Genomic DNA, 576,716 nt, shown 5'->3' on the forward strand with positions numbered 1-576,716 from the left:
TTCAGGTAAGTGAAGTAATATCGACTGTATAAAATATAGATAGCAAAAATATCGATTTTTTAATAATATATAATATTTTATAGTGTATTTTTATGTAATAATATGTGTGAATAGTGTGTATTAATGTTATAAAATATTTTATTAAATGAATTTTGTTTTTATAATAATTGCGTAATGTAATTCTGTAGCGGGTTGTGGGTTTATAGGGGAATAGGGTGGGAAGTAATTTAATAATAATTAATTAATTAATATATGTGTGTTAATATTTTTAATTAATAATTAATTGATAATTAATTAATATTAATTAGTTAATTAATTAATATAATTTTGAACATATTTTGTATTAGTAAATAATTGTTAATTAATTAATTGTAATTAGTTAATTACATTAATTAGAGTACATTTTTAATATATATAATTTTGTGTTATTTTTAAGTAATTAATTTGGAAAAAATAATATTAATTATTAAAATAATTACAGCTAATGTTCTAATATATTTACTTTATTGTTATTGTTAATTAATAATTAATTGGTAATTAAATAATATTGATAAATTTTGGGTAAAGGAGCATTTTTAGGGTTCAGGGTCAGTTTTCAGTTCATGGGTAAAGGGGTATTTTTAGGGTTCAGGGTCAGTTTTCAGTTCATGGGTAAAGGGGTATTTTTAGGGTTCAGGGTCAGTTTTCAGTTCATGGGTAAAGGGGTATTTTTAGGGTTCAGGGTCAGTTTTCAGTTCATGGGTAAAGGGGTTTTTTTAGGGTTCAGGGTCAGTTTTCAGTTCATGGGTAAAGGGGTATTTTTAGGGTTCAGGGTCAGTTTTCAGTTCATGGGTAAAGGGGTATTTTTAGGGTTCAGGGTCAGTTTTCAGTTTTTGGGTAAAGGGGCATTTTTAGGGTTCAGGGTCAGTTTTCAGTTTTTGGGTAAAGGGGTATTTTTAGGGTTCAGGGTCAGTTTTGGGTTTTTGGGTAAAGGGGTATTTTTAGGGTTCAGGGTCAGTTTTGGGTTTTTGGGTAAAGGGGTATTTTTAGGGTTCAGGGTCAACAAATAAGATTGTAAAAAATTATTTTTATTGTTTTCATTTATTATTTAATTATTATAATTTAATTTAAGTCGTTTTAAGTATATTTTAGTAATTAAAATGTAATATTAATTTAATTTAACACTGTTTTTAATAAAGTCGATATTTTTTACATCTATATTATTGTTAACGATATTTTGTACTCGATATTTTTGTACTTACCTGTTTGTAGATACAAACTCGATATTTTGACTGTCGATATTTTGTCCACGATATTTTGGCAAGTCGATATTTTGTCCCTCGATATTATTTCAGTGATCCAGACAAGATGTGTCCTGTCGTGCCCCAAAATGTAAACCGGTGAGGTAAGTTCTATGCAGAACTTTTAGTTGTACCAGCAGGAAGCAAAGTGAAATGGCTGCCTCCCTCGGTGACATCAGCGCAGTTTGCCAATCGTCTTCGTCAATGTCATCACTGTCGGTTTACCACTGGCTGCCAAGACTTAGGGAAAGGGTGAGGTAGGTTATTACACAGCTTGCGGTATGTTAGGGAAATTGCTTTGTCAGGGAGTGATTCAGAGAATAGCTGATCCTCAAGAGGAGACGATTCCGGGATGTTACCCATGTCTGGGAGAGCAGCTGTTAGGGCATGACGAATCTGCAGGTATCGAAACGCCTCCCCCTGGGCCATTTTGTATTTCTCCTGCAGTTCCGGGAACGACAGGTAGGGTTTTCCAGTGGGTGACATCTTTCCTGAGTCTATCTAGAGGGGCAGCTAAGTTCTTGTCATAGGAGAGGCGAGGGTTGGAGGTGATAAAGATCCCTAAATAACGAAAGCCGTCAAAGGCCACCTCCAGGTCGCAACCTGGGGGCAATCGAGGGTCTGGCCGTAAAGAACGTTTACTATTGATTTCGTCCAGTTAATAGCGTAGCCTGAGTACTTGCAGCAGTTGGTAAAAATATGTAGGAGGCTGTTTGGGGACACGCGAGGAGACGCCAAGTACACCAGAATATCATCGGACAATATTCTGTCTTCATGATTGTCACTCCATTTCAGACATCTCTTTGCACCCAGAAGCCCAGCGGCTCCCGAATCAAAAAAAGATAAGATGGGATATCGGGCAGCCCTGCCGGGTGCCTCTGTCCAGCATAAACATTCGCAATACTCAGTTGTTAACCTTGACCTGGACCTGCAGGTCCGTATATAACAATTTAATCCAACCCAGGAATTTTGGGCCAAACCCGAGACGCTCCAGCACCTGAAAAAGGTAGGGTCATTCTATGGAATCAAATGCCATAGAAGCATCCAAAGAGAGCACCACCGCATCCTCCTGTATGTATCGCTGTCGACCCAAGACATTGTGGAGATGGCAAATATTCCAAGCTGTATTCTGCCCTGGCATAAAGCCAGACTGGTTGGCGTGAACTAAGAATGAAAGCAGTGGGATAAGACGGTTAGCCAGGAGCTTGGCCAGGACTTTGGCTTCGACATTGATCAAAGAGATCGGGCGATAGGAACTGCAGCTATCTGCCGGTTTCCCAGGCTTTCGGATGACCACTAGCAAGTCGCTGATCGTCCAGGAGGATACCCTTATCAAAGCTTTCAGGGGACATATTTTTAAGGTGGGGGGACGACCCGTGGGGCCACCGTCCTAAGGGATTCAATTGGAACGCCCCATTGCTTTCCCAGAGTGAATATTAGTTATGGCCCGGCAAATTTCGTCCTCTGTGAGGTCCTCTTCCAACCTCTCCCTATCAGCATCAGATAAGGTAGGCAATGTCATGTCAGCTAGAAATTGATGAGAATCCTCTGCTGCATATATAGTGGAGGAGTTGTAAACCCTCTCTAAGTGATTGGCAAAGGCTTCCGCAATACCCTGTTGGTCCGTAATTGGCCCTGTTGCAGGCAAGGTCAGCTTGGATACCCAGCACTCTCCCTGTTCCCGTCTCTCTAGCCATGCCAGCATCTTCCCCGCCCATTCTCCCATCTCATAAACCATTTGTTGGGTGTGTAACAATTTGGCCCGAGTTTTGTCCCTGGCTAGAGGTCTGTATTCCAGCTGCTTAATGGCCAATTAGTGGGTGGTGGCTTCACAGGGTGAGCGCACGTTTTGGTCTTCCAGCTGTCGAAGCTCCGTCTCTAGGTCGAGCAATTGTTGATTCTGTTTGCAAATCTAGCCCACTTTCAATGGTAATGCCTGCCCCTTTGGGGTACCATTCTTAACGGGGACATGTGGGAACTAAATGTGATAGGAAATTTCTGGCTCTCCGCAAGTGAGGAAATGGAGTGTAATAGATGGTGTGGTAGTGCAACCTCACTGTAAGACACTTACGAACCCCTTTAGGACCTTCGAGTTTCATCTGTCAAAACCTCAGCTCAGTCCTGGGTAGGTGTGGCACTGAGCAGCAAGAGTTACACATAGGAACAAGTATTTTACATAGCACCAAAACAATTAAAGAAGAAAGCGGCACAACACTCAAGAAATCCGAAACCAATGTATAAAACAAGACTGTATTTTTGTAAGAGTTTAGACACTCGAATGAAAAAGATACACCGAAGAGTTCCAAAGATTTAACAAGCAATGATAACTCAATGCAATTTCACTGAACTGTGAGCAAGCCTTGGCAAAATCAACAAATTGGACACAGAAACTTTTTCAAGGAAAATGTAGGTAAGTGTCACTGCTGTCGGTTAGAAGTACTTGGGGCGACCAGCTCTGACAGGTTGCTAGTCAAGGGGACCAGCAAGGTCCTCAAGAACAGTTACATTAATAGGTAAAGCAGTCGTTCAGCAGATCCAGGCACTTGATGAAATGGATGAAGGATGCTGAAGATGCTCTAAGGATGCTGTGGATGTGACAAGGTCGATTTGGGTTTTCCTGCAGGGATTCCTTGGTCCACGAAGAAGGTGAGGGAACCTGGCGGCAGGGTCGATGTCCCACTAAGTATCCTGCGGTCTGGCCAAGGTCCAGTCGCCAATTGTCACGGTCACAGGCCAATCCTTCCTGGGTTGGTAACTTTCCTTCTGATAGTTCCAGCAACTTTCTGACAACACACTCAGGTTCAGTGAACTTACTTGTAACTCTGTACATCAGGTCTTGGTCCTCATGCTGCATGGAGGCTGTGGCAGCAGCTTTAAGACTTTGGGCTACCAATCTTCCCCAGCAGACTTCTTCAGCTGTTGCGTCCCTATGCTGCAAACAGGAGGCCAATCAGCTGGCCATTGGAGTCCTCTTGGTTTACCTGGGCTCTTGAAATGGCTTCTCCTTACGCAGGGTATGGCAGGCACAGTCCTTCTGTTCGCTAGCCACCAGGTGCAGCAGGTACAATCCTCATCAGTGCAGCCTTTTTTGCTGGTCCCCCAGTGCAGCAGGACAGTCCTTCTTTGGTCTTTCTGAATCGGTCGAGAACCGAGGCCTGGATGCCAAAGGTGCCCCCTTCATGCTCTGAAAGTGCCCTCTGGGCATGATGCAGTTAATAGACAATGGGCCACCAGGTTCCCTTCCATCTTATGACCACTTCCTGTGTAGTGTGCCATCTGGCTACCCCAGGATGCACCATTCTGGCCACTCACAAGATAGCGAGACCTCTCTCCTGGTGTACAGACCTTCCTTACCCACCCCTGGTGTGTGGCTATCTCAGGGCTAAACGCCCCTGAGGAAAACACAATTTGGCAACTGGTTTTGTCTCCCGTATTAGCCTATCTACTTCAACAATGGGGCAGTACTCCACCCTGGTGCTACAAATCTGTCCTTCAAATGTGGCTACACCTTTGAAGCCTGTCTTTTGGGGCTAATACCAAAGTGGATTCTTGCAGGAGGGAGGTGACACCTCTCTGGCCTGCAATGCCTTATTGTTATCCTTTCTGAGAGTTTTTAACATGTCTCTCCAGGAGGGCAGAAAGCTGGCTTATGGAGCAAGCTCTGTGTGTGCTCAGGAAGGCACAGGAGTTTTAAAGGTTTAAAGGCAACAAAGTGGTAGCCTAATAAGCTGCACACTGCAACAAGCTACATTAATTTCAACTTGAGATACAAGTCGGACTTAATGTAACAAGTTTGATATCTTGGAGTGCTCACTTAGGTTGCACTGTTCAGGAGTTAGCACAGCTGAGGGGATCAATATGTAATCCTGTACTCGCCAATTGGGCGACTAAGTGTCTCCACAATAAAAACGGTTGTTTTGCTTGTTTTACTGTCACTTCATATGTAAAGTACATGCCCTATCCGTGTCATATGTTGCACCCTGCCTTTAGGGCTCGATAGGCCTGCCAGAGGTGTGACATACACACATGTCCAGGGGAAATGATGACCTTGCCATTATTCTCAATGGCAAAGTCAGGCTAGCAGTGCACTACTTCTATACCAGTCCTCAGTGGTGGACTGTGGAACATGTTATACTTTTTGGGGCCTCCATGGTGGCACATCCGGTGCTACATGCCCTGGGGTGCCCCTCTAACTTACTTGTCCTGGGTACCAGGTTACCATTTACTAGGGACTTACAGGTAAGCCTGACATTTCCAATTCAACATGCAGTTTAGTGTCAGGGCACTTGGACTAAGATCTGGTTAGCAGGCCTCAGTGCACACTCAGAGTCGAAAAACCAGCAGCATCAGTTAAAAAACCTGGGGGTAACCATACAAAAAGAGGCTGTTGGAAAGTGGATTGGTAGTAGTGGTAAATATTTATCTACCACTGGCAATAAGGCCACTAACACAATATGGGGCTCAGATTATGTCTCAGAAAATTATTCCCATGCTCAACCCTAGGTAGCTTTGCTGCGATCAGGTAGGCTTAACTTCAGAGATGGGTATGTAAAGCATTTAAAAACAACAATTCAGTAAATAATTAAACACAACACACAGTAAAAAATCTGAAACCAATTTATAAAAATAGGAAATAATTGTATCTTTAAAATGACACAAAAATGAAAAATATCCAATGTAGGGAGCTGGAGATATTAACTCATAGAACATAGAAACCTATAGCGCCTATTGGGACATCTGGTCGCTCTAGACCGGGACAAAATCAAAGTTTCAGGCTGACCACGATGGAGCCCTGCACGTCTACCCATCGTAGTAGACCTCGGTCAAAGTTTTTACCTTCTGACTTAGAAATATTCTTGGAGCTTTTTTTCCTAGGGTCCCTCGTAGTTATCCACCAGTCCTGAATAAGTGAGGGTTCGCCAGCTTGCCTTGCGACAAGCTCCCTGTCAAACCTATGAAAATCAGACCTCCAGAGCTTTCCAGCTGGACGAACCAAGGATTCAGGCCAGTTCGCAGTTGAAGGTGGGTGGTTTTGCTCTCGCGGTTGATCCCGATCACCTCTTCTACGTTCAGACTTAAAAATGTTTATGGAGCTTTTTCTTGCGAGGTCTCTCGATGCCCTTTGCCAGGCCAGGTTTGGTGAGGCTTCGCTGGCTTGGGTTTCGACTACCTCCTGGTCAAACTCTGGAAGTCGGACCTCTGGAGCGTTTCAGCGGGATGGACCTCGAGGACAGGCAGGTTTATGGTTGAGGGTCGCCGGCTTGGTTGGCCAGTTCGAGTTGGTCCACTTATAAAGCTTTTTTATTCAAAGTTGCTCCAATGTTCTCCAAACTTATGGAACTTATTCTTGGAGTTCCTTTGAAGGTCCCCAAGCGTCCAAAACTTCCTCCAAGGATCTGGAAGCTCCAAGGTGATCTTTGAAAGTTTGGGATTTCAAATCCCACAATCTATTTATACAAAACCCTTACAAATCAACTGGAGCCACTCCAGGCTGGTATTCTTGGTGGTGAAGGTCCAGGCGAGCTCTGTTATCCTGTAGCTTGCAGGTAGTCTGCTCTTTAGTCCTCTTGAAGCAGGTTTGATCCAAAGGACTGTAGTTCCAGATTGTTCAGCATGCATAGTCAGTCAGAGTGCAGTACCTGTTGGGGCAAATCAAACTTCTAGCATGGACCCTTCTTCTTCTGTAGTTTCAAGCAGCAGACCTGAAAGGCACTGCCCCTTTCAGGTATGTATTCGGTGCTCTCTGGGGTCACAATAGGGCACTCCTGTCCAATGAGGTGCAGAGCAACACCCCAGAGCATGACCATTTCCTCCAAAGTGAGGCCCAATGGTCTCCTAGAAAGCACTATTTCTCCATAATTCAATACGGCTCAGCTTACAGGCAAGAACTGGCTAAACCAACCACCAGGGTGGCTCCTCTCCATAGTCTCCCTCCCCGTGCATCTGCTCATTCTTTCCTTAAGCCTGCCATCTGGCTGGGTTCAAAGGGGGTTTGCATAGATGGACCTAGCTTTCTCTGCCTGTCCCACTGGCCCTTTAAAGCTCATGGTTTATGTCCCCTCCCCGTTGCTCTGTCATTCCTATGCAGCAGAACCCTCTCCACCCTGAACGGATCTTCACCCCAGGTGCCACTTATCATTTTATCAAAGCAGGCTTGCTACTTCACTTTACTCTGATCAACCAGTGCAGACCACTAGAAGGCTGAATTATGACTTACAGACAAGAAAGTCTTATAACTTCTTTGCTGAACATTTTAGGGTAAATTCAACAACAGCACGTTGTTGGATATATCAATACCTTTCTCCAGAGTCTCTGACTGAAATTTTTCCGCAAAGCCTAGCGTTAGTTATTAATTAATTAATAACTCAATGCCATGTTAACCTATGTGGCTGAGAATCTGCAATAGGGAAATTGAACTGAGCAATTACTCCAACACCAGGGCTTATAAAACATATTTTATAAGGACCCTGCCTATACCTATAAGACCCCCATCCCTGGAACACCTAGGAGAGATTTTAGGGGTTCTGAATATGTAAATATATTACAGATCCTCAACCCACAGTATTAATAGCACAAAAGTCGATTTTGGGAAGCCCTTTACTACAATGAGGGAAGTGAAATGTACAATTTCACTATCCCCGGGGCATATAAAACCTATTTTCTAAGGGTCCTCCATATAAGTTTCTGACCCCCACCCCTGGGACACCTAGGGGGGACCCTAGGAGTGCTGACTATGCCAAAATGTTGTAGTTTATTAATTTTTAAGTACCCCAAACACCAAAGTCGAGTTTGGGCACAATTTACATTCAGTAGCATTCTGCCTTGCTTGCGGGTGAGGGCAGGCGCGAGGGGTCACGGGGTGTTGCGGGGGACCGCAGGGAAATTAAAATAAAGAAATAATTTAAAAGTACCTTTCAGCCAGGTCCCGCGTCTTCTCGGCTCCTGCTCCTGCTCTCCTGCCTCTGACAGAACAGGAAGCAGGCAACCAGGCTCCCTCCCCTAAGCCAATCACAAGGCTGCAAGCAGCATTGTAATTGGTTGTGACGCCGCCCAGCCAGGGGCTAATGGGGTGGCCATGTGCAGCCTGCATGGTTTGGGCGGCTCGAGAGAGCAGACCAAACAGTCTTTGCGAACTCAGGAGTGGGCAAACCACTTCTACCCGGCTCAAAGCGCAAAGCAGCCCTGCCCGCCCATCCACAATGCGCAAAGGAAACATAAAATGGTAATAACTTTTACTTATTACCATTTTATGTTTTGGCTTTCTTGTACTGCGAGAAAGCAGTGGGGCCATGCTCATCCGCCCTAGAGGAGGAGTGCCCCTGTTTAAAATTTTTTAAAAGCAGTCCTGCAACAGTCCTACTACTGCAAAATAGCAGTGATCAGGAAAACTGGATGTCGGCCCTAGGTAGCGACGGATAGAGCAATGCCTCACGCCCTGAGTTGTTACCAGGAGCTTTGAGCAGTCCGCCTGAATGCTTACGGGTGTCCACATACATCCCTGTAGTGTATACCAATAAGTATTACACAGGTGAAAGTTTGGTTGTATCGCTCTATTTAATTATTGTATTTTCTGTGAATTTTTCACTCATACACATTCTATTTTGCAGTAGTAGTAACAAGTAGGTCCTGAGGAAGTTCATGATCAATACATGATCACGATTGGCTGAAACATGTAGACCCTCCACTTCTTTGACCAGGGCGCTCGTAAATCTTATCAGACCGCACCTACACTGTGTTTTAACCTTTGACACCACAAGATATTTAATACATTTGTTTTCTCTTGGTAGTCAATTTTACTTTTCACGTCACACACTGCATTACGTTTTTTCACCCACAATGTCTTCATGCTCCATTGATCTTAAGAGATCTAGCAACTGGACCACACTGAAACATCCGCGAGCTCCTCCTAACACGTGCAAGGAGTTTTAGCTCCTTGGTTGCACTAGGTATGTAGCCAAGAGGAGATCCCAAATGATGAAGCATGCCACTTCGGTGGGTGATGGGATTCCGTCCTCTTAAATAGGACTTCCTTATTTTGTTTTTCTGTTGTCTGTTGTCGTGCTTTGTCTGTACCTTTAATTGAGACCCGCGGATCTTGTGTTTTTGACATATATAGAGTGGGGATTTATCCGTGCAGGTCCTTAAAAACTTCCCTTAGACCCCTTCTTTCACCTGGTTGTGTATTGAACTGTATAATAACTAGTTAACAAACCATCCATTTCCCAACCAAAAACTGGGTTAAACTCAGGGTAGTGTCTCTATCGCTCACATCCTTCATGTCTAGTTTGCGCCCTGTTAGTATCCTTCGGTCATTTAATACAGATTGTAGTGAGGTACCTATAGACTCCCCTGTCAAAAGGGTTGTACAGGTTTCACAAAGCCACACTTTTTCTGTCCGGCCCCCATATTAGGTCAGTGAGAACACTTGCTAAAGTACAAAAAACAAATTGAGCAGGATGACTGGAAGTGCTGAACAATAATATAATAGCCACGGTAGTATCAATATTTTAGTAATGGCCACCCTACCCATCGGAGAGAGGGGCATGATCGACCAGAAGGTCAGCAATTGACGTATATTAGGGAGTGCCAACCCCAGATAGCAGTATGCTGTCTTTGTCTAAATGATAGTCACTGATCCCCAAATAGCAAAAAGTTGTAGGTCACCACTGGATCCCCACATTGGTTAGTATGCTTCCTCCGCTTCTGTCATCCTCCGAAGTAGGAAGAGGCATGCCTTCGACTAATCCAACTTCAAGCCTGAATATGTTCCAAACTGGTCTAGCATTATCCACCCTGCCCAGTTCTACTCTTTTTTAAAAAAAACATTTTTATTTGCTTTTCCATAACACATACACATAATGAGCATATCAGCAGTAATCATCACATCCCACCCCTCCGCCCCCCTCCCTCCATATATCGACAATAGAAACAATGTATTCTCTGTTGCACCATCAAGCCCGAGTTGATCTACTCCCTGGACCCCTTTTTGAATTTCACAGATTCTTGCCATTACCTCTCTCTCGACCCAATGAGGAAACATCCCTTCCTCTATCAGCTCACAGTCCCCCATCCAGGACGTGGTACCTATGCCATTTGCCCCACACTCTTCCAAACTTTTTAGGGCATCCCCGTGCTTTGTATGTGACTCTTTCGGCTGCCATGTATAGATCCATGCCTCTTCTCCATTCCTCTACCTGCGGTAACGTGGCAGACCCCCATTTCCTAGCCACATGTCTCTTGGCCACCACAAGCGCCAGAACTAGAAAGATTATCAGTGGGCGGGGGAGCTCTATGTCATTAATCATTCCTAAAAACACCAGTTTTTGATCTAGAGGTATCGTAGTTTCTAGGACCTCCCCTAACTCTCTCAGGATCTCACCCCAGAAGACTTGAATTTCAGGGCAAGACCAAATGATATGGAAAAAATCACCACTCTTCCTACTACAGCGCAGGCAACTCGGGTCACCAGCCCTTTCCATTTTATGCAGGCAGACCCGGTCAAAGTAGGTCCTATGTAGGATATTATACTGGGTTAGTCTTAAGCGGGATTTAACGGCCACCTCCCTTGGGAGCATCAGGACAGTGTCCCAATCCACCGTGTCCATGTCTCCTACGTCGGTCTCCCAAGTTTCTTTAAGCTTTACCAGCCCATCCGGTAAGTTATTCATCACAGATCTGTACGTCAGAGAGACTGCCTTAGCGGGGATGTGCTCCTGCAATGGGCGGCCCTCCAGTGGAGCATACTCTGGGAGTGTGCCTCTCAAAGACCCCTCCGCCCTCCAGGGATACTTCAACTGTGCATACTTGAAATATTGCTTGCGGTCCAGTCCGTATTCTGTCCTGAAGGTCTGGAAGGATTTCAACGTTCCACTTTGCATTACATCCCCTTTTGTCTATATTCCTATATCATCCCATCTCTGGAATCCCTTTAGTTTACTTAATTCCCTCAGCCAACTACATTGCCACAGCGGCGTCTGCCTTGTTGGCTTCCGCTGCCAGTCCGTACATCTTGTCGCCTGTTCCCAGACGTCTACGGTAACTCTGGTGGCTGGCAGCAACCTACTCTTCCCTGAGCCCCCATATAGATAGTGGAGGTATGTACGCTTTGCCATGACGTGCCTCTCTAGTGCATAAGTAGGGTGTGTGGCTGGGGCATGTATCCAATCATTAATGGGCGCTAAATGTTCCGCCCAGTAATAGCCCTCTATGTTGGGTAATGAAATCCCCCCACTATACTGGTTCCTCTGTAGGGTCGTCAATGCCACCCGTGGATGTTTACCCAACCACAAGAAGGCCCTCAGTTCCGCATTTATCTCTCGGAATACCCTTCTCGCGATGGGGAAGTATTCGTTCTGGAGCGCATAAAGATACCTGGGGAGCGTCATCATCTTGAATAGGGCTGTGCGGCCCAGAATCGTGCGGGGGAGGAGCCTCCATCTAGCGACATCTTCCGCAAAGTTATCTGAGATTCTTTTAATGTTTTTTTCATAGGAGAGAGCCCTATCCAGTGTCACATATACTCCCAAATATACAAACCCCACTCCTGTCATTTCCAGCCTTCCCGGCAGGCCCGCCCGGTCCTCTCGACCCCAGGATCATACAGAATCGACTTATGCCAGGGTGTGTTATATACAGGAGGACATTGTCCGCGTACAGCGATATCTTCTCCTCTACCGTGTCCGCCTGCCCTATTCGGAACCCTCTGATGTCCCCATTTTGTCTAACCGCGCCTGCCAAGACCTCAATTGTGAGGGCAAAGAGCAGGGGAGAGAGGGACATCCCTGCCTGGTTCCCCGCCTCACCGGAAAATCACTTGATAGTATCCCATTGACCTTAACTCGTGCCCTGGGGTCAGTGTACAGCAATTTTACCAATTCCGAAAATTGGAGCTAAAGCCAAAGCGCAGCAAGACCCCATCTAGGAACGGCCAATGGACAGCGTCAAACGCTTTTTAGGGGTTTAATGACAAGAACAAATGTAGGTCTGTCCTCGAGCTCACCTCATGCAGCCAGTTTTGGGTCCTACGGAGATTCAGTCTCGTGGCCCTATCGGGAAGAAACCCCATTTGGTCAAGGTGCACCAGGCCCGGTATCACCTTCCGGAGTCGGAGTGCAAGCATCGTCGCAAGGAGTTTCACCTCTACATTTAAGAGTGAAATGGGACGATGCGACGCACAGTTGTGTACCGGCTTACCCTCTTTATATATCAGTATTATGGTCGTCGCCATAAGGAGGCAGTCCTACTCTTTTTGACTCTCTTATCAGCTCCATCTTGTTCCTGAGATGTGTCCAGGCCCCTTTCTTGTGACATCTCACTGGATCAAAGAGCACCCTTTGAAGTGTAAAGGTGAGGTCTGGTCCTCACCTCCCCAGTGCATGTCCCACCCAGCTTTCAGGAATGCAGCAATATACAAATCTGTCAGGGGGATTTCTTTACCTCCACTCCATGTTTCACCATGCAGCCCTAGATCTCCCAAAGTGGAATCCAGGACCCTACATGTATTGTGCCATCCACAGGCACGCATACACCCAGTGCATATATGCAGCCTACATACATGCACAGTACTGTACCCTTCATGTACTATATTATTCAGAGGCACACATACATCCAGCACGTACATTTAACATGCGGGCACTGCGCAACACTATATCCTTTATGTACTGAACCACTCACAGGCACAAATACACACAGCACATGCACTTATCCTGCATGCACTGGACACTTTATGCATTGTAACAATCAGAGGTGCACATACACTCAGCGCATGCATTTATCCCGCATGTACTGCACATCACTACATCCTTCCGGTACTAAACCACTCTCAGGCACATGCACCTCCAGCACATGCATGCACCATGCACGCACTACTCAGTAGTGCATTGTCCCTGCATAGCACTCTCCCCAGACACACATGCACCCAGGGCAGATACACCATGTCTGCGCTGTATACCACTTGGCACCGTTCTGAAGTACTATCACAAGTATGACCCAGACCAACAAGGCACCTACAAACTAATTATTTTCATGCTGTCCCATACGTTGCAAAGGTTTTGCAACTAACTCCTCTATTTTAATTAATGAGGTAGGAGTTACATCCATATTGTGCCATCTTTAAAAATTGCCCAATCCCTTTGTATAAAACAACAGTTGTGAGACGACCAATAACACACACCTTTGTGTCGCACTCAGACAAACAGAAAAACGTGTGTGAGAGCGAGATGGCGCCCCAAGGGCGCACCACCAACGGGAACCTGGCAGGTACTCACCAGGATTGCCCTGATCTCATCATTGGCACCACCAAGCTCAAAAGAAAAATGTGTCCAATAACAAACAAGACAGTGTGTTTGTGAAAATGTGCAGTGTAAATAAACTACGAACAACACATATAGTGTCAAAACAACATATAACCCACAAACAACACGAATATATGCTTTTATTCTGTCTCTTTCGTGTTGGTTGTGGAATCTAAAAAAGTGGGTATGGTTACTCCTTATCCAACCATACTCTACTTGCCGACATGTTTCATTGCCATTCACATTTTTGACAATTTCTTCAGGGAGTCACACATTTTTAAGCCACTGCATTGGACATACGTAGTCTTCACAACTGTAAAAGACATAAAAAACACATAAATGTAGACCTGCCTTATAGAAAGCCTCAAAGAAAACCTTAGAAAGAAGTGATCCCAAATGCACACAATTCCATAGTATTTACCCTCGATCGGCCACCTGGGCTCATACCAGCCGAGAGGACGAAACCCTCATGTGTTTCTAGATTACTCCAGATGTGAGTCACCTTTTGCTCCCTTTGATAATTTTCACTGCAGGGGATAAACCATACATAAAACTTTATTATACTGCCTCCTTAAAGTGTGATAGGCACTTAATGTACTTTTATGCAGCTTAGATTGTACACTCTCTATCTATGGAAATTCTATTTCTTATAGCTTCAAGCCAGCGTTCCTTTGTCACCTGCCTGCTTTTCTTACACCTCGAGCGTTGTAAGATCAATGAACCGCACTCCGAACGGCTTTTTGAAAAGGCAGTAAAAGTTACTAAAAATCACCAAAGTAGCCAAGGGTGCAATAAGCACCCAGCAGCGAAACTTCAAAAGTGAGTGAGCCTGTAGGCCCCACTCCAGTGACACCGGTTAAAAAAGACCTGTTCACCCCTACTGATCACTACACAGTAAGCTGCCAGCACCACACTGGTGCTGCTTAACTCCTGATGAAGGAAGTAGCCTTCCACCACTCTGAGGGTAGTGTTTTGGGCGCCTCTGCCAGTCAAAGGAGACCATAATCTGTGAAACAGGCATATGTCATGCTGCACACACATTTTCAGTATTTGCCTATGACAACAAAAATCAGCATAACAGATCCAGACATCAGTACAGTTGGGCACTCAGGTACTTCAAGTGATAACAAATATAAATAATACTTAACAAAATATATACAGCTCTGCTAACAAGATGAACAAAAGTAATGATTCCATAATCACCATGATTAGCCATACATCTTGTAGTGAAGTTCCTTTTGGTTAACAATTCATTTTGTTTCTCAACATATTTGATGTGAGGATTCTAACTGGGATAGAAGATATGACCCCTACTATATCATAGGCTAAGTTGTTCAGAACAACAACCATTCAGAAGGTCATGATATCACCTATCAACGCTACAGAGGAATGTCTTAACCCAATCTCTAGAAACAGGTGGGCAATAGTCCATGGAGAAGTTACAAGTTTGTAACAAAGCAGAACTAGTCATCAAACACTTTTATCTGTTTTTTTTCGGGGAGGGGGTGGGGTTATATAGCGCAAACTAGACCTGAAGCTATCAAAGCGCTTTACATGATCACCAGTTACGTTACAGACGGAGTAAGCTCCAGGGGCCCCCTCAGCACAGCACTTCGGCCAGAGAGCTACTGATAGATTCCGGAGGGGGCCCCTCCACGTAACTTGCAGGAGGGCCCCCTCTATTGTAACGCCAATGAGACGGACACATTCATTTTTGTAACCTGAGTCATAAAATGTAATAGCATATACTTGCCAATGTGATATTGTCAAAATATCAACTGCAAAAAAGCAGATGGTATATTCACAAATGTGTCTAGATTTATCAGAACTGCTAATCTTATTCCAAACGTTGCGCTGGGCTTGGATCGCCTATTTAAGGCGGATTCACGTTTCCTGCAGCCTTGACAGGTACTGGCACTGCTGCGCACGCGCTGCTGCTGGCGCTTTTGCATTTTAACTCGCCCTGATTTTGTATTTCATTTATTCATATTTTTCACTTTTTCCCCTGCTTTTAAGCGGGATTAGGCTGGGCTTCGCTCCCTCCCTCTTACCGCATTTAAAAGGTCAAAATCACCGCCTCTTTGGCGGGTCCGGGTCCCGGGGGTGGTCCTGTGTAGGCGCCATCTTGCTTTGGGCTCCTAATTCCATCGACGGGCGCCATCTTGGAGCGTCCTCGCGCTCGCGCTGGGCTTGGAACGCCGATTTAAAGCTTTCCTCTCCCGCGCAGGTGGGGCGCCCTCGCTTAGCCTGAGTCGTGCCAGAGTCCTGCCCGTCTGCGCCCGTCAGCGACGAGGAAGCGTGAGACGTGGTAGGGCTCTGATCACTAGTTGCTATTTTCATCATACACGCTTTACCAATGCTCACCTACACTCGGGCGGATTTGCTATCTATTGGGAATAGGGCTGCGGTCTGCTCATGTGACCCTGTGGACCCCCTATCGGGCCCATATGTCTGCGTTTGTAAGGGTTGGTCTCTAGATAGCCCGACTAAGATCCGCTCTTTGGAAGATATCACCCCGATCAAGCGCAATTTCACCGCGGACCGGGGGCTTCGGATCTGGAGTTTGAATGTGAGGTCACTGGTTAAACATCACCAGTTCATACATGACCTCATTGAAAAAGACGACCCTGATCTTTTTCTCCTTACCGAAACCTGGCTTCAGGATTCAGATGTTGCTATCTTGAATCTTACTTTCCCATCGGAATACACGATCTTTACTTTGAATCGGACCACGAGAGGAGGTGGCATTGCAATGGCAGTAAAATCCTGCTTCCCTGCAGAATGGAAAGCTCTTGGGCTGCCTGCTTGTGAAAGCGCCCTCTTCAAAGTGGCTTTTAGCCATCATTTTACGTTCAGCGGCATTCTCATCTACCGCCCACCTGGCAATGATACAGTCTTCAAGTCCGCTCTTGCCGATATGGTAAGCTCTTTAGCGCCCGGCTGTGCGAACTTTAACATCATAGGTGACCTCAACATTCATTTTGACAACAGGTCGTCCACAGCCATTAACACCTTGCTCGCGGATCTTGAAGCACTTCAACTGGTCCAGCTAGTTACACTTCCCACTCATACTGGAGGACATATTCTCGATCCCTTTTTTCCACTCTTGAGAGGGCGAAGGTGTCTGACCCGGTGTCGGTGGGATGGACTGATCATCTGCTGGTGGAAGTCTTCTGTCCTATTCACAATAAGCCATTTAAACCTGTGGATAGGCTAATTCTTAAAAGACATTGGCATAAGCTCAAACTTGAGGAGTTTTATAGACTACTGGAGCAGAAACCCCTGAGCGCTTTTTTGAATGTGAATCATGGTTACCAACTGTTTTGCACATGGATTTCAGACGCTCTTGATTCCCTTATACCCATGCGCTGGTCGAAAGGTCATTCGAAGGTACCCAGCCCGTGGTATAATGACTCCCTTGCCGAGCTTAAAAAAACTTGCCGGAAAGCGGAAAGGGACTGGAGAAGATCTTACGATCCCGTCTTGAAAACCTTGTACTTTGCCAAACTCAAGTCCTATCACAGGGCAATTTGCAGAACTCGGGCCGCATTCTATGCTCAGGAATTTCAAGCCAGCACCAACCCCTCCAAATTAATATTCAAGGTCTTGAAAGACCTTATGAATAAAAGAGCTACTTCGGCAGAGATCTGCACCGACTCCCACTGCGAAAACCTGGCAGCCTTTTTTCTGGAGAAAGTGCAGAATATATGCCGAGGATTTGACCTGTGTCGACCGGATCCAGAGTTAGTTGACCCTAATTCCTTGGGTTACGAGATTTTGACCTTCTTACCTGATCTGTCCACTGAGGCTTTTGACAAACTTAGCCTCAGCGTTAAATCAGGCTCTCCTCTGGACCCGCTGAAGCCAGCTCTTATCAGTACGCTTTCTCCGCTGTGTCGAGTTCCAATACTCACTCTAATCAACCTGTCGCTGTCAACTGGGACGGTCCCTTCCTCATGGAAGCAGGCGGTAGTTACCCCAATCTTGAAGAAGGCAAATTCAGACCCCCTCTTGCCTGAGAACTACCGCCCCATATCTCTTCTGCCTTGGACTGCTAAAGTTACCGAAGCCCATGTTAATTCGATCTTGTCTGATCACCTTGCCCGTAATCAGATATTGGACTCTAGCCAAAATGGCTTCCGGCCAGGACACAGTACTGAGACCGCTTTGCTCCATATTATCGAGCATCTACGCCTGGTGCTTGACTCCGGACGTACGGCAGCGCTCCTGCTATTAGATCTGAGCGCTGCTTTCGATACTGTGTCCCACTGTATACTGATTCAGCGCCTCGAGGAAGCTGGAGTAGCAGGAACCGCCTTTCCTTTCAGATCGAACCTTTAAAGTGGCTATACCACCCTGCCAATCCACTACTCATCCCTTGGACCTGGGGGTCCCACAGGGCTCCACGTTGAGCCCCACTCTGTTCAACCTCTATGTGAAACCGGTAGCTGCAGTCGTCAAACAGTGGGGTTTGACGATGACCTCATATGCTGACGATACGCAGCTGGCGGTGACACTGAGTGGAGATCCTGAAGTGGAGGCCCCCAGATTCCGAGCCGGACTTGTGGCAGTAGCTAGTTGGTTACGCACCAATTGCTTACAACTGAATGCCACTAAAACTGAAGTGTTGGTCTTGGGGAAACATGTTGAGCTATGGGGAGACCAGTGGTGGCCTCCAGAGCTGGGCATTACTCCCATCCCAGCTTCCGAAGTGAAAAACTTAGGGATCTGGCTGGATCCTGCGCTCACCTTCACAGGTCACACGAAGAAGGTTGCAGCCACCTGTTACGGTATCTTGCGAGGCATAAGGCCGGTTCTTAAATACTTCGACCCTCCCACCCGGCAGCTCGTGGTCCAAGCCTCGGTTTTATCCCGGTTGGACTACGGAAGTGCGCTGATGTTAGGGGTAAAAAAGGCTGAGGCATCCAGACTTCAAAGGGTACAAAACGCAGTGGCGCGGGCCATTGTTGGTCTTCCCAGACATTGTTCTGTTTCGGGCACCATCTCTGCCCTTCATTGGTTACCGGTCAGACAGAGGATTAAGTTTAAAGCGCTCTGTCTGGCCTTTAAAATCATGAAACTTTCCTCGCCGCCGGCTCTTGTTAACTTGCTCATCCCCTACATCCCTCCGAGATCTTTAAGATCAGAGGCTCTTCATCTGGCGGTCTGCCCCCGTTTCAAACTCAGTAGAATGGGTGGCCGCTCTTACCGGGTGCTTGCCGCCGGGCTGTGGAACTCGCTCCCGGTGCACATCCGAGCTCTGAATGACTTGTCCGCCTTCAGGCGCGCTATTAAAACTTTTTTGTTTCCTGTCTCTGAGTAGCCGCTCCCTCCATTTTTTTCTCTTTCTGTGTGTTATGTTATAGTACCTGTCTAAGCGCCAGGACGCCCCTTTGCTGGGGCAGCTGTGCGCTATAAAAATAATATTAACATAACATAACATAACATTAGAATTCAAAATCTATTTGTCCACATCCTCCCTTTAAGTAAGACAGCCACTTAGGAAATAGGCATGCTTTTTTGTCCCCAAAGAAATTTATAATAATTAAGTTTAAGTGATCCACAAAAGAATGATACAGATAGCATAGGATTGATTTGCAGATGTAGAGAAATTAAGTAAAATATACATATTTATTATGTTTATACGTCCAAGGGGCCATGAAGTCAGATTTGACCGGAACGTAAGCCTCTTGGTCTGGTCTTGTAGCTATAAACTCACATAATTTATTGCAAATCGGATATTCATGAAGAAAACTCAATACTGAGATAGCTTAGTATTATATCCTAATATAATCCAGTGTTTAATTCATAATAATGGAAGATCTTGTACCCGAAGAGGGAGACAGGCTTTACCTTCTGTGCCACTGCTGCCTGAAGCCACTGACCATCTCTACAAGCGGCCAGCCCATCAGTTGCACAGTCAGCCTGGTGATAGAGCAGCATGCTTGCACCGGCCAAGAAAAACATGCATTAGTCCTCCATATTAATTCCGTTCAGATTCATGGAAATAGAAAAAGGGCTGACAATATAATGAAATGGCAACGTGTTAACTGTCCTTCTATTTCTATGCCCATTGGAAATAATGGAAGGGCTTATCCACTGTCTCCTGGTGCTCAGATGTAGACCATGACAGAGTAGGAGGTGACAAAGACCCAGTACGGAGGGGTGTGGCTAAGCGAGGTGCGTGAACGTATAGCGGGCTGGGCTGGACGGAAAGGGAAGGGTAAAAGCACCCCCTGAGCCCTTTTTAATTGATGGTTTCCACATCACTCACTTTCACTAGTACTCTAGAGCACTGGGTTTTCCTCACTTCCCCTTCCTCGAAACTGTCAGCACTGAAAGCATCTATCCTGATACTTCCCTCTCTTGTCTTTCCCCAACGGCGGAGACGGGGTCACAACGGAGCCCGACAAAGGAACCCAGAGAAGGAGTTCAACGAGGAGAAGGGAGGAAGGGGTGCTACGAAAGAGTCGCCTGGAGAGGAGCCGATCCCCACGGAGAGCAGTTCCCAGGAAAACCTGTACCGACCTACTTTTCCACCAAAGAAAACTTGGTAGTACTTTGACAAAAACACGTCTCCTGCCTTTCCCTGCCCCGCAAGTTACAGTTAGATATTTATTTAGTTTTAGGCTACAGCTTGTTTGCAGAATGTTAAGGCCGGAGCATATAATAAAAGTGCAGGTACTCTCTCTGACTGTAACAGAGTACCTGCTTGCTTCTGAGAAGTGCCGGCACTTTCCAATTAAAAGTCTGAATGAAGCTTAGGTTTTCAGCGCACTACAGCCAGCCCACGTTTGTCTGGGATTGTTGATTATTCTAAGGAGGTTGTCAGGCTTAAATTGCATTTATATAGCGCCTACTACCTCTGACGCGGTGTCAGAAGCTTGCTAAAGCCCGCCTATCATCCATCTCTTCCACATAAGGTGTTCACTGCGAGTCTGCCCCTCGAATCAGCTCGGCTGACCCTGTTCTAGGCGCTTCAAACGGAGATTCCGAGCTACCTTTCCCATGCGACTGCAGATGCCTTTCCAAAGAGTTTCCTTCTACTTCACGGTATATGCTAAAGCGCTCCTATTCCCTGATACTAGGAGGCGCTATATAAAAACTGTAAACAAATAAATACATTTAAAACCATCACCGCCTCTCCCCTACCTCCTCCACCGCCGAGGAATGCGCAGGAATGACTGCAAAAATGCACAAAAAAATAGCCGGAAACGCGATAATGAATCCCGCCCCTCCCAGACTGGTGACCTGACTCATGGTTGCCATGGCGATATTTTAGAAAAGTCGCGTTACGGGAATCGCACGGGTGAGGACATGCAATAGCCTGATTTATGCTTATCAACTTATCATGGTTGTTAACTTTACTTTTGCCAATACACCAGTTTGCCTTCGAGTGTTCGTTGACTAGAACCTGACATTAACTAACTTGCTTCTACTGATGACATAATTGTGTAGCTAGCGTACGAGCTGGGTCGCACCTGACCATTGCGATTGTTGCCCTGAACCGGAAGATTGTCTTATTTGTACAACCCTACTTTTATTTCTCACCGTGTTACTATTACATTGGATACTAAGCTTCTTTCCTACAATATCGGCCCATTCTGCTTATATATGATGCCCAACATACATCTCAGTTTGTTCTGTTTATGCCTTGAAAAAGTCCTTGTGTAGGACGAAACACGTGTTGGTGATTGCTAATATCTGCTGGGAATATCTGTTTTATGGAATGAAAAGAATAAAGATTGAAGAAAACTAAAATAAGTGGACTATATCTTGAACCTTTTTTGGACAATTTTGATTGAATGCTACCTTGTCATGTGTTTCTTTTTACTCTATAATTAGTAGAGTCGGATATACTGAGGGTTCATAACTTATGCCCTCTTTGTTATAAATACTAGCCTACAGGAGTGCTGTCAAAAGTCTCTCAATTTTGTTTAAATTTATGTGACACACTCTATAGTGTGTACCAACGGCACCTCTAGGTGGTAGGTGCCCTGAGTTTCTATAGCACCCTATTGACTATTACTTTCTTGGAAGAAATAAGACTATTTTTCGATGTGTACTAAATTTAGAAATAATAAATTTGCTTTGTAAAGTGTGTGCGGACGTTTCCCTTTGGGAACACTACCACCCATCTCTTTTTCAACTGTGTCCCAAGCCCTTCTATGCACATGTGGCCTGTGACGTTGATGACAGATAGAGCCACAGTCAGGGTGGCAGCCGTTCGTTTCCGTAGGTAGGAGAAGGTGGGTCTGGTTGGATTGTTGAACACCTGCATTTCAATTCGTTCTTTAACAGGGATGTCCATGTGGATAGAGTTGTTGGAGGTCTGCGGACAGAAGTGAGTCTTGGTTTTGTTTCGCCAGACCTCGTGGAAGAAATGCGTTATGGTTTTGCTGGAGGTGGCATTGTCCTTATAGCTTTCTTGCAGGAGGATCAGCCAAGCAAGGCAGGAGCCGTGAATTGAGAAGGGCGAAGGGATGAAAGGTATGGAATGTCCAGTGGCGTGGGGTAGCAACCCGCAGATCCAACAGTTGGTGGCATTGGTGGCAAGATTGTGCTGGTGCAGCAGCTGTACAAAGGAGTTATTCCAAAACTCTTTTCGTCTCTCTCTGAGTTGAGGAGAGAGCGAAATCAGATAATGTTCCTTCATGGTGGTAGGCTGAGCAGTGGTCAGGAATGTTTCATGAGCAGGTGCATTTTCTTCCACAATCCAGAGTGTGGTCATGAGGAGAAAGCAGAAAAGGATTGTGATGAAAAGTGCAATTGTCTTTGAGCTGTGGAGTCTGTCTGTTTTTGGGTTTCTGTAGTGGGTATTTCCTGTTGCTTCCATCATCTTCTTATTTGGCGCTTCCATCATCTTCTTATCTGGCGCTTCCATCATCTTCAAGGTGCTCGGTAGCGGGCAGAACCACAGACTTCGTGTAGCTTCTCTCCGGGTGACCCTTGGTGGTGTTGAGGTCACCGTTCTGAGATTTAACTTAGTCCGTGGTCTGCTTAGCCGAAGCTCCCTCCTTTCGACGCAGGAAATACCCTTCTCTGGATGGCACAGTGGGATCAGTGAATTTTGTAAGTTCAAGTGCCTCGGTATCAGGATAGCAGGTTAGTGACGGTCGGTCCTTGTTCAGGAGCTCTTCTTGGTTGTCGATGCTTTCTGTTGTGGCCAAGGTCGAGGAGACCTTTTTGCAGGGGTGTGCGTGCAGCCAGTGCCGTTTCCCCTCCACTCGAAGAGCCGTCCGGGTGGTGATCAATACTTGCCTGGGGCCCGTCCACCGGGGTTCCAGACTCTTCGCCCGCTGAAAATTCCGGATCAGCACATAATCCCTGGGTTGGATGTTGTGACCCGGACCCCTGAAAGCATCGGGGATGGCCTGCTGCACCTGCTGATGAATGACAGACAGAGTTTCAGTCAATTTATACAGATAATCGGACATTAGGACGTCCGGGACGTCATGAATGGAAGTTGGTTTCGGTGCAGACCAGACACTCATGGGTCGACCGAAAACGACCTCGTAAGGTGTCAAGTGATGTTTGGTGGGGGTGGAACGCATCGATAGTAATGCCAGTGGGAGGGCATCTGGCCATTTCAGACCCGTGGTAGCCACTATCTTGGCCAGCTTAAGCTTTAGTGTGGCATTGTGTCGTTCAACAAGTCCAGCAGACTGGGGGTGGAAGACTGCGTGGAACTTCTGCTTGATGCCCAGCCCCTTTAAGATGAGCTGGATGACTTCGGCTATGAAGTGGGGGCCATTGTCGCTCCATAAAATTCGACAAAGGCCGTAGCGAGGGAAGAATTCCTTTAACAGTACTTTTGCAGTGGCCATAGCAGTGTTGTCACGGGTTGGGTATGCCTCCACCCACTTGCTAAATGCACACACTACAACAAGTACCGTATTTTCCGGCGTATAAGACGACCCGGCGTATAAGACGACCCCCTACTTTGCCAGAAAAATTTTAGGTTTTGTGCTATACTCGCCGTATAAGACGACCCCCCACTTCCAGCGCAGCATAGCCATTCCGAGAATGTACCGGTATTTTGAACTTACCGTATTAGTCTAGTCCTCCTCCCTGTGGGTGAGCAGTAAGGCTTTATCAGTGGGCAGTGGGTACCTATAAGCGTTTATTTTACAAACTCAAAGACTGAACGCAAACAAATTGGTTGTATAAACAATCTTGCTTTACTCAGAATATTTTTATTTAAAACCATATCAAAAACTGTCACTTCTGAATATACCGGTACGGTACGGCAAACATAAATTAGTGCATGAAACAGTGCAAGTGGATTAAACGTTCCATAACTTCCCATAAATCCAAGCGATTTCTACAGGATTTACAACGTTCCCTTTAAAAGCCTTCAAAATCCTCCTCTTCGTCATCTGATCTCATAAGTAAGTCAATGAGATCTTGTGGTACATCTGTAAGGCAGTCATCGTATGGATCTTGTACCAATTCCGTATCAGATGATGTGGTCTCTTCTTCGGCATCCTCTTCACCTTCCCACAGATAGTCGTCCTCCATACCATCTAATGAATTTGATATGCCACACTTCTTGAAAGACTTTATTACAGTCTCTGCATCGATGTCGTTCCAGGCCTTTATAACAAAGGTGCACAAAACATCCAACTGTGGAGCACGCATGTTTGCTCCTTTTGTGAATGTTTTTTCACCGCTAACCATCCACTCATTCCACTGTTCTCGGATGCGATCTTTAAATGGCTTGTTTAGGCACACATCCAGTGGCTGCACCAACGATGTCAGTCCTCCAGGTATAACTGCAGCATCCGTTTTTAGTCTTGCCAGCCTTTGCTTGGTGCTGGGAGTTAAATGAGCCCTGAACATATCCCACACCAGTAGACTACGCCTTTGTAGAAGTCCACCTGGTCGCCTGCTCCATACGTTATCAAGCCATAGCTTTACCCCTTCTTCATCCATCCATCCTTTCTCATTCACATGCACAAAACAACCAACAGGAAACTTGAGTTTCGGCATTGTTTTTCTTTTAAAAATAACCATTGGTCTCAGTTTGCCACCATCAGCTGTGCATGCAAGTACCACTGTGAAACAGGACTTCTCATGTCCTGTTGTTTTTATTAAAATTGTCTTTTCGCCTTTTTGATGGACAGTTTTGTTGGCAATCATATCAAAATTCATTGGAGTTTCATCCATGTTTCCGATGCTACTTAGCGCATAGACATGTTCATTGCGCAGCCTAATAACGTAGCGATGGAAGCTATGCATTTTGGCATCAAGATCCGCAGGTAATTTCTGGGCAATTTTTGTCTTTTGCCGCAATACCAGATTATGCCTTCCCAAGAATCTGGTACACCAGGATACAGTGGCCTTAAATCTGTGGCTGAGATCTGGATTAGATTTGGCCCACTGAAGTGCAACCAATCGGATTTTATTTCGGGTCACGACATACCCGCTTTGCCGATGCTCGGCCACCATGTCTGCTACATGCTTTTCCAGTTCTGGCCAATGTGGGGTGCCTCTTCTTAGTGCACACTTGCCCCTTGGCATACTCCGTAATGCTTGCTCATTTGCTCTCCAGGCCCGAACCATCTTTTCTGTCACTCCATATTGTCTAGCAGCAGCACAGTTATTATGTTCCGTGGCAAAAGCCACAACTTTAAGTTTGTAACTGGCTTCATATTTCCTTCTTCTTGCCACTGCTGGAGCCTTGCTGAGTTCTTGACTGCCAGCCATTTGCACTGGATGCGCTGCTGGAGCCTTGCCGGGTTCTTCGCTGCCTGCCATTTGCACGGAATGTGCTGCAGGAGCCTTGCCGGGTTCTTCGCTGTCTGCCATTTGCATGGAATGTGGTGCTGGAGCCTTGCCGGGTTCTTGACTGTCAGCCATTTGCACTTGATGTACTGGTGCTGTACAGTATGAACAGGTGCAGAGACTGTCTTCAACACCACACGTACGGTACGGCAAATACGCTATCTGGTCACGAGACTGCCTTTCCTCTTCGCAACAACCAGCCAATCACGGCAAGTGCTCTACTGCCTTCGGTAACATTCGGGAACATTCTACAGTCCCCTTTCTATGCCACGCCCATGTCAAGGGGAGAGGTGCGCGTGCCAAAACGTGCCAAACGTGCCAAACGTGTCAACACACTGGGCGCTGCCATCTTCGGCGCTGGCTGCCCATTACCATGTACCGTGTTTCGGACGTCCTGCTGCCTCGTCCTGCTGCCTCGTCTGCCTGGGGATGTGCAAGCGGTTGGAGGCGCGTGTACAGCGGCAGCGGCAGTCGAGGTAAGACTCATGGCGCCATTTGCTCGCTTGTGAAGCGGTTTGACACCTTCGAGTGAAGTCCTTGCTATGAAAAAAACGCTCGCTTTCGATACTTCATGGCGCGGGGCCTGGGTGTGGACGTTGCCAGGGTCGGTGGCTGTATTTTTTGACATAAGGTGTGTTGTTTCTTGTTATTTCCTATTGTGAAGCGGTCTGACACCTTCGAGTGAAGTCCTCGCTATGACAAAAAAACGCTCGCTTTCGATACTTGCACAATTCATGGCGCGGGGCCTGGGTGTGGACGTTGCCAGGGTCGGTGGCTGTATTTTTTGACATAAGGTGTGTTGTTTCTTGTTATTTCCTATTGTGAAGCGGTCTGACACCTTCGAGTGAAGTCCTCGCTATGACAAAAAAACGCTCGCTTTCGATACTTGCACAATTCATGGCGCGGGGCCTGGGTGTGGACGTTGCCAGGGTCGGTGGCTGTATTTTTTAACATAAGGTGTGTTGTTTCTTGTTATTTCGTATTGTGAAGCGGTCTGACACCTTCGAGTGAAGTCCTCGCTATGAAAAAGCGCATGAAAACATACCATAAAATTTTGTACCCGGCGTATAAGACGACCCCCGACTTTCCAGAAAATTTTAAGGGGTTAAAAAGTCGTCTTATACGCCGGAAAATACGGTACGTATTTCAGGCCTTGGCATCTGTCTAACTGGATGTAGTCCATCTGCAGGACTTCAAACAGGTGATTTGGGACCCCAAACCCTCCCCGGGGTACTACAGTTCCTTTCCCGGGGTTGTGTTGCAGGCATATCAAGCATTGTTGGACCAGACGTTTGGCGGAGTCTGTGATTTTATCATTGTGCCAAACTCTGGAGACAAGTTCAATCATGGGGGCTGATCCTATGTGGGCAGGGGAGTGTGCCATAGTCAGTATGGGAATCAGGTATGAGTCAGGTAACAACCATTTGTTTGTGTCTTTTGTCCACCAGCAGCCTTCGTCGTCTTTTAATCCCACCCGTGCCCATTCAGTCAATTTGTGTTGTGTGCTAGCCATTTGAATGTCTCTAATAGTGTCCCTAGCGTCAGTCCATTTTTCTGCTTGTGACCTGGTCACGTACATACGTGTTGTCGTCCTATTTTCAGCTGTCGTTCGAGCAGTGATGTCGGCTAGTGCATTTCCCTGTCCAATAATGTCTGTCACTTTCTTGTGTGCCTGGCATTTGATGACCGCAAGCCTTTTGGGGAGAAGGACAGCTTCGATCAAGGCGGAGACTAGATCTCCATGCAAGATGGGGGTGCCGTGTGAGGTCAAGAATCCCCTTTCCCTCCAAAGGAGCCCAAAATGGTGAACCACCCCGAAGGCGTACTGGCTGTCGGTGTAAATGTTCGCTGTGGTTCCTGCTGCTAGAATGCGGGCTCGTGTCAGGGCAATCAGTTCCGCTGCCTGGGCAGATCGTTGCGTGATGCGGGCTGTCTCGACTACAGTTTGAGCCGCGGTGACTGCATAGGCAGCTGGAGTGGTGCCATCGGGGAGTTTGACGCAAGAGCCGTCCACCCACAGTTCTCCGTCGGGGTCAGGAAAAGCTGTGTCTCTAAGGTCAATTCTACTTCTGGTCTGTTCGTCCGTAAGGGTCACACAGTCATGCACAGGGGGCGCATCGGGATCGTTCTCTGGTAGGGGTAACAGAGTTGCTGGGTTCAGGGTGGTGCATCGTTTCAGGGTGATATGGGGAGCAAGCAGAGTCAACTCGTATCCAGTCAGTCGTGCACTCGTCAGGTGTTGGGTCTTGGTCTGGTTCAGAAGGGTGTCAACTGCATGGGGTACTAGTACCGTGAGGTAATTCGAGAGTACGATCCCCTCACTCTGTCGGATAGAGATAGCAGCGGCAGCTACAGCTCGAAGGCAGGCAGGTAAGGCTCTGGCTACAGGGTCAAGAGTGGCAGAGAAGTAACCGCACGGTCGTTGCTTTGGGCCAATGGACTGGGTCAGGACAGATAAAGCGCACCCCTCCCTTTCGTGAGTGTAAAGGGAGAAGGGCTTTGTGTAATCAGGGGTACCTAGGACAGGGGCCGAACAAAGGGCATCTCGTAATTCCGTGAAGGAGGATTGGCATTCAGTAGTCCAAGGGAGGGGGGAAGGGACATCTCTGGCTAGCAGAGAAAGCAGCGGTTTTACAATATGACTGAAGTTTGGCAACCACTGTCGACAGAAGGAGGTGAGGCCCAGTAGGGAGCGAACCTGTTTCTGAGTCTTAGGGACAGGAGTGTCGAGAATGGTTTGGATCCGGTCGAGAGTGAGTTTCCTTCCGTCTTTGGACAAAAGGTGGCCTAAGTAAGTGACGTGGGGTTGGCAGAATTGCAACTTCTTCTTGGAGACCTTGTGGCCATTTTCCGCAAGGAAGTGCAGGAGTTGAATGGTGGCTGTGACTGCTAATGGAGTGGTGTCGGCTGCTAAAAGGATGTCATCGACGTATTGCACTAACACCACTCCATCGGGTAACTGGACTTGATCTAGCTGTCTCTTGAGGGCCTGGCTGTAGATGCTAGGGCTTTCCGTGTAGCCCTGGGGTGCTCGGCAGAACCTATATGAGCGGGCTTTTAGGGTGAAGCCGAAGAGATATCGGCTGTCTGGGTGGATGGGGATAGAGAAAAATGCATTTTTGAGGTCAATGACAGTGAAGGTGGTGGCAGTAGAAGGAATCAAAGTCAGGATGGTGGTGATGTCTGAGACCACGGGGTACTGGGGTACAACCACTTTGTTGATCTCACTGAAGGTCAATGATAAAGCGGTATGCTTTCTCATCTCCTTCTCCTTGTTTCTTGATGATGGGCAAGATAGGACTGTTGCAAACGTTGCTAACCACTTCCTCTACCACTCCTGCGTCTATCAGTGACTGAATAATCTTTACCAATGCCTTCTCGCCCTCGGGCGATATCCGATATTGTGGAAGTTTTGGGAGTATCCCGTCCGGTCGGACAGTAATGTGTACTGGGTCAATCATCATGCGCCCTACGTCCGAATCTGTCTTGGCCCACAGATACGGAGGCAGAGTGTCAAGCAGGGATGTGTCAGCGTCAGTGATGGAAAACATGCGTCGGGGAGGGCAATGTCTAAGCAGAACGGGGTTGTCGTAAAGGAAAACTCGAACTCCGTCTTGAGAACATCTAATTGTCGCTCGGAAGTGTTTCAATAAGTCAAGTCCCATAATGGCGTCAGGGCTATTGGAGGAAAGCAGAAACGTGGTGTCAGTGGTGTTGTTTTCTAAGTCGAAGAGGATCGGAGCGGACAAAGGGTTAGTGGAGGGCGTTCCATCGAAACCTGTCGATGTTATAAGTGAGCCAGACAAGGGTGCCCTTGGAATCAGTAGTTTAGATAACGCACTACGTGTTGCGCCAGTGTCTACCAGAAATGGAGACTTTGTACCCAAGACCTTAGCAGTGACATAAGGGCCTTGCTGGTCAACATAGAGCTCGACTGGATCCCTCCCTTGCCCTTGGCAGTCCTATGCAAAGTCGTGGGCGTCATCGTAGTCAGATTGCTGGCACTGGTTCTGTCTGGGTCGATCAAATGTATTTGGTCTGCTTAATCTATCGTTAGTCGTGTCATTTGTGGGCCCTCGCTGCTGTCCCCTATTTCTCGGTCCACTTGCTATGTCCTTGGGGTCTTTATTTCTGATTATTTCCAAAAGAACCGGGCACTGGGATTTCCAATGGCCGGTTCCTTTACAGAAAGCACACTGGTCCTCTCTAATGTCTGTACGTCCAATGTGGGGAGTCGAAGTGCGGTCCTTGGGAGGTGCAGTCCTATGGACGTTCGTCTGATAGTTTCCCTTGTATTGGTCACGTCCTATAGTCACCCCTTGCAGTTGTGCAATCATCACCCTCTCTTTCAAGTCTTTCTTCTTTTTCTCTGTTGCTCTATCGTTTTAATTTTTCTGATGTTCGTAATATTGGGCCATCTGGAGGATAGCCGCAGGTTTGGAGGCTGCCCAACTACTCTCGCTGGCCTGCAGTTTCTGGGAGACCTCTGGTGACAAACCCTTAACATAATTCTGGACAAACAGATGGTGTCCGGTTGCAGTGGTCATGTCCTGGCCGCTGTAATCGGAGAACACCGTTTCAAACCGGGAGAAGTAGTCCGATACATCCTCCTGGGGTTTCTGGCGACAGGCCGTTACTATCGACCAGTCCACTTTCTTTTCTGGAATCAGGGTTTTCAATTTCTGTACAATCTTGTCTGGGAGGTCTAAAATGGATTTCAAAGGCTTCTGTCCAGGTTCCCGTTGTTTATCAATGCCATCGAGTTGTGACCAGGTATGTCCGAACAGCTCAAGGTGGTCGACTTTCCGGATTTGCTTCCACACATCAGCTGGTAGACATAACCCGAAAAACAAGTCGATGTCAGCCAGGGTCATAATTGTTGAACCTAGGGCTGTACCTAATTCAGTATAGAAGGCAGTGGGGTTTTTACGTAGATCAGGCAGAGATTTCCGGAACGTCAGAATCTCTTGCCGGTCCCATGGTTGGTAGACCCAGTTGTACACTACCCTCCCTTTTGCATCTTTGTGGTTTACATCATCGTTATTTCCTTCACCTCGTGGAGGAACCCAGTAAGGGGCAGCCTCTCGTATCGGCATCATGGCGTTAGATCGCTCAGTTTGTGGTTCGGTCGCTACGGATGTCGTGGGTTTAGCTCCCGATTCTTGTTCAGTGAGGTGGCGGAAAACCTCAAGCGTACGCATAAGGAGGTCCGTCACATCACACTCACCCTCATCCCCGATATCGACCTTCCGGTACAGAGTCGTTAGGCTCTCGGGACCTTTGTCTCGATATCGGTCCTCGTATGCGTTCAAGATATGATAACACAGTCGTACGGTAAAATGTCGTCTGTGACTCCCTGTATACGAGTTGAACATATCAGTGATGTATTCTTCATCTTCCTTTCTTTCTACCAATGTCCTTGCTATCTTGTCAATCCCTGCTCGCTCATCTTTGCTTAATCTGTTTGTTCTTGCAGAACCAGCCCTTCGGGTCTCAGGGTCGCCTAACGTTGTCGTTTGTGTAGTATCTAATACAAGGAGTTCGGCCGGCACAGAGGCCATGGGGGCCGAAGCTGTGGCGCTACTCTCGTTTGTGCCTGGGGGTAGTGGGTGCTGTGCTAAGGGTTGGGAAGGGGCGTATGGAGGGGGCATATAGATGATCGGAGGTCCTAACAAAAGATCATTGTTGGCTCGTTGTTTCAAGGGCAATTCAGGATAGAGCGTAGGGGGCGTTCTAACCGGACACTGGTTTGATGTTTCTATCTCTGGTTTCTGGTTGGCTTCCTCTCTTTCCTTAATCTCTTCTTCTAGTTTCTTAGCAGCTAGGTGGGCTGCCTTTCGCAGCTCTTTTCCCAACCTACTCTCATTTCTCTTGTTACGCTGTTCGGTTTCTTTGCGCCACATGCCGAAACTATCAAGCATAGTGGGCGTTGTCTTGTGTTTCCCAAGGGCTGTTTCTAGCGCGCTTATTTTATCATCATCGAAGGATCCTATGAGTGGCCACTGACTTTCTCGATCCTTTTTCGTATATTTATGCCACAGCTTGCTATATGCTATAGCGGTCAATCCATGCTTTATGAACATGTCCTTATTAGGGGTGCCTTCCGGTGGAGCCGGATGGTTCATCTCTAATAAGCGGTCCGGGCTAAACAGGCTACCAATCAGTGGGGAGAAGACAGGCATGACAGATTACAATAGGGACAAAAAGTCTGCACTACCTATCTTATCACTGCGTGCAAAGACTAGACAGAATATTTCTATTCTTCGTTGTTTGCAGGCAGTGAATACCTCAAGAACCAATATCGAACAGTCAATGTTCGGTCAATCAAACAATCAATGGGGAGAATAAGTAGGCACGACGGGTTACAACGGGGACAAAGGTCTGCGTTACCTACCCTTTCACTACCTGCAAAGAGAGAACCTGTTCTTTCCTGTTTGCAGACAGAGAATCTCCAGAAAACAATCCGCGAACAGTAGTTCGGGTTCAAACAATCAATCAGTGGGGGAGAAAAGATAGGCACGATGGATTACAATGGGGACAAAAGTCTGCGTTACCTATCCTTCGCTACTTGCAAAGGGAGAGCCTGTTGTTTCTCCGTTTGCAGACAGCGAATCTCCAAACAAATCAATCAAAAGAGTAATACTAGTATTTTCAAAACAAATCAAACAATCATTTCGCAATTCGTCGTGTTTACACGACCTTACCCGGACCGCATGGACAGTTTCTTGTCTTCCGAATCCAGCGCCCGATCGTCCTCTATTCTTTGTAGTCCTCGCGGCACTCCTGATGGTTCCCAGTCAGGACCGTAGATCACTCGAGAGAGGTCTGTTCGGAACCAGTGAAGTTCGGATGATCGGCTGTCAGACGAGGGTCTATCGGACAGGAGCTCTCCCGATCGTTGCAGTTGTTCACTCTGTCGTCGGGACCTCTCCCACTGGATCCACGAGTCGCTGATGGGCCCCACGTTTGGGACGCCAATTGTGGAAAAAGGTAGGGCCGGTGACCTTTTTCTGAGTTGACCGGCGTTAACCGCCTCTATACCCACTCAAGTTACCAAACAAAGAGGCAGGCGCTGAAGACTGGAAGGCAGGAAACAGAAGTTTTTATTCCGACGGAGCATAACACATCAAATCGGACAACAGGGTATCTTCTCGAGGTGCTCTAACCGCATCTCCGAGGCCTGGCCTCTTATACACGAGTTTATTGCTTTATTACGTTAAACACATCTCTGTCATTACTTTGATGTAAGGAAAGACATCCTCGGAATCTCCGCTTCAGTCTCCACCCCGGTCACAACAGGTGATGATTATCGCGCAGCTGGACATTCCGCCGATTCACGGAATGTGCGAGGTTGATCGGATCTCATGGGGTGGGGGCTTTGATCAACTCTTGGATCCTTTGATGGGGGAAGTTTCCTACTGTACAGGGGGGGGGCAATAACAGTATCCGCAGGGCCAGGTGGCGGCCTGGGAACGAGGAAGACAAACGGGTACAGAGGAAAGGGGGTTTTATCAAAGGATCCGGGACCATGAAAGGAATGGAGGGAGGTGTCGCGCTGGGAACAGGATGGGGTTCCGAGGCAGAGCTGCGTGGAAGAGGGGTTTATGACCCAAGGCATATGAGAGCGGGGGGCTGTCAGCGTGCGGGGGATGCTTTGCGAGGTCAGGAGAGAGAGAGAGAGACGCGCTGGCTATCAACGATGGGCAGTGAGGCCATGGTACTCAAAATGGCTGCCGCTTACGCGCATGAATGGGCTCGAAAAGGGGGCAAGATGGCGCCGATAATGTTGATGTTGTAGCCTAGGTTTTAACAGTATGGGTCTTTGTAAGCGAGGAAAATAGCTAATGAGAATGACAAATGAGGAGTTTCACTCCATTTCTGTGTTACATAAACTCAGCAGCATATGAGATAAGCAGGGACTACCAACTAACGGCCTACCAATGGCCTACTGCGATTTGATCACCAATATGACGGTTTTACAAATGTACTGCTAGAATGGATATTCAGGGAGAAGGTTATATCATAGATTCTGTTTCGAGCAGAATTCCTAGCTCTGTTTAATTCAGCTAATTTTAATCTTTATGAAGGGAAATGTTTGGGAAAAATGTCACAACCTTCTTCAGAGTTGTATGGTGCAGGCAGCTATGGGTAGAAGCCGGCATGCAGTCTTGGGGGTTATGGTTCTCATTCATCTCCTGTGATAACTTTACTCTGAACCCGCAAATATGTTCTCCGTGTCTGAAACCGAGTATGCAAAACGTGGTAATTGTTTTAAAACACACTGGATATCAATAAACATATAATGTCATTTTTAAAAGTCTAATACAATATAGGGAATGTTTCATTTCCGTTAACCATATAACTTTATTTTCTCAAATATCGTAATTAAAGTAGGAAAGAGCATATTACAGAACATCTTTAAATGAAAGACAAGGCGTACCTTTAAACTAAGGATCAATGATTTTACTAGAATATTGCTGAAGAAGATGAAAATAATTTGAATAGGCCGTTGGTATTTAAAAGTGTTGGTATAATGCAATACATTCAGAAGTGTGGTCTTTACAGGAAAGTGTCCAAACGTTTTCAAAACCCAGCACATATGCCAATGGAGAACTCGAGTTATCCCAGTTTCTGTATACGTAGATCATCAACTGTTGTTTTCTTCTTTCAAGGTGTTTATTTCTAATTTAAAAAAGCAAAATTAACAAACAACAAAGGCAATCCAGAACTGGGAAAGCTACTCACATATATCAACGTTGAAGATAATAAATGTCTTCTTAATGTACGGTTTTGCTTAAAGCATATATTTAGGTGCTAGATGTGGCTGCTGACATGAACCTCCTTCTTCCTATGCTGTAACGTTGGTCATTTTACTCACTGTGCTACTGATCTGCTGTTGTCTTGGACTGGCATGTATATGCATGCAGTTTAAAGAGGGGGCTTCAGAGGAGCCGACAGTTCTTATATAATTGATTACATGGTCTGCAACTATGCAACGTTTAATCTTTTGTCTGAAGTCTAGGTAATGCAGTACACATTAAGTAATCATTCTACTCTGTCAATTAGCTTAAAATGGCCCTCAGTAAAGGATACAATTTGGTATCTGTGAGAAATCATGTTGTTGGCTGACTGCGGCGTGAACCCTGGTCAAGCAGCAAATACAATTCCTGTCAGGGTAAGGCACATGAGAACACCAAATTAATCTGCGCTCACCCGCTGGTAGATTGGCACAGAGCAGTCAAGCTTAACTTAGAGGCAATGTGTAAAATATTAGTGCAACACTTCAGACAGAAATAAAGTTAAAACACCATACAAAATGATCCCACACGCCTTTATGATGTCACATCTAAGGGGAATGCTGCCAGTTGGTCAATACCATTGATGGAAAATGACGCTCCGGTATTGTATAATTACTCTGCCTTCTGTGATGCAATGAGAACACTCTTTGATAGACGGTCCCATCTGCTTACCTTAGACAGAGAATTGATCACCCTGAACAAGAAACTCAAGATCTCTTGACCTATATCACCACCTTCAACCGTTTGGTGACTGAGACAGGCTGTCCACCTGAGAAAAGGAACTCGTTTTATCAGGGTTTGCGGACAGAGCTGAACGACGTACTAGCCCAAGTGGTTCACATGCCCGACTCCTGTGAGGAGTTCATCGCTCTCACAGTACAACTTGATCACTGTCTTTTGGAATGAAAAGGTGACAAAGGTAGAACAAAGCCACTGTATTATCTACCCCGACACAGACCAGTAGTAGAGGAAGCCGCACTCGCTACAGATGGTACTGGACCCATGTAAATAAATGGAATTCGTGGACCCTTTACCTCGGATGAGAAAGAAAGGAGACGTAAACAGTGTTTTTGTCTATACTGTGAAAAGGGAGATCACTTCCTCAGACAGTGTAAGGTAGGGTTCGTACATTGGCTTCAGAAAAAGGAGCAGTGACAAAAACACAAGCGGTCCTTCAGCAAGACTGGAACGAGTGGGAGACGTTGGAAAACTGAGGTGCACGGGCAAGACTGGGATCCCTTGTTTGAGCAATGTATATCCTGCGATCTCTCCTTTTGTGGCCAATACCGGCCAAACATCTGTGTCTCATATTAACTTGGTTCTCACCTTATGGCTAAATCAGGAGCTATGCCAAAGAATGCCTGCTTTACTCGATTCTGGAGCTAAAGGCAATTTCATGGACCAAACCCATGCTCAGCAGTTAGGCATCCCCAGTGTGATGAAAAACACCCCGGAACCAGTGAAGCCGGTTGATGGGACAGCCTTGACATCAGGACTGGTGAAATATCACACACAACCCCTTATTATGGAATTTGGGACGAACATTATGAAAATATCCAGTTCGACTTAATTGATGCCCCCACTTCCGCCTAATTCTGGGTATGCCGTGGTTGACCTTGCACGATCCCTACATGCAATGGTCTGCTCATTCAGTGACTATGAACTCTTCGTTGTGCTGTATGAGTAAAGAAGACTGCTTACAGAAGGTCCAAGCCACACAATTAAGCTACTTGACATCCGGATGTAGTATACCTTTGATTTGTTACGTTGCATCAGTTCCGTTGGAGTACACACAATATCATGCAGTGTTCGACAGACATTAAGCAAGTCAGTAACCCCCTCACCGGGAATATGATTGTAGGATAGACCTATTCCCTGGAGCCACTATTCCTTGCAGCCGAGTGTACGCACTCACAGAGCCTGAAACACAACACCTGAAGGCGTACATAGAGGAGATTTTCCAATCAGGGTTTAATCGACCTTCCTTCTCACCTGCCTCCTCGCCTCTTTTTTTATTCCAAAGAAGGAAGGGGACCTCAGAACCTGTATTGATTAAAGGTCAATCAACTGGGTCACAGTTAAAACCGCTACCTGCTACTCTCATAACCATCTTGCAGGATCAAATAAAGGGAGCACAGATGTTTACCAAATTGGACCTCCGTGGCGCATATCACCTGGTAAGAGTCAGATGAGGAGATGAATGGAAGACGGCCTTCTGGACCAAATTCAGACTGTATGAATACCAAGTGATGCCTTTTGGGCTTTGAAACGCCCCCCACCGCCTTCCAGTATTTTATGGATGAGGTGTTGAGAGGGTATCTAGAGGTCTTTTGCATCATTTACATTGACAATATTCTTATCTACTCCACCAATATGGAGGACCATGTTGACCATGTGAGAGCAGTGCTAGCCCGCTTATGTAAGAATTCCCTCTATGCCAAATTGGAGAAATGCCTGTTCCATGTACCAGAGATCAAGTTCTTAGGATATGTCATCAACGAGAACGGGTTGAGAATGGACGACAAGAAAGTGAGGGCCATTACCGAATGGAAAACTCCCATGACTGTGAATCTCCGACAAGACGTTAAACAGTACATTAAGAGCTGTGATGTATGCACTCAAGGGAAACCCAGTTACAATAAGCCTGCCGGACTGCCCCAGCCTCTTTCTGTTCCCCCTTCTCCCTGGCACACATTTTTAATGGAGTTTATTTTGCAGATGCCTTCCAGCAGGGGATATATTGTGATTTTGGTGGTTGTGGACCATCTGACCAATACGGGTCATTTCATTCCTCTGAAGAAAGTACCTACATCCTCTGAACTAGCAAACAACTTCCTGCAGAACGTGGTATGGTTTCATAGGATACCCATTGTGCATTTAACTGACCGGGATCACAGTTTACTTCACGTTTTTGGAAAGCCTTGTGCGCAGCAATGAAGATCGATGTCCGGCTAACTACCAGCTTCCATCCTCAAACCAATGGCAAAACTGAGAGGTTAAATCAAATCCTTGAACAATATCTGCGGTGCTTCACACTCTAGCACTAAGAAGAATGGGGCTTCTTACTTTGGATGGCGGAGTTTGCATACAATAACGCCAAACATTCCTCGTTGGGTTGTTCTCCTTTCTATTGCCTGAATGGGTGTGTTCCTAACGTGCTACCATTCAAATGGCCCATCACCTCGAATCTTCCCTCGGTGCGCGAACACCATGCACTTCTGTGAGCGGTGCACAGAGATGCAAAGACTCATCTTACCAAGGCTCAGTTGGATGACAAACACTACACTGACATGAGACACTCCTGAGTATTGTGTAGGGGATGGAGGTGGGGTTGGCAACTAAACATATGCGATTGAAGGGGGTCAATAAGCTCAAGCCCAAATACATAGGGCCCTATTCCATCAGTAAAATCATTAACCCTGTGGCGATGTGTTTTAGCCTGCTGTCTTCTTCTTGTCTGATTCACCCTGTCTTCCATGTCTCTCTTCTTTACCCCTGTTTGCCTCAGACCCGTTTGCCTGTCAGACCAATCCCTGTTGATGTAGATGGTTCTGAAGAATACGAGGCACAGAGTATTTTGGCCTCAAAGTTAGTGAGGGGGCAGGTTCTCTACCTGGTCAAATGGACGGCTATGGGCCGCAGGAGCGTTCTTGGGAGCCTGTCCGTAATCTTAACTGTCCTCACCTGTTGCGGTGCTTTCATGGGCATTACCTGTCGAAACCTGGGAGGCCGCTGGGTCGGCGACCTTTGCAGGGGGTACTTTTATGATTGTGTCCAGGGTTCTGCAGCAAGGTAGGAGCAGGCACAAGAACCCCTTTTACTGGTATTGCGAAATGACTAGGAGATGAGTGCTGAGGAGACTACATTTTCCTACATTTTCCAGCATCCATGGGGGCAAGTATAGGAAGAGGCGACGGAAATCAGCTGTTGTGAGTAGGTGGTACTTAGCCTGATTGACTCCGCTGCTCTGTCCTTGTTGTTCCTGCTAGGATGTACCTGACCTGTCGCCCTGTGATTCCTGCATCTTGCATTCCCGCTGAGGAGAGCTTCTTGCCTTATTTCTGTTGTGTGCTCTTACACGCTCACGCCCTCGCTTCGACTCCGTATTGCATGGGAGTCCTTTCCTTCTCCACACCGGCGGCTTTGAGGAAGGAGCCATTCTGTTGTACTGTGCCCTGAACCACGTGGGAAGAGAATGTTTCCTGAGCCTTTTGTTCTTTTTCTGTTCTCCGCTCCTATGATGAAATAAGGAGCAAGTTGTTTACTTTTACCAGAGCTGGAGTGGGAATATATTGTTTTCAAGTTGTCTGCCACAACGTGCATCAGCCTGTGTAGGACGGAGCTCCTCTACAAACTATCCGATAAGTGTTTGGGGGTGTGCATGTGCCTGGGCTCATTTATTCTTGTGGATTACGCATTTTGCTTGCTGCTGCTTGCCCACTTCCTCTGGCTTTCTAATTGGACCAGTTACTTTTGACTTTGATATTAGAACAGCACAGGTCTGCTGTTCCTCCTGTGTCTACAGCCAAGTGCAGGAAATTAGACACTGTGTTCTGCTGGCTGCCCTGGTGGATGCTGGTGGATGTGAGTATTGCTGGATATTAAGTTGGAGTGCATTATAATAGGAAAGGATTGTGCATATGTTTATTCCCTCTTTTCTCTCTCCACTCTTGCATACAGGGTACTTCACATTACTGTTTGTAGATGTTGTGAGTGACGCCTCCTCCACCCAGCTTCATTTATTGTTTTCTCCCATTCCCTTTTACCTGTAACGCTTCTCATGAGGCAGTAAGATACTTACCTTTGCTCTCTGTGTTGCAATGTGAAAGGGAGGCAGGAAATTATCTGCTTTCCATCATCCCCGCTGGGCATTCTCAACTGGACAGTGGCAACACTGTCTTCGAGATCCGACAGCCGAGGTTAGACTCTCCAAAGTAGGATTAATCACCACTCTGTACACCAAATCCACAGATAAAATTAACGCCTTAAAATATAAAGGTTTTCACCCCAGGAATCTAAAAGACAACTTGCCATATGGGCAATTTCTGCGAACTAGGTGCAATTGCACTTGCAAATAAGATTATGAGCTACATGGCCACACATTGAAAGAAAAATTGAAGGAGAGGGGCTACCCTTACAACTGGCAGACCGCCTGCAGAGTCCCCCAGAATTCGACGCTGTCCCCCCTACTCTTTAACATCTATCTTCTGCCACTTGTGGAATATCTGGCCCGTATGGACTGCCAGGTGTTCAACTACGCAGATGACACACAATTAATCCTCCTGATTGACAACTCCTCCCATGCTCATGTGTGCGTGCAAAATATACTTAGGTACACAGTCAACTGGATGACAGCCAAATCGCTTAAAATCAATCCCGAAAAAACAGAGGTCTTAGCCATTACCACCGGAAGCAATCCTTGGACTGACCTCTTTTGGCCATAAGAGCTGGGTACCACCCTACGCCAATCCCTGTCGTAAAGAGCCTAGGCATCAAAATAGTGCCAAGCTCAGCATGTCAAACCAAGTGTCCACCGTGGTCGAGACCTGCGTGGGCTTATTGAGACAACTGCGGAAACTGGCACCCCTCCTCTCATTTGCCACGCTGCAGATGGTTGTGGCGGCAATGATTGTGTCATATCTGGACTACGGCAAAGCCCTGCATATTGGACTTCCTGAGAAGCTGCTAAGTAAACTACAAGCGGCCATGAACGATGCAGATAGACTGATCTTCAGGCTCCCAAGACGTGCACATGAAACACCTTTACTGCAGCAGTTGCACTGGCTCCCCATTAAACAGAGAGCCAAGTTCAAGGGCCTCTACATCGCCCACAAAGACCTCCATGGTGGAGCCCCAGTATACATTAAGAAGCGCCTAGGGAGCTATGTGCCAGAGAGTACCCTCCGGTCGTCCGAGGCAGGCCTAGTGGCCTGTCCACGGTTCAAAACAACCTCAAAAGGTGGCAGAGCCTTCTCAGTACAGATCCCTCAATTTGGAATAAGCTAACATAGAGCCTACGTAAAGAACCTATCCTTCTCCCATTCAGGAATAGACTAAAGACTCTTTTATTTAGAGAGGCTTGGGCACATCATAGGCTCTGACCTGGAGTATGTACACAGCGCTAAGAGACCTGTCGGTGACTATGCGCTCTATAAATCCCAGTTAACATTAACATTGTTGAAGCACTCTATGAAGAGGGAATGGTACCCACCAAGAGAGCATTTACTGACAAAGAAGCCAACACCACCAACAGACAGATTGATGAGTGTGTGTGTCAACATATGGGCCTCAAACTAATGCCTTCATGAAGATCATATGGAATCATTGGCACCTCATTAGAGGCATGGAATGCGGTTTTGACTTGCCTTTATTTGCCTTGAAGAAGAACATTAGCATTGGACAACAACTAATCAGACCCAGTGATGCTCAACAAAGAAGATCGGAGAACTTATGGTCTCTCATGAACTTGAAACCCGGCCAAGGTCATCACAAATGCGGCAATTGTACGGTTTGCAGTTCCACAAATGAAGGGCCCATTTATACTGATGGTCAAGTACAATGGGGACATAACGAATTCTCCAACTGCAAAACAAAGAAGTGGTGCACGCAATAATCTGCCCCTGCCCAAAAATCTATACTGGCAAAAACGAACCAGGAAGTCAAACAAAGGGTTGTCCAACAGTGTTCAAGATTAAAAAATAAAATCACAGCGGCACCCATGGTCAACCATTTCAGGGATATGGGTCACACAGAAAGATTTTAGGGGGACTGTCCTACGCGTCATTAAGCCAAACCGCAGGGGTGGTGACCCTGGAACTCTAGTAACAAGAAAAGAAGCCTATTTGATTATGAAGTTTAATACAGCTACACGTGGATTAAATGAGATGACTTAGATTAACAAATTATAAAGCAGGGAGGAGAATGCTGCCCGTGGAATGCATACGTTTATTTGTTGTCACATCAATTTATGATAAAACGACAAGACCCAGTATGCAATTCCATACGTTTCATCAAGCTACAGTGGACTACACAGACTGACACGCAATGACCCAAAACTTGTTAAACCTGATCTGTTTACCGCCAAAAAGATAATCGACGTCAGTTTACTCACAGAGCAGAGTCAGACAGCTAACCGTGGAGACTGGATATGAACTACGTTCAACCCGGAAGGCAAGTAAAATAGACGGGTGTCGACATGAATCAATGTTGTTAAAAAGAGACATGACTGTAGCCTTGATTTAGCAAGAAAGTTTCAAAGATTAAATGTGTCCCTTCTTCCACAGGCATGCTCGTACAGAACACAATTAGCAGACTGCTCGTTGAAGAAAAGAAACAAAAGCAACCCGTTCAATCTAGACCCGGTAGGCAAGTTATTTGACTGCTTGACAGCGCCGTTTTCACAACGGTCGCGCGCACTTCGCCTACAAGGTACACATTAGAATCACATTTAGACAATGTTAAGGCGAGTCGCAAATGCATTAAAATTGCCAGCGATAACAGCATATAACGGCCTGAGCAAATACGCAATCATAACATTTCTTGTCAGAGTCACATCAAATGCGGGTTTCACTAGGGTTAAACATATTAAATGGGCTGAAGGTTTTAACCACCAACTACAAAACATATATTTTTAATACCAAGATTCATCAATGCTTTCATAGGTATGCCCTCATGAAGCAGTTGGCAAACAAACTTGCCGGTGGTCCCAATCGAGTCTACAACAGAATCGGCTTTGGCCTTCGATTAAGCACAAGGAGAATTTGAGGTATTTCATACCATTGGAGTCCAATCTGGATACAAAAGAGACGTGTGGTTTATTTTTAGACTACTAACACATTGTCCGGTATTTCCATTTGCAGAACTGACCAAGTCCCGGTTCTGAGGAGAACCCCATAATTGCAGGGGGTTCGAAACCCGTTGGCCTGGCGCCTGGAAATAAATATCCACCAGAAACCATCCTGGTTGGAAAAAATTGGAAGATTGCCTATTCCACTAGTGCAAACATTTATAGTTAGCAGCCCCCAGCAGCCTATACCGCCAGGAAAGACTTTGTCAAAAATAAGAAAAGTTCATTTGAATGAAGGACTGGTCTATAAATGATAACTTTCACTACTCATTGAATTGAAAGAAATAACTGTTATGTTTTAGTCATTACATGTTTATGTATTTTTTGTTATGTTGATTGTCTGATATTTGAACTCTTCTCAAACAAAAGTTTGGCCTTCAACAGACACGTGATAAGCTGTCCTAAATGTTACTGAGTGAACTCTGGAGAAATGTGAAATAAATCACAAGGACTAATGATAATTAGATTATTGGTCCTTTCAATATAATAACAATAGGCAACTAAATATTCAGTTTGATTTTACAACTTTCTTAAAGTGGCATTTTCAAATTGCAATTTAAAATGAAACTTCACCATAAGTGAGGATGTTAATTTGTGATTATAAAGATCCAAACATGAACTGGTTATCTCTTCCAATTTGGAAACTACACTTAAACTCGACACATACACTATTCCACACATGCCCCTGCTCAGCCCAACTCTTAGGGAGAAGTGTGCTGAGCAGGGGCATGTGTGGAATAGACTGGTCTTCTTTAGGTCAGCCATTTTGGTGGGGCCATCAGTTATTTTCTGTTAGTGGTCTAGTTATCAGCCACTAGTACGCTCACTAGTACTACACCATGCCAATATCTTTGATTTTATTCAAAATGATACTCTCTACTTTGACACCCAAGTCAGATCACTAGAAGGTACCTGCTTCAGTCTTATGAGAGGACTTCAACCTATTTTTGTTTTTTTTGACCCTCCAATCCAGCAGACAATGATTCAATAGCTAATCTTGTCTTGCCTGGATTACTGAAATGTATTGTATTTGGGTACCAATAAATCAGTTATAAAAAGGCTTCAGGTTGCCCAAAATGCGACAGCCAGACTGATTTTCTCTCTTCCCAAATTCTGTAAAGCATCTGGGCTCCTCCATAAACTCCACTGGTTACCCATGGAGAAATGTGTACAGTTTAAAACCATGTGCATAGCACATAAGATCATGTGTGCACAAGGAGCTGTCATTCTCTCTGTACTCTTTCTACCATACTCTCCAACAAGGTCGCTCTATTTGGCTGATCTCAATCTATCTTTTGTTCTTCTGATCAAAAGAAAGAAATTAGGAGGACGCTCCTTTCGAGACATGGCCTTATGGAATGAACTGCCCTTCTATCTAAGGAAACCACGGAACCAGCTTAGTTTCAGAAAACTTTATTAAAACCGGGCGATTTACAGTTTAGATTGCTTCACTTTTTTAGGTAATGTGACTCCCCCTTGTGGTTATACTGTGTGGTGAATTACATGTTTATGGCTTAGCGCTGAGAAGCTAAGTTGCTGGGCCAGCTACGCGGTTTACAAGTCTCTTTAACATATAATAACATAATGAGGTAACTCTAATGTTATCCTATGAGAGAGAAAGGTCATGCAGTAGTGAAAAAGGAGGAATTTAAGAGTTTTTTTTACCACCAGGACATGTAAAACTTAATAGTACATGTCCTACTTTTTAAAAACATTGCACCATGCTCTTTGGGCTGTCCAGGGCCTACCCTAGGGTATGTATAACATTTTCCTTTTTGCAGTTGAGAACCTGCTGCTAGCATTCCATGATGAGATTTGGCAAGCTATCAATAAGACAACGACTGAAATGTTGGTGTATTGGCTTTTATTAATAGTTTCCGTAGTATCTTACTATGGAAAATCAACTCCCAAAATATGGGGAAAAACATGATAAATGTGTGACTATTCTGTGCATATTTTCACGGTATAGCTGCATTACATGACACATAAACAATTTTGTTCTCCCTGTCCATTAAGGGCTATTAAAATAACATAGCTAAGTTGACAACGAAATAAGGCCAAACTAAGACACAAGCAACTACAAGCAGATCTTTTATTGCAGGATTTATCTAAAGCTGCAGGTGAAAATGATTAAAGAAAAAAAAAAAAATTTCTGTAAAAATCATAGCAAAACCATGTTATTCAAGAGTAAAATCTTCAGCTATTGCTGTACTGCAAGAAGAACTGCGATTGTATCTGGTTAGCTCATAAGTGTAATTTGAAATGTAGCACAACATTTGTTAGTTTATCCTCATGATTAGAAAGTGCTGAAGTTGATTTTTTCATTGACAATGAAACAGACTGAAAACTATATTTGCTCTTCAGGGTAGTCTGGAGAGATGGGTCCTGCTCAGATCCCTGGCTGGGTATTGACGTAAAATCTGAAAGAAAGGCTTGGCCAACATTTTAGCACCAGAGTTTACGTATTATTACCAATCAGGTAATATACCTATATCAATGATAGGGAGCAATAATTTCCTTGGTATAAAAAGGTAAACAAAATAATTACCAAAGCAATAGGCAGATTACTCTGCTGGATGCGGTGGGTGAGTCATTGCAAAGATTATTCATTAAAACCTTTTAGATTGAGCTGAAGGGTTTTACCTTGTGAACAATCCGGCGTTAGGACTAATCACTTGACAACTGAGAACATAGCTGTCCTGTCCAATCAATTCTCAACAAATATGTGAAACTGGAGAATCAACCCATTTGGAGGGGTTTTATTAGTTTTTCAACAGCCTGTGACTATGTGGATCGTCCTTTACTTTGGGGGAAAAAACTTACATGATCGGGAGCTCTACGTTTGCTTCCGAAAATTAAGTTGCTCTGCATTCTTCAAGTTGGTGTAAAGTACTTTTGGGTGGGGCTAGAGGGATTTCTGATACAAATATGGGTGAAGATGGACACCATCAAGGTTGTTGTAATTAGCTCCTATATGTTCTCTTTTTCAAGCGATGTGACTGACCAGTTTTGTTCAATTAATAATTTCCCTACAAAATTAGGACACTTTAAATGTTATTCCCTTTTATATGCCTATGATTTAATTGTATTGGATTTTACTTCCATTGCTTTACAAAGAAATGTAAATGTTTTATATGACTAATCTGGGAAATACTTCAGCAAACTTAATGTTGGTGAATTCACATTGCCTCTGTAAGATTTTCCATTCTGACAAAATTTTGTGCCCTAAGGACCTAACCCCTAACTGTGCAGATATTTTATGCAAGTTTGAACTAAGTTTACTTTTCACTGGTACCTTTTCTTATTTTACGATGAATGTATAAATATGTACTGTATTCTTTTATGATTGTTTTAACCGAAACAAAGAAATAAAGAAAGAAAGTATAATGTCGGTGAAAAGTAAATTGTAGTGTTTGTTGGTAATAATTTATTTTTAAGGTATTGCTGTAATTTGGGAGATGACCCAATGAATTGTGAGAAAGTTTATCTCTATGTACATAGGATCCTCTCCCAAAACCTACATTCAAAATCCCATATCGCACACATAAGTTTGGAGTCCTTAAGTCATGGTGAAGTGATAAATTCACTCTATAAAGCGGTTAGTAAAAGGAAATTTAAGCAGCTCATAAAGATGTATATCATAAATATTCCATCCACTTTGTCTTATGGGATATATTATATCCCCCATAAAGTATCGCCATTACTTGAAAAATACAAAGGGGGAAAATGTATGGTAATTTCTTAAAGTAGAATCCAGCATACCGGTTCAGGCACTTCGACCACAGTTGGAATTCGAGTGCTAACGTTTTGTTTTGTGAAGCAGTAGTGCTTTACAATCGAGACAAGGCATGTTTCGATGGTACCTAAAGAAAGAACTGCTTTAAGTCAAATGTTTTAAATAAAATCTGAAGTAGGCACTAACTGGTCTGGAAATTCCATTTAAATATGTATTAGATTTTATACACAGCCGTTTGAGACTTGCTTTAGAAAATAGTTCTTTCTACTAGTTTTGGGCTTGATAAATTGAACGGAGACCGCGCTCTTGGAGGTGTCAGAAGCCATTAAAGGGGTACTGGACTCCGGGGACAAAGCCATGCTGGTCATGTTAGATCTGTCGGCGGCCTTCGACACCGTCCCCCATGAGGGCCTTCTCGCTAGACTCTATGAGGTCGGCCTACGGGGGACGGTGCTTAGCTGGTTTACATCTTTCTTAGCTGGCCGCCGACAAACGGTCTGGGCCTCCCCGGACTCTGCCGTGATGCCGCCATTGGGAGTCGAGGTTCCGCAGGGCTCTGTGTTGGGCCCGACTCTTTTTAACATCTTTATGACCCCTTTGGCGGCGTTGGTGGAGTCTTTCGGGGCCCAGATCGTATCTTATGCCGACGACACCCAGCTCCTCTTTTCATGTAAGAAGGGAGGAGACTTCGATGGAGAGAGTATCCGGGATTGCCTTGGGGCTGTTTTTAAATGGTTCCAGCTGAACAGCCTCAAGTGCAACTCAGATAAGTCTGAGGTACTCTTCTTCGGGTGTGCATCGGATCCGGACTGGCAGGCTTGGTGGCCCATTAACATGTTCCCCCCGTCTTGCCCATCCCAATTAGCCAAGAACTTGGGGGTCAAGATGGACAAGGGTCTGACGCTGAGGTCCCAGATCCTAGGTGTGACGGGTACATGTTTCGGCCTCCTCAAGATGCTCCGGAAGTTTCTGCCTCTTCTTTCTGAGGAACACAGGAAGCTGACTGTGCAGGCTCTGATCGGCTCAAGACTGGATTACTCCAACGTCCTCTACTTGGGCCTGCCAGAGTATCTGCTGCAGCGGCTTCAAGTTGTGCAGAATGCGGCCGCTAGGGCCATTTATGGCCTAAACAGGCGTGCCAGCGCTGCTGGCCTTTTGCAGTCCCTACATTGGCTGCCTATCCGAAAACGGATTGCCTTCAAGGCGTTAACTTTGGCCTACACAGCTCTTCATGCTGTGGGAGCTAAGTATCTTCAAAGGAGACTCGCCTTCTACCATCCGGCCCGTTCTCTCAGATCAGAATCTCTGTTTCTGGCGGTTGTGCCGCGAGTAAAAAGAGCTCGCATTGGAGGCCGCTCCTTTGGATTGCTGGCGCCACAGTTGTGGAACACTCTGCCGCTGACACTTCGCGGAGCTACTAATTTACTTGCTTTCAGGAAGGGCCTTAAAACCTGGCTGTTTGCCCTTCAGGCTTTTTTTTCTGTTCTGTCTTCCATTATGTTGTTTTATCACTGTGTTGTGTTATTCTGCTATAGGTCTCATTACCAAAAAAAAGCGCCGGGACACTCTTTTTGAGTAGCTGTGCGCTATATAAGAATAAATATAACATAACATAACATAACATAACTGTGTTTCTTTTAAAAGTTATGTTATCGCAAATTCGATTATAGGCAAAATGCAACAGTACCTATTAATGACCATTTTACATAATATCAGAAGAACTCTATTCATGCTAAGACCTAATAGATTGATTATTGCAGCAGACTTAGGGGCTTGGAGAGGCATCTCTTATGAACAGTGCATTTGTCCTCTGTGTAACAACGGGTAACAGGATTTGGATCATATCTTTTTAAGTATTTGGAGCTTGTACAATAGTAAGCTAGATTTTTAGATCTTTCTACTACCAATTTGAAATTATATAATGAAAGAGATATTTTGACTTTTACTATCAATGTATAATGAATGAATGAATGAGAGGGACTAGTTGAGTGTGTGGCGGCTCCGAGGAGTGTCTGCACTGATAGGCAGAGCTGCGGTACACAGCCTTTAAACAGAGATCTTACTGCACCCCCACCCCCAGCCCGCTAGTCTTTTCGTTTTTTCCAGAAAGTGAGCTCAAAAGAGATCAAACGCAATTCCAGAGGAAGCTCATTCCACACCTTGGCTGCAAGGAAGGAAAAGGCTTTACCGCCCCTTCAGGCACTCCTAAAGTTTGGGATTGCCAGCAGTGAGAAAGAAGCACAACGAGAGCTCTATAGGGAATATACTGGGCGAATCTTTCAGCCAAGTAACCAGGAATGGAAAGATGCATTGCCCTGTGAACCAAAGATAAGGCTGTAAACAAAATCCGTTTAATAAAATGGGCAGCCAGTGCAGAGCTTTTAGAGCAGCTGTGGTCGAAGAACTCCAGGGCAGACGACAAAGTTGGCTGGCTGACGCCTTTTGAACCACCTGCAAACTATTCATCTGAGCTTCTGCTGCTCCTAAATACAGGTCATTAGCGTAATCCAAACACAAACTGATCAGGGCCTGGATCACTATTACCATAGAGTACATACATATATAAACACACACAACTGTAATAGTGCACTCTTTCTTTGCTGTTCCGAAGCCATTAAAGCGCTCTTCCATTATTTCTCTGATATGCATGATTGCAAAGGTTACTTTATGCTATTGTACTTACATTGTCTTGATCGGCTCTATCTTTGCGTGAGTTGAACGCGCCTTGCGTTTGGGGACATAGCGGCGTTTCCGCGCGACCTGAGCTCTTCAACCTGGTCATTCGAGCGCTGTGTTTTCCCGCTCCTGGCACTTTAGTGTTGTTTATTTATCCTACATTTGGGCTTGTGTGCAGCGATCGCGCGATCCAGGAGCGCTCTGCCTCCAGACAGGGAGCTACGCGCCTGTGATTCTTCTAAGTGGAGAAGGAGAGGGGAGCGAGGACGTGCGTCTATTTAGACACAACTGATCCATGTGGCGACCATTTTAGAACCCTTCAGTGCTCCTATAATTCAAAGGAATGCAGGAGCAGCGTTTTGAGCTCTGGTGCACGTTTACTCATGTCTGCTCCCTGTGAAGCCCTGTGTGCTTGATTTCAGAGCTGTACGATTATCTACATAAGCTCTGCCTAGAGTGGTCTCTGGAAAGCCATCCCTCCACCTCATAACCTGATAACAGCTACTTGGCTTGCCTGGGGTGGTCCCACTCCCCCTGAATAATTGCTCCTGAGCTGGGGTGTGTTGCCGATGACACTATCCTTGTGGTATGTCTTTAGGCCCAATCCAAAGGAGCGACGAGAATTTCCCCACACTCCTAAAGCCTGCCCATGGGTGAGAGGAATCAGAGTAATCACACCCCCCAGACTGACCCTTGGAGATGTTGGGATCAGAAACCTGGATAAGATGTTTCAAATCCCGCAGCGGATTCCCTCAGAATGACCAAAGAAGAGGTGAACCTACAGAGGAGACAAGAAAAGTAACATCAAGATAAAACCTCCCCCTCAAATACTCTTACAGAGATCTTAAAACACTTAAGTGCAAGCTTTATGAAGAAACACACGATCCCTTACCAGCTGGACATCTCCGGGTGTAAAAAAAAGAACATCAGAATGACCAGCAGAGCAGTAACAGTTTTCTGATGAGATTGGTCAAAGTAGGCAGAAAGGCTTAATCACACCCAGGAATTACCATCCAAATAAAATGAGGAAGATAAACTCTGTATTCAACCCTCAAACAGAGTTATCAAATTAGCACTTTGTTGAAGTCTACCAGGAGAAGGGTTCAAGGAGTCAAGAGCATTTTTATGCCCACAAGTCTGTAACTAGCTCGTCAGGCAAATAGGCAGCAATTAGTCTAACTTCAACACACAACGCGGTAAAAAGAAAAGGCACTGCTATACTAGAAAGAAAAAGAGAAACGCGCACCGCGCGTATAACTCTCTCGATATATTTTCACCTGAAGAGAGCTACTCGCAAGCACTCACGTAGCCTGGGGAAGAGACGCAATAGCGTCTAATACTAAACAAGCATTAGAAATACAATCAGGCTCGGATTTATTTGAGTTTGAGTTAATGGCATTGTGCATGTGGTGTGTAGTGGAATTATGTGGGTTGGATTGTAATTTTAGCAATGGTGGCATGCTGTGCTTTAGATGAATATGTTTAAAAGTAAAGTGTCGAACTTCACTGTAAAGGGAGACCGGATGCATCCGGTCTCCCTTTACAGTGAAGTTCGACACATATGCCCTACACCTGGATAGCACCCAAAGATGAAGAAAATGAAAAATAATTAACTGTTGCACAAAGTACGAGCCAGCACGCTTGAAACAACAATGTGGTTCACTAATGACAACGTTGGAGGCCCCTAAAGAGTTCACGTTTTAATGAAAATGACACTGAATGGTTTTACACTCATGATGTGTTCGCATTGCGCGATGTATTATTGATTGACACTCGTTTATATCATTGGAAAATGCGCCGGTGGTTTTAATTGACTTTGAACTGGATGATGGGAGATGTAGTCATGAAGAATAAATACCTAAAATGTAATGCAGCAAGGGCGGGAGGTTTGACATATGGAGCCTAATTGGTTAGAACCAGGGGTTAAATAGGAGAGGGAGGACGGGGGGGAGCTTGATGGGAATCAAGATGGCAGAAGGAAGGATTGTTTTTATCATCAGATGGCAGGTACGTGTGGAGTAGTATGCAGTGAAAGGGCCCGGTTTATTGTTTGAACGACCGGACGGGGAGGGGTGTGTACAGAGGGAAGAGGGATTGTGAAAGAAATAATGATGTTTTTGAGCATGAAGGAAGGAATAGAAACAGAGGTTAAGGGTCACTGCGGCGTTCGCGCTGCTTGCCGCTCGGGGAAGGAAGCTTGTAGTTTTATGGGCAAATGGAAGGATTAGAAAGTGAATTCAAGCAATAATTCGAAGACTGCAGACACATAGGGAAGTTGCTTTAGAAACTCGCACGTATAGTACAGGGTGAGGGATTGGTTCTAAAGTTCCAAAACATTTTTGCATATTACGCATATAAGAATACAAACTAAGGAGGAATGTATTAGTTAGGCTGACTGTCATGTAGGTATTTTTAACGCATCCAGTTATTGCACAAAGTTTTAAAGTGGTAAAAACTGTTTATTGACATCGTGCGACATATTTATAATTGAGTTAAACTGGAAATGTCATACTTAAATGAAGAACATAATTAGTGATTGTGATTATTTGTTATTTATTCACAGTGACCCCCGAAGAAGGGCGTTGAGCCCAAAATGCATTGGGTATATTTTTTAAATAAACGCTGTCTGAAATGAATTTATGCGTCAGTCCTGTTCATACTGAAGGTCCGGATAGACATGGTTGGAGCAGTAAAAAATCGAAAATGGCATATACACTGAGCGTGCGCACTCGCATTTAAGTTGGTGAAAAAATATGAGAAATAGACAAGATTATGGAATACATGGATGAATGTTGTACAAAATAACATACAATTACGCAATTGGCACATTTAGCAGTGCGATTGTCTGGGGCGAGACGTAGCCCCATTACAGTGATGTATAAAAGTAAAGTGTACCATACTGCGATTGCTAAAATAGTTAATTGTGGATGCGTTAACAATTGATGCGTGCACTGTTGGCTGGTGGTGTGTGCTTGGCGGAAGAGTGCACTGGCGGCTGGAGGTGTGTGTGCCTGGTGGAAGGGTGCACTGACGGTTGGTGGGTGTGTGCTTTGGTAAAAGCGTGCACAGATGGCTGATGGTGTGTGTGTTTGGTGAAAGCATGCACTGACGGTTGCTGGTGAGTGCGCCTTGTAAAAGCATGCACTGACGGCTGGCTGGTGTTGTACGCCTGATGGTGTTTGTGCTTGGTGAAAGAGTGCATTGATGGCTGGTGGTGTTTGGCCCTGGTGAAAGCGTGCACTGACGGCTGGTGTTGTGTTGTTGTGTGTGTGGTTGTGTTTGTAGTGGTGAGTGTGTGGTGGTGAGTCTGTGGGGGTGAGTCTGTGGGGGTGAGTCTGTGGGGGTGAGTGTGTGGTAGTGAGAGGGTTGTGGTGAATGGTGATGAGTGTGTGGTGGTGAGAGTGGTGTGTGTGTGGTGTGTGTGTGTGGTATGTGTGTGTCGTATGTGTGTGTGCTGTGTATATGGTGTGTGTGTGGTGTGTGTGTGTGGTATGTGTGTGTGGTGTATGTGTGTGTATGGTGTGTGTGTGGTCTTATGTGTGTGGTGTTATGTAAGTGTGTGGTGGACTTAGTTTGAGTGTTTGTTTCCTGCACACTCACACACTGCCCCTACACATTCACACACTGCTCACACTGCACACTCACACTGTTCACCCTGCATAGTCACACACTGTTCATCCTGCACACTCATCTTGCACACTCAAACAATGTGCACACTTACACACTGTTCACCCTGCACACTCACACACTGCAGTCACTGTCACTCTGCAGTCACTGTTACTCTGCAGTCACACTCACTCTGCACTCACTGTCACTCTGCACTCACTCTGCACTCACTGTCTCTGCACTCACTCTTCACTCACTGTCACTCTGCACTCACTGTCACTCTGCACTCACTCTGCACTCACTGTCACTCTGCACTCACTCTGCACTCACTGTCACTCTGTACTCACTCTGCACTCACTGTCACTCTGCACTCACTCTGCACTCACTCTCACTCTGCAGTCACTTTGCACTCAGTGTCTCTGCACTCACTCTGTACTCACTGTCACTCTGCACTCACTGTCACTCTGCACTCACTCTGCACTCCCTGTCTCTGCACTCACTCTGAACTCACTGTCACTCTGCACTCACTCTGCACTCACTGTCACTCTGCACTCACTCTGCACTCACTGTCTCTGCACTCACTCTGCACTCACTGTCACTCTGCACTCACTCTGAACTCACTGTCACTCTGCACTCACTCTGCACTCACTGTCTCTGCACTCACTCTGCACTCACTGTCACTCTGCACTCACTCTGCACTCACTGTCACTCTGCACTCACTCTGAACTCACTGTCACTCAGCACTCACTCTGCACTCACTGTCACTCTGCACTCACTCTGCACTCACTGTCGCTCTGCGCTGACTCTGCACTCACTGTCACTCTGCACTCACTCTTCACTCACTGTCACTCTGCACTCACTGTCACTCTGCAATCACTGTCACTCTGCACTCACTGTCACTCTGCACTCACTGTCACTCTGCACTCACTGTCACTCTGCAGTCACTCTGCACTCACTCTCACTCTGCAGTCACTCTGCACTCAGTGTCTCTGCACTCACTCTGTACTCACTGTCACTCTGCACTCACTCTGCACTCACTGTCTCTGCACTCACTCTGCACTCACTCTCACTCTCCTTCTTCGTCTGCTACTCCTACGCCTATCTATAATACTCCTTCTGTTCCGACTTTTGATTCTTCTACTATACTTCCCCCAGAATTTCCACACAAAGCTCTCCACGATCTTCGGGCTTGGACCGCTACCGCTGAAGTCGCCCCACGTTGGGCGCCAACTGAAGAACCGGGTTTTAGAACCCAGCAGCGCCAGGGATAACGCTCGATGTCTTCGGATTCCCCTGCCTCAGCAAACAGAGACACGGGACACTTCTTGATGACGTCAAAGACCAAAGTTTATTGGCTGCAACCAGGAACAGAGGTCTACGAAGCACAACACGGGTGGTTTGCTAGAGACTGCACAAATTCAATGAGCGGAGCATGGTCTTTTATGCCAAAAATCAAATTCCAAAGTAGCATCGATTACGCACAAACTAACCAAAGGAAACATGACATTTCAAAAGTATTGCATAGCGACACACCCACTTTCCGTTGTCCAGGCCACCAGAAATGACCAAGCACATTTCAACTTTCCTGTTCGATCAGGCCGGACAAACCCATAATAAAAACCTCAACCCAAATCAATGATTATGTCGTAAAGGAAGGAGCAGAAATAGATTGGGAGCAAGATAGAAAGGTGGGTGCAGTGTACTGTAAACTTCGGCATGTCGTGCTCTTTGATCTTTATCTGACCAGCTGCTTAACAAGGAACTGGCTCAGCGAGGTCAGCCCCGGGCGAGGGAGTCAGTTCGGCCAGGTCATTCAGAAGTCAGCTAAGGTGTACGTGTCCCACGGACTCGCTTGGCCGTAGTCATCGGCCTATGTGAGGGCAACACACAAAATGGCTGCAGTACAAAAAATGGAACCCAAAGGCTCAAACGAAATCCCTGAATACGTAGTGTTCTCATTGATCGATTAATGCGAAAACACTCGTACACACCGCACTCGTGATTTGCGGTCCGCTGACACCAAGATCGTCTATTTCCGACGGCCTTTATTGAACGAGTTCGGAACCACCGAATCTCAGACCCTTAAACTACGGAACTACAGGTGTTAATTTACAATGGGGGATATGTTTTTTACAAAGAAAATGTTATGCCAAAGCCTTGAAGCATAAAAACGTTTCCAATGTTGGTTACATTTTGTTTATCTCGATGTTTACAGATCAAGACACAATCTCCATACATCGATGCACTATACTCGTTTGATAGACTTGCTACATTATGTTAAAGTGAAAGATAAAAATTGTACCTCAATCAACAAAAAGGTCGCTTGTTTTACTTTAAAATTCAGCCACCATTGGAGGATTTCTAGAAAAATATTAATGTAAAGGTACTGGGTTAGATACATAGTATCGCAATGAGTCACCCAAGATATATTGTAGCAAGTTTGCCAATACGTACCGAATTTCAAAGTACCTCGCCAAACAAAGCGTCGTCTTCTTTAGCCAAAGCTTAAGACGAATAGTGTATGCGGTCAAGTTTTAAACTGTCGTTTGGAGCGCGAGATAGGACTATGGAAAATGGGTGTCACATGATTAAAGTGTTTTTTGGTGGCGGCCATCTTTGAAAGGCTTTTTTGGATGTTTAGTATAATTTAGACTTTAGTGTAGCCGTAGAATATAATAACTAACCTCTAATTTCATTTTTGAATTTTTTTAGAAATTACAAATCTTTTACGAATCCTGCAGCTATTGAGGATTACAGGGGAAATATGTAAATTAATAAAACCTGCATAAGTCTAATATCATTATGTCATCTTGGGGCAACAGTTGTCTTCTACGTTAGATGAATTTCTGATTGAAACAGTGGTAGTTTAATTATAATATATATCGGAATAAAGTCCAGCGCTATAGTCATGAAATTAAATCACAAACTAAAATTCATAACAATATTAGTCACAGGTTTACAGCTGAAGCTTCGTTTCGAATACATGATATCAGGTTCCTATAGTTACATTGAATGTACAAATCGATACGTATAAATGCAAATAAAATCACAAACTAAAATTCATAACAATATTGGTCACAGGTTTACAGCTGAAGCTTCGTTTCAAATACATGATATCAGGTTCCTCTAGTTACATTGAATGTACAAATCAAAACGTATGTATACAAATGGAAAGACTTTCACTTTAGTGCAAAACGGAGTGTTACTCTAAATTCGGATAGGTATATATATAAGGATATAGTGAAATATACATATATATAACAATTATCCACGATTAGAGAGAGTTATTTTCTTTCATGCATATACAAACATAATGTTGCAATTTCTATATCATGAAACAATCAAAGAGATATTATCAGGTGGGTAAAAATGTCTAAATATCTACATCAATATTAGGGCATAGGGCAATGCATCTCCAGATTAGAGTTGGTATACATGTTAAAAAAAATACATATTTATACACAGTACAGATAGGGACAGAGTTGCAAAAGCTCAATCACAGACAGGCAAGAGAGTGCCATTCAATGGCGGAGTTTAAACCTCGATTGATGGTATCGGCAATACAGATTATTTAAACTTCTCTCAGGGTTAAAATTCTGTCAATGTTATTCTGTCTTTTGGTTGGTTTAATTACATCAATGACCCACCATACCATTTGATTTTCATTGTGGCCAGAACGCTGAAAATGTTATACTAGCGGAGCATTTTCTTTTTTGCATCTGATGCAGGATAAGCGTAAAATTAACATCATTGATTGTACAGGATTTTACTGTTTTTGTGGTATTACAAGCCATACACATATTACATTTGTGGTGGCCTCTAATTGGGAGTAGTTGTCTGATGTTGTCAACTACATTTTTTTCTGAAATGTTTTCATATGCATGAACTAATCGATCTTGTAAGTTGGTCCCTCTTAAAAGCAAACATCGGTTTCTGTTTCAACTCAGGAATTACTTTAAGTAGGTTCCATTGTTTTAGGATCGTTTTTTTGATTGCATTGGTGTGGGTTCCAAAAGTGGAAACGCAAACCACGTTGGATTTCTTAGGGCGATCTTTCACCGTAAGGAGAGCTTCACGGTCATTGGACCATACCCGTTTTAGGGATCTTTTTAGTAGTTTAGTAGGGTATCCTCTGATTTTCAATTTGTCTTTTAACTTCCTAGCTTCTGCTAAATAGTCCTCTTTAAAGGTACAATTTCTGCGCAAGCGCAAAAATTGACCAAAGGGTAACCCATCTTTCAGGGCTTGCGGATGGTGGCTTTGGTAGTTTAGTAGGGTGTTCTAGACTTGGGTTTAGTATATAATGTAGTATATAGGTGGTTGAGTCATTCTTGATTGTAATGTCTAGAAAGTTCATTTCTTCAGTACTATATTCCATTGTGAATTGTAGATGTTGACTCATTGTATTAATCCAACTATGGAAAGCAGTTCAGATTGTGTACCCCGCCAAATGAAGAAAACGTTGTCAATATATCTAAGCCATCTACGTATGTTATGATAGAATGGATTAGACATATTGAGGACACATCGATTTTCAAAGCATGACATTAACATGGTAGATTTTTTTTTGATGAGGAGTACTTTGATGAGGAACCCTAAGGGTCCTAGGACCAGGAGTTGGTCAATGCGCTAGATGCATGGGTGCAACACTCCGTGAATAAGGCCCTGGTGCAGGCTACAGAGCCTTTGAAATGCCACCTCTGTGGCTACGCCCAGCAGCAAGGCTGGCTCCCTGCCCTTAGTATATGACCCAAGGCCTTTGGGCCCGGTCCCAAAACCCTCATGCGGCGTATTTAGCCAAATTGCCCAAGACCATGTCTGATGAACATGACTACACCACCTTTCTTCCTGAGGCAGACCGACTGAATCACTGTATGAGAACGAGGATGATTTATCCTCATGTAATGCGTCGGACAAAGAAGAAGCCTCGAGATCAGCAAACACTCAAAAAAGAAGTGGCATTTGGAGCATCCATCACAGCCCAAATTGCTCACCTTCGAACTGGCAGAGATAGTGCACCCAAACTCTACTGCGTGGCTGCCTCCTCAAGAGGTAACAGACTACATTCAATCTAACCTCAGACAGGCATTTGATAAAGACGTCAGAGCGTGGTTGCACTCAGAGTGTCCGAGACTGGATTTGCCGGGCAAGGTGGCCGAGACACCAGAGGTGAATCCCTATATGGTGACGTACTTAAAAAGGTATTCTAAGGATCCCAAAAAGGGCATAGATAGGGCATGGAGAACATGCCAGGATATGCTCCTAGACATGGCTGGACCCCTCACAAAGATCCTGGAGTTAGGCTTTAAAGCTAAAGAGTGAGCCATGACTATTGACTAGGAAGAATGGATTGGCTGGGCTCAACGGGCTATATGCCAACTCGGTAACGCAAATTGCCCATGTCAAGCGAAAGGCAACGCTCCATTCTTTTAAAATTGGAACCAAAACTGGAAGAGCTTTCCACTTCGGAGTCTGGTCCCTTGGCTCAGGGACTTCTTTTTGGACACCAGTTTTGCAAAGAACTTACCAAGTTTGTGGCTACTTTTAGCAGACTTGAGAAGGCGCAGGGGTCCCTAAGATGTTTTTGACAGGGCCGGATGATATCGAGGATGATCGTTCAGCCGCTGCTACAATCAGGGTGCCCCCGTGGCCAATACCCCCAACAACACGAGACTACCTAGACCCCAACAACGGCCCCTCCTTCTATTCGACTAGATGGTCCAGAAACGGCTTTAAGAAAGCGGACATGGTGGAAATCAGGGTGGAAACCAAGACACCTGAAACACAGGTGAGACTGCTTTTGTGTTCAGAGGTGAGGTTGGGGGGCATGATCCAGTTTTTTCAGCAACAACGGCAGGAAGTCCCTCAGGGTGCTTGGATCCTGGGGAAGGGGCAAGAATACAAGTTAGAATTCTACAGTTCCCCCTCCCAGACGTCCTTACCCCCTCATATGTATTTTTTCCAACAAAATCAAGACTTCATTTCCGCTGAAATATAATCTTGAGTAGAGCAGGGACCCATAGTCCCCACAGATCCTCACCCCAGGGAGTTCTTCAACAGCATTTTCTTAGTCAAGAAGAAAAGGGGTGAATCCAGACTTGTTTTTATAACACTTTTTATTAGAGACAAAAACAGCAGCAGTAAAGACATTACATTGGCAGTTCAGTTGTAGATACATGCATTCTAGTGCGAGTAAAGTGTGCATTAACCTTCCGGAGTATCACCAATAACATGGAGCAATAGATTAGTCAGTAAAGAGGACAAGAATTATTTAGTCAGGTCTGAGAATCAACACTTCTGCTCACTTTTGTCGGCACAGGGATTTATGTTGTCACGTCTGTGCCAGCCCCCTCCAATATTGCGCTTCTCTCCCGTCACAGTTCTACCGTGGGAGAGATACAGATTTCGCCCCTTTATTTATTCCAACTCCCCCACTTTTGAGTCCACTTTCAAGGGCAGCCTCTAACTTTATATACAGTCTTCTCCGCAACTATAGCATGGTCCATGTCCCTAGCCCAATCCCTCAATTGTGGTAAAGTACCCACCCCCCACTTCTGGGCAATATTTCTCTTCGCTATGCTCCACCCCATGGTGGCCCACTGTTGTTCAGTTTGAAGGAGGTCCGTCGCCTCTCAGATATTGAGGAGGCATAGGCGGGGAGATGAGTGTATGGGTTTATCACAGGCTCTAGTCATTTTCCGGGTAACGTCTATGCAGTATCGGTGTATGTGGGGGCATTCCCATATGATGTGTACAAATGTGCCTAATTGGTTGCAGTGTCGAAGACAATTTGTAGATCCAGACTAGTTTTGAATCTCGAAGAGGAGTTCAATGGTTGGGTGGTCTATCTGAACTTCAAGATAGAGGCGATCCATCTTCTTCATGACCTTCTCCAAGAAGGAGACTAGATGGTCCATTTGAACAGAAGGACGCATATCTGTTCGTTCCCATTTTTGCGACACATCAGCGTTTTTTGCATTTCCGCTGGCAAGGAGTTTCCTACGAGTACAAAGTTCTTCTTTTCGGTCTCTCATCGGCATCTCGGTGCTTCACAAATCTCCTTCGTCCAGTGTTAGAATTATTGAGGGCCCAAGGGGTAGGGCTTATCATCTATTTGGTCAACATAATAATCATGGCACCCTGTCCACAACTGGTGGTAGCCCATCTAGGCTTGGTGATCAAGCTCCTAAAAAGCTTAGGTTTCATTGTGAACTCTCAGAAATTGGTCCTGACACCGACTCAGTCCATAGAATTTCCAGGATTTCAGACCGATTCCTATCTATGCCAGCTACTCCTCCCAACAAAGAAGGTCAGGTCAATCATGGGAGAATTGAGATTGATACTGAACAAGCAGATTGTACAGTTGAGGTCAGTAGCCCGGGTGGTGAGTCTGCTGGCCTCTTCGATACAAGCATTCTTCCCAGGCCCCCTCCACTACCGAGCACTCCTGAGACTAAAGATTGAGCATCTCCAGAAAGGCCTCGGATACGCAGACCAGATTCCCCTCTCAGAGGAGGCGAGGTTGGAGATGTTGTGTTGGCTGGACCACATGGAGGCTTGGAACAGCAGAGCCATTTTTGGCTCTGCGCCAGAGGTAGTGATTGAGCCAGATGCCAGCCGTTGGAGTTGGGGAGCCTCTTCTGGACAGATCTCCATGGGGGGTCGTTGGTCCCAAGACGAACTAGCCTTACACACAATCTGCCTCAAAATCCTAGCGGTATAATTTGCGGTCCACAGTCTCTCCCCATGGAAGACGGACTGTTGTATCTTGCTCCGCATGGACAATGTGTCAACAGTACAATATGAGAATAAACTGGAAGGGATGAGGTCCTCAGTGTTAGCGGAGCTTGCCAAGGATTTTTGGTACTTCTGTCTACAACACCGGATTTCGGTGGTGGCGGAATATCGCCCAGGCTGCAACAACACAGTAGCGGATTGGCAGTTCTGATATCTACAGGACTTCCCCGACTGGAGACTCCATCCTCTGATTTTTCGGGCACTGAATCTCCATTGGGGACCCTGGTATGTAGACCTGTTTGTGTCACGTCTCAAAAGACAAGTACCAGCATTTTACAGTTGGCGTACAGACCCAGAGGCACAGGCCACGGACGCTTTTCTCCAGATTTGGCCAACCACATTATGTTACGCGTTTCCTCTCTTCATGATGATCCCCAGAGTATTGGAGCAGACCCACCTACAAGGAGCGGAATTGATATTGGTCAATCCTCTATGGAGAGCACAAGCATGGTTCCCGGTCCTTCTGGAAATGTCGTATGCTCCCTCGATCCTTCCACCACATCAGTGGAATCTGTTGTTGGACCCTGAAGGGATCTCCGCATCCATTGATAGAGTCGGGTCAACTATCTCTGATAGTGTGGTGGGTTTCTGTCCCGGGCGTTTCAAGAGACGCTCACAGGTTTATCAATGAGGAATGGTCAGCCAATACCCACAAGCAATACTCTTCAGCTTGGAATCGATAGTGTGGCTGGTGAAGTGAATGGGAGGTTGATCCCATTAACGCACATTTTTCTCTAATTGTCAACTTTCTATCCTCCATCGCCTCTTCTGGAATGGCATATAGGACGGTGAATAATTTCAGGTCAGCTATTTCGGCAGGTCATGGGCAAGTAGATGGTAAACCCGTGGATGAACATCCCTTAGTATACAAACTTCTTAGAGGTGTCCGAATGGGTAGACCCCCTTCTCCTAAATACTCAGTCTTATGGAAAGTATCCATTGTTTTAAGATTTTTGGAATCTTGGCCTTCCAATATGTATCTGTCTAGGAAACAATTATCTGCCAAACTGACCATGTTGCTGTGTCTGGTCTCTTGTAAACGAGAATCTGATTTCGGTGCGCTTGACCTAGCGGGACACAGTTACTCCCCAGAGGGTGTTAGTTTTTCCATTACAGAACAAACCAAATGCAATACCTTGTCGGTATCATACCTAGCTTTTCCAGATAACCCTAAGCTATGTGTTGTACAATGTTTGAAAGTGTATCAGGTAAGTACTGCTCAGTTTTGTTCTGACATGGGAGGTCAATTGTTGATTGCACTGTAAAAGCCCTTTTACCCGGTGACCCCAGCCACCCTATTGAGATGGGTGCGTTGGCTCATGAGCGAGGCAGGCACTGATGTGTCTAAATTTGGAGCCTACTCGGTTCGTGGGGCTATGGCATCAAAACCTTTCAACTTGGGAATCAGCCTCTGGCAGATATAATGAGGGCGACTGATTAGTCTACAGAGGCCACTTTTAAAGCGTTTTATTACAAACCTATTGTTGATGTGGCTTCTGTAGTGGTGGCTAAACTTTAAACAAGCATAATCAGAGCCTCCGATCTGGACATAGAATTAAAAATTTGCAAACATTTGTAACAATAATTTTAAATTCTATTAACGACACTGAGGCGAGGATTATCCCACCCAGTTAAATGTCTTTGCATTGTATGATTTTTTGTGTATGATTCTATTTTCTCCCTACCAAAATATTATCCTTATTGTCAATACATTTTGACATGAGTCTTGAGACCAGAATTACGGTCTTTTCTCCTTTGCAATTTCAGGTGTGGATAGCAAATAAAGCATGCCAAATCAGAGCTTCGGCGTAAGCATTCAGCAAATGATTGTGGTGGACTTCTTCGCACTTACAAGTCCATTACCAGACTGCATTTGGTCTAATCAAGAGATCGAGTGTTGAGCCCCGTTGGGCACCAAGTTGACTTTTTCTGGAAGAGGTCCTGTCGGATCAATGGTTCTACATGATCAAGTCATATTTGCTGATCGGACTTAACTGTTGGATGGATATTCAAAGAAAGAGGACTCTATTACTGTGGTGTGCATTTATATATGGATATACTCTGTGGTTGATCAGGTGGCTCATGGGTACTCATGGGTAATGTAGTGTTTATGAAAAATGAGAAAGCATAATCCTCGCCTAATTGTCCTTAATAGAATTGAAAATTCTTGTCACAAATGTTTGCAAATTTTTCTTTACTCCTCTGCCTACTGATGAGTGACTAGAGTGCTGATTCACGAAAAAAAAGGATGCCTCTTGTCTGCTCCATAGGAATAATGGCCTTAAAAACCCTGTATTTCGACACTGGACCTCAAATAGCTGCAAACAGTGCACCCAACAAGATAAGCGTAGGATTCTAGAATTTATTTAAAAACAGATTAAAAACAAACAACATGTAGAATGAGGGGCGTTCCAACCATAAATCGTGCTGCGGTGCTTCTTAAATTCACCTCAGCATCAGTTCCCGCCTGCCTACTGAAGAGAGACTATCACACTGCCTCACCAAAAATGGTGCCTCTAGTTGATTCCATATAAGAAATGGCTGCAAAAAACCTGTATTTCAGTTCCGGAACCCATATACCAGCAAAAGAGTGCCCCCCCCCAACAAGAGAAGTGTAGAATTATAGATTTATTTTTAAAACACTATAAATACAGCATTAAAACCAAACACTTTGTAGAACGAGGAGCGCACTATAATGTTATTATATTTTTAAATGTTTAAAATATTCATAAATATTTTCTAGCTTACCTAGTATTGTATTTGTAACGAGGATGGAGAATTACATTTTTGAACGTGATGCTTTGTGTTGTGATTATATTGTTGTTCCCTATCTGGGACTTATTCAGTTAATAAAGATACAAAGACGGTACAAAGTATATATTTCTTGATTATTTAAAAACACAATACATGTGACAAAGAAGAAAGTAAGCTGGTACCTGACGCAAGACATCATGAGAGTTCTTACTGTGACTTGTCAATTTTTCTCAATTTAAAAGTGATTAGCTTATCCAGTGATTTTTTTCTCTCCATTGCATTCTGATAATTCTAGATTTAATATGAGCACACTAAATATTACATGACCGTGAAGGCAAATGAAAAACAGTACTAAAATTCTTAGTAGGCCACAATTTATCTATCTGTTTTTAATAAAGCATCGTTCAACCTGGATTCACATCAGAGAAGTGCAGTGAATACATAGAAATGTCACACATGCCCTCACTAACTACTTGGCATCTATGCTGCGCCAACTAACTTACTGGCTGATACTGGACACTGCTGTGCACTTTTGCAGCCCCAAACATGGTAACACAGACACCTTTTAATAGGCGCTGTTTTAGCAGCCCACATACTGCAACAGGAGTTTCTGCTGTGACCACTGAAATAAGCCAGTCAGCCGTCTTGTTCACTGCAGGCAATTTTATATCTGATGGAGATTTCTAACTACAGATTCCTTACCATAGAATATTCCCGAGGCGTCAGATTGGATCTGGACTTTTTGCAATCAGTACTCCTGCACGCCGGTAGGTGGTATCATTTGGCTCTGTGTCGGCAGCGCCTGCACCGGAAAAGGCATGCACGATAACTATAGAGGCATCAACCCAGCGCACTGGCATCAGCTCTTTTATTTCTAAGCCAGATTGTGCTGATCTGTGAAAAGCTATCCTCAGTTGTTTCTTGACTGTCTTTTTCTATACTTTTTGTAAACTGTTGTTGTTATTGTAATACTGAGCGCTACGAGACCTGACGGTGATTTAGTGCTATATAAATACCAATTAACAATAACACCGAATGTGGGAGGCCGTTGTACAGATAAGGCAAGCTAATGCCCAGAGTTGCTGAGTGTGCGTGATCCCTGGTTAGAGTAGGCACCGAGGCGAGAGTTATCGAGTCCGCTGACCCTGGTCCACGACCCTGCTGCGTCGGGAATTGAACCCTGGTCCCGGGCCGTTCTCTGCTTCCGGGTCTGCCGCCTCTAACCAGTGAGCCACACCACTCCATCATCTTGTTTGTTTTGCTGTTCACCCTATGTGGGAAGGGTATGCCCAGACGTGGGTCCCGTGCTCACTGCGCCACTGGAGTCAAGCTATCCTGGCTGAAGACCGCTGATAGCCAGAAACTGGTCCTAGGATGCTTGATTCCGGTCCAGGGAATACATGGCTTGGCAGTTCGGGCTAGACTGTTCCCATGAGGCACAGTGTCAAGACTGATTTGCATATGGCCATGTCTGAACTGGGGTTGCTTGGTGAGCAAAATAACGATGGATTGAACCCAGATCTGTGACTGGGGGTGAATGTTTTGCCATTGTGCAACATTCCGTCCATCATCTTGTTTGTTTTGCTGTTCACCCTATGTGGGAAGGGTATGCCCAGAAGTGGGTCCCGTGCTCACTGCGTCACTGGAATCAAGCTATCCTGGCTGAAGACGGCTGATAGCCAGAAACCGGTCCTAGGATGCTTGATTCCGGTCCAGGGAAGACATGGCTTGGCAGTTTGGGCTGGACTGTTCCCATGAGGCACAGTGTCAAGACTGTGCATATGGCCATGTCTGAACTGGGGTGGCTTGGTGAGCAAAATAACGATGGATTAAACCCAGATCTGTGACTGGGGGTGAATGTTTTGCCATTGTGCAACATTCCGTCCATCATCTTGTTTGTTTTGCTGTTCACCCTATGTGGGAAGGGTATGCCCAGACATGGGTCCCGTGCTCACTGCACCACTGGTGTCAAGCTATCCTGGCTGAAGATGGCTGATAGCCAGAAACCAGTCCTAGGATGCTTGATTCCGGTCCAGGGAAGACATGGCTTGGCAGTTCAGGCTGGTCTGTTCCCATGAGGCACAGTGTCAAGAATGATTTGCATATGGCCATGTCTGAACTGGGGTGGCTTGGTGAGAAAAATAACGATGGATTAAACCCAGATCTGTGACTGGGGGTGAATGTTTTGCCATTGTGCAACATTCCGTCCATCATCTTGTTTGTTTTGCTGTTCACCCTATGTGGGAAGGGTATGCCCAGACATGGGTCCCGTACTCACTGCGCCACTGGAGTCAACCTATCCTGGCTGAAGACGGCTGATAGCCAAAAACCGGTCCTAGGATGCTTGATTCCGGTCCAGGGAAGACATGGCTTGGCAGTTCGGGCTGGACTGTTCCCATGAGGCACAGTGTCAAGCAGGGCCGGACTGGCGATGCCGGGCACCGGGCAATCCCCCGGTAGGCCGGAACAGGGGGGGCCGGTTTTCTCAAAGGGGGCCGGTTTTGTTACTGGGGGCCGATTTTTATCAAAATTGGATTCGGCCCCCAGTAACAACATCAGAATAAATCAGAATGCCACTAGTCCGTGACAGTCAGTCTTTTTGCACTCTGACCTCTCTGCGCTGTTAGACTGCGAGTGTTGAATTTGATTTAACTTAGTACTAAGTTAAACCAACACTCGCAGTCCAACAGCGCACAGAGGTCAGAGTGCAAAAAGAATGACTGTATAGTGCATGTGCACAGGGTGCGAGCCGAGTACACTTTTGGCGCAACCCACCACACTTGTGACCCTTCATGTGACGCAAGTATACGGCACAGCAGTGTGAGCAGCCAGGCGGGTGAACTTGGGGAGGGGGCGCATATCATTGGACCATGATCTGCCCCCGCCCCCGCCCCCGCCCCCTCCCCAAGTTCGCCGCTGTCGTCGCAGCATAGTAGTGTGCACGTTGTCCTCTCCTTTCCAAAATGCAGCGCGAGCAATCTGATGTTGGTGCACAGCACAGGCCCGAGACAGCGGCCTCCGCCTTCAGGCCAGAAGGAAAAGTTGCAGCGGGGACTCTGGTTCTTCAACTTCGAGCAAGGGTGACTCTTGTGTCCCTGGTTACTTCTCAGTGAGGTAAACTTTCTGGAGCCCCGCTCTTTTCTTTGCAGTGACTTTTGGGTGAGGGTCTGAATCCCTTATTTTTAGAATTACTTTGAAGGTTCACCATCAACCCATGTATTCCTCGAAAGTCTGAAAGGTGATAAAGTGCACAGAGCGAAATTAAGAGAGAAATGGTCAGAGTCCGATTTGGAGGTGTAGGAAAGTGGGTCCCGGTCCCACTCCCGGATGGGGCACGACAGCCAAGTGCAGAAGAGAAGCGGGCGAGACAGATCATGTGAGTGGAGGGCCTAAAAGAAGCTGATGGGTGCTGGTAGGGGGTGAGGGGGCATGGATACGAAAGCTAGGCCGAAAGATGTACATAGCTCAAAGCCTAACTACGAAAATGTTAAACAAAAAAAAAACATTTAATTTATAGTGTCCTAATCTTCCAGATTATAACAGGCTGGGCATTTTCATTTGTTTTTCAAGACCTTCAGCAATTTTGGATAAGTGTTCAAACTGTTTCGACATTTTATATTTATGAGAAAAGCCTTTGGTAAATCTGTTCCTTGTCTGTAGTCAGTTCAGTCAATGGCGTAGCTATCAAATGTGCAGCAGATGCAGTGACATTGAGCCCACCTGATTGAAGGGTGCCTCTGTATGCCTCCAGTACGCTCTCTCGCGCTCTCTTCTCCGCCCACCCCACCCTCCCCTCTGCTAGGGAGTCTTGTGCTACACCTTCTGAGGAGCTCTTCTTTTCGAATACCACTTCAGTGCTCAGCAGTGCGCTATGAAACTTTTACTATCTATGAACAAAACTGGAGCCCTCGAAAAGGCAGGTGGTCTCTTTCCAGGGCTGGATTTGCCTTATAGAACTGAAAACCTTGTCAGTCTGAGGCCCAGGGTCTGCTTCTAGGAGTGATGGATGGAGAGATCACCCGCTATCCAAGCTGGGAAACAGCCCACATGTAATGTAGACAATTGTCTTACCTCATCCCTCAAATACTACCTTACACGGTCAACCTCACTGGCTACACTCACTTGGTACAACATAGACTGACACAGACACATTTTTCAGGGATGCTTTACCTCCTCTCCGGAATTTTTAATAACTAGGGGGCTTAATTTCAAATTATATTTTGTAATACTTGAACAAATACTGCAGTAATACTATACACCTACTGCAAAATGCTAGACGCTAACGAAGGGCAACAACTTCTGCCTTTCCTATATTTTCTGTGCAGAGGTCTTTGCCAAGGTGTAAAGATCTCTGCACTCTTAAGTCTACATTTTAGTACGAAATGTGGCAGGGGCAGGGGGGAGGGACTAGAAGATGGGTAATATTTACCACAATGTAGGGAAAAGTAAAGAAGAGGGGTTTAGGAAGGGGCAGTCTACTGTAAAGGCCTGCTCATAAAAGAGTAAGCCCATTGCCCAAACTGTACTTCTAAAGTTACTATAGCCCTAAAGGTTACAAAACAGTTAAACATGTACACCAGCCCAGCCCTGAGTGCTTCCATCCTAATGTGATTGACTGGAAGCACTCAGGCTCACAGTCCAGGATTTACCTAAATGCTCCAAAGCCAGTAAATGTCGAGTGAGTTGGAGGGTGCCCCAGGCAGCTCAAAATTTACACACACACACACACACCACTCACCCATTCCTGCACTACCGGCCACAATGAGGCAATTCGGGGAGCACGCCATCACCAACAAGAGTTGAGTGAGGTATGTGCGTTGCCCAAGAGAGGTCCTGGTTCCTGCACTCTCCCCACTCATTACACCAGCAGTCCACACCACATTCATGGTTAAGAGATTATACCAATCACAGCAAAAACAGAGTGAGGAAGAAAGAGGTGGCTCCTCCGCTGAGGCGGAGCAGAATCGCCCCACTGCTTTTAGCAGTGGATATGAAGGTAAAATGAAATGATAATAACTGGACGTTATTATCATTTCATTTCATAAAGCTTTATTCGGAACATTTAAAAAACATGTCCATAAAAGCACATACAGTTACAAATACAAACAATTCATTAAACATTACATATTTCATTAAAGAAAACACATAATACAAAATATCCAGAGGGGGATGGAATAAATATTTAAAATATTTAAATATTTTAAAAACACATACTTTTCCTGGCGCTAATAGCTTTAAGCAGGAATGTAGCAGTAAAAAAGCAAATGTCCGGATGATTCAAATTAAAAAGCAGTCTCATAGCATCTGTAGTAGTTCTCACTCCAAATCTGTTTAACATAGGCTTCAGGTAGAATTTCCGTAATTCCCTATACAATTCGCATGTTAATAAAAAGTGCTTAGTGCTCTGTTCCGTTTTGTTATCACATTCACATGGGCCAATAGGGCGCATTTTAATGTTAGGGCACGCAACAAGATAATGTACTATTCCCATCCTCATTCTGGTTAGTACAAACTGGTTCGAAACTCTGGTTACTTGTGACAAATACGGACTAAATCCAATAAATTCATTCATGCTATTGTACAGTACACATGTGGATAACTTAGAATCCTCCAAAAAATGCCTTTCATTACAATAATTCAGAAAAATTGTTTTCATATTTGATTTGGAGATATCCGAGACACTGTAAGGATCATTAATCACATTGGTCCCGAAAATCTTTTGAGAACATTCGATAATGTATTTAATCCAAGTGATCTTTAAGTGCTGGTCTAATGAAAGGCAGTCCTCGATAATTGCTCTATTCAATGAGGTACCGTCGCTAAGCCAAATTGAGCGCCACAGTAATAGGGGCCTTAGCATGATCATATCAGTTAGGGCTTGAATCCCTGTTTCCTTATGGACCAAGGAGTTGGAGGTAGACTTGGGCAAACACAGGAGCCTTTTCAGGAAGATATTCTCCTCTACCTGAAGGCTCCTCACAGGTGACACACCCCAGACGCCAGCCCCGTAAAGGGCCGCAGAAAGACATCTAGATTGGTAAATTTTTAACATGTCTTTAATACGTCTATTCCCCAGCTTCTTGGCAAATAAAAAGACCCCGTTGGCACTCCTGATCATCTTTGTTCTGATAACTTTATGTTCAGTGGCCCAGCTCCCATTATTGGAAAAAGTAATTCCCAAATAGCAAAAATTTTCAACTTTTTTAACCAATTCACCATCAATTAAATAGTGGGTTTTACCTTTAATTTTGTTTTTTCCCGGCCCACACTCCATTACATATGTTTTAGACTTATTGATCACCAGTTTCCTACTTTTGATGAATCGCACAAAACGGTCCATCAAACGTTGAAGACCCAAGGGAGTCTTAGACAGTAACACTGCGTCATCCGCATAGAGTAGTACAGGTATATTAAGATTATTAACTCTAGGGGCATCCGCAGCGACTGTCTGCAGGACAGAATCAACCTCATTTATGAAGAGAGTAAAAAGCAGGGATGCTAAAACGCACCCCTGTCTAATACCTCTTCCTATCCCAAACTTGGTCGTACATTCCCCATTAGGTCCATAACGGACACTGGTGCGGAGCTTTTCGTACAGGCGGGCAAGGAAATATATTATGCCTTCAGGTGCCCCCATTTCTAATAATTTGACCCATAATATAGCGTGGTCTACCAAATCAAAAGCGCTACTTAGGTCAGCGAAACATAAATATAGCGACCCTTTTTTGGCCTGGGTGTATTTCCCGACCAGGAGCTCTAAAGTCAGGCACTGTTCAATGGTACCACGGCCTTTTCTAAAACCAAACTGGCAATTACTTAAGATCTCGTTGGTTTCTGCCCACTCCTCTAGTCTTACTAGGAGGACCCTACTCATGATTTTAACAGATGAGTCCAGTAAGGATATATATATATATATAGTGAAGTAGTGTGGCTCACTGGTTAGAGGCGGCAGACCCGAGAGCAGAGGACGGCCCGGGACCAGGGTTCGATTCCCGGCGCGGCAGGTTTCTGGACCAGGGTCAGCGGACTCGATAATTCTCTCGCCTCGGTGCCCACTCTGATCAGCGATCACACTCGGCAACTCTGGGCATTAGCTTGCCTCATCTTCACTAACGGCCCCACCAGACCGCCGGGGATGCCTGGTCTCACCCTGGAGATACCCATTAAGGGACCATCTCTCAGGGAAGCCAGGAAGGGTTTCGCAGCGGTCGAAGCGCCTTGGGACCCTACGGGTAAGTAGTGCGCTATATAAATGCCAATACATTTACATTTACATACACACACAAGGATATTGGTCGGTAATTTTTAGCATCCCCCCATCACCTTTCTTATAAATGGGGATGATTATTGACTCTTCCCAGGTAGACGGTATTTTACAACAAATGGCTGCGTTAAAGATTTTGGTCAACAATGGGCCCCAAATCTCCGGTGCGATCTTATACACGTCTATGGGGACGCCATCCGGACCCTGGGCCTTTCCTCCTTTACTGGTTCTTATACTAGCCATGACTTCTTCTGTAGTAATATCTAAGGCTAAGATGGGCCAGCCTTCTTCATGGGAAACTGTTATATTACTTGAATCAAAGATATTGGAAAAATGTTGGATCCAAGATTCCATGCTCACATTAGATGTGAGTTCTGGCGCCTTATCATCTTTTAGGAATGGACTATTCACCTTGGACCAGAACAGGGTACAGTTATTCGTATCCGCTGCTTGGCTAAGGTTATCCCACGCTTCCTGCTGTAACTCAGCTTTTCTACGTTTAAGGGTCATATTATATCCCTGTCTAAGTTGAACCACCAGGTTCTTATCCCTTGGTTTAGCTGCTAAAGCCTCTTTAAGATCAGTCCGGGCAGTAGAGCAAGCATGATCAAACCAACCCCTTTTACACCTATTCTTGGGCCCAGCCTCTTTAGTAAACTTCTTGTTAATGGTTGAATTGATTCTGTTAAAGTGGTCAATACTGTCAGTCGAGGTGACATCCTGTTCTAATATTGCCGTGATCTCCATCAGACAACTAGAAATGATGGAATCAGATGTTATATCCGCTTTTTCTCCCTTCCACCTCAATCTATACCCATTCTGTCTATGAGGTTCAATATTAACAATATTACCCTGTTCACAAACATAGACATTGTTCCAGAAAGTTAATTCGGTAATCAAACAGTTGTGATCACTTAACACAATATCAATCACCTTAGGCGTGGGGCATAACGGAGCAAGGGTTGAGGACATGCAAATAAAATCAATAATGGTGTTAGCGCCCCTTCCTTTAAAAGTTGGAATATTTTCACCCACATCATTTTTAGCATTGTCCATAATTTCCATGTCATACTGTATCAGAAAATTATTCAAGGTTTCCCCATAGGTGTGATGAGGAAAATGGACATCAGCTTCCCCCAGACGGTTATACACACCGCAAACCTTCTGAGAAGATAGTGGGCACACAGAAACATTAAAATCCCCCACAAAAATAAATTCAAATACACCATTAAAATTATTCACGAGATTGTTCAATGTCATATCTAATTCATTAATTGCAACATGTCTAGTGCCATCAAATGTGTTATTATAGAAATTAATCAGAAGTATATTTCTGCCAGCTTCTTGTGTAAGCCATAGAATTTGTGAATGAGCTCCCACATTAACAAACTTTTTCACTGAGATTGGTAATTTAACTGAAATCAACACCAGCAACCCTCCTTTAGCTCTACCGTGGGTTGAAGGCAATGCTGGAAGCTCATAGGATACAAAACCATCGATGCCTTTAAAGTTTTTGCACCAGGTTTCCTGAAGGCAAAGAATATTAAATAAATGCACAAAGTCCTTCCATCCTAACGTATCCTCCTTAGCCGCTAATCCAGCAATATTCCAGCTGACAATGTGACAAATTACCTTCTCTCTCTCTTGACTTACAGTAGGCTGTTCAACACTAGATATGGACATGTTATTCCCTATGTTAAAAGGCTCTATGTTAGGTATTAAATTTGAGACATCACCCCCTATCGGCGTACAGTCTAAGCACACATCATTGCCCAATTCATCTATAGACAAAATTACTTCTTCATTGAAAGTGCTATTTACAGCATCCCGTAACGAGTCAATCTCATGTCAATCATTTTGGTCTAAGTAGCTCAGGGACTGAAACCTGTTCTGAGTTGGGACCTGGTAGACCATTCCACTATCAAACAAGGGAGTACTACCAAAAGATACAAATGGGTTGGGGGTATGTATTAAAGAATTATTCCCCCCTGACATAGGATTCACCATATGCATGGGTGGGGTGAATAAGCCATTTTGTAAACCAGGGCAGAAGTTGGGTATCGCAGGTCTGTTTACCAAAGATGGATAGGTAAAATTACTCGTTACCCTCTCCTTACAATTGACGGGAGGTTGCCTGCTTAGATGATTATAAAAGTAGCCCAGTGGTCTAGCGACTACTTCTGTCTCTGACTGTGTGATTGCGGCTGCTCTAAGCAAGACAGTCGCAACATGTTGCGAGTGCTTAAAATTAATGATCACACAATCCCCCCCACAGGCTTTTTTGGTGTTACCGATCCAGTTGACTCTTCTGATAGAGAGGATTTGGTCAGAGTAGCCGACTGGGTAACCACAATGACGATTTAACCAGGAGATTGTTTTATTCCTCAAAGAATCCGCCGTCTCGTGATCATTTGGGGGCTGGGTTAGGATCGGGACGTTAGTTAAAACCACAACGTAAGGTACACAATCGGGTGGAAGATCAACTGGACACCTACATATCCGTATGGGTACCCCATTGGATCCCCCTGTGGCATCTGGTGGAGCTGATACCACTGGTGCCGGTGCTGTCTTAGGAGCTGGGAATGTAGGTCTATCATTCTGTGTAGTACCCGACATAGTGCTTGTCGCCCCAACATGTGATTGCTTTGAAGATCTACCTGCCTCCTGGGTCATAGTAGGTAACAATACAGGTGGCTCTTTAGATGGATGTTTCCTGGTATTAATGGGGGGGGCACTAGTTGTAGTTAGTGGCTGCACCCTATCTTTTGTAGAGACAGTAGCTATGCATGCTGGCTTTTTAATATCTAATATCTAATATAGACTTTTCCAATTTATCAGCATGCTGGTCCACCACGCCCCTTAATCTAGCTACTTCCGCCTGTAGATCTCCTATTTTATTTAACAAAGGCTCTACCACCATATTAAATTTACTGTAGATAGTACTCAATAATAAGTCAATTTGGTCAGGCTTAATGGAAACAAATTTATCTTGTCCCGAAGATCTTATTTCCTCGGTATTCTCCATATGAGTGGTATCTTTTTTATTCTTTCTAGTGATGTGGCTACCTCGCTTGGGAGCCGTTTTCCTACAGGCTCGTATAAACTTGGTAGCCCTACCAGATTGCTGAGGAGTTCCCCCAGAATTATCACATGGGTCATTGTCCCCCCTTATCGAATTGTCTGGGACCATAGTTAGATCAACATTGATACTATTATTGTCAGGCTCCGCTACAGAGTCCGTCTCATTATCAATATTATCTGAGTTATTACAGTTGTTAACATCTGCAGACTGGATCAGTGGGGGGTCTGAAACAGTACTTTTCCCCAGTGATTTCCTTCTGTCACTGTTGATTCTGGAGACCACTTTCAATAAATAGTTATCTGGAAGGGTACTTTGGACTGACATTTTTGGGGATACTCAAAAGGTCTCAAAGGATTAGTTCTTAAAACAAGTGGGGGAAAACGAACTTTCCACAATACCTCTCCTGCAGGTACTCACAGTTCGAACCAAGGGGGGTGGCCCTGCCCGGCCTCTTCTGGCCCCTGACGGCCACAGACGGCCCCGCCCTTGTCCCGGGCTTCTCCCGGTCGCTCCCGTGCGCGACTCGCGGGGCGAGAGGGGGTGTCAGCCTTTTGCAGGCGCCTCAGGGCGCTCTCGGCGCGTCACGAGCGTGCTTCCGCCCCACAGGCTGCTGGGGATTGTAGTGCCCCGGTGTCCGGTCCGGCGTCTATCTGTTCGCCTCCGCCGTTCACCTCACGGCTGCGCCCGTTGGCGAGTGGCCAGGCAAGTCTCTGGTGTTCCCCCCTGGGCTCCCGGGGGGTCAGCCTTTTGCAGGCGCCTCCGGGCGCTCTCGGCGCGTCACGAGCACGCTTCCGCCCCACAGGCTGCTGGGGATTGTAGTGCCCCGGTGTCCGGTCCGGCGTCTATCTGTTCGCCCCCGCCGTTCCCCTCACGGCTGTGCCCGTTGGCTTAGTGACCAGGCAAGTCTCTGGTGTTCCCCCCTGGGCTTCTGGGGGGTCAGCCTTTTGCAGGCGCCTCCGGGCGCTCTCGGCGCGTCACGAGCGCGCTTCCGCCCCACAGGCTGCTTGGGATTGTAGTGCCCCGGTGTCCGGTCCGGCGTCTATCTGTTCGCCTCCGCCGTTCCCCTCACGGCTGCGCCCGTTGGCGAGTGACCAGGCAAGTCTCTGGTGTTCCCCGACATTATTATCATTTTATGTCTTCCGGGATCTTTGTGGAGCAGTGGGCTGCCCTGATCTCAGCAGGGAAAGGAGTGGTGCCACTCTGTGAAGTGCGCATGAATGTTTGACCGGCCCTCTCGGGCCGGCCAAACAGTCATGAGCACTTTGCTTGTTCTCCATGCAGGCTGCATTACAGCCTGCATCGGGAACATGCCCAGGCCCCCATTCCCATCTGAGCGCCGGACCACAGCACTCAGACCAATCACAACGCTGCGTTGCAGCGTTGTGATTGGCTGGGGGAGCCTGATCGTGCTTCCTGCTTCAAGCAGGAACAGAAGAGGAAGATGGGAGACAAGGCCATGGTCTGAGAGCAAGGTAAGTTATTTTTTAAGTTAATTTTCCCATCCCACCCCGCCATACCGGGATACCTGGTAGCAGCCTCCACTGGGGGAAGAGGGTGCTCAACATAAGTTCAGGTTTCCACACAATCCACTCAGCCATACTAGCACTCCAGGCCACAATCAATGATTTGGGGAAGTGTCCTAATGTTGAGGGTGCCCAACACAGGGCCAGGTTCCTGCGCAGACTGCATTTACCCATACCAACATTGCAGGCCATAATCAAATACTAGATCTAAAAGGCATCAAAATGGAATGAGGTGAAGTGTGCTCAACAAAGGTACAGGTTTCAGCACACATTCCACCCATTCATATAAACACTCTGGGCCAGAGTCGGGGATTTGGGAGCGAGCACCAACACCAGCAAAAGTGGAGTAAGACAGAGGGTACCCAATGGATGTGCATGGGGATGTGAACTCACCCATTCTAGCACTATGGGTAACAGTCAGGCATTTGGAGGAGCGTCCTAATGCCATCAAAAGTGGAGTGAGGTGGAGAGTGCCCAACTCAGGTCCATGGTTCCCCACACTCAACTCCCCCATATCAGCATTGTGGGCCACAATCAGGGATTGGGGAGCACTCAAACACCAGCAAAAATAGAGTGAGGCAGAGGGTGCCTGGCAAAGGTCCAGGTTAATATGCACACCCCCCTTTCCCACACCAGCACTTTGGACCATAATCAGAGAATTGGGGGAGGGTTTCAGTACCAGACAAATTGGGCATAGGTGGGGGATGCTGATCGCAGGTCCAGGTTTCTATGCTTACACCCCATTCACCCATACCAGTAATCTGGGCCATAATCAGGGATTTGGGGATGTGCCCCAAAAAGCAGTAAATATGGAGAGAGACAGGAACCCAACGCCGCCTACACCCCCCTCGTACAAGCAAGCACCCTGGTTCACAGCCAGAGATTTTTAATGAGGGCCCAGAAGCAACAGAGTGAAATCGAGGGTATCCCATGCAGGTCCATCTGTCTGCAAACACCTGGCCCACCCATACCTGCCCTCAGGGCCACAATGGAGAGAGGCAGATGATGTCCTACACAGGCCCTGGTTGCCCACATACTACACGGACCCATGGTAACACTCTTGGCCATAATCAGAGACTTGAGGGATCACTCCAATGCCAGCAAGAGTGGAATGAGGTTGAGCAAGTCCCACTCATGTCTAGGTACACACATACACCCTAGTCACCCCTATTCGCCCTCCGTCCATTAATCTTTTGATTTGGGGGAGCGCCCCAATGGCAGTAAAAGTGGATCAAGGTGGAGGGTGCCCAATGCAGGTCCATGTTTATGCGCACACCCCAGTCACCAATATCAGCACACTGGACCACACTCAGTGTTTGGGAGTGCCACAAGGGCAGCAATGGTGCGGTGAGGTGGAGAGATCCCCAAGCAGGTCCAAGTTTATTCACTTACCCATTCCAGCTTTCCTGGCCACATTCAGGAATTAGAGTAGCATCCCAATGCCAGGAAAAGTGGGTGAGATGGAGGGTACCCAGCACATGCCCAGGACAGGAGGTTGTCACGCAACAAGCCACTAGCCTGCGCAAGCAGCGCACGCACACCACACACACAGCACTTGCTGCCAGCCACTCCAGTCTGCTTTAAAAGTACTAGGCAGCGAAGGCAGTGCTAACTGCTTGACAGCCAGGCGCTATATCTATAATGCGTGACAATGCATTTCAGTGCGGTGAAGCTGAGCACCACACTGAAATGTGTTAGACTAATGCCTGAAGCGTGATACTTGGCAGGACTGATATAAGGGTGAGGGTCTCCCTGTTTCTACTTTCTGGACAGGCATCGAGCAAGTAGACGGCTCCCTTCTGTAAATGGTTGACCTCAGTGGAGGCGAGCCTAGAAAATCTAACAGCAAAGTGAAAATAGCAGCAGTTGTTTTGCCCCAGGCAGAAAACCCAGTGTTCCATTAATCGGTACAGAAGAAAAAAGCTAATGCCTTTTGCAATATTTGTAGCCCTGTTGCACAGCAGCGTGACTTCTGTGCATCGGATTCATGGCTGAAAATTGAGAAGGAATAAAGCTATATCGATGTAGCCTGCTTGTGAGAGAGCAGGGAGGGAGACGTCTCAGAGGGAGGGAAGGAGTGCAGCATGGAGGGCATAATGACTTCCATCCCTGACCCCATATCCCCACCATCAAACTTAAAATGTTATTTGCGGCCGGCATGGCTGCCCACGCTCACTCCACTGTGCAGCACAGAACCGGGATGAATCAACCAGGGCTGACTGTAGTCTGTGGAGAGATGTTCCCATAACAGGAATCATTTTCACAGGCAGGAACAGACCGGAGCTGTGGATAAATGTTCCCAGAGCATTCATGATCATTTCCACAGGCAGGAACAGGCAGGGCTGAGATCTGGTGGTAAAGGTGTGGCTGTGGTACACTCTGGGTGTGTTAGATGTTGTTGTGACAGTGGTGTCTTCGGCAGCAAGAGGAGTGTACATGCCACAGATGTGTGTTTTGCTGTGATGTGATCTCTGCTGCATCCCTGTTCTGTGTGGTGTCCATCACTGCCCGTGCTGCACGTCATGACTTATGTGCTTTGTATCACTATGCGCCTGCCCTGTACTGTGTGTGACTGTTTTCTGTGCTATGTGTCATTGTGCTTTTGATCTGTGTTTCACTATGTCGTGTATGTATTGTGTGACACTGTGTCTTTGCTGTATGTCACTTTGGTTCCGTGCTGTTTGTACATCTGATTGACAGCATGTGTTTGACTTGTCTACTTGTGTCTATTTTTGGTGCTCTCTGAAAGAATGTTTATGGGTACATATGACTGGGTGGGTAACCTGGTACTCTGTAAGGTCCTCATCTATTATGTACTGTGCTTTGAAAGTTGATGCAATTGAATTTGCAATGAGAAATGTACTGTAAAATTCTCCATTTTGGTCTGTCGTTTTCTAAAATTTTCTTGGGGGGGACAAATCCCCCTAATAGGGGTCGGGCGCGCTCGCTGCGCTCGTCCGCCGGACGGGGGCTGGTCTGGCAAAATTTGCCAGGGCTGCTTTCAGTTCCCAGTCCGGCCCTGGTGTCAAGACTGATTTGCATATGGCCATGTCTGAACTGGGGTGGCTTGGTGAGCAAAATAACAATGGACAATATTCCGTCCATCATCTTGTTTGTTTTGCTGTACAGAAGTCTGCAGCATGCTGAAAAGTTACAGTACAGAAATGTCTGAAGCATTTTTGTTACCTTATATATGACCATTATGTATAACTGAACGACCATATTAAAAAAGTATTCACAATAAATAATGTCTTGAGTTTTTTTTGCTCTTTCAATATTGGCAACTTCTATCTGCCTGTCCCAATGGTTGCTTGTTATGTTTTTTTGTTTTGTTATGGGGGCACAAATAACAGGAGGGTGAAGGTTGGGAAATAGTACCTGTATAACAGTCAGTGAGAGAGTCAGTCAGTGAGAGAATCAGTTAGATAGTCAGAGAGTCAGCGAGAGAGTGAGTCAGTCAGTTAGTCAGTCAGTGAGAGAGTGAGTCAGTCAGTCAATGAGAGAAAGTGAGAGAGTCAGTAAGTCAGTGAAAGAGAGTCAGTCAGTCATTCAGTAAGAGTCAGTCAGTGAGAGGGAGAGAGTCAGTCAGTCATTCAGTGAGAGTCAGTAAGTGAGAGAATTAGTCAGTGAGAGAGAATCAATCAGTGAGAGAGTCAGTCAGTGAGAGAGAGTCAGTCAGTGAGAGAGTCAGTCAGTCAGTGTGAGAGAGAGTCAATCAGTGAGAGTCAGTGAGAGAATCAGACAGTGAGAGAGTCAGTCAGTGAGTTGGTGAGAGTGTCAGTCAGTCAGTGAGAGAGTGAGAGTCAGTCAGTGAGAGAGTCAGTCAGCCAGTAAGAGAGTGAGAGTGAGAGTCAGTCATTCAGTGAGAGAGTGAGTCAGTGAGTGAGAGAGAGTTAGAGGGTCAGTCAGTTAGAGAGTCAGTAGGAGTCAGTCAGTGAGAGAGTCAGTGAGAGAGAGTCAGTCAGTGAGAGAGTCAGTCAGTTAGGGAGAGAGTCAGTCAGTTAGTGAGAGAGAGTTAGAGAGTCAGTCAGTCAGAGAGTCAGTGAGAGCCAGTCAGTGAGAGAGTCAGTCAGTGAGAGTCAGTCAGTTAGCCAGTCAGTCAGTTAGGGAGAGAGTGAGAGTCAGTCAGTGAGAGAGTCAGTAAGCCAGTGAGAGAGTCAGTCAGTGAGCGAGCGAGAGAGTGACTCAGTGAGAGAGAGTCAGCCAGTAAGAGAGAGTTAGAGAGTCAGTCAGTCAGAGAGTCAGTCAGTGAGAGAGTCAGACAGTGAGAGAGTCAGTCAGAGTGAGAGAGTCAGTCAGAGTGAGAGAGAGTCAGTAAGTGAGTCAGTCAGTCAGTCAGTGAGAGAGTCAGTCAGTCAGTGAGAGATCAGTCAGTCAGTGAGAGTCAGTGAGTGAGAGAGAGAGTCAGTCAGTGAGAGAGAGTCAGTCAGTCAGTGAGAAAGTCAGTCAGTCAGTGAGAAAGTCAGTTAGTCGGTCAGTCAGTGAGAGTGTCAGTCAGTTAGTCAGTCAGTGAGAGTCAGTCAGTCATTCAGAGTCAGACAGTGGGAGAGTGAGTGAATCAGTCAGTCAGTGAGAAAGTCAGTCAGTGAGAAAGCCAGTTAGTCGGTCAGTCAGTGAGAGTGTCAGTCAGTTAGTCAGTCAGTGAGAGTCAGTCAGTCATTCAGAGTCAGTCAGTGGGAGAGTGAGTGAATCAGTCAGTGAGAGAGAGTGAGAGAGTCGGTCAGTGAGAGAGAGTGAGAGTCATTCATTCAGTGAGAGACAATGAGAGAGTCAATCAGTGAGAGAGTCAGTCAGTCAGTGAGAGAGTATGTCAGTCAGTCAGAGAGAGAGTGAGCGAGTCAGTCAGTGAGAGAGTGTCAGTCAGTGAGAGAGAGGGAGAGAGTCAGTCAGTCAGTGATTGAGAGAGAGAGAGTCAGTCAGTCAGAGAGAGAGAGTCAGTCAGTCAGTCAGAGAGTCAGTGAGAGAGATTGAGAGAGTGAGTCAGTCAGTGAGAGAGAGTGAGAGAGTCAGTCAGTAAGTGAGACAGAGTGAGAGAGTCAGTCAGTGAGAGTGAGAGTCAGTCAGTCAGAGTGTCAGTCGATGAGAGAGTGAGTCATTCAGTCAACCGGAGAGTCAGTGAGAGAGATTGAGAGAGTGAGTCAGTGAGAGAGAGTGAGAGAATCAGTCAGTAAGTGAGACTGAGTGAGAGAGTCAGTCAGTCAGTAAGTGAGACAGAGTGAGAATCAGTCAGTGAGTGAGAGTCAGTCAGTGAGAGAGAGTGAGTCAGTCAGTCAGAGGGAGATTGAGAGTGAGTGAGTCAGTCAGTCAGTGAGAGAGAGAGAGAGAATCAGTCAGTCAGTAAGTGAGACAGAGTGAGAGAGTCAGTCAGTGAGAGAGAGTCAGTCAGTGCGTCTGTCAGTCAGAGAGTCAGTCAGTCAGAGGGAGATTGAGAGTGAGTGAGTCGGTCAGTCAGTGAAAGAGTTAGTCAGTCATTGAGACAGAGTGAGAGTCAGTCAGTGAGAGAGTTAGTCAGTGAGAGAGAGTCAGAGTTAGTCAGTAGTGAGAGAGAGTCTGACAGTCAGTCAGTGAGAGAGTAAGTCAGTGAGAGAGTCAGTCAGTGAGTCAGACAGTGAGCAAGTCAGTCAGTGAGAGAGTGTCAGTCAGAGAGAGAGAGGGGGAGTGTCAGTCAGCGAGTCAGTGAGAGAGTCAGTCAGTCAGTGAGGGAGTGAGAGAGTCAGTCAGTCAGTGAGAGAGAGATTGAGAGAGTGTCAGTCAGTCAGTCAGTGAGAAAGAGTGAGAGAGTCAGTCAGTGAGAGAGAGAGAGCGTCAGTCAGTGAGCGAGTCAGAGTCAGTGAGAGAGAGTCAGTCAGTCAGTGAGACAGAGTGAGAGTCAATGACAGAGAGTCAGTCATTGAGAGAGAGTGAGAGTCAGTGAGTGAGAGAGTCAGTCAGTGAGAGTCAGTCAGTCGAAGAGAGAGAGTGAGAGTAGTCAGTGAGAGAGAGATTGAGAGAGTGAGTGAGTGAGTCAGTCAGTCAGTCAGTGAGAGTCAGTCAGTCAGTGAGACAGAGTGAGAGGGTGAGCTGGGAGAGAGCATTAGTCAGTGAGAGAGAGAGTCAGTCAAGGAGAGTCAGTCAGTGAGAGTCAGCGAGTCAGTCAGTGAGAGAGAGAGTCAGACAGTAAGAGAGTGAGAGTCAGTCGGTGAGAGAGAGTCAGTCAGTCAGTGTTGTGATTCTCACCTGTGTTTCCGCAGGAACATCATGGAACTGAAGACTGGTCCACAACTTCTCATTATCACCTATTCCGTCAGACCTTGTCTAGACAACAGAGGTAACATGGGGAAGAAGGGGGACAAAACAAGGAAAAAAGGAAGAAATTCTTCAACAGGTTCAGCATTCGGAGGACTTCATCAAGCAACGCAAAAGCTGTCATCAGGGACTAACTTAAAGCTGTAGGGAAAAGGGAATATTATTTAGAATTCAACCAATTCTACTGGGATTCTAATGTCTCTGTAAACACCTTCAGTACCTTAAAAACTACATTTTTCTTCTATGAGGAATTAGGAATTATTTATTCAGGCAGTATGAATTGTAGGTCTGAAAGGTAAAGGAAAAATTCTTAAAACAAAGTGTGATTGAGAATATTTTGCTTAACATAGGAATGTAGTTGTGAGAAAGATCTTGTCGGAACACCTGATAGGGTTGGACTACGAAGCCCAGACGCCCCTGCACGAACAAGGCTGCATCACGTCTCACCAGAACCACGGAAGAAGACCTATGTCTCTCCTCTCTTTCCACAGCGTGAGGCAACGGCTAGAGGAGGTGCTACAGAAAATGGACGAATAAAAACGGACGCCACACAGGAAGCGAGGTCGCAGAACGTCGAGGAGGCGGGACCTGAGACGGACCACGAGGAGGACGCCGAATCTCGGAGCCGGGAGCCGGAGCTGAACGCCGAGAGTCAAGACAGCGTTGCTGAGCGTGGAGAAGAGGGGGGGGGGAAATCGAAGACCGCTGGACGGAGGAGTGGTGGTGTCCCCCGGAGGAGGCTGGAGAGCGTGCCGTGACTCAGGAGAGTTACGGCGGGGCCGGTGAGTGACATTGAACCGAAGCCCGTTTGGGGGAATTGTTTGTTGCTGTGGGAGGTGGGTGGTGGAGTGTAAACCTGTGGGTGGTGGGTGGAATTGACTAAAGGGAACAAGCATTGGAAATGCAATAGGTCTCGCACCATTAGAGTTAGTGCTTTTAGAATTGTTTATGGGTTTTTTTTGTAAATGTTTAGCATTTTTGTTTCCTGTAGCCAATGCTAAAGAATTACAAATAAAAAAAGCCATAAACATTTCTTAAAGCTCTAACTGAAATGGTCTGAGACCTATTGCACTGTGTGAGGGTGAGGGGTTGAGGGTGAGTGAGGGTGAGGGTGAGGGTGAGGGTGGGTGAGGGTGAGTGAGGGTGAGGGGTTGAGGGTGAGTGAGGGTGAGTGAGGGTGAGGGGTTGAGGGTGAGGGGTTGAGGGTGAGTGAGGGTGAGGGGTTGAGGGTGAGTGAGAGTGAGGGTGAGTGAGGGTGAGGGTGAGTGAGGGTGAGGGTGATGAAGGGTGAGGGGTTGAGGTTGAGGGTGAGGTGTTGAGGGTGAGGGTGAGTGAGGTGTTGAGGGTGAGTGAGGGTGAGGGTGAGTTAGGGTGAGGGGTTGAGGGTGAGTGAGAGTAGTTGAGGCTGAGTGAGGCCCATTTCTATTTCACCAACATTGCTAAGCAACCAGATTCTGCAGCTGCAGGGAGGGAGCGTTTCCGCAATCCGAGAGCTGAGCACAGTCCTGGTGGGGGTGCGCCCCCCCTGAGGAGTACCGTACCCTCAAACCAGAGTTGAGTTTTCCTCTTGAAAATTAATTTTAACACATACAGATCTATTTGTGTACGAGATCGAGCTGTTTTCATGTATTTGACGTCATTGTTCGCTTCAGGTGAAACTGGCACAGCAGGCATGTTTTCTTTGCTGAGTGTGCAGTTGCATGCAGACTGTGCATCAAACGTACCAGTCGAGTGCGCAGAGAGATATTACACACAAAATACTCAAAGTTCTCAAATTAACTCCAAACTCGAGAAAAATACATGCTCTCAAAAGAGTAATTGAAATGCCAGTGCGCCGAGAAGAGCAGAGAGAGTTTAAGCGTTTGCTTGCAAGGTCAGGTGCCCTTGGTGAGCCCGCACCGCGGCCGCCCCGTGAACTGCATCCTACGTTAAAATCAGCCACGGCCCCGTTCAGCAGATATAAATGTTAACTGGGATTTAAAGGACATTAAAGTCGTCGTGACTGTGCACGGAGGCAGGAGCCTGGTAGCAGAGTTTTGATGGTACTTCGCGTGCAGGAATTTCTTGCACGCTGTGTACGTTAGCAGACGCTTCCGGTGGCGGCTGATGGAACTGCACTGACATTTTACATTTAAACAACGTGGCTGGCATTGCAATTTTGACACGATTCGTAGGAAATACTGAGTGTTGCCCTGTTGGGCTTCTCAAGATAGCATCTCTCTTATAAAGCAGACACACCACCTTTTGTGCGTGTGGGAAACGGAAGTTAATGGATCTGAAAACCACAGGCGGAGTCGGAAACTTACAACTAAAACTACAGGTGGTGATTTATATATTTGCCGAGAGAGAGTAAGAGGCAACGAGTAACGGCTTGAGGAGGTGAGGGAAGGGCTAAAGGCAACAATGTCACCGGGTAAAAAAAAGCGAAAGAGAAAGCAGGGTAACCTGACCCAGGAGGGGGGAGGAGGGAGGAGAAATGCGTCTCGGCCGGAGCAGGGGGCGGAGCAGGGAGAGCGGGCTTTGAAATGTACTTCACACGGCCGGCCGGTCGTGAAACTGAAAGCATGGCCGGCCGGCCGTGAAAGCCTTTGATGCGGCAGGGGGTGGAGCGGCACCAGCTGGGAGAGTAGGCAAGGCAGGCGGCTGGGGGCATGTGCACGCGCTTTTAAGCTCAATGCGCATGCGCATTGAGCTTAAATTTCTCGTGCACTGCAAGGAATCGCCACGATTCCTTGCAAGTTGGATAAAGAGTGGATAAGCCACCATAGTCTCGCTTGCTCGATGCGCATGCGCATCGACAGGCGAGACCTAAAAAAACCTAAACATTCACCTATGAGAAAACAGTACCCGACAGTATCACTTGGTTGTTTATCTTGGGGTTAGTTGTGTCTGGTTTATGACTATTCCTCCGCTAAATTCTTATCCTCGTCTCGTACATATTCACTACCTACCCCTTTATCTGCCACATCCAATACCTTTATGCACAACCCTTCACCGTCCCCATTTTCGTGCACTACCTTCCGGTGTAGGAGCAAGGGTTTTGAAATAACAGTCCCACTGACGGCCCTTTCTCTTTTTCCCTCTCGGTACCTCCGGTAAAACAACACCACGGAGACCCTATCGTCCCAGGAACAACATCAACTGGAAGAAGAGGGAGGAACATCGAGTACCACGGCTAATCCTTTTAATACTGGAGAACTTGGTGCCGCGGGAGGAAGTGCGGAACCCGTTGTGAAACCTAAAACCTTGTTTCCTGATAATAAAAGTGCTGTTCGCCAATACATTCAGCCTCCGCGTCTGTATATCCGACCTGCCCTCCCACAAGTGGTGTCAGAAGTGGGATCTGACGGAGACATGGAGGCGGCACTTACGAAAATGGCTGAACACCAAGAACATTTGGGCAAAGTAATGGAAAAGTTCCTACATGTTGTAGAAGAAGATCGGGAGAAAACACAAAAGGTCCTTACAGGACAGAGTCAAACACATGGAGCTGCCATGGACAAGTTAGCTGAAATACTCGGGAATCAAAAAGGACCTACTACACTCCCATCAATGGTCATGCAGAAATACGTTAGTGGAGAGGATCCTGATTTCTTTTTTACAAACTTTGAGCGTATAGCCACTGCTGCCGCATGGCCCGCCGATAAGTGGGGTCAGTATTTGGGACCTCTTCTATCAGGGGATTTACAGGCAGCATACCAAGCAGCCACCATACAAGGAACGGTGCCTTATGCAGATATTAAACGCTGTATAATGGAAAGGTTGGGGGTGGATGATGAGTCCTACAGGATAAAGTTACGCCAGATAAAAGAGGGACCACAAGAAACACCCCGAGCCTTGTACTTTAGGGTAAAAGACATGACCGACCGCTGGTTGAAGCCTGCCACCACGGACAAGGACGGTATCATGTCGAAAATTTACTTAGAAGAGTACCTGGCCTCCCTCCACCCACCCATACAGAGGTGGGTTAGACAACAACCATGTGTGTCTCTAGAAACTGCGGTGGAGATCGCAAGTGCTTATAACAGGGCCCAGGAACTCCAGAAGGGCAGAGAAGATACACAGTGGAGAACTCCCGGACCAGGACATCACAGGCCATCTCGCGTTTCTGTCCCTAAAAAACCATATCCCGTGGCTCTCTTACCTGGACCTATGATACCCACCCCGGTGTTCAGACCGCCGAATCCTGGACCCCAGTGTTTTCATTGCGGAGGACTGGGGCATATTGCTAAATTTTGTCTCCAAAAAGAGGAACATATGGAGATAGGGATAGCCAGGAACTACTATTGTTCTACATCACGAGAACCCTTACCCCCATATCACTGTGCCGTAAAGGTCAATGGACAGTCCACTTTGGCTTTGGCAGACACGGGGTGTCGACAGAGTGTAGTTCGTCCCCAAGATTTTCAACCAAGGGTAGTACCAAGTGAAGAGATGGTGGCCATCCGATGCGTGCACGGGGATGTTAAACAATACCCAACTTCACAGGTCACAATTCAACATATCAATGGTCCGGGGACCTCCCTAAAAGTGGGTCTTATACCGAATCTGCCTGAGAAAGTCATTCTGGGTAACGATTATCCCCAACTTTCACAGATGCTAGCTTATGATAGTCAAAAAGGAGAGGACTGGTGGGCTGAAGCTCCTTTTTCTAAAGCAGACGAACATGAGTGGCCTTTATCAAAACCACGGAAGAGTAGGAAACAGAGGAGGATAGAAAAAGGGAAGCCACCTAATGTATTGCCAGTTATACCTTAAGAGAACCCCTGGGAAACAGACAGAAGTTTTCGTGCTACACAGAGAGAGGATCCGGTTCTACTGGAGGCCTGGAAGAATGCGCTAGAACAGGAAGATCCACTTCATGTAGGTCCCTATTTCTTTAAGAAAAATGGGTTATTTTATAGGAAAGGAAATCTTACACAAACCCCCCAGCTGATAGTACCTACACCCTTTCGAGAGAAGGTTATGTTCCTAGCCCATAGCCATCTGCTAGGAGGTCATTTTGGACCGGAAAAAACAGAAAAACAGATACTAGAGAGATTTTATTGGCCTGGCATTTACCAACAGGTTAAAAAGTATTGCAGAGAATGTCCCATCTGTCAGAGACACAGCAGGTACATACCCCCTTGTGCACCATTGCGTCCACTACCTGTGATAGAAGAGCCCTTTAATAGAGTAGGCATGGACATTATAGGCCCCTTGTTACCGTCAAGGAGTGGCTGTAGATATGTGCTGGTGTTGGTGGATTACGCCACCCGTTTTCCTGAGGCTATAGCCTTACGGCGGCCGGATGCTATCAATATCGCCAAAGCGATGATAACAGTGTTTTCCAGGGTAGGGTTTCCAAAAGAAATCCTGACTGATCAGGGAACCCCGTTTATATCCAAAGTCATGAAGCAAGTGTGTACCCAATTAGGCATACATCAAATCCGAACGGCAGCTTATCACCCCCAGACAGACGGGTTGGTCGAAAGGTACAATGCTACACTTAAGACAACCCTTAAAAAACTGTTGGAGCTAGAGACAAGGAAATGGGAGGATATGTTACCGTTGGCGCTGTTTGCCATACAGTGCACAATACAAAAAAGCACTGGATATTCTCCTTTTGAATTGTTATATGGCCATCAACCCCGTACATTTTTAGACATGGCTCAAGAAAAATGGGAGAATGAACCTGACAATACTAAACCTTTAGTTGATTACGTGTCCACACTGAAAACACATCTTGGTCAGATTCGGACTATTGTTCGTAATAATCTGGAAGAAGCACAGGCTGCTCAGAAAACGCAGTACGACAAAAAAGCAAAGGAAAGAAAGTTCGAGGTGGGAGACCTCGTTCCATTGATGATGGCCTCCTCTGACCACAAATTGCTTGGCCAATGGCAAGGTCCTTATAAGGTCACTGAGAAATTCACCCCTGTGACCTATAGAATAGAGTTAGACGCAACCAGGGGTACTTCACAAATCTATCATATCAATTTGTTAAAGAAATGGGAAGGACCTTTGCCTATTCTAAGTGTCCAAACAGAGAACGAGACCCCTTTATTTACCCAATGCATTGATGCAAGTCTTCCGAACACTTTAAAAGAGAAGTTAACCCAAAACCTCGCTCCCCTTGGAGGAGTGTTTTCCCTAACTCCTGGGAGGACCACCTTGGTACAACATGCCATCAGGACACCTGTAGGTAAAAGGGTGCGACTTCGGCCCTATCGGATACCCGAGGCACGTCGTCAAACCATACGAGAGGAAGTCCAAAAGATGCTAGAAATGGACATTATTGAACACTCCTCTAGCGAGTGGAACTCACCGATTGTCTTGGTTCCAAAACCGGATGGTTCGGTCAGATTTTGCATCGACTTCAGAGAAGTAAATAAGTTATCTGAATTCGATACATATCCACTACCAAGAGTGGATGAAATGGTAGAGAAAATAGGGAGAGCCAAATATATCAGTACGTTGGACCTGTGTAAAGTGTATTGGCAAATTCCTTTACGTCCACAAGACAAAGAGAAAACAGCTTTTTCTACACCTGACGGATTATACCATTTTAAGGTTATGCCATTTGGTTTACATGGGGCACCAGCCACTTTTCAGAGGGCAATGAATTGTATCCTACGTCCCCACGAGAGGTATGCCGGTGCATACATCGATGACATTGTCATCTTTAGTGATACATGGGACCAACACGTACATCACCTGAAGCAAGTCATTGTAACCTTAGGAGAAAATGGTTTAAAAATCAATCCCTCGAAAAGTCACTTAGCTGCCCAAACAGTAAAATATCTGGGATACCTATTAGGCGAGGAAATGATTAGACCACAAGATTCCAAATTGACAGCCATATCTCAAATTCCTCTTCCTAAGACTAAAAAAGATCTACGGGCCTTTTTGGGCCTCTTGGGGTATTACAGAAGATTTATTCCCAACTTTTCACAAATCGCCTCTCCTCTCACTAATCTATTGCAAAAAGCATCCAATACAGAAGAACGCTTTAAGGCATCCCACTCCCGACATTCTAAGAGCCTTTCATACCCTGAAGGGTTCGCTTACGTCCGAAACAGTGCTAGCCAGTCCTGACTATTCTTTACCGTTTGTTCTACAGACGGATGCATCGGATCAGGGGTTGGGGGCGGTGCTCTCACAAGTATCACGACGGGGACAAGAACAGCCAATATTATACATCAGTAGGAAATTATTTCCTAGAGAACAAAACTATGCAGTCATTGAAAAAGAGGCCTTGGCAGTGAAGTGGGCCTTAGAAACACTGAGATACTATTTGGAAGGAAGAGAATTTACCATATTCACTGACCATGCCCCTTTGGAATGGTTATCCCGCAACAAAGGAAACAACGATCGGGTGTTAAGGTGGTTCTTGGCATTACAACCCTATAGGTTTCGCACTCAACATCGGAAGGGGTCAGAGCAAGGGAATGTAGATTTCCTGTCCCGATATCCACAGGACAGAAACCCTAGTAACAGGACACCAAGGGAAAGGGGATGTGAGAAAGATATTGTCGGAACACCTGATAGGGTTGGACTACGAAGCCCAGACACCCCTGCACGAACAAGGCTGCATCACGTCTCACCAGAACCACGGACGAAGACCTATGTCTCTCCTCTCTTTCCACAGCGTGAGGCAACGGCTAGAGGAGGTGCTACAGAAAATGGACGAATAAAAACGGACGCCACACAGGAAGCGAGGTCGCAGAACGTCGAGGAGGCGGGACCTGAGACGGACCACGAGGAGGACGCCGAATCCCGGAGCTGAACGCCGAGAGTCAAGACAGCGTTGCTGAGCGTGGAGAAGAGGGGGGGGAAATCGAAGACCGCTGGACGGAGGAGTGGTGGTGTCCCCCGGAGGAGGCTGGAGAGCGTGCCGTGACTCAGGAGAGTTACGGCGGGGCCGGTGAGTGACATTGAACCGAAGCCCGTTTGGGGGAATTGTTTGTTGTTGTGGGAGGTGGGTGGTGGAGTGTACACCTGTGGGTGGTGGGTGGAATTGACTAAAGGGAAAAACCTAAACGTTCACCTATGAGAAAACAGTACCCGACAGTATCACTTGGTTGTTTATCTTGGGGTTAGTTGTGTCTGGTTTATGACTATTCCTCCGCTAAATTCTTATCCTCGTCTCGTACATATTCACTACCTACCCCTTTATCTGCCACATCCAATACCTTTATGCACAACCCTTCACCGTCCCCATTTTCGTGCACTACCTTCCGGTGTAGGAGCAAGGGTTTTGAAACAACTGACGGCCCTTTCCCTTTTTCCCTCTCGGTACCTCCGGTAAAACAACACCACGGAGACCCTATCGTCCCAGGAACAACATCAACTGGAAGAAGAGGGAGGAACATCGAGTACCACGGCTAATCCTTTCAATACTGGAGAACTTGGTGCCGTGGGAGGAAGTGCGGAACCCGTTGTGAAACCTAAAACCTTGTTTCCTGATAATAAAAGTGCTGTTCGCCAATACATTCAGCCTCCGCGTCTGTATATCCGACCTGCCCTCCCACAGTAGTGTAGTGTAGTTCCTATATTCCCAATAGGCTCTGCGCATTGGAATAACATAAACGGTAGTTTAGACGTAGGACTGAGGTCGACTAGGTCTCTACTGAATAATTTAGACTTAATTAGGTATGCCAGCTAGCTCAGAGGTCACTAGAAACGTTCTCAAATGAACAGGGAGGAGTTAACTTCCCTGATTAGACAAGAAGGGATTAGCTTCTGACAACCGCATAAACATGACAACTTTGCTCCCTCCAGAATAAGGAGTATATCTCCAGAGTCATGTGAAAACAATAGATAGCTATTTCAGTCAGTCAATCGTGCATACTTAGTTTCACCAGAGTGCAGAGAAATAGAGAGACAGGCGTTTTCAATAAAAGGTGTTATTTATTGAGCAGTCTTCTTTTTCATGCAAGAGAAGTTAATTGTCACAATTGCAATACTTATCATAAAGTAAAGTGTGTACAGTAAAAGAAGTATTATGAAATAGTACTGTAAAAGCATTGATATGGTTTGAGCCATATGATACTTAAAACGGATAAAATATATACAATTACATACAATGATGAAAGTTGACTAAACGTACTCAACTGGTGCTTCTAAATTATGCCTACCCCAGTGTACCTAACCTAAGCCTAGTACGTGGGAAGGAGTAAGGGAGTTGTAGTTTAAGTTAAGTTAGTTTTGCCAAGAATTTGAATCAAGAATTCTCTAAGGATCTAATCAGCTCTGTACCTTGGTTTTAGAATGAAGGACTTTCTCAGGACTCGATCTCCCAGTGACCCGCAAGGGTGACTGGAAACACTGGAGCTGGATTTTCTCGGCAGGAGAAAAGACAGCGTCTTTCTCAGTCTGTCAAATGGGAGTGACGGCTTCCTTCGGCACTCGCATCAGCTGGGCTTCGGGTAAGTAGATAGCCGCTCTGCTCCAAACCACCGTGTGTTGCTTATGGCTAAATGCTGCTACCATTCAGAGATCATATGTTGTAATCTTAGCGCCAAGACGCCCACGGGCAATCGTATGCGCTCTATAAATTGTATTAATAAATAAATAATAAATAAATTAATTAATTAATTAAGGCAACTGCTGGTGTATTTATATCTGGAAGGTGCTGTGTTTGACGTAAGGTTGGACATAAGACGTCAATAAGAACTGTCATTAAGAACTGGCAGTTCTTTCAGGACTCACAGGAGTTCTAGGACAAATCAAAACAAAGGCAGGGGGAATTCCCGGGTTGCTGTAGCTTTGGTTTGTTTAAAGAACTCGTTGTACTTTCTAGGAGTCTAAGGAAGTAGCCTTGCCGTATTTGGACTGTATTGGCTATTACTAAATATGGATATGATTCTTATGCCTTTATAAGGATATGATTTGTTATAACCACATAAGGGCATAAATCGGGAATATTTAAATAGGGTCCTAGATACGTTTACAACAATAGTACATGCCTACCTATACAATTCTTGAAATGCACATAACTTTGTGAGAAGGCGAATAAGCAAATGTAACAAATTCTTCTTTCTCTATTGAAAGTCCTCTGAAGGTAGTCTTCGCAATGTTGAAGGAGAGGACTAAAACAAAACCCCAAGTGCCTTCTCTACTTCAGATAATTTCATAGCCATTAATGAATAAACATAAATGTGCAGCGGAGGAGCGCTTAGCACCGTATCCGCGGTATCAATCAATATAAATTATAACTGAAGGCAGTTCCAGATACTGAGTCCAAATAAACTGTCTTTCTACGGCAGCTGGAAGGCACAAAGCACGGAGGTGCAGGCACAGGAGATGAGTTGCCGAAGATCAGGACGCCAAAGATCAGGACGCCAAAGAAAAGAGAAAACAGCCAACGCGGGAGTGAGGGGGCGCGACGGACTGGGGAAGGCGAGTGAGCGGAAACTAGAAGGCGAAGCTTCTTCGTGTGCAGGGGGCCGGTCTTTCAATCGCCTGACTTCCTCCTGCACAGGCGCATCTGTGAGCGGCGGCAGCCATCTTGGTAGTTCCTTCTCTCTCCGCTGGCGCTGCAATCCTGACAGTCAGTGAGAGAGTGAGTGAGAGAGTCAATCAGTGAGAGAGAGAGAGACAGTTAGAGACTGAAAGACCAGGGCTGGACTCTCTGGGTCATAGAACGTGGTCCCTAAAGTGAACCGGACCGCGTTTCAAAGAACAAACAAAGAAGAGTGGGAGGGATGCAAACATGGAGCGCAGGCTGCTAATTATTAACCTGATCCACGATGAGAGAGGAATGCAGCTGCAAGCCTGTGCGACGCTGCTCTCTCCCGAAAGCAAAACGCCGTGGGAGTGAACAGTTGAAGAAGAGGTGGGATATGCACCAGTCTTTGGCCATTTGCGTGCTTTCATTATTAAAAGACACATACAAAGGCCAATCAGACGTGTGGGAGGAGTCCGACCTACACAGCGAAGCCTCCCATAGGGCAGCGAATGCGCGCTGCACTACTGTCCCAGGGGGGGTTGCTCAGCTTGTACCTGCCCTTCAGCTTTGACCAAACTCGGGGTAAACACAAAGGTTGGATCTTTAAGTAAGGATTTTAACGAGGGTTTTATTGGTATATAAGTCTTCTTCTGCATAACAAGTAAAGAGTTCGGGGAGAGAGAGTTCAGTCTCTTTTAAAGGGAACGAAAACAAAGTTCAGTAAATGGGTGTTCCGGATACTTCCGTCGGTACCATACGTGGTTCCCGCTGTCTCTGAGGAGGGTTTCCGATCTTGGCTGTTCCGCCGGTAGCTGAGGTCTTCCTCGTCGGGACCGTAGGCACCCAGAAAGCAAAAAGGGAGAAAACTAATGGTTACTGGGACGTCCAGTACAAACAGTGGAGGGGAAGGGGAGTGAAGGGAACCAAGTGACAGTGAACTTTACAAACGTCACGTAGTGCTCTCAGTGCTCGTGAAGGAAAGGGCACATGGGACGCTAAGTACAGTCGGCAGCGGTTATCACTCGGTAGGGAGGCTACTCCGTCCCACCTACCCCGCTACTCGGCCCCGTACCTTGTTAAGCCACGTTCCTCCCTCGGGACCGTGGCGGGGCGATGCACCGAAACGTTGGCCTCCAGGCTTGATGATATCAGCTGGGCTCGTCTGCGCTCCGTCCTCCTCCGGATACACACTCGCGTTGTTCCTTCTTCTCTCCACACCGTCTTCCTCCAGGGAAACGCCGTCCGTCGATGTTAAGACGCTTCCGCATTTTGACGTCGCTCCGTAGAAGGGGGGCGGGACTGCGGCAACCTCGTCGTTCCAGTTAAAGGCACCAAGTCCCGTTTCAGGTGGTGTCCAGCATTCGTCCTGTTTCTCTTTCCACTCGTTCTCTGGCAGCTGTGGGGACAATGGGCAAGGTGAGAGGGGAGCGGCGGACCACCACTCCGGGTCATTTCGGGGTTCTCCTAGCACCCCGTCACATACCTCCCCCCCTGGCTTCTCCCGATCGGGGAGAGGAAAGACCCGGGACAGAAAGTCTGCGTCCCCATTGTCTTTGCCTTTGCGATGCTGCACAACAAATGAGTAGGGTTGCAGCGATAGAAACCACCGAAGCACTCTAGGGTTCTGGCTACTGTTCTCGTGGATCCATCTCAAAGGAGCATGATCCGTATGGAGGACAAATTGGGTGCCTTCTAAATAATACTTTAATTTATCGATGGCCCACTTGATGGCCAGGGCCTCCTTCTCGATAGTAGAGTAGTGGCACTCTTGTGGAAACAGTTTCCGGCTTACATACAGTACCGGGTGTTCAGTCCCGTCCTCTCCAACCTGGGACAATACAGCACCTATCCCCACATTAGAGGCGTCTGTAGCGGATGTATGACGTTACAACGCATACATTTACGACGACCTACCATTACAACGCAACTTTTACAACGCAAAAACTTTTACAACGCATGTATTTACAACGCATTTTTTTACAACGCAGGTACCTTTACAACGCATACCATTACAACGTAAGTATTGGTAAGTATAGATTAATTTTATAATCGTAAATTAATTGAAAAAAATATAATTTAATGTAATTTAATTTAATTCCATTTAATTAATTTAATTTAAATTTAATTTTAATTTATTTTTACCCTGTACCCCAGTACACCAAAAACCCAAAACTGACCCTGAACCCCAAAAATACCCCTTTACCCAAAAACTAAAAACTGACCCTGAACCCCAAAAATACCCCTTTACCCCAAAACTAAAAAGTGACCCTGAACCACAAAAATACCCCTTTACCCCAAAACTAAAAACTGACCCTGAACCCCAAAAATACCCCTTTACCCAAAAACTAAAAACTGACTCTGAACCCCAAAAATACCCCTTTACCCAAAAACTAAAAACTGACCCTGAACCCCAAAAATACCCCTTTACCCAAAAACTAAAAACTGACCCTGAAACCTAAAAATACCCCTTTACCCAAAAACTAAAAACTGACCCTGAACCCTAAAAATACCCCTTTACCCAAAAACTAAAAACTGACCCTGAACCCTAAAAATACCCCTTTACCCCAAAACTAAAGACTGACCCTGAACCCCAAAAATACCCCTTTACCCCAAAACTAAAAACTGACCCTGAACCCCAAAAATACCCCTTTACCCAAAAACTAAAAACTGACCCTGAACCCCAAAAATACCCCTTTACCCAAAAACTAAAAACTGACCCTGAACCCTAAAAATACCCCTTTACCCAAAAACTAAAAACTGACCCTGAACCCTAAAAATACCCCTTTACCCCAAACATATAACATTTAAAATATAATTATATACTTACCAATACTTACGTTGTAATGGTATGCGTTGTAAAGGTACCTGCGTTGTAAAAAAATGCGTTGTAAATACATGCGTTGTAAAAGTTTTTGCGTTGTAAAAGTTGCGTTGTAATGGTAGGTCGTCGTAAAAGTTGCGTTGTAAAGGTTGTATACCGTCTGTAGCCAGTATAAAGGATTTTGTGTAGTCAGGAGATAGCAATAACGGGGCTGTAGTCAGAGACCTCTTTAAAGACTGGAAGGCTTCTACAGACTCCTGGGAAGGATTTGTGAACCGTTTGAGCGGGACTTCTTTTCGTAGGAGATCTTTTAAGGGGGGCAGCTGTCTCTGCAAATTTAGGAATGAACCTACGGTAGTACCCCACCAGCCCTAGAAATGCCCTCATGTCTCTTTTAGTGGCGGAGAAGGGCACCTTCTCTATTGCTCTGATCTTTTCGTTTTGGGGAGCAATGGCCCCGTCACCCAAAACATATCCCAGGTAGTTGACCTTAGTGAAGGCTGCTCTTGACTTTTTCACGTTAATATGTAGACCAGCTTTCCGTAAGGCTGAGAGAATGGTCTGCAAGTGTCTCATGTGTTCATTCCAATTGTTGCTGTATATAACGATGTCATCCAAGTAAGCTGAGCTGAATGTGGTATATGGCCGCAGTACTTGGTTCATGAGCCGCTGAAAAGTCGCTGAAGCCCCATGAAGGCCAAATGGGAGGACAGTGAATTCATACGAGCCTTCGTCCGTAACAAATGCGGTCTTCTTCTTGTCTTCCTCACGAAGAGGCACTTGCCAATACCCCTTCGTGAGGTCAATGGTGGTGATATAACGGGCGTCTCCTATCTTCTCCACCAACTCATCTACCCGGGGAATTGGGTAGGTATCGAAGTGGGACACTGCATTTAGCGCTCTGAAATCCATGCAGAATCTCTTCGACCCATCTAGTTTGGGGATCATAACGATCGGAGATGACCAGGGACTCTGGGAGGGACGTATCACACCCAACTGGAGCATCTCGGAGACTTCTTTCCTTACGGCTTCACGGCGAGCTGCCGGAATTCTATAGGGCCGCTGTTTCACTATCTTTCCCGGTAAAGTGTCAATCCAGTGTTCTACCAGAGTGGTTCTCCCAGGAGTATCAGAAAACACATCAGAGAAGGGGGCCAGTATCTCCTGTAACTCTTGTTTCTGTTCGATGGTTAATACATCATTCACCACAAGCTGCTGTAAGGACGACTGAGAAGCCGCTGACGGTACGACCATGTGGTTGTCTTTAGGAGGGGGCCCCAACCACTCCTTAAGTAGGTTGATGTGGTAGGTTTGTGTTTTCTTGGCAGTTATCCTTAACCGGTACGTGGTTTGCCCTATGGCTTCAATTACTTGATAGGGGCCTTGCCATTCACTCTTGGAACTGTTGCTGATGGAGGGTAGAAGAACAAGAGCCCACTTTCCTACAGCAATCTTGCGCAGCTTCTTCCCCTTGTCATAGTTCTTTTTGTTTCTCTCTTGTTGACGGTCCAGTGAGGAGTGAGCTAACTCCCTGAGTTTCCCCAGCTTATTTCTCAGCTGTGTCGTATACTCCAGCATTCCTTTCTTGTCTTGTTCTTCCTCTGTCTCCCACATTTCTTTGGTCATTTCTAACAGTGACCTGGGAAGGCGGCCATACAATAATTCAAATGAAGAACAGCCTAGGCTGCTCTGTTTTTGGGAGCGGATCACAAAAAGGGCCAGGGGTAGCAACCTGTCCCAGGAGGGCCCTTCTGCGCTCAACATCTTTTTCAAGGTCAGTTTTAGGGTCTGATTGTACCTTTCGACGAGACCATCCGTCTGAGGGTGGTATACGGAGGTCTTCAGATGTTTGATGTTTAGAAGTTTGCATACTTCTTTCATTAACTTGGAGGTGAAGGGGGTTCCCTGGTCGGTCAGGACCTCTTTCGGAAAACCCACCCTAGAGAACAATTCCACAAATTTTTCTGAAATGGCTGAAGTCGTGGTGGTACGTAAAGGAAAGGCTTCCACGAACCTGGTGGCGTAATCGACAACAACCAATGCGTACAGATGACCTCGGGGAGTCTTCGGTAGAGGGCCTATGAGGTCCATGCCGACCCTTTCAAAGGGCGTTCCTATTATCGGCATCCGCTGGAGAGGGGCGGCCGTTGGTCTTTGCGAGTTTCTCTTTTGGCATATCTCGCATTTGGCACAATAGTCCTGCACATCCTTATATATTCCGGGCCAAAAGAAATGTCGGAGAACGACATCTGTGGTTTTCTCCTTGCCTGTATGCCCGGCCGTTAGATGTGCATGGGCAAAGAATAAGACCTGCTCTCTAAAGGACTTTGGAACCAACAATTGAAGATCCCCATCCCTCTGTGCTTGTCGGTACAGCAAGTCTTTCTTGATCAAGAACCTGGGATATGTCGGGCTGGTGGTACCTTCGCTAGCGTGGGCGCTTTCCCAGGCATTATATAATGTCCGGTCTTCAGCCTGCGCAAAGCGGAAACTCTTGTCTATAACCCACGGTTCGGGAGAGAGGTAGGTGGCTTTGGGAGAGGGAGACGGGGTCAAGGTTTCCCTAAAAAGTGAAAGGAATTCAGGGTTATCTGTCCCTAGAATCATGTCCTCTGGTAGGGAGTCCACCACCCCCACCCTGACCTGGCAAGGGTCTCTCTGGGGCAAGTACAGGGTTAGTTCAGCTACCGGATATGGTTTTACATCGCCATGTACGCAGCGTATGTAAACTGTGGCCGGGTTAGAGAGCTGTTCAGGTTTAACGAAGCGTTCCTGGACCACCGACTGTCGGCATCCAGAATCTAGTAGAGCTTTTACCATGAGTCCGTTAAGCTTCATACTCACATAAAATGCGCTACCTAGTTCTGCCGAATACATCACGGTCCTTGGGAGGTAGCCAACTTCCATGGGCTCTACTGGCGTTTTTTTCCTAGGGCACAACCTGGCTATGTGGCCCCACTCCCCACATTCGAAACATTGAGGCCCCCGGTTCATGGGGGAGATCATTCCCGCTGGACGGGATCGTAATGCTTCAGTCATTACTTTGGGTTTCTTGTCCGGCTTCCCCGGGACTATCGATTTCTGAGATTTATCTGTTTTGTCGGCATCCCATACTATCGTCCGGGGCTGGGCTCTGGCGAAATGAGACGCCATCTCAATGGCTTGGTTAACGTCCAGACTGGCATGTTGACGTAGCCAACGCTGGGTTGCATAAGGCAGGGTCTCCATAAACTGCTCCAAGTATACTTTGTTTAGTATTTCCTCCTTGGTGCACACATCGGGTCGTAACCACTTGTCGGCGGCCATCCTTAGTCTGAAAAAGAGGGTCTTCGGGTTCTATCCTGGGGCTCCCCACTCTTTTCTGAATTTCACTCGATAGGCCTCCTGATCTAGGCCTAAATGGTCAAGGATGACTTCCTTAATTGTCTTATAGGCGGTGTTCCCTAAGGGGTTCGCGGCTTGGTAGGCCGACTGGGCCTCACCAGTGAGAAGAGGAGCCAAGAAAAATGGCCACTTTTCTTCAGGCCATCCCATGGCCCGGGCTTCCCTCTCAAAATTGAGGAGGAAAGCGTCAGGATCCTCTCCGGATATATATTTTTGTAGGGCCACACCTGCGTGATGAGGGGAGACTTGGCGTACTTCTCCCGTGATGACTTGTGTGGGAGGCGGTACATTCTTAAGGCCTTCGAGTTGGGCGGTAACGGTGGATTTAATTAGATCCCTGTCTGCTTGGGCGGACTGTATTTGTTGTTGTACTGCCCATTCGAGTTTTTCCTGGCCTTTAATGATGTGGTCAATAAGGGCTTCCATCTCGTTTTGGCAGATGGTTGGTGTTTCTGATCCCACTTCTGACACCAGTTGTCCCAGGGGGGGTTGCTCAGCTTGTACCTGCCCTTCAGCTTTGACCGAACTCGGGGTAAACACAAAGGTTGGATCTTTAAGTAAGGATTTTAACAAGTGTTTTATTGGTATATAAGTCTTCTTCTGCATAACAAGTAAAGAGTTCGGGGAGAGAGAGTTCAGTCTCTTTTAAAGGGAACGAAAACAAAGTTCAGTAAATGGGTGTTCCGGATACTTCCGTCGGTACCACACGTGGTTTCCGCTGTCTCTGAGGAGGGTTTCCGATCTTGGCTGTTCCGCCGGTAGCTGAGGTCTTCCTCGTCGGGACCGTAGGCACCCAGAAAGCAAAAAGGGAGAAAACTAACGGTTACTGGGACGTCCAGTACAAACAGTGGAGGGGAAGGGGAGTGAAGGGAACCAAGTGACAGTGAACTTTACAAACGTCACGTAGTGCTCTCAGTGCTCGTGAAGGAAAGGGCACATGGGACGCTAAGTACAGTCGGCAGCGGTTATCACTCGGTAGGGACGCTACTCCGTCCCACCCACCCCGCTACTCGGTCCCGTACCTTGTTAAGCCACGTTCCTCCCTCGGGACCGTGGCGGGGCGATGCACCGAAACGTTGGCCTCCAGGCTTGATGATATCAGCTGGGCTCGTCTGCGCTCCGTCCTCCTCCGGATACACACTCGCGTTGTTCCTTCTTCTCTCCACACCGTCTTCCTCCAGGGAAACGCCGTCCGTCGATGTTAAGACGCTTCCGCATTTTGACGTCGCTCCGTAGAAGGGGGGCGGGACTGCGGCAACCTCGTCGTTCCAGTTAAAGGCACCAGGTCCCGTTTCAGGTGGTGTCCAGCATTCGTCCTGTTTCTCTTTCCACTCGTTCTCTGGCAGCTGTGGGGACAATGGGCAAGGTGAGAGGGGAGCGGCGGACCACCACTCCGGGTCATTTCGGGGTTCTCCTAGCACCCCGTCACAACTACGCTCGACCTAATGACAAAAGATGTTAGTGATTGCCGGTTACAGAGCTGCTTACCGATGCTCATCTTTTTTCCACTGAAAACAAAACACTGTTATCAGCATAATGCTTATTTTGGCAAGAGCCTCGTGTACCCCCCAGGGATCACTTGAAGCCCCATTGGTCCTACCCCTCCAGTTTGAAGCCCCTATGTTAGAGTCATAAAGTACTAACCGCGACTACCTGGTTGCGTTGGACCGCGTCAAATTTGGAATGTCAAGCTGACTGCGAAGGACCGCCGGTCGGATCCAGAAGCCAATCACGCCCTACTGAAAACAGTACCTTTCTGGGGGATGCTTCGCAGTTGGGTCCTATGGGGTCACGAAACCCTTACGATGGAGAAGCCTCTCCGTGCCAAGCAATTTAAAACAAACATGAGACTGTCCAAGCTGATCCGGAAAGATAAAATGAAAGGAATACGTAAAACACAACATTAACACATATTGCATAAGAACATACACCATGTTGACCTCCACAATACAATGATTGTGCATATGCTATAAAATATAGTGCTAATATAAAAATCCACAAATATAAATTATAAACTGTAAACTAAACATGATGTGTAATGATAATACACAGTGAGTTGTTCACAGCGAACGTGCTTTTATTGGAATGTTGACTTCGACCAAAGGGTTGATGAACTTTGAGAGCCTCAGAATTCCCAAAAGGTAGGAAGTTGGCATTTTACTTATCTTATTGACCCTTCAGTTCCAGGTGCAGATGAACAGTAGAAAACATTGTAAAAGCAAAAGATAGAATGCACACGGTGTCTTATTAAATCAATGATAATGAAGGAGGCCCATAGGCAGAATTTTGGCGTGCCGACTTGTCTTGTGCTCTGCCCCTATAGTACAGAGTCAATTCCCAAACTGTCTGGCGTGCCGTCGCGCACCAGACTGGAGCTGCCCAGCCCTACAGTCAAAAACCATAAGAATCGAGCAACGAAAGTTACATTTTTAACTAGGTAGTCCATTTTAATCACATGATTAATCCAATTTTATTATCAATAGTGTCTAAGTTGCCTCCAGAAACAACATGAATTCCAAACTTTAGATGCTCAAGAAACGCCCATCCAGAGTTTTTTCAACAGCATGTTGGAATTCATATTTTATCATGGGTATCCATTTAGATATTGACCCAATGCATCTCAGGAAAGTAGCCCTTTGTCAGGGGTAGCTGTGGCACACAATTTTGTTGGTTTTATTGGTGTTACAGAAAGCAGCAAAGCTGCTGGCTGCGATACATTGAAGATCTTGATTACAGAGATTGAGCACTGCGTGTTCATTTGATTTTTCGAGTTTGGTTCATGACTGTTTTTGCTCTATTAGTTTATGAACAATTGTTAGGTTCCGCATGGCTCATATTGCTTTCATGGCATAAATGCAAGAATAATTTAGCATTGAACATTTTATTTAGTTTCATACAGTTCTTAGGTTGTTCCAGAACGCACGTGGGCCTTTAAGATGCAACTAGTCATAGCATGGTGGTTTCTGTGAATTCACTTACAAATACTTTATTTTCTTTCAAGCACTGCATTTTGCGATCTTAAAGGCGGACTCGTGTTTGTTTTGTCTAAGATAATCTATAGCTGCTGATGGGCTTTTTCTATACTACAGTTACCGCAGACAAAGGGCTACTTGGCCGATATGCACAAGGTGAATGAATATCTAAATGGATACACAGTGTAAAATGGGAATTCTAATGTGCTTTTGAAAAAATCCTGGATGGGCATTTCTTGAACATCTAAAGTTTGGAAATCACGTTGCCTCTGTGTGAACTCAGAAACACGGAATAAAATGTATCTGGTTAAAAATTGTACTCTTGTTGCTTGATTCTTATGGCTTCTGCCTGTAGAGGTACGCAACAGCGCACCAGTCAGTTTGGGAAATGGGTTAACTTGCCAGGTCAAAATGGCAGTTTAAAACTGCACACACAGGCTCTGCAGCAGTAGGTCTGAAATATGTTTAAAAGGAACTGCAATTGGTGGCACAATCAGTGCTGCAGGTTAACTAGTGGTGGTGTGGAGTGCACAAAAACTATGGTTTTAGGCCCAGATCTTTGTACTGGGGTGAATGTAAGACATTGTTCTGCATTCTGTCCATCAACTGTGTTTTTTCAATTTTCAACCCGAGTGGGCTGGGTATGCTCAGACGTGAGTCCCAGGCTCTCCACATCACTGGAGTCAAGCTATCCAGGCTATAGAAGGCTGATAGCCAGAAACCGGTCCTTGGATGCTGGATTCCGGTCTAGGAAAGACATGGCTTGGTAGTTCGGGCTGGACTGTTCCCATGAGGCACAGGGTCAAGGCTGATTTGCATATAGCCATTGTCTGACCTAGGGTGGTGTGGAGTGCAAAAAAACGATGGTTTTAGGCCCAGATCTTTGTACTGGGGTGAATGTAAGACATTGTTCTGCATTCTGTCCATTAACTGTGTTTTTTTCAATTTTCAACCCGAGTGGGCTGGGTATGCTCAGACGTGAGTCCCAGGCTCTCCACATCACTGGAGTCAAGCTATCCAGGCTGAAGAAGGCTGATAGCCAGAAACCGGTCCTTGGATGCTTGATTCCGGTCTAGGAAAGACATGGCTTGGTAGTTCGGGCTGGACTGTTCCCATGAGGCACAGGGTCAAGGCTGATTTGCATATAGCCATTGTCTGGCCTAGGGTGGTGTGGAGTGCAAAAAAACGAGGGTTTTAGGCCCAGATCTTTGTACTGGGGTGAATGTAAGACATTGTTCTGCATTCTGTCCATCAACTGTGTTTTTTTCAATTTTCAACCCGAGTGGGCTGGGTATGCTCAGACGTGAGTCCCAGGCTCTCCACATCACTGGAGTCAAGCTATCCAGGCTGAAGAAGGCTGATAGCCAGAAACCGGTCCTTGGATGCTGGATTCCGGTTTAGGAAAGACATGGCTTGGCAGTTCGGGCTGGACTGTTCCCATGAGGCACAGGGTCAAGGCTGATTTGCATATAGCCATTGTCTGACCTAGGGTGGTGTGGAGTGCAAACAAAACGATGGTTTTAGGCCCAGATCTTTGTACTGGGGTGAATGTAAGACATTGTTCTGCATTCTGTCCATCAACTGTGTTTTTTTCAATTTTCAACCCGAGTGGGCTGGGTATGCTCAGACGTGAGTCCCAGGCTCTCCACATCACTGGAGTCAAGCTATCCAGGCTGAAGAAGGCTAATAGCCAGAAACCGGTCCTTGGATGCTTGATTCCGGTCTAGGAAAGACATGGCTTGGTAGTTCGGACTGGAGTGTTCCCATGAGGCACAGGGTCAAGGCTGATTTGCATATAGCCATTGTCTGACCTAGGGTGGTGTGGAGTGCAAAAAAACGAGGGTTTTAGGCCCAGATCTTTGTACTGGTGTGAATGTAAGACATTGTTCTGCATTCTGTCCATCAACTGTGTTTTTTTCAATTTTCAACCCGAGTGGGCTGGGTATGCTCAGACGTGAGTCCCAGGCTCTCCACATCACTGGAGTCAAGCTATCCAGGCTGAAGAAGGCTGATAGCCAGAAACCGGTCCTTGGATGCTTGATTCCGGTCTAGGAAAGACTTGGCTTGGTTGTTCGGGCTGGACTGTTCCCATGAGCACAGGGTCAAGGCTGATTTGCATATAGCCATTGTCTGACCTAGGGTGGTGTGGAGTGCAAAAAAACGATGGTTTTAGGCCCAGATCTTTGTACTGGGGTGAATGTAAGACATTGTTCTGCATTCTGTCCATCAACTGTGTTTTTTTCAATTTTCAACCCGAGTGGGCTGGGTATGCTCAGACGTGAGTCCCAGGCTCTTAAAATCACTGGAGTCAAGCTATCCAGGCTGAAGAAGGCTGATAGCCAGAAACCGGTCCTTGGATGCTTGATTCCGGTCTAGGAAAGACATGGCTTGGTAGTTCGGGCTGGACTGTTCCCATGAGGCACAGGGTCAAGGCTGATTTGCATATAGCCATTGTCTAACCTATGGTGGTGTGGAGTGCAAAAAAAACAATGGTTTTAGGCCCAGATATTTGTACTGGGGTGAATGTAAGACATTGTTCTGCATTCTGTCCATCAACTGTGTTTTTTTTGCAGGTTAACTAGTAGCATTTATTTTACAGGTACTGTGCAGGTGGTGCACTTTTCTAGGGACATATTAGTAAATTAAATATGCCAGTTGTGGATACGGGAATGTTACCATGTTTTAGGGCCTGTACTTTAGCACTGGTCAGCTGAAGTAAAGTCTCCAGAATTGTGAAGACAGCAAAACAGGAGGTCAGAGGGCAAAGGATTGAGAAACCAGGCCAAGGATGCCAGTGTCAACGCTGCTTTTGCAACCAATTGTGCCGGAACAAATTTACTGTGATGTTTCTCCTAGGTACCATTTTTTTTTTTACAGTTGTAAAAAAAAAATGTATAAGTTGACAGACTGCTATTTATGTTTACACCAACTTGACCTCCAATTTGTGGGTTCCCAGTGTAAGGTTTTTCCAATTCCAGAAAGGTGGCAACCCAGAAAGCAGGAGGACGGTCCAGGCATACTTAGTTCCTGTCCGAAACAAACCAAACACCCCGAAGTTGTTATCGACTACTCCCGAGAGCTCAGGCTGTAGTGTTTCCTCTTTATCGACAGAGGAAATGTCCCCCTCGTGTACCAGACACCAAGTGCTCCACGAGTAAACCTTCCTAGTGTTCACACGCCCCCTCCAGGAACAAGCAGCTACGTGGACGGCTCGCGTGCGGCTGGACCATGTCTTCCGGGGCAGAGTTGCGGGCTTTTCCGGTGAAGCAATGTTTCTTCGGGACTGAGTGGGCTGTCTTTATTAGGGTGGGTCGGTATTTCTAACCAATCGCATGGCTTACGCGGAAGAACAGCGACAAAGCGCCGCCCTGTCTTGCTCCTTACTATGTTATTCTCTTTAAAACTGTTTTGTGAGGCCTCCACTCGTTTTCCAGTATTGAAGTTGGTTTTAGCCTGAAGTAAGCAAGATGAATTGAGATGTTTAATATCGTCTGTCGTGGGACGGGAGGCAAGGCTCAGGTTGCAGAACCCCCCGCTTGGAAGGGACAGCATATAGGAGTAGGCGTTTCCTCCTCCCACAGTAGGCGCAGCCTGTCTGTATTATGGGCGTGGTCTCTCCTGACGTCATTACTAGCAGGAGGGGTCGGGTCGTAGCAGTACCTGGGCTCTCAGTTTGCTGAGCGCGCCCATACTAGGCAGAGGCGCAGGCAGATCATGGTGGCGGCCCGCGGCCCTCCGTGCCAGCAGCAGCTCCTCTTTGCCCTTTTGCTACTGCTGCCCGGGCCTGGCAGGACGTCCCCGACCCCGGACACTACTGCACCCCCTGCTGTGAACCCAGGAGATCCAGACCCAAATCCTTTCAATCCAGGGGCCCTTGACCCACCATCCTTGATCCCCGAGGTTTCTGTACTTCCCTCTGCAAACACTGGGGCACCTGCTGAGGTTTCGGGAGCATCATCGCCCCCGACAGGAGCCCTAGATCACATTGCTGTAGCAACAGGGATCACTGGTATCCAGTCACTGGATCAGAAGCCCACTAATCTTCACCGTCCAGCATCAGGAGCCCATTACCTGAAGTTTTTATCCAGAAGGCCGAATGACCTCCATACTTTTGTCCCCGCAGCCTCTGACCCCGATCTTTTGGACCCAGGTTCATCATCCCTACGTGCTCCTACCCACCATACCAGGTCAATTCGGGCTCTTGAACCTTCTGCAAACACCCCCTACATCCTTGGAATGCGGTTGGATGGCAGTGATAAACCAGCAACTGTACTGGATGGTGGGCTGATGCAGGTGATGGAAGGAAGCCACTTTCAACTGCGCCTCTATGGCCTCCACCTGGGGCCAGACAGTTGGCGTCTAGTCCTCTTTGTTGAAGAAGAGGATGCAGTGGAATCCAATAACACATGCTCTGGCATCGCTGCCACCAAAGATCTGGTGCTCACGCCTGGCCTGAATATGAGTGCTGATGGCACATCAGGTGTGCTGCAGCTGGAGGCCAAACCACTGCGCAAGAGTGAGGTATCCAAGGATTATGTGCTCTGTAGCCAGGCCTGGGCTGGTACCTGGAGGGCTCATACAGGCTCAGAAGGCCGGCTCCGGGTGGTTGAGGAGAAGAAGTCTTTGCTGCCGCTTTGGTTCCAGATCCTATTGATCCTGGTACTGCTCGCCTTATCAGGTATGTTCAGCGGGCTGAACCTAGGTCTAATGGCACTTGATCCCATGGAACTGCGCATTGTGCAGAACTGTGGCACAGAACGTGAGAAGCGATATGCACGCAAGATTGAACCAATCCGCCGCAAGGGCAACTATCTGCTCTGCTCTTTGCTGTTGGGCAACGTGTTGGTCAACACAACACTCACAATCCTGCTGGATGACCTAATTGGCTCAGGGCTGGGTGCTGTTGTAGCCTCCACTATTGGCATTGTCATCTTCGGTGAGATAGTTCCACAGGCGCTATGTTCCCGTCATGGACTGGCAGTTGGTGCCAACACCATCGTACTGACCAAGTTCTTTATGTTGGTCACATTCCCCCTTTCATTCCCCATCAGCAAGCTGCTGGACTGCATCCTGGGTCAGGAGATTGGCACTGTGTACAACAGGGAGAAGCTGGTGGAGATGCTGAAAGTAACAGAGCCCTACAACGACCTGGTGAAGGAGGAGCTGAACATGATCCAGGGAGCACTGGAGCTCCGCACTAAGACTGTGGAGGGGGTCATGACACACATCAGTGATTGTTACATGATTGCCAGCGATGCTGTCCTTGACTTTAACACCATGTCGGAGATCATGGAGAGTGGCTACACCCGCATCCCAGTGTATGAAGAAGATCGTTCAAACATTGTAGATATTCTCTATGTGAAGGATCTGGCCTTTGTTGACCCTGACGATTGCACCACACTGAAGACCATCACCAAGTTCTATAACCATCCCGTGCACTTCGTCTTCCACGACACTAAACTGGATGCCATGCTGGAGGAGTTTAAGAAAGGTATGACTTTGAGACTGGGGCTTGCACTGTTGCTCATCCCTCCCGATGTTTTTTTAGTTCTCCCAAGTTCTTTTTGTCATTATCGGCGATTGTTTTGTGGTGTGAAGCTTTACAGTTTTACTTATTAGTGTGGTCCACACTCATCAGACGTCATAGGTTGCATTGGTTAGTTCTGAGCCAGCTTCTGAGGTTACCGAACCGTATGCACATTGGTTTGTCCCCATGCCCCTTATGCCATTTAATTGGTTTGTGAGTAAGTATTCTATGGAGGTATACTCAATATGAATAGCCTGGGAAGCAACAGTATAGTTTTAAGGCCACACCTAAAAAATGTAGTACAGACCACAATAGCGTAATCTTCTGTGTGTTTGAAGAACAGGTGCATCAGAGACAGCACTGCCAGTTTTATTTTTTCCTCTAACAGGTAAAGCATGTGCAGCAGTGGTACATGCATTCTCTGATATGACCCTTGTTAGCACACTTCTCTTGCATACTTCATTCTGCCCATGCATCACAAGCGGATTTCCATCTTCGATAAAGAATGCTCAGCAGTGAAATAATGTTCTCACACATCGACATACCACGACATGCTTCAGTACTAGCACCCCTCACACAGTCTGAAACACTAGGTATGTTTGGAGTAGCAATGCAAACTGATTTAACACTTCTAACCAGCGCAGGGTGCATGCTTCATTTAGTTTTGGTATTTGTATTTATAGGGTTCGTTCTATTCCCTTGCGGGGTCTTTCGTACATGTCAGTGGTATAACTCTGGGTACACCGGTATAGGACGCTGCAGCATAGGCCTTCCTCAAAGTTGAAGGAGCAGGCTGTGTAAACTTCCTTTTCACACAAGACGAGTATTGCATAGAGAGCAGCAGTGAATGATACTTTACAGGTAGTTGTTCCAGTGATGGAATCTTATGTGAGGGAGTCGATGAGTGGCTACCCTTTTCTAACGGTATCACCTATGTAAAATATGGGCCCTGGGTTTAAGAATGTCAGGAGGTCACGGTCAGAGGATCTCTAGGACGAGAGGCGCAATACAGGGATATTCTTTATTTATATTTATTGAATTTATAAGGATCCGTTTAGCCTAAAGGCAGCAGTGCCCTGTACAGATAATTGTAAATATGACAAAGGAAACATGTATAGCATTTAAATGCAGCAACGAAAAAGAACAAAAACAAACGCCAACAAAACGATGCATATATTTTGGCGACTAGACTTGACAAAAGAATCAGCTTAGATTGGGGTAGCATTGCATTTAGAGAAACAGTCTTTAGACTTTCTGAAAAGCTAGAAAGTAGGGCATAGTTTGATGCTAGAGCGGGAGGAAGTTTTCTGTGTGAGGTGAAGGGACAGAAAGCCAGCATAAAGGATTTAGCATGTCAGAATTTGGCAATGTACAGGCACAGTAGCATCTTGCTCCTAGTTACTTTCAAGACCACCCCTATTTTCCCTGAGGTTTGCAGCATATTTGACAAATAGGATGGCTGTCCCAAGATAAATGTGTTTCAAGTCCTGTAGCATATATTAAGGATAGTCATTTAAAAAAGTATTGGCAAAGCCAATAGGTATCAGCAAAGAAATCTACCGACTTTGCCAGTGCTTTTATTTGTAAAATAGCTACCACGGATGTGCGACAGTCTGTTTCTCCTATCTTTGAATAGGTTTGTTAAAAAACATTACAAATACATTCAGTGATGTTTGCCTTGTATGCATGCACATCTACTGTATTGCTTATATTTTAACCCATTCAGAGATTGGTGCAATGAATGTTCTAGCATCTGCTGTGGCCATCTTTGAATGCATCTGTCCTATCTGACCACACACAATCCGAGATAGCCAATGTGGATGTGCACGTTTCCACTGCAGCCATCTCTGAATGGGTTTGTTCAAATACTCCAAACCCTTTGGTTTGATCCAACTGCGCATGTGTGTGCATTTGCAGCAGGCCATGTTGATATGGGTGAAACACATTTCGAGGAGGACTACCTCTGATAACACTAAGCGCAAAACAATATTAACAAGCATTGGCATAGCCAATAGGTCTCGCTTTTGGGACCTTATAAGTATTTAGTTATACAGCACAATATCCTTTGTGCAACAACATCAACTGTTGCATAGCTAAACACTTATAAGGTCCCGAATGCAAGACCTATTGTCTATGCCAATTCTTGTTATTTCATTCGGTGGGTAAAATATAACCAACTACTCAACCAATCTCTTCCTGTATGACTGAAATGCAGTGATAACACTATAGTAACCAGGTTCACCAAGGTCATACCTTTCAGCCTTTTGAGTCTCGAAGAAGGGTAAAGTCTGTAGGGTCGAGATGGGTCAGAAAATTGGCCCGGGCACTGAAATAATAGTGACCCCAATTTGTGTTTTAGATAGCTAAAACAGTGGCATGTTTGCAAATTGGGGCAAAGTCGGAACGGAAAACGGAAACTCATCAGGCGCTATTGGTTGCAATAGTGGGCACAGACAAGATTCCACATACAGCAGGCATCATTCACGTCTTAGGTAGGGTTGCAACAATGCCCAAAAATAACCACTATCAATTTGGAACATAGATACACGGTTAACATTTATGGGTTCAGTGCCCCTGCCACCAAGGTAATTTTAAGTGACTTCCCACGGTCATGGCTTCAAACATAGGCTTTAACGATATCGGGGGTCTATTTTCTCCAATTTTCAACTGAAAACACACATTAAACATTAAAGTCTTTTACATTTTGCAATACATAAACAAAGTAAGAGCCTCTAGTTTAGCTACGGGCCGCACATATAACTTCTACATGCTCACAAGCGATTAGATGGAAAATCCTACTCCAGGGAATTACTGAGAAGCAAAATCTTGTTGGTTTGTAAGTGGTTTGGTTTTGCCTCATCCAACAGCTGCGGGACAACAGACAGCGGGAGCGGGGCGGGAACAAAAGGAATGCGGACAATGGGAGGGGGGTGGGAACAGGAAAGAATTACGGAGCAACCAAGGGTTCTTTTCTGGTGCACACCAGCAGACGGGGTAACATTTCAACTCTAACAACAAAGTAAGAGCCTCTAGTTTAGTAGGGGGCTGCACATATAACTTCTAGATGGCTCACAAGTGATTAGATGGAAAATCCTTCTCCAGGGAATTACTGAGCAGCAAAATCTCTGCGTTTTGGAAGTGGTTTGCTTTTGCCTCATCCAACAGCTGCGAGACAACGGAGAGCGGAAGGGGGGGCAGAAACAAAAGGAACACGGACAACAGGAGAGGGGTGGGAACAGGAAAGACGTCCGGAGCAACCAAGGGTTCTTTTCCGGTGCACCCAAGAGATAGCCGATGCGGTAACATTTCAGCTCTAACAATATTACGCGCTTCACTCCAAAAAAAAAATAGCATGTCTACGTGCCTGGGAACAAAGTCAACAGAAACTGAAACATTGCCTCATGCAAAACTAAAACGCGCTTGCCTCGAAGTAAAAAAAACAAGCATTGGCTGCGCAGGAAAGTAAAAATGATCACGACGAGGAGGGAGTGGGAGAATGGAGGGGGTCGGGGAGGGGATTCACACGTGCGCTGTAAGGCTTAATGAGCCATTACAGAAAGCCAGATGGCAGCTGTGCTCGTCCGCGCGCTTGTGCGCATAACAGTAAGCTTGTGGCCTGCAAAAGCCTGCGGGTAGCACTTTTAAAACCCAGTTACTAAATGTCTTGCCAGAACTGCGCATGCGCTGGCTCAGGCAAGACCTAAAAGTGGCCGGAAAGCTTCTAAGAAGGGTCAATAAATGGAAGAGGTGGGAAAATAGCAGAGTGGCAGGTGAGCATATATCTTTTTTTTCCAATGAGCGGGATGGGGAGATGCAGGGATGCAATGGGCTAGCTAGGGGAGAGGAAGCAATAGGGAGGGATAAAGAGGAATGGGGCTGAAGGAAGCAGCATGTGGGGAGACATCTAGAAAACACATGCACTCCTATGAAGTGCATCAACAAAAAGAAAAAAGTAGTTCCCTGCATACAAGCCATGTCTGAAGTTATTTGTTACAATTTAACAAATCCGAGGTCTGAGAACGAAATGCTTATGTGCGAGAAATACACTTATATGGGGAGGAAAGCCATTGAATCAAGAGTAGACAACTGAGATATACAATACTGCCATCCAATCATAAGCAAGGGGCTGTCCCAAGGCCCGCTCTGTGTATTGCAAACAGTAGGTCTGGCCAACAGAGAGCTGAAGTTGTCTTTAGCTGAGACTTAAAAAGGAGATATATGACACAGGAAAACGGAGAGGACCCTATTACCACCATCCCGTCTTGCAAGAACAAGAGCATGGATAGTGGAGTAGAAGTGAGAAGGAGGTAGAAGACTTTTTAAATTCTCATTAGAAATAGAAGCTGAAATGAGCATACTGAAGCAAATTTGCTGATGTGTAGTGTGAAGTTCGTGGAAAAGTCAAGAGTGAAACCCAGAAATGTAACCCAAAAGGATGGGTTTGGAGTTGTACCAAGGGTGGCTAAGCAAGGGAATCCGGAAGATCCAGACGAGACATGGTGATCAAGCGATAAGAAGAAATTCCGTTTCTGGGGGCTTGAGCATCAAAATGTGCAAAACATCGAATCTTTAATGGTAGCTATTCTCCCATATGATGAATGTCTGTGAGAGAAGACACCTGCAAATATAATGCATTGCGATGCTGAGTACCTAAAAAGCTGAGTACCAAAAAGTAACCAAGATATCGAGTAGCACGAGCCGGCAGACACATCCCTCTTTCTGTGTATGTATGGGGATGTTTTTTATCCACTGTAGTGGACTCCACTATATCAAGGACTGTCACCTGATTGGGAGTTCTGGAGAATAGTATAGGATGAAAGATGGCTTTCTAGCTCAACCTCTACATAGTTATTAAGAAAACTAGCAAAGGCAGGTTGATTAACAAGTACATGTTAAAAACTGGCCGTTTTGAGCAGGTATAACTTCACTGGATTTCACAGGAATTAGGGTAGCTACCCTGAACAAAGTATACTTTTGCCCATCAGTGCAGGATGCGCATAATCTGTGTGGAAAAGCTTGTTATCAATTGCACTGGGAATGTGGTCGTGGTAGTAAGTGGTAGATTTCATTTTGGCTAAAATTGCAGTGAGGAGGGTTGCCGTACTTCGTTCTGTTTCAGTGGGGGACTGCAGACTCAGAGTGCACATGGCCCCAGGAGGTGGCTCTGTCAACTACTCTCACTGGATTCTGTCAAAGCGTTATTAAAGTGCATCTCCCTGTCCAACAGCACGAGACATGCCCGTCAGAGCTCGGAGGAGGCTGGGCTCTGTATCTTGGCCCGGGCACTCCAAAATATTAGGGCCACAGCTTGGAACCCGGTGAGACTATCCATATACTGCTAAGCATTCAACAGGTACTCGGTGGGAAAATGGGAAAGTGGGAGGGAGGTCATGATTCAGCCTGCGTGAAAAAGGTGAATTTGGTTACTAATACCAACTCCATCACAAATTATCTGTCATGGAGGCCGTTGAAACAGACATTGTTTATGTGGAAGTCTGTCTGGACTCTACCCTAAAGAAAACTGATGCCCGAGAGCATAGTCAATCTGACGCTAAATCCATTGTTGTGGATCCAACTGACTCTAACCTAAAGGCGTCTTCTAACCTAATATTCCCCCAGTCATCCTAAATTCCGAGGTTCCACCCAACTATAATGACGCTTATGTTGCACTTGGCATGCCAAACCAATGTGTCATCCAAGATCCTAAAGCTCTGGCTAAGCTTGATTTTAATATCTGACCCTCCAAGAGAAGCAGGCAAGATGCTTCTAAAATAGTATCTATCAAAACCTCTCAGATCTAAGGCCACTTTCGCGACTCAGGGAAAGCAAATACCAAGTGGCAAGAGTAGTTGGGGGAAGAAATCTTCTAAAAAGGCTACCACCCCTAAAATTTATGTAAATAAGTGTGTTTCCGATTGTTCAGCTAGAATACACTAGATGGAGAATTACCTTAACATTTTTCATTTTTGTTCCTGCGCTACATCGAAACTAAGTACTTAGGAAGGGAAGTTTGGCACCATTATATCCACCCAAGAAAAAATCATTGCCTATTTTGCTTCCCTGGAGAGATTTGAAAAAAGCTTTTGGCCGTATAAATGTATAACCGGACCTGGTGCAGGTATCTAATCATGTAACCCAACCCTCCCCGCTCAGAAGGGTGTGGAAACTATGAATCCCGCATATGTTGGCCGCTAAATCTGCTTTCCCTAGTTCACTCGCACATAGGGAAAGATTAGCTCCCGAGCTGCGAGGTCTTGATAGCAGGGGCCTCCCGATTACCCATGGCTCCTGCAGTATAAATCGGGATGAGGCCCTCTGTCTGACCCCATATTCCACCAGAGTGTATACCCTACATAATTGTGCTGGAAAGTCACACATATGAAATCTTCGCTTTTTGAATCCCATATTCTTTACCGAATAAGGTCGCACATTGGCTGAGGGAGCATTCTAGTTGGTCTGGAGACCTGTCAAAAGATATAAGCACTACTAGGAGAGTATTATGAGGTGGCCCGCTGGAGAAAACTTCCAATAATCTTTTGCCTAGAGACTTCTGCTAGATTCTCCCCATTTAAATATTTATGCCAACCATCATGTTTCAGCAATTGCCTTGAAATCTGTCCGGGCCAAAGGTGGTTTGGTCTCTTTTATATCCGTGACATTTGCAGACTCAATCAAAAGAAGTTATCACAACATAGCATTTTCACATACTTTTAATCACCTTGCAGAAACCCTATGATTTAGTGTCGGTAAATTTTTATCATAACATATTTGCTTCTGCTGTGACCAAGGTGGTAAATGGGCTAGAGAAAGCCTTACCTAAAGTGTATACTAAGCATAAGAAGGAAGTGTTAATAATCTGGGTGGGCGATTATGGTTTAATGTAGTACTAGTGATGAGTCAGATCAACCTCTCACACATTGTAGGCACCTGCTGTATGGGGATTTGTTGAACAGATTGCTATTTGCAAACATTTTGCCCAGGATCTTGAGAATGTAGACTCCTGGCAGATTCCAACATTTGTGGGGTGGGGTGCAAACTACTATAGATCGCTTGCTAATCTCTGAGGAACTGACTCCGGCACTTATAATGGATGTAATGTTTTGTCTAGCTGCATAAGCAATAACAATCCCCTAATCATGAAATTCCATGTGGACCTTGGTAAAAACACCCAGGATTCTCTGCAACTTGCAGTAGAATTTAGTAAGAACAACAAGTAAACATCCAATGGGAGAAAATCGATAAAGATACCTTTTTGCTGATTTCTTTTTTTTTTTTACCAATAATCACCCAGAAATTGCTATGGTCTTGCGGGATGATGCAAATCCAGCAGATGTCATACAAGCCCAGTCCATCCTAAATAGCTATATGGTAGCTAGGTTAACCAAAAGTGCAGCTAAGGTTAGTCCTAGTCCTAGATGGTCCAATTATGCTTGCTCTAAAGCCCATAAGTTACTTAAGCTAGCACTTGCCAAACTTCCACGAGATAAGGCAAGTGAAGCCTTAGCCAGAAAATCGTATAAAAAAATAATCGCCACAAGGAAGGCCGAAATAAGGGAGATGGCATTGTAAGATCTTAGGGCGGCAAGTACACTGAAAGACTCTCGAGCTTTTTTGGCAGGTTGTTGTTAACTTGCCAAGTTTGTTGGGAGATGGACTGTCTAAAGTAGAGATGTTAATACCAGCCCAATGGTGTGTCAATGAATTCCATAGCCCCCTGTGATTTTTACGCCACTATTACCTGTAGTAGACAATCAATGTGTCAGATGTTACGTTAGCTATCGAGAGCAGTCCCCCGGCCAAAGCAGTAGGACCAGGTAGAATCCCCCAGATGTTTATAAATCATTATTGCAGATCTGGGCACAATTTAATCCGAATGTTGTTAGAAATGCTACTGTGGGACCCTTAGTTAAGAACTTGCAGGAAGCCATTATTGTCCCCACCTTTAAAAGGGGAACAAGAGCCAGCCCTATTGTTATTGCCCAATTGTTAGTACTGTAAAGTTTTTGGGCAGGGTAATCTTAGCCAAGCTGGAATATTGGGATCCGGAGTCTTGGGGACTTTTGGATGTCCAATTCGGGTTCCGCCCCAGCTTAGGAACCTTGGAGCAATCCCTGAATTTATCCCTTACTGTCCAAAAATACCCAAAGTAAAAAATAGGCTGTGTCCATCTTGCCTTTAAGGACTTAACATGTGCCTTTGAAACAGTAGATCGATCTAAACTATGGTCAATCATGGCTGATTTTGGGATTGACAGTGCAATAATCAATCTGCTCTGTTGGCACATGCGAATACTACGGCTATGGACCGGTATAGCAGGGGTTGGCTTTTAACTGATGAATTCCCCTCTTTAGGTGGGGTAAGGCATGGTTGTGTCTTGGCCCCTTACCTTTTCCTAATTTACATAAATGTCCTTGAGGAACACCAGTGCAGTGTGGGGAAAGATATGCGGAAGCTTGGCTCCCGCAGAGTCCCTCTTTTACTTTATACAGATAATGTGGTTCTTATATCTAGATGGTCTATGGCCTCCAACTTTTAATTGATGCTTTTAACTGCTTTATGGCTAATTTGGGACATAGGACAAAACACACTAACAGCTAGATTCATCAAAGAGACGTTTTGCGAGTCCTTAATAGCGATTATTAAGGAATCGCTATTAAGGACTTGCAAAACGGGATTCATGTAGGAATCGCTAAATAAATTGCGATTCCTACACATTCCTTATTTGCGATTAGCAAATTGCTAATCGCAAATAAGGAATACTCCCCATTCATTCCTATGGGCCTCTATTTACCACGAAGTCAGACTTCGTGGTAAATAGCGACCAAATATTGCGAATTCGCAAATTAAAATTGGTTAATGAATTGCATTTAAGGAATCTCTAATAGAGATTCCTTAAATGCAATTCCTCGCAAATATGCGATTTCGCAAATAGCGATTTTTGCATTTGGGATGATTAATTCCAAATGCAAAAATGGCGCTCGCAAAGGGCCAGATTCTCAGAATCTGGCCCTTTGCGAGCGCAATTTCCTTACATGAATCTAGCTGTAAATCTTTTATAATGAAATACTGCCCAAAGTTAGCCAAAACGAGGACCTTTTTATTTAGGGGTGCAGACATTTTAAAAACTCCTCATTTTACATACTTAGGAGTTCCCGTTGAAGTTAATTTCAATTGGAAGTTCTTGCTGAATATCAGAGCCCTTCAATGTCAAAGGTCAATCAATGCAGTTTTTAGGTTCTCCAAAAGAATAGGGCGCAAACCAACGGAAGAACTGGTCTGTCTCTTTAAAAGCAAGTGCTTATCAATTGCCTCTTTTGGTGCTGGTGTTTCGGGTTATGCCGGCAGCAACTCTCTTCAAATAATAGAGAATACATTTTTAAGCAGGCCTTTGGCTGTGCCACAATCTACTCCTGCCTTGTTTTGTTATGAAGAAGTTGGCCTGTTCAACTTGAAAGACCACTTAAAATTACAGCACCTGCTACTTTGGCTCAAAATCTGGAAAAATTCTGAGACCCATTTCTGTAGATTAGTTCTGAGCGATTGCCTGGCCCTGGGTTATTTCTTGGGTATTGTTTGGCTAAAGTTTCTTAATCTCAATTTTACAAAATTAAGCGTCTAACCCTGAATGTCTTGAGAGTGTTTCATCAGTTCGAGTTAAATACATTTTCAATAAACATGTTAAATTGGCGCACATGATGAATAGAACCACCAAGCTGATAGTTTCTTCGACCTGTACATGCTGGGACAGCACTTAACTTGCATATTATCTCAAAAGAAAGGCATACATTTTTGTTGACCAGTTTTTGCCTTCAAACTTTACATTTCTTGGCAGCCTTTCGAGATCAGGTATCTGATTTTCTTCACTTTCTCCTTGTCCCTGCAATGATTTCGCACAACAATGCACTAAGCTCTTTATTTTATTTTGCACTCTTTACACTACACAAGGGAAAACAGTTCCGCAATCCTTTGTTGCAAGCATTGGAGACTAGTCCTCGCAAACGGGTTTTGGGGTATTTGTATGATCTGGAAGTCATATATTCTGTGTTGAACTACATTTTAAGTGCCCCAAAGATGCGTAGCAAGTATTGATTTCATTTCTGCATTTTTTATCTATGGTTTTTAACATGGTTTAATTTTTAATCTGTGGTATTTTAATTATGACTGGATTGAATGGTGTATATATGCTTTTGATGCAGCTTTTATGGCTCGACAGAGCCGAATAAAGTATTTAAACGAACGAAACAGTTAAAATTGCAGTGAGATCAACTTTAATTATTGGAGAGGTGGTCAACGCCTCATCAGGAATAGTAAGCGCTATATAAATGCAGCTGCAAGGCATACAAACTGGCCAAGAGAGACTGCACGATTACTCCTTTGGTAGATGTAATTGTTTGGGCTCGATGTTGCCCTAATGATGTGCAATTTATTTTGGCGACTATTTCTAAAACAAAATCGGAACAACGAAGACACGCGAAGGGTTGGGACAGTATCGGGTCCATTGAAAAAACTCATGTTAACAATTGCGAGCTGAGTTTATATATGTGATAAAGTTTTAAACTTGACCTGGAAAGCGTTGCTTTCAGCTGCAATGTTAGAGTGGCTAGCCGAACTTAAGAGTAGGGTCCTTTGATTTCCGTCGTAGTTTCACAAACCTGATTTCAGTGGTGTACCGTGAAAGGGAAGATTTGGAGATGTGTTTTTTAAGAGGTGTTTTTAAGAGGTGTGGGATGATCTGCTAATGCAGTAGGTCGGTGAGGAGCTGCACCTTTACACCTCTGTAATGGTCTTCCTTTTGACTTCAGGTGGGTACAGAAATTGCTTTCACTATTAGGGACTTGTCTTTCTCTTTTTGGTGCATGCCACGCTTCTAAGCTAACAATTTTTCGTACAGCACACTGCTGTTCGTCCCTAAATTCATGCAGTGAATAATGCACGCCCCCTATTTTTTCCACAGGCGTTTTTTAGGTCTCGCCTAGCGATGCAGTGCTTGCGCTGTTCGCCTTAGCGAGATCTATTGTTGTAGACTTGATTTGGAAGGGGTACAGGACATGTGCACGCATACAAAGGACAGCAGTTGTGAACGCGTAAAACAGCGTTAGATTAATTTGCAGGACAGGTGATGTGTGGGTGTACGGCTGGTGCCACGTTTACGTGCCACCTGCTTCCTTGTTCAACAACTCCCAGGAGAGGAAATGGGCGCGCGTCTGACTGGCGCCGTGTTAATACGTTTTTTGCTTCATTGTTGTACTGAGAGGATTTCGCATGTGCATGGGACAGCCTATATGGCGTTGCAGGTGTGGGCTTCTTCGCTAAACAAAGACAGGAGATATGCACCCGCTAGCTTACACCGTGCGTCGTTAGCTCAACTTGCAGGACAGGAGATGTGCATGTGTACGGCTGGTGCAGCGTTTACGCGCCTCCTTCCTTGTTCAACAACTCCCAGGAGAGGAAATGGGCATGCCTACGTGCATACAAACATAGCGATATGCACACGTATGGCGTCTTCAACTAAACTACAAAATAAGAAATGTGCACAAGTACGGGTGGCGGCATATTAATGCCTGTTCCTTGCTTGCTTCCACACGCACTGCCAATCACCCCCAAATACTCCTATTCGTTCACAAACCATAAAAAAAAGCGTATCACATATTACATTTTCCTTTGCAAACCACAAGCAATTTTGTTTTTACATGCACCAAATTTTTAAACCGCCCACATACGCCACCTGTTACTAACAACCAAAACCCGCCAAACTCTTAGCCAGCCCGTTAACTACTAACAAGCTGTTCCTGCATTGCGCCTAACTTTACTCATCCATACAATACGCTGCCTACCACCAGTCACTCTTTTACAACTGTACAAATTAGCCAGGCGTGACAAACATGTACGATGCAATACTTAGTTAAAACGCATATCACACATTTCATATCTTTTATTATTGCCTCTAATTTTCAATCCGCTGGTAAACTTAGCCGCAATACATAAATTACTATGTTTCCAGTTCACAAACTTTAAACTCGCTAATACAGTTCACACCGTTGCTATAGCGAATGCCACTATAAACTCAACTCCACATTACCACGTTTGAAACCGCCCATGAAAAAAAGCTGCAAATGAATATCAGTTAAAAGCCTTTCCATAATACAAACCACACACTTATACATTATTGTTAAACAAACTGACGTTTTTTGTACCATTGAATCCTCCTCCTCCGAAGCTGCTTGGCTTCCCACAACACTCACAACATATCTCCATGCGTACAAGACAACATTGTGCACACGTATGGTGTCATTAGCAAAACACCATGAACAGAAATGTGCCCGAGCACGGCTGCTGACGTATTAGCACGTTTGTTAATTTTTTTCCTAACACGAATACAGCACTGTTCATACATCTTAAACAGCACTCAAAAATACACATTTCTTGCAATTCTTTTTTTAGGAACGTATACAAATGTCCCGCGCATAGCAGGCTTGCATAATATGAGGTAATATACATACCGCTTTATTTGCAACAAATTACTTCCAGATTAAAAAAAACAAAATAACAAGGATAGCTTGTACTTTATTGTATATTTTCATATACAACTAACATGTTATTATGTTTTATATGAATAAACTACCTATATTGTTAAATATGGCTTTAATAAAAAATTAAACATATTATTGCATTATTATTCAGAACACAAAAAACTCAAACTTTTCCAAAGGCAAGACCTATCTCATTGCAAATGCTTGTCTCTTGTCCCTAATAATTGCTCTACCCTGTAGTCATGCCCATTAAACCCAGAAGTTAAGTACGAACAACTCTGATTAACTGATCGATCACTTTACTTTCACTTTCAGGTCTCAGTACAAGGCATTATGGATTTTAGTAGTGCTTATTTCTCCTTTTAATATCTCTTTTTTTCTCACACAATTTGTCTAGAGCAGTCTTCGTCTGAGAACCAGGATTGCACTGTAAAGGACTTGAAAAAGACAATTCCCTATAACGTTTTGCTTAACATGTACCATGAAAATAGAGTAAGAGCTCTACCCAACAACAGTATAGATTAAATAAGCTTTGTTTAGCTTTAATGGTCCACTGCATCACTGTGTAGACCATGGGTACTCGCAAACATTTTTCCAGGGGCCTAAAAGTTTGGTCTTGGATGCGACCGAGTTGGGTGTATGGAAGTGAAGCATATACATCTAGGGCCCGATGTAGGTGGCCTTTACCGGTCGGTAACGGCCGATTTCGGCCGTTACCGACCGGTAAATGGGTCAATGAGATGTAGGGGGACCTTGTTTACCGATTCGGTATATTTACCGAATCGGTAAAGTTACCGAATCTGTAAAATACCGAATCGGTATTCATACCGATTCGGTATTTTACATATGTAGGTGGGACTCTTCTGAGTCCCAGAGGCCTTACAGAATCGGTATTTTACCATGAAATAAAACCTCATGGTAAAATACCGATTCCGGTGTGCATGCACATGTGTGCATGCACACCTATGCCATGTGACAGGCAGACCTGCCCTTAGGGCATGTATGCCTGCCACATGGCACCCACGCCTGTTTAGAGGGTGCCAGGGGGTGTCAAAGTGACACCCCCTGCACCCTTGTGAAATTCGGTATTTACCGATTCGGTAAATACCGAATCGGTAAAGCCTATTGATTCCTATGGGCTTTGAAGCCCATAGGAATCAATAGGCTTAACCGATTCGGTATTTACCGAATCGGTAAATACCGAATTTTACCGATTCGGTAAAAGGGAACATCTGGATTCCCTACATACCAACCCCTCACATTTACCGAATCTTGATTACCGAATCGGTAAAATTCGGTAATTTTCGGTAATTAAGATTCGGTAAATGTTACTTACCTACATCTGGCCCCTAGTGGCTAACTTGCCCAATGTGAAACCAGAAAATCTGGGATTACCCCGGCTTTTCCACTTAACCAAACTGTGTGATCCTAGGCAATTTTTTTAATGTCAACTTCCCTCATTTTCCTTCTTTATCACATATAAGAGTACCTCGAGATACATGAATTCAGGATCTGCACTGTAAAAAACCTTCACCTGTATTTGATTAATTAAACTATCTTGTTGTTCAAGTATAATAGGAACTCGGGCCACCCAAAGAATGCACATAACAACCAACATGATGGTTTTAAAAGAGGAAGGTGATCCTAAGGTTATGGGGTGTAGGACACCCTAGTTACTTCCTTTCTTTACCTTTAATTAACTTTTCAACACACGCTTGCCTGTTAATTAACATTTTTAAGTAATAGTGCTGAGACAAGTAAACAAGGGAGTAGCCAGAAAATAAAAATACTCCCCACTTTGAACCAAACCTCTGATAGAACCAAGATAGCGAAGCAAGTAAGCATGGCCCTACCTAGTAGAGCTCCCATGTTGTTTCAAAGTCAAGCATCTATCCATGTTGTCTGTGTTGTGTCCTCCCACCGCCCTTCCTCCGTTGTCTGTTGTGCCCCCGCCTGCCTTTCCTCAGTTTTTTGTGTTGTTCCCCCACCCGCCCGTTCTTCAGTTGTCTGTGTTGTGCCTTCACCTGCCTGCCCTTCCTCCGTTGTCTGTTGTGCCCCCCACCTGCCTGCCCTTCCTCGGTTGTCTGTTGTGCCCCCCCACCTGCCCGCCCTTCCTCTGTTGTGCCCCCCAACTGCCCGCCCTTCCTCCGTTGTCTGCGTTGTGCCCCCCACCCGCCTGCCCTTCCACCTGCCCCCCCCCTTCCTCCGTTGCCTGGGTTGTCCCACCCTCCCGCTCTTCCTCCGTTATCAGTGTTGTTCCACCCACCCGCCCTTCCTCCAATGTCTGTGTTGTCCACCTGCCCGTCCTTTTTCCGTTGTCTGTGTTGATCCTTCCGTTGTCTGTGTTGTCCCACCTGCTCGCCCTTCCTACGTTGTCTGTGTTGTCCCGCCCTCCGTTGTCTGTGTTATACCACACGCCGGCCGGCCGTCCGTTGTCGGTGTTATCCTGCCCATCCTTCGTTGTCTGTGATGATTCGTTGACTGTGATAACAACCGACCCACCCTTGGTTGACTGTGATGACCCTCTCGCCCATTCGTGGGGCATGGCCACCCTCCCTCTGTTATCCCTGTGATGCCCCACCCGCCCATCCTTTGTTATCTGTGTTGTTCCACCTGCCCTCCCCTTATCTGTGATTCTCCTCCCGCCCTCCCTTTATCTGTGATTCCCCACCCGCCCTCCCATTGTTATCTGTGATGCATCACCTGCCCTCCCTTTATCTTTATGCTCTGCCCGCCCCCCCTCCCTTCGTTATCTGTGATGCCCCTCCACTCCACCTGCCCTCCCTTCGTTATCTGTGATGCTCTGCCTACCTGCCCTCCGATGTTTCTATAATGCCTCAATAACCACTCTTCCTCTGGTGTCTGTGATGCTCTGCTCATCCTTCCTCCACTATCTGTGTGGTCCCACTGTTGTAGGAGGCCACCCACCTATCCTCTTGTCTGGGTTGCCCGGCCCACCCTCTGTTGTCTGGGTTGCCCGGCCCACCCTCTGTTGTCTGGGTTGCCCGGCCCACCCTCTGTTGTCAGGGTTGCCCCGCCCACCCTCTGTTGTCAGGGTTGCCCCGCCCACCCTCTGTTGTCAGGGTTGCCCCGCTCTCCCTCTGTTGTCTGGGTTGCCCCTCTCTACCTCTGTTGCATTGGTTGCCCCGCCTACCCACCCTCTATTGTCAGGGTTGCCTTGCCCACCCGCCCTCTATTGTCAGGGTTGCCTTGCCCACCCGCCCTCTATTGTCAGGGTTGCCTTGCCCACCCGCCCTCTATTGTCAGGGTTGCCTTGCCCGCCCACCCTCTATTGTCGTGGTGCCCCGCCCACCCTCTATTGTCGTGGTGCCCCGCCCACCCTCTATTGTCGTGGTGCCCCGCCCACCCTATGCTGTCAGGGTTTTACTGCCCACCCACCCTCTGTTGTCTGGATTGCCTGCCCTCCCTCTGTTGTCTTGGTTGATCAGCCACCCTTCGTTGTCTGGGTTGAGACCTTCTGTTGTCTGGGTTACACTCCCTCCCACCTGCCTAAGATTCTAAGAGGCATAGTCACATCTTCTGTGGTTTCAAGTGTAATATGTTCTATTATGGCTTTAAGGTAGATTATTCATTTAGTTGTGGAGAACTGTGTGCAACTCGCGGTACACTGGTTTTGAACTGGTAGGCAGGACTTACCCTTTCATTCTTTCAAGATCAATGCGCTCCTAATAATTTAGTTGGGTAACAAGAGCCCTTGTCAATTACGGTGCTGTAAATACCCAAGATTGTGGCAACATTTCGTATAGATAATGTTTTAGAAGCACTAAGATAACCTACTGTTACAGTTTTTTTTAGTTTTTATACCAACTCGTTATTCTTTTGTTCGATATTGAGAAGTGCCCAAACTCCCTAGTCACCGAGTGAAACTAGATGGGGCTAGCTAAGCTTTAAAGACTTCTAATAATAAAAATATTAATTTTTTTGTGTGTTCTATGGACATATTTATTTGCAAGGATACACAAAAGGGTTATTTTAGTCTGAAGTATATAAAGAGAATTTTTTTGTTATTATAATGCTGCCTTTATTTATTAGATAGATTATGGAATGCAGGTTGGTTGAGTTACGATTGTTTTCTAATGGTGAGGTCTGTCTTTGGTATCCTTTAATATCAAAAGATATCTTTGTGGGTGGGGTAAATGTTTGAGGTACCACATACCTGGTTACTTAATTAAAAGCATGCTGTATGCTAGAATGATTGAAGAATCCTTGCCAGGTTTGCCTTTAAATAGGCATAATATACTCATTCGAATTTTGATAATGTTTGAGCTCTTCCAACTATAACTTCAAAAGCAACTCTTAAATTCACTTTATCACTAGCCATAAAACCTATCAGATATATATTGCCTGACAAAATATACAGACGACAATGTAGCTCTGCCTCCGCAGGATACATTTCATAGACACCACTATTCACTTATGTAGACACCACTATTCACTTATGTAGACACCACTATTCACTTATGTAGACACCGCTATTCACTTATGTAGACACCACTATTCACTTATGTAGACACCACTATTCACTTATGCTCTTGTCCAGTTTTTGAAATCCATGAAAAAATGCCTTAAGCCATCTTTGCAGTACATTTCTGACAGAGGCAGAAGATAAGGTGCTTTGTTCACAAAGCTTCTTCTGTGCATCATTCTGTGTTACTCTTGCACTTGGTGTAATGTGCTGCTGCTTTTCGGGAGTTAGAACACTTTTTTAAATCCAGTCCTCATATCTCCATCCAATCAAATGTGTTAGCTAGTTAACGGTTTTCTCTTCCTGCAGCAACACATTATCAGATGGGGACAGTGGCAAAAATGGATTAATACGTCTGGGAAGTAGATGGCTAGAGAGTGCCTCTGAGTGTTTATTGTAAAACTGTTATCGTGCTGTATGTAATGCCATAAGGAGATATTATTAATGTATTTTAACTTAGAGATATTATGCAAATGATGTTGCTTTTTAAGATGTAAGCTAAATATTTTTTATTTGACGTATAATATACCATTGACTGATTTAGAATATCTAAGTAAACAAATTGTGTTAAAAAGTTTTTTCAATAGTTAATTTTCCACATAATTGTAGCTGTTTCTTTGTTTGCTCATCTTTAATAGATATGTGCTGTTCAATCAATCAATCAATCAATCAATGACATTTATAAAGCGCACTACATACCCGTAGGGTCTCAAGGCGCTGGGGGTGGGGGGGGGGGGGGGGGGTGCTGCTACTGCTCGAACAGCCAGGTCTTCAGCTTCTTCCTGAAGGAGAGGTGGTCTTGGGTCAGGCGCAGGTCGGTCGGGAGGGAGTTCCAGGTCTTGGCGGCCAGGTAGGAGAAGGACCTTCCTCCTGTTGTGAAATTGGAAGTTGGAAATCTGATCGTTGTATATTTTTGGTACTAAACAATGAAGTTAATTTCCTCTGTTATTTATTAAGTTTGTGATAAAATATTAGTTATTCAAAAATGTATTTTGCAACATGTCAATAAAAGTGGTAATAGCATAACAAGAGATGACCAGTCTACATTGAAGTGAAAAAAGTTAGTATTTAAGCATTGTAGCTACTAGCTGTCTAACCTACAGAATGTGATAGCGTCCTTTACTTATAGGACAACTCCAAGGGAAGGAATATATCTTTGTAAGGGTTGCGAAACATCCTACCAACCACAGAATTAGAATCCTCCTTCTGTCTGTGTAACAGCCAATCTGTCCACCATTCTCCCTCTTTTGGAGCTGCTCCTCGATAGTTAAGTATAGTTTGTCTGTAGAAGGAAGGTAATTGAGGGGGTTTTGAGTGGCAAAACAAGTTAAGTTGGTAACGAAAGGATGTGAGTTACTGCTTCTAATTTTTGGGAGCGTTAGCCGGAACATAAGATGGTTATTTTAGTAATGGTGTTTATCTTAGTATTAACATATATTCTTTAATTTGATTTAATGTTATGAATTTCAAACCTGGATGGCTATGCAAGCACAAGTAAGGCGTTTTGAATAACTATTATGATGACTAAACAAAGCAAAGTATGTAGGTAGTTCGTCAGTGTGAATATTTACTTGCATTTGAAAATAGCCAGATATTCAGGAGAGAGCATGTGAGCATTGGATTACTGGGTGTCCGCAGGGCATGCGATTAAGCATTTCAGTGGTTAGGCCAGCTTGGTGACATGTATGCGCCATGACGTTTTACAAGGTATCGTCGGTATCTTCAGACTCATTCATGTTTCTGTCAAATACAGTTGCGCGAGAAGTACTAAGGGCAGCAGAAATATCGGCTGTGAAAAGAGAAATAGTACTGAGAGAGAGGAGTCCTATTTTGAGCCATGCAGAGTGAAGTATGTAGAGAATGAGTTAGAAACAACAAAGATGTAACTAGTACTTTGATACACAATAATTTATTACGAGCATTTGCAATGCAATAGGACTCATTACTGATAGTTTGTGGTATTGGCGTTGCAGATAATAATGCAAAGCCAATAGCTCATACTTTCAGTAATGCGCGAAGTAGTGCATTGCAAACGCTTGCGTAGTGAGCCAGGAACCAGAATTGTATGTCTCACTGCAGTACCGCAATCTGCTCCTGGAGGTCCCTAGTGAGCAAGGCACCAGCACTGCATATCTTGGTGCAGTACCGCAAGCTGCTCCTAGAGTTCCCTAATGAGCAAGGCCCCAGCATTGCATGTCTTGGTGCAGTCCGCAAGCTGCTCCTAGAGGTCCCTAGTGAGCAAGGCACCAGCACTGCATATCTACAAAGTTGGAGTTATTAGCATTAAAAATGACAATGTTTTTTACCTAGCCATTGTGCAGAGTGCAGTACCATATGTGGCCAAAAGGGGGCCTCTTTTGGACACGCATGATACTGCACCCTGTAGAAGATATTGTAAATCCACCCTACCCATAATGCATTGCATGCAAGACGGTACTTTCAATACATTCAAATAGCTAAGTCCATATATACAATTAGTAGCTTTGAAATGTGACAAAATAATTATTGCATTAATTTCGGATTAGGTTGCACTCAGTGTGGAGCTGATGAAGGGAAATTTATAGACGGGCTCATATAAATGTGAGATGTTTTAGTGCTTGAAGTAACCGCTGGTAGCCTAGCTTAGGATCAAGTGTGTGCCCTGCCTGAAGCTTTTTAAGAAAGTAGTGCCCTGAGGCTGTAATTAAAACCTAGGGAGTAACAACACATGTAACCAGAGAAGAGTGTAGGTGGTACTATGGAGGGACTACAAAGCCTATTGACCAATGAAAAGCCACCATTTACAAAGGACAGGTACAGGAGCCAATTTAAAAGATGGGCAGAGCCTATTGCTCATATCCTGAATACAGCTGTCTAGGTGAGACCTAAAAATTACTTTTAGAAACAGAGGAAAATATTTAAATGAATCAGTTGAAGTGTCTTGGGTAAAATGAGAAGAGAGAATGCCTCAGATGAGGAATGTTGATCAGTTTTGGAGGAAAAGGAGTGTCATTTTAAAGAATAGTAGAGGTGGAAAGTGTCTAATGAAAGAAAGTATTACAAGTAATTAAATAAGGAGAAGACATGTTGCAGAATAGTGACAGAAGACTGCCACTACATTATTGAATGAAAGGATGTTGTTAGCGGTGCAAAGGCGTTTACACAGCATAGTGAAAAAATTGACAATTTTGATATGTTTTGTAACTAGAGGTAGGGTGATCAAAATGGTGATGAATGCATATTAGATTTATAAGAAAATTATGAAAATGAGGAATTAAAAGGCGAAGAAAAGAAGGTAAGTGTTAAGGGTGTGTTGAAGGATCCCCAGGGGTAAAATAGGTTTAGTCTGAATTCGGTAAGACCTTTTTTTTTCTTCATATCTTTTTATGAGCAATAAAGATACATAAAAAAGATAACGGTGCACTGTAAAATTTATTGACCTCTTTATTCTAATCGCATCACACCACTACGTTTCCAGACATCCCTCATCTCTCAGCACAATCCCCAGCATGGTCTTTGGCGACTGATCGCCCATATTTTCAGGGGCTGGGCCGTCACATATGTTACTTCTATATTCATTCCAATATTCCCAAAGTTATGACCATTTGTGGGCGCAACCTCAGCCTTCATACACAACTTTCTCAGCTAACCTACACCAGTCCATATCGTAGTCTCCCAATTGTGGTACCTGATCCGCACCCCACAACTTGGCCATATTCCTTTTCGACACCACCAACCCCAGGCTGATGCATATTTGTTCCATGCAGAGCAAGTCTTTTACTCCCAGGCATTTAAGAAATACCATTTCACCTCGCTCAAGCAGGCAGTGACTGCCACCCAGAAGACATGTAGTGCTGTGCAGTCCCAAATCATATGATAAAAGGTACTGATCTGGCCACAGCCTCTTTGGCAAGCAGCAGTCAGCGCACTGCAAATTTTAACCAGTGTGGTCTGTGCATAATAGGAGTTATGGAAGATCCTCAATTGGACTCGCCCATTTGTCATTTTTTAGGTCTCCCAAGTCTTTAACCAAGCCTCTTTCAATTGTGTCAGTCCGGTGTATTATTAAGCAATGTCTGGTACGTCAGTGATGTGGCTTTACGTGGCATTTGTTCATTTAATAATCTGTCCTCTAGGGGTGAAGACTCAGGGAACACTGTTCCCTTTGGCAGTGCCGCCCTCAGGGCGTGGTGACCTGTATGTACCTATATGTTTTGGTGGGCACCGGTTGATAGTCACGCTGGAGGTCTGTGAGGGGGATAACATGTCCCGGGCTCCTCAAGCTGCCCACGCGGGAGAGGCCAATCAAGTCCTATTCATCAAAGCCTGGCAGTCATCTTAGCGTACCCAACACTGCTGTGTCCTATAGGAGTTAGCCTGTGTGATCCTCCCCTTCCTGCCCAAGGCCCGTGTGGCTGTGTACTAGAGGTTTACCACCATTGCAGTTGGGCCTTAAAGGTGAAGGTGCTGAGGGGTACCATAGAGAACCCCAAGATGTCCCCCCGGCTGCATCATCTGCCTATCCCCCTAGAAGGCTGGTTCCTCTGTGAAGTGAAAGACCCAGCCATTAATAGTAGTCGACTAAGCTGCCCAATAATATTTCTGAATGTCAGGTAGCGCCACTCCCTTGCCATTCCAACCCCCTGGCATTTTGTGTTTTGCTATTTGCGCATCAGGTATGGTGAGTTTTGCAAGACATACACAAACCTGGGCAGAGACATAATTTTTAAAAGTGCAGCTCTGCCCAGAAGCGATAGCGGGAGAAACCTCCAGTGTTTGATGTCTTGCTTCACCCTCTCTAGGGGTGGCGACAGGTTGTTGTGGAAGAATGAGTTTGGGTCAGTGGTCACATAAAGCCCGAGATCGAGGAGGCCCTCAGTGACTATTTCCGCTGCATAGCCGCAGGGCTATTTCTGCAGTTGTCCCTGAAGATTATATATTTGAGATTTACGCCAGTTTATCTTATATCCTGAATAGTGGCCAAAGATGGTACGTCTCTGCATTATTCTTCCTAAAGTGTTCTCAGGATCCATCTCATAAAGTAGGATATCATCTATGTATAAGAAGATCTTATCTTATCTTGCATACCACACACAAGTGGATCCTGTCTGATGTAGGGCTCCAGTACTTCAGCAAGACATTCTTGAGCCATAGACTGGTGGCACATGGTGCATGTTGGGGACTACATAAGACTTGATCTGCAACCCTTTAAACTAGCTTGTAAGGACAGAGTGCTGAGACCTGACATTGATGACAAAATGGATATTACACCCAATGCGGATCCTGGTTTGAGTAGTATTTTGTTTAGATTTTGCTGAGACCCACAAAAATGATCAGAAAGATAATGGAAATTTTCAGGAGAAGTTCTTGGCTGTTTCGGATCCACTGGCATGGATTATGGACAGTGCAGAAGATGCCCTGAGGAAAGGGATGATCGTGATTGTCACTCTTCTTAGAGGATGGAGCCAGAGGTTGAAATGTTTTGTAAGAAACTACAACTATGCTTTGTTTGCAGGAATTTGCAAGGCAGTTCTGATAAAAAAAAAATACCCCAGAAGTTAAGTGATTAACCAACAAGTAATCCTGTTTAGAAACAAAAAGATTCCTATTTGCTCAAGGGTTGGTTAAAAAGTGTAGGACATTTTTGCACACCTTTACAGCTTTGGATAAAGCTCAAAACTAATTGAGGAGAGTATTTGAAGATAGCGGTGATTTCATACAGGCCTGTAGAAAAGTCCCTTTTCCAGTTTTGTAATAGAGGCTCCTTCTATGGGTTTCAGGCAGCAACATAATTTTTTCCTCAAATGGGAAAAAGCATTAAGGGCAGGAGCTCATGTTGAGGTAAATGCTAAGCAATACCCAAGGTCAGCATGGGGACAACATTTGTCTTTACAGTTAGCAACAGCAGATTAAATACGCTTTTGAAGAATTGGCAGAAAATCACAACCAATCCTTGGGGTTTCGAAACTATGTTGGATTACAAAATAGGGTTTTTAGAAAAAAAAATTATCTGCTAAAGGAACAAATATAGTTGATGTTTTTAGAAGGATCAACTTGAGTTAGTTAAAAATAGACCCTCACAAGTTGCTCCGAGTGGTATTTCCAATGTGGGGAATACCATTCTGGGCAATTACAAGTATTCCAAATTCACAGAGGCCATTATCCACACCTTAAACTCCCGACCCAATAATTCTGGTTCAGAAACCTCTAAAGAGCCTCGAGGGCTGCAGGCTGCTGCTGCCAGTCTGCCCGAGTCCTTCTGCTGGGGGAGCAGAAACTTCTTCCTCCACAGCTGAAGTGAAAGGATCTGCCCTCCCACTACCCCAACTCTAAGATCACCCCGCAATGCTGATTAAAAAAAAAAGCCCCCACACCATCTACCACTTGCTTCAAGGAGGTGGTATTCGTTTGCAGATTTGAACTTTTTTATTTCCCCAGAAGGTATAAAAATTTGGGGCTAGATGTAGGTAGAATAGATTTACCGAATTTTAATTACCGAATTTTGCAGATTCGGTAATTAAAAATCGGTAAATCTAAGGGGTGGATATGTAGGTATTTCCAGATGTGGAAATACCGAATCTGTAACATTTGGTATTTACCGATTCTGTAAATACAGAATCGGTATTTCCCATTGATTCCTACGGGCTTTGAAGCCCACAGGAATCCATGGGAAATACTGATTCTGTATTTACAGAATCGGTAAATACCGAATTTTGCAAGGGTGCAGGGGGTGTCACTTTGACACCCTCTGGCACCCCACAAATAGGCATGTGCGCCATGTGGCACACAGACATGCCCTAAGGGCATGTCTGTCTGTCACATGGCTAGGTGTGCATGCACACATGTGCATGCACACCTGAATTCGGTATTTTACCACACAATAGGATTGTGTGGTAAAATGCCGATTTTGTAGGGCCTTTGGGACTCCAGAAGAGTCCCACCTACATCTGAGATTTACCGAATCGGTAAAAATACTGATTCGGTATTTTACAGAATCAGTAAATTTACAGATTCTGTAAAATTGTGCCCCTACATGCCAATTCTTGAATACCGGTCGGTAACGGCCGAAAATACCGATTTTCGGCCGTTACCGACCGACCTACATCTGGCCCTTGGAGTTAGACTATGTTTTACCGGGTCCTTGTGTTATTCTACATTCTGGGTGGTGGTTAGGAGGGAGGGGACGTTATAATCCCTGTTATGGCATGGGAGATGAAGGCTGATATTGTTAAATCCAGCCCAGGTATCTATCTCCCTACGGAGGTAACTGGGAACTCAGAATGTAGCCCTTGGAGGTGTTGCAGTTGTTGGAAAAGGAGTCCAATATGAAGACAAAGACATGGTTTACATAAGTGAAGCTTTTTGGGGGAGAAAAGACAAAGGCTGTAATCCTGTGATACATTTCAGAAGTTTGAGCAGATTCTAGACTATAGACAATTTAGGGTGGAAGAAAGATTGTACAAGAGAGATCTTTGGAACACTGTTCCCTTTGGCAGTGCCGCCCTCAGGGCGTGGTGACCTGTATGTCCCTATGGCCAGATGTAGGCAATTCCTATTTACCGACTCTTAAATGCTGAATTTTACCGATTCGGTATTTAAGAGTCTGTAAATATGAAGGGGGGAGATGTAGGTAATTCGAATTCAAGAATTACCGAATCGGTAGGATTCGGTATTTACCGATTCTGTAAATACCGAATCGGTATTGCCCATTGATTCCTATGGGCCTTGAAGCCCATAGGAATCAATGGGCAATACCGATTCGGTATTTACCGAATCGGTAAGTACCGAATCCTGCAAGGGTGCAGGGGGTGTCACTTTGACACCCTCTAGCACCCCAATTCCGGACGTCTGTGCCCTGTGGCACACAGACATGCCCTAAGGGCATGCCTGTGTGTCACATTGCACAGGTGTGCATGCACAGATGTGCATGCACACCTGAATTCAGTATTTTACCACACAATCCTATTGTGTAAATACCGACTCTTAAGGGCCTTAGGAGTGCCACCTACATGTGGATTTACCGATTCGGTATCTTACCGATTCTGTAAATTTACCGATTCAATAAATTTACAGAATCGGTAAAATATAGGCCCCCTACATCTGAAAACCCTAATACCGGTTGGTAACGGCCGAATTCGGCCGTTACCGACCGGTATTAGGGCTCCTACATCTGGCCCTATATGTTTTGGTGGGCACCGGTTGATAGTCACGCTGGAGGTCTGTGAGGGGGATAACATGTATAACTCAGTATAACTTAGGACAGCCAGGTATAGCTACAGCCCAGAGGGAAAGAATAATGCTACCCGTTTGTAAGTATGCGTTTTGGCCTCTCTTTAGCACTGTGGTGTCTTAGGAAGATCTTTTATCTCTTATTTGAGAGATAGGGGAATTGGAAAAATAGTTTCTAAAATAGTTTATTATGAATGACATTTGTATAATGTGGCAAGACAAAATGTGGAGAAATTAGTTATAGCCCTATGCCCAGATTTTGAGTTTTTAGGTTTTCAGTTGTGTACAGTTGATTTGAAGCTGCTGGCCAGGAAGCTGAAATTAATAAGATTAGAAAGCTTTTCAGTGTTGACAAAGGATGTGATAAGTCAAATAGCATTGATTAGAGCTTTTGGCCTTCAAGGTTCATTGATTCAGCTTGTATTCTCTGGCCCATAATACCACAGGAAACCTAATTGGTTGAACACAAAACCATTGAGGGGGATTATGGTAGGAAGACAAAATGAGGTTAACAGAAGGGGCAAAATAGGAGTTAGGTTGGTGGTTGGATAATGCGGACACTAGGAGTGGTTGAGGGATTTTAGTAGAATTCTGAATTTTATTTTCAAATCAGTTATGGTTGATAGGGACTGTGTAGGACCTCAAGAGACAGTTTGAAAAGGGACAGTAGAGGCGAGAACTCGGCATATGAATTGTTTGAACATGAAAAATCATTTGATTACGTTGAGAATTTTTCTAGGCCATGTGGAGAATAAAATATATATATACATTAGCAGATTAGGGAAAAGCAGATCTCCGAATATGACAGAATTTGAGGAGATATGGTATTGTTTTCAACACTAGGTAGATTTCAGAGAAGAGTAGCTACCTGATCTAGACAATATAGTGACATATTGGAATTCAAGAAATTTGACAGACTACAGTGATTGGATGTTAAAGGAGTATTTCAGGAAAATTCTGGCTGATTGGTATGCATTAGAGGAGGGTGCATTTGCATTCAGATTAATAGCTCAATTACAGAATTGTTGGAGGTGGAGGTTGGATCAAGGGGTATCTGGAGGGATTGGAGGAAAAGAGTATCTGTTTATAGTGAAGTACTAAACCACTTCAGTGAGGGATATTGGTAGATCTAGACCATCTTAAGGCCTTTCAGATGAGCTACTGCTCTGCACCAGCATTATTGAGCTTCAGGAACAAGATGGAGACATGAGGGACAATGAGTGCCTGGGTACGTTAGTGCACAGAAATGAATGTGTATGCCTTGGAAGCTGCTTACACAATTGATTTGAATAAGAATTAAGTTACAGAACAGTTAACTGATACAGTTGAGCAGTAACAGGAGGTACGTATTTAACTCAGAAAATGTAAATTTGAAGGAGTTAATTGCTGTATAAGTCTATGAAAGGAAGAGATTGCAAATTATAGTTCTGTCTTACCTAAGCAGGATTTTTAGCTTATTTGCGGTATAGTCAGTTAATAAATGTTTATGCTTAAGACAGTTGAGTTGGAAGTTGGTATCTTTGTTTTATTTGATTTCTTTCTGAATGGTCTCAGATTCCATGCTGTGATATTAGGTAGTAGGTATTCTTCTCCTGATGGAGTGTGGGCTGAATAACAAAAAAGATGAGTTACAAAATATATTTATGGATGGAGGAGTTTCAAATGTGTGTTGCTTAGATGTATTCATGAGTATTAGAATGAAATATTGGGGTTCGGCCAGATCGAGGGTCTGTTGTGAGACCGAATAGAGGGGTGTTGTAATTGACATTAACTAGTTAGATGAGAGCACCATTGCTAATTAGGTGTTTTCTTCAAGAGGCAAAATGAAGGACATTTTAGGAGTAGCTGATTGGTTGAATGTAGGCTTTTTTTGTTGCAAAGTTGAATTACAGACCAGTGGAGCATGTTGCACCTGTCCTATTGAGGGACTTTGAACCTGCATAATGCTAGCCTCCAGTCTTGCCATTACAGGGTGATTCTCCATTGTTTAGTGTCCGGAGAATTTAGATGTTATTATAGACCATGCTCTTCTCCCATACTGGTTAATAAAAATTATAAAGAAGTAAAGAAAAAAATATAGAGCTATTTAAAAAGAAAAAAGTTGAGACATATTTCGTTTGGGTTATTATTTTTTTGTTCGTTCACTTATGTGCCCCAATGGAAAGTAGGTGCGATGGAGGGGTACAGAAAGAAGGTGAAGGAGTTCAAAACCAGATCAGGGGCAAAACAGAAGATGGAGTAAGGATGAAGGAAGAGGATTGAAGCCTTCGAGCATTCAAAGAGGGATAATGTTGGACAGCAGAATTGTTATAAAGTCAGAAGGAGGACTTTAATTCTGTGATTGCTAAGATGCTATGTTGTGTTCTTTAAAGTGCTCCTATACAGAGAAGAACCAATAAAGAGATATGCATAACGCTAGCCTCCATGTCTTTAATAAAAATCTAAATTGTTCTGTCAGTAAACAGTGGAGAATGAAAAATGTTCTATCTATCGTAACAGAAAGTTTCAATTTTATTAAGGGCTCAGAGGCAAGGATTATGCTTTCCCTACTCCCAGACCTGAAAGCAACCTATAGGGGGTACCTTTGGATTAGTATTATGCTTTTCCTTCCTCCACTTTGAGTAGCAGCCCTTTGACCCTTTCACCAGGCAGGCCGCTCCCCTCACCGCCACGCAGCCCCCTGTGTGAGCCGTGAGCCCCGCCTGCATTGCTGCTAAGTCCTGTTCAGTTGTTATCTCTTTTGTCCATCCTGATTTCTGTGCCCGTTTTGCCCCTGTTGTTGTTGTTTTCTGCCCATCTTGCATTTTGCTCACCTGTGCCCGTATTGCCCCGGCACCCCTTTTCTTTCTGCTCTCTCGCTCCTCGCCTTCCGTGTCCCCCGCTTCCGTTTTCGCACCGCTGCGTCCCTGCGGCCCGCCCCCTTGCCTCCCATTGGCCGCCCCACTCCCACCTCCCAGCTGCTCCTCCCTCCCTCTGCTTCTCTTATGGAGGCCGCGTGCAGTAGGCGCGCCGCTAGCGCGCCAAAGGCAAGCCCGTCTGCGCCCGTCTGTGCCTGGACCGCGCCCAGCGCCAGAACCCCTGGATCCCGCACCCCCCGCAACACCAGACTGCACTACGACTCCAGCACCCTCCACGCACTCAACACCGGACAAAATCACCCCTGCTACCGGGCCATCCCGAAGCCCACCCAAGGGCCTTTCACCTGCCGGAACTGCAGATTCACCAGCATCCAGCCCACCAAACCACCAACCAGAGAACCAAACTACCTCCGCTGCATCCTCCTCAACACCCGCTCCGCCCGCAAGCATGCCATCGAACTGTGGGACCTCCTAGACTCTACCGCCCCCGACGTCGCCTTCTTAACGGAGACCTGGCTGAACGCCACCTCAGCACCAGACATCGCCATAGCCATCCCACAGGGCTACAAGATCTCCCGCAGAGACCGCACCAACAGAGTTGGAGGGGGAATCGCCATCATCCACAAGGACACCCTCAGAGTCTCGACCAACACCGACGACACCCTCACCACTGCTGAGCACATGCACTTCCAGATCCACACTGACCCCCAACACGACCCTCAGAGGAACACTCATCTACAGACCACCCGGACCACGACCACAGTTCAGCGACCCCATCGCCGACCTAGTCAGCACCCACGCCCTCGCCTCCACGGACTACATCCTCCTCGGGGACCTGAACTTCCACCTCGAACAACAACGCCTACTCCACAGCCCTGATCGACAACCTCGCCAACCTCTGACTCAAACAGCTCGTGACAACACCCACCCACGCCGCTGGACACACGCAAGGCCCCATCTTCTCCGCAAGCCCCCACGTCTCCTTCAACCACACCACCGAACCCCACTGGACTGACCACAAATGCGTCCATTTCACCTTCAGGAAACCCACCACACACCACCGCACCCAACAGCTGCCACGTCGCTGCTGGGGCAAGGTCACCAAGGACCAACTGGCTACCACCCTCGCCCTGAGACCACCCGCCGACCCCCATCAACCCCGACACCGCCGCCACCAACCTCAAACAGTGGATCAACAACTGTGCCAACACCCTCGCCCCTCTCAAGATCCCCACAACCAACCACACCAACAAGAAAGCCGCCTGGTTCACTGAAGACCTCCGGACCTCCAAGCACACCTGCCGGAAGCTGGAGAATAAATGGCTCTGCGACCGCTCACCAGACAGCCACACAGCCCACAAGAATGCCACCCGCAGACACCACCAACTCATCAGGACCGCCAAGAGGACGGCTTTCAAGGATCGCCTAGACAACAACGCACACAACACCAAAGAGCTCTTCAGCATCGTGAAAGAACTCTCCAACCCCAGCTCCAACACCAACGACATTCCACCATCACAAGACCTTTGCGACTCCCTGGCCACCTTCTTTCACCGCAAGATCACCGGCATCCACGACCGCTTCACCCCCGCACCCACAACCAAGACCACCACCCCTGCGACCTCCACCCGCACCAGCCTGGTCCAACATCAGCGACGAAGACACCATCAAAACCATGAACTCCAACCACTCCGGATCCCCATCGGACCCCTGCCCTCACCACGTTTTCAACAAAGCCGGCACAACTATCGCGCCCCACCTCCGGGAAACAATCAACATCTCCTTCGAGACAGCAACCTTCCCGGAATGCTGGAAGCACGCCACGGTCAACACCCTACTGAAGAAACTCAAGGCAGACCCCAAGGACCTCAAGAACTTCCGGCCCATCTCCCTGCTTCCGTTCCCGGCAAAAGTAACAGAGAAGATTGTCAACAAACAGCTAACCCGCTACCTCGAAAACAACAACATCCTGGACCCTTCCCAATCCCGTTCCCGCAGCAACCACAGCATTGAGACCGCCCTCATCGCCGCTACTGACGAAATCAGGATCCTGATGGACAAAGGAGAAACAGAAGCCCTCATCCTCCTGGACCTATAAGCAGCCTTCGACACAGTCTGCCACCGCACCCTATCAGCACGCCTCCAGGACGCCGGAATCCAAGAGAAGGCCCTGGCCTGGACCACATCCTTCCTCTCCGGCAGAACTCAGAGCGTCCGCCTCCCACCCTTCCGCTCAAAACCCACTGAGATCATCTGCGGCGTCCCACAGGGATCCTCCCTCAGCCCGAAGCTGTTCAATATCTACATGGCACCGCTCGCCCACGTCGCGCGACAACATAACCTCAACATTCTCTCCTATGCCGACGACACCCAGCTGATCATATCCCTCACCGAAGACCCCCACACCGCCAAAGCCAACCTCCACAGAGGAATGAAGGCCGTCGCCGACTGGATGAAGGACCGCAGACTGAAGCTGAATTCAGACAAGACGGAGGTCCTCATCCTCGGACCCACCCCATCAGCCTGGGACGACTCCTGGTGGCCCACATCGCTGGGCACAGTCCCGGAACACACCAACCACGCACGCAACCTGGGGTTCATCCTTGACTCCGCCCTCTCCATGACCAAACAAGTCAACGCCGTCTCCGCTTCCTGCTTCAACACCCTCCGAATGCTCCGTAAGATCTTCAAATGGATCCCTCCCGACACAAGAAAAACCGTCACCTATGCCCTCATCACCAGCAGACTCGACTACGGGAACGTCCTCTACTCAGGAACAACAACCAAGCTCCTGAGACGACTACAACTAATCCAGAACGCCTCGGCACGACTGATCCTCAACATTCCCCGATGCAGCCACATCACACCCCACCTGCGAGGCCTACACTGGCTCCCCGTCAACAAGAGGATCACCTTCAAACTCCTCATCCACGCACACAAAGCACTACACAACACCGGACCCACATACCTCAACGACCGACTCAGATTCCACACCCCCACCCGCAGCCTCTGCTCTGCCGCCCTCGCCACAGTTCCTCGTATCCGGAAACCACCGCCAGCGGCAGATCCTTCTCCTACCTCGCCCCCAAGACCTGGAACGCTCTCCCTACGAGCCTACGACAGACCCAGGACCTGCTGACCTTCAGAAGACTTCTCAAGAACTGGCTCTTCAAGCAGTAGCAGCCCCCCGCTCCCCCCCCCCCCCTGCAGCGCCTTGAGACCCTCACGGGTATGTAGCGCGCTTTACAAATACAGTGATTGATTGATTAATCAAACAGAACTACATTTCCCATAGAACATTCAGAATGATAAAAACAAATGATGTCCAACAGTCCCACAATTCAACAGGTGACCAACATCCCTAACATAGTCCTCTGTCACTAACTCCTCGATCGTCACGCGAGTTACGCCACAGCTCTGTTTCTAAGAATCCGACTTTCCATTCACCGCCTTTGAGAACAAGAGCTACAATATCAGTCGACAAAACCATTGATAGATCCAGAAGACTATTAGCATGTTAAGTACTATCTGCAGATGTAACAATACACATGGTATGCACCAGCACTCTCTGCAGGGTCTTCAAAACTGTATTCTTTGTACAAAAGAGTCCAAATCTTTACTTACGAGTCACAGGGAGGGTTGTCCGGGTGAATAATCTACTGGTGGGATAATCCTCTCCTTCGAGTCCTTAATAAATTGAAACTTTCCTTTATGATAGCTAGGACATTTTTCATTCTATGTCAGGACAGTATTCTAAGATTCTAGTTTGAAGCTTACTTGCCACTAGCTGAGCCATATTCAACACTGCCTTAAAGTAGAACCATTTAAAGGTAGAATCAGAGGGCCAATCAGGCGCTTTCATAATATCTTCCAACCAGGCTCCCATAGAGAAAGCTTTAGATGCCATCTCACCACGGGTGGAATGTGCACCAAAGATGCAAGATCTATCTGCGCTTTCTCCTTCCCCCAACATACCCAACAGGCTATGGTCGGGGAGGACACTTATGTGGCTTTCTGAGAGCAATTAGGAATTGTCGCTCACGCGGAGGCCGGAAGTCCTCAGATCTGCTCCTAGGCCTTGAGACACTGCACTACACACAACTTGGGAGAGTCCAGGAATGCTGGGTAATCCATAACCCTGGCCCAAATGTGAAATTATTAGTCTTTGTATGCCTGGCTAGCATGACACTCCAGAGGGAGAGAAGGATCTTTCCTTAATTTCGAGGGTTCGAACGTCTGAAACTTTCCTGCATGACACCTTGCAGCGCAACATCACCAGTTTTGCCGATAACACCTTTCTTAAAAGGTTACCAGGATAGAAAAAGGTTTAAAACTCTGTTAACATTCCAAAGAGCAGAATAACGTGGCTCCGGAGGCAAGGAGACCCTGACCCCACATAGAAGTCTACACACAAACTGGTGTACCTCCTCAGAGGACCCCTTTACCAATACGTGACCTGCCAAGATGGCTGAGTGGGAGGTGTTAATTGACCGGTATGCCATGCCTTTTGTTTGCCAGGGCAGCCAAAAAAAATTAAATTTGCACTATCTTAATACCCACGAGATTGCAATTCTGTTGCACACACAAACTATAGCTTCTATTCCAAGCCGATCAATATCGCTTCATGGTGTCGTCTGGCCATGGCTTGGACAGGAGGTCTTCAGCCTGTGCCATAAGACCTGAGAGGGACCATCATCCCCTGTAGTCCTCCACGCCATGAGGGAGAGTGATCCTGCTAACACCATCTGATGAGGATTCCGATCTGGGTTGAGGAGGAGAGTCAAAAAGGGGGACAAAGGGATTGGAAAATCCCAAGAAAGTTTCCGAAGAACCGGAAACAAAACTTGAGTTTTCCAGATCCAGGTGATGAGCACCACCTCTGCACATTGGATGCCTGATCTGGGCCAAAGCTCTGGTGGCGTAGCCCTTCTCTACCTGCTAATACTGAATAAAGGCATCTGTGGCAGTAGCCAGGGAATCCGGCCAACAACTGAAGAACCTGGGCAATTAATGATCCCATCTGGAGGCAAAAAGGTCCACTGAAAACAGACCCAAGCGATCCTGAAGAATGGCAATAATCTCTGGATGGAGTTTCCAAAGACTAGAGTCCCTGAAGTGTCGTCGGGATTACTAGTCCGCCACTGTGTTCTCCTGTTCCAGAAGATACTTGGCTGTGACCGATATCTGATGGACTAGTCAGAACTGACAAAAGTTGGCCGATAGATCAGAGAGGATGTTGGACTGGGTGCCCCCCAGGTGGTTAATGTACCTGACAGCTGAGATATTGTCCATCTTTAATAGGACACAGGACTGGATTCTGTCTTGCGTCCAACACAGGACTGCGAAGGACCCTGCCAGGTGTTCCAGGCAATTGATAGGTAGCTCCTGTTTCTGAGGGGACCAAGACCCTTCTGTAGACTCTATTATGAGACCTGGGTTAGAGCTGAAAATCACTCTGCCGTTCCACGCTTCCATGAGTGAAAGCCACCAGCTGATCTCTTTGCATGCATCCTCTGAAAGTACCACCAACTGGGAATAAGAGAGTCCCTTCTTCCGGTGCTTCGCCTTTAGGGGTTGAAGAGCTCGGTAGTGTAGAGGTCTCGGAAAGATCGCCTGGATGGACTGGGTGAGGACTCCCACCAGCCAGGCGATCTGCTTCAAAGACGCACTGTGCCTGGTCAGCATTCGCTGCAACTCGTGCCTGATTTTCGCCACTTTCCTCGAGGGAAGACTCAATGTAGCCTCAATGGAATCTATAACGAAACACAAGAAAACTGCTTTTTGCACCAGAACCTGGAGGGACTTCCTCTTATTTATAACGAAGCCAAGGCTTTCTAGCAGGGTGACTTCCCCCTGTAGCTGGGACGTCAACTGGTGAGGATCTTGCCCCAAGAGGAGCATGTCTAGACAGACAATTCAGCGAGTACCCTGGGCCCCCGAGATGCTCCACGACCAGTCTGAGGACCTTCGTGAAACACCATTGGGTTAGGAAGAGGCCGAAAGGAAGGGTTGTTAACTGAAACACTTGCAGTCATCATAGGAACTGGAGGAACCGCCTGTGTGGTGTAAAAATCGAGATAGATAGATGGGCATCCTTCAGGACCAGTCGGACCATCCGATTCCCGGAGCATAACACAGCATGAAGGAGGTGGATCCCCTGCATTTTGATATGGCGATAGACTAGCCACATGTTGAATTCACTAAAGTTGATAACTGGTCTCTGCCCCTCATCTACCTTGTCTATCAAAAAAAGGTTGCTGATGAATTCCCGTGGGTGAGGGATAGCTGGGAAAATAGCTCCTTTTCCGAGCATTGAGTAGATCTCTGCATCGACCAAATCTGCCTCTTGGTGTGAGAACGGCAGTGGCCTGGGTCGCAAACCCTCTTGGGGGGAATCACAAAACTATATGTGAAACACCTGAATTGATTGCCGGATCCACGGATCGCTTGTAATGGACTGCCAATTGTGTCCAAAAAATCACCAGGCAACCCCCTACTCATATATATTTAACAAGGTAGGAGAGTTAAGGGATTATATCCACTGCTGTGGATGGAAGGGTACTCCCAGTCCCCTAGACAGGTAGCTATATAACAATACGAAGGAGTACCACCAAAGATCAGGCTGAAACAGCCAATATTGGTGGGATGAGACACTAGTGTAAAAGAAGAAGTCCTCCTTTGTTTTTAAGGAACCCCTCACTCACCGACCTGGTCGGTGACATGCTTCATCATCGGGGCCACCTTGACAGCCGAGTGCCGCCAAGGTGTGCTACAACACCTGAATACAGTGGAGCGGGTATGTGAGTGATGAATGTGAAAAATGAAAAAAAGTCAGTGAGTTAAAAATTGTCCTGGTATAACTTTGACCAAATATAATTTATTCTCAAGCTACTGGACAATATTAAAAACAGTGATGATACAATAAAGGCTTTAATGAGACCTAGTGTATCTGTGATATGTGCTGGGTCTACATGTTTCAAACCATATGGGATTTACCGGTTTTTCATCAGGACCAAAATGATGTAAAGGAGTTGGGTGGTCAGGGTACACTAACACCCTGCCATACCTGCAACCCTTTCAGACCCAAATATAGCGATTTTCTAAATGGGTAAAAATAATAGTAACCCAGAAGTGGTTACATACAAAAGAACAAACCTGTAAAAGAGAGAAAATTATCACTTATAAAGGTTAATTACGTGCCTGTAACGTAGTGAAGTGACGTAGTCCGTTCTGTCTGTGACTCATTCCACATTCAGTGATGCGAATAAACCATGGTGCGGTGTGTCAGCATAGTTTTCTATATTTAGAACCAAGTGTTCCTTGGTAGGGCACACCTATCAATATGGGTGTGAATGAGCACGCATGCGTAGTTCTATATTTTAAACCACTTCTGTCACAAACTTGATTGTGCGTGCCCCAGTCATAATTCTAACTCTTTTGTGTCAGGAATTACCGACGTGTAAAAATGCCAACTTGATCCAGAACCACAAATAACATATAACAAAACACCACAATACACACATACTGTTAGAAAAAATAACACTTACTCCTCAATGGAGGAAGGTTTGCCTCACGGGGATTTGAGGGGAAGTTACAGAGTTCAAAACGTATTCTGCGTGAGAAAGATAAGGGAACATGGAGAGGGGTTCAAAGGAGAGTATCCAGTACCGTTTTTATCTCCTCGGTAGTTAAAAAGAGGTTCGGAATCCGAGGTATTCCTTTTAGGGCAGATTCTACTTACAGTTCCTCTGGTCGGAAATTGGCCGATAACCTACTTCTCTCCCTCCGTGCACCCGCACTGGAGAAAGAATCGGCGTCTGTAGTTAAAGGGAGCCGCCATTGTGGGCGGGGAGGGCGTGGCCGGTCCAGTAGCGCGCGATGACGTCACATGCGTACGTGATCGTCATACGCGCGTCTGGTTGCCAGGGCGACAGGGCGAAAACAACAATCTCCGTGATCGGAGACAGGGAGAGTCTCCGTGATCGGAGACAGTTGATGTTAACACACGCAGCGTAATGCTTGAACTCCGTGTGTGGGGAAGGGGAAGGGCATGCATAATTTGGGCACATTCGAGAAAGTCGATTGGGCACTAAGTAGATGGCTAAGTGGGGTCTTAACCTAGCGCGCTACTCGCTCTCCATGCATGCAGTCTAATCTGGTCAAGACTGGTGATTCAGCATACTCGGGCAAGTATTTTGAGCAGGTAACCATAGGGGATATTAAACATAACGCGCTATTCGCTGCAAGTATGGAATAAACTATATATGGAAGTGCGTTACCCCTGGTTTGAAATTTATACTCAGAACTCTATGTTTTGGAGTCTGAATAATCCATTGCTGGGGATAAAAAGAGAGGCATACATGTGACCGTCAGGTATTTCGGCATACTCATTGGAAGATGTAATCACGAGGAGTATTGCCCATCAGTACCTCAGCTTGGCAGATGGCACAGGGTTACAGCAAAATGGGATGTTTGCTGTGGATGTTAAAAGACCAGGTGTCTATGAGAGGACAGAGGCCCAGGGGATATTATCATTAAGGCCATTTTTGTTTGTAGATAGCCTGTACACCCATCTTTGTTCTTTTTCGTACAAGCGTTTTTGTATGTTTGGTCCTGGGGATACCTGCTCCTTTGAACCCCTCTCCATGTTCCCTTATCTTTCTCACGCAGAATACGTTTTGAACTCTGTAACTTCCCCTCAAATCCCCGTGAGGCAAACCTTCCTCCATTGAGGAGTAAGTGTTATTTTTTCTAACAGTATGTGTGTATTGTGGTGTTTTGTTATATGTTATTTGTGGTTCTGGATCAAGTTGGCATTTTTACACGTCGGTAATTCCTGACACAAAAAGAATTATGACTGGGGCACGCACAATCAAGTTTGTGACAGAAGTGGTTTAAAATATAGAACTACGCATGCGTGCTCACTCACACCCATATTGATAGGTGTGCCCTACCAAGGAACACTTGGTTCTAAATATAGAAAACTATGCTGACACACCGCACCATGGTTTATTCGCATCACTGAATGTGGAATGAGTCACAGACAGAACGGACTACGTCACTTCACTACGTTACAGGCACGTAATTAACCTTTATAAGTGATAATTTTCTCTCTTTTACAGGTTTGTTCTTTTGTATGTAACCACTTCTGGGTTACTATTATTTTTACCCATTTAGCAAATCGCTATATTTGGGTCTGAAAGGGTTGCAGGTATGGCAGGGTGTTAGTGTACCCTGACCACCCAACTCCTTTACATCATTTTGGTCCTGATGAAAAACCGGTAAATCCCATATGGTTTGAAACATGTAGACCCAGCACATATCACAGATACACTAGGTCTCATTAAAGCCTTTATTGTATCATCACTGTTTTTAATATTGTCCAGTAGCTTGAGAATAAATTATATTTGGTCAAAGTTATACCAGGACAATTTTTAACTCACTGACTTTTTTTCATTTTTCACATTCATCACTCACATACCCGCTCCACTGTATTCAGGTGTTGTAGCACACCTTGGCGGCACTCGGCTGTCAAGGTGGCCCCGATGATGAAGCAGGTCACCGACCAGGTCGGTGAGTGAGGGGTTCCTTAAAAACAAAGGAGGACTTCTTCTTTTACACTAGTGTCTCATCCCACCAATATTGGCTGTTTCAGCCTGATCTTTGGTGGTACTCCTTCGTATTGTTATATAACCCCCTACTCATACCAGGGAAGAAGACACTGGCAGTGGAGGCAGCATCGAACCCGTTGTACCCTCTGGCTCTGAAGCGCCGTCCATGGGTCTGGTAAAAGCTGCCAAAGCAGGTTTGGTTTTGATACTGCCCGTGCCTGAAGCCTTGCCCTCTAGAAGCATTTTTGGAATAGGAGTGGCCAGCCAAGCTGCCCCTGCCTAGGCAGGATCCACGAAAAAACCATGCAGGGTAAGACCCTCTTGATGGAGGATTGGGCCTTACAAGGAAAGTAAAGGTACTGACAAATTTTCCTTGAGCCTTATTAAGTTGTTCACCAAAAAGGCCTCCATGAGCCACTGCCCTACTTCAGAATCTGCATGGTCCCCCAACTTAGGATCCGCTTTAATGAGGAAAGAGTGATTCCACTCTGTGAATGGAGCGCAATTTGCTTTGCCCACGAAGGCCAACGCCCGTGGCACCCACGAGAGAAGGCCTGCGGGGATGTGAGATCTCCTGAAACCTTGGCATCTTCTGCCATGTCCAGGATCCTGGTTAAGGGGCACACAGCATCCATGAGTTTAATAAACATCGCCAAAAAAGTGGCCATTCTGGGATCTAACTCAGGTGTAGGGCTACTTTCCCCTTTAAGGATGGATGAAGCCTTTTTGCTTTACGGCAATTGTGGGTGTTTTTCCCTTACGGGGTTCTGATCCGCACTGCCACATAGTTTGCCACCTTAGAAGAGGGTGTCCATTCGGCGGAACAAGGAGGTGTGAGCTCTTCAAGATCTAACATTTCTGTAACCTCGTCTTGATGGAGGGGGCTCCATGGCTGGAGGTGAAGGGGTAGGACGCAACTGGCATGGCAGACCGGACTCTTCATACGTGTCCCTGTGGGCATCATTGTCTGGGGGCGGGGAAGATATTGAGTCTGCTAACCCTCGTGTTGAATCCCCGGGAACAGGGGTAGATGGACCCTGGTTAAGGAATGCCTCCCTGAGACGCAAAAGGTGCTGTGATCAACCCCTTCCTCATGGAATGTTTGGCCTGCAGGGCGCCCTCTTCGCTGGGTTAGCATGGGGGGAGTGCAGGGGCTACAGCGCCTTGAGCCTGAGCACCTTTACCTCATTTGTGCGCCTTCTACTGTGACAAACGCTGTTCCATGGGAGCCATGGCTTTGTCCACAGTGCGATAAATGGAGTAGTCAACAGGGTCATAATATTCATCATCCCATGGGAGGGCAGCTAAAGGATCCTCATCGGATTGAGCGTCACCCTCTTGATCATTGGCCAGTGACTAATGGAGAACAAGCATTTGCAATGCAATAGGTCTCGCATTAGGAAAGTTTGAGCTATTGGTATTGCAAATGACACATTTTTTATTTATGTGTTGGTTTTGAAAATCGCGAAAATAATAGCTTTGTCATTTACAATGCCAATAGTTATAACTTTCGGAAATGTGACACCTATAGCATTTGTAATGCAATATGTGTTGTATTTACGTGACTTAGATGTATTGATATTACAAATATTTTTTATTAATAATTAATACTTAAATAAAAGTTATTGTAATTTATAATGGCAATAGCTTAAACTTTTGTAAATAACTTTTGTGAAGATTATGTTCAGTGTATTTTATTGTGACGAAAATCCAAGAGCAGAAGTGAAATATTAACATCTTTTTGTGACATTTGTAATAAAGCTTGAAACATTGAGAGAACATATTTGAACCAGTTGTTGTTGAATGGTTGCACTGATTGATGCTGTGGTGGCGCTGAGTGATGCTGTGGTAGCGCATAGTGATGTGTTGCCCCTGAGTGATCCTGTGATGGTGTGAGTGATGCTGCTGTGATGTGATAGATAGAGGGAGGGCGATAGATAGCTAGATTGATAGTGAGGGGCGATAGATAGATAGAGTGTAGTTATGTGGCGTGTAATTAAGTAGCACTGAGTGGCATTTGGAGTGTATGTTGTGTTAAGCACATTGTAATTATGTAGCATATAATTATGTGGCACTGAGTGGTATTATGAGGAGTGTATGTTGTATTCAGTAGAGTGTAATTGTGTGGCGTGTAATTATGTGGCACTGAGTGGTATTGTTTGGAGTGTATGTTGCATTGTAATTATGTAGCATATAATTATGTGGCACTGAGTGGTATTGTGTGTAGTGTATTGCATTCAGTAGATTGTAATTATGTGGCACTGAGAGGTATTGTTTGGAGTGTATGTTGCATTGTAATTATGTAGCATATAATTATGTGGCACTGAGTGGTATTGTGTGGAGTGTGTTGCATTCAGTAGAGAGTAATTATGTGTTGTGTAATTATGTGGCACTGAGTGGTATTTGGAGTGTATGTTGCGTTGAGCGCAGTGTAATTATGTAGCATATAATTATGTGGCACAGAGTGGTATTGTGTGTAGTGTATTGCATTCAGTAGATTGTAATTATGTGGCACTGAGAGGTATTTGGAGTGTATGTTGCATTGAGAGCAGTGTAATTATGGGCGTGTAACTATGTGGCACTGAGTGGTATTTGGAGTGTATGTTGCATTGAGTAGAGTGTAATTATGTAGCACTGAGTGGTATTATGAGGAGTGTATGTTGTACTCAGTAGAGTGTAATTGTGTGGCGTGTAATTATGTGGCACTGAGTGGTATTGTTTGGAGTGTATGTTGCATTGAGTGCATTGTAATTATGTAGCATATAATTATGTGGCACTGAGTGGTATTGTGTGGAGTGTGTGTTGCATTCAGTAGAGTGTAATTATGTGGTGTGTAATTATGTGGCACTGAGTGGTATTTGGAGTGTATGTTGCATTGAGTGCAGTGTAATTATGTTGAATATAACTATGTGGTACTGAGTGGTATTTGGAGTGTATGTTGCATTGAGTGCAGTGTAATTATGTGGTATGCAATTATGTGGTACTGAGTGGTATTTGGAGTGTATGTTGCATTGAGTGGTGTAATTATGTGGCGTGTAATTATGTGGCACTGAGTGGTATTTGGGGTGTATGTTGCGTTGAGCGCAGTGTAATTCTGTAGCATATAATTATGTGGCACAGGTAAGCAATATCCGTCAGTAAGGCCGCCAAAGGCGTGTGCCAATAGGATTTCCTGAAACCCATGACACTTAAAAGTAATTTAAAAAATCACTTACGGATAGGGTGCAACAGCTTAAATGTACAAGATGAAACCCGGAAGAAAAATGTGTAAAGGAAGAGCCATGGAAACTGCAAAAGAGATTATATGGTTGTGTTTGAGGGATGCTCTCTCTGAAGGATGGCTCAGTGAGGCAAACATCGATGCAGTGCTATGAAGACCACAGTTCGAATCCTGAAAAGGTCAGCTCAACCGACCCCCCCCCCCCCTTCTGAGGGCGGTGAACTGAATACACATTACTAGAGTGACAGTAACATGCGTTATTTACAGCACGTAGAAAAACAGTAGTTGTTACACAGAATGCCTAATTGATCCTTGCTGATATTTATACGTCCTGGTACTTGCCAAATCGGGTACTTTCGAGCCGCCTACATAAAGAGCATCGTCCTAGAAGAATCTCACACACAACTGTATGTTGTGTCCTATCATTTTAAGAACATTCAAGCATTTAATTGCCCGTTTTTAATTGATACGCAAAGACTTGATTCAGTTAAGAACAACAAACGAGAGGAAGCCAGCACTCAACACACAGGAGAGACCCCATTTGTAGATAGCATACGATACACAGCCTTGAAAAAATCAAGGTGGCAAAACAAACACACGAGGCTGATTCAATTTACAGTATGGGAACAGAGAACTGTAGTAACTGCGAACACAGCAAGAACTGTCCTCGATCGCAGCCCTCATCCGGCCTATTTAGCTGCCGCTTGGAACGTATCAGAACACAGCCGGAAATAACGCCGTTGTTTATTTCCATCACTGGAAGCAACTTTTGGACACCTGGCGGCAAAAGCGCTTATGTCCCATCCTGCTCCCAAACATACACCCGACACTGCAGGATACTTTAAATCTGTCGGACCCAGCTTTGTCTTTAAGAGGAGTGTTTTAATAACTTATAAATTCCCTATATGTCTTTGGTAATGTATTATACTTTGATGGGAGGGAGAGGCTTATAAGAGGTACAATGTGTAAATAATTACAGCTAATCACTAATTGGTGGCAGGGCCAGTGCTGCATTAAGGCGAGTGCAGACAACCGCATTACTGCACCATTACAAATCGCCACAAGAGAGCGCCAAATTGCAACAAATGGCACCAAGAGGCCTTGCTTCCAAGCAAGATACCACTCGAATGGCAAAAGGTAATTTAATCCGGTGCTTAAGATCCTTCCACTGGAGCAGGGTTGCAGGTCTAAGACAGTAGTGGTGTATTAAGAGTCTTGTCTGGGTGAGCTTTCCCGCAGTAGCAGCAGTGTCACGCAGTAAAGTTTGCATTGTGAAAATGAAAGTGCGCATTGCGCGCTGCAAATGCAGACTAAAAACAATAGGTCTCGCATTTACGTGCGTTTGAGCTATTGACATTGCAAATGACAATGCCTTTTATTTTTGTTTTTAAAAACATAAATAAAAGGCATTGTCATTTACGATACCAATAGCTTAAACTCCTGTAAGTGCGAGAACTATTGCATTGCAAAGTGCTTGTTTGTTGCTGAAACCGTAATCCTGCCTTCCTGTCCCAGCTTAGAGGGAAGCTAAGGAATGAGCATCCCAGATATAAGCAACTGATTTATGAGGTCTTTGAGCTCCGCGTGAATGCCCCTTGATGTTTACAATCCCTTATGTTTGCATTGAAAGAGGGGTTTTATGGCCTTCACAGTCGCCTGCTAGAAGCTTCTTAGATGCTAGCTGTGCACTGGCAGAGCTGTGGAGGTGTTTATCCAAGTACTAGAATATCTGTGAATACAGCCGATCAGGAGAGAGGTACACTGCCAGAGCTGCGGAGGTGTTTTTCCTGGTACTAGAATGTGTGTACAGCCGAGCAGGAGAGGTGCTCTTACAGAGCTGTGGAGGTGTTTGTCCGGGTACTAGAATGTGTGTACAGCCGATCAGAAGGGAGGTGCACTGGCAGAGCTGGGGAGGTGCTTATCCAAGTACTAGAATATCTGTGTATACAGCCGATCAGGAGAGAGGTGCACTGGCAGAGCTGGGGAGGTGCTTATCCGAGTACTAGAATATCTGTGTATACAGCCGATCAGGAAAGAGGTGCACTGGCAGAGCTATGAACCTGTTTATCTGAGTACTAGAATATCTGTATGTGCCGCTGATCAGGAGAGAGGTGCACTGGCAGAGCTCCGCAGGGGGCGGGGCGGTCCGGATCCGAGCGATTATAAGCCGTTAGGGCAATGACGTATTGTGACCTGAAGTTTGAGGGTGGGAGGGGTAGTTTTGGAGAATGCGGCAGTGTAGAGCAGGGAAGAAATGAGGCTGTAGCAGATAAAAGATAAATACACGGGCATGCGAGCAAATTCCAGGAGAATGGCGGAGAAGTGGGAGGATGTGGTGGGAGATGAGGAAGAAGGAAGTGAGGGAGGCGTGGAGGAGGCAGATGGCGAGAGGCGAGTACAGGCACAGCTAGAGACGAAAGTCGCCCCCTGAGGGCGAGATGGCGCACAAACGCGAGTGGTGAGGTTTCTAGACTGCACGAGTCCTTGGATGTAATCTGACAGCCGGTGGGTTCTGGGAGCTGTAATGATCATTTCTTTAAGGGCACCAAGTGGACTACAGCGCATCATGACAATCTTTTCCAACAGGATGAAGTCGGGACTTAAATGCCAGGCCCCCAGTGCCTTGAGACTCTTATGGGTGATTAGTTTGCACTTTACAAATACCGGGCTTATGTAGAAGAAGGTGGCACCCGCAGGGTGGGATTGCTGCACGATGAGGCAAGGGGGGCTGCGGTTCACTTTAGGGGCTTGTTTGGGGTAGTAAGCACTATGCATGCATTCTGTACAACCATGAGGGAAGTGGGTCGAAGGTGACGGTGAGAAAGAGATTGAAGTGGGGGGTTGACAGTCGTGCAATTGGCGAGCTGACTGTGGGGGACTGGTCGGGTGGGAGAGAGACTATCAGAAGTCGAAAGTGAGGGGTCGAACTTGCAGGGTGATTAGAAAGAAGGGGGGCGGACGGAGATGATGAGACCAAATGGGACTGGGAAGCGAAGATTGTGATTCTGGACAGATGGAAATAGGGTGAGGGGCAAGAGAATAGGACGTGCACAGACGCGCTGATGGGGTGGGTGGCAGATGAGGCCTAGAGCTAGAAAGTGATGTGGTGTATTGAACGTGGATAGCAGGCAATTGGGAGGACAGAGGCGTGAGACGGAGGGGAGGCGAGAAGGGTGTGGGGCAGCAGGCGGCGAGACGGGGCCAGGTAGAGAGTCACTCGGGGAGAAGGCGAGATAAGAGGATGGAACAATGGGGGCAGAGAGCCAGGTAGAGGGGGGAGAAGGAGAAAAAGAGAAAACTCCCGCTTGGATATCAGTTAAAAGGAGAGGAATGAGTGGGAGAGAGTGAGCTAAGGGGACGGAAGAAATGTCTGCAGGGGAACAGAGACAGGAGAGAGCTGCACAGAGACAAAGGAGATGAGAGGAAAGTGCGAACGGGGAGCCAGAATCGGACGTGGGAAGAGAAGCAACAGAGAGCGGGGGACATGGGTGGGACATTCAAGAGAGAAAGGTGAGACTAAAAGCAAAAGGCAGAGAAGTAGCGTAGGAGAGAAACCGAGGGAGTGACAGGAGAGAGCTGGTGTGTGTGATGGACAGAAGAACACACGGTGATGGAAAGAGGCAGAAAAATGGGTAGAACATGAGAGCGAAAGCAGAAAAGAAGGTGGGTAGCAACGATGATGAGTAGAAACAAGCTCTCGGCATTGCTGTGGTGGGGGCAGGGGAGCGGGAGTGCATTCCTTTGAAGTCTGATGGGGGGGAGGGGGAGCGGCTTGAGAGCAGATTCCTTCGAAGTCTGATGCCGAGGCTCAGACAAATGATGGTGTGCGAGCGGCTTCCTTTGAAGTCTGATGCCGAGGCATGGTGTGGGATGTGGCTGGCGATGATGTGCATGTGCCTGCCTCACACGAACTGTACGCGATCCGCAGTTTGGTAGACTTTTATTAACCGCTTACTATAATCTCGCCTATTCAATCCCTAATGGGATAGAATAGGCGAGACCTAAAAACAATGAGAGACAGTGGTAGCGGATTTTCTGCACAGCGTCTTTTGGAGCAACTAGATTTTGAGCTCCGCGGTCCTGACATAGTATCATCATTTTGTCTGCTGAAATTCACTCAATGGGATATGCTGAGGTTTCACAGGACAAATGTTCTTGTGAAATTTTATGAGAAAATGATAGAATTGTGTACTGAAATTGTTCAACTTTAAAACATGTTTTGGTGAGACACGGTTTTCAGTGCGTAACACATTACAAAATATAACTAAATTGTATGATGTTTTATGAAGAGAACAACATTCAGAATGCTTCCCCTCGCTTCACTGTTTTCTCACAGGTTACATTAATTTATTAGTAGTGGCAAAACCAAAATTAAGTACGTAAATTGATTGTGCGTGTCTGATCGTGACTGCTGTATTTATTTTTTAATATTCACTTTTTATATCTCTGTATGAGCTAGTGCAATATGATTGTCCATCTTCATGTCGTATTTATATTTTACTCTTTTTGTTTGACTTCCTAAAAAAAGTTCAGAGTGTGGAGCCTGGGCTTGATTTGGAATCCTGACCTTGGTGTAAATCTATAAATGTGCACGATGATTGTTTTGAATTCCTATGAATCGACGCCTTGGCATATTGCTTGGAGTGGAGGATAAGTTTTCCTGCTTCTTTTGTCCACCAGTACATTCAGGAAATACAGTGAGTTGGAAGCTCAGCTCGCACAGATAAAGATTTACATACAAAATGTACACGTGTTGGCAGAAGAAATCGGTTTGTGGCTGTTTAGGATTGCTCCCTCTGATCTGCTTGAATATATTAAAATGCATGAATAGGAACTAAATCAACAATGGGGATGCTTTTTTTTTTTCCAGAACAGATTTTTATTTTGGTGTTGACAAATTGCATAACAAGCACAGCACCCCGGGAATCGGAGGAGCTGTGAGCATCATAATAGCAATCACAGTAAAGCAATACGGTCAACAGTTCAAGAAAAAGAAATGCAACCAAATCCCCCCCTTCCTCCACCCTCCCACATCCCCAGCCCAGAACCCCCCCCAACCCCTATCACAGCGTCGAAACAACATTCAAGTACAGAGACAAGAAGAAGCGTATTGTGTGTGTGTCTTACGGCCCGGGCCCAGCATCCAAGAGTTCCTCCACAGGCCGATCAGGTGGCGGCGGCTCCAGCCACAGTCCACGATAATCCGCCCATCGCTTCCAGATTTTATAATGTTTCCTGCGGCAGCCCCTAGCTGCGAAGATCGGGCGTTCCAGGCCCATGTAGAAGTCCAATCCCCTTTTCCCCACTCCCACCAGAGGGGCTCTAGGATCCTTCCAGGCACGGGCAACGTCCCTCTTGGCCACAATAAGGCCCAGCAATAGCAGATGCCTTTTATAAATGTTTCCCCCTACCTGTTCCATAACATGAAGAAGACCCAGTTGAGGTGAGCGGGGGAGCTCCCAACCCAGAACCTCAGACAGGCAGTCCCACACACCAGACCAAAACCTCTGCAGCCCAGCACATGCCCATACAGTATGGGGAAAGGTGCCTACTTCTCTGCCACATCTCAAGCAATCAGGGGATCCAATCAGGCCCGCCCTCCACACCATTTCCCTCGTGTAGTAAGCCCTGTGAAGGTACTTGAACTGAATGAACCGTAGACGTACCGCGATGGCAGCTCCTCTCGGGGCCTCAAGTGCTTCCCTCCAGTCCTCCTCCTCAAGTGGACCAACATCCCTTTCCCATTTATCTCGTAGACCATCTAGGGAGGTCGAGCAATGCGTCACCAGTGTTTGATATATAGTGGATATTTGTTTTACTGTCCAGCTCCCCCATGAATACCTTGGCCTCCAGTGGGCTGAATTCCGGTAAGGAGTCCAAGCTCCTCCGGGTGGGTGTGATGGCGTGTCTAAGTTGTAGGTAAAAACTGGGTCTGGGGCATATCATATTCCTCACGTAGTTCCTGGAACGACTTTAGGGCAGTGCCCCTGACAACGTGTCCCAGGGCCGATATTCCAATTGCATCCCAGTCCCTAAACCCCGGGAGGGACGCCAATGAGGGTAAGAGCCCATTTCGCCAAAGAGGAGTCTCACTTGTGAGTTTGTTCCACCACCCCATACGGCGAAGGGCATCACGCCATACACGATATACCGTCTGTGTGACCACTGGGAGGCTTCGTCGCCTAGGCGCTGAGAAGAGTATGGTATGTAACGTGTCTGGGTCCATCAGGTGCCTCTCCAGGGCATAGGCTGGATCGCTTCGGTCCCCATACCACCACTCATTTAAGATCAGAAGATGGGAGGCCTGGTAATAGTACTGGATATCAGACGTCGCCAGGCCGCCACAGTATGTGGAGAGGAAACATGTGCTCAGCGCCACTCTCACCACTCCCCAGGACCAAAGAAACTGACTAAGTGTCGAGTTGACCTGTCTGAACCACTGCGGGGAAACAGGATATGGGTGGTTTTGTAGCTGGTACAACAGGCGCGGGAGGGCCACCATCTTGAAAATGGCTGAGCGGCCATATACGTTAAGAGGCATGCGGGACCAGGTGGACATGTCCGAGCGTACACATTCCCACACTGGCACGACATTACGCGACCAGGAGACACCGCCCAGATCAGTCAAAAACACACCCAGATATCGAAGGCCACCCGTCGCTGCCTGTAGTGTCTTCGCCCAGGGTCCTAGGCCACCACGCTCCCCCAACACCCACAGCACAGATTTCCGTTGGTTCAGATGGAGGCCCGATACCTCACCAAATATCCGCATTATGTCCAGGACTCGCGGCCCGACCTGTTCAGGTCCGTAAGGAAGAATAGGACATCGTCCGCATAAAGTGCAATTCTATCGGAGGGACCCGCCTGCCACTCGACACCCCGCATCTGAGCGTCAATTCTCACCCATGCTGCCAACAGCTCCATGGCCAGGGCAAATAAGTAGGGCGACAGGGGGCAGCCCTGTCTGGTGCCCCGTCCTATAGGGAAGGGGGCGGATACCGCTCCAGCCACCCTCACAGACGCAGTCAAGTCAGTATACAGTAAGTATAGGTATGATAGAAAGCGGGGCCCGAGGTTTAGACGGGACAGAAGTGCGCGAAGATAGACCCAGCTCACCGAATCAAAGGCTTTATCTATGTCGGCCAGTAAGAGTGCCGCAGGAATACCCGCCGCACGGGCCGCCTCCACCACCACCTGGGCGCGCCTGATGTTATGCCGCGTTGCTCTATGTGGCATAAAGCCAGCTTGATCGGGGTGTACAAGGTCGGTTATGTACGGGAGAAGACGATTGGCCAGCGCCTTCGCTAAAATCTTTGTCTCGGTGTTTAAAAGCGATATAGGTCTATAGGATTCAGGCAGGTCAGGAGGCCTACCGGGCTTGCAAAATACCACTATCTCCGCATGCCGCCAGTCCCTCGGGAGCTGGCCATTCTCCCTGGCCACCTCCAGAGCCCTACCGTAATGTGTACCTAGTTGAAGATGAAACCTCTTAAAAAATTCACTGGGAAACCCGTTTGGTCCAGGGGCCTTGCCCGTATTCAATTCCCCGAGGGCTGTTCCCAGCTCCTCAGCCGACAACGGGAGGTCGAGACTATCACGCGCCTCGTCCGAAACCGCTCGCGGCGGAAGGTCAGCAAGAAATTTATCTACGTCCTCCTCTCGAAGAAGTTCCCGGGGAGCATATTGGGCCGCGTAATACTGTGCGAACCTGGCCGCCAGAGCCGCCGGGGCTGTCACGGGTGTACCCTCTTCGTCCCGTAGGCATGGCAGGGACTGAGGGTGAAACGTGCTCTGGGAAAGTCTATACAGCATAGAGCTGGATTTTTCGCCCCAATGGTAGATCCTACTTTGAGCGGCCAGCCACAACTGCCTGGCTTCATCCAGCTGTAGGGAGGCGTATGATAGCTGCAATAGCAGTAGTTGACCAACATCCTCCTCTCTCCCATCTTCATGGCAGCGTGCCTCCTGGGCACGGACCCGGTCAGCCGCCTGCGCTAAATCCTCCCCGCGTGCCCTACGGGCAGCCGCACACCACGCAATATCCACCCCTCGAAGTGTAGGCTTCAGGGCTTCCCAGAGAGTCATGGCATCTACGTCGGGGTTATCATTTTCATTCCAGTAGCGCGCAATCGCTTCCCTCATGTGCAGTTGATAGGGTTCCTACTGCAAATGCCACGTGGAGAGACGCCACCTGAACGGCTGTCTCCGCCTATCCAGGAGTAGGTCCATTGCAACCGGGGAGTGGTCCGACAGACCTCGGGGCAAGATAGATGTGGAGCCCACCCTCCCAACCCAAGCATGAGGAACAAACAGGTAATCGATCCTAGAAAAGGACTTATGTACTGCCGAGACATACGTGTATTCACAACTTTGAGCGTGCTGGTGGCGCCACACGTCCACCCACCCCATTCCCCTCACCATGCCGTTGAGTTTAGTGGGCGTGTCCGAGAACTGCTCGCCTCTTAGCCTGTGTCTATCCATCCGCACATCCATCACATTGTTCCAGTCACCACCAACCACAGACATGATATCAGGCGTCCCGGCCCACACACCGGACAGCCTTTCGATAAGGGCTCCTTGCAGCGGAGGCGGGGCATAAACACTCCCAAAGAGTACTGATTCAGAGCCGATCTTACCCTGAATGAATGCCTATCTGCCCTGTGTATCAAGCCATTGAGTTTCATGAATGTAGGACACCCTACGGTGTACCAAAACAGCTACTCCCCGAGACCCCCTCGCAAAACCAGCATGATACACCTGCTGAAAGCCATATCGCTGCAGGCTAAGGGCCTTAGTGCCCATGAGGTGAGTTTCTTGCAGCAACAAGACATCCGCCCCAACTTTCTTCCCCTGTTTGAGGATCGTCCCTCTTTTAATGCTGTCCAGCATCCCCCTCACATTCCAGCTCACAACATGCAATGAAGCCCTTTGCAGGCCATATTCAGGGGTAGTAACCGCCATCTAAGGACTGGAAAATAAACAGTTGGAGCATCCAAAGCCACACACACACATCCCGCCTCAATAGTACAAGAAAGAACACTGTGCAATTTAACTCCTCCTGCCAACCCACCCTCCTCAACCGCCAACCCTCAACAAACCCCCTAAACCCCACCCCCTCCCAAGTCTCACCCACAACTACCCCACTGCCCCCCACCCCATACCTCAAAAACGTTGAAGTACCTGTCGCGGTATAGGTCAACTCCTGCCCCCAATGGGAGGCAGGAGATCTACTATTCCAATGGATCCCCATGAACTCCCAACCCCCCCCCCCCCCTTAACAAACACCTCTAATATAAGGGTTGACCGCCTTATAGTCCATCTCCCCCCAACCAACCCGCATCCCGCGACTATAAAAGCCACTCGTATTTGCCAGTGTTATTGTTACCATAAGCGTAGATCATCGCCATTCAGGCCTGCAATCGCCGCAGCGCAGCCTGTACCATAGTCGATCAGTCAAATAGGCACCCCTCGCCACTGCATTCCTCACGGATCCACTATCGGAGAGTCTGGGGGCCTAGACTCGTCTACAGCTCCTGTCTTGGCTGGCGAGCGTTTCTTGGAGCGTGATCGCCAGTTACTTCTGCTGCGTGAGCGCCGGGGCGTCCGCAGGGGCGCCGCCGAAGATGACGAGTCCGAGTCCCTAGCAGGCGGCGTGTGAGGTCTGACACGCACAGTCTCATCCGTCTAGGCAAAGACTTCTTCAGGGGAATTAAAGAAGAGAGTACGGGATTGAAAGACCACTCGTAGCCGAGCCGGATAAAGCAGAGCATATTGGATCTTGAGGCCCCGCAGGCGGGCCTTCGCGGCCACGAAGGACTGTCTTTGCTGCTGCACCAACCGCGTGTAGTCAGGGAAGATCATGATCCGCTAATTGTTCCACAGGAGGGGCTCTTTCAGCCGGGCCTGCTTCAGGATCGTGTCCTGATCATGATAGTTGAGTAGCTTGGCTATCACCGGCCGTGGACGTTCACCAACTGGTGGCTTCTGAGCGAGTGCCCTATGAGCCCGCTCAATGATGAAGCAGCGGGAAAGGGACTCCGACGGGATCCAGCCCTCCAGCCACTCTGTAAGGAAGGCCTCCATGTTTCCCTTTTCACAGTCTTCCGGAAAGCCGACAAAGCGCAGGTTGTTGCGTCGAGCTCGTCCTTCGGCATCCTCGGCTCGCAGAGCTAGGCCCTTTTGTATGCCCTCCATGTTGGCCATTCTTTTCTTCAAGGCCGCCATTTCACCTTCCACACCAGTGATCCGGGTTTCTGCTTCCGTGATCCGGGCCACTGCGTTGCGCAGATCCTTCCGCAGCAGGGTCACATCGGCGCCAACAGCTCCAATCTTAGCGTCCAACGTGTCCCGGGACTGGGTGATCGCTGCCAGCAGGGTAGCGTTGTCTGGCCCAGTGGTCGACTGTCCACCCGAAGCTCCGGAGTTTCCACTCGGCCCCGTGAATTTATCAATTGTCCCTTGCTTCGAGGACCCACCACCGCTCCCGCCTCGGGTCATGGTGGACGACAGAGAGGGCAGCCCTTTGGTCGCACCCGCAGCCTCTCCACGGATCTCACCAACAGGCAGCAGGGGGTCCGGGCCACGGCCGCTGCGCACGGTTTCCAAAACTGTCTGTGACGCCTTATCGCCGTCCGCACCAGGGCCATCCAAATCCAGAAAAATGTAGAACGGGCGCAGGCCACCCCTGGTTCGCCAAGTCTTCCTAGGCCGTCGCCGCCCAGCCCCGCGCCTTGCAAAGTGTCCACCTCAGGGGCCCAATTCGCTGCCAGGTGAGGCCCGTACGCCGATCTGTTGCTCCCGGCCTGCTGCGACTGCCAGTATAGCAGACCTCGCAGGGCGGACGCCAGGTATCTGCACCCACCTCAAGGCCAGCGCACACACCCTCTGACAGTGGGGGCCGGTGCGGTCCGATCTGACCGCCGAATCTCTGCAGGTTCCCCGCCACTCAGCAGCTCCTCGGGGCCACTGCCATGCACCCCAGTTCACCCCCACCTCAGGGGCCTCCTCACTGGGCGTAGGACTTCTGTCTGGGTCAGTGCTCCAACCCCCGGGCGGCCTGCCAATGTCCCGTCGGCGATCGCCGTCTATCAATATGCGGGGCCCCCAGGCGCCGTACCTCCGCCAACACAGGATGTCCACAGTATGCAGCCTCCAGTCGCCACCCCTCAGGAGGGCCGGGCCCCGGCTCCGCTCCGCTCCGCAGTCCGCCGTCCAACGGCGCTCACCCCGGGCTCCCTCCAAAATCGAGGTCCCGGCTTCACCACGAGGGATAGGCCGCTCCGCCTCCGGGGCTGAATGCACCCACGCCGAGTCACCGGAGCGGCCGAAATTTACGCCGGACTCCCTCCACCACTCTGCCCTGTCGCGGGATGGGTGTCAGCAGGGGGGAAGGCAGGATAATCGATCAGTAGATGAAGCGGCGGGACGGAGCTATTCTAGGCAACGTCCGCCATGTTCGCCGCCTTGGCCACGCCCCAATGGGGATGCTTTTTAATATAATATGTACCAAAATATTTTCAATTTGGAAAAATAAAACGGCCGTATCTAGGTTATCGAACAAAAGTCATTGGCAGTTTTGCTAAACCTTTGTACACTTTTAAGACCACTTTAAATACCTTTTATCCAAGGCTTTGTTAATAAAATCTGTTTGATGCATGCCAGCATTCTAAAAGCTTGATAATAGAAAGCATGCGAAGGAAATGATTACGGACCTCTATAGACAACAAGTAAGAAAAAAATAAGGACCCCATTTTTCAAGAACATCTAAAAAATGCAGCCACTGTTCCACGACCTGGCATTAGTGCCGAATTATAAAGTATAGGAGTTTGCAAGAGTTTACTGAAGTAGGCCTGGTAACCAAACTTTTGTCATGACATTTTGACTCTGGCAAAACCTCGAAGAGTATATCGCGTTTTAAAAAGTAAACCAGCCATTGATATAGCACTTGGTGGATGCTCACAGTTCTGGCAAGCAAGCGAAATAAGGTGCAGTAAGATGAAATGATTTGCCCTAAAATGTAAAATTCCCTATCAACTGTGATGGAAAGTCTCGATTTTGTAAAGGACACAAAGGTCACTCTATTTATTCCTAACTCTAGGAGCATAACTAGCTCCAAAACGAATACCAATGATGATGGGTAATAAAACGGGCATTACATGTAAGAACTCCAAGCCCCAGAGGTAGGGCAACTCCAATCCTCTCCACCAATCAGGAATCGCCATCCTCCATAACCGGATTGATTTCTGCCGAGAGGAACTCTTCTCTTCTTGCTCTGGCAGCAGATGAATAACTCTTGACAGATTTTGGTGGGCTTTAACACAGTTGTCTCCTCTTGAAAGTTAGACTTTATTATTGCTAACACCCTAACCTTTTCATCTTCCGAGTTGCAGGTCTTCCCATGTGGCAGCGCCATTTGTACATCTGAGGTGGGAGGTCGCAAAAATAAAAACAGTTTTTGTTTAGTACTTCTTGCGTCCGGTATTTGCTGCTTAGAGCGCAGATGGGTCAGACGAATGCTCCAGTCAAGACTTTCCTGTTAAATGATTGTGGCTCCAAGCCTTCTTCTGTGTCCTGTTTTTTAGTAGACACTCCGAATATAGTGTTCACGTAGCGAGCTTTCTACAAGCTCCTTCTACTACTGGTCTGTAGTTCTGTTGTCTCGGCATAGGCAGTCAGTTGTATTTGTGTCAGGGTGCTTGCTTCAGCAGCACATATACTAAATAGGAACGATACAGAGATGCTTGCACCTTAATTCCTTTAACTCCTTTGCTCCTTTGTGCTGGGCATGAACACTATGGCCGAGCTTTTGAAGAAGACCTCTATAGTTACGATGGACAACCTCCTTCTATCCCTACAGTGCCCTCTCAGATTGCATTGCCTCCTTGGTCAAGAGAGCAATACCTGAGGCACAAGAGCCCCTGGTCAGGCAATTGGTGTTCATCAGCTTATCACCCTCAAACTTACCCAGTGAGGAGGCGCCTCCTCTGTTTCTTTGGAACGCAGAACTCCACTAAGTTGGGAGGAGGCTATTTAGAGATCACAGAAAGGTCAAATCGACGTCTACATGAGCAGAGGATGACCACAAAGCCTTTGAGCATCTATGGGATGTCTTTCGCAAGCATGCTCACACTGAAGGTGTTTATCCTTTATTCTGCTGGTTGTTTCTTGGGGGGTCGGTGGGGGTCTTCCTCAGCCCTGCTGGAAGTGAACCCTAAAGTTGACATGAGTTCAGAGAGTGGGGGTTTTAAATGAGCAATTCTGTCCCAGCTGCTCTTGGCAGCCATTTCTTCTCCATAAGCATGCAAAATCTTTGAACCTCGCTCCAAATCCCTTTAAGGAATCCTACATGTTGGAGCCAGATAACCTATATCATCCCATGTCCTCTGGGCTGATAAGCTTGCCCAATATAGTGGACCTAGGCTGTAGAAATCTCTAGGTAAGATCAGGGTCTTATTAAGGGCATAATGCTCCTGCACTTCGCGGTAGGGCAAGGTGATGGCCATGTCTAAACCTGATGGCAAGATGACCACTTTCCTCTCCTGGTTTTAAAGGACAATAAGAAGAGGACTGACAGGTCTTTGCGGACCTGTCAAGGGAAATTGCTTGATGTGTTGCGGTCCCTTATTAAGATATTGGGACTTGGCTGGCCAGGCCATGGTGACTGGAGATCTGAATTCACCGCACATCCTATCGGGTTGGGTTCAGAGGCCGAATTGCTTTCTTGGCAATGTTCTAGAATTACACAGGGTGCTCAAATAAAGAAGGTCGAACTGAATGGCACCAATGCTCCTCAGTTGGCAACCTAGGCATATTCTGAACTCCGCTATAATCGGTACTTCAGCATAACAAAAGACCTGGCATATTCAAAGCCTTGCTGTGATCAAAAAGTTAGTTCTTCAGAAGTGGAATTCTGGTTTGTTTAGTATTTACTATATTCAGAAAAGTGACATAATCATAGCCTCGCAACAATAATAACCCTCACTTAACATGAGCCCTTGTGCAATGGGAAAGGAAATTATCAGAGCTCTGATGCAATGATGCTGGAATAATTTCTCGACTTGCAGATTGGAATCAAAAATGACAATTGGATTTTTTTTTGCAGGGCATGTAGATTTCTGAATCATTCCGTCCCTTCAAAGTAGATAGTTTATAAAAATTCCACACCTCTCCATTGGGCCCTTCTTTTCTGTCATCTGACAATCATAAGGTGGGGGTGGGGTTCTTAGTAAACACTAGATTGTGTTATTGTAACAACCTTTACCAGAGGCTCGGCGAGTCACATCGTTTCCAACAGGTCCATAATGCAGCTGTTAGGGTACTGTTTGGCCTTACAAAATGTAACCCAGTCTCAGACATTCACTAATTCCTCCATTGACTTCAAGTAAATTGAAAGATAACCTTTAATTCGGACTACAGTGTTCTGATGTCTCCATGGTCTGGGTGCGCATGTTATCTGACAGATAAAACTGGTATGATACTGACCAAGTCCTGTGCTCTTGACTAGTGCTCAGTAGTGGTCCTACAAACATACGGTGAAACCCCTGAGGTAGAATATGTATCGATTTTGGTCCAATTGCATAGCATTTTTTTCAAATTCACTTTTGTAAAGATTTTTTTTTATTCTTTCAGGAAAACTGTAAAAATATGATTGCCTTGTTGATACTGTTAGTACCTACGGTTGTCAGTGCTCCTCTTGTGTGGCGTGAAGATGCAGTAAAGTCTGCACTGTGTGAGATACAAATTTGTAAAATGTAATCAGAGTACTAGAGAAAGTGTTTATAGGTCTAGTGGTAGCCAAGGCCTTTTGATTTTACTAAAATATGTATAATATAATTACATGTAGGGGCTTTCAGCCACCTCTCTTCATCCATTGGTCTGTTGTTGTGTCATTCAAATTTTGCTTCTGCCCATTACAGCATATACCATGGGGAAGTGGGTCAGCCTACTTAAGCCGTGGATGAACTTCATTTTGAGTGACTGCGTTTTACTTTCTCACAAGCAGTAAATCTGCGCACAAGCTAGTTCCTTTCAGTGCCATTGTTTTTGTTGTTATGAGTACTTTAGTGTTGCCTTTGTGGTTAGAGCCTGATGTGATACCAGGATTTTTCTGATGCACATCTCATTTTTATCAGATCCCATTTCCTGCCAATGCTGTTGTTGATGCAATTTGCAGTGTTTTGCTGTTCTGATTGCTGCGATTTCACACCATACCAGAACAAATAGTGTCCATTTGAAACTGTTTTGTATTAAGTTATCCACAGTTTTTTTCTCCGTCTTTCTTTCTTATTTTCTTTTTTAACTTTCTTCTCTTTACTTCTTTTTCTTTCTTTGTTTCGTTTTTCGTTAATTCTTTCCTTCTCTTCCCGTCTATTTTTCTGTTACTTTCCTCTTTCTTTTCTCTTCCTTTCCTTCTTTCTCTTTCCTTCTCTCCTGTTTTCTTTCCTCCCTTTATTTCTTTCTCTCTTCCCTTCTTTGCTTCTCTTTTGCCTTCTTTATTGTCTTTTCTTGTTATTTTATGAGGATTTTTATAGCACACTTATCACCCGAGGGGGTATCCAGATGCCAGAGCAAATCTGTAGGCTGATCAGAGCTCGTAGTTGAACAGCCAGGTTTTCAGTTTCTTGCGGAACTCCTGCTTTATTGTCTTTTCTTGCCCACTTTCTTGTCTTTGTCTGCCTTTCTTCTTGCCTGCCTTCCTTCTCTCTTTTTTAAGGGCAAGAGACTTGCAGCCTACGCCAGACTTATTGATTTTTGTAGGTCTGTGTTAGGGGAGACATTTTGATTTAACAAATAATGTGTATAACATAGTTACTTTTATAGCAGTGGTTCCCAAACTTTTTCGACCCATGGCTCCCTTTATCTATCGACTGTTGTCCGCGGCTCCCCATCATGTTACTTTTTTTTTCCGGTGAGGAGGATGTAAGCCCAACCTCTGGAGTACTCCCATTTTTCTTCTCTTTTGGCTGGTTGCTTACCACGAAATCCAGTGAATGTTCAAAAAACACAGGGACATTCCACATTACAGACGGGCTGTGCTAAAGTGGCAGGGATCACCGACCGACCCCTGCCCTCACCACGTCTTCAACAAGGCTGACGCCGTCATCGCACCCCACCTACGAGACATCATCAACACATCCTTCGACATCGCCACCTTCCCTGAGAGCTGGAAGCACGCCGAACTCAGCGCTCTACTCAAGAAACCCACAGCGGACCCCACCGAACTCAAGAATTACCGCCCCATCTCGCTCCTCCCGTTTCCAGCCAAAGTCATCGAGAAGACCGTCAACAAGCAGATGGCCGCCTTCCTCGAGTCAAATGGATCCCTCGACCCCTCACAGTCCGGCTTCCGAGCCAATCACAGCACCGAGACCGCCCTCATCGCCGCCACCGATGACATCCGAGCCCTGATGGACAACGGAGAAACAGCGGCCCTCATCCTCCTAGACCTCTCCGCGGCATTCGACACTGTCTGCCACCGCACCCTAGTACAGCGCCTCAGCAACGTCGGAATCCATGACAAGGCGCTGGAATGGGTCATCTCCTTCCTCGACGGAAGAACACAGAGAGTCCGCCTACCACCGTACAAGTCAGAAGCCACCGAAGTCATCTGCGGCGTCCCTCAAGGATCCTCTCCGAGCCCCACCCTCTTCAACGTCTACATGAGCCCCCTCGCGGCCATCGCACGCCAACACAACCTCAACATAATCTCCTACGCCGACGACACCCAGCTGATCCTCTCCCTGACCAACGACCCCGCCACCGCCAGAGCCAACCTGCACGAAGGGATGAAAGAGGTAGCCGAGTGGATGACGACCAGCCGCCTGAAACTGAACTCGGACAAGACGGAGGTCCTCATCCTGGGCCCCTCACCCTCCGCCTGGGACGACTCCTGGTGGCCTCCCGCCCTGGGCACCGCACCCAAACCGACAGACCATGCACGCAACCTGGGCTTCATCCTGGACTCCTCCCTCTCCATGACCAGGCAAGTCAACGCCGTCTCCTCGTCATGCTTCAACATCCTGCGCATGCTACGGAAGATCTTCTGGTGGATCCCCACGGAGACCAGGAAGACCGTCACCCAGGCCCTCGTCACCAGCCGACTGGACTACGGCAACGCCCTCTACGCCGGAACCACCGCCAAGCTCCAGAAGAGACTCCAGCGGATCCAGAACGCCTCAGCCAGACTCATCCTCGACATCCCACGAACCAGCCACATCTCCGGACACCTGAGAGACCTTCACTGGCTCCCCGTCAACAAAAGAATCACCTTCCGCCTCCTCACCCATGCACACAAAGCCCTACACGACCAAGGCCCGAGCTACCTCAACAGCCGAATCAACTTCTACGCTCCCAAACGCCACCTCCGATCAGCCAACCACGCCCTCGCCGCCGTCCCCCGCATCCGAAGAGCGACTACAGGAGGAAGGTCCTTCTCCTACCTGGCCGCCACGACCTGGAACTCCCTCCCGACCGACCTGCGCCTGACCCAAGACCACCTCTCCTTCAGGAAGAAGCTGAAGACCTGGCTGTTCGAGCAGTAGCGGCACCCCCCCTACCCCCAGCGCCTTGAGACCCTACGGGTATGTAGTGCGCTTTATAAATGTCAGTGATTGATTGATTGAGTTACACAAAAACCCAAACAGTAAATAAATAAATGAGCCAGTTAGAGTTGCCACCTGACCGGTTTTAGCACCACCAGTTTTTTGATGTCCCAGCTGGTCCAAAGATAAATTTTGAATAGCTGTTATGATCTGTATATATTTCAAACGCCATATATAAATTAAGATCACTTTTAAATGTATTCTAGAGCTGTGTTAGTGGTCTGTGACTAATAACGGAAGTAAGCACCATCATGCAGTGCTGCTACCTGTTGAGCCCTGTAGCTGACACAGGAGCAGGCCTTGTTCATGAACATTCCCACTGTGAACAGTCAAACCATCAGCGCTGTGCGCTCACCTTCGAAGGGACTCATGCGGATTCATGAGTCACACATGTAAGCCAATTTTATTATAGATGAGTCAGGTTTATGCACACACCTGTGCCATCACATTCCAAAACTTTTACAGGGTGGTGAATATTTGAAGGAATGAGGGAGCAAGGTTGGAGTCTTAATTTTTTAAGATAAGCCAACTGACAAGGTAGTAAGTTTTTTGTATAGGCAGAAAAGATTTCAATTTATGCAACATAGTTCTCCAGTAATTCCAAACACCCTCCAAACCTCCACGAACACTCACAGCTGAAAATGATATGATTCCAACAGTTTGTTAAAAAAACATCTCTCATTTCTCAGTCATGCCAGCTGAAGGCTTCTCGGAGCGCTCTTAGTTTCCAAGTGAAACAGAGAAGTAGCTGCAAGGGCTTGGAAGTGTTACCCAGATAGCTCAAATTATGAGAATTATAATGGTTTTCATGAGAATATAAAAAAAGAATGTACAGCACACACGTGATGTACCTCCCCATTTGCTAAGCACCACCATCATTTTAGTTTACATTTTTGTTGAGCTGATTATTGTAACAAGGCGATAGAAAATGGGCATTATCCTTCTGCTGTTATCAAAGCAGGGAGTGATTTCATATTTGTGTATTTCTTTCAGGGATTGAAATTAGTTGGTCCGGTGCTCGGTTTCAAGGGAAGGACTACATGCCGTAAACCTGAGCGAACGGCACGGCGCTCACTCAGAGATTTGCAAATTAGCACAGTACATGATTAGGGTATTATTGTGATATGTATTCAGAGGAATGTTTAATTAAAATAAGCAGCTGCGCCCAGGGCTTTAAGTGGGATGAAAAAACTGGGGGGTCTTTCAAAGGGGCGTGGCCAGTGTAAATAGGGGCGTGGCTTTAAATCACTTACGCAAAAAATCTGTGCTTAGCATAGTGTGCCGCCCGACTTGTATTTTGCTGCTCTCGTCATTGCATCCAGATATTTGATACAAGTAATATCATACCTACAATAAGTAAGGACTATTGGCTTTGTCAATGGTTATTACTTGCAGAAGATTAATAAGCTGCAACTATAACTTGTATATAATATTGACAAAGCTTCCAATTAAATCCTTGGTGACCCTACCACAATGTTGCTGCTCCTGAGTTTCAGAAAGAGAAGGGAAATCCAGAAAGAAAATGACTCTAAAAGGATTTCCCTTCCCCCACAACGCTCCCCTGGCATGACGTCATGCTGTAACTTCTCTTCTACTGAGAAGTGAGCAGTGTGAGCAGCGCACATCCATGTGCCTGGTGCTGTCTCGAAACGGGTCTCTATCAGGCTTTGTTTTGGCCCTGGCACTTTTTTCCAGACTGCAGTGACATCAAACAGCGATCATTGCAGTGCGGTAAAAAAAACGGGCTGCCTGTGTCAGGGCTCAAGACAGAGCCCGATAGCGACCCGTTTCGAGGCCCCCTGAAAAAAACTGCCGGTGCTCAGACCCCTTGAGACCCGGCCCACTTAAAGCCCTGGCTGCGCCCCTCTTCCAAGGCCTATCTCTCCGTCGCATCCGACATTATTTATACACTTGAGTCACCTTCATTCACTGCATGTCTTAAGATACCCATGAAGAACCCGTTGTGGGAATGAAGGGGTGAAGAAGTCATTTGCTGTTCTGGAAATGCACAAGAACTTTTAAAAAACTATTTCACGTTTATAATGATTCCCCGATTTTTTTGGTAGAAGCCATTGCTACAATCACTGCAGAAAACAGGCCGAAATAACGCTCGGCATTCCTGTCCTGATTGTTTGTGCCTGGCCCTGCAACACCTCACACGGTGGTCCAGACCCATTCATGGCGCTGACAAGAGAGGCTTTCAAAACTCCCTCGCAAGACATTCCCACTCAGCACATGCCTTTACTGGGGCACGCAAAGGCACATTTCAAACGTGCAAATACTATGTTTTAGAACTGAGGCGCACTGATAGAACCTGCTACCAGTACCCTTCCTACATTCTCGAGAAGTGCGCGGCGCCCCAGGCGAGTTCTGGCGGCGCACCAGGGCGCCGCGGCGCACAGTTTGGGAACCACTGTTTTATAGGGATTTCAACCAGACTTCATCCATTTGTATGTGTTTGGTGTTATTCAGATTTTTCTTCCACCCACTCCAGCATGCATTAAGGGGCAATGTATTGGCCCTCTTCAGCCATTAGTTGACTTCACTACAAGTTGCGGCATGCCGCCTTTTTATAATGAACATATCCACAGACAAAGTAGTTCCTATTGGCTTTGCCTGTTCCTATTGCCAATGGTTGTTTCTCTTGTCAATTTCAAGTATCTTACTCCTTTTAATACAAGAGCAGGACTACTTGTTATGGAGGTTTTGGTTGGAGTTTTTATATCACTGATAGCAAGCCTCAAAATAATCCTCAAATTACAAAAGTCATCTCTGTAAACCCTGAGTTACTTTGTGTGTTCTTCGAGTTACAAGCTATGGTTACATCGATCCCAGTAAGGCTTGAGAGTGCAGGCTACTTCTCTTGTTATACATGTCTCAGTAACAGCAAAGCAGTGTTTTCCTTTAGATTGCACAGCTCTTGGTTAAGTGTGTGACAGCAGAGCTGGCCTTCATATTACACAGCTCTCTGTAGAGCCTACATCTGGAGCTATTCATTGGGTTACATAGCTGAGACATCAGAGCATTTCTATTGGTTACAGACCTCCCAGAAAAGACAACCATTCCTAGAGTTACACAGCTCTCAGTTACAACGAACAGAAAGCATAACCCTTGCATTCCACAGCTTTCACCAAAACCAGAGACATCAGTGCTATCCTTCAAGGTACACTGCTGTTAGGACATACTGTGTCAGAAGAAATCAGTCAACTTACAGAACTGAGTATTACCAGATACAGCTGCATCCCTCTATTTTTACGTTCCTTATTAATGCATGTGGCAGGATAGCTATCTCTCTAGTTCCTCAGCTCTTAGTGAGGACTTACGTGATACTATGCTCTTAATAACGACAGACGTAAAGAGTAGAGTTATTCTTTTAATTACACTGTTCTCTGTAATTCCTGAGACAGAGCTGTAACTTGGATTACACAGCAGTCTGTTAGATTGCTTGAACCACCGCCATGTGTAGCATGGGTGTTTTTTCACTACAAAGTTTTCGTCAAGGCCTTAGGCAGCGCAAAACTATGCCTCAGATTAGACATTGCCCAGTAGGGAAATATCATCGGTTATGTAGATTTCAGCAGCGCCTAAGATAGTATAGCTACATCTTGATTTACACAACGTTGGTTATAGGTTTGACAGCAGAGTAGTATTCCCTCACTTCAGTAACACCTGCAGTAGCATACATTTCCATTCTATTATTGCGTTCTTAGAAAGACCTTGTACAGAATAGGTAATGCTTAGGGTATACACCTGTAACCCAAAGCAATTTTTGTATGCAACGCTTTAGCATATGTTCCAGCATCTACAAAGCCTTAAAGTGGGAGGCAGTAGATGTATCTCTTATTCTACAAAGCTGTCCGCAATGTTCTGAGATACAATAACTTTAACCAGGTTGGCACAGCTATTGGTAATGCTTTAAAATCTTTCGTCTTACTTTGCAATGTCATCATCTGAAAGATCAACTTGACATTTTTCAAATGCAGCCCAAAGCTAGACCTGTTGACTTCATCAGTGCATGTATTGAGATGTTTCTGTTTTGTTAATTAATTTACTATGGGATTTTGTTTTTCCAATTAGTCTCTTCTCGGTTGATATAAACATTTAGGTCCAGGTGAAACGGAGTTCATGTACTGAGATCAACATTGTGTTGCATAGATTCTGCAAGAAGGTGTGGCTAGTCGGTGTCCTGTACATACATCTAAGACTAATGTGTGGCTTGTCAGTGCGGGGATGCTGCTTGTCAGTGCGGGGATGCAGCCCGTCAGTGCTGGGGTGCTGCTCATTTGCATCTAGGAGCTGAGCGTCAGTGTTGGCTGCATCAGGAAGCGTTGCACTTTAGGACCACCTCTGATCTGCTCTAATCTCTACTCTCCTTGCCCTGAATACACAGACCGTGAAGTGAAAAGGATGGTGCTGAAGATTATCTCCACGGGGTATTCAATGTCACTAAACATTTAATCCCCCGGGCCCTTGAGATTGTGATCTGTGCATTGCTGGATCATAAATAGACCGGTTAATTCCATCCCTGCGGACGCAAGAGACTGAACGGGCAGGCGGAGAGCTTTGTTCTGCGAGGTATGTTTGCTAGTACAGGTCGCTGCAGTATAGGATGGCGGGACATTGGAAGAGCCGTGTTTAGCCACAGTCCTTGAATTGCATCAGTGTTTGGGGGTTCAGGACTGCAGGGCAGTGACAGAGCTGTGCTGGTGTGAGTATTTGTACATTGAGGGTGGCGCATGACCGGAGTAGAGCAGATTGGAAAACTGTTCAGATCTTAGTTCTGGAGTCGCGTAGGCTCAGTGTGCTCATTTAGGTGCAGTGGCAGAACTGTCTTTGGGGTGACACTGACAGTACTCAAATAGTGAAGCGTGAATGGGAACTCTGCCTGTGTTTGAACAGCACAGCTGTCAACCCTTTTGATTACAAAATATTTAGACTGAGCTTTGGGTCCACCCCTTTCAACCATTTACTTTCACTTAGCGTTTAATAAAAAAATATTTTTTGAAAAAGCTCTGCCTACTCCCTGTGGGCCTGCCGGACGATTCCCAAAGGGGCATGGTGTAAAAAATGGACCATTCTCCCCACTCGAAATCCGTTACCTCCCGCCTTGGGAGTTTGTACCTTAGCAATGGCTGGCGACAGATCAACGGTGTGTGGTACCAAATCACAATTCTGAAGAGATGCCCAAAACACTCTCCTTTAAAATTGCGATTCGATAACGTTTTCTAAACCCATTTTAGGAGTCGGTTACATTTCACTTACTCCTAAAGGTACGTGAAAATTAACTCTTTAGACGTTACAAACCCATTGATTTAGTAAAGAGGGGATACTGCAACGCTACAAAATGTGGTACATCTGGCCCAGGCGGCCTTAGCACAAGTCGTGCGCGTCCTCATTTCTCTCACTAGGCCATAGACGACCTCTGTGTCCTGTAATCTAACCATGAAACTCGCTGACTGGGCTACTTTACCTTTAAAAAGAAAGGAAGCAATACTTCCCCTTTTTGGAAAAAACATTTTGCACAGTAGCTGGTATTCTGTGTTTTTTTTTTTTTTTACTAACGAGATAGTGTCATAGAGGTGTCTGTAGGGTTTGTTTTTTTAGGCTCCTTAGGTGTCGTGCCATCTCTTAAATTGCATTAATCGTACAATTGAAGGGTTCCTTGCTGGCTAAGCAGACCGAATCGGTTGGTTTTATTTGTGCGTTATGTCATGCTTAAGAGGATTTCCTATACCCTATCTAGCATAATGCTAGTTTTTTCTGCTTAAACTTTAGCAGGTGTAAGTGGAATCCTAGTCTCATGGTTCTGTGCATGGCTACGGTGAAGATTGTCTTTTCTTGTTTTTTCTGCCCTGCGCCAAGCTGTAGTGAGCAATGTATTTTTCCGGTTGTCATTGCTTTGGTGCCAGGCTGAATTGAGGGAGGTTTCTTTCTGTATTGTATACCTGTCGTTGTGACTCCCTGTTTCTGTGCTTTGATGGACAGTAGAATGTCTCTTCTGGATCGCCGTCGAGTGCCTCACTCCACGTTACTGCATAGAGTACATATGTGTATATTCCAATCTCAGTACACTGTCTGGAATGATTGGTTTCTAGACCTGTTATATTGCCTGTGCTGGTCAGCCATGCAGGATGTTTTCGCCTGCCTCGTTGGCTTTAAGTCTCCTTGTCTAATGGATGTATACAGGCTGGTGTTCTTGCCCTGGGTCAGGCTGGAGTAAAGGTGGTCTGTATACTGGTGTCCTTGCCGTTTACTAGGCTGGTGTGAGAAATTGATCTATTTATAGCTCATTTTCCTTCACTAGTCTGGAAGTTAACTAGTCTCCTTGCACGTCCCTTTGCCAGGCTCATGTGAGAGGTGTATAATCTTTTGGTACTACTCGTGCTGGGTATATGAGCCATGTCTTTAGTATCTTTGCACTGCCTCATGCAAGTGTGGTGAGAGCAATGCCTCTGTTCTTGGGAAATATAGGAATGTCTCCACCTTCATTCATGTGACTAAGTCTGGCAAGAGTGAGGGATAACTTTAAGCTCTATGTTGGGAGACTGCCCAGCAGAAAAGTCACACAAGCACTGCAAAATGCACCTAATTATTTGCTTACCGGGTTTAGGCTTCCTGACACCACCAAGCGATTTCACCTTCAGGCTTTTCCCCGATAGCAAGATGATAATTGTGTAACTAATGGGATTTGATTTGTTTCAAACAGTGTAGTCTCCATGACAAAGTGGTAGGAACTTAATAGCCATGTTGACAAATTCATACTTATCTATGAACATACATGCTATAATCCATGTTTATCAAGCTGGGAGCAGCATGTTTACAACAGATCAGCCAATGATGAGTGCATTTCCAACTAAAGCTCAACCCAGGGAAAACCGAATTGGTTCTGCCTGGGAAGAGTCTCACTAGTTGGGGACCACACTTCTGGCCGGCTGCCTTAGGTCCCCCCCTGCCCCCCGTCCCTATCAGTGAAAAGCCTTGGAGTAACAATAGACTCCGAGCTTTCCTTGAAGGGCCATGTGGGCACGGTTATCTCCTCTTCTTTGTTCCAACTTCGAAAGATAAGAAAGATCTCCCGTCTGTTATCTCACCAAGCCTTGATTCAGGTGGTGATTGCGCTGGTACTCTCCCGCCTTGATTTCTCCAACTCTCTTTATACTGGCCTTCCTCTTGGTCTGATAAATCACCTACAAATAATCCAAAACCAAGCGACAAGATTGATTTATAAGCAGCCAAGATGGCAGTCTGCCAGGATGTTGCTGCGCACTTTACACTGGCTACCTATGGCGCAACGCTCTGCTTTCAAATCAGGCTGTATAATCTTTAAGGCTTTACATTGCACTAGTCCCAGATTTCTCAACGACCTAATCTCGAAATATGCCCCTACTCTCAATCTTCGTTCCACCCATCTTCATCTTCTGTCCACTATGTCGATCAAATTAAGACGTCTAGGTGGGCGTAGGTTTGCCTACTTGGCCCCCAGACTCTGGAACTCATTTCCTCTATCAGTCAGGAATTGTGATAGCCTTTTAGTATTTAGGAAAGTGTTAAAAACCTGGCTTTTCGGACAAACTGTTTATTCCGGCCCCGCAGCAGCTCATGTAGGAACAGCGCCAAGAGACCTATGGTGTAAGTGCGCTTTACAAATCCCCTAACATAGATCATTTCAAGTGTAACTGGAGTAGTTCAGCATCTTTGTAATGGTTTTACAGTGGTCTGATCTGGCTGGGAAATAGGGAAAGATCTGCCAAAGCATTAAGAGTAGTTGTACTTTGGTCCAACTAAAAAAACACAATTGGCTACTGCTTTGAATTTTGTGCAATTCCCCACTGTTCAGGAATGGGGACCGGCGCATTGTAGCAAAGAAAGTCAAGTTGCACTCTGTTATTGCAACACTTATGACTGCTGCTCTTCTTCTGATTTCAGCGTAGGATCATAGCCACTATTTCCTCTGTACTTTCCGGCCCAGCTGTATGGTACATCTTAATTTCAAGTATGTGTTTTTTAGGTCTTGGCTAGACAGCACAAGCGCTGGCTCTTCTAGACATGTTGTTTACAGCTAGTGGGCTTGGAGGCTGCCCATTTTTTACCATTAGTTGGCGTCATCGCCCATCTTAATTGCTTGCATCCTGTTGGTCAGCTCTGCCATCGGCACATTCCTCTTCTTGCCTTTGACACTCCCCTGGAGAGTGGCTCAAGTACTTGTGTCCTGACACTGCTCATACTTTTGGGAGCTATTTTTTCTTCTGTTTGACGCACTCAACACAGTGAATCTTTTGGAGTTGACTCTGCCCTGTTCGTCTGCTCCCTTCCTCCCTCCAATTGTAACGTTTGCTTCTTTCTTCCCACCCATTTTCCATGTTGCCCATCACTCCTGTTTTTGTGTTGGCTCCCCACCCCACATAATGCAAAAAGCTGGGCATAGTGCTTTTTTACTTCTCGCATTCTTGCCTTCTAATGACAGGCTGTGGCTGATCCGCAACTCCCAGCCAGCAGCTGCCCTGAGCCTCCAGCTTTGGCTGGTGTTGAAGTTCAAACAGCGAAGTAATGTGGAGCTGTCCTGAAAGCAGTAGCTGCACCAAAAGCCACCATCTCCCTGCCCTCTTCCCTTGGCCAGTCTTCACCTTCCTCCAGGAGCTCCTTTTCCAGTCCTAATTCACTCCCCTCCCAGGTTCCCAATGGAGAGTAGCACCGAAAGAAGACTGCCGGACTGCGCTCTAATGAACAATCCAGCAGCTGCTGCCCTCAGGATGCATCTAAAGGCAAAATATTAGTAATGTTGAGCAGTGGCTATTCATCAGTGATCAAGGATTAGATTGACTGAAGGAACAAACTTGTCATAGTTGTCCCTATGTTAGCCTACCTGTGCACGACACAGGCCGCCTTAGCTTTGCACACGTTACTACATAATCATGTTTGAGTTTGTGCCAAATTATATTTTCATACAGAACCTGCAGTTGTTTTCTAGTTCTGTTCTTTCCGGATATTCAGTCTAAACAGCAGACAAGGTCAAACAACAATTCCCCTAATTATTATGTTCTGGTCAGGCATTCGCACCTAGACACAACACAGAAATGCAGCATTTGTTTATGAACATGTGAACCTTGTCATACAGGTATGCACACCACTGTAACACACATAGAGAATTGATTGTTCCTGAGAGAAGATCACAGTTGTATCTGAGATGTAATACATTCATCTGTATATGCTAAGGTACGGGGTACGCTGCTAAACCCAGAGATCTTTGCTCTATAATCAGTTTTGCTTCTGTAGAAGGGGAGGAGTTTTAGGCTATACTGTCTTATTATCTGACAGGTCTTTTCATAATATACACTTTATTGGCAATGCTGATGGTATTTTTGCTAGGCAATTGTTTTCTAATTGTGGCATGCATACTGCATTTCAGAGAACAATTGTTTAAATAAACATTTCAAACTTCCTTCATATCTTAATGAGGACAAGTATGTGAGCGAAAGGGAGTCCCTTGTCACCGCGATCCCTTAGAAGGTCAGGACTGTTATGTTCTGGGGTGTCAATTCCCTTGTTCCTCTGTGTTAGACCTGACATCATTGGCATGAGTCTCCCTTCTATTTTTGATGGATCACCTCCTCTGTTTTGATATGTTTTGCAGGATTAATGCTTTGGGCACTGTGCGCATGTTGTCCATCAATGACTGGATGGAGAGCAACCACCTACTACTCAACGCAAGCTAGACTGAAATCTTGCTCTTTGGCAACGCTCAGAAAATATGGACAGATGTCTGGTGGCCGCCGTCTCTGGGACCCTGCCCTCCACCCAAATCCATAGCACGAAACCTGGGCATAACAATAGATGATAAACTTTCTATGGCGGACCACATAAACAATGTGGTATGCACCGGCTACGGTCTAATGCGAACCTGGAGAAAAATATTTAAGTGGATTCTCCTATCGTCCCGCATGCCCCTAGTACAGGGACTAATCATTCGCCGTTTAGATTACGGAAATGCACTACTGGCCTCCAATAATGAGGAACAGTTGTCATAACTTCAGGTCCTACAAAATACTGCGGCCAGATTGGTCCTAAACCTCACTCCCTGCACCCCTTCTGCGCCCAGCCTGTAGACCCTCCACTGGCTCCCCATAAAAAAGAGGATCAACTTAAAAATATGCTGCCTGGTCCACAAGACACTGAAATGCAAAGGGCCAAAATGTCTAGGCAAAAAAAGGAATAAAATACCAACCAGCTAGAATCCTGCGCTCCATCAGTAAACAATTCCTAGCAGTACCTAAAATGCGCACAGTAAGGAACAGAGGCATCGCTTATTCCAAAATTGGCCCCGAAACCTGGAACTCCCTACCTCTTAATCTCCGATTGGAACAAGATCATAAGAGGTTCGCAAAACTCTTAAAACCTGGCTTTTCCAGCTCTGATAAAGACATCTACCACGGTTCTTTTAGTATCCGCTGGTGCTGCGAGACCTACGGTGATACATGCGCCTAACAAATAAATACCAAATACAAAAATGATTCCTACTTCTGCAGTAGCATGATTTTCTTTATGGAAGAAAGCGATACAGAGCGTAACAGCAACTTTTGTTGGTAAAAGGAACTATTAGTCACAAACCCAACCTAGTACTTGTACAATGGTCAATATTTAAACATAAGATTATTTGTATTACTAAAACACAGATTGTTCTTGGTTGTATTACTATTTTAGCTGTACAACATCACTGAAGGAAGGGCGCTAGAGAGCATTAGGTTAGGCAACATTTACAGAGGATGTTTGAGGCACAAGAGTAGCACTCCTGCTTTGTTTGCTTGGATCCTCTGTTTAATATAAGGCTACTCTTATGTACCCAAGTTTCCGAGACACTGGCATAGTGGGGATCTGATTCTGATAACCTAAATTTTCCCAGGCAAGCTTACATGTCATCTGAGTTGGATCAAAATTACACTTCGTGATCTTGGAGCAGGTCTGCTAGAGTTTTCACCTAGGTTTGAAAGAGTGAAGAGAGAAATGCATAGACTCCACAGCGAATCATTGATAAAGGATAAAAACAGTCACTAGGTTCACCCACTGTTCTTTGTTCAATGGGATTAAGAAGAACCAATTCCGAATCTACCTTTAGAAGAAGACCATTAACTCCCGACATTATGCATGGCTCCCATTGTATACTGTATGAAAGTTGTAAAATGATGACATGGAAAGGGGAACGGTAAAGTCTACTGTTTCAAAAGTGGCAGAAACGATGAAAAGGAGGAGCATGTAGCAAAAGAGACAGAATTATAAATGGATACATTTGATCCATACCAGGATTAGCCACCCAACAATGATGAGGTTATCACCCAGGCATTTGTGTTAAAGGGTGACGGCCATGAGTAAGTGAGATACTTGGAGGACACCGTACAGTAGTAATCCACAAGTTGTTTTGTTGGCCCATTCAAATAACCACATACAATTTCACTTTAAAAAACACTTAATACTTACCTTCCTCTTGTGCTGTTCCCTAATACCACAGCTGCTCCATGCACTCCTAGCACTTATTCTGCATTCTTTCCATGCAGTGCATATGGTTTGAAAGGCATTTTCATGTTTTGTTTACATAAGGCCATAACTTGAGCTGACAATTGTTTTACCGTTGAGATTTAAAGCTACCCATGCACCATAAGTAGCGCTTATGTATCCAGTATCAATGTGCAGTTATCTCGGCTGTCCTTCAGTTTTGAAACATGAATGCTTAGTCTTCATTGGGATAAAAGAAAGCACCCACGTGCCCATAAGTAGACCAGTACTTTTTCTATTTTATTCAAAACGTTATTGCAGTTATCATCCTAATTTGTGATTCTTCATTGTACCAATATCTTCAACTTGTTTTTTAGCTGTTTTCCTTTATCCAGCACATAACACCAGACTCCCGTCTAAACCCTCACTATGGAGTGATCTGTTATTGCTACCCCTTCCCTCTTGTGCTATTAACATGCTGATTATCCTACCTCTGCATTACCCCTTTGGGTCACGCTAAGCTTCCTTACAGGAACGTTCAATGTCGAACCAAAGGGAAGATTCCCCCTTTCGCCCACTATAATAAAATAAGTATTGCACATGGGTCCTAGACACATTTGCTCCCTTTCTTGTTGTATTAGTGCATCTACCTACATGGTCCGTCAAACGTTTGGCTAATTGCATTTAGTCCACAAAGGGAAGGAAAATTACCTGTATACCGTCATGTTGACCTATTGATTGGATTACAGCATTTCCAGAATGCCACTGCGCCTATCATCTTTGACTTCAGCAAAGTTAGCCTATCCCTTTTCACCTCCGAAAGCCTCACTGGGCCCTTGGGTGACCCAGAGTCAACTCTAAGGTTATCTGCACATTCAAAATCCCTGGCACATCTAGCTTCAGGAAAAGGTTAAACACTGCCAGTCCTCCCTGTGGTTGGCACTTGGGTATCTTCTAGAGCGACCTGGAACAAGAGCAAAGGCAGAGCGGACAAACTATTTTCCTGAGTTCTTCCCTGTCTCTCAAAATTCTTCCTGAAACTCCTACCCCCCTGCATTTGCGCCAACTCTGCTGCCTGACATCCAGGGTCAGTTTGAAAACTCTTCTCTTTTAAGTCTATCTTCTGGACTAGATGGTTCAGGCATAAAATGACCCGTTCTAGACGGGTCTCTTTTGTAAGCTCTACCGGAGCAGGTCAGTATCATGTATGCTTGCCCTAAACAACATCCTACAATTTTCAAAGTGGATTAGTAAAAAGTATTTGCAGTATATGTATCCTCTGTATCCATGAAGTAACTACCATGAGCTGTCACTACACATCACTCTGCCTTAGTGGCGTAGTGCCAAGAAACAGTTGCATGCAGCAGTGAGCTTTTTTTGTAATGATAAATAGATTTGAGCCGGTAGTATGTGATGTACTCGTTGCCTCTGTGTACTTATACTATATTATTGACAGTAACAGGATATCTTAAACTTACTGGACATATTAGGGTCTCCTGAGGGTCCTTTTTAGGTCGAACCTGCAGGTGGCACGCTTGCGCTGTGGCTTAGCAATGACCAATTGCATCTAAACATTTTTTGAAAAGACCTCTAAAAAGGAGCTTTAAGCTTGCCCATTATTTACCATTCGTTGGCATCCGGATCACTCCTCTTTGCTTCTAATCCGGCAGCACTTGCAAGGCATCACTTACTTCGCAATTTCTTGGGTTTGTGTGGAGCATGGATGAAGTGCAGATTGATTTAACTTAATTAGTGTCCATCTGCTGCTGCCGCTGTAAATTGAGGTGCTATTTTTTTTTCTCAATATTTTTTATAGCGTGAACTTGACCTGAATGGAAAGTGTTGGACTCTTTACATAAGCACCAGTTACATTACACAAGTTTACATTCATTTCTTTATGCCAGGAGATTAAGTGATTTCCCCAGAATTACAGGATGCTACGGCGACGCCACTTGTTTTTTCAGCCGAAGACCTCCATTGTTGCAGTGGTTGAGCCATTAATGCACCACTGTGGGTGGGCTTCAGGCAGTGCTGTTTTCAGTCAGCAGTAGTAAACATGCTACCTTTGTACTTTCACTGTTCCCATGTACTTTCACTGTTCCCATTACAAATCCTGTCATGGAGACTCCATTGTATTGGCTGAAAAATAACTGGGTTGCTGGCAGGCACCCTGTCGATAGGACCAGCTGCTTCTATGTGACTTGGTCATTTCATACAGCCAAAACTCTTCTAACAAGCATTTGCAATGCAATAGGTCTTGCATTAGGAAAGTTTGAGCTATTGGTATTGTAAATGACACATTTTTTATTTATGTTTTGTTTTTGAAAATAGCGAAATTAATAGCTTTGTCATTTACAATGCCAATAGTTATAACTTTCGCAAATGTGACGCCTATAGCATTTGTAATGCAATATGTGTTGTATTTACGTAACTTACATGTATTGATATTACAAATAGCAACAATGGCTTTTAATTTTTTTCCAATAATTAATACTTAAATAAAAGTTATTGTAATTTATAATGGGAATAGCTTAAAGTTTTGTAAATAACTTTTGTGAAGATTATGTTCAGTGTATTTTATTGTGATGAAAATCCAAGAACAGATGTGGAATATTAACATCTTTTTGTTACATTTGTAATAAAGCTTGAAACATTGAGAGAACATATTTGAACCAGGTGTTGTTGAATGGTTGCACAGATTGATATTGTTGTGGCGAACGAGTGATGCAGTGATGTCGAACGAGTGATGCAGTGATGTCGAACGAGTGATGCAGTGATGTCGAACGAGTGATGCTGTGATGGCGGACGAGTGATGCTGTGGCGTTCAGTGATGCTGTGGTAGCACATAGTGATGTTGTGGTGCCCCTGAGTGATGCTGTTGTGGTGCGGAGTGATGCTGTATGCTATGCTATGTTTTGTTTTGCTATCCTATGTTTTGTTTTGTTATCCTATGCTTTGATTTGCTATCCTATGCTTTGATTTGTTATGTTATGCTATGCTGTGTTTTGTTATGCTATGCTATGCTATGTTTTGCTATGCTATGCTATGTTTTGCTATGCTATGCTGTGTTTTGTTATGCTATGCTATGTTTTGTTATGTTTTATTATGCTATGCTATGTTTTGTTGTGTTTGTTATGCTATGTTTTCTTATGCTATTATGTTTTATTTTGCTATGCTATGTTTTGTTGTGTTTTGTTAAGCTATGCTATGTTTTCTTATGCTATTATGTTTTATTTTGCTATGCTATGTTTTGTTGTGTTTTGTTAAGCTATGCTATGTTTTGTTGTGTTTTGCTATGTTTTCTATGCTATGTGTTGTTTTGTTATGCTATGTTTTGTTATGCTGTGCTATGTTTTGTTTTGCTATCCTATGCTTTGTTTTGTTATGCTATGCTTTGTTATGCTAAGCTTTGTTTTGTTATGCTATGCTGTGTTTTGTTATGCTATGTTTTGTTGTGTTTTGTTATGCTATGCTATGTTATGCTATGCTTTGCAATGCTATGTTTTGTTATGTATGCTATGTTTTTGTGTGTTTTGTTATGCTATGCTTTGTTTTGTTGTTATGCTATGTTTTGTTATGTTATGCTATGTTTTGTTCTGCTATGTTTTGTTGTTATGTTATGCTATGCTATGTTTTCTTATACTATGCTATGTTTTGTTTTAGTATGCTTTGTTATGCTATGCTTTGTTTTGTTATGCTATGTTTTGTTATGCTATGCTATGTTTTGTTGTGTTTTGTTATGCTATGCTATGTTTTGCTATCCTATGCTTTTTTGCTATGCCTTGCTGTGTTTTGTTATGCTATGCTATGTTTTGTTATGCTATGCTATGTTTTGTTATGCTATGCTGGTGGGAGTGTGTGTGAGGGTGTGTGGGGGGTGTGAGGGTGTGTGAGGGTGAGGGGGTGTGAGGGTGAATTGCTATTGATGAAAATAATTGGATCCAATTCTTTTCCAAGGTCTATAGCAAGGAGAAAAATGGTGTTGTAAGCCATTCTGGGAATTGGGAGGCAGAAGCATGTAAACTGGCACAATCACCGATCGCAATTGAGTTCGCCCATGAGGAAGTATTATTGGCAATCAATCAAAGTAAAGGAAATAAGGCTCCAGGTTCAGATGGGATTCCAATTGATTTATTTAAGACGACCACTGATCTTTGGGCCCCATTTCTGACTCGAGTTTTGGAGGCTTGTTTTTCAGAAGAGTTTATAAAATCTTGGTCCGAATCAGTGATCGTACCCATCTACAAAAAAGAGGACAGTGAAAACCCTTCTAGTTACAGGCCAATATCGCTTTTGGATTCTCTAATGAAAGTCGCAGGAAGGGTGGTATTAAATAAACTCCAAATTTGGGCTGAAGAAAATAATATTTCAAGCCCCGTTAAATATGAGTTTAGGGAAGGGATGGGCACGGTAGAGCAGGTTTTAAACTTTACACTGTTCCAAGGGAAGTACACCCAAGCAAAGACCGGGCGCCTGTATGTAATATTCGCAGACCTTACGGCTGCCTTTGATTGTGTTGAGCACAACAAGCTATGGAGCACTCTTGAGGACATACGGGTTGAGCCAGCTATTGTGCAATTTTTAAGACAATTGTACTCAGGAGCTTCAGCCAAAGTGAGATATGGCCTCAAGGGAGAATGCACCAAATCAGCGTGGAGAGGGGAGTTAAACAAGGCTGCGTTTTGGCCCCTTTCCTCTTTTCCATGTATACTAACGCTTTGGAGGAGGGATTGAGGGCCAATGTAATAGACTCTCCTAGACACAACAAGAAACAGGTCGTCTCCATTCTCTACGCGGATGACGCAGTTCTAATGGCCAGAACTAAGATTGGCATCCGGAGAGCACTTTCCACTTATATTAAGTTTATGGGCAGTAGGGGCCAAAAACTCAACGCTAAAAAAACATTTGTGATGATGTGAGGGAAAGGACTAAATAAGGCCAGGAACCTAACAGTGGGTGATGTTAATATTGAATATACTAAAACCTTTTCATATCTAGGTGTACTCCTAGAGGGAGCAGGCTCCCGGGGTCCAGCAGTTAGGAGCAGGACACTCTTATTCAGAAGATCAACCGCGGCACTGATTAACTTTGCACAAAAATTAGGAAAAAGACCACCTGAGATCCTAATAAAAAATATATATAGCAAAGTGCAGGAGCATAGCAATGTACCGGGTGATATCTGGCGTTTTCGTAACGTGGCGTCCATTCAAATTGTTGAAAACATCTTTTTAAGATATATTCTTGCGGTCCCACAGAGTACATCTGTTTTTAATTGCCATGCAGAACAGGGCATTGAGTTCATTACAGATCTCATTAAATTGCAACCAATTTTACTATGGCATAGAGTCTGGTCTACACCAACATTGGGATTAAATAGAGAAATTATTAGGGATGTAATGGTCCTGGATCAGGCAAGACACATTCCATGGCTATCTTACGTTAGAAAGCTGTTTTTGATTTAAATAGACCGGAGTACTATGACAATCCTGAGGAGGTATGTGCAATATCCAAAAAGGGATTGAAACAATTGTGCAAGAGCCACTTTGAACTGTTAAGATTAACTGTGGAAACTAATAAAAAATCTGTCCTCCAACATCAGATGACCCTGGCTTGTTATAGGATTCAACCCTATTTGTTTTAATTGCCTGAGGCGTTTTGATAGATATATCCTAACAAGGTTTAGATTTGAATCTTTTTATCGCCTAGTGACGTTTCCAAATAAAAATGACTTTTCTAGGGATTTGGCACTCTGCCCTTGTGACAATGTCTCCCAGCAAACGACAATCCACGTGATATTATTTTGTAAGTACTACATTCAAGATCGTGTGAGGAGGATTAAGCAATACTTGAAACAGGGTGCATGGCGGCAATATCGGCCAGCTTATTTATCTTTGCAACAATTGGATAATGAATATTGCACTGTAATTATGACTGGTCTTTAAAGGAGCATATTGAAGAAGCGGAATGTAATAACTTGTTAGCCATAGCATGGAAAGAAATAAGTGCCATTTTGTATGGCATATTCTTTTATATATTACAGATGTACAGTTTTTATTTATTGTTTGTATAGAATGATGTATTTTTAAGGCGGACACTGCATTAATTTGATTATTATTTTATTATTTTAATGGCTGCTTTCATGAGTTTGTATTTCTGCTAAAATCGAATAAAGCATCATTTGACTATGCTATGCTATGTTTTGTTTTGCTATCCTATGCTTTGTTTTGCTATCCTATGCTTTGTTTTGTTATGCTGTGCTATGTTTAATTTTGCTATCCTATGCTTTGTTGTGTTATGCTATGCTATGTTTTGTTGTGTTTTGTTATGCTATGCTATGTTTTGTTATGCTATGCTAAGCTTTGTTTTGTTATGCTATGCTATTTTGTGTTTTGTTATGCTATGTTTTGTTGTGTTTTGTTATACTATGCTATCTTTTGTTGTTTTGTTATGCTATGTTTTGTTTTGATATGCTTTGTTATGTTATGCTATGCTTTGTCTTGTTGTTCTATGCTTTGTTTTGCTATGCTATGTTTTGTTATGCTATGCTTTGTTGTGTTTTGTTATGCTATGCTTTGTTGTGTTTTGCTATGCTATGTTTTGTTTTGTTATGCTATCCTAGGCTTTGTTTTGTTATGCTATGCTATGCTTTTTTTGTTATGCTATGCTGGTGAGGGTGAGGGGGTGAGGGTGAGGGGGTGAGGGGTGTGAGGGTGAGGGTGTGTGAGGGAGAGGGGGTGTGAGTGAGGGTGTGTGAGGGGGTGTGAGGGTGAGTGAGTGTGTGTGAGGATGAGAGGGGGTTGAGGGGGAATGAGGGTGTGTAAGGGTGAGCGTGTGTGAGGGTGTGTGAGGGTGAGCATGTGTGAGGGTGAGCGTGTGTGAGGGTGAGCGTGTGAGGGTGAGCTTGTGTGAGAGGGTGAGGAGGTGTGAGGGTGAGGGTGTGTGTGAGGGTGATGGGTGCAGGGGTGGTGAGGGTGTGGGGTTATGAGGGGGTGTGAGCGTGAGGGTGACAGGGGTGAGGCTCCTGAGGGGGTGTGAGGGTGAAGGGGCGAGGGGTTGTGTGGGTGAGGGGTTGTGAGGGTGAGGGGTTGTGAGGGGGTGTGAGTTTGAGGGTGTGTGAGGGTGAGAGGGGGTGTGAGGGTGTGAGGGTGAGGGGGTGAGAGGGGTGTGAGGGTGAGAGGGTTTTGAGGGTGAGAGGGTTGTGAGGGTGTGAGAGTGAGTGAGGGCGAGAGGGTGTGAGGGTGTGTGAGGGTCCGAAGTAAATGGTGGCAGGGCAGACATCATAAGACAGAGAGAAGAGACTGCGTGGTGACTGCGTTGGTCAGTTTCAGAATCAGGTGGGGCAGAGTCAGCACAGTCTGCGAGGGATCAACGTGTTTAGAGGCAAAGCATAGCGGATTTAGCATTGCATCTAGCAAGTCGAGTGTTTTCAAGCTGAGTGTCCCTAGAGAGATGGCAACACAGCAACAGTATTTGAGGAGCAAGGCTACTGTAAACAAGCACGGTAGACTTTCACTTTCGTTCAGGAAAAAAAACCGAGAAAGGTGCAGAGAACGCCGAACAAAACACGGCTTTCCCGCGAAATAGATGCAAAAAAACCCCTAAGCTCTCAGCATTGTTGTGGCGGGGGCGGGAGCGCATTACTTTGAAGTCTCACGGGGGCGGCTTGGGAGCGGATTCTTTTGAAGACTGATGCGGAGGCTCAGACAAATGGTGGTGTGCGAGCGGCTTCCTTTGAAGTCTGATGCCGAGGCCGATTGTGTTTGATGTCCCCCCTGCCTGCCTCACACGCCTGCCTCACATGAACTGTACGCGATCCGCAGGCTAGGTAGACTTTTCGAACTGCTTACTATAATCTTGCCTATTCAATACCTAACGGGATAGAATAGTCGAAACCTAACAATTTCTAACAGGATAGAATAGTCGAGACCTAAAAATGTGTCCCAGTTGCATGTTCCATGATGACCGCTGCTGCTTTGTAATCTACCCCACTCCAGTCTACCCCAACCCACCTCACTCTACCTCATTTTACCTCAACCAGTGTACCTCACTCCAACCTACCCTAATCTACCCTGCTCCCAGGGCCGGACTGGCTACTGGGAATTTCTTTTTTAAGTAAACAATGCAAAACCAGATGGTTTTAAAGTATGCTTTAAAACCATTTGTTTTGCCTTCTTTATTTAAACGTACATATGGGTCCTCGCCCACAAAATCAGCCCCCACCGCAGTGAAATCGGCCCCAGCTTCGCAGCCCACTAAAACCCCCGGTAGCCAGCCCAGCCCTGCCCGCTCCACCCAACTCCACTCTGTACCAATTTTTCCACACTGCCGTCTACCCCACTCCACTACAATCTACCCGATTCCACTCTATTTGACCCCATTCCATCCATCCCCTCTTTCCCACTCTACCTCACTCTCCAACTCCCCCCAAACTACCACATTTTACTCTACACCAATTTAACCCATTGCACTCTATCCCAATCAACCCCTCTCAAGTCCATCTCAACCTACCCCACTCCATCCTACCGCACTCCAATTTACCCCAATCCACCCCATTCTACCCCTCGCCAATAAACCCCCTCCACTCCAATCAACCCCACTCCAATCTGGGCCACTCTACCCCATTCTACGCCACCCTGCCCCATTCCAATCTACCTTGCCCTACCCCACTCTCCCCAATCTCCCCCACTCCACCCCAATCTACCCCACTCCACCCCAATCTACCCCACTGGTTTGCATAAACATTTAAACACTACAGTGCAAAAAGATAATATGAAAGTAATAATCAAAAGAAGCATTATAAAAAGATAGACTACTTTTTAGAGAAGGCTAGTGGTAAAAACCTAGCATTATTACAAATGTCTTTGGTTTGTCCTGCTTTTAAATACAAACATTGTCAAATTCAACAGGTCTTGCTTGCATGTTGTGCCCTGACTAAACGAATTAAAGTTAACTGCAGTAAAATAAAATAGTTTTCTGCATTCATTGCATTGATGACATATAGAATGTAATGTGTGGTAATGTAGAATACTTTTGAATGGTTAAATACTCGGTCGGTAAAGTAAGGTACAAGCACCTCACTAGGAGGTTGAATAATGCACCAAACGACCAATAGCCTGAGGTAGGCGAGAAATACTCTTCTGGGTGAAAGATAAAGCCCGCTCATTTTAAATTTTGAAGAAATGTTAACAACTATATTTTAAAGAATGGGTTTCAACAGGTAAGCAAACAATTTGTACTTTCAAACAAGACCTAAATATGAGGTCACGAGTTTCGTGGGCTTTCTTGGTTAGACTACAGCTTTTCTGGTGATTTGTCATACACTGCCAGAAGCTCAACAGATACCCGAGCAGGAGGTTATTCACATATAGGTTTATGAAAAGCCCCCTTAATGCATGATCAGTTGACAAGGTTCAGTAAAGTGGATGTCCGTGAAACTATTTTAAGAGTACAAAGTCGGAAAAATATAAAACCGTAAAGAAGACACCATGTCTTCCGGAATAGAAGTACGACAAACACATTTTTTAAACTAAAATCCTCTAAAAAATAAGTTTTAGTAATTGAGCAATTACCCACAACGTGCTGCAACTCCATCTAACTTGCATTATTGGCGCCGCCAATACGGGAAGCTTTAGTGTAAAAAAGATTTGTGAGTAAATTGTTTTCCTTAGCTCTCGGTATGTCATCCAGAAAGCTAATAGAAGCTTAAAGTGCTAGAAGCCAGTTCAAGTCGCAAAACTGTGAAGTGTATTGAGCTGCGCGGGCTAGTGGCTCGCAACTCAAAAAGCTTTCAGTCACATCCATTTATTTAGTGGTCTAGTAACTCTAGATAGCGGTCCCATACAGCGGCTAAAAAAAGGGGGGGGGGTATTGCCCATGTAGCGAGCGATGGCCCAGAGTAAATCAAACAAATCAAACAAGCATTTATATAGCGCACTACTCACCCGGAGGGTCTCAAGGCGCTTGGGGAGGGGGGGTCCGCTACTGCTCGAACAGCCAGGTCTTGAGCTGCTTCCTAAAGGCGAGGTGGTCTTGGGTCAGGCGGAGGCGGGTCGGGAGGGAGTTTCAATTCTTGGCGGCCAGGTAGGAGAAGGACCTTCCTCCTGTGGTGGCTCTTCGGATGCGGGGGACGGCGGCGAGGGCGTGGCTGGTCGATCGAAGTTGGCGTGTGGGAGTGTAGAAGTTGAGGCGGCTGTTAAGGTATCTTGGGCCTCGGTTGTGTAGGGCTTTGTGTGCGTGGGTTAGGAGACGGAAGGTGATTCTCTTGTTGATCGGGAGCCAGTGCAGGTCTCTCAGGTGTCCGGAGATGTGGCTGTGTCGGGGGATGTCGAGGATGAGTCTTGCTGAGGCGTTCTGGATCCGCTGGAGTCTCTTCTGGAGTTTGGCGGTGGTTCCGGCGTAGAGGGAGTTGCCGTAGTCCAGTCGGCTGGTGACGAGGGCCTGGGTGACCGTCTTCCTGGTCTCGGTGGGGATCCACCGGAAGATCTTACGTAGCATGCGCAGGATGTTGAAGCACGACGAGGAGACGGCGTTGACTTGTCTGGTCATGGAGAGGGAGGAGTCCAGGATGAAGCCCAGGTTGCGTGCATGGTCTGTGGGTTTGGGTGCGCTGCCCAGGGCCGGGGGCCACCAGGAGTCGTCCCAGGCGGAGGGTGACGATCCCAGGATGAGGACTTCCGTCTTATCTGAGTTCAGTTTCAGGCGGCTGTTCATCATCCACTCGGCTACGTCTTTCATCCCTTCGTGTAGGTTGGTTCTGGCGGTGGCGGGGTCGTTGGTGAGGGAGAGGATCAGCGGGGTGTCGTCGGCGTAAGAGATGATGTTGAGGTTGTGTTGGCGTGCGATGGCCGCGAGGGGGCTCATGTAGACGTTGAAGAGGGTGGGGCTGAGTTATGATCCTTGTGGTACTTAGCAGATGACTTCGGTGGCCTCGGATCTGAACGGGGGGAGGCGGACTCTCTGTGTCCTACCGGCGAGGAAGGAGATGATCCATTCTAGTGCCTTCACTTGGATTCCGACGTTGCTGAGGCGCTGCACAAGGGTGCGGTGGCAGACAGTGTTGAATGCCGCGGAGAGGTCCAGGAGGATGAGGGCCGCAGTTTCCCCGTTGTCCAGCAGGGCTCGGATGTCATCGGTGGCTGCGATGAGGGCGGTCTCGGTGCTGTGGTTGGCCCGGAAGCCAGACTGCGAGAGGTCGAGGGATCCGTTCGTCTCGAGGAAGGCGGCCAGCTCCTTGTTGACAGTCTTCTCGGTGACTTTGGCAGGAAACGGGAGGAGCGAGATGGGGTGGTAGTTTTTGAGTTCGGTGGGGTCTGCTGACGGTTTCTTCAGGAGAGCGCTGAGTTCGGCGTGCTTCCAGCTCTCCGGGAAGGTAGCGGTGTCGAAGGAGGTGTTGACGATGTCCTGCAGGTGGGGTGCGATGACAGCGTCGGCTTTGTTGAAGACGTGGTGAGGGCAGGGGTCGGTTGGGGATCCGGAGTGGATGGAGTTAATCGTGCAGATGGTGTCTTCGGTGGTTGTGGTTGGGGTCCAGGCGTGAAGGGTGGCGGTGGGGGGCGTTGGTGCGGTCGTAGGGTGCGTCGGTTGCGAGCTGAAGCTGTTGTGTATGTCTGCGATCTTGTTGTGGAAGTAGGAGGCGAGGGAGTTGCAGAGGTCTTGTGATGGGGTGATGTCGTTGTTTCCGGCGTTGGGGTTGGAGAGCTCTTTGACGATGTTGAAGAGTTCCTTGCTGTTGTGTGCGTTGTTGTCCAGTCGTTCCTTGAATGCGTTATTCTTGGTGGTCTGGATCAGTTGGTGGTGTTTTCGGGTTGCAAGCTTGAGGATGGTCATGTTGTCTGGTGTAGGGTCTCTGCGCCAGGCTCGCTCGAGGGCACGGCAGTTCTTCTTGGAGCTCTTGAGTTCGTCGGTGAACCATCGTGCTTTCTTACTGCCGGGTCTGCTGGGTGGGGTTCTCAGTGGGGCGAGGTCGTCTGCGCAGTTGCTGATCCACTCGTGAGGTTGTTGGCTGCCTGGCTGGGGTTCGATGAGCTGGCGGGGGGGTCTTGGCTCAGGGCTGCGGCGAGCTGGTCGGCTGTGATCTTGTTCCAGCTTCTGCGTGCGACCTGTTACTGGTGGTGGTGGATAGTGTTCTTTCTGAAGCTGAAGTGTACGCAGCTGTGGTCCGTCCAGTGGAGTCCGGTCGTGTGGCTGAAGGCGATGTGCTTGCTGGATGAGAAGATGGGGTCGAGTGTGTGTCCGGCGTAGTGGGTGGGGGAGGTCACCAGCTGCTTGAGACCGAGGTTGTCGAGGTTTTCCAGCAGGGTGGTGGTGTTGCGGTCGTTGTTGTTCTCCAGGTGAAAGTTGAGGTCCCCGAGGAGGATGTAGTCGGCGGAGGGGAGGGCGTGTGGGCTGATGAAGTCGGCGATGTCTTCGCTGAATTGTGTGCGTGGTCCCGGGGGTCTGTAGATGAGGGTGCCTCTGAGGGTGGTCTTAGGGTCGGTGTGGATCTGGAAGTGCAGGTGTTCGGTGGCTGCCAGGGTGTCGTCGGTGTTGGTCGTGATGCAGATGGTGTTCTTGTGGACGATGGCGATGCCTCCTCCGGTCTGGTTGACGCGGTCCCTCCGGGTGATCTTGTATCCGTCCGGGATGGCGATCACGATGTCTGGCACTGGGGAGGCGTTCATCCTCAGAGTAATACTGAAGGTTGGCATTCCCCAACCCCCTCAACACACACCCACCCACCCATTATAACACTAATCGAGCCTACAACGTCCAGGATGCACCATAATCTTCAGTGAAAGGCCAGCACTCAAAACATGGCGGGCGGCACTTGTGGAGTCATATGGTCACCCTTCCCCTTGACAGACTTTAAGCGTTCCGTTTTTCAAGTGCAAAAAATGGCAACAGTTGGGTTTCCAGTGCCGTCAAAGCAACGAACAGATAAATGAGCACGAAAGGGGTAGGTTTTAAGAAACATATTCGTTGTTCAAAGATAGGCGTGTGTTTGGTATTAAGCAGGTTGGTCTAATATTCCGGTGTATGATAAGCAGCCCACTTCGATATCCTACAAAGCGGGCCAACCTGTGGCGCGCTTATGCACACCTGCACATTTCTCGGGGTAAGTCTGTCCTCCACAGAATGGCGCGGGTAAACTGTTGTGTGTCAGCACACCAAAACAAGCTTTAAGCAAAAGTGTATTTAGAGTGCACTCGCAAAAAGGGTTCCTGTAGCAATGAATGGATAGGAGAACCTGAATTTAAACTTGTATCTCGCTAATTTAACGTGGCAGCTGTTGATGGTTGTGTGGTATTGTCTGGAGCCAGTGTAGCTGGCAAAAATCACGAGGGTGTGAAGAGGGAGGGTTGCAGTCTAGGGACCAGCGCATAATCTTCCCTACTACAGTGACCAAGCGCTGGCGCAACTGCTTTCCGTGGTGCCGACACCTACCTGATTTTTGTGCAACAGGGCGAGTCTGGGGTTTCCTTAACGAGACCCCAGAGTAACCCTGCAGCATCATGGTGCAGGCATCCTGCATGGGTGCTATTGTTAACAGACCTCGTTTTGTTACCCAGCCTGTGGAAAATAACCCAGACCATGCTCGGAGTATCCCTGTCCCACCACCCCACCATGAAAACATGAGGTCTGACCAGTGGTGATGCGCCCTTTAATAGTTCCTTGATGAAAACCACTGTAAGTAAGTTGTTAAAATGGTGAATGGTCCATGACCAACACTAATAGCCGACTGTCTCTCCTTAGGTGCTTGCCTAGAAGAGATTTGCAGCACTTTAGAACAAGCCGTAAGAAACAACTCTGGATTGCCAGTTATTTTTGGAGTCAAGGGCTTGTGGTACATGGCAGAAGCCAGAAGCTACTAGAGAATCCTTCGAGTACCAGCCAGAAACACCAGTGGCATCATTCATTCATCATCTCTGTGTCTTTTACTAGACTGAGACTCCCCTAATGTTTAGTCCCAAGGGTTTTTAGGGTGATTACACATGTACAATGTGCGAATATTACCCAGCACAGCTGCCACAGATCCTCACAACATCTGCAGACAGACTCTGCGTTCCTATTATCCAGGTCCTGCTGGTAGCCTTAAGCTTTACTTCTGCAGGAATACCTTGGGTTAGCACAGATTTCTCTTTGCTAGTAATACTTCCAGAAAAAATAAAATTTGGGACCAGATCCATAAAGTGTAAGATGGTGAGTGCGAAGTTATGAGCATAATGAAAATGAGGAAGAACATCCTCTATTGAAACATGGGTTATTATTGTCTTAGTAGCTATCGCTCTTCGGATAGTACCCCCTCGATGATATCTCAGGTCAAGTCGGTAATCGGCTCATGTTTTGGGCTTCTAAGAATGCTTAGAAAATGTCTCCCCCTTTTGTCTCTTGGACATAGGAAGACCGTGGTCCAGGCATTGATCATCTCAAGACTGGGCTATGTCAACATCCTGTACCTAGGCCCCCATGAATATTTCCTCAACTACTATCAGGTGGTCCGCACTGCAGTCGCTAGAGCGGTCCTTGCGCTCAAGCCTAAGACGCATTTTTCCCCTCACCTTAAGTCCTTGCACTGGCTTCCTGTTAAAAAAGGATCAGTTTCAAGGCCCTGTACTTTTCTTTAAGGCCTTCCAGGGAAGCGGGCGGAGTATCTCAGAAGGAGAGTGACTCACTATATGCCACATAGAACTCTGAGGTTCTCCATGCTGAGACTGGCATCCGTCCCCAGGATACACTGCGCCCGTTCCGGTTACTGGAACCTTCTTCCTTTGTCTCTCAGGAAAGTGTCCGATATTTCAATTTTCAGGAAAATGCTCAAAACCCATACCACAACTTTAGTCCAGATTTCCCCATTTCAAACCAATAGACAGCTTTTTTAGGCAAAGGACAGGTAAGGCAAAATACAACAACCCCACGGTCCAGTGGTCAGACCAACACCAAATGGTGGTCAGGACCAAGGGGAAGAACAGTCAGCCAGGGACGAGCAAGGCACCAACTTATTGGTTAACTTCAACAACCATCAACTTAGTGCCATGGAAATAAGTCTTGGAAAATGGACTGGACTTTGTCTCGACCTCAAGATTGAAATGTTTGAACTTAGATCTGAATTGTCACAATTCTCTTGTTTCAAAGAGAAGCCTTTGATGGAAACAAGAGTGGTTAGTATGAGACTAAGAAAAAAATCCCTTTTCCAACTAGCTGCTCAGGAAGTACCAAGTGAGGTAACTACTTAAGAACAAACAGTCTTTACAGAACGAGAAAATAAGGGCTTATATAAGATACAGTTATTCTAGAACTTAACAATGTTATAATAGGAAGCACTCCAGCATATTCAGAATAAAAAAAGATTTGGTTATCAAATCAGCTCATAAGGGTGGAGTCATAGTTGGCATGAATTGGACCACTTACAATGCAGAGTATCTACAGCTACTATCTTTCTCTGACAACTATGAATTCCTTCCTGAAGACCCCACCTTCAGAATAAATGCTCCCCTTCAGTAGATGGTTGAGTAAGTCATCATCCTGGGTTGGGTAGCTAAAAACGAGTCTGACTTGCTAGTAGCCATGAATCATTGTAACCCTTTGCTTCATACCCTCCCAAAGTTTCACAAACCCAGGTTTCCACTCCCATGATGTCCCATTATTTCTGGTCTCAATTCAATCGTGGAACTGGTTATTGCAGCTCCGGGATTGGTTCGGCAGACCTTTCGTTTGTAGGATGCTTTCCTACCTTAAAGACACAATCCTGCCAATGACTTCCTGATCACAATGGATATTGAAGCCCTTTAAATCAGCATCCCACAAATCTGTACTCTTTAGGTACTAGAAATATTCCTCAGAGAAACTGAATGGAAATGTGTCACCTGCTAGTGTAGTGATTTAATGCACCTGTCTGGTCTTCATGGACATTTCTTTGAATATTATGATACCCTTTACCACCAGATACAATAGACATCGATCAGCAGCACTATTTCCCCCTGTGTAGTGTGCCTTTATGTACATCAATTCAAAACAGCCATCATTTATCCTGAAAACAGCTCGCGTAAAAGGCACATCAGAATGTGTCACTGCTACCTTAACATCCTGATTTTATGGAAGAGATCTCCATCCTCGATTTATCAAATCAAAATTAGGGCTAACCCTTTTGAGACCCAAGTAAATAACAAACCAGCCAATATGAATAGCCTCCTCCTTAACAGTTATCATCCCTGTGGTTTGCAAGCGAATCTCCCATTCTGACAATTTTTAGGATATCAACACAACTGTACAGATATTAACATGCACGATGAGCAAGTGTCCAATCTCATCAGGAAGCTTGAGAGGTTTGGAAAAGTTTTCTAAAGAACTTCGTAAAGATCATCGAAATCGAGACCATCACAACCAAAGAAGTACCGGAGTAGAAATCAGAAGTGGAGTTCGGTTTTTCCTGTGCGGTTTTCGAGAATGCCCGTTCATGGGGTTCCCTGTTCTGCCTAATGGAAAACACACTATTCCAGTTCTGCAAGAATTGTCACCACAATTTCTTGTAGAAGGACAAACACCCGGTCTGCAATCTCTGTCTTTCCGTTGAGCACCGACACAAAGACTCTATGCCTGCTTCGTCTTTACTTCAAAGATTTTGAGGGTGAGAGTGAGACAGAGTGACCCATCATAACAGGAAAGGCCAGCAGACAACGCCACCCCTGAGGGATCTACGTCTCTCAAGTAAAGAGGAGAAGAACGTCATCAAGGAAGTAGAAGGGAAAACATCTGACGATGAGCAAAAGAGCCGAAGCAAGAGATCCATCGGCCTCGAAATAATCGCACGAGTCACAAAGATCTGACTGGAGGACATCAAAGGAAGCCTCAGCGTCCGAGCATTTGCCGACCGCAGGCACCCCCGAGACAAGGAGCCCCACCGATCCCTTGAAGGGGAACTCCAGTGGAGGAAAAACTCTAGAGAAAGCCATATTGTCAAAGGACAGATGGGGAAAAGACGTTTCGAAGTCAGGTAGGTCATGAGCCGAAAACCAAAGCCTGACAACTGATACGTCTGCGAAAGAGTTTTTGAAGCCGAAGAGAGAGATTCCGAGCCTCGACCCAGAAGAACAGGCCACTGCGATCGAGATAAAGAAGAGGCACCTCTGGGATGAAATGTCTGACGTTCTCCAGAAGAAGAACTTTGATGAAGGAGCCAGCAGAGATGGAGGTAGAAGAATTTCAACTTCCACTCACACCTCAACTCAATACTACGAACCTCAATTGCAAGACTTAGAAACAGACTTACCGGAAGGAGTAGTTGAAAGCTCAGTCATGTTTCCTGGCGGAACCACTGGTGCCTAGATAGGCAAGAAGTCTGTTCCTACCCATGCTCCTTAGTGTCCTCGACCTAGGAAAGGAATCATTCACGGAACCAGCCTCTTGTAAAGCAGTGACTCCAAGGTCTGAGAAAAAATAAAAATAGTTTTCCAGGGACCCTGCTTACAGTAAGGGCACTGTCCCTGTCGATTTCCATAATCATGACGACAACACGGAAGAGGGCCAACATCCCCTCATCCTCTGGGCTGCCTCCTAATAAGGAGAACAAGAGACTGGACCAAATTGGATGGAAGTTCAAACGAAGTGCTGTCAACCAGTGGTGCATTGCAAATTCTAATGCACTACTTAATAGACACGCTCATCAACATTGTGAGGAGATGTGGGCAACTCATAAAGCACCTCCCTGAGTAATATCAAAAGAGGGAGGCACATCTGCAGAAAGTATCAAAAACATCACCAACTCCTGCCTAAAATCCGCATTGGATGAGGCGGATACATCAAGCTGCCAAATGATGACGAGCATTACACTTGGCGTCATTCTTGATTGAAATTCTAAGGGTACAAGCCGGAAGACCAAGCTAACATCTTAAAACACTCCATTCAACGGGGAGCAGTTGTTTGGAAGCTCAATGGATGAAAGCCTCAACCAGTTGAAAAAGGACAACAAGACTGCAAAATCAGTGGGTACTCTGCAATTTTGGAGTGGAATGTGAAGGGGCACATTCCCTTCACAAAGGCATTCAGGTATAAGAAGCTTCCAGGCCAGAAGTTCATAACAGGGTTTCCAGGGTGGCAACCAGTCTACCACAACGCAACAAAGCTGGCAGTATCAACAGCAGGTTCTCCAGCCCTTTCGTGAAAGAGACAGAGGAAGGGGACAGCCACACAGAGGAGGCTCAATCCCCACAAACAAGTGACTTGACAAAAAGAAAGACCTTTTTACGAACACCTTCAGTGAAAATCCGAGACAAGCAATCAAGTCTTCTACACATAATGGCAGTATGGGGCAGAATAAACTTTCTCCAGGAGTGGAGAAAGATAACATCAGGCAAATGGATACCAAACATAATACAATTCGGAACTGCATAGAACGAATCAAATTACTTCTAGCAAGGGGACCAAAAAACGAAAAAACGAAGGCTCATTCCAAGGAGGAAAAAACTCATCTCGTCAAAGAATTAGAGGAATTGCTTGACCAACAAGCAATCCAACATGTCGTAACACTAGAATTCAGCAAAGGAAATGACTCGACATATTTTCTGATTCCCAAAGTTAGATGGATCACTACAACCAATTCCAGATCTCAGGTTCATAAACACATATTTTAAAACTCAAAAATTCAAGATGACAACTTAACAAGAGGTCATACCACATTTGCAAAAAGACTTAAAGGATGCTTACTTGCACATTCCAATGAATGCAAGGCACAAAGAATATCCAAGATTTGTGGTCATTGCATTTGGAATACAATGAGAACCAAGAGTGTTTACAGAGTGTCTGGTTGCAGTAGCAGCACACCTGAGAAGAATGGGAAACCATCTGTATCCGTACCTGGACGATTAGTTAGTAAGAGCAAACTTCTACTACAAGTGCAAACAGGATATTCAACAAGTAATAAAGACTCTCCACACACTGGGATTCTCTGTGAACATGGAGAAGTTCTCTCCAAGCAGAATATTTTCTTGAGAGCAAGAATCAACTCAATTCAAGGGAAATCATTCCCCAACGAAAAGAGAACACAATCCCTATTGACAGAAACTCTCCTTTACAGGAAGGGGCAAATTCTGACAATGAGGACTGTGGGTAAATTGGTAGGGAAGATGGCATCATGCATCCCTGCAATCTCATATGCGAGACTACACATGAGATCAGTACTGGAATGGAATCAAACCCAATGATGACAAGCAACTGGGAGTTGGGAAGATCTAGTAGTTGTCACTCAAAACGTAGAGGAAGACATTGTGTGGTGGAACAGAGCACATATTACTCAGGGGGGTACATTTGCACAGCCAACTCCAACAGTGAAGATAACCACAGACTGTTTTGATATGGGTTGAGGAGCTCACATGGGCTCACTCAAGGTAAGGGGAGTCTGGAAGGAGCAGTATGCAGGACAACACATCAACATCCTGGAATTAAAGACCGTCTTTCTAGCCTTAAACGCTTTCCAAAAAGAACTCTTTGGGCAAACAATATTGATTCAAACAGACAATACAATAACAATGTTTTACATAAACAAACCAGGAGGGACTCCATCACCACTCTTATCAAAACTAGCTCAAGAACTATGGAAATGGGCAATACAGAAAAAGATGGAAATTCATGAAATGCATGTCCCAGGGAAAGACCACATGGAGGCAGACTGACTGAGCAGACAAGCAGCATGCTCCCACAAATGAGAGCTGAACCAGAAGACAATACAAAGGATCTTTCAGAAATGGGGAATGCCAACAATAAATCTGTTTGCAACACCACAGAATGCAAAATGGCCAATCTTTGCCTCCAGTTACACCACCTTTCCATGGGGGATGCAATGTCTATAAACTAGTGAGCGACATTTCCATGTGCCTTTTCCCCAATTCCTCTGTTGCACAGAGTGATCAACAAATGCAGAATGAGCAAGATGACACTAACATTTATTGCCCCACAGTAGGCAAGACAAACATTGTTCTCAAAGCTAATGGAACTTGCACAAGGAAATGATCCAAGGCAACCAAAACAGAAGCTGTTGTCAATGGAAAAGAAAAAAGTACTACTCCCAGAAGCAGAGTCTTTAAGTCTAACAGCATGGCTCCTGAAGATTTAGAATTCGGACATTCAAAGGTGCCAGAAAGCACAATGGCAGTTCTAAGTAAAGCAGGAAAGACCACAACAAGTAAATGTTACATGCCAAAATGGAAGAGATACTCACTATGGTGAATTAAAAGGGGTATAGTGAGGAAAAAATACAAGGGACAAGACAATGTTAAGATATTTAACACATCTTGTGGTGGAAGGACATACATCTGCATCATTAACCCCTTGTATGCTGATGACGGAACCGCTCCGTCATATACACAGCGCAACCGACGCTGGTGAAGGAGCGGTTCCGTCACCAGCATGCGCCCACTGCTCTTCCGCCCGCCCCCTTAGCACTGCGGCGGAATAGCCGCCGCAGTCAAGAGGTTAAAGGTTTACCTAGCAGCAATAGTGGCTTATACAAGAGGACATATTGGACGAGGTTTTTTCATATCTCCTCTAATATAGAGATTCTTAGAGGAAGCAGAGAGAATGGCTCCACCAAGGAAAGTGCTCAACATCCACATGGAATCTAAATGCGGTACTCGTTCAGCGAATGAAAACACCATTTGATAACCTCAAAGACTGCTTTCCTAATGGCTATCACTTCACTGCATAGAGTAAGTGGGTTAAAAGCACCCACAATACAAGAACCATATTTTCTAATTCACAAAGACAGGGTCGTCATGAGAACAGATCTACAGTTCTTACCAAAAGTAATTTCATAATTTCACATGAATCAAAGTATACAAATCCCAAGTTTTATCTAGAAACCAAAGACGCATGCTGAAAAGACTTTGCATACATTAGATGCAAGACGTGCCATAATGTACCACATACACAACAAATAGCCAAACAGAAAGACTAAGCAACTGTTTGTATCATTTGCAAATAGTTTCTTAGGAAGGCCTGTAACTAAGAACACAATCCAAGATGGATTGCACAGACTATTCAGTTGTTGCATTCTTGCACAGGAGAAACTTTGACTGGTGCACCGAAAGCACATAGAAAGGGGCAACCATTGCTTTTCTGGCAAATAAACCGTTGCAGGAATTTTGCATGGCAGCAGTGTGGTCATCAGTACACACATTTACAAAATATTACTGTATCAACATAAAAATGAAAAAGGGAGCACAAATAGGACAAAGGGTTTTGCAGCTTCTGTGAACAAATCCTTGCCCATCTTCAACCCAGCCATCAGAAGGTTAGAACCCTCTACAAAATCAATGCACAGCATCTGAATCCAGAAAAGATTCACGCTGCAAAATGTATAGTTTCTTACCTATCTGTGTCATTTTGCAGCTTAAAGACTTTACTGGATTCACAAGCAACCCGTCCACCTCCGCCAAGAAGATTGAAGGAGAAAGCAACATACAAAAATAAAATTGAACCTGAAGATGGCGGCAACAGGTTGAAGCTCCCGGAGGACAGAACAAGGTCACAAGGGACACCAAATGGAGGTTTCACCGACACTCGCCAACAAACAAAAATCTGAAAGAGAATAAAGACTACTTGATAGTGGAGAATTCCAGACCCAACCCCAAGATGCACAGCATGTGAATCCAGAAATTCTTGAAGCTGCAAAACTACAGCGACTGGTAAACTATAAGTTAGATTCAATGAACATCGTAGCACCATCAAGTGCAGGAGGAGTGCAACAAAATGACCAGACACTATTGAGCAATAACCCTGAAAATTAGCTGTAATGGTTCATCTTGGAGAAAATCAGTATTAACCCAACATTCCCCAGAAACTGTTGATAAAAGAGCAAAGATGGATGTACTCCTTTCAAACGCACTTAACCTAGGTGAATGATGAAACCCCCAAGTTATGTGTTGGATAAACACTACTGCAACCTAACTGTTACCACCTAACTTTAATTTTTCTCTGTATAAGTGTGTATATATACCCTTTCAACGTAATTATTGCTGCAGATTAAAAATTATATGTACACATGTGATCATATTTTTTATTCTTACATACATTTCTTTGTATACCTGCCACTTCTTCAGAAGAAATTATACTTTTTTCATTCAGATTCAGCGCTTTTATCTTGGCTGAACACCTGCAGTTGGGAATGGTCTCTCATTCCCAGCAGCCCTACCCAAATGTCATCAAGCATACACCACACTCTGAAATCATACTGCAGCCTTCTCCAAACGGTCAGCTTACAAAAATAGTGTGGTCCCCGCTCCTCAACATTCAGAGTAAACACTGAAGATCTGGTCCAGATCAGGGTTTTTTTTTCCTTTGACAAAGTAAGTCTTTACATTCCCCGCAACCGATTTTCATTACACCAATACCTGGCATTAACTGCATTCATTTTCTCCCACTACAGTGTGTGACTAAAACGCGTCCCTGCCCTGTGTACCGCCATGGGACTTTGCATAGAGGTTTAATAGGGTAAGACATTTGTGAATGTATTGGATGCACGTATCTTACCACTACACGTGTGTCCACTCAGTGTGCTGTGATTCCATCACGTGTGAATTTTCAGTGTCACATAATTCGGTGAGCATGCATTGATGATGCACTTTTACATGGAATATATTTTGTTCTTTGTTAAGAGTTTTAATTTTGAGATTTTCATTTTGGTCAGTTAGTCTGTCCTTTTCTATCATTGTATTTTCTAAAGGGTCCACACAAGGAAGCACATTATGAATACATTTGAATAACTGTAAGAAGCCCAGTGTGTGAATATTTGTGAATGTTGTTTGGAATGCATGGCACCTAGTGTAATAGAGGGGGATCCTGAGCCTGACGAATTCCACAGGCCCCCTGGGGCCAATAGGCAGACACATATCGACCAGAACGATGCTGGCATAATGATGCACCACCAATTAGAAATGTTCCACCCCTGCGATGTCCCATTGTTTCGGGTCTCAATTCGACCCTAAAACCGTTATTGCAATTCTGCGATTGGTTCCTCAGACCTTTGATTTGTAGGATACCTTCCAACCTCAAAGGCAACAAGGACGTATTGTGCCTCTTACAAGAACTCACTATCAGTCCTGGCAATAATCTCCTGATCACGATGGATATTAAAGCCCTTTATTTGGGCATCCCACAGATCCATACCATTGACGTTCCAGAAAACATCCTCAGAGAAACTGAATATGAATTTGTCACCTGTTAGTTTCGTGATTGAGTCCACCTGTGTGGCCCTCGTGGAAAATGTCTTTTAATATAGTGATGCGCCTTACCACCAGATACAAGCGACATGGATCAGCAGCATGTGTTCCCAGCCTATATCTGTAGTTTAGCAGTGCTGCAGCAGAGAGATAGAAGCAATCGGACCACTATCAAGGTTCCAATTCTAACGTTCAGTTCTGTTCTGGAATCATTCAAATTTGGGGCCGCTTCTGACTCAGGCCCCACTTAACAGTCAAACTTCTGGTTGGTTTTATTCGCTCATAGCTGTGGTTTTGCTCCCTTAATACAGCCTACCTTGATGCGCAGTTTATTTACTGTTTTGACATTTTTTGCTTTGCATTTAAAGGTGTACAACTACAGCATATTTTCTTTTGACTTCGGTAAGGTGACCGCTTCAGGACATCTTTTACAGTAGTACGATTGGTGATGCAATTAATCATCACATTGGGCCATAGGAGCTCACAGGAGCAGCATTTTGTATCTGGTGTATGAGGCAGTGTTTTTAGAGGTAAGGAGATTGGCGTTCCGACTGTACTACAACAAAATATTCCCATCCTGGACCCCAACATTTCATGCACTGTTAATTCTCTATGATCAATCTATTCTATTACAACTGGTGGAGCTTTATGAACAAAGATGGCCACTTGGCTACTTTACTTCACTGCTTTGTTACTTTTGCACCACGGTCACTCGTTCAGCACCGGGGCTCTCTGCCTGAGCTGCAGTTTCACACAGAGGCACAGATCGGCCCACGTTGATGGTTATTTCCTGCACTAGACCTGTTCTGTATAGTTCTGACCACTGTATAATGCTCCTGCAGCTCCCAAGATGAAAGGGTGAGTGTCCCAATCCTGTATAAGAAGCAGCAGCATTCTGATGGGTCTTTGGAGTGAGTACTTGTCTCGCTTAGCAGTGCTGGGCTATGGCTTCACCCTGGATAGATTGCCTATCAACAACATGTGCTACCCCTTTACTGGGTGCTACACCTAAGTCTCATAACTTGTTATGGTTTGGCAATAAAGCAGAAGGTAAAAAGTGAGAATTCAAATTTTTAGAGTGAGATCCATGACCAAAGCTGCACGACTTAAGAGGAAGCACATTCATCTGGTAAGTGCGCTCTGCTCTTCCTGAATGGTGTCTCCCTGCATTGGGCCACAGAGAGTACCTTTTGTAACCAGGAAGTTATTGGTGTGGGTCCTTCCTCCGTCATCGTGCTCCTGTATACAGCCCAGTTGTGTTAGAAAGCTGTCCGTGGTGTTGTGTCTGTGGCCTCGAATAATTATCCGAGCTTCTCAGAAGCATCGACGCTCTAGGACCATGGAGCGGATTTCTTTTGTGAAATCGAGAGAGTTTTAGCTGCACAAGGGACCCATGGCATGTATACAATCTTCAGACGGTCTTGACCTCTTTCTTTGACAAGAACATTTTGCTTTTCAGGTCATGTAGTTTCGCTTTCAGTGTTTTATCGGCTTAAAAATTCCAAAACGGAAAGTGATCTTGGCTAAAAAGCAGAGCTGAACATTAAAAGATTTTTAGATAATTAATCTACATGCTTTTCTCTATAACAATAATGAGCTGAAGTGCTTTTCTAAGCAGCTTCTATTTTGCATTTGGTAGCGCCCAGCCGGGATATCTTTTTGCCGATAGATTCAGCCTCAGGATAGGAACGCAAAGGATTCTGCTGAGGTTGGGTGGCACTTTTTATTTAATTAAAACTGCGTGGTCTGGGTTCAGAGTTTGCCAATCTGCATCTTTCTGTCTTCAAGGGAAGCTGGCACTGCCATAGTCTGTGGTGTACGGGGGTTTTATGCCTGGGAAGCTACTAAGAAAGAGTCCACTCAATGAAGTAGGCCAAACTAGATTTATTCTTGCCACTATTGCCAGATACCGGTTAAAGTATAGGGTACAGCATCCTACCAGGCGATATATTGTTTCTCTTTTAGTCAACTCTCCCCCCAGGTTCCCAGTGGTCTCTCCTGGAATTCTCTTTCGCTTACATTCTTGTGACATCATACACAACTATGGATCCTTACAACATGATTTAGCACTGAACCACATTGAAGACAAGACTTATCACATCTTAATTTTTTTATATATAAAAACCCAAGAAAATCCATACGCTTCACTTCGACACATGCAGTTGCCAAACGAACACATATTAAAGTGTGACTAATAATACATTTGAATGCCCACCAAAAGATTCCCTAGACACCACACAGGCCTCGGTCAGGCTGCTGTGGTGACTGTGCACACAACAAAAAGTGATCATCCAAGCATGATCGGCAGGAATCACACACTCCGGCTGATACAGATGAACACTGTGAAGCACTCCTGTCACCAGGAACGTTCTGTGCATGAAGACACATATATAGTCAAACACCAGCACTGTTGTATCCTCTCGTGTTGTAGTGCATTAAGGCCGGCACCTGTCCCTGGAGTGCCCCTGCCACCCTTCATACTGAAAGTGCAGCAATAATGAAGCAGGCAAACCCGCCACTGCCCACTTATGGCTGAATTGCACCAGATATAACAAAAAAATAATAATAACCCTAAGCAAGCTGGCACCACCCCCTTAAGGGAGAATTTCAATGGAAATGGCAAAGAGAACGCAAGTCTCCAGGTGCATTGGACAAAACCCGGCAACACCATGGCAAGTGGTGCGCGACCGAATGATGGTCAAGTCCTTAACTTGTTTCTAGCTACAGTACTTCTGAAGGCAGCAAGTGCTGTGCCTCTTATGCGGTGGCCCACAACACAAAAAAAGACACCAAATGGCGAAGCCAACCCATGTTGCTTCAGTGTCTTTATCTGCAAATGCCAAGGGTAAAACCGTGCAGCTGGACAAAGACAACTCTCATCACTTCAAAGACAAAGTGGGTACACTTAAGAGCATGCAGTGAGTGATGGTAAACCCCCACACACATCTGCACTACACTAAATATAGCATCTCACACATTGAGGGAAGAATCAAGGTCACATTAAATGTACTGCACAACACCTACCCACAAGTAGAAAAGTGTCCGAAACCAGGCAGTAGAAGTGTCAATACACTACCACTGCACCCAAACGGCAAAAAGGAAAGCATACCGATGTTTGCCAATATATCAATGCTGTGCCCTTTGTGCACACATTACTGCTATGAAGATAAACTTGTGAACTCACTACACCAACGTTACTAAATGTTAATGTGCCTTCAGATCGACTGTCTGAAATTCAACCCACGTGCCTGATAACCCTTTAAAAGAAACATAGAAGCTCACCTCAAAGCAACTTGAGAGCAAAAGGCATTGTAAATATTTTTTTCGTATTTAGGTATTGCCTAGAGATAGTTAGCCGTTTCACCATTCTCCTGTTTTCCCGAAGATTCATTACAGAAATGCATAACACTTACATGCTTTTGGACCGCCCTCTTAATCCGTTGGTGTATTCAAGTGCCATTCACATTTGGCTTCAGCCTCCTACCACAGCAGAGAGAATATACTAATTGGCCATTCATCATTGTGAATGACGGAATTTCGCTTGTCACATTCACACATCTGCCAGGGTTGGTGGGCCAATTTCATCTCCTGTTTTGTTTTTTGCAGTTCGGCATTTTTTTTTTACTTCTTTACTTGTTTGTAAATGTATATGCATGGCACCTATAAAAAGTAGATTTTTTTCTTTGTTTGACTTTTAAACTTTTAATACATGGTTCATATGTTTTCAAAAATAATATTTAAAAATGTGCTGCCATCCAAAGACAGATCTGCTCCCTTTGATGATGCTTGTTTAAGATAGCACTGAAATGGCCTTCGTCGGTTTTCAAGAAATATAAAATGTGCAAAAGACCTCATTCACTGTAGAAAACTAATCCAGTCCTCTTTTCATGACTACAGCCAGGTGGGGAAAGTTCATAGCCCTTCTTCCATTTCTCCATTTCCCTTGCGTAGTTCCTTCCTTCCTACCGCTGTTCACTTACTACAGTGCACTGAAGGACTGCAGCATTGAACCTTTACCCTTGTACACCAATCACCATAGTCCCAATGGCAGACATTTCACCACCTTAAACAACAGCATGATATTTTCCTTCCCGCCACTTAGCTGTTCATACCTCAGCAGTTAAAGCTAGATGGCTGATCTCAATTTATATGCTAATCCATGACACAGATGCCTCTCCCCATACTTAATGTAAACAGAGTCCACTTCCAGGCGTTGTGGCTCTACCTTGGATATCTGCTCAGCAAATACAATCCCTTTGTCCCCTTCTGATTTTGGATATTGTCAACGTGTTCCCAAATCAGGGGATTGTATCTTTACTGCAGAAAATAGCAATAATGAAACATTTCCTTCAGAAACACTCTCTCCTCAAAGGACTCCAGTATTTTTGGGATCATCTCACTATTACCATAAATCGGGTAAACGTTAAAAAAATTATTTTTCACTCCGTTAGACTCCTTTTTCAAAGCCAATGCTATCTTAAACCATTTTCAAGCAGGCTTCAGATCTGGTCACAGCACTGATTTGGTAGTTCCATCAGTTTTAGTCTGTCTTTGGTGGCTTGGCGATAATGGTGCATTGGCGACATTGTGCCTTGTTGGATCTTTTCAGCATCGTAGACCACTCTCTTCTTCTGACCAGACTGAAGGATATTGGCCTTGATGATCTAGTCTTTAAGTGGTCAAGTTCCTTTCTGACGATTGTACCCACATCGCTTTCCTCCCATCATTCAGATCCGTATCTAGAAAGGTCCACTGAATCATCTCTCCGGGATCGGTTCTCTTGCCTTTACCACTTAATGCTTACATACTACCATTAACCTACCTCTTACATAAATAAGAGCACGATTTTCCATGAATGTGCATGCCACTCAGTTGATGTTTATGATAACGCTGGCTACGTCATAGTGCTTTTTTTCTTTACTTTATGCCATGTTGCATAACTGCCCTCTCTGCTGTGCCACATAACTACAAAAATATTGACGAAACCAATTGATCTCGCATAGACCGAACCTACTGGCTTTGCCAATACTTATTTCACTAATTAAGCACTAAGTACAGGACACCTCTGTACAGAATTGTGTTCCTCGCTCAGCCCACTCCACTGAGATTGCACTTCAGCATCTGTTACTATAAGCTGTTTGGGAACAAAGACCATAGCCTGATTTATTGAAGACTTTGGCAGCTAGGAGAATCTTGCCTTACTCTAGACTGCTGTGGCAGCTACTTCAGTTAGGGGTGTGGGCTGAAATGCCACAAGCTACCCGAGTGTGCCTGACCGATTTTGTAATTTGAAACTATGCAGCACTATTTGTTTTTGTGCCCTGCTTTAGTAGACGTGTGATGTAGATGTTTGAGGCTCTAACTTAGATCAATAGAAGCAAATACAGAGCTATACCTTGTGTGTTTGCTTGAATCCATTATATAGCAGAGCTTATGTTGCAGTCTGAAAATTGTGCATTATCACATGATATAATCATCTTTTACAGTGTGAATATACATACTTTAGAATCCGCATAACTTCGAACTACGTACAAATCTATTCAAGCATGAATTTTTTTATCTTATTTTTGTCAATCTTGGTTTTTGTATATTTTAAAATGTATAATTTTGAGTTTTGCTGTGGAGGTTATTCGTTTATCACTTATGCTCTAAGTCTGGTTTGATATTTGCGTACTTGACTGAAACACCAGAACTGGTGTGCTTTCTTAGAATTATATGTATGAAAATGGTTCTGCGGTGTGTTCAAGGTGTAATAGGGATTAATGACTTTGCGGTTGGAAGGGCCGGATAAGCAGACAGTGCTATTTGTGTCGGTTTGTCTCGGTGTTAAAAAATGTGAATTGATAGCGCAATATACCCTTCTGATCTACTCACCCACCATCGCTGAAAAGTATTTCCATTTCCCCTCTTCTGTCCCGTAAAAGTGGTCAATAGGGTTTCAAGGAAGGCTAAACTCCTCAATCTTTGAGCAGGGAGACAAGAAAAGAGCACATGTTCCTATCTCCCCCCCCCTACTCCAAGGGTATTATCCATCTTGGTTCATCAGGAAAAAAAATCCCTTCATGAACTAGGGCCCTATAAAATCAATGATGTTGGCCTCTGAAGAAAAGGCTTTACTCAGGATCTTTGAAGTAATGAAGATGATCAAAAATATCGGAGTAGAATGTATTTATTTTTTTAATTCTCGACATTTTTTTTTAAGTGGAGAAGATTAAATTAATTGGTAGCCTCCCGTTCTATATTTTCCCTCTGTGTTCTTATACCTTAATTGAATCAAGCCCATCTGCTGCCAAATGCAGTTTAAGTTGTGTTTCTGTAGCTAAAAGTTAAACATTAGTTTTATTTATCTACATAATTTATTAAATGCCTTGAGCACTGTAGCTGCAACTACATAGGCCCAGTGCAATGAAAATCAGCGTAGCCCAATGAAACATGTTATTTGGAGCAAGTGCACCAAAAAACATACATTCACACATTTATTACTGTAGTGCAAATACCATATTCTCATATGTTATTCCGCATCCTAGCTAATGTAAGATACCATTGCTCTCAAATTCCATGCTTCAATCCTTTGACAGAGTAAAACAACTGGATCCATATTCAGGCAGCCTATTTGATGATATTTTGATTCACAGCACAAAACAATTCCTTATAATCTGGTTATGAATAAATGCTTTTGTAACTTCAATGCATATTAAAAGCGCAGCATAGCCTAGATCGTACATGTTGATCCCCAAAAAGTAATATACTGTTCAGAGTAAGAAGCTAAAAATTAAAAAGGAATACATTACCTACTGCATGTTCAATGAGAGATACAGAAGGCTTCTGTGGACGTTACTAATTTGCTTCTTATTTTTGTTCTTGTAACAATGTATTTGCAGCACTGTTAATGTCCAATTGAGGTGTTACTTTCTATGTTTACAAGTGTTGTTGCAAATCCTCCAATTATGATATGATGATTTGCAATTCAATGAGTCTCGTGTTGTGTTGTGTTTTGTCTGATACACTTTTAACAAGGGCCCTATCCATTTTCATGAACCCAAGCATCACGATTGTGAAAAGGGCATTACTCCACTCCGCAACTTAATTATACTGCTCATGGTAGGTCACTACCCTGTTCACGACCAAAAATCAAATTTACAATAATCTTCAGTACCACTTCGCAAACCAAAAAGCACACTTGAACCTAGGGCACTGTCTCCGTTCCATAAACCAAAAAGCACGCTTTTAGCAAGCACACTATCTTCACCAAAAAATATACAAGAATAGCAAGTCCGCTATTACCTTCACAAAAATCACAGCACTACTGCAACGAGTTTTCAAACAACATTTGTACTCAAGTGTACCGTTGTCCCTTTATGAAACAGACATCACACCCTTAACATAAGCACTCGTGCCACCCAACTCTGAGCCCAGTAATCAATTAAATGCACTAGGATAGGACCATTTGCTCGAGTTCCGCTGCCTCAGTTTATTTCAAATATTTAAAGCAAATACTGCTTACTTGCAGGTTTTAAAATTTTATAATTAATGATGCATGAATTATTTCAGTTTATCATTTATGAAATGACCAGGTGATGTAAAGAGGCTCTTCCGGTGTTGAGCTATCCTGTGTGTACTCCACCCCACCACACCCAACAGCTTCTAGGTATTACTTGATAACCTTTTTATCTGATAGAAACTGCTAGCTGCAGATTCCTTACTTTCGAATTTCCCAGGCGTCAGGCTGGATCCGGAAACTTTTGCGGAGCAATACCCCTTGCACTCTGTCGGCTGGCTCCATTCGGCTCCGCGTGATGTCGTTGACAGCGTCTAATATGACATTGCGGTGCCTATATAGGTTCCACCCAGGTGTGTGGACGTCTGTTCTTTTCTTTCCGTGCCAGTTAAGTGCCGATCCCGGAAGCGCTAGCCTTTTCCCTATTTGAGAGACTTTTTCTTGACTTTTGTCAAAGTCAGGAAAAAAATTCTTATTTCGTGTGAGAGGGATGTCTTCGAGAAAGATGGGTTTTATGCCATGCAGTGCCTGCCACTTATGCCTGAACTGGGGAGGCTTAGTGAGCAAAATAACGATTAATTAAACCCAGATCTGTGACTGGGGGTGAATGTTTTGCCATTATGCCACTTTCCGTCCATCACCTTGTGTGTTTTGCTGTTCACCCTATGTGGGAAGGGTATGCCCAGACGTGGGTCCCATGCTCACTGCGCCACTGGAGTCAAGCTATCCTGGCTGAAGACGGCTGATAGCCAGAAACCGGTCCTAGGATGCTTGATTCCGGTCCAGGAGACGTGGCTTGGCAGTTCGGGCTGGACTGTTCCCATGAGGCACAGGGCCAAGACTGATTTGCATATGGCCATGTCTGAAATGGGGTGGCTTGGTGAGCAAAATAACGGTGGATTAAACCCAGGTCTGTGACTGGGGGTGAATGTTTTGCCATTGTGCCACATTCCGTCCATCACCTTGTGTGTTTTGCTGCCACCACATGATGTCCGGTATTGAGCCTCATCTCGCCTGTTTTTGGTGTCTCGAGCGCAACAACCACGATCCGAAGTCTTGCTCGGACTGCTGGGCCATGACTCCTCAGACTTTATGGGAGTGGACTTTGAAGCTCCTTGCGGCCCGTCATTCGACACCGTCGGACGAGACTGCGGAAGTCCCGCTCCCGATCAAAGAAGAGGAGGTCACGGAAACCGCTTGAGGAGCTCGAAGTCCTTGGGACACGCCGGAAGTGGCATAAGCAGAAGTCGTCGAAGCGGACTTCATCTTCACCTCGTCTGTCGTCCGTCGACGAGAGAGGTAAGGAGCACTGATGCTTTAGGCACGGTTCCTCTAAGCAGGAGCGACTTTGTACGTCCCTCCCATTCCCGGGAGCCGGAGTGGCCCCCCGCTGAAATAAAATAATTTTACGAGGCCATGTGCTGCGTAATTGAGAGGGATTACCCTGCGGGTGAGCCCTCTGGCCCGCAGAGTCATAAGGGGCCCTATTGGGTTTGACACCGTCTGCTCCGGCCACAGCGCCAGTGGGTCCTCATGAATCTGATCCCGGATCCGGGTCGACACCGGTTGTGCCAACACGACCTTCTCCGGCGTTAGACCCGGAGTGGGTGCCTGTGGCGCCGCTGGTGCCAGCCCAATCCTCATTCCTGACAACACTGAGCCGGAACAACATCGCTCGATGCCCATAATGGTGCGGACTGAGCCTAGGGCTGATATGTTATCGCCGGAGCACTTTGAAGATGTGCTAGGCTCAGGAGAGGAACGGGAGGGGTCTGTAGACCCTCTGGAACACCAGGAAGACTCTCTGGAACACCAGGAAGACTCTGTGGAGCAGTTGAACTGGTATGGGGATCTTGCGGAAGACAGTGGACTGGCTACTTCTCTGGCATGCTGTCTCCACCAACAGTGGCTACAGAGGAGGTGGCATCCTATGCCAGTTTGTTTTTTATTAATTGTTGCTTATCTGTTCCTGGAAAATGGTGTTTAATTTTCTTTCTCTTGTTATAGGTAGTGCTTTTTGTCAATTGAGTTATTTGACAATAACTGTGGCAAAAAGACTACAAAATGTCAGGTTTTTTATCTAACACATTTAAACAACTTGTAAATGAATAGTACAAGTATACATATCGGGGAATTATGAAATAACTTTTTTTTGTAATTCACAAGTGCGATGCAAAATAAGAGCTCTTTAGGAGCATAACAAATCAGCACACTTTACTTGGTGATGTGCAAATGACAAATATTTGCAGAAACTCGATTTCCAGACATTTTACACTTTATAATTGTAAAACAACATGTCAGTGGGAAATTCTGTGGCCATTTGAATGTGAAGTCTGCTGACTGCAAATGACAGTGTGCTGCTACTTTATGCTTTAGTGGTGTATTTAATAAAAGTGATTGTTTTTAAACATGATTCGAGAAATATTCCTGCCCCCGCGCTGATGACAATGTGATTAATGAACTGAGGCAAGTCAGTGGACATGTGTATCCTATATGTGGCTAGATTTGTATTGTATATGAAGCAAAAGTTTACTCTGCTAAATCAAACAAGAGTTTTCTGTACAGCAGACATACCAAATTTGTGTATTTGAAGGTGTTCTCATGTGTGATCAACAAGAAAATAGCGTCTCAGTGAATTAAAATACTTGCCCAGGATCACATAATGGTAAACCAGTTTGAGTCTAGAGAATTATAATTAGATTGAGTAGATTTTTTAAGTCACTCGACCTACAGGATGTTTTTATGCCTGCTACTTCCCAGGGCATGTTCCCTTCCGCTACACCGGAGAGGGACTCCAAGAGGTTGGATGCACTTGGGAATAAGTTGTTTTCTAACTCCAGCCTGGCATTGCGGTCGGTGAATACCACATGCTTATTGGGCTGTTTCTCCCATTCCCTTTGGGAGACGGTTGCGCAAGTACTGCCACAAGTCCTGGAGGGGACCCGGGCTGTGCTCGCCCAAGCAGTCTGGGAGAGATGAGGCAAAATTCCCCATTCGGGTGGCCTATATACGACAGTTTTGCTGGGCAGATCAATTTCAACGACCGTGGCTCTAAAGCGCCATGCCTGGCTTAGGACAACTGGCTGCTCTGTTGATATCCAGGCCAATCACATGGACATGCCCTTTGATGGAACCCGTCTTTTTGGGGAAAAGTAAGACTCCGCCCATGTCAGGTTCAAGGACTCTTGAGCTACAGCTAGATCCTTGGGCCTTACCTCCACCTCTTGTGGTCAATCTTCCTTTTTTCCCTTTCGTGGCAATTGAAGGGGTTTCCAGCCATGTCAGCCTTATTCCAACCACTGCCCTGCATAGAGTGCCCAAGCCATGCGGGGACGTGGACGCAGTGCATTCCGATCCAGGAAAGGAAGCCAGATTTAGTCTATCACCCTGCCCCCCAACAGCCTCAGCCTCCAAGCTCTCCTAGGCTGACTCTGCAAGATCACACTAGCCCAGTTGGTGGGAGAATTCGTCATGATCTCCCCCACTGGAGATCCATAACATCGGACAAGTGAGTCTTGCAGATCGTCCACAAGGACTATTCTCTGCCTTTCCTTTCTTTTTCCACCTCTCATTCTGCCAACTCAGGAACGGCTGACGGAGGATCATTTAAGATTACTCCAAGAGGAAGTTTCCGCTCTCTTGTCCAAGGGAGCTATAAAAAGGGTTCAGAAGTAGACAGAGGTTGTTATTCCCGTTACTTTCTGATTTCGAAGAAAAACAAAGAGTTGCGGCCCATTTTAGATCTTCGGACCGTCCATCTCTTCCTCAAAAGGAGAAGTTCAAGATGCTCACTCTATCTCGGGTCTTGTCTGCTCTAGAACAAGAAGACTAGATGGTAGCGTTGGACTTTCAGGATGCATATTTTCACATCACCATCTTGCCGGGCCACAGGCACTACTTGCGGTTCAAGGTAAGCTGTGGGCACCTTCAGTTTACCTTACTCCCCTTTGGTCTGCCCAGTGCCCCTCGGGTGTTCACCAAGGTGACTGAGATAGTTGCAGCTTATCTGCGCAGATTAGGGGTGTAGGTCTTCCCCTACCTCGACGACTAGCTGTTGAAGGCGCCTACATCCCAGGCTGTTATCTCACACCTTCCGACTATGGCAAACCTCCAACATTCGCTAGGGTTCTCTATAAACGTGCCGAAGTCACACCTGACTCCTTCACAGACGCTCCCTTTTCTTGGAAGCAGTTCTGGACACAGTGCAGTTTCAGGCCTATCCTCCCGAGCAGCGAGTCTAGGATATTTCATGTTTTGATTCCGATGTTTCAACCTCTATCCTGGATTTCGGTGAGACTCACTCTGAGGCTGTTGGGCCTCATGGCCTCCTGCATCCTGTTGGTAAAGCATGCCAAGTGGCGTATGCGGGCTCTGCAGTGGGATTTGAAGTTCCAATGGGCACAGCATCAAAGAAATCTCACAGACTTGGTCCAGATCTTGGAAGGAACTGCAAAAGATCTGCAGTGGTGGTTGGCAAACAGCGAATGGGTCAACAGATGTCCCCTCTCCCTTCCCCAACTGGAACTCACAGTAGTGACAGATGCGTCACTTCTGGGATTGAGCGGCCATCTGGGAGAGGTGACACTGGTCACCGGCAGAGTTGGGCTCCACATAAATCTGTTGGAGCTCTGAGCGATTCGATTGGCATTGAAAGCATTTCTTCCCTCTGTCAAGGGGAAGGTAGTGCAGGTGTTCACGGACAACACCACCACCGCCATGTGGTACTGCAACAAGCAGGGTAGGGTGGGGTCGTGGACCCTCTGTCGAGAGGCCATACGTCTCTGGACATGGCTGGAACAGCAGGGCATCATCCTGGTGGTTCGGCACCTTGCAGGTTCTCTGAACGCCAGGGCAGATGAACTCAGCCGTCTTTGCCTAGCGGATCACTAATTGGATCTCCAGTCGGAGGTGGCGCAAGGTCTCTTACAACAGTGGGAAGAACCTTCGTTAGAGTTGTCCCCCCGCAGAGAACATGCAATGTCAGAGCAGTACTGCGCGCTGGAGTTTCCAGGAGGCTATCGCTCTGTGACATCTTTCGCCGCGAGTGGAGCTCAAGCCTGCTGTATGCCTTTCCGGCCATACCACTTCTGCCCAGGGTGTTAAAGAAGATCAGGAGCGACTGGGCCAAAGTTATCCTCTTGGCTCTGGACTGAGTGAGGAGAGTCTGGTACCAAGGGCTTCTGAGAATGAGCCTCGATCCTCCGATCAGGCAGCCCCTTTGGGAGGATATTCTGGTGCAGCAGCAGGGGAGGATCCTCCCTACAAACCTGTCAACTCTGCGCCTCCATGCGTGGATATTGAGCAGCAGCAGTTGATAGCTTTTGACCTTCCTCTCGAAGTTTGTAATGTTATTTTGGCGTCCAGGCGGCCCTCCACTAAGACTGTATATGCCTGCCATTGGCAGAAATTTGTTATGCACTGTTCAGAAAGGTCTATTGTCCCTCTTTCTGCATCTCTTGTTACTGTCCTTTTGTTTATTCAGACCCTTGCCCTGCAGTGCTCTGCTTTGGGAACTCTCAAGGAGTCCCTTTCTGCTCTGTCTACTTTTTTGCAACTGCCCCCTCTCTTTTTAAGTCTTGTTGTACGTTGATTTCTAAAAGGGCTGGCTCATTTGTTTCCACCCACGCCTTTGGTGATGCCACAGTGGGACTTTAACTTGGTCCTCACCTAACTCTTGTGTGCTCCTTTTGAGCCACGGCACAATTGTACCCTCCAGCTGTTGACCATCAAAAGAGCCTTCTTAGTGGTGATTACATTGGCCCGGAGGCTGAGTGAGTTGCAGGCATTATCTTGCTCGCCTCCTTATCTAATGTCCTTTCCAGACAAGGTGGTGCTTTGCACCTGGGCTTCCTTTTTGCCAAAAATTGTGACCCCATTCCATCTGGGTCAGTCCATCACTTTGCCCTCCTTCTTTACTCCCCTGCATTCCTCTATGGAAGAGGGGCGTCTCCACCGGCTGGACCAAAAAGGAGCGTTCACATTGTGCCTTGACCGCTCTAAAGAGTTCCGGATGGACGACCAACTCTTTGTGGGGTACGTGGGAGCAAGGAAGGGAAAGGCAGTGCAGAAAAGGACCATCTCTCGCCGGGTCATTCTCTGCATTAAGATTTGTTATGCCCTGTTGAAGAAGCAGCCCCCTGAGGGATTAAGGGCCCATTCCACCAGGGGAAAGGCTGCAACTACGGCCTTGGCTCCGGGTGTCCCAGTCCAAGACATCTGTCAGGCGGCAATGCGAGCATCTTTTCACACGTTTGCAAAACACTACTGCCTGGACTGACAGGTCTGCAGGAACAGGCCTTTTGCTCGCTTTGTTCTGCTGGACTTCCTTTTATAGGATATTGGTCCGCAATCCGCTGCAGTGATGGTATGGCTTGGGTATCTAATCTAAAGGTAAGGAATCTGCTGCTAAAAGTCTCTATCAGATGAAAAATGTACTTGCATTCGGTAACACATTATCTGGTAGAGACTCTATCTAGCTGCAGATTCCTTACAGCCCCAGCCATCCCCGCTTTGCGGACTAATATTGTAGGGCTAGAGTTAATCCCCCTTTCAGGGCCCTAGTTTTGCACATGACTGTATCAGTTACTTTGTGGCTCTTCGCTTCTTGCGTGGAAAAAATGAAAAGTGCTGACGTCCAGGCACCTGGGTGGCGCCTATATAGGCACCGCAACGTCATTACCGACGACATCACATGGAGCCGAATGGAACCACCCGATCGCGGGCGCAAGGGGAATGTTTATGGATCCAGCCTGACGCCTGGGAAATTTAAAAGTAAGGAATCTGCAGCTAGAGAGAGTCTCTAACAGATAAAGCGTTACCGAAGGTAAGAAACTTGTTTGATTGTTCATGCTCGTCAAACTCCAGCTAAGCTTTAACTGCAGGTGCATCGTCGCCTCGGGAATAGCATTGTCCCTTTTACAGCTGTCATCCGTGGACTCACTAGGTTTAAAGACAGGTGGACATTTTTATGACCAAGAGCACTATTACCACAAGTCTGATTGTTAGATTACTGCTCATGCCAACTGCAACTTTTAACCTTTCTGCCCACACTTTACTTAGCCCTTTTCTAGACATGGTTGCTATGACAAAGAATGCTGTGGCCCTTAAATTGTTAGCTGTAGAGGGCCCTACTTGGCCCTTTCGAATATTGCTAACCAATCAAACTTTCAATGGCCTTGCTCCCTTTGGCACCATAGCCCTCCGATTTGGCGTGTTTCTTGGCCTTCCTTCTTTCTGCTTCTGTCTGAAGCCTATTTTGTGCTCACCTCACCTCTTTAAAGAACACCACAGCGCATTAAACTTTCACAACCCAGCTTCCTCTCCAGTTACTCGTTGACTTTATGCTTGTCTTTGACCAAGTACAATGCTTTGCTGCCTTTTAGCTATGTTTGCGCTATAGAAATACCCAGCATCGGACTTGTTAGACGGGCAGTCGGGCATTGGACCGCTGCCTAAGATCACATGTGGGCCAGCTTCTTTTTCAGGCGGCGGCGGGTGGTGTAAGTTTGCACAGGCCTCGCTGTGAAGCGCCTTTTCCAGAGAGAAACATTGAGAAGATGTAATGTTAGAGTCAGAGCTGCCGAATTTGGATCTATGGAAATGGGTTTGAGTCCCAGCCTCAGCTCAACATCCTGTGATTCTGGCCAAATTACTTAATTGTCCAGGGCCTAAAATAAAAATGAATTTGATCTTTGGTAATGTGACTGGTGCTCATATAATCACTGCCCTTGCGCCGAGTTCAAGTTATATAAAACTACAATAAAAAAATAACCTTTTGTTTGCTCCTGTTTTAAGAGACTGTAAAGGATGGAACATCATAATAAAAGAGGTATCCGTATACAATAATACAAAACATCTACATTTCTCCTTAACATAGCTTTTTTGACTTTGTTTAGTTTTAACTATCAGTCGCGGATCATTAAAGCTGCTTTAGACCACATTTTATACTGCTTTCACCTTACATTTACTGTTTAAAGTTCATATTGATCAGAGGAGAAAATACAAGCTTTGGGAGATTTTCTTCATTTTCGTACCGGCTAAGACATTAAAATACCGGCAATGCTAGTTAAAAAAACGGCCCGGTGGCAAACATGGCCAGATCAGGAGTTGTGGCCTTTGGGCCACTTTATTTCACCTAGCTTGTCCAGCCAAAATGTAGTGCTTCTAGTTTTCACCAATGTTTCTGGTGCTATGAGCTTTAAAATACATAATATATTACATATTTCGCTAAAAATTAGCCCAGTGATACCAGCCAAATGCTGTTTCGCGATGTGGGCCACTTTTTTGGGGGTGCCTGGGCCGAATTGTGATCCCAGAACGACCCTGAAAATACCATATACATACTTACAAATATTCAAGTCCGATGCCCACCTTACCTCTCCGACCCTTTTTGTCCCCAGCATGGACCAGGCCTTCGCTAAGGAGCACATTTGTAGCACATTGCTTTATATATAATTTAAAGAAAAAGAAAAGTATGGTTAGGAAACATATGCCCCCTCGCTGGTAGTGATCCTCTTCGAAAAACCAACTACCTGTAACCACTGCTCTAAATCGGCAGGTACTGTCCGATACTGAGTACCTGCACTTTTTAATTTGAAAGGGGGAGTACCTGCACTTCTCTGCACTGCTGCTGAGAGAGTGCCTCGATTCTCAGCTCTGCTGCATGGGAGAGTACCCGTAGAAAGGACACATACTCCAATCCATGTTCAAAGACCTTTATTTCCCAACTCAGAGACAGCAGGAGAGACCGATGCGACCTCAATACATCTCATCAACAACTCCTCTAGTCTCGACCGTCATCCCCAGAACATTACCCTACCCGCATTCCACCTGACCTCACACCTTTCCCATTCCACTGCATGCAAGCGGCGACATCACAGGATCTGCACTTCTGAGGAGCAGCAGGTACTCTACACAGTGAGCTCCTGCGCTTATATATTTCCATTTAAAACACTACACATAACAAGTACAGAAATCGCTCCACAAAATATAATGCTGTGCTACTCTTCACAACAGTCTTCTGACATATCTACTGAAAAGACCTTTCGTGATCATCAGACAAAAGCCAGGCCCAGTGACTTGTTTTGTTTTCAAGGCTGTTCAGATCTCAGTGCAGCACCACACCCTTCCTTCTGTGCATGCCTTCAGACCTGGACAAAGTCTAAGCACCGCTCGGGTTACACCCGGGCGAGCCGTGCAAGTGGCCAGCGCCCAACAAGCTGTGCCAATGACATCACCGTGCGCGTGACAGCCGCAAGTGTACCGTTTAAACAGAATAAATTCCTCGGCCTCACCTGCGCAATCTCCCGCCCTAAACCATGACAGCGTCGTTTTCCGTTTGCGGCTTACAGCAGCTGATTTATTGGCCTCTGTAAAATTTAAATAAAGCAACCGTTTAGGGCAAATAAAAAAAAAAGGGAATGGTTTTCAGTAAAAGCGGAAGAAACTTCACCACCGGCTTTTTACCATGTTGTTAAGGTCGTCTGAGGTGAGGAGTAGGGGTGGTACGCGCGTCTGCACTCTTTGGGCAGCTGTTTAGTCCCGTCGAGGGGAAGTGACAGCCATTTTTTACTCTTTCCGGATCTTGTCGGAGAACGTGTTGGCGAGGACCTCACCTGGAACCTTTCAGAGAGCTAACAGGCGGAAGGTTATGTCTTGTGTCTTTGGGGTTTCAAGTCCCCCGCCTCAGTGGTGTTTTCTTTGCACACCTGGGTTTGAAAGCTATTTTGTTTGTGGTCCTCCACTCCATTCATTTTCCTCAGATAATCAAGTGGTTCGCTTGTTTCTGCTTGCGCCATCTTCCTTTTTGTTTGCAAATACTTTTTGGGCTTGTATCAGCGTGTCACCTTCGGCTATTGATTTTTTGGGGCTCTCTGCTAAGTGCGCCCTCTGCTAAGTGGCTCTCTGCTTAGTGCGCGCTCATCAGCTCGTGCGATCTCCTGGCACTGCCCCGGCGCTCTTTCTCCCGCCTTGTTTTAAATGCTGCTTTTTGTAGGGTTGGTCCCTGACAGAGCCGTTTATCTGGTTCAGCAGGATCTGCAAATCTTGGTCCCTTCAATAAAGCAACATTCGTCATGCCCACGACCCAGACTGAAGCCCACTGAAAGGCTGCGTTTATCAACCAACTGTAACGATGTTAGGTCACATCGTGGGTTTGCTCAACATCCTTTTGCTCACACAGTCATCCCCCACAAGACCCCCACTTGAGACCCATTCTCTCAGTACTGCAGTCTCACAAGGGTGCATCATCCCCGCTCCCACCTCTGCCCCTGTACCCTTTTCTTTGTTTCATTGCAGCAGTGGAAGGTTGTTCTTGTATACCTGTCCCTTCCTGTTAGTGTTGCCACTTCAGGTTTGTGCTTCCTTTGCCGAGTTTTGTTGGTTTTCCATTTCCACCTACATTCTTTCAACGGTCTATCAGTCAAAATCAGGTTTATTTGAGCCGCAAGGCTCTTAAACAGCAGTACATTATATCCCATGAATAAAAGCAATGAATACAGATTGTACAAGAGAAAAAAAATCACCAAACCATATAAAATACAGTATTGTCAAGTAACATCACACGAGACAATCAAAATACACACACTTTAAAAACATTAAAACACATGAGCCTAAATACACAAAATAAGGGTCCAAATTATTTTAAAGCGCTGGGATCTTGCTAGGGCACACGTTACATCCAGAGACTGCATTTAAAAAACAACAACTCCATGTTACCAATCTTGTCCTTAAGTTATCTTTTAAGAAAATTGGTTTTAAAAATTGACGGTGCGCAGTTGAAAAGAATATCAACAATCTAGCAAAATATTTATTCTTGTACACTGTAACAGCAACCTGCAGCCACACAACCCTTCCTCATTCTTAAAATAAGTTATCTCTGATGGGTGGGCATAAGGGAGGTGGGGACCTGAACAGAATTGAAAAATTGCATTGCACGTTTGTAGGGTTAGCAGTTCGTGGTTCGTAGGTGAGCAAGTTTGTTTAAGTAAGAGAAGAATGCTTTTAGTTCCCAGAATTCACATCATTCTAGAGTGGAAGGCTTTGCACCCAAATACTACAAATCCCTTTTGCCCTTCCAAGATCCCTTTTGATGATCTCTTCTTTACAAAGGGTCGCAATCGTAGAGTGCAATGACGTTATCATCCTGCTCCAGTAAGTTAGAGAATGTACCAGCGAGATGAGGGACCAGGATTGAAGCCAGGTTTCCATTGTAATGGCTGAAGCCCTGGCACATTTTGGCAGGGATAGCAAGTTTTTTAGGCTGGTCTCTTCCAGCTTATCCCAGTCTCGGGCATTGCTCAAACTCAGCAATTCCACTCTGTAACGAGCTTACGCAGGAACAATTGCTTTATACGCAGCCAAAACTCGGTTAAGTGAATGGCCTTCATAATCCCATTTAAACGTGTTTAGCCTGCTAATGGTTCAAAGTGCTTTAGTACTTAAGGTAGTCAGTCATATGTGAGGCCCAAGTGAGGGAGTTATTAAAGACCATCCATGAGTACTTGTATTTTAAGGCTTCCTCGATCCTTATTGGCCCTATTTGCCAGATACGACAATGTTTTTTCCTGCTAAAAACCATAAAATTCGTTTTTTATCAAAATTGATTAATTTGTTTCTTTGGCAGTACTTCTCTTATTGAGTCAATTTCCTTTTTAGGCTGACTGGGGTTCTGTCCAGTATTGTCCTCTTCCTCACTCACCTCTTTGCTCATTATTTCTAAATCCCTTTTGGCAAGTGCTGTGCTATATAAGCTTGGGGTTTCAAGGGAACTGGTCCCTTGTTTTTTTCTTTACCCTTCCGCTTGCTTTTGTTGGGTGTTAGTTGGTTTTGGCAGTGCTGTGTTTTTTTTTCTTCACATCCATCTTGCTGATGGTCTAAATGAGTTTCTTGCCTCATTTACAGAGCTTTTTTCTTGGCGGCCACACAAATTTTGCCAAACATCGTTTTTGTGATTTTTTTTTTTTTTGTTTGGTTCCCCTTGTCAAACCATCTATGATCTGGTATTGGAATCAAGCTCTGGCCTGCTCTTCATCACAGAAAACGTGATCTTTGATGACACGTAGCTTCTTTTACATAAAACCATCCACCAAGGCTTTAAAACCTTGGCTGCTAATGGTTTTACCCTCCTGTGCTAACATTCTTTGAATACCATTATATATGACGAGCTCAGCTCGTCATAAGCACAGCTCAACCGTGCCTCATGAGCAGCGAAGGGGTTAACAAGCTTATAAAACCATCCGTTCCAAAAGAATGGCAGAAGTTTAGCCATTGTGCACAAACCCTACTTTTAAATAAGTTCATGGACTATAAACTTCCGAAATGAAAGTCTTAATTCGTCCACTAGTATTCATAGGCATCCTCCACATCTGCTTTTCTCTTGATCTATAGGCAAGCATAATAAGGCCTGGTATTTTCTGACCCATTCCAGGACTCTGTTGTTCAGGCTACCTCAAAACATCTCCATTTGTGCATACTTGGAGGCTTCAAAACCTGGTTTGACAAGGCTGACCTATATTTTTTGCACCGACCACAGTGGCAGGGACTCGGAGCTACAAAGTCGTCAGGAGTGATCATCATGTTCAGGTATTCAACCTCTCTTTTCCATTTTTGCTACAAACTATTAGACCAACAAAATGCTTAATTAGTGTCAGAGCTCCCGTAGTTCTGTTGAGGCAGGAGTATAAAAGGGTGATCGAGGGGCAGCATGAACTTGACTAATTAATCAGTACCTGACTAGTAATTATAAAAAAAAGCAGCATTGGGTCTACCTGACCGCACAGGCGTTTTGCATTGTTAATATGTATACAATGGCACTCAACCGTATAATGGTCCTACTGCTCCGAAACCATAAACCAAACCCATAAACCAAAGTGAAAACAATATACAAAAGGGAGTGCTTAGGAAGTCAACTTCTTTACTGAAAGTTCACTTAATCATAAATTAATCCAGATTATTCAAACATATGAATTCTTCTTATAGATCCAATATAACACAAGAGCCATGACATTATATTCTAAAAAAGATTTTCTTTATTCTCACAAAATCAAACTGCAGCCCAGCTAACGCGTTTTGTCCCAACAAGGGACTTCATCAGGGTTTAGAGATTTTTAGTGTTTCCTTGTGGGTAAGTGTAAGCCACACAGAAGAAGGAGGGTTAATTAAAAATTCCTTATTGATTCTTTCTGTATAAGTGCAAATTCAGAGAAGAAGGAAGGCTGAATATCTGTATCCCCAGTGGTACCTGCCAATTTACGCAGAAAAACACGGCATCCCATTAACTCTAAGCCTTCTCATCAATGAGACAATTCCAAGTTTATGCCTCAGAGAGCCATTTCAACATACCCTGCACCGACTATCTTGGTGTCTCATCAAGGCGCAAACCTTGGGAGAAATTGCGTTGATTGTGTCCTTCAACATTGAAAGGGCATTTAATTCTCTCCAGTGGCCCTTTCTAATAATCTACTCAAGGAAATGGGATTTAGACCAGACTGCACAACTTGAGTTAAGATGCCCAATATCTAGAGGGAGGCCCAAGTAAGGGTAAATGTCATTACCTCCAGTATTTTCCTACTGGAACTGGGCAGAAGGCAAGGATTCCTCGTCTCCCATCATAGTGTTTCCTCTGGCCATCAAACCATAGGCATCCTGGTTATGGAAAGGTTCCCTTATTAGGGGTTCTTGGATGGAAACCAGGATTGGTAACACATAGTTTGCCTGTATGTAGATGACCTGCTTCTTTATCTGGCTCACCTCATCTAGTCATTCCCCTCTGTGCTCAACGTTCTAAGCGAATAGGAAGAATTTACAGTCCTATGCATTATTTTGTCTAAGTCAATTATATTCCTGATGGCAGAGCGGCTCCTACCGAAGGAGATGTAGTGCTTACTACTGATAGCTAAGGAAGGATTTAGATACCTGACTATCTAAAAGATAAGGATAGTTTCATGGATAATAACTAGATGACACACCTGAATGGCCTTAACTCCAATGTAATGCACTAGAGATATCTCCCGCTCTCCCTTATCGACAGAACTGCTCTTTTCAAAATGATTTCTCTACACTAACTGGTTTATGCACTCCAGAGTACACTGTATCCAGTTCCAGACACTTATTGTAGCAAAATAGATGATGCCCTACACACCTTATACAACAGTAGTACAGACAGAACAGCCTTGGCAACGCTTCACAAAAGCATCACTCACCACAACAACAGCATCACTCAGGAACACCACTACATTACTCAGGAACACCACAGCATCACTCAATACAACCACAACATCAATATGCGCTACCACAGCATCACTCTACAGTGCCACAACATCAGAAAACATCTTACCTATGAAATTGCCTATCTTTGAACTCCAATAAAAAATTATGACACAAAAAACATCAGCACATCATCAGTCAGCACCACCACAGCATCACTCACGGCCACCACAGCATCACCCCTTCAGTGTAATAAAGGATTATTCATTTCTAACATTGTGTCAAACACCCTGAATAAAAACATTAAAGCATTCAAACCACAATGTGTTGCTGTGGCGTAGACCTATGATGGTGATTTACATTTTAAATGCAGTGAGTTCCATTGGTGAACTCACAGCATTGCCTTCTACTGGCCGTTCTGCTATTTAGGTAACAATAGAGGAACAATTGTAAACTTAGGTGGAAAAATCCTATTACACGTGGTTTCTACAAAACCCACTTACGATCTGTAGGGCTTCAGACATTGCACAGCCTGTATCCAGTGCAAACACAAGGCTTTCTAGTTGCGTATTAATAAATTAACAACTGATGTCGATACACTATAATATCCATGTGCACGATGCAAGTGGAACCACTTTTAATTGACTCCATTACAATTGGGGAGAGTAGTTGGCCTAACGGCTAGAGCAGTCAACCTCTAATCTGGGGAACAGGGTTCAAGTCTCGGCAATGACGCTGAACATCCTGTGATTCTGGGCAAATCACTTAATCTCTTCGTGCCTAACAAAAACAAACATTTGCAATGCAATAGGTCTCGCATTTACGCAATTTTAAGCTATTGCCATTGGAAATGGCAATGCCTTTTCTTTATGTTTAAAACAACAAATCATAAAAAATTGCATTGTCATTTACAATGCCAATAGCTCAAACCTAGTAAATGCGACACCTATTGCATTGCAAATGCTTGTTTTTAGGTGGATGTTCAGATGTGATTAGGAAAAAAAAGGACTTTATTCAAAGTGCAAGACTGAAGTTGATGGACCTATTGCCCCTTGTATTACGCTGTGGTAGGCACAATCAAAATCAGTTGAACAGACCAATGAGGTAACTCAGAAAGCCTTCTGCATGTATTTATTTTTTATATGAGAATATTTCAGACTGCATGAGGCTGATGTGAAAGCTAAAACTATATCTAGGCCAGATCTAAATAGTGCCCTTGATCGTAGAGATACTTATAATAATCAACTGATGACGATATCGAAGGGCCAGTTCTTAGGGAAAATTCTTCAAATATTTGCATTCATTGAAGAAAATAACTAGTTTAGCACTATAAAACTGTTTTCCGTCCTGGCTGTGGTACTGAAGTAGCATCAGTAGCCAGCTCAAATGGACTAGCGCTACTATTAGACTTTCATCAGCTTTCAATAGGGGTTATATGTCTATGCTCCTAGGGAGACCTGAGGAAATAGGCGCTCATGAAAATCTAGTGAAATCGCTTTTCTCTTACTTCACTGACCAAACTCATAATCTCATTTCCTCCCTTCACCTTTGGGACCATACAAATCAACAGCTGGTAGCCCTCAAAGTTCGACCATTGCTTCTCTTTTCTTAAGTCTTTATCTTCGCACTCACCTTCCTGTTTAACCTAAAATGCCGCAAATATGTAGATAGTAAGCAAATCGTATAACATTTTAAAAATCCATTGGATCTTAACTCCTATACCACTGGACAACACCTAGAAACAGTTGTTCACTGCATACTAGCCAATCACCTCAAGCTAAACACCAGTAAAACTGAGGTAATGGCATGTGTCAATTGGACAAACTATCACCCATTACCCACCTAGTCTCATGAATTAGGCCCTGTACTCTCGCATTCAGGCGCAGTAAGTGACTTAAGGGTGATTATGGGCTTATCTCTCGCTTATGCCTTAAGTAAGCCAAGTCTCCAAAGGATGCTTCAATGTGATGAGATTCTTTTGGCAAGTCTTTCCATACCTTGGCTTCCTTCAGAAAGCAAATATGACCTTGGTATTTTGTCAAGTTGGCTATGCCAGTGGGCTATGATTTAGGTAATGACAGAGAATTACAGATAGCCCTACTGACCTTGCTGTTACCATTCATATACTGCCAGAAGACTTTGAAAGCAGGTCTGATGAAATGCATCTATCTCCATTCTCTCTGTAACACATGAATACATGCAGAGATGTACACTGTGCCATGTTTGAAGTTTGTCTTGAGCCTCACACAAACTTCTAAAGGGCTACCTGGAACCCTGTGCAAATCTGAGGGCTTTGTCAGGGGCATGAAAGCTATACAAATTCTGCAGTACAATAAAATACAATTGTCTTATTCAAAAGTATTTGGTTTGCTTTCTTTAGCATCTTATTTGAATTGTCTTCATTCCTTTTGTACGGTGTATTGTTGAACATTTCTCAGTCCAACTTTACCCATAATCAACTTTTGCATGTTTTGCCCCCTTATCTCTGCATCTTTCTAGATGGCACTCAGTTTGTCCATTTTCTTTTTGGTGTGCGTATAATCTGTTGCTGTTATGGAATGTCTAGTCTTGGTCCCCTTTGCCGAGCGCTTTGGGGAATTGTTTCATTCCTTTTCCATTCTTTATAATTATTGTGTTGTTTGCTTTGTCCATCCCCCCCACGATACTTTTCTCTTCACCATTTTGTCACCCATTCCCCTTTGCCCAGCTTCCTTGTAGGTGCTTCTTGGCCCCCTACGATCACTCTCCTGTTGGTAACTTCTTGGTCGCCTTAGCACTAAATAATGTTTATTTTGCACTTGTAGAATATATGAGGGAAATTTTGCTCCTGCTCGGTTTCACAACAAAAGCATGAGTGAAATTGTACATTGTCTGCCCCCTTTGCTCATAATTGTTGTCTTTTTTCTCTCCTTTGTTCTTCGTGTTTGGCATAACTTCGTCCCCCTTGCCCACTATCTTGTTGGTCATTTCTTTTTAGCATAAACGCATGTTTTATTATTTTCCTTATTTGTAACAAAGGCAGTAACTACATCAATATGACAATCGCATTAATGGTAAGTTGGACACAGTATAGTGTAACACACCATTGTAATCCCTTCCTCAGTTCCCCAACACTGATGGTTGTTTATCAAGTTATGCCTCCTCTAGATCAAAGCACCAGCCAATCGCCCTAGACCTTCTGGTGGTTTTTCGGGCACCCAATAGCCTAGTATGTTCTCTTTTCTAGGTAGGCACACCTGTGCATTCCCGGAGACCACTCTGAGATTGTCATTGATATCCCTTGTCTTCCCAGTGGCTGTGTGGAAATCTTTGCATCTAGAGACTATACTCATCGAGGACCTTCAACTTTGTACAGTGTTTATTTAGAGCATGCCTCAACAGAAGTTATCAGCAAATCTGGGTTTTATGAATACCAAACGTATTCAGAAGTGTCTCAAATGATTTTAAGTGGCCTATTCTCGTACATTCCCCAGTTCGGATTCCCAGAGCACATCGACATGCGAAAGATGCTTACCAAGCCACATTGGCTTATCACGTGATAACGTGTCTCTCAGGAAATCCAAAATACTGCCTTCTTTCAGCCTGTAATACCGCCGTGCTGGGTGTTGATAGAAAGTTGGAAATCTGTGAACCACAGAGAAAACCAATTAATGCCGGCCCCTCAAATTGATCTAATTCTAATATTCTCGTTGGGTCATCTCTAGCTCCAAAAAGCTAGTTATTCATCACAGTTAATTAAGCTGCCCTGCAAAAAGACGTATATCTATCTATATTTATCCCAGGAAATCCTGGGAACTTTCCCACACCACACGAAGGAGTGTCCAGCTACCTTTAATGCCTGTACGAAATACTCAGGAACTTCGAATGGACAGTTTTGAAGGACATATAGGAGTGCAATCATTTTACACACGGCCACTCTTAGTCATCCCAAAGTGGAGGTGGCAAGGGCATCTCAAGTCCAAAAATCTCTATGTAGGTTTGTAAACAATGCAACCAAATTGGAATTCCAGCCGGCCATTAGACATGTATTTAAAGGGTTTTGTCTGTATCTGCAAATGGCATGTTTCCTGAAACATCTCCCTTCCTCGATCGGTGCCTTTATGATTTGTCCCAATTAACCTTTAGGCCTCTCCATAGAGATCTAGGAGTCTCATTATGCTCTAACCAGTCCAGCGTGAGTAGCACACCCAGTCTTCTAGACCATTGCCCCGCTGGAAACCCTGAACTAGGCTATCTCGTTTGATCCACTTCGCTAATCGCTCCATTGTCACAGCGAAAAGTGTGATAATGGACATCCTTAATGGGTACCCCTTTGTATAGGGAAGGATCAGACACGTGTTGATTAAAGCTCACCGAAGTCCAGGGCCGAATATAGTAGACTTCACAGTGTAAAAAATTAGGTCCATAAATAATTTTGTGTAGTATCTGCCACAGAAACTCCCCCTTCAGTGAGTCAGACACCAACTCAAAATAAAGGAGCATCAGGGCACATGGGTCGATCATGCCTTTTGTCTGGCGAAGGTGATTTGGAGGAATTGCAGCAATATCTTGAACTTCTCCCCAGCAGAAAACTGTTTTCATCCAGGTGGACTAAAGTGGAAACCACCCTCGCTGGCCTAATTGCCAGTGCCTTCTTCAGTATTTTGACTTCTGCCTTAATTATTGAGATGGGACAGTATGAAGAACAAATTCGGGAGATTTGCCTGGCTTTAGAGCGGCAGAATTGATGGACGGAGACGCATTAATATGTTAATACTATAATTGTTGACCAGCCATGTCCCCTGTTGGTCATTTCTTTTAAACTGTTTTTATTTATTATTTGAAAAAACAACCAAACTTTTAGCAGGTACATCTCACATATCCGCAATTTGACAACATAAATGATAATCATAATTGGTAGAAATACAGAGTTCGCAAAGTAGCAGTTCCTCCTCATAGTTCCCCTACCACCACCCCCTCCGCTTTAAATATGTCCCGTTCCCCTCCGCTATTCGTAAAACCCAAAGGATTGTGCCCATCACTTATAGGTCTCTGTGTGTTGGGTTGTGTTATGTCGATTTCCTCTTCTGCCATCTCCAGGTTGTAATAGCTCAACCATGGCTACCAGACTTTCCTGACCTTCTTAGGACACCCTCTCGCTTTATATACTGTTTTTTCTGCCCCCCTCATGTACATATCCATACTAGCCTGCCATTCTTTCATGGTGGGGAGTTCCGCTCCCCCAATATCTGGCTACGTCCCGTTTTGTGACTATAAGTCCTAGATTACTTAGTAAGAGTTTGTATCTGGGGATATCAATATCTGTGTGGATGCCAAGGAGAAAGTATTTTGGATCCTTTGGAATCTGCGTTTCTAATATACTGTTTAATTCTTGTACTATCTGTGACCAGTATCTATGTACTAACTGGCATTCCGATAGGGTGTGGTTTTAGGAGCCTCAATCCGTTTTACTGCGCAGGCATTCTGGTGTCTCTGTTCTGCCCATTGCGTGGAGTGTCACTCTGTCGTATTATACCCTGTGCAATACATTAAACTGTATCAGTTGTAGCCTAAGCTTAATCGCCACCTCTCTGGGGTGCATCAATGCTGTTTCCCAGTCAATGTCTTCCAGGGTACCTGTGGTTTCTTCCCATTTGCTCCTAAGTGCTAATAAGCTGCCAGGAATATTGTTTACTATGGTCTTGGACGTCCAGGAGACTGCCTTTGCGGGTATCTCCTCTTGTAACAGTCGGCCTTCTTATGGTACATATTCGGGAATGTCTATGATGTTAAGTTTTTGCGTTCTCCAAGCGTGTCGGAGTTGAATGTATTCGATGTGTTGTTTATCCGACAAGCTGTATTCGGCCTGGAGATCTGCAAAGGTAATCAAATAGCCTTGCCTTATTAAAGCCCTGCATTCCGTAGCCCCCATATACATAGTGCAAATAAGGGTGTTATCGGAGTTGGAGTCTATTCAGGGCATATGTAGGATGGTCCCTGGGCGCATGTCCCCATTCGTTCAGTACAGTTAGATGTGCCGTCCTATAGTAAGCCTGGATATCCGGGAGTGCAATTCCCCCATTGTACTGGCTACTCTGCATTGTTTGTAGTGCTACTCAGGGATGGCCTCCTTCCCATAGTAATGTGCGCACTTAGTCATTGATTGCCCTAAAAACCGCATCTGGAATTTTGTAGTATGAGTTTTGGAGGGTATAGAGTAGCTTAGGTAGAGTTATCATTTTATACATGGCCGCCCTCCCGAGTAGCGTCAAGGTGAGGCGTCGCCATCTGGATACATCCTCAGGAAATTCCGCCAGGACTTGCTTGATGTTATGAGTGAGGCAGTCTGCCACATTAATGGAGATATATAGTCCTAAGAATTTGTAGCCGTCTTTGGCAATGGGAAGGTGTTCCGGTATGGAATGTGCATCTACGAAGCCTCTGACTGAGTATAGGTTTGACTCCCCCCCCCCCCCCCCCCCCCCCCCAATTAATGTTATAACCTGCCTGCCTGCCAGATTCCTTAACTAAATGGAATATTAGGGGAAGTGTTGTGTCAGGGCTGGATATGTAGAGTAGGATGTCGTCTGCGTAAAGGGAGATCCGTTCATCTGTCAACGGCCCCTCCATATCTAGGAACCCCTTTATGCCTGGCTGAGTTCTAATTAGGCATGCCAATGGTTCTAGGAGGACAAGTGCAAAAAGAAGGGGGATAGCGGGCAGCCCTGCCTGGTTCTTCACTGGATAGGGAAGTCAGCGGACTTGACCCCGTTAACCCTGACATTTGCTCTGGGGTTTGTATACAGTATATCCACCCAGGACCGGAAGTTATGACAAAGCCTAGTTTTAAAAGCACTTGTCTAATAAATGGCCAGTGGACGGTGTCAAAGGCCTTCTCCTCGTCTTGTGACATAAGTGTCTGTGGGATAGTGCTCCCTTTCACTGTATCTAACCAGTTTGCTAGTCTGTGGATGTTGAGACGTGTGACCCGTTTGGGCATGAAGCCGGACTGTTATTGCATCATTGATTCACAGAGACCAATCAGCAGTCGTGTCGCTAGAATGGAGGCTAAGATCTTAGTTTCAGTGTTCAAGAGCGAGATTGGGTGGTAAGACCCACATTCCTGTGGGGGTTTGCCTGACTTTCGTATGACCACCACTGTGGCCTGGCGGAGATCTGGTGGCAGAGTCCCCTCCTCCCTTGCGGCGAGGAACATATTAGTAGACGGGGTCCAATAAACTGTTATTTTGTTAAAAAAAAATTCCGCTGGCAGACAATTCGGGCCTCGGGATTCCCCCGATTTTTGTTTAGTAATGGCGTCTTGCACTTCCTCTAAAGTTAGATCTGCCTCTAGGGCCTCCTTGTCCTTTTGCCGCAGAGTGGGCATGTCTATATCACTGAGGTAGTCTCTTATGTGATCCTCACCTACTAGTGGCCTGGCCTCATATAGGTCTCCGTAATAGCGCGCGAAGGCTCCTGCAATTGCTTTTGCTGTTGTGTGTAGCGTGTCTGTTTCTACTATCCGACTTACCCAGTTTGCCTCTCTTTCCTTCCGGTTTAGCCAAGCTAAGAGTTTCCCCGCTCTATCCCCGCTCTATCACCCGACACATATCATCTATGTTGTGTAGCCTGGATTGGAGTCTGGACTTCTCTGTCTGCCAGAGCCCGGCAGTTCCCTACGTGTGACTTCTAGCTGCCTGAGCAGGGCTACCTCTGTGACTGGGGTGATACTTCCCTCCAGGTCTAGGACACTGAGCCCTCGTTCTCCCAAAAGAATAGCTTGGTCTCTGTTTTAATTACGCCAGTTACTGCTTTGTTGTGGAGCTCCCATGCGTTCAGTCTCCAGTCTGAGCGCTGTCTGCGCTCCCTTCCCACCACTGTCAGCCACAGTGGTGAATGATCTGAGATGCCCTTTGCAAGGTAGTCCGCCTTATCGATTGTCTGAATTTCATCATACGGGGCGAAAAGGTAAATATGAGTAACTGCGACCCAGTGAGTGGTGTCGCCGCCAAAGGTCCGTCAATCCCAGTGATCTTACAAAGTCAGCTAGTGGGTAGGAACACGCGTTTCAGCTGCTTTATGCGACCGGTCTAAGCTTGGGTCTACAACGTCATTAAAGTCTCCTCCAATGATATGGGTGGGAGATCCTGAGTTCAGTAGTATCTTGGCGACTACGCCCAGCGTTTGGAGTTGCAGCCGTGGTAGGGTATAGACACTAACTAAGGTGATCTCTCGCCGTCCCCAAATTCCATGAACAGCGACGTAGGTCCCGTTGGGGCCTACCCAGGTCTTAGTTATACGGAAAGGATGGGTTTTCCTAATGAGAATGGCCACTCCTCGTGCCTCTGGGCAGAACCCTGCGTGTGCCAAAGTGGTGTAGGTCCCCCTCCCTATAGATGCACAGCGTGTACCTTGGAGGTGGGTTTCCTGCAGGAGAATGACATCAGGTTCTTAATGTGTCTATTAACTAATCCTCTCTTAATCTCACTGCCTAATCCATTACCATTCCATGTCAATACTGCGTACAGGGCATCACTCATTATGTGTGCGATTTACAAGAACAGTACAGGAGATGATGCATCTTCCTGGCAACCACCATCCCACCATTCCTGACCATGGATCCTGAGATTCCTGCTGCTGCCTGAGTTGAAAACATGTTGAACCTTTAAACTATGAACTTCCCCACCCCTAACCCGGCCCCTCACCCCACTTTTTCCCATTACCTACGCCTGTCCACTGAACTGTCAACACAACTTCGCGAAAGTGTTGTTTGAGAAATCTGTTGATTTCCCCCCTTCTCCCTCCCCTAATCCCTAAATGATATTCATAACAGTAAAGGAAATAGTCTTTTCATAGAAAAGTGTTTTGCTCAGTCACTCCTGAGCGTAAGCAAGTCTTGGGGGAGGGAGGGCCTCCTTGCCGCCTATCTGCTCCTGGCCCATGCCCATGCACATGCTTCAGTCCTCTTCGCCACTTTTGTCTTGCCGCTGTGGATCCATGATTCCTGCCACCTGCGTCTCTGCTCCTGGCTCCACTGTGCGAGTGAAGTCGTTAAGGAGCGGATGATCACTGACCGTGTCTGCCTCAGAGTGGTCTGTGTGGGTGCTGCCTCCTCGATTAGAATCTCTGCTATTGGCTTGAGCCTACCCTGATTCTTCATCTGAGGCTACTCTCCTCCGTTTGTATGGGGTATCTGTCAGTGCGGTCTCTGTTTGATTTTTGTGTCCCTGTGTGAGCAGCCTTCTCTTTTTTTATTCTCTGTGGCCTGGGTTCCCACCTTGGTGGCGTATCTTTGGATCGTAGCTCGTTAATGTTCACTGCTGGCCATAACCTAGGACTTTCTTCTATCCACGCCCAGGTGTCTTCTGGGGTTTGGAAGAATTGGGCCTAACTTTGAAAAATAGCTTTGAACTTAGCCGTGAAAAGGAGCATGTATTGAGTTTGAGTTTGCATGACTCTAAGCTTAACCTTCACGAATCAAAAGTTCTCCGCATCTTCTGTACCGCTCTATAGTAATCAGTAAAGATCATAATTTTCGTGTTGGCCATTTTGAGTTCTCCCACTCGCCGTGACTCCCTGAGTTTTATGTCTCGGTCCTCATAGTTTAAGAATTTTGCTATCCGTGGACGCGGGGGTCCCCCGGTGGAGGTCTTACGTTTGGCCTCCTGTGTGCCCGCTCAATGATGAAACGGGTTGAGAATTTGGCTTCCGGGAGAATGTCAAGCAGCCACGCCGTCAAGAACGTTATTTGGTCTGAGCTCTCCTGTCCTTCTGGTATCCCAATAAAATGCAGCTTGTTTCTCCGAGCCCTGTTTTCCGCGTCATCCACCTTCCATACCACCTTCCATCTCATGCTTGCCTGCAGTGCTTTGATGTTGGATTGAAATTTATGCGTCATGTGTTCCGCTTCTGATATACGTGTTTCTGCTTGGGTTACTTGTTCAGCAATATTGAGTATATCTTGTCTCAGGAGAGACATCTCCGATCTTATCTCTGCCATTTTGCCTTCTACGGCCTCTCTTGAGGCATGGATTGCTTGTAGGATTTTTGCGTTGGCTGGGGGCCCCATGCTCTTTCCCTCCAGTTCTGCTTGCGGTGGTAGCACTTTTGTGTACTTATCCATTTTCCCCTGTTTTTGCTCTTTAGGTTCCTTGTCTCTTGCCATTATTGGATTCAGCAGTAGTGGGTCTTCTGTGTGTCCAGGAAAAACAGTCACATGTGACCCCCACTTGTCTGGAGTTCGGTCTCTGGCTCTCTCTCCACTCAATTCTTTGCTTTGGTTTCCCTATTCACTTCTGAGTTCAGATCACAAATGCCCCAGACATGGTTGTAAGGCACACCTCAATGTCTTCAGGCACCCGCTGGCAGTCCGGTAGTGAATAGGAACTCTGCCTATTCCCGCTGGTCCGCACTCCGCAGTGTCTGGGCCAGTGCCCACAGGTCTGTCGGTAGTCCCGTCCTGGGCCCCCTCTCTGCGGACGTGGCCAAACTGGCTGCTCCCTCTGTTTCCTGGCCTCAGACCCAGGTAGTTGCTCCAAGTTCTTGCCCGTAGTGTTCCCCTTAGTGCCCGCGGGCTCTACCAGCGATCAGGCGGTGATGCGTCAGCCAGCCTGCCCATGGTCCCCAGCTTGCAGTCCCTCTCCCCTGCTTTTGCGTTGGGGCCCACGGACATCAATTAGTTCCAACAACTGGCGATCAAAGGGATTCCCTCGGTGGGGTTGTCTTCCTTCTTCTGGACAGAGGCCTTCCACGGGAAGACAACCGACTCGGAGCGGAGCTCCTGCAATCTTCATATGTTGCGCTGGAGGGACTCAATCCTTCAGTTGCATAAACTGGGCCTTATGGAGATGTCACCGATGTGTCGCTTTATAATGAATGCAAGCCAGCCCCAGCTCTTCCAAGCAGAACCGGCTGACCGCACAGATGATAGCGTGGTGTCTACTGGCGGCACCCTGTATGATGGGTCCAGTGAGCCCGAAGTGAGACATAGGTGCAATCCTTTGAGTCTGTATCCAACGGGTTTCTTGGTTCTGTGATTGCCAGACAGGTGGATCAATTAGGTCGCACCTCACCGCTGCTGGTCCCCGTGGAGATGGGACTTCGCCAGTGGACCGGCCGTGGGCCGTCTTGCTGCGCAGTTCTCAGCTTTTTTGATGCCCCGTCCTCTTCTAAGCTTCAAGCGTGGGCCAATCAACCGGGTCTCTGGCCACCATGCGCCACTCGACTGCCCCGGGCTCCCCGGCCAGCCATTAACAGTTTGCAAAGCAGTCCACTTCCCACTCGCCTTGACGCAATCCCTCTCACCTGCGCTCAGGCTTGGTCCATAGTGTTGCGGCCTCTCCTCTGGTGTTTTCCTCCTTGCCCAAGTCATGTGGGTTCACTGTCAGCCCCGTGTCTTGGGGCAACTCGCTTACTCCGAGCCGATCAGGCGTTTCCTCAGATCATAAAGAGACATACCCTATGCACACACTCAATGTTACTCTAGACGTCGGTCAATGTATACATTCTTAATAGTTGAACAGTCATGCAGAGAAACAGAAGTATTAAACAGTAGTGACAAATGAATATAATGACAAGGTAGAATCCTAGTGTCCTCGTTTAATTTTCAAGGCTTAACAACAGCCAGCCGACACGTGTTTCATTGCATCATGCGAATCTTCAGGGCTGGAAATAATACAGAAAAGGCTTTTTGTGGACAATATACATATACAGTAGAATAGAATACATCTTGAATCTACCGTAACCGGCGTTGAAGACAAGTATCAAGCCATTATGTATCATGACTATTTCGAGAGTTCTGAGATGGTATGTGGAAGACATCTTTTAGTGCAGTGCACGAGAAGGGAAGATTTAAAAAAACCCGTGATCATGCTGTACTATCCATATCTACATTTATATTGCTAGTGTTGCGATATCATACCAGCAACTTGTGCTCAAGAAAGGTATCATGCAAGTACGCACACCCGCAAAGATATAGTGGGCATGTGTGCAGTGATCAGTGAGTCTGTGCTGAAATCATAGTTCTGTGACATTCGGCAGTCTTGTTTGTGACCTAAGTGACATGCGTGTATATCGTGGTAAGTGAGAAACTAAATACCATCCAACACATACCTCTAGGTAGCTGTGTTTCAGCCAATCGGTCTATATATATGTTAGAGAAGAAGAAAAAGCGACAAAAAAGAAGCAAAGGGGAAAAAAAGGGGGAGAAAAAAGATACGGGCAGAGTTAGTATCTGAGGGTTGGGGATTGACTATGCTGTCAGATTAAGATGTGTGGTTAGATACTTCCGACCCGGTGGGGCCCAAGACCGTCAGTTGCTCCGATTTCATATGAAGAAATATAGACTAGATCAAAGTAGAAAAAGGACACGAATATTAGGAGAAAAATATGAGTGAATCCAAATCATGCTGATCTCTCTAAGGGGATTGATTTTGGGTAATTGTCACTCTAAAAAGAGCAAAGTACCTAATTTATTTGCTGTTTATAGTTTGGAAGCCTGAGTATGTTTCAAGTGGATCAGCTGGTTGTTCCTAAAATATCCCTGCATTACGTGACATGCTGGTATTTTTGAAAAGATTTATTGTCTTCTAAGTCAAAGACAAGTGGACCGGTAATAGTTCTGTATTTTCTGTGATACAGTGCTATTCAATAGTATAAAAGAAAACCAATCCAAAGTATTGCTATAGGCAGTGATACCCTTTGAAACCTCTGTTTGAACACTGATTCTTATTGAGGGATCATGTGATACCATGGTCGGCAAAAATTCCAACTATTAGAACCTCTTTAGGGTCAGTTGTTGGGTTTCATGGAAGAAAGCTGCTGAATTATTGATTCCAGAACTCGCGGTAATTGGGGGAACATGCATTATATAATCTGAATTGCGAAGTACCTCAAAGCGAAATGCGCTTGTATAACCACAAGTATCTTCCGTATCTAGAGGTGTGTAAAGAAAACAGTAAACGGAAATATTCGTACTACGGAAGCAAAACACACCTAGAAAATTAATCGGGAACAAAATCCCTGCTTACCCAGGTAATGCGTCGTATGCTGTCAGAGCGATAGAGGTAGCTCTATGCTCTCGTGATAAGTAATTGTCTGAAAGACAGAAGTATAAAAACCAGCTTGTTGACTAGATTCCCAATGTGTCTAGGGAAATTTCAAGAAATGAGATTTTAAGCGAGAACGCTATGTTTGGTTCTTTTGAGTAGACTTACTTCGTGAAGTATCTGAAAAACGCGCTGCTCCCGGGTCGCCGTGTTCCTGGTAGTGGACACGTGACCCGGAAACCACCTTCTCCTTATGTAGGCATGCCCCTGTTGACGTGCCTAAAACAACTAGAGTGTGAGCTTGACAAGACGTCCACCCGGAAGTGAGACGGATTTCCCTCAAGTCGAGCGGTGATTATTGTTGTGACCCGCCCGCATGCGAAATAAAGACAAATGTCCTCGCAGGGAGTAAAAAAGGGTAGATGTGCCGTCACCCATTGTCCTCAGCCAAATATCGTAGGGCGGTTCCCTAAATATTGTGCGTCGATCGCCTAAATAGATCTTATTGTCTATGTGGCCAAAATTCGAAACGACATGTTCTGAACAGTGAGTAGAACCTGTTTGAATCCATGCGTGTCTCACGACGAAGAGAATCGACTCTGTTTGTGGAAAAGTCGGTGCATGTATATACTGTGACGTGAACTACGCATCTATTTGAAGAAAGTCAGGTCGTTGAGTGGTAGAAACTTCACCGTATATATGTGAGAATCCTAATTGACGTGACATATAACTTGCATGCACGAAGCTGCAGGAAAAAGAGGGTGTGCAGATGTTTTCCCAACCACTCTTACAGTGTGGTAGCAAGGTAATGCGGTACAAAGTGAGCATTCACAATACTTATAGTAGATAAATCTGTCTGAGATTGCAGGTGACATTCTCATACGTATTGTAGGAAAAGAATTCATACGTGGTAGACATTAAATACGACTTATTCAGTGATCAAAACATTCTGTAGATATTCTTGCATACAACACAATTCATAAAACGTAAACCATCCGCGCAGTACTTTCCTCGTATGGTAAACTAATGTGTATGTTGGACTGTAAATCTGTGTTGCAATAAATTATCACCCGTGGGTCTTATCCTTAGGTTAGTCTCCTAGAAAGAATTGGAGTTCAGAATCGTAGTTGAGTCCTTGTCCCACCGCGTACATTTTCATGATCCACATTGCTTCTGAGTGTCTGAGCTTAAGTTCCCTGTTTCCCCCTCTGACCCCCAAGTTGACTGAGTCAATGCCAAAAAAGGAAACAGCTCTGTCTCTGTCAGAATGTTGGCACCCTGCTACATGTAGGGCCACAGGATATCTTGGGTCTTGTTTCAGTATGGCTCTCAAGTGCTCCGAAATTCTGTCTTTGAGGGGTCGTATCGTACTTCCTACGTATTGTTTACCACAATTGCATTCTATGATATACACAACAAATTTGGTCATACAGTTAATGTTGGTATTTTTGGTAAATGTATCTCCCTTGGGATTGGAGAATTTCTTGGTACTGTGTTTCGCCCATCTACACATCGCGCAGAAACCGCATTTGTAGAATCCTATGCTGCGCGCAGATAGCCAATTAGTTGCGCTCAAGCCATGTGGTACAGTGGGACTGAGTCTGTTTCTGAGGGAGTTGCCCTTCCTGAAACAGATCTGGGGTCTATCTGTGACATATGTCAGTAGAGATTTCTCTGTCTTAAGTATTCTCCAATGTTTGGTCATACTTTTTCGTAGTATGTGATGAAAGGAATTGAATTCAGTGACCAACCTAATTGTTCTATTTGTAGATTGGGATTGTCTCTTAGATTGTAATGTGTCATTTCTCTTAGCCTTGGCTATTCTCAATTCTGCTTTTCTGATGGTGTTTTCCGAATAGCCCCTTTTAAAGAACCTACTCTTCATGTTATGTATGCAGTCTCTAAATTCAGGTTCTTCACTGCATATCCTTCTGGCTCTCAGAAACTCCCCATATGGTATGGAGTTTATCTGGTGCGGAGGGTGTGAACTGGAAGCATGTAATACTGAGTTACATGAGGTAGGCTTCCTGAAAAGTTTGCTGTGCAAGGTGTCATTTGCGACATAAATCTCAATGTCCAAAAATTCTATTTTGGTTTGACTGTATGTCATTGTGAATTGGATCTCCCACGTGTTTATTATTCAAATGTGTGAAGAATTATGTTAGGTGTCTCTCTGTTCCCGACCATAATAAGATGCAGTCATAAATGAAAATAATTGAGTCGATATATTGTGTGCCCTTTTGACCCCAGATAAGATCGGCTTCCAGAGTACCCATGAAAAGATTGGCGAACGAGGGGGAGAATTTAGATCCCATCGCTACACCCCTCTTTTGGCGGTACCATTTCTGATCAAAGACAAAAAAGATATTTCTCAAGACTATTTCCATCATTTCTGATAACATCTCTGTATGTTGGAAAAGTGATGCTGGTCGGTTATGTAAAAATCTATTCATTGCCTGTAGACCTAGGTCAATATTGATGCTAGTATACAGTGATACTACGTCCATTGTTACAAGAAATGTCTCTGGTTGCCATTGGATGTCTGATAAAGTGCTGAGAATGTGTCTAGAGTCTTAATTATAGGAAAGGAGATTTTGTACTAGCGGGCCGAGAAAAAGATCGATATATTCTGCCATCCTTTCCTCAGATCATTTTCCCCCGCGGGTAGGGTTCACCCTTCAGCGGTCACTCGCTGAGAGTCCCTGGGATTAGCCCAGGTTCTCGTGGCACCCCCATCTGCGCCTCTGGCTCCAGACGGTCTTCGGTGCTGACACTGTGTGCAACTTCAGTTTTCAACAGCGCCCGCCCTGGCAAGCGGAAGTCCAACAGCCGGTCTCTGGGTGCGAGTGCAGACTTGTTGTTCCGGTCTATCGGGTCCTGGCGGACATCTTGATGTTCGCAGCTCGTCCTTTCTTTGGGGCCACTGCCCGCCCTGGGTCAAGGAGGGAAGGGCACTCAGATCTTCCATCCTGTGACGGGGTGGGGGGACCACCTACCGCTCAGCGAGCAGATGTGGTCTCGTCCTTCCTCGTCCGGCCGAGCACAGCCCATCACGTGTAGCGGGTCCAGGTTCTCTGGGATCTCAGACTGTGCCACCGACCTCCAAACGATCTTCGGTGGTGGCGCCCTGGAGGCCCCTTGCTATAAATGATCCCTGTAGCCTGGCACGCGGGAGGCCGACAGCAGGTCTTGGATATTCAGGCATGGAGTTGAGTTTCCGTCCTATCAGGTCCTGTCGGCCATCTTGGTGGTAGTGGTTCATCTCCGCTCCATCTCTGCCTCCTTTGGTCTCTTCTCGCTGGGTTCCGCTGCAATGTCTCTAGCCACGTGCCTGGGTTGACAGGGGTATGTGACACCAAAAAAGGGCCATGAATGGCGGGTTGAAGAGCAGGATTAATGCCAGGATCTTTGTTGGGCGGCCGGAGCTCCAGCAGATGCGGCTAGTTGGCCATGCTGCTGGCCTCGTCCTACGTAATTTCTTGATCTCTTTTTTGTATAATTTATTTTGCTTGTCTAGCCTCTCTTTATTTGCTTCATGTTGGGTGTTACTTAGTGCCTTTTGCCCATCAATTTTTTAAGTGCTTCTTGGTTTCCATTCCTCAATGTTTTGCAGGGCGAAGCCCTCTTTGCTCCGTATCTTGTTTAGCATTTCTTGATCCCTGTAGGACAAAGTTATGTTTGCAGTGGTACAATGTAATGGTGAAAATGTATTGGTGTTCATGGTCACAACCAGCACAGTGTTGGGTATGTTATTGTTTATCAACATAGCATGTCTTTCAATACTTCTAGGCTCTCAAGATTACAGGTCGGATAATGGCTGCTGTATTCCTTTGCTTTTTTGCAATCAAAGTGCCTGGTGAATACAAAAGCATGTCAGGTGTGTCAAGATTATATGATATTGCATCAGAAGAGCAACGCGTATCAGCTACAGAGGCTAGTGGGATTGCAGGTTGTTGTATCTTCTGCTGTTGCTTTTGTTTCTCACAACTGCCAGAAGGTTAGCATTGTTGGAGCAGAGGGGGATGGAGGGACAGTAGTGCTGAACCTCGAACTAGAAGTATGTGAGGCATAGCACTTTAAAATACATTCTAGTTTTTATAGTGAAGATTCCGCAGTGGAGAGGATGGTTTGGCATATTCTCAGACTGAAGAGGATTTTTTACTGCCACATTCTTTCCTATTGGAGCCCTTTGTTGACTGACATGCAAACATGGGGGCATTGCTGTAGTCCAGTTACTAGATTGCAAGGTGCGAACTACCATGAAATAGTTGCCTGCTGTAATGAAAGGTATCAATTTTTTTTAGGAACTGGGAGGATCTTACTGCTCTTATATTCTGACCATTAAGCCATAGGTATGCAATCTATATGCCCACTAAGTGTCTTACCTCAATATGATGGAAAAAAATGTCCGAATTAGAGGGGTCGTTTGGATTGCGATTTTGAGTGCATGTTCTTGAGAAGATCTTACCCCTAGGTGTAAGGATGAAGTGCCCCAACTACCTCTGTAGTATGCTATCCCTGCCATTTTTTCTTTTGTTCTCCTTCTATTTGACAATAGTTTGTGGAGACCCTAATCTGAATCAAACTGCAAATTGGTGCTTCCCAGGAACACCCTTCCGGTGAACCCAGAGAGGGTAGACCATCGGTTAGTCACCCCACTCTTTAGCCTCAGGGAGGGAATCCGTCTTAACTCTGATTGGCTTAACCGTTTAAACTTGGAGGATGCCCTAACATTGACTGATTGATGGGGATCAGAACAAGCTGCTTGAACTTGTACATATCACCTGAAGCTTCCCTCAAACCTATTTCCAGCTTGTTGTACACAGATATACCTGGAGCATGGATCTTACCACTGTTTGTGCTTCCAGTCAGAACATTGAGCCGAGTGCTGCAACTTTGGTCCTGACAAGAAAGAAGTCTAAATTCCTTGCTATAGTCAACTAGCCTGCTGCTGATGTCCTTGGTTGCGTGGATCCCTTTCTACCCTCTGCCAGAGATCAGAGGAGGAATGCTCAGGCGGCCTACTGCAACTAGTGATGGGAGCGGAGTGGAAATGCTGCCGGTGATCGCACTCCCTCTCTAGTACAACTTTGATTATTTTCCTTTCACCGCAGAGCTGCTGCTATTGTGGTGGTCTAACATCTGCTGACCGCACCAGCGCTGTCGATGCGCAGAGTATTGTTTACAATAAAGAGCTTGGAGCCCGCCCATTGCTTACCATTTGTTGGCTTCATTGTCCCTTTTTTATGCCTCCTAATTTGCCAGCATGCGCCAAGCATCACCTCCGTTTTCTTCTGTGGAGCTTGAGCCAAGCAGAGATTGCTTCCTCTTGAGTAATGTCTGTCCACTGCTTATGCTAAAATTGAGGTACTATTTATTTTCCCACTCCCACTGTCCCCTTGTCTTCGGTGCTTATTTCCCCTCACACCCACATCCCTTCTCTGTGCTTTATCACCCCTGTTTACCTAATCCAGCTACCTTTCTGTAATAGTTTGTCAGTTCAGACTATTTCAACTTCTAAATTTATAAGAATTGCTTAGGTGGCAGGCATTAGTCATTTTAAATGTACATAGAGTTAATAAACAACCGTTAGTGTGGCGCAGCCGGCAGGGTGACTGACTCCAGAACCCGGGGGCTCACGGTTCGATCCCCGGCTCCAGTGGCAGATTAGCCCAGCACCATGTGACTCTGGGCAATAGCTTGCTTAATCTTCCCGATGGCCCCCAGCGCCTAGAGACCCTTACGGGTGATTGTTCGTGCTTTACAAATGTGGATTATTAAATTCGACAAACAGGCTCCACCATGTGGCAGACTGTCATAAGTGCCTCTGTTGACAATTAAGTGCTGGTACCAAGCACCGGAAACTACCGGCTCAAATTAAGCATTGCCAAGTACTCTTTTCCCCTCGAACTTCTAGAAAGCTGGCAGGCCTGGAACCTTTTAGAACTGACTGCTGATTTCCTAGGTCTGCCTTTTTTTTGTGTACATGTGGTAGTTGAGGAAGTAAGTGTGCCTGTGGGTGAAAGTATGGGAACATAATACTAAAATTGTCAGGTGTATACTTTTACTAAACCCGTTATTTGCCTGGGCATTACTTCTGTGACATATTTTACTAATCCCACCATATGTGTTTTATTGCGTGTTTGTTGCCTTTAACATGCCTTTTAACCGCATCGCTGCGGCGACTTTTCCCGCTGTGTGCGGCGTTTTTAAAAAAACCCGCGTTACATGACGAGCTCAGCTCGTCATCAGCATACGAGTGCCGTAGCTGATGAAGAGCTGAGCTCGTCATCAGCATCGAAGGGGCTAAAGGCAGATTGGGCTGGGTGTGACCCAGTCACAGTTCTGCTATATAACCCCATAGTAAGTGGTATGTCTGCCACTAGTCATGGTTTATTTGCCAACATCATTTAACATGCTGAAGCTTTGAATCCCATAATTAAAATAATAAAAAACTCAGAATGATAAAAATCTCAGCGGTGTCGGGCAGCTATTCACCAGTCGAGTCACATTTTAGGATCCTCTCAGAAAGGTGGTCAGACTTGGATATATTGAATCAAATATCAGAATTATCCCTGAAAGGCTGCAAGGGCTGAGGAATAGCTAGTCACTTGCCTCTGATCACATGTTCCTCAACCTGTGGACACAGAGACAATAAGTTGATTTTTTTCTTCAGGCTCATTTGTGGTGCATTGGGTGTGATGAATAGTCTACTGGTACTGTTCAAGCACAATGCTTAGATTTACCGTGGTAACAGCGTACTTCAGTGGGAAATGCCGTTGGTTCCAGTAACGTACATCGGGTGCAGAGACTGGTTTAGTTAATTCGTCTTCATGTCACATATCAAACTCGCTCCTACTAGACTTCTATGTGAGACACCTAAGGATGGGGTATCTTTATCTCTAATTGTTCGCCTTTGCCTTATGCAGTCACTGCTTTGCTGTTGCAACACTTTCTGATACAGAGAAGCATGAACTGTTGCCATGCTTTTATGGATGTTACTGGCATAGGTGGGGTTGTCGCTTGGGTACAGAGGTTGCCAGTGCCAGTGGCGGTTTCTCCATTCGGGCTCCCTGGGCCTACACATTCCTACACAAATATTAAATAGATCAATTTATTAAGAGATAGGATTGTATCTGTAAAGAAATCGATGTATTCAAGTCTGGACTGAACTGTCCGTCCCAGGTTGCTTTGCCCTCCTTGCTCTGAAGAAGGAGACAGAAGCCAGGCAGTAAATCCACTTTCTGCACTGTGATAAACGGTGCAGGGCTTACTGTTCTAAAACCCTTCATTGTCATTGTAGTCTATGGCAGTATCTGCTATATACCATGTTTCGGGCGTCGAAGTCTCCATTCCTACGTGAGGGCAGCCATCTGTTATTCACAGGCATAGAGCTCACCCTTTCCCATTTGTCACTCGTAGGAGTGGATGCAAGCACATGTGTTTTGGTCCCTTATCCTCGTTTATGGTAAGTGTTATTATACTAATCTTGAGTTATGTATATTGTGCTGATAACCCTGGTCAATCTAACCTACCCCACTTTGACACCCCAGGCATTGGCTGCATGTCGCTGACCCCTTAGACTTTGAGCGGTTTTGTTGGTTCCCCTGTAAAAATTGATCCAAAAGAAGAGCAGGGTTTATGTTTCCTTGCAAAGTTGATCCAAATATCTGTGTCAAGCCCAAAGGGAACAAGAATTTGCAATTTCATAGGTCTCGCATTATTAAAGTCTGTGCTATTGGCATTGCTAATAATAATGCAAAACCAATAGCTCAATCTTTCAGTAATGCGGGGCCTATTGCATTGCAAATGCTTTTCAGCTCTCGCCCATGCAGCGCGCATGCACTGCATAGGCAAAAAGACCTCTTCCGATCGCCATGGCTTTTCAGCCAAACACGTGCAGGCGTTCTATTGCGATCTATGGCAACGCGTGCATGTGAGGTGATCTGCTTGCGGGAGCGCGCGCCACCAAATGGCAGCAATTATCGCTCCCGCAAGTGAATCGCGCAGCCCCCCACCTCCTCCCTGCTGCGGCGCGAGGCGCGCGCGCTTGTGTTTCCACCGGTGGGAGGCTGCTGTTGCCACGGCTTATCCCTGTGCTGTGCAGACAGCGCCTGCCATGGTGTCTGGGGCTTGGTTTTAGCTCTTTTCTGGCTCCGGCCGTAGGGGGTTATTGCCAATTTTCCTGACCAGCTCAGACCGGGAGTATTTGGACTCTTGCTGCCGGTGCTGTGTTAGCTAACACCGGGCGAAGGCTGCGCTCCTGCTGCCGGTGCCACAGAGCTAGGGAGTTTAGTCTGGGGTTACCGGAGCACTCGAGTGCTTGACCCCAGTGCTGTCATCATTAACAGTAGGGCGAGATGGGGTTGTTGTCGGTGGCTCCCGTGTAAGCCTCGGGTTTCCCTGAACCTCGGCCCGGGTGCGGTGCCAGTCTGCACCTCGTCTGCTGGGGCTCTTGTGAGCAGACTCGCCGGCCCGGCTACCGGGTGTACTGTAGGGACCTGGGTGCTAGTTTGGGTATGTGTCTGCACCTCTTCCCCCGCAGTGCTCTCCTGCATTAAGGCCATTGTCCCAGAGGCTAGACCAGAGCAGCCCGAGTGTGCCACATTCGCAGGACACCTGGTTATACGTAACAGCGGATTCTCTGGACTTGGGCACTTGAATGCAGCTAGGGGACCAGTTGACTTGTTTTGTTGTTGTCTGTTTTAACCAGGCTCAGCAGTTGTTGTTGTCTGGGACATGCCAGGTTGCAGTGGCCACTCCTGGGCACAGCTTCTGACCGAGGGGCAGGCTGGCCTTCAGCTATGAGATCATCCCACTCACCCGCTGCCCGACCGTGCTCCCTGGGTTCCCTCTTAGGCGGTCTTGCCCCTGCTCCATCCGGCATGCAACCTTGGACAGGAGCATATCGCCGCTTCGCGTCTCCAGGGGCAATTGACATAAACAGTCTATATAATGCAAAGTGTATGGTTATTTCTGATGCACAACAGTGTTTGATGACATGTGATTTACCTGTTTATGCACATTAAGCGTCTGTTTTTATTTCCAACTTACATTCGTGTAATAAATATGGGACTCGTAGTGCTTGCTGTGGGACCTTCCCGCAATCATGTTGGGGGCTTGATAGTCATTTGGATTGGGGGTGGGAGGGGCGGTTGTGGGGCGCCCGTACAACCTGCAGACTGAAGCCGTCTCTTTAAAACATAGACATATCTCAGGAGGGGAGGGTGTAGGGAGCGATGGGGCGTCTTTGCTGTGTTTACAGGCTGCTGGCGATGGGCTAGGCAGGATAATTCGGAAACCTGTCCCAAGATTAAGAACTGTACCTCCCTCTGACCCCTTGGCATTTAGTTTGGATATATATATATATATATATATATATATATATATATATATATATATATATATATATATATATATATATAGTCTTGTTTGAGATCAACATCTCTGCAGATGAAAAACGTTGGTGAACCCTTCTGAATGACAGTAAATGAGGGTTACATGCCACTCGCGCACAGCTCTTGCAGCCTTTACGAAGTGTTTTGGGGAATAATACAGTAAAGAGTTTTTTAAAGTGCCTGGTAGCACGTGCTCTGGTCAACCTTGCCTGATGTTTGCTATAAACTTGTCTGTTCAGTGATAAATAAAGTGACTATCGGGCTGAACGCCCTTAGCGGGGGTGTTGGATAAATAAGGCGGGTTGCGGGAGCCTCAGCCGGGGTCGGGGAGGGAGAGAGTTCTCAAGTAGTTTCCTAACCACCGTGGAGTGAGTGATGAGAAATAGCTGACATTTTGGGTGAAAGGAGGGGCTGGGGGCGCGTCCAGTGTCGGTGCAAGATGTTCCTGTGGGTCCCCAAACTGCCCGACGCCCCTCCTTCCAGTATTTACGAGCTCGGAGGCCTGGTTTCGTTTTTCTCAGGTGGGCACTGATACGGATTTAAGATTCCTTTTAGGCTGCGTAGACTCTGACGTCTCGACTACTGATGTTTTTTTGACCCATCTTTAAACCTGAAGATCGTAAAAAACTTAGCATTGAACAGGCAGCAGTGTCCTCACAATGGGGAGATACTGAGCTCGGAAAACCTGAGGTAAAAAGAGTTTTTACAAAAAGTAACAGACTTTCCTCAATCTCCTTTCATGCATGACCTTCCTTTCCCCCCCCCCCCCCCCCCCCCCCCCCCGTGGGGTCAGGAGTTTGGGTTTGTTGGCTTGGGAGCCACAGCTTCTTCATCCCTAGGGAGCTGTGAAGCAGGGGTGTTTCCCGCATGAGCCGAAGTTACATCAGATTCCACACATCCTTTAAAACCCAATTTTTTTTCTACGGGATAAAGAAGGAATTGGGGCTTCCCCTCTCAATGTTTGATTGAACATCAGGATGTAAGGATGCGACATTACTCTTATGACCCAGCACCATTCTCAGCATCATACCTCAGGTGTCGTGAATTTGATCAGAATTAATTTACCGTTTATTTGAGGAGAGCTAAGATGAAAGATAGAATTATTTCCAGAAAACTGAATAATTCCGAAACTTCCACATATTTGCCTGGTAGATTACAAGAAGAATTCACAAGAACTTCCAAGTCAGGCGGATCTGAGGTTCTCAAGCCTACAGAGGAGAATCCTGAGGGGGTGCTACTGTGTAGCCTCAGCCGTGGAATCTGAGGCTGTGACTCATCCGAGGGAGGGGAAGAGAAATGTTCTTCTTTCAGTGGGAGTTTTCTACTGCTACCTCAATATCAGGCAGAATGAAGTCCTCTGTACAGTGAATGGAGTCTTCAGCCAGAAATATGGAGGCCTCCCTACGAGGATCCCATACTGGGAATTTCACTGGGGCAGAACCCATGAGTGGTGATTTAGATGGTGGTATAGTGGGGGTGGTTCTTGCGTTCTGATTGCCAGAAGTATCCCCCAGCTGAACATTATCTGTATCTGCAACCTTCTTTTGAAACCAGCATTTGCAATGCAACAGGTCTCGCAATCGCGAGATTTTGACATATTGGCAATATAAATTACAATGCCATTTATTTATGTGTTTAAAAACACCTGCAAAAATAAAATGTATTGCCATTTACAATACCAACTGGTCAAAGTTTCTAAAATGCGAGACCTATTGCATTGCAAATGCTTATTGTCCTTGTTATACCCACGGACTCGTGCGGTCTATAACTTCCCCTCCCTGAAATATAGTATACATAGGGGCTAAGCCAAGGTAAAATGGGACCTGGTGCTATTCACGTCTTTCCTAGTAAACACAGTTATTACTGGAGTGGTGGGGGGCCTCGTGCGCCATGTCCCACTGTCACTGCACCTGCTGCACTGGTGCAGCGTGCGCCTCTGGGTATGCACACAGATACATATTCTCTCGTGCTCTCTCACACACCCATACACACACCCATAGGAACACACACTCACATCACATACACACAAACACACACACACACACACTGTGCTGGGGCAGAACACAGGACATGCTGCTCTCGCCTTGAGACTCCATAGTGTTAGAGCGCATGTACCCCGGGAGGCACTGACAACACAGGCGTACATGTGCGCCTCGAGGTGGGAATCCTTTTAAATAAAAGGAGAGGAGCATGCACTGGTTCACTCTGCGCCTCTGGTTATGCACACAGACACATACTCTCTCGAGCTGTCTCACACACCCATACACGCACCCATCCGAACACACTCTCACATCACATACACACAAACACACACACTGTGCTTGTGCAGGGCACACGACATGCCGCTCTCTCTTTGGGACTCCATAGTGTTAGAGCGCATGTACCCCAGGAGGCACTGACAGCACAGGCGTGCATGTGCGCCTCGAGCTGGGAATCCTTTTAAATAAAAGGAGAGGTGCGTGCACTGTGCGCCTCTGGATATGCACACAGACACATACTCTCTTGCGCTCTCTCACACACCCATACGAACACACTCTCACATCACATACACACACACACGCACTGTGCTCGGGCAGGGTACAGGACATGCCGCTCTCACCTTGAGACTCCATAGTGTTAGAGCGCATGTACCCCGGGAGGCAATGACAACACAGGCGTGCATGTGCGCCTCGAGCTGGGAATCCTTTGAAATAAAAGGAGAGGAGCATGCACTGGTTCACTGTGCGCCTCTGGTTATGCACACAGACACATACTCTCTCGAGCTCTCTCACACACCCATACGAACACACTCTCACATCACATACACACAAACACACACACTGTGCTTGTGCAGGGCACACGACATGCCGCTCTCGCTTTGGGACTCCATAGTGTTAGAGCGCATGTACCCCAGGAGGCTCTGACAACACAGGCGTGCATGTGCGCCTCGATCTGGGAATCCTTTTAAATAAAAGGAGAGGCTCGTGCACTGTGCGCCTCTGGGTATGCACACAGACACATACTCTCTCGCGCTCTCTCACACACCCATACACACACACACACACACTCACATCACAAACACACACACACACACACACACACACACACACACACTGTGCTGTGGCAGGGCACAGGACATGCCGCTCTCACCTTGAGACTCCATAGTGTTAGAGCGCATGTACCCCGGGAGGCACTGACAACACAGGCGTGCATGTGCACCTCCAGCTGGGCAGCTGGGAATCCTTTTAAATAAAAGGAGAGGCGCATACACATAATTGCGGTGATGTGATTGAAAGCACAATTCGTGCGGTGCCTGGAGATGATGAGGGGCCTACAGCAGAGTCCTCTCATCACCACATGCTCATCAAGGCGCCAGCGTGGCCCATGCATTCTTTGTGTTGGTGCTGAGCAGCGGACCAGCGTGCACCACCCCCTGCTCTTAATGAATACTCAATGAGCTCTACACAGCGGTGACAGGAGACTCCTAATTGCACATTGCATGTGCAATTAAGCCAATGCTGTCATTGTTACTGTGCGGCGTCTAAGAGCCGGGGCCACACAATTGACTTCCAGTTGCCCGGAAATCCTAGACGCAGCGACCGTGCCACAAATCCAAATGTTTTGTTTTTAAACCTGGAAAGGCATTTTCTCTGTTACTCTTTTGTGAGAAGAGGTTGGTTGTTTATTCTCCACTCACACTTCCCTTTGTGCAGAATTAGGTTTTACACAGTTTTAACAAGTGCAATATAAAAATGTATAATCTGGAGCAACCTTTAAAATAACAATTGCAGGCGACTCAGCACAAAAGAGAGTCTGACAACCAGTTACAAATGTATTCTGAAGTATGAATATCTGTTAAATATTTTTTGTAAACTGCTGAGGAGTTCAACACACTGTGTGCTAAAGACTGGATTTGCATCCTGTGTTACTTGTCCCATGTGTAATATCCCTAAAATAGCAAAGTGTCAAGATCTTGACTGTTGAGGTCTCTCTTGTGCTGTAAAACACGGCTTTAACACTGAAAGCGGTATTGTAAATATATTTTTTTTTTAAAAAGACACGCGCGCCTCTTCGAGTCATATGTTTTCAATTATCGCGCCCGTGTCTGGGCATGATAATTGAAAACATATGGGCTTTGGTGCGCGTAACAGACACCAATAGGCCATGGGCGGAGCAATGCGCCCACCTTTGGCCTACTGCGTGCTCTGTTACAAAAAACACGCACGCAAATCCCAATAACGGAACACAACAGGAAAATCACACGCACTAGCGTGTGCGATTCCAGGGTCTGTTTTCAAACCCCGGACAAAAGGGCTCTCGCCTGCGCGAATACTTCTGCGCAGTGCAATGCAGGGCGCGAGCCCTAAAAATATGTGCTTTTTGTAAAGACCGTTGTCTGCTGCATGGTGATAAAACTGACCCTATCTTCATGCCCTTAACATTCATGCCAAAAACACGAATTGATTTACAAACAATGAATGTTAAAATCATTAAAGCAATGCATGTCAGTGATTTAGTTTCTCTTATTTCACATGTTTTACTTAATCTTACATTCCCCCAAGAGTTTGCTATTATTTCATGTTGTGTTTCTGCGTTTTTTCCGTGCATCTTATTGCTCTTGCATAGTATATACTTCGAGTTGTGCCGTGTTTATGAGGGGCTTTGAATGAGAGCTCGGAGGCTGAAGCCAAAGCTAAGTGCCTGTCAGTGGGTTGGCCTCTCTGCAGAGCTCACAGAACAATGGTTATGTATTCCAGTTGCAATTGTAATTCTGTGGTAATGTGTGTGAAGGGGGTACACAAATGCCAAAATATTTACAAGCCAAAAGAAAACAGAAATAAATGGCTTAAATGTGAGAGTGCAGTGTATGTTTGGAAGTGGTGTACGGAGGGAAATGCGAGGAAGTGCATTTGGGAAGAGTGAAAAGAGGGTGCTGAAGAGGAAAGAGAGGTCGTGGAAGATATGCAGAGGGACGAGATATGCAGAGAAAAATAGCATACTTATCTAGCATAAAGGCCACATAACTGCAGGCCAAATCTCCTTCCACAGACCTCAACATTATTTAATTCACAGACTCACAATTTCAGAATTAAAGCAGTGTTATTAAAACCATTGACAAGCCAATCGTACTGACAGGTTTTAGGTGTAAACCAGTTGTTATATATATGGATGCAATTATGTCTCAGAGCGAAACCAATATACTGGTCGGGTGGCACACTACAGGATTCACATTAATTTGTTTGACATTTTCCCTTTTGAGAGTTCCCGCTTTTGTCATCCCACTTAAAGACTTGTCTGCACATATTTATGTATGAATAATTGCAGCCAGCAGCTGTGGGTGCTTCCTGAAGCCTGGTTAGATAATTTTCTTCCAAATTTGCAAGACACTGGGCAAGCACACACTTGAAAGGGCAAAACTTGTTGTGCTGTGCAAGTTGCACATTATAGTAAATGTTAAAAATATTAAAGCAGGGGGCGTGGCTACCGGCCGTAGAAAATGGCCGCTTAGTCGGAGAGCTCCGGAGTTGTAGCAGCCCTTAAACAAAAATCCACATACTAATCCGGTGAATTGGAGCTTCCCGAGGGGTTCCCCCGCCGTCGGAACTCAAGCGGTGCACATCGATGCCTCCGTGCTTCCAAACCGAAGCCGACATCTAAATATATCCCCGCCTGACTGTGCGAGGCCTGGTGGGGCCTGGGAGACCGGGGAATAAAATTATCAGTATGCGCTAAACGGTGTTCCAACCGCCTTTGTTCCTCCCTGTGGTTTCCTCCCCTGCTGGCGGGACCTTGCTGCAAGTGGCGCAACCCCCCCCCCCCCCCCCTTCTCCCCCCCTCCCGGGCACTGTGGATGTGACAAGCGCTGCCTCCTGACTCTGGCGCCAGCTCCGAGACGGCAAAATAGGCTTGCCTGAACGTGGAGCAGTGGTATGCCTGAACTATCGCCTTCCCTGCTCTCCACCATACGACCTGTAGTGGCGGACTGGCTCCTCGCTAATAGACCCCCTTCAATGCTCTTGGCTGCACTGTTGCCCGGTCCCAGGGATATGCTTGATTCGTGAGTGGCCTGTTGGACTTGGGGTACTCCTGGTGTGGTGAGCCCTCCAACCCGGATACCAAACAAGAGTGAACCTGGGGTTGGTCCGGAGGGATCATCAGGATTTGGGGGTGCACCTTCCAATCGACGCGGTTTTGTCCGGAGCTGCTCTGTTACCCAAAGCCTTGAGACTATAAGCGGACCCTGGGGGTGACGGCCAACGGGACCCATTAATCACTGTCATACAGGAAGCGTCTACTCCGTCGCCCGTCCGGCCTCCCCCATCGCCCCCGAACCACCAACTCACGCTGCTGCGAACCTTCTCGCCTCCACCCAACTACAAACTCTGGGGACAGGGATGCTGGGAGCGGAGCAGTTTGGGAGCGTGATATCGAACTATCTAGTAGCTCTGCCGCGTTTACATCTGCTGCACCCCTTACAACCCAAGGTGAAATGGCAGGCAGAGGGCCCAGAAATCAGACTGTCCAGGCCAAATTGGACAAATATGCATATGAGAAAGGAACTCATACAACGCCACCTCATGGCACAGGAAGGCGATGGAGGGAAGAAGGTAACACTGGAGGACATCATGAAGGCACTTGCAAATGTCCAGACGACGGTCGGAACGATCCCTACGGACGTTTCCCTACTGCGGACGGACCTCCACAAAATGGCGGATAGGGTGAAGGACGTGAAGATAGTGGCAAAATCCCTGGTTCAGGACACGTCAGACCTCCAAGTGTCGGTGGCTCGCCTGGAAAAGGACAACAAATTGCTCACGGAAAAACTAGACAACCAAGAAGGGCAAGCAAGACGGAACAACGTCAGAATTCTAGGTATTCCGGAGACAGAAGGGACCCAGGCAATGGACCTGTACGTTGAAGAGTTGATAAAAACTAGGTTACAGCCTAAGGGACTCTCACACTTCTTTTCAGTCGAGCGCGCTCATAGAGTACCTGATGGAAAGCCGAAGCCGGGGGCGCCCCCGAGACCAGTACTGGCACGCCTCTTCAACTTTAGAGATCGCGACGCAATTCTGCAAGCGGCAAGGATCTCCCCCCCCCCTATCCGGATATTAAACTCAACCCTCTCCTTCTTTCCGGATTACACTGCAGCCGTTTCAAGGAGACGTCGGAGCTTCTTCGAAGTGAAAAAACTGCTACGGGCACAAGAGTTGCCATATTCCATGCTATTTCCTGCAAAGCTAAGGGTGGTGGCTGAAGGGAAGACATGGTTCTTCGACTCGCCGGAGACAACACTCGAATGGCTGGAGGGCTGGCGTCCAGTGAACAAACAGGACCGGAGACAGAGACCGCACCGCCGCCAAGAGGGGGAGGATTCCCCAGAAGATATGGGCTCCGGGGACCAGGAGCCCCACCGTGGCTTACATCCTGAAGAAGAATAGGGCTGGCCGAACTGCGGACAATCCTTTGTAATAGAAGATGCGGCACTAAGAACATTAACACTTGAGCTGACTTGAGGTTCTGGACTGAGGGGAGCCTGAGGGACTCCAAAAGGCTGCTGTCTCATAGGACTCTCCCCCGACACGCAAGTATTGCAGTTTTGGGAGGGAAAATAAAGCACTCTGCAAAGATGGGGTGGCGGGCAGTTGTAGGTTCGCCTGGCAGGGAGGCAGGGAGGGTGGGTGGGACGCGGGATGGGAAGGTAACTTATGCTGCAGCTTTTGTTACGTATGCAACTGTTTCTTATTGGTTTGTTAAACTCACTCTGGTTCTGACAGCACTATGGGACCATGATTTAGCTCTGCGGGCCACATGCAACTCTAGATTCTTGCTACACTTCACTGTCCACGATGGCTGGCGGGCCACATGCAATTTTAGATACTTGATACACCTCACTATAGATAATGGCTGACATTGCCTCGCATGGGCCGCAGGCTCAACGGACAACCCTCACTCTACTTACCTGGAATGTTAGAGGCTTAGGAGATAAAGTGAAGAGAGGCCTGGTACTGCAATACCTGAAATGCTGTGGCCCTGTGGTGGTCTTTTTGCAAGAGACACATCTAGTTGGGTCAGCGGTTCGAGCTATGGACAGATGGGGATACCTTGCGACGTTAGTTCATCCGGACCAATCTGGCTTCATGCCACATCGGAGCACGGCCCTCAACCTCCGTCGGCTCCATTCGGTCTTGGCACGTGCCCCCTATCTTTAAGACCCTGCCGTCATCCTTTCGCTTGACGCCACTATGGCGTTCAAAACAGTTGAATGGCCTTATTTATTCGCAGTGCTCCAACATATGGGATTTGGTCCCAAATTTTGCGCCTGGGTTAGTTTGCTATACACTAAACCACTAGCGCATGTTGTCGCAAATGGACATATCTCGCGTGACTTCCCACTTGGCCGAGGCACGAGACAGGGATGCCCACTGTCTCCGTTGCTATTCGCACTGATCCTGGAACCACTTGCTTCTGGATCAGATGGGAACCCTCCATCAAGGGGCTCCGATGGACTGAAGTATGGGAGGATCGTATATCCCTATACGCAGACGATATCCTCCTGTATCTCACCTCCCCCAGAAAATCTATTTTCGAATTACTAAATATGTGTGAAAAGTTCGGTAGAGTATCAGGTTATGAGATTAACTGGACTAAGTCCATCCTGTTTATCCTTGCTAGTCCGCCGCCTGTTCTGCCATTGACCTGCCCCCTAAGGGATACTACAGCAGCATTTAAATCCCTGGGTATCTTTATAACGCCAGACCTCGACAAATTCTATAGCCTAAATCTCAGCCCCCTTCTGGAGCGGTTCAAGCGTGACGTGAAGGTGTGGCAGACTCTCCCTCTCACACTTTTAGGTAAGGCAGCTCTGTATAAAATGATGGCGCTCCCCCGCTTCCTTTACGTGCTTGAAAATAACCCGTCATTGGTCCCTGCACGATACTTCAAAACTGTTGCTGCAACAGTATCCCACCTACTGTGGGGAGGGAGGCCGCCCCGAATCGCGCAAAATAAATTAACTAGAAGTTGGTACGATGGGGGAATTGCACTTCGAAATATAGAGCTATACTATTGGACGGCACATCTAAAGCAGATTAATTTCTGGTTACACGCCTCGCAAACTGAGCCTGCATACCTTGCTGATAGACGCTCTTTGGAAGGTAGGGGACTGCTGGGTAATCTTTGCAGCCCCCGTCCACCTTCAGACTTGATAGACCCGACGCAGCACTCTGTACAGCTATGGTACCGGGCCAACAGGCGTCTCAAATACTTGGGAACTATCACCCAAATGACACCGCTGTGGGACTCAAGCAAGTTGGGCTTCCTCCGAAATAGTAAGGGATTCCAGGCCTGGGAGAACATTGGTATTTCGGTGGTAGGGGATTTATGGAAGAAGGATAAGGTGGTAGACTTCGCCCATCTACAAACACAATATGAGATGTCACAGACGGAGATGTTTAGATACCTACAAGTTAAGCATGCGCTACAATCGGTTATACCGACGGGCACCATCCTTGAGGAATCGTCTCCTCTCGAAGATAGGCTTCTGACCGAACACATGCAGGACAGGGCCACTTTCCTCACATACAGGAAGCTCGTTAATAACCTCCCGGACGTGACCGCCACACTGAAACAAAACTGGTCTGAGGAGGTGGGCCCCTTTGACGACTCTGAATGTCAGGAGGCTCTCGCCTCGCCCCGTGAAGCTGCGATCCCCTCAAGATTAAAACTGGTCCGACTCAAAATATTGCACCGTACGTACTACACCAGACCACTCCTACACAAGATAGGGAGAGCCATGCATAAATTCTGCCTACGTGGCTGCGGGGAGGAGGGGACATTTTTCCACACCATCTGGGAATGCAGGTTCATATCGACATACTGGACGGCAGTGATGCGCACGATTTCTCAAACAATAGACATCTCCCTGCTGCTGGAGCCTCGTCGCTGCTTGCTAAACCTGTGGGAACCTAATGACTTGAACCACCGGCAGCAGGACTGGGTGATGTTGAGCATGTTAATGGCAAAACGCAACATCGCCAGGCTGTGGGGTTCTGCAGTACCACCGACACTGCGTAATTGGTGTAAAGATATGGATGGGGCGATGGTAGCGAAGAGGGCTGTCTACATCCACCTTGGCTGCCCAAGAAGATGGGGTAGGATATGGGGTGCGTGGAACACGTTTAGGGTAACATCTGCGAACCACAGAGCACCACTGGGGACGATGAAGAACCAGACTAGTAGTGCTTGTTCGGATGTACAGTTGAAGTAGTGATATGTTCACAATGTCATGTCCAATATTTGTGATTCCAACTTGAATGTAATTGCGAAAGGCCTGCTGAAGTATTCATGTATCTGTTGTAATAATCCTGTGCAGATCTGTCCCATTTGCTTTGTTGTTATAAAATAAAAAACAACTTAAAAAAAAAAATATTAGGGGGGGCGTGGCCAAGATGGCGACGGAGTAAGACGTGCCTGCGAGCTCCTCCGGCACCCCGAGCCCTTCATCACCTTGTGTAGCTGTACTGGAGCGATCCTTGCTCCGCAATCAACTTTCTTGGGGTTACTGAGGTGCCCTGAATACTTTTGAGCCTTTTCCCGACGAGCTACGACCTAGAACGGCGGACTTAGCCGAGGTGTCGAGGCGGTGACGCACGTGCGCTGGTGCGGCCTCCATTGCATCGCCTGGAGTGCATCGGCTCATAGCCCGGGGGACCCTGGGTCACGGCGACTTGCGGTGAGGTACGATCGCACTGCAGGACCCCCCGATTGGGGCCGTCACAAACTTAATCTGCACCCCTGTGGTTCATCTTGGCTAACGTCGCCCGGACGAAGGTGGCGAGGAGGTGCCGACCTGTCTGGCAGCTGCTGGACAGCGCAGAGGAACGAGAGGAGAAGAGGTGCTGATCCGTCCCAACCCCTTATAACCCGGGGGCGACCCAGCGGACATTGAGTGTGCACGGCGATTGCTGTCTTCTGATTGACCTGGCCTCCCAGTGACGGCGGAGCGGAGAACTCGGGGGGTGCGAGGGAGCGCGGCATGATATCCCGGGATGCTCCTAGTGATCGCGGAGTGCGCGGGGGCTAGCCGAGGCTCCTCATCATGATGACGAGAAACCGCATGAACAGGACTGGGAAGGACGGCCCTGGGAAGGGTCCATCCGGATCTCCCCCCGGCTCCAGAAAGTCCCCTGCAAAGGACGACAGGGATGGCCCTGTCACGAAGGCCTTCCTGATTGAACTTTTTGCGTCCATCAAGGACGACATCACGGAGCTGAAGTCACAGCTGGCCTCGGATCTGCGCGAGGTCCGCCGAGATGTGGATGGTATCGGAGAACGGGTGGCGACCCTGGAGGAGCACGATCTAGGCCTCACTGGTGACGTCCACCAGTTACAGCAGGACATGCTCAGGCTTGAGCTGAACCCTGGGAAGGGGAAGGTGAAAACGTGCGGGAATACGTGGAGGCCCTGTTCCTGCAGGTTCTGGCAGAGGCGGACCTCTCGGAGATCCGCATGGACAGAGTGCATCGAGTTGGGCTGCCACGTGGCGCGCGCTCGCCACCGCCGGACATTTTAGTCTGTGTCCATGACTTTCAATTAAAAGAGAGGATCCTACGAAAAGCCAGGGATACCAACAACCTACAATTTCGGGGACACAGCCCCCAGCTCTTTCAAGACTTGGCGGCCTCCACATTGCAGAAGCGGCGGGACTTCCGACCGGTCACGGCTTTCCTGCGGGACCACGAGGTGTCCTACTCCTGGGGCCACCCCTTTCGGCTCATCTTTAGGTGGCAGAACAGGCTGGTGCAAGTGAGATCTCTGGCGGCTGCCAGGGAACTTCTGGGCATGGAGGAGGAGGCCGCGTCGGCTGGCGCCAGCGCCTCCCCAAGAAGGCGACGCCGTTCCCGCTCCCTGGCTTGGCAGAGAGTGGGCCAGCATGGTATGGCGGAGGGCCCGACTCCCTCGGCGAGCCAAAGTGAGAGGGGAGAGGTTCTGGCTTCGGTGGCCTTGGTGACTGATTCGGGCCGGATGGACAGCTCTTCGGCAGCCTAGGCTCCCCAAACAGCGGCCCGTGGGGCCGGGGGGGCTCTACCACCTCAGGTGCAATGAGGGACTGTGCTCCATTGGAGGGTTACCCGGACCCTGAACTCGAGGGGTGCATTACCCGGGTCTTCTACCCCCGACCCTTATGGTCATGTCCAGCTTTATTTGTTCTCTTTCTGGTTCTGGGACTGTTTTCTCTGTATGTTGTTTTTGGGCTCCTTTGGACTGGGGGAAGGTTGTTTTGGAACGGGCTCAGTGGTGGTAGCAGTGTACCTGGTATGATTGCGGGTGTGGTCGGTTTGTTTATGGCACTACGGGGGGCACTATATGGAGCGGGGTGGGGGAGGGTAACGTCTAAGTGATGCCTGTTACGATAGGTTCATGGAATGTTAAAGGCCTTAATTCCCCTCAAAAGCTTCAGAAGGTGTGGAAATATATTATAGATCATCATCTGGATGTGGTGGGACTGCAGGAAACTCATTTGGCCCGTAGGGACGAAACCAGGCTTAAGAATAGGCAATACCCACTGATTTACAAATCCTCTGCCTCTACTAAGCACCGGGGGGTGGCACTCCTGTTCCGCTCTACACTTCAATTTCAACCCATGGGGGTGCGAAGCGACAAGGAGGGTAGATGGCTGATGGTGAAGGGGATGCTCCTTGGCAAGCTCTGCACGTGGGTGGTTCTCTATGCACCGAACACGGGCCAAAATGGGTTCCTGGAGGCTTTCATGAGGGAGGTGGGGGATTTTGGGGAGGGTGCTTTGATAGTACTGGGGGATTTCAATTTGGTTTGGGACAAAGGCCTTGATTGCTCGCACCAACAGAGGACAGAGGCAGGCCTCTTCTCCCCTGAGTTGCGTGATGCAATAGACAGTCTGGGTCTCATTGATAGCTGGCGCGCCCTCCACCCCCACGCTAGGGACTACACGTTCTTTTCCCATGTTCACCATACGTATTCGCGTCTCGATCACATCTTTCTGAATCAGTCGTTACAGGGGGACTTGCGGGAAAGTAGGATATTTTCGCTCTCTGTATCAGATCACAGTCTTTTGGCAGTATGCCTGACTTGGGCCCCGGGGACGTCCCCCCACCGCAAATGGTATTTCCCTATCTCCCTTACACGTGATCAGGAGTCGTGCAGGAAACTCAGGGTGGCCATTGGTGAATTCTTTGAGTTTAACAAAGACGGGGACACCTTGGTTTTCACCCAATGAGACGTCTTTAAGGCGACGACACGGGGCACGTGCATCGAGTTGAACTCCGCCCTGAACAAACTTAGGCGCGAGGAAAGGGAGGCTTTGGAGGCGGAGCTGGCGACACTTGAAACTGCGCATAAGCAGAATCCTTCTCGAAGGACGCTCCGTCCACTTGCAGCAGTGCGGGGTAAACTCAGGGCCCACTATAATAATCGGGCGGAGTATACCCTCCTGCGCTTGCGGCATCTTTCTTACGCACAAAGCAACAAAGTGGGGAAACATCTGGCTCGACAGCTTCGCGATAAGCGTGAGAGGGAATATGTAGGCGGCATCCGGGCGCCCTCGGGCGCCTTGGAGCATAAAGACGCGGCCAAGGCGGAGCTCTTCGGCAAATTCTATGCCGCCCTGTATTCGGCGGATAACATGGAGCCGGAATATCAGCGGGAATACCTGGGGGCTCATCCACTTCCGCAGGTTTCCAAGGAATGGAACGACCTTCTGGAAGCCCCCTTTACTAGGGAGGAGGTGTTGACCGCAATCCAGTCCCTTAAACCGCTTAAGGCGCCTGGCCCAGACCGCTTTACGGCACCCTTCTATCAGACCTTTGCCTCTGAACTGGGGGACTTTCTGGTGACACTTTTTAATGGCATGAGGGAGGCGGGCCAGACTACGGGCACTATGGCAGAAGCGATGATTTCGATTATCCCCAAAGCCGGGAAGGAACCCTCGAAGTGTGAGTCATACCGGCCCATAGCTCTACTGAATGTAGATGCTAAATTATACTCCTCTATCTTGGCTGCTCGGCTCCAGGACCTTATGCCTGCCCTTATCCATCCCGATCAATCGGGATTCATAAAAGGTCACCAGACCCACGACCACACCAGAAGGCTGATTCATCTGATCGAGAAGGCCAATCTCTTTAAGATCCCGGCGGTCTTGGTGGGCCTTGACGCTGAAAAGGCGTTCGATCGGGTGGACTGGAACTTTCTCTTTGGTACGCTGGAGGCCTTTAGTTTTTCCCCCAAATTCATAGACATGCTTCGGGCCAACTACCATAGTCCTCGATCGAGGGTTATGGTTAATGGCCATGTTTCACCCTTCTTTGCACACTCCCGGGGTACGCGGCAGGGCTGTCCCCTATCTCCCCTTACTCTTTGCGTTCAGCATTGAACCTCTAGCCCTTAGGGTGCGGGAGGACCCGGACATTGTTGGTCTCCCCTTTTCGGGAGAGCAACATAAAATTTCCCTTTTTGCTGATGACGTTCTATTGTCACTAGCGGACCCGGGAAGCTCCCTTCCACGGGTGCAGGAGGTACTCTCTGTTTGAAGCGGCGGGTTTCCGGGTCAACCCCGGCAAGTCATACATCCTTAACCTCACGCTACCATCTGCTGATCTGCTGAGGTGGATCGCATCCGGCCGCTCACGCCCCTGTCGTGGGCCAGCTCCTCTATACAGTACCTTGGGGTCCGGCTGACCTAATCTGTTACCACCTTGTATGCGGCCAACTTCCCACCTCTGCTGGCCCAGATACAGACCGAGCTTAATCGATGGAAGCCCATGTTCATTTCTTGGCTGGACATGCTGTCAAAATGACGATGCTCCCCAAGCTCCTGTACCTGTTTCAAGCACTTCCTATTGCTTTGGAGGGGGGCTTTTTCAGGCGTGTTAAGACCATGATCCTACGCTATATTTGGCAAGGGGGCCGCGCTAGACTTTCCTTTCTCACGCTGCGACGGCCTTTGAAGAAGGGTGGGGTCGGCCTCCCAGATATGCACCTCTATTATAAGGCGGCGCAACTCCGAGTGCTGGTCGAGTGGACCCAGATGGAATCTGAGAAGCACTGGTTGCACATGGACAGGAGTGTGGCGGGGAGATCGATATGGGACCTGGTCTGGAAGGCGAAGGGGGATCGCCCTCGTAGCGCCTATATTAGCACTCCTAAGAGTACCACCCTGAGGGTCTGGGACTCGGTTTCTGGTGATGAGAGGTGGACCTCCTTCCCTTCCCCCTTCACCCCTATCCATTTTAACCCGGCCTTTCCACCGGCTCTCGTGGAGGGCCCCTTTGACGGGTGGAGAACGGGGGGTTGCCACGCGCTCACACACTTGTTTCATGGTTATGAGCCGCTCACCTTCCATAATTGCATGCATGACTATGCGGTGTTACCCGTCCGAGCGTTACCGGCATGCCCAAATGCTACACTGGGCATTGTCACCGGAGGTGCGCGATGCAGCGACTAGGCCTCCCACAGATTTCGAATCCTTTATCACCCGCGCAACGACCATGAGGGGGGTGATCTCATTCCTCTATGGCCTTCTGCTCACCACGGCTATCTCGCCTCGCCCTAGATATATGAGTTTGTGGGAAGAGCACCTGGGACGAGATATCTCTGACGAGGAGTGGACTCACCTCTGACGTGACTTACACAGATTTAACCATTCCATTGACCTCAGGGAGGCCCCTATGAAGACTATGCTGGACTGGTATCTGTACCCAGCCCGGTTGAAAAAGATTTTTCCCTCTGCATCGGATAGATGTTGGCGAGGATGTGGTCTCTTGGGGGATTTCCGCCATATTTGGTGGGACTGCCCTGTCATTCGCCCCTACTGGGAGGAGATACTGTCCCAGATCAAGGAAGTGCTGGGCTACCCGATCCCTGACTCAATAGGCTTCGTTCTCTTGGGTGTCCGTGATCCGCTCCTGGAGCATCAGACTAAAGCGGATAAACAAATCCTTTGGCTCTGAGTGGGTGCGGCCAAGTTGACCTTGGCTGCGGCTTGGAAAAAGGAGGCCCCTGCTCTTTCCCTCTGGTATGCTAGGTTGTGGAAGCTGCTGAGTATGGAGCGTATGGCGGATGTTTTCAGAGGAGATTTCAAAAACTTCATCTTTAGGTGTGGCCCACTAGTCCGCTTCCTTTCTCGAGGCTTACCGTCGGCGGTCTGCCCGCCCACTTTACGTGCACTCCATTTGTTTCAAGTGTGAGAGAATGTTTGGATGTGTACCTGTTGCTTGGCTGCCACCACTGGGGGGAGGGGGGTTGGAGGGTTGAAGGAGTTTGGGGGGAGGGAGTTTTGTTCTGTCTATCTCTAGGGGGGGTGGGTCTTTATGTTTCACCTCGCTGCATTGTTCTTCCTATGGCCGAGAAACAAGGAGGCGCAAATTAGACTGGTCGAATGAGCCCCTGGCTTGGATGGCTTTTGCCTGATGCCACTATGTACCGAGGCCTTCCTAAGGACTTCCCGTTGGGGACAATGTTGTTGGCTGGCGAACTTTGAGAATCATCATGGCTAGGGTGGCCGCATTGTACTATCTTCAGCAATATTACCGCTCCTTGGCCATGCAGAGTGAGCTCCTGCGAGGGCTCTTGTCGCATTTATTGTGTTTCTATCTTTCTCTTACTTCCTTTCCTCTTCCTTCTTGTACTTCAATAAAAATATCTTTAACAAAAAAAAATATTAATGCAGTGAGATATGGGGCAGTTTTTTATGTGTTTAATATTTCAAGACTATATGTCCCCACTGTTTTATAAGCCTTGCTATCGCTAAATTCATTTGCTTTAAAAATGCACCATTTGCCAATCTTTATTCAATTTTTTTTCGTGAAGAGGACCCACCCTGGACCCCATATTTGTCCATTAAGCTTGCTTGCGTTGCTCGCTGTGTAAAAGTCATACCTTACTTTTAGGACCTTTTAGGACCACTTCCAAATGTCTCCTGATGCCCATTGTCCCCACCCATCAGCAATGATTTTGGCACAGTTTTCCATGTGACTCTATAAGACATTGTCGGCAGCTGAGTGGGTTTGGCAAGGAACAGGCTTTCAAAAATGAGGCTGAGACCATGTAGACACTGTTGCATTTGCGTTGAACAGGCGAAGGGCAGGCTGAAAGACCGATGAATGAACTATTTGATACCCTGTTCTTTTCCAGGGTTTCCAGGTCCAGATTGGTTGATGCATTACAGAAGTTCTACCTCACAGCTTTAGCAAGCTGATCTGTGTACTTCTTTCCATGGTTTTTGGTGTGGCTATGAGCAAGAAGCTGTTTGCCCATGAGGCCCTTTTGGGGAGGGATACAGCTTTTGATGATTTACTATGAAGGAACCTAGAACATGAGCTGCTGTAATGCTGGTTAGTTGAGTTTAGAGGACACTTATGTTGGCCGTAGTCCACTAAACATGCGAAGTGCATGCATATAGGTGGGAGATATTTGAAAATGGGATAGTGGGGAATGATATTGCTTTAGCTGCATTCAGGTTCATTTTCTAATGATTTCATGCTATATTATTGTGCTTTGTAATCTAGATATGTTGTGGCCCCTGCACCTACCGCTTGTCAGCAGCGGGGCAAAAGCATCTCCATCCGTTAGGGATTCTCCGCCTGGATGTTTTCTGCTTTGGCTCCATAGTTGTAGGATTAAAATTTGTATAGAGCAGATTCTTCCACTGGGAAGGGCTTGTGGTGCTTTCGGTGGTTGGGTAACTGTTCGCCTGATTCTGCTGTTTCCATTGCAGACTGTAGTCGAACGAAGTTTGCAGTGATGAGTTACAGGTATTATCGTTGCTGTACTCTTAACTGCATTAGGAAATAAGTGTGTTTGCCTTGGGGAAAGTTACCGTAATTGTTAATCAACACATGTAAAGTGCTTAGTCGCCCTATAGTATAGCATTGTAGTCACGTTAATATTCACGGTGATTAATTTACAGACAGTTTTGGGATTTTCCTCAGAGACTGCACTGTAATTCGGATTGTGGATGTCTGGTCAATAGATTGAATAAGAATGTGCATCTATTAAGTGAATATGTTTCCTTTAATGAAAAGTGATCTTGACCAGTAAGACTGAAGGTCTGTGTCAGTTCCCTTATATACATTCTCCATCGTTGTCCATGTCCATTGCCCATCAGATATATGTGTGCCTTGGTCACCACTTAAGTGCATATTTTTCAGTTTTGGTGCCCATTTTCAATTTTCTCTTGCAATGCGTTCTGTTGTATGAGACTGTGTTGTGTGCTTGTTAAGAGCACAGTGATGCATAACTATTCAGTGAGCCTGTGCTGTGTTGGATACCTACTTGCTTAGTGTCCTACGTAATGTGGAGTGATGCTACATGAATGATGTGCTACTGGAAATACATCATTTTGTGGCCTTTCGATTATCCCATAGCTCATGATTGGTTCCCTTTCTTCTTGATATCATATGCTTTCTTATTACTCGATGGCTCTACTTCTTGCCTTTGTCCCTCCTCTGCAGCATAGCTGTTTTACAGTGAGTCCAATATGATGAATTGCATCTTTTCACTGCTTTCAATCGGGGAACTGCTTTTAATTTTTCTTTCAGCAGTTCGTGGGAGTGCATGTTTTTTCTTGCTCTCTCACACTTGTGCTGCTTCCCCTCTCCACATCAGCAACAAGTGTTGGTAAAGCTAAAAGGTTGCCATTCATGTTTTCAGTATGTGCATCGTTGCATTTAATGAGTCTTGTTCATTTTAATGCAAATAATACATTTCCATCTTTGCATAGCTAAAAGAGATAATTTAACATGTAATTATGTCAATGAGTTCACAGAGAAACAGTTAATGCTTTCCAAGCCCTTCTACGCGATGAAAAGACAAATGTTTACCGCTCATTGTTGCTATTATCCCATCATGATCCACTGCTGTGGATGTACTCGAATACAATTATTTGTTCCTTGGCTAAATATTGTGGTGATCTAGCTGCACTTGGAGACTCCGATGTTGTCATAGGCAACTCTGTACTGGAGTGGTAGCACATACTTCCATAGCTAGCTGTTTAGAACTTTGACTACCTCGACCAGATTCTGCCGTGCCTGAAAGATTACTTTTGTCTTCTATTCCAGTTCCATGACTAAACTTTTAACATTTTATCTTCCACCTACCCAGCGAAACCTATGGTCTCCTGAACCTGATAAGTCTGCTATACAGGAGACCCATCTTTCCGTGGAACTCGGCTCTTTCATCATAAAACCGAACTATGCTCTTTTCTGGAACCCTCTTGTGCCCATCTTTTCCCTCTCCCAGACAGCTTGGTGCAGTCCATAAGCATAAATAAGCAGTCAGACCTTACTTTGGTACTCAGTCTTTTGCAAGCAATGAAAGGGTGTTGTATGGGGATTAAATATGGTTAGTCCACAACTTTGGAGCAGGGACTCCATGTTTCTGGGATTGATGCAATGTTTTTCAAACACAAATTGTCAGTTGCATAACCTATCTTGCTGTGTCGCTTGGAAGGTGGCGATTGCTGTCATAGGTTACCATGGTCAACTGCTGAGTAATGCAGTATTGAGAATGTTGTCAGTTTTGGGGTTAGGGGCCATTACATTTTCTTTTTTAGCAATAGGTATAGCATATTAATTTTTGCCCTGGTGAGGGCCAGGGATGGGGTGGCATAGATTTGGGAAGAGTTTTGTGCCCCTAATCCTCTTAAATGGCTTGTAGTCCATGGGAATTGACACAGGATTGACATATATCGGCCAGTGGGTCTAGTGTAGGGTAGCTAAGGACCGGCTCCAAAGGCCTGAGGTCTGTCTGGGCACACTTACCTGATGCTATTGTAAAGTCCACTCGAAAGGTCCATGTTACTTCCTTCACTGAAAAATAGCATTAGTTCCAATAATGCGTAGTCTGAACAGTGCCCAACTGTACTGTTGGGTGGCTCATGTGTGTGTGCACCATGATATAGGCCTGTCTTACGGATAGTGGTCTTGATTGACCACGCGCATTACCCTCGGAGTGGTGGAAGGCTGCCGCATTTACCAGGACCTAAGCTGCACAAGCGTGGTGGTAGCAGCATACTGTGATGTGATCAGTAGTTGTGAATGGGTCCTTTTTAGGTCGAAACCTATCAGACAGTGCAGCTGTCTGGTTTGTTTACAACTTTTTGTAGGCATTCTTTTGTAAGCTTCCCAGCGAATGCTTTTTGCTACTTGCTTACTAACGGCATTGTAGTTTGTAACTCCTAGCTGCTGGCTTTCTCTGCTTTAAGGTGTCAAGCTAGAGTTCGGCCCTCCTCCCATGAGCATTTCTTATTTACTGTATCCTTCCAAGTACCCACTTTCTGTAAACGTGCCTTTAATTCTTGTTCTTATCTTTTCACATTTGCAGTGCTTAAAAAAAGACAGAGGTCAAATGTCAGACTCTGTCTTTGGAGGCAGTTTGGTGTTTAGTTGTATTTCTCGGACTTCAAAGAGAGAATGTATGTGATAATCCTAAAGAGTGGCCAAGTGAGAGGAGAGGGCAAAAGATGTGCTCCCACCCTCCTGTCTGAAAAAGCTCCCTTGGGCTACTGAGCTGACAAGCTTATGTTGATGCACCTGCCCTGAAGCTAGGGGGTGTTTAATGGCGACACCTAGATTATTGCTATTACAAAAGGGTATGATTTAAGACACAGTAGACGGCCATTAAAGTATGGACCTCTGTATACTGCCTATTAGGACTGGGGAGGCTCTGGCAAAATAAGAATCTGCCGGATATTTTTAACGACCCATATTTTAATAATTGGACAAAGTCGGGAATGATGTATCTAGGCTGCTTTTATACTCCTTATGGCTTAATAACATATGATCAATTAAGAGCAAAATTTGGCCTTACTAACGGAGAGGTTTTTAATACCTTCAGATTAGAGACTATTTGCAGAGGAAGAGCGGGGTATAGGAAGATTTGAGAGGTGTGAACTCATGGATAAAATGACACAAGATGCCCTACCCCGCATTGGGACTCTCTATAGACTACTTAATGGATATATGAAAGATGATTTGGAAAAGTGCTCCATGAAGTGGCAAGGAATTTTAGATATAAAAGACACTGCTTTTCAAAAGGCCTCCAAGAGGCTAACCTTCAAACACAGTATTTGTATACTGAGCTCGATTATTATAGTTTTGTAACAATAAAGTGCTTTTAATTTACTTTTACCTAAAGTGATTAGGTTTATGATTGCATGACAATATATTGTATAGTGGACTAAAAAAACTGTTTTTTTAGGTTTGAAATACCCTATTTCCCTTGTCTTTAGAAAGGGGTTCGTCTCAATCCTTTTATTACTCCCTGCTCCTCCCCATCCTTTGAGTCCCCAGCTCTTCTCAAAATGTACTAGTATCACACAGTTCCTGCCTTTCACCCATTTGTCACTCTAGCCTTACTGCTTTCCACTGTATTCGTGGACGGACATATTTAAATGAATATTATTTAATGAGAACATGGCTTCCCCTGTGTGTACATGCCAGAACTTGCATGCTGCCCATCTTTGAAATGTTTTGCTTAAAACAAAAGAAATCATTTCAAGATGGCCACAGTGTGTGGGCACACCTATGTGGCAGCTATCTTTGGCTGTTTTATGCTGTGTATGGTATTTGCAGACAAAATGCTTCAACCATAAATAAATGGAAAGGCAGCATTCAGTAGCCTCCCTAAGCCCTCTTCATTGGGTGCTCTCTGAGGTGGGAATCAGTTGTAACATTGGGGAGAGATCTATGACCTTCATGTGTGGCTGCGATGCCCCTACTGGGACAGGTAGACCCTCTGTCCAGAGTGTGGGAGGATTCCTAAGAGTATGTGCTGCTTCATATGACCAGTCTGCTGTTTGTGAGACAATCAGTGTTCACCAATGCAGAACCCAGTGAAAGATAACTTGCTGCTCCAGACTCTCAGCAACATTGTTCCTTTTCTGACCTTTTGTTTGTGTTCACTCCTCAGGTAAATCCCATCTCGCCATAGTACAGAAAGTGAACAGCGAAGGGGAGGGTGACCCCTTCTATGAGGTCGTCGGGCTGGTGACGCTGGAGGATGTCATTGAGGAAATCATTAAGTCTGAGATCCTGGACGAGTCCGATTTGTACAGTAAGTTTGACTCCTTTTACATTTGCTGCTCCATATTCCCATCCTAATGAGCTTCAGTTGTGGAAACGAGCTATCGCACCTGAAAACAATATTTTGGAAAGGAAAAGCCCTGGACTGGAGCATGGGTCCCTTGGTGACACAAAGCCTTTGCCCATTTTCCAGTTGAAAGGGAGTTTCCGGTGTTTCTCACACACAGTCCCCTTTGGCGCAATGACCCCGTGTCTCCTGTATGCTCCAGCACAGGGACTCACGGCATCGAACGCATGATTATGCCAGGGAACCCTGTCGCCCAGCCCTCTTTCATGCATTGCTCCCTGTGTAACCGTGTCCTGTCCATTTCTAACAGTGTCACAGATTGAATCCCACTGTCCTTTCCTTCACGAGAGGCTTGTCGTGGCTTCAGCTGTATGGGGCGCCCCAATTCAGAATTCGAGCTCCCACCTTGGCCCCACCCCCTTCCCGGTGTAGAAGGCTACAAATGCATTCTCCTGCATGTGAAACTCCCTTAGCGCCCATTTTGAATTGGTGCCTCTCTGTAACCCCTGCTTTGAGAGACTTGTCTCTGTGGTCCACCTATATGAAGCGCCGCACACGTTGTCCTTCCTGCCTGGGGCACAACGTCAGATTGGTAACGTTGGCACTCGGGCAATGCCCGAGGGGCCAGTATCCGAATTCCAGTTGTAGGCTGCATTTTTTACCAGCCTGGGGGCCGATTTGGGCAGTTTCTGCGTTTGATGCTGCCAGAGGCCCAGTGGTTGCCTCAGTGTCCTTTCTGGAGGTAGATGAGCGTCCATTACCACCCTTTTATCAACGACAGAGGTGTCCCTCCCCTTCTCTCGCTGGACCAGCCCATTAATATATGCATATTGAGCAGGGGGCCTGAGCAAAAGTGGCCTCACTTGCTTACAGGTGTGTTTCACCAGTGTAAACTAACACATGCTTTTTTTATATAACCCTTTTTTGTAGGTTGAGCCTAGCGCAGCATGCATGCGTTGCTCTAGGAGAGGGCCTCTTGGAATCCCTCCAGACTTCCAAGAGACTTCTCTGTATGGGTCGGACTCCACCCACACATACCGTTGGCCTTTGCGTGTGGCTTTCAATAATAAAAGGAGGCATATGGCCAAAGGCAGGTGCATGTCCCGCCTTTCCTTTAAATTATCACTCCCATGGCCAAGGAGTCTCTGGAACGAGCAGCGGCCTGCAGTGTGCCTGCTGCATTCCTTAAATTCCTTGCAGAGCGCTCGGCGCACCACTCACGGGCTTGTTTTTTTTTTCTAGCTTCGCACAATCTGACATCTGGGGTGTCGCCGCCTCTTGCTCTGACATTATGATGTTTAATTACCCGTGGCAACTTGTTAGTGGTGCTTTCTGTAGGACCAATGCATTTTTCGCTTCTTTCCTTCAGACTTGCATGTCTGCTTCCTCTACTGCTGATTAACATCTGCGCCCTTCGACGTAGGGGTGCTACATGGAAACAGAGAGACTGTTGTGTGGACATTTTAACTTTCCCCGCACGCATCTATGCCTGCGCACCAGACCGCGCCACCGTGAGCCAGGGTATTGGGTGCTTACACTTTTTTTTTTTTTATTGAGTGGCACTCCTCCTCTGGGTTCCAGCTGCAGCCCACTCCCCAAGTGGTCGCATAGTACTAGGCCTCGCGGGCACCGTGCTGCGGGTGCCACGGCAGTTTGGCAGGAGTATGTCGTCTCTCTGCGCTCTGGGAATACAAGGGAAGTTTCCATTTCTCATCAACAGCGTTGTTTCTGTTTCTGCGTGAAAGCAATCGCTGGTAGAAATTGTAGGTGGTAATGGGGCTGGGGAGCTTCTTTGCGCATCTGCAGCTTTATGACAAGAGCTCACTGGAGCCTCAGAGCAAACACAGTGCGCTTGTGAGGTGTCAGCCAGAGTGCCGCCTCTGCAAGAGTAGTGAAACAGCACTGGCAGAAATTCTTGCATGCGTACACTTTTTGGGAACTGTGTATGAATGTAAATCAAATGCAGAAATGTTTATATATCCTACAAAGTATTTGGTGGAATCTGCTTTACTCATACACGATTGATGACGCAGTGTCCTTATCATTTATTTGCGCTTAATGAAGTGTTCATTTGTAACCCACATAACCACTGCTTATATGATTTATACATGATTTACTGACCGTTTATTCATTATTTCCACATATTACTTCAACATATTATTTTTCATATTGATCTATAAATAGATTTGGCACTCGATGGCCTTTGAAGCCCAAACGACCTATTCTCGCACATAAGTTAATATAATTACTGGGGCGTGGCTTGGACGCCGGGAAGAATGGCGGCGTGACTCTTTGCTCCTCCGCAGCGATAAAGTTATGATGAAGCCGGGAGCTGCAGAAATGAGGTATTCTCTGACCTAAAAGAAGATTCAGGTGTCGGAAGGCTTCCTCCGTCCACGGTGAAAGTTGGGGCCAGCTCCAGACACAGGAAGGGTGAAATAACCCTCATCCGTTTCTCCCGCGTGTGGGTGCTGTGTAGTGCCGGACTCGAGCGGCGGCCCGGACAAAGCGTCTGCCTGAAGCAGCGGAGCCCTGCATGCAGCAAGCAACACCAGAGATCATCGGAGACGGCAGGAATATCTGCAAGGTGCCCAGTAAGTGCGTTAATGCCCATAAACAGAAGCGAAAATGACTTTAAACTTGTATAACTGACACGAAGAAATGATTTCCAAAATGGCGGCATAACGTTTTTATCGGACTGTTTCCCTACGTGTCCTGTTCTGTTCCACACTGTCGGTGAAGCGCTAACAACAAGGAAAGGTCAGGGCAACGAGCGAATGGTGTTGTGCATAACAATTTGTAATTTTCAAAGTGTAAATTTGGCGATCGTGCTGGTGAAAGCTGGTGAAAGCTAACAATATTACCGCCTCCGATTTAAAATCAAAGTGATTTTGCCAGCATGCACCGGCGATGAGCATAAGCCTTGGGGCCACACATTGACTTTTCTGACTGTTTCACCATTTGCCACGACAACTCACTCACAGAAACTGCACTGGGCTCACAAAATGACGCGCGCTGGCACACTTTTGGACCCAAACAAGCTCAGAATGGGAATCTAGCTGCAACCAACTACATTCCACTACAAAAACGGACAATAAAGGTGATCTGTGGTACGAAACAGAATGCTTTAGTGGGAGCAATAAAATGGGAATGGCAGGTTGCCCGAGATAGGCTGTTCTAGTACAGGAAATAAGTGCAGCAAGTCCTCAAATAACCTGGAGCCGCATGATAAAGCACCCAAAAGCTCTTAAGCGTACCTGGTCAGGATCTGGTCTAAAAATGGTCTAAAAATGCACTAAATGAATGCCACTCCTGGTCCGTTGTGTGTTCAGAAGTAAATGCAGAACATACAAAGTGGCGGACGTCATTCATAGAATCAGTACCTCATGTGTAATTGCAGGTGTAATTGCATATTGTGAGTGAGTGGTGCCCGACGCAGTGATGGTGTATGTTGCTCAATGGAAATGAGTGACCCTATGACTAAAGGAGGAATATTGTGACGCAAGCTGTGTCTTTGGTGCCAAACGTGGTCATTAATTCAATTCAATAAGAGAGCTGCAACAGATTGATTCCTGGGCTGCAGCGGGGCTAATCAAGCTGATCAAACCGGGCAAGTGGGCAAACACACAGTGGTGCCACTACTGAGTGCTTTTACGACTGACCACCGTCTGAGGCTAGATTGGCCTGGTGGCCTAAGCAAACAAAGAACATGGGTGACAAAGAAAATAATAAAGGCCTTAAACGCCCTAAGGCTGAGCCACCAAACCCGCTGTCACCATTCAAGGGCAAGAAAGACTTTAGTGAAGCTATAGATACCATCTTGAATAGACTGGAGGAAGTACGTGATTTGGCTAGGTCCACAAAAGAAGATGTAGTGGCCATCAGGCAAGATATTAAAGATATCAACTCTAAAATCCCTGAAGCTGAATCGAGGATCAGTAAGCTCGAGGACACAGAGGTCAAGATATGTGGAGCTCTCAAATATCTCACTATAGCCTCCGAACAAGTCACGGGGAGACTCTCTGAATTAGAGGACAGAAATCGGAGGGGTAACCTTAGAATTTTTGGCATTCCAGAAAATTCAGAGGAGCCCCATGGCTCTTGTATTGCCTTCTTGGAGACTTGGTTCACACAAGCAACCAACCTTACTTTTGCCCAGCCGCTGGAATTTGATAGGGCGCATAGAGTCCCAGGCAGGATTACAAAAAGTCAAAAAGGTCCAAGAGCTATCATTTGCAAACCACTGAGGTACCAACACGTAGAACAAATTCTTGCATTTGTGCGTAAAAGCAACCATGTTCTGTGGAAGGGAAACAAGATCTACATTTCACAAGACTACAGTAAAGAGACGGTGGACTTAAGGAAAGCTTTCCTTGCACTACGACCACAACTGCGATCATTGGGTCACCAGTATGGTTTTGTTGGTCCGGCCAAATTCAAAGTGACTATCCAAGGAGTATCCCACGTTTTTATGGATCCAACTAAGCACAAACGCATGCTGAATAACGCAGATGAAGCGCGCATGGATGTATCAGTAACAGAGGCGGCTGGTGCATCTGGTACCGGCTAAAAGTGACTAGAAGTGTCTAGTGATTGATACGCATTTTTCTTTCCAGGTTGCCTCTCTTCCTCGAATGTTTGTGCACTAAGGTCTACTTTGATGTTGGCAACACTATACGAACTTGCAGACTAACCCTTACTGTTTAGGGTTCGAGATTGCTAACCTATCTTGTGATGGTGCAGTAAGTCACCACACAATATCACAGTGAAAGGGTGGCAGCAGACCTGTTTGTATTGGTAGCGCAATTTAACAGATATTGATGTATCATAATGTGATTTCCTCCTAATACATGTCAGCAAACAGGTTATCATATAATGTCTCGACTAGACTTACATGGGATGTTGTCTCTTAGGAGTGATGCCGATGCTACCTTACTTACATTATGCATAGTACCGTTGGGTCTTCTAAGACACTCAGATACTCAGAGACACTCAGGGATACTCTAGAATACCAAAGCTCGATAGACTGTATAAGTTGTGCACTATATGTCCTAAATATAGACGCAATGGGCTGCCCGAGCCATATAAGATTCCAGTTAAAGTTGTTTGAGAACTAGAAGTCTTTGTAGCTCTCATTATATGTCAATTTAAAAGTTGCTATGGAGGCGAAGTTCGCTGTTGTTGTTCCTGAATCGCCATGTCCTATTTCTATAATTTGGGTGGGAGGGGTGGGTTGAGGGAGAGGGTGGGGGGAGTTGGGAGGGGAGGAGGGAATGGGTTGTGTATGAGATGTTTTTTTCTGTTTCTTTTTGTCTCAACTATTACTTTAATTTGTACTGGTACTTACGCTTACAAGTTAATTTGGATGCAAAATAGCCCCAGAGTTTCTGAACGAGCCTTACCGGACGGGCGGATCATAGCGGGGAAGTCACAGTGGAGGTTGACCGAGGGATTGTATAAGGAGTTTGTCAAAAACCACGATACTAGCAATCGAAGGTCTGATATACTCAGACACATATGTCCAATCGCTGACCATATATGTTCTGACACACAATTAAGATGACACAAGTAATTAATACACCCGTAGGATCTACAACACTAAGTAACTTGAAAATAGTATCACTTAATGTGAAGGGTTTAAACCAACCTGTTAAACGTCAGAAAATTCTGGACTACCTTCGTAGGCAGAAAAGTGACATCGCCTTGCTCCAGGAATCGAAGCTAGAGGCCAAACTACTTCACACACTAAGGAACACATTTTTCACAGAGGTAGTGGGATCCGAAGCCATTAAAAAGAAGAATGGGGTAGTGACATTGATCGCTAGGAAGGCTAATGTAGAAGTCATTTCATCAACAACTGACACTAAAGGCAGATGGGTCACATCCAAATTAGTTAAAGATGACACCGAGTTCTATATTACGAACGTCTATGCCCCAAACACATGCGATCTATCATTCTGGTCAGAGCTCACAAAGCAGATGGACACTATCCCCGACACAGCGGTACACATTCTAGCGGGTGATTTTAATTTACCGGTCGACCCCACTCTAGACAGGGACTCTAAATGCCTGTTTCGCAGCAGTAGGGCACATAAGGCCTTCACCAAACTCTGTAGCAGATTCAATATGGTAGACTCATGGCGTATACAAAATCCGGATGGCAGGGACTACACATTCTACTCCCCTCCACATGATTCATTCTCACGAATCGACTACTTATTCATTACTAAAAATGCCTTAGCTAGAATTGAAGACACAAGTATAGAAGCGAGGGTCATATCAGATCATTCATGCATTTCGCTCACGGTATCTAATATAAAGCCGACTCTTCGCCAATCCTTATGGCGGCTAAATGATGAAATTCTAGGGGATGAGAAACACATAAAATCAATTGAAGAGGCAATAAAGGATTATCTAACGGACAACAAAAGAGGGGAAACTACTGATTACACTCGTTGGGAGGCCCTGAAGAGTACTATATGTGGCGTACTCATTAAACTCAAATCCGCCATAAATAAAAACTACAACGCAGCCTTGGAGACATTAGAGGTGGACATTGCTGCATTAGAGGCCAGCTATATACAGAACAGGTCTGAAGTGACTCTAAATAAACTAACTAACCAAAAATACGCATACAACAAAATTATAAGTGAAAGGGCTGGGGTATGGTTGGATAGAAGGAAACGCTATAAGGTCTGCGAATCTAACAAGGCTGGGAAGGGTTTAGCGGCGTACCTGAAATTTAAGCTGCAGAAGAACACAATCAACTCATTATTGGATGACAAGGGAACGTCCTGCACCGACCCACTTAAAATTGCTGACACATTCAAGGTTTTTTACGAACGTCTATATGCGAAAAATAAGAATATAGATGAAGAAAAGGTTAAACGCTACTTAGATAAATGTGATCTGCCCACCCTCCCTCCAGAGGACCAGGAGGCGCTCAACATCCCGATAACACAGGCTGAGGTGACAGAGGCTATAAAATCACTTAGATGTGGTAAAGCCCCAGGACCTGATGGGTTCACGGCTAAATTTTACAAATGCTTCTCCTCTACGTTGGCACTGCCCATGCTTCATATGTTTCATGAAATTAGCGAAACGGGAGAGGTTAAAGGTACACTGGCGGAGGCTGTCATAGCGGTCCTGCCAAAGGAGGGCAAAGATCCGAAGTTCCCAAAAAACTACAGACCCATCTCGCTCATCAATTTAGACTGTAAGCTTCTGGCCTCAATCCTAGCAAACCGAATCCAGAAAATCTTACCGAAAATTATCCATCCCTCACAAGCTGGCTTTCTGAAAAACAGACTCTCCAGCGACAATACTAGAATATTGGCACACGTCCTTGAAAAGTCAAAACTCCTCTCCACTCCCACTGTAGCAATAACACTTGACGCAGAAAAAGCCTTTGACAAGGTAGACTGGACGTTTTTGGAGGCAGTATTAAATAAATTTAGCTTAGGTCCAACATTCATAAAACTGGTCATGTCCCTCTACTCCTGTCCCTCGGCCAGAGTTCGAGCGGGTGGTGCCTTCTCCTCGCCTTTTAAATTACAACAGGGTACAAGACAGGGATGCCCCTGTCCCCCTCGCTTTTCTTATTGGCCATAGAACCCTTCCTGTACCAAATACGTAATAACTGCACAATCCCCGGAATTCCCTTTAACAACTGCGTCATCAAACTTACTGCATACGCTGATGACGTTCTGGTCATGTCTGAGAAAGCGGATGAGGCTATACCAGCCCTGATGAAAACCATGGAGGAATTCTCTGAGGTTTCTGGATACTCCTTGAATAAGGACAAAACTGAAGTTAAACTTTTGAATAGTGTAGGATGTAAGGAGATATTGGGGAACTCTGGTTTAACGTGGCAGCCGGACTGCTTTAAATATCTGGGATTAGATTTTGACAAAGACCTAATTACGACATTACGAGTCAACGAGGATCGCCTCCTAAACAAAATAACAAAATTACTAGATGGCCGGTCCCCTAAGTTTTTATCGTGGTGGGGGAGAGCTGAAACGCTGAAGATGATAACACCCTTGATAAATTACCTGGCGTGCATGCTCCCCATGACGTTCACGGATGGCTTCCTGCGCAAAATAGATAAACTGTTTGGAACATTTCTGGGGCAGGGGAAGAAGCCCAGGGTATCTATGAAAAAGCTGCAGCTTACTAAGGAAAAAGGCGGCCTGGGGCTTCCCAACTTTAGAAACTACCAGACAGCATTCTTGTGCAAACAGGGAGCAGCCTGGTTCGTCGAGGGACCATACTATACCCCATTGTGGATAGATATAGAGAAAGCTATAGTAGGCAAGGCAACGCTCAAAGCACTACTTACCATGGATCTAGCGCATCACCCTCACTCTAAATATATCTTATTAAACACTAGAAGAGCTCTTCTAAGGCTAGATCAAGCTCAGTCGTCCGGCCCAAGAATAAAAAACACTACCTCCATTGCCTTATGGCACAACCCAGCCATTAGAATTAATGGGGAATCACTCCACTGGGAACATTGGTCGTTGAAAGGCCTAAACATGGTCTCTGACCTATATGATGGACGCACACCACTTCCATATTCGGAGATTCAGGCAACTCACTGCCTTACACCAATGGACTTCTACGCTTTCCTAAAGCTGAAGACGGTCCTTGCCCCACGTCCACTTAAACCCCTTGAGCCATGGCTTAATTCACAACTAACGCGTCTCCTAGCTGCAGGTCATTTCGTATCCAAGGTCTATAAACTACTTATCCCAAAAGCCGGGAAAGCACAAAAACGTAATGAAGTAAAATGGGAGGAGGAACCCAATAACACACGTATTCAATTTGACTGGGATAGAATCAATGCTACAGCTCTTGTGAACAAAGTTTCCCCAATCCTGTCGCAAACAAAATTCATGTTGATCAACTGGGTGTTCTGGACACCCCAAAAACTATTTAAACCTAAACTGAGAGATACCCCAAAATGCTGGAACTGCAATCAGGCTGAAGGTGATTTGTCCCACATGTTTTTCCATTGCCCCTCCCTAAAAAACTATTGGAATAACATTTACGACTGCATAGAACATATTTTTAAAATCAAGCCACGGAGAGAATTTATCTATGTCATCCTAGGTGCTTTGGATCAAACGGTCGCTAACGAGTATGATAGACAGCTGCTAGACCTACTCCTCACCCTAGCATGCAAGGTCATACTGTGCAAATGGAAGGCTGCTGGGAAAGTCTCCTTCAAGATGTGGCGTGAGTGGGTCTCTTGCATCAGAGGAGTAGACAATAATGCCCTTCAATCCTCTCCTTGGCGTGCATCAACAAAAAAACTCTGGAAATCTCTTGATGCCTCCTCCTTCTCGTTTGATCCTCCCTAGAGAGATACTAGTCCCTCTTGCTTCTATGTATGTGTATATGCTCAGGGCGATGTAATTACTAATTCCTCATTTACTGCTGTGACTCCGTCAGAAACCCAGCATGGGCTATATTCGAATTCTTAAGTAATGTACCAATGTATGTACCAATTGAGCATTCCTCGTAAGTATCTGCGTATTTGTACCATGAATTATGTATTTTATATTATATATTTTATTTATCCATCTACTTATTTATTTCATTTATCCACTTACTTGATATATGTTTGGTTCAGAGAATATACAATCCACTTGGCTGTACGCTACAAGTATCACGTCATAGTTGTACATCTTCGCAAGATCCTTTAGTACATCATCTGTGTAGTTAAGCCGGAGCCAAACGTATCCACATGTACTGTATGTAAATTTTGTATTATGCTTTTCGTTCTTTTTCTTTGTGCTTCTTATGTTCTTTTTTCAATAAAAAAGATTTGAACTCAAAAAAAGTTAATATAATTACTTATTTGGTCGTTCCTTGGCAGTGATGTATTTGCGGAAAGTCTAATTGCAAGGTGGTGCAAATATTTAGTACTTAAGTCGTTGCATCAGGAGGATGCTGAGAAGTTTGAGGTTGGACACCCGCGCATGGATTCTTGAAGACAAATATTTAAAGTCATGTTGTGCTTTCTTTTTAACCACACTGCAAAGTAATAAAGCTTAGTATGCAGGGCATTTTTTCAGATTAATGGATAATCGAGGTTTATTCATTTTATTTATTTAAATAACAATGCCTTTAATTTATCTTATAAGGTCCCAAAGGCGAGGCTATGCCAATGCTTGTTATAAAATGTCGCCGAAGCAGTGTTTTGCAGAAAGGGAATATGCAAATGTAGACCTCTTTTTTTTTTTTTTAGCGTGCCCGGTCTGATTTTTAATCCCAATCCAACGTGGCTGAGGCATGTCTGTGCGTCGCCCTTTAAAGAGCTCTATGTGACCACCCGCAAGAAGTTCTTTCTTAGTCCCTCCGGGGGCTTGCTCTACCCCCTCCACCCCAGAAGGAGAGCTTCCTGTGTCCTCCTGTTCACAATGTGGCATTGTGTCGACATTTATTGGCATAGAATCTATATTTGCACACTTTGGAATTTTACACTTGTTCACAAGCACTGACAAAAGCACAAGCATTGACAGTGGTTTTATTATTACAGAGAAATATGCCCAAACTGCGAGAAGATGCTTTTATTAAAGGGAATTTCGTGATTTCGTGTTATTAAAAGGGAAGATGACTCGGCCTGAACCAAGTTTCATAAAATATCTGAAAACCTTTGAACAAGCGACCGGAGGCATTGACACATCTCCTGTGGGCCACAGACACTGCCTTGCCGAAACTAGTGTTTTTTATTTTTTATTTTGCAGGAACGTGTTTTTCCACGTCCAGTCCAAGTGTATGACAATATATACATAATCCCCCTTTAGCTCGCGACTGGAGATCCTATGACTCTGTTGTGAGGAAGAAGTGGAGGGTCCTCTCTGATTGGCCAGACCCCTTTACTATGTCCGTGGCCCTTCATTCACCTGTTATTCGGTTACCACCTCCAGAACCTCACCCCCACCCAACCAGTTATTATTATTATTATTATTATAGACATTTATTAAGCGCACAGCTACCCCCAACGGGGGTGTCCCGGCGCTGAGGAATGCAGGTCAAGGGGGCAGGAGTTAATAGCCCGAAAATAAGAAGGTTTTCAATTTGCCCCTGAACTGAGATTCAGTGCCAATAAGCCGAAGGCTGATGGGAAGAGAGTTCCACAGTTTTGATACTGCCACTGCCACTGCCACTGCGAAGGCTCTGCCTCCCTTTCTCGCAAAACGAAATTGGGGGGTTGACAGAAGGTGAAGGTGGTTCGACCTAAGATTAAGAGAGGAGTGGACTAGTTTTAGTCTGTGTCTCAGGTATTTTGGGTCTTTTCCGTTGAGAGCCCTAAAAGCTAGGACCAGAGCCTTAAATTTAACACGAGCAGTGATCAGTAACCAATGCAATTTCTTCAAGTGGGGGGAGATCGAGTGTCGATAGGGGACTTTGCAGATTAGCCTGGCAGCAGCGTTCTGCACTATCTGCAGTCTGTGAAGAAGGTAGGCGGGTAGTCCCACATATAGACTGTTCGCGTAATCTAAGTGTGACGTGATTAAGGCATGTGTCACTGTCTTCAATGCTTCTTTAGGGAGAAAGGGGGAGATTTTTCTTAGCATATGAAGTTCGCCAAAGCATGCCGAGGTGACTTTCTGAATCTGGGTTTTGAAAGATAAGTCATTATCGAATTGAACTCCAAGATTGCGGGCCACCCTTACCGGGGAAGGTGGTAGGTTGAGTTCCACAGGCCACCAAATGGCGGGGGGCAAGGGAATCGTTTGATTAAAAAATAACACCTCAGTCTTATCCGTGTTAAGTTTTAACGTGTTTGAGGTCATCCAAGCCACGATATTGGAAAGACAGGTTCTAAAGTTGTCAAAGCCTGAGGGCGAGCGATCTTTAAGGGAGACAATAAGCTGAGTACCTTCAGCATACGATATCACTCTTACCCCCAATGACTCAATTACCTTTGCTAGGGGTGCAACGTAAATGTTAAAAAAGAGGGGGCTAAGGGCAGATCCTTGGGGCACCCCGCAGCCAAGAGGTTTCCTGTCTTTAGACCAGAATGGGCGGCACCAGACTTGTTGTGTGCGGTCTGTAAGAAAGGAAGTAATCCAGGCTAGAGGGGTGCCGCAGATCCCCATCTCACGGAGTCTATTCAGGAGGATGGCATGGGAGACCGTATCGAAGGCTGCTATAACCGGTCCTAAAACCGGATTGCGAGTCTTGTAACAGATCATTGCTTTCAATATAGTCCGATAGTTGTTCCTGTACTATTTTTTCCAGAATTTTGGCAGGTTTTGGTAGCAGGGATATCGGGCGGTAGTTACTGATAACAGCAGGGTCTGCCTCGGGTTTTTTTAAAAGAGGGATGAGAATTGCCTGCTTCCAAGTCTCAGGAAACTGACCTGATACGAGAGAGGAGTTCCATATCGATAGGAGAGGTTGCACAATCACCGGAGCAACTGTGGAGAAAACTTGAGCAGGCATCGGGTCTAAGGGCGAGCCTGATTTACATAGTTGAAGTTTATTCAGTGCAGTATCTAAGGTGATGGGTTTGAACGTCCTAAGCCTCTTGTCCTTGGGCATGAGATCGGTGGGGGGTGTGTCTTCTGTGTCAGGGTTATGCGCTGTATTAAAAGAGGCATAAATGAGAGTAATTTTCTCATGAAAGAAATTGGATAATTTATCACAGAGTTCTTGACAGGGCTCTGTCTTATGCAGAAGGGCAGCAGGGTTGGTGAAATCTTTCACTACTTGAAAGAGTGCCTTGGCAGAATTATCTGCAGATTTAATTTTACTGGCAAAGTATTCCCTCATGGCAGTTTGTTTGAGTTTGTGGAAATTTTTTAGTGCCCCTCTGTACGTTATTTTGGCGACTGGGCCATAGGTACGACGCCAGAGGCGTTCAAGCTTTTTACATTTACTTTTTTCTTCCCGCAGCAGCTGGGAGAGCCAGGGAGCAGAAGCCTTGGTTCTGGCTGAAGAAAGGGTAGTGAGGGGGGCAATGTTTTCAATGGCCGTAGTGAGGCATTGATTTAGATTAGCGGGTTGCCATTTGAGTTTGGCTAAAGCAGGCACAAGCTCCTCCAACGTTACTTTGAACCACTTTCTACCTGTCCTCTCTAACCTACAGACTGGGGTCACAGTAGTAGCGAGTTTTAGATTAAAAGGGATAGTGAAGTGGTCTGACCAAGTCACAGGGAAAGGGGCCAAGGTGGAAAGGCCGGGTAAATTTGTGAAAAGAAGGTCTAACGTGTGCTCAGCGGAGTGTGTGGGGCCCACAACTTTCTGAAGAAGGTTAATACCCTCCATGGTTACTACCAAGGAACATGCCTTTGCACAATTACTGTCATCTATGTGTAGGTTAAAATCCCCCAGGACAGTGAAGTGAGGATGTTTTAGTGAGAGGTCAGCTAGCCTCGACAGTAATTCTGTGGTATAGATGGGGGGAGTGCTAGGTGGGTTGTAGATAAGTACCCCTGCACAGATAAGGAGCGCTGCCTCGGAAATGCTAAAATACATGGCTTCAATGGGAACCAGGTTGTCTAGTTTTCTAGAAGAGCTTTTCCAATGGGATCTAAGAATAATAGCTATTCCTCCCCCTGCCTTTGAACCAGATCTGTTAAGCCCAACAAATTGATTCCCACTCTTGTAGTAGGGGCTGGGTAATGGAGAAATGTCAACCTTTGAGTAGGTTACAGCAGAATTGGTCCAAGCGGAAAGAGAAGACTTATAAAATCTATAATACCCAAAATAAACACATTTTCTGAAACAATTTTTGAAAATCAATTTCACAGATTTATATCCTATTCATCACGACAGTCAATTTGTACTACATGGTAATAGGTGCTCCAAGGATAAGTGATGAAAAGCAAGTGCACTAGGAAGTGCTTGTGTGAGGTAATTGATGAGGGTAAAAAATATCACAATATTTACGTTTAGTAGTGATAAGAAACCTGTCTGATAATCAGTTATACATGTGTAACTAAAGAGAACAATAATAAAGAGATACAGTAAATGAATGGCTGTTATCTACATGTGGATGAAGTTGTAGTACAGATTGGTATAAGGGAAAGTTAGATTAGAGCATGGCTGCCTCGGCAATGAGGCGTCCCAGCGCTGAGGCAAGGCAAAGTTAACTTGAAGTTCGAGTTATTGAGTATGTCAAAGTATTCGGCAAATTCTTCCTTAGTTCCATCCCACACTAATAGCAGGTGGTCAATATATCTTAACCACGCTATTGTCTTGTTCTGAAATCGTTCGTTGTCATTGCTCCAAGCCCAGGTTTGTTCCCATAGTCCCATGGTGAGACAAGCATACGATGAACTAAAAGAAAAGCCCATGGCAGTGCCGTTGACTTGCCGGAAAATGTGATCCCCAAACATGAAGGAATTTTGTTCCAAACATAATTGGATCATTTCCAGTAGCATCCTATTATGATTTGTAAACTGTACATTTCTTTCTGCCAGGAAATGTTTACACGCTCTCAATCCAATTTCATGTTGGATGTTTGAATACAAGGATACCACATCCATAGTTACCAGCTTATAAGTAGAGGGATTGACCTCGTATCTCCAAGACACGGGTGATCTATTGAGGCACTTACATGAAACTCCATGGCAATCGACTTATAAGCTGGTAACTATGCATGTGGTATCCTTGTATTCGAACTAAGGAAGAATTTGCCGAATACTTTGACATACTCAATAAATCTGACTTCAAGTTAAAATTTACATATGACATCAGTGATCAGAAAGTGATATTTCTGGATACAACAATCTATATTGACAACAATGAGGTGCAAACAACTTTACATCGCAAAACGACAGCGACTAATGCTGTGCTACATGCGCAAAGTTTCCACCAGGCAAGTCTGATTAATAATATCCCTTATGGGGAGTTCCTCAGGATTAAACGAAGATGTTCCAGTGAGCGGGAATGGAATAAACATCAAAAACAAGCAGGATCGAGATTTGAAAAAAGAATGTACAATCAAGGTGCGATCAACACAGCACTTAAAATAACAGAATCGAAAAATAGAACAGACTTACTGAAAGAAAAGGCTCCTATTGTGAATGAGGAAAATAAAATAAGATTGATAACTACTTACTCAACCATTAACAAACAAGTGATGAACATTCTAAGAAAAAATTGGCACATCTTACAAATGGATTCCACAGTAGCCAACATTATAGGGGATCACCCTAATATCACCTAAAGATGAGCCAAAAACTTGCGGGACAAGTTAGTGCACAGTCATTTTCAACTCCCTAAAAAAACGGAAATTTGGCTAAAACCAATGTTTTTTTTTAAATGCACAGGATGTAAGGTGTGCGCAATTACCCTAAACAAAAAAGGAGAACAATAATGGCCAATAAACGCTCATGGAAAATCCAGCAACTTATAAACTATAAGAGTCAATTTGCTGTATACATCATTGAATGCCCATGCGCATTGAAATACGTGGGAAGCACGAAGTGCGAGTTAAAGAAACTCATTTTAGAGCATGTGAGGGCCACGGTGAACAATGATCGTAGCAACGCCGTGGCAAAACACATGGAAAAGGCACATGAGGTAATTGGAAAGAACTGAAATTTTACGCAGTAGAGACAGTAGGTATTCATCCAGGCGGTGGAGAGCGCGAAAAAATCCTCAGGCAGAAGGAGTAGAAACATATCCTGAACTTCTGAACTCTGACCCGCACGGACTGAACCAGGATGAGGAATTGCATTACCACCTTTGAACCATCACAATTGGATTATTGCAACCCCCCTATTTGAATGTTGTCCCCTTAGCAACATAATTTGTAATCCCTTTTATTTTTATTTTTATTCTTCCACCTTTGTGCAACATACACTGGTAGGAGAGCAGGAAATATAAATTTGATTACCTTCATTGATTTGTAAATAGTGCACACACCATTATGAACAGCAATTGATCATTGACTATAACCCACTAAAGGGAAGAATGATTGCAAGAAAATAACCTACTTGAGGGAAGATTGATTGCTAGGTATCAAGATTACCCGCTGGAGTGTAAAAGAGTAATCATTGATTCTGTGTGTCAGAAACATGTGCCAAGTCAACTAATGAAAGATTGAATGAGTTTTCAAAGAATGAATGGGTCCAACAATGTGGGTCATCTAATTTGAAATACGCACTACATGTACCACAATGCTTAGCTGCTGCCAAAAAGGAAATTATGTCAATTTATATTTTTTTCACTTTATTTAAACACATTTGCAGGATATGTCAGTTGATAGTAGCCTCGTGAACAACGTCTCTGCGAGACCAAAACGCGTAGAGAAGTGCTGCTGGTAAAGCTGTTATGAAAATAAAATAACACTCACTGCATGGAATTGCTGGTCGTCATTGAAAGAATATAAATAAATAAATAAATAAATATATATATATGTATATGTGTGTATATATATATATATATATATATATATATATATATATATATATATATATATATATTGAGGCATGTGTGGCTGTAGATACAGATCCTCTCCATACTTTTGCCATCTATTGTGGGGTCCAGGTGTGTGCAAGTTGTTTTTCTTCGAAGAAGTTTTTGAAGTCACGAGACAAAGGGACTCCTCTTGGTGATAATGTGCATGAGCATCAGCTCCATTGTTAGATTGTTTTGCCGTCTAATTTGAATGTGTTTTCTGGTGCTCCGGTTCGAGACCGTTTCAAAATCCCTTTGGTTCACTGTTCATTTCTTCACTCGTCTGTATTGTTTCGATCTTGTTTCGTGTACTGGAAAACCAGAAACATGTGACCTGGGAATCAACGTGCTCCACTCGCCGCCTTCGGGCAACGCCCATTCCGGACCTACTCTTTATCTCATCAGCTTCGACCAAGAATGCACGGCTGATGGAACAGACTCCATTTTACTTCTGTCCCAGCTGCTACGCAAAGTACCCGAGAACCAACCTCCATCAGGATTGCAACTTAAGCCGGTATCCTGATAATCAGGAAAAGGATTGTGAGGCTTGTTCATCCTTTCGCTCAAAAAAGACTTTCCGGGACTGTTGGGTGCGTCTCAGAGAGATGCAGTGCAAGGACATAGAAGAAACACCCAATATCTTTTGGCAACAAGATGATGAGGCGGAGGGAGAGCTGCATGAGACCTCTGGCTGAGGAAGATGCCTGTTCCATTCAGGACTGTGGCTCCGTCTCTGACCATGCGATTGGTTTACAGATCCAGGATCTTCCTCTGGGTCAGCATACCGGGAGTACCCATGCTCCAGTTCATCCGGTCAAGAGACACTCTGTTCCGACTGAATATACGTCTCCTGGGCCACCACTGCCAACAGGCCATGGTAGTCACTTGCCATCTGCTGCGGAAGCCCCGACCTCTGGTTCAGCACTGAAAGCGAGGCCAAAACCACTACACAGAGCCAACCATCTGCCTTGTTGGCTTCGGCCTCACCAGAGTTTGCTCCCATCACCTTGGCATTGCATTCTCTTTTGGCACCGAAAACTTCCACATCTACTCTGAAGTTGCCTGCAAAACAATCCTCAAAACCTTGCAGGAGCAGCTCGACCAGAAGCAGAAAAAACTCACATATACAGCCTGTAACTGGCCATATTTTTGCTACGGCTGTGTAGCCGCATACCAACCATCCTAGGCACCATATTTTTTTTCAAGAGGCCATAGATTTAACAGTGCCTACTAAGAAGAAGAAAGACATAGCAACCAGTCTTACGCATCCTCCTCTTTCTGCTTCTCCATCACCTTCTCCACCCCCTTCACCACATGATTCACATACTGACCCAGGGAACATTATGCCACAGGGGTCTCCACAGTCTTCCCCTGTGGATCATGGTGAGTGGGGAGGTTTGATTCTTATCCACAGCCCACATGTCCTTAGAATAATTATGATTATGGACCCCCTGGGTGACACTGACCCGGATCTCTACCCGGTTAGGCCATCACCCCCAATGATGCTTCATCTTATCATTGCTATGGCGACAGCATATCACCAGGTCACCTTACACAAAGACCCTATTGAGGGTGATTTTTCTTATTGAAACACTTTTCAGCACACATAGGGCCTGTCAATACCTTCCTATGCTCAAGGACATGCTGCGCCACTCGGACGAGATTTTTAACGACCCAGTGCAGGCACATATTATTACACCAAGGGTCGACAACAAATATAAAGCCACACCCTCGGATCCTATCTACATCAAGGGACAGCTTCCCCCAGATTCCCTAGTTGTGTCTTGCCCATAAACCGGCCAGCTCGCAAACCTCCTCGGACTCTCCAGGGAGTCCAAGCTTATTAACGCTTCAGGGAAGAGGGTGACTGCGAAATCCCCAATCACTGGTGGATCGCCAGTACTCCAGCTTTATTATCAAGATACGATAAGGTACATTGGACATGGTGGAGAAGCTCCTCCAACACCTCCCTGAGGATTACAAAAAAAAAGAGGAAATTGTAAACAAGGGCAAATTGATCTCAATAATTCAATCGGGCGTTGCCTAGACTCAGCGGACACAGCTGCCAGGGGCATCAATACAAGTGTTTTGTTGCAAAGGAAGGCTTTGCTTCGTATATATCTGGCTTTAAGTCAGAAGTTCAGCAAACACTGTGCCATTTGATAAAGGAGCATCTCTTTGGTCCACAGGTGGACCAAGCATTGGAAACATTTTAAAAGGACACCGATGCAGGTAAATCAATGGGGGGGATCCAAATCCCTGCTTCTTATTGCTCCTTTGGGCATCCCTCATACAAACAGGGTGCCAAAACTACACTCTCATATGCCTCTAACTCCTTGAACAGGCAACATAAGACCTCCCCTCCTCCCGAAGAGGATGCTACAGAGGTACATATAAAAGAAACAATTTGAATGGTCACTGCAGGGGTGCCTCAACATGTACCGCACCCTCAACCTCAAAGCAGTGACTCTCTTCTCATTCCCCCCCATCCATTTAACAGCTGTCGGGCCGACTACAACATTTCTTGCCTGCTTGGAAAACTATAGCATCCGCTCAGTGGGTTTTGGATATTATGGAACATGATTATTGTCTGGTGCTAATCACCACACCTCCAAACATTCCACCTCGCAGGCACAGTTTCTCCATAGAAGATCAAACACTGCTCAAACAAGAGGTGGAGGCTCTGTAGCTCAAAGGAACCATAGAGCCTGTCCCTCAAACAAGGCAACTTTATGTCCATCCTAGACATAAAGAACTCTTACCTCCTCCTCCTGGTCCATTCAGCTCATCGCAAGTACCTCAGGTTTGTATTAGCTGGAAGACATTACTAGTTCAAAGTACTCTAGTTTGAGTCACAACCACATCCTGTGTGTTCACCAAACCCCTAGCAGTGGTAGCAGCACATCTGTACAGTCAGAACATTCATGTCTTCCCATATCTGAATGACTGGCTCTTAAAAGCCAGTACACTTCACTTGTGTCAACGGCACACTCAGACTACTCTCCATCTTCTCAATCAACTGGGTTTACTATCAACATGCAGAAATCACACTATCAACTTTTACAGATTCAGCTGTATTTAAGGGCCATGCCCAACACACAGGCCCTGATTATGAAGTTGGGCGGATGCACCGTATCTGTTTGGAACTGGCGAAAAAGGCCCATAGCACAAACGTTCATTGTAAAATGGATGTTTTTTAAACATCACTGGACTGTGTAGCCTGCACCTCATGGTGCCTGCTACACAGTGCAGGGATGTTTAGGGGGACTCCATAGGAGCCCCTCAGGCCCAATAACAGAGGGCTGGGGACCCCACTATAGGGCCCCCAAAACACTTTCCGACAGCCTTTCCATGTCCGAAAGGCCAATAAAAAAATGGCTGTCGGGAACTATCACCATAATCCAGATGGCAGAGCGAGCCTAGCTCCACCATCATTAGGGTATTATGGATGGCGTCCGACAGGCTCCTTGAGCCCGCCAGAAGCGCTGCGGACGGTCCCTCCACCCAATACCTTCACCTACTGCATCATAATGCAGTGGACGGACCGCTTTGTCCGATGTCAGGAGGACCTCAACCAATGGTCAGTTGGATTGCGGTCTGCCTGAAATGGTAATCGGGCCCAGAGTTTGGTTTGGCATACTGAAATGTAGCCAGGATTCTAAACATCCAAACATTACTAAAGCAGTTTCAACCCAATCAACACAACAGTCAAGGCAGTTATGAAACTCTTAGGCATGATGGCATCTTGTTTCGCAGTAGTACCACATGCTCGACTACATATGCACCAGTTGCAAGAATGTCTGGCGGCCAATGGTGTCCATTAGAGGTTCAGCTACAAGATCTAGGGGAAGATGTATCATCATTACAGTTTGCGAGTCCTTAATAGCGAATTTTAGCGATTTGTTATTAAGGACTCACAAAATGCAATGTATGTAGATTTCGCAATAATAATTGCGATTCCTACATATTCCTTAATTGCGATTTGAAAATTGCGATTCTCAATTAAGGAATACCTTCCCATTCATTCCTATAGGCCTAGAGGCCCATAGGAATGAATGGAAAGACATTCGCAATTTGCGAGTACCCAATAGGTACTCGCAAATTGCAAATGCAATTTCAAGGGTGCTAGGGTGCCAAAAGGACACCCTATTGCACCTCTGAAATATGCATGTGTGCACATGTGGCAAACATACATGCCCTAAGGGCATGTATGTGCGCCACATGGCACTTTGAAAAATGCAAAAAAGTGCATTTTTCAAGGAAATCTCGAATTGCCACCAACTTGAAGTCAGTGGTAATTTGCAATTTCTTAAGGCAAAATCGCACAACTTGGGTGCCTCCAGAATTGCATTTAAGGAATCGCAATTTGCGATTCCTTAAATGCATTTGCAAAATGGGGAATTGCAAATTTTGTGTTTACCTATTTGGGAGGGCCTTTTGGGATGATACATCTCAAAAGGCTTTTTCCTGTTCGCAAACGGGCCGATTCTGAGAATCGACCCGTTTGTGAACGGGAAAAGGGCTTCATACATCTGGCCCCTAGTGTTGGTAGACAGCCACACTGATCGCTCTCTGCAGTGGTGGAACAAACAAAACCTATCAAAGAGGTGGCCATACCTCAACCCTGTTCCCCAGATCATTCACACAGCAGATGCATCCCCTACAGGAAGGTGTGCTCACCTACAGGATCTCCCAATTCAGGGTCTCTTTGTCAAGCATTTACTAACCTGAAGCTCCGAGTCTGCAGGAACAAAGGTGGCCCAAACAATCTCCCCAGAGGAAATCCCAGCATGTGACTAAAACGTCAACCAACTCCTTAGCTGTGGGAAAATTTTTGAGAGGGGGAAATGAGGCATCTTAGTAAGAAGATCTACCATAACAAGAATAGTAATATAACCCTGAACTACAGGGAGGTCTGTAATAAAATCCATAGATATGGAATGCCAGGGTACTTGGGGGATGGGCAAAGCCAGCTAAAACGTTTGTGGAGCGCAATGAGAAGCCTTTTGTCGCGCATATGTGGGACAAGCCCGAACAAACTTGTGCACATCTTTTGTCATGCCCTCCCACCAAAACCACAGCTGACAAGTTTACTTACTCTTTTCCTCCGCTGGATGCCCTGCCAAAGGAGTGGAATGACACCATTGCAGCGTCTGTTGCTGTAGCCCCCATGTTGGAACAAACAGGCTGTCAGCATGACACAGTAACCCTTCTCTAATGCTGTCAACCATGCATTAGCCGATACAGCAGGAAAGGCCATATCCAAATCTTTTAGAAATGCAACAAATTCATAGTCCCCTCTATCCTCTACACATATTATTATTATTTTTTTTAAATATGTTTGTTTCTTTTTAATAATTTGAATTTACAATCATAAAATAATCAATGCACGATACAGACTGGTAGTTGGGCAATCTCATTTGGCATAGGGCAAAAAGTATATCAAAATTTTCTCTGAAAGAGAGCACGAGGTTGGATTTCAACACAATACAGATACATACGCTAAGGGTCAGATCTAACTGAATTCCCTTCATCAAGGATAAGTCCGGTCTCACAATCATTAAGACTCTTTCCCCGCTCCACCCATTGGTAGGGCAATTCCTCCTCTTCATCACCCAGTTCTAACCCATAGTATTTTATCCACTGCACCCATATCTTTCTAAACTTCCAGGGGCAGCCCCTTGCCTTATATGTCACTCTCTCTACAACCATATATAGATCCAAGCTTGCTCTCCATTCTTTCAGTGTAGGGAGTCGGTGAACACCCCAATGTCTAGCTACGTCCCTCTTGGCAACCACCAGCCCCAAATTAGCCAACATGAGTTTATGCCTTGTCAGGCCAATTCTGTGGGGATTCCCAGTATAAGGAATTTTGCGTCCAACTCAAGTTGCCTCTAGTTTGTTATTTAGTTCCTGTATTATCCTGCTCCAATAAGTTTAAACCCTACTGCACTACCAGAGGGTGTGTATAAATGTACCCCGTTGTGTGTGGCATCTGAGGCAATCTGGGTTATCTGCTCTCCCCATGGAATGAAGTCGTGCTCTGTCAAAGTAGGTCCGATGCAGAATTTTATATTGAATGAGCCGTAGTCGTAGTTTAATCGCTACTTCTCGTGGGTGCATAAGGGCTGCTTCCCAGTCGATGTCCTCTAGTGCTCCCTTGGTAAGTTCCCATTTAGTTTGAAAGGGCCCAGTTTGTCAGGCATATTGTTAATCAGTGTTTTATAGGTCAGTGAGATGGCCTGAGTCTGAATCTCTTCCTGCAAAAGTCTGCCTTCTAATGGGGCATACTCTGGCAATGTCTGTGTGTCCAGTCCTTCCACCTGCTAGGCATATTTTAGTCTGAGATGGGCATATGCTTGAGTGTCATGTAGCTGACATCTGGCTTGTAGCCAGGCGAATGGTCCAAGTGTACCTGCCTGCATTACATCCCCTACTTTTGAAATCCCTATTCAATCCTATGCTAAAATGCCAAGGAAAGTCTTTCCTTGGATCCCTCTGGAGGCAAGAAAGACTCTCATCCAGGCGCTGATTGTGATCAGGTTGGACTACGGGAACGCTCTTCTGGTGGGTGCCAGGGAAGAACTTTTCTCTAGGCTCCAGATATTGCAAAATACCGCCGCAAGAATGGCTCTGAACAAGCCCAGACGCACCCCGTCCCGTCCCCTACTGCAATCCCTGCACTGGCTGCCCGTAAGGAAGAGAGCTATCTTTAAACATCTTATATTGGTGTTCAAGGCAAGGCCTGGGCCTGGTATACCTAAGAAAGAAGGTGAGAGCGTACATCCCGGGGCGCCAGCTGAGATCCAGCAATTAAAATCTCTTAGCACCTTGTAAAATAAACCAGTCCAGAATGGGACGGCGCGCCTTTTCATATCTGGCCCCCTTCCATTGGAACAGGTTACCGGAAGTAATGCGTAGGTGTACATCTCTGGGTCACTTTAAGAAGAGACTAAAAACCTGGCTGTTCTATGGGCCCAGGCTGAGCGAGAAGTCTGTTTTGGGCTGCCAGGCGCCGAGAGATCCCCCTGGGGATGATTAGTAGCACCATACACATGTCAAATAAATAAATAAATCCCTTTGTTTTAAACATCTTAATTTTCTAATTTCAATCAGTCTAGATCCCTCCCCTGGTGGGGTCTCCCTTGTTGGTTTCATGTCCCATTTCATTTGCTTCTCAGCATTTTTCCATTCCTCCAGCACACGTTGAGTAGCTGGTAGGAGTCCAGCACTCCCTTTGCCACCATAGATAAAGTGTAATTGTGTACGCTCTCTGAATTGTAATCTTTCCAACCTATAGGTGGGATGGTCCCATGGAGCGTGGTTCCATTCATTAATTACAATGAGATCGGCCACTCTGTAGTAGGCTCTGATATCCGGCAGGGCAAGACCCTCGTTGTACGGATTTTACTGTAGTGTGTGAACGCTATTCGCGGATGAGCTCCGTCCCATAAAAATAAGCGTAGCTCGCTATTGAGGGTTGGGAACACAGTCTCTGGGATTTTACAATAGGCATTTTGCAAGATGTATAGCAATTGCGGGAGTTTAGTCATCTTGTACATTGCAGCCCTTCCCATAATCGTCAGGGGGGTGCTTCCTCCATCTCTTGACATCTACTTGGAAGTTCAAGAGGATTCGTCCGATATTGCACTCTAAGTTAACTGCTACCTCAGTGGTAATATAGAGTCCCAGGTAAGTGAACCCCTCTGTGGATAGCCAAAGGCAGCTCGGATAAGTGTGGGGCACCACCATTCCAGCTATAGGGTACAGGGTAGATTTATCCTAATTAATCCTATATCCGGCATGTCGGCCATATTCTCCAAAAATTTGTAGTTTAGGGAGTGTCGCTGCTAGGTCAGTGACATAATAAAATATAATCTGCATATTATGATATACGTTCTTCTTCTAAAAAGCGGTCTCGTCTACAAAACCCCCTAGACCTTGATGAGTTCGGACCACACAGGCCAAAGTCTCCAATATTAGAGCAAATAATAGGGGAGACCGGACAACCCTGCCTAGTGCCTCGTTGAATCGACCAACTGTTCGAGACCTCCCGGGAGCATTATACAGGAGTGCTAACCAGTCCCTAAAGATTGGGCCGAAGCCAAACTTTTCCAGGGTGCATCTCATGAAGGGCCAATGAATGGTATTGAATGCCTCCTCAGCGTCTAACGAAAGGGGCAGATGAGGGCTTTCCCGACCCTGAACCATGGCCATCCAATTGGCCAACCGTCGTTGGTTAAAACGCGTGGCTCGCTTAGGCATGAAACCAGATTGGTCTCTATGGATCAAGGGGGTAATGACAGTCAGGAGCCGCGTCGCAAGGATGGTAGCCAGAATTTTGGTCTCGATGTGGAGCAGAGATATGGTTCGATATGACCCTCAATCCTCCGAAGGCTTCCCAGTCTTGTGAATTACCAATACTGTGGCCATTTGAAGATCTAGTGGGAGAATCCCTTGCTCTTTTACCATCAGGAACATAATTAGTAAGTGTGGTGCCAGTAAACTACTATTTAATTTAAAAAAATTATCCTGGGAGTCCGTTTGGGACTGGGGGTTTTCCTGACTTTTGGCGACCGATGGCCTCTGTCACATTCTTGAGAGTGAGGTCCTCCTCTAGTCTGTCCCTCTCATCCCGAGAGAGTGAGGGAAGCTCAATTGCGTCCAAGTAGTGGATTATTTGTGCCACATCCACCTGCAATGTAGCTGCGTACAAGTACGTATAGTACAGTGCAAAGGCCCCTGCAATATCTGTGGGTGTGGTATGTGTTGTGCCTTGTTCCGTGATAGGCGTGACCCATCTTGACTCCATTTCCTTCCTGCCCAACCACGCTAGCAGTTTCTCCGCCCTTTCTCCGCCCTTTCATCCGTCTCGTAGAGTCGATGTTGGACTGCCGGATGGTGAGCCCTCACCTCCGTGGCCGCCAGTGCCTGATATTCCCTTTTGGTAATATCAATTTGGCGAAGGGTATAAACAGACAATGTAGCGGCGCCACTGCCCTCCAGACTCAAAAGCTTGCGTGCCAAGGTCTCCATCTCCTTGGTTTCTCGTCTCTTTTAATGGGCAATTATATTTTGTGCTCTGTCTCTTAGCACCATCTTGAATGCTTCCCATACAGTGACTGCTCACTGTACTGAACCTACATTCTCCTTAAAGTAGAGCTCTGAATCCACCCTAATCTCTTCAGCAACACTCATCTTTCAAGGCCCATGGGCTCAGTCTCCAGTTTGTTACCCGACGGTCACCCGACCTCGCTAGTGTTCCTCCCGCTGTCCCTCGGATTTTCAACACTCTTCTCCTGCGCTTTTCTTTGGGTCGCTCCTGACTTGAGCCCAGGCTCTTTTCTGGGAACCGATCTGGAGCTCGGAGTGATCCGCGCCTGAATTGAGGCTGTTCCTCAATCTACGCCCATGCCTCTTCTGGAGTCTGAAAAAACAACGTGTTTATTTTCCTTTGAAGATAACTTTAAGCTTAGCGGGGAACAGTAACATGTATTGAATCTCAAGTGTTCTAAGCTTCGCCTTGACCAGATCAAAGGTTCGTTGTTGCTTTTGCACGTCCCGTGAGTAGTCTGGGAATACCATCATTCGCGTATTTTCATATTTGATCTCCCCCAACTTCCTTAGCTCGCGTAGGATTAGGTCTCTGTCTTGGAAGTTTAAAAAGCAGACTATCAGGGGTCAAAGGGGGCCCCCGGAGGCGGACGAGCAGCAGGCATCCTGTGCGCTCGTTCTATCACAAAGCAAGACAAAAACTGGGTATTTGGAATGGTGGCTTCGAGAAACGTCAGGAGAAACTGACCCGGGGGAAAACAAATAAATCGAAGATTATTTCCACGGGCCCTGTTTTCAGCATCGTCGACCCTCCAGGCCTCTTCTTTCATTGAGGCTAAAACCCCTATCACATCCTTTCTCATAGTATGAGAAGTATCCTCTAGCTCCGAGATGCGGTGCTCAGCTTCGGTAACTTGTTCAGAGACTTTTCGCAGGTCGTGGTGTAGCAATGTGACCACTAAGCGTATCTCCGCCATCTTCCCTTCCAAGCTTTCTCTGGACTCCTGTATCGCTTGCAGTATGGCCACACTATCAGGAAGAGGAACTGTACCTTCCTCTGCTCCTGCCGTCATAGGGAGCACCTTGGCAAACCAATCTAATTTACCCTGCCACAACGTCTTCAGTTCCTTATATTTCACCATTGCAGGCCGACGGATGTGAAGGTATATGCAGACACTCGCTTCCACAGTCACGCCCTTTGCAGCACCACTGTTGGTTTCCCAGTGATTCACCCGCTGTGGTGTCCCGCAGTTCCCAGGCCAGATGTAGCAGGATGCCTTCTGAGCATCCGCCCACCAACGTAGTAGACAGTCTTGTCCCTCACGCCTGTGTGGCTCCTGCCGGCTCCTCTGTAGGTTGCAAAAACAACAAGTGATGGACTGAATGTGGATCAATGTCACACACTCCCCCAGTCAAAAGATCTGGGCCCAAATCCATCGTTTTTTTGCACTCCACACCACCCTGGGTTAGACAATGGCGATATGCAAATCAGCTCTGACCCTGTTGCCCCATGTTGTTTTTGCAATTGCCGCCCTAAGTGCGCTGGGGATGCCCAGACGTGGGTCCCAGCTTCATGCTGACCCTATTGATGTCGATTTCCTTTTTGATACCTTTTCAGTCTCGGAAAGGACTGTCAAAACTCTACCTATGTTAAAAGGTGACTTAAAACATGCTGGAGAGATCTTTAAAGAGCCTACCAGAGCAAGAGTGATAAACCCTAGGATTGAGAAAAAGTATAAGCCAGTGCCTACGGATCCTGCCTCTGGACTCTCTTGTCGTCTCGAATGCCCGGAAGAGGGCTAATTCTCAGACAAAGGGTGATGCTCCTCCCCCAGACAAGGAATCTAAGGTCTTTGAGGCATCAGGGAAAAGGGTGGCAGCACAAGCTGCCAATATCTGGCGCATTTCCAATACACAAGCGCTTCTAGCGAGGTATGACAGGGCACACTATGACACACTGGAGACCCTGTTGCAACACCTGCCAGATGAATACAAGGAGGCAGCTTATTCAAGAGGGGAAGCTGATCTCTATTGCTTCGATTAAGTGTGCACTGGACGCGGCTGACACCGCAGCCAGAGCGGTCATCACTAGTGTTATGCTGAGACGACATGCCTGGCTGAGAATCTCCGGATTTAAGCCGGAGATACAGACCACCATCCTTATTCAAACAGTGAATCCAGATCACCTGTTTGGCCCAGAGGTTGACACCACCCTAGAAAAGATTAAGAAGGACACGGAAACTGCTAAGTCCATGGGTGCCTTACAGTCCCAGCAGTTCAGGGGTGGGTCTTTTCGTCGCTCAAGCACTAGAGGCGTTTCCAGAGGCCAGCTCTCCCAAACAACCCAATACTACAAGGGCTACACACAGTCCACATACACCAACAAAGGTCGAGGTGGATATCGTGGAAACAGCGCCAAGGGCAGGGGTCGTGGAAACAACAACTCCAGATCCTCTGCCACCAGCAAACAGTGATGCCTTGTCACTGCCCCCCGACCACACAACACTGGTCGGGGGGAGACTTCAGCAGTTCCTGCCGGTCTGGAGAACCATCACCACAGACAGGTGGGTCAGACAACTTGTACAATACGGTTATTGTCTGGAGTTAACATCCACTCCACCCAACATACCCCCAAGACACCGTCCTATGTCCGCCGAGCATTTGCACTTATTGCAGCAGGAGGTCCTCGTCATGCTGCAAAAAGGGGCAATAGAGCTCGTGCCTGTTCAGGAAAGAGGCACCGGAGTTTACTCCCTGTACTTCTTGATACCAAAAAAGGACGGGTCCCTCAGACCCATACTGGACCTCAGACCCCTCAACCAGTACATCCTATCGGAGCACTTCCATATGCTGACCCTGCAGCAGGTGCTCCCGTTGCTCAGTCAGGGGGATTTTCTCGCAACTTTAGACCTAAAGGATGCGTATTTTCACATTCCGCTGCACCCGTCACACAAAAAATACCTCCGGTTCACCATCCAAAACCAGCACTACCAGTTCAAGGTTTTACCTTTCGGAGTCACCACGGCACCCAGGGTGTTTACGAAGTGCCTGGCGACAGTGGCGGCGCACCTAAGGAGACAAAACATTCACGTCTACCCTTATCTGGACGGCTGGCTCATCCAAGCGAAGTCGGCCCAGCAGTGTGCCGCTCACATGTCCCACACCATGTGAGTGTGGCTCAGGGGTTAGAGGCGGCAGATCCGGAAGCTGAGATCGGCCCTGGACCAGGGTTCAATTCCCCGCCTCGGCGGGTCTTGGGCTAAAAATTCCACGGACTCGATAATTCTCGCTCTGGTGCCTTCTCGACTCACGGGTTCACACTCTGCGGCTCTGGGCAATAGCTTGCTTAATCTCCACAACGGCCCCTCGCGGCGGGATGCCTGGCTTTCACCTTGTGGATACCCTGCCTGGGGTTATTTCACAGGGGAATACCAGGACGGGTTCCCTAAGCAAGCGCCGGGAAACCCACTGTGGGTAGCTGTGCGCTATATAAGCTCAAATACATTTACAATACATTTACATTTACATTCACCTCCTTCACGATCTGGGATTCTCACTGAATTACCCAAAGTCCCACCTCCAGCCCGCCCACATACGGCAGTATCTGGGTGCGACAATAAACACTCTGGCAGCCACAGCACAGCCAAATTCAGTGAGGGTCAGCAGCATTCAATCGCTGATACAACGATTCAAACCCCAGCACTCGCTTCCAGCGCGAGTGTTCATGCAGTTGATAGGCATGATGGCCTCCTGCATCTCCATAGTCCCGCACGCGAGACTACATATGCGTCCGCTTCAGGAGTGCTTAGCACGTCAGTGGACTCAGGCTCACGGGCAGTTGAAAGACCTAGTGTTGGTGAGCGGTCGGGCATACAACTCTCTGCATTGGTGGAATCCACGAAACCTTTGCAAGGGACGACCGTTCCAAGAGCCTGTGCCACAGATCATCCTGACGACGGACGCTTCTCTCCAGGGATGGGGAGCTCATGTACTCCATTACACTGTGCAGGGACTATGGACACCACAGCAAAGGAAGATGCACATCACCGTTCTGGAACTGATGGCGATCTTCATGGCACTAAAAGCCTTCAAAGTACATCTGTGCAACAAGGTCGTGTTGATCCGGACGGACAACATGACGGCCATGTACTACATTCAGAAGCAGGGAGGAACACACTCTCCACAGCTGTCTCATCTGGCTCAGAGCATGTGGAAGTGGGCCATTCAGAGAAACATCTTCCTCATGGCAGAACACCTCGAGGGCAAGGACAATCAAATGGCGGACCTGCTCAGCAGGTACAGCCACCAAATGCACGAGTGGGAGATACATCCATCAGTACTCCAACCGTACTTCCAAAGATGGGGTCATCCAGAGATAGATCTGTTCGCCACAAGGGGGAACGCAAAATGCCAAAGCTTCGCCGCCAGGTTCCCACACCCACAGTCGCAGGGCAATGCGATATGGATGAACTGGTCAGGCAAATTTGCGTACGCTTTTCCCCCAGCACCTCTGATACCGTTGGGGCCAGGAAAGCTCAGGCAGCACTCGATGACTCTCATCCTAGTTGCTCCAATGTGGGCTCGCCAACCATGGTACACCACGTTTCTAGAACTGTCCGTGGTACCGCATCAAAGGCTACGCCTCACACCCAGCCTTCTGACTCAGAGCCATGGCGACATTCAGCATCCAGATCCGCAACAGCTCAACCTGGCGATCTGGCTCCTGAGGTCTTAGAGTTTGGCTACCTAAACTTGCCTCCTGACTGTATGGACATCATCCGGGAGGCGAGGAAGCCCACCACAAGAGCATGCTATGCGGCAAAGTGGAAGCGGTTTGTCATTTATTGTGCAGACCACAACATTAACCCGCTAGATGCATCTATTCAGAACATCATTTGTTATCTTTTCCATCTGTACAAAGGTAATCTCGCCTATGCTTCCATTCGCATACATCTATCCGCAATGGCCGCTTATCTCCAGAACAGGCAGCACCTTTCACTTTTCAGGGTGCCTGCCATTAAAGCCTTTCTAGAAGGACTCAAACGAGTCATTCCTCTGCGGACTCCACCAGCTCCGGAGTGGAACCTCAATGTGGTCCTCACCCGGCTGATGGGTCCTCCCTTTGAACCACTGCATTCCTGCGAGATTCAATTCTTAACATGGAAAGTGGCTTTCCTTATAGCAATTACATCGCTGCGACGAGTTAGTGAGCTCCAGGCACTAACAATCCAAGAGCCATTTATTCAAATTCATTCTAACAGGGTGGTGCTTCGCACTAACCCTAAATTCCTTCCTAAGGCAGTGTCTCAATTCCATATTAACTAAACTATTGAATTGCCTGTTTTCTTCCAAAATCCTGAGTCATTGCCGGAGAGAATGCTCCACACCCTTGACGTCAAGAGGGCCCTGATGTATTACATTGATAGGACCAAGGATTTTAGGAAAACTAAACAACTCTTTGTTGCCTTTGCTCCACAACACAAAGGTAACCCCATTTCCAAAGCTGGTATAGCCAGGTGGATCGTTAAATGTATTCAGATCTGCTATCTGAAAGCCAAGCGTACTCTCACCATTCCACCAAGGGCCCACTCCACCAGAAAGTTGGGGGCCTCCATGGCTTTCCTTGGAAATATTCCTTTGGAAGACATATGTAGAGCAGCCACATGGTCTACCACACACACATTCACAAAACACTATTGTGTTGATGTGCACTCCAAACAGCAGGCAGCTGTAGGGCAGACTGTTCTAAAAACACTTTTCCAAACTGCTGCAGCTGGCACGGGCGGCCGCCGTTAATGGAGGGACTGCTATGTATTCTATGCACAGATATGAATTCAGCAGCCCACATGCCTCGAACCGAATATGCTACTTACCAGTATGCATCTGTTCTTGGCATGTAGGGCTGCTGACATTCATATCGCCCGCCCTCCTCCCCGGCGCCTGTAGCAGCTGCAGAATTCACATATACTTCTAGCATGGTCATCATTCACTTAGTTTCACTCCATCTTGGCCACACTGGCTAAAAACAATCTGAGGATGGAGTTGATGCCCATGCGCACTGTAGTCCAGGGGAGGAGCCACCTATCTCGTGATACTTCGAAGACTCTTCCAGGACAACAATGTGCGATCATCCGGACCCAAATCTAGGCGGCGATCTATGCACAGATATGAATGTCAATAGCCCTACATGCCAAGACCAGATGCATACTGGTAAGTAGCATATTCGATGCTTAGGTTCCATTAGTCAGCATAAAACCAAGGGGAGGTCCTGGCATGTACCAGCATGCAAAATGACTAATATGGGTATACAAGATTTGCTTGCTCAACAAAGTGGGAGGAGAGAGATTTCTCCTTACATCAGCAAGAATAGCTAACAGTTATAACATATGAGCAGGTGCATTCTACTAGCTAGCACCCTCTGAGCATGTGCAAGGCTCTGGAAGAGGGAGAAAGCACATGGCAAGCACATGGCTAACTAAGATGGCTGCCAAGTACAAAATGGATTTCAGTTTATGCTAACAGCGGTCCCTGCAATCTTTAACACACCTCGCAGTCCAGAGCCATCTCTGGGTCGGCCAATCACCACTGAGAGCCTCGGCAGGCCGCCAATTTAAAAGGCCGCACATCAGCGGCGATGTAGAAAGGGCTTGTAGCACCGCAAAAATGCGGCATCCTCCAGTCCGTCCCAGCCTCAGCCCACCTTCCGATCTTCACTGGAACAACTTTCAGGCGTTGAGGGTCAGGATACATATCAGGATTCAGTCGGGCCAGCGGAGCTAGCAGAGAACGCAGCTATCCGGCCATGCTGTTGGCCACGCCCCCCTATCCTCTACACAAGTGCTGGTTTTCTGTTTTAAGATTCTGTATCTCTACTTGTATCTTCTACAAGTCTTTAGCCTACTCCTCTATAGTAGGAGCCGATCCTACGTGAGGACTAGGAGATCCTAAACTAATTGAGGCAAAAGCACCGCCATACTCCCATCTTCGCTCAGGCGGGACTAATTTGTGGGCTTAGCTTTCGGTCAAGCGTTCACTAACCTAAAGCTCCAAGTCCGCAGGAGAGAGGATGGCCCAAATAATCTCCCAAAAGAAAATCCCAGAATGTGAGTAAAACACGAAGGCCAGCAACTGCCCTCGGGGAGAAAAAGGATAAAGAGCAGGAGGACCAGACCAAATAGATGGTATATGTCGGAAGTCATGAAACACAAACAGCATGTGTCTCACTCTGAAAACCCTTTCTTTGGATATAGAGCCCTGCTGAAACAAAGGAACACCTATTAGTACCCTAACATAATGATACAACTAGCATCCCACCCTCCAGTAACATCTCTGTGTCGGAACCCCACATATGCACTCAACATAAAAAAACATTTTAAAACTCCCAATGGCTACATATGAAAAAGACGAGTTGAACACATTTGTCAATCCCAATAACCTGTCTTCCAAAAAAGACACAGTAAACACAAAGGTAATCGTCCAAAACTAATAACAGGGGACAAGAGTGTGATTATGCTGTCACCTTTGTTTTCTCCTAATAACAGCTTATTGCTTCATCAGTGCACTGACCTTTTCTGTCGACTACGTTCAAAGCAGTATAAGAAAGGGGGATACACAGTCATTAGAGAAGCTGTTACTAACACGCGTCTAACCACATTATCTAGAAGTCCACGGGTGCAGTCAAGCACCAAGAAGCCACTCTGGCGTTTGAAAATGAGAATGAAACCGGAGGGGTGGAGTCAGGAAAAACAAAGAACCCTCTGAACAAGGTTCATAGAAGGCAACAAATCTGCCGACGCAGAAACGCCTCTAGCACAAGCAGGCTACAGAAAGTCCTGGGAAGGAACAAAGACCAGATCGCTGCTCCCAATACGGAAGTGTCGAAAGAATCAAGATAGGAACAAAGAGGGCGTGGGAAAGCACAGTCCGGGAATGGCCCTTTCTTGTCCTCGACCATCCTAATATCAATCCGCAACGCCCGTCTGCAGCCCCTGCTGCTGGATGGATAGAGAAGCTCATCCCGCTTGCTCCGTTGCCCAGATCGTGCGCCATGGGGGAATAATCGCCCTCCCAGCGTTGAGACCTTTAAGGGGGTTCTGAAACCGGGGCACACAGTAGCTGCACTCTCCGGACAGGAGCTCCAACCAGCCCGCCCTAACCCAGTGGTGGCGCCGCAGATCGAGGTGCCGCCGTGAATCTGCACCACCGACAATCCCTGTGGGGGCCTGACGGACCGGGAGCAGCGGAGACGGCAATACAGTTGCAGCGACTTGGTGGGGAGAGTGAGAGGTACTAAGACTGATACGAGGTAGAGAGCGCTGACGCGAGATACAAAATGGCGGCGGCGCAGCTTGAATAGTGCAGCCTCTCCCTCCACCGACTTCATCGTTGCCTACCTCGAGGGCCCACGTTTGCCTACGGCCTGCGGGGGGGCCTGACCTCAGGATATATAGCAGCTTGACCCCTTCTAACCCCCCCCCCCCCAACTCCCCGCGGAGGCGTCGTAAACCGGAGGACTTCCACGCTCCTGGTTTAAAGACGGCTCCTAATGGGCCCATTATTATACAGTGCAGCAGGGGTGCTGGCAACCCCAGGATGGACATATTGAGGCGATCTGAGGACGCTGTCGCTGGAAAACAGGGCACGCGACCACGGAGTAGCTGGTAGCGGTGGTGCGTCTCTGATGGTGGTGTCCCTTCCTCTGAGTGCTCTGGTGTAGCTGACCCCCATTGCTGTCTGCGTACTACAGCCCGCTCTGACGCCTTAAACCGAGACCCACGGTAACTGCTCTCGTTGGAAACATCCCCAGGCATCCTCCTGCTTCACGGTCACAGAGACCGGGTGTGCCCGAGGGGGGGGGCCACCCCTGAGCGACGTCAAAAGTGTGATTGTGACTGCGCCCGAGGGGCGCTGGGGACACCGACTGGCACTTCAATCTGTGGCAAGAGGAAGTGTGCCGCCCGCGGAGTGGTCAACGGTGGTGGCACTAACCCACAGGTGACACTTCTGTCTCAGCCTCTCCATAGTTGTTTCCTCAGGAGCCCCTCCCTCCCCCCTGAAGATCGAGTGGCCCCCTGCTCCTTCTCCTCTCACTGGTGGGGTTGAGTGCGGCTTGGGCTTTAGATGATAGTTCCACTGCTCAGTAAATAACCGCTGGGGCCCTGGCCTTGTGGCACATCGAACTGGCTAAGAGACTCTCCGTGCTGCCCACACCAAACCTACATTAGAACTGAGGGACCCCTACTCCCACTGGTTACCAGTACTCGGACCCCACTTGTGACACACCTTGCTACTACAATGGAGCGCTCTAAGGGGTCCGGAACCAGGGGACCGAAGCCAGTCCAAACAAATAAGCTGGACTGTTACACAGTGTCTAAAGGCCTGCGGCGGGCCGTTTGTCTGAGGAAACCGCACGAGGAGGCCCTGGGGAAGAGGATCAGGAGCGCTCTCCCTTAAAGACGTCATCAGGGCCGTCACTGGTGTTAAGACCTCCTTGGACTCTGTTGCCATTGACATTAATCTTATCAGGGCCGACATGGGGAAAATTAACGAAAAGGTAAAACAGGTAGAAATTACGACCACTAGCCTAGTGGATGATGTCACACAGCTACAAAAGGAGGTCTGGGATCTGCAGGAGTCCCGGAATCCCACAGACCTCAAGCTGGATGACTATGAAGGCTGACTTCGCCGCAACAATCTCCGCATCATTGGAGTTCCGGAGAAATCGGAAGGGCAATCTCCGGACTTATTCGTTGAGGATCTTATCCTTAAGCACCTGCAACCTAAGGGCCTCAGTAAATTTTTTGTTATAGAACGGGCCGACCCAAGCCGGGCGCTCCCCCGCGGCCCATACTGGCTAGTGTCTTAAACTACCAGGATATAGACGTGATCCTCCAAAACTCCAGGGCCAGTGCCCCCCTCCTCTACGAGAATGCAGACATCTCCTTTTTTTTCCTGATTTCACGCAAAGGGTGCAGAAACAAAGGAGATCATTCCTGTCCGTTAAACGCAACCTCAGGGAGAATGGCCTGAAATATTTGATCCTGTTCCCTGCACGCCTCCGGGTTGAGGCGGAGAGCAGAACATGGTTTTTTGACCGGCCGGAGACAGTAGCGGACTGGCTTGACCATCACAGGACTACTAACCTAGCGGAACGAGGAGCCGGGAGGCCTTGCGGATAATGGACCGGCTTGAGGTGGAGTATTGGACAATGCCAGCCTTTTTGATAGTAAGGGGGGCTGGCGGTCCAAGCTGGGGAGAGGGGGAAGACTGAATCTTACATGAAAGGGACTGCTTACGTAATTATGGACCTATGTCAAATGTGCATTAAGGGTGTGATAGCGATGTAGCACAGGACGGTTGACACAGAGCTCACTGCTTTTTCCCCCTTGTTTTTCTTCCTTTGAACGTTTTCAGGGCGACAGGCACTCTGCTAGTTTTTGATGGGTAGTTTGGAGTTCAGAGGGCAGGGCAGCGGGGTGGGGGGTAGTTGGATTGGGGTAGTTTACTTATTTGTTTTGTGGTTTTTCGTTCGTTACTCTCGACATTATTTCGGTGGTACAGTCCCAGGCTCTAGCTGAAGGGGCTGTTACGCTCCACGTACAGATCAATGGGTATACAGCGCAACAAAAAAGTTAAAATCTTAAGTTGGAATGTTAACCGGTTGGGGGACAAAATCAAGCGGAGTATAGTATTGCAATATGTCAAGAAATTGTCGTGAGACATTGTGTTGCTTCAGGAGACTCATCTCATTGGTAACACTTGTAAAGCTATGCACAGATAGGGCTACTCGATGGTTGTACATGCAGGTTTTGCGACTAATTCCAGAGGGGTTGGCGTCATGCAAAAGAAGTCATTCCCCTTCTAACCTACGTCCACCTATGTGGATAACCGTGGCAGATAAGCCGGTATCCCAAGCACTTGGGAGGGCCAAACCATTACTTTCATGTCAATATATGCACCCCCAGGGCTACAGTCTACAACATTTTCTAACCTCAGCACCGTGCTGCTAACAATACCGGAAGGGCACCTCGTACTCGGCGGTGACTTCTACTCCATTATATCGGGCTCACTTGACAGACATCCACCTAGCACAATTCTTCACACTGCACACTCCTTTTCTAGCTTCTTAGAAGCAATGGGGTTAGTAGACGGCTGGAGATCGCACCACCCTGATAAGATCCAGCACACTTTTCACTTAGGCGCGCATAATAGCCTCTCTAGTCTGGACTATATAGCTTGTCCCTGCCCCACAGGTCACAGATATACACAAGATACAACACCTAGCTAGGGACATTTCAGAGCACTCCCCCCTTTGGGTGCACATTGTTCTTGATCACTCCCAGGTTGGATGCGTTGCCCCAATCAATCCTTGGTATTTAAAGAACCCAAAAATACGTAAAGATCTTATCCAATCCATCGACAACTACTTTTTAGAAAACAACCATACGGTTGACTCACCGCATATCTTGTGGGAAGCCATTAAAACAGTGGTCCGAGGCCAAGCTCATTCCGTAATAGCGGAATCCAAAAAAGACAAACAAAAAGACATCTCTGACGTACAGAAGGAGATTTATCGTCTTGAGCAAGACGTTATTTCTGATCCCTCTCCTGAGACCCTTCATACCCTCCGCCTCCGACAGGACAAATATAAGGCACTAGTCACTGACCGTGCCAAACTTCTGGGGCAGGACAGACTGGACCGACTCTATGACTGGGGGGACAAGGCGAGAAAATTAATCACCTGGCTGGATAAAAAAGAGCATGCCAGTAGACTTGTCCCAGGACTTAGTAACACTGAGGGACCCCTCATAACAGATCCACAAGACATATTTGACAGATTTGCATCACACTTTTACATGGTCTACAGCTCTGTTGGGCTGTACACCGAAGCAGACTCGTCTGACCTCCTACGAGATCTCTCACTCCCGGTGCTGTCCGACAGTGACCGGGCATGGATAGTGCCCTCACTGCAGACGAAATTGCAACCGCAATCTGATTGCTTCACTCTGGCAAGGCTCTTGGCCCGAACGGTATCCCGTTCGAGCTTTACAAGCTCCATCCGGATAAATTATCCCCTTATCTGAAATCTATGTCCGAAAACAGTCTAGAACAGGGGTTGCTCCCGCTGGACCAAAGAATCGCGACCATTGTTACAATACACAAGGCAGGGAAACCCAAAACTGACTGCTCCTCCTACCGCCCTATCTCTTTACTTAATGCGGAACCTAAAATCCTAGCCAAAGTGCTTGTATATCGGCCAATTAAGGTAATAAGTGGTCTGGTGCACCTGGACCAATCCGGGTTTATGCCCAGGAGAAACACGGCTCTGAATCTGTGTAGGGTACATGGAGTCTTGGGCAGGGCGTCGACCATCTGTGAAGATGCTGTCATAGTCTCCCTGGATGCCACTACGGCTTTCGACTCAGTCGAATGGGCTTATCTCTTTGCTGTGCTCACGAAGTTGGGATTTGGACTGGGTTTCAGTCAGTGGGTGTGCTTACTGTACATTTTCCCGATGGCACAGGTAGTCGTGAACAACAAAAAATCAGAGACCTTCCTGCTTAGCCGAGGGATCCGTCAGGGATGCCCCCGTTCTCCCTTATTATTCGCCTTGGCCCTCGAGCCCCTTGCGGCATGGATTCGTAAGGCCGTTATGATTTGTAGCCTACGGTGGTCGGCGCATTGGGACGATCGTATCTCCCTATATCCACCTATATCTTGCTTCCCCCAAAAGGTCCCATATTGCTGTGTTTGTCATATTAGCCATCTTCGGCAGATTCTCCGGGTTCCGTATTAATTGGCAAAAATCTCTCCCATATGTTTTTTTTGATGGAGGTTGACAATTTGGTGAACTGTAGAGTTGCGCCAGAGATTGCGCTGGGAGGTCAACAACGTTTCGACTGTAGTCAGTTCAGGTCATCTTCAGGACCATGTTACAAATGTATACGTGCTGAATGGAACTTCTTTCCTGTCATTTATTTTTTGCTACTATTCTGCATGTTTTATATAACAGTCTTTCAAATATTATCTGTTGAGATTTTGTCATTTGTTATATAAGAATTGACCTAGACACTGAAGGGGTACAGTGCTCATGCAACTGTACCCTCACCTGGGGGCTAGTGCACCCTGCTTAAGGGGTGACTTACCCAAGCCCCAGGCAGTGGGTTGAAGGCATGGCACACAGGGATGTGTTTCATGTCGGCTCTTCACTTTTCTCTGCACCAAAACACGCTGCCTGCAATGGCATTGTGTGGGTGTGAAGGTGCAGGGCCTCTAAAGGTTGCAAAATAGGTGCTGCAGCCCTTAAAGTCCTTCCCTTGTCACAGTGCCCTTGGTACCTTTTACAAGGGGCTTACTTGTGGCCAGAAACGTGCCATTTGTGGGTACACAGGTACAGATTTGAGAAAGAACACAGGCTCTGGGAACCTGATTGGCAGGGACCCAGGGCACTTCGAGTCAAATTGCATCAAATGTCAGGCAAAAGGTGGGGGGGGGGTTAACAATGCACAATTGTGCACTTTCCTAAACACATAAACTACCTCTAGCTTTAAGCTGTTCACCTAGCATTAAAATAATTTCTAACACACCTGGCAGGCAATGTTGTGTTTGTCTGGACAGACATGACAACCATGTACTATTTACAAAAATGGGGGCAGAGACAGACTCTACAGTGATCACGCCTATCTCAGACGATTTGACAGTGGGCACTACATCGCAACACCCACCTGCTAGGTTAACACCCTCCAGGAATGGACAATCCCTTTGGCAACCTCCTCAGCTGGATGCAGCAACAAGTCCACAAGTGGGAAGCCCCCCCCCTCCCCCCCCCCCAGTCCTCATCCCATACTTTCACAAGTAGGGTTTTCCACAGATAGACCTGTTCACAACTGTAGACAACACAAAATCCCCAGGCTTAGCCTCCAGGATCCCACACCCACTATCAAAAGGCAATGCTCTATGGATGATCTGGTCAGGGATATTTGTCTATGCTTTTCTACCTCTCCCTCTTCTTCCATTTGTGATCCAGAAGCTCAGACAAACACCTCTCCCCCTTGTTCTAGTAGCTCCCACTTGGCTCACCAGCCATGGTTCACCACACTGCACAAACTCTCTTTAGTTCCCCATGGGAACCTACCCCTCAGCCCAGACCTTTTCACTCAGAACCATGGAGAAATCAGGCATCCAAATCCAAAGGATCTCATCTTTGCAATTTGGCTCCTGAGGTCATAGAATTTGGTTACCTTAACCTCCCACCTGAATATATGAACATTCTTAAAGAAGCGTGTAGGCCTGCAACTAGAGTATGTTATGCAGCAAAGGTAAAAGATTTGTCTTCAACTGTCACAGTCAACACATTAATCCCTTTGGTGCAACTGTGCAAAACATTGGTTGCTACTTTTTTCATTTTCAGACCTATGGCCCGGCTTACACTTCAGTATGTCTTCATTTAGCTGCAGTAACTATCTACAAAACAGGCAACACTTATCTTTAGGTACCAGTTATTAGGGCATTTATGGAAAGCCTAAAAAGAGCATTTACTCCTAGAGTTCCATCTGCACCTGCATGAAATCTCAATATTGTACTTACCAGACTTATGGCTCCACCGTTTGAACCATTGCATAACTGCCCCCTCCAGTTCTTATCTTGAAAGGTTGATTTTTTGGTGGTCAATATCTCACTTATGTCCGTTAGCTCCAGGCATTAACCTTGAAAGAACCTTTCTTGCAGCTACATAGAGATAGGGTGGTCCTTAGAACCAACCCAAAATTCCTTCCAAAAGTGGTTACATATTTCTACCTCAGTCAGTTGAATTACCGGTTTTCTTTCCGCACCTAGATTCCCTTGCGGAAAGAGCTCTTCACACGCTAGATGTAAAAAAAAAAACTGTAATGTATTATATTGACGGAACTAATGAGTTCTGTAAGACCAAACAAATCTTTGTTGCTTTTTCACCCCCTGAGAAAGAAAAAGCCAATGTCCAAGTTAGGCATTTCTAGATGGATAATTAAATGCATTCAGATATGTTATGCCAAAGCTAAAAGGACGTTGTCTACACCCCTAGGACACACACTACTTTTAAGAAAGGGGCTTCCATGGCTTTCCTGGGCAGTATCCCAATAACTGACATTTGTGAGGCAGCCTCATGGTCTACACCACACGCATTCACCAAACATTGTTGTGTGGATGTCTTAGCCTGCCAGCAAGCTAATGTAGGTCAGGAAGTGCTAGGTACTCGCTTTTAAACAACTGTAACACCCACAGGTTAGCAACCGCTTTTGGAGAGGGACTTCTTTACAATCTCTGCAGAGCATGTGTATCTACAACCACACGTGCCTCGAACAGAATATGTTACTTACCCTGTAAGGATCCATTTGTTTGCTGTAGATTCACATGCACCCATCCTCCTACCAGGACACCTGTGGCCGTTGCAGTTCCTTTACACTATTTTACTTGCATGGACATCTCTTTACTAATACTTACTCTCACTCCATTCTCATCCGCCTGCGGGAAAACAATCTAATAAGGAGGTTGAATGTCCATGTGCATTATCACCAAGAGGAGGAGTCACTTTGTCTCGTGACTTGAAAGACTTCTTCGGAAAAAAAACAACACTTGCATACATCCGGACACAATAAAAGATGGCGGAAGTATGCCGCGCATGTAAATCTACAGCACTTAATGCCACAAACAGATGCTTACAGGATAAGTAACATATTCCATATTCACTGAACAAAATCAAAGGTTAAAGTAACGTCATAGTTAGGTGAAATGTTCAGTAAAAACGTGATTTAGACTCTAAAAAACACTGAAATTCACCAGTTATAGTGATCTCAAGGAACTAGAGCTCGTGCCCTAAGGTAACTATAACACGCGCCCTCGCCATGCACAGTTTCCTCATCAATATTTTCACTGCAAATGTTGCAGTGATATTAGCAATGATGTCATAGAAGATGTCATGAGTGATGTAATATGTGGGGTATGTAGCAACGCATGGCAAGCACTCGAGTCATAGTTACCTTGGAGCACGAATTATAGTTACTTGAGATAGCTAACTGGTGAATTTCAGTGTTTTTTTAAATGTTGTCTTGTCACTGAACATTTCACATGCCTATAACATTACTTTAACCTTTGTTTTTATTGTGTGAATTTCTAGGGTTCTTTTAATGTGAAGTAATGTTTAATTACCATACGTAAATCCAAATCCCCGCCCTGCACGGCCAACTACCCTGCAGTCAATCCCTTCCCCAGATGCAGCCAACCCCACGCTATGTACGGCCTTCTGCTGTGTGCAGTGGGGAGGGGGGGCACAATCTCTGGCCTGTGACCAACTCCCTTAAAGGCAGCCAACTCCACACTGCGCAAGGCCTTCGGTCAAGCACGGCCGGTGGTTGACCACAGCCAACCCCTTGCTGCACCATGCGCAGTGGGGGATTGTTGGCAAAACCCACACTGCGCAGGACCTTCGTTTGTGCACGGCGGGAAGTTGGCCGGGAAGTTGGCTACAGCCAACTTCCCTACGTGCAGCCAACACTACACTGTGCACGGCCTTTGTTGCCAGTAGGGGAGTTTGTCACAGGCCAGGGCCTGTGACCAACCCCCACAAAGGCAGCCAACGACACACTGCACATGACCTTTGGCGGCCACCACTGGAATATATATATATATATATATATATATATATATATATATATATATATATATATATATATATTACCTACTGGCGGTCGCCAGTAGGTAGTTATAGTTAGGATTTTTTTCAATGTTAAATCTGAAAATTCTATTTGGAATAACTTTGGCGCCGGTTGACGAATCTGCCTGAAAATTTCCTCAAAATGGCCTCGCGGCGTTCCGGTCCTTCCCTGAAAGTTTGGGGGGGATTCGTCAAGCGGGGGCCGAGATAAAAGGGGGGTCCCAAAACAAGTTTTCCCCATGTTAATTTCCATAGGGCGGTCGATTTCACTTTTAGCCCGAACGGCTGAATGGATTTCCACCAAACTTGGCAAAATTGTAGGGACTGGTAGCCCGATGTGCCTTTGCTATGTCTCAAGATATGTGCTCCAGTGGATTTTGAGTAATTAAGGTTCAAAAAAATATATATATCTATAGCCGCGCTCCGGTACGCGCACCGGTACGCGCACCGGGCGCTTACCGCGACTTGCGCGCAGAAAGCTGATTGGCTCTGGGATGTCTGTAAACATTCTAAACAGTCCGGAGCGGCCGCCATCTTGTGTCTCGGTAGGATCGAGACACGAGAGGTGGCCAAAACAAAGAGGGAAATGACCATAAGGGGGCAGAGTAGACCCCCCTTGACCCCCTAGGTTTGATGTGGGGGCCATAAAAGGGCCCCGCGGAGCAAAAAAAAAAAAAAAAATTTTTTGATTTTCGCGGGGTGAGCGCCCGGTACGCGCACCGGTACGCGCACCGGTACGCGCACCGGTAAGCATACCGGGGAGTGTACCATGGGGAAAAAGAATGACAGTTTTAAAAGTAGCTGTTTAAAAAAAAAATGTTTTGTTGTTTTTTTTTATACATACACATACATATATATATAAATGCATATTCATATATATATATGCCTAAATGTGTATATGTGTGCGTGTAGAGAGAGGTAGAGAGGTAGAGGTGTAGAGGTAGAGAGGTAGAGAGGTAGAGAGGTAGCGGTAGAGAGGTAGAGATTAGTAGAGAGAGAAGAAGAGAGAGGTAGAGAGTAGAGAGTGAGTAATAGAGAGTAGAGAGTGAGTAGTAGAGAGTAGTAGAGAGCAGTAGAGAGAGTAGCAGAGAGTGAGTAGTAGAGAGTAGTAGAGTGAATAGTAGAGTCAGTAGTAGAGTGAGTAGTAGAGAGTAGTAGAGAGTGAGTAGTAGAGAGTGAGTAGTAGACAGTAGTAGAGAGTAAGTAGTAGAGTGAGTAGTAGAGAGCAGTAGAAAGTGAGTAGTAGAGAGTAGTAAAGAGTGAGTAGTAGAGAGTGAGTAGTAGAGAGTGAGTAGTAGAGAGTAGTAGAGAATGAGTAGCAGAGAGAATAGTAGTGAGTAGTAGAGAGTGAGTAGTAGAGTGAGTAGTAGACTAGTAGAGAGAGTAGTAGAGAGTGAGTAGTAGACAGTAGTAGAGAGTGAGAAGTAGAGAGTGAGTAGTAGAGAGTAGTAGTGAGTAGTAAAGAGTGAGTAGTAGAGAGAGTAGTAGAGAGTGAGTAGTAGAGAGTGAGTAGTAGAGAGTAGTAGATAGTGAGTAGTAGGGAGTAGTGAGTAGCGAGTAGTAGGGAGTGAGTAGTAGAGAGAGAGTAGTAGAGTAGTAGAGAATGAGTAGTAGACAGTGAGTATTTGAGAGTAGTGGAGTAGGAGAGAGTAAGTAGTAGAGAGTAGTGGAGAATATTCCAAAGTTTGGCACAGCACCACTTTCACAATGAGTCCAATCAAATCATATCACTTAGAGTCCTTATTGAAGCGCTGAATCTTGGTGTATATTCAAATGCTTTTATTTTCCTTAAGTTTATGTACCACAGCCAGCCGAAAGGTTTCGTTCTGTACAACAGAACTTCTTCAGGGCGTTCTTATTTCCTTCAAGTTATGTTGGTATCCAGTTGTCATATAACTAGATATTTCTTCCAAATGTTAGACGAGACATAAGTATATTCTTATTCAAAGTGACTAGGTATCAATTTTACCCACACAATTCGGGCAGACTTGAGTAATTTATAGCATCCTCAAAGTCAGTCTTTCAAAAATTCCAAAGTATAGGACATGATAATCCAAATCCAAATGTTTCTCAAGAAAAGTAATTTACAATCGTTCGGAATATCGGTGTTTGGGCAGATATGATCCAGGGACCCCCAGTATGCAAGGGTAATTAGTCCCCCCTCTACAAACGCGCCAGTGGCCTGCATTGCAGAGAGGTGTAACAAGGGTGTGGCCTCATTACACTTCTCTGCAATGCAGCTCCCTCGCGCATACTGGAGGCTCCTGGTGGACCAGTTGACCCCAGGGACCCCCAGTATGCAAGGGGAATTAGTTCCCCCTCTGCAAACGCGGCAGTGGGCTGCGTTGCAGAGAGGTGTAACAAGGGGCATAGTCTCATTACACCTCTGCAATGCAGCCCCTGGCGCATACTGGAGGTTCCAGGTGGGCTAATCGGCCCCCAGGGGCCCCCAGTATGCAAGGGGAATTAGTTCCCCCTCTTCAAACATGCACGGGGGCTGCGTTGCAGAGAGGTGTAAAAAGGGTTGTGGCTTCATTACACCTCTCTGCAATGCAGTCCCCTGGCGCATACTGGAGATTCCTGGTGGGCTTTCAGGTCTTATATAGTTAGGAATTAGCATTAAAAAAACCTTTGAAATTCACTGAAAAAACCATAGGTTTCACACCAGTTATAGTTAGGAATTAGCATTTAAAAAACCTTTGAAATTCACTGAAAAAACCATAGGTTTCACACCAGTTATAGTTAGGAATTAGCATTTAAAAAACCTATTAAATTCACTGACAAAACCATAGATTTCACACCATTTATAGTTAGCTGGAAATTTTACTGACATAAAACCATTGAAATTCCCACGTTATAGTTAGTTGGACTCACTATAACTTGCGCGCCTGTAATGCACTGCTGATGACGTCACATATTACATCACTCATGACATGGTCAGTGACATCACTCATGACATCACTGATGACACCATCCTTGTGACAGAGTGACAGACCTAATTTCAGTGTAATGTAACGCTTGAAACACATATTCAAAAATAGAAACAAACATTTTCAAAAAAATGGAGATACCCAAACCAGTAACAACAACCAATTCAGTAATTCCACCATCTATATACACATCCACTCATTCACCAACAGTTCTATATAGTCACTCATATATATACTCACTCATCATATGTAGTGATACACCTATACATCCTGTTACACATCAGCAGTCATCCAAAAGTTACTCACACACATACTCACACATGCAAATAAACTATTGAACATCCATTTATTTGCATATACATTTATACACACACTACCACCTTACTTCTAAGGAAACTTACCCATACTTACTCTCTTAAACAATCACTTATAGAAACACATACTTATTTAAACAGGAACTCCTACAATCTCTCACTATATATACTATACTCACTTATATACATCAATACTCACATATACTAGATTAAAACATATGTCGGTACTAATGAAGACACTAGTGAGACAGTCATTCACTCACTAACACACACATATACACACTCATCCACCCATACAGTCCTGCACATATGCTGTCTTCAAAACACATACAAACAGTGAGTCAGTCACCAACCCCTGCAGCCACTTATACACAAAGAGAAACACTGATACAAACATTTAAATATTTAAACAATACTCGCTAATATATGTATTCACTAAGATACACGTAATAAGCCAGTTACCCAACCAATTTTTTTTAAAAAAAACATCCATTTACACACTTATTTAAACATTTATTCTTCCATCGACCTTTACAAATACATATATAAAACAAATTTATTTTTCAGAAAGACACACATTCACTGGATGGTGTCATCAGTGATGTCATGAGTGATGTCACTGACCATGTCATGAGTGATGTAATATGTGACGTCATCAGCAGTGCATTACAGGCGCGCAAGTTATAGTGAGTCCAACTAACTATAACGTGGGAATTTCAATGGTTTTATGTCAGTAAAATTTCCAGCTAACTATAAATGGTGTGAAATCTATGGTTTTGTCAGTGAATTTAATAGGTTTTTTAAATGCTAATTCCTAACTATAACTGGTGTGAAACCTATGGTTTTTTCAGTGAATATATATATATATATATATATATATATATATATATATATATATATATATATATATATATATATATATATATATATATATATATATATATATATATATATATGACGATTCTTCTGAAAGAGATGATCAATGAAAGGCAAGAGCCAATTGCATTCTCCCCCTTCCTGCCGTTCTGTAGTCTGCCCGTATAGTCTGTCTGATTAGGTAATTTATGCGTGCATTATTACATGTATGATGGTGACGGCATACAGCGCGGCTGCGAGGCCCTGCAGAATGCATATGCGCCTGTCCGACATGCTTTCGTCCATTAACTGCCTCTTCTACTCCTCAGCCGACAACCGCAACAAGAAGCGCGTTGTTTACCAGAAGAACAAGCGCGACTTCTCTGCCTTCAAGGACCCAGACAACGAGCTGAAGGTCAAGATCTCGCCGCAGCTGCTGCTGGCTGCACACCGCTTCCTGGCCACCGGTGAGTCTTGTGTTGGTTGCTCTGCCTCCGCTGCGCCCCTGCTCGCTTCTGCTCGTCCACTCACCCCAGGCCCTTCCTCACTGATTTCTTTTTTTTCCTGTGCCATGCTCTTGGTTGGTTCCCCTGTTCTAGCGTTTCCTTAATCCCACTGCGCCATCGTTCTACTTTTGACCCTGTTTGATTTGCGCTTCGTCCGAGAGGTCTCCGTGTTTTCTTGCTGCCATATTCATTTCTACCTTATCCTCTATTTGTCTTTCGTGCGGTCGGGTACCCGCTCTTCATTAACACGCTTGCCTCCCTCCCTGTTTCCACCTCAGTACAGCTTTCTATGACAACTCTGTCCAAGGCAGCTCTGCGTGTGCCCTGCCCACCTCTCTCTTACCCTCAACGCCTAGGTTATGCTGTATGGCTCACGCTTGTCACTCTGGGGGCTCACCAGTAAGAGGGCAGGGTTGATAGTGTTCCTAAGACTTTAGAGCAGGGTTGTGGAAATCCTCTTGCCCAACCCCGAGGACATAGTGTTGAGCTTACAAGCAGCACATTTTCATGTTTATTTTGTCCACTGGACAAGTCGGCCCTTCAGTACATACTCTTTTGCTACCATTTTACGGTACCACAGTATGGATATGTGAAAGAGGGTTAAAGCCATATATGTAAGTTGTTCAAACTTGTATATATGATTCATTAATTCTAAAGACTCGACTGTTAGTGCAAGTGCTCTAAGCAAATGCAGTGAGCTTAGCCTCCATTACGGACAGTTGTGCCAGTATAAACATGCAACAATATAAGGCTAGTTATTATGCTCCCTGTAGGAAGCCTGGATGCCCAGTGGGGCAAATTCTCCCACATAATTCAAAGCTTGCTGCTAGTCGGGCACACCTGTTTCTCTAAGACTACCGTTAGTAGCACAGGACTGAGACAGACGGCTACTTCAGAGAATATGTATGTTAAGGGTTAGCTATAGCAGCGCAGCACTTGCGTCAAGAAACCACTCAGTAAAGCGTCGAGACCAGTTTAATAACATAAACAAAAATTCCATGATTGAAACGAGGCCAACACGACAAAAATGGTATCAGTCACTTTAAAGTTAATGGCGTATTAAAATGAGTTTCATTTCACGTGGCATCTCCATTCTTTGTGGAAGGTCATTGGAAGTTCCAGCCAGCACTCACAAGTGTCTACTGGAGGCGTTTCCTCCCTTCAGCGGCACAGCATGAATCCGACTTTCAGGCTGCTTCTAGCCCTCATTCAGGCTGGAGGGGCTGGATGAGAGTCGGCCACCTGTTCAGTCATGAATTGTCCTGCAGTGCTGTCCCCCACATGTCACAGCTTCTAAACTTCGGATTTCTCCATGGCAGACAACGTCTCTGGTGTTTACACGTCTGCCTAAGCCAGTAGGCAGTACCCTCCTCCTTCTAAGTTACCACCTCAGTCTGTGGATTTGATGCCCAAGCCCTTGCTTTCCTCTGGAGACTCCTCTTTCCAGATATCAGTTCACAGTGAGTGTAAGGTAGTTTTGCTACTCCCTTTCCTGTTCCAATAAAGGATCTTCATCAAATCCAGTGACTGACTAGTTAAAACATCTCAACAGGTCTCTTCAGCAGAAATGTCTTCTGGGTTCTCTGGTATGACCTATGGCGCTAAATGGAGATCCGCCCACCATGACCCTTTTGTAAAGTAGAACACACAGGTCTTGCGGGGGCAGGTTAGCACACCACCACAATTCAGCAGTCTTTGTTCACTCTCAGGTCCTGCTCCACACAAAGCTGCATGGGTCTGTTTGTCTGCTTTTCTCACCTGTGTTCCATCTCTTGGGAGCCTAGTAAGTCTGAGCTCAGAGGCTAGCAGCCCACACGCAACCCCATATTGAGTCCCTCTGAGCTGGGGACCGGTCTCACAAGCCTTGCAAGACCGACATAGAAGTATTCTTGCTGTAAATCCAACGCTTCTCTTTAGAACTCCGTCAGATATAGTACCTAGCAGAGGTTGATGGGGGTGCCCTTATTCTTATTCACCCTACCCACAATTTACTACAGTGTCTCCCTCACAGCGAACTACTGAGTGGTCAGTTCAAAGATTTCAAACGTTTAGACTAGTAAAGGTAGCCAAATGGGATTCCCTCGCATAGGCTATGTACATTGATCTCCCAAGCAAACCCAAGGCTATGTTACCCAAATCGATTTGCAGACTCGTGAATGATCTAAGGCTTCAAAGGAAAACATACTGAAAACACGTGTTCCCCATTTTAGCATCCCAGTGGGTTAGCCCCGCCCATTCACATGTATTTCTTATCTCCTCTTGGGCTTCCTAGAAGAGGACTATCACTCCGCTCCCACCTACTGAGGGCTGCAGACCCTTTTGACGTCATGTAGAGGGAATGGGCCCTTCTGCAGCGCTTTGCTGCAAAGAACTGGCAGGTTGTGCACCTGTTGCTGAGAAACTGAATACAGCGAACGTATACACCTTAACAAAAACACTTGCATTGAGTAACCAATTAGTGGTTTGTCAATTTGCAGAGTCAAACTGCTAGCAGGTATACAGTAGAGAAAAAGAACAGGAGCTGTGCGCAGATTGGTTCTCGAATAAATGAAAATATATGTAGGAGCATGAAAAAAGAATGGTGGTTGCTTTAAAAAAAAAAGCAAGGTGTAAATCTATGTTTGCTTAGCTATTGTGCAACTTTAAATACAATTTCTCGAATGCGTTATTTAGTAAAAACTTGTTTGATGCATGAAAGTACAAAAAAGGACGAATAGTGGATAATCAGTGTAACCCCATTATGAGCAACATTATGGGCTACAGGAAAATAAATCATGGACCTGTTTTCTTTAAAACAAAAAGTCACAAAGGTGCATCCACAGTACATGCCCTTGAATCGATGTGTATTTTCAACTTTCAGGAATTTACAAGAGTTTACAGACGTTTCAAAGCATGGCCAAAGTTTGACTTCCTACGGTTGAGTGTCCCTTTTACGAGACTGCAGATCATAGCTTCCAAGTTGCAGCTGTCCAGCTTGTGGAAGCAGTTGGATCTGAAAAGTGATTTAATCCCAGTGACTGATCTCTTGATTTTAAATTTGAAAAAAATGATGCGCTTTCAAGTCACTTTAAGTGTTTATTTATTTTATTTTTTCCTGATTTTTCGTCCTTGCATCACAATAGTTTCCTCATATTATTGAAGTGGGAGGGTGGGGATTGGGGCTAGTGAGAACCGAGTCACTGTCCACTAGAGATGCCTTCGGGATTGAGCGCTGCAGGTATGTTTTTGGCCTGAAATCTATCCCCCTATGAAAGGTAAAAGTGGCACTGGTGTACACCCTGAGTAGGAAGTTAAGGCTTTCACCCTCTGAATGCATACTGCATGTGGAGCTCTGTTTTTGGGCCCTCCGAGACCATCAGTCTCTGAGCTACGCATCACTTTCAGCTTAATATCTTCTACAGTCAAGACTTGGGTAGACTTCCTGAGCAGACTCATCCCTTCCTACCATGCCTAGAGCCTTCATCGAGAAGTTGTTTGTCTTCACTCCTAGAGGTGACGCGGCCTACCAGTGAACCACGTCACTTCCACAAAGAACTGCTGGTCCCTGCACTGCAAATCTTGACTGCACATTGGACTCCTGTGAGATTATTTTAGGATTAGCTGTAACTCAGGGATTTTCCTGCCTTCTTTTCTCTGCTTCAGGTCCGTAGGCTGATCCTAAAATTATAATAATTTGTGCTCAGTAATTCTAATGGCATTACCCTGGTTCCTGCCTTTGTAAATTCTTAAATATTTGTATCAGTTGAATAATTTGATTTGGGGATTACAGTTAAGAACTGTGTAAAGTGAAGTATATCGTTCTGTTATGAATAAGGGTTGTTTTGTTAATGTTTCAAACCTGCAATAGACTACTGCCTTCATTTGTACCTTCTCCTACACTGTGCTTCAGTTTCGCTTGAGTAGAAAATGGCTGTACACCAAATTTAAACAAAACCGCATCTTGAGTAAAAGATGTGATTTTCTCATGATTTGTGCTTACTTAGCAAATGTTTTCTGTGCCTGGTGCGGTTAAACCCGGAAGAACACACGTCTCGTGCTCCTGGTTTAAAAAAATATATTTTTAGCTTGGGTGTGCGGAAGTGGAACCGCTCTTTCTTGCTTTGTGAAATATGCGTGACACTGACAATAATAGTGTGCTTTAAAAGTAAACATTTTGATCTGGGATTCAAAGATTTGTAGGTTGCGCCAGAAAAGGTGCAGAGACCGGAGTCGTGAGAAGCAGAGTTTGGATTACTTAGTTGAACACAGACTACATTTTAAAATATCATTCAGGGTTAAGGCATCTCCTGAAGAGAGCTTTGTCTATCCAGCCCTTTCAGGCTAACTCTGGGGTAGAATGCATTTGCTGGAGAGATATGTCATCAGTCTGGTCATAGATTTGACTCATTATAAAATAGCCTAGATGATAAATCTTCTTGATGCAAGGCACAGCGTTTATCAACCTCTTAAAGCCAATAATGAAAGAAATGGCGGCTTTCTTCATAACGCACCAGCTAAAAGAAAGTGGTTTAAAACTGCTCTCGAGCCCACACCATAATATTCCAGCTTCCTTAAATAGACAGGAAGGATAAAATGCTGTGAAACCCCGGTGACATGTCCACCGTTTCACCGCACGTTATCCCCATTTTTCTGGCTTTAACAAAGGTGTCACTTCCAGTGCAACAGTCGTCAGGGTATGGGTATGCGTATGAATATGAAAACAAATTGATTCCAAACCACATTTCTTTTCTTTTCATCACAGTGTGTTACTGATTGATCGCTGATTTCATTGGCCCAAATGGTTCTGATCATCTAAAACTAAACTGTTGCATCATTTTCCCATGAAGGGAATGCCTTCTGTCCCAATTTATAGTGTGATGTTTTGCCCATTCATTCCTACACTTAGGCTGGTTATCAGGGAGTTATTTTATAGTGCCTAGGGCCCCATCGTACCCTTGATATTCTTAGGGTGACCAGTGTCTTCTGCTACTGACCCTTGATTAAGTTTGGTATCCCGGTGTAATCCTTTAACTCCTGTTTAGTGGTCGGAAGGCGCAATACGAACCATTATTAAGAGTCATTGTTTATGGTCTTTTACCTTTACTTCTCCCCAAGTCCATTATGGTCATCTATTCTGGGTTCTGAGAGTTGTTTTAGTCCACAGAATATTTAAACCCACTGCATTCTGCGCTCTTTATTTGGTTGACTTTAAGTATTATCTTTTTGTTGTCGCCATTCCTAACAATAGAATTGGTTCAGTGCGGCTCTATTATCTTGAAACCTGTGCTTCTTATTTCATTTAGCAAGAACAACATTTTTTTAGGGTCACATATCTCATTATCACTGGCAGAGTATCAGATTTCCATTTGTCTTATAAAAAGGTCTTCTGGCTTTCTTTCCATCTCTGTGTTTTTGAATCTTCACAACTTGGAAATGCCAATGGCCCTTTAGTTTACTTGGCAGATGCAAATAGCATTTACTCATTAGGCGGCCCTATTGCCTCTTATAAAGGGGTTAAGGTTTTCCCTTCAGTCTTATTGCCGAAATCTGAGTCCACAAGCGAGATTATTATGGGTTTATTGAAATTAAAAACTCTCTAGCTCTCTGTTGAATGCATGAATGTAGTGTATGGCTTTACCTCTCACGCAAGTGGATCCCATGGTTGCTATTGTGCTTTTTTGACATTTAAGCTTATTGGCATCTCTTCCACAGATAGGATAGTTTCCCGGGAGCATATAGGGCTATTCAGAATTTTTTTTTCATATGTTTATATCTAGGTTGTTGCCTATAGATTTTCATATTTGCTTACAGCTGACAGAACATTTGTTATATTTGTGTGCAGAGCTGAGCCCTGCACACTGCGTTTCCGCAAGGGTCTTAAAACCTTCCTGTTCCCAGCATAACGCCTTGATGCTGTTTCCTTACCATCCGATGTTGTCTTAAAGCGCCGGGACGCCCGAGGGTAGCTGCGCGCTATATAAGATTTAAAATAAATTAAAAAAAAAAATAAATTACACACCAAAGATTTCCATGTGGTTGACAAGACTAAGGGCATGGCAGTGTATCCTTGTATCCTACAGAAATGTTATGAATGGGAGTGTATCCCAGAAGAAGGTGAATTCAGGTCGGTAGTGTTATGCCTAAAACATGGCCATCAACTGGTCAGGCTCATCTTCATGTGGTGTTTTATTGCTTGTTTTACCAAGAACAAGACTTAAAGATTTGCATTGATGAACAGTTTTACCTACACTAGACATTCAAGTGTGTCAGCCTACCACCCACAAGGTCTAAGGGAAGCCTCAATACCCTTCTTTTGGTTCTTGATCCATGGTGCTAAACATTTTACAGGAAGTAACTTTAAAAGAACCCGTAGAGGAGGAAAATAAATCTTCATGCATCAATAGTTAAACAGCTTCGGCACCGTATTCAGCAACACATATGATGTTTGTCTCGGCTTTGGTGTTCTATGATGCTCTAAACCGAGGGGTGTGCCAATTATGGGAGATTCCAAGATCTTTAAGAGCCATACTTGGTGACCTCTACATACGGATGTTACAGCAGTTCCAGGGTGCCCTCTCCAGTTTTCAGAAGTCTGTAAAACTTACAGCTCTAAACACGATCCCCATTTTTCAGAACTACTGTTAGGGGACATTTTTATTTTAAATACAGTGGCTATCATCCAAAGCCTCCCTCAGTCTCACACATTCTCGTTTTAGGCTGCAACAGCTTGTTAACTGAGACCTCTTTGTTTTCCAGATGTCACAAGATAATGTTTCCAATCTTGGCTGTTTACTTCTCAGTGACTGTTACTTGGGCATTGGCCAGACAAACATTTGGGCATTAACACTATGCTGAACTTAACAATGTGATGGTTTCTCGATATCCTGATATTGCACTGTTTCCATGTGGTCTTAGAATGTTTTCAACATTTTCCTCCTGCAATGTTTGCCAGAAACCTTCCCCGTCTGATGCCAACTGCACATTCAGTCAACTAGAGTATCGCCGTCCCTGCGATGCCCCTTGTGCAATAGTAAGTTGTACAGATACATGAAAGGGAGTAGTGTCTGCCAGGACTGCCTCGCCTTTTTTAGGAATGTGTTTTGTATTACAGAGCTGTTATTCTCCTTCTTGAGGCCATGCTGTAAAAACAGCGTAATCCTGGCGTCGGTAGAAGCTGCATGTTTTTCCCTTCATCTTCCAGATTTCCCTCTGTTTGTAATAAATAGGATCTGTTTAATCCCCTGCGTTACGGGATTACCTTAACTCCTCCGTATGAAGCCCGTCTGCACAGGCTTTGCTCCCTGATTACTTTTTACTTTCTGATGAGAATTGTATGTTGAGGGAGTGAGGATTGAGGAGGGTGAAGAGTGGAAAATGTCTTACCAACATATGAACCGATTTGTGTTGCCTTTTTCCCTCCTGTGATACCGCTTCCACCCTTGTCAACAGTATGTTCCCTACCCAATTGTTGATGTCTGCGCTGTGCCTAAGTAGCTTCGAATGGCTGTTTGCAGTAGCACAACACCTCTGAAGTGGTAGGGTTACGCATCCCTCATCTAATAGAGCTACTGCATCCCGCTAGCTGAAAATGACCAAACTGCACGAACAAGCCCAGTGGTTTGATGAAACGAATGGCATAAACACAGCAGTACTATTAGTAGGAAGCCATTGATGCCTTGTATGTCACTGGTGAGTTGTGAAGAACCACTGAACTTGGAGCAACATGCACAGTATTTCGTCTCCTCCTGAAAGCTGCAGCAGGAAGCAGCAAAAGACAGCACTGCTCCTAACGATGCCCTTGCGCTCAGCCTAAAACTTGCAGCTCAAAAGATGCCAGACCTTTCGCAGACCTAAGAAACCAGCATGGGATTAACAACCTCACTTTTAGGAATAATATTTCCACATCTTTTTAGCATTCCCGGGGTGACATTTCCTTCAACTACGAAACACCTTTCGGTAATTCACTTTGCAGACAGAGACAGTAAGTAATTCTTTAATTCATGCTTGCTGAATTGGCTTACAGAACTGAACACAATATTACGTACTTCTGCACTATTTTATTAATGTATTTGTGGGTAACAGAGGGTCATCAAGGTAATTTAGCCATTGACCCGGAGCCAGTATATTCATTTTAGGGTCAGTGACCAGGAGATCCATGATTTCTTTCCACCTTCCAGTGCGAATGCAGCGTTCTGGGTTACCCTGAGTTAGGTGATATGCTGTGTTCCCAGGCTAGTATTGCATGGGCGCGAAGAGTAAATATGGGAGTTGATATTACTTTGCACTACTATGGGGTATTCTGCTGCATGCATAAAACGGTAAGTACGTAAACTAGACATAACTAATGGCGCTAAGTTTAGGTTGTCCCCGGCTTCAAGTGTAATTCTTAGGCCTTGACCTTAGATGTGAGAGTGGTGAAATGATGCAGGGTGGGAGGTGTTTTTTTTTTTTGTTTTGTTTTTTTTGTAACAAACTCTGTGCTTTTTTCAGTTACAAACAAACTTGTTCGCCAATACTTTCTGTAAGCATCTGTCCAGGCCCGCGAGGAGTTTCGTAGTCAAACATCTAATCAATGAGGCAACAGACCATAATAGTGCCACAATTTCCCCCAGATCTATTCCTATGTGCAGGGACAGCCCCTTGCGATATAAATGGGTTCCTCCCGTTTCGCACACCAGTCCATTCCTGCTCTCTATTCAGCAGCCTTCGTGAGCGGGCCTACTGTCTTCCAGGGGAAGAGGTGTTTAATGGGAAGCAAAGGGAAGTTGGGCGTGGTGCATTTAGCCTTGAAGATTAAAACTCCAGGTTTAGTTTCGTTTCAGAGAGTTTTTTCCCATTTTACTTTGATGGCATGCATGTTTCCTGGAGTTGGTTATTTATCTCAAAATAGATTTTAGCGTAGGCGAGAATGTCATGACACTGATGATATTCAAGTGGGTGTTGCCAGGCTAAAAAAATTATAGTGATGAAGGGACAGGTAGAGGGCAGTACTATATAAGACCGAATGGGATTTGGGGAGGGTGGTGCCAGATAAAGTGGTTGAAATCAGCTGGCTAGGGTGCTTTAAGGTGGGTAGGGAACTGCCGTCCTTATTATGCGTTCAAAGCAAAATTGACTAGAATATTGCACTTTGCAGTCCTAAATGACAAACTAAGCTTTATTAGTCCCGGTTGGCCTTTCCCTCTCCTTCGCCTTCACTGGCTATTTAATTGACATCATCCCAGATTGCAGAGGTGGATTTGGTAATATATCCAGGACAAAAGTGGGAATTGCGATAGGTTGAAAAGAAAACAGTGAAAATGATCCTGAATTGGAAATCCACACTTTTTGGGAATCTTGAAGATAGTTCAATTTTCTTGATCTGCAGAGGTACAATGGTTTCTTTAAAGGCAGTTGAACTAGCCCCTAAGAGAGGAGTGGCTAATAAAATGGGTTGCACAAGGCTATACGTTATCACATCACTTACAAGTTTGGTGAAGATTTTTGTCACTGGGCGATTAACAGTTTTGCAGTCTTGTGAGGGTGAGAATTTCACGGACTTGCGAGAGAGAAGGTAGAAACCATTGACTAGTTTATTTCCTCACAATCTGCAGTATTGTGTTAAGCACTTGAGGCCACATGTGGAAAGGAGCCTAGTTGTGAAGGTCTATCTTTAAATGAAGTTTTTCCAGAATAAGAGACAAGGAAGAAATCGTAGGAACGCCCCCAAAAGCGTGCCACTGAAAAACAAACTGCAATTCAAGAGGAAGCACACATTGTAACTCTTAATTCGGAGGAATAAAGGGATTTCTAAGGTGTAAGAGACATTCTGATTTCGGAGCAATACTACCCCCAGATGTGTTTTTTGTCTTATTGGGCCTGGTCAGTGCAGTGTTGCTTGTTTTTAGAAAAAGACTACTGAATAGCATCTGCAGAAACCTTAAAATACTCCCACCAGTGGAAATTACCGAAAGAGGTTTTGGAAAATAGAAAACAACGCCTTCAAGGAATAGTATTCCAGGGAAGTTCCAATCTTGGTATATATATATTCTAAAATCCAGTGGTCACTTCTTGCTTGTTTAGTAATTTATGGCCTATTGCACCATACATCTTGTACACTGTTGTCTTATCGTGCTGCCTACATCATCTCATTATATACTAAGGGATCTGAGCTCTGGCCACACTAGGTCATGTTTTTTTTTTTTAACTGAAGCCTGGCTATATTTGCCACTGTCGACGACTGTGGCCCTATTCCAATTCCCCGAAATGCCAAATTACTTCCAAAGAGTCTACATTTTTCTTTCTTCCTGGTCCCTAAAGTGGATTGCTTTGAACAATATACGCTATTCTCTTGTGAGCTCTAAAAAGTATTCAGTGTTGATTTTTGCCAGCTGGGAGTTTTATGTTGCTCCTTTGGTTTCCTTCGTTTATGGACCCAACACCTATGCCACAGGCCACAGGCTTCAATAAGCCCATTTCCTAATGGTAACATTTCTCAGAGGGTTGACTGCCAGTAGTCTGTTTAGCAAACCTTGCTGCTCCTTTTTTTGTGTGCATCTCACTTATAAACAAGCATTGGCATAGCCAGTAGGTCTCGCCTTTGGGGCCTTTTAAGTATTTAGTTATGCAGCACAATATCCTTGGTGCAAAAGAATCAACGGTTGCATGGCTAACACTTATAAGGTCCCAAATGCGAGACCTATTGGCTTTGCCAATGCTTGTTTCAATATGGTGTTGATTCAGCGACTTAATGTGCAAGATGTCCCAATGTCGATGCACTTAAGTCAATTGATAGGATCTATTTGAAACGTGCATACACTTTAAATAGGACCTGAACCTCAAGAATGGCAATGCTCTTTTTCTGGTGCCTTTAATAACCATCCTTTCACCTACAAATAGAAGGTCTGCTCCTCGCGAATCAGGTAGAAGGAGGCACACATGTTTCAGGGCTCAATAGTCTCGTGGAGAGGGGGCAAGGACTAGTGGTTCGGCACAGAAGGATCCTTTTGCACAAGGATGAATGACTTTTTATAAAGTTGTGCTCTTCTGTAACAGCACAGACAAGCTGCATATAAGCCAAGACGGTCCTTTCCTGCATATTACTGCTCAGTATACTATTGAAGAAGTCTCATGTTAACCAAGACTGCGGGAAAAAGCATATCTGAACTCCACTATAGGCCCAATGAATCTCGATTCTGGATTCTTTTGAGGGCACCTCCCACTATCATCTCCCACACTTTCTAGAACATTAGGGATGCGCATGGCATATCCATATAATGTAGGCTTATTTTCCAAGCAACAATCTGGCAAGAAGCAAACTCAACTGGAACCCAGAAACGAGAACTAAAGCCTTGAATCCGGAGATGAGGATAAAGAAACTGAGGAAGAGGAGAGGTGACAAAAGACGCGTGGAAATATGTGGAGGGGTATATTCTGCAGCGTTGTATTAACTTCAACACAGCAGGCTGAGAGCTAATGGCAATGAGGCACCCATATTGCTGAGAATTGAACTGACCTGACTGAAGTCTACTGTACGGAGTGAGAAACAAGAGATTGAGAAGGACATGGGAGCAGAGGAGCAAAGACAAGGGGGGTAAAATGGAGAGAACGATGGTAGAAGTAATACGAGGATAGATGGAGTGGCTGGCAAATGCATACTCTTTAGAGATGCTGGTAAAATTAGGGTTTGTTCGATTTAGGCATCCTCTTTTTCTACTGTAGCCATTACAAATCAATTCCGATAAGTAGCTGCATCGAAATCCTGCCACGCATCCTGATTATCCCGTGTCCAACCACAGACACGCGAATGCTCATGCCATCGGTGCTCCTTTGAGACCTCTGCCGATTGTCTACGCGGTGAACTCGCGCTGTTTGCCGACCCCTGCAGCCGACCCGGGACCTGGAGCCGACCGCCGCCCTGGAAATGGCCGGGCGCCGTCAGCCGATCTCGCTCACAGGGCACTAGTTTGGACAAGAGCGCTCCTGATCGTGGGAAGGAGCCACATCGCCCCTTCCGAACTGGTAAGGTTCCTGGCCGGATCGCCCTGCTGCCACGATCCATGTGACTCCGACCCGCATTGTTTTTCCCCCGGTGAGCCTGGAGACTGCCCGGAGTCTATCTTGGGGTGCCCGCCCTGCCGCAACTCGTCCACTTCGCTGGCTGGTTTAACAGCGTTTGTTCTGCCTCGGCCCGGACCTGTGTGCTGCTGCTAGTCGGTGGCTCCCACTCTTCTAACTCCCGCCTGGATAGTCGCCCCACTGCTTTTACTGTTGGCTTGCTGCGGAGGTGACCATGCCGTCCCCTCCCGTGTAGAGGGAAGATGGCGGATTCCTCGTCCTCAACGGGAAAGATCCTGCCTATGCCTGACCAGGTGGACACCGGGGGGGAGCGCCCATTCTGTACGAGTCAGCCAGCGATGGGACGGGACCCGACCCTCGGCGATATCCTTACTGCCTTGCTTGATTTGCAGGCGCAATGGCGGCGACAAACCTACATCTTGGAACGGCGGATAGTGGGAGCTACGGACGGTCCGCTACAACAGCGTTTGATTGGCCCCTTGCTACCGCTGACTAACCCTGTTCAGGAGACAGTGTTGCACTGCGGGGCTGTGCAGAAGCGATCAGACCTTGGAAACGCAGTTGACTGTATCACTTCTGGGGAGGCTACTGTTGCGAAGCCGCCCCTCGACTCACTGCCTGATACTGTTGCCACCGGCTTAACACTGTTGCACCCCTCAGAGACTCTCTGGGCGATGGATTCCCTCCCTGCCCTCACTGTGACTTTTTCTCCTCGCCTGCAGTGTGTGGGTCACCTAACGAAGGGGAGGGCGCCCCACCGTTTGCGCGCTGCTGGTGATGTCGACTGGGGGCGCTCGCACCTTCCTCCTCTTCGCCTTCCTTGCTGGAGGAGGCCATTTTGTTCCTTTGTCTGGCCGATGAAGAATGTATGGCGGTGGACATGTTTGGAGGTGTTTCGGCGCTCTGGCCAGGGCTGAGGATGTTCACACGCTACCTTGCCGACTGACTGGTGATGACCTGGCCTGGAATGTCATTTGTTGTGAATTGCGCACCGAGGGGGGGGGGATGCTTTCCTTCTTTCACGACCGTTGTTTTAGTATCCTTTTGTTAGTCTACGTGGTTAAGATCTTGGTCCTGGGCGAAAAGGGGGTCTGGTAGTGGATTACTTGCTTATAACTGCTGCGAGGTCTTCCAATTCTGAAGCTCTGTTTAGGGCAGTAACCATCAAATTGCTCGTGAGCCTGGAGAGCTTGATAATTGTTGGCTCCTCCCCACCTTCTTCATCTTTGGGGGGTCATAGACTTGTTTGTATACTCGTCTTCCTCCCTATATGTCAAACGTGACGCTTTTTCTTTTCTGCCTTTCTTCCGATCCTCGGATCTTACTTTCTCTTTCTTTTTCTTTTCCCTTTACTTCTTGCTTGCTACATTTCGGGTTTATGGGGCGACAGACACTCTGCTGGGGGGGGGCAGGCCATAGCCTCTGCATGTGTGTAGGGTGGGGGGTTATATTTTAGTTTTCGTTAGTTTCTATGGTACCTATTTATGATCTTTTTATAATTTTCTCTTTTTCTGTTCTGGGTCTGTAATGGGGGTTCGTAAGGAGTGGGTGGCGCTGTGGGTGGTATGCAAATGTGGACTGACGCTCCTGTTGTTTAGCACTGTGCCGCCATATTTCTGGGGGGTTTATCACTCCTGCCATGTTTATTGCTGCCTGCATGTGTTGCGAAGCGGATTGTATGGACTCAGTTCTCCTTGATTCAATTTTTACCGATTTATGTTTAGATCAAAACTTTAAAAATTAACCTTCACTGCTCCTTCTCCTTGGCGGCATGATTCTCCCTAGTGTAACTGCAGTTACTAGTTGCTATATTGCCTTATACCGCTGAGGGACCTGGATTGTCTGCATTTGTGCTTAACTGTTTCGTGGCCGGCCTGACGGTTGTAGGCCCGTATTTGTTCCCTTTTTCATGCACAATAAAGGTTTTCAAAATTCCGATAAGTAAAATCTTTGTGAGGCGTGGCATTAACAGATGAGTCCCTTTGGATGCTAGCCCCAAAGCCATCATTCTGTATTGTGTTATGAGCTAACCAGCTTCGTATCTCCTTGGCTTCTTGCAGCCACGTCCAGCTGTCATGGTATTTGGATAAACGTATGCATGAAATGTTGTACTTTGGCGCTTGGTGATGACTTCATCAGCCTTTGGCACATAATGCTGTCAACATTCTCCTCTACCTTATTTTTGGCAAACTCTTGATATGAACATTATTGGTGAAGCTTTGTATATATTAGGTGTGCATAAAGCATCTGAAGGATGAGGTCTTGTAACCAACATTTTCTCTAGCACAAGAAAAGAAGTGCCACCATAGTACTGAAATAAGTGGTCAATCCTAGCAGACCCAGGCCTATTGCAAAATGAAGGACATATGTCACAGGGGGCACATACAGTGTAGACAAGGCTGAGGAGTGGCCAGAGAAGGCATGTTTGAGTGGATTATTAAACCTTTCCTCGATTACTAGCACTGCAAGCGTGTACAGAAAACCTTATTTATAGAACCTCCAGATCCTGCTGCCTTTGAGGGACACCTGCTGCTACTACCAGGAGGGAGCCAAGACCACGTATAAAAATGGTCATTCTACAAACAAGTCATTTTAGGCCAATTTACTGGACTGTTGCACTTGTACCAGCATCAGCACGAAACAACTATCATGGACCATAATACTGCAGTGGAAGTCTGAACCGGCTTTGGTACAGGTCCAGAAACAAGTGTTAATGGTGAACAATTGGTGACAGAGGAGGGCCAGCAGGTATTGCACTACTGGGACCCAAAGGCACACCTGAGGGAGCCAATAGCATCTGGAAGGGTTGCAGCATGTCCTTCTTGAAGGCAGCCATATGCTGCAGGGTTGAAGATTATACAGGGAATTTAGGGCGCACTGGGACCAAATTTGGGAATGACTCTGAGTAGAAGAAGCCGGAACATCGAGGACCACCCTTGTGACTTCTTGCCAGAATCAGTGGGGCAATGGGGACATACCCCACTTGGATTTGTGGCATTTATGGTGCCTTTTCGATCTCCACTTACTAGAAGACTTCAAGCAGGACTTTAATTCCATGCAGGAAAGACTTCGTGATCGATAACAACTCTGGTGACCTTGAGGGGACCTCCATTTCAAACGTGTCCTCTTCTAATGCTCAGCAAAATAACACTTCACCTTTGACTGCCTCCGAGGGCATGACACCACATTTACTGCATAACTGAATCATGACTGGAGCCCAAGTACCATAGCCACAATTTGGCAGGACCATGATAGAAATTAGTTTTCTGCTGTTGTTTTTTGGGGTCAGGGACATCTTCCTTGGCACGCTGTCTTTGAAAAAATATTTGCAGTTGTCGGAAAACCACAAAAGTTGGGTGTGGAGCTCCGTATCTACATGTAGAATTGTGGAAACATTGAAAATAATATCCATGCACAAAGGTGGTGCTTATATGTGGCTTCTCTCCGTCACTTCCAGGGCAGTGTGAAGTTACAGTGGAGCCTTAACACTTCACCTAATAAAATACGAGGAGCACTGATGGAAAAAGTCAAGACTTAGTCGGGTGCCTGGGATATTGTTAATGGGACAAATCTGCAGTAAAAAGTGACCATCAGAATCCTCCCTTCAGGGGACCATCATTATGGGCAGTGTCCCTAAGGGAAATTCTAATATTAGTGGAAGGTTTGTCAGATTGTTCGGCCAAAGATTATTTTATAAGAGTTATTTCTTCCCTCAAGAGCTCAGACATGGGGCCATCATCCATTTGCATCTTCCTGCCTTGATAAACAAAGAAATAATTCAGAGTAAACCTTTTAGAGGATAGCAGGGCGCTGCTACGCTTCAAAAAGATATTCAGGGACAACTTTCTGGAAAAAATAGTCTTGACGGAAGTGCTAAAAAGCAGAGCTCTGTTCAGGGACCCCCTCAAACCCCATGGCGATAGACTTCTAAAGTATGGTGCCGGAATACAGCACACCCTTATCTCACCAACTGAAGCTTGGGTCTTTTCAACCGCTACTGACCTGTTTCTGTGTACAGCCTTTCAGGCTTGTTGAAGTCTTACACTGGGGGACTCCGCTTGAAAACAGCCATATAAAAGATCCAGTGCAGGAGAACTGGTAGATCTGAAGAGGAGACTCGTCTGTGCTGATGCACTCTACTGGCTTCACTTGTGACTTAGCAAGAGTACGGACTCACAGTATGCAGCCACAAACTGGAAACACCAGCACTATTGAGAACAAGACAGTCATAATGTCGAAGAGAAATACGTTTGGGGGGCGGGGGGGGAGTGGGTTCATGCTGGTGGCGCCTGTTTCGGAGCACATTATTTCACCTTCACACAGTAGTTAAATATAGAGGCAAGCTCCGGCTCCTCTTCATGCTCCTCTGCGGGGCTGGTGTACGTTTGCCCCGGGACAGCAGAGCTGTCAGAGACACTCACTGTGACATGTTCATCACAACCCCTCGAGGAGAACACAGAAGGAAGGGGGTGGAAAGGGGGAGATAATAGCCTCGGTGCCCACCGAGCGTAGGAAGTAGAGCTGAGAGGAGTGTGGGCAGAGAGGAGGGGCTGTGGAGAGAAAGGGTACAGTGAGGTGAGAGGAAGGAGGGAGCAAGAGATTGAGAGAAAGGATGCAGAGGGAGGCGGGACTGGCAGAGTGAAGCCAGAAGGAGTGAGGAGCAGAGTGGGGGCCTAGACATGTGCGAAAGTTAATTGAGAGGGGGAGCAGGAGGTGAGCCTGCGGGTGGTGCACGCGCACGCGCTGGAGAGAGCATTCTGCCCTTTTGGGAATCACATACTTGTGCTTGTGGTGCGCCCCTGTGCGCTCCCGCAAGGTGTATGCCGCCACAAGCACGATTATGTGCTTCTAAAAGAGCTGTACGATGGCTAAAAGTCTCCTATGCAGCGCATGCTCGCTGCATAGGCGAGACCTAAAAAACGAAAAAGGGATTACTTGGTGTGGGGGAATGCTCGACGTTATTTCCACTGACAGTTACTCTGGTCGTATTTTAGTCCATAATTTCATTACAAGACCGGAGGCTAACATTATGCATATAACTTTTAATGCAACTATAAACAGCTGCATATGTCATAAAGCAAAAGTTCCAATGGAACAGTACCAACAAAACAATTCTAGAAAGCACTAAGCAATCAGCCTCTTTTAAATGCGGCTCCAAGCAGATAAGTCATGTTTTCTCTACTCTCTAATTGACATTGCTGTTCTTGCTTACTATCATTGTTTTATCTTTATTACAATATTCCTGTTGTATTGTACTACATATTCTGATACTATATATTGTTGTATTGATACTATATATTGTTATTATACTGGTCTTCTATTGCCAGCTACTCTCCCTTCGGAAGGCTTCGTCCCCCTTCCCTTCCGTGCTCGAGTCCCCGACCTCCAATTTATGGAGGTCGGCCCTTTCCGATCATTTCTTTACCCTCTCTCCGTATTTTTATTGTTTTGCATCGTCTGTCTGCTTCATAACAACCGAAGCGCAACAGCGCTCATGGCCCCCCACAGCGTCCAAGCCGCCACAGCTCCGACAGCGCTTAATTCTTAAAATACCTGACTCGCGTTTATTCTTTGCCCTTCACCGCTCATGAAGCAACGAGAGGACAAGAGGAAAGGCCCTTGACAACACGCGCGCCGCGCGCTATGTTTGCCTACCGCCTTCCTCTTGTCACACGCTCACAATGAGCGTCTCCCAGCAACCAGCTGATCGCGATCGGAGAAACTGTCATTTCTCCGACGCGATCAGCAATTTTACACGAAGAACCGGCCTTCTCTTCATTGCCTAACCAATTTAAGCTTAAAATAGCTTAATTTAACTAAAATTCGTCCCTCTTTCAACAAATAATTCCCATAATCACAAAAGAAAGGGGAAATATTATTTATTATTCATTATTTAATTATTTACTTACCCCCCAAAAAAAAGGGAGAAATAAGAGAATTATTTGACTTATACTATTGCCTCTCCACAATGTCTGATTCTGACTCAGACCAAGACAATGTCTCTCTCCCTAATTTTCACAACGAAGCTTTTAAATCTCTTATCCATAGAGAAATGCGATCATGCATGTTCTCTACTCTTTCCCAAGTTATGGCATCCAAAAGGTCCCTCTCCCCAGAAGAGGAAGATGAATTCCAAGAGGATTCCAATGATGACCTCTCTAATTCTAGGGGCAAAAAAACTAAAAAAATTAAAAATATTGACCCTACCCCTAAGAGCACTATTACAGGTCCTAGTACCTCGGGTGTCCCCAGCGGCACAACCTATCAAGGTGTCCACCGCGGCACAACCTATCAAGGTGTCCATCGCGGCACAACATATAAAGGTGTCCACCGCGGCACAAATCTTAAAGGTGTCCTCAGCGGCACAACTCATCCTAGTGCTCAAAATGATGATTCCATCTGCAACGATGATTTCAATAATTTTATTCACGATGATATTAACGACACTATCTCTGATTTTCCTGATGAATACATCCTTGATCTAGATGAGGATGATCAAGATTTTGATTCCATTGAGGATAACCTACCCTCCTCCTCAAAAGATAGTATCCTAGACCCTCTCGGTCAGGAAATGTTTTCCCCCCTCAACATTAAACATCCTAGGAGCTATGATTGGACTCCTTTGGAACACGTTAGCCAATTCATCACAAAATGGATCAGAAATCCTCTTGAGAGGAATACTCGCAACCTCTTACGAATGGAATGCTCAAGACCCTCTATTGAAGGCAAAGTCTGCTAAACACCCAATCTCGTCCCTGAATTAATAAAATATCTCTTCAAACTCGGCAGAGATCCTAGGAAGGGCATGGAGAGATCCCTCAAAATCTGCCAAGACCGAGTTTTAGACATCTTAGGCCCCCTCTCTAAAATTATCGATGCAGCTGAAGACAGTCACATTAATGGCTCCACCCTGGATACTAACCTCATACGTGGTTGGAGTCAGAGGGCACTAGTCCTTTTAGGAAACGCCAATGCTGGCCTTAATTCCGAAAGAAGGAGAGTCGTCCTTACTAAAATTAGCCCCAAACTAAGCGACTTAGCTGACTAAGAACCCTCCCTTAACCCTAAGGGACTACTTTTTGGGGAAGACCTCATCAAAACGCTAGGTAGATATGTATCAACCTTTACTGCCCTGGATAGAGCTCACCAGAATATGAAAAAAGTCTTCAACCCGAACACTAATAATCTTTTTGGCAGGGCCGGAAGAAGGGGCCAATCTTTCAGCCGTTTTAATCGAAGGCCCTATGGTAGATCAAGAGGCTTTGACACTAGAGGCAGTTACCAGTCCTCCTACCAATCTCAATTCTATCCTCCATTATAGATAAAGATCAGCGTATGCAAATTGGACTTGTCGTGCTCCACTGGCTCCAGTGCGGCTAAGACAGCCAGAAGCTGCAACCCAACCAACTCAAGAAAATTTCCATCTGATGGAGACATCAAACCGCAGATAGATTCAACAAAACACAACAGCAGCTGACCAGGGCTTTGCACTTTAATTTCGAATCTCGGCAAGTCCGTAAGACACTGTGCACAAAGAACATCCGGAGCTAGCCGCAGTGAAGCTCCCGTGTCGAAACTGATACAAATTCTTATAGGTAAGGATGGTGCACAAAAAATAGAAGTCCATGAGAGTCGTAGTGTTTTAAAAAAGTTTTCTTTTATTATTCCAATTCTTTAAACGGCCTCAGCCAACGCGTTTCGTTCTTGTTGGAACTTCGTCAGGACTAGAAAGTCTTATAGGGTAGTCCTGTGTGAAAGCCAAGTATATTCAACAAAAGTGTAATCTCCAAGTTGCTGGTTGGTTAGGTTTTCTAGAAAGTCTTAAAGGGGAGTCCCATATGCATGCCAAGTATTCTCAATAAAAACGAAGCCTCCAAGTTGCTGGTTGATACATTTCTTACAGCCTGCAGGGGAGACGTAGTCTGTAGGGTTACTTTGACTATATCATATCAATAGAAGACAGGGGTAGTCACACTCCGGACAGGCACAGGTGACGTAGGAGATGCATCTGTTTATGCAGAGTAAAGTACTCAGCTGTGGTAATAGGATGCAGAACTGGGGGTAGAAACTGCAGTTTAAGCAGATGGGCAGAAGAGCAGGGGCATCTATAACCCCACAACAACAAATAAATATAATATCCTCCCCGTCTGAAAAGGGACTTTCCACCTCCTACAGCTGTCTTGGCGTCAGTGTATTCGCACTACGAAGAAAACCGCAGATACCTTACCTTCCAGGCGCCATGCTGGATCCAGAAATTATTTGATAACAGTACCCCTACGCACTGGTAGATGACGCCTGTCAACTTAGGGTGACGTCATCAGCATCGTGTTCGTCGTCAAAATAACTGCCACTCCGGCGCGCTGACGTCAGTTCTTTTCTTTCCGCACCAGCCAGCACAGATCTGTCACGAGAGCTTCCCCCTGCCATCTTTTGACAGTCTTTTAAAAAACTTTGTATCGACTCCTTTTGGTGTGTTAGGGATGTCTAGCAAGAAGACCTCGGGGTTCAAGCCATGCGGCATCTGTCACCACGCCATGTCGGTCACGGACCCCCACCTAGTATGTCTCTGGTGCCTGGAGCACGACCACGACACAAGTTGTGGTCCGTTTGCCGGTCCATGGCGCCGAAGGCTTTGAGGGAGCAGTCTCTGAAGCAGATCGTGGCCGACGTCCATTTAGGGTACATCTTGCTTGAAAAACAAAACACTCAGGCTGCATTGCAGTTAATTTAAAAACATTTTTTTTAACTTGTTTGATGTGTAGCCGTTTTGCATCTACTGCAGCCAGGAACCAATAACATATTTTTGGAATTGATTTCTGTAGAAGTTATAGTACTTATCTGATAGGAAACAGAAACTACGTGAAGTTTTCTTTTTTTTTTTTTTATTAAATCTTTTTTATTGAAATTAAGGCATGACAGATGCAAGAATTATGTTACATGTACATTGGAAATACTGTTATGTTACAAAATGTACTCAAGATATAGTGATCATAAAGCAATATGTTTATTCCTCCCTGTGACATATTCAAATCCCATCTACAATATCTTCTCTCGATCTTGGAGGTTCACATATCTCACCACTGTGAGTGTTCCATTGCCCCCCAACTTGTGTCCATTTATTCGGGCACCCCCTGGCTTCGTATATGGATTTTTCCATGACCATACACCAGTCCATATCTTTGCCCCAGACCTGGATACTCGGTGGGTTCTGAGCCCTCCACAATCTCGTATTATTACGTTTCGCCACCATCAGCCCCAAAGTAACCCATATTCGCTCCTTGGAGTTTAGGTCAGTAGGGCCCCTGACGTTTAGGAGAGCCAGTTTAATGTTACAATCTATCTGCTGCCCCAACACTTCTTCCATAAGGTTCGCCACTGCCTCCTAATATCTTTGGATAGTCGTGCATTCCCAAAGTGTGTGGACAAAGGTTCCCTCCTGTCCGCACCGTCTCACACCTTAACCATCTGAACTATATCCCATACGAACCAGCCGTGGCCCAGACAGATGGAACCTATGGATAAACTTCAGCTGCACCAGGCGAATCCTGGAAGAGATGGCCACCTCACGGGGGAGGCCACCGCCGCCAGCCACTCATCATCATCTAATCCCACTACGTTGTGGTCCCGTTTAACCCTCCGGTGAATCAGGAGATCCATGTTGTTAACCAGTTTTTTGTAAATGAGTGATATGGCCTTCTTTGGCAGGTCGCCATCTAGCACTCTATCCTCGAGCGGAATGGACTCTGGGAGTTCACTACCTCTAGGGAGAACCGCAAGTAGGGCATGTCTAATTTGGAGATACCTGAAATGTTCTGATTGCTCTAACTCATATTCCTGCTGCAGCCAGGAAAAGGGGACCACCTCGCCTGATTTCCACAAATCACCCACCCTGGATATACCAATAAGATCCCAGCGATCAAAGCCCCTCGAGCGAATCAGTCTGCCCAAACTGTGCCAGAGTGGTATGGCCTGGGTAAGTTTCCCCTCCCATCCCAAACTTTTGCTAGCTGCCTCCCACACCTGTACAGCATGTCCTGTGGTGCCAGTCAGGGCAGGTTTCAACAAGCGTATATAAAGGTCCCCATCAAAGTTGCCTCCCGGAAGGAGCCATCTGTCGATCTGGAAGGCCCGGGTCGCCCTGTGGCCTATACATACATTGGTTATTTGATGCTAGATACGATGCCCAATAGTACTTCCGTATGTCTGGAAGTCCGATGCCCCCATCAAACCACCCTAACGTGAGCTTGTGTGTCGCAATACGAGGTGGCTTCCCCTCCCACAGCAAGTCCAGTATGATACAATCAATGCCTTTAAAATACGAGGGAGTGACGGGGTGTGGAGTATTGTGCAAAGCATATACGAACCTGGGAAGGGACTTCATTTTGAAAAGAGCCGCACGCCCCAAGAAAAATAATGGAAGTTATTTCCAATGTAGGACTTCCGCTTTAAGATGCACAAGCAGGGTCTCGATAATTCCACTCGACCGCTCGTATCTGCGAGCTAAATTTAACAAGGTCGAGCTGTTTTTAGGTCCTACTGGCCCTTTCTGGCGAGTAGGAAAACAAACCAACTTTTGTCCTCTGTCTGTGAAAACGGAGCAAATGTGATAACAAGATTTAAAGGAATTTTTATTGCTCACAAAGTTAATGAGCAATAAAGATGCCTTTAAATATTGTTATCTTGTCACATTTGCTCCGCTTTCAGAGTCGGAGGTCAAGTAGGTTGCAGTTAGGTCTAGGACATTTTTTAAGGTACTAGTCCTGCAGGACTAGTACCATTTTGTTTGATTTTTCGAGCCCTGACAAGACCCTGACAAGAGGCGGCAGGAGATTGTGGTCATAAAATTTGGACGGATCTTTAGAGATCTAGATCCCCAGGTATTTGAAGCAGTAAGTAGCTTCCGCCAGTTGATATCCCTGAGGGAGCGAAGGTCTTTTCCCATAGAGGACATACAGCACTGATTTGGTCCAGTTGATAGAGTAGCCAGCATATCTACCAAACACATGAAATATGTCCAGGACTACATTGAGGGATGCAGCGGGATGCCAGATATAGCAGAATGTCGTCAGCATACAACGATATATGGTCTTCTCACCCAGACATCCATTTGAGGCTCTGTATGGCGGGGTCTTTGCGGAGCCACATTGCCAGAGGCTCAAGGGCCAGGGTAAAGAGAAGTGGGGACAAGAGGCATCCCTGCCTGGTGCCCCTACCGAGAGTGAAAACAGGAGATTTTCTGTTAATAACCACTATTTTGGCGAGTGGCTGCTGGTAAAGAAGCTGAACCCAGCTCACAAACTCAGGCTCAAAGCACAACTTGTGAAGGACAGCAAACATATAAGGCCATTCGATAGTATCAATGCTGAAGCAGCGTTGAGGGAGACCACGACAGCATCCTCCCTAATGGTGTCGGCCCTGCACATTACTCCGTGGAGCCTACTCAAATTGAGAGAGGTGTTACTAGCGGGCATAAATCCCGACTTGTCTGGGTGAACCAGACGGGTAGTGACCTCGAGCACACGAGATGCCAGGACCTTTGCCAGGATTTTCTCTTCACAGTTAAGCAGCAAGATGGGTCTGTAGGAGGAACACTTATTACTCTACTTGCCCACTTTGTGAATGACTACTATATTGGCAATCCGCTGGTCCTCGGGCAGGATTCCCCCTTCTTACTTTCACAAAACATTTCGGCGAGATAGGGAGCTGTCTTGCCCCACTGTAAGTTTAAACAATTCAATGGGCAGCCCATTAGGGCCCGATGCCTTCCCCCGTGCAACTCGCGAATGGCTTTTTAAAACTCTGTAGCAGTGATGTCTAGGTCTAGATCGGAACGCTCCTCTTCAGTGAGCGAGGGCAACAAGATATCCCGCAAAAGCAAGGAAGCCTCCTCCTACGTGTGCGGAATTTGAGGCGTGTAGAGTGATTGATAATAATGGCCGAATGCGCCCGCTATGTCCTGGGGGCAGTGATGGGGAGAGACAGTCTGTCTCCATCTCCACCACAACCCGACGGGTCAGGTATCTACAATCGAGCCAGGCAAAATGTTTGCCAGCCTTATCGCCGACGTCATATATTCTGCTGAGCGTGTCCATATGGTGCGACTTAGCAGCCTCCTTTGCCAAGTCGGTGTATTCCTTGACTTTAATGCACAGTCTCTGCCGTCCCTCCACCGAGTCTTTGAGTCGAAGAGTTTCCTTTAAGTGTAGGATTTCTCCCTCTCAGTGAGTCATATCTGCACACTTCTCTTTTCGCTGTCCCGGGATCTGGGCCAGAGCCACCCCCATATAACTGCCATGTAGACTTCCCAAAGCACATGTGCTGAGTCTACCGTCCCGTCGTTCTCCTGAAAGTAGAGGTCTGATCTTCTCTCTGATTGGGGGAGTCGTAAGATACCAGGGGTTGATCAGGGCTGTACCACCAACCGAGGGCTCCCCCACCTCCAGATGACATAGGATAGGTGAGTTGTCGGAGATTCCCCTGGCCAAGTGCTGTATTTCCTTCATGCTGTCAAGTTGGTGTGCGAGATCAATACATAGTCTATGCGGGACATATTAAGGTGAGCACCCGAGTAGAAAGTGTATTGTTGCTTGGCCGGGTGCCGACTCCTCCAGGTGTCCACCAGGAACATCGCCCCAAGAAAGCTGTGGATCCAGGTGCGGGAGGGCGGCAAGGCCTTGTGGGGCCACCGGTCAAGGGAGTCTGAGACAATGGAGGTGAAATCACCCCGCTCAATACTCTGCCTTCCAGCAAGCCTAATAGGAGGTCCCAGATGTCTGCAAAGGCTTGGGTGTGTAATCCCACTGGCACATGGACCAAAAGGAAATGAATTATGTGCCCTTCCCAGGTCCCAGACGCGGTAACGAACCTACCCAAGGCGTTGGGGAGGACAAGGTCAGTCACACTGGGGAATTATTTCCGGACCAGTATACTCACTCCCGGGAGCCAGAAGGAAAAGCAGAATGTGCCACCAGTTGGAAACCCCATCTCGACCTGGCCTTACAGGCATTCCCAAGTAAGTGCGTCTATTGCAAGAGGACTACATCGGGGAGTGTCTTTTTAAAAATTGGAGCATTATACCCCGCTTGTTCTTATCTCCCAGCTATTTGATGTTCCAGGACAACAGTTTGAGCCCCTGTCTAGTTGTCTTGTCCATCTCAACCCGTTACGTGTTCAATCAGTTGCAGGGGGAACATCCCATGAACGCCCCAAGGGAGGGGGGGGGGGGGAGAGAGGGGAGGAGACACATCAATAGACCACATTTCCCTCATAAACAGAAATACAAAAAGCTTGTAACATGCAATTGCCTTTCCTTGGAACCAGCCATATTTGTCATACCTGAGAAACAAAGAACAATACAAGCTAAAACACCCCCCCCCCCCTGCTTCGCAATAGAAAGAACTCCGGACAAAACATTGAGTAGGGAGCATGGCGGAGAGTTGCTGTGAACAGGATGCCCACCCTCCCAACTAAACCAGAAAAAAAGAATAAAAACAAACAAAACCCCTTCCACCCCCCTCCCAGCCTCCTTGTATGGTGGGTAAGAAACCACCCGCCCCCCTCAAACTTGCAGAGTGCTTTCCGCCCACCCTAGGAAACGTGTAAGAGCATGTACCAACCTCACTCCCCATAGCAGCGTTTTGTATCGAACTTATGCCCCCAGAGAAGAGGAATAGTCGCAAAACAGTACCAGTCCGTATGCACCACCAACACGCCACTTTATATACATAGTTACGTCTCTATTGTCTTCAGCATCCGCAGCAGGCGAACCCAGGCAACCAACACACAGTAGGTGCAGCATCCAGAGTACAGTGTTCGCCAGGAGTTCTCCAGTATGGATCGCAGATCAGAAATTTCCGGGCTCCTCTCTTTGACTCTGTCCCGGTGAGGCATCAGCAACAATGATAGTGAGTGAAGTGAGTCTTTGACGATCTTCCGTCTGTGGCTGACGACTCGTCCCTCAGTGATCCTTGTTGTTCCGCTTCTCGACCATGCGCCATCTCTCAAGCCAGTGCCACGCGTCCTCAGAACTGGAGAAGAACCAGATTTAACCTTCCGCTTCAACACATAACTTTGCGGGGAACAGCATTGCGTACTTGATCTCTTGCCCACGCAGAGCTTGTTTTACCTCTAGGAAGCTGCAGCGTTGTTTCTGTACCTGTAGTTTAAAGTCAGGAAAGAAGGTGATCGTGCTGTTGTCGATTGTCACTGGCGGGCTTACTCTTGCCGAGTGTAATATGACATCCCGATCTCTAAAGTTAAACACCCGTGCTAGGAGAGGATGGGCAGAACTCCAGGTTTTGGTCTGCCACCTGGCACCCTGTGCGCCCTTTCAATCGAGAAATAGTTGTATTGTCCCTTAGGTTAGAGGTGCTGTAGCACAAGATTCTCAACAAAGAGATCAGCCGCCTGTCCCTCCGCCGGCTCAGCCACACCCAAAATGCGCACGTTGTTGCAGCGCATACGGCCCTCATAGTCATCAAGCTGGTGCGCTAACAGTTTCTGGTTGGCCTGCAGATCAGCAACCTGGCGCTTGAGAAGATCAGAGTCAGTCACCAGGTCCTTGGTTGTGGAGTCCACCTCAGAGAGATGCTTGTTTGTCTCGCGCATATCCGCCCTGATCAGGGAGACCTCCGCAGCGGCTGTGTCAATGCGGCTCTCTAGGGATGTGCGCACTGTGGTAATGGCCGCCAGAATATCCTGTAACGTGGACTTTTTACTTCTGTGGGAGAAGTCTGAGCGTTCCCATGCCTCTTTTGCAAAGCATATTTTTCCAGCTTCATTTGGAGCACGTTACGGGCGCTTGCCATTTTTTATTCGGGTCTTCATTCGCAGCCAGGCGAGAAGAAGGGGTCCAACTGGCCTCCCACCGCCACCTGCGTGCAGAATCAGCTCCGAACCGGCCCGTCGGGCTTTGCCAGTCAGAAAGCGCCGGGGGCAACAGTTACTGAAACGCGCCTTCGAGAGAGGGGGTGCAGGGCCGTAGGACCACCTCGGTGTCCAAAGTGTTCGGATCAGTTATTCCCTGGTTGCGCCTTGTGGATCTGGTAGTGATGGTATCCATTTGTAGTGGCACCGATGCTGCGTCGCTATGGCAGGCTGTGGGGGGTGAGCCCCAAAGGTATGTCCCAACCGCTGGTCACACGGACTGCGAGAAAAGGTAGAGTCGCAGTCTGCCCCTCATTAAGGCCAGGGGACAACGATAGGTGTTGTGTACTCCAGGAGTATGCGCAGGGATCCCCCCTTCTCTGCTCCCTGGATCGTACCTGGCAGATGGTAGGGGGGCAGCAGTTTGTATTCGATCACCCCACGGGCGCCCTGCAACACCAAGCCAAATAAGGAGCAGTCAGGAGTCGGAGTCCAATTGGCCCACGCAGGTGCAACACATTGGCCGGGACCGCCGCAGCCCCAGAGCCATCGCAGTGGGGCAGTCCCGGCAGCAGATCGCATTCCGCATGCAGCAGTCTTTATGAAGACTCTCGCGCATGCCCCACCAGGCAGGGTCGGATTGGGATCACAATTTGGCCCTGGCACTGACGAAAAAAGCGGCCCACATTCAAGGGGCGTGAACTTTCATGAAACACCATTTGGTTACACACGTCAATGTCCTTGAATATTAGATGTAAATACATTAAGAATTTGGACAAGTATGGTAGTGCACTGTCCAGTGACCAGCTGAAAGAGGGCATCAAAGAGCAGAAATTGGATTATAAATTCAAATCCGTTCCGAACAGGGACCCAAAAATATGTTTGGCCCAGGGCCCCCAAAATCCTTAAGTTGTTTGGCACAGACAAGGAATGAAATGAGAGGATACTGTTCTTGCACAGGACACAGTGCCAAGGTGACAATGGTGCCATGCTAAGCAACTAAAAAAACAGCAAGGCCCCTTTCTGTCACAAAATTATTTGAGCCTTTCAGGGAAGGAGCACCTAATAAGCAGTGAAGCCCCTGCTATTACTAACCTACTCAGCCCTCCCCAGACCTTCAGCTCAGGAGCACATGAACAGCAGTGAGGCCCCTGCAATTAGTACATTAATCAGCCCTCCAGGCCTCAGGGCAATGTCCTGGCAGGGGAGCACAAAACACAGCTGCTGGGTCATCCATGGTAGCCCGGGGGAGGCTGAGGTGAAGATGGTGCAAGTTGCAAATATCACCTGGCCACCAGGGTGAGACCGATTCTTCCTCACCCACTATGCCCTGAATGGGAAGGGCTGTGGGCGAGGAGTTAAAACGAACACAGTTTATGTGCTGCGTGGGCCCCAGGGGGGCCGAGGTGAAAATGGCTCAAAGGCCTGACCAACACCTGGCCCCCAGGGAGGCCGATTTTTTTCAAACAATCACCCCCTCCCCAGCCACCCTCAGGGTGATTGCTTTGCAGGGCAGGGGGTGAAGGAGAGGTCACAGTGGAGAATCGCTGTACAGCCGCACAGTGAAGCTGCATTCATTTCTCTGTCTCTCAGTCTCCGTGCCCTCTGTGGGCCGTTTTTTTCCCTCCCCTTTCCTAGTCCACATAGAGCACGGAGACAGAGACCGAGAAATGAAAGCAACTTCACTGTGCGGCTGGGAAAGGGGAGAAAAAAACCAGCCCACAGAGGGCACGGAGACACCGGCCCTTCGGCCAATGCCCGAATGACCGTATTGCCAATCCGCCCCTGCCACCAGGCCCTTCCGGCCGTCGGCAGGGCACACAGGCTGGCTCAAAGGCGAACCATCCGCCCGATGCCCAAATCGCTGGGGACTTCTTCGCCGACGGGATCGGGACCAGCTCGGGTTGCACGGAAGCGGCCCCCCAGGAAACAGCAGACGGGGGCCGCATCTCAAGGGCAGATAAGCGGGGTCGAGCAGAGCTCGCCCTCCAGGCCGCACTTGGGTCCTCCACATGCCCCGCTCGGGACCAGCTCGAGAACGGCGGCTGCACCTGGCAGATTCGGCACAAAAGCGGCTGGGTGACTCTCCTCCCCTGCAAGAACACTCAACAGTAGTTAGTTATTTTATTGTGGGGCAACACTAGAATTTGCGGCGTTTTAAGGAGTGCTGTGAGGGAGCTCCACTAGTCAGCTGCCATTTCCCATGGCAGTTGGCCACGCCCCCTATGTGAAGCTTTCTTGACACAGGCTCTGTGACCCAATGATGTTTTCTCCCTGGGCATATCCTCTGTCTTGGGAGGAGAGTGTGGCAGGAAGGGAGCCTTAATTTAACATATACATTGAGAGGTGCAGCCCAAAATGCCTTATAGACTCTGCAGTGGCGGCCGGCACAGATCGGGGATAGCAGGGCATGGGGAGGTGGGGAAGAGAGGGAGGGGGGCAGGGGACTGTAAAAAAATTAAATATAAAAACGTTACCTTATCACCACGTCTCACTGTCTCTCCTCCGCGTGAGAACTCAACAGGAGGCACCCAGGCTCACCTGACCAATCACAACACTGCAATGCAACGTTGTGATTGGTCTGAGCGCCGTGGTTCGGCGATCAGACAGGGGCTGGGGGCCTGGACATGTTCTCCACCCAGGCTGTAATGCAGCCTGTGTGGAGAACTTGCAAAGTGCGCATGACTGTTTGGCTGGCCCGAGAGGACCGGGCAAGCATTCATGGTCACATGTTATGGACAAACCTCTCCTCCCCTGAGCAGCTGGAACAAATAAAATGATAACGTTTAGTCATTATCATATTATTTTTCCCTTAGTTACTAATTCGCCTAAGTGGAGGAGCTGCCACATTTCGGCGAGTCATACCTTAGCAGCCTCGCATTTTTTGACCCAGTTACACTGCTTAACAACAGTGGGGCGGCGCTAATTCGCCTAAGTGGAGGAGCTGCCACATTTTGGCGAGTCATACCTTAGCAGCCTCGCATTTTTTGACCCAGTGTGCTGCTGAAGCAGCCTGCCACTGGGTATTCTTTCTAAAGGCTAATTAATTGTTGGGCGTAAGCAGAGTCAATTGAATTGAAGCTTCTGGACGAGGCCTGGTACTGGCATTCTTAATTTCCATCCATTTCAACAATTCACCCGAATCAGAACCCTAAGCAAGCGGAGAATATGATTTTTAGCCATGCACTGATATTTTTGTCCACTACCCCACATTATCCAGATGGCCATACTAAGAGCAGCATTAGGCCTCCAAGAAAAATGCCAAGTTAGGTCGAAAATGAAGAATTTAAGCATTGGCTTCCCCCCATTCCTTATATGATCAAAGCCTCCCTGTTAAAGAACAGGATCCCTCATAAGTGTCTGGTTCCTCAGTTTAGCAAGTGATTAAATCTTCATTGCTAACCAAATGTGTTTGGCATTTTGACAGATATGTATGACCTTTCACTCCTACTAAGTACATGTCCGGTTTTTTAAACCCTTGCAGAAGAATGCTGATGGTGTCGAGTTCTCCATTGAGCAAAATATATATAAACTTTTTCCCACTGGCATGCAGATGTCTTGCATAGGCATCCCACATGAACTTTCATCTATCTTGAAACTTCCTTCTGTCTTTAGAACATGCTATCATACCTTTACACAAAAAATGTCCTCAACACCAGCTGGTTCAGACCACAGTGATGCAGGATGTGGAGCCTGCCAATCCTCCACACCTTATGGACCATCCTAGTTGTACAGTTACAGTTATTTTTCAGGGAGCTGTGCTTCTGTCCGTACTCTGGACACAATATATGACTAGATCCGGGTAAAAGTTCCATTATGCTTGCGTAATCTTATGTACTCTCCCATTACCCTTATTACCCACAATTCCTGAAATTCTAATTACTCCATAATGCCACATGGTCTAGCGCGAAAAGTTTATTGCGTGAGTAAGGAAACCATGTGACCAGAATCCTTTCTGCTCTTGTTCGCAGCACTTGTGTATTTAGCGTGAAATTCATCCGGGTGTCAAAAAAATGTATGCAAGGACATGTTTCATGCTAAAATGTAGCGTTAAATGTCACTTTTGCTTTTCAGAAAACATTTTGCTCCGTTTCATGTAATTACACGAAAGCAAATTACGCAGATTTCTCACACTCCCTTACGTCTCCATTATAAGAAACTACACCTAATCTCCATTTAGAATTGTCCATGGCTTGTGCTTCACTACTTAGACACCCTTGCAAGTCACCCTGTGTACATGTTCAGTTTTTTTCCAGACAATAAAATGGCTCCTGAGTCTTAAGAAGACTACAGAGAGGCAATGGGGAAGGATCTGATTTCTGTGATGTTTTTCCACACCATTATTGTCTATACCATGATCTGCCTGGGCCTTCAAGCATGTGGGACGCAATCCTACACATAAAGGGATTCTTAGATTCTTTTGCACGGGGTAATGAAGTTGTGTTGGTTTTCATAATACGTCAGAAGCCTCGTTCTGACAATGTTGTCCCTAAGAAGACAAAACTGTCTTATGAGCCAGCAGAGGAATTGTTGTAAATGGCTCCCACCCCAAATAGTTCTGTTTTTTTGTGATCCCTTGTGTGGCGTAAATGGCATGTGCTCCTCTTGCTTGGCTAGACAAACACTATAAATATGTATCTTAGGAAAGTGATTTCAACAAAATATTTCTCTCTGTCATAGGCCGGTTAATCTAGACACCATCTGATAGGGTGCAGCTGGGCGATATGGAATAAAATGCAAAAGTTCAATAAGAATTACACGGAGAGCCTGGTCAGTAAAAGTATGGTGTCTATGTTTAGTCTGTTAGCTGTGTAAACTTATAGCCGTTGCTATTTCTAGTCTGTCACTCTGGACTTTTAGGCTGTCCATAAGAATTCATGAATGTCTTCGCTGTTCTTTTCGAAGGTTTTGATTTTGGCAGTGCAGCTGTGAAATAGGCATTTTGCTTCTAGTATTGGATTTTGGGTCCACACTTTAACCAACTGTGTTTTTCTGACCAGCTTCTTTTAACCATTGACCTGAGACATTGCCAATCGCGTCCAGAGGACTTTTCCTCTCTTACCTAATACTATTGGCATTTAGGCTGTGTTTAAGCGCATGAGTGACTTTTACGACGACAGACCACTCTGTTGGCCTTCTCCTGCATCTCCCACTTTCCCCACTTGTGTTTCCTCAGGTATTTATTTATTTATTTATTTATTTTTAACACTTGTAAAGCGCTACTTATACCCTTGGGCGTCAAGGCGCTGAAACCATTATTAAAGAAAGTGGGGAATGAGAGAATAAACAGATTTGACGGATGAGAAAGGGTTACTGAGAGAAAAGCCAGGTTTTCAGGAGTTTGCGGAACTGGAACAGAGTAGCACTTTGTCTGATGTTAAGAGGCAAGGTGTTCCAGAGTCTGGGGGCCGCAAATAAAAAGCGACGGTCACCCCAGGACACTGTTTTGGTGCGAGGGACAACCAGTTGGTTAAGGGTGGCTGAGCGTAAAGCTCTTGTAGGTTTGTAGAGTTGAAGTTTGTCTCTTAGAAAATGTGGTCCTTGATTATTGACTGATTTGAAGACTATACAGAGAGCTTTGAAGTGGATTCTTTTTTGTACAGTCAGCCAATGGAGATCTTTTATGTTTTTGGCAATGGGTTCGAACTTTGTTTTGCCGGTAATGAGACGGGCTGCTGCATTTTGTATAGTTTGAAGTTTTGTAGTTACTCGGGTTTGCGCATTGAGAAATAAACCATTACAATAATCCAGGGATGAGAGGACAAGAGCAGAAACCAGTGTCTTAATAGCAGAGTCGGGAAGAAAAGGACGTATTTTGCTAATCATTTTTAGCTTTAAGTGCGCTGTGGATACTGTCTTGTTGGCGTGATCCATGAAGTTCAGTCCATCATCGAAGATAACCCCCAAATTCCTGACCTTCGAGGTCGGCATGGGAGGAGTACCGAAGGTCTCTGGCCACCAACTGGTGGACCTGGCTGGGGATAATGGACCAAAAATGAGTACCTCAGTTTTTTCTGAGTTTAGCTTTAAGCAGTTTGTCGCCATCCAATCTCCTATATCTAGGAGCCCTTTCTTAAATTTTTCAGCTACTTGCTCTCCGTCACCTTTGATCGCCAACACTAGTTGGGTGTCGTCGGCGTACGAGGTAAGGCTCATCCCATGTGCTTTGATGGTCTTAGCTAGGTCCGACACATAGATGTTAAAAAGTGTCGGACTAAGGGATGAGCCTTGAGGAACTCCACAGGGGGCGGAGAGTTGTGCTGATTGAAAGGGTCCTAGGATGACCGCCTGCGTTCTATTGGCAAGGAAAGAGGCTATTAGGTTTTTGGCCGTATGACAGATGCCAAATCCTTGGACACGGTCGACCAAGATGTTGTGGTCGACCGTGTCGAAAGCCGCTGATAGGTCTAGCAAAACCAGTATGGCGGTGCCACCCTGGTCCCTAATAACCCTGATATCATCAGCGGCTTTGATCAAGGCTGTCTCGGTCCCGTATGATCCCTCCATTTTCCCTGTGTGTTTTTCCTCATTCCTCTCACACCTCCATTTGGTTCCTCCCTTCTACCTCCCCTTCTTCCCCTGTGTGTTGCTTTTTATTACCACCCTCACTTATATTTCATTCCTCCATTGTGTCCTCCTTATTTCTTCCTTGCCTCCCTCTTATTCTTGTGTCTCTCTACCACTCACACTGTCTTTTGCCTGTCACTCTATTTTGTTTCCCTCTGTGCCACTCTTTGTACCACCCACACCTTCATCTCCTTCCTTCCACATTCCCCTGGGTCTCCTCTCATTCCCCTGCTCTCTCTTCTCTTCCAGCGGTTTCTCTTGAGTGCTACTTAAACAAAAGATGGTCTACAGTGAAGGCTTACCTGGCTTTATTATAGCCTCCTATGAAGACTCCCTTCCCTCCATTGCTTTTATTGCATTCCTTTTTAGGTCTCGGCCTGACCCAGCGCATGCGCTGGTCTGGCCGAGACATTTAGTAGCTGCTTTTAAAAGTGCTACCAAAGCGGCCACCAGCTTACTGTCACACGCACAAGCGCGCTCGCTGCTGCTTGGGCATCCCTAGCGTGCTTTGTGCGTCATCGCGATCACTTTCGCTTTCAGAGTGATGGCGATTGCGATGGCTTTGGCTTTCACGGCCACGCGGAGTTACTTTTACTGCCACATGGTCAATGGGAGGGCAGGGAACCATGGGTGTTATCACAGGATCTGGTGGGTCTGAGCTGGTACCCAAGGTAATACTTCTGTTGAAACGTGAGGTACTAAGTTACAGAGATGCCATATGCTTTGCTTTACTAGACACATTTTCTCCATCAGCCAGGGATGCCGACGACCTCCTAAAATCCAATGATCTGTGTTCCATTAATTCTCTCTCATTGGAAGCAAGCCCGGCAGCTCTTTCTAACATAGTGTCAATGGTACTGCCTCCTTCATTATGCGTTTTCACGTAATAAATGTTCAATGAACTCCTACCTTGCTTTGTGAACCACCAGTTTTAAATGGAGTCTTTTGGGTTACAAAGCCAAGAAGTGGTGCACAGCCCAGCCCAGCAGGGTCTGGCCCGTTCTGGACCCAGTCTTCACCAGGCAGGCTCTCAGACACATCCCATGCTGCGGGAGCCCCTGTGAGAATAAATGGGCGCCTCATGGCCCTGACTGCGGCGGCGGCGGCTTCCTGCCAGGAAGAACACTGGGGTTTAGAGTATGGCCCCCTCCTCTGCTAGCTCATGCGGCGGGACCCCCGCAAGAGTAAATAGGCGCCTCTGGGAGCTGACTGTCTTGGCGGCTTCCTGCCAGGAAGCACACTGGGGTTTAGTGTATGGCCCCCTTCTTTGCTGGCCCATGCTGCGGGAGCCCCTCTGAGAGTAAATGTGCCCTGACTGTGGCTTCCTGTCCTGAAGCACCCTGGGGCTTAGAGTCCGGCCGCCCTCCTTCACTGTCCCCAGCAGTGGGCGTCACAGGCAGTCCATGCAATAGGTACCCCGACCACTTTGTATTTGTTTTCATTTTATTTTTGTCTCGGATTTGGAGCCCCTTTTAAGTTGGCACCTGCACTTACTAAATGGAGGGACAGCTGCTGCTGAGACCAGCGACCGCTTAGCCTGCTGGTACTCTAGGTCTGTAGCTTTGTGGGCATCACAGGCTGTAGCGGTTACAATTAGTAAGTGGTAGCGAGGCCTGGCGCAGCACGAGAGCCTGATGCCAGCGCTGGCACAGTCCCATTTATTCATGTATCAGCCGCTTTCACGTGCACTTCATTCCTATCTCCTATCCCATTATCGAACCATAAACCTTAACAAACATTGGCATAGCCAATAGGTCTCGCCTTTGGGATCTTATAAGTGTTTATCCATATGACAGTCTATGTTGTTGCACCAAGGATATTGTGCTGCATAACTAAATACTTATAAGGTCCCAAATGCGAGACCTATTTGCTCTGCCAATGCTTGTTTACTGTCTATTGAAATAAAGATTGGGGTGGGAAAAGAGGCTTCATTATAGTCCTTAATTTCTATGACCTAGAAGTAAATGAACTACTGTAAGGAAGGCTTGCTATCCGACCTTCATTTCAAATACAAAAAAAAAAGGACTTCAGAAATGCTATAGAGATGCTGTATGTCCTGTCATACCTACCTTACACGTTTGTGTTTTCATAAAGTTAATGTTGAATTGAAGTGATAATATTTTTCCTAAATAGTTTTTAGCTCCTACTTAATTTGATATTAAACAATCTTTGTAATACTCGTGCCACACAATCACCCGATTCCTTTGTAAACAGCCTTCTGTAGCAGCTTCCTTTAATTTCTGTCTAACTTCCTTATAGTTGTACACCTTCCTCCACATTAACAATTCTGCCCTGTTTAACTGTACAGGATTATCTTTTACATGCACCATTAGTTGTAAATGGTTTAATTTTTTGGGAGCTCTCGGTCTGCTCAAGATACCTCGCCAGGGAGTCTCCAACACGGAGATCTTTAAAAACAAGCATTTGCAATGCAATAGGTCTAGCATTTACTAGAGTTTGAGCTATTGGCATTGTAGATTACAATGCCTTTGGTACAGCGCTGGTTTGTGGGAGACCAGCAAGTAACCACTCAGTTTCTTTTACAAAGACAGTAGAGTCATAGGTTTGCAGAGTGGCATGTTTGGCGTCACGCGTGAGGTTCAGGGGCATGCTCCAATCACATGGCAGCTGGCTTGTGGTGGAACCTAACCTTGAAAGAGGTGCAAAGTATAGTGCGAGCAAGACCCACAATGAAGCTGACTAGACCGTGGCAGCAAAGATGACACACCATACAGTGATAACATGTAACAAAGGTCAGACAAACAGGAATACACAATTCATTGATCACATGTTTTCATGTTTTGATCTAAAGGAGTGGTGGTGTTGATTTTGACTAAAAAAGATATCTTTAAGATACGCTGTAGTGACTATGGACGGAGCAGTCGAACAGAAGAAAACTCGAGAGGGACCACTGAGTCTATTGCGAGTCAAAAGCGAGACCTATTGGCTATGCCAATCCTTGTTTGCTAATGTTGTGGAGTTGTGTTCTATTGTAAGACGAACCCCCACACTTTTGGTACAGTATCTTCATTTCTTGGCATCAATGTTTTTTGCCTCGCTTTCCCTTAAGAGCAAGTGACTGCTTGTTTTAGTCAACACTTTCCGTGTCTAACATGTGTACAGTACTATACAAAATCATGGATTGAGCTGGTTTGAGTGGTCCCTCTAACGTTTCCTTCCTCGCTGTGCTGTAATCTATGTCAAGGATTACTTTACAAGAAAGAATATGAAACTATTTCCCAGATAGCGAATAAAGTCATTTGGAGAGAACGGTTGTTTCATTTAAAGATCCCTGTTCGTTGTATTTTCATTTATTGTCCCGCAAGTTACGGTTTGTTTTCATATGCAGTTATTGACAATGTGCTGGTGTTTACTCAATATCTCCTTGAACTTTATTGTGCTCGCATTGGAGTTTAATCCTCGTTACATGCAAAATCTGTTTAGTTGTTGCTAAGTCAGTGGAACACCAAGTCCAGATGTGCAGCACAAAGCGGTAACAGCCTCGAGGTTATAGGCTTTTGTGTTGTCTTTTAACTTCATTTACTCTTGCCTTTGGAGCAAAGTTCGCGCGCTAAAATCGAACGTTGTGGTCATTGCATCCTTAACATTTACTAAAACATTATCCACCTTTATGTGTAGTTTGTTTTCTGTTCTTAAGTTTTATAAAAACATTAAAAAAACTGCTGTTTTCAGCAGCTAAAATTATTATTTTAGTTCGCGTCTGAATGTCGCCTTTACAAGTACACGTTTTCCTTTAGGAACTCGCATGAAAAATAATATATTTTATAACTACGCGTCTTACGATTTTCTCGTGATATTCCGTGATATGTTTGCATTTAAAAAGCACTGTTTTGTTTTTCCTACTGAAAGCACATTTTTAATTCAAAGGCTGAATTCAAATTCTCGAGGCCGAAAAGGCAGAAGCACGCTGTTACTAGGAAATTGCAGCCTTGAGGGAAAGCGCGATGCCTTTAAAGTGAAACAATCAAGAAAGGAAAACACAAATACAAGCAGCTCAGGATCAATCCCACGTTAATTCCATCAAAGCCAAGGTGACAAACCTTGTTGTCCTGAAAAGTCAAGCAAGGGAAACGCTGTCTCAATAGAGCGCTCCAGTTAAAATCCCTAGGTCAATAAAAAAAAAAAAAGAAAGACTTAAAACGTTCTTTTTAAATACTTGTATAACTTGCATTTTCAAGCAGTAGCCCGTAATGTCTGTGGCGGAACCCCACTACTTCATAAAATGTGTTTAATAAACTGTTGCTTTCTTATTTATCGTTTCTTCGTAAATGTCAGATTTAAACTGCTTTGGACAATAAAGCAACAATAAAAAGAACTTATACACATGGCGTGTTCTGTACACCTATCCAGTGTTGTAAACCTTTGGACATGCAAACGCCATTTGCTCTCCCTGGAAAGCCATTTCCCGACTTTATGGGCCCTTGTTTGTGTTTATCTGCATAGCGCCTTTCCGGGCTGCTTGGGGACATTGTCCCCTTTTATGGTAAACAACCAACAGAACCCCCATGATTTCTATGAGCACGGGATAAAAATGACTATAGCGGTGGTAGATCTATCTAATTTATAGGCCCTAGAATAGAAGGGAGATTCATTGATATTTGTCTTGCCTTCAAAGGTTGCATCTCTTCTTGTGTAGGGATCGAGGCTTGCTCACAAAGTGTCCCGGAATATATTTTCACAAGTGTGCACGACTGCACGTAGAAAAGTGCCCTCCGTCAATTGTACGCACTGTACACACAGACCCCTCCCTCCCCTGTCTATTTTTTTACTATTTAAAGCGGAAGTTCTCCCTCGCTGCCAAACGGTGTAAGAAAAATTCAGCTGTTTATTGCTGCAGTTTTACTGTACTGTCTAGACTTGGCTGCCATTGTCCAGCCGACCACTGCTGCTCTGGACATTAACTTTAGCCCTTGGCCATCTGGCAAGCACCTATAAGCCACAGTCCAGCCAAGCCCAGCGTAGGCACATGGAAGAAAGAAAATACAAGGTGTGCAGCACAATAGCTACTGCGGGCAAGGCTGAGTGCAGTTCAGTTGAAACTTGACACAAGCCAAGTAAAAAACAAGCAACACACAAACTGTACTTAGTCACTTTGACAGCAACCTCGAATGGAGTAAATGCAAGTGACTTTTTCTCTATTCACCGATTGTGTGAAGCCTGGCAGTTCAAGCAATGTAGTGGAAGCACATTCATCACGGTTTACAGGTGAGCTAAACATAGCGACTGTTCCTCTGCACTAACTCTAGACTGAGAGCTCGCCAAAACCCTGCTCTGAGGCGGCTTTCAGCTGCAGCAGAATTTCACGACAATAAATAAACAGAAGCTTACTAGGGGCTCCAGTATATAACCTACACCCTTACCACAGCACATTAAGCTACCTGAAAAGCATTTGTTAGGTTGAAGACACTGAAAAGCGTTGTTAAAACAGCTGTGCATTCTGACAAACCCCTGGAACTTAAGTAAGGCAAATAAAGGCTTTTAGGAGGCCTTGGAGGGCTTTACATTTCTACACGCACTGCAAAAAAAGAGGAACGTGATTGGAATAATATTTACAAAGGCGAGGCCAGTCTCAAAGTACAGGCAGTGCGTGATCGCAAAAAAGTGTGTCAGAACATGCGACAGTCCTTCCCTGGATCACAGCTTGGTGCATGCATGCTGGAATACAGCTGAGTCACACACCCTGTGAATGCTGACAAACCAGCAGGGTCAGCTTTAGCAGACACAATGGCCAAGAGATACCAACACAATCACTGCCTGCTTGCAGAGAATACATGTCACTCAAGAGGCAGGCATCTTGCAAGCTTATCCTTAAAGCAGGGAACCGAGCGCACAAGAGAAATTCATATTACAAGTGCATCAGCGCCATCTTCGTTTGTATTTGACCACCTTTTCGGTATTAGCATAAGGGAATGGACAGAGAAGGAACTCCATTATATGCAAGGACATCATACTCACACAATCTCGGTTAAATAGACAAGCCAGCGCATGTGTGGGTTAAAACGAGAAAAGCAGTCAAGTGAGGGCTTGGGATGGCAAATGGTGATCACTTTTCGGCCACTTTGATGTTTTCAGTGGCCTCGTGGCTCACTGAGAATATCATAGCGGCCGAGAAAGTGATCGGTATTAGCATAAGGGAATGGACAGAGAAGGAACTCCATTATATGCAAGGACATCATACTCACACAATCTCGGTTAAATAGACAAGCCAGCGCATGTGTGGGTTAAAACGAGAAAAGCAGTCAAGTGAGGGCTTGGGATGGCAAATGGTGATCACTTTTCGGCCACTTTGATGTTTTCAGTGGCCTTGTGGCTCACTGAGAATATCATAGCGGCCGAGAAAGTGATCATGCAGGCTGACAAATGGTGCGCGCGCCTGGCGCACATGCCCTGTACCCGATCCGCCTGCAGACTTTGGGAGCACTTTCAGAAGCCCCACTAAATATCTTGCAAAGCATCGCTTACGAGATAGCTAGGCGAGACCTAAAAAAATTGATAGGGTTCAAATCTTTTGAGGCGCTTCCTTGCTGCGCTCTGTTTCCAACCACTGTATCCGTTGTTGTTTGATCTAGATAATCTTCAGGCTGGCATTAACTTATCCTCTATTACCATGATCTCATTTGCTCATTTGCCCTCTGACCCACTCCCTACCCCCAGACCTTGCTCTCGCGCACTATACGTAATGTACCCATAGAGTCAAATAAAGTAAGTAATGAACATCATAAAGATCCTCCATCTCTTATTTAAATCCTGTGAATGCCCTCACTTTTGCTTTCACTGTTGTATATGTTGATTTTGCATGTTTTGCTCATTGCTGGTTAGCTGAGAAAGAATGAACAACAAGCATTTACAATGCAGCGGTCTCGCCTTTGCAAAAGTTAGAGCTATTGGCATTGTAAATGACAAAAATGTTATGTATGTGTTGGTTTTGAAAACAGATAGATAAATGGTATTGTCATTTACAATGCCAATAGCTTAAATTCTCGCAAATGCGAGACCTATTGCATTTGCACACATACACACACACAGCCACACACACACACACACACACACACACACACACACACACACACACACACACACACAGACACAGAGCCACACACACCCACACAGAGCCCCACACAGAGCCCCACACACACAGAGCCCCACACACACACACACACACAGCCACACACACAGAGCCACACACACAGCCAAACACACACACACACCGTTCTACGGCTGTGCGCTCTATGCCTAGCGCGGGGGACACCTCTGCGCCCCAGCCCCTTTCAAGGAACCTCACCAAACGGAGGAGGCTGTGACAGGCCCTGGCTGTGCAGCAGTGTCCGGGATCAATGGTGACCAATAACAGAGACAAAACAGGGGTCGTGACACCTCTCTGCGCGAACACGGGATCAGAGGCAGAGGTCCGAGTTGATGAACACATCCTTCCACAGATTCAGGAAACATTGAGTGCAAGACGGCACCTTTTACTCTGAGCACACAGAGAAACATTACATGAACCGGGATTCCAGGGTGCAGAAGCGCAAGCAAGTGTTTATAGCATTCAGATGCAAACCCCAACACAGGTGCCCCCAGAAAACACACGACCCTAGCAACAAACCAGACTTACGGCATCTTCTTCAATACATGTGCTAATGTTATACTCAAGCACCTTAAAGCACCCGCTGCTGGCCAAGGTTACTGCTCCGATTAATAGGCATGCATTTTTCTTTGCATTGTGATTTTCTTACCTGCTTATCTCAGCACATTAGAGAACTTGAGTACAACTTGCATGTATGCGTGTTCCTTGTGCCGGCGTCAGTACACCTGTTACTTGGTCTTCGCTCTCTGCGTGGTCGCCAGTGTGGAGTGCGCCTTGGTGTGGGGGGCTCGTGCCGCCTGGAGCCTTGGTCTTCTTCGAGTGCCGGGTTCCAAGGGTGGTTTTCCCCGCGTAACCCTTACTCTGAGCAGCCTCCTCCCTCCGGATCCGACCTTCCGGCGCTATCCTTCGTGCACGGGTCACCCCCAATCTGCCTCCGTGTGTGTTTGAGTCCCTGCTACTGGGGGTCTCTCTCGAAATCGGATGAGAGCAGGTCGTCTCTCAGTGGGGTTAGTGCCTGCTGCAGGTCTCCCTCAGTTGAGTGAGATTCCCTTCCTGTCTCTCGGAGGGTGAGGGTACCAGGAGCTGCAAGTACCCCAGAGGAGTTCTGTCCGTCTCTCGCAGATGAGGATGCCCGCCTATCTCTCGGTGGGTGCGATAGCTGCTGCCGTCTCTCAGGGATAAGGGTCCCTTGGTGGGTACTGGTACCATACGCTGCAGGTCTCCCGGCAGGTGAGGGTCCCTCCCTGTCTCTCATCGGATGCGGGAGGATGCTCAGAGGAGGGCTGCCCGTCTCTTAGCCGGAGAGGGTCCTGCCTCAGCTGCCTGTTTTTAGGACACGAAGAGACAGATGGTGCATCTGAGAGTGAGGGAAGGTGGGACGGGCAGTCAGTCCTAAGGCTTGTCCTCTCCCCTCCTGCGCCCTCCTTCCTGCCAGCAATTGGCCAGAGACCAGCTCATCCCTGTGCCCCAGGGAGCCCGTGTCAGACCTCCCTGCCCCGGTACCTGCTGGAGAAAGCACAGCTGGACGCGAGCACCCACCCAGCCCCCTGCAGGGCTTTACACACTCACTTTCACTAAACACAAACCCACAGCAGCACACACTAATAGAAACAAAAACAGCTGCTGTGCACCCCCACAGGCACTGAACCTCACTGTGTGCCTGGGGCCTGGTGTTCTACTTCAAGGGGTCCTAAGAAAGCGAGCTCTCTTGTTACCAACCAGCAGGCACACAAAGCTGTGCTCGCAACAAAGTACAGCGCACTGAGGCAGCCTCTCACCGCTGGGTGTGCTCTGCAGATCCGAAACTTCGCTGCGGCTTGCAGCAGTGCCAATGAATGAGTGTCGGGTTTGAATGGCGAATCACGGTGTGTAGGGGAATCAGGCAGCTTGACTAAAATAGTGGATTTTTGGAAAGCGGACTTTTGGACATTGTGTCCAAGCATTTCACCATTAATGACGCAATGAGGTCAGGAGCGTGGCATAACACAGAATGTCTCTTTTAGCCCCGACCTTTTCAGACGGGCTCGGCATGACTGCTTGCTGGCGTAAAATGTTCCTTATCTTCTTTATGGGGCCATCTGGACCCATAAAGAAGACAAGAAACCTTTTACGCCAGCAAGAAGTCAAGGAACCCAATCTGAAAAGGACTGGGCTAAAAGAGATAGAAGAACGTCACTAGGACCTCTTCTCCAATGGCTGGCCACCGTTTTGCATGAACGGTGACGCCAGCCAATGGAAAAGAGGGGCGGGGCTTAACCTCGCTAGTGAAACTCTCCCTACATTATTAAATCTCACCGGCTCGACTGCGCATGTGCGCAGTCTTTCGCAGGTCGAGACCTAAAAAATCGATATTGCCTGATCAATTATTCAAATTATAAACCAGTCCCTTGTACTTATCTTCAGCTCAATGAAAACTTTAGTTAGTCTGAAAAAATTCAGGCACACTCTCAAATCGTTTGACCCTAGAATGATAAATATCCTAAACGTATCATAGAATTGATGTTGCATTTCTTTGATATTTGTGGGTTGGATTAGTCTAACTCTTTTACTTCCTGTCGCACGTGCATTAGCAGAGTTATTGTGTGTTTGTCTGTGTGCGCGCACACTATAACAGTCGTTTGGCCCCCACTCTCTTACTTGCTTGAGCCTAATTCATCCAGGATTCCTGTAGACCCTAATACTCCGCATGGAAACGCTCTTTAAAAAAGAACAGATATAATAATGAGCTTGGATATAAATGTAACTTTAAATAGTGACTTCACTCCACCTAAACATCTTGAGGCACTCATGGGCCAGGCAGAGATTTTCTTACGTTTCCAACAGTTTAACTTGTCTGAAACATTTACAGTCCATGAATAATAAAGCAAGTTTGTTGAATGTATAACGGATATTATTGATAAGTAACTGCTCCAATTAATGCAATAATATAATTATTCTAATACCTTTACCCGTATATGAATGTATATAGTGTTCGCCAAATTATTGATTGACTTTCTGTAGTAAAACAGAGTAACAAACTGCAAATTAACGGTGATCTCTCTTGTCTGAAGTTCAGCTCCTAAGGTAAACTATTTCACTGCCGTCTCCAGCTGTTGGCTGAAATTATAGCTTTCTTAATTCTCTCAATTCACAACAAACATGGAAGTTGTTCAAAAGCCTTCATTGTCAGCTTATGCTATAATTGGCCTGTATTTTTGTACACTTTGATGCAGTTTTGAACCTGCTTTGTACTAGATGCAATGAGAATGACTTAACTCTTAAGGTACCACTGTATTTGCTTTCAAAAGTATTGCTAGATCAACAACAGTGCATTAGGAAATATATCTGCAGTCTACTTCCAGTGGTTCTGCATAACCACATGCTTGTGACCTGAAATCCAGGCGTCTAGTTTTGGAAGGTTTGCTCGGTCCATTTTGGTAGTAGATAAATCACTTAAGCCACTCACTGAAATATTTTCTGGCTTCTCCCAATGCATAGATTTATTAGTTGAGCTTAGTAATATTTCTCGTCGCTGAGAGATGAGCTGTGGGATTCCCTTATGACCTGGCAGCTTGACGGTCTCTCAACTCTCCAAGCAGGGATAAGCCTTCAGAGAAACCAGAGCTGCACAACAGCGGCTGGCACCGATCGGAGGTTGGGGGAACGGGCTACAGGAGGTATGGGGGCAGGGTCGGGAGGGGGAGAGGACGTGGGGGATGCGGGACTAAAAATAAAAAATGTTACCTCCCACATCTTCCTCACCTCTGTAGTCCTCCCTCCCTCGCTCTGCCTTACCAGAAGCACACCCAAGCAACTAGTCAGCCAGTCACAATGCTGCCTTAGCAGCGTTGTAATTGGTCTGAGCACCAGGCGATGCAGCCTGCATGGAGAACATGTGAAGTGCGCAAGACTTTCTTGGGCACTTTAGGAGGGTGCTACCACTCCTCCCCTGCCTCCGCCCCCTAACGCGAAGTGGGTGGAAGTAGGAGAAATAAAATGATAACGCGAGTTAGGATTTTATTTTTCCTTTGTGTCACTGCAAAAAAGCAGTGGGCAACGCTCCTCTGCCTCAGTGGAGGAGTGTCGCCCTATTGCTATATGGGTGCTCCCTTTTATCTATAAGGTTTGGAGTTATGATACTGCCTATTTTTCACGTCCTTTTGCAAATCACTCTACTCCACCATTTCTCTCCTTAGATCAGTGCTTCCCAAACATTTTAGAACCACAACTAATTTTTAGACTAACAAACTTTCACGACTCACCTAGCTTTAATGGACATGAGGCAGGCGATTTATTTAATGTAACTAAAGCATCGTATGGTAGTAGACTCTCATTTACAGACGGTGCATTTTCCATTGAAATGGCCTCTAAATTTGCACAGACATAGGAGGAGTGTGGCTCAATGGTTAGAGCTCTATGAATGACAGGGGAAACCCATTAAACCAAACGGTACCTGGGTAATGAAGACTAAAGTAAGCAATTGGTACCTTGGTTTTGCGGTATATATTCTGATTTGAAATAATAGGGAATAAAGAAAAAGTATTCCCTATTTCGTATTTATATTACTCTGACCACATTTTATCTATTTTTACCTTTTGCAATCTCTTGTCTCGTCATGAACCACAACCACGCCTAAAAATATTAATGAAAGATTTTTTATTTTATCAAATAAGGAGATTTTTAAATATTTCTCGTTTCCAATTTAAAGCACATTTGTATATACAAGTAATTTTTACTATATACAATAGAAGCCCTTCGTTTCCAAGCTAGGATGTCTCACTAAAAAAATAAACAAGACATTCCTATCGAGATCAAACAGACTAATGTGAGGAAAACAAATAGGTAAAAATTATTTAAACCCAATGTCTTTTCAGTCCCTCAACAAATTATTTAAATTAATCAAAATTGTATTTATATATCTGCTGTCTCTTTACAGTCGACGCGTTTCAGCCAATCAATTCTGGCCTCTTCACGACTAGGGCTATTCGAAATCCATCGGGTTCTAGAGGCATCTGGGGTTGGAAGTCATTCTCAAATTGTATCCGGAGCGCTCTCTTTCGATGAGCTTGTTATATATCCAGTTAGTGGAATAAATTAATGCGCTGCCGGTGGTTGGGTGGTGTCTCTCTCCCGTCTACACCATCTGGTTTGCTATCACGTGAAGTGCCTCTTCGTTTTGCTCGCTCGCGTGTAATGACAAACGCCGGCCCAGCTTGTTGCTCTCTTCCCGGGGTGTTTTTAAATGTGTCTCTTCTTTTCAAATTGATCGTCGTTCTATTGTATTGTCATCGGCGTAAGACACTGTTTCAAAGCTGTAGACTCTGATTATCTTAGCCAACGGTGACACATATAGGTTAAAAGGTGTGGGGCTTAGAATTGATCCTTGGGGGACTCCCTTGTCGATCATCTGGCTTTTGGAGGAGAAATCTCCTATTTGGACTTTGAAAGACTGTTCCATCAGATAGCTCTTAAGCCATTTCAGTGCAGGCCTTCGACACCAAACTCCTGTAGGCGCTCTAAAAGGATGCCATGTGAGATGGTGTCGCTGGCAGCCGACAGATCAAGTTGGATCAGGATGGCATATTGTCTCGCATCAAGTGAAAGCCTGATGGTGTCGGCTATCTATACCAAGGCAGTTTTGGTGCTATGAAAAGCACGGAAACCCGATTGAGATGGGTCTAACAGGTTGTCACTTTCTAAGTATTTAGATAGTTGATTGTTGACCAGTGATTCCATTACTTTGCCAAACGAGGGTAGGATAGAAATTGGTCTGTAGTGGGAAAGTTGTTTAGGGTCGGCTGTTGTTTTTTTATAATCGGTCTGACTATAGCTTCTTTCCAATATGAAGGTACGGTGGATTGTGCTAGGGAAAGATCGAGAATTTTAGTCCGATTGGGAAGAAGAGCAGGTCCAATTTTAGGTAAAATCTGGGGAGAGGCGCGGTCAGTTGGTGAGACAGATTTCATCCTACTTAGTGTGGCGGATGCTTCTTTCTCTGTAATTGTATTAAATTCTCTAGGGAAGTTAGTGTGCAGGGAGGGGAGTCGCAGCAAGTCTGTTCTGGTGGTGTCTGTCGTCTGAAGAGTTTCTGGATGTCATTTATCTTGTTTACAGAAAAAGATGAGAGGGAGTCGACCCACTCCTGAGAAGCATTGTGCGTTGGTTGGCAGGCGGGGGGGTTGGTAAATTCCTTCACTATCTTGTACAGCTCTTTATGAGAGTTGGAGGCCTGGTTAATTCTATTTCCTAGGTAGACTTTTTTGGCTGTGGCTATATTATCCATGTAATGCCAGTGTGTTGTTTTTTAGTGCTGCCTATCTGTTGTATTTTGTGTAAGCCTCCATTTGCGTTCTGCCTTCCTGACGGTGAGTTTATCGCATTTTAAGTCGGGGGTGAACTCGGGGGACCGTTTTTTTGGACATTTTTTTTTCTTCTTAGGAACAATTATGTCAAGGGTCGTGCTAATGGCTATCTCGAAACATTTGTCTGCCTTGTTAGCGTCAACCAGCTCAGAGGGAGAGAGGGGAACAAAGGTTGTTGAAAATGAATCTAGGTTTATCTTGTTGAATGACCTACTTAATTATGGTTCTTTTGTGGGGTGTGGTTTAGCCGATATCCCACGTATATGGAGCCTTATCACATGGTGGTCAGACCATAGGACAGGAAGTATTCGATCGATATTTACATAGGGGGCATCAGTAAATAGTAAGTCTAAGGTGTGACCAGCGATATGGGTGGGACCTGCCACTAGTTGCTTTAGGCATAATGTGTCAAGGCTGGTGATAAGATCAAGTGTATGAGAATCTAATAGGTGTTCAGCATGATCAATAAAGTCCCCTAATAGGAGGAAATTATCGGCGGCCAGAACGTACGGCGCGATTGTCTCTATGAGAGTGCTGGAGAACTGGGCTTTGTTGCCAGGGGGGCCTGTAGAGAAGAGCACCTTTCCAGGACTCCCTTCTGGAGCTCTCTATTGTGAAGATATAGATTTCTCCCCAATCTGCCTGGACGGCCTCTATGGTGTCTATTCTGGTGTCTGTTCTGTAAGCAGTCGCTATCCCCCCACCTTTCTTATCTTACCTATCCAGCCTGGTCAGCTGGTAGTCGTGGGCGAGAACTACTGAAAGGTTGGGTTGTGAGAATTTGTGGAACCATGTCTCTGTAATGAAAAATAAATCAGGTTTCTCAGAGTCCAATAGGGACCAGATTTCAAGTGCGTGTTTTGGGAGGGAGCGAGCATTGCAGTAAAAGCCTGTCCAGTGTTAAGGTTCTGGTTTTGCAGGATTTAATTTTGAGTGTTTGATGCTACAGTTTACTATTTTGGCTTGCCTGCTGATTGGGGGAGTTCTCGTGGGCTGTAAGGCCCATTGTGGTTTGGGGGGGGATGTTGCCTTCCTCTGGGAGTATACTTTGTTAAAAGAGTGGAGCTTCTGACTAGTGTATTGAAGAATAGCCATCACAGGCTAGTAGTTCGGGGAAAAATAAATAATGGGTGAAATGGACAGAGTGGCTGGCGCCTGGTGACGGTGGGTTTGCCCGTCCGCTCGGTGCACTTGCTTTTAACTACAGGAAGAGGGCGGGACTGCAGCAGCATGTGGCGTGCTGAGCTGGTGTCAGGTTAAGTGAGGGTTAAAATGGTGGTGCCTGTCCCCACCGCGCAAACGGCACAAGCCGCAGCGGACGGGGGGGGAGGGGGTGGCGGGGGGGGCATTAGGGGCACAAAGTGTGCAGGTAAGCAGCGCAAGTTAAACATTTTAAAAGTATGGTAGCAGACAACCAGCTCTGTCTGACCTGTTGTTCTGTCTTCGGTTTCATAATTCACTTTACTTTTATTTCTCGGACTTCAAAGTGAGAGGAATTTGCAAACACCAATCCAATTTGAGCTTAGTCTTTGAAGCGCTGCAAATGTGCCAAGATAAATACAGAATGTAAAGGCATCCTATTTATTGCTTGGACTTTCAGGACCCACCAAAAATCGGCTCATGACCTACTAGAATGTCGCAACCGACATGTTTGGGAAACATTGCCTTAGACTCTTCCTAACTGACCTAACTCGGAAAGATCAAAACTTAAAGTGCAACTACAAGGGCCTGATCAGGACTTTTTATTCCTGAATTACCAGCGCTGCATTAGCCAGACCCAGGTTTACATTATTTATTTTTAACACCTTTTTAAAATGTTGGAGCATTCATGATTTTTCCTCCACCCACCTTGGGTCTGGCCAGTTCAACTTCTAGTATTAGTCAGCATTTTCAGTAAAGGGACCCACCAACCAATATTTACTATATGGATGGATGGAAGGAGGAGATCTCATCTTGGTGCATTTAATGACTGTAGGATGTTTAGCATTTGATTAACTTCTTCACTTGTGGATAGCTTTAGTACAATCACCCCTCTACTGAGACACCTAATGTCTACTTTCCTTTCCCACTATTTGCCAGATTGCCCTTTGGTCCTTTTCATGTACTGTTCCACTCAAAGCTGCTTCTAACAAGCCATCTCTTTTACCTCAAGCCATCCCGTTGTAGCTTCTAGAACTTCCTAGTCCAAAAAGTTCATGATGAATTGAGGCAAAGTTCAAGGCCTAGTTCTATTTTCCAGTGGAGCGTTAAGTGGGCTTCCAGTGTTCTAGGTACAAGATGTTCCCAACCTATTTCACTGATTGTCTCAGAAACTAACCAAATTCCTCCACATCCTGTTTCACTAGGCCAGGAACTGAATACCAATGTATTTTCCAGAACACCTCAGACTCTTGAACTGAGCGCCTTGCTTTTGCTACACAAAACCTTATGTGGAGGTCTATAGTCACATTGAGGGAATACCAAAAAGGCCCCATTAAAAACTTTTTTGTAATCCCTCTAGGGTTCTATATGCATTAGTACAGCAGCCTTTTTGCTACAAACTATATGAAGTAGGAGACAGCAGTAGCATGTTTTCATCTGCCTATGTATGTCATAGTCACACATGGCTTGTAAAGCTACCCATCATAATCCATATGGCATCCATACCCTATAGGCGTCGCTCGGTAGATAAGAGAGGTAGTGCAGGCCTTCAGGTTTATGAAGGGAACCTTCCCCACTCAGTGAACTTACTTTTTGGTTGAGCTAACCATGGCTCTCAACCTAGGACACTAAGTCTCAGACCAGCAGACAACAGCCATCCAGACAGTGGACTATCCCAGGGCTCGACCCCGCCACAGGTTGGTGGTCCTACAGATGACCTGCATCCCTGCCTCGTTTGCTGTTCTACACACATACAATGATATAGTGTTGCCTGCGCCATTTAGGCCCCGTCAACCCCAGGGAGGGTATTCCACCGACGACTGAGCAGTTGCCTAAATAAATGCACATGCAAACTGATGCACTATTTCCTTACTGAAATATACTTTCAAAATAATCAACTCATGCAAATCTACCTGTTTTCCTGGCCACCAACACGCTTGTATCAAGCATATTGGCAGCCAGGCCCGTTCCTTAAAAGTTATTCAGGCTGTTGCTATCAAAGACTTATTAAATATCTGACGTTCAGTAGGTAAAGTAGAACATCAGCAATATTTTTTTAAAACTTATTTTGTTGACTTTTAAAACAGTGTACAATCACATACCCTCCTTCCACCACATGTGTTCCGTACCCAAATAGCATGGAATATCAAACATACTAACTAATGGTGCACGTTTCTGATAATGTTTACGATTGCAACGTTCAACAAGTCGCCCCAAACTAGGAAAACAGTCCTGCCAGTGAAAGCGGTCCAGTGTGTGTAGTGTATTAGTGAACCAGAGCTTCTATCCTGTGTGAGTACTTACTGATAATGGACCAGTGGTCACCTCTTAGAGCGTCACCAATTTAGGGGATCAAAGTGTCATGTTCCTTGATCACAATCGCTTTCGTAGTAATACTCCGCTTACTAGAGACTTATCCACTGCAAGCACATGCTCACAGACTCTGTAGGGAGGACAAATGAACAGCTTTATAATTGGTGTCATAATGTTTATTGTGTGTGATGATTTGGTCCAGCACTGATCTTACCCTTCTAGACAACTATATAGGTTCAGCTATATTCTTCTTTCTATCATTTCCACAGCTATCTTTGGATTCTGGGCAGTGCAGTCTTCCAAAGCTTCCCTTATAGGATCTGAAGATGGATGAAACTGCATCCTCAGTTGGTGACCCCCTATCTTATGGTCCACTAAGCAATCCAACCACCATAGAACATAACACCTTTCCTATATGGACCTTCTCAACCCCGCCCTACCCATTCTGTCCATTCTTCTATTTCTTAGCCTTAGTATTCTAGGCATCTGATTAAAATGTCAAAATGCTCCGTAAATTCTACATAGTTTATAGCTTCATATTTTATCCTCTGGCCAGCTATGTCCTGTGAGAAGTTGGCCTGATATATGATGCTCACTAGTTCTAGTGATCACCTTGTATCAGTCCAAACAACCCTTATGGTGATTGGTTGTAAGTCAACCTTATAGACCAGCTATCCTAATGGTAGCATGGACAAAGCAGTCTTAGGCTAAACTCTTTTGGCATGTGAAGCCAGCTGTTTTACCTCATATAACCCCTTGAATACCAAGTGAAAGGATACCACACAGGTTGTTATGAAAATAAACAATATATTTATTAATAACAAACACCTCTGAACTCTTTATGAGGTCAGAGGGCTAAGCACATGACAAGTCTCTTAGGAAAAATACGTTTAGGTTGCACAAATTACAATGGTGCCCTAGGGGCACGCCAAACCATATACTAAGTAAGTGGGTTGAGAAAGTCGATAGAAGGAATGGAGCTGTCTAGAGGCTGTAGGATCGCTGAGACTACACTATCCTAACCGTAGGTAAGTAATAGGAGGCCCACGGGACACGTGTGCAGAGTGTGAACTCCCTCGCAAGATGTGTAACAAAGTCAATGGACAGTACAATTTACGAAAAAGGTAAGTACGGACAGTTCTGACTAGTTAGGACTAAAACGACTGGAAATCTGGACACTAGGAGAGTCAATCTACCCTTGAGCACCGAAATGCTCTTGTTATCTCACCCACGGGCTACGGGTGCATAGGTGTCAAAGTGTGTCGGGTTTCCGCGTTGGAGTCTATGGAGCCTTGAAGAAAGTTGCTGCAGGCGACCAGGAGGAAGCTGTCCGGAGTGATCCAAGGGTGGATCAAGGAAGATGAAGACCTGAAAGCAGAGGGGACAATGTTCAAAGTCACTAGCCAGTGACTGGTGTGGAACCAGGAAGGAACCAGATGCTGTCGTCGCGATCAGGTGAAGAGTGGACGTTTGACTCTGCAGCCACGTGGACCAGGAGGTGTCTTCGACGACCAGGATGTAGGCACGAGCTGTCCCACGCAGGCTCTCGCTGTCGGCGGTGTTGGTTCCGGATTCGGCGTCAACAGGCCTTGGCAAAGGCAACCCACGCGGTGGATGGAAAAGGCGTCTGGTGCGGACCAGGAGGGTCCGGGGTGCTTCTCCTTTGCAGGGAAGCAAGGGCCAGTCTGGAGCAACCAGGCCAGCGGTGTAGTTTTCAAGGATCGTCGTCTAGGAAGCCACTAGCCAGCCGGCAAATGACCAGACAAAGCGTCAAGCAGCAATCAAGCAAAAGGGCCCCACGCAGATCTTGTGGATGCTGGAGGGCTAATCTTCTGTGCAGGAGCTGCTCGGGGCTGGGGCTTCTCAATCCCTAAAGCACTTCGTCGAGGATGCCTCTTAAGTCGTGCTGGAAGCGAAGTGCAGTTACTTCAAGATGGCCGGTCCCACGTGTCTCGTCTCACCCACGGATTTCAGCTGTGCTGCAGATGTGAGTTGAGGTCGGAGAGGTCTGGAAGTCCGGGTCTCGTCGAGCTCTGAAGTCTGGATCCACCAGGGAAGACGACAAAGTGAACCGCTGGAACGCTTGATGGTGCCTGCTTGTGCAGGGTGGTCATTCCTTGGCCACAAGGGAGATTTCTTCAGTCTTCTGTGGAGCAGAACGTCGAAGTCCAGAGTTTCTTCTTGTAAAGTTGTTCAGGAATAATCTAATTTGGAATGGGACCAGCTCCTACCTTTATTCGCCTAAAGGGGGCTGTACTATCACTAGGTCCCTCCTATGGGTGGGACCGGGAAGGGGGGTGGTTACACCCCCTATCCTTTGTCCGGTTTCATGCCAGGGCTGGGGCTGGAGTGCCCCAGCAACTGGTTTGAACTGAGGTATGCACAGGGACACCTTGTGTGCCCCAGGCATGTCTCATTCCTTTCAGGCCTGTCCTACCCAATACACAAAATCCTGTCTGGGATAGTGCTAGCACCTCCCAAGGCAGGAAACCCTTTGTCCAAGCCTCCCTCGCTGGAAGGATTCCCAGCAGCAGGAGGTCAGACTTGTGTCTGTGGTGGCAGCATCCATTTTGTGATGCTGCGGCTCGAGTTAACTTTAACTGGGGTTCACAGTTACATACATGTCGTGTCCCTCTAAAAGGGTGGAATGCTACCCCCGTCGCCAGAACTGGCGAGGGGGTAGTATTCCAATTCGTATGACACCTTACTCGACATGTTTTGATAATGCTATGCCAAAGTTAGCAATAACCACGAGGATTATAATGCACTTAAGAGTATATGGTATAGCGTTATCAGGGAAACAGCTAAAGGACTTGGTTCTGAACGCTGCAGACAGGCTCAGCTCATGCTAGAGCACCATCTCACATAATTCCAAGCACTCTGCCTCCTGGATTGTTAAGGCCTGCCATAGGAATGACTTATAGGAGGATTTGTGTCCATTTTAGGGTTAGATATAGGTATACTGTATCTAAAGCAAAGGGTGATTACACCACCTTGCCCCAGCTGATTGATCAGCCAGTTGTGTCAGATTTGGATGGCCAGCCAGGGGTGGCATAATACATGCTGCAGCCCCTGGTAGGCCTTGGGTGCACTTATGCCCTGGGTACCTATGGTACACTGTACAAGGACTTACAAGAGTGACCCAATACCAATTAGATATGTACCTAAGGTACATGGAGTCCATTTTAACAGAGAGAGCAGGAAGCCTGGGGTTCTGGATAGCATGATCCCAGGCCAACTATGTCTAAACCCAGCAAAACACTAGGTAAAAAGTTGGGGGTAACCACAGTCGGATATCCACCCTCCTACATAACCCCCCCCCCCCCCCCAAACGAAAGGAGTTAAGGCTATCCTTGTCCAGGTAAGCCTCTATTGCCTAAGTGGCCATATAAGGAAGTAACAGCACTGGCATGGTGACCCCCTATCTCATGGTCCACTAAGCAATCCCTCACCCTAAGGGTATCTGTGGGTCTCCACCATAGGGAATCTCTACCTGTGGTGTGTTTTGGCAAAGTAAAAGGCTGGTGCTGGGATGGAGTACAGAAGTGAGGCTCCACTAATGTTGGGCTCAACTTCCTCCAATCACTATCCACCATTTATGCCTTTCTTTCCAGGACTGAGTTGCAGTGTGCTCTCAGGGTCAACCTCTGGCTACCTAAAGCTGGAGGCTGGGTCCCTCTGTTTGGCTTACTGGAGGGACAGGTCAGGTTTGGGGCCCTTAGGTCCCAGGTTTGGCTGTGCCCAACAGTGTCCATCTGTGGGAGGTTCCTAACTAAGTTTAAGGGGGATCCCTCAGGAGTTTGTTTTATTTTCACCTGGCTAGGACTGCTAGCCTTGGTGCCCTTAATCTGCTGATTGGGGAGTTCTTTTGGACAGGGGGCCCTTTGGGGTCCACCACTGGTCTCCCTGACCTCTACAGCACTGGGCCGACTGAGGCAGGGTACAGAGGGGCAGGTTACCTGCTCCAGACTGGGTCCCACCTTGGAAGGGTCCACTGACATCAGGGGTTCTGCCAGGCTAGGCCTGACTACCTCTGGGGCAGTTTCTTCACAAGGGGTAAGATCAGTTCCCTGAGGAGGTTGATCCTTTCCTAAAGTCTGGTTGGAGGGAGATTTATCTTCCTCCTCAATGCTCTCTGTTTGAGTGGAGTGATCCATCGTTTCAGGCTTCACAACACTATTATCTGTTTGAGTTTGGGCTGTGGCCATCACAACCCCACCAACCTTTTCAGGAAGGGACTCAGTTTGGGTATGGGCTGTTACCATCACAGCCCTGCCAACCTGTTCAGGGAAGGAATCTGTCTGAGATTGGGCTGTGACTGGCACAGCCCTCCTGACCTGTTCAGGGAGGACATCTTGGACTGGGGCTGTGGCCATCACTGCCCCACTAACCTTTCCATGGAGATTTACCATTTTAAAATGAGTTTCTTGCTCTACCTCAGCCCAGGCTGAGATCTCTACATCATTCCCCAGTAGACCATCTACAGGCAAGTTTGATGACACTGCCACTCTCTTGGGACCAGTGACACCTCCCCAGCTGAGATTTACCACTGCCATGGGAGGATCTCTCTGCACTCCATCAATGTTGGTCACCTGGTATGTGGCTCCAGGTAAAAGTTGCCTTGAGGGGACTAGGCTCTCGGTCACCATAGTGATGCTAGCCCCTGTGCCTCTACAGGCCTCAACTTTCAGACCATTGATGAGGGGCTCCTGTCTGTACTTGTCCAAAGTGTATGGACAAGCAGTGAAATTGGCAAACCCCATGCCATTTTCACAAACAGGAGTATCTGTGGTTGGGGACCTGGTTAGGCCAGAGTCCACCTGAGTTCCCCAAGTATACCCAACCAAATTCTTGGGGGCACTCCCACCACCTGGGGGATTACTACTAGTTGTAACAGGAGGTGTTGGAGTGTTACCTGGAGTAATATTTTCCTTATTGTTGGCCTTGGGGCAACTGCTGTCAGTTTTCCAATGGCCTACCTGTTTGCAGGCATGGCAATAAGGTTTCTTTTGGGTATTGGAAGGATTCTGGGACCCACCCCCTTCAGAGGATTTTTGGGGCCCTGATGTGGTTTGATCTTTTGATTTATTCCCACCCTTCTCTTGGGGCTTGGTTGATTCTTTCTTTTGGTCACCACTCTGATTCTTAGGCCTAATCCTGGTTCTGTCCCATTTGTCTGCCCTCTTACCCAATTCTTGTGGAGAGGTCAGATCAGAGTCTACAGGTGCTGGTGTAATAATTGGTTCTGACAATTATTTAAGACTTGCTCTCTCATAATTAGATTATATAATCCTGTGTAATCAGTAACGTTACTTCCCAGTAACCAGCCTTCCAAAGCCTTAGTGGCACAATCAACAAAGTCAGTCCAATCCTGAGACTGAGTTTTCTGGGTGTCTCTGAACATCAACCTGTACTGTTCAGTTGTTAAGCCAAACCCATCAATCAGTGCATTTTTCAGGACTTGGTAATCATTAGCATCCTCAGCTCTAACAGTGAGGAGCTTATCTCTACCTTTACCTTCAAAGGAGAGCCTCAATATAGCTGCACATTGACTCTGGGGTACCTGCTGTACAGTGCAGGCCCTCTCCAAAGCAGTCATCCATTTGTGGATGTCATCTCCTACCTAATAGGAGGGCACTATTTTACTCAGGTGTCTATTATCAAAACTCCTGTCTTTATCTCTAGGGATAATGCTGCCACCAGTGGGTTCTAACCCACTCAATTTATGCTCTCTGGCAAAGGCAAGTTTCTCTTTGGCAAGGGCAAGTTCTTCCTTTTGGATCCTCAGATTGACTTCCTTCATTTTTGCTTCATGTTCTCTTCTCTAAGGGGAAGTCATTTCTCTCTGACAAGATGCCTGAGAAACATGGGAGTGAACAGATCTGTTAGAGCCTCTGGAATGAGACCTAGCTCGTCTGCTCCCAAGGTTAGTCCTGCTTGTGGACAGGACTGGGGCTCCCCCCAGTACCATCCCCATGTAGGCTTAAGTTGGCCCTGATAAGTCTACTGACTAAAGGTTGGCCATTGTCTACCTCCTCCTCAGATGAGTTCCCATCTTCCCTACCATCTACGTCTTCTGTTTCAGGGAGGTTAGACTCAGGGTCACCTTCTAAGGGGAGCATGCTTCCATCTGTAGGATCAGAGGGGCCTGGATTAGAAGCCCTTCTGGCATCATATGTCTCTAAGAGACCTATCAGAAAAGGAAGGGTAGGGTTGGAACCCTGTTTCAGCTTCCTGGAGGTACACAATTGTCCCATCTTCTGGAAGCTAAGGGCTGCATATCTTGAAATGACCTGTGGAGGGTCACTAGCCTCAAGGGGAGCCACTGTATTCTCTCCTGTGGTAGACATGCTTTCTAGTGAGGTGTAAGTGGTGCACTTACCTACACTATGGGTTTTCCTACTAATCTCTTGCTAAGAGTTGTAATCAGGGTGTGCTACTCCCTTTCTACTACAACAGCTGGTTCAGTAGAACTCAGAGTATTTCTAAGCTCGTTATATATACCTATGGTACCTTATGTGATCTTTCAAATGATATCTCAAGATTATATTTGGTAAAAACAACAGCAAGCTCAAATCACAACCGCTGCACACCAATGTGAGAAGTTGGCCTGATATATGTTGCTCACTAGTTCTAGTGATCACCTTTTATCAGTCCAAACAACCCTTATGGTGATTGGTTGTAAGTCAACCTTATAGACCAGCTATCCTAATGGTAGCATGGACAAAGCAGTCTTAGGCAAAACTATTTTGGCATGTGAAGCCAGCTGTTTTACCACATATAACCCCTTGAATACCAAGTGAAAGGATACCACACAGGTTGTTATGAAAATAAACAATATATTTATTAATAACAAACATCTCTGAACTCTTTATGCGGTCAGAGGGCTAAGCACATGACAAGTCTCTTAGGAAAAATACGTTTACGTTGCACAAATTACAATGGTGCCCTAGGGGCACGTCAAACCATATACTAAGTAAGTGGGTTGAGAAAGTCGATAGAAGGAATGGAGCTGTCTAGAGGCTGTAGGATCGCTGGGACTACACTATCCTAACCTTAGGTAAGTAATAGGAGGCCCACGGGACGAGTGTGCAGAGTGTGAACTCACACGCGAGATGCGTAACAAAGTCAATGGACAGTACAATTTACGAAAAAGGTAAGTACGGACAGTTCTGACTAGTTAGGACTAAAACGACTGGAAATCTGGACATTAGGAGAGTCAATCTACCCTTGAGCACCGAAATGCTCTTGTTACCTCACCCACGGGCTGCCGGTGCATAGGTGTCAAAGTGTGTCGGGTTTCCGCGTTGAAGTCTATGGAGCCTTGAAGAAAGATGCTGCAGGTGACCAGGAGGAAGCTGTCCGGAGTGATCCAAGGGTGGATCAAGGAAGATGAAGACCTGAAAGCAGAGGGGACTATGTTCAAAGTCACTAGCCAGTGACTGGTGTGGAACCAGGAAGGAACCAGATGCTGTTGTCGCGATCAGGTGAAGAGTGGACGCTTGACTCTGCAGCCACGTGGACCAGGAGGTGTCTTCGACGACCAGGATGTAGGCACGAGCTGTCCCGCGCAGGCTCTCGCTGTCGGCGGTGTTGGTTCCGGATTCGGCGTCAACAGGCCTTGGCAAAGGCAAACCACGCGGTGGATGGAAAAGGCGTCTGGTGCGGACCAGGAGGGTCCGGGGTGCTTCTCCTTTGCAGGGAAGCAAAGGCCAGTCTGGAGCAACCAGACCAGCGGTGTAGTTTTCAAGGATCGTCGTCTAGGAGGCCACTAGCCAGCCGGCAAATGACCAGGCCACGTGTCGAGCAGTAATCAAGCAAAAGGGCCCCACGCAGATCTCGTGCATGCTGGAGGGCTAATATTCTGTGCAGGAGCTGCTCGGGGCTGGGGCTTCTCAATCCCTAAAGCACTTCGTTGAGGATGCCTCTAAAGTCGTGCTGGAAGCGAAGTGCAGTTTCTTCAAGATGGCCGGTCCAACGTGTCTCGTCGCACCCACGGATCTCAGCTGTGCTGCAGATGTGAGTTGAGGTCGGAGAGGTCTGGAAGTCCGGGTCTCGTCGGGCTCTGAAGTCTGGATCCACCAGGGAAGACGACAAAGTGAACCGCTGGATCGCTTAATGGTGCCTGCTTGTGCAGGGTGGTCATTCCTTGGCCACAATGGAGATTTCTTCAGTCTTCTGTGGAGCAGAACGTCGAAGTCCAGAGTTTCTTCTTGTAAAGTTTCAAGTCCAGATTAATCTAATTTGGAATGGGACCAGCTCCTACCTTTATTTCCCTAAAGGGGGCTGTACTATCACTAGGTCCCTCCTATGGGTGGGACCGGGAAGGGGGGTGGTTACACCCCCTATCCTTTGTCCGGTTTCGCGCCAGGGCTGGGGCTGGAGTGCCCCAGCAACTGGTTTGAACCGGGATATGCACAGGGACACCTTGGGTGCCCCAGGCATGTCACATTCCTTTCAGGCCTGTCCTACCCAATACACAAAATCCTGTCTGGGGTGGTGCTTGCACCTCCCAAGGCAGGAAACCCTTTGTCCAAGCCTCCCTCGCTAGAAGGACTCCCATCAGCAGGAGGTCAAACTTGTGTCTGTGGTGGCAGCATCCATTTCGTGATGCTGAGGCTCGAGGTAACTTTAACCGGGGTTCACAGTTACATACATGTCGTGTCCCTCTAAAAGGGTGGAATGCTACCCCCGTCGCCAGAACTGGCGAGGGGGTAGTATTCCAATTCGTATGACACTTTACTCTACATGTTTTGATAATGCTATGCCAAAGTTAGCAATAACTGCGAGGATTATAATGCACATAAGAGTATATGATATAGCGTTATCAGGGAAACAGCTAAAGGACTTGGTTCCGAACGCTGCAGACAGGCTCAGCTCATGCTAGAGCACCATCTCACATAATTCCAAGCACTCTGCCTTCAGGATTGTTAAGGCCTGCCATAGGAGTGACTTATAGGAGGATATGTGTCCATTTTAAGGTTAGATATAGGTATATTATATCTAAAGCAAAGGGTGATTACACCACCTTTTCCCAGCTGATTGATCAGCCAGTTGTGTCAGATTTGGATGGCCAGCCAGGGGTGGCATAATACATGCTGCAGCCCTTGGTAGGCCTTGTGTACACTTATGCCCTGGGTACCTATGGTACACTGTACAAGGACTTACAAGAGTGACCCAATACCAATTAGATATGTACCTAAGGTACATGGAGTCCATTTTAACAGAGAGAGCAGGAAACCTGGGGTTCTGGACAGCAGGATCCCGGGCCAACTATGTCTAAAACCAGCAAAACACTAGGCAAAAAGTTGGGGGCAACCATAGTCAGATATCCACCTTCCTACATGTCCCATAACACAAAATGGATTATTTCCTACCGTCAATTTAGCTTTCCAGTTGAGTCTTCATTTGGCTTTTTTAGGGCTCGCCTGCCGATGCGCTTGCGCATAGCTGGCGAAGCTCTATAGTGGCTTATCCAGAGTTTAACCACTGGATAATTCCACTGGCGATTCCATGCAGTGCATGTGCTTTTTAACTCATTGCGCACGCGCTGAAATGGATCGAATCATTCCTATCTGGCCGAGGTTTCCAAGTCAGGCAGGGCGACAGCTACGCGGAGCGAGTAGCCTTGGACCAGGGGGTGCCGCAGGGCTCGTCCCTGAGTCCAACTCTTTTTAATCTCTACGTTGCCACCATAGTGGAGAGTCACGGCCTGCGCATGGTGTCGTATGCCGACGACACGCAGCTGGTCATCTCCCGGTCACGTGCGCCCAGTCTCGCGGCGGACATCTTCAGAGCATGCATGCAAGATCTTGCTGCCTGGATGTCTGCCAATTGCCTCAAGCTCAACGGAGGCAAGACTGAGGTGCTGGTCGTGGGGGGAGGCCAGGCGGCGTGGACGTCGGCGTGGTGGCCACCATGCCTGGGACCAGCACCAATCCCCTGCCAGGAGGCGAGGAATTTGGGTATCTGGTTCGATCCCAACCTGACCTTCGGATCCCAGATCAATCGGGTGGTCGGATCATGCTTTGGGACTCAAGAGCCTCAGGAAGGTTCTGAAGTTTCTGCCTATCAAAGCAGGCCAAACATTAGTGCATGTATTAGTCACATCGAAGATGGACTATGGCAATCTTCTCCATCTAGGGACCTTAGAGAAGAATCTGAGCCGCCTGCAGGTTTTGCAGAATGCTGCTGCCCGACTGGTGCTCAGATTACCTAGAAGAGCAGCCTCCAAAGCGGCGCTCCAGGCCCTGCACTGGCTCCCGGTGAGAAGCAGGGTGGAATTTAAAGCACTCTGCACCTGCCACCGGATTGTCAATGGTAAGGCACCCCTTCCACTGCAGGGACTGCTGACACAATACGAGCCTTCCCGTTCCCTAAGATCTTCCGGCACGGGGCGCCTGTCTATTCCCAAGGTGTCTAAAGCTCGGATGGGCGGAAGATCCTTTAGGTATCTGGCTGCGTCAAGCTGGAATAAACTTCCTGTGGCGTTGCGTCTAGAACCATCAGAACTTATCTTCAGAGCCAAGTTAAAAACATTATTATTTACCCGGTAACAGGTTCCCGCCTTAGTACTTCTCCCACAGCACTCGCTCCTTAGCGCGGGGACACGCCGTTGTGCGTCACCAAGCGCTTTATAAAACCCCCTATTATTATTATTATGTCCTTGATTTTACAGTAACTGGCAATGTTGAAATCTGTTCAAAGTGAATCTTGAGAGTTTAATTTGTTCAGCAGGCTACAGCAGGAGCGGTTTTGTGGCTAGTGAGTAAGTACATCGGAAAGGCATTAAAGTTGTATTACCAAAGTTTACTTAAACGCGTTTCTGATTCAGACGTCTTGTCATGGGTGGTTCCGAAAGAAAATCAAAAGATACTCTAAGTACGTGACACCTTAACATGTCGTTGCTGTGAGGATATGCTTTTCCACTTCAAATTATGGAAGTGGTTAACACAAACATTGGCGTAGTCCAAATGTCAGCCCTGACCCCCGATCTACAGGAGACCAAATATTTGCATTGTTACAGCTGACCCTGGAACCAGTTCTTGTGATGTTGTGAAACTCGTCTCCCTTATCATGTGCCCTGTCCTGCTGCAAAGCTCCCAGGGTTGCGTTACAGGTCTGACTGCCATTCAATGAGCCCCATCGAGCTCGCGCCGCCACGTTACCTACTTCAAAAGGTGACTCAAGTGACAACTTCTTCCTGTCTGGAGCGGGCTGGCTTTGGCATCAATGGTGGTGCCGCGCACTGTGTGTGTGTGAGTGTCAGACACCCACGTGACTGGATCATAGTAGAGCAGTGAAAAGGGAACAAGGAGCTACAGTTGGGCCGTGTGCCTTCCCAGGCAAGAGTCGGGATCTTGTATTTGGTTTACAGAGAAGACTCATGACGAGGTAAGGTATGGCAGACATTAGGGCTCGAATAGAAATAAATACGTGCTCTCTCACTGGACATTTATTTCGCTTGTTACAAAATGTAAAAACATGTCCTCTTAAAACAAAAATGAAGTTGTTCTCTCCGTTAGAGGGGCTTTCAGTTAAGTAAAATGTTTTCATTTTGTTTTCCTTAAACATCTCCAAGAAAGCAGTAAAATAAAACTCAGCTTTTTGGGCAGAAGTAAGACTTTAAATTCAACCTTTCCCTAAAAAATTATAATTGGTATATATTTCAGTGCTGAAAATGCTGACAGCATGTCACTTAAACTTTTAGTTTACTTCCATGTCTGACCTATCCCCGTTTTTGCCTGGGGTGGAGTAGGTGGGGTGCGAATGTGTATGTCAGGGAGGGCACAGGGTAGAGGTCCTGAGCTTATTTTAGGGCTCGCCTTTCCTATTCCGTAGGAATAGGAAAAAGAGCCCTAATGCAGCTAAACGATGCACGCACCACACAGCTCCACCAATGCACCCACCACACAGCTCCACCGATGCTCCAACTAAGCTCCACCAATGCACCCACCACACAGCTCCACCAATGCACCCACTAAGCTCCACCGATGCCCACACCACTCAGGGCAACCACAGCATCACTCAGCGCAACCACTGCATCACTCAGCACCACCACAACATCACTCGGCACCACCACAACATCACTCGGCACCACCACAGCATCACTCGGCGCAACCACAGCATCACTCAGCGCAACCACAGCATCACTCAGCGCAACCACAGCATCACTGGTTCAAATATGTTCTTTCAATGTTTCAAGCTGTTTTCAAGCTTTCACGCTTTATTACAAATCACAAAAAGATGTTAATATTTCACTTCTGTTCTTGGATTTTCGTCACAATAAAAAAACACTTAACATAATCTTCACAAAAGTTATTTACAAAAGTTTAAGCTATTGCCATTATAAATTACAATAAATTTTATTTAAGTATTATTTAAAAAAAATAAAAGCCATTGTTATTTCTAATATCAATACATTTAAGTCACATAAATACAACACATATTGCATTACAAATGCTATAGGTGTCACATTTGCGAAAGTTAAAACTATTGGCATTGTAAATGACAAACTTATTATTTCGCTATTATCAAAACCAACACAAATAAAAAATGTGTCCTTTACAATACCAATAGCTCAAAGTTTCCTAATGCGAGACCTATTGCATTGCAAATGCTTGTTTCAGTGCCAGTTGAACAGCCTACAATGTATTGGTGAAAAATAAACTGTGTGCCACCACATATCTAGGACTAAATAATTAAGAGTGATGCACCATCAGTGAAGCGCACAGCTGGTTGTAAGCAAGATGTCTGTAGATGAGTGCTATTTGCTTTAAATCCTGATATCAATCATCCAGTCAGTCCATTTGAAGGGGATGGGTTTGCTAAAGATAATTGTGATTTACAACTGTATTCTTGAGTAGCAATGCTGTTCGTTGCTGAAGACAGCACAGCTGTCTCATGGCAGTCAGCAGAAAGTTTGCAAATGATAGAATTTGGATACAGGTTTGCAATTGGATGTCCGAGCTGGTCAGTTGATACTTAAAACCGTTGGAATGACGGATCAATTCTCCATGCTCGTCGAATGGCCCTTGATTTGTTCACACCTCTTCCCAACTCTATTTATGCAAATGGTGATTTTGGTGAATTGGCTGATGCAAATCTGAATATGATGTTGTCATGTGTGGTTCTTTTTTGGTGAGTATATAGATAACTTTCCTGAGAATTACTTATTGGGAAATTATTTCCTTGAAAGCTATATTTCTTCGTGTGTGTGTGTGTGTGTGTCCTGTGTTTTCTGGTGACTAATGACATGGCTTTTCTTTTGTCTTCTCAGAGGTGAACCTCTTTACACCTACACTCATCTCCGAGAAGATCCTGCTGCGGATCCTCAAACACCCAGATGTAATTCAGGACATCAAGTATGACGAGGAGAACAAGAAGGCCCCTCATCACTCCCTTTACCACAGGAACAAGCCAGCTGACTACTTTATTTTGATCCTGCAGGTATGCCACCCTGGTGAGGTGTGCTGTGTGGAGATTGTGTACTAGGTGGAAAAAGGACATGGAACAATGATTCTGCCCAGAAACGTCGAGGGGGTGGCATAGAGAAGATGTTGTGTCTGCTTGAAGTAGATGATATTGTATCCGCATGGGAGAAGGAACTTGGGGTCGGTAGGGTATCAGCCTAAGATTTGGGGTAACAGAAGGGATTTATGATCCCAGTTGGGTGAGAGCCTGCACATTTCACGTGCAATCAATATCCAGTAGTCTTTCATCATAGATTAGTAAACTAGGGAGTTAATAATGTGATTTAGGAGTGAGTAACCACTTGAGGAGGTTAGTGTGGTGGGGACATTAGTGATGTTTAGAATACATGATGGAGATGATGTGCACAGATTTTTTAAAATACATATTTTATATATTCACATGCTGCAATTAACCCTAGCAGCTATAGTTTATTTTTGAGAAAAAAAAATCCACTTTGTAGGGGTGGACTTCACAGCTGCGTCTGATGTAGAAGCTTAACATGCTCTCAAGTGTCTCCACAAAGCGTTTTTTTGCTGTGAGCCTCCATCGCCTAAGGTGCCCATGCTAATCAGAGGAATTCAGATGTACATAGGACCTTAAAACAAATCTAAACTCAGGCAGTTGTTATACATTGACTGAGCTCTACGCAGCTGGGAAATGCCTTACAAAGAACACGTTATTGTAATAGGAACATCTCTTACATGTACTGATTAGCCTAGAACAGAGTGGCATGCAGGGTATACCTGAGAGATGTTGAAAGAAACCAAAATGTTGTTAGCAGGCACATATGAAAATGTAATTCTTTTTTTATTTTTTATTTCTTTTATAAATTTTATTGTCACAAACATAACAGAAAAAAAACAACCAAGCGAATATAGCACAAATATAAATGGAAATAACCAATACATCTCAAAATACTTAATCAAAAATATTCACATATCTCGAATATAGCATTTAAATAGATAATATCAAGGCCAGTTAGGATATTAAGGGACGAAATCATAGAAATTACTTAAAATAATGCATGAGACCAATCATAAATTAACACCCCTAAAGTCTAGGAAATATTACAAAAGATTTAGAGCGAGCAGCAACAATTAATCCCTTTGCAGACTAGACCACACCTTCCCAAATTTAACCCTTGAACGTAGTCCCCGTGCTTTTGCTAACGCCAGTTCCATTTCAAAAACTCCCCTAAGTAACCACCAGAAGTCACTGATTTTAGGACTAGCTGCCTCAATCCAGGCCCTGGCAATGCAGAGCCGTGCCGCAATAATAATAATTGAAGCCAACGATTTAGATATCCTACCTTACTCTCTAACTGAGCCCAAAATTATTTCTCTTTCCGTTATATGAATTAGTGTACCTGATAACCTACTCAGCACCGAGTCAATCTCAGACCAGAATGTGTTTAGACATGGGCATAAAATAAACATATGTCTCAGATCAGCAGAGTACAACTTACACTTCGGACAGAATGCTTTTGGAGAACCCTTGGAATTTGCCCAGTTTGAAATTAACTGCGGAGTATAATACAGCATAAACATAATATGATGCTGATGAAGCTTCAGAATGATTGAAGAGACAGCAGAATTGATTGTAGCCAGGGAGTCATGAAATTCTTCCATATTAATTCCAGTTCTGATCATATGGTTAATCTTGGCTACCCTTATCAAGCCATCATCCAGTGTTTCTTACATGAAACACTGATAGGCTTTACCGATCTGACGCCGACCAGGGGTGAGAAAAATAGCCCGAAGTATGGCAGAGGAATGGGGAAGAACAAACAATCCCTTCGCTTGTAGTAAATCATTTCTGATTTGCAAATATTTAAAAAATGAATTCTGTGATATCCCAAACTCATTCTTTAAAGAAGCAAATTACCTAAAACTTCCTTCATCGTAGATCTGCCCCAGTCGTATTATTCCAGCCTGTTGCCATTTTCTACAGACCGCATCTGAGAATATTCCCGGAAACCTAGGATCAGCCCATAAATAAGTATATTCATGTAGGTCAGGCAGGGAGTAAGTTTTACAAATATCTTGCCATATGTTATGAACATGCCTGACTACCTTGAAACGCACTCTCTTAAAGTAATTTGGGTCCGACATGTAGTAAAGAAGGAACCCACTGTTGGGACCAAATGTAAGCTGATACGCATGAAAATGTAATTCAATAGTACTAGTCTTGCTGTAATTTTTCTTTTATATTGCAGATAAAGGAAATAACTAATTCTCTAACAGTGACAAAGATCTTTTTAAGTGGCAAAGCTGCTAAAAAACACAGGTCTCCAGATTTTAAGGTTGTGTACTGAGCCATCAGTTCACTTCTTTGAAAAATTAAATCAAAATGACACCAGTTGGATTGGAGTAAGTGTTTTGTTCACCGTCATACTAGTCAAATAGTCCTTTTTAAAAAAAAATCGATCACACTTATTGTATGATTAAGTCAAAAATACAAAAATAGATTTTTCGAAAATGTATGCCGTACAACATTTCATCATGACAATAAGTCCTTTAAGTCATGCACAAACCTCTTGAAAAGATCTCTGTTAATTAAAACGACAAGTGGTTGATTTGATAATGTTTCCTTGGGCAAGCGACAAGGCTGAGGACACCTACATTGATGTATTTGAAGTTCCTGTAAGTGACTGACATTACCCAGTGGAAAGAGCGCAGCACATCTGGTGACTTCCTATAAGTGGAAAGGGCTAGAAACGTAAATATGTGTGCACCATGTGTCTGTGAACGTCCCTAAAAGGCAGCAGGCCTACCCTTAAAAAGATCTTTGTCTATGCCATCCACAGTGTCTTTTTTGGAGGATTCTGATTTGGGTGTTACTTGCTGCAAATTTGTACAAATCTTCAATCACAGAAAAATCTAGGACTAATACAAAAACACACAAAATCTTTGACTCTGAGGAAAGGCAAGTAGCATATACATTGATAATCCACTGTTTCTGAGGAAAAGGCAACGGCCAACCACCCCTTTACTGTCATCTACCATGCACTGAAAAATACTTAGCCAACAATTGCTTTTCCATAAAAACCTGAACACGAATGAGACTTATAGGCAAAGACACAGAAACTTGATCCATAAAGAATGGAAGAATGCTTTGGATGGCACCATTTTATTGCAGGAAAATCAGTGATTACACAGAGAATACAAGGGTGTGGGAATGCAGGAAGCATTGGGTGGTGTGACCTATTTACAATCAAGAATAAGGGGGAAGGTAAGCACATTGTAGATGGTCCCTAAAACTTCAATTTGATCTACACACTATGTGGGACAAATAGATGCTGCAATCCACATGCGAGGAAAAGACAGCCTGGTTTCTGATCTTTCCACCAGACAACTTTGCAGTTCACATTTTTTTCTATTGAAGGGCAGCGCAAATTTACATTGTCTGCTAGCTGCAGTTACATCATGCTGCTGGCTTCAAGACAGCTTAGACCAACAAGCATTGGAAATGCAATAGAGCTCGCATTAGGAAAGTTTGAGCTATTGGTCTTATAAATGAATTTTTTTTTATTTATGTGTTATTTTTTAAAATAGCTAAATTAATAGCTTTGTCATTTACAATGCCAATAGTTATAACTTTCGCAAATGTGACACCTATAGCATTTGTAATGCAACATGTTTTGTATTTACGTGACTTAGATGTATTGACATTAAAAATAATGAAAAAAAGAAAGAAAAATGGACCAACAAAAGAAACGGGTATGAAGAGAAAATGCAAAACAGGAAAAGGACAGAAGAATGAAAACAAAACTTTTTTTAAAAAAAGCTTGAAACAAAGGGCAAGAAAATATGAGACAAGAGTATGATGAAATGGAGAGCTAGAGGGGTCGGGGTGAGCACAGAACAAAGGTAGGAATGATTAACCGTCAGCACCAACAGTGGACATGCAATTGTGAAAATTGTGCTCTAAAAACAGGACGGGCACAGCAGTGGGCCACAGTGCAGAAACGCAGTTAAAGCTTAACGTGAGAGAAGTACAGACACACTTTGTACCGGTGAATCTAGACATGAGATTGGGAGTTGGGCTGGGCCGGGCAGTGCTGCTCTGCACATCATGGAAAACAACAGTTTATCATGGCGGGGAGGAAGAGGCAGACTGCGGGAAGAGGGCAGGGTGGGAGACGGCTGTTCGTAAAAGATGGAGACAGAAAGAGGAGACCGTGAGAAGAAAAGTCGGGCAGAGACAGGAGAATGATGTGAGCGCACGGACTGGTGATAAATATCAGGGCGACAGGAGGGAGAGGGCGCGAGGGAAGGGACTGCGGGTCACGAGAGCTTTCTGTGCCGGGGAGGAAGAGGAGATAAAGGAAGAGTGAGGAGATAAGACAGAGAGCAGCAGGGGGAGGGAATGGGATGGAGAGATGTGGGAGGAAAGAAAAAGAAGAAAAGCCGGTGGAGGGAGGGATAGAGAGGGAAGCAAAGAAATGTGGCTGGCGAGAGTGGGAGGAGAAAAGAGATAAGAAGAAGGAGCTAAAGTGTGTATTAAAGTAGAGACAGAGTCCGAATACTATAGAAAACAAGCATCAGAGTGCATAAAAGGAGACACGGCCTGGCGGCCGTGAAACTGAAAGTAAGGCCGGCCGGCCGTGAATAATTAGGGGATGAGAAATGCCCTGGGAGGAGAAATGCAGAGCGCACGCTGAGAAGCTTGTGGGAGGGAGGCTGGGGTGCCTTTGATGTGGTAATGCGAGGAAGGCAGGCAGGCGGCTGGTGGCATTGTGCACGCGCTTTTTAGGGCTTGCGCAATGACCTAAAAAGCGCACATGCACTGCATGGAATCACCAGTCTAATCACCAGTGGTTAAACTCTGGATAAGCCACCATAGAGCTTCGCCAGCTATGCGCAAGCGCATCAGCAGGCGAGCCCTAAAAAGGATATTTCCGAACACTATATCGGCTGTTTATAGCATAAAATGGTGCCTCTTGAGAAAGTGAGACAAATGACTTATCTCAGGTGATTGTGGCCAGTTTTTAGTGGCATGTCGAATAAAATGTTACTACCTTGGAGAAACCAATGGTGGGCACATTTTACCAACGTGTGATAGCTTCCTTACAAAATATGCTGTTACATGACATGTCGTTATGCCAAATGGAGCTCGAGGCACACTTTCTCGCACCATTTCTGTCATGGCAAAAATGCGAAAGTAGATGTGCCGTTGGAACAAGCAGTTTATCAATACCTACTTAGAATTTCCTCCACCTTCATTCCTCTACTCTGTGGCGTACATCTTGCCAAGCAATGTACAGCATGCATGTTATTCTAATATATGCATGCCCCAAAAAATGTCACTTGGCTGTAGTAGTAGTTTGACAGCTCTATGCCTGTTTTAGATACGTGTAACCCGTCCAAACTCCACTGGAGGTCGAAGATGATCTCAGTTTTCTGTATCCTTGATGTTAAAGCTTTAAGGAAGCCCTTGAAAGTGTGAGTCTTTCTGTAGCACCACTAGTCTTTTCATTGTACCTCGAAATTGCTCTTTATGTGACGCAGGGAGATGTCATTTGAGCCATTACAATCTTGCAAACTTCAGTTCCTTCTGTGGAAGATGGCCTTTCTTAATACAATCACTTCTGTCTGTAGTGATGGTGAACTACACATCCTAACAGAAGAGGAGCCATGTATTCAAGTGCTAAAAGATTGTGGTGTCCCTAGAATATAGACTCTTTTTTTCTGCCTATTGTCATCTCCACTTTCACAAACTATTCAGCTGACAGTTTTTTTTCCTAACGTCAGTCAGTTGCAAAAAAAACCTTGCACCTGCAAGAAGTTAGGAGTCCTTACAACTGCATGGACTTTACTAAAGCCTTTAGAAAGAACAAGCAGTTCTTTGTAGCTTTCGGCCTACCTCGCCTTGAAAAACTAGGTTCCAAAGTAGGCCTTGCTAGATAGATTGTTAAATGTATTCAAGTGTACCATGCCATAGCTAAACACACATTACACTCTGACCTTTTGCACATTACACAATGAACACACATTTGCAATGCAACAGGTCTCGCATTAGGAAAGTGTGAGCGATTGGTATTGTAAATGACAATTTTTTTTTAATGTATTGGCTTTGAAAATAAATAAATTAATAGCATTGTTATTCACAAAGCCAATAGCTTACACTTTCCTAATGCGAGTCCTATTGGCTATGGCAATGCTTGTTAGTAGCAAGCAAGGACAGTGCTGTTGTGGTGCTGAGTGATGACGTGGTTGGGCTGAGTGATGACGTGGTTGGGCTGAGTGATGTGGTGGTGTTCTCTGAGTGATGTGGTGGTGCTCCCTGAATGATGTGGTGGTGTCCCCGAGTGATGTAGTGTCCCCGAGTGATTTGGTGGTGTCCCCGAGTGGTGTGGTGGTGTCCCCGAGTGATGTTGTGGTGTCCCTGAGTGATGTGGTGGTGTCCCTGAGTGATGTGGTGGTGTCCCTGAGTGAAGTGGTAGTGTCCCTGAGTGATGTGGTAGTGTCCCTGAGTGATGTGGTGGTGCCCCCGAGTGATGTGGTGGTGCCCCCGAGTGATGTGGTGGTGCCCCCGAGTGATGTGGTGGTGCCCCTGAGTGATGTGGTGGTGCCCCTGAGTGATGTGGTGGTGCCCCTGAGAGAGTGGGAGAGAAGAGAGCGAGAGGGAAAGCTGGAGAGACTGAGGGAGAGAGAAAGCTTGGGAGAATGGGATGGAGAACATGAGAGAGAAAGAGAGAGATAGGAGAGAAAGAGAGAGAGAGGGAGGGAGAGAGGAGAGAAAATGAGAGAAAGAAAGAAAATGTGAGAGGGGGACAGGGTAAAAGAGAAAACGATGGAATAATTCTAAGGCTGAGTGAAGAAGTGATAGAAAGGGGGCAGTGAGAGAAGAAGAGATAAGGTGAGAGTGGGCTGCGAGAGCAAGAAGGAAAGTTGATGTGGTGGGGCCCGTGAGTGATGTGGTGGTGCCACTGAGTGATGTGGTGGTGTCCCCGAGTGATGTGGTGGTGTCCCCGAGTGATGTGGTGGTGTCCCCGAGTGGTGTGGTGGTGTCCCCGAGTGATGGTGTGGTGTCCCTGAGTGATGGTGTGGTGCCCATGACTGGTGTCCCTGAGTGATGTGGTGTCCCCGAGTGATGTGGTGGTGTCCCTGAGTGATGTGGTGGTGTCCCCGAGTGATGTGGTGGTGTCCCCGAGTGATGTGGTGGTGTCCCCGAGTGATGTGGTGGTGCCCCTGAGAGATTGGGAGAGAAGCGAGAAAGCTGGAGAGAGAAAGCTTGTGAGAATGGGATGGAGAACATGAGAGAGAAAGAGAGTGTGATTTCGGTGTCCCAGAGTGATGTGGTGGTGTCCTGGAGTGATGTGGTGGTGTCCCAGAGTGATGTGGTGGTGTCCCAGAGTGATGTGCTGGTGTCCCAGAGTGATGTGCTGGTGTCCCCAAGTGATGTGGTGGTGTCCCCGTGTGATGTGGTGCTGTCCCCGAGTGATGTGGTGCTGTCCCCGAGTGATGTGGTGGTGTCCCCGAGTGATGTGGTGGTGTCCCCGAGTGGTGTGGTGGTGTCCCCGAGTGGTGTCGTGGTGTCCCCGAGTGGTGTGGTGTCCCCGAGTGATGTGGTGGTGTCCCCGACTGATGTGGTGGTGTCCCCGACTGATGTGGTGGTGTCCCCGAGTGATGTGGTGTTGTCCCAGAGTGATGTGGTGGTGTCCCAGAGTGATGTGGTGGTGTCCCAGAGTGATGTGATGGTGTCCCAGAGTGATGTGGTTGTGCCCCCAAGTGATGTGGTGGTGCCACTGAGTGATGTGGTGGTGCCCCTGAGTGATGTGGTGGTACCCCTGAGAGAGTGGGAGAGAAGAGAGCAAGAGAGAAAGCTGGAGAGACTGAGGGAGAGAGAAAGCTTGGGAGAATGGGATGGAGAACATGAGAGAGAAAGAGAGAGAGATGGGGAGAGAGGAGAGGAAATGAGAGAAAGAAAGAAAGTGTGAGAGGGAGACAGGGTAAAAGTGAAAACGATGGAATAATTCTAAGGCTCAGTGAAGAAGTGACAAAGGGGGGGCCAGTGAGAGAAGGAGAGATAAAGTGAGAGTGGGCTACGAGAGCAGGAAGGAAAGTGGTGAATAATTCAGAGGCTGTGGAATGGAGCAAAAAAGAGATGGATAGAGGGGCACAAAGACAGCACGCGGACATCAAAGGAAGGGTGGGAGGGAACGAGCATATGGGGTGTAAGCGATAACAAAAGTTAATTGCTGTAAGAGGGAGAGCAGGAAGTGAGGCCGAGCGTGCGATGGCGAAAGCAGTCCCGATGCCGGCTACGCGCTTGAATGCCTCACATGCACTGGCCATAAACCGCATTCCAGAGGTCTTTGTTGGTAGACTTTTCTTTTCCCCTTACTATAATCTCGCATAGCGACTGCTTACACAATAGCTAGGCTTGATTTAAAAAGGGGGCCGCTATGGTTTCCCCATGCAATATTTCACATTTACACAAATGTAAAACTGCAAATGGCCTGGCAGCCACACAATCACTAACCATTACTGTATATGGGCATTCATTCTGACAAGAGGCGCATGTTTGCCAAACTGTATTTAAAACTTTGTTTTAAAAGTCATACACTGCTTACTGCAAGGCACCGCATTAGGGGAAGGGGTACTGCTTTTTATTAGTCTATGCAGCGCATGTGCTCTATGTTTAAACATCTAGGGTATGCCCAAATCACCCTACAATACCTGGACTGCGAACATTCAAAATACAAATATGGTATCCTGTAAGGATCAATCGCATAATAAACTTTAGCCACAGTGAAATATTTAACTTGATGCAGGGTTGATGAAATTATTCCAGGCAAGCTGTTTCTTCACTTTCAACTGTTAGTCTTCGTAGTGTTTCCACTTCGTAAACAAATCCTTGGAGCTCAGTTACAAAATACACAAATATTTTATCAAACCCATCACCACCAACCAATCAAAACAAACGCACTAAATTAAAACTAAAAGTGTTTCTTGACGTTGTCTCCTTTCTTCCTTATAATCAATCAAGCACGTAGTTGCACCATTTACTCATTATGCAATCCACTTAGAGGTCGCCTTTACAAAAACACATTTTTGGGCAATGATGTCCTCTCTTTGTTTTAGAGTCCTTAGTGGTGATGGGTTTGATCAAATATTTGTTCATTCTAATGAGCACTTGATCTACAAGCTGCAAACTAATTATTACAGGTAATAACTTTCCTTTTTCCTAAAAAATATTCTTAATTCCAGCAGATCCATATGTAGAGGGGCCACACAGATTAGTTTCTAGCAGGGCTAGGCAATCTCATTTTTGGGTTTGTGTAAGAAATCCTCATTTGCAAGGACACCTACATACTATGTACTCTACATATTTGGTGTCATCATCATCATCATAAAACTTTTATTCGGTTACATCTTTGCGAAACCATAAAAAGTACAAAAATAAAACACTACAGTGCATATAAAAATCACAGTGTCGAAGTACATTTAAAAACAATTGTCACTTAAGTCCATTACTAACAATAATTAATTGGCAGACTAAACAGAAAAAAACTGGATCACTCAATAATTACAGCTAATTTTTAAACATGATTTTAGAAAACAAGCTACACATTTTGCAGTGTATTGAGAGTCCAAAAACTGCAGAGCCAGATAAGCGGGCCGACAAGATCTCAGGCCCATTTTGCGCAGTAGGGGAATAATCCAGCGCTTGCGAGAGAGCTCATAGTATCTACAAAACAGTATTACATGCATCGTTGACTGGGGCGATATGCCATCACAAGGGCACTTCGTTAGATTAGGAGACCAGTCCTGCTTTTTTGGAAATAAAACTAGGCGAAAGAAAGAATTGAATCGAAACCTAGTCAATACGTATTTTTCATAAGTACTTAGATAGAATGTTAGGTATGGTTGAATACCCGGAGCAGTCTGGACTGATAGGATCTGTAGGTTTGAAGGTTTGCTTATTTCTTGAGAAAGACGTAGTTCCCTAAGATGGGTTAAGCATAGTTTTTTCAGGTCTTTCCTGGTAATGTCCGTCATCACAGAAGGTTCTAGAAAATAAGAAATACGGTCCAAATCCTTAAAAAAATTGGACACGTACAGAAGCCATGGGATTTTACTCCAATTTGCCAAGGCCAAACAATCGGTTATCAGTGAGCGGGTTAGATGGCACTGTGTTTTGGTTCAGATACGGTGCCACAACAAAATCGGCTGGCATCTGATATTATCTATTAGGTAATCAATACCCAGCTCGATGTGGCAACCGTATGTTGGAGCACTTTGAGGTACTGTCAGTAAATATTTAACAAACCCATTCTCAAAAGTTTGAAGGGTGTCAATGGGAGCGTAACCCCAAACCCCTGCACCGTAGGTTGCTACGCTATGACACTTTGCGTGGTAAATTTTTAGCAACTCCACTGGAGCGGGTTTACCCAATTTCCTCAAAAAGGAAACTAGAGCTGAGGTCGCTCTCTGAAAAAGTAACTTTTTGCTAACCAAGGCTTGTTTCCAGCATAATCTATCGTCCACTAAAATTCCTAAGTAGGGATACTACCTGGTACGTTTCTAAGTATTTGTGTCAAATAAAATGGCCTCTCTGCATCTTTCTCTGGACGGTAGAAAACCTGAAAACTGCAATTTAGAGGAATCACCCGCAAATCGCCTAAAGGCAGTTTGACTGGGAAGAAAATATGATGTTGCTGTTTCCTCTCTGCTCCCCCAATCTGTTCCATATCGAACTCATGGGGTAACTGACTGTTTAGTGTACGATCTTTAATAGGGCACTGATCCAGACCCTGAGTTCCCCATAAATGTATTTGAATTATTGAAGGACATAAATGTATCTGAGTTGATTTGCATCATTCGGACAGTGAGACTACTGCAGAAGAGTTAGGTAGCAGATCCCGAGAAGGCCAGTTCGTAGAAGATTCTAAGCCAGCATCCTGAAGCAATAGGACCTGCATATCAAGCTAGTGCAAGAAGCTGATTTTCATGCTTTCACAGATTGCTCATGGACATTTCTACATATCTGTTAGATAAAGCTAGCTGCAGATTCCTTACTTTAGACCCTCCCCCAGGCACGAGACTGGATCTGAAAATTGTTTCTACACATCATGTCTGTGCATCGGAAGAGAGCAAGTGCGACTCCAAATTGATGTCATCACTTGATGTGACATCGACAGAGCCCATATTACCCCCTCACCGACGCGCTACGTCAGTTCCTTCTTTTCCGCACTTGCAACGCGGATCCAGAGCGGTTAGGGGGATGTTTTTCAGCTCATCTCCACATTTTATTTGAGAAACAGTGTGCTTTTTTACGATGCCTTCAGGGTTTAAACCCTGTGGATCTTGTGATAGACGGATGTGGATCACAGATCCTCATAACATCTGTTTGTGGTGCCTGGGAGACTACCATGACTTGGAGTGTGGTTCCTGTCAGTGTCTTTGGCCGAAGGTCTTGAGAGAGCATCAAATGAATCTTCTGGCAGCTTGACTATCTGAGGCACTGAGTCGTCCTCAGTCCTCGTCTTAGTCCAGAGACCAGTCAAGGAGCTTTTAGGGTGGGGAGACGTCAAGGGAGGCTCCAAAGCAGTAACGTTCGAAACGTAAGTTAATTTCTGACTGTCTCCCAACATTCGTTTGTGGGGCATTCTCCAGAATCCATCCTGTGCGTCCCTAAATATCCTGGATCCGGGGTAATTCCAGTCCAAATGCTGGAATTTTATGTTTCCCTGCTTAAAGTCTTTAGGCATGAATTCCCCTCTAGCACTATTTTTTGCCCCAAGGAGATGCCTCGACTGGATCCTCACCATCGGGTTTGCCCTCGGCGCCAGTCGGGCCCTCTGAATCTGGTATCAGATTCGAGACGACGCCAGTGCACAGTCCTTTGTGGTCTTCACCTTTAGTGTCCGAGTCAGGTGAGTCAGTGAGGTTGACGGCGCTGATCGACACCACACCAATTACTCTTTCTGGCGTCGACACATCGCCGCACCGGTGCCGGGCGGCATCTGCTGGAGCGCCGATGGAGCTGTCCGTTTTAAGCAACTCTCCATCTGCCCTTGTACAGCCTGTTTCTGCTGTTCCTACGGGAATACATAGTTTGACAGGCAAAGGGGAGAATATAGGGTGTCAAAACCCTTTGAGCAATATCGTCCAGCCTCCCTTGGAGGAAAATTGGCGGACTGACCTGGGTAAGGCTAGTGGGCTTCAGTCCTCCCCAGTTTCAGATTTACTTTCTCCAATTGGTATGGCAACAGAGCTGATTTCCTCTTATGCTGATGTATTAAGGAGGGCAGCTATTGTCTTGGATTGCCAGCATCCCTCAGTGGAACTGTCCACATACCCCTTAGTGGATGTTCTTTACCGGGGTAAGACGGGAGTGGAGCCCTTTTCCTTATGAGTTTCTCCATGACCTATTGTTAGGGCCTTGGGCACGACCAGCCACGGGAATACCTCTGGACCGGGGTACATCCCATCACCCCGGCCCTGGGGACCCTGTTTGTCTCTTAAAACATCCCTCCACAAAATGTCTGGTTGTGCAAGTTACTACAGCCTATGTGGACCCAAATGTCCTCCTTCTGGTTCCACCAAGCACTGAGGCTGAAAAGTTGTGGGAGAAATATTTTCATTCTGGTAGTGCAGCATTATGATCTTTGAATACTACATGTATTCTCTGTAGTTTTTCCCATGTGTTTTAGGACAAAATGAAGAGTTTGCGGTCTTCTCTTCCAGAGGAAGCAATTAGTGAAATGCTACAGTTTTTGTATGATGGCCAAGAGGCGGCAAAATTCACCATAAAATGGGGTATGGACACCTCTGAATCCATGGGTAGAGCTATGGCTCACTCGGTTGCACTGTGCAGACATGCTTGACTGCATCAGTCTGGGTTTTCAGAGCCTGTACAGAATAGCCTGATAGATATGCTGTTTGATGGGCTACATTTATTTGGTGTACATGCTGATTCGGCTGTGTGGCGATTTCGAGCTGCACAGTGTAATAAAGACACTTAGACATGTCTTTGAAGGCTCTGCTTGATTTCTTTCTTGCTTGCTTATGTAAGAGTAAGTGTTTATAAATCACTTGGTTGCAATATGTATTCATCTAGTTGCAACTAGTGTGTTTATGCTTACTGCTGGAGTTTATAGTTGTTTACTTAACCTTACAATTCTTTCAATTGTTTTACCTGACCCTTACTCAGTGATATGATTATAGTAGTGGATTTATTCAGCAGAATTCTTTACAGTACAGTTGTATTCTTTATAGTATATTCCACAATACGTGGCTTCCAGGATTACTATTTAGTGCTTGGCGCAAAAGTCGCACCTCTCTCCTTCACCTATGTTGTTGACCGTTTTTAAGCTGTTTATTTGTGTCTGATTTTTGATTGATACCCGATATGCAGGTCCTGCAGTTAACTTTACCCTGCAGAAGAGCTCAAGAGTTGATGCCTTTGTGAGACGTTCCATACTCTATTTGGAGTATCTTTTATATGCTGTGTAAGCAATTCTATATGTATATAGGCTGAGATGGGATTCTCAGCTTTTGGACCATTGGACCCACGTTAGAGATACAGAGTTCCACCATCTATCTTGGGTTATTTCTCTGAGACATGATATCATATATTCGTGAAGTTTGGTAACTCTTGTTCAGTATTTGGATATTTGTGCTTCCATGAGAGTCTCAGTGTATGTGATCATTGTTGGTCACAAGATAAGATTATCATCGTTACAGCCTTACAACTATGTGTTTTGCTCTTCAGGTTCTGTTCTACTGAAGGTCAATTCCCTCAAACGGGGTACCTTTCTTCTCTCTGAAGGTATTTCAACATGTAGAAATGAGGGGACTAGATGTTTGCCTCATGACTTCTATTTTTGCAGATAGCTTTTATTCTTCTCTTACTGGATCGTTGCTCTTCTAGGAGACAACTTTCTTCATCATTTACTTAACACTATGTTGTAGTTAGGTTTGCACCTTATGAAGTGTGGTCCCTTGGTAACATATACATATTGATGTTTATTTTATGGATCACTCTGATTCTTTTATTATGGAATTAAGTTTAAGTATGATGGATTTTTTCTAGCTCATCTGTAGATGTTTCTCTGTTCATATTGTAGGATCACATACATCCCTTGGGATTTGCTAAACTTCAAGGTTTCTTTTTAATACTCTTATCTTATTCATCATTATACTCTATACTCTATTGCTTACTGATGCTTTCTCGGGCAAATATCTTTACCCTGATGTTTTGGGATGGCTGTTGCTTTCCTACATGGTATGATGCCACTGTGGTTTCCATACTATTATGTCAACTTTGTCTCATTGTTTGGCTTTACTTAATTTATAAGTGAGATATTATTCTCTTGTCTATACATAGGTGGTTATTTTTATTTCTCCTATGTCAGCGTATTTCTTGGAAATATCCTAATGGTCTTTGCATTATCTCTCTAAGGATATGACTGCTTCTGTGCCACTAGTTGCTATTTTTGAGTCTTGCTGCTTAGTGCACTATACATCCACTGTAGGGGCTGGTGTTTAACTTTATGTTCACAGGCTCATATCTCGGTGACAGCCTTTCATCATTCTGAGGTCGGTTACTAGTGCCATTAAGTTCAGTGACAATAAATATATTTTATACAGCGGTACAGATACCATTGTGGTGAACCTCTGCTTTACAAATACGCATAATATGTCTGTTAACTTTTTTATAGAGCTTTCTTTATTCTTTCCCATGGGTAATGGACCTCTCTCACTGTTTCAGTGCTGGTCTGGTCCAGGTAGATTCTATATGGCACATACATTTTCCTCTGTGCATCACCTGCTGTTCTGTGTCTTTCAATTATCAGACATGCTGTTCGAATCCGTATACGCGCAACAATCGCTTGATATTATAGAGTTATTCGGCAGATTGTCCTACTGTCATGGGTACATTTATTCTCATGCCTTCTGTGTCTTTATGACCTTTCTTACTCTGGCCTCTTCCACAGTACTTATGCGGTGAGCGTGTATGGGTTCAGATCCCCTTAAGGGTGCACGTAGTTTTATATTTATCTTGTTGGTTGGCTTCTACCTTAATTGTCATGCTAACATGGATATTTTTATTCCCATGCTTTTTAATGTCTTATTACTTTACTTATCTGTGGTTCTTCTACAGGTTTTTAGCTAATTTTAGCACACTGTTTCAATAGGCAGTTTCTATATAGGGATCCAAGTTTTGAGTGGGGAAAATAGTCACGGAAGAAACTGACGTCAGTGCTTCACGTGATGAAGTTGATACGGAGTTGCGTGGCGACCTCGTCCGATGCGCTGACGTGCTGTGGGTAAAAAAGTTCAGGATCCTGTCTTGCACCTGGGGAAGGATTCTAACGTCCGGAATCTGCAGCTAGATCCTGTCTCTACCAGAAAATGCATTACCAAAGGTAAGTAACTCGTTCTTCTGTATCCTTGATTAGAACCTGGGACGTCTGCAGGGCTCCCCAGTGACCAGCTGCATTCATAGTGTCACTACGGAGCAAGTACCTAAAACCTTACGAGTCAAGCCATTACCTATCAGATGTTTTTGTCTGCTGTGAAATGTACTTCCTTGGACTTATTTAAAAATAGAGGGGTGGGGGGCATTTGAATAGACTGCGAGTACCATGGTGGTGAGGCTTATATTGTCCGGGTGTGAGCGCAATCCCCCAACCCACTACAGAGTTGTAACCGGACTGTCAATAAACTAAGGCACTGCTGGAAAATATCTGAATTTCCACCTTTGTGAGAAACATTTTCTTCTCTTCATAAAATGATTAAATATGTGATTCCTAATGCCGTACCATTACTTGAGTGGAGTGTCTGGACTGGGTGCTGGGGTCCTCGGGGTCATTTCCAACTTGACTATGGTTGATTTACCGTCTTCGGGACTCCCTAGGGAGTCAATGAGAATATTAAGCTGGAATGTCAGGGGGATGCTGGACAAAATTAAGAGGGGAGCGGTCTTGCGATGGGGTAAGCGGGAGGCTGCTGATGTCTTGTTGTTGCAAGAGACGCACATGATGGGGACAAAGGTGCTAAGCCTGCAAAGATTTGGTTACCAACAGGTATTTCATGCCGGGTTCTCCAGGGGTTCGAGAAGGGTTGCTATTCTGGTTCACCGCAGACTGGCCTACACTCATGAGCGACAATGGCTGGACCCGCAGGGCCGCTATGTTTTTATTAAGGGTATGATTGGTGCTGAACCAGTAGAGTTTGGGAGTGTGTATGCTCCTCCCCCGCTGCAGTGGTCCCTGGCTGAACGGCTGTTTGAAGTGTGGGCGGACATCCCGGAATCCCTGGCTGTGCGTGCTGGGCGGTGACTGGAACGATGTTATGGATGTCTGCATGGATCGTAAGAGGCTGAAGCCCACACTGAGAGGCGTAGATATAGCGTGGTGCGCGGCCGCCCGTCGTCGTCGTTGGGAGGCTATTGTCGCGGCGCAGGTTGAACGCCTAGAACAGCGGTGTTGGAGAGAGGGGGACGGGGTGGCGGTTCGGTTGCTCCTGCAGGCACAACAGTCCTACGCATCTATTTTGATGGACGAGGCTCGGCACGCATGGCTGGCCACACGGAGCAGGGTGTATCAGTGGGGAGATACGTCCTGTGCTATGCTCCATAGGTTATGCAACCAGTTACATTGCCGGGTCTCACGGAAGGGGAGGGAGTTTCTATTACAGACCCAGCTGCTTTGGCGGCGAGTTTTGCCCACTATTACGCAGACCAATATGCTCAACGAGACTGCCTCCCGGCTGATGCGATTGACAAATTTATTGCGGATCTGCCCCCCCCGGGCTGTTTCCGATGACACAAGGAAATCCCTGGACCTTCCCCTCACAGCAGAGGAGCTGGGTGAGGCTTTGGGGCAACTCAACACGGGGAAGGCGCCCGGACCAAGTGGCTTTCCCTGTGAATTTTATAAAAAGTTTCATCTTCAATTAGGGTCCCATTATAGGGAAGCGCTGGAGTTGGCGACGGAACGGGGTTGCATGCCAGCAGACTGGCGCCATGCCGAAGTTGTGGGCTTTCAGAAGCCCGGTAGGCCCCCAGACCGTCACGAATCGTATCGCCCCATATCCCTACTCAACTTTGAGGCTAAATTACTGGCAAAAGCTCTTGCTAATCGCCTCCTCCCATACGTGGCTGACCTGGTACATCCGGATCAAGCGGGCTTCATGCCGCATAGGGCGACACGGCACAACATCAGGCGAGCGCAGACGGCCATCGACGCCATAAGGGCTTCTGTGGAGCGGGCGGCCTTATTGCTAGCGGACATAGATAGGGCATTCGACTCGGTCAGCTGGACCTACCTATTCGCCCTCCTACCACGCCTTAACCTAGGCCCAGTGTTTATTTCCTATGTCAAACTACTGTACACTGATTTAACTGCTTCCGTGCGGGTGTCCGGGGCGATCTCGGAGAGATTCTCGGTAGGCCGGGGGACCCGGCAAGGGTGCCCACTGTCCCCCTACCTCTTTGCGTTGGCCATGGAGCCCCTGGCTTCTTGGGTACGTATTGATGCACAGCTTCGCGGCTTTGTGTGGAGTGGGGGACTCTCCGATAGAATTGCACTCTATGCGGATGATATCCTCTTCTTTCTTACAGACCTCAACCGGTCTGGCCCCCGTATCTTGGCGATTATGCGCATATTCGGCGAGGTGTCGGGGCTCTTCCTCAATCCACGTAAGTCCACCCTTTGGGTACTGGGCGGGGGTTCCGGTGTCTACCCCTGGGCGTCGGCATTACAGGTGGCAGCTGGGGGACTGAAATATCTGGGAGTCTTCCTGTCCGAGTCCGCTGACATAGCGTGGGAGCGCAACGTGCTACCGGTATGGGAGAAGGTCCACGCAGACATCAAGACGTGGTCCCGGATGCCTCTTACAATCTTTGGAAGGTCTGCGATTTTCAAAATGGTCGCACTCCCGCGCGTGCTGTACCAATTACAGAACCACCCATATAAGATAGACCCACAGTGGTTTCGTCGGGTCAACTCAGTACTGGGCCGCTTTCTATGGGCAGGGGGCGCCGCCAGGGTGGCACTGCGGGCATGCTTCCTGTCCACTTACTGTGGAGGGCTGGCCACATCGGACCTCTTATCTTACTATCAGGCCTCCCACCTATTAGTTCTTAACGAGTGGTGGTACGGCGATAGAGGAGACCCTGCATATGCCCTCGAGCGCTCGTTGATGGGCGACACCACGCTCCACACACTACTGTATTCGGCCAGGCTGCGGAAAGAATTGCCTCGGGCCACACAGGTGGTCTTCATGATCTGGTGCCAGGCGTTGTGCCGCATGGGATGGTGGGGTAAATTGACAGCGGAGACACCATTGTGGAAGAACGGACTACTTCCCGCTTTGTCCTCGTTACCGGGATTTGGTGGCTGGGATTCCATTGGAATCTCTTCCCTTGGACATGTTCTGACTGGGACTACACTTAAATCCTTTCAGGACCTTAGCTCGGAATTTCACATGCCCAAATCCCAATTCTTTAAATACTTGCAATTCGGCCATGCGCTTGCTCCAAGCTTGGTCGGCCTGGAGCAACTGCCGGAATTCAGTCCAGTGGAAGCCAAAATCTTTATGGGAGACCTGGGAGACAAGAAGGTGTCCCGAATTTATCAAACCCTAGTCACTCATTGCTCCGCTTCTTTGCTCCCGCTCAAAGACTCTTGGGAAAAAGATGTTGGCCCCTTAGATGAGGACGATTGGAGGGAGGCCTTGGAGTCACCACGTGGGGCTGCAATCGCAGTACGTCTCCGACTGATCCAGTTTAAATATCTACACAGGGCATACTATACCCGGGAGAGATTGTGGAGGGCGGGCCTGATTGCATCCCCAGAGTGCCTGCGTTGTGGGACTGAGAGAGGTATGCTGTTGCTCACGGTGTGGTCTTGTGTTGGTCTGACACGGTTCTGGCACAGGGTTTGGAGCTGTCTGTCGGAAGTGCTGGGGTGGGATCTCCCCCGCTCCCCCCCGGTTGGGTCTTCTACACGTTTTGGAGAATGTGGGCGGGAATATCTACAAACGTCACCTTCTGCTGTTGGGTCTGGTGGTGGCTAAGCGGGACCTGGCGAGGGCTTGAAAGAGTGACCGGGCTCCGCCACTGGGGGTCTGGAAGGCAGGTCTTGATTACTTTATGGGATTGGAGCAACCCGTGTTTGAGGCCAGAGGGTGCCCACGGAAACACTTTAAAATCTGGAAACGGTGGGCATACTACAGGGGTTTGACTCTGGAGCCTCCGGCTGCCCCGGACGATGGCTTGCCTACAGTAGAGGACCTCCAGGCCTAGAGTGACACTCGATGATTGCTGTAATATGATCAATTGATGGAGCTGTTGTGATCACGTGAATTGGGTTAGGGTGGGATAAGGGGTGGGTAGATGGGACACTGGGTAGTTTGGGTGGCTGGGGGTGGTAGGGTTTTTTTTTCCCTTTTCTTTTTCTTTTTTCCCTTCAATTGATTGGGTTGCATGTATATTGAAATGTGCTTTGCTACTTGACAGTGCCTTCCTGATTGTGGAAAACTGTAATTATCCCTTGCCTAATCAATCAATAAAACCTGTTGTGAAAAAAAAATAATGATTAAATATTGGGAGTTCTCTGAATGAGTGGAAGACAACAAATCTGCCGGCTGCAGATAAACTTTAGGTCACCCTGAGCTTTGTTGTAGCCTAGCACAATATAGCTAGGTTGTGGGGAGTGTTATCCCCTCGACATTGAGGGAATGGAAGACCAATGTGGATTGGTGTATGTAGGCATAGAGAGTGGTATATGAAAGTAGAGGTTGTCCACATAAATGGACGGAAGTCTGAGGAAAGTGGAATGAGAGCAGAGGGATGTTGGGCGCACATGTGACTAGAATAGATCCTAGAGAATTGATATGAGAGCGACCATATGGAAGGTCCAGCTACATAGATGGAACCGCATCCACCAAATGCCTGGGTTCTTAGAAGGTGAATATGGTACCCCTCTGAGATACTGTGTTTTACTACCATGTGTTCTGAGAGTTGCTGCCATGAGTGGACTGTTTTTAATCACAATAAAAATAATTTTAAAAAAAGGGAATTCTTTAATCACAATGAGCTGATGCCATTTGTCTGCTGAGAAATACTCGATCTACGAGGAGTCTTGTGGATATTTTCAGGCAGTAGATCATTGTCTACTTCAGATATGATTATTGCAGGGCTTCTAACCATATATATATTAAGATGCTTGAGAGTGTATTCCACTTATTACCATTGTTGGGGGAGGGTCATTACTCACTCAAGTCTTCCCCTCCTGTGAATCATGGTCCCTCCCCTCACTCTACATCGGTCACACATAGCATGTTACATAGATGTTCTATTAACTACATAGTGTATGTATACACACACAATCAGGAGAAGCTATAAACAACTGCACAGTCACAGTACCAGCAGCAGAGCACGACACACATGAATTCAGCTTGCCCAGCAGTCGTGCAGTGCACACATGGTCCAAAATAGGCAGGAGCAGCCCCAATAGCAGCTGTGCAAGACAAAAGCTGAGTCTCACATTATATACCATGGCTATCAGCCGTGCAGATGCTAAATGCATGCACATGCACACTGTAATACCATTGTATACCTTTGCTACCTATTTTGCTCTCCGCCACGCATCACACCAGTGCTTTAAAGCTCCTACCCTAACCTTTTCCTTCTTTCCTGTCACTCTTTACCCTCCCCATCCATTAATTTCCCCACCCATTAATCCCCCTCCCTCCCATCTATCTCCTCCCCACTCGCTCGTTTCTGTTCTGCTCTGTCCACCATGAGACCTTCCCCTTTCACTCACACTTTCTTCTTCCGCTCCCACGAGCTCTCCTCTTTTCTCATTTCTCCGGTCTGTTACTTAATCCAATCAGCCTGTACTTTGAACTGTATGTATGGATGCTTTCACCCACATGCTAGTATCCCTTCCCTCTCACTCACTCTCACTAAAAGCACCTTTTTACTATTTAATTTGATCCACCGTCATATGCACTTTAATGCACCTGTTATGGACCTTCGACTTTGTATACGTCATTAACTGTCTGTCATGATGCTATGTTTATTATTTCCGCTGGTATTTCTGTCATGCCATGATGCTATGTTTAATATGTCCGCTGTTGTGCTACACTTTCTGCATCTCCTCTGAACTGCACCACTGTATACTCGAATCTCTGAATCTTACCGCACCCCATCCCTCCTACCTACCTCCTGATTACCTCTTCATATTATGTTTATTATTTCCGCTGTTATGCCTCACTTCCTACATTTCCACTGAATTACACTACTGTATACTCGAGCTCTGATTCTTACCGCACCTCATCCCTCCTGCTTACCTCCACTCATCCCTTGTCACAAACCACTACCCCCTCCCCTGCCTGATTAGCTCCATACACCATCCTGGGAGTCAACCTCTGCCTCCCCCCCCCCCCCCCCCCCCCCCCACGCAGCGCGGCCAAGGGACCTCCTTTACTAACCACCCACCCCTCTCCACACCCTCTCCCCTCGTGCTCTTACCTATCCCCCCGCCTCTAATCCTTCCCCCCTTCGTTAACCTACTTGCCTAGTCTTCCCCAGCTAAAACCTCATCATCATGTCCCACCTCAATACCGCATATGCTCCATGCCCTCCTCCTGCCCTTACTGACAAACATCCCGCCCTCACCAAACATGGACCTAACTCTTGGACCATCCCATACCCTCCCTACCTCTCTAAAATTGCCAAAAAGAACCTTAATCACAAACTCCTAATCCGACATCCTGAAACCCTTTTCGAAGACAACTACCACAGCCCCACGTCCCCCATTAAAATGAACTATATATTCTACACCAAATGCCCCTCCAAATGGAAGAGCACCTTCTTACGACACCTCCCAATTTCTAGCGCAATAAAAATAAGCCACGGCTACAAACTCACTACCTCACTTACCTCTCATTTCCCTGGTGAAATATCTATCTCCATCTACAAAACTGGAAACATCCTGATCCAAGCTTCTGAACAGTACCTCACAACTTTTGAACTTATATTCAGCACTCTTTCTGCCCAGCTGTCTCTACCCCCTCCTCCCCAACACCCCCTCAAGTCCTCAACCCCTCCCAGCTCCCCACCTCCACCCCAATGCCGAAACCCCCTCCCTAACAACATCCCCTTCATTGAACTCTCCCCTGTCGCAATCCACTCCCCCATCCCCTCACCTGTTCCATCCCATGCCACCTACCAGTCCCCCGCCGCCTCTTTGGGACAAACTCAACTCCCCCTGGACTCTCCCGTCCGTAATGACACTTCCATCTATTTTACCTCTATCCCACCTCCCTCCCTGAAACCAGCCCCCCTCCTATCCCCCCGACACTCCACCAAACTCCCTCGACCCCTAATGACAGCCCACCTCCAGTTCCCCATCTCCTCCCTTGCACCCCTCCTTCCCCTCCAAACGGCCCCATAATGCCCACAGCCCCTCATACCCTTGCCCTTTCCTCCACTAACTTCACCCCCACTCAGTACGTCACTACCACATCCCCCTTTGCCCCTCACACTTTCCCCTCACGTCTCCACCTTTCCCCCCTCTCCCCTCCAGTCCGTCTGACATCAGGCCTATCCCCCCACCAGTCCATCTGATATCATGCCCATCTCTTCCCCCCAACCCCAGTCCACACCCCACCCCCGTCCACAACCCTCCCCCTTCCGTGGCCTTCCCCAACCCCCCTCCTAACACTGAACTCCTTACGTTAAATCGTCTGGGATTACCATTATCCCCTAGCTATAAATCATCCCTCCCTTACCAATCCGTCCACAACTCCCCTCCATTCCAAGCACCCCCAACTCCCTTCTCTCCACCCTTAACCAAACACTTCGTAACTTGGACTTAAATCTCTCCACCTTGGTTAATTAACTTACCCTACTCAGAAAAGATTTCAATTGGCTCAAAGCCAATAAACCCACAGCCTGCCCCACCTGGTCCACTGCTCCTCACGCCAACCTTCAAAAATGTCCTTTGCCAAAATATTGGTCAGCAACGCCTCTCCTACCCCGCTCCCTCAGACCCCCTCGAACCTCGAATACCTACTCTGCCCACGATCTCTCCGTCCTCTGCAACACATACATTATTAAACCCTTGCCTAAAGATCCACCCTCCCCTCACTCCAAGATCCCTGTAATCCTGGGGATGAGCAGAACCCCCGACTATCCTAACTCCCCAAGACCCCCGCCTCAACTCACCTCCTTTGAACTACTCCCCTCCCCTAGCAACAACCCTAAACCCCTCACCTGCATGCTCGTGAGTTTCCGGCTCGGCCGTCCGGCATGCAACCAATATCTCTGAAACCATTCTTAATGAAGACACAGACATTGCATTCCTCACCGAAACCTGGATCAAAGACCACTCTACCCCCATCCTCGACCTACTGGCCCCCCTGGCTACTCTATTCTCAGAAAAGACAGACTAAAAATAATTGGTGGAGGACTAGCAATAATTTTTAAAAAAGAACTTCATCTTTCCCCAATCACTAACAACGACTATTCAACCTTTGAATACTTAGGAGCCGAACTTAAAATGAAAAGCTCCCCCGCAATTCAAGTTCATAATATCTGTCACCCTCCAGGTGAACCCCTTCCTTTTGCCGAAGAACCCTCGGACCTTCTAACTAAATCACTACTCTTCAACTCCAGTAATATCTTCCTAGGAGATCTTAACCTGCACTGGAATGAACCTGATGACCCCTCAATCAACCTTCTTAATAACCTTCTTGAGATTAGTGACCTCAAGCAACTCTGCCACTCCCCTACTCACGCCAAAGGAGCCATTCTTGACACCATCATTACCAACCCTGATCTGATATCCGTAGCCAACATCATCCCTATTGACTGGTCTGAACACCATCTCATTCTGTTCACAATCTCCCCTCCAGCTCCACCTGCCCCTAGTAAAAGCAACAAAACTTCAATTATGACCAGAAGTCTTAAGCAAATCTCGTCCTACCCCCCCCCCCCCCCCCCCCCCCCGGCGCCCTCGAACTGAAACTCCTATCCCGTCTGATGCTCACCCCCCCCTCCCCCCTTCCCCCTCTACAGACCTTAATCAACTCACGGAACACTTTAACAAAACTGTCTCAGAGGTTTTAGACCAGCTCGCCCAGCTGAAAAGTAAAACGCTAAAAAACAACCCCTCCAAATCATGGTTCACCCTCGACCTTAATAAAGAGAGACGCGCACTCAGATTAGCGGAAAGAACATGGAGACAACACCCTAGGCCATCCTACCTTGCTCTCCTTAGAACTTCCAGATCGTTTTACAAAAAACACATCTTCTCAGAAAAAGCTTCTTTCTTCCGCCTACAACTCTCACATGCCAAAAACAGACCTAGAGAATTGTTCAACATTATTAGAAACCAAACCTCCCCTGCACCACCCAACCCAGTGGCCTCTATTAGCCAATGTGAAGAAATTGACAACTTTTTCTCCCAAAAAATTGCCAAAATTGACTGTACCGTCCTTGATACCCATTGATCGTTCAACCCTCAACACCCCCATGATACTACACCTAATCTCCCCCCTTGAATTCTCCCCTGACACCCTCACTCATCCTCCCCTCCCATACCCCCTTGAACCCTCCCTTTCTATCAACCCGCGTAAAAATAACGCCTCATGGTTTACCTTCCAATCCTTTTCTGAACGGGAAGTCTTCAACATCCTATCAAAACTCAAACCGTCCTCACACACTAAAGACCCTCTCCCTTCCTCCCTTGTCCAAGATCTCAAGCATATCATTGTCCCCTATTGGACCACCATCATTAACGCCTCCCTCTCAACAGGAAATGTTCCCCCCTCCCTTCAACCCGGACAAATCACTCCCATTCCCATAAATCCTAAAACTGACCCTAATGACCCCAACAATCTCCGCCCTAGCTCCAACCTTTCCCTCCTCTCCAAAGCTCTCAAAGTGCGTCCTCCTTCAACTGAACAATCACATTAACACCTTCAACCTACTTGACCCCCTGCAATCTGGTTTCCGCAAAGGTTGTAGCACTGAAACTGCACTACTCAACATAGTCGATGACATACACCTTGCCCTGGACAAGGGTGAGACTTTCCTACTCATACGTATTGACCTCACCGCTGCATTTGACACAGTGTACCACCCTACCTTACTCAATACACTCAAAGATCGTTTTGGCTTTAATGGCACTGTCCTTAACTGGTTCACCTCCTACTTCCAACATAAAACACAACAAATTAAAATTCAAAACTCCCTCTCTAGCCCAACTCCTGTCTCCCTCAGCGTACCACAAGGAACTATCCTCTCCTGCTCTTTTTAACCTCTTTATTGAACCCCTTACCTTGATACTTAAACAAGCCAAAATCAATTATCACCTGTACGCTGGTGACACTCAACTGTACTATAAAATAAAATCCCATTCTGACATCCTACACCTCAACACAACAATAACCAAGATCCAAACTTGGTTCCACAACAACCATCTTAAACTCAATCCTAACAAAACTGAGATCATCCTCTTCTTGCCCAAAAACAACCCTCTCCCCTTTCAATCATGGATCGCGGATCTCACGCCCCAAACTGCCCTCTCTCCCTTGCTGATCTGTCAAATCACTCGGCATCACCATCAACAATAATCCTACTCTTAACTCCCATATTAAAAATTCAGCAAAAAGTGCACTTTTCACACTCCGGCATCTCAAAAAAATCAAACCCTGTATTCCGGCTGAAGACCTCAAAGTTATTACCCAATCACTGGTCCTTTCCAAAATTGACTACGGAAATGCCCTTCTCTCTGGTACTCCCAAAATCTACCTTGCCCCCTTCAAATCCGTCCTCAACCTCGCAGCCATACTCACTACTAACTGTAATCGTTTCGACCACATCTCACCTGCCCTCAAGGCCCTCAAATGGCTCCCCATTGAAGGTAGATCCTCCTTTAAAATTGCCTGCATCACACACAAAGCCCTCTATCGGAAGACTCCATCCTACCTATCAGCCAAACTTAAAAAAGCTGGCTGCACACGAACTCTGAGAAGTACTAACTCTCTTCTCCTCATACAACCTCTACTCAAAAAAAGCTCCTCACAATCCCGCTCCTTCTCTGGCAAGGCCCCTACCATCTGGAACGACCTCCCCAAAGACTTTCGCTGAAACCCCTCCTATGCCAACTTTTCACAAAAACTGAAATTACACTTCCTCACTAAATATTGGAGAATGTAGCCCCTTTCTCTCCTTTTCTGACTTTTCTCTCCCCCACTGCCGTATTCAACCTTTCTTGTTCCTCCAACCGATGTCCTCCTTGCCCACTGTAAAATAGCTACTACATTATTTCTTTTAATTTACGCTCTGCATATATCATTTATTCTCCTCAAACTATATTACTTTAAATGGTTCCTCTAATCTGTATCTAACCAACCATTGAATTTGTTTTGCGTACACTGTTATTGCTGCTTCCCTGAATATTACCTCTGTTATGTAAAGCGCTCTGATACCCTCGGGTGGAGCAAGCGCTATATAAAACCTTCAAAATAAGTACACAATGTACAAGAGTAGTTATACTTGCACCATCATGCCCAGCAGCTGTGCAAGCTTCACACACACACTAGCTCTCTCGCACACTCATACTATACAGCACAGATAGATACTATTCCTCTTTTTCTTCCATGTTTTGTAATTTGATGATTGTGTAGTAAAACCTACAGTTTGTGACATTGGTTCATGTCGGAAGTCCACTGCATTGCTTTTGCGCCCCACAGAAAGATCACATTAATCCTTTCCCTTGTATCCTTGTGCTTCTGTCCTTCTAGGGCAAGGTGGAGGTGGAAGCCGGGAAGGAGAACATGAAGTTTGAGACCGGCCCTTTTTCCTTCTATGGAGTGATGGCACTAAACAGTGGACCCCCTTGCACAGGTAAGGTACAGCTCAATGTTGAGTCTGGAAGTCATTGAGCTGTATATGCTGCCATTCCTCCTTGCCATAAGAACATCTCCTGACCTCCATCTTGTAGTGTGCGTCACACCTGGTCTGAGGGAGCAACGTTCAGGGTGTTTGCTGATTATTTAAATCCTTGGAAGCTCTTTAGGTTGTTGTTGGGATTGTTGCTTAGTTCTGTCTGTACCAGGTTAGTAAAAGCACATGTGACAAGAACACCCCACAATAAAATAGTTTTCTTTCAGATGATTTATAGAATAAGGGCTTTCCATATAGTAGCCAATAGTGCAGCTGGAATATGGAGCACAGAGGCATGTCCATCATTTGTTTGCTTTAAGTGTGCATTGAAAAGCTCAAGGCTTCTGCTACTAGCTGTGACTATTTCCCTTATAGTTTCTTCAAAATGATCCTTTTGATCTGCGATGAGTGTTACATTTCTTGCTGTGGAGCCAAAGCACATTGGTCACAGATCTAGCTTCCCCGGTTGATCAAACTATGTGGTTAACTTTTATCTCCCTGCACTTCCATTTCCTTTCGTGCAAAAGGTGTTAACATTTGTCTACAGGTTAATCCCCGCTAATAGACGGTGTATAAAGAAAAAAGTGGACCATTATCTGCTGATTTACCTCTTGATTTCTTGTCACATAGCTAGGTGAAGCAGGCGACACTGAGGCGGAGAGTTTAGCAAATAAAATATGTTCTCTGTTACATCATTTACTGTGAGATGGGTAGGTTTTCTAAGCTAACAAATTAAACACAAGGAGAAGATGGACGGAACGCTGAAACTTTTCAGACACTCACCCCCAGCCACAGATCTGGGTTGAATCCATCATCGTTCTTTAGCTCACTTTGTCACCCCCGTTCAGACCCAGCTATATGCCAATCAGTCTTGACCCTGTGCCTCAACAGTCCAGACCGAACTGCCAAGCCAGGTCTTCCCTGGACCGGAAACAAGCATCCTGGGATCCGTTTCGGGGTAACACCAGGTTTTCTGGGCTGCTTGTTCTTATGTGGCAGTGGTAGCAAAGGTGCCTTTGAGTGATTTTTTGGGGTGGGTAGGGAGCTTTGCATCAGTGGGTTGTTTTGGCTTGAGTAGGTTGTCTGGTAACAGTGGGTTCATCTGGTTCATGCCTTTGAGTAGGTGGATAGTGTAAGTTAGTGGGTTTAAGGACATATTGTTCACATGAGCATTAGGCATATGAGTCACGTGGGGAAATAGGTGGCTAAGTACTTAGTTGATTCAAGTGGCTGAGTTGGCTGATAACGTCATTTTCACGTCTCTTGTTCAGTTGCCTAGGTAATTTGGAGGTCTGTTTGTGTGTAATGTGAAGGTCTTTGGTTGTTTGAATGGGTTCTTCGCAGGTTGCCTTCTGTTATTGACTAGTTCGACTTGTGGTATTGTGTACGGTGGTTGCTTTTGCTTCATTGAATGATTGTAGTTTTAAGGCTTAATGGAATGGATGGTAGTGTAAATCAATAGAAGCAGGTTCGTACTTTGAATGATTGAACTTTTTGCAAGTGAACTATAGTTTGATGGTAACGACCAGTTTTCTGTGATTGGTCTTGGATGGTCAGGGAATGACGTAACATCTGTTTGTGCTTGTGCTGCAGTAGACATGCTACATACTGGTCTGGTTAAGGATAGCTTAGCTAAATGTGATTTGATCAGTAGAGTAACCTATGATTTGCAGTTATGTTGACTTTTAGAACTGCAGATGTATGCCAGAGTGTAGATTGCAATTGTGTTTTGAATGATTCAACAATGTTTTGTTGTCTTTATTACCATTTGTGTATTTTCATTTTTAACTTGCAAGTCAGAGCCACATTTCACTTGTTAAAAATAACCATTTTCTTTTCTAGCTCCTCCTTTCGATTTGGGCTCTTATCTTCTGGTTTTCTTGCACCTCTTTGCATGTTTAAGTGCTCTGAATCCACTCATGCCCTTTTTCCACTTAAACACTCTTTGGGCCTATGGGTATTGATTAGTTATTTTGATTTCGGTTTTCTGCCCAAAATTAGCCACTGTGTAGTCTACAAATTCTAGAAAACTGGCGTACGGTCTGCGATTCCTCTTCCTTTCCCCTGCGAACCACTTTCCAAAAGGAGCCTTACACAAGTTTGGCGATTGTGCTCTTTAAAACTTGTTCTTGCTGGAGGCATAGTACAGAGCAAAGGTTTAGTGAAATGCATGCTTTCAGATTTAAGACAACCTGTGTTTCAGAACATCTGGTTTCTAATGCAGGGGACTTATTGGATGTATACGTTTGAATGAGAGATAGTTAGGATGTTCCACCAACCTCCATCATACAGCCAGCATCATTCTCAAAGGGCAAGACTCAATCATTGATGAATTCTTTTGGGCATACCCGACGTACCTTTGTTTCCCAACTCTATGCTTGAGTAATTCTTCCAGGTGTTTTTTTCCCTAACATTCAGGCATGTGTAGTCCTGCTTATTCAACTAAACATTCATGACCAAACCAGCATGCAGAGTACAAACGTGGACTGGGTGAACTTTGCATGTAACGGGGGCACTAGAGAGCTCTGCTGATATCCCCGCTAGTGATGCACACAAGAGGCCGAAAAGAGTTACATTATTACGTCTTCCTCGCTCGTCCAGTCATCGATTGCTGGAGTCTGTGCAAGTTTGCATCACCTTATTCCGGCCCCATTCAAACACCATGTTTGTTGTAATGATAGAGGGACTTGTGAATGCTCTCACTGTCCATCTTTCACAGCCAGTGATATCCCATATCAAAGAAACCTGCAGACGTCTTGCAGGAGTCTCGTGGACATTGCTTTCAAAGATCAACGCTTTTGTGCACTTCTCACTCTCCCAGAGTCAAGGCAGCCACCTCTGTCAGAAACGCGCACACCCATGCATGTTCTAGTACCAGAGAAGTCCATGAAGGTTTCCGGTGTTGCCGCTCATACCTATCCTCAATGCTCGCTTGCTCAACACTTACCTATGCTTTTTTACTGTGGCATTCTTGGGGCACCTGTGCAGTCTGCGTTATGTCTTCTGTTCCTCTCCTTTGCTTCCAGCTCCTCCTTTCACAGTTGCTGATCTTACTTTCTTTTGCCAAGCAGAATTTATTTATGCCTTGCAATAATGTTTCTTCATGTGTATGTTTTTTTTACATTTCTTTCTTCCTTTTGCTGTCCAGCCCAGATTTTACCTCTATCTTTTCATTCCATTCTCCCCCTTTCTCGAGTATTCGTCAATCTTATCTTTTTGTTGATGTATTTAGACATCTCCGCCCTGCTTCTTTCTTTCCAGCTCTGCTTTCCCCTTTTGTGTACCTGTGATTTCTTTTTGTACTGCTCTGCTTCCAGACGGCAAGGTGCACTCTCAGTGCCTATAATGGAATAGTTAATGGCCTGGCTGCTTTCTGACACAAATTATTCAGGACAAGGTGTCCAGACAGGCAACCACTGAGTTCTGAACACACAAACACAGCTGGTAATTGGCACACCTCATGGCTGGTGCATAAGCAGTGCTTGCAGTTGTTTTCAAGTATAGCTGCTGGTTAGTGTAAATGCCCTCCCCCAGCCAGGACTTGCAGTGCAGAATCAAACTAACACTACATATGTTGGAGAATGGCTCAATCTGTTCAGCAGAACTGAATACTTTATTCTAAACAGATGGAAATAATACATAAATAACACGACTACATCCACACAAATTATATGAAACCTGGATAGTATAAATGCATAGCCAGTGAGTCACGGATTAGTCAAGCCAGCTCTGTAAAGCTGTGGCGAGTCTTGATAATAGTAGGAAAATACGTTTTTGAGAGACGAGCACAAAATCTTTCTGTAAAAATCTAAGCAACAATAATCTTTTTCATGAGGCAGATTTTAACCTGTGTACCACATTGAAAAGCATCACAGTTCTGCATCCATAATAGCTCTCTATACTGCTCTGGCCAAAGGAATGTAACAGGGTATTCACAGGAAGCTTTCTTGCCCGAGGTGTCTGATCTCTTCAACAAAACCTGCTATAGAAAACAAGTGCAAAAACATACCTGTCGTGATTAAGTCCTGTCTATAAACAGGTTGGGTGTGACGGGTACGCGATATGGTATATTAAACAAAAAGCTGTAGATACTATGTCTCTGTGTGCATATCACAATGCAGATCCTTTTTTTGGGGTGAGACAAATACTAGACTAAACACATTCCGGTGAAAAAGGACTGAACTTTATCGTGTAGCAGGACTCCAATTTTGAAGCGATTGTCTAACTTAGTATCACTGTGCAGCTACTACAGTGTTCATGTCCCTCTATAGATAATCTTATATTGCCTCCTTTCAATTAATAACAGAAATTATTATTTTCCCTGCTGCTCCCTTTCCCATATTCAAATGCATGGAAACATTATTCCCTCCCAGTCTTGGTTTCCTTTGGTTCTAGTCTGTCTGCTCTTTTCTCACTGCTGTTTTTAAGCCTGTCCTGTCTTGTAGACAACTTCTTTTAAACTTAGTTGTTTCCAAATTTACTGTCTCCAGTCTGCTCTTTGTTTCTATCCTGTTTTGTCCATTCTCTTTCTAGCCTCTCTCATCCTGTCTCAGACTTCCATTCTCTTTGATTTCTGCTCGTCTTTTGCCCTTTCCCTTCAAACATGCCTCACCTGTTTCTAATCTGGCTCTGTAAATTACTGTCCATAGCATTTCTTTTTGTTTCAGCCTCTCTCTCTCTCTCTCTCTCTCTCTCTCTCTCTCTCTCTCTCTCTCTCTCTCTCTCTCTCTCTCTCTCTCTCTCTCTCTCTCTCTCTCTCTCTCTCTCTCTCTCTCTCTCTCTCTCTCTCTCTCTCTCTCTCTCTCATATCTCTCTCATATCTCTCTCTCATATCCCCCTCTCTCTCTCTCTCTCTCATATCTCCATTATGTTTTGTTTTATCCTGCTCAGCACCTCCATCTCCACACAAGCGTCGGTCCCTAAAGAGAGGCTCTTCCCAGTCCCAAAAGAGAGGCTCTTTGTTTGCCAGGTTGACAGGTAACAACGATCGTGCATGGAGTGAGGCCTGCATTTAATGCTCTGCTTGTACCTTTCTTACTCCCCTGGGAAGCAGAGAAAGCTGCTACCTACACCATGGGCCATATCGCTAACAAGTCAAAGACCCTCATCTCTATGTTTCATTATGCCATATTGGTGTCCGCCACTTTTACGGGGGGCATGTCCTGTTTGCCTCCTCTAAACACCGTTTTCTTAACTTGGGTCATTTTTCTAATGTTTATGATTTTGTTTACCTATAGGGGCTACCTTCTATGTAAGGGGCCTTTCCCTAATCTCCTTTGTAGAGGATTGTCTCTTTATTGAGCATATGTTGCTGTTCTTTACAAGTTGCTTTCTTTAAAAGGACATTTCCTTGATCCCATTCAGATGTCAACTTTTTATAGGGTCGTTGTTCAATCCCATTGTTAGGCTTCTTTCAATACATGTAGCATTTTCCTAACCTCTCAGTTAAGTTATTCCGTTGTTTTTTTCTTTAACACCGAAAACCTTAAGTCACCCTTAAGTTAAATACAACTGCTTTGCATGCGTGCCGAGTATTTATCTCTTAAAATGGAGCTTCCATGTAGTAAAAACGCGCTACCACTCCTTCACTGAAGTGGTAACCACACTATGAACAAACAGGTGTAAGATTCTGATACCTGTTGATTTGGGAATTACTACAAGAGGCACCATAAATTGCTATCTATGTTTAAAAAAAGCAGATTAGAGATCCCTGTGCTGTCTGTCACTCCTTGTTTTGTTTTACAAAAAGATGTCCTCACACTTCAGCAGGACGTCATCTGAAGGGTGAGTGTTAAGAGTTAACGCAACAATCCAGTGTAAATTTAAAGTATTTAGGCTGGAGGGAGGTGTTGCTAGAAATAACACACATGCAGACTTATTTGTACATGTATTATCCACTCCTAAATGCTGAAGCGCAGCACATCCGACATCTTGAACTATAATCTGCATTCTTTACTTTTGCTTCTCTCAGTAATGCTATTATGCCACTGACATTGGAAGAGTGTGTGGATTGACTTTCTGCCAAAGACCAATGACGTGCCTCCAAACATAGGGTATCTGCTCACCTGTCTGACCTTCTGCTTGTGAGGTGGAAATCGAATGGTGGTTGTGCCACGTGTTCCATGGCTGGAAAGTGCTTCTTGTGATTGGTCCTCCTGAAGTGAAGGGGTTGGAGCACTATTCACAAAGACTGGTGTCCCTACTCTGGGTGCTTGCCACGGAATAAGTGTTAGTGAAGCAGGGACTTCACCATCTGAATACTGCACGGTTGTTCTGCTATGATGCAAGCATGAAAGCCCTACAACTTAGACTTTTCTCTCAGTCGGAAGAAGATTGAATGAATTAGATTTGTAAACCCTTCTTCTACTCTGAAGGGCAACTTGAAGCTGGAGGATCAGGCTACAGAAAGGACAGAGGAGTTTAGAGGATCCAACAAGTTATGTGTTCAGATGTTAATTCATTATTCTGTAAGTGACTGCTTTTGGATGTTCCGAGTGGTTCATCTGGTCTACTGTTCGAGGCATATGGGCTGCAGATGGTACATTATGAATAGATCGCCATCTGGTGTTGGGCTCGGATGATTGCACTTTGTTTTTCTCTTGGAGAGTCTTTTGTATCTTGGTGACTCCTCCCTTGGTTGGTAGTGCGCATGGGCATCGGCTCCATCCTTAGATTGTTTTTTTTCCGCCATCGGGTTCGGATGAGGATCGAGACGCTCCAGATCAACTTCAGAGAAAAGTGATTTATCGGCGCGTATTCCCTTTCCAATTCGACGGTATTGTTATCGAACGCGTTTCATTTCCATTCCGACGCGTTGCAAATTCAAAATCGAAGAGAAAAAACTTGGATCTACGTCGACGAACAGGAGGCCTTTCTCGACGCAGTCAAGCCCGGGGTCCATGGAAAGGACTCCATTCAAAAAATGTCCAACGTGTGGTGCTAAGTTCCCACACAAGGACCTACACGAGGTGTGCAACCTCTGTCTATCGCCTGAACACGAATCCAGGGACTGCGAAGCCTGCGCAGCATTCTCCTCCAAGCTAACGATTAGAAATCGTCGAGCTCGAAGACACGAGGTTTCCAGAATGCAGTCGGAGGCGATCCCGGAGCTGTTCGGAGACGAGCAAATTGAGGAAGAAGAGGATCAGTCGGGGTCGGAAGGGGACCAGTCGGAGGTTGAAGAACTCATCGAGCAACAAACCGTGAGTGACGACGTCCCCTTACCGAAAAACCGACCCCGTGCGGTAACGACCCCGCCTTCGGGCCCGGTCAAACCGCAGAAAAAAGTTTCCGACGCCCCGCCCTCGGGCCCGGCAACGAAACCGAAACTGAAACCAAAACACTCGGACTCCCACCATGTCGGATCCGAGAAAAGGGCGACATCGACTTCGGCACCGAGGCTACATACAAGGGAAAGCTCGGTATCGAAACATTCCATGTCGAAACATAAATATGATTCGTCGTCCAAGATTCACTCGATACCCAGGAAGTCGGAATCGAGTAGACATTCGGTGCCGAAAACACCAAACACTGACGATCGAAAAAATAAGCACCTTTCGGAACCAGGACCTTCGGTACCGATTCAGGAGCAACAGACAGATCCCAAACAAAAGATCTTGTTTATCGATCCGCAAACTGGCAAAGTAGTCACGAAGAAGAGAAAGAATGAACAGACAGAAGATAAATCTCTTCATTCAAAAAAGAGAACAATGGGGACAAATATAACTCCTCCTGCTTCTCCTCGACCTAAAGTCACACCCTCTTCTCCTATTCCTCACACTAGGCCAAATATTCCTACACCTTCCACACCAAGACCATCTACACCTCAGTCTGATGTAGACAGTGATCTAGGGGAGGGAGAACCTCAAGGGGATGACGAAACCATCCCAGATGAGGATGACCCATGGGAGAATTATGACGTAGGGTCAGATGAGGACAACGACCCAGAGTTATATCCCTCAAAGCCTTCACCACCTGATGATAACACAGGGTTTGTGCAGCTCATTAATAGGGCAGCAAAATATCATAAAGTAGATATACATACAGAACCTCAAATAGAGGATTTCCTGTTAGAGACGCTACCTAATGCACAAAGAACATCAGGTACTTTTCCTATGTTGAAGGGTCTTCTCAGTCACACAGAAGAAATATTCAAAGACCCAGTGAGGGCTAGGGTGTTAAACCCAAGAATTGATAAAAAATATAAGGCGGCTCCAAAGGATCCAATATTTATTAAAGGGCATGTACCTCTAGACTCGCTGGTGGTCTCAAACGCTCGTAAAAGAGCAAACTCATTATCTACAGGAGAGGCTCCTCCACCTGATAAAGAGTCAAAATTAATAGATGCATCAGGCAAAAGAGTAGCATCACAGGCGGCAAATAGCTGGCGTATAGCCAATACACAGGCACTACTCGCACGTTATGACAGGGCACATTATGATGAATTAGAAAAACTCATCACACATCTCCCCAAAGAACATCAGAAAAAGGCAGATCAGTTAATACAGGAAGGTAAAATAATAACTAATACTTCCATTAAGTGCGCCCTAGACGCAGCAGACACTGCAGCAAGATCTATCAACACCAGTGTCATGTTAAGGAGACATGCATGGCTTAGAATCTCAGGATTCAAACAGGAAGTACAAACGGCCCTACTGAACAAACCATTTGATCAAAACACACTGTTTGGTTCAAGCACAGATGAGACCTTAGAAAAAATGAAAAAAGATACAGAAACGGCTAAGTCAATGGGAGCATTGCAACAGCCAACACAAAGAGGTTCCTTTCGTAGATCCACCTATAGAGGGGGCTCAAAGAATACAGGAACAAATCAGCAATCCACCTCTTTCACACCAACATCACCCAGAGGTAATTCAAGAGGCAGTTACAGAGGTAACAACAACAAGGGTAGAGGCCGCAGAAATAATAACAACCGCAACGCCTCAACCCCAAAACAGTGACTTCATAGAACTCCCCCCAGACCACATAACACCGGTCGGGGGACGTCTATCACAGTTCCTACCTGTCTGGGAGAACATCACATCAGACAAGTGGGTGAGACAAATTATCCAACATGGTTATTGCCTGGAACTCACAGCTACCCCACCAAACATCCCCCCCAAACAGCGTCCAATGAGTCAAGATCATCTGACATTGTTAAGAGAAGAAGTACTAGCACTTCTACAAAAGCATGCAATAGAGAAGGTCCCAAAAGATCAACAAGGAACAGGAGTATACTCTCTATACTTCCTGATCCCCAAAAAGGACGGGTCCCTAAGACCAATATTAGACCTCAGACCTCTCAATGCTTACATAAATTCGGAGCATTTCCACATGGTCACGCTCCAACAAGTACTCCCTTTACTGAAGAAAGGGGACTTTCTTTCTACACTGGATCTAAAAGACGCTTACTTTCATATCCCAATTCACAAAGCCCACAGAAAATACCTAAGGTTTGTATTAGAAGGACAACACTATCAGTTCAAAGTCCTTCCGTTCGGTGTCACAACAGCACCGAGAGTTTTCACAAAATGCCTAGCTGTGGTGGCAGCACACCTAAGAAGACAACAAATACATGTCTTCCCATACTTGGACGATTGGCTAATAAAGGCCAAGTCAAAAGAAGAATGTCTTCACAACACACAGAAGACAATTCAATTGCTGCACCACCTAGGGTTCACGGTGAACTACAAAAAATCACACCTGCAACCAAACCAGATTCAGCAATACCTGGGGGCTACGATAGACACAGAAAAGGCAATAGCATACCCCAACCCAATCAGGATACAAACAATGGTCGGGTTAATACAAAGATTTCAACCACAACACTCACTACCAGCAAGAGTGTTTATGCAACTATTAGGCATGATGTCCTCCTGCATACTGCTAATACCACATGCCAGACTATAAATGCGTCCACTACAGGAGTGTCTAGCGACACAGTGGAATCAGGCTCAAGGTCAGATTACAGATCTGGTGTTGGTAAACGACCGGACGTATCGCTCTCTGAAGTGGTGGAACACGGAAAACATTTCCAAGGGACGGTCGTTCCTAGAGCCAATTCCACAAGTGATAATAACAGCGGACGCATCGCTCTCAGGATGGGGAGCGCATATGGACAAATACACAGTGCAGGGGAAGTGGAGTGTGCAGCAAAAGAAACTGCACATCAACTACCTAGAACTATTAGCAGTATTTCTAGCACTAAAAGCTTTCCAAATACAAATTACAGGCAAGGCAGTCCTGATCAGAACAGACAACATGACTGCAATGTATTATATTCAAAAACAGGGGGGGACACACTCTCTCCAACTATCCAAACTAGCACAGGACATTTGGAGATGGGCCATTCCTCAAAAGATCTATCTGTTAGCAGAACACCTACCAGGAGTTCAAAATCAGATAGCAGACATCCTAAGCAGACAGTCAGAACAAGTACACAAATGGGAGCTGCACGACCAAATACTGCAGCCATTCTTCCAAAAATGGGGGCAACCAGAGATAGATCTGTTTGCCAATCATCAGAACGCAAAATGCAAAAACTTCGCATCCAGGTACCCACACCAACGGTCCCAGGGCAATGCACTATGGATAAATTGGTCCAACAAATTTGCTTACGCGTTCCCTCCTCTACCACTAATTCCGTTACTGGTTCGGAAGCTGCAGCAACACTCAATGACAATGATACTAGTGGCACCCACGTGGGCAAGGCAGCCGTGGTTCACCACACTGCTACAACTCTCACAAGTACCACATCAAAAGCTAAGATTATTACCCATGCATCTTACACAGAACCATGGAGAAATAATGCACCCAGATCCCAAACAACTGAACCTAGCGATCTGGCTCCTGAGGTCATAGAGTTTGGATATTTAGATTTACCACCAGAATGTATGGAAATCATTAAACAAGCAAGACGTCCTACCACCAGAGCATGCTATGCAGCAAAATGGAAAAGGTTTGCTATACACTGTAACAGTAAGCACATCAACCCTCTGGACGCATCCACTAAACAAATCATTTGCTATTTACTACACTTGCAGCAATGTAACTTAGCATATACCTCTATAAGAGTTCATCTCGCAGCTATAGCGGCGTACCTACAAAACAGGCAACATCTTTCCCTGTTTAAAGTACCAGCAATTAAAGCTTTCATGGAAGGACTCAAAAGAGTCATTCCACCAAGAAGACCACCTTCCCCAGTCTGGAATCTCAACATAGTACTTACCAGACTAATGGGGCCACCCTTTGAACCTATGCATAGGTGTGAAATACAATTCCTCACATGGAAGGTGGCCTTCCTCATAGCTATCACGTCACTTAGAAGAGTAAGTGAGCTGCAGGCTTTTACAATTCAAGAACCATTTATGCAGTTACACCAAAATAAGGTGGTTCTTAGAACAAACCCAAAATTCTTACCAAAGGTAATTTCAGCATTCCACATCAATCAGTCAGTGGAATTACCGGTTTTCTTTCCAAAACCACAAACAGTAGCAGAAAGAGCCCTACATACATTAGATGTTAGAAGGGCCATATTGTACTATATAGAAAGAACACAAACTTTCAGAAAGACAAAACAGCTATTTGTTGCGTTTTCTCCAACACACAAAGGCAATCCCATCTCTAAAGCGGGCATTGCCAGATGGATTGTAAAATGCATTCAAATATGCTACTTAAAAGCAAAGAGAACATTAACTGTTCCTCCTAGAGCTCACTCTACACGTAAACTAGGAGCATCTATGGCATTTTTAGGAAATATTCCACTAGATGACATATGCAAAGCAGCTACCTGGGTTACACCGCACACCTTCACAAAACACTATTGTGTAGATGTGCACACAACACAACAAGCTAGAGTGGGACAAGCAGTATTAAAAACTTTATTTCAGACAGTTGCAACAGACACGGGCGACCACCGCTAGGGAGAGAACTGCTGTATAGTCTATTCATAATGTACCATCTGCAGCCCATATGCCCCGAACGGAATATGCTACTTACCAGTATGCATCTGTTCTTGGCATAGAGGGCTGCAGAGTGGTACATGCCCTCCCAGCTTCCCCGCAAACCTGTGTCTGTTCCAACATTATCTTATTTAGATACACTTACATGGGCATTCTTATCTGCAGTGTACTACACTACTCCATCTAACCCTACTATGGCAAAACAATCTAAGGATGGAGCCGATGCCCATGCGCACTACCAACCAAGGTAGGAGTCACCAAGATACAAAAGACTCTCCAAGAGAAAAACAAAGTGCAATCATCCGAGCCCAACACCAGATGGCGATCTATTCATAATGTACCACTCTGCAGCCCTCTATGCCAAGAACAGATGCATACTGGTAAGTAGCATATTCCTTCTTCATCAGGAGCTAGGCCCAAGCCCCAGACAGCCAGGAATATGGGCAGTGAAGGAAAGTCTAGCTAAGATGGTACCTCATTATTTTCTGCCCATCAACTAGCCCCCATTTGTGGCAGGCAGAACACCCTTATGTCTGGTTTGCCTAAGATTCACTGGAAGGAGAATTGGTGGTGGATTCTCTGCCGGTGCATACCGCATGTGTTTGTTTTTAAAATATTGAATTAATTAATACTGAAAATATTGAAACCTGTGACTGTCTTTTTAGCTTCTTAGCTCCTGGCAATAGTTTGCTTTGGGTCGTGCGCTGTCTGCTGTGACTACTAGATAGTTTTGTCCTGCGTCGTCATTATTCTTTTAATTTGCGCCGCATTTTCTTAAACATTTCTTTTTTCCTGATCTGATTCGCTCGGGCCTCGGTCCACCACGGCTTGTGCCGATTGTGCGTAGGGACGGGGAGGCGTTAGTCACACTTCCGGTTAGTCAATATGCCAACCGGAAGTGCAGTTAGCATTACAGCTCTCCATTACCAGCCTCTCATGCCTACAAAAGCGGGGCTGGGCAGCGGACACGGTCAGCGGCGCCCCAAAGACAAGCCCATCTGCGCCCGTCCGCGCCAGACCGCTGCCAACTACCTGGACCCCTGCTCGTTTCTTCTAATTTATTTATGTATTTATTTTAAATAGTTGTTACTAATATGTCTTTGATCAAATATTCTAGCCCGGAGCTGAAAGATCTTAATCCTTTATTACCTAAAAAGTTAGCCGGATTTGGAGCTGGTTCAACTAGTGAGGTTCATACGAATACTGATCTTAACCTACCAGTCCTTCCCTGTGAGGTTCAAGTAGGGGAGGTGGCTTACTCATAGCTACAACTCAGGAAGTAAATATCACCTCCCATCCCATCCATAAGCACAAACATAATGGAACTATGTATTTTTAAGATGGAAGGTCTGTTGGGAGGAACATGGAGAGGAGCATTAGTGTATAGACCTCCTGGTTCCAAAAATGACATACCTCATAAGTTATTGGAGCCCATTGCTCCACACGTTTTTGCCTCCGACTCTTTTCTTCTGCTAGGTGATTTTAATTATCATGCAGATTTATTACATGACCCTGACACCGATCAGTTAATCACGAGTTTCAGTACCTTGGAACTTGCCCAGTTGGTATATGGGCCTACGCATGTTGCGGGCCATACGCTTGACCTATTGTTAACAAATTCTACTGTGGTCAAGGTTGAGTCTCCACTACCTTTACTGTGGACGGATCATTTTTTATTAAAATTTGCAATTCTAGATCGTACTATCAATGCGGGCCCCTGTAGGGAAGTGGTCTGGAGACGATCTTGGCGTAAAGTCACCTTACCTTTATTTACTAATACTTTCAGGTCAACTCTACCCAATACAATCGATAACATTGATCAATGTGCGATTTCTTTTGATAGAACTATAACAAAAACTCTGGATAAAATTGCTCCTCTCAATAAAGTCACAATTAAAGCCCGAGCCGCTCCATGGTTTACTGAACAACTAAAGTTAGTGAAGCTTTCCTGCAGGACCGCGGAGCGAAAATGGAGGAAGACTAAAGACCCAATTGATCGTAAATCGTACAAAGATGCATCATGAGTATATGGAAAATATAACACAAACAAGAAGAACATTTCTTCTTAGTCGTATTGAGAGGGCAGCAAATTCTAATAAGGTACTATATCAAATTCTGAAGGAATTTTCTACCCCGCCTGTTCAGACACAATTTTCTATCTCCCAGGATTGGGTAGATTCTCTCTCAAAATTCTTTGATGATAAGATCATGGCCATCCACAATTCTTTACCTGCCCAAGATCTTAATAATGACATGTGAAATTGTTCTGTAACTATTCTTGATCCACCTCACATTTTGGAAGAATTTACTCAATGTGGCTCGGATGAAGTGATTAAAGCATTTATACAAGTAAAATCTGGTTCTCCTATAGACCCTTTGCCACCGAGAATTTTTCCTATTGTAGCTCCAGCTCTTTTGGACAGTCTCAAGTATTTATTCAACAAATCACTGTCCGAATCAGAATTTCCCATCATATGGAAAACTGCCAGAGTTAGGCCTATACTAAAAAAAATCTACTGCAGACCCACATTTTTTTTCCAGCTATCGTCCTATATCTTTGATCCCTCATTTCGGTAAGATGCTTGAGTCACTAGTTAACAAACAGCTTGTGTTCCATCTCGAGAGCTATGGATTGCTTGACCCTTCCCAATCTGGCTTTAGAGCAGCCCACAGTACCGAAATAGCTTTGTTGGAGGTATCTGATAACATCAGGCTTGCACTAGACAGGAGACAGTCATCTATCCTCGTGCTGCTAGATTTATCTGCAGCGTTTGACACCATCTCCCATAGCATTCTTGAACATCGGCTTTGGGAGATTGGTGTCATAGGTAAGGCTTTACGGTGGCTTAAAAATTATCTAACTGATAGAACTACGATAGTACAGGTAGGAAAGACCAGTCAGGATGGGAGTACCACAGGGCTCTATCCTGGGTCCCACACTCTTCAATCTTTATGTGACCCCTCTGGCCAAAGTGATCAGCTCATATGGTTTTGATGTTGTGTCATACGCTGATGACACTCAGATCCTGGTCACTCTTGGTCCTGATCCATCAGAAACCAAGTCCCGGTTTAAAGACTGCATGTCCCAAATTGATAAGTGGATGTGCACAAACCATTTACAGTTGAATGGAGGAAAAACTGAGATAATGCTCTATGGCAAGGCTCATGAGCATTGGTCTCCCGATTGGTGGCCTTTAAGCTTTGGCCCCTGTCCCATTCCTACTCAATCAGAGCGTAATCTGGGCTTTCAAATGGATAATAAACTGTCAATGAAAGATCATGTTAATAAGACAGTTGGCTCCTGCTTTGGTATTATGCGTAGCCTACGTAAGGTTTTTAAGTGGATTCCGACTGCTGCAAGAAAACCCCTAGTCCAGGGACTTATTATTAGTCGTATGGACTATGGAAATGCCCTGCTAGCTGCTACCAATGAGAGTCTTCTTTCTAGGATGCAGGTTCACAGCTGCAAGGCTGGTACTTAATCTTCCACCAAGATCTCCTTCGGCACCTAGTTTGAAGCTTTTACACTGGCTTCCTGTAAGAAAACGTATACACTTTAAGATTCTTTGCTTGATGCATAAAAATGTGTATGCAAAAGGTCCGGATTTCTGGGCCAAAAAGTTAAGCTGGTATCAACCAGGTAGGACCTTGAGATCCTGCAACCAAGCACTCCTCTCATCTCCCAGAATTCGTACCACTATTTGTGGAGGGAGATCTTTCTTGTTCATTGCTCCGTCCTTTTGGAACAAACTGCCTTTATCTCTTCGCACCACTAGTGATCACACCTGTTTTCATAAGAACTTAAATACATGGCTATTTGACATGTAATGCACCTTTCAAGTCCATCTCTGAGTCATCCACCAGCGCCATGAGACTTTCGAGTGATATGTGCGCTTAACAAATACTCTATGATTTGATTTGATGTAGGATCAACTCATCTGGCACATTATCCCTCCTTGCTGCCTTTCAACTATTGGGTTTACTTATGGAGACTGCTGCTGAAGTCTAGGCTCCATCCGCAGCAGCGACCCCTTGTGCCTGACTGCAGGCTATGGGAACTTGACAAGGGCGTTATCTGAATTAGCTCCTGCAGTGTCTGTTCCTTCTTGGGCCTTGGCCAAACGCAAAGCCCGGCTTCTCACTAGGTGTCACTGCAGTAGGCATGGAGGGACACCGACATGGTGCATAGTAAGGCGCAGTCTACCATATAGGCCATTCAGTATCCAGATTCCTTGACTTTGTTCTCCGTCTGAAATAGTTGACAAATGGAGGGACTGAAACCCTGGATTGCCTTCTTGATCATTTGCATCATATGGTTGATGCAGAACTCCTGGACAAGCACAAGGCCGCCTCACGTGCTCTGTTTCCTGGAGATGCTGCACGGCAACTAGCCAGGTGTATATGGGAGCAAGGTGAATGCCATATGGGAGGAGACCAAGGGACTTGCTACGAGTGGGCAAAATACCATACTGTCAAAGGCAGAGCGGTAGTGTGCCCGCTAAGAGAATTTTGTGGGAATAAATGCCTGCAACCTGCTCTAATTAGGATTCTTCAAGCGCTCCTCTTGGTTTTTTCCTTCTGATGGGATGTGGCTCTGGCTCTTTTAGGCTTCAGTGACTATTATCACATGAAGGAAGCACATCAAATCTAACTTTACCTCGATTCCAAATCAGTATCTTTATACCTTTGTGATTTATGCATTATTGCATTATTTATTCTTAGCAGGCTGACATTACTTGCTGGAGATTGGTACAAAAGAGTACCCTTACTATTATATGTCTAGAACACCTCCCTTGGAAAAGATATGGAAATCACTGTACGATAAAGTATTTATGGCTGGTGTAGGTAGTAGGTAGGATTCACTCTCAGCTTTCGCTTCAACCATTTTAGGAAATGGTTGCAATTGTTTACTTTTCGTCTAGTTGAATTTCTTGCTAGATTGTACTCTAGACGTATGTCCCATCACAGCCTTTATTTATTAGCTCATTCGCTTTTTGTGCTTTCGTGTCCTTGGCCGAATTACCTGACCACATGTTTGATAAAGATAATGGGGAATAACTTAAGGTACTGTAATGTCAGGATTAATTTCATCTATGTGACATGGCTCTTTCTTGTTCTGACACTTGTCCCATTAGACAATAATGGACATGTGAAATACTTGCGGTAGTTCACAACCTTCTAGCAGAAGCCTGTGCTTAGATAGTGTTGCACATCTAAACCTTGCACAGTTCTGTTCACAGCTAGATTAGTGACCAGTCTGACTTCTTACGAAGATTTGCAGCTAACCAGATCAGGATCCCAGTTCCATTGTGTAGCTAATTGGGTTCATAGCCTCTCTGAAACCATACACGGATTTGCTGCTCATTAGTTCTGGGACTTGGTGAAACCTCGAAAAGGTATAGCAGCCGAATTGCTGGTGCCTCTGAAATCTCATAGGTGTCGTATGTCTGCTGTTAGTCAGACTATAGTAGCGTTATGATTACAGGATTGTCACCTTGTTTGCTGCAAACTAGATTCATAATGCCTTTGAAACCTTATGCAGGTTTGCCACCAGCCAGATTCATGACCCATGAGTTGCTAACCCCTGAGGGTGTGCATTTGTCATTAAAGATGGACCTCACAGGTGTCATATGGATGTTGCATGTCAGATATGGGGCTCCGGTGGTAGTTTAATTGTGATTAAAGGGGCCGCGATGAATAATGTTACAAAAGGTAAGAAAACTCGAGCAGATGAAATCCAACAAAGAACTTTCCGTTATGCCTGTTGTTGGCGATTGTTAGGGACGCAGTTCTGGGAAAAGAGAATTGTTTTTTCTCTACGCTGGATGTCCTTATTAGAGGAATGCTATACAAAGAAAGATTTAGAGGAAGGGTCTTAGGGAAAATTTTAAAGACCTGCACAGGATTACATCCCCAGTTCTATACATCAAAAATACCAAACAAAATCCTTGGGTCTATTCTAATAGAAGACACTGACTATATCACACAGACCTAACTGTGGGATAATCCCTTTTAGGATGAAATCCCTCACCCACCAAAGGTGGCATGCTTCATCATTTGGGATTGTCCTCTGAGTTACTGACTCTGCTCATCTAAGGTACCGACGGAGAGAGCGGCGCGCCCTTCCCTGAGCTGTCGCCCGGTTGAGGTGAAGCAATTTACCCAGTTATTGCGGGTACAGTCACCTTTCCAAGAAGAGGAACCGGAAGCACCAATGGTTCCGTATTTGATTCTAAATTTCCTTCTTTTACATCACATATCACTTAAGCATCAGTATCTTGTAAGTCCTGACGAAAGCCCTGCCCGATTGCGGTTTACCACAGCTGAAACATGTTGACCACTACATTTCATCTCACGCATGCGGTTTAAATCCATACCGCAGGTGCACTGTTTTTAATCCTGGCAGCAAGAGCATAGAAATAAAGCATGTATTATGTTCTCTTTAGCTAGTTTTATCACCACTCCTCTCATTTTCAATCATTTTTTGTGCTGCACCCTCATCTACACTATTTGTCTCATTTGGTGGATTTAGAATATCCGTGCAGAGTCGACATCAAAACATTCCTGTGCTCCTCCCTCTCAGAGAGGGGGTTGTAGCCCTCAGAGGAACTAGGTTTTCCTCTGAGATTCGAATCCCAAATGATGAAATAGGCCACCATCGTAGGGTGAGGGATTTTGTCCTAAAAGGGATTATCCCCCAGTTAGGTCTGTGTGATATAGTCCGTGTCTTCTATTAGAATAGACTCAAGGATTTTATTAGGTATTTTTTATGTCTATTAGAGGAATGTCACATTGTTACTACCGAAGTAGTTGGCCCATGCACAGCATTTTCTCAGTCCCATATACCAACATGAATATGCTGTTGTATCCTGTTCTGTAGAAAGGAACCATAAATTGACTATAGGTCTTGAGACTTTCAGAGGCATGTTATGTACTTAGGGTTTGTTTTTCATTGTAGATATTCCTTTTTACAACCATGCTGTACATCATTAATGACCAATTCTTTAATTTTGTCTGCGTCTATGCTATGCAGGTTCTCTTCCTTTATTTCTTACCGTGTGATCATGAATTTAAATGCCCTTTTATGGCCTCTAATCTCTACCGTGGACTAATCCTTCATGCAAACACATGTCTTGTAGATGTGTTTGCAGTTTTCAGTAGCCCCATATCTCATGGACCAAGTACAACGCACTAGTAATCGCCATGTTCCATCATGATCACTGCTTCTGCAGGCTCTCCAGCCCTTTGAAGGTCAAAATGGTAGCAGATCCTTCAATGTATGAAATGTCTTTCTCGGAAGTAAGTATTTTTCCAATCCTGACTGCACACTGTTGCTGCTGCTTATTTAGAAAATTTGATACAGCAGTACAATTACTCAACTTCAGACTCAGTGGGCAGGGAAAGAATAATACTCGTACTTCACCTGACTGACATTATCTCTTCATAGCGATCTTTAATCTCCTAAATATTTCCCACACACACTCCATCCTGTAGGTTTGTAGGTGGAAGGCTTTCCTTTTTTTCCTTTACAGATGTCTGTCATTGTTAAGGCAGTTTAGGTGGATAGAGATTTAGCAATGCAAAACACATTGAAAAACTGTGTCACATTGTTACTACTGAAATTGCTAGTTTGAAACTGGATGATGTTTAGCAATTTCCCACTGGTTGCTTTACAGTGGTGAACCATAACCTACTTGTGAGCTCTCTGTACCTTTTAGATAGCATACAGTGATAGTATTTGAGCCCAATCAAAACAACCGGAGACAAAGCCCGATAGATCATGTGCATAGGTAAGAAACATTGAATAGAGCCAAGATCCTGCACTTGGAGAGGTTTAACATCTTTTAGAGAATACAAGGTACTATCTGAAAGGAAGCAGGGTCCCCTGTAGGTGGGCAAACAGGTAGGACATCAAGTGCAAACCAGAATGGCACATTCCTAAAGTAAGCATGATTCTGAATTTGAGGTGACAAGACACATTAGAATTATCAAGAGTGCACATGGGCGGGTTACCTCCGGTACAGCAGAAAGGCCGACCATGATTAAACAAAGAATTGAAGGGGCAGTAACATCATGTGAAGAGTCAAAAGAAACCTACACATTGGAAGGTTACGGTAGGTCACCTTAAGTAAATTGTCCTTGTTGATCTGCTGAGGTTTGCAAGGGATGCTTGAAATTCCAGCCCCTTTGCTAACCTGTTCCCTGTCTTCTATGTTATTCCTTGGAAGAACACAAGCTTAAGGATTTAACAGGGCAACTGGACCGGCAGTTTGTATTTGCTGCACCTTTGTAGTTTTAATTTGCTTTCTCAGGGCATTTGGTTACCTTGTATTTCTTGAGTTACACACTTATATTCACACTTGCCTTTTATTCCTAGCTATGATATTACATCACATTGATGTGAAAAGTGTGTATTTATTTGAGCCATAGTGTGGAACACTCTTCTATTTTGCCACAAAAGGGGGTTATATACCCCTGCATGTTGTTGCTCCGGAGAATAGAAGGGCATCTCACGAATGGTGATTTTTTGTAACTGTTATGCCAAGAGACAAATCTGCTGTGCACGCGAGACTTAGTGAGTGGTTGAAGTTTGCATGCTGAAGTTATGTGAATTAAATGTGTCTGTAAAACTTTGTTTCAATTTAGAAGTATGTGTGTCCACCCACTTTTGTAAGGTCAATGTTTCTCCTAATTCTGTCCAGTCTATATGTATCCATTTCGTTTTTCAGTCAGTTTGTTTCTCACTCCTCCAAGTTCTACGTTAGCACCAGATTATGCTTGCTGAATCTGTCTCAGTTGGGTCCCCGTACCCTGTGTATTCCCTCTTGTATCCCCAGTGAGTTTGTCTTTATTTTATGGCTCTTCTCTCACACCCACTTCCTATTTACCATTTTTGTCCCGGTCTTATTTTCTGCACCATGTTATTATTCCTGCAACGGGCACCATCCAAACATGTATTTCCATTTAGACAGTATGTAGGTGTAGAAACACGTTTTTTTGTCAATAATGTATATCCAGTTTGAGTTGTTTTTTTCTTCCAAGACTACTGCAGTTTGTGTGTACTCTTTGTGCCTGTTTTCTGTCAGTCCAGTGACTCTCAGCCTATGTTTATTGGCTCTGTTCATGGAGGACACTCAGAGCCCTGTTTGATGGTTCTCCCTCTTCTTTCCGTGACCTGTAGTGCGGATGTACCTATCTGCATTAATTGTGTCTGGTTGTTCGCCACCACTTCTCTGTAGTTCTGCTTTTGTCTCTCTCATGACTCTCTTCAGCCTATCTGGCTGCATGCATGTGTTCTGCGTGTGCCTGCAGTGACTCTGTCTTAATCTCTCTCACCAGAGCTCCGGTCTCCTTCTCACATGAGTGCTCTGAACCGCTCGGCATCTCTCAGTACCCACGAGCGCTCCGACTCCATCTCCTCAACTGTCAGTACCAGTATCAACCCGCACAGTTGCTCCACAGGTCAGCAGTACATCTCAGACTTCAGCGTACGGGCCCTGACGGACGTGCAGCTTATCAAGGTGAGCCTTCCTCCCCCACACCCCCAAACATATTTCTTTCAGCAGCTGCACATGCGTGAATGGACATGTGTAACACATTGTAGCCATCATGCCTTAATGTGCTTTTACCATCAGTTATGCATGGTGTAAGACCCCCGCTCTTTAGTTCTTTACCTCTGGCTGCTTCATGGGCTGTGTCCAGTATAATTCTTGGCAAAATGAGTCCCACCTCTCTCCCCCTGCCATCCCTCCCCCAAACCCTGCCTACAGGATCTGACAGACTAGTTGCTTGTCAGGGTGATACGACATTCTCCCTTTGGTCTATACTGCTCCTGTGAGAACTCCTCCGGCAAGCAGGTCGTTAAAGAGAGGCTCACCACCCTGCCCTTTACTGCTCGTATGCACCCTTAGACGAAACATTCTGCTCTTCAAGATTGGATCCCTATAGTATCAATTTTAAATGCCTGTAGTTGCATTTGTATAATTGTCCTCCAGTTCTGCTACTAAGAGACCATTTAGCCGAGCATTAAGTGGCTTGAAGGTACAGTAAAAGTGTGTGGTTTTTTTGTAAGACAGGGTTTTGTCCCAGTGGTGACCGGTGAACTTTCAAAGTGTGGGCATAAATGCCTGCTTTAAAATGCACACTGCGAGTGAAGTGCATCTTCTTTAACGGATTTGGGAGATAAAGCAGGTTGCAAATATAAAGGTTCGATTTGGGCAGAAATCCAGTCTTCCAAAAATGTAGTGGTGTCACACAAGCCTTCCCCTCTCGATGTTGATAAATGGTGGCAAAAACAAAGGCCGCAAATTCATAAAAAAATTAGCCAACTCACTTTCTGCACTCCAGGCTGTTGACACCAAAGCACAATGACTCCTACAGGCTCCCATAACAATGCTGCTGTAAAAGTGTAAAGCACTTACAGGATCAGAGAGCAGACATATTACATTTGTTTTGCTTGCTTAAGACAAACTGGTGTAATCTGTCTGAAAATATACAGAATGTTTTATCAATAGCCAGGATAAAATGCCTCCACTCAAGATGGAGTATTATGTCCTCTAGTACCAATCACGGGAAATCAGCAAAAATGTTACGGGAAATCTACTCGGCTCATCCCTCAAAAAGCTGGTTCAAATATATTTCTGAATTGCTTTTGATTTGTCTGAAACATCAATTTGCCGGTTTCTGAAAATAGACTATTTTCATGTTAGATAAATAGGCATAATTTCCTCCATAAGCTTGTCATTTCATGAAAGAAACATTATTTTATTACTGAAAAAGCTGATATACATTTTTAAATACATGTTTGTTCTCTAAGCTTCAGCTAGAAATTTTGACCAAACACTCGCACATACCACAGACACATATGAGCTTATTCCGCTATCTATACCCATTTATCATCATCATCCTCAATTACCAGTGATGTCCATCACGTTCAAGGAATTTTACCGCTTTTGTGTCCGGGGTAGCCAACATTATGTCAAGAGTGGGAATTATTGTGCGAGTGGCAACATTATAAAATAGATGCGTCAAGAATGCTTACAATGTTAAGGATAAGGCACTGCCATATCAGGAATAATATAGTTTGCCTGGAATGGCCACAGTATATCAAACAAGCCATTATTATATCAGTAATATTCCTAGATAGGTTTCGGGCGTACTACAAAGGATTGTATGAGAGCGGTCGGAGGGCAGAAAGGATGAACTTGAGGCCTTTCTTGGAGGGCTGCAACTGCCACAATTGGAACAAGAAGCAGCAGATGCATTGGGCCGAAACATCACGCTAGGGGAAATAGGGAGTGCGGTGAAACAGATGGCTCGGAATAAAACCCCGGGACTATATGGTCTACCAATAGAGTTTTATAGTAAGTACCTGGAGTTCCTAGCTCCGCAATTGCAAGAGGTATATAATGAATCGAAGACGAGAGGGAGATTGCCTCAATCCATGCGTGAGGCTCTAATGATCCCATTGTTGAAGCCTGGACGGGAGAGCAGTAACCTGTCCTCATATCGCCCGCTGTCCATGTTGACGACGGATTATAAAATCCTGAGTGAAATACTAGCTAACAGGCTGCTGAGCCATATGACGGGCCTGATACATTCATCCCCACACGGAATACTACGAACAACATCCGTAGACTAACTCGACTACTCGGAGACCAGCTGCCGAAGGCGTCGGTGCCCCTTGTGTTCTCAATTGATATTGAGAAAGCGTTTGACAGCCTGGAGTGGGGGTATCTCTACAGAGTGATGCAACATTTTGGGCTGGGCGAAGGTTATATCGGTTGGACCAAAGTGTTATACACGGCGGCCACGGCGAGAGTCAGAGTGGGGTCTCTCATTTCGAGCCAGTATCAGGTGGGCCGCGGAACTAGACAGGGTTGTTCGCTTTCCCCCCTGTTGTTTGCAATGGAACCCTTTGCGGCTGAGGCTCGGTCAGGGCGATATTATAAGGGCCTCATTTACAGAGCCAGCCCTCAAGCCATTTCGCTATACACGGACGACCTTCTGTTGTTTTTAGCGAACGCGTGAGAGGAATTGGAGGGGGCGAAACGACTCCTCGGAATTTTCGGGAGACTGTCGGGCCTGAAGGTTAACTGAGCCAAGTCCTGCTTATTCCCACTGCGGAAAGGGGAGGTGCAACCTACCAACCTCCAGGCACTCCAGTGGGAGTCACTGTTTGCATTATTTGGGTGTATACATATACCATACGGCAACGGATATGCTGGACGGCAATGTCACCCGCTGTATTAATGCATTGAAAGGGAGCATGACCTTTTGGGCCACTCTTCCGCTCTCGATGACGGGCCGGGTGTCATTGTTAAAGATGATAGCGCTTCCAAGGCTGCTATACTACTTCCGCACGCTACCGGTGTGGATACTGAGCTCCATCTTCCGACGATTAAGATCTATGGTGATATCACTTCTATGGGGTGCAGGAAGACGCAGGATAGCGCTCAACACTTTATTACGGCCCAAAGACGAAGGAGGCATGGCGGTGCCTGATTTTGAGTGCTACTACTTGGCGGCACAGTTGCAGTCCTTTACTCAAGAGATTGCGAGGGTCTACCGAGGTCCGGAGCCGGGCAGAGACGAGGGCACTCCGCGCCATGTGCTTGCGTACATTACCCTCCACCAAAAACTTCTCATTAGAGATTTATCCATGGAGGAGCAGACTTTTAGACTCTGTTGGAACCGAGCACGCCGAAGAGCAGGGACTCGGCGAATGTACGCACCGTAGATTCCGCTGGGGATGGTGACGGCACTTCCTCACGGCGGGGACTGGTCGAGACTGCAGGGGTGGGAAGATGCAGGTCTACAGATGCTGGGTGACCTCTATGAGGACGGGGTGTTACTCCCGTTCCAGACCCTGCAGGAGCGATTCGACCTGCCTAGAGGAGACTATTTGATGCACGCTGCTGTAACCGGAGCAATGCAGGAGCACTGGGGGGAGGGGCTGCAAGAACCTGCCACCTCTATGGCCTGTCAATATACGATGATGGCAGCCGGCACTTATAAGGCCGTGACCTGCCTATATACCCGAATGTTGCGAGAAACCCTGCAGCCACTCACCGCCCTGAAAGCTAAATGGGAACTGGATCTGCAGATGGAGATCCCCGACACCACCTGGGGACAATTGCTGCGGGGGGCGAGGAAGAGCACGAGAAACGCCAGATTTCAACTGATACACTTTTACATCCTCCACAGGGCGTACCTCACACCAGGGAAACTGAAGCAATACTTTGGATTTGAGCAAGAGGCTTGCCCTAGATGCAATACAGTCGAGGCAGATCTGGGACACATGCTATGGGATTGCCCCCAATTGAGGGACTACTGGCAGGAGATCGGGGAGGCACTGAATAATGCTACAGATAGAGAATTGCAATACACCAAAGCGGTAGGGGTACTACACTGGTTTCCTCACACGCCCATGAATAAGAAGACCAGTAAGTTCATAGATATGGGGTTGATACTTGCGAAGAGGGAAATCACTAGGAATTGGAAATCCAAGAGGGGGCCCACATATAAGCGGTGGTACAATGAATGCCTAAAATGGGCGGCGAGCGAAAGCACCCTGCAATATCAACTGGCTAGGCGCGCGACAGACGTAAAAGGCGTTCGAAAGGGCGACAGCATGGGAGTCACTAGTGCAGGCGCTCCGCGATGGTACTGGGAAGGAGGAGGGGGGACAAACAGACACCGATATGGAAGATCCCACTAGTACACCGGGTACACACTCTTAGCGAATGGTACATTCCTCCTTGCAAACACCAAAGCATACGTTATCTAGTAATCCAAGCATAGGCGCAGGCACGGGGGGGAGGCGGAAAGGGGGGGGCTTTTGGGAGTTCGGGGCCGGTTCGTTGTTAGGGGGAGGGGGAGGGGTGAAAATACAAAAGTGTACCACTGTTCTCCTGATATCCGGACTACAGGAAATTGGGGTAATTGCGAAGACTGAGTATATAACTGACGCCGCCCGGCCTTCGGGATGTGGGCTTATTGGCTGTGTAAATGATTTGCTCAGGCAGACTCTCCATTTAATTGCTGCATTGACGACATACTGGAAATCGTACTGTATATGCAAAGATTTGGTACTGCAATAAAAACGATGTTAAAAAAAAAAATTATATCAGTAATATCCAGGATGTTGCCAGGAGCTGTCCTAGTCCATGTGACCGGACACTGTGCTTGAGTCCTGCCTGTCTACAGCTGTCATCAGGTAGCCAGTCCAAATGTCCTATTGCCAAACAAATTAAATGAGATTTCGGAAGCTGAGCTGCAGGGTGGATAAAGGACTCTCCGAAGCAGCCACCAGTTTTGATACACAGGCAGTCGTACTTTTTGTTTAAACTGATTTTTTTATTGAGTCTGTAGTTGAGTTCACTTCACTATTCTCTGAAAAAAGCAGGATATTTTCAAACACACAAGTATATGGGCCGGTGTGTGCTCTCACTGAATATTAATGTAATGCACTTTAGAGCAGAGATAATAAAAACTGAATGCCTATTAACCCCTTCGATGCTGATGACGAGCTCAGCTCGTCATCACCCACGGGTGTCGTGTGCTGATGACGAGCTGAGCTCGTCATGGTGCCACTAAAATGGCAATTTCCAGCACAGGGGGGGAAAAACGCCTAGCAGCCAAGTGGTTAAACTGGCAACTATGGTTATCCAGAGTTATATAAATAATGGATTTTATTTAACTTGTTTCGAAGAGACATGACACGTTTCGATTCTATAGGTCTTTAAAATATATATATATATATATATATATATATATATATATATATATATATATATATATATATATATATATATATATATAATTTTCAATCCCTCTGCAAAGTGATCTCATTCCCCTGACCCTGATAAATTGATAATTTGGCTTACGTAACCCACAGTTTGTGGATGCAGCACATACTCCAAAAGAGGGAGTGCCTCAGCAAATCTCTGCTGTTTCATTGGTCAGTCAGATTGAAGCGGATATGCAGTCTCAGGTTAATCAAGGCAGCACCTGTGGCTTTCTCCATGCATGTACCACACTGAAACAGGGTGTATTTGGGCTTTCCCACACACATTTTTCTAATACTGATTTCAAGGGTTCGTCCTAGAGCAATGCTATGTTTAGCTACAAAGATCTGCTTAACATGTTTGCTCAGATTTATATTTCCATTTTCAGTTACTTTGGACCATGCCTCCATAACAGAGAATTAGAAATAGCAATTACCTTATAGATAGCAAAAATTACCTTTATTGTGACTCTGTTACTCTTAGTCCCAATGCTCGCTCCCATTATCTATGCCCTGCCACTAACCCCTCAGCCAAAAAAATAAACCGGTGAGCTCAGGTTTTCGAGAAGGAAAATGTAAATATTTCACAGCCTGATGGGCAAAAAAATCTATATTTTATTAAGGACACGGAGACTAAAATTATGCAAAACTCATTTATTGACCGCTCACAGCAGCAACAGTTGAAAGAATTCAGAACTTTAAAACATTTAATAAGGTATAAAGTCCAGCAGCGTGCCATCATCTTCCTTCTTCCAGCCCTGCAAACAAGATAACTGTAATACAGAACTAATCTTCAACGGTAAGGGGAGGACAGTGGCAGTGTCTCCTGACCCCGCTTGGTGCCAGGTAATTACTTCCTCAGAGCGGAACACTTGTAAAAAGCTGGTGGACTTTTTTAAGATTGATTGCGAATTTTAAAATAACTCACTTGCGCCGCATGTCATTTGACAAATATTTTATAAATTGCACTCTGTGTCTGAAATTGAGAACTAATTTTACACACTCACCCTCTGTGCACGAACGATACTTCCCAGAACTGTAAGGGGCACCAGGGGCTGATTTTCCTGTCTGCGCTCAGTGTTCAAGCCTTCCCGCCTTGGTCCGACTCGGTATCCAATACCGTTGAGGGGAGGGCGGGGCAGGTGAGAGACAGACACGCCCAGCAACCCCGAGGCAGTCGAGCGGTTAGCGCTCTTGCACCACTTCAGAATGACTATTCAGCCAGTCGTCGGCCCAAGCGCGCAGCGGTTGCGCGCAGAGGGGCGTCTTGATGGCGCCAAAGACTAGTCTAAGACCAGCCCGTCCGTGACAGGACGGGGCCATGGGGGTAACTACACACGATCTGCAAAATCCCCCTTTCTCCAGGATAACCTACCCAGCCCAGGTACTTCGGAATCTACATGTGAAACAAACACAAGATTGTGGTAAGGAAGAGAGCCTCTCTGTAGAGGGTCCTTTCGCCTGTCTCCACTGTAGAGCCCAGTTTACCACACAGTTCCAGGAAACTTGCACTAAGGAGCATGTAACAGCCTATACTCCCCCCCCCCATTGTCAGGGAAAATATCACCAGCACTCTCACTCTCTCTGGAAGGAAAAATCTTCTTTGCAATATAAGGTCACTACCTAAGCACACATCTGAAGTATGGGACCTAGTTTCTACCAACGAGCCAGATCTGTGTTTCATCACTGAAACTTGGCTTAAACCCCACCCGACCCCCTCAATTGCATTTGCAATTCCAATCGGCTACAAAATACTCAGGCTAGACCGCCCCAGGTAAATAGGAGGAGGGATCGCGATTATTCACAAGCAAGAGATCAATTGCACCATTGTAGCAGAACTAAGCACTCCTGACATTGAATTATTGATCTTCAAATCTGCCTTCTCCCCCACACATACCAGAATGGGTGCCCTAGTGTACCGCCCACCAGGACCCAGCACAAACTTTTCTAACACGCTACTTGATAACCTTGCCCCTTATGCTAACAACGACAGGGACTTCTTATTAGTAGGAGATTTTAACATACACAGCGAACAGAAAGACTGCAAGGAGGCACAATCTGTTCTAAAGGACCTATCCCTACTGGGGTTAACACAACGAAACGTGGGCCCAACACACCAGGCAGGGCACACCCTAGATCTGATACTAGCTGATTTCCCCACAGTCACCTGTCTACCTCCCACCCAAGTCAGCTGGACTGACCATTTTATTATTGAATTTTACACCCCTCACCCCAAACCTGCCCTCCATGGGCCGATTTCCCTCCCAAGCGAACGACGTCAATGGCATAAAGTCAACAAAAGTGCATTTTCAGATAAATTCACTGAACCCTCCATTACCACTTCTGAGAATATTGAAAGCGCCCTCGAAAAATTCGAAAGAGCAACTAAGTCTGCCATAGACAGCGTAGCCCCCTTAAAACAATTTAGACCCCGGCCAGCCAAGAAGCAAGAAATATGGTTCTCTGATGACCTCAGGGCACTAAAACAAGCAGCTAGGAAGCTAGAGAAGAAATGGAGATCCTCCCACCTGGCGACTGACAAGAGCCTCTACTGGGACTCATTATCCACCTTTCATAAAGCCATCCGTACTGAGCGAAAAACCCACATAGCATCCCAAATCACGGCCGCAGGCAACTTCCCCCAGGGTCCTATATCAAGTACTACAATCCTTTGTCAAACCGGCAGCATGTGAAAGCTCTGAGATTTCATCACAAAAGCTCTGTGACGAAATATCTCAATTTTTTTCTAATAAAATAGATACCATCTAAGAGAGAATAGTCAACTCCAACAATACAATGACTACCGACGCAGCTCTCGCATTTCACGACTCAGAATACAATCAAAACATACACACCCTAGACACTTTTCCCCCTATTACTCCAAAGGAATTATCAGTACTCACCACGCAGATCAAAAGCGGCAGCCCCGATGATATTATCCCAGCCAGACTAATGCCCACCTTACTGGAAATCGTATGTCCTACGATTGAAATACTTGTCAATCTGACACTTAGGACAGGCTCTGTTCCCAGACAATGGAAGCAGGCACTAGTAAGGCCTATTAGGAAAAATACTGCCACACCATGGACCGAATTAGCCAATCTCAGGCCCATCTCCCTGCTACCATTTTTGGGAAAACTCACAGAAAAATATGTCAACCGACACTTATCCAGCTACATTGAAATAGCTGGCGGCCTGGACTACTCCCAATCTGGTTTCAGGCCGAAACACAGCACAGAGTCCACCCTCCTGTCTGTTACTGACGATTGGCACATGTTCCAGGACAAAGGCTACTCTGTGATCCAAGTGTTACTGGATCTGTCGGCAGCGTTCAACACGGTGTCACATAACATCCTTATTGACCGGTTGTCGAACGTGGGAATTAAGAACAAAGCCCTTGCCTGGCTAAGGAGCTTCCTATCTGATCGCACCAAGACTGTCACCATGGGTGCATATCGATCAGCGGAGGTAGAGATTTCAAAAGGGGTGCCACAGGGCTCCTGTTTGAGCCCAACACTCTTTAACATCTACGTGGCACCCCTGGCAAGAGTGATGCGCAAATTTGGTTTCATCCCAGTGTCATATGCGGATGACACGCAGCTCCTCTTTCCCTTCAAAACCCTCACCGCTGAATTAAGGAACTCCTTCTCAGCAGGCATGAAGGCCGTAGCACAGTGGATGTCCACCAACTATCTACAGTGCAACGTCAGCAAGACTGAAGTTATGCTGTTCGGAGAGGCCAAAATATTGTGGACCCCAGATTGGTGGCCACCTGATCTTGGTACAGTCCCAGAACCCAAACAGGTCGTCAAAAACCTAGGGATCCGCCTTGATCAGGAATTATCGCTCAAAACAACACAGCAACCACGTTGCAGGCTCATGCTTTCACATCATTAGCATGCTGCGCAAAGTCTTTCCCTTGCTGCCCGACTCATTCAGGAAAACCCTAGTACAGGCCCTTATCTTGAGTCGAATCGACTACTGCAACGGCTTGCTTCTTTCCGCCAATGAGGGAGTGTTGGCTAGACTCCAGGTAATCCAAAACACGACGGCTCGCCTAGTCCTCAACGCCCCTCCTAGAACTGATTCTAAGCCACTCCTAAACAAACTGCACTGGCTTTCCATTCGACAAAGGACAAAATTCAAAATATGCTGTCTTATTCACAAGAGCATAAATGGACAAGGCCCTACCTACCTGGAACAGAAATTCACTCCCTACATCCCCCCCAGATCGCTCAGATCCAGTAAAAGCCATCTACTGGTAGTGCCTCGCGCCATGAAAGCTAGGAACGGAGGCAAAGCCCTATCAGTAGTAGGACCCATACTGTGGAACAGACTCCCTCTGACTCTCAGACTATGCACTGAACATCTGAAATTCAGAAAACACCTTAAAACCCTGTTATTTAAAAACGAGATCTAGCTCCAGCATCTTTCATTTCCTCTGTGTATGTCAACCGGCCCAAAAGCGCAGAGATACTCTAGTTGGAGTCGATTCAGCGCTATATAAACTCGTAAATAAATAAATAAATAAACAGTGAAATACTCCGCAAATGGTATTTTAATTAAAAACATCTTCTTATCCTGAAAGAACATTGAAATAGCATTTTGTACTCCATCAACAATGGTATTTATGTAGTGGAATATTCTTAGCCTCCATGTCTTTAATGAAATCCAGATTTTCTGCCCACCAGGCTGTGAAAAATGTACATTTTATGTCTGGACACGGAGGCTAACATTATGCAAGTTTAAAGTGCTATTAACACATTCTCAATTGCATTTGCAACAGTTCTAAAATAGCAACTTTTAAACACAATCTCATTGGATCAATCTGCAAATCTTAGGATGTCTTGCAAGCCACCCCCCAAGACAAAAGCTGTGGAACCAGACGCACCCCTAAGAGAATGAGTACTAAATCTAGTGACCGTCACACCAGCCTCTCTTATGACCTCTTTCACCCATCTTGCCAAGGTGGGGGGAGACCCAGCGCTATGAGTCCAACAGTGTAAAATCAAAAATTGCTTAACACCATTCCTCAAACTTTCTCTTCTCTTCTTGTACTCTTTCAGACACAAGCATGCAAAGCCTTTCATTTGACTCAAAGTATGGGTAGAAAATAGTGGTGGATAATGTCTTGGTTCTCCTTGTATTATAAAAACAAGCTCCCTCAGGTTGCTCGGCCTTGCTTGTGATATCCAGAGCCCTTACCTCCGAAGTCTGCCTAAATGGCACCAGACAGAGCAAAACCGTCAGTTTGTAACAAACCGAGCACTCACCCCAATTTGCCAAAACTTGTAAACCATCCCTAACATCCCAAAAGGAAGTGTACTTAGCTGTAGGTGGGTTCATCACTCGCATGATTTTCTTAGTAAGTTCTGGCCAACAAATATGTCATGTACCAAGCAGTGTCCGGCTGTTATAGTTGATCTGTAGACATTTGGTGTTCTGTAAGACAAACCTGAACCTAGATAATTAATCACATGCTCTAACTCAGTTGAAACGGGATCGTAATTCCGTCGAACACATCAGCAAACCCATTTGTTCCAAGCCAGTCGATATGCGTTCTTCGTTCCAAATGCACACAACACTGATATGAGTCTGAAAGCATCTGCCAAAAGCCCAGGGATTTGCAACTGTCTCCTGAAATCCTCAAGGCCATCATAACTAGCAGACCCTGTTCCACAAGAGGATGAAATTCCCCTCCTGGTTCTAGAATTGCATCCCTGAGCATCTGCACTAGGATAGGAAAGTTTTTTGCCATTGCCAACATGATTGGAAACCAAGCCTGTAACCGTCAAAGGGGTGTTCTCACCAATGCAGTTTCCCTGCATCTGGGTACATCCAGGAGGACTCTTGGCAGCATGGCAAATGGAGGGAAGGCATAGGGCACCCAACCCCTCCAATCCTGGAGGAAGTCATCTACCCAAAAGCCTGTATGTCCAGTCTCCAGCTGAAGAATCTCGTCAGCTGTCTGTTCAGCCTGTCTGCAAAGAGGTCCATCCTGAAGGGACTCCTGAATATTGAAGAACACGTTCCTGTCCAACCTCCAGTTGCTGGAGTCCTTAAAATTTAGAGAAAACCAGTCAGGCACACCATTGCTTAATCCAAGAATATGTTGCACCACAACAGAAATTCCCTTGCTCAAGCAGTACCCCCAGAAATCCTTCGCAAGCAGTACCCCCAGAAATCCTTCGCTAAATTTACAAGACCCTTCGAATGAAGACCACCCATCTTGTTGAAGTACCTCTCAGCCGACACATTGTCCATACACATCACACAGCATCTCCTAATTCCTTGGGTAAAGCAGCGAATTGCAAATGAACCTGCCAACAATTACAAGCAGTTGATGTGTAATTTCCTCTCAGATCCACCAAAAGGACGTTCATCGAGTGCAAACTCCTCGCTAACACCAGCAACCCAAAGGAACTCTTCAGCATCATTCAGGAGTTCACCAAACCCCCCAGCGAAGCCACGGACTTCAGTCCCTCCCAGGACCTCTGCAACTAGCTCGGCTCCTACTTCCATATAAAAATCATGTCACTCTACTACAACTTCAACGAACAGACACCAGGCACCTAAACCACTCCTTCCTCCAGCAGCAACAGCCAACCTACCATCTTCCCCTGGACCCCGGACACCACCTTAGATACCGCCACAACCATGAAGAGCATTCACTCATGAACCCCCACCGACCCCTGCCTGCTGCACATCTTCCACAGAGCCACTGCCGCCATAGTACCCGAGCCGCAACGCACCATCAACGCCACCTTCAAATCCGGCACATTCCCCGACAACTGAAAATGCGCTAAAGTCAAGCCCTGTCTCAAGAAACCCTCTGCAGACCCGACGGACCTCAAAAACTACAGAGCCATCTCTCGCTCCTCCCCTTCACGGCCAAAGTCACTGAGAAGATCGTCAACGTCCAGCTAACAAACTTCATCGAAGAGAACTCCATCCTCTACCCTTCCCAGTCCAGATTCTGCAGCAACCACAGCACTGAGACCGCCCTCCTCACCGCCACAGATGAAATCCGCACCCTCCTCGACCAAGGCCACACCGCGGCCCTCATCCTACTAGACCTCTCCGCAGCCTTCAACACCGTCTCCCACCTCACTCTCACCGCCGAACTCCAGCACGCTGGCATACAGGGATCTACCCTCGACTGGCTCCGCTCCTTCCTCACCGGCAAAACCCAAAGAATCAGACTCCTGCCCTTCCTCACCGAACCCACAGAGATCAACATCTACATGGCCCCCCACACCGCCATCGTCAGACAGCATGGACTCCGCCTAGTATCTTACGCTGACGACACCCAGCTCATCCTCTCCCTCACGAAGGAACCTGACAACACCAGACTCAGATTCCAGGAAGGAATGAAAGATGTCTCATTCTGGACGATCAGCAGCTGTCTGAAGCTCAACTCTGAGAAGACAGAAGCCCTCGGGCCCACCCCCTCAGCATGGGACAACACCTGGTGGCCCACCGCCCTCTGCAACACCCCCCACTCCCACGGACCATGCCCGGAACCTCTGCATTATACTCAACTCCACCCTCACCATGACCTGACAGATCAACGCTGTCGTCTCCACCTTCTTCAACTCCCTCCACATCCTGCGCAAGACCTTCAAATGGATCCCCCCCGAATCCAGAAAGACAGTCATCCACGCTCTCATAACAAACAGACTAGACGACGGAAACGCCCTCTATGCCGGAAACTCCAGAACACCGCGGCCAGACTTGTCTTCGGCATCGAACGACATGAACACATCACCTAACACCTGCAAGACCTCCACTGGCTCCCTGTAGAGAAGAGGGTAACCTTCAAGCTACTCACCCACGCCTACAAATCCCTTCACAACACCGGACAAAAATACCTCAACAAAAGAGTCTCCTTCCACGTACCCAAGAGAAACTTTTCTCTGCCGACCTTGCTGAAGCCTCGCAGAGCCGCAGAGCAAGAGCGGGCGGAAGAGCCTTCTCCTACTTCGCGACAAAACCCTGTAACGAGCTCCAGAGCAACATCAGATGCTCCCCACTCTGCACTCTTTCAGTAAGGGCCTCAAGACCTGGCTCTTCGGCTGACTCGGAGCTGCACCCTCCCACCCCACAAGCGTCTTGAGACCCTCACAGATGAGTAGCGCGCTTCACAATTCCCCGATTGATTGATTGGTCTATCCAACGTCGCCTCATTGATGAGTTGCCACATCTCGCTCCCCATCCTTCTAAACTGGCGTCTGACTCTATCACTGCTTTCGGTTCCTATTTGAAAATGGCCCTGCCATTCCATGCTTCTGCTTTTCTGAGCCACCACAACAGCTCTTCCTTTGACTCCTGATCTGAAGACAACATTTGTGAGTTTGAGTGATTTGCCCGTAAGCATTTCGTTTTGAGTCTTTGGAGGGCCGGTTGTACAAGGGGCCAGGGAATGTTGCCTGAATCGTCGAGGAGAATAGGCAGAGAATCCTTGCCAAAACCCCTAGGGCTATTTCTATTTTTCTTGCACCTTTCTTAACTTCCTGCATAGCTTCCTTCGTTTTTCCCCGGGTAGCTTCAGCTCCGCCCAGACTGTGTTTACCACAAAGCCTAGAAACTGTGTCTCCTGATTAAGCACCAGCCTGCACTGCTTTTGGTTTATTACAAAGCTTAGGGGTTCCAGTAGACGGATAGTCATTTCTATATGATAACATCCATGAACTGGCCCATAATTAAAATATCATCCAGGTAAATAGTTTGTTTCACTCCCCGTGCCTGGAGCCAGGCTGCTACTGGGCGATGCACTTTGGTAAAGCACCAAGGTGCTGAGGAGAGACGGAACGGGAGACTGCGACACTGACAAAGCTTGCCCTTCCAGGTAAACAAAAGGAATTTTTTGATGAGGCACGCTAAATCGAATTTTTGAAATGCGCATCCTTGAGATCTAGTCTTGATAACCAATGCCCCTTTCTCAGGAAATCCCATAGTAAGTAAATCTCCTCCATTTATAAGTGGTGATAGACCACTCCCTCGTTTAATTCCTTCAAATGTATTACTAGTCTCCTACCCTTGTCTTTCTTCTCGACCAGGAATATATTGCTGATAAAACCTAGCCCGGGGTGCGAGGCCTCCCGAATAGCCTCTTTAGTCAGTGAGTTCTCTACCTCATGTGTTACCAGTCTTGAATCTTCCTCCCCAAGATTTAATTTTTTTTATTTTATTTCTTTTTGGAGTTTTATATAGCGCTTACATGACCCAAAGGGTATCAGAGTGCTTTACAGAAGCATACATGAATAGAAACATAAACCATAAGAGTACAGTGGCTAGTATCTAGAGTATTGGAAGAAACATATATTGCGTTCATTGGCCAGATGCAAATAGATGACGGTTGAGGAGAAATTCTTTTAGTCGTCTCTTGAAGATTGTGAAGGAGGGATTAGTCCTGATGTGGGTAGGGATAGAGTTCCAGATTTGTGGGGCGTTCCCAGATAAAGAGTGGGAGAGGGCTTTTTGTTTGTCTTTTTGGGGGATTAAAGGGAGCGAGTTGGAGCTTCTTAGGTTTCTTGATTGTCCTGCTTTTGTGAGTTTGCCTGCGAGGTGCCTTCACCTGAACTGGGGGATCTATAAACTTAAGTTTGTATCCCTTGACTATGTCCAGGACCCAGGGATCCTGAGTCACCAACCTCCAATTCCCACAAAATTGGGCCAACCTGCCTCTCACCTTTATAGGTGTTTTTGAAGGGTCTTTCAGAACTCTTACCTGCGGAAAAACCTCTCTGCTTCCGATCCCTGGAAGACCCGCCGTGGAACCTTTGTCTCTGGGGGTAGAAGCTTTGGTTGGGAATCAAAGCTCGCCTGAGTGAACCTGCTGTAATGCCCCAAGACGGGTTTGGATAAAACCTGACCTCAGCTTAGGAACCAACTCCTCGTTCTACCAAAAACCTTCTTGATCTCTTTCTGCAATTTATTTTGAATAGAGCTTAAAACCCCGCTACGTACTTGGCCATATCCTTAATAAACTCATTCCGAAGAGATGTCCCTGAGAAGAGGGGCCCCTTCATTGCTCGCCAGGTCGATGAGCTTGGGTTCGATTTTGAGGAGGATGTTCTTCCTTCTCTCATTTGAGAAAGCACTGTTCGCATTCCTCAAGAGAAAGAAGGCCCTTTGGGCCCACAGGCGCTGCTTCTTGGGTTGACTAATGTCTTGTTGAGATAGGCTACCTCTGCCAGCTCAAACCTCTTAGTCAGAGAACCATTAACTTCGAGCAGTTGATCCTGGCAAAACTTAAAGCCCTTGTTAAGCCCCTTCCTTGGAATCTTGCCACTTTTGCTAATAAATGGCACCACCTTTGCATCCATTGTGACCTTGTCAGGAAGGGAAGGTCGGGGCACTCAGATGAGATCTTACCTCTTTGGGGATCTCCCTTCTGAATATACCCAGCAACGTGCTGAGACGGTGCCCAGTCAGGAAATAAGGGGTGCTTAATTGAGAAGAGTTCGAACATATCCTCCCCCAAAGGGTCAATAATGCCCATCTTGGATCTCAAGGCCTTAGATGCCACCTCTGATGTTACCTTCGTCCTAACCTCGATGTCGTTGTGGTCGGAGTCAAAATCAGAAGAATAAGAGAGGTCAATCTTGTCCTCAAAAGCCTCATCACTGTTTTTTTCTAACTTTATTTTTCATTTTACAATAACCAGGCCAAATTGACAATGATACAGCATATAGAAGTATACCGTTGATGTAATCGGTAATTCGTGGTACAGGTGGTAGCATCTGAGGTAAAAAGGCGCAATGGGGGTACATAATCATTCCTAAGTATAATACAGTGATGTAGAAGCATGGGACATACCAATGGCCCTCAGGTTGCATATTACTAGGACCGGACTTCTTGCCCCTCATCATGATTTGAGCAGTTGTCCACATCCGACCCACTATCTCCGCTTTCAATCATATCCTGAGTGGTGGGCTCCCCCTCCGACAACCCAGAGGTGCACATTTCACACCAGACCATCGGGTCCTCCTGTAGCTTCTCGCCCCTACGGGTGAGTTTCATATGTGCTTCTTTTTCTAAAGACCACTCTTGTATATCCTTGAGCCGGGTCGGCACTTCTGAGCTCCTCTGCCCCATCCGAGTTATGGCCACCCTACGGCTAGCTAGCACTATCATTAATTGTAGCATTTTATATGAAACGTGAAAAGCCTGCTTTTTCCATGCCACATCTCGGGCATCTATCCCCCCTGCCGCAGGAAATGCGTTTTAAGGATACAGGGGTTAGATAGGTGCGATGCAAGAAGTTAAAGTGCGTTAGTTTGAATCTGGCATTGTAGGACACAGTGCGTGTGAGGGAGCCCTATGTATGGCCACTGTTTCTCTTCCAGCTGAACGGCTAGAGCCCTGTCCCATGTGGCCCTGGATGGCAGCACCGGGGGCGCGGAGTCCTCTTTCATAGCTTTATAGAGGAAAGAAAATGATTTACGACCGGCCCCATGCGTGAGCAGATTATCTAGAGTTTGTGTTGGATGTGGAATCTCTGGGTATTGTGGCCAGGTGATCTTTACCACCTCCTGGAGTCCCCTATAGTGTAAGAATTGGCCCTGCCCAAGGCCAAAGCTCTCCTCAGCCTGTTCGTACGTGATAAAGGTCTTGTTGGGAAAAAGGTCGGCAAGGACCTCACAGCCACTCTCCTTCCAGGTTTGAAAGGACATGTACCTTTCTATGTCAATAAAGGGTTCCAGTATCCAGATCGATAGCTCCCTGTGAAAGGGTGCTTTCCTTAAGACCTTCTGGACAAACCTCTGCCATATGCTGGCCGTATGTTTCACCGCATAGGTAAGAGTTACCTTCGCCCCCAGCCCTGCATCAGTGCCTCCTGCAGTGTCTGGGCATCCTCTCTGCGGGAGAGAAGGCGTTTCTCCCAGTTGTCCGCGTCAGTCAGCCAACGTGCTGCAGGCTCCAGTTGGGCAGCGTAATAATATAAGTAAAAACGTGGAGCTTCCAGGCCTCCATCATAGCTGCGTATGACAGTGTTGAGAGCCACCCTACTGCGCCGGCCCGCCAATAGTAGGGATGTGAGGAGCATGTTCAGGTTTTTGAAAACGTGCATCGGTAATGGGCATAGTGAATTCTGGAGGGCATGTAAGGTCCTGGGAAGCATCACCATCTTAGAGATGGCCAGCCGACCCTTCAGTGGCAGTGAAGGGTGTTCCAAAATATCACTGATTGCTGTAGAGAAGTGGTTTTCCGGTCTTTGTTCCGGGCCAGCGCCTGTGAATCCGTCGGTGCAACTTGTATCCCCAGGTAGTGGAAACCCACCCGTTCCCAGCGCACCCCCAGGTCCGGGAGATCCCGGGGGGTACCGAGGTCAGTTCTGCCATCACAAAGATCAGTGACTTGCTGTGATTGAGTCGCAATCCAGACACCTTTCCAAATCTATCCAGAAGGCGCAGCAATGCAGGTAGTGCATCCCGGGGAAAGGCCGAATAAAACAGGGCATCATTTGCATATAGGGAGATAACATGACTCGTGTTACCCACTCTAATTCCACACTGTTCCATTTCCGCCTGGACTGCGAATGGCTCTATGGCCAGGGCGAACAATAGAGGAGAGAGAGTACACCCCTGGTGAGTGCCCCTTCCCAGCTGCCAGTGTTCTGAGCGTGCACCCTCAATCTTTACCCCCGCAAGAGGTGCTGTGTACAATCTACAAATCCAGTGACAGAATTTGGGTCCCAGCCCCACAAACCCGTAGGACCTCAAAACGGTACCCCCTATCCACCGTATCAAACGCCTGATCACTGTTGATGCAAATGGGAACATCCGGGCCTTTCTCCGGCCCATCCTAGTGCCCAAGGCACTGATATCGTCACCACCACTTTCACATGATAAATTCTCCCTGTTAGACTTAGACCTTTTTGCTTTTGTAGCCTGGCTGACATCCGGAAATGCTCTTTCTTTGGGTCTTAGCTACCCATCCTGAGCCTTCAAGATGCTCATCGCCCTTTAAAATCTTACCCTTCCTAGAAAAAGCCTCCAACTTTCTATTGATGGTATCATATAGTGACCCCATCATTTTCTCAAGGGTCCTATTAAACATTTCTTCTAGTCTACCTTCCATCCTGTCACGCAACTGCTCCTCAGACATGCTGCTAGCGAGGAAGCAGAATTAGACAAAAGGCTAACAAGCAGGGTGGAAAAACCAAGGTCAAACAAAGTAACTATGGTTGGGTAATGAATAAGTATGAGGAAGCAGCTTGTAGAAAAAACAGACGGGCCAAAGAAATGGACTCCAACTGCTACAATTCTAACAAGCGCCGGTACCAGCTTGCCAATGAAATAAAATAGCCGCCCCCATTGTTTTCATTACAGTGGTCCCAATATGTTAAACTGGCGGCCAACGTGCATGTCCTGTTTGTGGCCAACCACCGATGTACTTTCCTGTTCACTCCTCTTTCTGCCGGTGCTGCCGCAAATGTGTGCCACACCAGTAAATATCAGGAAGTGTGGGAGGCGCTTATATAAATACATGCCGCTCTGGGCCCCCAAGAACAGAGGGAGAGATTCGGCCGAAGCTGCAGAGGCCAGCCGAATCACGCAGAGAGGGTTTGCAACGGCCACTGCAGGGCCTGCGTGTCATTGAGGCCACATAGTGGTGGACCGCGGCTTTTGAGCAGATGAAACGAAACTGCGGACGGAAGTAAATAAGACGGTGCACCAGTTAGAAAATCAACACCAGCTACCAAGACTTCATACCCCAACACCCGCAGAGAACAGCATCAACCGCATCATGCTGACCGACGCACTCTCACATCAGCTCACATCGTGGAACCCCCTCACCAGAAAGGAAATGCCCTCCATCATGAGATCAATCCACTCGGGAGCCCCAGCCGACCCTGCCCACACCACACATTCAACCTCTGCAATCAACTCATCAGCAAATAACTTGGAAAGGTCCTCAACTCCTCAATCACCACAGCCCACTTCCCCCAGAAATGGAAACACACCGACGTAAAGCCACTGCTGAAGAAGCCATCTGTGGACCCAGGAGAGCCCAAGAACTACCGAACCATCTGCCTAACCATATCCCTTCTCCCTTTCCCTGTCAAGGTCATTGAGAAAGCCATTAACATACTGCTCACTAGACCTTTGCAGAACCACAACCTCCTGGATGCCTCCCAATCTGGCTTCAGAGCAAATCACAGCACCGAGACAGCCCTAGTCGCAGCCACGATACGACATTAGAATGCTGCTAGACCACAGAGAAATGGCCACCCTCATTTCTTTGATCTCTCAGCAGCTTTTGACACCTTTTCCGACCACACACTTATCAACAGACTACACCAGATCAGAATCCAAGGAGCAGGCCTCAAGTGAATTGCATCCTACTTCACAGGAAGAATGCAGAATGTCATTCTCCCTCGCTACTCCTCGCTCCCTAAGAACATTAGCTACTGTGTACCTCAAGGCTCATCCCTCAGACTTACCCACTTCAACGTATACATGGCACCCCTGGCCAACATCCTTAAGGGTCATAGTCTCAACAACATTTCCTATGCCGACGACTACAAACTCATCCTCTCCTTGGCCTACGACCTGGTGACCACCAAGGACAAGTTTCAAAGATGCATGAAAGACATAGCCACCTGGATGAACAACAACTGCCTCAAACTCAATGCTGACAAGACAGAAGTACTTCTCTTTGGGAAAGGCGAGGATACCCTCTGGAACAACGAATGATGGCCTCCTGAGCTGGTCCCAACCCCCAAACCCACCGACCACACCCTCAACCTCAGCATCATACTCGACGGCCTGCTATCCATGAAGAAGCAGGTCAGCGCAGTCTCCCATTTGCTTGCTCACCCTTTGAATGTTCAGGAAGGTCTTCAGATGGCTTCCACCTGACACCAGGTGAACGGTCATGCTAGCCCTCGCTACCAGCAGACTAGACTACGAAACTCCCTCTATAAAGGAATCACCGCCCAACTTATGATGAAACTCCAGACTATCCAAAACACAGCAGCCAGGCTCATCTTAGACCTCCCCAGACGGATGCACATTTCCCCTCACCTCAGGAAACTCCACTGGCTAGCAGTCGCGAAGAAGTGTCAATTCAGGCTGCTCACGCACACTTACAACAAAGACCGGCGTACCTCAATAATCAATTGAATTTCCACCCATCTACCAGTAAACTCTGCTCTGAAGTCCTCTCCCTAGCAGCCTCCCGAAGCATCCTTCGGACGAACAGTGGAGGCCGCTCCTTATCCTACCTGGCAGCCAAGGCCTGGAACAACCTCCCCCTACTCCTCAGAGCCTCAGCCTTGCTCCAGCAGTTCAGGAAGGACCTCAAGACCTGGATGTTCAACCAATAGGAGCACAAGCAGCATGATCTCTCAGCGCCTCAAGACCCTCACAGGGGATGCAGCCGCACTCTACAAAACCAGATTGATTGATTGATGAACAACTGCCAAAACGCCAGGGTGAGTTACCTCTGAAAATAAAGCAGTGGCAGCTCTATAGGTATGCTAGTGAAGAAGGTTGCAGCGGGCCTAAGGGGATATCTTTAGAATGTCAAAATAGAACAAATAATATAATCATAACAACACAAGCGCACAGCCGGTTATGCCAAATTATAAACTAACAGGCAACACATAATAAGGTGAAATAAGTGTTAATGAGCCTAATACATTGTCTCCTTCGCAGGAAGGGCAAATGGGGCTAGTAGGCTACATCATAAAGTTTACACAAGAAAGTAAAACTGGGACGTATCTTATGAGCAGCAGCAAAAAAGAAGGAAAATAGCTAGGCGTTGCCAGACTTTTGTACCTTACTAGATTGTTTCAAAGTTCGGAATTATTTCATTTGTTGCTGATGTGAGCGTGCAATAAATGAGTTTTGCATAATGTTAGCCTCTTTGTCCTGACATAAAATCACCATGGCATGCACAAACAGAAAGAGCGAGGGCCTGCGCAAAGGACGCACAATGCTTTGAATTACCAGAATTTTAAGTTTCGTTCCCGCCACTAGGTGGCTGAGAAAGCAGATTATCGGTAATGGGAAAGAGCCTAAGGACCACGAGTAAGAAAGTGACCAAAAAGACAAATTAATTATTTTCCCCTCATCTTCAGTTTAAGTTTCAGGTACTTTATCAGGGCTCCCACTTCTTCCCCTCCACAATCACTCTGCAGCACAATCTTCCTCTTCACAATGAAGGTAGAGATGTGGGTTTATATAGCAGCATAACTAGTTTACGAAGGTTGTCTGCTTTAACTCTAGGTCAACAAAAGGAGAGAAAGGGTTCAAGGGCACTCTTAGTCCCCAATCAGTAAATAAACAAACAAAGGAAGAGTGTCCGTCAGTGTGGCGTTTAAGAAGTGAAAATAGCACGTAATTTAGAGGCCAGATGTAAATGGTCAGAGGACTAGACCAATTTTCGAGAAAAAACGCTTGTTTTTTTCAGGAAACCCTCACTCACCCTAGTGGTGACATGCTTCATCATCGGGTCCACTGGGAGAGATCGAATACCTCCCCAGTGTGCTGCGACGCCAGGAGACTGCGGAGCAGGTTTTTTGTGAGAGTGAAGAGTGAAAAAAGGTGATTAAAAATTTGCTTTAACTCTATGCAGTACCTTTCTTACTATCTCCCACCACCAGAGTGATGCTCTGCTTCTTGCATTAATGACATCACTACATCTTTCATAGTATATATCAAAGCAATGATACAACCCTCAATCGGATCTACTATCCATACTCAAGGTACCAAAAGTGAGTACCAGATATAAACACATACCTATCTACCAGGGCAGCTGAAAGGGCAATTCGTAAAGCGAAATCAGGATTCTTTGAAAACATGGATAATGTAAAAAGCCTTTTCTTCTGACGAAGACTTGATTCTGTGCCTCAAAAGAAAAACCTAAGATCCGAGGATCTAAATTGAAGTGTCAGCCTGAAGTGATGTCATCAAGTATGATGCTCTATGTTTTTTGGACAATCCCTTGTAGGACACATTTCTCAAACTGTGTATGTGGAGTTTTTATCCTGCAGTTCTACATGCTCATCACTTACTGTCTTGATTAAATCCTAAATTCTAAATCCAGTCATTCCCAGCAGAATGGCACCACCATCTTAAAAAAAAAAATGCGATTATATCTTCATGAAGGTAAGATTTAGTTTTGTTTTTCTTCTTCTGAGGCATGAAGTTTCCTACAGTTAAAAAATCATATACTGAAGTGGCCGCTTTAAAGCAAACTGATGCTCAAAGAAGGATCCATTAAGTAATGTAGGATGTAATAGGTGCATTTCTTCAAATAGCATACCTTCAGCAATGCCGCTAGCATTGTGGTAGATCTAGAACTTGCAGTTTTCTTTTCTTTTTTAAAAACCCAATTTAAGCAGTGAAATGCAGATCAAGTTTCAATGAGAAATGTTCCCTTGATTTAAACAGTTAGTTCAGTTCTAATTTCCAAAGAGATTCTTTCCGAAAATCATGAAGTTCATGTTCCTTTACAGAGGAACTTTACCTAGATGATGCCAACCTGAATGATTTACAGCAATTCACATGGTAAAATGTCCAAGTACCTATTCCAGAAAGGGAGCAACCACCCAGGTACAGCCCACTGTTCCTGAAGGATCACATTTCCGAGTCATAAACACATACTGTGTTAGCACTCAGACAAAGTAGCACAGAAACATATCACAGGTATGCACTATCAGTAAGGCCTTATAGTCTGAGAGATTTTATCCTTGCTTTTTCATTTCCTTTTTAAACCTTTATGTTAGCAATATATTACTGATCAACTTCCAATTAGATCATTTTCTTTCATTTAAATAGTACAGTTCCATTTTCAGGGAGGTAATCCGATATCTTAATGCGGTCACAGGGATTCTGCTGGGAAACAGAACTGTACCTTGGGATAACAGGACGTCCGAATGTAAAGACTGAGGGCCTGATTTAGATCTTGGTGGGACTGGTCCCACCATCGCTTTTGCTGCGGTCTTCCCGCCGGTCTGATTTAGATGTTGGCGAGTTGTGGGAGAAAAGACTGCTGCTGCTCTCATGTCAATGGTGCCAGAGTCAAAAGCAGCTTTGTGAGGGAGTCCTGCCCAACTTCTCGCCGTCCACATTATGATGTACCTTTCCGCCCTGTGCAAGTTGGCAGAATCGAAGAAAAAGAGGTGAAAACTCGCCTTTTTTTCGGGGTCCCACTTTGGAATTGGTCTTGTACGCCATTGTCCAGGTCCTTCCTGTGCTGCTGCTCCCTGACCACAATGATCAGTGACCCCATTGTGGCTGGAATCGAACTTAGGCTTCTGTGTCACTTGTCCTATGTGTGTATGGTAACACTTACTTCAGCCTTGTGTTATTTAACATGCAAAAAAATAAACAGGACACATTACCTACATATACATTACAACACTTACACAACAAATGCATGTGTTTCATGATAATGACTCATCGCACTCACCTGGCTTTACACGAGCAGGACTTTACTACATCATGACTTCGCCGCATGAGACCGCCAGCACAAGTTTTACATTTAAATCGGCTTGGCTGGAATTCGGCGGCGGCGGACCACTGACAGCCAACAGAGAAGACCGCGGCGGGAAGTTGGCTATAGCCGCAACATCTAAATACACCAGTTAGACCCCCATGAGCTTGAATGAGTACTTGGGACCACCGCCGTGGCGGAACGGGGGTAAGACCGCCAAGATCTAAATCAGGCCGTCAGTCTTTCTACTACATCATTACCTGTAGGCCCAAATTTAAGTAGCTCACAGTGCCTCACCTGAACTCCTAACCTTCCTAGAGTAGATGGTGATTTGGCAACCTAGAACATGACCTACTAGTCCCCAAGGAACAGTGGAAACAAATCATCCCCTTTAGTTTCTCACTCATGCACGTCCATATTAAATAAAAGAAAGACACAAGGAAAGTTTACAGAATTTATTGAAACTATCGTAGTTTATTATGAAGCAGTTATGCTGCGATTTGAAAACATATACAACTAAGCAGAGTAATCAACATTACCAGCAAACTGTATACATTAAATAGTCCCATCATGGCAAATAACATTTCGGTCTATGTCTACCCTCACTTTGCAAGCACAGGAATATATCAGTGTTCTCCGTAAATACCTGGATTTGTAGTTAGGTGATCCGGATCATATGTGTAAACTTAATTTACACAAGGCTGGTGCACCCGTTCCAAGATCTGTCCATTTGCTGGAATTCTCCTCTCTGCTATCCAAGGTGGTGAGTCGCAGTTTAAATGATAAGAACTACTATGTTGGAAAGAAGCAGCTATGCTTTCGTGTTGTGTCTAAGACTTTGGGAAATGTTGCTGGCCGGGCACCAAAAACAGTACACCATGTTCAACCTTGTAGGAAATGTTTAGACTGAATTCCAAGAATAATAATGACTTAATAACAAATAATATGTGCAGCGTATTGCTAAAATAATGTCATGGCACAAAAACAAATGTATTATGTGTGGCTGTGCAAAGCAAAGCCATACTAAAACGTGTAATACACTAAACTAAGGAAGAACCAAAGGGGGACTTACTACACTCCCTCCCTTGTCTGGAAAGTAACTTAGTGATTAACAAAAAACACAAGCTAAGCAAATTCAATGTGATGCAATGCTAATAAGCATATTATAAAAATTATAATCATTATAAAAAATGCAATATGACAATTTTGAAAGCATGGTCAAATTAAGTATATGCAGAGGCTCCCAAGAACGTATTCCGTCTCCGCACACTATGATTCCACAATTGCCCCATTTAAAAGCTCAACAGAACAGACATGATCCTCGTTATCTGCCGATGCTGAGGAAGTAGCCTGTTGTCCTGCATCCATGTTATTGGAGCCAGAGTTAAGTAATTCCCATGCTGAAGCACCCATCTCCACCTCCGAGCATCACTTTCGCTGACAGACTTCAGAAAGAGACTCCGGAACAGGCTTTTTGAATAAAGCCCAGCAACCCCAGCGCCTGGATATCCTCATGGGTGATGAGCCAGGCTCCACAACTACCGATTGATTGAGTCAGTGTTCAGTTCCTGGAGCACGGGGACTCCAAGAGTCCTATTATGTGCGCACGGCACAGCTGGACTGGTGGTAGTTCCAGTACCAATGGGTTTCGAAACAGAACATCCATTGCAGAGGAGCAAATATAGAACCAAAATGCATCAAACGAGGAAAAACACCAAAGGTATGCCCTCAACACACTGGAAAATAGTGAATAAATAAAGGGCGGTATTACTCCAAAGACTTTCTGGAAAAAAAACGTAACCGGCCAGTCCCAATAACTTTTAAAAAGTGTGCAATACAGACGGTATTGGACGGATTAAAAATGTGTTGCACTAGCTCGCCAAAATACAATGGAATATTTGTGTTTAACAAGGAATGTATTTCTCTAGACTTCCTTGCAAACTACAATTCAAAGGTTTCTAGAGCAGATGTTACTGCCAATCTTTTTGAAACAATAAGGCTTTGAGCCGGCTTAACTTGTTCAAATCTGCCCTCAAAGTTGAAATTAAAGGCCACAACGTACCATCAAAAGATGGATGCATTTGCAGAAATCGTACATTATTGCAGCAAGTCATTGTCTGGGAGATAGATAAAATAAATGGGATCCCAGTCTTCATTCCGCACCAGTCCTGGTCTCTTAAGATTAAATTTTTCATTTGAAAGGACAGTAATGAGGGGGAGACTTGAAGGGGCTGGTATTCCATTTAGAAAACCTGCAAAATTCGCTACGGAAGCATTATATGTACAGTGAATGGTAACACGTTTACAAATGTGAATGTCCAGCACAAGAGTCACATTCCTTTTCAGTAAGAAAGACCTCTTTGTTGGCTTGTTCACAGCGATAAGAAAATGGGAGTGACCATAATTCATGAATGAAGCTGCCTCTTGGAGGTTCATATCTACCGACCGGGAAATGTTTAATGCAAACTGTGAACTGAAATGTTGAAATTGGCAAGTATATTACACCTGTGTAACCATTCAGCAGAAGGCATCTTTGCTATTGTGAATGGGAGCTGTTCTAACTTCTAGAGAAGTAACATTGTGTGTGTGGCATCTTTTTGGGCCAAGAGTGGTTGTTTATGTGTCAGGTTTAGGCAAGAATAGCTGCGTTGAATTAAGGTAACGCCATGGCACGTGGCCATTCTTAAGGAACTGAAGTGTCAAACTAAACTGCCTGATAGATCTAATCTGACTTTATCCATCCATCGTACAATGAAGACATGTCACTTTGCGTCATATAAAGATCAGAGACCACAATGTTATCAATGTTATTCAGATTATAAATGTGAGAAGGCAGCTTATTAATACTATTATCAACAACAGCAAGCACTTTATCTAAATTATCTTGATCAGTTTGTTTTAAACATGCACCAACTTCCAATTAGGATAATTTCCACATATTATTTAATGTGGCATAAATAAATCTTTATGAACTGGATACTTGGGACACAACCTAAAATCATATAGGTCCGTGTCTTCCGTTAAGAGGGAAAGATGTTGTTTTACTGCAGACAGTGTGAAATGTTCCAACCATTGTTGGCACAATTTCCCTACCAAATAGGCTGTGACTATCCCTCAGTGTTCAGATTGGGAATAACGAGGGTTGGGTCTTTTGGCCTTAAACTCCGGTGTGGAATTAAAAAAATGAGCATAATAACCATTTATGTAAACTGCGAACAATAACCACCCATCAGGACCTGAAAGCGTGGAGTTAAATGTACCATTCTGCATCATACTATTGAGTTGTTCTTCTTTGTAAATTGACAAATGTTGCCAACTGTCAAATCAGGCAATGGAAGTAATTTTTGGTGAATTCATGTCTTAAAATTTTGGCAGCCACATAGTCTGCTGAACTGTATCATTCAGAAAAATCATTTGTGTTGAAACTAAGCATGTTCGAAACACAGTATCCGTACACTGAACTTGCCAGTATTTGGTACCCTTAAATTGATTATATGTTAATGGTATCCTTCCAATAACCATAGCCTTTTACAGCTAACTGTGTGACAAAAGAAATCTGTATAGATTAGTTTGTTTTGGTGAGCATATATTTATTTTGTGATGTGGGAAAAGTTTAAAATGAAAAGATTTCTATTCTAATGAAACATATACTGAAAAATATGTGAATTTATCCCTGTATGTTTTTGAGCTCCCTTTCAGGGCAATTGGACAATGTTCCCATTGTGCATAATTAAAAAGTGTGCGTTAAATACTAGGTCAATTTTAACAGAACATTTCACCAGAGATAGCATTATTTAAGTACAGATCCTCTGATTCAAAAACAGTGTAGTATTCCAACTCCAAGGTCATGGAGTTCAATTTACAGTCTCAATATTCCAATCATCAGAATGTAACCCAGATACAGTTACATCACCCAAAGGAACCCTTAAAACATATGGAATTGCCAGTATTTCTATATCATATGGTACTTTATCTCAAACAATTCTATCAGTAACCGGGACAGCTGAAATGTTCACAAGGGGCAAGTGTCCTTTTAGCTTAGGTGAAAATGAATGAGGCGTCAACAACTCGGCGACCAGTTCTGTGGCGGAGAGTTCTATAAGGTAATAGCAATTTATCAGCAACAAGCAAACAGTCACAAATCGGATCCATAGAAATAGAAAAGCAAAGGAAATTGTTATCCAAACATATATCCAAGGTGGAACCAGATAAGTGTTTCAGCCATCAAAAGAAAACACATGCTCATGTAGGCTGGGTGTCTAAAACGGAGGAACTGTCAAGAGTCGGAGGAAAAATCATCTGTTCCCACATAATAACCAGAAGCAGTTCTTTGAAAAACAGGAGCCACATGTGCAGTAAGAGAACTGGTATGCTCCACTAGAGGTGGATCAGTAAAAATGACATCAGCTGCAGAAGACACAGTAGTAAGTACAGTACTTACTTAAGTTGTGTTGCTGGCATTTATAGTGGTATTAGGAATTTACTGGAGGTCATTCTCCCCACCGCACACCACCACCACCACCTGCAGCTGGAGAGAAACAGTTTCAGTGGTTCTCACAAGAGACAGAAATTTCCTATGCGGTAGCGAGAGGAGTTGGGTAATTACCAATGTCTCCTTTTGGCCTCCATTTCAGAATCGGCCACATGATGTTACTTGACGTGAGCAACAGAGATGAACACGGTTGTCTTTAGAACCAGCAAGCGGTGGCAAAATTACAGTTCTTGTACCTTGAATGCCAAGGACTGGAACCGGGGCATGCTATGATGGGCCAAAATCCTTTTTCAATGGAATCTTTTCCCGAATGAGATCCCCAACTTCGGGTATCCAGCCGGAAGGCCTGGCTTCTTCTTAATTCCTGCAGAGGCAGTCGTCTTTAATTGCTTGTTGGATTGGTTGTCACTAAGTTTTGTAGATCCTGTTAGACAGCACAACAATCATTTACATTAAAGGGTGTGACTGTCGCTACAATGTCTGGACTGTACAGGTCTGGATCTTATATTTCAATGCCAAACATGACCTCTTATAGGGTCCATCCACCCAGAGATCTATTAGGGAGATTATTCCATGCTCTTTGTACCCCATATAGGTGGTGGACCCAACTGTGTTCTGTACCTACTACTATAGATGTTAAGGACTGTTTTAAGTCATGGTTCATCCTTTCCACTACAGAATGCCCTTGGGCCGATATGGAGAAGAGTAATGCACTTCTACACCCGGGGAAACCATTTATCCCTAAACGCTTTTGAGGCGCAAGCAGGGCCCTGGTCCGAGTGGAATGCAGTGCATGCATGTGTTCTGATAAATACTTATAAATCTTTAAAAACAGTGCTAGTGACAGCTGTACGCTGTGGCCAGACCCAGAGGAACCTTGAGCAAGAATCAACCACAACTAAGATACATTTAAACGGTCTATCCAAATTAAGAGGACCACAATGGTCCAGATAAATACATCTCAAAGGTTTATTGGAAATCAACAGGTGTGCCTGTGGTGGGTGAGCCATGGCTTTAATTTGTTGATGAATGTCACAACGAAGGACATATTTATTGGCGTGTTGATATAAGCCATGCCACTAATAATGTGTGGTCACCACACCAGCTTGTGCAGAAGCAACACCTTCATGCACAGCTATCACTAAAGCTAGTCTGCGGTCTTGGTTGGGAATCAAACAATCACCAGCTCCTGGAATTGTAACAAAGGGAACTTTTTGTTTACTTAAATGACATGAGTATTTAACTGCAAAGCCCTTAGGTATAGTGGTGTCATCTCGGTTACCATTAAAGGCAACCAGTATGTTGTCATCTATCCTCGTATTAGAGCGAGTAATCAGAGCAACTGTTGCAGCCACAACTGCTGATTTGGCCACTTCATCAGCCAGAGAATTCCCTATAACATGTGTTAGCACCCGTTGATGACTTAACGCATGTATGACGTGAGTCCGTAGCAACCTATCTTTTAAGTCTGCCACCTTAACTGAAAGCAATTTCTGCTTTATTGTGTTGCCTTTAGAATCTATAATTCAATTTTGCCACCAGTAATGTATATTGTCATTGAAAGACTGAACACCGTAACATAAATCACACACTACAAGTGTGAGGAATTCAGGATCTGTATGTGCTAGTGCAAGAAGCAGTGCTTTGCAGTGCAGTCCCTTAAGGACTGTGTGTGTGTTTTATGTGGTTGGGATTTGCCATTAAACATCACCAAGAACGGTGGCGCTGAATATTGGTGCTTGGTGCCTATAGCAGGTTGGGTCGAATCATCAGTATAAATAGCATTTTTATACTGCTCAAGAGGCAAAATAGTGCTGGGCATGGGATAAACATGCTCGTATTGAAGAAATTTTTGTCTGTACAGATGGGTCAAAGACGAAGACTACATCTATAGCTATTAAGGATGTTGCCCATTCGATCCATCTGGGGAGGGCTTTTGCATTTGGAACGCTAGCTTTTGTGACAGCTTCTAAGGCTAGAATGGGAGTAACAACAATAATACGTTTCCCTTGTGCAAGGAGCTGCTCCTTAAGAATAGCCATCTGCGCAGTAGTCTGTACTATTTCAGAGGATGCAAAACGCTTTTCTGCATTAAAATATAAATGTGATTTAAATGCAGTCAAAACTGCTTCACCTTTGTTAAAGGTGGTATAGTTAAAGCCAACAGCACCCACAATTATACGGATGTCTAGACTTGTGGTATTTACACATGTATGCAAGTGAGGTCTTGCAAGTAAGTCAGATTGTAAGGATCTGAGTGTATCTGTATGTTCTGATGTCCAACGTGTACTCGAAAAATCAGGGTGAATTAATTTATATTGTGATTTTAAGCATTGTGCATAATCTGGTATATACGTTCTTCCAAAAGTAAGGAATCCTAACAAGAATTGCAGTTTTTAAGAGTATTTGGAGGTTGCAATAGAGAACATTTCTCTAAGAAGTTTGGTGCAAGGCTTTTTCCCTTATGGATAAGTTCATATCCCAAAAAGAGGACACTTAGAAATGCTATATTAAATTTCCTAAAGTTGAACTTGTAGCCAGATTAATTAAATCCCAATATTATGCGATCTACTCTGGCTAAGTGTGTGTTAATATCATCGTCCGTCAGGTAGCTATCATCTACATAGGCCATTGTGTCAGTATCATGTAGAATTGACAGTATGCGGGCAGCAAACAGTTCAGGACTGTTCCTATAGCCCATCGGAAGTCCGTAAAAGCGATGATGAAAAGCAAGCCCAGATAAAACAGTCCGGTCACTGCTTTCAGGCTCTAGATTTTGGCAGAAAAAAACATTGGAAATAACCAAAGTTGTTTTGTATGTTTTACAGACTATATTACTAATAAGTGCTGTACTGTGTGCATTTTGTATTGTTAAAGTTCGTGTATGACTGTTTAAAGGTCTGTAGTCTAAGACTATGCAATATGAATGATCTGGGTTCAATAACACCCTGGTACTCCAATTGGGAGAGTATTTCTCTAACAGGTGCTTTAGCATCCCGTTTTATGGGGGACTGTGGTTACACTTGTGGGCTGGACCATATGGGTATTATATGATAAAGAAAGTCCTTATCCCAACCGACATGATTGCAATATAAAGCTGGGGCTTCTGTAAGAGCCCATTCCATGCTTAAGCTTGTTTGACCTCATCAGGGACAAGTGCAGAAAATTATGGTATTATGACATCCTAACCTTGTAAGGACGTTTGGACAAACTGCGGGGGCCAATCGACCTCCGCTAAGAGGATGTCATAGAACAATGTCAAATTTTCCCAGAATATTGCCCGAATGGTGCTCTGTATGTCACCCTCGATTTGTATATCCAAATGATATAATCTATCTGGAGGGGCTATGTGCCTGTCTGGGGTTTCAGTTGTGACAACGTTATCAGTTGCTGTCGCTGCCAGAAACTCACGAGATTACGGTGCACTATAGTGACTTCTGTCATGGAGAGTCACCACCCACCTCTTGTTCATGAGGAGAGTTCTCAGTGTTTGTGTGCATATTTTACCGTAATAGCCGCAACTTTCTTTTCCTGAAATTGGGGCTTAAATTGAGGAGGTTTCTCCTCCTTCTTAATCATCACAGCAGAGGAGCGTTGTGAATCCCATTTTGGTTTCATGTACTCTTCCTGTCTGCGGTCAGAACACCCTTCTCTCTCGTATTGCTTGTCAGATGAGTCCTGAAAGGAACGAGAAGGACACGTATCAGAAATGTGATACCTTCCGGGTGCCTGTATTTGTGTGCGATCACATACATGATTGCATCTCTCATAGAGTTTCAGTGGCGGAGAACCTCCCCAAGATTTAGTTTTTTGTTTAGGTTTGGGTTTGTCCCATTGTTTCTTAGCAAATTCTCGGTTCTGCTTGGCCGTGTCCTTGTCGGCATTAGGTTTACCAAGTTGAGGTTTATTGGGTCTGGGTCTCAAATTTTTGCGACCTATTGAGGTATATACCTTAGCAATAATTGTAGGTAGTTCACATGCTTGGTTGACTGGTGCAATCCCTGCAAGCCGCTGGTATGTAGCCAAAGATGCTTCTTTGACTTTAATGTTAGAAAGCATCATTGCGGACACCACAGGAAAATTTCCCATTCATTTCATCCCCAAATCCAGGGCAGCAACTACCCCGTGGTCATTCTGTTTTGCTTTAACACCTCCGACAAGACTGACATAAACATCATACAGTGACTCATGGTATAGACTGCAGCAAAGACTGCGCCCCAAGTGGAGTGATTTCTTATTCCAGGAACTATTGCATGGAGTAAGTCCATATTCTGTGCTTGTCTTGTTTTCCCGGAAGGGGAAACACAAACGTTTTAAAAAAAAATGTTTTTTATTAATTTATTTAATTCAATGTTTTTAATTGTTTTTGGGGCTATCCAAAAAGGAATTTCCTCACGATTTGTGGGAATTTCACCCATAATTGAATGAACAATCACAAACCAGCCCTTGTTTGTACAGCCAGCAAGGTGGGCGAAACATATGGAGTTAAGCATCTGTATAGTCTAACTAGCCCAGTCTATTATTGCTGTAGGTCTTGAGAACTGAGATTCGCTGTATTGGGAAATAATGTATAACCAGTTAATGCTCACCGGGTGGACCCTTTATTACTAAGTTGACCTGTGCGTACTAGTGCAAGTACATGTATAAGGTCACCTCAGAACCAATTCTGGTGTTCCCAATGTGATAATGGTATTTATAAAAGCCCATTTGCTCTGTATACTTGTGGTTGATTGACATTTGTGGATTCATGAGTTGTGTTTGTATTAACATCCACAGCCGGAAAATTAACTCAAGAATAAAGGGCTTCTAAACGATAGCCATCGTGAGCTTCAACCACGAAGATAAAGTCACCTCCCGCATTTGTAATGCCATGTAAAGTTACATGTGCATGAGCTGAAGGTCTGCAATTGTCAGCAATAGGGACAGGTTGTGGCTGCGCCATTATTGCTACAGAAAAGGAAACAAAGTGGAAACACAAAAATGGGTTATCCTTTTAAAGGTTCAAGCTTGAACATCACAAAGAAAAAATTAGGTGCTTCCTTAAATATTGTGGAGGATTTATCCCAAACACCACGGACGTTTCCAGTGTTAGGGTTATTATGGACACGCACAACTACTACTCAGGAGAACCGCTGATTAAATAACAGACCATTATTGGTAACACCATGTCACAAGGATTCTACGGGAAACAGAACTGTGCCTTGGGATGACAGGACAGCAGAATGTAGGGGTTAAGTCTCTGCCACATCTGTACCTGTAGGCCAAAATCAGACTAGCTCACAGTGCCTCACCTGAACTCCTTACCTTCCCAGAGTAACAGGTGATTTGGCAACCTAGAACATGACCCTCTTAGTCCTCAAGGGAACAGTGGAAACAGATCATCACCTTTTGTTTCTCACTCTTGCATGTCCATAATATACTAAGAAAGACACAAGGAAAGTTTACAATATTTATTGAAACTATTGTAGTCTGTTATGAAGCAGTTGTGCTGCAATAAGAAAACATATATAACTAATTAAAGTAATCAACATTACTAGTAAATTGTATACACTGAATAGTCCTATCAAGGCAAACAATATATCTGTCCAGGCCTACCCTCTCTACGCAAGCACAGGGATATATCAGTGATCTCTGGGATTACCATTGGACCCCATACCTCTTATTTGTAGCTAGGTGGTCTGCATCATAAGTTTAAACCAAGTTTACACAAGGCTGGCACGCGCGTTTCAAGACAAGTCCCTCAGCTGGAATTCTCCTTTCTGCTTTCCAAGGGAGCGAGTCACAGTTTCTATGATAAGAACTACTGTGTTGGGAAGTATCAGCTGTGCTACAGTGTTGTCTAAAGTATTAGAAGATGTGGCTGACCGAGCACAAGAAAACAGTGCACCATGTTGTTCGACCTTGTACGAAATGTTCAAACTGAATTCCAAGAAGAAGAACTGAATAAAAAATAACATGCACGTATTAATATCATGGCACACAAACAAATGTATCATTTGTGGCTGTTCAAAGCAAAGGCAGCCTACAACATGTGAAATGCAAAACTAAGGGAGAAACAAAGTGGGTCCTAAGATCTTCAGAGAAATTCAACCATCATTTCGTGCATATTTGGTAACTATCAAGAATAAAGTACAATCCATTAAAAGATTTCAAATTAAAAAAGAAAAACACTGTGATATTGGCTTAAAGGTTTGACAGTGCTACTGTATTTTTGTATTTCATTCACTCCTCCTGTCTCTCATCCTTTTATGTATTTATTGAGCCTCTGTACAGGTTCTTCTGGTCCTGCTATTCCTTTTAAATCCCCATTATTATTTCAGCCTGGCTGCCTTTTGGACAATGATGGAGTTGGTAGGCCTAGAGTAGATTTTTGTATGATTCTTAGGTTCACTATAAAGGTGTTGATAACTGGGAGATCTCTGGGGGGTTCTGGTGGTTCCAGGGAAAGGAGAGGTGAAGAGGCTTATGGTATGCATTTTGGAGCAGAAAAGAAGTGGAAACATAAAACGAGAGATAAAAACTTGGAAAAAATATTAAAATCTTAAGATTGTTACAAGGAATTGTAATGATGCCCACTGTACTGTTAAGTGTCATTTCATCTGTTAGCATTTAAGTCAGCTGCATAATGAGCTAGTTCATGAGAAACCAGTATTGCTTAAGTAATATACTTTAACAGTGCAGTGTCTGAAAATTTGGGGTTTATTAGAAATCCACTTGCATTGCACATTCTCCTGCATTCTTTGATTTAGACCTCTATATATGCTCAGACTAAAACTGTGGACTTTATTTAAGTCTCAACCAGAATGCTGTGCTTAAATATGATAGATCATATTCACATAGCTAAACTCAGTTTTAAACTTAACTGAGTATTGCTGGGTATAAAGCTAATTCCTTTCACTCTAAAAGGCAGAGTTGGACATGTGTTGATATCACAGGGCAATTTTGATGATAAAGTTAGTTAATGCAGTCAACCATTCTCCCTGTAATCTTTTTTTCTGTGATATAAACTATCTGAAAGAATTATTTGCAGCATGAAAGCAATGTCTTCAAATTAATCCACCCATTTGAGCCCTGGTGGTTGGAGCAGGAGGGTGGGGAGGGCAGCAGTCGATGATCATATGGATTAGGGCCTGGTGAGGGGGTTACGGGTTGGTGGTCCCAGAAGACTGAGTAACTGAGAAGTAAAGAAGAGGTTCCAATGTTTGCTGAGAGTGTTATTGGGGCTAGAGTTGATGTTTTAGAGCTAAGGTTGTCCCATAGAGTCAGAAGAGCTGAATCTATATAATATTTTCAAGATATTTGCTCTCTGTATATATTAGTTCAGTTTTTATCCCTCTATGTAATCTATCTGAGATGCATAACCTGGAAACTTGGCATGGACCTGGTCACTTATATTTCATACCCTTCTTGTAGAGGGTGTGGTCAAGAGTAATTGAACAAGTGCTGGTGAAGTCTGATTTTATGCTTTCTTTTCAGCTGGATAAATCTACCCACAGATTTTGTACCTTGTGAATCTGCTCAGCTCTTGAAATAGCTCCTGTTTGCCTACATGTGGAGCTATCCACCTCTGTAGCGACTTCCCACTGCCCCTGGACATGTTGACACAACCATATAAAGCCACCACCCCTCCGCGCTGACGTTGGTTCCTCTTATTCAATGCTCAAAAATGTAGACTCCTGCTTTTGTTTTTTCATAAAAGGCTCACATTCTTTAGCAACCTGTGGAGGAATGTTGCCCTGGAAGATGCCAGTTTTCAAGCCTTGTTGCCCATTTCAGAAACAGTTTTCGGTGATGGACCAATATAACGTTTTCTAATGGTGCTTTAGGACTAAGCATGACACAAAGTCATGCAACAAGTGTCCCTTGATGCACCCGAAGGCCATGCAGGACAGAGAGGCCATTCTCTAAGTTCTGTACATTATATAAAGCGGTCCCAACGCACAATTCATCAAAATCTACCAAAATCTATCTCAGAACAAAATGTAGTCCAAGTGACGATTTATGTGATTTGCATCTTATATCCTCCAATCACCCCTTTTATTCTCACTCCAATCACGAATACCCACACCCTCTCCCCTTCCCACACCAGGGGGACTGTATTCATGTTAATGTTGGAATAATGATTTATATGTACAATCAGTGTGATTAAATAACACTGACTATTGATTACTATACATGTTTGTTCTAAATTTTATTTTTTGATTTTGGTCGATTTTGGTTTTGATGAATTGTGCGTTGGTACCGCTGTATGTAATGTACTGTTTGATACCCAGATCCCAGTGGCGTAATTTGGGTTTACCCTTTTTGGTAACATTCTCTAAGTTCTGAGCATAGGAACTATGGGTCAGTTTTCAGTCAAAGTTGCCATCATCGGGTAGGTTTAAGGCTAAGAATCCAAGAAAAAGTTGAGGAAGAAAAACAAGAAGCACTGCCAAAGCTCCTCAACATCCACAAAATCCAGGTTTTCTTTCAAAAGTCATTTCCAGGCTGCTGTCGAGACCCGGATAAAGACAGTTTTTCTACTACTAAAAGTCTTTCAAACACAAATTAACGAAGGGGGATCTATTAATACAAATGGACAGTATGATAGCAATGTTTTATGTGAACAAACATTGGGGAAGAAAATCATACATCCTGTCGTCAAAACTAGCACATGAGATATGGAAATGGACAATAAAGACAAATATCACAGTTACAGCAATTCAAATAGCAGAACAGGTAAACGTAGAAGAAGACAAGTTGGAACCAGAAAGTGGGCATATCTCACAAGACGGAGGTCAATCAGGAAATTGTACAAGATGTGTTTCCAGGGTTGAGAGCATCCACAAAAGATTTGTTTGCAACTGTAGACAATGCAAAATGCCAAAACCTTGCATCTAGGTTTCATCACTCGCCCTCCCTGGTACAAATGCACTGTCTCTGAATTGGATAGAGATATTTACTGATGCTTCCCAACCTCCCTCTCCCTCAGTTAATGCTGTTGCCAAAAGTGATCAGCAAATTATTCTAATGCTCCAATGTGAGTAAGACAGTTACAGTTCTCACACCCAATGGCAGTATCCGTGGGACACGTAAAATGTTGCCAAAGTTCACAAACATACTAATGATGCAGGGGGGAACTATCTTGTTTAGTGCTTAATCTGCTGTCCCTGGTGGTACTATTCATAAAAACCGAGGTTGTGCATCTACATCTCCCTAGGAGGTGCTTCACACCCGTTAAGGAAGCACTAGACTGGCTACACACAAATGCTATGCTGCTAAATGGTTTAGATTTCTCAACTGGAACCAACATCAGGGATCTAGAGACTGTATAACTAGCGAGAACACTGTACACTACTTACCACATCTGTTTTATTGCAAACAAACATATGCATTGGTAAGGGTTCTATCAACGAAGATAGAATACAAAAGGGAGCTGAATAACAAACAACTTTTCAAAATGCTAGTTATCGAAAAAAAATTGGAATGGGACAAGAAAGTGTCTCCTCAAGATCAATCAGTGTATAAATTAAACACAGTTCTAACACAAATATTTAAACTACCTTGTAAACCACTGTAAAGGCAGGTGTAAATCACATACAGTTATAAATAGCCTTTTGGTAGCAATCAAGTTGCCAAGAAGGGTAAGTGAGCTACATGCATTGTCAGTACATAAAGGTAAGGTAGCCGGAGAACTAACCCAAGATTCATTCTAAGGTAGTAGCCAGGTTTCACGCTAACCAATCTATCCAGTTGCTTGCTTTTTTCTAAAGACCCCACAGAAAATGCACTGAACACTCTAGATGGCAGGAAGGCCATCACATACTATTAAAAGGCAACTAAGTACATTAGAAAGACGAAGCAGTCACATACCTCACAACCTAAAGGACAGCCTGTGTCAAGGGTTTCTATAGGCCGACTAAAAGTGCAGTCAATGCAGTTATGCTATGTTGTGACAAAAGGAAGAAGAGGGCTATTCTGGCATGTGTGGACAACATCTTATAAAAGAACATCTGCACAACTGCAACATCGTCGTCCACACACACCATCACACCTTTACTGAGCACTATTGTGCAGATATTCACACATGGAATTAACAACAGTTGGCACAACTAATGGCAGAGTAATACAAAGCATTTGAATTTTATACTGCAAAACTATTGTTACAGGTAAGTAACCAGTTTCTCACGTACATTTGATAACTCTATTTTTGGTGTATACTCAATCTAACTTCAGATTCCTCACTGCTCTCCTCCCCATTTTGTGGAGAGTACTGACTTGTAATAATAAGGTCCCAAGTTAGCTGTCACACATTCCATTCTGTTAGCAATGCTTGCGTTCTTGGGTGTGGAATATATAATGGTTAGGCTGCTGTCAGTGCGCAGAAATGTGGCCTTTATTTAGCCCGATATCATGTCCGAATATGGAATGAAAGTAAAAAGCGCCGCTTGGTGGTGCTCAGGAGCTGTTTCAAGAATTTAGAGAACCAGTCTGATTCTCAAGTTTAGGTATGTGATTAGAGAAAGTATCCACCAGAAAGGACTTTACCAAAAGGCAAGTAACTTATTTCTTAGGTTGGCATTGCCAAGGGCACTGATGAGTGGAGTCTGAGCCTGCAAATTCAGTAGAGTGGTAAAGTGGTCCAAGAAAGTTTCAGTTGGCTAAGGGCTTGGTAAATTATAACAATGCTTAATTTTTATGATGAGCCAACTGATATTTCATGTGTTTCAAAGTGAAAATGTTACATTCAGAAACTGTTATACAGGTGAACGTCACAGGAGGGATACAAGTGAGATGCTACCCCAGCGGGTGCTGTAGGATGTCTGTGAAGCTGCAGTGTCCATGTGGAGGGGAGAGAGCGTGTCCGTGTCCTTGGGATAAATATAGGTTTCAGTGATAGCAATGAAGTGCTGGGGTTTGGGATGAAGCGATAAGTGGTTGTTGTTAAAAGTTGTCATATTGTAGAGAGAATAGTGCTATAGCCAGGAGACTGTGTCTCAGATGACATTGTTAATGCTGGGGGTCTTTTTGTGTTCCAGCTTTGTGAAACAGACTGTGGGTGGATACAGTTGGTGAGGAACCTTGAATGTGAGGAAGAAGGGGGGGGGGGTGAGAAGGTGAGAGTCAGTGAATTAAGAGAGGCCAAAGAAGTAATTTGCAGAGCCCCGTGCAAGCTGGGGGAAAGTAGTGTGGATGAGTTGAGGAGTTTAGTTAAACATGTTGTGTTGAGACACAAGTGAGTGAGTTGGAAAAAGTGATGGCGGTTTTCCATCGCATCAATCTGTCAGAAATGCAGTTCCCAACATGTAACTAATGCAAGGGGATTCTGTGTACCATGATACAACAGCACATTGGCCATTCAAATGCACAGTGATGCCTTATGTATGGTGCTTGCTCCCTTCGCTCCTTGGCAATAGTAGTTGTCCGGCCGCAAGGTTGGTCCTCTTCCTGTTTCGTTCTTGTAGTACACTTGAAACAAGTCTCATCTCCAGGCTTTTCTTAACAGTACCATGTTCCTCTTCGTGTGTTGTAGATTACGCGAGCACAGTATCAGAACGGATTGATGGCTTCCCGTTTGGACAGCAGCCCCCAGTCCCCGGAGAGTGGGCCTCCAAAAATTGACACCAGCTTGTCCGAAAAAATTGACACTCCAGACGACGAGACCACTAGTCTCCTCAATGACACGAACTGTGTGCATCGGCCTCCTCAGCCGCACAGTCTGCACGAAAACTCTGTCTGACAAGAATGTGGGCTCTGATGCAATGTCTGCTGGGAAGGACACTGAAAGAAGGGTAGGCTGCACCATATGTCAAAGAGGAAACATGAGAGGGCATACTGCTGCTTCTGGTATATCGTGTGGGCTGTGCTGTCCACAGGTGAAGACACCAAATGAGGTGGGTGCTCTACTGGTCTACCTCATTGGACACAGACGGGGACATACAGCCTTGTCTGCTAGAGGAGACACCGGATGGGAGGCATGCGGCATCATATGCTGAGAAGGGGGTAGTACTGTCTGCTTGGATGGATCACCGAGGGAGCGCAGCTAGTGGTCTACCTTGACAGACACTAGAAGGGACAGGTTCCACCAGCTGTTGGAGAAGACAAGAGACGAAGTGAAGTGCTGCTAACCCACTGGGCGTGCAAACACTTCTCTGAAACTGCCAAAGGCATTGGGGAGCAAGACCAGCTGCCTGGTGTGAATTTACTACGTGGACAAATGGAAGCAAAGGGAATAATCGACAAACTCCCTCTGTAGGACCAGGTCAATAGGACTGAAGCATCCCGAGCCCCCAGCGTATTAATGTTTTATATTTGTGACATAATTTATGAGATGTTCTTTGTTCGAAGGGTTAGGTGTTGGCTGTTGCTCAAACTCTTTTTATTATTTTAGGGAGGGAGAATTTTTTTTCTAAATCCAACGAAGGGAAGCAACAACCAAAAAAATGCATCACACAGAGGAACAGCGCCCAGGGTATTGGATTCGTTGGTGGGGCCAGTGCCTGTTCCTTTGAGCATACTTTTTTCATCTCACTGAGGCCTGTGCATCCATCATTTGCAGTGATAGTGAGGTAGAACACAAGACCATAGTACCACCTTGCACGCAGGAAGTAATGAATACCACATACATACAGGTGGTTACACAAGCCATAGGATGCACAGGACCTCAGCAGCTCCAGTTGCACAGAAAGTAATCGTAGCTGCACACACAAATCACTGCATGCACAGGCTGTCACATCATCTGGCAACTCTAATTGCATCTACACCAGCTCTAACAGCTGTCCATGCAGGTAGCAACAACTATAGCACATAAAGCATTCTCTTATCTTTATTGCTTTTACTTTATTTCTTGCTCTCTTTACTTTATTTCTTGCTCTCTTATCCTCCCTCTCTAGCTTCTCCTGGGCAGTAACAGCAGGCTCACATACAGGCCAACAAAGCAAGCACAAAGACAGTGAGGCTCCCAACATAAATACATTATTATAGTTTTAACGAGTGTCTTGGCCTTCTGGCATTGCACCCCTAATCCTCCTACCATCTTAGTTAAGTGGGGAGCTGTATATCTAGGAAATGGCATTTAAGGTGATTAATGCGTGCGTTCACCCAGCTCTTGCTCTGACCTGAAGTAGTCCATTGTGTCGGAGTCTCAGGACACAGTGTTAACTTTTACCTAGTCTCTGGACTCCCAAGTCTTTCTACGGTCAGGTGCATGATGACTCAAATGCCACCAAGCCTCTTGTGTACGATAGTTAGATGTTGGCAATATGTGACTGTCTGAATGGCGTTTCTCACTTTCCTGTCCTCTTTCTTCGTCTCTGTGTTGACGTACACTTGTGCTATTTGCATGACGTCATGGGCACCTAATGGCCTGCTAAAGATTATGCTTACAGCAGTGGTTTTGTGTTTGATGTATATATTTTGTGTTAAAAAAACCTTCACATCTTTGCATCACTTTTCAGATCACACAAGTCTTCCATTCTGGTCCTGTCAATTTCTTGCTGTTTAGAGTTGACACAAAGTATGAGTAGGATAGGCAGAGTATTAATTTAGCTGCCAATTCTCCGCTAGCTCTTCCGGCAGGTGGTGTTTGGCGTGCCAGGTGCACGTTTACTCACATCTTTCCTTGTATTTTTTGAGGGAGATCAACTTAATTTGTGAAGACACATGCCTCCAGGCATTGTTTTGCATTTCTCAATTGCATGTCCATTTTTATTTTTAAGATAATCAGTGGTACTTTAGAATTTGTTTGCTGCAGAAACCTTACTGAATGGGAAGCTCTCATGCTGCTGGGAAGGTATTCCAGTGATCTTGAACCCCCTGTAAAGACAATCATGTGTTGTGCGCACTCTGAGCAAAAAGACTGCCTCTGGGACGCAAGCACTGTCCCTGAGCTGTGGAACCTTTGTGATCACCTAGACATGATATCTGGGGGCCTGAACAGGCTCTCTTTCCTCAGGATGGTTACCCGGTAGAGAAAAGCAAGCAACATGTATTTATTTTGTGGACGATTTGATTTGTATTTTTTAAGAATTTGTGTGGTTTCTGTCGTTTTAATTTGTTTTCGGTGGTGTTTGTTCTGTCCTATCACCAGTGGTGAGGTGGAGGGGAGTAAGTTCCTCATTACCGTTGGTGGCCATAAGGCACTTCTTCTGGCGAGGAAAAGCACTTCGAGCGCAGACTTCTCTACCTTTCTTTTGGTACTCGGAGCCTGAGACCCAGACTCGGAGGAGTGTGCCCTACACCTACTGTCAGCTTATTGGGAGGCTTACCTGTGGAATCTGTTCCTTCTATGCACACAAGAAAGAAAATGTTAAATAAAATATATAAATATATATATATATAAATTATAAATAATGTAAATGGGAAAAGAGCTGCAGAGTTTAATAAAGAAAGAAAAAACAAGTGAGTGGAAAAAACACTGTTCAGAAAATGTTTTTGCCTCTCAAAACATCTTTTCTTTGATTGAATGCATGGGAAACGTTAACAGTACTTTGTGTATTTCACAGGTTTTCTGATTTTTGGTGCATTTGCAGCAAAATGATACGCTGCAGCCTTCCCTGTATGTTTCGGTTCTTTAGGGAAAAGGATGAAAATTGTACCATGTCCACCACATATTTAACTGGATTTTTCTTTTAAGGAATACCTCTTTCATTTCAAAACCTAAGTTTGCATGAATTTTACTTTTTTTTTTCTTTTCATTCATAAATATCTTTTCTTCCAATTGCATATTGCTAGGATTTGTTTTATGTTTTCATGAGTAAAGCAGGTGAGCTGGTTAAATACTTGCTTGATCGAGTGCCCAACATTCTACAATAGCTCTATAAACTACAATCTTTTGTACTTGTTTTATTGATATTAAATGGATGATACTGGGAGACCACAAACTAGTGATCTGCAGAATACACTTGAATATTTCTTTTAGGTTGCCTCTATTTCAGCAATGTTGTAATAATTCAATCTTGGACTTTTATTTAACATACTAATTTATTATTATAGTGTAACCTACCCTGAGTTTATAGCATATGTTGTTGTAAGTCAGATGATGTGCACTATCCTTCCCTACCCTCTGTTGATGGATTTTGAAATTAATTGTAATTGTAATTGTATGTAGATTTATAGAGCGCGATTGCTGCCCAGGGGCGTCCAAGCGCTATCAGTATTACTTCAGAATCTGATGTTCTGCTTCAGGAGTGTTTTGCGACCTCCAAAACTGTGCCAGGGTGTCAAACTCCGTTAGTGTTACAAAAGACATCAAATCAACACGTCCATAAATGTCATTTAAATTCGATTTATAGAGCGCTTCTTGTCACCCCATAGGGTATCCAGGCACTGAGTAGGTGAGTAGTGAGGCTGGGCCAGAATACAGGCAGCCACTACGGTTCCGCAAAATGACTAATTGAATCGCCAGGTCTTCGGCTTCTTGTGAAATTCAAGAAGTGAGGAGGTGGTACTGATGTGTTGGGGGAAGTTGTTCCAGGATTTGGCATCTTGGTAGGAAAATGATCGACCTCCCGTTATGTGGATGTGGGGTGTGTGAGCGAGTGATGCTGAGCGAAGTTGTCTGGTTGGTTGGTGAAAGTGAAGCGGTTGATAGAGGTATGCTGGTCCTATGTTGAGTAGTGACTTGAATGCATGTGTGAGATGTTTAAACTGGCAACCCTTCTGGATGGGGAGCCAGTGGAGTACCCTGAGGAGTGATGTGGTGTGGGCTTGGCACGGGAGGTCGAAGACGAGTCTGGCGACAGCGTTGTAGTTGGTTTGAAGTCTGTGAGGAAGATAGGTTGGAATACCAGCGTAGAGTGTGCTGCCGTATTCCAATCTGCTAGCGATTAGGGCCTGCATGATGGCACATCTGGTATCTAGTGGGAGCCACTTGAAGGTTTTAGGTTACATGCGAAGGATGTGGAAGCATGAGGAGTTGACAGCGTTGACCAGGGACTTCATGGTGAATTTGGTGACTAGGTTGAGGCCTAGATTCCTAGCATAATCGTTTGGGGTGGTTGTAGGTCAAAGATCAGCTGGCCACCAGGTGGAGTCCCAAAGAGAGCTTTTATTCACGAAGATCACCACTTCAGTTTTGTCAGTGTTGAGCTTGAGGGAATTATTTTTCGTCCAATTGGCCAGGCTGGTCATGCATTGTTTAACGCTTGGCTTGGTGGTGACTATCATCTGAGTGGTAAAAAATTAGCTGGGTGTTGTTTGCGTAGGAGATAATGTTGATTGCATGGGATCTGATGATGTTTGCCAAAGGAGTTATGTAAATGTTGAAAAGTGTGCGGCTGTTTGATGATCCCTGTGGGACTCCCCAGATGATGTCCTTGGCTCTGATGTGAACTGTGAGAGCCTAACTTGTGTTCTTGCAGAGAGGAAGGAAGATATCAATTTGAGTGCTGGTCCTTCTATTCCTGCTCTGTGTAGTGTGGCAATGAGTGTGTGGTGGGTTTGTTTTTCAAGCGGCGGAGAGGTCGAGGAGGAAGTGGGTGGCGGTCTGTCCTCAATTGAGGATAGTGTCTGTCGTCTGTGGCAGCGATGAGTGCTGTTTCGATGCTGTGGTTATTTCAGAATCCTGATTGCGAGCCATCCAGGAGTTTGTGGCATTATAGGTGGCCAGACAGTTATCTGTTAATGGTCTTCTAGATGCATTTGGCTTTGAAGAGGAGCAGTAGTTGCTAAGTACTTCAGGGTCGGCTTACAGTTCTTTAAGGAGGGCGTTGACTTCTGCATGTTCACAGCTATCTGGGAAGGTGGCTGTCTTGAGGGAGGTGTAGATGATGGAAGTGAGTGCAGCGCTGATCGTGGCCCTGCCCAGGTTGTAGATATGGTGAAGGCAGCCCCTGAGTGGACTGTCTTCATTATTGCTACATTGTCCTTGATGGATAGAGGGTTCCATGTTGTAGTCTTTAGTTGATGAGATTAGAAGGTTGAGGAAGGGTGGCTGGGATAGGAAGTTGCTGTAAATCTTAGTGATTTTTTCGTGGAAGAAATCAGAGAGGTTGTTGCAGAGTTCTTGTGTAGGGGTAATGGTTTGAGATGCAGCTGTTGGGGTTGTGAATTCCTTGACAATGGCAAAACGTTCCTTGCAGTTGTTTGAGCTAGATTTGATTTTCAGGGTCAGGTTCTTTTTCTTGGTCTCTTTTAATTGATGGTGATAGTGTCTAAGTGCTGCCTTGTAGGTGTTTCTTGCGGTGGTTCGTCGGATGGTTCTCCATTTCCTTTAGTTTTTGGCAAACTCTCTTGGATTCTCTGAGGTCATTGTTGTACAAGCTAGCTTGTTTGTTGGATCTATTGGGTTTGGTGTTTTTCAGGGGAGCGGAGATATCAGTGCAGGTGGTGATCCAGTTGTTGAGGTTGTTTGTATTGTTGGTTGGTTCTGGGTAATTTAGATGGAGGGCATTGAGCCATTCCGTTTCTGTAACTTTCTTCCAGCAGCAACTTGTGTTGCTAGACTTCATTGGGGTGGGTGGTGGCGGTGTTATGTGGAACCGGACATGGAGTGGTTGTGGCTGACTTTAACCTTGTCGCTGTATGAGAAGATGGGGTCCAGGGTGTGTTCAGTGATGTGTGTGTTCTGAAGTAGGTGTAAGGTCCCGGGAGCCGGTAGGCGAGGGTGCCTTCGATAATGGTTTTACTGTCCGTCTGAAGCTTGAAGCGCATGCGTTCCATTAAAGCAGCTTCTGGGTAATTGGAAGAGGTACACTTTATGATGTGTCTCTGGATGATAGCGAGCCCTCCTGGTTTATGGGGTGGGTCCTGGCGCAGGATTTTGTATCCAGTAGAGATTAATGCAGCAATGTCCGGCACCAATGTGGGGTTGAGCCAGGTTTTGGTGCAGAACAGTAGGCCAGTAGGTTGGAGTCAATGAGTTCATACGTTTCGGTGGAATGCTTGCTGAGTGAGCTTGTGTTGAAGAGCATGCATTTGAGTGAGTGTTGCTGTACCTGGTTGGCATGTGGTGCTTTGAGGGCATCGGTCTTGAGTTCAGACTTGGTGAGGGGTGCGATGTTTGTGCGGGCGGTGGGAGTGGGTGTGTGGAAACAGGTGATTGGCAATGCGAGCAGGCAGAGGGGCCCACCATGGACTGATGTGCGACTCGGCAGCTGCGTTCGTGGTGGCGTCCATGGTTGAGCAGATGGAGTTAGTCGGTGGTGTAGCTGCAGGAGGCGTTAGAACCAGGGTTCCTGGTGCTCGGCGCAGTTCAGGCATGGACGGGCACAGATGGGCTTGCCTCTGGCACTCCGGCGGAACGCCCCCTGCACACTTCTGCTGTGCTACAACATTCATTAAGTAGGGTCTTGGAGAGTAGGAGGAGTGCCTGGGCAGTGAGCTTGCAAGAGCAGAAAAGTCAGACGGAGAGAACAGAAAAATCTGGCGGGAGCGGCAAGGCAGTATGCCGCAATTTGTGGAACAAGTCTGGTGGCAAAAACAAGAGACCAAAATGTAAAAAGGGGCAGTTAAGAGGAAAAAAAGATTAAAAAAGGAACAGTTAAACAGACCGGGGCAGATAGAACAGACAACACAAACAAGAAAAGCGATTACAAAGTCAGGGGCAGAAAGAGCAGCTAACAAGAAAAACAGCAGGAGACAGACACCACAAGAGTCAGAAGGGCAAGGCGCGGTCAAGCTCGCACTGAAGCAGAAGAGAGATGGCTTGGAACCTACTCTACTGTAGAGTCTTAAAGACTTTATGTTCGCTTTCCAGTTCTTTATGTGTGGTGTGGAGGATGAAAGATGCAGAGTTTTCATGTTGTCCTATGTTATACAAAGCTGCTACAAGTGCATTCCTCGAGAACACTATGAAGAAAAATGTTTAGTTTGTCAGCATTTCAAGTGTAAATTGTGTATCCATAGCTATTGTGATCATAGATGGGTGTACTATGCAGTCAGGGATTTGAGAGACCTTGAGGCTTCCGGGGTTTATAAGGACATTAATGCCAATGAGGACTCCTGAACCTGACCTGAAGGAAGAAGCACAATTTTCACATAACTGATTCCAACTAGGATTTGTTACAGCACTCAAACAGAACATCAGAGGTACTAAGACTCCGCATTAAGTTATAAAAAAGGGAGCTACCTGCCCCCAGGGAAGAATCTGAACACATGACCACATTTAAAGATGTAGAGCCGGCTCACTGCAAGTCTAGACTGTGAACCCTGAGGGTGTCTGAAAGCCTGCCTCAAAACAGAAGAGGGTTTGGCTGCCTCAGAACACAAGGAGGTTTGGCTCTGATAGTTCCTTCAATGCCACAAGATAATCAGTCTTGAAAGACCATATCTGAAGACACTACTCTTTAGGTGCTTCTTAGAATAGACTGACTCAACAGCAAACCCATTTTCAACCCCAAAAAGAGTCAGTGGTTAAACTTTAGGATTCCTCAGCGCTCCCAAGTGATGGCACAACCGATATTCAGGAATTCTGGCAAAACATATACTAAGCAAAGTAATCAAATTTCTAGAGTGTGTTTCACCCAATATACACCATTTTCACATTCATAAACATTCTAAGGTCACTGAAACAGACAGATAGGCCACAGTCCATAAGCCACTTTCACCACAGGATTGTGTACTGTATGCATCTATACCATATGCAAAAAGGGAGGAAGGCAAAGGCCAGCCTTGTGAAGATTTTGGCCCTTGTTCCAAGGATTCATTGAAAAACATATTTAGTATAGTCAGATAATGAGGTACTTGTGATGCAGTATTCTATTAAAGAGTGACCTCTGGATGACACTTCAGCCACACATGCAGTAATTCACAGGGCTGCAATTCAATGTAGGGTCACCAAGGTCATAGCTCAGGAGAAATATGATTTAGTCATTGAAACACTGTCAAAATACGTAATACACACATTAAAAATCTGTTTTACAAAAATTTGAAATATTTGAGAAGAAAGGGGTCCAGCATTATCTGTAGCCTGAGAAATCTCAATCCAAGACTACACAGCCCAACTGTAGAACCTATCTATAAAGTCTTAAAAGCAAAAGTAGTGCCCTCCCTCAATTACGGCCACCTAGTCTTTCCTGGTGTCTGCACTAAAATCCTTACGAGCCACCAAATCTCTGTACACCAGAAGGTACTAGGTATCCAGCCACAGGCCAGGAAAGCTAGAGTAAGGTTGGAGCTGGGACTTACTGTCCGGATATTACCTGCTTAGGGGACACAGTAAAATATTACATTAGCACCTTGCGAGCTCCAGCAACATCCTTAAAAACGCAAATCAAAACAATTTTTGAAGAAGGTGGATCCCCATGGCATGTGCAGTTGACAGCAGCCATAAAATTGTTGGAAATAGATGTGCAAAATTTGCACAATCCAAACATCCCAGTTACCGCATGGAAAAGATCACTGGATCGACAAGCCAAGAAAATATCCTATGAAAGAGATATGGACACCTGCTATAGAGTGGGTAAACCACAGCCTTATTTCGAGCAAGCATTGTCAGTACCGGCCCGGAAAAAAATCACTTACATGAGACTTCTTGCACTGCCCATTGTGGACTTTAACCAAGCCTGGGCCAGGCAGGACAATTTAGTCATATGTCGACTTTGTAATTACCATTGTGAATCCTGGCTCCATCAGCTGTGCTGTTGCCTTAAGTTAGCCAGTGAGAGGCACCGACTAGTTCATCCAATTTGCAGAACCCATGGCCTAGTACGATGCAGGGAAGTCTCAGACTTGTGTTTCTCTGCTAAAACAGCTCAAACAGTAGCGCGGCTGGGGAACTTTATAGAAATAATCCGAGCCGCCTTGATGCAGAATATAGAGTTACAGAAAGAAACCATTTGGCTAACAAGCAAGAGGGACTTTGACAAAATGTCCCTTTAAGTCTAATGCATTTGCACTTTACAGCCAGTGTTGATACTAATTTTAAGGTTTTATGTTCTACCAGTTTATAATAACATGCACATGATTTGAACTCTGTTCTTTTTAATAATGACAGTATATTGTAACAATATTAAGTAATTGAATAATAAAATTTAATACTTGGTAGACAATTTGTAAAACCCAGTAAAGATCCAGAGTATAACACCCAAAGTTAAACGCAGGATACATTTCTCCAGGCTCTCTGGTGGTGCACACAGCTAGAAGGAATTTCTTTGAGATAGGTGCTGCTGAAGGGCCACTCCAAACAAGTAGAATCAAATGCCAGTATTAGGTAACAGCGATGGGTTTGGATTATGTACAGGAAGTGATGGCGCTCTAGCGTGTACGATTAAGAGTTTAGATCATAGTTCGGGAGTAGATGGTGCAAACAGGTCAGAGGGAACAAACCCAGTCAAGAAACAACCCCTGCAAAGGTGTGGGTCAAGACCCACACAACACATATAAGTCAAAGTCCGTGCACACGTATCAGGATATTGGGTTTTGATGTCAAAACCAAATAAATTAAACAGTGTTTAAGGAAGAAGTAACGAAGGTCGAAATCCAGGGTTTCATGCAGAATAGATTTATATTTCAATTCTGGTCAGTACAAAAGAAACAAACCAGCCGACACGTGTTTCGTCGCAACGTGGATAAGATGTGACTCTTCAGGGCTGAGGGTTTGTTGAAAAGGTCGGGAAATCGCGACACCAGTGTTAATTCCAACCCGGTTGCGACATGGGTTAAAGTTCAAAGGTAAAAGATCGGGAAAGACGACTTCAGAATCCCCTTCTGTCTTTGGTTCAAGAGACACGAAGGCACCGAACGGGTGCGTCCCAAATGGTATCATTACCCGGATAGAGAGAACGTTTACTCCATACGCATTAACAGGAGCTTAGATCTCCGATACCATGGTACAGTGACACGCGCCAAATCCCAATTCTTCAGAAATCAACTCGATCAAGGCAAAAATCTCCCCAAAAAAGTGTTAGTGTTGGTCAAACTACAATCTAAAGGCCTACCCAACCCCGCCCAAAAAGAGCCCAATCTACTGCCCAATAGTGAAGCTTCTGCTTGCTTCTTCCTGGAAAAGACCAATAACTTGATAGCAGACCTGCAGACTCCACAACAGCAAACTCACCAATCTCCAGAATCGCCTCCACTGACAAAGCTTATCCCTAGCATCAACTGGCTTGTGCCCTTAAAAACAATGACTCTTGGTCTTCGTTCGAAACAATTGACTAAAACATCATTCTTAGCATGCTCTGAGACTTAAAACCCTCAAACCACTTTAGTGATCCCCTTACCGCCAGCCTCCTAAAGGATATCAGAAATAGTTGATTCTTCCACTCTGGACTAGAATTGTAAATGCCTCACTAAGACAGGGTAAAATACCGGACTGCCCAAAAGCTGGACGGGTCACCCCCTATTTTAAAAAAGCCACTGGCTGATCCATGCAACCTTGACAATTTGCGCCCCATTTCCAACATCCCAACACTGGCCAAAGTTATTGACAAATGTGCCCATGTCCAACTGTGCAATCACATTGGCCATTTTGACTTCTTTGACCGGCACCAGTCAGGCTTCCGCTCAGGCCACAGTACTGAATTGGCACTGACTCGTATAGTGGATGATGCCCTAATAATGTTGGACCATAAAAAATCTTACCTACTAATCCTCTTGGACGTCTCCTCTGCCTTTGACTTGGTAAAGCACGAACACCTTCTTGATTTACTAGAGCATGGGATGGGATTATCTAGGTCTGTCTTAAATTGGTTCACTTCATTTCTGCAAAACAGAACGCAAACTGTAAGGGTAAATCAATCTCTTTCAAACACTACGACGGTCACAATCGGGATCAACAAGGCTCCTCTCTTTCCCCTACTATCTTCAACCTATTCATTAAACCTCTAACAAACGCTAAGGGCTACCAACATTCACTATCCTCTTTATGTAGATGTCATGCATTTGTACTTGAAAATGTCTTCTCCTGAAGACATCTGATCTCTCAATCCCATCCTTCAAAACACTCAAAATTGGTTAGCATGGGGGCGTGGCCTAGATGCCAACCTTATAGGACACATCTCCGCTCCCATCTGGCATAGCTCTGCAGATTTTGAAGCAGGGTGGGGGGGGGGGTCCAGAGCATGCCGAACCTTCCCTGGGGGTGCAGCGGGGGTGCCCGGGAGAGCAAAACCCCCAGAATTGGTAGCTGGTGCGGAGGCTGCACGGAGCGGCCTCGGGTGAGGAGATGGCCGGCAGGAGGTCGCCCGGAGAGGCCCGCGCTTTGTAGCCGTAAACGCTGAAGTCAGCGGCCCCTCATCCCTGAGGTGGACCGTACACCGAGCAGTGGCACCGGCCACACCTGTAGCGGGTCTTCACTGCACAGGCCTGGCGGTGGTGGAGCTGGTCTGCGTGGGTCTATGCGGTTCCCCGGCTGCAGAGGCCTGGTGGGGGACCTCTTCCGCTCAATCCTAGATGAGACCTCAGAATTCCCTATCAAACAGGACCGCACCCATAGAGTTGGTCCTAGGATAGCAGCCTTGCCCCTTCCAGTGGACATTTGACCTGTGTGCATGATTACCAGCTAAAAGAACTTATACTTAGTGATGCGAGAAACAGCACAGATTTCCTATACAAAGGTAAAAAATCCACACTATACCAGGACTTGGCAGCCTCCACCTTAATGAAGCTCAAGTCATTCCGCCCGAGCACGACCCACCTAAGAGAATCCTGCATCAAATACTCATGGGGGCACCCTTTTAGAATGATCTTTCACTTCAAGGGCGAGCTTCGACAGATCCGCTCTCTCTCAGACGTTTATAAGCCTCTGAACATCGAGGAACCCACAGCAAACAGGCTGCAACAGAACTACCAAAGCCTCAGACGCCGCAGTGGTCACGGATGGACCACTATTGAGCCGCCCAGCCCGTCATCGTGCCCTGTTCTAGACACTATGGCCAAGGAATGGCAGGCGGTCCTGGCATCCCTGACTGGAGCGTCTTCGGAATCAGCGCAGAGCAACTGAAGAAGAGAACTAGCAGTCGGTTATTGGCTCCCTGCCTGCTGTTAGAACTGCTTCACACATGCACATGGGCCGTGCCAGGGGGAGCGGGGAGACACTGGCCACTGGTACCCCATACTCTTTTTCTCAGGAGTCGTAAGCTCCGGACATTGACTGTCAGATGATTCTTTACCATATCCACACAGTTGTTATGTTGGGGTTTTGTTATTATTTCTTAGTGGGCTCCCCCCCTTTCTGTGCGCTCACCCTGCCCGCACACTCATACGGCGCCTGCTGGTCCCGATCCCCGCACATATGATCTCACCCGTAGGCATCATAGATACATATCAACACCTAGTTTTAATAGCGCATCCAGCCCCCAGCTCATATATCTATGAGCGTTAAAATCCTAACCTTGAATGTAAAAGAGCTTAATAACCCTACTAAGCACAAGGCCATCCTGTCTTACCTAGAGAACTCTAATGCACATATATGCTTACTGCAGGAGACCCATTTATTGCACAGCGATACCCACATACTACGCTCCAAGGCCTCCCCACAGCAATATTTCTCTTCCCTTCCCACCAAGAGGGCTGGTGTTACCATCCTTATATCTCACAATTTCAAAAGGGTGGTGGGGGCAAAGATAGCCGAGATCAAGGGTGAGACTTCTGGCTCTCTTTATAGACATAGGCATTCACGTTGGCCACGATCTACACTCGAAAGGCAGTTGCAGAGCTAACGTCCTCCCCGGACCGGCAGACACTTATAGGGGGTGACCTGAACAGTGTTCAATAGTCACCTAGATCGCTCAGGTCAGGGACATTGACAGACCGGGGCCTTGTCCGAGAGTGGGCAACAGTGGCTACACGACCTGGTGTTTGTTGATATCTGGCGCTACTTCCACCCTGGCACAGCCGATTACATCTTCTATTCCCACGCCACAAAGACCTAGGCCAGGTTGGATTACTTCCTAGGCTCCCGGTCCCTCCTCGACGCACGACCCAACTATCAAACTCAGAGTTAATGCTGTGTGGTCAGATAGTGCTCTAACATTGACACTCTCCCCTGCACCCCGGCTATCATATTCCTGGAGGCTAAGGGACACGCTCCTCCATGGCCCTGAAGTCATCGCACGCTTAACTAAGACGCATGAGGACTTCTTATTGGTTAACAATACTCAAAACACTTCTATGATATCCTTATGGGAAACACAAACTAATGGCAAGAGGTGACTTCATCGCCACGTCCTCAGCAGACAATAAGATTCTTAGGTAGAAAAGGAAGGAGCTCTACAAACAGGTTCTAGAATTAGAACGAATACGGACTGGGGCTCATCGGGTGTGGAGACAGTTAGAAGCTGCACACACCCAACTAGCTAGCTTAAACCTAGATATAGTGGAATACTCTGCCTTATGCTTAAAGCAGCTGTTTTATATGGGGGGAGACAGATGCAGACGTCTGTTGGCCTCCTCCCTCGACAGCCCCATCCGTGTTAAGGAAGTTATCTCCGCTATAGCCCGGGTCAAGCTTCTCAAATTCACAGGCCCAGATGGGTTCTCCGCCAATTTCTACAAAAACGTTTTGCTCTACCTCAGCTCTGATACTGACAACATTTTAACGCAATCGGAGATACCTCTGAGATCCTGCCCACAATGCTCTTCGCATCGGTAGTCGTCCTCCCTAAGCCTGGCAAGGACAGTTGGTACTGTGCCTCCTACAGGCCTATTTCTTTGTTGAATATCGATCTCAAGCTGTTCACTGAAATCCTAGCAGCTAGACTGGGGCCGTTGATCCTGGGACTAATAGATCCTGACTAGGCCGGATTTGTGGTGACCAGGCAATGCAGCAATACCACTAGGAGGCTGCTCCACCTCCTGGATAAGGTTCATCGCCAGTCAGTGGAGCGAGTGGTACTGTCTGTTGACGCCAAAAAGGTGTTTGGCAGAGTGCATTGGCCCTTCCTGAAGGCCACCCTGGAGCAGTTTGGGGTAGGGAGCTGCTTCCGCAGATGGGTGTTCAGCAACTACAGTCATCCCCCTGCTACTGTTCGAATAAATGGCTTTATGTCAGACCCCTTCTCGATAGCAAGAGGAACTAGACAGGGCTGTCCTCTATCCCCATTGTTGTTCGCCCTATACACGGAGCCGCTAGCACAGAGGGTGCGGGAAAACCAACAGATCATAGGTGATCAGTTTGTACGCGGCTGACGCAATCGCTACGCTCGAGGCCCCCCCGACGTCGATACAGGCTTTTCTATGAACTAGAGATGTTCGTGACCGCATCGGGCTTCTGAGTCAACATGTCAAAATCTCAAGACCAAGGGTTCTCTTTACAGCTGCCTACTATTGCCATACTTAAACAGGCCTGCCCCATTCATTGGGATCAGAAAGCCATTCCTTATCTAGGCATCAAACTGATGGTATCTACTCAAAGAACAGTTTCCCTAAATTAACCTAAATTATCCTCATCTGTTAAAGCAGATCCAACAAGACTTGCACCGCTGGCAACCTTTTAGCCTCTCCTGCTTGGGGCGGGTGGCATCCCTTAAGATGAGTGTTCTTCCCAACATACTTTACCTTTTTCAGACATTGCTGTAGAACCCCCCCCCCCCCCCCCCTCCCAGGCATGCTGAAACAGCTTCGAAGTCAGTTCCTTTCCTTTGTTTGGGCAGATAAGAAACCAAGAAGAAGTAAAGACATGAGCTTTAGACACCTTGGTGAGGGGGTCAGGGGATCCCTAATCTAGATCACTACTATAAGGCCACTCCGCTACGACCCTTGCTAGAGTGGTCTCAGATGGAATCTGAGAAACACTGGCTATTCATGGAGCGAGCATTGGCTTGCCAGTCCCTCTAGAAGATTCCCTTCCTCCGCAAAGCCTCTTGAACCCCTGGGCTATATGGTTCGCTGATCACAAGGGCCACCCTAAAGACTTAGGATGCAACAGCTACACGCAGCGGCTTTACTACCTTCCCATCACCACTCACCCACATAACCAATAACCCTGATTTCAACATGGGTCTTGATTTGGTAGCTTTTAGACACTGGGACGGGGAGGGACATAGATCAATAGTTCACTTTTTCGATGCCAAGGGCCCCCTGTCTTTCGAAGACTTCCGATCTGATTTTGCACTGCCCGAAACCGAATGATACCACTACCAGCAGATACTCCACTGGATAATGCAGCCACAGATACGCTAAAGCGTGGAGGCTTACTCCTTACGAGAAGTGGCTACTCACCATTCAAATAGACTGCTTATTACGGAGCTTTATCACATGCTACGGCCCCCGTAACAGCTAACCAAATCTGCAGGCCAGAAGAGATGGGAGATAGAACTGGGGTGGACACAATCTCGGAAGGAATGGGGGGATATCTTTTACAGGGCCAGACACTCAGCGCACAATATTTCTAGTATAGAATCTGCCACTAACATAACTACCTACTGGTATCGCACCCCCAGACTGCACAAGAGCGACCCTAGCCTCTCCACGGGTTGCTGGATGGGGATGCGGGGCAGAGGGTACACTGATCCACCTGCTATGGGAATGTCCCACTCTTGCACAGTACTGGGAACAAATTTTAGATGAGATCAACAAACACTTCGACACTTCCATATTACGCTTCTCGGCATGCGTCATCCTGGGTTTGCCCGATAGACTCACATTTCCTCTCGTCCAGCAAGGGCAGGCAGATGGGAAAAGCTCTGGGAGCGGCACTACAGAACATATTGTCCCACTTGGCACAGACAGAGTCCCATTGCTACAGGGGTGGTTGCACAGGCTATGGTATGTGCTAGGTATGAAACGCATCTCCTTCTCACTCCAGGGGGGTGGGGCCACTTATGCTGAACTGTGGCATCCTTTTGTAACCCTGCTATGCTCTGAATTCCGCGAGCTAACTTGCCCCAAAGACCTGCGGCTGCTACGTCTCACTGCGCTGTGGCAAGACCCAGCCCAACCTCCAACAAACTGAAAATTCTTGCACCATTCATGCGCTTCTTCTTTCTGGACTGATGGAATAAAGGAGGGAGGGAAGTTCGGTTGTTGTTTCTAGTTTCTTTTATGATGCGCTATATAACACTGCCAATTCCTACGGCCACCAAATGGGGCTACGTATAACTCATTGAATCTTGTTATGTCCTTTAAATTAATAAAAAAGATTTAAACCTAAAATTGGTTAGCATGCAACCATCTCAAACTCAACATGCAAAAAACTGGATTCTTTCTAACCGCCTCACCTAACCAGATACACTCAAGAACGAATTGGATGAAGCATTTAACAGCTTTTAATTGCACACCGCAATTGATTGAATCAGCCAAGTCACTAGGTATAACCCTGGACAAAACTCTTAATATGTGGGAACACATCAGTGTCACCACCAAACGAGTAAACTTACAACTGAGTATACTATGTAAACTAAAACCTTTCCTCCAGGAAAAAGACTTCAAACTGGCAGTGCAAGAACTCATAATCCCTAGATTGGATTATGGAAACGCTACTCTCATTGGCCTACCTAGGGCCACAACAGCCCCCTTAAGGGCTTCACTCAACTCGGCGGCAAGGCTCATCACGGGGTCAAAACGGTTCAATCGTATCTCCCCTGACCTTAAATCCCTCAACTGGCTCCCCTACGAAGCAAGAATCCAACAAAAAATTGCCTGCTTGACACACAAATCTCTACATTTCAACACCCCAACCTCTATCGCCAGCAAACTTGAGCTATCAGGAGGCGCTAGATCCACCAGAAGTACTTCCACCCTCCTACTTAAACCAAAGCAGTTCAGCAAGAACAAAATCTATAACGGATCATTCTCGGGCCTTGCTCCTAGAATTTGGAACGCTCTTCCCCCTGATATAAGACTGACTCCCTCCAGTATGTCCTGTAAGGAAAAAATCGAACTCTTATTATTGAACAGATTCCTGGTTTAGATTCTCAATGTCTCTATATTGTTAGTTATTTTTCTGCTACACCGTTTGTACCTTTACCATGTTTAAATGTTTTCTTGATTATTGCTCTCCTCATAGTGTAAAGCACTCTGATACCCGCATGGGTCTTGTTTGCACTATATAAAACTTTTCAAATATATAAAGCACAAGAGTTAGTTCAGGAGGGCGTACCAATTTCTAACTCTTCTATCAGATATGCTCTAGAGCTGCTGGCACTGCAGCTAGGGAGATAAATACCAGCATTCTCCTCAGAAGGCATGCATGGCTTAGAATATCTGGGTTTAAACCTGAGGTTCAGCAGTCCATTTTCAACACCCATTTTGATAAACAACACTTGTTTGGACCTAAGGTAGATCAGGCTTTGGAAAAATTGAAAAAGGACACAGAAGTGGCAATCTCCATTAAATAGAGGTTCCTTTCGCCGCACCTTTCACAGAGGAGGATCCAAGTCCACATCCTCCAACCTGAATGCTTCCTCTCAAAAAGGCAACAACCAATCCTCTCCTTCTAGAGGTTTTTATAGAGGAGGGTATAGATGGAACAATTCCAACAGTAGGGATAGAGGTTCCTCAACACACAACTCCCCTTCTCCCAACAAGCGGTGGCTTACCCACATTTCCCCCCGATTATATAACAGCTGTAGGGGGAAACCTCCAACAATTTTCCCCCATTTGACGATCTAGAACATCCAACAAATGGGTGATAGATCTTATCGGACATGTTTATTGCCTGGAGCTTACCACTATACACTCAAACCCCTTTAAACCTGCTGTACCAATTGGGCATCACCGTCAACAAGCAAAAGTCTCATCTACAGTCTTTACTAATATAATCTTATATGGGAGTGACTCTCAACACTCACACAGCTCTAGCCTCTCCCAGTGCAGCCGGAATTCGCAATATTCAAACTCTGTTATCACAGTTTCAAGCCAATCAAACCTTGCCAGTCAAAACCTTTATGCAACTGCTAGGAGTAATGGCCTCATGCATTACAATAGTGCCTCATACAGGACTACACATGCGTTCTCTGCAAGAATGCTTAGCACGTCAGTGGAATCAGCCACAGGGTCCATTAACAGATCTACTGTTGTTAGACAGATGCAACCATCGCTCTCTGCAGTGGTGGAACCCACAAAACATATCAAAAGGGCAGCCTTTCATTGACCCCGTTCCACCGATTGTGCTAACAGCAGAAGCATCTCTCACAGGTTGTGGTGCCCATCTCCACAATTACACAATTCAAGGTCTTTGGGACAACAAGCACAAACATCTCCACATCAGCTATCTAGAGCTTTAGCAGTATTTCTAGCACTCAAAGCTTGTCAGTCGCATCTCATAGGCAAAGTAGTCCTAATCCGCAAAGACAACATGATAGCCATGTACTATGTACAAAAACAAGGGGGAACACACTGTCCAGCTGCCACGCCTCTCTGACCATCTGGAGCTGGGCAATTCATCACAAAATTAATTTTCTGGCAGAACACATTCCATGATTCAACAATCAAATTGCTGATCTCCTCAGCAGAACTAGAAAGCAAATATATGAGTGGGAACTTCATCCCCAAGTTCTCCTTCCATACTTTCAAAAATGGGGATCCCCACAAATAGATCTGTTTGCCAGAGTAAACAACACAAAATGCCCAAACTTCGCCTCCAGGTTCCCACACCCTCTCTCCAAAGGAAATGCCCTATGGATCAATTGGTCAAAGATATTTGCCTACACTTTTCCGCCTCTCCCACTCCTTCCCTTTCTGGTTCGAAAGCTCAAGCAAACATCACTTACACTGATTTAAATAGCTCCCATATGGGCCCATCAAGCATTGTACACCACACTTCTAGAACTCTCAGTAGTTCTCGCAGGCCCCATCAGTAGTTTACCCTTCACCGTCCATGGCATAAATTAAACTTTGATCAGCTCTGCACCTGCCTTTCATCTAGTTTGCCTTGCTGGCCAGACAAGCCTGATCTGGCCAGTGATGCCTTTACCAACTGGCTCAAATTCCCATTGGATGCTGTGGTTCCGGCCAAATGGTCGAAGCGGCGAAGTACCAAGTCTAATTCTTGGTACAATGGCATCCTTTCTTTCATGCGTAAAGCATGTAAAAGGCTGTAACGGGAGTGGAGGCGTGACTTTGATACTTTCTTGAAAGGCAATTACCAATCGGCTATAAAAAAAATACCACAGGGCTGCAGAAAGCACAGGCTTCCTATTTCTCTGAGGAGATTAGAAATATTCAGAACTCCACCAAGAAGGTCTTTTCCATCATCACTACCCTGAAAAACGCGGGGGCACCCAAGGCACCTATAGTCCAGTCCAGTGAGCATTGCGAGGACCTAGCCACTTTTTTCATAAATAAGGTGGAAGACATCTATAAAACCTTCCCCTTGATGGTTCTAGGTAGTGATTCGAAGGATCTATCTCCCTCTGCCCATGCATTAGTCACCTTCCCACCCATTACTGAAGAAGTGCTCACCATACTCTGCAGGAAGGTTAAATCCGGCTCCCCTACTGATCTCATGAAGCCGGAACATCTGAGGAGAATACTGTTGGTTCTATTGAATCATTAATCTGTCTCTGGCCAGGGCCATTGTTCCTAGCGCTTGGAAGCAGGCCGTTGTCATGCCGCTCCTAAAGAAGCCCACGTTAGACCCGACTAAGTTGGAGAACTTCCGTCCTATCTCCCTGCTGCCTTGGATTTCTAAAATTAGAGGCACATGTCAATTAGATTCTCTCTAACTACCTGGAGGAAAACCAGATCTTGGACTCCTCTCAGTGTAGCTTCGGTCTTAACCTTAGCACTGAATCGGCCCTCTTAGCCGTATCTGAACATCTGAGAGCTGCTTTGGATGAGGGGCGGTCCTCAGCACTGACCCTGTTGGATCTCAGTGCCGCTTTTGATACGGTCTCGCATCAGATCCTGATTCAAAGGCTGAAGGAGGCTGGCATTGTGGGCGCCGCCCTGACCTGGCTCTCCTCTTTTCTCTCAGATAAATTTTTCCGAGTCTCGGCTCCCCCTTTTTCATCTAGGATGTATATCATCAAACAGGGGGTTCCTCAGGGCTCTGTGCTAAGTCCTACACTTTTTCAACTTGTATGTTCTGCCGCTGGCTTTACTAGCCAAAAGGAGAGGGCTGACGATTGTGTCATATGCTGATGACACTCAACTTGTATTTGCCCTCTCCAATGACTGTCAGGACGATGTGGCCAAGTTCCAAAGTGGCTTAGCGGATGCAGCAGAGTGACTGACTGCCAATTGCTTACAGCTCAAAGCCAGCAAGACCGAGCAGCAAGAAGAGTATTATAAAATAATACTGTAAAAGCATGGTATGGTTTCTAAGCCATAAAATACATACATGAATAAATAAGGACTAAATGTACTCAACTGGTGCTTCTAAAATACACCTACCCCAATGTACCTAACCTAAATCTAGTACGAGGGAAGAAATAAGTGAGGTGTAGCATAAGTTTAGTATTCTTTGCCAAGAATCTATCAAAGATTTCTCTTAGGGTCTAATCAGCTCTGTACCTTGGTTTAGATAAGGAGGTCTGGTATCTCTCTGTCTCGGGACTCGATTTCCCAACACCCCGCAAGGAGAGCTTGGAAACACTGGAGCTGGATTTCTCAGCAAGAAAAAAGACAGCGTCTCTCAGTGCGTCAGCGGGAGGGTCGGTTTCCTTCAGCACTTGCTGTAGCGAGCTGCGTCGGGCAAGTAGATAGTCGAACTGCTCCAAACCACCTTGTGTTTGCTAGGGAAAGTGTGGGCATATTTAAACCTTGAAGGTGCCGAGTTTGATGTAAAGTTGGACATAATAACGTCATCAAAGAATCGTATTTCTTTGAAAACTTCATGAGTTCTTGGATAAATCAATAGTCAAGCAAGGGGAAGTCCCTGACTGCTGAAGCCGAGTTTTCCAAGAAATCGTTGTGGCTTTTCGGAACTAGTGGAGGTATCCATGCCTGTATTTGGACTGCATGGGCTATGTCTAAATATGGTTATGATTTCTATGCCTATATAAGGACAAGGTGATTTATACCTATATAAGGGCATGCATCGGGAAAATTACACTAGGGTCCTAAAATACTATACAACACCAACTCCACTTTATTATGTTCGACATTACTAAATTCTAAGCATTTAAAACGTATCTAAAGCATGTGTTTACAATCCCACCCAAAAAATATATAAAATGCATTTGAAATGGTTGCACACGAAAATGAGCATTTGTACTGTACGCATTTGAAAGCAATGATTTTATTTTAAACATATAGTATGATATTGGAAACGCTAACTGAATGATTCATGAAAATTACATTTATGAAATGGCTATTAAACACAGAAGAAAAAGTTTGAGACCATCCCATAGCAGAATATATAAACTGGTTTGGTTTGTGGATAAGGTCAATATTGTTTCTAGGAAGTTTTCGAAGAATTCTTGTTCTCTAAGAATAGTTCTACTTTAAGCAGATTACTTTGTGCCAAAGTTCAATTTTGGAAAAAGTCAAATCAAATCGTAGAAAAATAGAGTTCCAACGTTAGAAGTTCGTTTTTTTTTTGTTTTTTTTTTTAAACGAAGGTCAAATTCAAAGTTGATAGAACGCTGTGTGCTAATTTCAAAAGTTATTCTCGGTGTCAGGAGAAAACATTAAATCTTCTAAGATGCCAAAGAAATCGTCTACCACAGTAGGTGAAAGTTGAACCACTTCATTAAGTAGATCAATCGTACACAGATGAGAAGCATCGCCGTGGGCGTCAGTCGCATTAGCAATGTTCGCAGTAGATGGTACCTGTGTGCCTGTTGGTCCACCTATCTCGCCGTCAGCTGGATGTGCTGGTGGGACTCAATGAATGCCATCATCAGGATTGGTAGCCGCTGGGGACAACACAATGCATGAGCCGTTACCGAACCAAGCAAAGCGTCAACATCCGTTGGCAGTGCTAAGTGTCAGACAAATATCCAACACACATTCCTCTCCACAAAGCAGGCATCGTAGAACAGGTAAGATGCAATCTTGCCAGATTGGTCTGAATGATAGAAACCATGTGGTATTCAGATCTCTCAAATGAGCCAAGCCAAGAATCTGTATCATGCACTCACGACACTGTATTGCCAGAAGTGTTCTCCATGGTAATCTGGGTATCGCTGGTGACTGGACTTGCCATATCGGAGCAGAAGGAACAAGAATAGTATTCCTGCTATGAGTCCCAAAATGAGAGGCAGGCCGCCGAACACAGAGTGCACGAAGTTTGGAAAAATGCCTAGGACTGCTTCAAAGGGGGCTAACAGTCCTGAAAAAATCGTCCTAAATACATGTACAATACCACTGGTATCAGACATGTTTAAGATACGACCTAACATTTCTGTGAAATGTATGGGGCAGTTCTTTGATAATAGGGCATGTATCTCTGCAGAGGACCTTGCAACTTGCAGATCATACGTCTCTTTGGACGAGGTCAGTGGCACAGTTTTTTTGTAAAAGAATAGCTTTCATTCTGCTTAAAGTATCAATTCATAAAGAAGATATGTTCAGTGAAGGCCATAGTGGCAACTCCCCTCCTGTCTTAGTTTTAGGAAACAATACTTGCATACAACAAGTGACCCTGGCTGACACACTAACAAGATAGGCTATTCCTGGCATCATTCCACAACAGCTGTGATCATTCAACATTATGTAGTTCCCATTGGAAAGCTGCCTAAAATTGGATCTATCTCGGCTGCCGGAGAACCTTGCAGGTGGCAGGATAAGTTGGTCGAAGAACCATCGCAGGCTCCATGCAAATTAATACCCTGACATAAAAGTATACCCCTCAGGGTGATCTTGCAATTTTTACTACTAAGAAATACCTCATTTTCCCCACTCCAACATTTGTGTGTGTATGGTAAATCCCAGGTCGACTTTATGTATTCTTTACCCAACCTTTCATATAGGCCTGCTGGTATGTGTTTCAAGCAATACTGAAACTGGAAAACGTCACAGGCAAGCTAATGGTGCCATGTATTATCCATTCTATGGCTGGTTTCTCAGAAACGGTTAATGGTAATCTTTCTAGTTTTTCTATGCTCAGCACCGTATAGTCTGCTCCCCTCTGTGCCTAAGAGATTTGTTTATCTGTAAGGTTAAATCCAGTAAACAATGACGTGGTGTTAATTAGACGCCAAGGCACATAGTCTGAACGAAGATTTTGTAACGTCCAGCCTAGCAGCATTATAGAAGGTAATTAAGACTGTCCATGTTGTAACATGAGCAAGTCCTGTTCCATTATGTCTATGGCAGAGAATACAATACTGTCCAGAGAAGAAATTCTGGATGACAGAGTTGTTAACCCGTTGTCAACTACAGAAAGAGCTTTCTCTAAATTAATACGATCAAATTTCTCATATTCGTTCTGCAGTTTCCATTTGCGTGATTTTCCATGCTTAATTATAAGCAGCATATATACCGACGAATATGAAACGTTTATGACGTGGTTTACGAGGTCCTTGTAAGAAGTCTCTTAAATCAATGCCATCTTTAAGTAAAGTGAAGTGTTGTTTTATATCTAGGAGTGCGGATTTATGTACCCACTCAAGGCACAGTTTTCCTACACTGTATGTTGTTATTATCCCTGGATGTTGTCTCTGGACATATCTTGGATCTGGCCTAGTGAATGTGAACCCTTCTCTTTTGTTCAGGACTCTATCTTGACAGTTATTCGTGTCTGTGGGCCAGTTTAACCTTTTTTCCAATCAGGATTAGTTCCATTCTGTTGTAAAATATATTTCACGTCTACCTCCTCATCTGTAGTGCCATTACTATCTTGTGTGGATTTAGGTATGGACAGTTTGTTTAAGTCTTTTATCTTAGCCAGGTCAAGACAAGATGTCTGTTGAACAGTGTCATTTAAAATCATTATTTGTTCTGGGATGATGCAGGCTCTGAATAAGGCTTCTAAAACTTGCACCTGCCAGTCTTTTGTGCCCCAGACAGTTTTTGTCTCAATGTTGTCTTTCCAAAAGTCAAAACCTAATGTGGACAATTGAGCATAAAAGGCCGCAGAATAAATTTGCTTAGTATTAGTCAACATACTTTTCATTCCTGTCTTATTAACATTTTTAAAGTAAAATGTTTCTGGATTTGTGACATTAAAACCTGAGAAGTATGGACATTTTTAATAAAATGTTTTTGTGCTAGCATTTGGTGGTGTTGGACAATGTTCCCATTGATTATACGTAAAAACATTTCTAGGGTTTGCAGATTTGTGCAAATAATGATGACCATAATGATTAAAACAATACATTTGTTCATAATCTGATGAATCTTCTAAGTAATGATGTTTCGTAAATTTTGCTGACATTTCTACGTCTGCCATCATGTTATTAACAGTCTCAAAGTCCCAATCCTCAGAAAATGTGCTGGGTGAAACAAAAGTCACTCAAGGAAACTTTAAATTGATATGGAATCTTCAACAGCTCTACAGGACCATGAATGTCATAATCAGTTCTGTCCCATGCTATACCACCAGGTAGTGGAACGGCTGTGATATTTACTGATGACAAGTCTCTCTGTTCACGATGGGATGATTTGTGTGGCTTCAGCTGCAAGTTGATGTTCTTACTTGCTGTGTCCATTTTACTATATTTCTCATTTATCAGCATTCCCAAACTTAATACAAGAATGAGCCAAAGTAGGAAAAAAAGCACGCCTAACACAATCCAAAGTTCAACCCATGGTGATACCAGATATGTATTTCCAAGTTGATGAAAGAGTTCTGTTACTTGTTCCTTGAAATTTTTATTTGCTGGCGTTGTTTCAGGTTCACTGGGATCCTCGGAAGACGTATCAAAGTTAATGAAATAGCCAGAGGCAGTTATGTCAATTGTTGGTAATGCATCAGGATTACTTGAAATAACTGGAGCTACTTGATCCCTTGTCAAATTAGTATAGTCAGATGCTATATCATTGTAGACAGGAGTGTCTTGACGAACTGTTATTTGGGATTTAAGAGGCACAAGTTCCATGGCTTTGTTGCATAGTCCTTCTTTTCGCACTGCAGATTCTTCAAAGGTGGTGAGTCTCTCAGTTTGAACCTCTTGGATAGTAGCAAGATTTGGTCATCTGCTACATCTTTGGAGTTCTCTGGGCCTACTACTTATTATTGGCCACATGATGTGGTTCCACCAAGTCGATCGATACGAAACGGTTCTCCTTTCTTCCAGCAAGGGGCGGCAGTAACACTGTTCTTGATCCGTGAATTGCTAAGACAGGTACTGGGTTTCTGTAAGAAGGCCCAAATTCCTTCTTATCTGCAATTTTTTCTCTGACTAGATCCCCAATCATTGGAATCCAGACAGGTCTTGCTGGGACAGGTGGTTTTCCTTCAGTGGTCGTTGGCTTCTGTAAAGTGCTGCTTAGACTTCACCTTGTTTCATTTAACTCCTGCAAAACAGCCAAACGGTCTTTGATATCAAAGAGATTTTTTTCTACCACTGAAGTATGACGATCGAGGTCTTCAACAATCTTTCTAGTACCAAAAAGGATTTCATATGGAGTAATTCCACCCAGAGAATTTCTTGGCAGATTATTTAAACTACGTTGGACACTTATTAGATGTTTGACCCACCCGTCACCCTAGCCTAATACCCTATCTGTTATAGATTGCTTTATGTGCCGGTTTTTTCTTTCCACTACCAAATTTCCCTCAGGATGGAATGGACTTGAGTACCGCAATGCAACACCCAGATTGGCCATGGCCTCCTTATAAGCTCAAGAGCTAAATGCAGGACCCTGGTCAGAATGTAGCGTGCCGATTGCGTATGTGCCGATATAGACTAGCAAATCTTTTATAACAGTTCGGGCGTCAGCCGAGCGCTGAGGCCACATCCAAATGAATCTTGAGCATGAATCCTCTGCAACCATGATATATTTATAGTTACCATCCCTTTGTAAGGGACCACAGTGGTCCAGGTAAACACATGCTAATGGTTTATCTGAAATTAGAAGGGGCGACTGCGCTGGGCATTTCACTGTTGAAACTTTCATTTTCTGGCAGACTTCACATTACAAAACATAGTTTCGGGTCTGTTTCCTCGTGCGCGGCCACCAGTATCTTTGCTTTAATAATGACACTGTGGCGCAACACCTGCGTGTGCAGAGGCAAGTCCTTCATGTGCTACTAAGATTAGTCCTAATCTATGTTCCATTTTTGGAATTACTCTATCCCCCACTCCAGGGATTCGAGCAAAAGGAACATTATTTACATCAGTTATATATGAGTACTTGAGTGGAAAGCCTTTTGGAAGTATTTTTCCACTGTCTTTTATTGAAGCAGTGACAGCTTGCATTATTTCGCTATTTTTGTTTTTGAACAAGTGATTGCAGCTAAGGAAGCCGTTTGCACAGCTGCCTTCGTGGCTTCATCAGCCAATGAATTCCCTGCAACGTGAACACCATCACGCTGATGACTCAGTGTATGGATCACGTGAGTCTTTTGTAGTTCTTTCTGTAATAGAACTACTTGTTCCCAAAGCAATTTATGCTTGATTGTGCCTCTTTTTGCATCTTTGAAACCGTTTTAAACCCAGTGTTGCAAGTATTCGTGTAAGATTGAACGCAGTAATACGAATCGCACACTGAGTGTGGGGAATTCGCGATCAGTATTTTCAAGCGCCATCTTGAAAGCCTGTAGTTCAGCTCGCTGAGCTGTAAAATCTCCTAGAGATTGAGTTTTTTTGACCATAGTTTGGAATTTACCATCATGCCAGCGACCTTTAACAATCGCACACGCTGCACTATGAGCTTGTTTACCCCCAATTGAGGGCTGTGCTGATCCGTCTGTATAAATTATACATCCGTAATGTTCTAGAGGCAGAATCTCAGTGGGCAGAGGACATTCTTGTTCGTATTGTAGAAATTCTTGGGTTTTCAAGTAAGGGTCAAAAACGTATTCAACGTCTGTTGCAGCAAGAGAATTAACCCATTGTATCCACCTTGGATGTAAAGCTTTTGTATTCAGAATGCTTGCTTTTGTCACTGACTCCAAGGCAGGTACAGGCGTAACAACCATTATGCGTTTTCCCTGTGCAAGGGCTCTCTTTTTTGCTACTCCAGTTTGAACCGCTGTCAGATTTTTTTCTGTTGAAGTGAATTTCATTTCAGCTTGTGTGTACAAGTGTGATTTATAAGCTATTTTGTACCTTTTCAACTTCATTAAAGGTTAAGTACGTAAATCTGCATCTCCCTGGGATGATTCGGATTACAAGGTTGCGTACGTTTACGCTTGTCCGTAGATGGGTTGTTGCTAACATGTCTGTTTGCACCGAACGCAAAATTTCTGTGTGTTTTTGAGTCCAATTTGTTGATTTGAAATCAGGTTTGATTAGTTTTTTTTTTTTTTGGAATCAAGCAAGTTTATTTATTGGAAAGTGGAATATGATTAGAAACTGTAACAACATTAGCTATTCTTAGGTGTCTGCAAGATTCGCTTTCTTTTATCGTGGATAAAAATAGACTTTTTCTGGGCAGCAGCAGCTGCTGTGGGCGAAGAGCTGCACCACAGCATATTGATGAATGGCTTTTGATCTGCACTAAAAAGATGTTCAGCGGGTGAACCTTGCTCGGTCTACAAGTGCTCTCATCAGATAATAAACTGCAAACATCTCTCACATGTGCCAGGGTAGATTCCTGACCTCGTTTCAGTTCCACGAGCTCCCACAGGCAGGCCTTCTTTTAGAGGGTGATGCTTTCTGGTAATGTGTCGCCCTGAATACAACGCATGTTGTATGTGTTAGTATCGTGATCGAAACATGTAGATTATTGTAGAACTCGCACTGGCCCCTCCAAATACGGCGTTGAAGTGTGGCAGCCTATCATTAAATTATATGAGATTGCAGTCATACTTCTGTTTTATACGCCAAAAATAATTTCCAGGCACACTGCTGTCTGCCGTGCCGCGTGTCGCAGCATAACTCAAGAGGTTTACGGAAAGTTTAAAAACAATGTGTTACAGATTTCGTGGCTAATTTATTTTTAATTGCAAATTGTAGAACACATTACTGCCGGTGGTAGAAAAAAATCACTTTTAATTTACTCCGCTTGCACTGCTAATGCTGTCGGAGAGCGGAAACTCATTCAAATGTACTATTTTGGAGGCGTTTTCAGAACATAAACCTGCCATCTATACAAATGTGTGTCCCCATGCTAAATTACAACTTTAATATGTAATTTTTAGTGTTTCAGTTCTTCAGTTTTTCATATTTTGTTAGGACTGTAACGTGCGATGTTATAAAGGGTTGCTATTCCGTTTCGAGCATTTGTTTTTTTTATTTAAAAAGACCTTTATTATCAGTAAAGCCAATGTTGCCACTTAATCACATACATATACACATTTCACGGTATCTTCACACCTCTGAGACTGGATAACCTGATGATTTACACAGCCATGTCAGGCGGCATCCCGGAGGCCCGGCGGCGAGATGAAGTTGCACTAGCTCGGGAGTACCAACATTGATAACAACTTGGGGGCAGTGTGAAGTGCGTCGTGACAGCTTGCAATTCTCTGATGAACGCTTGTGACCAAGGTCTTAGTAAGAGGGAAAAGTCAAAAAGCTACCGGAACCCCCTACCCCAACTCCCCCCAGCCCCCCATGAGTGTGCCTGTGGAAATACCTATGTACACTAGTTTGTGGAAAAGACGTGGTGTGCCTAATGTGTGCCCTGCCCAATCCCCAACCCTGGTATGACAGTCCTCTCCGATGACTATCTAATCTCACTCCTAGTGGTACCGTGAGCTACAAGCCAACTCTGTCCAACCTCACCGCCCCCACCCCTCCTCACCTAAAGGGCTAGCCCCGCGGCTGCCCAGCCCCCTACTCCGATACCTGGTCCTGAAGTTCCACCACCTCCGAGGTATCTGAACCGTCTTCCCCTCCCTTCTGCAAGTATTCCTGATAGAGGCCCCAAAAGTTTTTCGGTCTGCTCCTGGGGGGGAGTAGGTCACTGTATAGTTCAGTTTGAGTACTGCAGTAAAGTAAATCCCCGGCCCATCTTTTCTTGGTGGGGAGAGGCCCCCTCATCCAACAACTCGCCACCACCCTCCTGGCTATCAGCAACGCCATGTCGGCCAAACGACGTAGAGAAGGGGGGAGTAACTTAGAGTAACCAAGTAGTGCTAATTCTGGCCTGCGAGGCAGTTCCTCTCCCAGTATCTGATCAAGCTCAGAGAAAACTTCCCCCCAAAAAGCCTGTATACCAGGGCAGTGCCATGCCATATGGAGAAAGTCGGCTACCGGCGTACGGCATCGTTCACACTCCGCCGTGGGCCGGAGGCCATATCGGTGCAGTCGTTCAGGGGTGTAATACACCCGCTGTAGGAACTTAAAATGCACCAGTCTGTGTCTGCCATTGAGGGAGATTTTACGTGTACTGGAGCAGCAGTATCGCCACATGCAGTCGTCAATGGGCGACTGTATATCTTCCTGCCATGCTGCCCTGGCTTTAGAATGGGGCAGTTGTTGGTGCGCCACTCCTAGCTTGTTGACGTGCGAGATCAGTTTAGCGGATGTCATATTTTTAATGACATAGGTCAGTTCAGGGACCTCCTCCGGCTCCTCTATAGCCGGACCTAATGCCTCCCGGAACGCCGAGCGCAGCCTATGGAACTGAAATTTCTGGAGTAATGAGGGGCCCGATGATGTGAGGGTGAGTTGATCTCAGGTTTTTAGGGTGCCCTCAGTAAACAGGTCCTCCATCCTCGTAATTCCCAGAGAACGAAGTGCCTCAATGACACCCTGCTCCCCTAGGGGGTCCAGCCAGAGTGCCCAGTCGATCGGCATCAGGGGGGAATATAATATAGTACAGCCACGGGCGCGAGCCAGGGCATGCCAGGCATGATTAGTCGACTTAAGGGAGTCCAGTTGACCGACAGAGCGATCCACCGGGATGCAGATCGTAGCCGGCAGGGGGAGCGGGTCCGCAAACAGCCTCTCTAGGATCACATGCGGCGTGCGTGCGTCTCCGTGAACCCATGAATGTAGGTGGGCTGCCTGCGCTATCCGGTAGTAGCGTTCCATATCGGGAGCACCCAGACCCCCCCATCTCACAGGGGAGAATCAGCGTCGCCCACTGTATCCTGGGCTGCCTGCCACCCCAGGCCAGTCGAATTAGGACTTGTGTGAGCCGCGTAAAAAAGGCCTTCAACAGGACCACCGGGATGTTTGTGAAAAGGAACAGAAACCGTGGCAGCACAATCATTTTCATGATGGCAATCATGCCTAGGAGAGATAGCGGGAGTTTACACCATGTGTCCACATCGTCGGCTAGCTTATTGAAGGCCACACCATAATTATCCCGGACCAGAACCTCCGGGTCAGTGTGCAGTCGGATACCTAAGTACCGGACCGAGTCTGTGGACCACTTCAGGGGGTACTCCATTTCGAAGGGTTGTGTCACTGGGGTGAGAGGGAAGGCAATAGATTTATCCCAATTCACCCGAAGCCCCGAGAGTGAGCCAAAGTGGACCACCTCCCGAAGAACCGCAGACAAGTTCGACTCCGGGTTGCGGACGTACAACAAAGGGTCGTCCGCATACGTAGAGATACCTATTTTGTAGGTGGGAAAGCTAATCCCCACCAGGCTGTGGTACTCCCTGATAGCGCAGGCCAGAGGCTCCGCCACTAGTGCGTATAGTAGAGGCGAGAGGGGGCAGCCCTGTCTAGTGCCCCTGCCGATATGAATTGGTTCCGACACTCTGTCTCCTAACTTCAGCCTGGCCGACGGCCGGTGGTACAATGCGCCGGAACGGTTCACCAAGGCCAAGTTTCCGGAGCACCCGAATCATAAAGGGCCATTCCACGGAATCGAATGCTTTCTCCATGTCTAGGAAAATCGCTAGCGCAGTATTCTCCTGTCGGACATGTTGCATCGTCCCCAGCACAGTACGTATATTGTACGTTAGGTTTCTGCTGGGGACAAACCGGACTGTTCAGGCGCAACTAACTCGGGGACCAAGAGAGCCGGCCGGTTGGCCAGCACCTTGGCGTATATCTTGGCGTCCACGTTCAGTAAACTGAGAGGCCTGTATGAGCTGCAGAGGTCCGGAGGCTTCCCCGGTTTCAAAATGGTGACCAGCAAGGCCTCCCGCATTGTAAGGGGCATCTCACCGTCCTCGCAAATCGCATCGAAGAGGGAGATCAGATGCGGGAGCAAGATATCTTTGAAGGCTTTGTAGAAACCCACCGTGAGTCCGTCAGAGCCCGGTGCACTGCCTGCTCTCATGCCGGCGAGGGCCTCCAGGATCTCGTCCTCCTGAATGGGGGACATCAAAAATTCCCTATTCGAGCTCGGCAGGAAGGGCATGGCGATGTGGCCGAGGTAATCGTCCATTTCATCCTCAGCGCCCTGTGTCCTGGACTGATAAAGTTCGGCGTAATAACGCCTGAAGGCGAGGAGGATTTGCTCCTCATCGGTGACCACTTCACCCTCCGGGGAGCGCAGTTCGTCAATCACTAGCGGTCGCCTAGAGCCTCTAACCATTCGAGCCAGAAGGGCGCCCGGTCTGTCCTCCTCCCCGTAGACCCGGGCGGTTGCGTATTTTCCCATGTAGAGAATCTCCCTATCTGCCAGTGTCTGATACTCCGACAGCAAGGGTTTGAGTCCCGAGTGAGTGTCGGGCCCAGGGTCCTGCAACTGCCGGTTCTCTAGATCTGCTAGCTGGGTCTCCAGTGTCGCCAACTCTCGTCTAATGGTACGCAGTACACTGGAGTGTTTAGACATAGCCATGCCCCTTATATAAACCTTGAACGTCTCCCATATTGTGAAAAAATTGTCGACTGTGCCCAAATTAGTAGCGAAAAACTTGTCAATGTCGTCAGCTAATTCGCCCCAAAATGCGTCGTCCAGCAGGTCGAAGGGAGGGAACCTCCAGGTGAAGGAGGGGATACCCTTCCTAGCGGTGGAAAGATGCAGCAAAATGGGGGAGTGGTCTGATAGGGTACGCAGGAGAACCTCACAGACGCCAATACTGCCCAGTACAGATGGCGTTGCCAACCAATAGTCTATTCTGGTATGGATATCATGATATGCCGAATAGTGTGTGTAGCCACCTTTCGTGGGGTGTTTATCCCTCCATACATCAACCAGGTCCAGCTTGATCAATTCCGCTTTCATGTAGGCGGCAGAGGCCACCGGTCTACGAGCAGGGCCAGAGGAGCAGTCCACTACGGGGTCAAAGACAAAGTTAAAATCGCCTCCCCATAACATCCCGGGTTGTGCATGAGTCCTACAATGTGCGGACAGGGCGGCATAGAAGTCTGGGTTATCGTAATTAGGGCCGTATACATTGACGATCAACAGGTCAATCCCTTTACCCACACACCTAGCAAGGACAAACCAACCCTCTATATCCACCACCACTGGGATCAATCGTAGTTGTGAGGTTGGGCTGACCCAGGTTAGCAACCCCCGTGAATGTGTTGTGAATCCCGCCGCCACTGTGTTGCCCACCGACCCACGGGACTTCAACATCCTACTATTGACTGGCAAATGAGTTTCCTGCAGGAGGGCCAAGTCGACATGGTGTCTATGTAGGTAGCTAATGACCTTCCTCAATTTGCGGTAATCGTTCAGGCCCCGCACATTCCAAGACATCATTTTCAGTGTGTGAGGGGCATGTGTAGCGTCACTCATTGCAGTATTAGACATAACAAGGACAGTTGATCCATCGCATTTGCGGGGATAGCGACAGCGCCTTTCCCAGAGTCGGGGGCAACCACTTGCGGCACTGTATATCGAACAAACGTCAGTAAATCGCACGGGCGGCATAGTGCCGCGTCCGCTAACAGGCATTTCAGACCAAGCACAACTCCAAACAACATTTCGCTCAATGCAACACAGAACTCCCCATAACCAAGGGAACGAAAACCCCCTTCAGCAGCCCCCCCCCCCAGCTCAGCCTCCCACCCCCCCTAACCACCCACAGTCGACCACCCCCAACCAGGTCAGACAGGCCCGAGTCCTCCCCCCATCAACCCGAAATCAACAAATTCTAGAACGTTCTGAAACAGACTCCCAGGGGAGCCAGAACAGCCAAAAGCACCGGGGCAGAGTACGCCTGTTGGGAACAGTACCTCCTACTGTTCTATAGCACAAATCAAGTTCGTCTCGCAGGCCTGCCCCCGCTGGTGACTCAGTGTCCTTGGCAAATCACCTCAAAATGCCCCTCCATCCCACCGACCTCCCGAAGGCATATCGCTGGCCATCATGGCCCCACGCGCGGCAATGCCCCCCTCCCCCCGACAGCGTACAGTAACACAGAAAAAGGCTGTCGGCCAGCACCAACCGAGAGTCCGCTGGTCCCGTACACTGTTCTGACCCAGTAGGACTGACAATTACAGTTCAACCCACACTTACCGCCCCCCGGGGGGGTGGTTCAGCGTCTCTGATTGAGGGATAGTTCCCTCCCCGTAGTGAAGAAAACAGCGTGCACAACAGGGTCCCACTCAGTCCTGCTCCTCCATGTGAGATGCGGAGCCGGAGTCTTCCTCACTGTTCTTCTGGGCTTCCTTGCGTTCCCTGGTCCATTCCTTCAGGGACTTCTGAAGGTCTCTGAGGTCTGTGAAGAAGTGGGAATGCCCCCCTTTGTTGATACGGAGCTTAGCGGGGTACAGCATAGCGTAATCTAGGCCCAGGATACGCAGCTGCTTCTTGTACGGTGCGAATTGTCTCTGTTCTTCCTGGACCTTAGCTGTGAAATCCGGGTAAAGGGAGATATCCATGCCCTCGTGCTGCAGCTTGCCTTTGTCCCTCGCCAGGCGCAATGCAGTGTCCCTATCTCGATAATTGAGAAGCTTCGCGATGATGGGGCGAGGGGGCGCGCCTGGCTTCGGTTGCGGGCCTAACATGCGGTGCGCTCTTTCTACAATGAACATAGGAAAAAAGGCCTCCTCTCCAAGCAAAATCTTCAAAAGTTTCTCCACATAAAGTTCCATTTTGCCGGTCTGGGTGGTTTCCGCCACCCCCATGATGCGGATATTAAATCTGCGCGACCGCGCCTCTAATTCCTCCAACTTGTCCTGAATTACCTGGAGGAGTCTGCCGAATTGTTTCCTGTCTTTGTCCCATTCGGTTTGCGCCTCCTCCGCCTCCGTGAGTCGCCGTTCCGCCATGTCCAGGCGCTCTGCATGTTTGTCGACCCGTTCCGCCATGCGGTCCATACGGTACGATAGTGCGTCTATTTTGGAACCAACCGATGCAATACTGTCCTGGATTCCCTTCTCCATGGCCGCTAGCATGTCCCGCAGCTCTGTGCCCGCGGGGCTAGTCGCTGTGGCCCCCTTCGGGGACGCCTCTGTAGCCGGCGTCTCCGACCCTTTCGGCAGACGCCGATCGAAGGAGAGTTTGGCCTTTGTGGCGTCGTTCTTTCCCATGGCCGTCTTGAGTAGAGGTCAGATGAGAGAGCGGTGAATACCTCGCACCCTCCAGAGGGCTGGGGCAGAGGTCGAAGCGCTCTGTATGGCGTACCGCTACCACCGGCTGCCGGGCCGTTAGGCCTGGGTTGCCGACGTCATGTACCCAAGATGGCGCCCGTAAGGAAGTATCTTCAGTTTCTCACAGCTCCAGCAAAGTCTCCACTCACCCTGGCGACTCCGCCACCGATGCACCTTTCTTTAACTCACAGCACATAGGAGGAGAGGGCCGTAGGTCCACCAGTATACACTAGTCTTGCTGTGCGCTCGCTAGTACTCCGCCGTTGTGGAGCAATCACACTGTAGCGCACGATACAGCTTCTGCGCCGCTGAGGGATCACCTCCCGTGAGGGCAAATGTCCGAAAAGGATGGCAGCTTCCAGGGAGGAGAGGGCGCACCCGCGCCAGTCGTGTAAGTGTCGGGTCTCGGCCCAGGAGACCAACACTCCGGTCTCTGGGGTGCGCGCAGCCGCACGTCAGGTGACGTCGCTCGGCCCGCCCTTCAGGATAGTCCGCGGCTTCAGGCCCAGTCCGCCGCCGTCGAGACGCCGAAGCTCTCCGTTTCTTTCCACGCAGAGTTCGCAGCCTACCAGGGCCACCGAGCCTCTCACTGGTGACCAGAAGTCTCAGTAGGAGAAATAATGCCAAATGTAGGAGTCTGGACACTTTGAAGGATAAGTTATCAGGATTTTTCAGGGGCTAAGGCGAGGAGCCGAAGGCTCACGTTTCCGCCATCGACGCTGGCTAGCTCCGCCCCCCAATCAGGTTTGATTAGTTCGTAGAGAGGTTTAACCCTTTCTGCGTAATTTAGAATGTAAGTTCTTCCGAAATTCAGGAAATCTAGAATTGACTACGTTTTTCATCATTTTTGGAGGTTGGAGAAGCGCATACTTTTCTAAAAAGTTTGCTGCCAGGCTTTTGCCTTCACTTGAAAGTTCCTATCCTAAGAATAGGACGTTGAGATGGGCAATTCTTCATTTTTTAAAGTTGAATTTGTACCCTTCAGATGCGAAACCAAGTATTATTGTGTTCACTCTGTTCAAGTGCCTATCCAAGTCATCGTCTGTAAGATAGATGTCAACGACATAAGATAATGCCTCATCATCATCATACGTTTGTAGTAACTCTGTTACTCTGGCTAAAAATAACTCTAGACTATTCTTGAATCCCTGGGGGAGACAACAGAACTGTCGCTGTGTCCCCATAATAGAAAAAGTGGTCAAGTACCTGCTTTCAGGTGCAATGTTTTGACAGACGAAACCGTTAGAAATATCTAATGTGGTTCTATACTTTTTGCGCACAATCTTATTCATCAGGGCTGCGCTGTGTGCATTTTGTACTGCAAAGGTTTTGCAACAGGAGTTTAAATGTCTGTTGTCCAAAACTAGACGATATGTATTGTCCGGTTTAGAGACAGGAAAAGAAGTATTGTTCATTGATGAGGTGCATGTTTCAATCACCCCTTGGTATTCAAGTTGATCTAAGATCTCTCTGACCTGTTTTTAGCTTCTTGCTTAACTGGGTACTGCCTTTGTGCAGTTGGTTGATTCTTTAACTGGATTTTATGGTGAGGAGAATCCTCATCCCAACCTCCATGATTTTTATATAATGCCGGAGCCAGGGCTACTGCCCATTTTCTGGCATAGGTGTATTTTTTATTAATCAGAATATGATTGGAGAAGGCTGGCATAATGATCTCTTCGCCGTGTGGGCAATCCCTGACAAATTCAGGTGGCCAGTCTTGTTCAGCCAGAAGAATGTCATAACCCTTAGAGAGTTTCTCCCAAAAGAGTGCTCTTATTTTTCTAGTTATGTTCCCATCTATCCTGAGCGTTATTTAATATAACTTATGAGGCACACTAACCCTAGTATCTGCAGTTTCAACTTGAATGTATTCATTCAAGTCCACTGTCTCCAGATGATCCTTCAGGATCTTGCGAGCTAGGGTCATTTCTGCTGCTCTGTCCAGCAATGTCTGAGCCCACTCCCCGTTCTTGAGTTGTGTCCTCAAGATTCTCCGCATGTCTGATCTTTAGACCTGCTACCTTCTTTTTGGTGAATTGCGTTTTCTTCGTTTTTGGAACATGTTGAACATCTTTGGACTTCACGCGTTCTTCCTTGTGTTCTGATCGTCCTCTTCTTTCTGATTTCTGGAGGAAGTCTGAAAGGTACGAGAGGAACGTGTATCAGTATCTTGATATCTATCAGGTTTTCTCAAATTATCTGTGTTTCTGAGGTTATACCTCTTTTCAGAGGGCTCCTTTTGAGGAGACCTACCTCTGGATTGAGAACAGTTCTCTTTAGGAAGTGTCTGTTTAGTGTTTTCCCCCTTCTTTTTAGGAGTAGTGAGTTTTTTTAATAAAAACCTTTTCAGAATTTTCTGTTAGTTGGGGCTTTACTGGTTTCCCACCCAAACTATCTCTACCTAGTTCTTCATAGGATTTTTCTATTATTCTGGCCAGTTCATACGGTTGCTCACTTATATCAAGTTCTTTTAGTTTTTGGCGGATTGCCACGGATGCTGCTTCATCTTTAATAATAGCCAATATTATAGCTGAGACCTGTTTGAAATCTTTAAGTAATTTCATTCCTAGATTCAAAGCAGGCTCTGCCCCGTATTCATTTTGAATCTGTTTCAGGACATCTGGTATGACCGCCATAGACGGAATACCATGTGTTTTTGTGTAGATTGCAGCAAAGACTGTACCCCAAGTGTCACAGACCTCCAGGTGTGGTGCGATCCCCATTGGTAATCAGATTGTTAGAATCCTGTGTTTCTCATGAGGTGTACTATTGGGAAATACTGCCTCGATTTGAGTAATTATTTGAGCTAACCAGAATGGAATTTGTTCCCTTTTTGCTGGTAATTTACCATGACCGATTGTATAGTCTGTGGTGTAATTTTGTTTGTGTTCCCCTGATGAGGGGTGGGCTGTGGACTTCTTATAGCAGGTTGGACTGTTAGAGTCCGCATGACATATTGAACCTATTGTCTATGTATTTTAAATAATTGTTTTAGCTGAGCTATTAGTTCTACATCTGTCATTCTTTTAATGTCAGGATGTGGTGTATAGCTGGCTAGTACCGGCCATGTTGCTCCTGGTCTACCTAGTGGACCGAGCCTGGTAATATCATTTTGATGTTGTAGTGCGCCTTTAAACCAGAGCGCATGCTCTTGGTATGTTAATGGAATTTCAATGTCCTCGAAAGGAGTGTATTCCGCTGGAGGTTCCTCTATCTAGTAGAAGTGGAACACATGTGTTGTTGGATTTGCTTCTGGGAAGATAATCCATGAATATAATACCTCTGTCTGCCGATATTCATGTGCCTCTATGACAAATATCACCCTACCACCGCTTGATGATAGGCCATTTGTTATAAGCTTTATAGTGATGGTTTTCCTTAAATTTTCCGGAATGATTATAGCATCTGCATCGTCTTCATTAAAACCTGTAACGTCAAAGCCTGGTCGGGCTGCTGCTGCAGCTCCACCGGTTGCGTTGTCGCCGTTAACCGACATTGTTTAATGAGAGTTGCAGAGCAACTTTCAAGGAAACAAAGGTATGGTGCACAATATTTTGGAACACTGTATCCTTCAACATTGAACAAAACCAAAATCTAATACATAACTACTCGGTTATGGCGGAAATGTTATCCTTTAACCCACTCCAGACGTCTATTGGAGTATTTTACGGGAAAATGGGGTCTTTGTGAAAAGCCCGACTGAGTTACTCTAGTATCTAGCGTTACATTAGTGCCTTACCAAACGTTTGGTGCCATGTAGTGTAGTTCCTATATTACCAATAGGCTCTGCGCATTGGAATAATATATCCTATAGATGTGACGTAGGACTTAGGTCGACTGGGTCTCTATCTAATATATTAGACTTAATTGTGAGTGCCAGCTAGCTCAGAGGTCCCTAGAAACTTTCTCGAATATACAAGTAGGGATTAGTTTATAACAACCGCATAAACATGACAACTTTGCTTCCCCAAGATAAAACAGATCTTCAGAGTCATAGAAACAATAGATAGATATTTTACTCAGTTAATCGTGCATGCTTCGTTTCATCTGAGGTGCAGAGGAATAGAGAGACAGGTGTTTTCAATAAAAGTATTTATTGAACAGTCTTCTTTCTCATGCAGAAGAAATGAACTGCTACAATTAATCGTAATACTGGCTGCAAAGTATAAAACGTACAGTAAGAAGAGTATTATAAAATAATACTGTAAAAGCATGGTATGGTTTCTAAGCCATAAAATACATACATAAATAAATAAAGACTAAAAGTACTCAACTGGTGCTTCTAAAAAACACCTACCCCAATGTACCTAACCTAAGTCTAGTACGAGGGAAGAAGTAAGTGAGGTGTAGCATAAGTTTAGTATTCTTTGCCAAGAATCTATCCAAGATTTCTCTTGGGGTCTAATGAGCTCCGTACCTTGGTTTAGAATGAAGGGGAGCTTGGAAACACTCGAGCTGGATTTCTCGGTAAGAGAAAAGACAGCGTCTCTCTCAGTGCGTCAGCTGGAGGATCGGCTTTCTTCGGCACTTGTTGTAGCGAGCTGCGTCGGGTAAGTAGATAGTCGAACTGCTCCAAACCCCCGTGTGTTTGCTAGGGCAAGTGTGGGCATATTTATACCTTGAAGGTGCAGAGTTTGACGTAAAGTTGGACATACTAACATCATCAAAGAATCGTATTTCTTTGAAAACGTCATCAAAGAATCGTATTTCTTTGAAAACTTCATGAGTTCTTGGGTAAATCAATATTCAAGCAAGGCGAAGTCCCTGACTGCTGAAGCTGAGTTTTCCAAGAAATCGTTGTGGCTTTTCGGAATTAGTGGAAGTATCCATGCCTGTATTTGGACTGCATGGGCTATGTCTAAATATGGTTATGATTTCTATGCCTATATAAGGACAAGGTTATTTATACCTATATAAGGGCATGAATCGGGAAAATTACACTAGGGTTCTAAAATGCTATACAACAAGTCTACTCCTTAATTCCAGCCTTCTCACTCGGAACCATGGGTTCTGTAGCAGAACGAGCTATTCACACGCTTGATGTCAAATGAGCATTATTGTATTATATTGAAAGGACCAAAGATTTTCGTAAAACAAAGCAACTGTTTGTCTCATTTGCACCACCTCACAAGGGCAAGCCTATCTCTAAATCTGGCATTTCAAGATGGATTATTAAATGCATTCAAACTTGCTATACAAAAGCTAAAAGGACTTTATCTATACCCCCTAGAGCGCCTTACACTCGCAAAATAGGGGCATATATGGCCTTTTTAGATAACATTCCTATAGCTGATGTGTGTAAGGAAGCTACATGGTCTACTCCACACACATTTACCAAACACTATTGTGTGGATGTATTAGCACGTCAACAAGTCCATGTAGGGCAACAGTGCTAAAGACACTCTTTCAGACAACTGCAACATATACTGGTTAACCAACCATTACTTTGGGAGAATACTGCTATATAGTCTATGCAAAGCATGTGTATCTACAGCACACATTCATTGAAAGATTGTTACTTACCCAGTAAGCATCTGTTCTTGGCATGTAGAGCTGTAGATTCAGATGCGCCCTCTCACCTCCCCGGTCACTTGTAGTTGTTGTAGTTCTCCTTATTTACATTATGTACTCATGAACATCTCTTTACTACACTCACTTACTTAATTGTAACCCTTTTGCTGGAAAACGATCTAACAATTGAGTCAATGCCCATGCACATTATCAGCGAAAGGAAGAGTTCCCTTTCCTTGTGACTGGAAACGCTTCTTCGGAGAAAAACAACTTGCAAACATCCGGACCCAACACTAGATGGCAGGAGTATGCAAAGCATGTGTATCTACAGCTCTATATGCCAAGAACAGATGCTTACTGGGTAAGTAACATAATCGTTCTCTCTCAACCCCTTTAATAATTCTTTAGGCTGTTATTTTGAAGTCTTTGGTTGTAAGTGTGCAATTGCCTAAAACCGATATGTTGCTTGAATGACAATGCTCTCCTACAAATCCAGTTCATGAAGAGGTTCAGGAACTGGAGCAATCTCTAGGTTTTTATAGCCTGATGGCAGTGTACCATCAGCCGATTTTGTAATATAAGACCAGATGTACAAAGAAAGCATTTTTATGGTAGTAAACACTCTGATGCTTTTTTAAATGTACTATTCACATGTTTCTATAAACTTTCACCAAATCCTAAACTGGAATTGAGACCCGATGCCAATTTAGTATTTCGAAGGGGCGTGTTGTATGCATCCCTTCAAAATATCGAATAGGTATGACATGCATTGATGTTCTGCAACCAAAATCTGGTTGCAAAACATTGAAAAGTTACTGACTTTGAGTTGGGGCAATAAGCCATACTCAAAATGGAAGGGGTCCCTCTGGGACACCTTCCCTTTTGCAAGTGTTAAACATTTGGGGAAAAGGCAGAGGTCCAGGGGACCACTGCCAACACACAGACTTAGAAAAGTAAACAATTTTTAAATACAGCACTATTACTTTTAGAGAAAACAGGCTGCATTTAAAAAGAATTCTATATTAACAGGCTATCATTGACATGATGATCTGCTAACTCTAGCAAACCAGCATACATGTGATGGCCACTAAATGGAGTGAGTCGTCTTTAATGGAAGGAAGAGTTTTAGTTTAGAGGTGACTCGTGATACTTTCCTTGAATACCAGAATGCACTACGACAGGTTCCACCTCAGATTGTTTTTATTTTTATGCCATTGGGTTCAGATAAGTTTTGACTGCTCCTTTACTACTGCACATTAATTGAGAACTTTGGCACCAGAGGGCCGACAAACTGAGAACTTCAAAGATGGCATTGAACATCATCTGAGTAACTTCAACCACGTAGGGATCGATTTGATCTGAAGAACCTGGGACCAAGCTGTATCAGAAATACTAGTTGGGGTAGGGGGATGAAAAACACTCCAGTACATTCTAGCAGCGCTTCCAATAGCAAGTTTCCATCATTGGAGCCATCTGGGACAGATTATTCTAATTGCAGATTCATCACCTTAAGTATATTGCCCATGCATCAGAGTGGATCTGGAAACTTTATACCAGGACTCCTATGTACCGATAGTTGGAGTCACATAAAAGTTCCACCCATGTACTTTTTAATCAGGTTTTCTTTTCTGCATCAACAGACTTTTTTAATTCCTACAGTGTGCAAGGGAAAATGTTACCCCCTAAAATAGCAGGGTTGAAGCTGTGTAGGTACTCTCGCAAACAGATGTCTCATACATACCCTCATGAAGTATGCTTAGGGTGCCTGGAGTTGGTGCACTGCGCCAGGGCCTGCTACAACAGAATAATATGAATGCCATATGGGACAGCAAGATTGAGTTGTATGTCGCCAAACAGCAGAAGACTCCATGCCAGAACTGATCAAAAGGATGCTCCCATTCACTCGGTTGATCATCATCTCAGTTGAAGTCTTTGGGTAAGTCCAGAAAGAAGCATAAGAAATTGAAGGAGGAATCTGCCACTTCCTGCAACTCTCGCTCTCCAGAGAAGGCACAAGGGCATCAAGGTGCCTTCCAATGTTGCTCCGGATGTCCATCTGAGCAGATTCAGAGTCTAGTCCCAATGCACCGAGAATTTCTGTGTCCACTGGCAACGTGTCGGCAAGTGGAGGCCTGTAGGGAATACTTACTGTGCATTATTTGCAGTGTACCAGTTCCACCTGGAGCTTCTTTAGGCCCCAAGAATCCCCAAGGGTCTCCAGTTAGACTTCAGCCGGTGGGCCCACCTTCGGTAAAATCTGTACCCATTGAACCTGCATCGGGCTTTGGCTCCAACTTCAGTTCCAGCGCAACCCACTTTGCCTGTCCCCTCTGGATTGATCCCATTGCCAGCACTGCTGACATTGGAGGAGGATTTACATACCATTGTGCTGTCCAACTGGACCATGCCTGGTTGCCAGTGGGCAATCGCTAGGATTCGAATACTTTGCCCTTACAACTTAGTTGGGCCAAGACTTTGTACTATCTTTTCACCACTGATTCAGATAGTGGCAGTATTGATGAGGAAGATGATTTTGTCACACAATATGTCTAAGAAAATTGATGTGAAGAACTGCAAGACTCCAGTGGCCTGGATACTGTTCTAGATACAGGCCTTGTTTCACCACCTGGCCATGCCACTGAGGAAAATACCTCTGTCACCTGCAAATGGCAGCTAAAGTACTGGACCTGCAACTTCCACATATCAGAAGCACCCCCAAACTCCTAAGCTCTTGCCCGCGTAATTCTCCCACACTCAGAGCTATTGAAACGCCTACAAGGACCCACAGCACTACCTTGGGAACGTCCAATAGGGCCCAGAACTATGGTCTATTTAACCTCACCACTAAGCGGCCAACCTAGTCCGACAGAATCGCTCCCACCCTTTTGGCCCCCTGCCCGCAAGGTAGTCCCTCTCTTAGGGACGATCGACCTAGCCCCTCACACTCCGACCGAACCGCTCACCTGAAACCGGCCCTTGGCCCGCCACATCTCACCCCAAGGTCACCAGAACACCCTATCAGAATTGCTCCCTTGCAACTGGCCCCCTGCCTGCCGGAACCTACCTCTCCTAGAGATATTGATAATCTCCACCGCAGAGCCACTGAATTAACCCTAAGAATCCTTAAGTCCATCCTGGACCTAAAGCACCTCCTTCACATCACTGAACTTTCCTTCTCGAATCACTGGCTCGCGCAAAACACGACCCTAATACTCCCCGCCAAGGTACTCCTTCACCCACTACCAATATCCCTGAGACTCTTTCCCCCTGCAAGCAACCCTGCCACCTCTGGAAGGAGGAAATCATTGTTCTCCTCCATACCTACAAATCCACCCCTGGCACGCTTAACCCGCCAGACCTCACGGAAGAAGAAGTGGCTGACCTCACTAGCTACGAGTCCGCCTTGACAACCGCATGCCTCTCAATCCTGAGGGAAGAACACCCTATCGTCTCAGTGGTAACCAACCCCAACAGATCTGCCACCCTCCGTGTCAGAGGGGTGGTCAATAGCAACCTAGCTAGTTCCCATCTCCGCATCTACCACTGACACTCACTCCTACCCTTCCCTAACCGGCCTCATAATAAACTGCTGATCAACAGTAAAGCATGCATCTGATGTCGCCGACCTCATCCTGAGACATAAATCGTACTTAGCGATTGACGAAATCTTGGCTCAAGGAATCCTCTTCGCCCTACCTAGACCTCTTAGTCCCACCCAATTACAACATCGTAAGGATGGACAGGCACTCAAAGAAAAAGGAGGGTGGCATTGCCTGCATCTACCGCTCTAACCTCCTGGTTACGGAACTGACGGTAGATCCTACAGACTCCTGCGAATACCTTGCACTCTCCGTCTCCAACAACACCTCTCAGCTGTGCAAACTTCACATATTTTACCGCCCCCCAGGCAAGAATGACACCTTTACAGACCTACTCATGGAAATCATCACAGCCAAGGTTTCTCCAAACTCTAATGACATATTCCTTGGCGACTGGAACGATCCCAAGGACCCTCAGGTCAATGCCATCAGAGACTTCCTGGCCGACCAACCTCTTACCCAAGCCTGTTCTCTCCCTACTCACTCGAAAGGCGCCACCCTAGACTGGATCATTGCTAAGGAATTAGCGGTCAAAATTATTTCTATTGACCCATGTGATTGGTCAGAGCACCACGCCATCACCTGTCTCCTGCCCAGCTCTCACAAGGCATGGACACCTCAACCCGCCATTCCCAAACGATGGGTTAGAGACACCAAGAATCTCGATCACAGGAAACTAGCAGCACGTTATGAGACTGACCTCCCCCCATATCCGACATTCTCGATGACCTGGCACCACTGAAATTATAAAGAACCCAGATCAAGTACAGGAATCCCTGGTTCAGCGGATCCCTCAACAAGGAGAGGAAACAACACCCATCAGCAGCCCATCTAAAACGTATCCGCCAGGCCAGAAATGCTTATAATAAGAAAATACTCACCTCAAGAAAAGAATTCTTCAGATCTGACCTCCAGAATGCCAAAAACCGACCTCACAAGCTGTTGACTTGGTGAAACACCAATCCAACAAACTAGCGAAACCCTCCAAGGAAACACCCAAAACCCTAATATCAAGAGAGGAATTTTCTTCCTTCTTCTGCGACAAAATCTCTGCCCTAGGATATGAACTTAAATCCGCCAAAATCAAAATCTACCAGCTCCACCTCCTCTCCACGCGCTATCTTCACAAACCTCACCCAAAAATCTAGCGCACTGGTCCAACTTTAAATTCTATGACGAACACCCTATCTCGAAAATTCCTCCTTAAACCCGAACAACCACTTCAATGATCCTCTCCCCTCCAACTGCCTAGCAACTGCCTCGCAGGCTAGCATTCTCTCCTGAACCTCAATAATCAACGCCTCCGTCCAACAGGGCTCAATTCCTGATTCACTCAAGGCTGGCCAAGTTGTCCCTATCCTTAAAAAAACCTACCTTGGACCACGCTGTTCCCGCTGAGAATTACAGACCTATATCCAACATCCCACTCCTTGGTAAAGTACTAGAAAAATGTGTGCTACAGCAGATGAGTGTTATAATCTACTGCTGCATTTCCCTTCTCTACTGCTCAGCCAGTGTGAATGTTGGTATGCCTGAAGATGTCTAGAATGTTGGATGTATGATGATGTCGTGGAATGTTGGGTGCTTGGTGAGCTGTGGGGTGTCAGTTGGTGTGTGCAGGCTAAGCAGGGCAGAGGCTGCTCCTGGTGGGGCATCATATGGACTTACCATCTTCCTATGGATATTGATGTTATTATTTTATCAATATATCTAAGAATATATCTACTCACCATCTGGTCTCTGAGGACTATCTTATTTACAATACTCGCGACGAGGTAAAAGAACTACGTGTTGGTGAAGGATTACCCTACATTACCCTGGATTACCTACAACTAAAGACTTGATTAGTTTATGAAACTTCTGAACTACACCTTCAAAGAAGAAGATTACAAAGAACTACGCTCTGGTAAGCCCCACTAGCGTCCTTAGTCAACAGGACAGCCTGCAAACCAGAGCGTTTGACATTTGTTTAGTATTTCTGACCTTGGAATAAGGATCTGCCCGTTGTAATTCGCTGAAGTTTGGAATTTGGATACTGGCGCTGTTACAGACCTTTCCAATGTCTGTGGTTATGTTGACACCTTTATGCCTAAGGTATTTCTCTATTTTGTGATGACTGCGCAGTCAAATTGACTTGCTCGTGTGTTTGTGACCTTTAACTTTAGCGAGTCTACATGAGCGTGCATCGGTCTTCAGTTAAAGACTGGTGGAGGCACACTCTTCTACTTGTGGAGAGATCGGTGTCTGCGCGGATTTGAGCATCACAGTGGGACAGAGAGTGAGAATTTTTTTTTTTTTTAATAAGCCAATGTTATGTCGTCAACTTGGAATGCCTTTTTAGTGCACTTGCAGCGTATTTTGCCAGTGACGATGGTTTTCTACGATTAAAATGGGCCAATGTGACATTTCTCCTACTCAGCAGGACTTTTCTTTCTATTCTGGGCACTTGCTGCAACCTTTACATATTCGTTAACTCACCGTTTGTTGTTGGTGACGGTTGGCCGGCTGAGCTCTGCTCTCTTCCTCTGCTGGCGTCCAAATGATGACGTCATTGGAGTTTAACAGCGTGTTGGTGATGGGTAAAAACGAGACCCATCTCCTTTAAAAAAACGACGCCAGACGACGTTATGGCGGCCATCTTAACACTTTGGGAAGGTTCTTTCTAGTTTGCTGACAATCACGACGTAAAAAGAAATAACGTCTAGGTTTACTGTTCCATGGACTTCAGGTCATTTCTTCATTCCGTTTTCATTCACGATGTCTTTCAGTCTCCCCTTCACTCGTTCCTCTCAAGGAATGTGGCGATTAAGTTTGCCAATTCATGGTGGGTTTGTCGTGTCTTTGATGGCACCGTCCCTCGACTTTGGACTTTGTGGGTTTTCACCTAGTGGGCTGATAGGAGCCACTGTTAAGGACTTTATGATGGGAGATCTCGAGTTTATCCATGGAAGGTCATTGGAAGTCACCCATACGATTGATGTTTATTGCAATGTTGCTGTCAAGATTTGGACTGTGGTACTGGTGGCGCAATTACGTGGATACACTGGATCTAACCTGCTCCACATGGACTTCGGGTGAGAGGTTACAAGAATTTCGGGTGAGAATTCGCTCATCGTTCATAGACAACGGTGACTACGTTTTTTTGTTTTAATTTGTTGTGTTACTGTTGTTTTACCTATTTACAACAGTGTGTTTGCAGTATTGTATGTAGAGATGTTGCATTTGTTATGGGTTCTTTCTGTTTGTTTTTCTGCATTTATATGGAATGAGAGGAGGTTGTGTGTGTGTGGTCTTTATGGTTTCCGTTACGGGTTGCCTTGAGTTTTGGGGTATAGTATTTATCCCTAGTTTGCCTGTTTTCTTGGGATTATCAACCACTTAATTGTGGTTATGGATTCACATTTGTGTTATGATTCACATTTAGTGTTATTCCTGGTTGACATTAGTTTGTTATTTTCACTTCACTTTTGGTTTGGGTGAGTGAATGTATTTATGTTGGTCTGCGCAGAGCTAACACCCTCATTTGAGGTTTCTTTGCGTGTACATCCACTGTTTGGTTGTGGGTGAATGGTTTTTCCTGTACTTTCTTTAAGTGCTAATGGTTTTCCTGATTGGTATTGTGGTTTGGTCTGCGTAGAGTAAATGTCTTCACATGAAGTTTCTCTACGTGTACACTCACTGTTTGGTTGGTGGGTGAATGGTTTTACCTGCACTTTCTTTAAGTGTTATCCTAGTTAGGATTGTGTTGTTTATGACACTTTCTTGTGAGTTTTCTCTGTTTCTTATTTATTATATGTTGGTGTTGAAGAAATTTTGGGCTTTACCTGGTTATAAGTCTTTTTGAGGTTTTCTGGTTTTACTTACGTATGTTGGATTGATTATTTTAATACTGTCTAGTTTTATGCTTTCCGGGAACTCTTTTATTGTGATGCAAGGTGTGTGATTACATTGGCATTTTGAATTGTCATGCATTTTCATTTATGTTATATGTACTATATTCATTTGCTCAGTGTATCTTCATGCATCTTTTATTATCCTTCATTATGTTTGGTTTCCTTAGGGAGGGGGATGTGTTATAATCTATTGCTGCATTTCCCTTCTCTATGGTTCCCTTCTCTACTGCTCAGCCAGTGTGAATGTTGGTATGCCTGAAGATGTCTAGAATGTTGGATGTATGATGATGTCGTGGAATATTGGGTGCTTGGTGAGCTGTGGAATGTCAGTTGGTGTGTGCAGGCTGAGCAGGGCAGAGGCTGCTCCTGGTGGGGCATCGCTGACTGCGAGCGGTGACACGCTTCTGCTTATGCAGGAATTGTTCTTCTTTTAATTGTGCACTAACCTTTCCTGAAAATCAACAGGTCATTAATCTTTACCTTGGATCCTAGGGGCTGTGCGTGGCTGTCTGTGAGCTGATTACATCGCAGGCTTACAGCGGCCGCGGCAGCCATCTTGGCTTGGGCTGGATCGCCCAACCCCACCCACGCCACTCCCCCCACGCTACTCCTCCATTTAAACGGCCCACATGCGTCAGCGCAGCGGACGAGCGCAGCGGGCGCGCCATAGGCGCGCCGGAGTCACGCCGGAGTCACGCCGGAGTCACGCCAGAGTCGAGCCCGTCTGCGCCCGTCCGCGGCAGGCCGGGGCAGGGGGCACCTCACTATGTCCCCCTACTCACATATTCCCCTTCCCATCTCTTTTCATATTGGAATCCCGGATCTATTGGATCTTCCGTCACTGACCTCCTGACTCATCTTGGTCTACTCTCCCTCCCACCAAGCACCCCCCCCTTTATCATATCACGGCTGATCCCCTTGCCCACCACTCTTCCGCCTATTCCCTCCCCCCCCTCTCACTCCCTACACTCCGGTATTTAATACCGCGGCCACGCTCCTGAACACCAGGTCGGCGGTCAATCACCAGTACGAGCTATTCGATTACATCGATACACACGAACCGGATCTCCTGTTCTTAACGGAGACCTGGTTCAAGGCCGACTCCCTGCCTAATGTTCTAGCTGCACTGCCCCCCTCATACTCTGCCATTCGAGCGGACCGACCGGAGGGCAGAAGAGGAGGCGGAGTGGCCTTGATAGCTCGCACTGACCTTTATTTCCAGATCCTCCCCTCCCCTCCCATTCCTGAAGTAGACTGCCTGGTAACACGGTCGAGCTCCCACCTGGCTCCCTTGACTTCTGTTCTTATTTACCGTCCCCCCTACTCCACCCCTTCTTTTGTTTCCAGCCTCCAAGATCTCCTGGCCACACTGGTAATAAACAACTCGTCAGTGTTAGTTCTAGGCGATCTCAACTTCTGGCCCAATGACCCTGCTGAAAGCTCCCTCTCTAAGGAGTTCACCGATCTTATGACCAGTCTTAACTTTACCCCCCACATTCACAGCCCCACTCATATACAGGGCCACTCGCTTGACCAGGTCTGGACCTTGAATATCCCCACCACACCCCCCCTCATTTCCCCTTGTTCCTGGTCTGACCACTTTTTAATTTCTTTTTCCCTTGCCCTAGCCCCAGCGACTAAGCCTCCGCTCCCTAGGAACACCTGGGTTAGAAAATGGGGCAAAGCCGACATGCCATCCCTCTGCTCGTCTCTGGCTAAATCCAGTCCCGATCTTTCTGGCCTTTCCGCTCCTGCTCAGCTGGCTACCATTAATAACTGGCTGACCCAAGCGGGCGACGAATTCGCTCCCTTGAAGCGAATCACGGTCAAGCGAGCCCATGCTGCTAACCGCTGGTTTACCCTAGATCTTAAGGAGAAGAAACTGGCCGCTCGGAGAGCCGAGCGAGAATGGAGAAGAGCGTATTGCCCTGCCCTAAAAGCCTCCTATTTATCTGTTCTTAAGATATACAAGCAAGGCATCCTTGACGCCAAGACCGCATTCTACTCTAATAGGATACTGGCAGCGGAGTCTCAATCAAAAGAAATCTTTGCCACCGTGCATGAACTGGCTTCATCTGATAGAGCTACGGCTACGATTCCCCCTTCCCAATCCCTCTGCGATTCGCTCAACGATTTTTTCGTGGAAAAGGTTGCAAAGATTAAAATCAATATCCCTCTTCCATCCTCCACATTCATTAACCCTTCCCCCCCACCACCATTCCTAAATTAACTTCCATTCCCCTGTTGACCAAAGCCACACTCCTCCCTCTGCTTCAAAGGGTGAAGGCGGGCTCCCCCCTGGACTTTGCCCCTGCTCACATCCTCGGAGAAATCTTCCTAGCTTGCCCCACCCCGCCCCTCACACTTCTCAACGATTCACTCAGCAATGGGGTTGTCCCTACCCCTCATAAATCCGCCGTCGTCATTCCTCTTCTAAAAAAGGCTGGCGCCGACCCATCATCCCCTTCTAACTATCGTCCCATCTCTCTCTTGCCTTACCTGGGTAAGGTTTTAGAAACCCATGTGACCAGCACCCTGAGCACCCACGTGGAGACTAATCGCTGTCTCTCCCCTTGCCAGGCGGGCTTTCGGCCCCTCCACTCTACGGAGAAGGTGGTGATCTCAGTGATGGATGGCCTACGTGAAGGCATTGATACCAACCTCCCGCAGGCCCTCATCCTTTTAGATCTGTCTGCCGCTTTTGACACGGTGGACCACTCCATCCTCCTCATCCGTGTCAGGGCGGCGGGCATAGAGGGCCTAGCCTTCGCGTGGCTCGAGTCCTTCCTGAGTGAGAGGGCTCAGGCGGTCCACCTCGCTGGTTTCACTGCCGCCTCCCGCAAGGTAGCGTGCGGTGTTCCCCAGGGCTCTTCACTTTCCCCTCTTTTGTTTAATTTATACATCTACCCCCTCATTTTTATGTTGCAGCAGCTCGAGGTCACAGTGTTTAATTACGCCGATAACCTCCAGCTAATCTTTAACCTTTCCCACTCCCCCTCATCCGCCCAGAATGTCCAAACGGTCATGTTGTTCATTCAGGACTGGATGAACTGCAACCACCTCAAACTCAATCCGGACAAGACGGAGTTGGTCTTGACCGGAGGTGGTTGCAGCCCCTGGTCTCCCTCCCACTGGCCCTCCTCACTTGGTGTTCCCCCACTCCCAGTTCCCAAAGTCAAAACTCTTGGTATCCTTCTTAATCCCCAATTTCTGTTCACTCTCAGGTCAGTTCTGGTGTGTCCTCTTGTTTCTTTTCCCTTAGGACAATCAGGAAGATTTCCCGCTTCTTTTCCCTCCCGGCTCTAAAAATCATTGTGATGGCAATGGTGCTCTCACGCCTTGATTATGGCAACATTATCTATAACGGCGCGCCGGCCTATGCTATTCACCGTCTGCAACTAGTGCAGAACCAGGCGGCTCGCCTGATTCATGGCCTGCCCAAATTTCATCGTGCCACCCCTCTACTACAGGCACTACACTGGTTGCCTGTGAAAGAGCGAGCCTTATTCAAGCTTGGCTGCCTTACCTTTCAGGCCAAAATGGGCACCGCTCCGGAGTTTATATGCTCTGCCATCAAGCCCTACATGCCGGGTAGAGAGCTCCGCTCCACCCACATGGCACTCCTGAGCACTCCACGATTCAAAAAGAAGAAGGCTGGTGGAACAAAATTTGCGGTCCTCGCCCCAGCTTTCTGGAACTCCCTCCCTGTGGAACTCCACACTTCTCCCTCTTACACTGAGTTCCGGAAAAGTCTCAAAACCTTGCTTTTCTCTCGAGCTTTCGCTGCCTAACTCCCTCCGCCACTGTTGTTGCTTGCAATCTGAAAAGCGCCATGAAACCGCGTGGTAAAAGCGCGCTTAATAAATGTTTTTAAATTCAAAAATTAAATTTAAAATATGGACTTACCATCTTCCTATGGATATTGATGTTATTATCTTATCAATAAATCTAAGAATATATCTACTCACCATCTGGTCTCTGAGGACTATCTTATTTACAATACTGAGCCTACATATTAATAACTTCCACCTGCTAGATGACTTCCAATCTGGTTTCAGATCTGGACACAGCCCCGATACCACCCTCCTCCACATCGTGGATGACACCCTCCAAGCCCTCGATCAAGGCAAAACCTGTCCTAATCCTCCTAGACCTATCTTCTGCCTTTGATACGGTTAACCACGAAATCCTTCTTGAAAGACTCAAGATCAGGCTGGGGTTAGATGGCACCATTCTTGAATGGTTTAGATCCTTCCTCCAAAATAGCTCTGAGAGTCCTGATCAACGGTAATCTTTCTGCCCCCTCTCCGGTCACGATTGGAGTCCACCAGGAATCAACCCTCTCCCCTACCCTCTTCAATATTTACCTTGAAGCACTCACTGAGGTACTACGTGTCGCCAATATCTCCTACCTTATGTATGCAGACGATACACAGATCTATATCAAAATCTCCTCCCCTGAGGACAATCACTCCTTGACTGAGGCACTGAAGCTGATACTCCATTGGCTCACCGCCAACCAGCTTAAACTCAACGCAAATAAAACTGAATTTCGACTAATCTCCCCACTCAAAACCAACCCTGACATCCAGGAATGGATCAAGAGCATGACAGCACTAAACTGCCCTCCCACCATTGTTGACTCTGTGAAATCCCTTGGAATAACCCTTGACGGCAGCCTGAACATGAGCAGCCATATAAACTCAATGGCCAAGACGTCCAGGTTCCACCTGAGCTACCTAAGAAACCTAAAACACTTCCTTGAGGTTTCCGACCTCAAAACGGCAATCCAGGATGTAGTCATTTCCAGACTAGAATATGGATGCTCCACTCTCGCAGGGCTACCCCAGAACTCCCTAGCCCCACTGAAAGCCTGCCTCAACACTGCCACCAGACTCCTAACTGGCTCAAAGAAATTCGACCACCTTTCTTCCCACCTCAAAACTTTGAACTGGCTTCCCCTAGAGGCCAGAATCCAATTTAAACTGGCCTGCATTACTCACAAAGCTCTCTACTCCAATTCCCCTGCTTTTCCCGCCCATAAACTTGTGATATCAGGAGGAGTCAGAAACTCCCGATCTGCCAAAGACCTATTGCTGCAACCATCCCACTTCTGGAAGAAAAAACCTATAATCGGGCCTTCTCTGGGGCTGCTCCAAGAATCTGGAACTCCCTCTCACCTACCATCACACTTTAAAAAGGAAACCAAAACCTTCTTAGTGGGCAAATATCTTGTCTTATGATTACATCCCAAACACCGTAGCAAAATTTTTCCACCCTCCACCTTGACATCATCCACGGCTCTACGGAGGATACCTATTACTGCACTCCTGGGCATCCCACCCAAAAGTTGAGACTGCGTGCCTTTTTGTATAAGTGTCTAACTATTTTTAACTTTTTATCCTTCTTGTAGCCAGGACCTTAGACTGCATGCTTTTTCTTGTATAATGTATCCCTAATCTTACCCAATTGTTCCCTCCCTTCCTAATGCTTTGTATACCACCCTCAAACCTGTAAAGCGCTCTGAAACCCTCACGGGTCTGGTTCGTGCTCTATAAAACTTTAAAATAAATAAATAAACACTATGAAGGTAATGAAAACCGTAAGGGTACCCTCTTGGGCGAAACCATGTTGAGGACCACTGGGTAATAGGCAGGTCACTTGGAGCCATTACCATCGCCCAGCACCAGGCGGCCCTGTCTTTCTTACACAACATCTTATGCTAGAGAGTTTTGTGGTGCAGGAATTCACCAGTATGGTAAATATAAGCATGGGCGGAAAATCCGTTACGCTCGCGGATTTTGCGGATTTTCGGGAAATTCGCAATCCGCGAGATTTGCGAATTTCTCGCAAAATCCGCAAATTTGCACGCAGCGGATTTTTTTTGCGGCGCGCGGCGTTGGTGATACAATTTTTGCGGCGCGCGGCGTTTATCATCGTTTGCCGGGTTGTTTTTCTCGATAGTTTGCGAGTGCTGCGCCATTTTGGATCTTGCTGTGTGATCCCGCGGGATTTGGCGAGCGCGATTACGTCATCGCGGCTTGCGAGCGAGAGTTTGTCAACGCGAGTACAGCGAGATCATGTCTCGCGGTACTTCGCAATTGCGAGATTTGAGATGCGGCGAGCAGCAAGAATCTCGCACAAACGAAAATATAAAATTTGCAATTCTGCACAAGAAATCCACCAGCAAGCAGCATAAACCTTCTTGAAATGATGATTTTTTTTTTTTTTTTTTTAAATTTTTGAAAACCTTTATTGTGCATGATAAAGGAGGACAAGTACGGGCCTACAACCGTCAGGCCGGCCACGAAACAGTTGAGCACTAGAGCAAACAATTTAGGCCCCCTCAGCGGTATCAGACAGTACAGCAACAAATAAAGCAGTTACACATAAGTGAATCAAGCCGCCAGGGAGGAGGATCAATGAAGGTTAATTTTAAAATTTTTTAAACATAAATCAATAAAAATAAATCAAGGAGAACTGAGTCCATACAGTCCGCGTAGAATACACACAGGCAGCAATAAACATGGCAATAATAATAACACCCAGCAGTTTGGCGGCACAATTCCCAACAATAGAAGCATCAGTCCACATCTACACACCACCCACAGCGCTACCCGCTCCTCAGAACCCTCATTACAGACCCAGAACAAGAAAGGAAAAATCATAAAAAGGACATAAATAGATACCATAGAAATTAACAAAACTAAAACATACCCCCCCACCCTACACACATGCAGAGGCTATGGCCTACCCCCCCCCCAGCAGAGTGTCTGTCGCCCCATAAACCCGAAATGTAGTAAGAAGAGAAAAGGGAAGAGAAAGAGAAAGTAAAGCCAAGATCAGAAAAAAGGCATAGAAGAAAAAAGCGTCTCATTCGACATATAGGGAGGAAGACAAGTGTGCAAACTAGTCGAAAACCCCCCAATAAGGAAAAAGGTGGGGAGGAGCCAACAATAATCAGGCTCGCTAAACTAGCGAGCCGACAATAATTAATACCCCAAATGGAGCTCCAAGATTAAAAGACCTCACAACAAATATAAACAAATAGCCCATCTCCAGACCCTCGTGCCACCCAGGACCAGGGCCCTAAAAACGAAGACCAACAAAAGGACAGTAGGACTGCGGCCGTGAAAAAAGAAACCATCGATGGTGCAACAGTGTTAAGCCGGGGGCAGCAGGAGACCAAGATGGCCGTCCCGGACAAAGGAAGACAAGGAGTTAAAATGGACGCCACCCATTACTGGCAACCCCCCGTCCCAATAATCATTATCGGCAGGTCAGACACCCCAGAAAGCAACAGAGCCGAAGGCTCGCCAGGAATCAGGATAGTCAATAGGGGCTCCGATCGCGCCGTGAACCATAATGCAGTATCGCTAAGGAGGCGTCGAGAGCAAGAGCTAAGCGCTACCTAATACTTCCCGGTCAGCTAGAAGATTCAATGCGTACTGTGCGGGCGGGCCACACATTTCCATACAACAGTTAGATCTCAACCCCCCTCAGGTAGGAAAGCAATGCGACCAACAAGCAGGTTAGCCCTGTCCCTATTTCAGATGCCCTCCAGCCCCCAGCATATTACGAGCGCGGACCCCCTTATCAGCAAGGGAACCAGATGGACACAAAGAAGAAGGGGGAGACTCACATACACAAAATGGATGGCACCGCCTTCCCAATAATGCTATAGTTATATTAAGAGAAGCATCCCCCTCAATGTAGTGAACAAAGTAAACACGTTACAGGTCAGGTCATCACCAGGCAATCGGCAAGTCATTGTGCGGAGGATCTTCAACCCTGACCAGAGCGTCGAAAAACAACCAGACATGGCCATTGCCTTGCACTCCCCTTCAGCTGGACAGAGAAGCAAAATGGCCAGACCCAACAGTAAAGGCAAAGAGGAGGAAGAGGTGACCACTCCCAACCATCGGCAACAGCAGTATCCAGGTGGAAAGTTGCTCCCCCCGCCACAAGGTAATACATGTTCCGGAGCCTCGGAGAGAAAGTCACAGAGGCAGGGAGAAGGGCCAGCGCCCGGGAAGTCTCTGGGGAGTGCCCCTGTGTCGAAGGAATAGATACAGTTGCAGGCAGCAGAGCGGATAGCGACTTTGTATCAGTTTCCTCGGCAATATCGGAACAGACGGTTGTACATCCAGGGGCCGGTCGCACATCTTCACGCGCGTGGTGTAAAGCAGTCTCTTGGACAGGAATAGGCAGTGGCAGCGGGGGGGCAGTCGAGTGCAGTCCCTTAATATGCGAGGTAGCTCTCACTACCTTTCGCTCCAAGATGTGGGCTTGTTGCCGCCATGTCTCTCGAAGATTGAGCAGGGCTTCCAGGATGGCACCATAGGTCGGCTCCCTCTGTGGTGATTGCTGACTTTCATCACACGAGCATTCCCCCGGGGCAACAGCCGAATCCTCCGTAGTGAGGACGCTGCACGGAGAGAACAAAGAGGCCGCCATCTTTCTCCTACGGGGAAGGGGGCGTCTTGGTAGCCCCAGTAAAGAGTTCACGGTGCAGAGTTGGGGGGAATGGCGTCGCCAACGAGCGCAGAGGGAGGGAGAGCCACCAGCAAGCCAGCGGCACGTAGGTCCAGGGCAGGGCAGGGTGAAGGATTACTCCCCAGCCATCGGTGCGTAGAGGCAGCGGCAGGACAAACACCTCAAGATGGACTCCAACCCGCCCTGAAACAGCTAGGCGGGCGGAGATCGGCACGACCAGAGTCAAGTGTCTTCCGGAGGCCGGGCGACCCAGCGGGAACCTTACCGCTGTAGAGGGAGACGATGTAGTCCGTAGCTGTACACTGTAGCGCCCCTGCCCCAGCCAGCGCCACTGCGACGTGTTCGGCCGACAGCGCCCAGCCGTGTCCAGTGCCAGGCATACAGCTCCCGGTCCCGGGCTAGAGTCGGGGGCCGGAGGACGGCCCGAATCCACCATGGAAATGGGCGGCGGAGGTCTCAAAAGAACGCCAACGACATCCGAGCTCAGATGTCTCCGTTTGAGCGAGAAATATTCCGGGTTGATACCAGGAGATCAATGCAGGATAGGGCGGCTCGCGGAGCTCGGAGCTTACGCGTCCGACCCGGTCGCCATCTTGGCTCCTCCCCGAAATGATGATTTTTATCTGAATAACTCCTTAGGTTGACATTTGCCTGCACTTTTTTAGCGAGGAGTCCATTTTGGGCAGGGGGGAGGGGGGTGGGAGGAAGGAAGTGCCCCACAGTCTTCAACTTCCTGTTCCTGTCCAGCAGGCTCCTCCCAGTGCTTTGTCCATCTCCTGGTCACTTTTCATTTGGATGTGGAGCTGGAAGGAATACTTTTTGTGGATGCTGCTGGATATTTGGATTTGAGGCCTTTTTGACTTTCTTTGGATCATTGTTGGATTAGAAATTTTACAAGTAAGTTTGTTTGGGGCATTACAGTTGCTGCAACAAAAATTTTGGAATTTTCGATTTTTGGGCTGTTTTGGGGCCTTTTGCCCAGGGGTACTCTGTGGTGGGTGGACTGAGTCTTTCTGAGGGGTCTCTTTAATGTGAACATCATGGAGGGCATGGATGGCATGGGATTGTGCTGATTTTAGTGTGTTTTTCGATTTTTTTGGCTGCTGTTGGGGCCTTTTGCCCAGGGGTAGTGAGTGGTGCATGGACTGAGTCTTTCTGTGGGGTCTCTTTAATGTAAACATCATGGAGGGCATGGATGGCATTGGATTGTGGTGATTTTTTAGTGATTTTCGTTTTTTGGGGCTGTACTTGTGGCCTTTTCACCAGGGGTATTTGAGTCTAGCATGGGCCTAGTCTTTCTGTGGGCTGTCTTGAACTTAAACATCATGGAGGGCATGGATGGAATGGGATTGTGCTGATTTTGCAGTGTTTTCCGATTTTTGGGGGTGTTCATGGGGAGGGACAGGCCATGTGGCTGGTGGCCATTTTGAGTGCAGCTACAGGCACTGGCCATGTGCTGGGAGGCAAGTGGCCATTTTGAATGCAGGCTTTGTTGTTAGGCCTCCAACCATTTTGCCTACTTTTCAACCTTTATTTATGCCCAGGGGTAGTGAGTCTTGCATGGGCCTAGTCTTTCTGTGGGTTGTCTTGAACTTAAACATCATGGAGGGCATGGATGGAATGGGATTGTGCTGATTTTGCAGTGTTTTTCGATTTTTGGGGGTGTTCATGGGGAGGGACAGGCCATGTGGCTGGTGGCCATTTTGAGTGCAGCTACAGGCACTGGCCATGTGCTGGGAGGCAAGTGGCCATTTTGAATGCAGGCTTTGTTGTTAGGCCTCCAACCATTTTGCCTACTTTTCAACCTTTATTTATGCCCAGGGGTAGTGAGTCTTGCATGGGCCTAGTCTTTCTGTGGGTTGTCTTGAACTTAAACATCATGGAGGGCATGGATGGAATGGGATTGTGCTGATTTTGCAGTGTTTTTCGATTTTTGGGGGTGTTCATGGGGAGGGACAGGCCATGTGGCTGGTGGCCATTTTGAGTGCAGCTACAGGCACTGGCCATGTGCTGGGAGGCAAGTGGCCATTTTGAATGCAGGCTTTGTTGTTAGGCCTCCAACCATTTTGCCTACTTTTCAACCTTTATTTATGCCCAGGGGTAGTGAGTCTTGCATGGGCCTAGTCTTTCTGTGGGTTGTCTTGAACTTAAACATCATGGAGGGCATGGATGGAATGGGATTGTGCTGATTTTGCAGTGTTTTTCGATTTTTGGGGGTGTTCATGGGGAGGGACAGGCCATGTGGCTGGTGGCCATTTTGAGTGCAGCTACAGGCACTGGCCATGTGCTGGCAGGCAAGTGGCCATTTTGAATGCAGGCTTTGTTGTTAGGCCTCCAACCATTTTGCCTACTTTTCAACCTTTATTTATGCCCAGGGGTAGTGAGTCTTGCATGGGCCTAGTCTTTCTGTGGGTTTTCTTGAACTTAAACATCGTGGAGGGCATGGATGGAATGGGATTGTGCTGATTTTGCAGTGTTTTCCGATTTTTGGGGGTGTTCATGGGGAGGGACAGGCCATGTGGCTGGTGGCCATTTTGAGTGCAGCTACAGGCACTGGCCATGTGCTGGCAGGCAAGTGGCCATTTTGAATGCAGGCTTTGTTGTTAGGCCTCCAACCATTTTGCCTACTTTTCAACCTTTATTTATGCCCAGGGGTAGTGAGTCTTGCATGGGCCTAGTCTTTCTGTGGGTTGTCTTGAACTTAAACATCATGGAGGGCATGGATGGAATGGCATTGTGCTGATTTTGCAGTGTTTTTCGATTTTTGGGGGTGTTCATGGGGAGGGACAGGCCATGTGGCTGGTGGCCATTTTGAGTGCAGCTACAGGCACTGGCCATGTGCTGGGAGGCAAGTGGCCATTTTGAATGCAGGCTTTGTTGTTAGGCCTCCAACCATTCTGCCTACTTTTCAACCTTTATTTATGCCCAGGGGTAGTGAGTCTTGCATGGGCCTAGTCTTTCTGTGGGTTGTCTTGAACTTAAACATCATGGAGGGCATGGATGGAATGGCATTGTGCTGATTTTGCAGTGTTTTTCGATTTTTGGGGGTGTTCATGGGGAGGGACAGGCCATGTGGCTGGTGGCCATTTTGAGTGCAGCTACAGGCACTGGCCATGTGCTGGCAGGCAAGTGGCCATTTTGAATGCAGGCTTTGTTGTTAGGCCTGCAACCATTTTGCCTACTTTTCAACCTTTATTTATGCCCAGGGGTAGTGAGTCTTGCATGGGCCTAGTCTTTCTGTGGGTTGTCTTGAATTTAAACATTATGGAGGGCATGGATGGATTGGGATTGTGCTGATTTTGCAGTGTTTTTCGATTTTTTTGTGCTGTATAACTGAACTGATGTTCCTCTGTCTTCCATTTTTTTTAGGTGCACAAGACTCAAGAGAACCACCAGTGCCAGGAAGAAGTCCTGCAGCGGTGTGTGTGTGCAGCATAACGTCACGCGACGTCACGTCTGGCCTCAGACAACTCTACAATTCGTGCAACTGCGGCCTGCTGTCTGACCTGCTCTGAAGAAGATGGCCCCAAAGAAAGGTCTCCGTAGCTCCTCTAGCAAGAAAGTTGCTAGTAGGGAGCAGAAGAAGCAAGTTACCAAGGAGGCTGGTGTGCCACCCGCCACGTTTTTTGGGAGAAAAAAAAAAAGTACGCCTGCAGCAGCAGGATCTGCTGGGGACCAAGCTGGGAGCAGCACCCCTGCTCCATTGGGTTCAGTGCCTCCACCACCATGCCAACTTAAGTCAAAGCCCTTGAGTGCTTCAGAGGCAGTCAGTGTACTTCTCCAATCACCATCGACCAGTGATGTTGGCTCATCGCAAGAAAGTAGCAGCAATGTCCCTGAATCAACACAGGTTGTTGTAACTCATCTGACAAGTGTTGAACAACCACAGCCGCAACAACAACACCATGTGCAAGTACACGCCCAAGTACATGTGGAAGGAGAGGCAGCAAAAGGAGATGCGCAAGCAAAGGTGCATGGAGATTCACAAGTGCCCACAATAGTTGTTCCTCCCGAAGTAGGGGCACATCAGGAAATCGACAATGAAGCCGAGCTATCATTGGAAGCCACTCCTCCTGATGATCATTCATTGTCTTCCACATCCCTAGCAAGGAAAAGATCAAGGGGGGTGTCTACATCTTCTTCAAGCCCACCTCGTTCTGATGCAAGTGATCTGTCTTGGGAACCACAACTGCGGTCTGACAGTGAGGCACACCATGATCTGACACAGGTACCTAAGCGTAAAAGGAAGGTCGTCCAAAAACTCATACCTATGGAGTGTGATGAGGCTCAACAAGAAGTGACAGATACTGCTGGTGATGAAGCCTCTCACGATGACGACGGGCCAGTCATCACAAAGGTCACTGCAGCCCCACCGGGCATGCAGCAAAGAGACATTTTGACCCTATCCCGAGAAGCTGCTGAGCGTGATGATGATGTCGGCGAGGAGGCAATGGAAATGGAATCATTAGATTTGGAGTTAAGTAGTACACCAAAACCTACCGCTTCCATATTTCTTCCTCGCAAGAAGGTACCCACCTCGTCCTCGACCTCAATTCGTGGTGGTGAAAGTGCAAAACGTACTGAAGTTCGGCAATCCACATCCTCCACTTCATCTGGCATTAGCAGCAGGACCACCACCACCAGTATCGCCGCCTCCTCCGGCCCCCAAAGACATTTCAAGTCTGCAGTTTGGGACTTCTTTAGTGTTTGCCCAAAAAATGAAACCGTAGCCATTTGTAGCATGTGTAAGCTTCGAGTTAGTCGTGGTAAGTTGGGTTCCAACTATGGTACCGGAGGCCAGAGAGGTCATCTTGAAAGAAAGCACGCTGTCAAATGGTTTGCGCACCTACAGGCGATCGAGGAAGCCGGAATTGCACGTAATGCTGTTTCATCTGATAATGACGAGGAGGAAGAAGACGATTCAAACACTTCACTTACACCCAGTACCCCTGTCAGCAGCACACCCCATGTGAGCCACACTAAGAGTGTGGGAGAGAGTGAGACATCAATGCAGAAAAGTTCATCAGCGAGCGTAACTGGGTCGAAGATATCATCATCCCGTAAATCCTTGGTCCAGGGCAACATTAAAAAGATGTTGTTTACAGAAGCGCAATATGAACGCAACCACCCAATGACGCGTCTGTATAACACTAAGCTGGCTAAAATGCTAGCTCTGGACCTTCTCCCTTTTTCTTTTGTAGAAGGGGTTGGTTTTCTAGAATTAGTGGCAACGCTCTGCCCTATATGGAAGGTTCCTAGCCGGTTCTATTTTGCCCGAGTTGCGGTTCCAGCACTACATGAAGATGTTCTGAAGGTGATTGGGGCAGCTTTGCAGAAGAGTGCTGTTCACACTATACATCTGACAACAGACATGTGGACCAGTGGCGCAGGCGCTGATTACATGTGCATCACTGCACACTGGGTCTCTTTTTCAGGGGCTAAAGCAAAGCTAAACACAGGTGTTGACACGAACATTGTTTTTAAAGCTGCTCGGAAACATGCAACACTAGCCATGTTTGGTTTGGAGAAACGTCACACAGCAGAAAACATTTTGGATGTCTTTAACACAAAGGTCCTTAACTGGCTGTCCCCACTAAAACGCCGGGTTGGTTATGTTTCCACGGACAATGGCGCCAATATAGTTAAGGCCATGAGGGACGGTTACTATTTCAGAGTGCCGTGTTTGGCGCACTGTATAAACCTGGTTGTCCAAAAATTCTTGGCTAATAAATCCAGTGCAGCGTACAGTGTATTGGACAACTGCCGAAAAATGTGCAAGCATTTCAGCCATTCTTTTAAGGCCCGGAAGCAGCTGAGGAGCCTGCTATATCAACGTAAAATGCCAGTGAAAGCACTCATCCAGGAGGTGGTAACACGTTGGAACTCAACCTTCTACATGCTTGAGCGTCTGTATGAGCAGTATACGGAACTCGATCAATATTTCCTTACAGAGGGTACAGAGGAGCTGAGGATGGGTGGGCCGCAATGGAACATAGTTCAAAGCCTGACACGCATGCTTCGTCCTTTTGAGTTCTTCACGCGTGCAGTCAGCAAGGAGGACTCTAATTTGGGAAAAGCTATCCCATTGTTGTACATGCTGGAGGACCAACTGAAGGAGGTGTGTTCTGTGTTTGAAAAAGATGACAAAAACCAAGACTCTTTGCTTCTGGCTGAGCAATTATTAGAGCTCCTACAAGGTGATGAACGTCTTAAAAAGATCCACTCAGAACAGCATTACATTTGTGCTACTATTCTGGATCCACGCTACAAAAAGGCGTTGGCATGCCAAGCATTCTTTCCTTTTGATGATGAACATGTTCCAAAGTACAAACGTTGGCTAGCCTTGTCAGCCAAGAGGTTTGAAACAGAACGGCTGGAAATTGAAGGAAATGGCAGTACATCAGCAGGCCATCCCCAATCAAAAAAATCCCCTTCTGCACCTGTGGCTGTGGCACAAGTGACCTCTCAGCCGTTAAAGACACCGGCAACCGGATCATCTGCACGAAACACAACAGAAACATTGGAGGCTGAAGAGGATTGGCTAGCTCTGCGTGGGTTTGGTTCTCAAAAGGTCAGAGGCACAGCAAGAGCTAAGCAAAGTGGAGGAACCTTGGATGAGGACCTTGAGTTGATGGTGAAGGACTATCTGAATGACTCAACAGAGGTCTATGTTAATTCTGACCCATTGGCGTATTGGCATGGGAAAAAAGAATTGTGGCCACAGCTCACCAACCTGGCTTTAAACTACTTGTCTTGCCCACTCGCAAGCGTGTCTTCTGAACGGGTTTTCAGTGCTGCTGGTGGCATTGTAACTCCCAAACGGAGCCGCCTCTCGCCCAAAAATGTGGAGAGGTTAACAATGATCAAGATGAATCAGCACCTCATACCACCAGATTTCAGAGTACGAGAGAGCGTGCCGGATGAAGAGGAGGTGGCCTGCAACATAGATGAGGGAATTTCTACTCTGTCAGGTGACACTGAGCTCACCCTGCCTGAATTCGCAGAGTATGATGACGAAGCCTTATTCTCATTCCTGGACCGTGATACCGAGCCCTGAAAATGAGACAACGAATCAATAACTTTCTTTTTCGTCCCTATTCACTTTTATTCCTGTGTGTCTGTCTTTCTTTGTTGTGCACAGTTAATATATTTCAAACTTTAATCAGATAATCACAAAATCAAGCCCATCAGCAGAACTGTCTTCGCTGGTTTGCTAATTGATTTGAAGTTGCCGCAGTCTGCATTCCTCAGGTTCACAAGTTCAGAAGAACATGCTCCTCTATCCTCCTCCTCCAGACTCCTATTTCCATCAAACCAGAGGGCTGGTTTACGCCCAATGAAGAAAGACTCAGCACTTGTGGGGGTGTTGTTGTACCTCTTTGCAGGTGAGTTGACGGCTCTGGGACCATTGTTGGGAAGCTCTAATACCGGATAAAAGTGATTTGGACCAAATCCCAGGCGGAAACTTTTTTGTGTTTTTTTTGTGTTTTTGATGACTTGCTTGCCTTTGAGGTGCTCTTAGGGGGGGTTCCGTCTGTTTGTGGGTGAGTTTCGTGGTCTGGGAGCACTGCTGGGACACTCTAATCTTGATTGCATTTGCTTTTCAGGAAATCCGTCGTGGCAACCCCGACTTATGGCCTAGCTACGCAGCGCGTTTGGACCGAAGGCCGAGAAATATTGCAAGTATGAGATTTTGCTTTTGGCCTGTTTGGGGGTGTTATGCTTCTTGGCGGGTGGGTTGGCGTGTCTTGGGGCATTCCTGAGAAGGTCTAATACCGGGTAGAAGTGGTTGGGACAAAATCCAGGCCGATTTTTTTTTGGCTATTTCTGACATTTTGCTCAATGTAGCGTTTTCGGGGGCCTGTTTGGGGGGCTTCCTGGTGTTTGTGGGTGAGTTTCGTGGTCTGGGAGCACTGCTGGGACACTCTAGTCTTGATTGCATTTGCTTTTCAGGAAATCCGTGGTGGCAACCCCGACTTATGGCTTAGCTACGCAGCGCGTTTGGACCGAAGGCCGGGAAATATTGCAAGTATGAGATTTTGCTTTTGGCCTGTTTGGGGGGCTTCCTGGTGTTTGTGGGTGGGTTTCGGGGTCTGGGCGCACTGCTGGCTATATATACTTTACTTTGCAAGAGGTTTGAAGCAAATCCATGGTGGCAGAGGGGAGTTAGGGCCTAGCTGCAGAGCGCGCGAGGAGTGATTTGTGAAATTTGTGAAAAATTGACTAAGTCCCCATTTTTGTACTTTTGCTCTTTGGCTGTTTGGGAGTCTTCTACTCGTTTTCTCCTGGGTTGACGGCTCTGGGGCCATTGCTGGGAAGCTCTAATACCGGATAAAAGTGTTTTGGACCAAATCCCAGGCGGAACATTTTTTGTGTTTTTGATGACTTGCTTGCCTTTGAGGTGCTCTTAGGGGGGGTTCCGTCTGTTTGTGGGTGAGTTTCGTGGTCTGGGAGCACTGCTGGGACACTCTAATCTTGATTGCATTTGCTTTTCAGGAAATCCGTGGTGGCAACCCCGACTTATGGCCTAGCTACGCAGCGCGTTTGGACCGAAGGCCGAGAAATATTGCAAGTATGAGATTATGCTTTTGGCCTGTTTGGGGGTGTTATGCTTCTTGGCGGGTGGGTTGTCGTGTCTTGGGGCATTCCTGGGAAGGTCTAATACCGGGTAGAAGTGGTTGGGACAAAATCCTCGCGGAAAAGCCTTTTGGCACTTTTTGTAACTTAGGGTTCGTTAGGGTTAGCCCTAGCAGCAGGATTGCATGTGTTTCGGGGTGTTCTAGATTTTTGCAACTGAGTTCGGGGGTCTTAGAGCACTCGTGAGAATGTGTAATTTTGGTTGCAAGTCATTTGAAGAAAATCCATGGTGGGAAAGGGGGGATTTGGCATAGTTAAAGAAAGCCTTTGCCACTATTCTTAACTTAGGGTTCGTTAGGGTTAGCAGTATTTCTATTGCATGTGTTTGAGTGGGGGGGATTTCGAGTCTTGGAGCGATGCTGGCTATGGCTACTTTTGCTTGGTTGCTTGCAAGTGGTTTGAATGCAATCCACGGTGGGTAAGAGGTAATTAGGAAGGGGGTACTTCGGCCTACTTTTACTTTCAAAGTAAGTTTTGTCACCAGTTTTCTGCTAGGCCTCGTTTTTTGAGATTTGATTGGGGGTCTTCTACATTTTTGCGACTGGCTTTAGTAAGGGTCTGGGTGGGAGCACTGCTAGGAAGATCTAATTTTGTTCTAAAACACAGTTTACAGTACACCTAGCTTGAGGGCAAGATCCGCTACATTAATTTGCCCATACTTATTTATCCTTCAAAAGGTGACTCAGAGTACGCACTTTCAAAAATATTGTACTGTCTACTAGGAAAATCAAATTGTGACTTTTTGCACTCCACAGCCTACATACCTTATATTTATTTATCAGTGGTGTTGTAATATTATATCACTTCCTGTTTTTCGTTGAATAATTACAGGCCGGGTTTCAGTCTCTGCAATGGGGAAAAAAGGATGGAGTCAGGCTTCACAGTAGCGAGCCACAATTCAGCATCAGGCAGGCAGTGGACAGGGTGTCTTCTGGTGACCAACATCGATGGACGAAGCGTCGGCTGCAATGGAGGAGTGCCGCTAATAGGAGGATTTTTTTTCTGCAGGCAACTTACTTACCACTTCCAACAGGACCACTACAACCACATAGATACAGTATCCCTTGCCTTTTTCTCTGACTGTGACTGCATTTCTTGGATCTCTCTCTGCTTCTAAATTGATCCCTTAACACATCACTTAGTCCACTCCACTATCACATCTGCACCACACATAGTCATTTGTAAGTGCTCCTACGTAATTCGCAAGTCGCAGCACGCCCCAGGCCGTAGAGGACTGGGATGGCCCCAATGATGAAGCATGTCACCAAGGGGCAACCCTGGTGAGTGAGGGGACACCTAGAAAAAAAGCAATATCTCCTTTTCTATCTACTATACCTTCCAGACCAACCCCACTGAGTGTTGTTGTGAATGGATTTATAGTGACCAGCAAGGCTCTCGGGTATCTGGCTAAGTACAGAGACCTTATGTTGAATATCGTTATCAATAATTCCACACAGGCCCTGTACTGTCGCATTCTTTCTTCCACAGTTGTCGAATGTACTACTTACTTTTCACTGACATGCATGCAGTAGTGCATGCACTTTCAAAGATTGATGGATAGGTTTGTACCCAAAGAATTGTTTATGTTCCATTGTTTGTCTATGTTGTGCTTTTTTTTACAGGGTGTCTTCTGGTGACCAACATCGATGGACGAAGCGTCGGCTGCAATGGAGGAGTGCCGCTAATAGGAGGATTTTTTTTCTGCAGGCAACTTACTTACCACTTCCAACAGGACCACTACAACCACATAGATACAGTATCCCTTGCCTTTTTCTCTGACTGTGACTGCATTTCTTGGATCTCTCTCTGCTTCTAAATTGATCCCTTAACACATCACTTAGTCCACTCCACTATCACATCTGCACCACACATAGTCATTTGTAAGTGCTCCTACGTAATTCGCAAGTCGCAGCACGCCCCAGGCCGTAGAGGACTGGGATGGCCCCAATGATGAAGCATGTCACCAAGGGGCAACCCTGGTGAGTGAGGGGACACCTAGAAAAAAAGCAATTTCTCCTTTTCTATCTACTTTGAGTGTTGTTGTGAATGGATTTATAGTGACCAGCAAGGCTCTCGGGTATCTGGCTACAGAGACCTTATGTTGAATATCGTTATCAATAATTCCACACAGGCCCTGTACTGTCGCATTCTTTCTTCCACAGTTGTCGAATGTACGACTTACTTTTCACTGACATGTATGCAGTAGTGCATGCACTTTCAAAGATTGATGGATAGGTTTGTACCCAAAGATTTGTTTATGTTCACAATTGTTTGTCTATGCTGTGCTATTTTTTCTTGTCTCCCAAAACCTTTCCCAAAAACCCCCGTACCCATCCATTTTTCAAACCCTAACCCTCTTCCCCCGGGCTGTGTGGTTTTGATTGATGTGTGACTAAATGACAGCAATAAATCCACACACTTGCTGGGGAGGATAAGGTGATAGCAACAGGCTGGTGAAGAAATCCGAGGATATATTCTTACTCTGCTTGACAAAGAACCATTGCTAATGTGAAAGAACTTCAACCGAATTAGTAGTTATACTTTACCATTTGTTAGGCTACAATATGGCACTGTTCTACTGTACTTCTGTCACCTGCTATATTCTCAGTTGTACCGTTGACTTGCTCAGGAGGACAAACCAGATTTCATTTTCTTTTTTTTCATAGGCATGCAACTGCCACTGTGTCACACCACTAGTACCACCGCTATGAGGAAATGTTATCCGACCAAGATTGCCAACCATATTCGCTGTTTCCCGTGGAGCCAGCCCTGGGTCTAGCCCTACTTTCAAACACAAATTACAGGTAAGATAAGCGTTTGGTGGTTTGGGGGTATAATGGAGTATTAGTACGAGAGACGAGAGACTGAAGGTAGTACTACTAAAGTCCTAGGACTCTTGGATTCACTTCACTTAGTCTGTGAGAGGCACTTAGTGTTGAAAACATTTGGGGATTTACACTTAAAGGAAGAAAATGGAACTAAACTTTCAGGAAAACAAAGTCAACGTTAAACCCCCACCCACCAGGCAAGCAGTAAGAAACGGGTATGCTCAGATAAAGTTTGAAAAAGTATATTTATATCCCTAACAAAATAATCTCCCGCAAGACCCTCCCTAACCCCAACGATTGTCCTTCAAAAGTCCCCAAAAACCCAACTCGCAATTCCCACCCCCCAAAAGTCTCTAAAAAAGGGGCAAGGGACACTATGGGTGGATGCTGTCAACTTTTTGGGCCAGGGCATCATGCTCCTGGCGGAGCAAGGCGTGCTCTACGCGGAGCCCCTCCAACTGGTTGGAAAAGTGGTGGAGCTCCTGCTGGAGGCGGGACACCATCAGGGTACTGCGGCGCAGGCGTGCCTTCAATGCCTTGTAGGTGCAACGGCTGTGAGAGGAAGCTGTAGCTGTTGTCCTTGCTACTCGGCGGTGGCGTTTGGCTTTGGCAGCCCAGCTCAGTCTGGGTGGACCACTGTGCTGGGTGGCACTGGCAGCCCGTGGGGGAACGGAGGCCGATGCAGACGACGTAGTTGTTGTGGTCGACTGCACACTTTCTTCGTCCTCCAGGGCCACCAGCCGCCGATATTCGGCCACAGTGGCATTGATCCTCCGTTGCCGGGCCGCTCTAGCCAGCTCCTTCCTCCTTGTTCGTTTGGAAGGAGAACCTATATGAAGAAAGAAAGACATAGTCTGTAACCAATGCTCCTTAAGATTAACTCAATCATTCAGCAGAAATTTGTGTTGCACTACAACTAGCAACTTGCAAACGCATTACATAACTATTGAGGCCAGTATCTATCTAACCTCACACTTCTTCATCCTTGCTCTAACATTAGTGGGAGTTTAAGGAACAAATTCTACGAGCACTATGGACTTCCATTGGAGTCGACTATGAAAGTACACCAGTCTTATTCTTCTTCTTGTCTCTTGTTTTGGAAAATTGGTACATTATCTTCTGCAAGCCGGCATAATGCCAGCGCAGTAAACTTGCACCCGAGAAAAAGAGACGCACGCCATGAGGAGTGACCTAGACTTGCGTTGCGTTACTGTACCCGTCCAGTACATGCAGGTGGTGAAGCTCTTACTTTTCTATTACGGGTGGCACTGAGAATACTCTGTTACAACTCAAGGGCTACTGCTTAATTAATTTAACTTTCACCCTACAGTGGAAATGAGTACTAGAAATGGAAAATTGAAGAAGATAAATAATCTGATTATCTATCACTTCACATGGGATGTTTTTGCTTATATATGGGATGACTTTAGGTGCTTTGCTTTTTATTGAGTGACCAGTGATACATCCACACATGAATGACTGAGTACTACTAAACTTATTAAGAGAGGTAGGGAGTGGCCACCGTAATAACCCGATCTATGCAGTGCTTGCAATACAAACTACTGCTACTATTGATGGTAGTATTTGGACAAAATTAAAAGTTCTTTTCCTTGCCTTTCCTACACTGGAACGGACGTGCGGGTGCAGTGTTACATGCTCTTCAAAGTTACACTTAGTTCATCCACTGACCGTCTACTCTCTCTAGATCATGGGTACTCACAAACTTTCTCTCAGGGGCTACATTTACAGTGTAGTTTGGGGCCGAGGGCCGCACTGGTGGGGGCGGAGTCAGAGGGGGCGGGGCTAAAGCAAAACGATAACTTGTGACCATGAGGTTGCACACAGGTCCCTGCAGCAGATGCCCTCACCCACTGAGCCACCAGACCCAGCATTTACATACATCTCTCTCCCTCCTGCTCTCCCTCCTGCCCTCCCTCTCCATCTCTCTCTCCCTCCTGCCCTCCCTCTACCTCCCCCTCTGTCATCTCACTGTCTGTGTGTCTATCTGTGTCAGCCTTCAGCCCGGGTTGAGACCGCTTCCTCAACGCGCACACACAGACAACAACACCAAAGTACTTAACAGGTCTTTAAAAGACCATTAACATATTATTGAGGCTTTGTTTGTTGTAGCGCCCCTGCTTCTCCACCCTGACAATCACTGCTTGCCCGGCCCCACAGAGCAGAGGTTTTGTTCTATTTCACCTCTTTGTGGCCTTGCATCTCCATTCTGCTCTGTGGGGGCCGGGGGAGCAGTGATTGTCAGAGTGGAGATGCAGGGGCGCTAACAGGTGAAATACAAAAAAGCCTCTGCTCTGTGGGGGCCGGGGGAGCAGTGATTGTCTGCAAGGTCTGCGCACCGCCAAGGAAGGCTTGCCGGGCCACCACCGGCCCGCGGGCCGTACTATGAGTACCCCTGCTCTAGATACACATATGCTATCTAACAGTCAGATAGTAGCATGATCCAGGTATATGGACACATACAGTTTCTGTGTCACCCACCCAGGCTGTTGTCCTTCCACCCATCATTGCTTCATCATTCACCCAGCCATGCATCTCATATTCTTGCCTTCCCAGCTAGTCTTCAATCTCAATAAGTAAGGAATATATAAGAGCTTACCTCTGGCCGCCACCACCACCGTCTCAACTCTCACAGCCGCCGACTCCTCCCCTGAAGAATCGCCCTCCGCCTCCGTGTCGAGCACCACCACCTCCACACTGGCCCCGCCACCAGATGTTCCACCTACAAAGTACATTTAAGAATGTTAGAATAAAGCACTCACTAGTCTTTGGTCTAGGAATGAAGACATGTGAAAACAATGTAATTTGTGACTGTCTACGTTAAAGTTAAAAAAAATGTCCCTTTTTCCAGGGAAGGTTGTCTTGCTGCACTTTTTGGCACAACTCATGAAGGCTGTTTTTTTAACACGCACCATTTTTCTCCACACAGACAGAAGATGGACTTCTAACAACAAGATCAAGTTGAAACCAGGTGAGAGCTCGGCTCGACCACAAGAAATGTCTTCAATTAATCGTCAGCACTAACCACTTTTCCATTATCAGTTAAACGTTTAGTTTTATTATGACTTCATTTTAATAAATATGTTTACTTTTAATAAAGCTTTTAAACTTAAATACAATCTGTGTATTTTGGTCCAGACTAGAGTGACTGAGCGAAAGGTTTTGCAATTTTTGCAAGCATGAGTCCAGATAGAACACTTCAAAAGACATTATGGACAATCCCAGAGGACTGCACTAAGTTGATAGAGCTATTGCTGACTAGAATCATGGGAGTTTCGCCAACCGTGCAATCTTAGTTAGCTACACAGACAGACTAATAAGAATAATCTAGTAATACCACAGGGAGTTATAGTAGAGGCAGGATAAGAATTTAGATACAGTCTACAAGAAGAGCAAAGACAATTTTGAAAAGTCAAATGAGGAACGCTAGGAAAAATAGGTACTAGTCTAAAATGAAAACTTACTGGGGCCAGCAGAGGAGCCCTCGCCTGCCCGATCCTGGCCCTGTTGAACAGCATCCGCCGCCTGCTGCTCCTGTGTCCTCCTCTCGCCCCTGGGGGGAGCTGACGTACAACATGAAAGAAAGAACAGAAAACATGGATGATTGTTGCTTGTCAATGTCAACCAAATCAAACATTTCAAAAGAACAATAACAAAATATTTCCGCGAAATTATAGTGATTAGGGTTAGTTTTCATTTATTTACGGACCTGTGACTTCGAAAGTCACGTAACTCACTAAACAAAGTACTGAAACGTTCACCTAGGACTGGCAGGCAGCAGTCCGCAGGCAAGACGCAAAGTGACAGACAAACTCCATTGTGATTTCAGTCAGATCAGTGACAACACTAACAGTTGCCTGCTACATTACCAGTCATTTAAATAGTCAAACTATCAATCCACCGCCACTATTTTTCTTATTGACAGGGGTACAAAGGAAGGGGCAGATTTAAGCCCCTTGCGGCTCTTTTGCGCCGTTCTTGCGTGACTTTTGTGACGCAGCAGCTAAACAAAAAAGGGCGCCATGGTGCGGCGTATAATATTATAACAACCTGACGCATTTGGGAGATGCATCCCGTTATAAAGCCCTGCGCCATCAGGGGGCGTTCCGGCGCAAGGGAGGGCATTCCTGCGCTGGAACACATCCTAATAGTGGCTGAGGGAAATCTACAAAATTTCAATCAGTCACCTTTAGGACAATGATGCGTCACACAAACCCTGCACCTGCTTGAAGCAGACGTACGGCTTGACCCAGCATTGGGGAGATAGGGCACCCCAGAGCATTGCTGGAGCTGCGCCATCGTTGCGACGCAACTCCAGCAGTAAAGCTTCGGTGACGTTTTGGGCCCATGGTGCGCCGCATTGCAAATACGGCGCACCATGTTTGGTGGTGGTAGCGGGCCGCACAATTAATAGCGCATCCCTGCTACTTTGCAGGGATGCGACGGTAATTGCAATTCTGCCCCTTAGGGGCATACTTACTTACGCGTTCTGGCGCATCTCCAGAGATGCGCCAGATCAAATGCGTCACGCAAAACTACCCTTGCGACACGGCAGATGCGCCTCATTTACAATGCGGCGCACCCTGGCGCAAGGGTAGGCACTTGCGTGACGCATCTCGTCACGTAAGAGCGGCGCATCGCTGGAGTCACGTCGCCAACGCAATGCAACTCCAGTAATGCTCAGGGCCACCCAATACTTAACATGCTGTGTCAGTCCTTTCGCCTGCTTCGAGCAGACATAAGGAATTGAATTGACGTTGCAGCGTCGCAGAAGTGCCTGCGTTAAATCTTGTAGATTTCACGCAGGCAATTTTGCGAGGCGCACAGCCGCCGGACCGCCCACCCTGCGTACTAGGAACGCACCCATTGTGGTGCAGGCCCATGGCTTTATAACGTGACGCATCTCCCTAGATGCGTCATGTCGTAAATGACTCGCAGGGATGCGGCACGTTTACGCCGCTGTTGCGTCACGCAAGGCAACGTAAACGTGGCGCAAGGGGCTTGTAAATGTAATCTGCCCCCTAGTGTCTAGCATTACGCAGTTCTGTAAAGTACACTCATACATAATAGTTACTCAGGCCAATGAGACCACGAAATAGAAAACAAATAAGCATAGTAGCAACGCCACTGAGAAGGAGAGCAGTGCACCTGAAATGCACAGAAGATTTTGAAATATAATTTAACTACAATGTAATCGTCATCAGCGGCATTATTGGCTTGCTCCATGTAAAAAACAAATATTTGCAATACAACAACACAGAGCAGGAGAAAACATCATAGTAGTGAGTGATTAAATGGCTACTACTACTCACCAAGCCCGGGGATCTCCAAGCCGAGCTGGTCCAGCAGGTCGCGCTCGCGGTCCAGGAGGTCCGTCCAGCGATGGGTGACCTGGCTGTAGGTGCGCTGGACCCCGTAGAGGTGGGATATGGCCCAGCACACCTTCTCCCACCGCTTCCGGCGCTCCCGCATGTTGTAGCCGCCGGCCGCGATCCTGCCGCCTCCCGCGATGGTCCTGGGCAGGCGGCGCTGGACGAAGTAGACCAGCGCGCCCACTTCCTCCGGGCTGAATATCTCCCGCCGCGTCACCTGCTCCCCCCTCAATCTCCCGCATGCTGTCCTGGCACTGGGTCCAGCACTACTCCCCGCCGCCGCTGCGGCCCTCAAGTGCCTGGGCAGCTTCACGGCACCTGGCTTGACCATGGTCTGGGCAGGTAAGGTAGGAAGAAGTAGAAAATTAAGAAAGAATAGGATAGGGAAGAAGAAAAGAAAAGAGTTTAAAAAAGTAGTTTAAAAGTAAAGAAAAATAGCAGAAAAGACAAAAATATACAGCTAGGAAAAGAGAGGGATAGATAAGAAGCAAAATCGTAAAAAAAAAAACTGAAAACAAGCAAAGGATGGCAAAGATACCAAGAGGATTAAACACCATGCCCAGACACAGGAAATGAATGAAAAACAAGATGGCCGGCGCCCGTTCACGAGCGCGAAAGTAAGTTCGCGCGAGATTTTCCTCACGATCTCGTGCGAACCTCTAGATTTCCCGCGCGATCTCGTGCGAACCTCTACTCGCAATGCGCTTACTGCGCGAGATTATACATAGCGGGCGGAAACGGAAATACGTCACGCAAACAAAATGGCCGCGCCCGTACTCGACCTTGGGGTAAATTCGCGTGTTGCGCTGCAAGCGGCTCGCGAATACTGCAAAAAAACTCGCGAAACAACAAGCCGCAAAAAAATAAAATGCTCATTCGCACGAATTGGCGGCTTCCGCGGTCGGTTTCGCACGACGCCGCGCCCCGCGAATAGCGCGAAAAAACCGAAAAACGATTTCAGCAAAAGCAAAAGCAATGAGCAGGTGCAAAAGGTCAACCTCATGATTTGTAACGATTCTCTGTAGTGCTTCCTGAGGGGGCCCTCCAGAATTCGGTTGCCTGCTTGCAACTATTGTGTGACCCTGCTCTGACCTTAACTGTATGCCACAAAGGTCCTGATTTACAGCTAAAGGAGCAGACAAGCAGGTGCCAGGCTGGGACTTGAAATTCTTTCAGTGACACATTAATTAGCCCCTAATTCATTATTGTCAGTTGGGGCAGGGCAGGTGTTGTTAATAAACTAACCCCAAATTAATTCATGTCAGTTCAAGCAGGGCAGGTGGGCTTGCTTTCCCCCCCCCATCTTCTACAGTGATGATGAACCAGAGGGTGGCATTGATGTAACAGAGGGTGGCATGGGTCAAAGAGAGGGTGCCAGTGGTGAAACAGAGGGTGCTGGGAGGCTGTGATGATGAACCAGACGTAGAAACAACATAGTCGCGACCGTTGCGAGCCGACAAGTAAGTTCGCAATTGCGAACTAGTACCAAATCCTCGCGAACTGGTAGAAACACTTGCGAACACAAAAAAAAAAAAAATCTGCAAATTCGCGAGAATTCGCGGATTTTGCGGATTACCAATTCGCAAATCCGCAAAATTCGCGAACGCGAGATTCGCAAAATTCGCCCATGCTTAGGTAAATAACACCTTCCCTACCACCCTACCTGGTCATGAGTAAGGCTCCCAGATTTCTGTTTAAATGGATTTTTCATAATATATAAATACAGGCGGAAAAATAGTTTTCTTCTGTCTGTATTCATAAATAGAAGTGGAAAAATACAACCAAATTGGTTTCTCGGATTGATTCCGAGAATTTTTGGGCAACCCGTGCTCCAGACAGGGTTGCCTGCCACACCCCTCTTCCTGATTGTGTTGTATGCCTGCCCATATTAGCACCTGCTGGGTCATTAATCTCTGGTAGGTGCAGGCAATTCCCACAACTGTTCCATCGACGGCTCGGGAGCTCCGGCGCTGCACCAGCACCCCAATTTATGTTACAGGTAAGTGAAAGGATGCGGGCTGGACTTGTATTTCACTGTTTGCACCACTACAGGTGTCCAAATTAGAGGAGGCGGGGACTTTGCGCTAATGTAAGACCAGCAGAAATGTGTGACCCAAAAAGGTCAGAAAGACCGGCTGTAAAGACACATTAGGAAAATGAGGTCACATTCGCTTTCAGATATTTTCAGGCCTTAAATTGAAACTTTCCTCCGTGACTTGGTGCAGCATGAAGAAACAACATCCCCGAGGGACAGAAACAGCCGGGCATATCTGAAAGCTCCTTTTCAAGGTAAATCGTTTTGTTTGTTTTTCTCCACTGTGCGAGGAAGAACTGTGGCTGCAGCTACACTGTGTGGGATTACAACATTGCAGTAAATTGTTCAAATGCTACTAGGCAGTACAAAGCAAAATAAGGGAAGTGATACACGCCCAATGTCTTTAACACCTTGGCTGCTAGGGGATTTTCCCCTCCTGTGCTGCAAAGTGGGATTTACCATTGTTCATGACAAGGTCAACTCGTCATAAGCACAGCGCAGGTAACACCCATGACGAGCTGACCTTGTCATGAGCATGGAAGGGCTTAAAGCAGAGATTGTTTAACTTATTGAAAGAGTGTTTTGCATTAGCGAAGGACTTAGTTTAAAAATGTGAACCAAAAGCTGTCCGCTCACGTGGGTGTTGTTGGATATTTTAGGCTTCATGCTTCAGAAATATGAGGGAAATAGAGCCTGGCAAGACTAATGCAATGGGCCTTTAATTTTTTTCTGAATTGAGAGCTTGCTGCTGTCTTTGGCCAGGTCACTGAAAGTGTACAGGCACACTTGTCTAATGGCTAGTGACAGTGATTTTAATATTGTTACACAGTTGCAGATCACTAATATTACTGCAAGTAATCTCTGTGACACCACTCCCATTTCCCATTTGTGAGTTCCTGTTTTGATGTAACAGAAAAGTTTTTTGTGGATGTTTCATGAAACATATTTGCCGCCTATATCCATGTAGCTAAACCTATAACAACCGCGTGCACTATTTATTTAAATAAATGTGGAAAAATACTGGCTGAAACATCTTTTTTTGCTTGCGACAAAAATAAATACAGATATATACAGATAAAATGACAAAAATAAATATGGATAAATACAGAGGGAAATGTTTAAAAAAAAAATACCACAAAACCAGGAGCCCTAATAATGAATCTAAAAGAATAGAATTTTTTTTTTTAGCTCTGCGCTAAGTGAATGCTTGGGTGAGGGACACAGTGGCTCATGTATTGCCTGCAGCTCCAGACGACCCCTTGGCTTCCCTCACCCAAGCTATCGAGGTTGGCCGCAACACAGCAGAGTTTGCGATTCGGTCTGGTTTGGACACAACCGATTGTTTAAGTCAATCGATCCCTCAAGGCAGCCACCCGCAAACACCACCAATTGATTCGATCCACCAAGAAATCAGCATTCAAGGATCGTCTCGACAACAACGCCCACAACAGCAAGGAACTCTTCAACATCGTCAAAGAATTCACCAACCCCACCGCAGCATCTAACGACATCACTCCCTCCAAGACCTCTGCGATGCGTTATCCTCCTTCTTCTACAACAAAATTGCCGACATTCACAACAGCTTCAAGGACACTTCCTGCGAACAACACTCCCCACCCAGATCCTACACCGCCAACTAACAACCTCAGCGCCTGGAACCCAATCACCACTGAAGACACTATCCGCCTAATGAACTCAATCCACTCTGGCTCGCCAACCGACCCCTGCCCCCACCACATCTTCAACAAAGCTAACTCCATCATCGCACCCCATCTCCGTGATGTCATCAACTGCTCGTTCAACTCTGCCACCTTCCCAGAAAGCTGGAAACACGCCGAACTCAGCGCCCTCTTGAAGAAACCCACAGCAGACCCTTCTGAACAAAAAAACTACCGACCCTCCTCCCTTTCCCCGCCAAAGTCATTGAGAAAGCCGTCAACAGCCAGCTCGCCGCCTTCCTTGAAATCAACAACTCCCTCGATCCCTCTCAGTCCGGATTTCGAGCCAAACACAGCACCGAAACCGCCCTCATCGCAGCAACAGACGACATCCGAACACTACTGGATAACGGAGAAACAACGGCCCTCATTCTACTCGACCTCTCCGCCGCTTTCGACACAGTCTGCCACAGCACCCTTATACAACGCCTCAGCAACATCGGCATACAAGGAAAAGCCTTGGGCTGGATCATCTCATTCCTCGCCGGGAGAACCCAAAGAGTCCGACTTCCCCCATTCATCTCAGAGGCCACTGAAGTCATCTGTGGCTTACCACAAGGATCATCACTCAGTCCCACCCTCTTCAACATTTACATGAGTCCCCTCGCATCCATCGCACGCCAACACAACCTTAACATCATCTCTTACGCCGACGACACCCAGTTAATCCTTTCCCTCACCAAAGACCCTAACACCGCCAAAACCAATCTTCACAAAGGCAAGAAAGAAGTAGCCGAATGGATGAAACATAGCCGCCTAAAACTCAACTCAGACAAAACGGAGGTGCTCATCCTAGGATCTTCCCCCTCTGCCTGGGACGACTCTTGGTGGCCTTCCGCTCTAGGCACAGCACCCATACCCACGGACCACGCACGTAACCTTGGCTTCATCCTTGACTCCTCTCTCTCGATGTCCAGACAAGTCAACCCAGTCTCATCCTCCTGCTTCAACGTACTTCGTATTCTCAAAAAGATCTTCCGCTGGATCCCCCTCGAGACAAGAAAGACTGTCACCCACGCACTGGTCACAAGTCGACTGGACTATGGTAACACACTATACGCCGGAATCACAGCAAAATTACAGAAAAAACTCCAACTCATCCAAAACGCATCAGCGAGACTTATATTGGACATCCCTCACCAAGATCACATCACCGGACACCTAAAAGACCTCCACTGGCTTCCCGTCAACAAGAGAATTACGTTCCGTCTTCTCACCCACGCACACAAGGCCCTCTACAAACTAGGACCCGAATGCCTCAACACTCGACTGTCCTTCTACACACCCACCCGCCAACTAAGATCATCCAATCAAGCCCTCGCCGCAGTCCCGCGCATCCGAAAATCCACCATGGGTGGCAGATCCTTCTCCTTCCTGGCGGCCAAGACCTGGAACTCACTCCCCACTCACCTCCGCCTTACTCAAAACCACATCTCCTTCAGAAAAGAACTTAAGACCTGGCTATTCGACATAAAATGAACCCCCCCTTCCCCAAGCGCCTTGAGACCCTCTGGGTGAGTAGTGCGCTTTATAAATACCTGAACTTGAACTACGAGTGTTGCATTTCAGGACCATGCCTGGATGAGGTCTACAGGCTTCCCCGGGGATGTCCAGGCATCTTTCATGGACATCGTTCAATGGCTCTCGCCTGGTTTGCGATGAGGCAGGTTTGCCAATTGAACGGTTTAAGGAAAGCAGGGCCATAGTATGTTCCTTAGGTCTTTCTGCCCCAGACAGAAAATTCCAACAGTTTTGCTCCTTTGCAGCTGCAGCAGTGCATTTGAGTTTCACCAACATCCGGCCCCTCCTCCAGCCCACCGGGCCTTTCAGTCCTTTCATGGCCATGGCTGCGGCTTACAATAATGGTGCTCAGGAAAGCAGATACAAAGGGCAGCTCAGTCCCCTGCCCCTCCAGCTTCCACAGCACAATACTTGATTAGTGTGTCCTTTGCAGCACACAGCCACCTTGTCGGAGGCAGGATGCACCCAGATTTCCTCCATGGGTGACAAGCCATCATGTCAGACAAGTTGGTCCTCCAAATTGTCAATCGTGGCTACACCTCATTTCTTTCTACACCACAGCACCTTCTATCACCATCTGGGCAGCTGACTGAGAACCACATGAATCCTTGCTGCAGGAAATTCAGGCTCTTCTGGCCAAAGTGGCCATCAAGAGGGCTCTTGCCTCAGAAGTGGGAGCTAAGTGTTACTCTCCCTATTTTCTTGAGCCGAGGAAGGGCAGAGGCTTTCATCCTATCCTAGATATTCTCTCTCTTGATACATTCCTGTGGAAGAACAAATTCAAGATGCTCACGCTAGCACAGATCCTGTATACCTTAGACTCCGGACACCGAATGGTGATGAGTGCTTAATTTGTTTCTGTGTTTGCTGGTGCCCGGCATCAGCCCTTTATTAACACCTGTACTTATGACAGTCCAACACAAGGTGGTTGTCTGTATTTTTTTCAGAGCACATCAGTTTAACAATTAAATACATAGTTCAAAAATAATTCTAGAGCATTTAGGCTATATTTACTGCTTTTGGTAGCCTGGAAATGGCCTCCTGAGCAACACCTTGGTCCCTCGCACTTATTTACAAATTAAACACTGAAGATGACATCTTGAGAAGAGCTATCCAGTGTTTAATTTGTAGAAGAATGAATGCCTGTGCCCGAAACTCTGCTCAGAAACCCGCGGTTTGCGCAATTAAAGGTTTGGCGGGTATACCAAGGCAGTGCATAGCTGTAAAACCACCTGAGGCCTCTTTAATCCACTACCAGACACAACGTGCCCCTTTATCTCAATCTTGCAGACTTCTGATTTTCCTCCTGCTGATTTTTTTTCCGTATTTCTCTTCCTCTACATTTCTGTTTTGTTTGTTTTTCTATCTTTTGCTCTCGGAAAATGTCTTGGCAGGAAAAATAAGTGCTGGTCTTCAAAAGTAAGTGCCGGTGCCCCCCACTAGCAACCTCCTGCTCAAATGAAGCCCTGGCCCTGATTTATTTACAAATTAAGCACTGGTGACGATGGATCTACAGGATGCTTATTTCCCTGTCTCCGGTCTGCAAGGCCAGAGGAGCTACCTGCGGTTGACAGTGGGCCAGGGGCATTTTTAGTTTACTGCACTCACTTTTGGCCTCATCAGTGCCTCTCAGATGTTCACAAACATGATGACAGTGGATACAGCACACCCTCAGAGACCACGGTTTGGAATATAATCCTGATGTTTCTGCCTCGGTCCCGGATCTCAGTGTGGATGACTCTGAGACTGCTGCGATTGCTCCTCCTGTATCCTGCTGGTCGCATGTGCAAGATGGCACATGCAGGCTCTACAGTGGCATCTGAAGTCCCAGTGGGCACAGCAACAGGGGGGGATTTTCAGATTGTATCATGCTCTTCAAAAAATTGCAGAAGATTTGCAGTGGTTGCTGCTGGACTGTGGTTGGTTCAGAGGCAGGCCCCTCTTGTTGTGTCTCCAGATCTGACAGTGGTGACAGATGCATTGCTACTGGTTTGAGGAGGTGGTGATCAGATGCCTCTGATTTCCAATAGAAGCTCAACTCCACATCCGTTTATTTGAGTTGAGGGCAATCTGCTTGGTGTTCATGGCCTTCCTGCCCACCATCAGCTGAAGGCTGGGGCAGGTGCTCACCGACAACACCCCTGCCATTTGGTACTGCAACAAACAGGGCTGTGTGAGGTCTTGGGTGCTGTGCAAGAAGGGGTTGTACCTCTGGAAGTGGCTGGATCGCCAAGGAATTTCTCTGGTGGTGAACCACCTGGTGGGATCTTTAAACTCCTGGGCTGACAAACTCACTGCTGCTGCCTAGCGGACCTGCAATTGCAGTTACATTCGAAGGTGGCGCAGAACATCTTCCATCAGTAGGGAAAGCCCTGGCTCAAAAATGTTCACCACTTCTAAGAATGCGCAATGTCAGCTCTTTTGTGCATTGGAGTTCCTAAGGAGGATCTTTCAGAGACACATTTCACCTAAGATGTAGCTCAGGACTTCAGTATGCCTTCCTTCCGCTGGCTCCCTGCCCTGAGTTCTGAAGAAGAACAGGTACAACTGTGCCCAAGTCATTCTGGTGGCACTGGATTCGGCCAGCAGAGTGTACTCCTGAGCATGAGCCTCAGTCCTCTGATCAAGAGGCCGCTTCAGGAGGATCTACTATCTCAGCAGCCTGGACTACGCAATCTGCATTGCCAGTACTAAAGTCTTTGACTGTGTCATGTGAAGAAGGATTGCTCATCTCGCATTTCTTTTTATCCAAAACTTCAGATTGCAAATGTAGTTCTGAACAATTTATATGATGAGGTATTCCTTGCTGACCCTTCTCCGCCGTTTGAGATGTTGTCACATCCAGCCATCTGTCCCCAAAGATTTGCATTGAAATCTAATACTTGATCTTGGGATGTAGGAAAATGACCCAGCCATTCCAAGCTTCTGTGTGGTCCAACCACCGACTATTCCCTGTCTTCTGAACATAAGAGAATTACATTTTAATGTGACAGGGCCATCTGTAAATATCTTATTTTTAAGCACTGGAGAGCTTAGTAATGGAGGGGACTGGTAAAAGTTGTCTGAATTAAGGAAGACCCACCAATCTCGTTAGTTGCTTCAGAAATAACTCTTGAAACTTTAAGAGTAACTCTAGCTCGTTCCTGATTGATTTCAGCTATGTTACTGAAGTCGAAAAACCTTTTTCTTTGAGTCTTCTAAAAATCCCAGAACTCCAAAAGGGCCAGGTTGGAGTTTTCAAAATATATTATCAAACTCGAGGACTGTATGAATTTTAGGGAGGAATGTATTTGTTTTTCTTTGGGGTTAAAACTGTCTTTAATATTTTTTAGGTATACAAATAGCAGGACAGACCCTGCAATACAGTTCCTTCACCATAGTAAATAGCTAATGGCATATTCAGTGTCTTGTAACTTACGGAACTAGCTAGTGTCCAGTAATATGCAGACTGCCCCCATCAGGTCGCACAAAATGACATAACATTCCTTCAATCCCCAGCACCCACTCCCTCCCCCTCCCACCAAATCTAACGCTAAATTAACTACGGTACATCGGGACTCTCGCAATTGTACAAATTGAATCATCGACTCCAAATTGGGATACAGCAAGCACGCTCCAGGGCGGTTGATCCTTACCTCCGACTCACCTCACCTGTATGGTATCTCCCCTTCAAAACTGAAAAAGATATAGGGCTCTCGTCCGTGTAGGACAGACACATAGCGGCAGACCCACCGAGAGGTATTGAACTAAGGGACCCCAGATATATTCAAATGTTTTGTAGGTGTCTACTCTCCACAGCCTATCATGCCATTGGGTTATGAAGTGCACCTCACTAAATTTCCATGCCGCTGCCACAGCCATTTTTGCAACCCCCAGGCAAAGCCACATTACTGCCTTATCCCCAATGGTTTGATACTTCAAGGAATCACTTCTTAATCCTAGTAGTACAAATCCAGGATCAGAAGGAACCAGGTATCCCAAAATCTCCTTTGAAATCACCTAACGTGCCACAACCTCTCCAGCAAAGGTCAGACACATGTAGAAAGATGTTTTTGAGTTTGGTAGGGTAGAAGTACCAATCAAACAAATGTTTATAGTGTGCCTCTCTAATGCCCATAGAGTGATTACATCGAGGAATATCCCGCCAAAGCTTGGACCAGCAAACCTCTGAGATGGTAGCCCAAGCGTCTGTTAACAGAGTTCCATATGCCTCTGACGGGGAGTAAGCGGGGAGTCAAGTAAAAGTGTGCCACTCCCCCATCAAGCAATGTTTTCAATAGGAGGTCAAGCTCCTAGTCGCCCCTTCCGTAGGTGGGAGATGGAATTCCCGCAGGCAATTTTCAAAGGTTAAAATGGCCCAGTTGTAGAATAAATCGGATATGGTTAGACATCCTCCTCCCTCCATGCTTCAGAGGGGCCCAAATGCAGTGCCGGAGGAAATGTGGGATTAAAGTGAATATGTGTGCGAGGGGAAAGTAGGCCAAGAAGATTGTCTAAGCATCTAGTCCCATACCTGAAGAGTAGTCTTAGGAGTGCTGAGGTATGCATTCCGGGGCCTGTCTGCCTTAGGCTTCCATAGTAGGTCCCAGATATATTTCCCCACCACTAGCCTTTTGTGGATCCAGTGTTTATCGGACTTTCTGCCTGGCCATTCTGGGATCACCTTCAGCTGGGCTGCCTTACAGTAAATATTGAAGTCGGGTAGAGCCATACCACCGGTGGACCTGGGCAGGTGCAATAGTTTGTAAAGCAGACGTGACCTGCGATTTTGCCACACAAACTGAATTATTAATGTGCGGAGTGTCTGAAAGTAACTACGTTCTAATTGCATGGAAAGACCTTGAAAAAGATAGAGCAGCTTGGGCAATATGGTAATTTTAACTGCATGGATTCTCCCCAGCCAGGTCAAGTACAAAGGGGCCAACATGTAAAGATCAGCATACAATTGCTGTAGTAAATCGGGTTAATTAGCACGAAAGAGGTCTGGAATGCCGGGATTAATTTTAATACCTAAGTATATGATGTCCCTCCTAGTCCACTGGAATGGCGTGCTCATCTTTATCACTTCCACTTCTGAGGTGTGCAGTGTCAAGTTAGGATTTGGTTAATTTAACACGGAACCTTGCCACCCGTTAAAAGCGATACAGCTCTCCCAGGAGCGCTGCCTGCGATTGTTGAGGCGAAGTTAGAGACAAGAGGACGTTGTCGTCAAAAAGTGTCACTTTATGCTCTATCAAATCAAAATGTATGCCTCTAACCTCCGGGGCTGCCCGAACTTTATCCGCTAATGGTTCGAAATAGTAAGGGTGACAAAGGACACCCCTGTCTCGTCCCCCTTGCCAGTGGGAAAGATTGAGCTCACTCCGTTCACCAGCACTCTGGCGTTAGGTGAAGCATAATTGGCCTTGACCATGGTGATAAATTGTTTGCAGTAACCAAATTTGCGGAGGGTGTGGAACAGAAAAGACTAGTGCACCCGGTCGAAAGCCTTCTCTGCATCCAACTTCAACAGAACTGCCAGGATCGATTTCTTAGCGGCTTTTTCGATCAGATGGATAACTCTCCGGATGTTATGCGTTTGCCTGCCTTTGATAAATCCACATCGGTCTAGGTGGATCAAGTCAAGAAGCAGGTCATCAAACCTGGTAGCTAGTATCTTCGAGTATAGCTTTGCGACTATGTTCAGGAGTGCTATGGGGCAATAGAAGCCATAGGGTCTTTGCCCTGTTTTGATATGAGGGAAATGAGGGCCTCGCCTATTGATGGTCTGACTGCCCCGGCATCCGCCATAAAGTTCAAAAGCAATAGCAGGTGCAGAATAACCTCGTCACAGTAAGTCTTGTAAAACTAGGCCGTCAGCCTGTTGGGCCCTGGATATTTATTTGGTTTCAGGCCCGTAATTGCTGCTCGCACCTCTTCGTCTGTAATGGCACTGCCCAGGACGTCATTCTGTGCATCTGTTACCTGAGGCAGAGTCACTTCCTCCAGATACCTCCGCTGGGCCTGCCCGTTCGATTCCTGCTTGGAGTAGAAGGTTGTATAAAAGTGACCTGGGCTTTTTCAGTGTCAGAAATGGGCAACCTTCCATCCTCACATATGATACTTCTATTTATTCCTTCTCCCTGTTAATCCTCAGTTATGTTGTTGATGAGAGCCCACCCTGTTGCCCTGCTCATATGTTTTACCTTGAAGTCCTAACAAAGTAAACTCTGCCTTATTGCTGTAGATAGCGTGGAGTTTCCCTCTCAGTGCTGTCTCTCGAGTGCGAGAGTCGGACTCTCCTTGTTTGATTGCTCCACTGATCTTAGCTCTGCTTCCAATGTCTGTCTTTCCTTCGCACACTGTTCATTCAGGAATGCGTTCAGAGCTATACACTGTCCCCTAAGCACTGCCTTGAAGGCGTCCCAGTGGTTAGAAGGGGAGGTGTCCTTTGGGACATTTGTCTGGAGGTATTCCCTTATTGTCTTCGGTAGGTCATCCCTTTAAAGAGAATCCCTAATAAGTGAGTTGGGGAAGAACAACCTATGGTATCTGGGGGCTTCCCAGTCCAGCATCAAGGCCCCCGGGGCATGGTCGGACAGTGCAATGGGGTGAAAGGTAACAGACCGCAAATCTGGAATCAGGGCACCACTAATCAGGATATAGTCCAGGAGGGAGTAGCTTTTGAGTGAGTGTAAAAAGAAAGTGTAGCTTGGTCATTTAGGCATAGCTTCTGCCATGCATCCTGAAGCCCTAACTCCCCAAATGCCCATTTTAATGTTTTTGGGAAGCTCTCTGTGCAGGCCTTGTGAGGCTGTGTGCTGTCCACCCCCAAATCTCATGTTAGATTAAAATCCCCCATGAGGATAATAACGCCATCCACAAAGGAACCTAGCATAGCTTGTAGGAATGTTACTTGATTAGTGTTGGGCGCGTACACTGAAGCAAATGTACATTTACGTCCATGCAGGGTACCCTCCACTAAGACCATTCTCCCCTCCTTGTCCGTTTTATAGGCCTCCGGCTGAAATCGCACTGTGGAATGGAAGAAGAGCGCTACTCCATTCCGTTTAGAAGAAGCAGAGGATTTGTACATAAGGGGGTCATTCTTATGAAGCAATCTATGTTCCTTGGAGCGTTTGATATGGGTTTCCTGAAGAGCAACTACATCATGCCTCTGGTCCAACACATATTTCCACATTTTTTGTCTTCTAGCTGGGGAATTCAAGCCTCTCACATTCCGGGTAAGGGTAGTGATCACCATGACCCATTACTAGAGATGCTCCTCTTCAGTGAGTTCTGCTGTTGCTCCCATCCTGCCCTCCTGAGCCCCACCTCCGCGTCACCTCTGCATCCCATCCATCCCTCTCCACCCTGTATCTCTCAATTGAGAGCAGAGAGTCCCATGTACAACAAGCACTGGTGTTGCCAATAGGTCTCGCATTAGGAAAGTGTGAGCTATTGGTATTGTAAATGACAATTATTTTTTTAATATGTGTTGGCATTGAAAATATATAAATTAATAGCATTGTTATTTACAAAGCCAATAGCTTACACTTTCCTAATGCGAGTCCTATTGGCTATGGGAATGCTTGTTGTTAGCCAGCAAGGACAGTGCTGTTGTGGTGCTGAGTGATGCTGTTATGGTGCTGAGTGATGTGGTGGTGTATTAGAGTGATGTGATGGAGTCCCAGAGTGATGTGGTGGAGTCCCAGAGTGATGTGGTGGAGTCCCAGAGTGATGTGGTGGTGTCCCAGAGTGATGTGGTGGTGTCCCAGAGTGATGTGGTGGTGTCCCAGAGTGATGTGGTGGTGTCCGTGAGTGATGTGGTGGTGTCCCAGAGTGATGTGGTGGTGTCCCTGAGTTGTGTGGTCGTGTCCCTGAGTGATGTGGTGGTGTCCCTGATTGATTTTGTGGTGTACATAAGTGATGTGGTGGTGTCCCTGAGTGCTGTGTTGGTGCCCTTAAGGGCTGTGTTGGTGTCCCTGAGGGCTGTGGTGGTGTGCCTGAGGGCTGTGGTGGGGTCCTTCAGTGCTGTGGTGGTGTCCCTGAGTGGTGTGGTGGTGTCTCTGAGTAGTGTGGTGGTGTCCCTGAGTGATGATGTGGTGGTGTCCCTGAGTGATGTGGTGGTGTCCCTGAGTGCTGTGGTGATGTCCCTGAGTGCTGTGGTGATGTCCCTGAGTGGTGTGGTGGTGTGATGGTGTCCCTGAGTGTTGTGGTGGTGTCCCTTAATATTTAACACAGAAACTGTAGTAATGGCCCGGACTAGTGCTTGTTACTTGTGATCAGGGCCGGCATCTGAGGTGTTGGCACCCGGTGCAACAGTCTTTTTATTGGGCACCCCACCATGACATTTTTCTTGAACTCCCTCACTACCACTCATCTCTCCATAGTCTCGCCCTGCTCGTGATACATATCTATCAGCAGTGAGACAGAGAGTGACACTAACCGGCTGTAGTAACTGCTACTGCTTCACAGCGAAGTCGCTAACACCACCACTACCCCTCAGTTTACAAAGTACTCGGTAACGACAGGGACGGCAGACCTCTCCCCACCACATGTAACCTGGAGCCAGAGATGCCCGGTTCTCCAGTGTCTCGAGCAGGACTTCCACTCGCTAGTGATTATGTTCTTGCCCCTCATTTTACTACGGCTATTCAATTTTCAATGATAAAAAATGCAGCACTACAGATACCAGAATACAAAGCAGAAGAAAGAAAGAAAAATGCAACTTTTTCGGAAGCAGCACAGCACACCTCCTGTGCCGCGCTGCTTACAAAAAGTGTATACAATTGAAAGAAGCAGCTATGGACAGAAAGCAATATGGATAGTATGTAATGCACACACCTGTTAATGTTCACAGTGCATGCGATCGCCTACTGAGCACTGCCCTCTTGGAGGAGATGACGGTGTAAGTCTTGAAGACGATTTATCGTGGACACAAGGAGTACGTTCACAGCCGCTGCAGACTGCAGCACAGACAAGGAAAGCAAGCCCGGTGCTGCTTCCCGCCATCTTGATAGCTGGCCAGAGAGACGCCCCAGCATCTAAATAACTGAATAGTGGAAAAATTACCAATCCAGGCGTGTGAATTCGACTTTCACGTGGACGACCGTAAAAAACACCGGCTCCCTTCCACGGGACAGGACTGTACCACTCCTGCAGCCCATTTCAAAAACTGATTAAACCCACATGTTCAGGTGCGTGGAGGCGGGGTTACCGCTCTCAGCGGTCGGGTCACTTACTACAGAGGCAGGTTATTCTAGCCTCCTAGACACAGCTGATGACCCACTCCACGGGGACAGAGATTTTTACTGCATAAACGCTTCAAAGAAAAGCACCGAAGTAAGAGACCAGCAGGTCGCATAGATTACAGATATCAAACCATCATTTGCCTCTCTGCCCTTTAATTGCTTCCTGGTACTTGTAGTTCTCTATTTAAATAATTAGCAAGTCAAAACTGAAACTATCAGGATAGGAACTACCACCGACACCTGACGCTGAGCGCCTATCTGGGAAATTAGAAGTCAAAAGTATTGTCAGAAAAATGCATCAAAGGGAAGGAAAATAAGTTATTAAAGTAAACTGCATTGATCGGTTTAGTTTTGCCAAAACAATGTGGAGTTTAGTGGGGGAGCGGCCAAAGGAAACTGAAGTATGATGGAAAGTTCTGAATCTCTCACACTAGCATCAGTCTTCCCTGCTCCTAGCGTTCAGGGGAGAGGCAGGCTTTGGTGCCGGACTCCCCCAATGAAAGCCCAGAAAAGTGAATTTGGCGTCCCCAATGAGTGCGGTCATTTTAGCCTCTATGGAAGCAGGACGTGGGCTGGGTGGGACTCGAGCTCAGCAGATGGGTGATACGGGCTGTCGTAAAAACATCAGACCACCTGAAATGCCTCACGGAGGTGCCTCTTTTGAGGGGAAACACAATGATCCAAGTTGCTTATTTTTATGGGAGTGAACATTAACACACTAATAACAAGCAACGAGTTAAACGAGCTCCAACACAAGGACAATTCCATAAGACTGCCAACAAAGTCATATGTGAGAAAAAACACAGTCTTCAAAAGAAACATTTATTTACTTGCAAGTAGGTATAACATATTGCTACTTCACGTGAATGTAGCACAACTGCATCTATTTATTGAGGGATTTCACCAGAGAATCAAGCCCAATTACGGCTGTAGAACTATTCATTTTCTTATGGAGACACAGCCGTTGAAGTTGTAATGGCTTTGGCGGAAAGGCACAGATTAGAATCTCTTTGGGGAGTCGGAGGAGAAATCCAAGTAAGGCTGTGTGCGGGGAGAGAGAGGGGAGGTGCTGGAGCTGGGGAACAGATGGTCTGGGGGAAGCTGGCTGGGGAGGGTGAGGAGAAATCCAAGGAAGGCTGTGCGCGGGGAGAGAGAGGGGAGGTGCTGGAGCTGGGGAACAGATGGCCGTGAAAGTTTATGGCCCAAAAGCGCGTGCCTGTGGCCACGTGAACTCGAAGAAAATAGTATTTTGAGCACTTGAATTCTCGCCATTTCCCATTCCTTCGGAATGGAAAAGGCGAGACCTAAAAAATAAAAAGTTATTCAAACCCCACAACTAGAGCAAGTAAAAAAATACTACTTCTCGAGATTAACATTCCCCCACAGTGTTACCTCGTTACCAGCGTATTTGTCATTAACGTTAAGTCAACCTAATCCAATCTGACAAGTATAAATCAGAGAGCTACTTAAAAACCCTGGGAGCACCATAGTAGACCTTACCGGCCTGTATGTATCCATCTCCGCCCTCTTTCCAATACCAAGTACTTGCCACTCCTCAATTCGATAGGTTCATGAGTGGATCCCCAGAGATGTCCATCGTGCTGACTGGTGTACCCCTGGCTTCACAGAGGGCTCCCTCCATTCGTGTCAAGCAGCTTTCCAGGCCATCGCATACAACAAGTAGAGGTGGTCTCTCCCCTATCAGGGTTTATTTTGGGTCCTGGGGCAGCCCTGGGTAGGCCACTGTCTTTGGGTTCTTTGTTCTTCCGGCGAGCCTGCTGAACTCCCTGCTCCCTCCCCAGGCGACTGTTCTGCATCTGCCATCAGGCCCAGGAGTTGCATCACTTCCTGAAGATCTGTGACATGCTGTGGTTTGTTGTGTAGCTCAAAGGATAAGGTAGGTCCATCGATATCAAATACGATCCCGCCGCAGTTTATCAGTCACCAGTAAGAATTGCAGGCATCTCGCCAAGGTCACTGAGGCAACTTCTTGAAATATGGAGCAAGAAGCCCCTTGACAGGACTGCTCATCAGATTTGCGGGCTGCTTGTATGATGCATCATTGACCTTAAAGGAGTGGAGTTCAGCAAGCACATCTACGGGTCACTTCTTCGCTCCAGTCCGCATAGGGCCCACTATATGGACTCTGTCAATTTTAATTTTCAGTTGTGTGTGTCCCAGTAACTTAGAGAACAGTCCCACGACAAAGGCCTCCAGATCTGGTCCCTCAGCCCCCACTGCCAGATTCTAAATTCTTATATTGTCCCTCTGTGACCTGTTTTCCACAACTTGGCACTTCAGGATGGACGCCTGCAGTTGCATGATAAGAAATGTTGCAGATTCCTCCACCCTGCCTGTATGATGCTCCAGCACCTGGAGTTTAGTTTCAAGGTCCAGGGTCCTAGATCTGACTGAGTCTGCATCTTGCTGCAGTGACTTTAGGCGACCATAGATATCTGAACAAAGGGATTCGAGGGAGGAGGATGTTAGACCTGCGATGGGCAAGCCCAGCACAAAGGGGGTAGCTTGGCTCAAGTGTCAAGGCAAGTGAAGGCTATCGTGTTAAGCCGGCTTTGACCCAATAATATCTCCTTGTACAACCACCAAAAAGAAGGACACCACACCACTGTTGTAGAAAAATACGATTCCTTTATGTAAAAATTCTCTGTTGTAATTTTACAAAAAAAAAAATTCTCTGTTGTGAATGGGGATCAATTAGGAAAGCACATTTACATTTCTCTTGGCCACAATTTGCTGGGTTTCGATTTTGGAATAAATACAATAAATAAGCTCAGTATTACAATTCATCAATAAATAGAATAAATATCAGGAATAAATAGCTTCAATAAATAGAATAAATATCAGGAATAAATATCTTCAATAAATAGAATAAATATCACTTTCTGTTTAGCAGAATAAATACTGGTTCAGTTAAATAAACATCTACAGGTTCATTCTGGTATCGCTGCCACCAATTAAATACTTCAGGAACACTACATTTGCAAATACATTTCGGGTTGGAAAGATAACTCTTACAGTTTATGACGATTTCACCAATAATGTACACAGGCTTCTCTGGGCACACAAGGAGTGTTGGGACTCTTTAAGAATCACACGGGGGTGTAATGACCGACTTTTTCGGCCCTCTTTAGAGGGAGGATGATGGAAGATGACTCCAGCCTATTACCCTTATTGTATAGGGATTGGGACTATAGGTAGGACCTATCCATGAGGCACAGTAGTGCATTTTTGTACCCTTTTCTTTAGATCAGGGCTTATAAACTTAAGCTAGGGGATAGATATATAAGTATTAGTGATGATCCATCCTTTTGCAAGAGTGTTAGTATATCTTCCATGGAGTTATGCTTATTTTGGGCCTTGTAGGCCTCAAACGGGACAGACTCCATCTTGCCCTCTGCCTGGTAGCTTGAGAGGCTTTCTAGGTCAAGTGTAATGTTTTAGTTTCGAGGTGTTGTTCGCTTGGAGAGAACCGGTTCAGGCTGGCCCTTATCGAAAGACTGTATTTTTCTCCACTCCGAAGACACAACTCCAGGCCGGCCGGCTGGGAACGTGTCCTTGGTACGGGGAGGTACAAGAATTTGGTGGGCGGCAGGTTACTGGCCGTAACTTTCCATGAAGGGACAGGTTTTGATATTAGCGAAAGTGTTAGGCAATGAGTCAGTCAGTCTGTAGGTGGCAGCTAGCCGTTAGCATCTATGCCATTAATTATTTCCAGGCAGACAGTCGCCATTTTGAAGTCCGAGAAAGATTCTGAAACCGAGACTCTCTGAGAAAGACTGAAGGAGAAGTAGCGCGGAGTGAACAGAGACAGAGAGAGAGAGACGGTAGTTAATAGCGAGCAAGGTTCCAGTGACTTGGAGGGTAGCAGAGGAGATCGAGCATAGCGGTGCAGACGTGTACCCGTGACTGCTAAGGTGTGATTCCGAGACGAGCCAAGACACAGACGAGAAGGGAACCTAGATGACTGCCGAACCCCGACTTCATATTAACCAGGTGACCTCCGCCCTTTCCCTTACAAAGCGCGCATTCTAACCTTTACTTTTCTTTGCAGAATATATCGTGTAGTATTGTGTTTATTTTTATTGTAATAAAACACCCCAGTTCTTAGTGAACCGACATGTGCCTTGTATTCTTGTTCAATCAGGGTAACCTGGTCTTCTAGTCAGACATTGTTTGCATGAACGGATGCGAATCCCGATCAGGTAAGAGATGACTGAGCAATGAGGAAGGGAGGGAACATTTGATGTCAGGAGCAGAAGGTACATATTTCAATTTGGAAAGCCATACTGATTTCTATTATCGTAGTTTTATCCTGAGTAGACAATGAGAGACTTCTTCCCTAAGTGTTCATAGGAAAGTGATCGTCGTTGGTACACGGCGTTAATGAGAGCACCGAAGATAGACGGTGTGTAGGTCTGCCGGATTGCGGATCGTGTGTGAATGAGAGCACCGGAAGGATACGGTGTGGAGGTCTGCCGGATTGCGGATCGTGTGTGAATGAGAGCACTGGGACTGCAGGCCCGTGTGTAGACATGCCGGATTGCGTGTCGAGTGAGCACTGAGGGAGATCAAGAGTATATAATCAGACCTGCCCCAGGGCAGATTAGTCTGGGCCTAAGTGGCCGCGAGACTAGTTGGTGTGAATAGGATATTGTAGAAAACCTACGCATGTTTATTGCTATTTTCCCCATCTTTAGGTACGAGATGTATATACATATATCTATACCCATTGTAAATATATTCTAAGGAGGGAGGTGATTACGTTCCGGCTGGGTTAGAGGGGCTCCTAGGAGCTGATTCCATCTGGTCCGAAAATCCGGTCGGTACATCTGGCGTCACGAACTGTTTACGAAGCCTGTGTGCGCTGTATTGTTTTAATCTTGTTGGTTTGCTCTCGGCTCATACGTATTTTTCTTTGTTAATAATTGTATATATTTTTTGTGTGTCAAGATGTTTTCAAAAAAATTGAAATCTACTTTCAAATTGCCTGTTGAAATTTCCGGCTGGGAATCTACGCCTTACGAGGCCTTGGCCCGTGAGTGGGCCGATTCTACTGGTTTGAGTGAGAATTGGACTTCTTGTTTGGAGCAGGCGGAGCCTGCTGATGTGGTTTCTTGCTTGCAAAAAGCTCCGATAGTGAAGGGTGATGAGCTTCCTATTTTAGGACGCAGAGGTTGGATTGTGCTAACTGCATACAGAATTCTTCATGAGAGGTTTGTTAAGTTGCAAAAGCGGTTTGTGGATATGGAAGAAAAGTTTGTTGAAGTGCAAAATGCGCATACTCTTTTGCGGTGTCAAAATAAATTGCTTGCCGACAAACTTGAGACTTATCAAACTATAGCCGAAAGGGCTGCAGTTCGCATTGCGAAATATAAATACAGACACCGTCGTGGTCGTGTGTCTACGCGGAAAGTGCGTCTGGTCGTGGCGAAAGCCAGGCTGGATTGGAACCCCGATGAGTGGGATGGTAATATCTGGGATTCGAATGATTCTGGCTCCTCAGCTGAGGAGGGTGACAAACGCGAGGCTTCCCGCTCCGGACGTGATTGTAAATCTGCTTCTTGTGATAAAGACGACATTTCTGGCGACCGTGGTCGCTCTACCCGTTCTGATGACGTATTGTCATATGGATACTTCATTACATATATTGCGTTAAGTTAGCATGAGTGTATTACATGTTTAAACAGCCGGTTTGCCTTCGGCTTCAGTTTTGCACACAACACATACTTGTTGTTGTAGCTTTCACCCTAGAAGCGATGAGGTGGTTTATTTGAGAATAATATGTTATTTCCATGCTATCAGCTTTGCCTGGTACACTTGGTACAACTGTCTGCACACTGAGAGCTGCACACTCTAAGATTAACCTAACACAAGGTTGCTGGGAGGCCTGATCCTCGCACCACATTAGACATAACACAAATAATGTTGATGCCAACATCTTGGGCTCTACGCGGGTTTAAGATAGAGTTACACGGAATGAACGTAGACACTTGGTGCTGCGCATGAAGAGAGCTGGTAGCTGTTGATGTGAACTGCTCCTACTGACATTGAGAGGTATGGGGCCGCCCTGCTAAAGCCCGAATGAGACCTTCATATATATAAAATAATATGCTAGATAGGGTGCGCGAAATATAGGTGCTATCGATTTCTATAGTTTTTGCATTATAACATGCTAGCACCTTTTGCTTACTATGGATTAGTGACTATGCTGCTGACTCTGATTATTATAATCTGCATTTTGGTATTATACAAGATACTGCGTTTGAGAACTTTGCATTGAATAATAAATATTTCAAACTTGCATTTGTGTTCTTTGATTCTCAGTTTTGGTTTGAAATGATTATATAACGAAAGAGTGTTCATGTGTTCCACGATTCCTGAGGTATTCTAAAGATCATGTTCTGGTTTGTCTAAGACATGGTTCATTCCATAATGATCCATGAGACACTGTAGCTAGCTAGGTAAGGAGATTTCTGACACTGAGATGAGTTTTGGATCATCCTAACTCACTGAGGTTCTAGATCTCTATGCACAGTTCTGTGGGAGAACGGAAACCCTGCTACATGGCGCCCAACTGGGACAGATGTAGTTTAACTGCAGCCAAAGTGGAATGTTGTAACCAGTTCTGACACAATTTACCTACTGAATAAGTGGTAACAGTGTGATCTGTCTCGAACCTGGGATCTGGCCTGATGTGCGTAAAACCTTCAGATAAACCCAAAAACCTACGTTGGCAAGCATCAGTGCTTCTTTGCCACAAAAGCCACCCCTCCGGATCAAAATGGGAAATATTAAAGGAGGAATTCTGCAAAAGCGCTTGTATTCCACTGATGGATATTGTAGTGAAATTACTCCAACCTGAATATTCTTCTAAGTCAGGGATAGTAGGGGTATTTAATTTTTTAGATGTAGCCAATCCAAAACACGTTGTTTGAGAAACAGTAGAATTTAAAAACAACATGTGATTCGGGATGAGACATGCACGATGCAAAGCCAACACCCGCACAGAGGTGCAGGCGCTTTTAAATACTGATTTGCCGTTTCATTTCTGCGAGCTGGTACACCAGATATTTAATGCTTCTTCAACGACTGGGCTGGCACATTTTTTCAAGTTAGTCAGCAGTGGCCTCGTGACTACGTTTGAAAAGGTTTTTGGTATCATTCCCACGTTTTTCCACACTATTTTTTCGAGTTTGTTTGGTGGACTACCTGTGTTACTGGCTGTAGCCGCAGGCATTCTGTTGGTGTTTTTCTTCATAAAACATGGATGCCCATCCTGCGCAAGACGCCGTTCAACGCCTCCTGACACTGTGCCGTAATCGGATGCTCAATTACTATGGAACATTGCCGCTTGCAGCATTAAGCACGGCCTATAGATTGTCATTTCGGTTCACCGACTTCACGTGTGTCCAACCTGTGTTTCACTGCCTGAGCTGCGAGTTCGATTGGGCCATTGATTTGTGCCTATGCTTGAGGACTGCTCCTGACGTCGATTTTGATCAGCTAATGCGTCCCGTGGTGGCTCACGAGCTGATCTGTTCTGGCGAGAGAGTTATGGCCTTGGCAGCGATAAATGGAGTTCTGGGCCAATGGGAGATCTCTGCAGCGGCGGATGCCTTTCTGACACACAGCGATCTGGTGAACCCACCGAGTTGTCCTCTGACTTTACAGGAGGATCCGATGCTGGAAGAGCACGTATGTTCTTTCCCATTGCTAAATTGGATTGCTGAACTATTTTCGGATGATGGCAGTGATTTCATGCTGGAGGCTGTGGCAACTTTCTTTGCATATACTTTCCACTAGTGAGATGCCTGGGAGGAATGCTTTGTTGTGAAATATGACTTTCCCCTCGCTGGAATGGAGGGATGAACTATGTTCAGCTGATGGAGAGTACAATCATGTGATGTCACTGGGGATAACGTCAATGTGGCACATGACTTTGGAAATCGGATACGTGCCTTGTTTTTTCTCTTACAAACATTTGAATTGATGAAACCTGGTCCTACGTTTCATATTTTTGAGACCTGATGGTTGACTTTTGGTTCAAAAGTTTTGTTTTTATTTTTTAGATTTGAGGCCACTGTAGGCATTCATACATATTCATTCATACATATTTTTAGCTTATTTTAGCTCAAGATTATTGAACTTTGCTTTCAATTGTTGTGTCTGATTTAGTATTGCCTTTTCCCTTATGTTTGACGGTGCTCGGACCAATGGGGGGGTGTCATATGGATACTTCATTACATATATTGCGTTAAGTTAGCATGAGTGTATTACATGTTTAAACAGCCGGTTTGCCTTCGGCTTCAGTTTTGCACACGACACATACTTGTTGTTGTAGCTTTCACCCTAGAAGCGATGAGGTGGTTTATTTGAGAATAATATGTTATTTCCATGCTATCAGCTTTGCCTGGTACACTTGGTACAACTGTCTGCACACTGAGAGCTGCACACTCTAAGATTAACCTAACACAAGGTTGCTGGGAGGCCTGATCCTCGCACCACATTAGACATAACACAAATAATGTTGATGCCAACATCTTGGGCTCTACGCGGGTTTAAGATAGAGTTACACGGAATGAACGTAGACACTTGGTGCTGCGCATGAAGAGAGCTGGTAGCTGTTGATGTGAACTGCTCCTACTGACATTGAGAGGTATGGGGCCGCCCTGCTAAAGCCCGAATGAGACCTTCATATATATAAAATAATATGCTAGATAGGGTGCGCGAAATATAGGTGCTATCGATTTCTATAGTTTTTGCATTATAACATGCTAGCACCTTTTGCTTACTATGGATTAGTGACTATGCTGCTGACTCTGATTATTATAATCTGCATTTTGGTATTATACAAGATACTGCGTTTGAGAACTTTGCATTGAATAATAAATATTTCAAACTTGCATTTGTGTTCTTTGATTCTCAGTTTTGGTTTGAAATGATTATATAACGAAAGAGTGTTCATGTGTTCCACGATTCCTGAGGTATTCTAAAGATCATGTTCTGGTTTGTCTAAGACATGGTTCATTCCATAATGATCCATGAGACACTGTAGCTAGCTAGGTAAGGAGATTTCTGACACTGAGATGAGTTTTGGATCATCCTAACTCACTGAGGTTCTAGATCTCTATGCACAGTTCTGTGGGAGAACGGAAACCCTGCTACAGTATCACGCCCTGATTGTTCCTCTAAATCTAAGGACCGGGCTTCCTCGGAGGCTCTTCTGGAGGTTTCTGCTCACCCTGTGTTTCGACGCAAATTACAACAGGCTCCTGGTATGCCGAATGGTATTCATTTGGATAGTATTGAAGATTTTACTCAACAGGAGGTTAGTGACATTTTACAACGATTTCGACAACATCCCGGTGAAACCTTGCTTACGTGGATGGTGCGCCTTTATGAACTGGGTGCTGTTGGTATCATGCTTGATGCCGGTGATTGTTTGCGGTTTTGCTCTTTGAGTTCTGACTCTACGGTACAAGATCATTTTCGAAATTATAACGGTGCTGGCCAGATTAGTCTGCTCCAACTTGCGAATGATGGCTGTAACCATAAATACCCTACTGAATCTGATTGGCCTGTCAATGACAAGCCATGGTACACTTTGCGCGATGCGTCGCAACGTTTGAAAGAGGAAGTGATGAAAACTGCGATTTTTCTCAGTACTTCTGACAGATTGTTGGATGGTCTTTTAACATCTTCTGTGCGCAATCGCATTATCCGTTCTTCGCCTGTTGCTTATAAGCAGGTTATGATGACTTTGTTGATCAATCAGACTGGCAATCCTTTGTCTATGGTGCTTGAATCTGTTTGTCAGCTTGGTGAGTTGGGTGAATGGTTTAAACCTGAGAGACAATCTCGACCTGAGGGTCGTACCGCTGGGGATTATAAATTCTCTAGACGTGATATGTTTCTTGCACTTTTGGCTGATGGTGTGAAAAGGGAGGACATTGACGGTGAACCTAATAATCGCTTATGGGACATGTTTCGTAAGCGTGGTTTAGACCGAAAGGAGGGTGCCCGTCGTGTACGGAAGAATGATTGTGATCGTGGTTCCGATGGCAGTGGTGATGAGAGGCGTCGTGTGGATGCTGATCGCCGTGATGACCGGCGCTATGAACGTGATGTTTCCCCCCGCCGTGAAAGCATAAGGGTGAGAGAGGGAGAGAGAGACAGGGGGAGAGATGATCGTGTCTCTAATAGACACAGAGATGAAAGAGGTTATTCCCCTGACTTGAGGAGAAGGGAGGATCGTCACAAGCTTTCTGACCGCAATTCTCAATTCTTTGAAAATGACAATAATCCATTTCGTAATAGAGATGGATATGAGCAGGACATTCTGATTCCTAAGAAAGTTGAAAGCATTTATCCTGATTTGTCTTGGTTGACTGACCACAGTAAAAATGACTAGGAAATAGGTCAAGCTCCGGTACGCAGGTGGGCTCACAAAGACAATAGACCCTATGTAGATATTGAAATTTTTTGGAAACATCGTAATATCCAAAGGGCCCGAGCATTAGTAGATACTGGAGCGGAGGCCACTCATGGTAAATCGAAGAAATTTAAAGGACAGTTTTTTACGATTACTGGTTTAGGTGGTAAAGAGACCCCCGCAGTGCAAACTACACTTGAGATGAAAATTGGCAGTATTCCCCGTAAAGAATATTCTGTGTTGGTTGTACCTCTTTTGGAATATATTATTGGAATTGATATTTTGAAAGGTATGACTTTGCATTTGGATGATGGTTGTTATCAATTTGGAACCAAGCATTACATTTCGTCCAGACCCGTACGGGTTGGCCGTTTGCGGATGCCCCCCATTAAAATTCCCCAAGCTACGAAAGTGGTTTTTCAGAAACAATACCGTATTCCAGGTGGTCATGAAGAAATTAGTGCCACAATTCAGGATTTGGTTGACGCAGGGGTTGTAACTCCAATCACTTCTGCTTGGAATAATCCCGTATGGCCTGTGCGCAAGAGTGATAATTCTTGGGGCATGACTGTTGATTATCGAGAATTGAACAAACACACACCTCGTTTGGCTGTTGCAGTGCCAGACATGGTTACTTTGATTCAGAGAATTCAGAAGCGTCCAGGTACATGGTATGCGTCCATTGATATTGCTAATGCTTTCTTTTCAATTCCAATTGCCCCCGAGTGTCAGGAACAATTCAGTTTTACATGGAATGGACGTCAAATGACGTTTAGGAGTCTTCCTCAAGGTTATGTACATAGTCCTACGATCTGTCACCGGCTGGTGGCGGAACATTTGTCTGAGGTACCCGTACATCCACAAATTCAGGTGTGTCATTATATTGATGACATTTTGATTCAAGGTGAAACGCAAGATCAGGTCCAGTCCCATTTAGATCAGATTCTTGACTGTTTACGTGCAAAAGGTTGGGAAATTAATCCTGATAAAATACAAGGCCCATCCCAGAATGTTAAATTTTTAGGCATTAATTGTCATGAAGGTCACAGAGAAGTGATCCCGCAGGTGAGGCGGAAAATTTTAGATTTTGCGGTTCCGAGGAATAGGAAAGAGGCTCAGAGTTTCATTGGCTTGTTTGGTTTTTGGCGTCAGCATATTCCCCATTTGAGTCAGATTTTGGCTCCTTTATATCGAGTCACTCGTAAAAAGAATGCGTTTGAATGGGGTGAACCACAACAAAATGCATTTAATTTGGCGAAAGAAGCGATTCAGTACGCCTTGGATTTGTGGCCTGTGGGCGAGGGTGATGTGGATTTGAATGTTTCTGTGGAAGGTCTGTATGCCAATTGGAGTCTATGGCAAAAGCAGGGCAGACAAAAAGTGCCATTAGGTTTTTGGACTTAAAAGTTACCTGAGGCTGGTGAGCGTTATACACCTTTTGAAAAACAATTGCTTGCATGTTACTGGGCTCTGGTGGATACCGAGCAATTGACTCTAGGTCATGCTGTGATTTTGATACCTGAAATTCCTATCATGCAGTGGGTTTTGAGTTCGCCAAAATCCCATCGAATTGGACATGCTCAAGAGGCGAGTGTGATTAAATGGAAATGGTACATTCAGGACAGAGCACGTGTGGGTCCGAAAGGTGTGGCTGTGTTGCATGAGCGAGTGGCGCAGGCGCCATCGAATGAGACTGGAAATGATTGTTCTGTACCTGTAGTGCAGGAATCTCCTGTCAAGTGGGGTAAGCCTTTTGATGATTTGTCCGCGGAGGACATACAACATGTGTGGTTTACGGATGGTTCAGCGAGGTTCATTGGTGAGAAACGGCATTGGAAAGCAGTGTCCTATAACCCGATCACTCAAAAATTATTGAGTACAACTGGTGATGGAAAGAGTAGTCAATATGCTGAATTGTATGCAGTTTACCAAGTTTTGAAGCAGGAACTACCTGGCACATGTCACATTTTCACTGATTCCTGGTCCACTGCTAATGGACTGGTGGTATGGTTACCAACTTGGCATTCTCATAACTGGGAATTGCATTCGAAAGAACTGTGGGGTAAAGAACTATGGCAAGAAATTTGGGAATTGCTCCCACAGAGTACTGTAACAATCTTTCATGTGGATGCTCATACCCCGATAGACTCCCATCACAAATTCTTTCATAACATTGCAGATGAAAAGTCTAAAATTTCTGAGGCAGTGGTGACATGCAAGGTTCTGATTTGGCGGGATTGGCGAAATGGGCCCACCAGAAAGCGGGACATTTTGGAGAAAGAGCCACTAGCAGGTGGGCTGCCGATCGAGGAATTCATATTCTTTTACATTTGATTAAAGATGTCATTCTGCATTGTCCCATCTGTCAGCATGCTAGAAAGAGAACAGTGCCTCATATTGTTAAAGGCCATTTACATCGAGGAAAAATGCCCGCTCAAATTTGGCAAATTGATTATATTGACCCGCTCCCTATGAGCAAAAATTGTCAGTATGTTTGCACAGCTGTTGATACCTATAGTGGCCTATTGGTTGCTTTCCCTTGCAAACAAGCTACCCAAGTCAATACCATTAAAACTCTGGAATTGCTTACATTATACTATGGTGTTCCATTTTAAATTAAATCTGATAATGCATCCCATTTTCGTGGGAGATTGGTGCAGGAATTCTGTGTGGAAAATAACATTGATTGGGTGTTTCACATTCCATATTATCCGCAGGCCTCGGGCCTCATTGAACGAATGAATGGTTTGCTAAAAGAACAACTACGAAAGTTAACTGACGAACACTATAAGAACTGGAGAGATTTTTTACTCCAGGCATTGTTAATCTTAAATAATCGTCCCTTGTTGCATGCTGAATCTCCTTTAATGCGTTTGTTTCCTCCAACTGTTGATGCAAAGCCCAACACCATGGCTAATACTGTTATGTACTGGGAAATTACCCCCGGAGCTTTGGCTCCATGCGGAGCAACCCCAGGTTCCGCAGGCTTGGACCTGCATGCTATGAATGACGCTGTCCTGAAAGGTAGAGACCGAATAATTGTTGAAACTGGCGTTGGTGTCTGTATACCAGCCGGTAGCTTTGGACTGATTGCCCCTAGATCGGGCCTTGCCTTGAAAGGTATTCAAGTTCTCGGAGGAGTGATTGACAGCGATTATCAGGGAGAGATTAAGGTTCTCCTGCTTAATAGCAGTGAGATGGATTTGTCAATTCAAAAATCTGACCGTGTTGCTCAGTTGCTAATTATGCCTGTTTTCAGTGGCGAGATTAAGAAAGGCGTTGCCCCGACTTTACTAACAATACGAGGCCAAAAAGGCTTCGGGTCTTCGGACAATCCAGGTACGAAAATATGGGTGCAATCGCCTAAACATCCCCCTGAACAAGCTGAAGTCATTGCGACCGGTCATGATAATACCATTTTGGTGATGAGACCAGGGAAAGATAGCTGGGAAGCTGTCCCGGCTGACAAATGTTATTTACGAGAATGAGTAAGGCCTGTATTTGTTTTCTTTCAGATCATTCTCTGGACTGCTGCTGCAGGATGTGCCGGCGTTGGACTCCTTTTGGTCTGCTATGCCGGGAGAGGAGAGAACCCACAGACTTCGGTTGATTGGAGAACCCGAGTTCCACGTTCCTTCGCTGCGTGGGATTCTTCAGCAAATTTTTGGATCACCTTGGCAAAGCGAGTGACTAACTCTCCACATTTCTGCCTCACTCCCATGAGGTCTGTGACTGATATCCTGGCGACCTGCTTGGTTGCTGTCCCTGCTTCCACTGAAACGTTGCGGCATATTTTCAATATTTCGAGTGCCCGACCCAATATTATTCTGGGCGATTTTGCAGCCCATGAATTTTGCCCTTTGTGTACCATCCTTTCAGACTCCGTTCCCCCGGTTCATTCCCGAATTACTACCTACAACATCTCGCAGGGTGATTTATGCTTCATTTTGACCTGTGATCCTAAGGCTATTACTGAATGTGTTAAACTAAAGTTGCAAGCTGCCACTTCTTTTTCAGCTCATCAACGATTGCTGTGCTTACAAAGACTTCCAAATTCATGTGTTTCTGTTAAAAATAATATGACATGTAAACGTATATTAGTTGCTCCTAGTTATTACCGTGCAATGTTGCTGCCCTCTGGCTGGTTGTTTTCCTGCGGGAATTCCTCCTGGCCCTATATTCCTGCAAATATTTCTGGAGGTCCATGTGCTATCACTAGATTAAGCTTGTTAATGTTTTCTTCGCACCCTAGTTCCCATTCCCGTGTGGTCCGCAACTCTATGACGTTACATGAGGACTGTGACTCTTCCATTCATCTTTATTCTAAGTCTGAATATCTTAGTTTAGCTTTTTCTATTATTGGTGTCCCGGCGTTGGCCGTTTACAATGCTAAAACAATTGGCAAGATGGCCTGCTGGATGGTTAAATCCATTAATCAGACTTCTACCGTGTTATCTGACCTGTTATTAGATGCCCAGGGTGAACGCAGGGCAATTTAGCAAAATCGTGCAGTAATTGACTATCTCCTGTTAAAACATGGACATGACTGTTCTGACTTTGAAGGTCTTTGCTGTTTTAATCTATCTGACCACTCTAAATCGATTCAGGCCCATATTGACAAACTTCACGACTTGACTGCAGAAGTTAGAAAACATATTGATCAGGGCTGGTTTGACTGGCTCTTTAATTGGCTACCTGACTTACATTCTTTACGACAGATTATAGGGGGTGTTATGATTTCTATTTGTATTTTAGTGGCCATTTGCTGCTTTATTCAGTGCATTCCTTCTCTACTCCAATATTGTAGATTTAGCAAGAAAAATAGATCAGTTAATTTTGTTTCTTATTATTCTTCCACTGATGTTAGTTCTATATAGAACATGGTTAATAGACTGGAGTCAAGGGTGAAGTGTAATGACCGACTTTTTCGGCCCTCTTTAGAGGGAGGATGATGGAAGATGATTCCAGCCTATTACCCTTATAGTATAGGGATTAGGACTATAGGTAGGACCTATCCATGAGGCACAGTAGTGCATTTTCCTACCCTTTTCTTTAGATCAGGGCTTATAAACTTAAGCTAGGGGATAGATATATAAGTATTAGTGATGATCCATCCTTTTGCAAGAGTGTTAGTATATCTTCCATGGAGTTATGCTTATTTTGGGCCTTGTAGGCCTCAAACGGGACAGACTCCAACTTGCCCTCTGCCTGGTAGCTTGAGAGGCTTTCTAGGTCAAGTGTAATGTTTTAGTTTCGAGGTGTTGTTCGCTTGGAGAGAACCGGTTCAGGCTGGCCCTTATCGAAAGACTGTATTTTTCTCCACTCCGAAGACACAACTCCAGGCCGGCCGGCTGGGAACGTGTCCTTGGTACGGGGAGGTACAAGAATTTGGTGGGCGGCAGGTTACTGGCCGTAACTTTCCATGAAGGGACAGGTTTTGATATTAGCGAAAGTGTTAGGCAATGAGTCAGTCAGTCTGTAGGCGGCAGCTAGCCGTTAGCATCTATGCCATTAATTATTTCCAGACAGACAGTCGCCATTTTGAAGTCCGAGAAAGATTCTGAAACCGAGACTCTCTGAGAAAGACTGAAGGAGAAGTAGCACGGAGCGAACAGAGACAGAGAGAGAGAGACGGTATTTAACAGCGAGCAAGGTTCCAGTGACTTGGAGGGAAGCAGAGGAGATCGAGCATAGCGGTGCAGACGTGTACCCGTGACTGCTAAGGTGTGATTCCGAGACGAGCCAAGACACAGACGAGAAGGGAACCTAGATGACTGCCGAACCCCGACTTCATATTAACCAGGTGACCTCCGCCCTTTCCCTTACAAAGTGCGCATTCTAACCTTTACTTTTCTTTGCAGAATATATCGTGTAGTATTGTGTTTATTTTTATTGTAATAAAACACCCCAGTTCTTAGTGAACCGACATGTGCCTTGTATTCTTGTTCAATCAGGGTAACCTGGTCTTCTAGTCAGACATTGTTTGCATGAACAGATGCGAATCCCGATCAGGTAAGAGATGACTGAGCAATGAGGAAGGGAGGGAACATTTGATGTCAGGAGCAGAAGGTACATATTTCAATTTGGAAAGCCATACTGATTTCTATTATCGTAGTTTTATCCTGAGTAAACAATGAGAGACTTCTTCCCTAAGTGTTCATAGGAAAGTGATTGTCGTTGGTACACGGCGTTAATGAGAGCACCGAAGATAGACGATGTGTAGGTCTGCCGGATTGCGGATCGTGTGTGAATGAGAGCACCGGAAGGATACGGTGTGGAGGTCTGCCGGATTGCGGATCGTGTGTGAATGAGAGCACTGGGACTGCAGGCCCGTGTGTAGACACGCCGGATTGCGTGTCGAGTGAGCACTGAGGGAGATCAGTGTGTAAGAGTATATAATCAGACCTGCCCCAGGGCAGATTAGTCTGGGCCTAAGTGGCCGCGAGACTAGTTGGTGTGAATAGGATATTGTAGAAAACCTACGCATGTTTATTGCTATTTTCCCCATCTTTAGGTACGAGATGTATATACATATATCTATACCCATTGTAAATATGTTCTAAGGAGGGAGGTGATTACGTTCCGGCTGGGTTAGAGGGGCTCCTAGGAGCTGATTCCATCTGGTCCGAAAATCCGGTCGGTACAGGGGGTTATGCGCGTGTATCTAAAAGGCAAGGAAAGACAGTGAACACTTCATTTACACTCGGCTGCCACCTGGTTGAGATCTCTGTTTGCCGGTGGGGTCTAAGCGCGCCTAGGGGCTTTACCACTGCTAGCACTCAGGGGGCACCAGTTCAAAGTCCTTAGACTGACGAACGGGGCTGCCGAAGAGGTCACACAATCTCTGCACTCAGTCAAATAAATGCCGGTTCACAGTTCCTTTATATCACCGCTTCCCACCTGAAGAAACGGGCCCACCTCACATTGGCTGCAATCGAAAAGCTATTCAGTTGGGTTCAGCACTTCTCTCGCCAGCGACGGGTTCTCAGGGGCTCCACGGACCTCCCTCCGACTTCCTCAAACAGGGATGGTTCCCGCCCACAGCTACAGCCGCCGATTCACTGGGGAGGGGCAGAGACAGTAGTCCCGCCCAACGAAGGCCGGCCTTTCCCCGCCCCGGCACACCACCTCACCTCAGTCTGCGCAGGAAGCACTCTACGCCGGTGGAGCTCGCAGACGTCCGAGCCCCTCGCTGGAGGCGCCTGTCACAAGGAGGCACAGAAGACGCTTGCGGTGAACTTGCTCTCGGCTCGCGGCCTGAGTCTGTCGTAATTCACCACCGGGGGGGGGCGGGGAAGGCACACGAAAACGGCCACAGTCTCTTGTGGGTGACGAGGCACTCGCTGGGCAGGCGCTGTAGGCGCGAGGTCACCGCACACACAGCTGACTGGAACGCCAGTCAGGATCCATGCCAGTGACCCTTGCTTGCTCTACTACCGTGCTACCAGCCGCCTCAGGGGTCAACAGGGCAGGTGTCAATCTGGTGTCTAGTCTGGAATCTCCTTCTTCACCTAGATCTGGAACATCATTATCCTATCTAGTCTTCTGGTCATCTAAAATGGCCGCCAGGGACTGGACCTTATATAGCCAGTGCCCTGAGGTGCTGGCTCGTGCCAGTAGGTTCTAGAACCTTCTTTGGGCTAGGCCAATGACATGGCACTTCTGAGAGGTATTTGGGACCCTAACAGCCACCATACTGCGGTTCTAGAGCAGCCATTTTGTGTACCTGAGGGAAATAAAGAAATTCCTGTCAGGAATGCGCGCCAAGTAAAAGGGCGCCAAAACCTTGAAAGGTCAAGGTTCATGGAGGCTCCAAGGGGAGTCACTCACATGAGGAAAGGAAAAAGGATGGCCACCATTTTGAGGCCATTCATACAGGTTGCCAATCCCAGTCTATAATGTCATAGGTTTCGCCAGGTGCCTTGTAAATAGGTGCCAAAAACCTTGTGAACAACTGGGCGTCAAGGAACATCCAGCCCCATGAAACCGCATACAAAAGGTCCTGGTAGACAAAGAAAAGCGACAAATTTTGGGAGGTACAGGGGAACAAAAGAAATCATAATGGTGAGGGGACTCTCAGAAGCAGACGGGTCTAACAGAGGCCATGTCTGCTTTTAGCTCCTCATATAGCTCATGTTTAAAGTCTTTCAGGGAGGCCACAATGTCCTCTTTTTGTCAGGGCAATTATTCTATCGGTATGAGGATCGAGGGTCCTGTCCCCTGACTCCACTGTTGTGAAATAACTGGAGACCCTGTTGGTGGCATAGGCCCTACTGCTATAGGGCACCGCTGTGCCCAGACTATGCTGAGCACTCCGACACCAAGGATAAGGGCTCAGATTTCCTGTTTTCTATGCCAGTGTCTCCAAGTCACCTGCAATGTGGCTGCGTCCCCCACTGTTGTGACCATGGTGCTTGACCTAGTCTACTTAGTAATTTGAGCCTCTTGGTACTATCTACAATAACAATGGCTTTCTGATTGGGCAACGCACCACATACCACTCAGGGTGAGTGACACCAAGTAAACCACGAACTGGTAGTCTCTCCCCGTATTTAACCTGAGTTCTCTGTTATAATTGAAGTTTTTCTCAGTCATAAAAACCACTCAGGCTACTTAGTAAGTGAGCACAGGAGGCATTACTCCATTGAAATCCGCATTTACTTTTATACCTATATACTGTACTCTTGCATAAACCTATGATGATCTGTTCTAGCAGACAAGCCTCCCTGTAATTCAACGAGCGCACATTAGCACACCCGCCCCCTTTTCTTTTCCCCACCTTCATACATACGCGTCACAATGGCATCAAGATCTGATGCTTAGATACAGCAATAACTCGTAAAGCGAGAACTTCAAACTCACGCTCTAGTTTCAGAGTGGGAAGCTTACTTTTTCCTTCCACTCCCGCTAGTATGAGCGCGTCGCCATGACATCCCACCAGGACGCTAGAAACTGCAATTGTTTCCGGTTCTGGGTACATGGGAGCGTTTGCTTCTTACACAGGTGCGGCGATTTGAGGCTAATAAACGCTAGTATAAATACGCCGTCCAGCGGTTCTCTCTCCATCACGGAGCCGCGGGTGCGTTTTATTTTTAGGCGAGGCTACATAGACCCAAAAGTAAGTACGGCACAGCGGCTGGGGAATGCTCTTGTATTTACCGGCATGGGATCCTCTCCTTGTCTGCAAAAGTATTGAGTAGTTGGCTGTGCAGGCTTTTCACCATCGCCAGCACTATACCGATGCTCTCCTTTACCACATATATGCTTTATTCTTTACCTCTCAACAGAACTATGTTTTGGCGATTTCCTTCCCTTCCCGTTACAAGAGGCTCATGAGGTATTACCTCCTACACTACATAGTATGTATCATCCATGTGACTGATAAAATGTTCTATGACTTATGAAGCAGATAGCTATTACCCCAGCCACATAAATAGAGTGTTCTATATGTGTGTGTGTCTTGTGAGTCCTTTGTTTCCACAGGTCTTCGCACTGATAGACAACGATATCAATAATACTAGAAACACGCTACAGTCACTTTATGGTTCCTTCACTGTTTTTAACCAGTCTCTTTTCACAGATCTCGAGTGTTTGCGCCTGGGAAAGCGCTATTAATTGTACTTTCTCTTTCAGATTAACACATACATGATACTAGTAGGTATCGTATTAAATGCATAAATTTCATGCATTTCACTTCATTTTTCTTTATTCTTCACTTTTGTATATAGCACACCCATTGAGGATATTCAACATAGTGAGTACTGAGGGGATCTTTCAGTCCTGATGAAGGAGCTTTTGCTTCGAAACATGTTGACTTTATAGGAGTATCCGCACATTATAGGCAGGACATCTCCGCTCCACTTTCTTAACAGGTCCAGCCACGATGACCTATTAAAGTTTTTTAAGTCAATGAGGCCAGGTCCTTTTTAATCACGTTAACCCATACCCCGACCTCTCCTCTTACTACCCAATCGCCACACATAGTCTCGTCCAACAGTGCTCCCGCATAGTTGTTGGTCGTAGCACACCCCATCCCGCAGCAGGGCGGGAAGACCCCTGTGATGAAGCATGACACCAAGGGCCCTTTTGCTGTGTGAGGGATATTTAAGCAAACACTGTGTGCCTCCTCATCTGGATGAGCAACACATTTCCTAGAAACATTTCCCTTGAACACTTTCCGATCTATATGGTGGATCCTTTTGATTTAATTACTTAATACTAGAGGAGGACGTATCCGCCCTAGTGTCTGTGTACGACACTAACTCTTCACTCTCTCGTCTTGTTATACGAAGTTCTAGGGGCCCTCTGTGGTGCTTCTGCCCCACTCCACTGCTCTTCAACTGTATTTCATTTGAGGGATTTTCATTGTCTGCCCCAGCTCCACTATTTCTCTGGTGCCCGCAGTAGACAGTGAGGTCCTCCGAGTCTCACTACGGGGCCTCCCAGAGTTGCTCCAGTCCTCAGTGCAGACTCACAGTGCCTGGCGTATATGCCTCTCTCAGCATTCACCAGCATATGGAAGGTGGATCCAGCTGTCCTCTTTACCAGGTGGGTCTTCAATCAAGCATCTCTCTGTATCTATGGGCACCCAGGCTGCTCTGTCAGTGATCGCCTCCCTCTGCCGCAGGCGCCATTACAGTCGCACTGAGCCTCCAACCACCGAAGTAATTTTCTTGCTGCCATCTTGAGGCCAGGCACAGCGCAGCTTCAGTGCATCAGCGCTCTGCCGCTCGCAACCAACCGCCAGCTTTCCCTCAAGCTCGCGGTCCCGACCTGCCTGGCATATGCGTGTCTCTACGCCACCCCCTACCAGGCTTCCGATACTTGCGTAGTTCTTGACACGCTGCCCAGGCGCAGCGGGGTTCGCCATCCTCCCCTCCGGAACGTGGCAGCAGCCAACTGGTGTAGTGAGCGTCGTCGCCCCAGGTACTTTACCGGGACTAGAGAGCCTCCATGTGTCCCCATCCAGCTCACCGGTCCCAGCCTGCCCACTTTCCCAGTCCTTCCTGCTCCAGAGGTCTGCCAGAGGCCTGCTCGTCAATGCCGCCAAATCCCAGAGTCTCCGCAATCCCTAGGCATTCAGGGGCCCGCTGAGCTTCACAACATTACCACCTGTACAGCTCACTCTACTCACTCAAATGTTGTTGCACGCAAATCATTTTGCTGCCAAGATTAGGCGCTGATCCCCAATTTTCAATGTGGATTATGTCATATGACAGATGACTATACTGAGACCCTGCCCTCTGAGGGCAGCAGCTATAGGTTTGAGCAGTTTGGTAAAAACACCATGGAGCAGAGGAGAGACCAAAGGGTAGTGATGTAAACCTCAATGTCTGATCCTGCAAAAAAAAACTGTGAGGAGAAAACATGGGTATTGTTAGATAGAAATCTCTCAGGTTTAGATGGACCATCCAGTCTCCTCGGAGAAGGATGTCTTTAAGAAAAACAGTGGTTTCCATTTTGAAATAATGGTACAGTGTAAACTGGGTGAGGTCTCTCTAATTTATCACTGTGCAAAACGCAGTCTTGGATCTATCCTAATTTGGATACCTCTTTGGCTGCTCATATGTCGATGCCGAACTTTCGTCCCCTAAGTAGCATAGGGCCCTATTGGAGATCACATCCAGGTCCAGCGATTGCCCCTGTGGTTTTTGATTGCCCTACCAGAGAATTTTTCTTGACAAAGGTCCTAATGTGTCCAAAGGATTATTTTGCATGATGCCAGGCTTTGCCCATACCCCTTCTGGAATCACCCGAACCAGTGCTCAGGAAGGTTACAAATTTTGGATGTACTCACCAGTTTGTCCATCTGACATGCCCACATTACACTCTTGGGTGACTTCAACCTCCCAGACAACACATCCGTTGGAAAAAAAAGACCCTGTGTAACCTCATCAATAGACTCAACGTGTGACAGCATGTTACACAACCAACCCAATCTGATGGCCACCACCTCGACATTGTCTTCTCAACATTACCAACAATCCAATGCAAACCGTTGATATTCTGGACTGGGCCAACTACTTTGCCACCCCTATCTGCCTGCCCAGCGTTCTACCAATAAACCAAGATGAATGCAAAAAGACCAAACCTTCAGATTCTTCAAAGACTTCCCCATTGAAAGCCTAATGCTTGAACTCATCTGTCACCCATTAACTACACATCTGATGCCAACAGCCTACTGAACAACTTCAATGTTTTTTATCAAACTATGTGAACATCCACACTCCAATTACAACACACAAGTGGAAGCTGAAAGCTTCAGCACCCTAGTACTCAAAAGACATTGCTGACAATAAACTATCCATCCACAGACCGAACAGAAAATGGAAAAAACAAAACTCCAGAGGATGTCTTGATACTGTAGTTCCTCCGTGCAACACGCAGACAGCTCATTACAACAGCCAAAGCTAAGCACTATACCAGCACCATCAATGAAGCCACCAATAGAAGCAGAGTACTGTTCAAGACAATCAAGCTCTGAATTAACCACCTGCCAAGACCACCTATTCCCCACCTGACAGAAACATGCAATGCCATCAACCTCTTCTTCAGTGAAAAATATACAGAAAATCTGACAGTTCATCAACAACACCAAGCCTGCTTCCATTCTTAAACCCATTCCTTCTTGTAGAATCCTGCAATAGTCTGCCTCCAAAACGCTGTCTCTCCCAGATCTCGCTGGCACACTCCACTCCCTCAAAGCCACTTATAAAAATGTTGTTTTTCCATCATCCTTCATCAAAGCTCTGTGTGGGGATGCTAGCTTACCCCTTCTTACCACTATAAATGCCTCCCTCACTCAAGGCATCTTCCCAGAAGGTCTCAAAACAGACCATATTCTCTCACTTCTCAAGAAACCTCCATTATACTGTTATGTTATGTAATGGTGTGTTTGTTATTGCGCATTATCGTCTGTGGCGCTATGGCAGGTGTGCGAGGCTAGCCTGAGGGACACTTACTCAAAGAGCTAGGTCTTCAGCTTCTTGCAGAATTCAAGAGGAGGAGGCTCTAATGTGGTGTGGGGGTTGTTTCACACTTAGGAGCGATGTACGAGAAAGCACAACCTCCTTACCTGCTTTTGCATGGGATGTGCGCTAGTGAGTCCAGATGAGTGGAGGTGCCTGGAGGGTAGGTGAAACTGAACATGGTTGTTTAGATAAGATGAGCTTCTGCTGTGTAATACATTGTATGTGTGGGGGAGGAGTTTGAACAGTGCACACTTATTATTGGGAGCCAGTGGAGTTTCTTCAAGTGTGGTGTGAAACCGGCATGGGAGGTTAAGGACCAGTCTGACAGCTGCGTTCGGAACTGTCTGAAGTCTTTTTGTGAGTTGGTTGGATCTTCCCATATTGAGGACGTGTAGTATTGTCTGCTGGTGATGAGGGCTCTGGTGACCTTTTTCCTGGTATTGTGGCATGGCCACTTGAATGTCTTTTTTTGCATCCCCAGGGTGGGGAAGCAGGACATGGCAAATGTGTTGGCTTGTGCAGATATCTCCATGTTGTTGATAATAATTCTGAGGTTACCTGTTTGTGTGCTGGAACTGGGTCTCTTATCTGTATGCCACAAGGTAGAGTCCCGCAGCGAGACATCTTTTCTGATGGGCACCACTTCTGTTTTGTCTGTGTTCAGCTTGAGGCAGTTGGACTTCATCATCGTGGCCACTTAACTGATGCACACATTGAAGTTCCTCCTGGTGTTGGGGTTTATGTCCGAGATGGGCAATATTAGTTGCGTGTCAATTGCGTAGGTGGGTATATCAGCGCTGTGTGCGTGGAATAAGTCTGTCAGGGGAGTCATGTAGATGTTGAAGAGGGTCGGACTGAGAAAGGAAGACTATGGGACATCGCAAATAAGTTCCTGTGCTTTAGAGGAGTATGATGGCATGTTTAATGTTTGGGTTTTTCTGGTGATAATGGTGCAGTTCCATTAGAGGGTGGGTCCTTGGATGCCAGTGTCATGGATTTTTCTGATCAGGATGGAATGGTAGACTTCTGTTGAAGGCTACAGAGAGGTCGATTAAGATGAGGCCTGTGGTTTCCCCACTCTCTCCCGAGGATCATCCGGATGTGGACTGTAGCTGTGATGAGGGTGGTCCCTGTACTGTGGTTTTGTCTAAACCCTGATTGCGTGGTATCGAGGTGTTGGTGGTTGGCTTGATTACTTTTTCTAAGACCTTGACTGTGTATGGTTGGAGGGAGATCGATCGGTAGTTTGCAAGCTTGGCTGGGTCTGCTGAGGGTTTTTTCAGAAGGGTGTTGACGGCTGTGTGCTTCCAGGTTTCTGGGAATATGGCTGTGTCTGATGGAGGTGTTGAGGATGGGGGTGAGCGCTATGCTGATGGGAGGTTGCACCTTTCATGAAGGTATGGGTCTGACGTGGACCTGGAGTGGATGGTCTTCATGATTGCTGAAATTTCCTCTGTGGTGATGATGTTCCATAGGGTCATTGTCTTTGTCCCACACCAATATACTTATTGTAAGGTTGATGTGGTCCGGTTGTGGTTCTTTTCCTGCAGCAAAAGTCTTAGAGGTCATTGCGCAGTTCTTGGGTTGCAGTGATGTTCTATTCTATGATTATTGTAGAGCGCATAACTACATGTTGGCCTCCCAGCGATAGGAACAGTCATCATAGTAGCCAG

At 45.9% G+C, this 576,716-nt stretch overlaps 1 protein-coding gene across 2 annotated transcripts; it reads left to right on the top strand.

Annotated features, from left to right (window-relative positions):
- The first annotated feature begins 104,000 nt into the window (after positions 1-104,000).
- On the top strand, positions 104,001-467,208 carry CNNM4 (cyclin and CBS domain divalent metal cation transport mediator 4). Of its 2 annotated transcripts, XM_086943349.1 has the most exons (8): positions 104,001-105,827; positions 265,097-265,240; positions 311,874-312,011; positions 375,697-375,866; positions 402,671-402,773; positions 407,703-407,789; positions 424,112-424,293; positions 464,018-467,208. In XM_086943349.1, the coding sequence occupies exons 1-8, from the start codon at positions 104,051-104,053 to the stop codon at positions 464,222-464,224; spliced, it is 2,808 nt and encodes a 935-aa protein (XP_086799475.1). In that variant the 5' UTR covers positions 104,001-104,050; the 3' UTR covers positions 464,225-467,208. The 2 variants fall into 2 exon arrangements, with proteins under 2 accessions (XP_086799475.1, XP_086799476.1); XM_086943350.1 differs by lacking the exon at positions 407,703-407,789 and having other exon boundaries at positions 104,005-105,827.
- Positions 467,209-576,716: the final 109,508 nt, after the last annotated feature.

This window comes from Lissotriton vulgaris, chromosome 11 (genome assembly GCF_964263255.1).
Source record: "Lissotriton vulgaris chromosome 11, aLisVul1.2, whole genome shotgun sequence".
Lineage (NCBI taxonomy): Eukaryota > Metazoa > Chordata > Amphibia > Caudata > Salamandridae > Lissotriton > Lissotriton vulgaris.

Coding starts and splice junctions, on each gene's coding strand:
- CNNM4 (XM_086943349.1), top strand. CDS start 104,051: ATGGTGGCGGCCCGCGGCCCTCCGTGCCAGCAGCAGCTCCTCTTTGCC. Junction 402,774..407,702: donor CAGTGGACCCCCTTGCACAG/GTAAGGTACAGC, acceptor TATCCTGCTCAG/CACCTCCATCTCCACACAAG. Junction 407,790..424,111: donor TTTGTTTGCCAGGTTGACAG/GTAACAACGATC, acceptor CTCTCTCACCAG/AGCTCCGGTCTCCTTCTCAC.